At 40.5% G+C, this 487,705-nt stretch overlaps 2 protein-coding genes across 22 annotated transcripts; both read right to left on the bottom strand.

The window, feature by feature from the left end:
• Positions 1–18,435: 18,435 nt before the first annotated feature.
• Positions 18,436–142,985, bottom strand: mapre2 (microtubule-associated protein, RP/EB family, member 2). 3 transcript variants are annotated; one of them, XM_072570484.1, is made up of 7 exons: positions 142,602–142,985; positions 59,381–59,508; positions 41,554–41,699; positions 28,865–29,072; positions 25,263–25,402; positions 19,198–19,350; positions 18,436–19,119 (listed from the first exon to the last, which is right to left on the bottom strand). In XM_072570484.1, the coding sequence occupies exons 2-7, from the start codon at positions 59,499–59,501 to the stop codon at positions 19,048–19,050; spliced, it is 840 nt and encodes a 279-aa protein (XP_072426585.1). In that variant the 5' UTR covers positions 59,502–59,508; positions 142,602–142,985; the 3' UTR covers positions 18,436–19,047. The 3 variants fall into 3 exon arrangements, with proteins under 3 accessions (XP_072426585.1, XP_072426586.1, XP_072426584.1); XM_072570485.1 differs by lacking the exon at positions 142,602–142,985 and adding an exon at positions 142,126–142,371; XM_072570483.1 differs by lacking the exon at positions 142,602–142,985 and adding an exon at positions 88,920–89,141.
• An 11,196-nt stretch (positions 142,986–154,181) lies between these two features.
• Positions 154,182–456,774, bottom strand: dtna (dystrobrevin, alpha). Of its 19 annotated transcripts, none has more exons than XM_072570467.1 (24): positions 456,523–456,774; positions 456,002–456,283; positions 320,543–320,610; positions 300,108–300,188; positions 290,624–290,837; positions 273,332–273,417; positions 253,530–253,684; positions 246,245–246,350; positions 243,893–244,059; positions 239,544–239,668; positions 230,769–230,852; positions 219,695–219,766; positions 214,362–214,460; positions 213,079–213,171; positions 209,262–209,349; positions 206,577–206,665; positions 205,544–205,657; positions 200,743–200,839; positions 200,220–200,240; positions 187,204–187,369; positions 183,220–183,309; positions 171,113–171,284; positions 170,188–170,320; positions 154,182–156,382 (listed from the first exon to the last, which is right to left on the bottom strand). In XM_072570467.1, the coding sequence occupies exons 3-24, from the start codon at positions 320,607–320,609 to the stop codon at positions 156,236–156,238; spliced, it is 2,466 nt and encodes an 821-aa protein (XP_072426568.1). In that variant the 5' UTR covers position 320,610; positions 456,002–456,283; positions 456,523–456,774; the 3' UTR covers positions 154,182–156,235. The 19 variants fall into 19 exon arrangements, with proteins under 19 accessions (XP_072426568.1, XP_072426566.1, XP_072426564.1 ...); XM_072570474.1 differs by lacking the exons at positions 456,002–456,283; positions 456,523–456,774 and adding exons at positions 168,162–168,200; positions 361,768–361,945 and having other exon boundaries at positions 156,256–156,382; positions 171,113–171,281; XM_072570473.1 differs by lacking the exons at positions 456,002–456,283; positions 456,523–456,774 and adding exons at positions 168,162–168,200; positions 361,768–361,944 and having other exon boundaries at positions 156,256–156,382.
• Between the last annotated feature and the right edge of the window lie 30,931 nt (positions 456,775–487,705).

Raw genomic sequence — 487,705 nt, 5'->3', positions numbered from 1 at the left:
GTCCTCGAGTTGGCGTTTGGCTTCAGCGGTGTAGAGGTCAGTGCGCCAGACTACCACTGCGCCCCCTTTATCCGCTGGCTTAATGGTGAGGTTGGGATTCGAGCAGAGGGATTGGAGGGCTGCGCGTTGTGAGGGTGAGAGGTTGGAGTGGGGGAGGGGGGTTGACAGTTTGGGGCGTTTAATGTCCCGGCGGCAGTTGGAAATGAAGAGGTCGAGGGCAGGTAACAGGCCAGCGTGGGGTGTCCAGGTGGATGCAGTGTGTTGGAGGTGGGTGAAGGGGTCCTCAGAATGTGGGCGGGAGTCCTGATTGTGAAAGTAAGCTCGGAGGCGGAGGCGACGGAAGAAGTGTTCGACGTCACAGCATGTATTAAATTCATTGATGCGTGGACGGAGCGGGATGAAGGTAAGTCCTTTGCTGAGGACTGATCGTTCGTCCTCAGTGAGTGGGAGGTCTGGAGGGATGGTGAAAACTCAGCAGGGCCGGGAGCTGGGATCTGGTGTGGTGTGGAGCTGGGAGTGGGGTCGGAGCCAGTACCTGGAGTGGGTGTGATGGTGGGGGAAATAGGAGTGGAGGCATGAGCAGGGGTAATGTTCCCCTCGGGGTTCTGGGGGATGGGGATAGTGACAGTGGGGTCTGTGGGGGGCGTGTCAGCAGAATGCAGGTGAGTGGCACTAGTGGGGGCAAAAGTGGTGTTGATCATGGCAGTAGGGGTGGCGGAAGTCACTGAGCGTGTGGCATCAGCGATGATGTGAGGGCCGGAAGTGGCTGTGGGAGTGGCCATGATGGGGGCGGAAGTGACGTCATCACTCAGCGTGGGGGTGGTAGCTGCATCAGCTGCATGGCTAATGGCGTTTCCGAGGCCAGGTGAATCTTCTGGAATGTTTGAGGAGCGCTGGTTATGGAGGTGGGTGGATAAAAGTTTGTTGTATTTACAGTTTTTGATGTTTGAGATGGAATTGAAATACTGTTTTTTAAGAGTATGAATTCTCCTGAGGATGTAGTACAGAGTGGGTCCTTTGCAATTCTGAGAGAGTGTGGCCCTCAGCTGGGGCAGGGCTGACTGTAGAGAGGTTAGGTGCCGGCGCATTGCTGCAAGCGTGGAGCGGAGGATCTTGAAGGAGAACTGTTGCTGGTGTTTTTGAATCTGTAGTCTGTACTGTTTGTCCTGTTCGGGTCCGAACTCTGCTGGTTTAAAGGTGGTCCGGAGTCCGTGTGGGATGAGTTGGTTACGGAGGCATGCACTGAGGAAGCAAATGTGGCTGTGGTACCAAGTTTGTTTCACGACATGGTTGAAGAGCTTCAGGGCAGAGGAAATGACCTGGGAGTTGCAGTGGGAGAGGGACTCCCTGAGATTCTTGTAGAGAGAGGAGGAAAACTTCTTCAAGGTAGGCATCCTTGCAAGAGGATTCACAGTAGGGTTAAAATAAAATGGTTTTGGCTGATCACACTTCCAAAAGCTGCTGAATCCCCGCATTGTATTAACATTCCAGCTAAAACAAAGGACTTAGGAGACAAGCTGCCCTGCTTCTAGCCAGCTCTGGACAAAGGAAAACATTTATTATTATTTTTCTTTTTTTTCCCCACACTACCGCCTAACCGCGGTAGTGCAAATATTTTCCCCCGGAAAACATTTATTATTAACTGTTATGCTAAAATGCATGCTAATTTTTTTTGTTATTTCATTTCTTCGCAATGGAAGCTAATGAGGGAGTAAAACTATGTTCAGTTTAACAACCTTCCAATTAGCCCACGAAGATGGGGCAATTGACTCCTGAATGTCTGCCCTTATCACATCACTGAAATCAGGATTGATTGAATTGCTTAAATGTACAATTCTTGGATCCTAAATCAGTTAACTACTTGACTGGATAAGCAGGGGTCTAGTCTGACCTAGCCCCTAATGCAGTTTTCCTGCAAGGAGGAAAAACTACTGGGCTAATCTCTCTGAAGGAACTATTACTGAACATACCTCTGTTAAATTGTAACTCAAGCCAAACTGATTTTTATATCTCTGAATTTACCAAAACTTGTAAATTATAATACATCTCCTCCCCTGTCCTTTCTTAATTTGCTGTGTCCTTGTGTGGTTCAATCTTAACTGCTTTCTGGGAAATTAGGAATGAACAATCAATGTTAGGTTTGCCAGCGAAACCCATGACTTGTGAATGAATTTTTTAAAAATTCTACAAATTTATGACTGGTTAACTACTTTAATACTATGTAACAGGCATTGTTGCCTAAGAAATTATAAATAAGTCTATGCAGTAGACTGTAGAACTAATGGTCACAAAGGGAGAATTTATGATTGCTTTACACTTCCTTAAGCTCAAGACAGTGATAGATTGTTCAATGTAGCATTTTCCCTTTTAATCACGTCCCTTATATTAGACTGGCATTGTTCCCCAAACTCTGGTTTTCAGATTCTATTTTTGAAATTAACCTGCAACACAATGTTTTTAAGGTGAAATGAAGGATCCAAATCATGAAATTCCCTCTGTAGCAGCATGTGTGTCTAACCACAATGGATATTGCTGACGTTTTGGTTGCAGTTGTAAACAAGTGTCATTTTGAAGGGAATGCCATTTGTTTCTTTGCTTGCCAACTTATAGTATCTTATTTCTGTTTTATGTGGTTGGTAGTTATTGCTCACGGGAGTTCAATCCTGCTGCTTTGATTTGATTTATTGTAGTCACATGTACCTACATACAGTGAAAAGCTTTTTTTTGCGAGCAGTACAGGCAGATCATAGCAAACAAGGACATACAGATGATAGGATGCTTAGACAGAGTGAAGCATACAGGTTACACTGCACAGTAAGTGTGCAAAGCATGATCAACATTAGAAAGATCAATATTATTTAGACAGTCCATTCACCAGTCTAATAACTGCAGGGAGGGACCTGTTCCAGAACCTATTGATGCAGGTGTTCAAGCTTCTGTATCTTCTGGCCGACAGAAGACATTGTTGAAGAACTGGCTGTGCCTCGCTGCACAGTCAATGGCACCTTGTGTCTGGGACAAGTCAGTTACGTTTCCAGGCATGGATTGGAACTGGTCAAGAAGGCAGCTCATCATCACCTTTGACAGGGCAACTCGGGGTGGACAATAAATACTGGCCCAGCCACAAATACTCACATCCTACAAGTGAATTAAAAATCAAATACATAGTTTAATAGCAAAATATTCACTTGTACAGTTGTAGTAAGATGTCTTTACTTTTTATTCTCCAGTCTTCTTGCAATAAATGTCAATATTCTTAAGCTTTTGTGCTTCATGTACAGGTTACCAGACACTATTTTAATAATATTCTGCAACAAAGAATATGAAACAATAATTTTCTACCCTTTCTGCCAAAGTGGACAATCTCAAATATTCCTCAAAAAAACTCTAGCCAATTTTCACCACCATAGGTATTCAATTGATGGCAAACCCTAATGATAGGGGGTTAGGAAAAACTACCTCCCTGCTATTTTCTTCTCTGATCAACCCCACCAAATCCTGACAGCAACTCCTCTACACAAACCATCAGATGGGTGACACTCCATCACTTAGATTAATTTCCACTTTTCATGTCCTCCTCAGAACTTACTTTCATACCTATGATTATTGTTGCTGCAACATTAACTCTGTACAATTTAATATTGATTGTAAATAGTTGGAACCCCATTACTTGTTTTGTATAGTGCCAGTTTTGCAAGCTAAAAATCACCCACTTATCTTGACTCTCTGTTCCTGGAATCAAAAACCTGTTGAAGGTATAAGGAGAAAAATTTTTAACTGTTAAGATGATATACATTTAGGTATGGGTGGAGAGTTAAAGCCCCAAAATGTAATGTGTCAAGTCATGAATTTGTGAAGGTTCACTTTTGGTTTTAAAATGGGCAGTTTTAAAGGACTTTCAGTCTCAGAATAAAAGGTCAGTTGCTTAGTTCTGAGATGTGGAGAAATTTCTTAAAAGAACTGTAAATCTTTAGAAATTCTTTGCATTACCAAGCTGCAAATGTTCAGATGAGTAAATGCAAGATTGAGATTGATAGATATTTGGCAAGTAAGGAATTTAGGGATACTGCAGGATGTAGAGTTGAGGTAGAAGATTAGACATGCTCATGTTAAATAATGGGGAATGCTAACAGGGTCTAATTAGCTACTCCATCATATTTTTCATTAAGAGATATTGAACAGATGGACCTATTACCATTGCAGTGTAGAACAGTGAAAGGATATCTAATTGAAACATACAAGATCTTGAGGGGATGGGAGAGTGTTGATATCAGGAGTGTGTTTCATCATATGTGGGAGCCTAAAACTAGAAGACAATATGAAGAATAAGTGGTCTTCCTATCAAGATAGAGCTGAGGAGAATAATTCCTTTTCAGCAGATTGTCAGAATTATCTTCCACAGGAAGCTGTAGAGACTGGGTCACTGGATATGTTCAAGACTGAGTTTGCAGACAAAGGCATCAGATGTTACTTCAGAGGGGGAACCAGAAAGGAAAGTGGAGTTCATAACACAATTAGATTAGCCATAATCCTATTGACTGATGGAGCGGGCTGAAAGAGCTAAGTGACCTATTGCTGCTCCTAAATCCTATGCTCTCAAATAACTATGACTGTAACTAGGCATCTTGACTTTAACAGTCAATGCATAAATTTTCTTCAGTATTTATAGAACATAGAAAAGTACAGCACAGAACAGGCCCTTTGGCCCATGATGTTGTGCCGAGATTTGATCCTAATGTAAAATATAGTAACTTAACCTACGCACCCCTCAACTCACTGCTATCCATGTGCATGTCCAGCAGTCACTTAAATGTCCCCAATTTATACTCTTGCAGGATCAAAAAACAAGAGTACAGTAGGAATGCTACTATAATAAAACTACTGATGAGGAAGCCATAGCTACAGACATGTCCAGGTAAGTGGCTGTTCACAACATTTCTTCTCAGAATGGTTTTCTGCCCCTTGATAAGTAATTTCTAACTTCTTGGAAGTCAACTCACCCTTCATAGTTTTATTAAGCTTGATCTCTACTTTTCTGCTGCCAGTCTTCACTGGAGAAATACAACAGCAAACTTCAGCTCTACCTTGCATCTCGAATAATGAACAAGAACACCATCACCAATCCAACAGCAATACCAGCTGTCTTCTCCTCAGGAACATGCTGGAAAGGGCAGAAGTGTTTAACTCAGATATCTACAGGGAAAGAGGCAAAACTTCCCAACATAGGATCAGCAAGTAGAGGATCATCTCCCTTGACACGAGCGCACCCTTCTGAATCAAGACATCCTTCCCATGTGGACTTGACCTGTCAGTGTTCAAAGTATCTGTTACTGGAGGTACCATCTTCCAGTTTCTGCCCCTCAAAAGTATGCATTATCTTCTTCCTGCAAAGCAAAATAGCAGAATTGTATGAGAAAAGAATTGTGTGGAGAGGGATGGATGACATTTTCAGAATGTGACTGAAAGGCATGAATGAGAGATGACGATGTGCAGATAAGAATGTAGGGAAGCGCCTGGAGACTGTAAGTACAAGTTGTGTTGTATTATATAAAGTCATAGAATCCTGCAGTTTGGAGGCAGGCCAGTCAGTCCACACCCTGTGGAGTTCACACTCACCCTCCTAAAGGCAGCTAACCCAGTCCCACCCCTTACACCCTGTTTCTGTAACCCTGCATTTCCCATGACCAATCCATCTAACCTGCACATCCTTGGACTGTGGGAGGAAACCAGAGCAGCTTGAACATGCAGACATGGAGAAAATGTGCAAACTGCACACAGTTGCCCAACAATGGATTCAAACTTGGGTTCCTGGTGCTGAAAGCAGTAGTGCTAACCACTAAGCCACTATGCCCATATGTTGTAGGAAAATGCTGGGAAAGGCACCATGTGAGATTTGGTGCATCCAAACATATGCTGTTCATCTGTCCTACTCTCAAAACAGTGAGCAGGTTTGAATTGGATGCATACTTTCTATCTCCTGGACTATAATCATTCGCACCTGCATCATTGAAGAAGCTTTTCTCTTCCTCTGGTCCTTTACAAACACTTCCACATTTCAGATCCCACAGGAGAACCTCCAGCTAAGAGTCTGAGATGAGGGTGCACAAGTCAGGGACAGCCTTCCCAGATTTCCTTTCAAATTTGTGATTGAAGTCCAGGAATCAGACATAAGGTTCTGCCATTCTGAGCCCTACCTGGATCCTTTCAACAAGAATTCTTTCCATTGGTGGATTATATATGTTACAAGGTCCATTGTTTGATTATTTTGGAAACTCAAAGGTGAGATGTTAATCGCACCACTGAGTCAAAGCAAAGCTCACTTCAGTGACCATTCTTGACTAATTACCGGTCTTTCATTTGTTGTGCATCAGTTTGTTTTAAATCAGCCCAAGGATTTTGCATATACATTTGAAAGAGTGAAGTTAGCAATATAAAGGGAACTGGCTGGAGAATAGAGAGGTCAGAAGCACAACTGCTAAGAGTGGCTTCCAATTATGAACTGGAAAGACTGAGATTTTTTCTTGTTATTCATTCATGAAACGCATCTTTAACAGCTGTTGAGGAGGTGATGGTCAGTCACTTTCTCAATCAGTTGCAGTCAGTATAAGAAAAATAAGACATACAGTACTGTTATGGAAGGCATTCCAGTATTTTGACAATGAAGGAAATGCAATACATTCCCAAGTCAGGCTGATGTATGGTTTGGAGGAAACTCTGGTAGTCAAGGTGGATGTGCTTGCTGCCCTTGTCTTTTTAAGTGGCTCGGGAGATTCCTTTTGGAAAATTTCTGTAGTGCTGCACATAGATGCTACATACTACTGCCACCATACAGTAGTGAAGAGAATCACCATTTAAAGTTATGCACATAGTACAAGAATGCTTTGTGCTGAGCACTACTGTCAGGGTGCAGGGATCACCAGGTTGATCATTTGAGCCTTGTAAATAGTGCAAAGGCCTTGAAAAGTTAGGCAATGAGTCACTTGCCACCGAATATTCAAATTGTAATCTGCTTTTATAACCTCCGATTTTAAGTTTCTGGCCAACGGAAATCCCAAGAATATTAATGGCAGGGACTTTGATGATGACAATTGCATTTGATCAGAGGAGGTCAAATTTAGATAAGGAACTTCATCTGTGGAGGATCACAGAGCAACATATCCATGATCAACTGCCCCGACCTGATGAACCAAACCAGTCAGTACATACATTTGCTGAAAAATGTGTCGCTGGAAAAGCACAGCAGGGCAGGCAGCATCCAAGGAGCAGGAGAATCGACGTTTCAGGCATAAGCCCTTCTTATGCCCGAAACGTCGATTCTCCTGCTCCTTGAATGCTGCCTGACCTGCTGCGCTTTTCCAGCAACACATTTTTCTGCTCTGATCTCCAGCATCTGCAGTCCTCACTTTCTCCTAGTACATATATTTGCAGTGTTTTCAATTCAATGCTGATTTGAATACATTTCATGGATAATTCCCAAATTAGAGAAGTAGTTTCTATAATCAAACACTTGTCTGTTACATTTTTCTTGGTGGACAAGGAAACTAATGAACACATTAATCTCACAAGGATGTTTACTAACTGCAGCGCAATTAAGTGGACTAACATTACCCCCCCACCCCCACCCCGCCAAACTTCCTTACAAAGGTGATAGGGGTACAACATAGGTCCAAAATTACTAGTGTAAGGCAGCATACCAACTTCAAGGTATTGATCCCAGTGTCAGCAATAATCTACAGGATGGGGAGGGCTGGAAAAGGGATTTCATTCTGTCCTCCTAATCAAGGCTAATTAATACTGTTTAAATATTTGTGAAAAGTTTGTCAAGTGAATTTAACCTTAGCAGGTTATCCAGTCGTGGTTGACCTAGAGCACTTATCTATTAAGACAGGGTCAGTGGGGAAGAAGGAGGACTGAATGCTTATAGAAAATCATCAGCAGTTAACGCTAGTTCCAAAGTACGAGACTACTGACAGGTCATAACCAAGGAAAAATGTTAACTTTGTTAAAGAAAGTCAGAGGTGAGAAAATAGTGGATAATGTGCAAAATTAGTTTACATGTGAATGGGTCAGCAGTAGGGGAAAAAATGTTGCTCAAGTTGGGCAATGAGAAATGACAATGAATGAGAGAATATCTGGGCTAAGTTGGACAGAAGTCAAATTAAAACAGGAAAAAGTGACAGTGATGTATATTCTCATAACAAGTATGCAGTACAATGTGAATGGAGGTGTACAAGTCCATTTTATTACACCCAGTTACTCACCTGCCCCATATAGCTCCATACTAAGCACCGGAGGGAAAACCAGTCAGAGTTTGGTAGAGGCCTAGGTGCTTACCCTGTGTCTGCAGTTACAAGCAAAAGTCTTGGGCAAAAAATAAGCTGTCACTTAATATTACACAACTTTGTTTAAACTGAGAAAAACTATTGTTTCATGTCCAGTTTTACTGTCTTCACCCAGCAAGTTGTAGTGTGAAACCACAATTAATTAATGTTTTTTCCAAATCAGTAGTTTAACAACAAAATTAAAAGTAAACATACTTTGTTTGGTGTAGCTGAGACCAGACTGAATATGCTATACACTGTGGTGCTGGAAAAGCACAGCAGGTTAGGCAGCATCCAAGGAGCAAGAGCATTGAACATTTCGGGCATAAGGCTATCCTGATGAAAGGGCTTATGCCCAAAACGTCAATTCTCCTGCTTCTTGGACACTGCCTGATCTACTGTGCTTTGCCAGTACCACACTCTCAAATCTGATCTCCAGCATCTGCAGTCCTTACTTTCTACTGAATATGCCATACCACTCTGAAAGTAGTCAGTTCTAACATCTAAAGTAATAAGAATATACACTGGAGCAGAGAAATAAAGAAGAGTTTTAATTATGCCATTTCCAAAGTCAGTATTTTAGGTGTAAGAAGCATTTTGTTTAATCAAGAGCAACAATGGAAACATGTCTCTATTGAGTGTTATCTACCAGCTGGGCATTGTGCAGATATTTTGAAGGTTGTGGCTTCATTAGTATAATAGCAGTGATATGAAACTGGAGAAAACAAGTTCAGTCAGTTATGATGCCAGCCCAGGACAATCAAAAGAGATGTGTATTTTTTTCCAGGCTTGACATCAGCATCCGGCAGTCACTTTTAAGACCTCTGGTTTGGCTATCATGCGATTGGGAAAACTGATGGTCTGACTGATCAGAACATGATCAGTTGTCCTTTTAATGACAAATTTGTCTGTTTCAAGGACACTTTTACTGATAGAAGATTATATTTCTAGAATTTTAAAAACTCTCAAACACAATTTTCAAATTGCCTAAATGGAAACTGAATTCAATCTCTGGATTATTTATCCATGGCCAGCTGTTGTAGATTATTGATATATTCTTAGTGTATGGCTTAGTAGTACTAACATTTCATGCACAATCTAAAGAATCTGGTATACATTTATGGAATATGATAATTATCAGATACATTCATACAAGACAATTTTAGTAGCAAAGTTTTGATACAAGTATTACTAACATTTTCAATGTACAGCTACTGCATTACTATTTAAACTAATTTAATCAATCAGAGTTAACATAGTAAATAAACCATCATTAACTTTAGAGCATCTAAGAAGAACTATTTGTTATTGAGAGACAATATTCAGATTACTTTTACATAAACATAAAAATAAATAAAGTTTTTCATGGCAATTGAATTAAAATACGGATATGTTCAACTGTGTCTCTGATTTTTATCCTTTATCATATACCAACTCCAAGCATCTTGTTAATCTAGATCCACAAATTTCTGCCAGTGATAAAATACTGTACATCAAAGACTGGGAATGATTTTCATATTCATGAAAATAAAACCTGCTGTGATCCTTCTGACAACACTGCAGAGATCAGGAAAAAAGGTAAGTTGATTTGTCATTAGAAAGAGACAACTGGATCAGGAAAAGTGGTTGAAAATGACCTAGATATCCAAAAGATATCCATAACATCAGTTAAATAATGACCATTTGTGATGATAATTTTAATATGCACTTGCATCAACAATTACATTAAGCAGAATTATATCAATATTGAAGTTAATCCAACTAGGCCTCAAAGTCTGATTAAACCTAAACCCACCAACAAAAAATAACCTATACCAATAACAGGTGCCCAAAAGGTATAAATGAAAAGTTAGGACTGTTAAGTACATTATAACGTAAACTATAGCTCCTTGTGTGGACTTACTGTTTATTTTCAATAAACAAACCAGTAAAATGAAAAATAGATCAGCAGTTGCAAAATGCTATATGTCAGCAGCTAAAGGTTTTGTTTTACATCCAGAAAAATAAGTTGAGTGTTTAAATACGGTTACAGTAATAATTCCTCAATTAATATTGAGAAAAATCCTGCAGGCTTTTAAATTGCAAAAGAAGTGCGAGACAAGAACATTTGTTAAATATGCTGCAAGAAATCAAAAATCTTTTGACACAGAACAGCACAAATTTGTGAAGTTTAGACCATGTCCAACAGTACTAAGTGAAGTGAAATAACTAATATGCTGCACAATAAAATGTCTATTGATGTTATTTATATGGACTACGATAAGCTATTCTATAATATTCTACAACACGGAAGTAACATTGCAATTGGATGCAATTTTCATGGGTATAAAATTGATTAGAATGTCAGAGACAGAGTACAAATATTGCACATGTATTTGGAAGAATACAAGTCTTTGTACTGAGGCCTCAGAATTGCAATGTTTTAAATGACCTAAATGGAAGCAAACACCACAAGTACATAAGTAAACAGTATAGCTAGGAGCAAAATATTTTGAAAGAATATTAATACATTGCACGAGAGTGAAAAATCGTGGCAAATGAAGTTGGATACAAAATATCAGTATTTTCTTCATTGCAGAAAGGCAGGAACTATGGCAGCATGTAAATTTAAGGACTCATGTACAAAAATTGCTAAAATACTAGTGGACGGGCAGAAAAAAAATCAAAATGCTCCATGTGTACTGGTTCTACAGTGAGTTGGAATGTAAAGGAATGGAAATTAAAATGGAATCTGCACAAACATAGAAGGCTGGATAAACTCAACAGGTCTGGCATCATTTGTGGAGAGAGAAAAACAATTAACTTCGAGTCTGGAATGACGACTTCAGAAGAGATGTACTGGATTTTAAACATTAACTGTTTTTCTCTCCACAGATGATCCCAGGCAGGCCAAGTTTCTTCAGTTTCTGAGCTTGTTTTACATTTCCAGCATCTGCAATATTTTGCCTTTATTCCTTTTTAGAATACTGCTTTCAGTTCTGAGTATCATTGGTCTTAGAAAGTGTGAAGTGAAAAATTAACAATAATATGGGATGAAAAGACTAAATCATAATGACCTTTATTGGATTAGATTACTTAGTGTGGAAACAGGCCCTTCGGCCCAACAAGCCTACACTGACCCTCCGAAGAGCAACCCACCCAGACCCATTCCCCTACACTTACCCCTTCTCCTAACACTACGGGCAATTTAGCACGCCCAATTCACCTAACCTGCATATTTTTGGACTGGAGGAGGAAACCCACGCAGACACGGGGAGAATGTGCAAACTCCACACAGACAGCTGCCTGAGACAGGAATTGAACCCGGGTCTCTAACGGTGTGAGGCAGCAGTGCTAACCACTGTGCCACCATGCTTCTAGATATAGGAATCATGGAGCAGAGACCAAAGAAAAAATGATGATAATCATAAGACGTAGGAACTGAAGTAGGCCACTCAATCCATCGAGTCTGCTCCACCATTCAATGAGACCTTCGCTGATCTGATAATCCTCAACTCCACTTTCCTGTTTTTCAACCCTATAAGCCTCGATTCCCTTGTTAAATTAAAAATATGAATGCACTTAACAGCCCAGCCTCAACTGCCCTCTGAAGTGAACAATTCCACAGATTCACTACTTTTACAGAATTACTAATTTGTTTTAAATGGGCATTAACTCATTCTGATAGACTCTAGATGTAGACTCTCCCACAAGGCAGAAAATAAAAACATAGGTTCTGCATCTACTATCAACTCCCGTAAGAATATTGCACATTTCAATAAGGTCACCCCCTGTTCTTCCAAATTACTGAGAGTACAAGCTCAAACTCTCCTCAGAAAGCATCCCCTCCATACCTAGGAACAGCCTAGTGAATATTCTCTGAACCACTTTCAATGACAGCATCACTTTCCACAGAATGGGCCCAAAAACGTTCACAATTTTCCAGTGCCTTTTACAGTTTTACCAAATCCTTCCACTTTTAAACTCCAATCCCTTTGAAGTAAAGGTTAATATTCCATTTTCATTCCTTATTATTACCTGATCTTAAATGCTAGCTGTTTGAGATTCATGCCAAATCATTCTGTTCTGACACTTTTCTCAATTTAAACAATATTCAGTTCCTCTATTTTTCCAGCCAAAGTACACAATCTCAAAGTACAATTTCACATATATTCCATGTTTTTGCCCACCTGCTTAACCTATTTTCCTCTGCAAGCTCTGTCATTCACATTTCTTGCTTCCCACCCATTTGTGCTCTCCACAAATTTCACAATGGCAGACTTTTCTCGTCCAAGTCATTTATGTTGTAAATAAATGTGGCCCCAGCACTGAAAGCGGTGACATTCCACTAGTTAGACAGCCATTTTGAAAATGTCTCCTTATCCAAATTCTGTCTTCCACTACTTAGCTAATCCTCTATCTATGCTAAAATACTACTTCCAACACCATCTTAAATAGCTGAAAGTGTGGTGCTTTATTTAAAGCCTTCTGAAAACCCAAATATATATATATGTGTATCCCAGGCATGATTTCTCTTTCAAAAAGTCATCTTGAATCCGCTTGATTATATTATGTATTTTCAAATGTTTTACTATTACATCCTTTATAACATTAAAAATCACACAATACCAGGTCTTGATTTGGAGATGGCGGTGTTGGACTGGGGTGTATAAAGTTAAAAATCACAACACCAGGTTATAGTCCAACAGGTTTAATTGGAAGCACACTAGCTTTCGGAGCATCGCTCCTTCATCAGGTGATTGTGGAGGGCTCGATCGTAACAGAATTTATAGCAAAAATTTGCCAACGTTGTCTATCTTATACATTGCAGGCAAGGATGCCTGGAGGCGTGGTACATTGGGGAAACTGAGCAAAGGCTACGACAATGGATGAATGGGCACCGCACAACAATCAACAGACAGGAGGGTTCCCTCCCAGTTGGGGAACATTCAGTGGTCCAGGACATTCAGCCTCGGACCTTCGGGTGACCATCCTCCAAGGTGGACCTCGGGACAGGCAGCAGAGGAAAGTGGCCGAGCAGAGGCTGATAGCTAAGTTCGGTACCCATAGGGAGGGTCTCAACCGGGACCTTGGGTTCATGTCACATTACAGGTGATCACCATTGCACTACACACACACACACTTATAGACACACACACTCCCACACGCACCCCCTCACAGACTTAAGACACACACACACACACACACACACACACACACCAGACAGACACACACGTACAGACAGACAAAGACCCACATGCACACATATTTTGTGGTGAATTTGTACTTGCAGAGTTACATTGCATTTTGCTCAAAAACTGCATACATTCATGTAGAACTCTGAGCTCAAAAACTGCATGAATTTAGGTAAAACTCTGATTGTTCTCATTTTTTTAGATTAGAATCTAAACATCAGGTCATAGACAGAACACAGGGGGCTAACACCTTCAACATATTGTCGAGCTATCACCATTGTTAACAGCTAACCAGAGAATGCAACTTTAAAAAAAGGGTTTTGTGATTTACACATGAAAGAAGTGAAACTACCACTGTATTCTAACAGATGAAAGGCTTAACAGACAATCAATTTTTCAATGCATAATTTCAGTTACATCACACTGCAAACTTTTGCTATAAATTCTGTGTTACGATCGAGCCCTCCACAATCACCTGATGAAGGAGCGTCGCTCCGAAAGCTAGTGCGCTTCCAATTAAACCTGTTGGACTATAACCTGGTGTTGTATGATTTTTAACTAAGGTTAAAGTCTAACAGGTTTATTTGGAAACACTAGCTTTCGGAGCACTGCTTCTTCATCAGGTAGTTGTGGAGTATAAGATTTTAAAGCAGAATTTAAAGCAGAAGTTTAGTGTGATGTAACTGAAATTATAATTGAAAAAATCTGGATTTTTTTGTTAAGTTTCTCATCTTTTAGAATGAATATGTTGCTTTCAGTTCTTTCACACGTAAATTGCAGAACCTTTTTAAAGTTACATTCACTTGAGAATATATCAGAGGTCAGATCAGTTTTCCTTCATGTGAATCCAAGGAAAGCAATGGGACCAGAGAGAGTACCAGACCATGCACTCAGAGCACGTACAGATCAGTCGGCAGAAGTCTTCTTGGACATCTTCAACCTCCTCCTGCAGCAGGCCACTGTCCCGGCCTGTTTCAAGAGGGTCAACATCATCCCTGTGCCTAAGGAGGCTCATGTGGCATGTCTCAATGACTACTAGCCAATGGCCCTAATCTTGGTGGTCATGAAGTGCTTTGAAAGGCTGGTCATGGCATTAATCAACTCCAGCCTCTCCAGTACTCTTGACCAACTCCAATTTGCCTATCACACCAACAAATCCATGTCAGATGCCATATCAATTGCCCTTCAATCCTCCCTAGAACATCTTGACACCAAGAACAGCTATGTAGGAATCCTACTCACTGACTACAGTTCAGCCTTCAGCACTATTATCCCCTTGAGACTAATTACTAAACTTAGTGACCTTGGTCTAAGCCCCCTTCTCTGCAACTGGATCCTCTGTTTCCTGACCCACAGGCCACAATCAGTGAAGACTGGGGACAATATTTCATCCTCACTAAGACTCAACACTGGAGACCCCCAGGCGTGCGTACTCAGCCCCCTACTGTACTCACTGTATACCCATGACTGCGTCACCAAATACCAGACTAATGCCATTTACAAATTTGCTGATGACACCACCATAGTCGGTCGAATCTCAGATTGCAGCGAAACAGACTAGAGACAAGAGGTGGAATACCAGGAAAAATGGTCCACTGAGAACAACCTAGCCCTCAATGCTGGCAAAACCAAGGAACTCATTATTGACTTTCGTCAGGATGTTACTCATGCCCCGCTACATATTAACAACACAGAGGTGGAATGAGTGGAGAGTGTCAAGCTCCTGGGAGTGATCATCCACAATAAGCTTTCTTGGATTCATGTGGACACACTGGTTACAAAGGCCCAACAAAATCTCTTCTTCCTCAGGCAGCTGAGGAAATTTGGCACACGGAGTACCCTTGCTAACTTTTATAGGTGCGCCATCTAGAGCATTCGGTCTGGATGTATCACTACCTGGTGATGGCAACTGTACCATTCAAGATTGGAGATGGTTACAGAGAGTGGTGAATTCGGCCTGGACAATCACAAAGGCCAACTTCCCATCTATCGAATTCATCTACCAGGCCCGCTACCTGGACACTCAAACTCGTAACATTCGCCCGTACCTGTGTTTTTGTTTTTTCCACTGCTTACCTATTATTTACTTATCTATGGTACTTAACCCTGTGATATGCCCACATTGCTTGCAAGCCAAAGTTTTCACTGTGCCTCAGTTCATGTGACAATAAATTCAATTAAATTCAAAACCGTTCTGCGATTTACATATGAAAGAACTGAAACAAACATGTTCATTCCAAAAGATGAGACACGTAACAAACAATCCAGGTCTTTTACAATATATAATTTCAGTTACATCACACTGTAAACTTTTGCTATAAACTCGGTGTCTTAAGATCTTATACACCACAACCACCTGATGAAGCAGCAGCATTCCAAAAGCTAGTGCTTCCAAATAAACCTGTCGGACTAAAACCTGGTATTGAGAGATTTTTAACTTCAACACTCCAACACCAGCATCTCCAAATCCTTTTTAACATTTTCCCAATAACAGGAATATAACAGGCCATAAATTTGGAAAATGTTCATGATCATACACATTGAGAAGAAGAGTACAGATTTGCTAGAATTCAGAGTTCTTCTGAGGTACTAATAATTTCCATAGGATGTGCATAAAAAGTGTCAGAGAAGTATAAACAGCGTGAGCAGAATTAGTGTTTCAAAACCAAAGTCGGATTGCAGCAAGAATCAGCAGATCCTGTTCCGGAATGATTTTGAACTGTGGTGGGAATGACCGCATTTCTAGAAAACGAGAAAGTACTTTAAGACAGCATTTTTGAGTACTGACAGTTTGGGTGTAAGTGGGAGGATCAAAGTGAAAAAGTAAAAGCTATGGTAAAGACTTAGAAAAACTAAATTTCAAGTCACTGGGGTCATTGGTGGCAAAAGATAGAAGTACAGAAATCAGGAAACAGATGAGCTCTGGTTGGAGTAAACTGAAATACGTTTTAGTTTTAGCAATAGCTTTTTCTCACAAAGAATGAATACGAGATAGAGACTAGCCTCATTATATAATTCAGAAACTTCAGCGTATCAGGAACAGCAGAACTGGATACTAATGAGTTGCAGATACTAAAAGTGATGAGTGAAGTGATAGAAAGGAAAAGATCAGAAATCAAAACATAAAGGGGTTAGTCATAGAGATTTACAGCATGGAAACAAACTCGTCCATGCCGACCAGATAACCTAATCTAGTCCCATTTATCAGCACTTGGCCCATATCCCTCCAAACCCTTCCTAGTCATACACATCCAGATGCCTTTTAAATGTTGTAATTGTACCAGCCTCTACCACTTCCACTGGCAGCTCAGACCACATATGCACCACTCTATGTGAGAAAATGTTGCCCCTGAGATCCCTTTCATATCTTTCCCCCTTACCCTAAATGTACGTACTCTAGTTCTGAACTCTGCCACCCCAGGGAAAAAACTTTAGCTATTTACTCTGTGTTCCTCATGACTTTTTAGACTTCTATAAGGATGCCCCTCACCCTGACATGACAGAGAAAACAGCCCCAGACTATTCAGCCTTTCCCTATAGCTCAAACCTCTAAAGCCTGGCAACATCCTTGTAAATCTTTTCTGAACCCTTTTCAAGTTTCACAACATCCTTTCTATGGGGGGGAAAACCAGTTCCCCAGTCCTGTAACCCCCTTAATTAGGCCACACTCGTAGCACTACATACAATTCCCTAGTCTCCATATCCCCCTCTGTTAGACTGCACTCGGAGAAGCGTCCACAGTTCCCCAGTCTTTGTACTTGTGTTTGAAAAAGACAAGGGGATGATCTCATCGGCATCCTAAAAACCTTGGAAAGGATCTTGATAAGGGCTGATGTGGAGACAACAATCCCACGAGCGAGCAAGGACCAAAATTGGTGAAGATGACACAAATGTTGAAGCAGTTGAGAATGGTATGATAACATGTTGTGAAGACAGGGAGGATATATGGTGAGACAAGACTACGAGAAAGAAGATGATGATGAAGGCCTATGATCAGATGAATGCATGCAGTAGAAAGGGACAGATACAATGCGTTTGAAATAAGACTGAGTGACTGACACTAGTAGTATAGTGCCACCAATTAAAAGCTGCTTGAAAAGAGTGCGCTACAGGAACAATTCTACAATTGGAATAGGTAAATCGGAACAACTTACATTTATAAATAGGGGATACATTAGAAGGAGCCTTGTTAAGTTTGCTAATCTATTGCAAGTTTTGTTATATAAAAATTCGAGAGAAGAATGTTCCAAGATACCAACGAAACCAAGATACAAATATGAGTATAAACTAATGGTAAGGTATGAATTTCTTCTTATACAGAAACCATGTATTCAGATCAGACAAATGAGTACAAATGTACATATTTAGCAGGTTTTGACTTTGCTGACTAGTTGAAACATTGTTTTCCCTTTCTCTACTCGTACATCCCAAGTATGATTTTCATTTGCATGAATAATATGTTGTTCCTTTTAATATCCATACTATTCCCTTCAGTAAATAAAGATCTACATTTACTGCTAACAAATTGAGCTTATTCGCTAGTTGACATGATAAGTGCAGGAAGGACTCTGATTTTCTGTTTGAATTTCCAGATTAGCCAAGTGGATGCATCAGTGCAATAATTATTACTCTAATTAATCCATGCCCAGTAATATATTTTAAATCAAGGGAAGGTTGATATGCACGATATCCCAGATTGTCATCTGAACTTGTATCTTTGTTGGTGTTGATGCAGTTCCTAGATCATAATATCCAACCTCAGACCTACAGTATTATTGTATTCATTATCCATCTGCTTATATGTGAATACTATAGAACTGTCAAAATATTCTTTGATGATTTTAAACACTGGAACTCCTGATGAATTTGATTTTCTATGTGCATTATATCAGTGCATTAATAGTTTCCTTATAAAGACCTTTATACACAGACCACAAATATAAACACACAACAAATTTATTATTAAATAAGTAGAAAGATAAAAGTAATAGCAATTATTTACGCTTTGGAAACAAATCTACCCCATCATGCGACAAATTGTGGATAATTTTCAAAACAAGTGAATTACAGCTTAATAAGACTTTCTTTACACGTAATTTAGAATCCGTTCCTCAAACTGTTTTCATATACAAATAAGTTCACACTCATTGCCTGTATAATGTGCAGAATGCAATTGATGGGTTACTCCCCACGTAGCAGGTTTAAAGGAAAATAAACATGGCGAGTATAAATTTCTAATACTGCATCTTTGCTCATCAAACATACTTGATAAACCTTTGTTGATGGATATGGAACTTTTGAAATCAACTGTTTTGTCAAACTATACTTCTCATAAGCCATAACGCAAATGGTTAATTTAGTCCCAAAATTACCACGTTTTCAGTAAAGAAACATAATTGTTATAAATGCATGGTGGTAAGATAATGGGTATGGAATACAGTACTTTGCTGTTGCAGAGTATGGAAGATAAAAGGCTAATGTTCAATCTGAAGCAATTCATTTCATGAAGTCCTGTGTACTCTTCATTCTGAAGTGAATGCTCGTGTTGCCAGCTAATACTCTTCTGGCTCCTGAGTCAGTTCTTCACCCTGAACCTGAACTTCATCTGGCACTGCAAATCCTTCCTGCAAATTAAAAATAAATACATTAATATACAGTATTTCTACATAATATCATAAATAAATAATAAAAACCATACATACATCTGTAGCATATAGCACATCCATAAGTCGCTGAACAAGGTCAATATTCTCCTGCCCATGTTCTTGGCAAATCAATTCAATTTCTCTCAGTTTTCCAAAGTAGAAGTCCCTTTCCTTCTCAACTCCTTCCAGTGCGAGTTTTAATGAACTCACCTGCTCAATTGGGAAAATAAAAGTTATTCAAAAATTGTATTGCAAAGAGTCTCAGGAATGTTTAACTGCAAATAGAAACTTTCTTGAAAAGTATTCTAACTAATTTTCAAGACACATTCAGCATTACTAAATTGAAGAAGTTTGTTCTCGCCACATCAAGGGCCAACAAATCTCTCTGAAAGGGAACTAAAATATTTTATCATTATTGAATTTCTAGTATAGAAGAACCCAAAAGATTGAAATGTATTACAACATATATTGTGGATTGTATTGTTGCCTGGAGATGTGGTGCCACAATCCATTCTAGCCTCTACGTGCTAAATGTTACCCAGACTAAGCTCATATGAAGATATTCTGCAGGTCAGGCAGCATCCATAGAGAGAAACAGAGAACTGGCAAAGTTTTTCCACTGAAAGGGCCAGTGAGTGTTCTCATACTATCTTACTAAAACTCCAACTTTAATTACCCACTAAAAACCTACAGCCAGGAGGTCCAATTTTCATCCTATCACAATACATCCAGACTAGCACTGGCACTCCAAAGCTACCCTGCTCACTGACAGACAGAACCAGAAGATGACAGTGAAGGAGCCACTGCATTTCTCTGACTGGGAGTGGAAGACCTGGTGTATGGGTGAAGAGAAGTTCCTCTTCCCAAGAGACTGGGAAGAGGAGGCCATACCAGTACACACAGTCAACCTGGTTTGAAGTCACCTATGTTAGTGAGGTCTCTCGAATGCAGACGAATGGCCAGTAATTCAGAAAAAATGCACATGACCTTTACTGCCCCTTCAGGGTAAGTGTCACACTCTTCTCTCTGCCACTGCACCTTCCATCATGAAATGCCCCCTCACCTTCAGTGTTGCCTGCAACACATTCTCTAACCCACTCTCTTCCCCTCAGTCTTCCACACCAATAATCCCGCATGTTTTCCCTACTGACACCTGACTTCATCAGTACACCTCACTACCTTTTCCACATATGCAAAGTAGTTGTACCATTGTCATCGAGCTTTTCCCCCCCCGCCTCCCCCCCATTATAACAGAAGACGGTCCATAACAGAGCACAGAGGGGTTGTATGGGTGGGGCAGGTTCCCAACATCAGTACCTTCATCCCTACAAGACAGACTCCTGGCCCTTGCAGAAGACCAAGACATCAGTGTTCTTCCAAAACAGTAAGTATCACTCTGCATGCCACTGCCAGTCTTCGGTTATTACTCAATGAGCAACACATCCAACTACTGGCCGTGACATCTGGTTTCTTTTGTCTTACATGTTGAGAGGTTAGCTGAACATCGACAGAGAAGCAGACAATCCTCCTGGACCTCTGAGAACAAGCGGATAGAGGCCTCAGAGGAAGAGCTGGCAAGGCTGTCTCCTTTACTGCTCACCAGTCAAGATACAGACATGTCAGTATAGACAAAGCAAGTGGGTGTTTATAATTTGGGGTGCAAATCACCAGAAGAGTTCCACACCTGGCTGCAGAAGAAAAGTCCCAGAGAGCCAACAATCCGACACTGCTACAGACCAGCCCCAAGCAGATGATCCTGTGGTTATGGCAATCAGGGAATTCATCCAAATACACATTAGAGAGCAGCAGCAGCATATAGGCATATGGGATGTAATATCCTCATTGGCTGCATCTCTGCTAGGAATCTTGTGACAGTCTTTCTCCATGAACAAGCTGGTGGCTGCCATGGAGAGCCAGGTCTAGCTACGTAGGCTGCTGGAAAACTATGAACACTTTCACTCCATCATCCCATGCACTGGTCCCAAGTACTGAAGACATGGCAACACTGGGCAGGGAACCTTGACTGAAGTCCTTGACCCTTCCTCACATGGAAGCAGTGCAGTGACAGGAGGTGGAACCACACAGGCTCCTTGACCTGCACTCAAGACAATGCAGAGGACAGGTTTTCCATTTACACTCTGTCACCATCCAACCATTGGAAGTTCAAACCAAGGAGGGTCAACATTGTCTCACCCATCTCGACAAGTTGCCCTGGAGTAATCTCACCAAACCTCCAAAGCAAAAAACAACAGGTTCCGCCACTCCAACTATGGAACAAGGGAGTGCACGGAGATGTAGTGAGAGGGAGAGAAAGGAGGAAACATACGACACAGACACTTTAGTGAAATGGCTGAAGGTGGCTTTTTTGTAAGCAAAACAACATACAAAAATGTTGGCAATGTTTAAGAGGCATTTAGATTGACATGAACAGGCAGGGAAGAGAGATACAGACCATGGGAGACAGATGGGTTTAGTTTAGAATGGCATCATGGTCAGCACAGACATTGTGAGCCAAAGCTCTGTTCCTATACTGTACTATGTTCTATCAATCAGTGAATCCCCTTCCACAGAGGAAGAAATTATTCTGCCCACTCTGGTGTGGTCACAACCTTTTTCTTCCTATTATGCTGGAATCAAAAGTGCACAATGGAAAAAAACAGTGAGTGATCACCTGCTAGCACTTTCCAGCGTGATCCTGTCAGTTAGTCCCCACATATTCACATCCCTTTCATGTTAGCCAATTCAAAGGATTCAGACTTGCCAATGTCACAACTCAATTCTACCACATCTACCTACCCTTCTCACCCAGACCCTGGCATGAGATGCAGATTTCAAATGCTCATTAACTGTACCTCTTCCCCACAGATGCCAGGTTGCTTCTGGCCGAGAATCACTACCAGCATTACATCTTTCCCAGACAAGCTTTGAAGTAGTCACCTTAAAATTTTTTTGCTGCCTCCTTCACAACTGTATTGCACTTTTGTCCAACATCTGTGGCTCCCAGTTCCAAAAACTGAAAGCTGCCGAGGCCCAGTGTCATAACAATGGCCATACCTACTGACCCACTTTCTTCCCCCTTAGTTTCTGTGGGCCAAGCCAACAGATTGACCATGGCTCCAACATATCTTCCCAACTGCATTAGCCCTACACCCAAACTTGCCACAGTGGACTGACTGTAGCCCACTCTCTGGACTGCACAGACACAAATTCCCTGTCCAAGATCACCTCCCTGACCAGATGCCTGTGACCAATGTCCTTGACTGATTTGGGATGCTTCCCTTAACTTAAAATGCCTGTATCCTTTACCAACAGATGTCACAATGGACTTCAGTGATAACTACATCCCTTAAGAGTTAAATACATAGCTCTCTGCTTCCTACACATTCAGTGCATTTGCTCTGTAAACTAATGACATGGGAAGATGTGAAATTGCTGTAGCGCAATGCCATCGAGCAAGATGTGCACCCACTAGAGTGAAGGCTGCTGGCAATGATGCATGCTGCCCATTTCTGTGACTTCACTGATGGACACAGCAAGGCAGGGATCCGATGAGCAAGTGAGTAGGTACTAACTGACCTAGTGCCAAAAAGAACAAGCAAACAATCCTGAGATGCAGTGTCGTGCAATCTGCAAGCTGAGTGCCTGTCCAAATTGCAGTGTTGGGATTCAAGTGGCTGGGATGCCCTGCACTACATTACTAGTATGCTGTGCAGAAGAGTGTGTGTTCAAGTGGTGCCTGGGAATCATGCCCCAAGATGATGTGTGTGTCCAAGATGGCAGTAGTTTGGAGCAGAAACTGCCAGGTACACAGCCTGATCTCCTTAAGTTTTCCCAACATCTATTAATTTTTACTTGCATTTATCAGTATGCGATTATAATTGGCTTTATCTAGTTTGTTGACAAGTTTAGTAAGGTGCGAGCCAGTTTATTTAATGAGGTGCCTGGGGATGTTAAACCAGTGTTTAACATAGGTTACTCTCTATCCACAGGCAGCTTGCTGCTGCATAGTGAGAACTGCGTTACACCACTTGTGAAACAAGAGTTGATCTCTATGTCAAGCTGGGCATTGCCACATGATTCTGTCACACATTTTGCCATAGCCTGTCACAGCCTATAAGATTCCACCCAGAGTTACTTGACATTTCATGTCTGAGATTGGGCCCATGGTTCTGATAAAAGGTTACAGACCTGAAAAATTAATTCTAGTTTTCTATCCATAAATGCAGCCTCACCTGCTGAGTATTTTCAATACCTGTATTATTTTGCTTTTATCTTACATGAAATCACTGGACACTCTGTTCTTAAGCAGAGCAGTAGCCAGAGTATTATGACAGTGTTACCAACATTCGACAATCACAAAGTTGGTTTACAATTTTATTCAAAGAGATGGCTCCCAACTATCCTCCAAAATATGTTAACAGTATTCAAGAAATCAAGTGATTTACCTTACAATGCTACATAAGAGACATCTTGGTGGTTCTATTCTTTATTTATTCAGCACAAGCAGTAATTTTGGGAGTGAAAATTTAAATAAAAACATTTGTAGCTGTTTTCTACTGACCTGATCATTGATTAGATTAGATTCCCTAATGTGGAAACAGGCCCTTCGGCCCAACAAGTCCACACCGACCCTCCGAAGAGTAATCCACCCAGACCCATTCCCCTACCATGTATTTACCTCTGACAAATGCACCTAACACTATGGGCAATTTAGCATGGCCAATTCACTTAACCTGCACATCTTTGGAGTGTGGGAGGAAACCCACGCATTCACGGGGAGAATGTGCAAATTCCACAGACAATTGAACCCGGGTCCCCGGCACTGTGAGGCAGCAGTGCTAACCAATGAGATTGCATCTTTGTAAACCAGAGTGACACTGATTGACACATTGAATCAAAATATACGTAATGCATGCATACCAAGTACAACTCCATGTCTTGTAAGCCATTGTCTCAAATTAGTACATGTCACTCACCTCACCACCTCAGGTAACCAAAGGATCAAACTTTATATGGCTACCCTAGATCTCCTACAATTCTGTGGTCAAGAAAGCTAAACTCCTGTGACATAACTGTCCAGGCAAATTAGGCGATGTTTCATTACCATCTCATTATTATTTGAGTAATATTAGATTATCCATTACCATTAATGCATTTGGTGGTCAGGTTAAGCAACCAAGTACATTGTACTACAAATTTCTGGCATGCTGGTTAAAAACATTTTGCTGACGTGTGTTCATTTACTATAAGACATTCAAAAACAGATGAGTATACATGCTCTCTTTTCATATAGAATCTTGATTATGTCTCACTTATGGAGTTAAATATTCTGACGAACTCCAAATTGAATGTGGGAATTAGTTCTACACAAGTTATTCTGCTTTAATTAGGCAGATTATAAGTGTTAAAAGAAAAACAATATTGAGACAGAGCAAATGTAATCTATTGCTCAAGTGTCTTTTATTGCAATATTTCATTCATTCAGTACCTTTTTAAATGCCACAGAAGTCTAGATCAAGACCTACTTAATTAATTTGTTAAATATATTAATAAAGACATTAGCAAACATAGCTTTAGAGGAAGAGAATAAATTATTGCCAATTTGGCCCATTTATACTTATTATCCAGCAGCTTCAAAAGATTGAAACTGGTACTACAGCATAAAAATAAAATTGACAAACCAAACTTTTAAAAAATCAAAGAAAATATATTAAAGATTAATAATCTATTAATTTTTACTTGTATTTATCCATGTGATTAAAACTGGCTTTATCTGTAAATTACAGTAGCTCCAACTACAGATTGTACATGTCTCAAAAGATCATGCCATGGACTTGGACAGGGTCCCAGGCAGGAGGGATCATGATCAATACCAAGATTGAGGGGTGGTGGCATATTATGACGGACAGCAATAATCCTGATGATGAACTGCGAGCCTTAATACATCTAAAGTCTGGCAGGGGAAATGTAAAGAGGAAAAAGAATCTAAATATTTTATTCAATTAAAAAAATCCTTAACCATGAATTTATGTTAACCGGGATTAGACTTCAGCTACAATTTGATAGTACTCATCAATTCTGAATAGATAATTACTAGAAAGCTTAGACTTACTACCACATACCTGCTCATTCAATTGTGCAATATGTGATTCTGCATCACCACCACTTTTTGCTCCTGGTGCCTTTCTAGCTTGAGCTGAAGTTGGCCTAGATGGTGTTGACGCTGATTTAGGAGATGGAGTGCTTTTTGAAGCAGCAGCACCTACCATTTGGGCACAAATTGAACCACCTGAACAACTTTTAAGTTACTGTAAATTCCTATAAACAAGTCACACTTTCATGCAGGTTTACATGTTCTGTAATCTGGATGGTAATGGAAGAAATGCAATTTTCATTTAATCTGATGAGGAATTAAAAGCATCCAATTTGTGACTGGTGTTTAAAGATCCAAAATATTAGCACTCAGTTTAAATTTGAAAACTTGGATATTCTTGCAAATTAACATACGTATAACTATTTTCATCGTAGGAAATAGCTGAAAATCAGAAGCAAAAAAACTGCATGGAAGGTGCTTTAAATGTTACCCAGTCATGTCAGGAGGCTTTCAATTATTTTCAATGGTTTTCACCTGTAACATTGGAAATTGCTTTAAAATTTAACTGGCGATAATGTTAGTTATCGCCGCAGATTACAAAACATTTAACTTTCTCGTTTCAAAATTAGCCCTTCTATAAACTATTTAAACAATGTTTGGTCAAGGGACAAAATAAACCAAATGCTGATCTACTTAGTTTTGATATCTTTAACATTATGCAGCTAAGAAATATATATTAATCTGGTTTCCTCAGTTGTCATTAATAGACTCTCCAACTTTCGATCACTCAGGAAAAATATACAGCTTTTTTGTTTAACATTAAATGCTTATTTATAAAAAAAAATGACAACTGCTTGGTAGTAAGTTGAGTTTCTTATTGATATTTGGTGGCAAGTTGCATTTAACTATATACTTCTATTCTTTGCACAATTTTAACATGTTGCATTCAATCAGTAAAATCAGAAGGACACCTTTTCTCTTAACTGCATGCTCTATAAACCCTCTGAGTATATAAAGGATATCAACAAAAATGATTGGATATACAATGTTAACTTGTTAAATATTTAGTATTTGTAAAAAAAAAATGCACATGAATCGATGCAAAGTTAGTAACTAAATGAAAAGCTGGCAGAACCAGAAGCCAATTCCAAGCTAATGGTAAAAGGACAGAGGGGAAGAAATATGGCAACAAGATTCTTAATTCAGTTGATGAATTTTATAAGTATGTAGAAAAGAACTAGTAGTTTACCATTCACATTCCAGGAAGAATTCTATTAGAAGAAACTACAGAAGTAAGGAAGTGCCAACTTAAGATTTGGGGAACATTTAGTGTGATTGTACCAAACTGCAGTTTAATATTTAAAAAGGCACAAGAGCATTAATCCATACATTGTTACAAATTTGTTGAAGTCAAATGCAGGTCAAGAGCCAACTTTACTGACTTAATTGCCATAACACTTCATCTAACTTCATGGCTTTAATAAAGTCAAATTCATTAAGAAAATTTATTGAATAACCATAAAGATAATGGGATAGAATCTCATTTTGGTCTTTTTACTTCAGATACACAACACTTGCGTTTCAAACTGCTGTTCAAGATCAAGTTAGTTGGAGACACTTTAAAGCTGCTGCAGTTCCAGTTATTATGAAATTAGCTGGAGGTTGAGTTGCACTGATTATCTTCCATCTATTAAGAATGGCAGTGGATTGCTCATAAATAAACTTATGCCGCATCCTGAAAACGCCTTCAACTTGCTCCCTTTTATACCCAAAAAATTGATCTAGTAAAACTATCCTAGTGAAAAACCGATCTTGAAACATTGCCCATTAACTATTCCTTAAGCATGTCAAAAACACACAGACAGGTAGGTATTGAGAATACATTTTCTAGAATCCCAAGCCTGAATCTCTCCAATTGGATTCCAAACTCTGATAGTACCAAAATGGCCCTTAAAGTTACAAATGACAGCCTGTGGGACTGGCCTTATCCTTTTTAAACTATCGATAGTCTTTCACACTATTGAATAGAACATTCTTATCAAACAGTCTAAGGTGGGTGGGTCTGCAAACACCTTTCCTTTTATCTAATTGTAGCAGAGAATCACTTGCAGTGGTTTGTCTTTCTGCTCTCACATTGTGAAATTGCTGGTATCTCCTAAGGATCTATCTTTACCACCTCAACTACAAGCCGCTAATCAGTGACAGTGACAATCTTAAAACACTGCATCAATTTTCACATGTACACTGACAACAGTAGGTCTAACATTACCACCTATCTTAACATTATCGGACTGATCGCTTGACATTAGGTACGAGATGAGCAGACATTTCTTCCAATGAGGAAGAACATAGTCATTGCCTTCAGCTCCCATGACTACTCATCAACTCCATCCTTCTTCCTGTAATTGTTTAAGACTCAAATCAGATAGACAGCTCATGACCGTGGTGCCAGATTTGACTGAGATTAGCTTCTGACCACATATACACACCATCACCAAGACCAAGCAGTAAAGCATATACAACACGGCCCAAGTTTGCACCTGCCTCAGCTCATCACTTGCTGCAACTCTCATTCTGCTTTCAAAAGATAAATGGTCCATCATGTGTCTTGATGGTCACCCACATTTTATCCTAAAAAACACAAACTTTCTGCCAGCGTTCTAAATTGCATGATGCTCACCCACCACTCCAGTGTTGATCAATTTATACTGGTTAAGCAATGCCTCAATTTCCAACTTCTCATTCTTGTTTTCAAATTCCACTTTTAAGTGGTTCTTTTAAAAGTCTACTTGGCTGGTCATGTATTTGATTATATGCTCCGATACCACCGCAGGTAGCCTACAAGTAAGTTGTGATGCTTAATGTTCCTATTAAGCACCTGCCTTGGGACATTTTATCACACAAAAAAAAACGTGCATCATAAATATTGTAAATGAATGAACATTCCTATATTGAAGTCAAGTTTAAAGATAAGGTTTTTGTTAGATTTTTTTCCCTAGACTGGAATGGAAAGAGCACAGGAAGGAAGAAGCTACACAAAATAAAGACATATGAGAAATCAATCTACAAGACAAAGGACATAAGTGGTTCAGCAATGTCTACTGGGGAGAGGGAGTTGAAGTCTCAGTGGGCACTGATACAGGGCAGAAGATGGTAATCTCTCTCATGGATCATGTGTGAAATACAAAGTCAAGTTCAAGATTGAAAAGAACAGCAAAATTGCCCACCACAAGGCTCATTGGCAGCAGGCAAAAAAAAACTTAATGCTGAAGGTGTGCATGTGTTTTATTCTTGACAACATCAGTTTTAGTGTTTGCTATAGGAAATCTGACTCATATTTTTCACAATTTTGATGACAGCAGAGGGATAGTGGTCGTAACTGTATTTGTGCATACATCTTTGCAGAAGATGTCATTGAGAGCTATGACAAAGCTGAAGAACAGGAAAAGGCAACCACCCACGGACACCTGGGATAAGGAGTTCAACTGAAAGATTATTACAGAAAGGCTGAAATTAGAAGACGACTGAAAACATTAATTATCAAGATAGCACAAACAAAAGAAAAAGCAGAGGTGACAGTATAAATGTAAATATGACAAACTATAAAATACAAACATGGAATACAATTACCTGCACTTGGAGAACTTACTGCCTTCTTTGGCAAATTAAAAATCTGTTCTCCAGGATTAGGTGGTGGAATAGCATCTTGACCTTGCCGAGCAAGCACAGGGTCATATTCTTTACCATCGTAATTTGCATCAAAAAACTTTTTGAACCACTGAATGAATTCTAAGTTATCCTGAAAGCGACCTTTAACCAAACGCTCTACTGGAATAACCTAAACAAAGATAAATGTACAATTTCATTTGATAGCATAGAAACAGTCTTATCAATGTCAGAAAACATAGGATTTGGTTATTTATACAGAATACTAAATTCATATCTAACATTGCAGAAGATACACAAAATTAAATAGCACAACGATCGCATAGCAAAATTCAAAAAAATTCACAATTGGAATAAACCAAGATATAGCTGCATATTTTTCATCTTTCACAGAAATATATAAACACAACAAACTAGTTTATTTTAGAAGAAAATAAAGTGCTTCTAGACGGACACATCAAAAATCTAAACCATAAAGAGAGAGTGTTAGAAGGAGAATATAAGAGTGCAAGATCAAGTTTGCAGAAAGAGATCACATTTCAATACAAAAATAACATTTACATATAATGACGAGACTTCAAGTGTGTGTCATGCTCTGTTAAGCTCTTTGGGAGATCATAAAGAAGTTTGAAAAATGCATGTTCTTCCTTTGCTTTCATGGAAAGTTGCTTTCCTATGATACGGCAAAGGATTTTTTTTCAGAATATTGCGCAAAAAAAATTACAAAAATAATTTGCTGTTGTATTCTGCATAGTCGTGGATTTTTTTTCCCCCGACCTGGGTAAACTGGGATCATGATATATGAATTAGAAAACCAAATCTGAATAACCTTTTTGAATACTTTAGAAAGGATTATTCGAAGGCCAAATGTTTCAGAAATTTAAATGAATTGACAATAGCAAGAATTTAGAACAAACAACTAAATCAGCCATCACGGACTAAAATAAATCCTCTCAAAAAGTTCATCTGTCTTTTATTAAAAGAAGCCAAGCGTTAGTGTGCATTATAGAATTTTCTAAAATGTTATACTACTAATAGATCAGAATTAGGGAATAATAAAAATTACATTTTGCTTTGATTGGCTTGATACATCTAGCTGAGAGAAAGTGAGGACTGTAGATGCTGGAGAGTCAAGAAGTGTGATGCTGGAAAAGCACTGCAGGTCAGGCAGCATCTAAGGTACAGGAGAGTCAACATTTCTGGCATAAGCCCTTCATCAGGAATTCCTAAAGGGCTGCTGACAAACAAAAAAAATCAGTGCATGTCCTCTCTGCTAAAACCACAATATTACAAGTTGTGGAGGATTCTACTGCACTGGTTTGTAATCAGCAAATTGTTAATAAAATAATGTTATTGCTGTTTTGAAAATGTCTGTTGTAACAAGATAAGATGCGAGTGGTCTCAGTCATCAGTGAATGATGGGCTCACATCCAGCTGATGAGAACTTTCTGAAGTTAACTCAAACAGCTATCTTCTAAAACAAATACTGTGGAAAGTACAATAAATATTAGTGGCTTGTTTTGGAGTACAATTTCTTATTTTTTGAAGCAGCTTTTGAGATTTTTCCTGGTGGTTTAAAGAATATAAATATATTAAAATAATCATTGAAAACCTTTGGGGAATTTCATGGATGAATGCGCTAACTGCTGTACAGTAATTCAAACAGAATGTTTTCCCATTTAATTTCTGGATTTCCAAATGCTAGATTTCATAATTTCATACTGACAGGAAGCACTTAATGAAATAACATCAATATTGATTTCTACCATGGAGGCACCTCCCCACACAACTTGAAGCTTCCCAAAGTATGCTGCATTTCTCCTTTGCCCTAGGTAAAGGTAGTACACATGTACAATCATGTCGGTTCCACAACGATCACCATCCAGTAGCTCTTTATGCATTTTCTACATTGTAAAGTTAAGTATTTCTGGCAAGGTAAGCAACGCAAATAGTACTGAAAGCACATGTAAAATCTCTCAAGGGACAGATTGCTAAGATTCTTGGTTTTTGGTGAAGAGGAGAAAATTCAAAGTTGGATAGCCAAAAGAAAGGTTTAAATACTGGAGCATTGTCTTTATTAACAGAAACACTTTTTATATACTGGACAACTAAAAAGCCTTTGTCAGTCTTTTCTGCCATGTCAATCACAAATATATACAAATAGGCACCAGGTGAACATCCAATTAAAACACATCATCTGGATGCAATTACAACATTTAAAAGACACCTGGATCAGGGACATGAATAGAAAGGGTTTCGAGGGATATGGGCCAAGTACTGGCAAATGGGACTGGATTAGTTTAGGATATCTGGCCGGCATGGACAAGATGGACCGAAGGGTCCGTTTCCGTGCTGTACATTTCTAAAGAATTAAGAAACCATTGAATTTAGTTGGAGTTAGGCTTAGCTGAAGTCATGAGCAGAATTCTGTTAAAAGAATGGAGATTACAGAAAAACATTTCTTCAGGACTTCTGAAGTCGTCAATGGACTTGAAATAGTAACTCATTTTCTCTTCACAGTTGCTGTCAGACCTGCGGAATCTCTCCAGCAATTTGTGTTAGATCTCTAGCAGCTGCAGGTCTTTAGTTTAGTTTAATGTTTTAAAATGCAAATAGTGCTGAACTAGTGAGTTTTTTTGATGAAGTTAAGAGAGAGTTATTGCTCGAAAGCTTCATGTGTTAATCATGGACTTCCAACAGACATTTCATAAAGTGCCAAACAACAGGCTTCTTTGTAGTGTAGTGGAAGTGTCTTTCCCTGGAATAAAGTCCCACCTGCTTCAGAGGGGAGTACCTACATATCTGAACAGAGTGATTAGGTAAAATAGATTCACAGAATAAAGTGGCAGCACAGATACAAAGTTCCAAAGACAACTCATGGCACTCAAAACATTAGCTCTGTTTATCTTTCCATAGATGCTGCCAGACTAATTTTTTCCCAGTACATTCTGCTTCCAAGGCTGGGTTTGATTCCAGCCTTGGGCAACTGTCTGTGTAGGAGTTTGCACATTCTCCCTGTGTCTGCATGGGTTCCTCTAGATGCTCTGGTTTCTGCCCACATTCCAAATATGTGCAGGTTAGGTGAATTAGCCATGCTGAATTGCCCATAGTGATAAAAGGATGTGTAGGTTAGGTGCATCATTCATGGAAAATGTAAAGTCATAGGGCAGGGGGATTTGTCTGGGTGGGATACTCTTTGGAGGGTCAATGTGGACTTGTTGGGCCAAATGGCCTGTTCCACACTGTAAGGATTCTATTTAAATGTTGATCTAGCTAGCGACACACCCATCCCTTGAATGAATTTATAAAAATATATATAAATTCAAGAAGCTGAGGCTGTTCTTCTTTGACAGGTTTAATAAGGGATTTGACAGAAGTGTTGAAACGCATGAGTAGTGAGGACAGAATAGGCAGACACAATAGGCGTGTTGGACAAAATGTCATTTTCAAGGAGATTCATGGTAGGCAGTCAGACATTGTCCATGCCGATTTTTATCATTATATCATCCACTTTTCAGCTCATTAGTTATGCAACTAACTTCTGTGGCACCTCTGTATGAGTCATACAGTCAGAGTGGCTGAGGTGCTTCTTGTTGCCTTTCACACTGCTGGTACGATCTTGAAATTCCAGCTCCACTGCACTTCAGATTCTGCAAGCTAGGAACCTCCCATCACATTGTGCTGCTCGATCATTATCGAGGAATATGTGGCCCAGAAAGTTCACATCTTATTTTTTGGACAGGTAAATAGAGGAACTGGTGGACAGAATAGTGGGCATTTCTATCCTGCAGATCAACAAAGGATATCTACCTCCAGACCTAGTCAGCCTGGACACAGATAACAACCCAAATCTCTCTCATTTCTCCCACAAAACTCTCAGCAGGAAGACCGCCAATGGACAGTCTCTGCTCTGCAAGGCAACATGCAACATTTTTCTGCCTACAGCCTCACCTTTCCTCCAAGTCTGCCACTGTACAAAAGAGTCACCAAGGCTATCAATCTACATCACAATTGCAAGCAATATTTCCACTCAACTCTCATCTACCTCATCCTCCCGCAACAAAAACCCATGCTACCCTCTGTGCTTCCTATTCACTGAACACTGCCACCTCTCCTGTTCTCCATCACCATGAACAGCTCTTTCATCTATTTAAGGTCTCACTTTACTCTTTTTGCCTCATTGTGGGTGAAACTGTCAGACAACAGGTTCAAGAGAGCTGCCACCATTTGATTCCTCATTCTCTATGAATCAATGATCCTGGAAGATGGCTCAAGAGGATAGAGACAATTTATTTGGGAATGCACTAATGGTATGTTTTCTTACACAGGCACCAACGACATCCACACAAACTGTCTGAAAAAGGCAGCACCTGAGCACATCAGCTCCTCCTCAGAGGAGAAAGCCACTGAACCTTCAGGAGGAAAAACTGGCAAGGCATTCTCCACCAGCTCAGACATAAAATCAGAAGTCACACAATGAAGGGCCTATGCTCTAAAAACTTGTATTTTTAAGTAAACCTGTTCAAATATGTCTTCTAACTTTCTCCACCCCAGTCCAACACCAGCGCCTCCACATTATAGCTCAGAGACAGTAAATTCAATGGTTCTCTATATAGGTTACAGCACAATCTAGTGATCACATCACTGATTTTTCTATAGCTGGTCAAGATAGAAACGTCCCAAGTGACACAGGACGACCAACAATCAGGCACCTGTTCAACCCCAAACTCAAATGTAATCTTACTGGCCATTAAGGCAAATATGTATCCTGACTTAAGAACACCAAGTAAAATTGAACAGACACTTGATAAACTGGATTTAAAAAGTGGAAAGGTCCATCAACATTAGCAGAAATGGGATGCTTCCATCTGCATGGTCTGCTACATGTATAACACTGGCACCTACCCAACATTGAGGAAAATTGCTCAAGTATGTCCAGTATGTAAAAAGCAGGACAAATCCAACCAGCCCTATTAACATTACAGTCAACTCAAAATCAGTAAAGTGATGGAAAGGGTCTTCAAATTATGCTATCAAACATCACCTGCTTAGCAATAATCTGTTAACAAAACAGTCTGTTTATATTCTACCAAGCCACACAGACTTCAAATATAATCTTAGTTTAAGCAAGGACAAAAGAGCTGAATTCCAGAAGAGAGGTAAGAATGACTGCCTTCAACAACAAAATAGCACTTGACTGAGAATGGAATCAAGGAGCCTGAATGAAACTGGAGTCAATAGGAAATGGGAGTGGGGATAGCATTCCATTGGTTGGAGGCATAAAACACAAAGCAAAATGATTATAGTTGCTGGAGGTCAGTCATCTCAGCTCCACAACATTTCTTCAGTGTTCCTCAAGGTATTGTCCTAGGCCCCATCAGCTTCAATGACCTTCCCTCCATCAATCAGTAAGGTCAGAAGGAGGGAGGTTTGTTGAAGATTGTATTCTGGTGACAAGAGATATTGAAGCAGTCTGTGCCCAAAAGCAGAAAGATCTGGACAATATCCAGGCTTGGACGCAAAAGTGACAAAATTCACAACATGCCAGTGGCAGGCATTGATCATTTCTAACAACACGAAGTCCAACCAACACTGTTTTACATTCAATGGCTTTACCATTCCTAAATAACAACATCCCAGGGCTACCACGAACCAGGAACTGCATGTGACTACAGATCAGGTCAGAGACGAGGAATCCTGTAACAATTAACTTACCTCCTGTAGATTCCAAAAGCTTATCGTCTACAAGGAACAAGTTAAGAGTGTGAAGGAGTGTTCTCTACTTTTTCGGATAAGAGCAGCTTCAAAGATACAAGTAGTTTACACGATCCAGGTCAAACCTGATGTCCAAAAATATTCCCCCACCTCCACGAGTGATACACAGCATATGTTACTGCTACAATCTACAAGATGTGCTGCAGAAATTCACTAAGGCTCCTTAAACACCTCCTAAACCTACATGAATAAGGAACAACAGGTGGACACTTGGCCCTTCAAGCCTGCTCCACCATTCATTACAATCACAGCTGAGCTGATTTTAACCTCAGCACTACATGCATTCACATTCCTGATTATCTTTTATTCCCTTGGTAGTCATGAATCCACTACTATCTAGAAGGGCATGAGCAGCAGATATATGGGAATACTACCACCTGCTAATTCTTCTCCAAGCCAATCACCATCCTGATTATGAAACCATACCTTCATTGTTGCTGGGTTAAAATCCTTAACAGCATTACATTGCACCTACATTACATTTGTTCAATATGCTCACTCCACGTGTTTCAAGGGCGATTCAGGATAGGCAAAGCTCATGTCTCCCAAATTATATGGATTAACTTGTATGGAGTGTTTCCAGGGAAACAATAAATCAACTCCTGAGCCAAAATTTTAATAATTCAACCCTAATTCCTGAATCAGTTATAAAGGTTCTACAACTTCTCCAATAATTCAAAGTTTTTTTTATAAGTTTAACATGGAGACCATACTGAACACCCTAATTATATGACATTAATGGCTGACATTTGGAACATGTAAATTGTAGCTTTTCAATTAAATGAAACGCAGAGTGTAAAAGTGCATAATTCTAGCTTATGATTTTGAATGGATGTTAAAATAGCAATTTTGAAATGAGCAAAACAGCACAAAGGTACAAAAATTAGTTCTATTCGTCACACTGGCTAAAACTTTCAGATAACATGGAAGCAAATTCCAAAATGAACAAGAAAGCACATTAATTAGCAAATCTCACACTGCAACAAAATGACTAAAGACAAAATATCAAGAATACAGCCATCAATACTAAAGATAAAAAATTAAATAGTTTCAAAATGTTTCTGACAACCATCTGATTGCCTCCACTAAGTTGAACATTTATTCCTTAAAATAACAGACAAAATTGAGTAGAAACTGTTACATTTGGCCATGACGGACATATAGCTGGGATAATCAAGGCTCAGTTTTGGGAAAATTATTCCCAATACAGTCATTGGTAGGAATCCCACCCATTAGCAGCAGGGGTTCCAATTCGGCTCATACATGAACCACTTAAAGCCAATTATCCCAGTCCACCTGAATTTATCAGGCCTCAAATGCATCTCCCAAAGGCTGTCCAATAAACACTGTTGAGTTAGTCTACATTTGTAGATGGAGTTCACAGTGTTCAGTCAATGTCCAATCTTGGACCCAGCAAAGGGGGCAGGGGAGTTACTGGAAGTCTCAGACCTTGCCCTTGCATCACTGATAACCCTCTTGCTTCTCATTGGTTGGGTAGGGGTTTGCAAATCACCTGTAACCAGGGACTCATTTTTGATCGTCTAGGTAGGCCTTGAAGCATTACCAAGGTGAAGTCTCCATTCGCAATGGCACTTCCATTAATGGGAAATGTTGCCTCCTCATTGACCTGTACTTCTCAGGGATGGGATTTCGATCCCATCCGCCAGCTATCTCAATCATGTTGGAATCCCAGAGCTGCTTTGTTTCGTGCCTAAGTGTATAAAACTTGCACTGGGCTGCCTGCATAGATACAATGTTGCACTCCCAACATTTCTCCAATTGTTACAGCAGGAGGAGAGGAGAGAACTTGTGTCACAAGCTCTAACTTCTATCCAAAGTATCCCTGCCCAATGAAGTTTAGAAAAATGAGAGGTGATCTTATTGATATGCAAGGATGCTTTGTGCTGAAAACGTCTTCACTTGCGGGAGAGACTAGAACTAGGGTGTACTGTTTAAAAATGACGATATGCCCAGACTTACTCTTTGAGTGCCCAAGTATTTGCCACTGAAGGGCTACTTTATGTCCTCCTCAGTTTTAAGTACGGCAGGAGGATATCGGGGCAGGCAGAAGTCCAACAGCTCAGCACCTTCAGACAGAAAGGCCATGGTGCCCACCTTGCCCACCTCTTTATTGGGTGGTCATCCTGGGTACTCCTTCACCCCTTGCCACTTCAGTGCCTCCCTGGTGCCAGAGTCACAGATAGTCTCAGAGAAGGTACAGAATGTCCTCAGAGGGGTGAGAGACTAGCAGGAGGTCGCTGTCCACTTGGTACCAATGACAGGAAGAGAAAAAGGGCAAGGTTCTGAAGAGAGAATATAGGAAGCTAGGCAATAGGTTAAAAAGTAGGTCCCCGAGCATTAACACTCCCAGAGGTACATGCTAGAGAGTGTAGGAATAGGAGGATAGAGCAGATGAATGTGTGGCTGAGGACCTGGTGCAGGGGGCAGGGATTTGCATATTTGAATCACTGCAAACTCTTTTAGGGTAGAAGTGATCTATAGAAGGAGGACAGTTTGCAGCAGGTTGGAAGAGGACCAATATTCTGGAGGGGAGATTTGCTAATACTACTTGAGGCTCTAAAATTACTGGGGTAGGTAGGTGGGGGAGACAGGATAGATCGAGTGAATCCTTAGAAGAGTATAAATGCAGTAGGAGTATACTTGAGAGAGAAATCAGGAGGTCAAAAAGGGGACATGTGATGGCTTTGGCAAACAGAGTTAAGGAGAATCCAAAGGGTTTTTACAAATATATTAAGGACAAAAGGGTAACGGGGGAGAGAACAGGGCCCCTCAAAACATCAGCAAGGCTGCCTTTGTGTGGAGCCACAGAAAATGGGGCAGATACTAAATGAGTATTTTGCATCGGTATTTACTGTGGAAAAGGAGAAGAAAGATATAGAATGTAGGGAAATAGATGAAAACATCTTGAATGTCCATACTACTGAGGAGGATGTGCTGAATGTCTTGAAACGCATAAAAGTGGATAAATCCCCAGGACCTGATCAGGCGTCCCCTAGAACTCTGTGGGAAGCTAAGGAAGTGATTGCTGGGCCTCTTGCTGAGATACTTGTATCATCGATAGTTACAGATGAGGTGCTGGAAGACTGGAGGTTGGCCAACATGGTGCCACGGTTTAAGAAAGGAGGTAATGACAAGACAGGGAACTATAGACCAGTGAGTCTGAGGTTGGTGGTGGGCAAGTTGTTGGATGGAATCCTGAGGGACAGGATGTACATGTATTTGGAAAGGCAAGGACTGATTAGGGATAGTCAACATGGCTTTGTGCATGGGAAAGCATGTCTCACAAACTTGATTGAGTTTTTTGAAGTAACAAAGAGGATTGATGAGAGCAGTGCGGTAGTTGTGATCTATATGGACTTCAGTAAGGTGTTCAACAAGGTTCCCCATGGGAGACTGGTTAGTAAGGTTAGATCTCAAGGAATACAGGGAGGACTAGCCATTTGGATACAGAACTGGCTCAAAAAAGGTAGAAGACAGGGGTGGTGGTGGGCAGTTGTTTTTCAGACTGGAGACCTATGTCCAGTGGAGTGCCACAAGGATTAGTGCTGGGTCCACTACTTTTCATCACTTGCATAAATGATTTGGATGTGAGCACAAAAGAGGTATAGTTAGTAAGTTTGCAGATGACACCAAAATTAAAGTTCTATTGTACAGCGAAGAAGGTTACCTCAGATTACAACAGGATCTTGATCAGATGGGCCAATGGGCTGAGAAGTGGCAGATGGAGTTGAGTTCAGATAAATGAGAGGTGTTGCATTTTGGTAAAGCAAATCTTAGCAGGGCTTATACACTTAATGGTAAGGTCCTAGGGAGTGTTGCTGAACAAAGAGACCTTGGAGTGCAGGTTCATAGCTCCTTGAAAGTGGAGTCGCAGGTAGATAGGATAGTGAAGGCGGCATTTGGTATGCTTTCTTTTATTGGTCAGGGTATTGAGTACAGGAGTTGGCAGGTCATTTTGCAGCTGTACAGGACATTGGTGAGGCCACTGTTTGAATATTGCATATAATTCTGGTCTCCTTCCTATCAGAAGGATGTTGTAAAACTTGAAAGGTTCAGAAAAAATTTACAAGGATGTTGCCAGGGTTGGAGGATTTGTGCTATAGGAAAGGGGTTGAGTAGGCTAGGGCTGTTTTCCCTGGAGCGTTGGAGGCTGAGGGGTGACCTTATAGAGGTTTATAAAATCATGACAGGTATGGATAGGATAAATAGACAAAGTCTTTTCCCTGAGGTGGGGGAGTTCAGAACTAGAGGACATAGGTCTCTTTTATATCTTTTCCCTCTCACCCTAAACCTAAGGGGCAACCTTCTCACGCAGAGGGTGGTATGTGTATGGAATAAGCTGCCAGAGGAAGTGGTGGAGGCTGGTACAATTGCAACATTTAAGAGGCATATGTATAGGTATATGAATAGGAAGGGTTTGGAGGGATATGGGCCAGGTGCTGGCAGGTGGGACGAGATTGGGTTGGGATATATGATCGGCATGGACGAGTTGGACCGAAAGGTCTGTTTCTGTGTTGTACATCTCTATGACTCTATAAGTCAAGGCAGAGAACAAGACTGAAACTAAACTGCATTTATTTCAGTGCAAAAGCCTGACAGGTAAGGCAGATGAACTCAGGGCATGGTTGGAAACATGGGATTGGGATATTATAGCTATTACTGAAATGTGGTCAGGGAAGGCCAGGAGTGGACCTTAAATGGTCCAGGGTACAGAGGCTATAGGAAGGAATGGGGGGGGGGGGAAATGATGTTTTTGATTTGAAGCAGAGATGTACAGCACACAAAAAGACCCTTCAGTCCAAGTCATTCATGTCAAACAGATAGCCTAAATAAGTCTTGCCCCATTTGGCCAATATCCCTCTAAACTTTTTCTATTCATATACCCATCCAGATTCCTTTTCAAATGCTGTAATTGCATATCCACTCCACCTATCGGCAGCAAACTTACATTTTCCCCAAGCCCACCCCATCCCCATTTATTTCTCTGCCCCCTTCCCCCTCCTTCAACCTGACCTGAAATGTCAACTTCCCTGCTCCTCTCATGTTGCTTGACCTGCTGGGCTTTTTCCAGCATCTGCAATCCTCTCAATTTCCATTGTACCAGCCTCCCCCACTTCCTCGGACATCTCATTCTATGCAGGCACCACTCTCTGCGTTGAAGAGTTGTCCCTTAAATCCCTATTAAATCTTTCCCCTCTCACCTTAAACCTCTGCCCTATTAGTTTTGGACTCCCCCACCCTGGGGAAAAAAGACATTGTCCATTTACCCTATCCATGCCCCTCATGTTTTCATAAACCTCGAAGGTTACCCCTCAGCCTCTGGCGCTCCAGAGAAAATAGCTCTAGTCTATTCAGTCTCTCCCCATAGCTCAAACCCTCCACTCTTAAAGATAACATTAAACATGTACTGAGATGTACTGGGTGGCACGGTGGCACAGTGGTTAGCACTGCTGCCTCACAGCGCCAGAGACCCGGGTTCAATTCCCGCCTCAGGCGACTGACTGTGTGGAGTTTGCACGTTCTCCCAGTGTCTGCGAGGGTTTCCTCCGGGTACTCCGGTTTCCTCCCGCAGTCCAAAGATGTGCAGGTCAGGTGAATTGGCCATGCTAAATTGCCCGTAGTGTTAGGTAAAGGGTAAATGTAGGGGTATGGGTGGGTTGCGCTTCGGCGGGTCGGTGTGGACTTGTTGGGCTGAAGGCCTGTTTCCACACTGTAATGTAATGTCATCTAATCTAATCTAATCAAATCAATCAGTAATCTAATCTAATGCTAGGAGTACATCCAGTGAAATTCTCAATATAGTCATTGGTAGGAATCCCACCTATTAGGTTGTACTATTGGCCCCACTCCCATCTCAAGTTAGTAGGAAATTGAGAAGCAAATATGAAAAGTAATCTCATATACCATTGTAGTAGGGTTGTAATGGTAGGGGATTTTAACTTTCCGAACACAGTCTCAGTTCATGTTAAGTGCTTGGATGGCAAGGAATTTGTTAGGTGCGTACAAGAGAATTTTCTCATTCAACATGGGAATGTACCTTTTAGAGAAGGAGCAAAACTTGACCTTCTCTTGGGAAATAAGACAGGACAAGTGATTAAAGAGAGTCAGTGGAGGAGCACTTCAAAGCTAGTGATCATAATTCTATTATCTTTAAAATAGTTATGTAAAAGGATAGCCCTGATCTACAAGTTAAAAGTTTTAAATTGGAGTAAGGCCAATTTTGACAGTATTAGGTAAGATCTTTCAAAAACTGATTGGGAGGGGGCTATTCACAGGTAAAAAAGGGGCAGTTGGAAAGTGGGAGGCTTCAACAAGGAGGTAATAGTCCATATTCTCCTTAAACCCAAGAGATTCTACAAATACATCAAGGTTAGAAGAGTAATGAAAAGCTATTTGTGAAGCCACAGGATATGGGGGAGATGGCTAAGCCAGTATTTTGTGACAGTAATTCATGTGAAGGAAGATATGGAATCTCGAGATCTTAGAGAAACACACAGCAACATCTTGAAGTGTTCATCTTACAGAGGAGATGCTTGATGTCTTAAAATGCATCAGAGACCGAACTGCATTGGGATGAAAATGTCTCCAGTCAATTAACACTCCTTGGGGTACTAAATGAATATGGGGCTGTCACTCATTGCTAAACAGGGCAGACCATCCAAGCATCGGAAAAACCATATCTATGATTTCCCAGAAGCTAGTCATTAAGAACAAGTATTGAACATCACAAAATTTATTATTAACTCACCTGTATAAACACCCCATCTCCCAAGCAAAATTTCAACATCAATGTTCCATGGCAATGAAAAATCCAAACCTTGTAACTATAGTCTGGATAACTTCAAAACATTACTTACTTTATCAACATTCATTCTCTTAAATGATGCCTGTAGCAGTTTGAAGTTGTGTATGTATTCATGTTCCAATTTAGCCTGGAATTTTACTTTCTTCAAACTAATACAGCCCGAGAATAACATATCCATAAACTGGCAATATGCTGCACCTGAAAGAAAAACAATAAGCGAATAAGCTTCATTTTGCCATTTAAAATGTTTGCCAAAGAATAGCACTGACGGCCTCAAATATGGACCATTTTAACAATGCGGCCCAGGAGAGTTTCTTTTAAGTGCTTTAGTCATTCCACTGCACCCCGCCCCACCATGAATAATTCTATGCCACTCACCTCACCTTGCTCATTCAACATAGTTATAATTATTTTGTTTTGCACTTGTATTTATTCATAGATTTATGCAAGACGCGAATTAATTTCAAGTTTAAGTCCTGGAGCACATCTTCCAAAAGCACAGTCTCCAGGCATTTAAAACTTCAGATTAAATGCTCATATGTAAGAAACTAAAGGTTTTCCACTGAATTAGGTGCACTTTATTTAGTCCGTTTCTCATTGCTATTATGTTTGTCACCAAAGCAATTCCACAAAAGTAACTGATGAATCAGTGAAGAACAAATTGCACCCAGAGGTACATAATGCTGATTAAACAGTAAACAAAGGCTCATCAAATTATTAAAAGTATTCTTGTCAATTGAGAATTCAAATTACACTGTTGGGCTGAAAATCCAAGAAAATGCACAGCATAAAAGCAACTATCTTCCTAAATGACTGAAAATTAAATTACATCATACATTAACAAAAACACTCAAATTTTAAATAAAGAACTTAGTGTATGAATATTTCAATGCTCCAAGATTTAATAAAAGTAAACACATTCTAAATGAAAAACTGCACATTACACAATTACATAAATTTAACTTCAATCGCAATAATACAGTATATTCATCTTGCCAGAACAAGAGAAATATATTTTGGGAATTAAAGCTAGTACATGTCTACCTCATCAGTTAAAGCTAATTTCATTCATTCCATCTTTAAATTTCTCCTAATGCTATACTAGTTTAGGTAATTATGCTAATCGTTGGTGGGAAAAAAAGGATCAAGAACATGAAGTTAAAATGTTAATGATTTTTCAATTATTTAGATTGAGGATAAACACCGATAACACCTCTAACACCAACTTCCTACCTGTTCAAGCATTTTCCCATGAATATAGTATCTGTAGCAAGATCCACTGAAGCAATTCCACAGTGCATCTCTGTACCTCAAACATGCATGTGACCATTGTTATATCCAAGTGAACCGTAGAGGCCTGAAGATATTATTTGGGATGACAAAGATGGCTTTTGACATTCCATCTTCAACTCCTAGTGAAAAGCCAAGCTAAATGAGTGCACACAGTCTGAAGGTACTGTGCATGCGTTGGGATGAGAATAGAAGGAAGCACACTCTGGTAGCTTTTACTGGAAAAGCTTGACACAATTTGTCAAAGTAGGCACCTTCATGAATTTCACTGCAGTTATCCACTGGTCAAAATGCCTGAGTAACTGAGTGACATGCAAGGGACAACTTCAGAACCACAGAAAACATTTCCAAGCAAGCTAGCAGATAAAGAATCAGGTAAATACATTAGGAATGGCTCACTAAAATGTTACTGCATCTAGGATTTTAATAGCTTGATTAAAAAAAAAACTTCAAAATGCACAATGCAAAAGGTAACTCTGATTTACAATGACACTTTAAAAAAGGAACTGGCTTTGATGTCAGTTATATACATTGGGCTAGACAATACCTTTCCTGTATTCATAACTAAATTATCCCAATTAACACAGGAACTGGGTGCAACATGCAAATTAACCAAAGCACCATATATCCAAGCAGGTATCTCTTACATGATGCCAGACACCTCTGAACCTAGTTAGTGGTCATAGGGAACAATATTGCATATTCATTCTGCCACAGCAGGTGAAAACTATTTTGAGAATTAGAATGGAAATCTAAAGCATGAAGACACCATGGCTTTGAGAGGTGTATTTTGCCCCCTTTTTTTAAAGAAAGGGAGAAAGGCTGCTTAGATGAAGAGCACTCTGCTCAAAGCCAATAGACAGTTTGATAAATCATGGTTTTCTTTTTGAAAAACAGTTGGAGCAATAGAAGAAGTGGCTTTCATAGAACCAGGACATTTTTTTTTAAAAAAAGGATTTCAGTCTTCAGTAGCAGTTGCTGGGGTCTTGAAGTTGGTTATGGAAGCTCTTATTCCACGGTTACAGCTAAAAGGTCTTCCTCCTGCCAGAATTGCACGCAAGACAATCCATTTTACTGAATTTGCCTTCGCTAAGGGTAGATATCCTTGGGGTGTTGTGACGATATTGGAACACAACATATTATCTTGTTAAGATTGATAGTTACTGTTAAGCCATTTTTTCAATTTTTATTTTGTCTGTATTTTTTTGAGTGTTTTGAACTTGAGGCTGGAACTGAAAACTCTAAGTCGACTTAAAAATGGAAAAGGTAGAGGTAAAAGTAAGGAGTAGTGATGAGAACAGTAATGGAGAGGAATCCCACTCTCGCCAAAGGCATGGTGGGGATCTGTTTAAAAATATCCAAGCGTTGCCAAAGTTAAACAAGAATGTAAAAGCCTTTTTCCATTTCATTGGAGAAAGTGGCTAAACAAATGAAATGGCCGGTGACCATGTGGGCATTGCTAATCCAAACAAACAAAGTTGGTAGAACTAGTAAGGTATTTGCATCATTATCAGAGGAGATATCTGGGGAGTATGACAAGGTTCAAAACAGCCATCTTAACTGCATAGTGGCTAGAACCAGAAGTCTACAGATATCTTAGAAATCTGAGGGGGGAGCCTGGTCAAACAAAGCTTTAAAAGGATCACACAAAGTAATTTTGATAGGTAGATAAGGACACTGAAAATATAATCAGACATATGACACTCTTAGATTAGAGTGGTGCTGGAAAAGCACAGTACTTCAGGCAGCATCAGAGGAGCAGGAAAATCGATGTTTCAGGCAAAAGCCCTCCATCAGGAATAGAGGCAGAGTGGCTGCAGGGTGGAGAGATAAATGAGGGGAGGGTGGGGGGTGGGGAGAAAGTAGAATAGGGCACAAGAGGTGAATGGGGATGGGGATGGAGGTGATAGGTCAGGGAGGAGACTGGAGTGAATAGGTGGAAAGGAAGATAGGCAGGTATGCTACCTGAACTGTTGTGCTTTTCCAGCACCACTAATCCACAATCTGGTTTCCAGCATCTGCAGTCCTTGTTTTTACCTAGTTGATTTTAACCCTACTGCAAATCCTCTTGCAAGGATGCCTGCCTTGAAAAAGTTTTCCTAAAGAAAACAATATTATGACTTGTCCTACCTGCCTATCTTCCTTTCCACCTATCCACTCCACCCTCCCCTCTGACCTATTAACTTCATCCCCACCCCCATTCACCAATTGTACTCTATGCTACTTTCTCCCCACCCTCCTCTCATTTAACTCTCCACCCTGCAGGCACTCAGTTCAAAAATTCTCAGTTCAAGAACTACAGTTTTCCTTGGAAACTATATAGCAAAATCACAGGTGGGAGTGAGGTCTAATTGTTGAACAGTCAGTGGAAAAATCAGGCAACTGAGATTTTACATGAAGTATATCCTGGAATTTTTCCTGATTGTGGTAACAAAGTCACAGAACCACAAGTGGAAAAAGGAGGAGAAATCAAAGAATAAAGAAAAGGAAGTTGAAGTTCAATTATTAGAGACCATGTTTGATCAAATAGTTGATAACAAAAACAAGAACAGGGGGAGGACAAAGTGGATATTTTTAATTCAGAGAAATTAATTGAGTTACAGTAAAGACTATCCAGGAGGACTGGGATAAAGGAATTCTATTTGTACTTTTCACAATTAGGTATGCACCTAAATGATTCAACCAATTCAGTCAATTTTAATTAGCTTTGGGCCTAAGGTGAGAGGACAACTGAAATTAATTAAAGAGAAGTTGGTGAGTAAGGGTTCAAAGACCACATATTTGGACTGCATCAAATGTTGGGGAAAGATTAAATCGAGCAGATGAGTTGGCTAGACAGCATTTGAAAGTAGCACAGCATGTGATGAAACAGGAAGCAGTCAAGAAATCAAACATTTGTAATTTAGCTAGTGGAGCTAAAAAGTGTTAATATTATTACCAGTGGCAGGTGAATCTTCAAAGATAAGATTTAGTGGGCCTTATCAAATCAAAAGGAAATTGATTGAAGGGAATTATTTGGCAAGAATGACAGATAGAAAGTTCTCAGAGTGTGGTATGTGATATGCTGGAAAAGGTATTTTGATAGGGGACAAAAGCAAAAAGGAGAACGTGTTACTGGTTACAACACAGTGAAGAACCAAGTACAGAGGATTCTGAATTGGATATTCCTCAAAATAAATTCAAAACTGAGGAAGCTGTCGTAAATTGGGATAATCAATTACTTTTCAGAGGAAAAATTGAAATGACCTGAAGAGGTATTATAAATCACGTGGAGATACGTGGGAATACACAGGGCAGTACTAATTGGAATATGGTGTGTATATGTAAAATATATATAAATATAAAAAATATATATACACACACATATATAGGAGATGCTGTTTCCATTAAGCAACATCCCTATAGACTTATCCCTAAATTGGCATAGATTCAAAAAGAGATTGAACGTATGCTCAAAGATCTGATCATCAAGGTGAGTTATTATCACAAAGTCAATGCAGTTACAAAATCTGATTCATTCCTATCGCACTTTTGGAAAACTATATTGAGAAAAGTGGGACAAGCAACTTGTAGTTAGAAGGTGGAGTTCCTCAAAAGAATACTGGCAAGTACCTTCATCCAGGAGGGTGTAGACAATTTCAGTTTTCATGAAAACGCACTAGCCACATTACAAATACTAACCAATACAGTCATTTCTGGATTACCCAATTGTGGGGTGTACAGTAACGATCTCATGGTTTTTAGTCACGTATGGAAGGAACATTTGGAGCATCTATGAGAACTGTTCGATCAACTTCAGGAGGCAGGCTTGTCACCAATCCTGGCAAAGGGCAGGTTCACAAAAGTTCAAGTTACCTTCCTGAGCCACGTTATCGGACATGAACAGATTGCTTTTAAATCCAGTGAGATTAAGATTATTGGGGAGTTTCCAATACCATCAATGAAAAGTACAATTTCTTGGCCTGAGCGATTTTTAATCAGAATTTTTTACCAAACTTTAGCAGTGTAGTTGCTGCACTGACTTACTTGAAGTACAGAAAATTTAACTGAACAGAGGAGTGGTCAGAAGGCATTTGACAGCCTGAAAGCTGTGTTAACAATTGCCCAGTGTTAACCAAACCATTCAAAGTGATAATCGAGGAGAGTGATGTGAGTGTCAATGCTGTGCTCTTGCAAGAAGACAAGATGACAGAAAGATCTATTGGGTATTTTTCAAGAAAACTGAATAATCAACAGAAATGTTTTACAATTGAGAAGTAGATCTTGAAGTTGGTGTTGATGTTGCAACATTTCAACATTTATACAATTTGCCAGTAATACATCGGAGACAAATGTATACGATCATAACCCCTTAAATGTTTGAAAAAAATTTGAAAATTATATGCATGACAGGACAGGAGAATGTAATTGGTAACGCATTATTATGACTTTGAAGGAGGAAGACAGAGGCGTTCAGTGGCAGAAAAAAAACCTGAAATGGACTCATATTCATATGCTTAGAATCATAGATATTATGTTTATTAATAGAGCAAGGCTAGAGGTTTTCAAAAGTAAAGCCATCTTTATATACTGATGGGTTTTCAAGGGTGTTTTGGGGGAGGTGTGACAATACTATGGCTTTAAGAAGTGTATTTTATACTTTCTTTTAATGAAGAAAGGTTGAGAAATAGGTGTCAGGGGTGTGCTCCAAGCCAATAAACAGCTTCTGAGGCCTTGGGGTATTTTTAAAATTTGAAACAATAGATCAGCCTGAATGCGTGGAGTCATGAGCCAGATTTGTTTTGTTTTAAGACGTTTTCGCCTTCAGTAGCAATTGCAGGAAACTAGATGTGGAAGCTCTTGTTCCTATCTTCGTTACAGCTAAAAGCTAGGGAAAGTATGTTTTGCTTCAAGTCAAGTAGTTCAACCAATCGATTTGCATCTGGAATGCAACACCTTACATTTACCTTTAAAATAAGAACAAGTCAGGGTCTAGGCCTTTTTCTTAATATATTTTGCAGTGGTTTGTTCTGGTCCACACCAAATATCGCTACAAATGCTCAAGAATAAGGAAAAGTAGGATTATGAACACTGACTTTCTAGCTTCAGTCCAGTTTAGCACTTTGGCCATCAATAAACAATACACAATACTCAGGCAGTTGCAATGCACAAGATATAGTTTGATCTCCTTATTCCACAGTTTCCTGGGTTCTGTCTCAGTCACCTGATTTCGATGAGATCAGGTTTGGTGAATATCTAATTATCTTACAAAGAGAGAAATTAATGGAGGATAAACTTGGTCCTGTGAACTCTCATCATTAAGGTGGAAACAACAATGATCACCATTGTCACATTTATCCCTTTCCATATCATCGAGAAAGATCTGGCAAGGATCCTCAGAAAAACTCAATAATATTAGTTCAAAAATATCAGAGCAACAACTGGAGCATAACCCCTCCCAACACCAGTCAGCACTATGAACATTTCTGTCACATTCAGAAACCTCACCAGACCAGAAAGCAGATTGCTTCTTGACACCACTCAAGTCTGATACTGTTGGCATAAGTCAATTTTGTTGAGGAACTGCATCATTACTGAAAACAGCATCTGCAGACACAAGCTTGTTGAGTCAGGACTTTTGAGAGAAACAATATTACTTGTGGCAATATTTACTCCCTACTTCTTTACCTATCAGAGTTGAGACTGACATTTTAATATTTCCCAATTACAGACAGTGAACCTAAAACATAGGACTAATGAATGAAGCACAGTAGCTTAATATGACACAAACAGGAGTGCTTAGATAAACACAACTTTCTCCTGTATTAGAATAATGAGCAGTTACGAGTAATGCTGTCTGAAATGTTCACTTCCAGCATGCAGAAGCTTGGAGTTGCAAAGAATAATGTTTTCTAAAAACTAGCAATTCACAAACATTGATTTTTCAACATCACCATATATCATAGGAACAAGTCATTTCCAGTTGAACTGGAAACCTTATAACTGCACCACTTATGATCAATAGTGGCAGTTTGAGCACTAAAACAAAATTCGGCAAAAGCTGGAAATCTGAAATAAAACAAAAATAATGGAAGTGCAGAGCAGGTCAGGCAGCAGTTCTGATGATAAGTCATCAATCTTAAATCATAAATGTGTTTTTTCTCCACGGGTACTACATGACATATTGATCAAGATTTTCTATTGAACAGTTGTTATTTCAGCATAGATGGGAGTTGCTAATTGGGTCACTGAGGAACCCTTAGTAGACACTGAAGGAAGTGCCTGGGAAACTGAAGATTCCACCGGGAGCTCATCTTTTTCTGAAAACAGCTGGATATCTATTTAAATCAGAGAACTCCAAAAAAAAACTTAAACACTGACTGAATAAGACAGGGGAACCAGAGTGTGTGCGTGTGTTTCTGGGAACTTGCAGTACAATAGGGATTTGATTTTTTTTTGTGGTTTATAGTTTGAATGATAGAGATCTACAGCATAGAAAAAGATCAGTGGTCCATCGTGCCCGGAGTCAGAAACAACCCTATTTTTCAGCATTTGACCCAAATCCTTGTATGCCTTAGCCTCACAAGGGCATATACATTGTTAAATGTTATGAATGTTACTTGCTCTACCATTCTGACAGAAAAGTGAGGTCCAGATTCCCACCATCATCTGGATTAAATTTCCTTATTTCTCCTCTAAACCTTCTGCCCCTTACCTCAAGTCTATTCCCTCTGGTCATTGATCATTCAGAGGGGAAAGGTTCTTGCCAACCTGTGCCCTCAAATCTTACATATCTCAAATCATGTCCCTCTCAATCTCCTCTGCTCAAGGAGAACAACCCAGTCTGCCTAATCTCTTTTTATAACAGAAGCTCTCCCTGGGCATCATTCTGGTAAATCTCCTCTAAACATCTGCCAATTATATGCCCTCCATAATATGGATTCCAGAACTGCGGCTTAAATCAATATTTTTGACAATTTACAGCATAAGCTCCTGCTCTTAAACTCCGTCTCAATTAACTCCATATGCTTTCTGAACTACTTCATCCACCTGCCCTGAAATCTTAAGGGATCAGTGTACATGCACTGATCTTGACACGCCAATCTTGTGCTTCCCAGGGTCCTACCGTTCATCATGGGTAGGACAAACAAGTCAAGAGAATCCAAGTGCATCACACCACATTTAACCAGGATTAAATTGCATTTATGATCAGCCCATCAATATTCCCTTCTTGTTATCCTCCTCACTATTTTCCACCACACCAATATTTGTACTAATCAACCCTCCTATATTCAAGTCCTCATCATTTATATGAACCACAAACAGCAAAAGCCCCAAAACTGAACCCTGTGGGATCCTACTGGACACAGTCTTCCAGTTGGGAAGACATCCTTCAACCATCATATTCCACCTTGTGTCACTAAGCCATTTAAAACAGGGAACAGTACATCACAGAAACAGGCCCTTTGGCCCATTAAGTCTGTGCCGACTATGATGCCATTCTAAGCGCATCCCATCTGCCTCCATATTGTCCATATTTCTCCATTCTCTGTCTGTCCATCTGTCTAAGTGGCTCCTAAATTTTGCCAACTTCCCTGCTTCTTCCACTTGCCCTGCAGAGAGGGTGGTAGGTTCCTGGAATGCCCTGCCAGGGGAAGTTTTTTTTAAAGACGACAACACCTTTAAATATTTTCTCTCTCACTTGAAACATACGTCCACCTAGTGTTTGACATTTCCACTCCGGGAAGACAACTATTCAACACTGACTTCACCAGTTTCCATATCTGCCCAACCCATCTCATCCCAGATCCAATCCAACTTGACATCGCTCTCTTGACCTGACCTACCTGTCCATCTTCCTCCCCACCTATCTGCTCCACCCTCCCCACCAACCTATCATAATCCCCTCCCATCTGTATTCGCCTTTCACCATCCCACCTAGCTTCCTCCCCAGCCCCACCCCAAACTTATCTCTCAGCCCTCTTCCCCCTTCACATTCCTAATGAAGGTCTTATGCCCAAAACATCGACTCTCCTGCTCCTCGGATGCTGCCTGACCTGCTGTTCTTTTTCCAGCACTACACTTTTCAACCGACTCTCCAGCATCTGCAGTCCTCACTTTCTCCTAACTCTCCATTCTATCCATTCCGTAGTTTCATCATAATTTTATACGCTTCTACAGATCACCCTCAGCCTCCCACACTCTCAGGAAAACAATCCAAGTTTAACCAACCCCTCCTTATAGCTAATACACTCCAATCCAGGCAACATCCTGGTAAAACTCTTTGGCAACTTCTCCAAAGCTTCCACATCACTCCTCTAGTATTGTGACTGGATCTGCATACCATAGTCCAAATATGGCATAACTAAGATCTTACAGCTGCAGCACGACTGTCCAATTTCTACACTCAATGCCCAACTGATGAAGCCAAGCCTGCAGCATTGCCTTCTTTACCACCTTATTCACTCATGTTGCCACTTAAAGGGAGTTATGAACTTGCACCTGAAGATCCCTTCATATATTAATGTTCCTTTGTGTATCAAAAGGTCCTGCAATTAATGATATATTTTCCTTTTGCATTTGAGTTCCTAAAGTGCATCACTTTTGTCTGGTTAAACTGCACCCAACTTTTCAAATGATCTATATCGTGCATATCCTTTGATAGTTTACCTCACTATCCACAACTCCATCAATTTTCGTGTCATCTGCAACCTTACTACATAAACAGAGGCCCCAGCACTGCTCATTGTTGTTGAACAATAGTCATGCACCTCCAGTCAGAAAAACACCCCTTCACAATTACCCACTTTCTCTTACAGCCAAGCCAATTTTAAAATCAAACAGCCAGCTCCTATCTAATTTCTGAAATGCCAGTCTAAAACGGTTGTAATTAGCCTTTCCCCACATTAGCATTTTCACCCGAGGACCAATTTTAACCTTATCCATAACGCACCTTAAAGCTTATGATGTATGATCCCTGTTCCCAAAGCGCTCCCCCCACTGAAACTTCAATCACTTAGCTAGTCTTTGATTATCTAACAAAAGGTCTAGCACAGCCCCTTCCCTAGTTGGACCATCTACACATGGTTTTAAGAAACCCTCCCAGATATACATCAAAAAGAGTTCTGTCCAATCTAAGCCCCAGCACTAAGGCTGTCTTAGTCAGCATTAGTGAAATTAAAATCACCCACTACAGCAAGCCTATTTATCGAATCCCAACAGTGTGGAAACAGGCCATTCAGCCCATAGAGTCCACACCAACACTCCGGGAAACATCCTACCCAGACCCATTCCCATACCCCTAACCCTAACCCTAACCCTAACCCTATTAACCCTACATTTCTCATGACTAATTCATGTAGCCTGCACATCTCTGGACATTGTGGGCAATTTAGCATCACCAAGCCATCTAACCTGCACATCTTTGTATTGTGGGAAGAAACTCACGCAGACCAAGGGAGAACGTGCAAACTCCACAGACAATTGCCAGAGTGCAGAATCGAATCCAGGTCCCTGGCGCTGAGGCACAATGCAAATCACATGTTTTTACATCTTTTCTTTATCTGCTTCCATGTTGTTCCTCTACCTCCTGTTGACTTAGGAGGCCTACAATATTACCCCACCATAATGATTGCAACATCACACCCCTAAGCCCATTTCTCCAACCATCACAACTTTCCATAAACAGTGCATTACTGAATCCTCGCCACCTTTTGCAAATCGCTACAACATCCCCTCCATCCACCTGGTATACTTCCCTCCAGCATCCTAACATCACTGTGTTATAGAATTTTCTGTCAAAGCAGCTGTCATGACATTGCAATTTCAGAAAACAGCAGCTGACTGCTGCAAAAAGACTGAAGTACAAAGAAAGAAATGTCAGAATGGAAGTACAACTCTGCAGCACTCCCAAAAATGGAACTCACTACTTTTGGAACTAAGGCAACAGTGAAAATCTGTGCAAGATTGCCATTCTTCAGAAAACCACCGTTTGAGTTTCACAATATAGTTCAAGTTGACACTGCTTGCCTGAAGACAATTTCTAACAGAGAATAATTTGTGTTGGTGTACAGTTTTTTCTTCCTACATCTGAAATGTCAAAATATTTGGAGGGGAAAAACTCAGGGAGGAATGTGTTTAGGGGAAATGAGACGCCGTGTTGGAAGAAAAAACCAGGGTGCTTCATTCTACTTCTTTCTGATCATAGGACATAGAACATTACAGTGCAGTACAGGCCCTTTGGCCTTCAATGTTGGTCCAGCCTGTGAAACCAATCTAAAGTCCATCTAACCTACATTATTCCATTATCATACATATGTTTATCCAATGACCATTTAAATGCCCTTAATGTTGGCGAGTCCACTATTGTTGCAGGCAGGGCATTCCACACCATTACTACTCTGAGTAAACAACCTACATCTGAAATCTGTCCTATATCTATCACTCCTCAATCTAAAGATATGTCCTCTCATACTAGACAGCACCATCCAAGGAAAAAGGCTCTCACTGTCCACTGGATCTAATCCTCTAAATCATCCTCTGTGTCTCTATTAAGTCACCTATTAACCTTTATCTGTCTAATAAAAACAGCCTCAAGTCCCTCAGCCTTTCCTCATAAGACCTTCCCTCCATACCAGGAAGCATCCTAGTAAATCTCCTCTGAACCTTTTCCAACGTTTCCACATCCTTCCTATAATGCAGCGACCAGAACTGTACGCAATCCTCCTGGTGCAGTCGCACCAGAGTTTTGTACAGCTAAAACAGGACCTCGTGGCTCCAAAACTCAATCCCTCTACCAATAAAAGCTAACACACCGTATGCCTTAACAACCCTATCAACCTGGGTGGCAGCTTTCAGGAATCTATGCACGTAGACATAGAGATCTCTCTGCTCATCCACATGATCAAGAATCTTACCATTAGCCCAGTACTCTGTATTCCTGTTACTCCTTCCAAAGTGAATCACCTCACACTTTTCCATATTAAACTCCATTTGCTCCTCTCAGCCCAGCTCTGCAGCTTTTTTATGTCCCTTTGTAACCTGCAACATCCTTCCGCACTGTCCACAATTCCACTGACTTTAGTGTTATCCACAAATTTACTTACCCATTCTTCTACATCCTCATCCAAGTAACTTATAAAAATGACAAACAGTAATGGATCCAAAACAGATCCTTACAGTAGACCACTAGTAAATGAACAGCAGGATGAACATTTCCTGTCAACCACCACCCTCTGTTTTCTTACAGCTAGCCAATTTCTGACTCAAACCGCTAAATCACCCTCAAGCCCATGCCTTCATATTTTCTGCAATAGCCTACCATGGGAAACCTTATCAAATGCTATAGTGAAATCCACATGCACCACATTAACTGCTTACCCTCATCTACCTATTGGGTCACCTTCTCAAAGAACTCAGGAAGGTTTGTGAAGCACAACCTACCCTTTACAAAACCATGTTGACCATCCCTAATCAAATTATTCCTTTCTAGATGATTAGAAATCCTTTCTCTTATAACCCTTTCCAAAACTTTGCCCATAACAGAAGAAAGTCTCACTAGTCTATAATTACCAGGGTTGTCTCTATTTCCCTTCTTGAACAAGGGGACAACATTTGCTCTCCTCCAGTCTTCTGGCACTATTCCTGTAGACAGTGATGACAAAGATCAAAGCCAAAGGCTCTGCAATCTCCCCGCTCGCTTCCAAGAAAATCCTAGGATAAATCCTCATCCGACCCAGGGGACTTACCTATTTTCACACTTTCCAGAATTGCTAACACCTGCTCCTTATGAACCTCAACCCCATCTAGTCTAAGAGCCTGTATCTCAGTATTCTCCTCAACAACATTGTCTTTTTCCTGTGTAAATACGGACGAAAGATTTCACTTAGTGCCCCCTTATCTCTTTAGACTCCATGCACAACTGCCCACTACTGTCCTTGACTGGTCCCAATCTTATCCTAGTCATTGTTTTATTCCTGACATATCTATAGAAAGCTTTAGGGTTTTCCTTGATCCTAACCTGCCAAAGACTTCTCATGCCCCCCACCCCCCAATCCCTGGCTTTTCTTAGCTCTCTCTATAGGTCCTTCCTGGCTAACTTAACTTTCAAGCACCCTAACTGACCTTCACTCTTCATTCTAACATAAGCCTCCTTCTTCCTCTTGACAAGAGATTCAACTTCTTTAGTAAACCACAGTTCCCTCACTCGACCACTTCCTCCCTGCCTAACAGGTACATACTTATCAAGGGCACTCAACGGCTGTTCCTTGAACAAGCTCCACATTTCAATTGTGCCCATCCCCTGCAGTTTCCTTCCACATCCTATATCTTGCCTAATCGCATCATAATTACCTTTCCCTAGCTATAACTCTTGCCCTGCAGTATATACGTAGCCCTTTCGATCTCTAAAGTAAACATAACTGAATTGTGGTCACTATCACCAAAGTGCTCACCTACCTCCAAATCTAACATCTGGCCTGGTTCATTACCCAGTACCAAATCCAAATCCAAATCCAATGTGGCCTTGCCTCTTGTTGACCTATCTATATACTGTGTCAGGAAACCCTCTTGCACACATTGGACAAAAACTGACCCATCTGAAGTACCTGAACCATAGCGTTTCCAGTCAATATTTGGAAAGTTAAAGACCCCATAATTATCCTGTTACTCTTGCACCTATCCAAAATCAAAGAGTCATAGAGACGTACAGTACAACTCATCCACGCCGACCACATATCCCAATCCAATCTAGTCCCACCTGCCAGCACCTGGCCCATATCCCTCCAAACCCTTCCTATTTGTATACCCATCCAGATGCCTTTTAAATGTTGTATTTGTACTAGCCTCCACCACTTCCTCTGGCAGCCCATTCCACACACACACCACCCTCTGCGTGAAAAAGTTGCCCCTTAGGTCTCTTCTATATCTTTCCCCTCTCACCCTAAACCTATGCCCTCTAGTTCTGGACTCCCCCACCCCAGGGAAACGACCTTGTCTATTTACCCTATCCATGTCCCTCATGATTTTATAAACCTCTAAGATAGTTTCTCACTCCAGGGAAAACAGTCCCAGCCAATTCATCCTCTCCCTATAGCTCAAATCCTGCAAGCCTGGCAACATCCTTGTAAATCTTTTCTGAACCCTTTCAAGTTTCACAACATTCTTCTGTTAAGAATTGCACGCAATATTCCAAAAGTGACCTAACCAATGTCCTGTACAGCCGTAACATGATCTTGACTATCCTTTCCTGTACATCCCTGGAACTATTCAGAGACCATTGATAACTCCCAACTGGGTGACCTTGCTTTTCATGTTTCTAATCTCAGTCTGTACTACCTCAGCAGATGGGTCCTCAAATGTCCTTTCTGCCACTGTAATGCTGTCCTTGATAAACAAGGTCACACCTCCCAGTCTTTAACCACCTTCCTTGATCTTACTGAAAGATGCAAATCCCAGAACCTGCCACAACCATTCCTGTCCATTCTCCATCCACGATTCCGAAATGGCCACAACATCAAAGTCCCAGTTGCCAATCCATGCTGCAAGTTCACCCACCTTATTCCTGGTGTTGAAGTGGACACACTTCAAACCACCTTCTTGCCTGCCAGGACACTCCTGTGACTTTGAAACCTTATTCATGACCTTACTACTATCAAGCACCTGTACAGTGGAGTTACAATTTTGGCTCCCATCCCACTGTTGAAGTAGATTAAATCCTCCCGAAGAGCATTTGCAAACTGCAAACCCCACAACCCGGATACCGGACCCCTCTGGTTCAAGTGTAGATCATCCTCTTTGTAGAAGTCCCATCTACCCCAGAATGAGCACCAATTACCCAGGAATCGGAATCCCTCCCTTCTGCACCATTCCTGTAGCCACATGTTCAACTGCTCTCTATCTTTCTCTCTCTCTCTCTCTCTCCATATTCCCTGCCTCGCTAGCACGTGGCACGGTTAACAAACCAGAGATAACAACTGTTTGTTCTAGCTCTGAGCTTCTGCCTTACATTCCCATTCTTTTTCTTATCTGTGATTGGTACCTATGTGGACCACAACTTGGGGCTGCTCCCCTCCCCCTTAAGGATCCCGAAAACATGATCCGAGACATCAGTTGGGTCCCTGAGCCGAGTCATAGAGCTGAACAGCATGGAAACAGACCCTTTGGTCCAACTCGACCATGCCAAACAGATATCTTAAATCAATCTAGTCCCATTTGCCGGCATTTGGCCCATATCCCTCTAAACCATTCCTATTTATATTGCCATCGAGATGCTGTTTAAATGTTATAATCGTACCAGCTTCCACCACTTCCTTGAGAAGCTCATTCCATTCATGCACATGTGCCCTCTCGTGTTCGAATCTCCTAGCCTGGGGAAAAAGGTTATTTATTCTATTCCTGCCCCTTATGATTTTATAAGCTCTTAAGGTCACCCCTCAGCCTCTGACACTAGGGAATACAGGCCCAGCCTATTCAGCCTCACTCAATAGCTCAAACCTTCCAATCCTGGCAACATTCTTGTAAATCTTGTCTGAATTCTTTCAAGTTTCACAACATCCTTCCTACAGGAGAGACACTAGAATTTCACAATATTCCAAAAGCGGCCTAACCAATGTCCTGTACAGTTGCAACATGACCTCCCAACTCCTATACTCAAAAGCACTGACCAATAAAGGCAAGCATACCAAATGTTACCTTCTCTATCCAGTCTATTGCTAAACAAAGAGACCTTGCACTGGCGTTTGTAGCTTGTTCAAAGTGGAGTCGTGGTAGATAGGATAATGAAAGTGGCGTTTGGCATGCCTCCCTTTATTGGTCAGCACTTTTGAGTATAGGAGTTGGGAGGTCATGTTGCGGCTGTACAGTACTTTGGTTAGGCCACTTTTGAATAACTGCGTTCAATTCTGATCTCCCTCCGATAGGAAGGATGTTGTGAAATTTGAAAGGGTTCAGAAAAGATTTACAAGGATGTTGCCAGGGTTGCAGGGTTCGAGCTTCAGGGAGACGCTGAATAGGCTGGGGCTGTTTTCCCTCGAGCATCGAAGGCTGAGAGGTCACCTTGTAGAGGTTTATAAAATAGTGAGGGACATGGATAGGGTGAATAGCCAGGATCTTGTCCCCAGGGTAGCAGAGCCCAGAACAGGAGGGCACAGGTTTCAGGTGTGAAGGGAAAGAATTAAAAGGGACCTAAAGAACAACTTGTCCATACAGAGGGTGGTGCATGAATGGAATGAACTGCCAGAGGTAGTGGTGGAGGCTGGTACAATGACAACATTTAGAAGGTATTTGGATGGGTATATGAATAGGAAGGTTTGAGGGGGATATGGATCAAATGCTGGCAAACAGGACTAGGTTAATTTGGGATATCTGGTCAGCACAGACGAGTTAGACCGTAGAGTCTGTTTCCATGTTGTACAGCTCTAAGTTAGTCAGGGACGATTTCTCACGCACAAAGCCATGTTGACTATCCTTAATCAGTCCTTACCTTTTCAAATACATGTAAATTCTGTTCCTCAGGAACCCCTCCAACAACTTGCTCAACGTAGAGGTCAGGCTACCGGTCAATGGTACCCTGGCTTTTCCTTCCCATCTTTCTTAAATATGTCACCATTAGTCAACTTGCAGTTTTTTGGCACCTCACCTACGCCTATCAATGATACAGACATCTCAGCAAGGGGCTCAGCAATCACTTCCCTAGCTTCTTAGGGTACACCTGATCAAGTCCCAGAGATTTAATTACCTTTTTGCACTTTAAAGCAGCCTAACATCACCTATATAATATGGACATCTTTCAAGATGTCACTAATTGTTTCACCATATTCTCAAGCTTCTATATCCTTCTCCATAATAAGCACTGATGTAAAATACTCATTTAGTATCTCTATCTCATGCGGTTGCACACATCGGCAGTCTTGCTGATCTTTAAGGGGCCCTATTCTCTCCCTAGTTACTGCTTTGTCCTTAAATGTATTTGTAGGATCGCTTTGGATTCTCCTTAACCCCAAAGCTAGCTCATGTCACCTTTCTGCCCTCCTGACTTCCCTCAAGTATATTTCTACTGCCTTTATACTTATACTAGGGGTTCACTTGATCCCTGCTATCTATTCCTGACAGACTTCCTTCTTTTTAAAAAAATCTCAATTTCTCTAGTCATCTAGCATTCCCTTGTCTACACCTAACAACCTTGTCCTTCACCCTAACAGGTACATAAAGGCTTTTGAAGGCTTCCTACTTTCCAGTCATGCTTTTAACCAGGAATATCTGTTCCCAATCAACTTTTGAAAGTTCTTGCTTAATACTGTCAAGCTTTAGATTTAACAATCTCCATTTTGCACCAAGATTTAATATGCAATATAACTAAAGCAAGAGGGAGTAGTAAACTTATAACAAATGTTCATGGGAGTAATATTCTTTCTTAAATATTCCAGATCAACATTAAATAGTTCCTAAACAAAGAATAATGGATCAGCATTTTACCTTATGAATGGGTGTCTCATCCAATATAAAATAATTGGAAGAGACCACACTTAACAACCTCGAAATATTGAGTTTATCACCACCATTTCTTAAAACATATTCAAGCTTGGGATTTTTAAAATAGATTTCATTCTTACCAGAGCAAAGCTGTTCAATTTTTGTGTAATTTAAACATACTGTGTCATTAATCCAGGCCATGATGTCATGTCTACTCATGTTCTCACTAGTTACGGACGTTGAATACACATTAACAGCCATTCCCCAGCTGAAAAAGAATTTCATAAAACAAACTTAGTGGATTAATATGTTCAGTCATAATCTACATTCAATACATATTTAACTTATTTAACTCTTAGCTTCCCAATTTGATGGCATTCACTCAATTGTTCATATTAAACAATTACATAATCAAAATCTTCCTGTATCACAAATGATAGATGGCAATGAGACACTGCATTGAAAGTGGTTAAGAAAAAACTGTATTCATCCAGTTTAAAGTTGGAAATCCATCAAGTGTATTGTATTACATTTTCTAAAAAGGTAATGTTCTAATTTTCATTCCAATGGGAAATCATTAATGTGAAAGGTTAATTTGCCAATTATGTATTCAAATTTCAAAGATTACACTTAAGTATTATTATTCCCATTTCTTCATTTCATGTCAATGAAAATTAAGTGACATTCAAGATATTTATTTTCACATCATAACTGATTTATTTTCACAGACAAGAATTCTTTTGCCCAAAAAGCATATGTAATCGGATTTGTTGAATTATTTGTGATCTAAGTTGATTCCAATATCTTGTAATTTCGTTACCAATTACTTTTTATTCAGTTAGAATTTTTAGTTTTGAAGAAATTAAACACTAAGCAATTCCTTTGCTGGTAGGTGCTTTACATACTGACTGGCGCAGGCGATACAAACCAGATCTTCCCTATGAGTAGGCAAACCAGACCTATATAGGTCAGGTTACATTAAGGAGATAAGAATAACTCCAGAGAGAAATAGGGCTCCTTAAAGATTGGTAAGGCCACCAATGTGTGGAACAGGGGATGGAGATACCAAAAGAGCATTTTATTGAGCCAGATGTGTTTTGCTGACCACTGACAATGATTAGATGGCGATCAGTGGATTTTTAATTCCAGAAATTTTTATTGAGTTCAAGTTCCACCATCTGCCATGGTGAGGTTCAAACCTGGGTCACCAGAGCATTAGCTGAGTTTCTGGATTAATAGTCGAGCAAAATATCGCTTGGCCATTGCCTGTCCTAATGGTAGTAAGAATTCTTGGGTTTGCACTGTTAAGCATAGAACGGGAATAAAAGGGGCGGTATTGTACTACAGTGCTGACATCCACACCTCTGAGACAGGAGGTCTGGGTTCATGACCCACATGCTCCAGAGGTGCGTGTCATAAGCCCTTGAGCAGGTGATTAGAAAACATTTCTAACAGGAGTACAGCATTACTGAAGCTCAGGCAATCTGCGCCGGACCTACAGCAACACGGGTGACTTTCAACTGCCCTTTGAAAATGGTTGAACAAGCCACTCAACTGTTGTAATCACTACAAAGCCTCAAAGAAATGAAATATGCAAAATGACCCTGCAAAGTCCCACTTACTGACAGACGAGATGTACAGCACGGAAACAGACCCTTCGGTCCAACTAGTCCATGCCAAGCAGACATCCCAACCCAATCTAGTCCCACCTGCCAGCAACCGGCCCATATCTCTCCAAACCCTTCCTATTCATACACCCATCCAGATGCCTTTTAAATGTTACAATTGTATCAGCCTCCACCACTTCCTCTGGTAGCTCATTCCATACACATACCATCCTGTGTGTGAAAAAGTTGACCCTTAGGTCCCTTTTATATCTTTCCCCTCTCACCCTAAACCTAGTTTTGGACTCCCCAAACCCAGGGAAGAGAATTTGGGAGAACTGTCTTGCAGACTAGTCAAGCAACAGCTTGACAGTAATACTCTCAGAATCATACCACATGGATGATGTCCCAGAAACCACTCATTATTCCTGGATATGTCCTGTCCCACCAATAGGACAGACCCAGTAGAGGTGGTGGCACAGTGATAGAGAGTCAGGAGAGAGTTGACCTGGGAGTCCTCAGCATTGACTCCGTACCCCATGAAGTATCACAGCTTCAGGTTAAACATGGGCAAGGAAGCCTCCTGCAGATTACCACATATCACATCTGATGCAACCACAAGGGATGAACTCCGATTTCTCCAGTTTCCTCATTTCCCCTCCCCCACCTTGTCTCAGTCCCAACCCTCGAACTCAGCACCTTCCTAACCTGCAATCTTCTTCCTGACCTCTCCGCCCCCACCCCCACTCCAGCCTATCACCCTCACCTTAACCTCCTTCCACCTATTGCATTTTCAATGCCCCTCCCCCAAGTCCCTCCTCCCTACCTTTTATCTTAGCCTCCTTGGCACACTTTCCTCATTCCTGAAGGGCTCATGCCCGAAACAGATTCTCCTGCTCCTTGGATGCTGCCTGACTTGTTGCGCTTTTCCAGCAACACATTTTCAGCTCAGTAGTAGCACTACTGATTGAGATAGTCAGGTCCTAGACCAGGCTGCTAGGTTCAATTTGCAGCAGGTGGTGAGGGACCCCATAAGAGGGGAAACATACTTGACTTCATACTTATCAATCTGCAGATCAATGACAAAGTCCAACCTTCACATTGAGAATACCTTCCATCACGTTGTATGAAACTATCATGCTAAACGGGACAGACTTTGAACAGATTCAGCAATTCAAGACTGGGCAACCATCAGGCCCTGTGGGTTATCAACAGCGGCAGAATTGTAGGCCAACACTATCTGCAATTTCATTGAGAGAGGAGAATTGCCAGACTATCATTACTATCAAACTAGAGTATTATTATGGGGAAAATTAGCAGTCTCAGAATCAGGGTCAGGGTTCAAAGACAAGGAAGTATTGGAGTTCTGAAGAGAGAAAGACACCAACAGCACAGTGGTCAGCTGTGATTCTTCTCTCCATCCCCAGCACATGTCAAGATACTTTTACAATCTTGTGATACAATAGATCAGTGATGAGATTATTGTCTTTGTACCATGATTTATTTATGGGAATCATTGATAGGTTCGATACGGTCATTGTTAGTTCCAGCACGGCCTATTGTTAATTTCAGCACGGTTGTTGTTAGTTTCAATGTCTGTGCAGAAGTCCATTGCTGATCGCTCTTCCTGTGAAAGACAATTATTGCAGCCCTAGCTATTAGCACTTTGTATTGAGTCAGTATCAAGCTGTATGCATTTCTATCAAAGGTGTTGGCTGCACCCAGACACTTCAGCAGGCTATGTACATTACTCATATGTATGTTCTCCCCCACCAGTCTTAAACTAATTAACTAGGTTGTGAGTGCATTGTGCCGGCATTCTGGTGGTCCCAGGGAGTGTCTATTTTTGCTCTGTTGACTCTCTCCATATTGTGGTCCGGAAGCCATCTTGTGTTTCAAGTGGCCAACTGATGGCTCAGCAGCCATCTTACATGTCCGTGTGCATAGTGTCACCCTGCAATGTGCCATCTCCCACTTCAGTATCAACCCTGGTTCAATGGAGTGTAGGACCTCATGCCAGGAGCAGGCAGTTAGTATAGGCAGACAACCCTTTATCTGAAACCCAAAAAGCTCCAAAATGCAAAGGCTTTTTCCATGAAATTTTTCTCATTAACAAGGTTGTTTGATGTGCAAACAGTTAACCCAACTCCACAGCCACTCTGTGTGTATCATTCAGATGCAATGTGGAGGTTGGGTGGGGGCACAGCACTGGCAGGTCTCAATTCTGTCTCAGGGCCTGTTACTCACAGTGAGTCTGCTGCCCAGTAAGATTTTTTTTTAAATTTCATCATTGAATGGTCACTTATTCAAAAATTCAAAAAATTGCAAATTCCAAAATCCAGCTGATCCTGAGCATTTCAGGCAAAGGATTGCATACTTGTACTAAAAAGGAGGTGCCAACCTGAAGTTACCAAACTGGCAACTTGCATGCCAAACAACAGAAGCAGCAAGTGACAGACAGAACTAAGTGATCCCACCAAGGACATGCAGGTCCTTGGACTCCTCCATCGCCAGACCATAGCAACACAACGGTTGGAGGAAGAGCACCTCATCTTCCGCCTAGGAACCCTCCAACCACAAGGGATGAACTCAGATTTCTCCAGATTCCTCATTTCCCTTCCCCCCACCTTGTCTCAGTCAAATCCCTTGAACTCAGCACCGCCTTCCTAACCTGCAATCTTCTTCCTGACCTCTCCACCCCCACCCCACTCCAGCCTATCACCCTCACCTTGACCTCCTTCCAGCTATCGCATTTCCAACGCCCCTCCCCCAAGTCCCTCCTCCCTACCTTTTATCTTAGCCTGCTGGACACACCTTCCTCATTCCTGAAGGGCTTATGCCTGAAACGTCGATTCTCCTGTTCCTTGGATGCTGCCTGACCTGCTGCGCTTTTCCAGCAACACATTTTCAGCTAAGTGATCTCACAACCAACTTATCAGATCTGCAGACGTGCCACATCCAGTCACGAATAAGGGTGGACAGCTTAACAACCCAGAGGAGCAGGCTGCTCCAAAAATATTCCATCCTCAATGATGGGAGAGCCAACACATTAGTGCAAAGATAAGGCTGAAACGTTTGCACTAATCTTCAACCGTAAGTGCCAAATGGATGATCCACCTCAGCTATCTCCAGTGAATATCTCCAGCTATCTCCAAAGAATATAACATTCTTTGACCAAATCAATTTATTAAACACGCTATCAAGAAAAGGTTGGAGGCACTGGATACTGCAAAGGCTATGGGTCCTGACAACATTCCAGCATCAGTATTGAAGATTTGTGCTCCAGAACTAACCAAACTCTTCCAGTAAAATTACAACACAGGCATCTACCTAATATGAAAAGTTGCCAACCAGGGTAATTAGCCCTCAAAGTTCACACTCAATCAGTAAAGTGATGGAAAGTGTTATCAAGCAACCTTGTTCAGCAATAACCTGTTCACTGACACCCAGTCTGAGTTCTGCCAGGGCGACTCAATTTTTGACTTCAATATTGCCTTCAACATGGTCAAAAAAAGCTGAATTTTAGACTGGAGGTGAAAGGACAGCTCTTGACATCAAGTTTGAATGTGGCAAAGAGACCTAGCAAAATTGGAATCAATAGTTATTATGGGGGAAGCTGTCAGCTGGTTGGAGTCACACCTGGCATGTAGGAAGATGGTTGTGGTTGTTGGAGGTTAGTCATCTCACTCTAGGACATCACGGCAGGAATCCAGAGTAGTGTACTAGGCTCAATCATCTTTAGATGCTTCAATAACCTTCCCTCTGGAAGATCAGAAGGGGGAATGTTTGCTGATGACTTCACAGTGTTCAGCACCATTCACAGCTCCTCAGCTAAAAGAAGTAGTGCACACCAACATGGAACAAGAGCTGGACAATATCCAGGCTTGGGTTGACAAGCAGGTAGCATGTGCCACACAGATGCCAGGCAATGACCATTGCCAAAAAGAGACGAACTAACTACTACCCCTTCACATTCAGTGGTGTTACTATCAGTAAAATCCTGGAGGTTACCATTGATCAGAAACTCAACAAGACTCACCACAAACAGTGGCTACAAGAGCAGTCAGAGGTTAGGATCACTGTAGTGAATAACTCACCTCCTGACTCCCCAAGTCCCGTCAATCATCTACAAAGTATAAGTTACGACTGTAATGGAATATTCCCTACTTGCCTGGATGAGTACATTCTGGATAAGACACGACATTTAACACATCCACGACAAAGCAGCTGCCTGATTGGCGCTACATCTACAAGCATCCACCACTGGGACTCAGTAGCAGCAGTACATACTGCAGAAATGCAACATGGCTGCTTAGACAGCACCTTCCAAACCTATGACCATTCCCATCTGGAAGAACAAAGGCAGCAGATACATTGAAACCTGCAAGTTCCCCTCCAAGCCACGTACCATCCTGACCTGCAAATATACTGCCATTCCTTCATAGTCACTGGATGAAAATCCTGGGGATTTCCCTCTGAGTGTATTGTGGGTCAACCTATACCACATGGACTGCAGCCGTTCAAGAAAGCAGCGCGCTACCACTTTCTCAAGGGTAACTACGGATTGGAACATTAATGCTGGTCATCCAGAGCCCACCATGTTCTATGAGTGAATAAAAACAACCTTGGAATTAAGTAATATTAACTCCCAATACTGAATTAAGAAATTAAAATTTGAAGCCCACCATCAATGCTTTACACTTGTGATTTGTGAAAATAGTGCTCAATCTATACTCAGCAGGGAAGAATGATCAGTAAAAACTATTAAAAAGGCTTCACTTTTCTACGTTAACGTGCCTTCCCAATTTGACCTAACCAGATCCAGCCAGGAGATCAGGAAACCTTACTTCTGGTTTTTCATCTGGAACAACTCCTGCCACCCCATAAACACTGGGGTTACTATTCCTGTTTTATGTCCGTGCTGAATATGGAGCTTAAATCACCTCGGAAATCAAAACTCCCTTGTAATTTTTGGTACCTATGTATGGGATTTTTGCCAACCATTTTGTTTTTGGTTGATATCACTGAAAATTTATCTCCAGGAAATTATCACATTGGTAGAAATAAACCACAGGTTTGACAACCTATTTTGATTGCAGCACAGATAGAATCTAAATTCAGGCTTTTTGCTACATCATGAAAAATAATTTCATTTAAATGGTACTTGAAATCATGGAGATGAATATGAAGCAAGCATCAAGGAAGCGTTAAGTTAGAGCAATAGCTACTTGACATGCTTTGTTATAGCTTTCTACATTTCAGCTTGAACTTCAGAGGTGACAAGAAATTTTAGTGCCACAGACTGATAGCTTTGGAATATGGTAAACAGATTTTAATTATCATTTCAATAAAATACAGAGATTTAATTAAGCTCACCAAAGGTGCCATGAGTAGTTAGTGTCTAAAAACTAAAGGTGTTATCAAAACCAAAATAAATTAAGGCAGAGAAGATAGCTTAACACTGCAAAACATTTTGTATACTCCAATAGTTAACAACGGAGCATTTCCTCCTCAAATATCTCAATGAAAATGATCAGTTTTTATTAAGATTAAAATGTTCCTTTTTTGGGTACAGCCTGACAGTCTACAAACATCTTGTAATTCACCAACTAGATAAAACGGATGCTAAAAATGTCAACCCAATTAAGGGGCACAGCGGAAGTTCAAAAATATTGACTATGAAACAAACCTTCTCTATAATTAAAATAATTAAAACTCTTTATCAAGGAAAAAAAAATCTGAATTCTGACAATCTCTTCCTCCACCCATTTCCAATATGTGGAGCATTGGGGTATGTTGATTGCTTGCTGCATCAGTCAAATTAAGTCCAAAAACGATAAATGGGATGTACAAGAGCACCAATTGGGTGTAACTCTTCATAGGAAAAATTCAATTCGCTATCAGTGTTAGATAGAACTAAAAAGAAAAAAAACTCAGTTACAAGAGAGAGACAATTAAAAAATTTGCGCATTGTTAAAAAGTAACAAACTTAAAATTTTATATTCAAGAGGAAATCAGGAGAGCAAAAACGAGACATGAAATATCTTTGGCAGATAGAGTCAAGGAGAATCTAAAGAGATTCCACAAATACATCAAGGACAAAAGACTAACTAGGGAGAGAAAATAGAGCACCTTAAAAGATCAGCAAAGCTGTCAATGTGTAGAACTATAGGAGATGGTAAGTTACTAAATAAGTATTGTGCATCACTGTAGACAAGGATATGGAAGCTAGAGAGCTTGAAGTGTCCATGTTACAGAGGTGGTGGTGCTAGACATCTTAATGCATGCATGTGAATAAATCCACAGGTCCTGAGCAGATGCACCTGAAAATCTTGCGGGAAACTGGGAAAGTGATTGCCAGGCCCCTTAATGAGATATTTGTATCTTCAATAGTCACGGGCAAGGTGACAGAAGACTGAAAGTTGGTTAGAGTGGTGACGCTAAGAAAAAGCCAGGAACCATATACCAGTGAGCCAGACGTAAGTGGTGGATAAGTTGTTGGAGGGGATTACAGAGGAACCTCAATTATCTGAACGAGATGAGCGGGTACTATTTCATTAGAATAACTGATTATGTGATTAATTGACTCAATGCTTCTCCTCTGGGGCTTGGAGTTTTCTAAAGTTTCCTTTCTTCTTGCTTTGCCTGCCTTGCTTGGTCTCTCTCTGTCTCAGAGTTTGTTTCTGAGCAGACACACACTCGTGTAAGGGAGCTGCAGCATTGCTGAAGCCTCCCCACCAATCAGTCCAATTGGATTGACAGAGCAAGTCCGCTCACTGTTCAGGAGACCAGACAGCGCACACAACTCACATGCCCCTGCACCCCCCCCCCCCCCCCCCACCCCCAAAAACCCCAATCAACCCTGCCCCAACCTGTCCAAACCCACCCCCAACCCCATCCAAAGCTGCCCCCCACATGCACACAAGTTTTGACTACAACTTTTTGACAAGTTCCACCTTTGCCCTGTACAGGACAATGTTGGAGAGATTATCTGGGGAAGGTAGGTTTAGAGTACACCTCTGTGTAGAGCTCCAAGGAACGTGTGGAGAGAGAGAGGGTGGCGGTCACTCATTTGGAGACAGTGCCTAGGGTCCCATCAATGGCCAGGACTGTTCTCGGCAGCATTTCAGTAAGCAGACTTCATTTTTAATCACTGTAAATAAATGACGCGATCAGTGTTGCAAACATCTCTTTGATGTAATGTTTCTATCGGGACCCTGAGATCTTCTTTGGATAATCAGAAATTTGGATAATTGATATGCAGATAATCGAGGTTCCTCTGTATAGGGTTTACATTTGGAAAGTTAAGGGCTGATTAGGGATAGTTATCCTACCTTACTAACTTGATTCAGTTTTTTTTTTGAAGTGACAAAGGCAGATTAGAGGACGTGGTCGAACACCTTACTGAAGTCCATATAGCCTAAGTTCCACATGGTAAACAAGTTAGCAAGGTTAGATCAGATGGAATACAGGGAGAATTAGCCATTTAGGTACAAAGTTGGCTTGAAGGTAGGAAACACAATGAGAAAGTGTATAAAGGCATGAGCAAGTAAGGAAAGAGTTAAGCTTTGGGTTGTGTAACAAAGGCTCAGCTTGTATAACTTTGACCAGATAAGAATTTGCAGCAAACAATGAGGTGCTGGGTGCAAGGGTAGTGGGTTAACAAGGTGAAAAACATCCATTATGTAATGCCAGTTAACAAGGTTACGAACATCCATTGTATATTGCCAAACGGCTTAATCTTCATTCTTGATGCTCCCTGATTGTAACATTCACCTAACCAATTTAGATGTTGGCTTATTTGGATGCTGTTCCTTGTAAGAACCTGTTGTTTGAGAGAAGACAGAACTCATAGCTCTGATCGCCCATGTGCACATTCTCTCTCCCTCCAGGGCCCGGAATAAAAACGAAGGAGGTAAAGTCATACTGTGTCTCTGAGTGCTTGCTTCGACTGATACGGAGATAGGGAAACCAGACAACAGGATAGCTTTTTGGACTGGAGGCCTATGATCAGCGGTGTGCCACAAGGATCAGTATTGGATCCACTGCTCGTTGTCATTTATATAAAATTATTTGCACGTGATCATAGAAGGTATAGTTAGTAAGTTTGCAGATGACACCAAAATTGGTGGTGTACTGGGCAGCCAAGAAGGTCAGGCAAAAATGAGGACTGCAGGTGCTGGCGATTAGTGTCCAGAGTGTGGTGCTGGAAAAGCACAGCGGGTCAGGCAGCATCTGAGGAGCAGGAAAATCAACGTTTCGTGCAAAAGCCCTTCATCAGGAATGAGGTTACCGAAGTGTACAACAGGACCTTGATTAGATGCGTAAATAGTCCGAGGAATGGCAGATGGAGTTTAATTTAGATAAATGGGAGGTGCTGCCTTTTGGTAGGGCAAATCAGGGCAGGACTTATACACTTAAGGCTAAGGTCCAGGGAAGTACTGCTGAATAAAGACACCTTGGAGTGCAGGTTCATAGTAGTTCTTGAAAGAGGAGTTTCGGATAGAAAGGGTGGTGAAGGCAGCTTTGGGTACACTTGCCAGAATTAGTCAGTGCATTGAATAGCGGAGCTAAGAGGTCATGTTGCAGCTGTATAGGATATTGGTTAGGTTACTTTTAGAATACAGCGTTTAAATTTTGTTTCCTTTCTGTAGGAAGGATGTGGTGTAACTTGAAAAGGTTTCAAGAAAAATTTACAAGGATGCTGCCAGGTTTGGAGGGTTTGAGCCGTAGGGAGATGCTGAATAGACTGGGGCTATTTTCCCTCGAGTGCTGTCGAGGCTGAAGGATGACGTTCCAGAAGTTTATAAAATCATGAGAGTCATGAATAGGGTGAATAGTTAATGTCTTTTCCTCAGACTAAGAGACTGCAAAACTAGAGGTCATAGGTTTAAAGGTGAGAGGGAAAAAGATTTATAAGGAACCGAAAGGACAAGTTTTTTTTCCACACAGAGGGTGGTATGTGTATGGATGAGCCACCAGTGGAAGTGGAGGAGGCTGGTACAATTACAACAATTAAAAAGACATACGGATGGGAATATGAATAGGAATGGTTTTGAGGGATATGGGCAAAATGCTGGCAAATGAGACTTGATTAATTTATAATATCTGGTTGGGATGGACAACTTGGACCGACAGTCTGTTTCTGTGCTGTAGGTCTCTACAACTCTTTGTAATCTCCGTGTAACTATTCACTTTTCATATTGTAAATTATTGAGACATCTTTCTAACCAAACATCACTGTAATTAATAAAGTTCTCATGAATTGCTAGTTACATCTATTAATAGAACCATGGAAAAGTTACAGCATAGGAGACCATTCAGCAAGTTTTATCTGCACTACCATCTGAAAGAACAAATTACCTAATGTTGATTCCTGGCCTTCCCTCATGAGTTCTGCATGTTCCTCCCTTTCAAATAATACTCCAAATCCATCTTCAAGGCCTCTACTGAACCTGCATTCACCACATTTGAGCAATGCATTACAGATCTCAAGCTCTTGCTGTGCGAAAATATTTTTCCCCAAATTTCCAATGCTTCTTTTACCAGTTACATAAATCCAGTACTCTTTCACATTTGCTCTGATCTACTGTGTCCAGAGCAGTCATGATTTTGAAGTCCTCTTTCAAATTCTTACTCTCAATCTTCTCAATGATACGAAGGAAAATAGTACCAATTTAACTACATAACTGTAGTTCTTCATCCCAGGAACTAATGTCGTGAATCTTTTCGGTACTCTCAAATGCCTTCACATCTTTGTGCAAGTATGATTCCTAGAACCGGGCACAATACTCCAAACAGTGTTCTCTACAGATTTAACACAACTTCTGTTTTTGTCCACCATGTCCTCATTAATAAAGCCAAGGAAGTTGTATGTTTTATTAACCACATTCTCAATTTGTTCTGCCACCTTCAATGATGAAACACTGATCTCTCTGCTCCTGAACTGCAGTTAGAAATACAGCCTCTATTTTACATTTCCTCTGCAGTCTTCTGAAAATGAAATCACCTCACACTGGTCTGCATTAAATTTCATCTGCCACTTGGTTGCCTGTCATTTCACAAATCTTTTAATGTCCTTTTGAAGATCTACATTGCTAGGAGTAATTCCAAGTTTCAGATGATCCATATATTTTGAAATTGTGCCCGAACTCTGGGAAATTCCACTATGAATCTTGCTACACTCTGCATATTATCCATTAACTATTCTGCTGTGCTCCTTGCCCATCAATTTTGCATCCATGTTTCTGCTATCCTATTTAATCCACAAGATTGAACTTTGCTTCCAAGTTTGTTTTTTAGTATTTCATCAAATGCTTTTTGTAAATTCATGTACCACATTATATCTTTATCAGTTCTCTGCTAACTGAAATCAACTCCTGCAAGATGGTTAAACATAATATGTCCTTAGGAAATTAACCCTCATTTTCCTCAACTGTGACTAAATTATCATTTTTTGAAGGTTCATGAACAACAAGGACAGTCTAGTTACGAGACATTATTCTTTTATAAGCAAGGATGCAACTTCTGCAATTCTTCAAATTCTTGGTACCATCTGAGATTTGAAAATATGACTATTGCCTTCATAATTCCACACTCACTTTCCTCACTGTTCTTGAATGAGTTTCATCCTAGTTCTTTTTAAAGGCGAAATAGCTTGTCAATGTCTCTCCTAATCAATTTTAAAAGCTTCAAGAGTTGAATTACCTCCTCTTTCACCACGACTTGCTTAGCAACTTCTTCCTTCGAAAAAGCTGATACAAAGTATTCACTCACTATGAAAGTTATGCCCTCTGCCTCCCGTGTAAGTTTCTTTCTAATTATTAATTGGCCCTGTTTTTAAGTCTTACTATTCAAAAACAAAACTTCTTTAAAAACTCTTTCATAAGATGTGGGAGTCATAAGCTGGATGAACATAAATGCCCATGACAGCGTGGTGGTGAGTTATCATCTTGAACCACTGCAGCTGATGTAGGTATACCCATAGCACTTTAAGGAAAGTTGTTCACAATTTTGACCCAGTTCCACTTCAGGATGGTGGTGCTTGGAAGGGAACTTGCAGGACAGTGGTGCGCCCATTTATCTTCTGCCCTTGCCTTTGTTCAAAGAAAAAAGTCACAGGCTTGTTAGATGCCGTCAAGCAAGCCATAATGAATTGATGGGGTGCATTGTGCAGGGAGTACACACTGTTACCACCATGATTCAAAAGGTGGAAGGAGTAAATAATGAAGGTGGTAGATTGGTGCAAATCAAGCAGGATGCTTTGTCCTTGATGGTATTGAGCTTTGGAGCTGAGTTTATCTAGACAAGTGGAAAGCATTCATCACACTTTGACTTGGGTCTCATGAATGATGATCACTGCTTGGGAATTAATCACCTCAAAATTCAAACCTTCTCTAGACATATAAATTGTATGGCTAGCCCAAATCAATAATAATCTCCAAGATGTTGACAACAGGAAATTCAGCGATGGTTATGCCATTGAATGCTACAGGAAGATGGTTCAATTTTCTCTTGCTGGCATTGGTCATTATATGACACTAGTGTTTCATGAATGTTTTCTGCCACTTATCAGCTGAAACCTAAACTTGTCAGTTTTTGCTGCACACAAACATTGTCTGAATCAGTATCCACGGCATCACAAATGTACTGAACAGCGCAGAAAGTTCTTGACTTCTGATCTTACGATGAAGGAAATCATTTGATGAAGCACCTGAAAATTAATTTGGCCAAAGAATTCTGCTGTGATATCCAGGGAGTGAAATACTTGACCTCTAACAAGCACAACCAACTTCTTTGTACCAGGTACCACTGTAACCAACATAAAGCAGCTACCCCAATGATTCTCATTGGGATCAGTTTTACTAGGGATTCTTGAAACCAGGTTCAGTTGAACGCTGACTTGATGTCAAGAGTTGTCATTGTTAACTCACCTCTTGGAGGTTCTTTTGTCCATATTTGTAATGAGGTTCATTATGCACCTTTTATGTTAGTCGCCAATTTCATTCCTTGCTTTCTTTACTTTTCTTATTTAGTTTTTCACATCTAGTTGCTCACTGTCCCCTCAACTTTCTGCATACAACCTACTTTGCAGTTGTATTATTCACCAGCCTAGTTCACTTCAACACCTCCTCCCACCCCTCCACCTCCCACACTGACCCCAACCTAATCTTGTTGCTTTCAGCACCCAGGAGTTTCTGGATTGGTTTGCCCTACCTTTTTAATTTGTGAATGGTGCGAGAAGTGACCCACAAGGACAGACCACTATCAAGTTATTGCTTTGCCTGTCATTCTTGGATGCCCATTGAAGTTTATTTTCTCTTGGATGATTTTCTAACTTCACATTGTTCCTTGCCCTTTTCCATTGATCAGTGTAACATAACATCTGGCAATGCCTATTAAAAGTTTCCCGACAAAATATATACCTGAGGCATTATAAGGATATTTGCATCTACCTTGAGCAAGGAGGTAGATGCTACCCTGGCAGTGAAAGGGGAGGAAATTTCAATCACTAGAAAAGGGTTTAAAATTGATAGGCTGTCTGCACTTAAACGACAAAAAAAAACTGGTGAGATTCCTCAAGAGATTACAATGCTTTTAGGTAGAGGACAGGGTTGCTGGTGAACAGGCAGATACAGCGTGTAGTCAGTGAGGAAGGACAGACAGTTGATTGTGTAACTTTTCCCTGTCAGTGGGAGAGGCTGAACTATGTGTATTTTAATGGAAGAAGTGTCAAAAATAAGATTTAAGCTAAGAGCATGGATCGGTACGAGGAGCTACAATGTTGTGGCCATTACAGAGACTTGGAATCACTGAAACAGAACTGGTTGTTAGATGTTCTGGGGTTTTAATGTTTCATAAGGAATAGGGAGGGAAGTAAAAGAGGTGGGGGAGTGGCATTGCTCATCAGGCATAGTATCACAGCTGCAGAAAGAGAACTCTTAGAGGAGGGTTTGTCAACTGAGTCATTATGGATGAAGTCAGAAACAGGAAAGGAGAAGTCAACTTATTGGGAGTTTTCTACAGACATCCACCCCAATAGCAACAGAGACATGGAGCAGCAGATTGGGAGGCAGATTTTGGAAAGGTGCAGAAGTAACATGATTGCCATCATGGGTGACTTTAACTTCCAGAATACTGATTGGAACGTCCTTAGCACAAATATTATTTGGATGGAGCAGATTTTGTCAGGTGTCCAGGAAGGATTCCTGATTCAATATGTAGATAGGCCAAATAGAGGGGAGGCCATATTGGATTTGGTGCTTGGCAATGAACCAAGCCAGGTGTCAGATCTCTCGGTGTGAGCGCATTTTGGTAATAGTGATTACAGCTCCCTGACCTTTACTTTACTCAAGGGATAGGAGCAGACTGTTTGGGAAAGTATTTAATTGGGAATGGGGTAATGACAATGCTATTAGTTAGGAACTGTGAAGCACAAATTGAGAACTGGGAAATGTGGAGGTTGTTTAGGAAGCACTTGCTGATAGTGTTGGATAGGTTTGTCCCACTGAGGCAAGGAAGGAATGGCGGGGTAAGAGAAATGTGGAACATTTAGTCAAGAGGAAGGAGGAAGCTTACTTAAGGTTGAGGAAGCAAGGATCAGACTGGGCTTTAGAGGGTTACAAGATAGCCAGGAAGAAACTGAAGAATGGACTTAGGAGAGCGATAAGGGGGCATGGAAAAGCTTGGCGGATAGGATTATGGAAAACCCAAGGTGATCTATACTTAGGTGAGGAACAAGAGGATGGCCTCTAAGGGTAAGGCTGATCAAGGATAGTGGAGAGAACTTGTGCCTGGAGTTGGTGGTGAGAGGAGAGGTCCTTAATGAATATTTTGCTTCAGTATTCATTAGTGAGAGGGACCTTGTTGTTTGTGAGGACAGCATGAAACAGGGTGATATGCTCAAACAGGTTGATGTTAAGGAGGACTGTGTTGGAAATTTGGAAAAACATGAGGATAGATAAGTCCCCTAGGACAGACTGGATATACCCAAGGTTACTACAGAGAGGGAGGGAAGAGATTGCTGCAGCTTTGATGATGATCTTTGCATCCTCACTGTCCACTCAAGTAGTTCCAAATAATTGGAGAATGATACATGTTATTTCCTTATTCAAGAAAGGGAATAGGGATAACCCTGGAAATTACAGACCAGTTAGTCTTATGTTGGTGGTGGGCAAATTATTGGAGAGGATTCTGATGGACAGGATTTATAATTATTTGAAAAAGCATAGTTTGATTACAGATAGTCAGCAATGCTTTGAGAGGGGCAGGTCATGCCTCATAAGCCTTAATGAATTATTTGAGGATGTAACCAAGCACATCGATGAAGGTACAGCAGTCGATGTGGTGTATATGGATTTGCACAAGGCTTTTGATAAAGTTCTCCATGGTAGGCTCATTCAGAAACTAAGGAGATATGGATACAAAGAAATTTGGCTGTCTGGATATAAAATTGGTTGGCCCATAAAAAGGCAGAAGGTGGTAGTTGTCGTAAAGTATTCAGCCTGGAGCTCGATGACCAGTGGTGTTCTGCAGAGATTGTTCTGGGACCTCTGCTCTTTGAGATTTTTATAAATGACTTGAATGAGGAAGTAGAAGGGTGCATAAGTAAGTTTACCTATAACAATGGTTGGTGGAGTTGTGTATAGTATGGAGGGCTGTTGTTGTTTGCAACAGGACATTGACAGGATGCAAAACTGGGCTGCTAAGTGGCAAATGGAGTTTAATATGGAAAAGTATGAAGTCAATCATTCTGGAAGGTCAGATTTGAATGCAGATTACAGGGTTAAAGGTAGGATTATTGGTAGTGTGGAAGAAGAGAGGGATACTGGGGACCACGTCCACTGATCCCGCAAAATTGCCACCCAAGTTGAGAGAGTTATTAAGAAGGCATACGGTGATTTGGCTTTCATTAGCAAGGGGATTGCATTTAAGATCCGCAAGGTTATGTTGCCTTGGTTACACCACACTTGGAATACTGCGTTCAGTTCTGGTCGCCTCAGTACAGGAAGAATGTGGAAGCTTTAGAGGGTGCAGAAGAGATTTACCAGGATGCTGCCTGGACTGGAGGGCATAGCTTATGAAGAAATGTTGAAGAACCTAGGCCTTTTTTCAGTGGAGCGAAGGAGGATGAGAGGTGATTTGATAGACATGTACAAGATGTTGAGAAGCATAGATAGAGTGGATAGCCAAAGACTGCTTCCCACAAAATGGCTATCACAAGATGGCTTAACTTCAAGGTGATTGGAGGAAGGTTTAGGGGTGATGTCAGAGATAGGTTCTTTACACAGTGGTGGGTGAGTGGAATGCACTGCCAGCAGTGGTAGTAGAGTCAGATATATTAGGGACACAAGTGACTCTTGGATAGACACATGGATGATAGTAAAATGAAGGATACATAGATTAGTTTGATCTTAGAGTAGGATAAAAGGTCGGCACAACATCAAGAGCCGAAGGGGCTGTAATGTTCTAGGAATCGTCCAGGAATCTAAAACACTTTCTTTCTGCACCATCAGCCCAGCAATACATTCACCTGCTTTATCCTATTTCCACATTCACTGGGGCTGGGTGTAATTCAGAGATTACTTCTTTTTACATCCAACTTAAATAAAAACTACAATTGAGCTTTGTAGTAATTCTACACTAATAAACAGCCATGAAGTCGTTCATAGCTTTTTCTTTGAACACCTAGCAAAGAAAGATAAATAAAACACTATGGGAGTTAACTAAGCCACTTCACAAATCAGAAGTACTATAGTACAGTAGATAGTCATATGGCCCATCATGTCTGCACCAGCCCATTACTTCGTTACAAACTCTTAACTCTTACTTTTTCCCATACCCTTGGCACATTTTTATCCAAATTAAACATCCATGCCCTTTCAAATGCTTCAACTGAACCGGTCTGTACTATACTTCCAGGCAATGCATTCCATATCCCAATTACTTGTTGAATGAAAATGTTTTTCCTCACTTCATCCATGCTTCTTTCTCAGCTCATTTTATATCTATACCCGCGTGTTCCTTTTACAATTAGGAATAGTTTCTCCCCAAATAGTCCACTCATGATTTCAAAAATGTCTGCCAGATATCCTCTTAGACTTCTCTCCCATGGGAGAAGTCCCAATTCCTTCAATCTATCCTCATAACTGAAGTTCCTCACCTATGGAACCATTGTGGTAAACTGCTTCAGCATACGTAATACATTCACATCCTTCCTATAAAGTGGAACCCAGACGGCATACAATACTCTAAATGAAGTCTAACAGGTATCACATACAAGATCACATGCAATTCTGGTCTCCTTCCTATCGGAAAGACTTTGTGAAACTTGAAAGGGTTCAGAAAAGATTTACAAGGATATTGAACTAGAAGGAGAGACTGAACAGGCTGGGCTGTTTTCCCTGGAGCGTCGCAGGCTGAGGGGTGACCTTATAGAGGTTAACAAAATTATGAGGGGCATGGATAGGATAAAATAGACATAGTATTTTCCCTGGGGTCAGGGATTCCAGAACTAGAGGACATAGGTTTAGGGTGAGAAGGGAGAGATATAAAGAGAGACCTAAGGGGCAACCTTTTCACGCAAAGGGTGGTATGTGTATGGAATGAGCTGCCAGAGGATGTGGTGAAGGCTGGTATAATTGCATTTAAGAGGCATTTGGATGGGTATATGAATAGGAAGGGTTTGGAGGGATATGGGTTGGGTGCTGGTAGGTGAGACTAGAATGGGTTGAGATATCTGGTAGACATAGACAGGTTGGACCAAAGGGATTCTGGATTAGTGGTGCTGGAAGAGCACAGCAGTTCAGGCAGCATCCAAGGAGCTTCGAAATCGACATTTTGGGCAAAAGCTGTGCTCTTCCAGCACCACTAATCCAGAATCTGGTTTCCAGCATCTGCAGTCATTGTTTTTACCTCGTTGGATTGAAAGGTCTGTTTGCATGCTCTACATCTCTATGACTCTATGTCACCTCCTTGCTCTTGCACTCTATTCCCCTATAATTAAGGGCAATGGAACATGCTTTACTTACTGTTTTGTCTATCTGTCCTATCATTTTCAAATGGCCTGCACACATATACACCTAGGTCCCTCTGCTCCTGAATCACTATTCAAATTGTATCTATTATTTTCCTACAAAATACATCATGGAAATTAGTCTTCCACTGATCTACCTACTCCACCAACTGAATCTTGCTAACCAACCTTTATTTCCTCCCGTGTAACTAAATTTCATCACGAATAATTGACTCAAGAAGCTGCTCTACTTCTGAAGTTAAACTAACTAATCTTTACATGCTGTGCGTATCCTTACAATCTTTGCCAAACAAGGTTTAAAATTCTCCATTTTCTAGTCTTGTAGCTCCTCCCCCAAGTGGAAGGAAGACTCTCAGTTTGTGGCCAAGCCCACTGCAATTTTCACTGTCATTTCTTCAAACAAACATTTTTAGATTCATCTTATCTGGCCTCAGTGCCTTATCAACTTTAAGTACCATCTGTCTATCCAACACTTCTGCCCTATAAATTTTAAACCCTTCTTCCTACCAAGTTACCTTTCTCTGTCATCATGGATTGGGTAGCACCTCTCCCTTGAGCATGGACAAATGTCAAGTATTCAATTAACACCTCAGCCATTCCCAATTCTGTGTAAATCCCATTTCCAGTCCCTAATTGGCTCTACTCCTCCTTTTGCCACCTTTTACAGGGCCATAGCAAATTTTCCAACATTTCTCTATGGCAGCTGCCAGTCTCTTAATTCGTACTTACATCTCTTTTTTTATTTTTTCACCTTCCTTAAGTTCAATAAAATTAAGAATCAAAAGGAATATTTTCTACCTGACATCGTAAGCACACTTTTCTCCCGCTTACCTTAATTTAACCTCTTGTCATCCTGTGACTCTCTCTCTTTGTATGGTCTACTTTCTCCATTTGAGGGAATATATCTCAACCATACCTGAACCATTGACTATTTGAAGATAGCCCATTGTTCAGTTATTGTTTTACCGGTCAGCCTCTAGTTCCAAGCATTTCTGCCCAGCTTGGTTCTTGCCCCAATAAAATTCACTCTCCAACTGATTTTTCTCACTGTGGATGATTGTATATCATTCTCCATCATCCTGAACTTTACAATATGATCACCATCTCCTAAATGTTCCTAACTGACACTCACTTGAAGGAAGTGTCTACCAAATGACACTGCTGCTAGTTGGACAATAAATAATACCCGAATCTACTTTATTTTGCTCTTTGACTTTGCCATTGTTTCACTGAAAGTTCTGCCTCTGGCTCTAATAAGGTATTAAGGATACTGATAACCTCCATGTATTTGTCAAGTGCTCAATATGTGCAAGCCAGAGAATCGTCAGAGCTAAAGCACAACAGATCGTGAACTTGATGTCTACATAATATTATTTCTAATTAATCAACTGTTCAGAGATGCTATTACAGACCTCTGGAGCAAGTGGGACTTGAACTCAGACCTCCTGATTCAAATGGTTAGGGATACTACCACTGCACCTCAAGTGGGCCCTCTTAAATGTTGTTATTTCTATCTTTTGCTTCACTATTGTAACTATTTTCTAATCAACTGGGTCAGAGGTCTTATTACACATCTCGGGAGAAGGTGAGACTTGAATCTGGACCTCCTGATCCAAGATTGGAACACTCCCACTATGCCACAAGACAGCCTAATGTTATTTTTGATGATTCTTGATAAATGGCTTATGCCTGTAACGTCGATTCTCCTGCTCCTCTGATGCTGCCTGACCTGCTGTGCTTTTCCAGCACCACACTCTCGACTCTGACCTCCAGTATCTGCAGTCCTCACTCCTCCCTGATGTTATTTTTAACAGATAGCAGGTTAAGGTCAGGTGTGAAACACTGATTTGATTTCACCCTCCTTATTCCTATACTGAGAAAACTGACATTTTAAATGCCAGCACAATTTAACTCAACCCAAAAGGATCACAAGGTCCCATCTCTCAACCAGAAATTCTGGGCTCAAATCCCAGATAGTTGATTATAAAAGTTGACCATGGAAAATGTTCAGAGCTCAAGTAGAAGAGATCCTGTACCAACCTGATAGTAAGATAATATCATTATACAAATTAATTTCAAGAGTAAATCTTGTGAAAGGAGTATACAAGGTGGTAATTTCCAGGGCATGGAATACCCACAGATTGGCAGTGCCCGACAACACAACTAGGGCACTCAAATATGAAAACAGACCTTCAACTCCACAGTAACTGTGCTGGTGGTCACTCCTCCTGACTACCTGGACAGATGCATCTGGTGATAGGTACACTGGCAAGATCACATACGAATTTCCCCCTTATTAGTTAGCTCCCCACTACTGCTGGTACAGTACAGCAGCTAGACTCCTTAGGACGAACCAATGAGGTCAGTAATTTGCTACCGAGCCACTCTTGAGGATTGACATTGAGGGCCCCAGCTTGGAGTATATTCTGTGCTTTTGTCACCTCCAAATGATGTTCAACATGGAGTATTATTTTAGCAACAGGAGCAGGAGATTGGTGGTAACCAGCAGATCTACAGACCCGCCTTTCAGCTCATGCAGTCCATAGTCAATGTTGAAAATGCCCAGGGTAATTTCTTTCCAACTGACATTACTGTGCTGCAAGCCTTGCTAGTGGCACCTAGATCATTATCTCAAAGATTTTTAAGAATGATTACATCAGGCTGTTGTTGTTTGACTAGTCTATGGGACAGTTCTCACAATTTTAGCACAAGATATTAGACTTCATTGAGTTGACAGGGCTGCCTGTACCCGAATCATTTCTCTTAAGGTCAAATGGTCCATCCAGTTTCTTCTTTCATCAGACTTTGTATCAGGTTAGTACTACCAAAGGCATTTCACAGGGCATTTTAGAGTCAGCCACATTGCTGTAGGTCTAGAATCATATGCATGCAGATTCCCATCCCTAAAGGGTATTAGAGAACCACATGGACTTTTATGACAATGCTCACATAACCATTAGATAATGTGGCCAATTACTACTCCGTCTACTCTCCATCATCAGTAAGGTGATGGAAGGTGTCATCAACAATGCTATCAAGCAGCACCTGCTCAGCAATAACCTGCCTAGTGATGCCCAGTTTGGGCTCTGCCAGGGCCACTCAGCTCCTGACCTCATTACAGTCTTGGTCTAAATATGGACAAAAGAGCTAAATTCCAGAGTTGAGACGAGTGTGACAGCCCTCGACATCAAAGCTGCATTTGACAGAGTGTGGCAAAGAGCCTGAGCAAGACTGGAATAAATGGGTATTGGAGGCAAACTCTCCAATGACAGGAGTCATATTTGATACATAGGAAGATGGCTGTGTTTTTTGGAGGGCAGTCCTCTCAGCTCCAGGACATCTGTGCAAGTGTTGATCAGGTTATGTCGTAGGTCCAATTATCTTCAGCTGCTTCAATGACTTTCCCTCCATCATAAGGTGGGGACGTTCACTGATGACTGCACAATGTTCTCACATACTCAGATACTGAAGCAGTCCATGTCCAAATGCAACAAGATCTGGACTATATCTAGGAATGGGTTGACAAGTAGCAATAACATGTGTACCACATAGATGACAGGCTATGGTCATCACCAATAAGAGACACAATCGAACCACCACCCCTTGATAATGGTATTACAATCACAAACCCCACTGCCAACATCCTGGAGGTTATCATTCACCAGAAAGTCATCACATACACAGTGGTTATAAGAACAGGCTAGAAATACTGAGTAACACACCACCTGACTCCCCAAAGCCAGGGTGTGATGGAATACTCCCCACTTGCCTGAACGTGTGCAGCTCCAACAATGCAAGCAGCTTGACATCATCCAGGATAAAAAGTAGCCCGTTGATTGGACCTACATCCACAAGCATCTACTCCCTCCTATCTACAAGATGCAATGTAGAAATTCACCAAAGATCTTTAGGCAGCACTTTCCAAACCCATGATCATTTCCACCTAGAAGGACAAGGGCAGCAGATATATGGAAACACCATTACCTTCAAGTTCCTCTCCAAGCCACTCACCATCCTGACTTGGAAATATATTGCCATTTCTTCACTATCACGGTCAAAATCCTAGAATTCCCTCCCTAATGTCATTGTGGGTCAACCACAGCAGATGGACAGCAGCAGTTCAAGGACGCAGTTAACCACCAACTGCAATGGCAAAATGCTGGTCAGCCAGCAATGCCCACATCCCATTAAATGATTTTTTAAAAACATAGTAAATTCAGCCCTGTTGACCTTCAGTCCTTGAGGGTGGGTAGTTCAGTGGTGTAGATGGCTAGTTTGTAGGTGATGACAACAACATAGGTTCAATTCCTGCACAGGCTGAAACTACTATGAAGGGCAGTCCTTCTCAACCTCTCCTCTCACCTGAGGTATTGGGATCCTCAGGCTAAACTATCACCAGCCATATGTTTTTCTCAAGGAGAAAGCAACCCCATGGTCTGATAGGACTATGGCAATTACAAACTGGGAAGTCTTTTCACAAACAGACCCGTAGACATGCTGGGTTCTGTCCCTTTGGAAAAAAGCTTTGCTTTGCCCGAACAGATTCAAACAGACGAAAAAGCAAAATTCTTTTTTTACCCCAATGGGCAAACCGGAGCAGGCTTTCAGGCTCTTTGGAAAACAGCTTTTTTTTTAGGTCCATTCAGGTTATGTGAAGTACTTCCCCACCCCCACTACCCCAAAGGATCCATACTGATGATAGCTGACTCAAAAACCAATAACTTTTTAAAAAAAATCTGAAAACCAGTTGGTCCTGAGATTGTCAGGAAAAGAATTCCCAACCTGTAACATTGTTTGCATGAATATTAGTACAGCTGTCTCAATGACTAGTTAAGCAAGTCTGATATAGTCACTCATGGAATTACAATTTACAGACAATGTCCCAGACAACTCCATCACTGTCTCTGGGTATGTCCCACCAGCAGGAGCTCCTGCAAAATTGGGGTCAATGGAAATCAAGGAGGGGGAAACAAAAACAGTTGACTGGAGTTACACCTAGCACAAATGAAGATGATTGTAAATGATGGCAGTCAGTCATCTACGTTCCTGTCCTGTGTACAGCTAATTTTTAAAAGAGGAAGATTCAACAAGATCAATTGGACTTAAATGATTACGAATAACTTAGCTCCATGTCATTGATAGGAAAGACTACTGAATCTTTACTCAAAAGATGCATCAGAAAAGCATAAAGAACTGGAAAAAATAGAATAGATGGTGCACCCAGTTTTGAAAACTGGTGGTTGTGGCTGCTTAACAAACCTTCTTGAATTAATTTAAGTGACAAAGAATGGATGTGGATGATGTAAGAGATAAGTACGAACATTTTAAAAGTTCTTAGTAGGGAAACACATTGTGGACTCAGATGAAGATCAGAAGAAATAGCACTACGCAAGAGACAACTGCTGCTGGAAACATGGGTTGTCACAATGTTCTTTGAAAAAAAACCTGAAGCATAATTTCAAAAATTGGAAGAGGATAGCAAACAGAAAAAGGATACTGCTACATTTGTCAAATAGGAAGGAAATTATCAAACAAATTTAACTACAGACAACGTACATTTTGTGATGACGAATTGAGGCAACATTCTGGTTGGATTATCTGGATTTAAATAAAAGAGCTACAACAGGATCTGGGGAACAAATTAAATGCAGGTTAGAAAGAATCACAAGAAAAGAAAAGCAAGCATTCCACCAGAAATACAAATATTTTAAAAAACAGCAAGTTATGCCAGATTGACATAAAACTTTGGTTTGAACAACTAAATTATTTTTCTCGTTATCCAGATGTAAAAACTGCCATGCTACAGGACCAGTACTAGGGCCCTAACTTTTCATAATTTGTCTCAATGGTTTGAAGAGAATTGTCAAATTTACTGATAACACCAAGTTAGTTAGGAACAGGACATAAGACAATTATAAAAGAACCGAGATTAGGTTATACCAGTGGACAAAGGTTGACAAATGGGATGCAATGGAGAAAATAAGAAATTGTCCATTTTGGCAGGAAGAATTAAACAGAAAGCACTTAAAGAACTGAGCACAGTTAAGTTGATCGCACTACTTAAAATGGTACGAAGATACCAGGGAAGGTATGAAAAGTATTTACAAGGATGATTCCCACTCTCAACACTGAATAAACACAAAGAGATGACAAACAGAAATGCAATGACAGAAGGCTTATGTGAAACATAAATGACAGCCCAGACCTGTAAGTTCAACTTAGCTGAATAGGTTGTTAAAATACTCAGCTATACCACCCTTGATATATGTGCTCATTTTTAACCAAAGTGGTAATGCAAGCTCCCATTACAATTACATTCATGGCCAATTGAAGCCAGACTCATGTGGAACCGATAAAAACATAGAAGTTAGGAAGAGGTGACCTTTTAGTCCCTCAGACCTGCTCTTCTACGTAATAAAAATTTTGCCTCATTCAATTGGAACCTCAGAATTTCACATTTTTGCCTATGCCATATTCCTGATGAAGGGCCTATGCCAAAAACATCGATTCTCCTGCACCTCTGATGCAGACTTTCTCCTATACCATATTAGTCAGGCCACAGCTGGAGAACTGTGTGCAAGTTTGATCACCAGACAATAGGAAATCTAGGACAGCATGAGAGGGTGCATGAGAGATTCACCAGCATGTCACCTGGAGTAGAGAGATTAAGCTACAGAGAGACTACATAGTCTGGGGATATTTTCTTTATGGCAGAGGAAAATGAGAGAGATCTGATTGAGGTGTATAAAGTTCCAAGAGACACAGATGGGATTGATGGAGAGAAACACTCCCTAAATAGACGGGTAACTGCTGTGCTTTTCCAGCACCACTCTACTCCAGAATCTGGTTTCCAGCATCTGCAGTCATTGTTTTTACCGGGTCAATAATGGGGACAGAATTTTAAGGTAAAAGAGCAGGAGATCAAGGGAGACTGGAGGATTTATTTTTCCAATCTATTCAGAGGGTTGAGTGTATCTGGAACTCCCTGTTCTAAATAGTAGAAGAAGAAGAAACCTTAAGAACTTAAGAATTCTTTAGATAACGCTTGAAAAGCCATAGCATATAAAGAAGCAGGCCAAATGTTGAAAAAAGGATTAGATTGATGGATGTTTGATTATTGGCACAGACATGATGGGCTGAACAGCCTCTTTCAATGTAAAAAACTCTGATTGTAGTAGATCTGAACAATAGAGCCATATTTGCAGAATATAGTCAAATATAGTCTGCCCAATGTTGATGGCCTCCTTTAGTTTGTAAAGGAATATTATATAATTATCTTCAGAAACTATTAGAAGAGAATCAAAGATTTAAGTTCCCTATTTATATCTAATGATTTTGCTATAAACGTTCTATTGTGGATATCAAAAACAGTGCCTGGGTCAGTTGTGATTTTTTCCTCCTTTGCAAGATGAATGGACACTTACAACCAAACATGCACATGAAGGTAGATCACTCCATTAAAAGGGACTGAACAATTTTCAGTAAACAAAGCACAGCAACATTCATTGCCTTCAGGAGCGATTAATTGTGTCAAGCCAGACTGTTTACACTCCATATACAGCAGCAGTAAGGAAGCTGCATTTCATGTTATTTAATGCGGTCTCTTTCAAATTGGTGGTCACCAAGACACCAATGACTATTATTTAGGAACCATTGTTTTTTCTCAGAAAACATTTGTTAACAATTATTTTCAAATATGATCCACTTGTTTTGAGAAAAGATTTACCTTCCAAGAATGGCCTTTTATTATAGTTATCAAATTATAACTTGGAATATTTTAGGTGAATATTTGTTTTTGGTGGAAGCATAAGTCAAAATACAACACAAGAAGAATACTCAAGATGCACTGTAAAAACTACCTTCTCAAACAGGTAATACTCCTATGCAGCAACATGTATAAAACTACAACTTCCAGTGATTTCCATTATATTCAATGGAATAAGATATGATTTTGGCTGAATGTACAATATAATTAACCAGCAATTTCAACTTTGCAACTTTGGAAAGAACAGCTTTCTATAAAAACATTTGGTATAATTTCATAATCCATCGCTTTTTTATATATATAAAAATTAACATCTAACACAATTCATCTGTAAACATACTGGTTGTGCAATTCGTTGGGAATATTCAGTAAAGGAAATATTTGAATACAGGTTATTTGGTTAAAAAATTTGCATAACAGAACTGTCATTCAAATACCCTCTACCATTTTTATAAATAGATAAGCAAACAATTTCATTGAGGTATTATATTCTGATAATTACAAATAGTTACAATTTTTTAAGCTCTAGTACATTTTCCAAAAGATTAAAGATAACTGGGGGGGGGGGGGGGGGCAGGGAGAAGAGTCCAGAACCAGAGGGCATAGGTTTACAGTGAGGAGGAGGAGAGGGAGAGAGATTTACAAGGGCAATAAGAGGCAACATTTTCATGCAGAGAATGGTGTGTATATGGACTGAGCTGCAAGAGGAAGTGGTGGAGGCAGGTAAAATTGCAACATTTAAAAGGCATCTGGATGAGTATATGAATAGGAAGAGTTTTGAGGGATATGGACCAAGTGCTGACAAATGGGACTAGATTAATTCAGGATATCTGGTCAGCATGAACAGTTTGGACCAAAGGATCTATCTCCTAGCGGTACATCTGACTCTTAGGACTCTAAATGCATCAAATAAAAATTCAGGTCTTTCAAGTCAGCAGTACATGCAAAACATTAGGTCTCAGGCCGAATACACAGCCAGAAAGTTTTCTACTCAGAAGTCAAATGTCTGACAATGTGTGTTTACGATGAAAGGCAGACATAGAACAAAGTAGGCCCTTCGGCCCTTTATGTTGCGTGACGTGTGAACTCATCACCCAACACTATCCCATCATCATCCATATGTTTATCCAAGGACTTAGCGAGTTTTGAGAAAAGGAACAGGAAGTGACTTCACCACAGGAAATAACATCACCAACCCAAAGAAACCCAAACATATAAATAGAAAGCAGGAAGTTTCAGCATTGCTTTGCATAGGGTGCCCTTACCACTGAGTGAAAAACCTGCCTCTAACAAACATCGGTCTTAAATCTATCACTCCTCAATTTGCAGGTTTGCCCCCTCATACAAGCAGATGTTATCATGCTAGGAAAAAGGACTCTCACTGTCCACCCTATCTAATCCTCTGATCATTTTCTATGTCTCAACTAAATCCCCTCTTAACCTTCTTCTCTCCAATGAGAGCAGACCCTAGATTCTCAGCCTTTCCTAAGACCTTCACTTCAGACCAGGCAACATCCTGGTAAATCTCCTCTGCAACTTTTCCAATGCTTCCACATCCTTCCTGTAACTGGAGCCCAGAACTGCACACAATACCCCAAGTGAGGCCACACTAGCATTTTGTACACTTGCCACATGACATCATGGCTCCGGAATGCAATCTCTCTACTAATAAAACCTCACACGCTGTATGCCTTCTTAACAGCATTATCAATCTGTGTGGCAACTTTCAGGGATCTATGTACATGGACACCAAGTTCCCTCTGTGCATCTACACTAAGAATGTTTCCATTGACCCAGTATTCTGCCTTCCTGTTTTTCTTCCCCAAAGTGAATCACCTCACATTTATCAGCACTGAACTCCATTTGCCACTTTCAGCCCAGTTCTGCAGTGTATCCAATTCTCCCTGCAATCTATAACATTCTTCCACACTGTCCATCCACTTATGCCTATGTCCAAATCGTTTGTAAAAATGATAAACAGCAATGGTCCCAAAACAGATCTTGTGGCACAACTAGTAACCGGACTCCAGGCTGAATATTTTCCATCAACCACCATTCATTGCCTTCTTACAGAAAGCCATTTTCCAATCCAAACTGCTAAATCACCTTCAATCCCATGCTTCTGCATTTTCTCCAGGAGCCTACCATGTGGAACCTGATCAAAGGCTTTGCTGAAGTCTGCGTATACCAAGTCAACTGCCCTACCCTCATCCACATGCTTGGTCACCTTCACAAAAAACTCAATGAGGTTTGTGAGGCACGACTCGCCCTTGATGAATCCATGTTGACTATTTCCAATCAAATTTCTGCTTGATCATAAATCATATCTTATAATCTTTTCCTACAACAGATGCAAGGCTCGCTGGTCTATAATCCTTGGACAAATCCCAGACAACCAACAGGTAACGTATTTCAGAATATGCAATACTTGTACACAAACGCCTAGAAATTTTTTTCTAGCAATAGTCAGTTTCCTAAAGCTTAATGGGAAAAATATAAACGACCAGAATTTGGCTTATTAAACCAAGTGATCTCCACCCACAGGAATTTCCCATTTAATAAAGAAATCTTACTAGCTCTGGTTGCCCTATTTCATAGCATTTTCTTTAAATAAAAGATTGGGATTAATATTTCTCCCCAGGCAAAATTCAGATTGTATTTTATATCTACTGCTCATTTCCCCAGATTATCTGAATGGTTGCAAAGGTCCAGTTTCTTTGTACAAACCAGTTACAAGAGGAAATCTCACTGAATGCATGACATGGTGACCTCGACAGTCAGGCATTCCGCCAATCAGATCCTTGAATTTTATAAGCTCCATCAATCTAGTTTGCTTAATAAAACCACTAACTGCTCAATTTAAAGGAAGCTATATTTAAAATTCATTGGGGAATATCCTATTCTTCCGTTTATTAACCAATTTTAATTTCAGAAAATTATGTCTCGCCTTCAGTAACTAGAATGGCGTAGTCCTATCTGACAAGAATAATTATCTTATCCGAAATAACGGCGTAGGAAGGAACTAGCAGAACCCGGGGAGGGAGAAAGGAAGGAGAAAAAGCACAAGAGCATTCATTAAAAAAAGCGGGCCACTCAGCGCTATTGATGTGCAAAAGACTCCATACAATAATATGCCACATTTCATTTCAAAAGACAATAAAACATACAAATAAAAAACTATTAATCATATCCAAGCATATGCAGCTTTATGTAATTTATTGCATTTCCTCATTCTGTTGCAGTGTCCAGCCATATCTAAACCAAAAACTGATTACCTGTAAGAACGTTCTCCTCTCACTGTGTGCTTCCGAAACGGAATAATGGTGCCATTGTCCTGAACGATGTCGTTATTATTCTCACCATTTGGGGAAATTGCTTGTTGTGTGGGACCAGGCATTGGAACCATCCCAGACTACAAATTTCTGACTGCGTATTGTAGAGTAGGCTCTGAGCCCGTTTCTTCACAACAGGGCTCTGCTTGACCTCACGAATGACGTCAAACGTACGAGAGAAAAATCTGGCGACGTTCAGCAGAAACCTCGTCATGTGACAGGGTTTTACCATAGTAACCAGCTAACTCGTCAGATCTTAATAACCCACATAGGAATTTAGCTTAGCCACGTCAATATTTAAGAGGCGAGACAAGCAGCAAAAGCAAGGATACTTCCAACTGTTGTGTAATCCCTAATGCCTAGATTTGCCTTCCTGAGGAGTTCCCTTTTCATTCAAACAATATCATTCCTGATGAAGGGCTTTTGCTCGAAACGTCGATTTTGCTGTTGCTGGGATGCTGCCTGACTTGCTGTGCCTTTCCAGCACCACGCCCTCGTCTCTAACCACCAGCATCTGCAGTCTTCACTTTTGCCTAATATCATTTTCAGTCATGTAAGTGGAATCATTCACGTTTTGTTAAGTTTACAGCATGTTCCCCGTTTTCTAAAATGGATTACTAAGAACGCAAAAAAGACAGTGGAAGGTCATTCAGCCCCTCAAGCCTGCCCTAATGCTAAGATCGTGACTGATCTGCCCCAGATCAGTCTTTTGTGCTAGATCCTCAAACTTTCTGCAAATATTTCAGCAATTTAGCCTCCACAACTCTGATATAGAGAATTCCACAAATGTCCTTGGGGAGCAGAAACTCCTTTGTATCTCAGGTTTAAGTGTCTTATTCTGTAATTATGTCCCCTAGTTCAAGATTTCCCCATTAAATGAAAACATCAACATCTCCTTGTCAAGCTTCAGAATCTTGTACATTTCAAGTAGATCATATCTCATTCTTCTAAACTACTAATTAAAAAGGCATAATCTGTTTTGATAGGTCAACCTCTTCATCCCAGGAATTAGCATTATGAATCTCTTTTGAACTGCCTCCAATGCCAGTGCACCCTTTCTTAAAAGTGACCATAGATAGCAATCCAGATTCACCAACACCCTGTGCAATTGTAGCAAGACTTTCTTATTTTTAAATTCCAATCCCCTTGCAATAAAGGCCAAAATTATATTTGCCTTAATTACTTGCTATATCTGCACACAATTGTTTAATGCACAAGAACAATGAGAGTCTCCTCTGTGCCGCACCTTTTTGGGACCATCCATTTAAACAAAAATCTGCCTTTTGATTCTGACTACTAAAACGTATGACATCACAATTTCCTACATTAAACTCTATCTGTTAATTGTTTGCCAAATCAAACTACTTATATCTCACGAAGAGAAATTAGAGTTAGAGTTAATGTTTCAGGTCTGGTTCTGAGAAAGGGTCACCGGACCAGAAACAAACTGATTTCTCTCCACAAATGCTGCTAGACCTGCTGAGCTTTTCTAGCAATTTCTGTTATTAGATTACATTAGATTCCCTACAGTGTGGAAACAGGTCCTTTGGCCCAACCAGTCCACACTGACCCTCTGAAGAGTAACCCATCCAGTCCCATTTCCCTCTGACTAATGCACTTAACACTATGGGCAATTTAGCATGGCCAATTCACCTGACCCACACATCTTTGGATTGTGGGAGGAAACCGGAGCACCCAGAGGAAACCCACGCAGACTCAGGGAGAACATGCAAACTCCACACAGAATCGAACCTGGGACCCTGGTGCTGTGAGGCAGCAGTGCTAACCACTGAGCCACCATGCCACCCTTGTTTGATTTACAGCATCCAGCGGTTCTTTAGGTTTTTAGATTTCTCATATCCTAAATACAACATGCCTTTCCACTTATTTTTGCATCAGCAACTTTAAATATATTATGCTCTGCCTTCTTCTCCAAGTCATTAATATGGATCATATATAAGTGAAACCCAATGAATGATCCTTCTGGCATTCCACTAGTATGTATATTTCTAACCTGGAACAGATTCTGTCTTTAATACATGCTAATACATTATCCTCAAAATAATGAAATGCTGTCTTGTGTAATAACTTTTTATGCAATACCATTTTGAATGTATTGTAGAAATCCAAATATATTATAACATTGAAGCTCAGTTCTTGACCTTGCTAGGAAGTATGAAGTACTTGCTCCATGGGTCAATGAGGAAAACGTCTGAGGAGGATAGGCAAATTGACCACTGCATCATGGTGCAGGAATCTACTTTAGCAGGAGGAGAAAAATGAAAAGTGGAAGGAGATTCTATTGAGTACAGATAGCATCCCTTATAAGCAGGATCAAGAGTCTCGCATAGCACACTGCCTGCCTGCAAAGATATGGAACATCTCCAAACTACCTTAAAAGGATACTGAGTGTTGCCAACAACATAGGCAAGAGATATTGTTTGGGGAATATCAGAATTAGGGACAAAATTAAAGATGAGCACCTCTTGCGTTATAATCCCTGAGCCACTTGCAAATTGACAAAGAAATAGGAATAATAGGAATATTAGGAAAGTAAACGTGTGACAAAAGGAGTTGAGAAAGAAAGAGGGGTCTCATTTCACGAGGCAATGGCATCACTATTTGGACAGAAAGGCACTGGGATCATCTTCACAAACTAATCTGGGACCAGGAACCGAGTGAAAAGACAAAATAGTAGTCACAAGGATATTAAACTAGTTGGGTTAGGGCTGCTCAGAAAAGGTTATTGAAGTTCTAGAAGAGTATGGAAAAGGTCAAGAATCTCACTTCAGACACGGGGATAACTATGAGAAAGGATGCAGCCGATGCAAAACTGAGGGTGTTGTACTTAAATGCACACAAGATATAAAACAAGATAAATGAGCTTGTACAGTTCAGTCTTCATTACTAGCATATATGCTATTTACTCGTGTGAAATAGTATAAATTCAAAGATGACAAACTGATCAACTCGAAATAAGGGCTTGTCCTAATCTAATGAAATCCATTCCTCAAATCCCAAGGATTATTTTTCGTTATGATCCTATGACAAGTCCATAGGAGATTGACAAATATCTTCCAAAATATGGAGTCTTTCAAAAGATCTTGGAGAGAGACAGTTGGAAAGAGCATTAAAAAAAAATGACAATGGTGTGCCAGATTCAAGGTTTGTGTAAAGATTTGGAGCTCGGGTGCTGATTGTTGTGGTTGTAGGTATGTTTGCTAAGCTGGGAAGTTGATTTGCAGATGTTTCATCCCCTGTCTAGATGACATCTTCAGCGCTTTGAAGCCTCCTGTGAAGCCCTGCTGTACTGTCTCTTCTGGAATTGGATTGATTCAGTTTCTGCTGCTTCCGAATGCCAGTTCCAGTTGTTCATTTTTGTTGAAGGAGTCTGTGACTGAATACCATGCTTCTAGAAATTTTCTGGCTGTCCTACGATCATTGTGCTGTCCAATCGGATTTATGGTCCTGGTCATCTGTATGTATGGCTACTATGGACTGGAGAGCCAAACCACACATTGAAGGAACACCACCTCATCTTCCACATGGGCAGCCTACAGCCCAGAACATTCAACTTTGAATTCTCCAATTTCAAATAACGTCCATTCCCAGCCCCTCCCTCTCCTTTCTATTCCTCTCAGCCACCTATCAGGTTCATCCTTCCCATCAACCAACCAGGTTGTACCCTCTACCTATCACCACCGATGCCCATCCTGCTCTCCCCCACCCACTTCCAGTCCTGAAGGGTTACACCCAAAACGTTGACTTCTCCACCTCCTGATGCTGCCTAGCTTGCTGTGTTCGTCCAGCCTCCTGTTTTTCTACCTTATTTGATGGAACAGCATTACTTACTTCAATGACAAAACTCTAACCAGAGAGATAATAGCCAACCTCCTGGACAAGCAGAACAGACAACATGACCAGGGAGTTATGAACAAGGACTGTATGCTCAAACTAAATCGACCTGTGCTTGATGACACACTTCAAATTCAACAACCAAATATATGAACAGATCAATGGAACACCCATGGGCTCACCCATCTCTGGGCTCATAGCAGAAGCAGTGATGCAAAGATTGGAACAAACAGCCTGAGCACAAATCCAACCCAAACTCTGAATCTGATACATAGACGCCACTTTTGTTATCATTACGAGAACAGAAATAGAGAACAAACCCCAGATTATCAACACCATTCTCACAGAGATCAGATTTACGAAAGAGGAGGAAACCAACCATCAACCGGATGTGATGGTAGAAAGAACACGGAACAGTGAATGCACCACAAAAGGTGTACAGGAAAGCCAAACACACCGGCCTGGTCCTGAATTACAACAGCAACCACCCAAACACACACAAGAGAAGCTCCATTAGGACCCTGTTCAAAAGGGCTACAACACAGTGCAGCACTCCCGACTTATAAAGGGAAGAATACCTCCACAGAGTATTCGCCAAGAACGGATATCCCCGCAACCTCATCTGCAGATGGTTAACAGCCTAACAACATAATGAGGACATGTCCTAACTCACTAACCATGCTACCTGACGTAAAAAGAGGTTTCAGAACAGACAGCCAGACTTCTCCTACCACTAGACTTTGTGACAGCCCAAAAACCGATAGCCACACTCAGACAACTCAGCAGGACAAAAGACCCTATACCCGTTTGCAAGACTAATGTAATTTACAGGATTCCATGCAAAGACTGCATGAAACACTATATAGGACAAACAGGCAGTCAACTAGCAATCTATATCCATGAACACCAACTTGCCACTAAACGCCACGATCAGCTGTCCCTAGTAGCCATACACACAGATAAGGACCACAAATTCGACTGGGACAACACATCATAGGATAAGCTAAATATAGGATAACCAGAGAATTTCTAGAAGCATGGTAACTCAGCCATGGACTCTATCAACCAGCACTAGACCCAATATACCGGCCACAACAACAAACAACCAGAACAGGCAACCGGAAGCAGCAGAAAGGGAACCAAATAAATTCCAGAAGACACAGGACTTCACAGGAGGCTCCAAAGCACTGAAGATATCACCTAGACAGGGGACGGAACATCTGCAAATCAACCTCCCAGCTCAGCAAACATACCCACAATCGCATGAGATATTTCATAACATAAACCATCCATACTGGGGCAAAACCTTTTTTTTTAAAACTGTGTGTTTGGAAATAAATATAGAATCTATTTGGATAGTTTACTTTAGATTTATTTGAAATAACACAAAATTGTTATAATTGGTTGTTTAAATCATGTGTTGATATAACCTTAAGACAAAAATATTAATGTGACGAGAGACAATTTTTAATATAGTGATATTCTAAATTAAGCGCGATCTGGGCAGAGTAGTTACAGAAAAGACTGTTTCTGTTGGTGGAAGAATTCTGAACAAAATGGCACAGTTTTAAGATAAAAGGAACAATGACAACACAAGGACTTTAATAGTGAATGGTTAGGATCTGGAAGGTACTGCTCAAGTCTGTGGTGGAGGTAGGCTCAGTTGAACCATTCAAGAGAGAATTGAATAGGTATTTGTAAATAAATAATGTGCAAAGTAATAGGGAAATAAGAGAGTGGCATTAGGTAAGTTGCTCCTTCAGATTGGTGAGCAAAGACATTGATTCTATGGTTAATTTCAGTTTCAGTATTTCAGCCACAAATAATATGTTTTGCATTTTGTAAGCTCTGCTGGTTAATTGAGTTTCATCTGTACATTTATAATTTGGAAATTCATCCTATAATTTTTGAATAGGATGTGCCTGAAGTCATTTCTTCCATTTAAAAAAAGGTTAACTACTAAAGCCTGTTCTGGCTAACCAGTGGTGTCCCCTAATGACCAACTCTCATTCTTCAGCTAACCAGTGGTGAGAGCTGAAAACAAGTAAACTAGCACAAAAACAGAAAACACTAACTGTCTTCACACACTTACTAGACTCAACAGCTAATACGGAGTATTTCATGACACCATCCAGATAGGATATCCTCATCCAATTTATCTGCTGTTAAAGGAGACTTTATTGCTGCTCAGAATCAATTCCCCACAAAAGGGATCTTTCCACTCTAACACTATGAAATTGTGCTTCAGTGTAGCACTGTTCAGCTATGCTAAATAGTCAAAAAACATTTGTAGAATCAATCTCGATATAATGAAGATATAAATTAATATACCCTAGCAGATATTTGGTGGAAACGTACCTTCAAGATGTGTTTCCAAACATGTTGCTTCTTCACATATATAGTAAAATAATATATGCTTCAGGTTGCTACATCACAATTCCTTTCATGAAAGCTAGTGTACTTCCAATTAAACCTGTTGGACTATAACCTGGTGTTGTTTAATTTTAACTTTCATGGGTTTACTTGCAAAAGTACATCTATTTGCACTTTTGACTCCTCAAGCATATCCACCATTTATAAGGCAAACGTCAGCAATGTGATAGGAGACTTGCCACAAACCTGGATAAGTGCACTTCCAACATCACTTAAGAGCTCAACTCCAACCACGACAACAAAGCCTGTTTGATCAGCACCCTAATTACCACCTCGTGCGCTATTTCCATTCACCATCAGCACACAGTGGCAACAATGTGACGCAAGGTAGCAATTCACCATAGTTCCCTCAATCATGCCTTCCAAACTTACAACCTCCATCCCTGGAAGGGCATGAGCAGAAGATGCATGGAATCATTTCACCTACCAAGTTTGCCTCAAATCCACATATCTTGCTGACTTGGAGTAATGTTGCTATTTGTCAGCACACCCTGGGTTTTATCAGAATTTAAGCTTTGGTTTGTTTAAATTGTCTTTTTTGTAGAGTTTTTTTCAGAAATGATACATAGTTTACTGATACTCTAACAAGCCATTTTGTGCTGTTACACTATATATGACACTAACAACAAGTATTATTAAGTGGCCCCCTAGCCAACAAATTATTATTAATATCCATTAGCTATCTTTTTAAAATTACTGTTACAACAAAAACTGGGAAAGAAAAAGGCACCTCCAGTGTTTGATTAACAATACTGCCCTAGGGTCTTAAAACCATGACAATGATGAATGGAGGAAAGATCAGATTCTAGTAATGATGAGGTAAATATTCCATACTGTCACAAAGCTGGTCCCTTTTTTCTAAAAGCTGGTACTTTTCTCAAGGATACTGTGTCCTTGATTGTTCCTCAGAGAGGTCATAAATAGGCCGAGCTCCGATTAGAATAGTTTGGTACAGAGACAAAAAGGAGTTTGAGGCGCCTTTTGGTTATATGTAAACAGATGAGACTTCAGGCCAAAGTGGTGATGTTTTAAAAGTGACCTGTATAGTGAAAGGAGAGTGGTCAGCTGTCTAGCTGAACAGTTCAGTCCAGAACTAGTTGGGAGCTCAGCAGTGGACTGTGTGAACATGCTCTCTCTCTTTCTTCCCTCCTAACTTCAACCTGTAATCATCTGTTCCTTTTTTTTTTTAAAAACTGTGTTTGGAGGGGGTTTGCTTAGTGGGACTGTGGTATACATTTGAAACAGCATAATTAAGTCTAGTTTGGATAGACGGAGTTCTGTAAGGGTTCTTTATGTTTTATTGTGTAATTTTGTGAATAAAGTTTTGTCTGTTTAAAACCTGGTAGTCAAGCTCGCTAACTTACCATGGGTAATTTTCACTGTACGCTTACCAAAGCAAATTGCAAAATTATGGTCTGGGCTGTCTGCTTAAGAAGGTTTTGAGTCGTCTGACCTAGTCCATAAAATACCACTCTTCTGTCTTCATTTCAAAGGAAATATCTTCAGGTGGACTCATCCAATCAAATTGATTATTAATAAATTACATTTCCTCAACTGCTTCTCATTCATAGAGGCTTAATCTCAGAATTGGGTAAATGAAGACATCTCTATGTGCAACTGACTTGAATACTTTGGGATTTCCATCACAGGCTAGGTTTTGGATACAAGTTAACTTCTTTTTCAGAGTACTTATGTTCTCCAGTTCCTTGTAAGCAAGAGTGTTTTTAATTTCAGGGCAGATATCTCCAGTTGTAAGCCAGGTTCTTGCCCTTATTGTTTTATTTTGTCTGCATTTATGAGCTTTGATATTGTTCATAATCGGTGTTCTATTACTGCTTTGTGATTCTCTCTAATAAACTTAAAACATCTGAACTGAACAGGTTTGAGAAGTCTTCATTTTGATATACCCCCCCCCCCCCCATGGATTACCACAGTCCAAAAACCAGCTTACTACAGTCTTCTCAAGGGCAATTAAAAGTTGGTAACAGATGCTGACCTTGCTAGGGATGCTAACTTACCAAGAAGTTTTTATAATACCGTCATGGACCTTTTTTTTTTAATTCTTATGACTGAGTTTGAAGGCATATGCTGTTTTCTAGTCCCGTCGCTCTACTGGTTAGAAGTTAGAAATTTAACCAGATTGGTGATACGGCCAAGTTACAGCTATCAGACCACGCCCTATCAGACCATATTTACTATTAAGATTTAGTCAGCCAACAAATTAGTTCATTACTCAAAAAACCTTAAAGATGCAAATATTATTGACAAAGCTTGAAATTATTGCTTAAAGGAGACTAAAAATCAAAGATGTTTGTTTTGCACTCAGCAGGACGAGGACACAAGAAACAGACTTTATAGAGCATGAAAAGAGGATGAGTGTTTGTAACATTGTTATTACGACATCTCTATGCCAACAATCAACTATCAAACTTAGTTCTCACATCAAACAAGTAGCCTCAAATTGGTCAACGTGTTGCCATATGACAGCAGCAGAAATTAGCAGTCTTAAGAATCAGTTTTCCTCTCCAATGAAAATGGTGCAATGTATAAATGCCTTTTGCCTACATAATACTAGGTCCTGTGCATTCAGATATGTAACTTCTAGATAGTGCAAGTGCATGATGATTCATGCCTGACAATCAAATTGGTTTCTAGCATAATTCTTAGCTCAGTCTAGGCTATTTCATAAATGTTGTCCAATAGCAGAATGACTTCTAATGTTGAACAGCATCTAGAGGCTTGGGCACAGTGGTGCGCTGCCTGCTCAATAGAAGAAACTGCTTGATCAGAGTCTTCCTCCTCCAAAATCTCTTTTGTTTAAAAACAAAAGATGTTTCTATATGGGCTGACATAAACTTCTAAAACATTGACAGTTGGATCACATCTTCTCATTAATTTCCATCTTTGGGGTAAATTAAGCATTTTATTACAATGTCAAAAATGTAAGGGAAACATTAAAATAAACACTGATACACCCTTTCACTAAGTCTAACTAATACAGTTGTCCGTTTTTCATACTGATACTCAGGTAATTTGAAAGAAAGTTAAATTCTAAATAAAGCATCAGTTATCCCATTTTTCACTGCCATGTGGACAACAATCTTTAAATGATAAAGCTATAATTGCAAACACCATTGAAATAATCTGACATTTTGCCTTTTGAATTTTTTCACAATAAAGTTAGAGTTATGATCTATAGTTATCAAATCTCCCTACATTGTGGTAGAATATTTCAAAGTAACTAAGAGTCAGTAGTACTTCTAAAGTTTTCTTCAATAATGGAATCTTCGTGCCAATTTAACAGTTTAGAAAAGTATCATTCTGTAATGCCTGACCCATCTTTTTGGAACATGACTGCATTGACCACCAGGTCACGAGCATCAATCACTACTTCAAACGTCTTAGAAAAATCAGGGACATGCAGCAACAGTTCAACAATTATGATGGCTTTCAGACTATCAAAAGACGCTTGACACTTTCCTGAGCACTAAAATGTTTGATACAAATTTTCTGTACAAATGCCATTTCCCCAAAAAGCTCACAATTCTCATCTGTGATGAGAGGCACGGAACTGCATCAATGTCGATACCTTTCCTGTTCTTGGCAGTGCCTGCTTTATATACTATTTTTGTGGATCAGATCAGACGCCCTCAAAATATTTTAACGTAGCCTAGATTCCAACTTGGTCTTATTTTAAAGGCAAACATAACATGCTGTGTTCCACATACAACTCAATTGGTCAATCTACTCGATATTAAGCAAAACAAAATTTATTTAAACACTATTTAAAATGCCACAAAAGAACTTAGAATAATTGATATAGTAACAATTACTAATTAGCTATTCCAATATAGTAACACCCCACAAACATACCCTTTGGGAAAAAGGCAAATTCAGAAAAATAGAATTTGTCTCACAGGTAAACCAGCAGAGAGAGAAGCCCTAGCTTCTAACTATAGAAGAGAGGGGGAAAGACAGCTTCTGCTTCTTCAAACCTCCAGCAGCTTCTGCTCTATTCAGACTCCAACACCAACTGCTTAAAGCGAAACCTAAAAAAAAAACTAGAAAGCCTGGTCTGAGAAAGCTGACGACATCCATCCAAGGTGCTTCTATTCTTCTAACTTTTTAAAAAACTGAAAAACCTCACAAGCTGTTTACTTTACTGGCTAAGTAGACAGCTCTCTACTTCAGTCTTAAAACCTCAAAAAGACAAAAGACACCTCAAAGCTGTAGCATTGTCACAGCATACTCTCAGTAGGTTAGCCATGATTTTATAAACTTACTGTCAGCAAGATTGACCACTAAATTAGCTGACTGTAATCTTCTAAAAAGAATTTCCAGCTGTTCAAAGTGATTCCAAGTTTAAAAAGTGTGCTAATGTGTTAAAGTATGCTATACAGTTAGGAATGTTGCACAAGGCATTTTTTAGTCCAAAATGGTTTCACACAACATTAGAAGGACAAAGGTCAATATTTCCTTAGCTTAGGGTGTTAAGGAGCTGATGTATTTTAATTCTAAACATGGTACTTGAAAAATCTGTTAATACAGTTCTCCAGGTGAGGAACAGAGAAATAAATCTCCCTTGGCTACTGCATTAAGTTTCTGTAGTTGAATCTGGTTAAACTATCAGGCTTCGGCACCAGCACAACTGAGGAACTCAGTTCAATCAGGTGGATTTTCAACATATATTAGATTTCTGCTTTCACCTGGGTGAGTTTCTTTAGGCTTAGGTGATAAGGAGATGGTTTTAGGGGAAGGGACTTTGCAATATCCACATTGTCTAAGATTGTGCATCCTAATAGCTTGGTGTAGCTATACAAGACAATAAGAAGATAAATTGGTCTCTGCCTCATCTTCAAAATCCATTTTATCCTCCACTGACCCTTACTTCATAACAGTCCTATTCTGGTTGATCCCTCTCCTGGTGGTAGTATCGTTTCAGAATGATGATATGACACAGCCCATTCTTTTCTTGGGACTGAAATAATTCACCTCACCAATCCTCTTGGCTGTTCCATATGGGACACTGAACAAGGTTTTCAGCAGTTCCTAATGCCTGACTGAAATGTTTGGATTTTTGGCCCCTTGTCTGTCAATTTCTAATGGAAATTCTGAAGTTTTAGAAAGGTGTTTCTGTTCCATATTCCAGGCTCTGGTGAACAACTTCTTATACATGAATACAGAATCTAACAGAGGATTCCTCTCTTTGCTCATCAAACGTTTCCTCAATTGGGTTCAGGAGAGCTCTTACTTCTCATTCATAAACTATCTCAAAGGGACTGAAACTGATCGATTAATTGGGTGAATCACAGGTAGAAAACAAGCAGATTCTCTGCCTGTTGACCTTGTCATGGGCTTTTAATAAGAGTATGCCATGTTCATCACATTGTGGTCTGGTAGTGCCATACTAAATTCCTTTTGTGAGTGTCAGGGTAGGCTGAGGATTTCAGCTGTGTTATACACAGACTGCTCAAATTTCTGGTAGGTTTGATGTAAAATGGGTACTTTAAACTCTGCTCTCCCTTAATCTTTCAATTATTTCCTCTCCTCAGAATATGGACTCCTGTAAGTGCATCTTCTCCAATCTTAATGTGGTTTTGTGAATTTTTAATAGACTTCAGGCATAAAGTAATCACAACTGACACACATACGATAAAAGCAAAATGTCATGGATACTTGAGGTTTGAAAGAAGAGCTCCAAAGATAGATCATGGAACTCAAAATACAACTCTTTTTGCACTCCACACATAATGACAGTCACTATGGCCTAGTGGTATTATCACTGGACTTTTAATCGAGACACCCTGATAATGTTCTGGGGACCACAACAGATAGTGGAATTTGACTTCAATAAAAATCTGGAATTATTCATCGAATGATGACCATGAAACAATTGCCAATTGTAATAATAACACATCTGTTTCACTAATGTCCTTTAGGGAACGGAAACTGCCATCCTTGCCTGGTCTGGCCTACATGTGACTCCAGAGCCATAGCAATGTGTTTGGCTCTTGACTGCCCTCTAGGTGACTAGGGATGGATATTAAATGCTGGCCTAGCCACCACCACCCACATGTTGTGAATGAATAAAATAGTTTCTCTGGCATTTTGTTTTTATTCCACATCCTATACTTACCTGATATGCTCTCATGTGTACTTCCAACAAGGATTGCTGAATTGCACTCAAAAGTGCAAATCTTATTTAAATTTTCTCTTACTAAGTCAACTAAGGCCAATTGCAGTGTTGCTTTACTACCTTGTTAAACCAACAGAGGTCCTCAGAATACAATGATAGTCAAGTTCATTTTTTCATAAAATTTGCAATTGAAATATTTCAGAATCCTTAAGGGGGAGGGTGTGCAGCCAGAAGTCGTGGTGCACATTGGCACCGACAACATAGGTAGCAAGAGTGGTGGGGAGGTCATTCAGGAGCTCAGGAAGTTAGGCTGGAAGCTAAAAGCTAGGATGGACAGAGTCGTCATCTCTGGGTTGTTGCCGGTGCCACGTGACAGTGAGGCAAGGAATAGGGAGAGAGAGTGCAGTTGAACACGTGGCTGCAAGGATGGTGTAGGAGGGAGGGCTTCAGGTATTTGGACAATTGGACTGCATTCTGGGGAAGGTGGGACCTGTACAAGCAGGACGGGTTGCACCTGAACCAGAAGGGCACCAACATCCTGGGGCGTAGGTTTGCTAGCACTCTTCGGAGAGGTTTAAACTAATTTGGCAGAGGGATGGGATCCGGACTTGTAGTCCAGCAAGTAAGTTAGCTGTTTTTCAGGATGCCCAAGAATGTAGGGAGGCTGTGGAGAAGGTAGCACTGACAGGGAATACTTGCGGACACAGATGGGTTCAAGTGTGTATACTTCAATGCAAGGAGTATCAGAAATAAGGTGGGTGAACTTAAGGCGTGGATTGGTACTTGGGACTACGATGTTGTGGCCATCACAGAAACGTGGATAGAAGAGGGACAGGAATGGTTGTTGGAGGTTCCTGGTTACCGATGTTTCAATAAGATTAGGGAGGGTGGTAAAAAAGGAGGTGGTGTGGTGTTGCTAATTAGAAATGGTATAACGGCTGCAGAAAGGCAGTTCGAGGGGGATCTGCCTTTGGAGGTAGTATGGGCTGAAGTCAGAAATAGGAAGGGAGCAGTCACCTTGTTGGGTGTTTACTATAGGCCCCCCAATAGCAGCAGAGATGTGGAGAAACAGATTTTGGAAAGGTGCAGAAGCCACAGGGTAGTAGTCATGGGCGATTTCAACTTCCCAAATATTGATGGGAAGCTCTTTAGATCAAGTAGATTGGACGGGGCGGTGTTTGTGCAGTGTGTCCAGGAAGCTTTTCTAACTCAGTATGTAGATTGTCCGACCAGAGAGGAGGCCATATTGGATTTGGTACTTGGTAACAAACTGGGACAAGTGATAGGCTTGTTAGTGGATGAGCATTTTGGTGATGGTGACCACAATTCTGTGACTTTCACCTTGGTTATGGAGAGAGATAGGTGCGTGCAACAGGGTAGGTTTTACAATTGGGAGAAGGGTAAATACGATGCTGCAAGACAGGATCTGAGGAGCATAAGTTGGGAGCATTGGCTGTCAGGGAAGGATGTTTTCAAGGAACAGATACGACGTGTCCTTGATATGTATGTACCTGTCAGGCAGGAAAGAGATGGTCATGTGAGGGAACCTTGGTTGACGAGGGAGGTTGAATGTCTAGTGAAGAGGAAGGAGGTGGCTTACATAAGGTTGAGGAAACAAGGTTCAGACAGAGCGTTGGAGGGATACAGGATAGCCAAGAGGGAGCTAAAGAAAGGGATTAGGAGAGCTAAGAGAGGGCATGAAAAATCTTTGGCGGGTAGGATCAAGGGTAACCCTAAGGCCTTTTATGCGTATGTGAGAAACAAGAGAATGACGAGAACGAGGGTAGGTCCGATCAAGGACAGTAGTGGGAGACTGTGTATTGAGTTGGAAGAGATAGGGAGAGGTCTTGAATGAGTACTTTTCTTCAGTATTTACAAATAAGAGGGACCGTATTGTTGAAGAGGAGAGTATGAAATGGATTGGTAAGCTAGAGGAGATACTTGTTAGGAAGGAAGATGTGTTGGGCATTTTGATAAACTTGAGGATAGACAAGTCCCCCGCGCCTGACGGGATATATCCTAGGATTATGTGGGAAGCAAGAGAGGAAATTGCAGAGCCGTTGGCAATGATCTTTTAGTCTTCACTGTCAACGGGGATGGTACCAGGGAACTGGAGTGTGGCGAATATTGTGCCCCTATTCAAAAAAGGGAATAGGGATAACCCCAGGAATTACAGGCCAGTTAGTCTTACTTCGGTGGTAGGCAAAGTAATGGAAAAGGGTACTGAGGGATAGGATTTATGAGTATCTGGAAAGACGCTGCTTCATTAGGGACGGCCAGCACAGATTTGTGAGGGGTGGGTCTTGCCCTACAAGTCTTATTGAATTCTTTCAGGAGGTGACCAAGCACGTGGATGAGGATAGAGCAGTGGATGCAGTGTACATGGATTTTAGTAAGGCATTTGATAAGGTTCCCCATGGTAGGCTTATGCGGAAAATCAGGAGGCATGGGATAGTGGGAAATGTGGCCAGTTGGATAGAGAACTGGCTCACCGGTCGAAGTCAGAGAGTGGTGGTAGATGGTAAATATTCAGCCTGGACCCATTACAAGTGGAGTTCCGCAGGGATCAGTTCTGGGTGCTCTGCTGTTTGTAATGTTTATTAATGGCTTGGAAGAGGGAGTCGAAGGGTGGGTCAGTAAATTTGCAGACGATACGAAGATTGGTGGAGTTGTGGATAGTGAGGAGGGCTGTTGTCGGCTGCAAAGGGACTTAGATATGATGCAGAGCTGGGCTGAAGAGTGGCAGATGGAGTTCAACCCTGTCAAGGGAGGTTGTCCATTTTGGAAGGACAAATAAGAATGCGCAATACAGGGTTAACAGTAGGGTTCTTAGTAAGGTGGAGGAACAGAGGGATCTTGGGGTCTATGTTCATAGCTCCTTGAAAGTTGCCACTCAGGTGGCTAGAGCTTGTAAGGAGGCCTATGGTGTATTAGCGTTCATTAGCAGAGGGATTGAATTCAAGAGTCATGAGGTGATGTTGCAGCTATACAGGACCTTGGTAAGGCCACATTTGGAGTACTGTGCGCAGTACTGGTCGCCTCACTTTAGGAAAGATGTGGAAGCTTTGGAGAGGGTGAGGAGATTTACCAGGATGTTGCCTGGAATGGAGAATAGGTTGTACGAGGATAGGTTGAGTGTGCTCGGTCATTTCTCATTGGAACAGCAAAGGATGAGGGGTGACTTGATAGAGGTTTATAAGATGATCAACTAATAGATAGAGTAGACAGTCAGAGACTTTTTCCCTGGGTACAACAGAGTGTTACAAGGGGACATAAATTTAAGGCTGAAGGGTGGAAGGTATAGGGGGGATGTCACGGGTAGGTTCTTTACCCAGAGAGTGGTGGGGGTATGGAATGCACTGCCTGTGGGAGTGGCAGAGTCAGAATCATTGGTGACCTTTAAGCGGCAATTGGATAGGTACATGGATAAGTGCTTAAGCTGGGACAAATGTTCGGCACAATATCGTGGGCCGAAGGGCCTGTTCTGTGCTGTACTGTTCTATGTTTTATGTATTTCCTTGGATATCAGTACTGCTTCAAAAACAAACTTTTATACTAAAGCGAACTAAAACATTCTTTCTGCAGTGGACATTCATTTCCAAAAAAAAAATTTCTTTTCAAATCCCAAACACACTCAATTTAATCTTTATCACTTGTCTGTAGAATTATATCTATACTATTGCTCAATCATTCAACATCTGTCCATAAAACAAAAAGAGAAATAGGCCAAACAGCCCATTGAGACTGCTCTGCTTGTCAATGAGATCATAGTTGATCTGACAATCTTCAACTCCGCTTTCTTGCCTTTTCCTCACAACTCTCGATTCCCTTATTGCTTACAAGGCTCCTGCTCAGCATTGCATAGGTTTAATGACCTAGCTTCACTGATCTCTGACAAAAGATGCTTCCTTGCATCATATTCCCGTCAAATGATGAAACGTTTCAATGTGCTAGGTCCTCCAGCTGTTTACCACTTGAGTCAAACAACTAATAAAAATTAGATACCACAAACCTTCCAAGTACCTGTGTTTAGATAACAGCAGAGGTCGTGCTAGTGCACTTATTTATCTTTAACAAATATCCACTGTTTGCTGCAATATTGAAATCTTTGGACTTTCAGTATTGAAATACTGTATTCTCATTTGGAACTTGCAGGAGCATTTATATTTAACAAGAAATGTTTTCCATCTTAATAAATAAAACTAAAGCAACATTCCAGAGGCTGGACCAGTGAGCATATCTAGTTCGAACTTGTTCTTTCTTTTTCATTCTTCTGGGGGGTTTCTGCATGATTGGCAAAGCTGCATTTTTTGGTGATCCTGGTTGCCCTTGAACTGATTCTCTCTCTGAAATGGACTAGAGCACCAAAAAGAGTCAACCATGTATGTCTGATATCACAGACTGGAACAGAAAGATGGAATATTTCCTTTCCTAAAGGACATTAGTAAACTGGATGGTTTTTTTTAGGACAAACAATAATGATTACAGGGTTGTAATTTGGTCAGCTTGAATTCCATATTTTTATTAAATATGGATTTACAAGCCACTATGGTGAAATTTGAACCCATGCTCCCAGTGATATGACCAGCATGCCATCTTCTACCCCAGAGTGATTTTGTTTGGGAGGAAAATCATAGGAAAATGTGAAGTGATGTTTTTCTCCTCCAACATAAATTCTCAAACATTGCTCAGTGATTTCATTAATGTCAAAGGAATTGAGAACGTTAATTATACTTCAGCTAATAAAAAAGTAAAATCGTATACTTACCTGTCAAAACAGGATTAAAAAAGTAATTCTTCATGTTATAGCCTGGCTATTTGTTCAAGGCTGGACACACTATAAATAGTAAACTAGAAATAAATCTAATCACCGTAGCCTTATTAGAACTGTTGGGACAGAGAATGGTTATTTAAACATAAAAGGCTCAAAGACATTTCTGATTACAACAAGCCTTTTAATGCTTTGACAAAGTTTTACTGTTTAGTACACCAATCATTCAGCATGTGTGCTATTGGTGCAAAAAAAATCACTAAATTGTCATATTCAATGTTTTCAACAAGCTTGCTTTGTGGTGAAAATTGATAGTTTTATAACAATATTTTTAAAAAGTCAAATACTTTAGCATGTCATTGTTCATGCCTCTAACAAGCATGAAGGTGGAATTCTTATTCGAATTATAGTCAGTGAACATTAATTAATTGAATAGCTAGTAATTATAGTCATAGAGATGTACTGCACAGAAACAGACCCTTCGAGCCAACTCATCTATGCCGACTCGATAGCCTAAACTAATCCAGTTCCATTTGCCAGCACTTGCTAATATAGTTCAGTACCTTTTGTCATGATTCCTGCTAATGTTACCGGATAAGTCAGCTCCCAGAATGAAACCTGGCTTGGTTGACCAAACTGATTTATAAAACTGAGATCAGTTACTAAACGTCAGTTACTACCTGATCTGTAACCATTTCTTTAGCAATCCTGGTTAATAAAAATGTTTAAGTATTTAAGCCTGTATTTTTCTAAAACCCAAATGACCTGCCATTGGAATTTCATGAGCCACTTGTCAGTCATCACATGGCGTGTGCTGGAAAAGCATAGCTGGTCAGGCAGCATCCAAGCAGCTTTCCTGATGAAGAGCTTATGCTCGAAACGTCGATTCTCCTGCTCCTCGGATGTTGCCTGACCGGCTGTGTTTTTCCAGCAACATACTTTTTTGACTCTGATCTCCAGTCCTCACTTTTCATTTCTTCAGTAGCACATTGTCTTTTAAATAAGTAGTCTCAGGTATGGCTCTATATCAGTTAGACGAGGCTGTTTGATATAGCTGTCTCAACTCAGGAACCACTTGTCATTAAAGAAGATGCTTAAACATACCAGCCTCGTTATCTTTGAAATGCTCCACTTTACTTCAGTTTTTGAAAGCGGTGCTCAATAACTGAATTCCCACACCTCTCTCCAATCATATAGATTTTCCTCATCCTATCTAATTAAATGGACCCAAGACAGAGTGACAGAACAGTTGAAGAAAAAAAGGTTTCTGCACCATATAGGAAGAACAAGGGTGTCCTGCATTAAGAATTCAGGGATTAAGGCAATAGATTATGATGCAGGACTTCAAAGGGTTGTAGTCTCAGGATTTCTCCCAGTGCCACGGTCTAGCAACTCTAGTGAGGCTATTATTTCTGAACTAATAAGGTTATTCCCCAACATAAAATCAATTATTTTTATATCGGGATATGATGCATTAATCCAACAAAAACATCTTCATTTACTAAGTCATTTTGAATCCAACTCTACATAGCGTGAAAAATGTATACCTTCTGTTTAGACCTTAAATTTCTTTCCCCCCTTCATTAACCTCTCTGGGAGACAGATAGATCATCTGCCAGCATAAGCAATTGACTTGGTCTAGACTGTATCTTTTTTCGTTTGCCTCTGAGTAGAAATGTAAAGGTAACACCTCTCCTCTATAAACAATTCCTTCAGCTGTGTTTCTCCCCACCCCCACCCTCCTCTAGCTTATCTCTCCATGCTTCAGGCTCACTGCCTTTATTCCTGATGAAGGGCTTTTGCCCGAAACGTTGATTTCGCTGCTTGTTGGATGCTGCCTGAACTACTGTGCTCTTCCAGCACCACTAATCCAGTATTTTACACAATAGGTCCTGGTAGTGGCAAGCACTTCCATGACTACTGCCAAATGATGGGTGCTGTAGAACCAAGACGTCTAACTAATAAGGGAGAAGCACAAGATAGCATGAGAAAAGTCACCGTGAACCATGATAGCTCAGACACCATGAAACCCCTCAAAAATTTGTCCAATGTCTAACTTTAATTTATATTTTACACTTGTGAATTAAGGAAAAGCCAGCATGGTTTTAGTTTCATTTTTATGAGTTATTCTTGTGGGCTTGGTTCTGAGAAATCTGAATGTTTATCTGTTTTCATAATCACGGTTTGACTCACATTTGCAAAATTTTTCTCAAACTGGAGTGATTAAAAGCTTATAACTGTTCTTTCTCTTTTTACAAATTGCACAAATGTCTGATAAGGTCTTATCGACTTAAAATAGTAGATAAATTTCAAGAATAAAGTTTGTATGTATTGAATATTGTCATCTTAACAGTTTCATAGGTTATGAACAGTTTCATAGTCTGTAGACTGCTGTTCTGATAAACTGGCCTACACAGTCATTGCTCCACCTATCAGAACACTAAGGTATCGCAGCTGCTTCAACATCATACTTAATTTTATTTGAGAAGATAGCTATCTTCCAACTTCATCCATCATAAATTTAAGAATTGTACAATGTTTGGCTAAATCAAAACCTTCAGTGGAACTATTCTCTGAACAATCATCTCTTCTGTCTGCCTTTAGAAAAGTTATGTTATCTCAATTCCCTGAGTGCAAAGATTTTGCATTTCCATTTTTCTTTTTTCGCTCATCAGTTCAGTTTTTCTCTTTCTATTTCTCCTTTCGCCAATTTAAGTTGTTTTCTTTTTATTTACCATTTCTTTTGTTCTGTTTGTTCCTTTTCTTTCCCAACATTTTTTTCATTTGTTCTTTTTGCTTTTTGTTCTATTTTCATTTTAATTTGCAATTGAATATCTGTTAATTCCAGTTCAGATTTATCTCTAATTCTAAATGCTAGGTAATCATATTAACTATAATTGAAATGGCAAGATCCTCCTTCTATCTCTACCTTCAATTTACCCATAAACTCACTTCAGTATGGCCTTAGACAAAGTAGATTATTAGAAACCTGTTACATCTTTTACTCTGAAAACTTTTAGCCATAGTTAAAGCTATTTTAAAAAGTCCAGTCCATAGAATATACTCAACAACTACTGTTCCTACGGCCAGTGACTCTGTATTTGTTTCAGTAAATATGTTACCTAGCATGCTGGAACTCAAGCCCCACTATTCCAGAATTGTCACAAAAGTTAAAGATTTTATAAAGTACGCAAAAATGTCCCAATTCACCCAACTTTCAGACACAGATTGATAGAAAGAACAGACCAGGTTTCTGTACTGAATGGGAATCTATTTATTACAAGTAATTAGACTTGAGCTACATGTAAACAATAATGAACAGTTAGTATATAATACTAATTAAAATGCTAATCCCCTTAACACCACCCCTTACAGATAGGCCAAGGAAAATAGGTTATGAACAGAGAGCAAAACTGGTCTTTGTTGCCATGTTCCCAGACAAGATCCTGATGACATTTCTACTGGTAAGCGTGTAGCTTTAATTGTCTTTCTCCAGTTTCTTCCACAGGTTGGTGAGACATACAAGGTGGCCAATAAAATCATAAAAACGCTGGGATTTATCAGTTAAAAGTCACAGCTGACAAAACTGTTGCGGGAAAGATAAATACTTTCAGAGAGGTAGTCACACAATAGGTGAAAGAAAGAAGGGAACAGGTAACCACTAGGCAGGCAAGGAGAAACAGGCAGGAGTCACTTGTGGTTCGGCTCACAAATCGGTTTTTGATTCTGGAAGCTGCGGAAGGCACTGTTATCTCAAGAATAAAACCTTAGGAAGAACAAGGTTTCATGCACAATCTGATGGCCTTTTTGGACATGAGGGGAGGAAGAAAGTAAGAGCAGTAGTGATAAGGGACTCATTAGTTAGGGAGAAAGACAGCCATCTCTTTCGCCACACAGATATGATTCAAGGTTGGTGTGTTGACTCCCTTATGCCAAGTTCAGGATGTCACTGAGCAGCCTCAGGGCCTCCTGAATTGGGAGGGTGATAAGACAGAGGTTGCAGAATACATATTTACCAATCATATAGGAAGAACAAGGGTGTCCTGTATTAAGAATTCAGGGATTAAGGCAATAGATTATGATGCAGGACTTCAAAGGGTTGTAGTCTCAGGATTTCTCCCAGTGCCACGGTCTAGCAAGCACAGAAATAATGGAACAGATGGGTGCTTCGCTCAAGAGTTGGTGCAGAAAGGAAGGTGGATTTTTGGTTCCTGAATCACAGACGGTTTCAGTGGAAGTTGAGACCCCTACAAGTGGGACAGTCTGCACCTGAACCAGATGAGGCTACATCCTTGCAGGAGGGTTTGAATCATAGAATACCTACAGTCTGGAAACACGTCATTTGGCCCAACAGGTCCACACTGACTCTCTGATGAATATCCCATCCAGACCCATTCCCCTACCCTATTACTCTATATTTCCCCTGACTAATGACACCTAACCTTCATTTCCCTGAATACCATGAGCAAAGTAGCATTGCCAATTCACCTATCCTGCACATCTTTGGACAGTGGGAGGAAACCAGAGCACCTGGAGGAAACCCACACAGACACAGGGAGAACATGCAAATTCTGACATAGTGCTGGAATCGAACCAGAGTCCCTGGCATTGAGGCAGCAGCACTAACCACTGAGCCACCGTGCCGCCTGTGCTAGTGCTGTTGGTAGGAGTTTGAACTAGTTCAGCAGAGACAGGGTCACAGTACATTTGTTCAATAGCAATACGGCATAACTTTGAAAAGGAAGCAAGGCAGAGTGAGTTCGGCCATGTGGTGTCTCAATGCAGTAAGGCAAGACTGAATGGCTTCAACTTTATTGCCAGGTAATGCCACGAAAGGTAAGGGTAACACAGACGAGTTAAGGACGTGGATTGAAACATGGAACTGTGATGTTGTTCTAGCACAGAGGTATGGTTGAGGGAGTGACAAGGCTGGGAACTTAATATTCTGATGGTATAGGATCTTCAGGCAAGACAGGAGAGGGTGCAAAAGTGGAGATGGTGTTGCATTATTAACTAAAGAGTCAGTTACTGTAGTAAGGAGGGGCGAGATCATGGAAAAGTCATGAAATGATGCTTTGTAGATAGAATTTAAGAATAAAAATGGGGCAGTCATATTGCTAGGGATCAAACATTGAGCAACCAATTGAGGAGCAAATACATAGCCAATATACAAAGATCTGTAAAAATGGGGATTTCAACTACCTCAGTATTAACTAGAATAACTCTAAACCTGTGGCACTAGAAAAGCACAGGTCAGGCAGCATTGGAGGAGCAGGAGAGTTGAGGTTTCGAGCACAAGTCCTTCATCAGGAATGTCTGTCTGACTCCCAAAACAACTGAGTCCCATTTCTAGCCCTGAAGGATTTATGCCTGAAATGTCACTCTCCTGCTTCTCAAATGCTGCCTGACCTGCTGTGCTTTTCCAGCGCTATACTTGTTGACTGACTCTTTAGCATCTGCAGTCCTCAATTTTTCCTGTTAACTAGGATAACCAAAGCACAAAAGATTTAGACAGAGAGCAAATTTCTTGAAATGTATACAGGAGAGCTTTTTGTCAACATGCAAATGGTCCGATTAAGGACTGTGCATTGCTGGACTTAATTCTGGGGAATGTAGACCAACAGGTATTCAAGGTGAAAATGGAGGCCATTTAGTAATAGTGACCATTACACCATATATTTTAAATTTGGTATGGAGAAGGCAAAAGATGGTCTGCAAAAAAGGATTTGAATTGGGGTAAAGCAGAGTTTCATGGAATTTACAGCACAGAAGGAAGTCACTCATTCCATCATGTCCATCCAGCTCCCAAAACAGCAGAGTCCCATTTCTAGCCTATCTCTGTAGTCCTCTAAATTCATACTTTCAAGTACATAAACCCAGCTTTTTGAAACTGCGTATGGAATCTACCACAACTGCTCTCCCAGGCAGCCCATTCCAAATTCTAACAACTGAGGAAAGGAGTTTCTTCTCAACTCATTCCTAGCTCTCATGTCAACAATCTTGAAATTGTGACCCCAAGTTACTAGCATAACAGCTAGTGGAAAAAACATATCCTTTTTAAGCTGGAGATCAAGGCCACTCAAATGGGAATATTGAAAGCTTCATGTCCAGGCAAACCAGGAACCTTCACTGCTCTCCTATGTTGTTCACCCATAATGATCATTAACTCATTATTAAGTTGATTAAACTTCACCTCTATTCCATAACTGATGCCCTCTCTTATGCAGGAAGAAGTGGCAACTACATAATCACCAAACCAATAGGCTAGCACCTGAGTCACCAAATTCACTTTCATCCCTGAGGAAGGAGCCATCGAAGTTTCTTATACTCTCCACCAGCTCAGAAACTTTCACTTCAGTGGGTAATCTTTCTAGATTAGACCTGGAAGCACAATCTGGTGAGCACATTGCTGATGTGCTTCTGCAGCAGGCCAAGGATGAAATGCCTCAGACCTCCAACATTCAGAGGACTGCCCACTCAGGAACCATAGTGTAAGCCATTAATAACTTTGTACAGACTGGCGCAGTTACGGAAACCAGGTTTGTCAGAACCACTTAGTAAACTGGGTTGAAAGTTGGAGGAATTAACCAACATTATAGCAAATGAATCTCATTATGAAACTAAGTAGCGGCAACCATAATATAACTGAATTTCACATTCAGTTTCAGGAAGAGGAGAGTGGATCCAACAGTAATCATTTTAAATTTAAATAATGGCAAATAGGAGGGCACAAAAGCAAAGCTGGTGAAAGTGAATTGGAAAATTAGACTAAAAGGATAAAATCAATAGCAGATTCAATGGCAGATATTTAAGGGGACGTTTCAGAATATGCCAAACAGATACCTGGGGATTTTTTTTGTTGGAGTGTAAGGACCCACCACTTGTCCTGAACTGGAAGTTTTAAAACGATAATATCAAACTTAAAGAAAACACATAATTGAGCAAAATAACTGGCCGGTCAGAAGATTGGATTGACATAAAAAGGCAAACATTGAATAAAAAGTTAATAAAAAAAAGAGCAAAATGGAGTAGAAGATAAAGCTATCTATAAATATAAAAACAGATAGCAAGAATTTCTATAAATATTTAAAGAAGAAAAAGTGAACAAAGTGAGTATTGGTCCTATTTTTTTAAAAAGTGAAACTGTAGAATTTATAGGAAATAAAAGAATTAAACAAATACTTTGCATCTACTTCACTATATATTGTATAAAAAGTAACATCCCAAAAGCAGCAATAAACACAGAATGGGAGGAAGGAACTCAGGAAAAAAAAAACAATCACGAGTCAAGTTAATTGTTTGAGCTATGGACTAACAAGTGCCCGGGACCCAAAAGACTTCATCCTACAGCCTTAAAAGAAGTGGCTAGTGAGATAGTTTACACATTGGCCTGAAGTTTCCAAAATTCACTTGCTTCAGGGAAATCCTATCAGATTGGAAGATATCAAATTCAACGCCTTCATTCAAAAAGGAGACTAGAAGGGAAGCAAGTAGGAAACTGCAGGACAGTTAACTTCATATCGATCAAACGAAGAAGTTAGAAGCTATTATTAAAGAAGTGGTGATGTGGAGGTGTCAGTGTTGGACTGCAGTGGACAGAGTTAAAAATCATACAACACCAGGTTAGAGTCTAACAGTTTTATTTGGAAGTACTAGCTTTCGGAGCACTGCTCCTACATCAGGTAGCTTGGAAGTAGAACTTAAATCTTGAGTCAGACTGGTTCTATTTCCAAGCTACCTGATGAAGGAGCAGCGCTAGTACTTCCAAATAAACCTGTCGGACTATGGCCTGGTGTTGTGTGATTTTTAACTAAAGTGAGCAGGGCTTAAACACTTAATGTTAAGCTCCTAGGGAGTGTTGCTGAACAAAGAGACCTTGGAGTGGAGGTTCATAGCTCCTTGAAAGTAGAGTCGCAGATAGATATTATAGTGAAGGCGCTTGGTATGCTTTATTTTATTGGTCAGAGTATTGAGTACAGGTTGTGGCTGTACAGGACATTGGTTAGGCCAGTGTTGGAATATTGCATGCAATTCTGGTCTCCTTCCTGTCAAAAGATGTTGTGAAACTTGAAAGGGTTCAGAAAAGACTTACAAGGATGTTGCCAGGGTTGGAGGATCTGAGCTACAGGGAGAGGCTGAACAGGCTGGGGCTGCTTTCCCTGGAGCATCAGAGGCTGAGGGGTGACCTTATAGGAGGTTTAAAAAATTATGAGGGGCATGGATAGGATAAATAGACAAAGTCTTTTCCCTGGGGTGGGAGAGTCCAGAACTAGAGGGCATAAGTTTAGGGTGAGAGGGGAAAGATATAAAAGAGACCTAAGAGGCAACTTTTTCATAGAGAGGCTGGAATGAGCTGCCAGAGGATGTGGTGGAGGCTGGTACAATTGCAACATTTAAAAGGCATTTGGATGGGTATATGAATAGGAAAGGTTTGAAGGATATGGGCGAAGTGCTGGCAGGTGGTACTAGATTGGGTTGGGATATCTGGTCGGCATAGATGGGTTGGACCGAAGGGTCTGTTTCCATGCTGTACATCTCTATGACTATGATTCTATGATAACAGTATTTAGATAGGTTCCAGATAATCAGGCAGAGACATGATATTATGAAAGGTAAATCATGTTTGACTGATCAGTCATTGAAGAGGTGTGGATGCAGTGGATAAAAGGGAACTAGTTGATTTGCTGTACTTAGGATTGCCAGAAAGTATTTAATATGAGATACCTTATAAAAAGGTCATTGTGGAAAATAATAGCTCACTGTTTATGTGGTAGCATATTGGTACAGATAGAAGATTGGCTGGCTAACAGGAAACAAAGAGTAAGTGATAACGGGTCTTGCTTAGTGTGTCAACATGCGACAAATAATGAGTCACAAGGATCGGTGTTGGGACCTCAACTAATCACAATTTATATCAATGATAAGGATGAAGGGACTAAAGGTACTGTTGCCAAAGTTGCTGATGACACAAACATGGGTAGGAAAAGAAAGCGGTGATGTGGACACAGGGATATTATAAAAATATCTTGATAGGTTAAATGAATTGGCAATGATATTGCAAATGAAGTATAATGTGGGAAAATGGTGATTGTCCCTTTTGGCAAGAATAAAAATGAAGAACGTGTAGGGGGGAGAAAAAAAGAACTGGGAACCACAGTTCAAAAGCAGCAGTTCAAAATGGTCAGAGGTTGCCTAGTTCCAAGTTGCAGTGGCACCTGTACATGAATTGTAAAAGGTTGTTTATGCAGGTACAGCAAGTAATTAGGAAAGCTAATAGAATGTGAGAATTTACTATGAAGGGAATTGAATACTATAAAGACTTTCTTTGTTGATTGTGTACTGAAATTTAAAACCAAGGATTGTGGAAGGAATTACTGCTCCTTTAAAAACAAGTTACAGAAACTTGATGTAAGCTGGTTTTACTCCTTCGCTTTGCAGTGAGTTAAGGTGTAAGCAAACAGCATGGGGTCATGGCATGTGTAAGCAAAATGAGGTTTGGCTCGCAACAAAAGCTGATTGGTACATTGGTAGCTGAACAGCTTCTGGGTGTAAATGCAAGGGAAAACACTTCACATCTCTGAAAGAGGAATTGGTGTGTCTCTTTCTGCAGAGGAAATACCGGAAATCTGAAGAAAGCCAATTATTTTCTCCCTGTAAGCCATGGCCTTTAAGTGCTAACAGATATCTTCGAAGTGAAAAAAATCTAAAAGGAGGAGTCAGAAGACATGTTCTGGCATGCAAAAAAAAAAATCTCCTCAGTGATTTTTGTGCACTGCTGCTTTTGAACGGTGGTTCCCAGTTCTTTTTCCCCCTCAACACTGTTTTTTTGTTGGCCCATGTATGACTCTACATATATGTAGAGTTAGAGGTTAATCCAGTAGTGTTATATTGGCAGTTTATAGCTGTTTACTTGGTGATGAAATTTATTTATTTGTGATAAATAATCATTCTTGGTCAGTACTAGAACCTGGCCTGTCTTCTGTGAACTTCATTCCATCAGACAGGCAAATCAGGGATAGTGTACTCTTTGGTTAAAACACTAACTCTTTGGACTCCCCGGGAATGGTGGGACTCATGAATCAGACTTTCCTAATGTCCCACAATAATACAAAAGCAGGGAAGTTTTGCTTCACTCATACAAAGCACTGGGTAGACCACCACTGTAGTACTGTGTATAGTATTGCATCACCTTACTTAAGGATGCAATTGTGCTAGAGCTGAATAAATTTTCTAGACTAATGTGGTAACGTGAGCTCAATTAGACGAACCTCAATTATCCAGCATTCAATTATCCAAATTTTGGATTATCCAGCAAGATCCCGACGCTTGGCTAACAGTGTTATCCGGCATTCGATTATCTGAATATTTGATTATCTGACAAAATATTCCCCACCCATGTCATTTGAATAATCGAGGTTCCTCTGTATAAGGAAAGGCTGCGCAATTTAGCTTGTATTCACTGGAGTTTAGAAGACCAAAAGGCAACTTGATTGAAACAAAATCCCAAAGGGTAGATGTGAGGAGGTGGTTTCCTCTTTAAAAGGAAATGTGGAGTTAAGCATTGTTTAAAAATTAAGAGCCGCTCATTTAAAACAGACACAAGACAAACATCTTTGTGGATCATGAATCTTTGGAAGTCTCTCCCTGAAAAAAAAGTGGTGAAAGCTGAGACCTTGAACATTTGTAAGGGCAGAGGCAGACAATGATTTGTTAAGCAAGGGGTTGAAAGGTTTCATGGGTAGGTAGGAATATGGATTGGAGGTTACAATGATCTTATTGAACTGAAGGGGCTGAATAGCCAACACCTGCTGCTAATTTGTAATTTTGTATCAATTTGTGTGGGCACTGGCAAAACAGGAGACTGGCTATTTCCATGGGCAGGTTGTGGAGGCAAAGGTGCAGTAGCTTCTGGAAATGCAAAAGCCCTGCACTCCGTCCTGAGCAGCAACTGTTGCAATCATTAAGGCAAAGCAAAATGGCAGCAGAGGTGATGGAGGCCTCAATCTCACTCCACATGTCTCATCCTTTCCAAGAGACAGTGATTTTTGCAGGCATGCAAATGGAAGAAGAACCATACACAGGCACCCCACTAATTTTATCTCAGGACACTCCAGGATTTTGACCCAGTGGCAGAGAAGAAACGGCAATGTATTTTCAAGATAGGATGGTGAGTGGCTTGAAGAGAAAATTGTAGGTGGTGGTGTTCCCATGCATCTGCTGCAGTTGTTCTTTTAGATGGAAATAGTTGCCTGGAAGGTGCTATTAAAAGGATTTTTTTTTGTTGAATTTCTGTAGTGCATCTTTTAGGTGGTACACACTGCTGCTCCTGCATGTTGGCAGGGGAAAGAGTGGACGTGGTGCAAATGAAGCAAGCTTTGTCCTGGTTGATGTAACTCATCCAGGCAAGCGGGAAAAAAAAGTATTCCATCACATCTGACATGTATTGTAGATGATGGAAAGGTTTTAGGGTCAGGTGATGAGCTACTTGCACTATTCACAGCCTCTTACCTGCTTATAGTCACTATTTATATGGCACTTCCAATTCAGTTTCTGGTTAATGGTAACCCACAGGATGTCAATAATTAGGGATTTAGTGTTGGTTAGACTGGCTTGTCAATGCTCTCTCCCCACCCCCACCTTCCTCTAGCTTATCTCTCCATGCTTCAGGCTCACTGCCTTTATTCCTGATGAAGGGCTTTTGCCCGAAACGTCGATTTCGCTGCTCGTTGGATGCTGCCTGAACTGCTGTGCTCTTCCAGCACCACTAATCCAGTATTTGCTTTCCAGCATCTGCAGTCATTGTTTTTACCACCTTGTCAATGCATGCCTGGATATTTTCCAGGTTTTGTTACATTTGAACATTGATTACTTCAGTATCTGAAGAGTCACAAACAGTGTTGAACATTGCCACTTCTGACTTCATGACAGAGGGAAGGTTATTGATAGAAGCAGCTGAAGATGGTTGAGACTAGGACAGTAATGCATTAACCCACATCAATTGAATAAACTGTGAAGATACATCATGATGGAGAAGACCCTTCTACTACCTGACATGCTGCACCATGGAGAGCCCTGACCAGGTTGCAAAATAGTAAAATTGGTATAAGGGATTCCAGGCTTGAATCTCATGAGCCTTAAACAAGTCAGACAAAATAGCTCAATGTTCATATACACAATGGGAGAGTGTACTGACAGTGATAAGAAAAACAACTGTAAGGATGCAGCAATGTTTGACTAAGTACTCAATGCAGTTGATGAGAACTTGATATTAGACAGAATGCTGTAATTGACCTGGGTTAAGTTAACAGAAGCACCTAGGATCCAGATGACTTATTTGTGAGCAAGTTATAATTCACAGGCATTGCAACAATGCCCTTGAGGGAAGAATACAAAGGATTTGGAGTGATATGGGCCAGGTGCTGGCAGGTGGGACTAGATTGGGTTGGGATATCTGGTCGGCATAGACAGGTTGGACCGAAGGGTCTGTTTCCATGCTGTACATCTCTATAACTAATCAGAGACCAAATTCTTATGGGATTGAATGATGAGGTCCTATTAAAGTTGCTCAGTTCAGACAAGACCTTTAAACTGATGAAATCAGTGTAGGCAGTGTCAGCCATGAAAGCAGAGCAAACACAAAAGGAAACAAAAATATATTATGATTGTCTAGACCCAAATGTTTTCTTATTTTAAAGAGGTAAATGTAAAGCATTGCATTACAGATGAAATTTGATTAGTTGAGCAAAACATTTTTTTTCTGTAGTTAAAATAGACAAATATGTAAAATTTTAAAATTGGCTTCACTATATTACTGAGATGTTTGACAAAATATTAACTACCAATTAGCTGTTCCAATTTATTAACATCCCATCAACACACCATTGGCAAAGGCAAAATCAGTAAAAACAGTGTCTCATACAATTGTAGCAGAAGGAGAACCCTAGCTTTTAGCTTCCACACCCAGCTTAAAGACCTCAGTAGCTGCAGAAAGCTAATACTAAAAATCCTGGTTGTTTGGGAACTTGACCCCACCAATTCATGTTGCTTCTATTATTCCATCTTTTACAAAATATCCTCAAGGCTTCACAAACTGTTTACTCTATTGGATTTGAGCAGACTGCTTTTCACCTGTCTCAACCTTTTTTTACAAAAAAAATGAACAAAATATACCTCTGAAAACCACAGTATCATTATAGTGGAAACAGCCATCTCCACCCATGGGGAGGTGATAGCCCTAATGGTATTAATTGTTGTGCAATTAATCCAGAGACCCAAGTAATATTTTGTGGACTCTGTTCAAATCCTGCCAAGGCAATGGTAGAACTTGAATTCAATAAAAATCTGAAATTAAGAGTCTAATGACGACTATGAATCCATTGCCAATTGTCAGAAAAATGCACCTGTTCCACTAATGTCTTATAAGGAAGGAAACGGTCATCCTTGCCTCGTCTCGTGCACATGTGACTCCAGATGCACAGCAAGGTTGACTCTCAACAGCCCTCTAGGCAATAAATACTGGCCCAGCCAGTGAAAACCTCATTCCATGAATGAATAAAAACCTCAAATTGTGTGCAGTCACTGTGACCACAGATTCTCCAATACTCCAGTATGCCTCTATGGCCCGGGGGGCACCTCCGTGAGGCTCTTAGACTACACAACAACTGGACATTGATAAGAAAATTCAGATCTTTCATGTCACCCTGAATCAACATTTGTCTTCGTTGAAGAAGGGATGATGGTAGTGCCCGGAGTCCAGAGCTGAAATCTAAGAGGACACATTTTCAGAAAAACAGGAAGAACGTGACCAAAGCTTTGGCAGACTGCTAAATGCATACACTATCCGACAACAGCACGTCGCAGCAGAAAGTCTAAAAGGGTGCTGAGATGACATTATACATCTGGTAAAAAACTCCATCAGTATAAAAGCTACAAGAGATGAAGCTGACTGAAATAAAAGATCATGACACGAAAAAGACCAAAAGGGAAAAGGATACCTACAATCCACTTTGAGGGAGGAAATCAAGCTCCAATCCTACACAGAACCAACAGTAGAAATCTAAATTTCCATATTTTTGATAACTCTGCACTCATCTAGAAATGATGGGGTCAGTTTGACAAAATTGCATGACAATGCACATCAAGCAATTTTCAGATAACAACAGAAATTTATATGGTACCAAATGGGCATTACCTTCAATTACCAAATTTAGTGGACTGGTATAAATGACTTTTTTTCCCCACCCCCCAAACACAGCACATTTACAGATTATACTGTTTAGTTGCAGATAATTATAATTCTTATTATCCAAACTTATTTTCTTACAGTCTGTAGAGAAAAGTATGTCTTCACTTAGTCTACAAGAATGTGGCCTGTGTCTGGAAATGAAAGGCCAAACTTCCAAAGCACTATAATGCAAGGTTTGTTTATATAAAAAAAACAGGTTTTTCTTAAACTATCCACTATATATAACAATTTTAATGACCATGTTGTTTCATTTCATTCATGGTTAAAGATTTCAGAATCCAACTATTTCAATCATGTAAACTCTATGTTAAACAACAAGCTTTAAAATATTCTGACTGCAAACGCAAATACCTAACAGTATACAGAAATCACATTGAACATGCTATTCTTACAAGATTTGTAGAAAATCCGGAGTAACACACTATAGACTATTTCTAACATATTTTATTTTCTCATACACTGAAATTTCCATGCCACTTCAGTTTCTGAAGAAAATAAGGTCAAACCATGCATCTCCCTGAAGTTATTTCACATGGAAAATTATTTTTTAAACCCCAGCTATTTTTGTGCTAAAATGAAAGTAGATAATGCATGACTCTATGTGGGGATACAGTCATGTGCTTAGCAAACTGGTACAGGAAGTTAAGAACGACAGTTGGATTTGAATTGCAGCCAACAGTTTTTCTGCCCCAATGCTTGCTTTTGATAAGTCTGACTAATCAGTGTACAATATCTAATCACTTCGTCTACAGCTCTGGTCTCTACTGAACAGCACTAACCTGCTTTTTTGAATCTCATCTTTGAAGACTTTTTTCACACTACGACTGGCAGACATACTGGAAATAGATCCTTCACTAGTTAAAAATAGAAGGTAAAAAAAATGACCAAGACACTCACGCTATTCTGAAACTTCTAGAGGGTCCAATGTTGCTCAAACTCCCTACAATAATCACAAATAGTGAGAACCTATATCTCAAATTGTCAGGAAAAGAAAACCAAAGTGGAAGATTTAGCAGTTTAGCAGATGAACGTGCTACAACATCTTATAAACAATAAGTATATAGGAAACAATTAGACAAAAACAGAGTGCTGGAGAAACACTGCATGTTTAGCAGGAAGAGGAAGCAGAAACAGTTCAGCTTTCGAGCCAGATAGGGCCATTCTTCAGAAATGAAAGAAGCTGGAAATGATAGCGGGTTTTTTTATGCCAGTGACAGATGGAGAAGGAGGAACAAGTGGAAGAGGTGATGAGGGGGCCCATAGCAAAAGACAAAGGCCATGATAATGGCGATAAAGGGGAATACTTGTGATAATGTTAATTGTGGAAGGGAAAATAATGCCTGCACTGCTGAGAGCGAAGCCAACAAGATACAGCCAGGGGAAGGGCGGATGATGTAAGAAAGGTTGAGGCCAGAGTTCATACTTTGAGACAGTAAAGTGCCTAAGTATAAAATGAGGAGTTTTCTTCCAATTTGTGTTGAGTTTCATTGAAAGCACTGCAGCAGGCCAAGGATGGAAGTGTTAGCAGGGAAGCAAGGTGGTTTATTAAAATGACAGGTGGGGGATTCAAAATGGCAGCGATCCAGTAGGTCCGGGTTTGCCGAGCTCTGCCCAGGACCCAGATAAAATGGGGTATCTGCACTCCCTTCACCTCTTAAACTACTAAAAATAGTTTTTCCCAGCTGCTATAGCCATTTTGCACCAAACGTTAGCAGTTTGGTACATTCTAAAATGACCAAAGGTAAAGGAGCACGGAGATCACAACAGGCAGGGACCCCACGCCCCACCCCCTCCCCGCAGCAACGGATACATCCGTGGCTGTGGGGGGACTTACCGGCAGAGACGAGCCTGGTCTCTGAGTTTGTCAAGCTCAGAGAGGATCAATGCTTCGAGGGAGGAGACCCGGTCCAGGTGGGAGTCGATCTCAGTCATGCTGTAGAAGCATGATCAGGAGATAGAGAGCCTTGAGCAGCACGTCGAAAGGGCAGAGCAAAAGGCCACGGCCTCCAAGACCGTGGCAGAATCTTCTGTGGGTCAGGTCTGGGCACTGGAATGCTGAGTCCGGGCCTTGGAGAAGCAGGTCGACGACTTCGAAAATCAAGGCCGTCGGAAGAATATCCAGTTGCTGGGCCTTCCCGAAATGGGAGGAAGGCGGCCAGCTTGTTAACCTTTTGGAGCAATGGCTCCCACAACTGCTGAGACTAGAGCCTGAGGTCGGCCGGGTGTGGATCGAGCGGGCCCATAAAATTACTGTTTATGCAGATGACATCATTCTTAAAATGATCCATTGACATCTGTTCCCCACTTAATTCAAGTGGTTAATTTATTTGGCATGTTTTCAGGGTACAAAATTAAGTTTATGAATCAGAGGCCATGTCAGTAGGAGGTCTTGCCAGAATATCCAACTTTGTGGATGGAACCCACTTCCCCTTTCGGTGGTCACAGAGAAGTTTTCTCTATTTAGGTATTTTTATTACTCTGGTATTTGGTCAGCTAACTATATGCATCTATTAAAGAAAGTGAGGCAGGACCTCCAGTGTTGGGAAGGTCTCCCAATATCCTAGTTAGGAAGAATAGCTCTGGTCAAGATGAATGCCTATTATGCCCTTGCCTATTATACCCTATGAGAATGCTTCCTTTCATGTTGCGGAGACAGGTGCTGAGTAAGCTTTATGGTTGGCTTGGTTCCTTTGTTTGGAATCATAGACGGCCCCTAATTAGATAACTTGAAGCTCCCACAAGAGAGGGGAGGTCTGGATTTCCCGGATTTTAGGAAATACCAACTGAGCTCGCTGTTATCATATGTGGCTGCTTGTGGATTGTGACAGGCCCAATCAAGTTGGTTGGATATCAAGGCTTCCCAAGCAAAATGCCCCCTCAATCTTTTGTTTATGGACAAGATGAGAAGTGTCACGAATCATTGTAAAAGCCTGACTGTCCTAAACACAATCAAAGCTTGGAGGATGATCCGACAGGGTGAGGGTAATCTTAAAAAAAAAAACTCCCCCTTTACTCAGATAGTGGGAATTTGGGATTTCAGCCAGGATTGGTAGAAGATTTAAGATCTTGGATTTAAGATTTAAGATTTGGGAGATCTGTTTGATGGGGAGGTCATAATGACCTTCGAACAGTTGTGTCAGAGGTTCGGATTACCTAGCAAGGCTCTCTTTCAATATTTTAAAGTACAAGACTTCATACAAAAAGAAACCACATTGATGGCTAAGCCTTATGAATCAGATATGGAGAGGAGTGTGCTTCAGCCAATGAGTGCCCCCTCGGTCAGTACTCTCTATCACTCGCTAGGTATTAATGTGTCGAAGGACATGGAATGGCTATATCAAACCTGGACTCAAAAATTAGGGGTGGAAATGTCCTCAGATATGGAAGGACATCTGGGAAAATGCCAGGAAGATCTGTAATAGGACTCAAGCTATTCAACTGAAGATATTTAATAGTGCCTATATAGCACCAGCGTGGCTTGCAAAGTTTAAGGCAGGAGTGTCCCCAGTGTGCCTGAAATGTAAAATAGAAGTTGGTACTCAAACTCATTGTTTGTGGATATGCCATAAGCTCCATAGATAGTTGGACAGTGAAACTAATGCCTTAGCAAAGATTTTGGGAACTGAGATTGGGCCGGACCCGGTGTCTCTCCTTTTGGGCTTTCAAAATCTTCCTTCTCTAGGTACATATGTTTACTATTCTTTCCTTTTGTGCGAGGAAAAGCATTTTAGCAAATTGGGTATCGGAAAATCCCCCAAGACTTTCTATTTAGGGCCTTCGTTTAGCCGTGAGGATGAGGTCCGTTGGTTTGGGAGCCCCTGGGAGGAAGAATCCTATATAAATACAGGTCTTGTTATACAATCAGAGCCATAGAGATGTACAGCATGGAAATAGACCCTTCGGTCCAACTCGTCATGCCGACTAGATATCCCAACCCAATCTAGTCCCACCTGCCAGCACCTGGCCCATAGCCCTCCAAACCCTTCCTATTCATATACCCATCCAAATGCCTTTTAAATGTTGCAATTGTACCACTTCCTCTGGCAGCTCATTCCATACACGCACCACCCTCTGCATGAAGAAGTTGCCCCTTAGGTCTCTTTTATATCTTTTTACTTCTCATCCTAAACCGATGCCCTCTAGTCTGGACTGCCCGACCCCAGGGAAAAGACTTTGTCTATTTATCCTATCTGACTTGATATAAATAATAAATAAACATTCAAAATAAAATTGTTTTTTTCGTTAGTTATGCATTGCATTGCAGTTTTTTTTTAAATATGGAGTTTTTTTTTCCCCTTGTAACTTAATTTGTATTTTGGTAGTTTGTATAGTAGATTAGTAGTTTGTTTTCTTTATTTATATTGATGTTGTCATTATATTGTAAAATAGTTACACTATTGTATTCATTTTGTAATTTTGAATAAAAAACCCAAAAATTCTTCTTTTCAATAAAAAATATTTTAAAAATGAAACATGACTGGGGGATGGTCATTCTAATAAGCAAAGTGGAGGTATTTCACAAAGCAGTTACCCAGTCTCCATCTGATATCACTACTGTAATGAAGAACTCATCGTGAGCCCTGAACACAGTAAACTAGATTAAAAGTACAACTGAAATGCTGTTTCACTTGGGAGGTATGTTTGGAGCGTGGAGGATGAGAACAGAGGTGATGAATAGGCAAGTGTTACACCTTCTGCAATTGCACCAAAAGGTTCCATGGGGAAGTGAAGTGAGGAACTATGGAGATAGATAGAAAAGTTGAAAACGTGTTGCTGGAACAAGCGCAGCAGGTCAGACAGGCATCCAAGGAGCAGGAGAATCGATGTTTCGGGCATGAGCCCTTCTTCAGGAATGAGATAGAAAAGTTGACCAGGGTATCCCAGAAGGAATGGTCCCTATGGTATGCTAACAATGGAGGGGAAGATATGTTTGCTGGTACTAAGTATCCTGCTGGGGATGGTGGAGTTATTCACCACTCCAAACCTCTCTATCTTTTTAAGAAGGTAGCATTGAGCATATTTTTTTCTTGTTTTAAAGGCTAAGAATGTCTGTTGTGTTCCAGATGCAATTCGATTGGTTAAACTACTTGACATTAAACAGAACAGTTGAAATACAAAAGAATGAATTTAGAGTAACTTATTGGAAAACTTAAAAATCAGATGTACAGCATGGAAACAGATCTTTTGGTCCAACTCATCCATGCCGACCATATATCCTAAAATTAATCTGTCCCATTCACCAGCACATGGCCTATATCCTTCTAAACCTTTCCTATTCATGTACCCATCCTGATGCCTTTTAAAATGTTGTAATTGTATTCAGTATGATTTCCTCTGGCAGTTCATTCTATACATGCACTTACAGAATAATTGCATGTAACTACTGTTATTATGGGATGTTATTGCTAATAAGATAATATCCCATAATCAAACCCCTTGGCAAAAAGGCAAATTCAGAAACAGATTTTGTCTCATGCAATCCAGCAGCTTAGAAACAAAACTCCCAGATTTTGGCTGTAATCGATAGGGGGAAAAATAACTTCCACTTCAACCCACAACAGAAGCTGCTGAATCTAAAAGCCAAAAGCTAGAAATCCTGGTCCTTGAGTTATAGAGATGTCTGAGAGAGCCAGCCACATCCATCCAGGCTGTATCCACGGCTCCAACTCCAAGCAAAAACCTCAAGGTCTCCCAAGCTGTCTTCTGCATCACAGGCTACTTATCACCTCTCATTCAATCCCACCCCTACCCCCTGCAAAAGAAACCAGGACAAAACAATCTCCCAAACCTACAGTATCATCACAGTAGAAAGTGATCTTTTGAATACAGAGAACAGAGGACTGGAAAGGAAGGACACAGGGAACCCTGTCGTTGCTCTGGGAGGGAGTAAAGTGAGGGGGTGGGGGGGGGGAAAATGTGAGAAGTGGTCTGGACATGGTTGAGAGCTTTGTCAACCACAATGAGAAAGGCATCCTCAGTTAAAGAAAAGGAGGAAATTTTAGAGACACTCCAATGGAAGGGGGATCAACGGAACAGATGTAACAAGACAGAAACAGGGAAAATGGAATGAAATTGGTTGTGAGGAAATTAGTCAAGGTAACTTAAGAGTAGGTGGGATTAGAGTAAAACCACAGGGATATCTGCAATTCAAATAACCATTCTCCACTACCTCCAGCAGTTGCAACTACTCAGCAATCCATATCCAAAATTGTCCAAGACCTGCACAACATCAAAGTTAGGGCTCATAACTGTCAAGTAACGTTCATATCACGCAACTGCTAGGCAATGACCCTCTCCAACAAGACAGAATGCAACCATTACCCTTTGACATTCAATGGCATTACCAACATTGAAAGACATTATCAACATCTTGGGCCTTACTGTTCAGCAGAAACTCAATCAGACCAGCCATATAAATACACTGTTACAGGAGTAGGTCAGAGGCTAGGCATTGTGTGGCAACTAACTCACTTGTCTCCCCAGTGCCTGTCCACCATTTGCAATGCACAAGGTAGCAGTGTGTTGAATATGCACTCCATTTGTTTGGAAGGGTGCAGCTGCAACATTCAACAAGCTTGACACCATCCAACATAAAGCAGCCTGCTTGATTGACACCCCACCTTCAATTTTCACTCCATTCACCTCCAATACATTGTGGCAGCAATGTAGTCCACATACAAAATGCACTTGAACAACTCAGACATTTCAGCAATACTTTCCAAACCAGAAACCCCGAACACTCTGAAGGTCAAGTGCAGCAAACAAATAAAAACACCACTTGCAGGTTCCCTTCCAAGCTACAAACCATCCTGGAACTCCAATTGTGTGCATTTATCTAAAGACAGCAGCGGAACATCTTCTCCACAGCGAGTAAGTGTTTAAAATAAATACTGGTTGAGTCAGTGATATGTACATCCCATGAACAAATTCTTTAAAAAAAAAGGAGTACTTATCGCATTCATCTTGGCCAATGAATCTACATTTGCTTCTAGGAATAAATTGTTCCAATTTATATTCAGTATGATTTAAATGCCTCCAGGAACTCCCACTCCAACAGTGACCTCCTATACCCTATAGCTCCACTGGAATGTTTTCCTAACATCGGCTTCAATATACCGTATGTTCCTCTCTCCAATGTCAGAAATTCCTTGCCTCAAGACATTGTGGATTTACCTGCAGCACAGGAAATCCAGAAGTTCAAGATAGCTCACCACTACCTTCTCATGGTGAAAGTAAGGACTGCAGATGCTGGAGATTAGAGTGTGTGGTGCTAGAAAAGCACAGCAGGTCAGGCAGCATCAGAGGAGCAGGAAAATTGATGTTTCGGCAATAGCCCTTCATCAGGAATGAGGCAGGGAGCCTTGGGGGTGAAGTGTTAAATGGGAGGGGGTAGGGCGGGGGAAGGTAGCAATAGGTGGACGGAGGTAATAGGTAAAGGTGATAGGTCCGAGGGGAGGGTGGAGTAGACAGGTGGCACAGATCACGAGGGCGGTGCTGACCTGGAAAGTTGGAATTGCGATAAGGTGGAGGGAGGGGAAAATGAGGAAACTGGTGAAATCCACATTGATTCTATGGGGATGGAGGGTCCAGAGGCAGAAGATGAAGCGTTCTTCCTCCAGGTGTTGGGTAGTAAGGGAGTGGCAATGGAGGTGGCCCAGGACCTGCATGTCCTCGGCAGAGTGGGAAGGGGAGTTGAAGTGTTCATCCATGGGGCGGTGAGGTCAGTTGGTGCAGGTGTCCCAGAGATGTTCTCTGAAGCTCTCTGCAAGTAGGTGTCCTGTATCCCAGATGTAGAGGAGACCACATTGGGAGCAACGGATACAGTAACTGACGTGTGGAAGTACAGATGAAACTTTGATGGAAGTGGAAGGCTTATCTGGGGCCTTTGACGGTGGTGTGGGTGCAGGTTTTGCAATTCCTGTGGTGGAGAAAGTGAGGACTGCAGATGCTAGAGATCAGAGCTGAAAATGTGTTGCTGGAAAAGCATAGCGGTCAGGTAGCATCCAAGGAGCAGAAGAATCGACGTTTCGGGCATGAGCCCTTCTTCAGGGATTTTTTTCAGGATTCCTGAAGAAGGGCTCATGCCCAAAATGTCGACTCTCCTGCTCCTTGGATGCTGCCCAACCTGCTACGCTTTTCCAGCAACACATTTTCAGCCCCAATTCCTGTGGTGGCAGGGGAAGGTGCTGGGAGGGAAGGATGGGTTGATGGGGCACGTGGCCTGACGAGGCAGTCACGGAGGGAACAGTCTTTACGGAAAGCGGATAGGGGTGGGGAGGGAAATAGATCTCTGGTGGTGGGGTCCATTAGTAAGTGGCAGAAATCGCACAGGATGATGCAATGTATTTGGAGGTTGGTGGGGTGGAAGGTGAGGACGGGTGGGGGTTCTGTCCTTGTTGCAGTTGGAGGGAAGGAGTTCAAGGATGGAGGTACAGGAAGTGGATGAGATGCATTGATGAGGGCATCAGCAACCACATGGGAGGAGAAATTACAGTCTTTAAAGGAGGCGGCCATCTGGTCTGTACCGTGGTGGAACTGGTCCTCCTGGGAAAAGGTAAAAACAAGGACTGCAGATGCTGGAAACCAGAGTCTGAATTAGAGTGGTGCTGGAAAGGCACAGCAGGTCAGGCAACATCCAAGGAGCAGAAAAATCGATGTTTCGGGCAAAAGCCCTTCATCAGGAATAGAGGCAGGAAGCCTGCAGGGTTGAGAGATAAATAAAAGAGGGGTGGGGTGTGGAAAAAGTAGCATGGAGTACAATAGGTGAATGGGGGTGGGGATGGAGGTGACAGGTCAGAGAGGAGGGTGGAGTGAATAGGTGGAAAGGAAGATAGGCAGGTAGGACAGGTCATGGGGACAGTGCTAACTGGAAGGTTGGAACTGGGGTAAGGTGGGGGGGGGGGGGGGGGAGGGGAAATGAGGAAAGTGGTGGAGTCCACATTGATGCCCTGGGGTTGAAGTGTTCGGAGGCGGAAGATGAGGCATTCTTCCTGCAGGCATGGGTGGTGAGGGAGCGGCGGTGGAGGCAGCCCAGGACCTGCCTGTCCTCGGCAGAGTGGAAAGGGGGAGTTGAAATGTTGGTCCACAGGGCGGTGGGGTTGATTGGTGCGGGTGTCCCAGAGATGTTTCCTATAACACTCTGCGAGAAGGCGTCCAGTCTCCCCAATGTAGAGGAGACCGCATTGGGAGCAATGGATACAATAAATGACATTGGTGGATGTGCAGGTAAAACTTTGATGGATGTGGAAGGCTTTACAGTAAATAACATTGGTGGATGTTTCCTCCTGGGAGCAGAGATGGTGTAGACAGGAATTGAGAATAAGGGATAGCATTTTTGCAGGAGGTAGGATGGGAGGAGGTGTAATCCAGGTAGGTGTGGGAGTCAGTAGGTTTGTAGAAAATGTCTGTCGAATCGTTCACCATTGATGGAGATGGAGGGGTTCAGGAAGGGGAGAGAGGCATCAGAGATAGTCCAGGTAAATTTAAGGTCAGGGTGTTGGTCAAGTTAATGAATGGTTCAACCTCCTCATGGGAGTACGGGGTGGTGCCAATGCAGTCATCAATGTAGCAGAGTAAGAGGTGGGGAGTGGTGCCCTTGTAACTGTGGAAGATAGACTGTTCCACGTAGCCGAAAAAAAAGACAGGCATAGCTAGGGCCCACACAGATGCCCACGGCTACCCCTTCTGTCTGGAGGAAGTGGGAGGATTCGAAGGAGAAATTGTCGAGAGTGAGGACCAGTTCAGCCAAACAATTTACAGCGTCTGTGGAAGGGTACTGGTGGGAACATCGGGAGAGGAAGAAATGGGAGGCTTGGAGACTCTGGTCATGGCAGATGGAGGGGTATAGGGACTAGATAGAGTCATAGAGATATATAGCATGGAAACAGACCCTTCGGTCCAACCTGTCCATGCCGACCAGATATCCCAACCCAATCTACTCCCACCTGCCAGCACCCAGCCCATTTCCCTCCAAACCCTTCCTATTCATATACCCATCCAAATGCCTCTTAACTGTTGCAATTGTACCAGCCTCGACCACTTCCTCTGGCAGCTCATTCCATACACATACCACCCTCTGCATGAAAAAGTTGCCCCTTAGGGCTCTTTTATATCTTTCTCCTCTCACCCTAAACCTATGCCCTCTAGTTCTGGACTCCTCAACCCCAGGGAATGCCCCTCATAATTTTGTAAACCTCCTATAAGGTCAGCCCTCAACCTCTGACACTCCAGGGAAAACAGCTCCAGCCTGTTCAGCCTCTCCCTATAGCTCAAATCCTCCAATCCTGGCAACATCCTTGTAAATCTTTTCTGAACCCTTTCAAGTTTCACAACATCTTTCTGATAGGAAGGAGACCAGAATTGCACTCAATATTCCAACAGTGGCCTAACCAATGTCCTGTACAACCGCAACATGACCTCCCAACCCCTAAACTCAATACTCTGACCAATTGACCAATAAAGGAAAGCATACCAAATGCCTTCATCACTATCCTATCTACCTGTGACTCCACTTTTAAGGAGCTATGAACCTGCACTCCAAGGTCTCTTTGTTCAGCAACACTCCCTAGGACCTTACCATTAAGTGTATAAGTCCTGCTAAGATTTACTTTCCCAAAATGCAGCACCTCGCATTTATCTGAATTAAACTCCATCTGCCAATTCTCAGCCCATTGGCCCATCTGGTCAAGATCCTGTTTGTAATCGGAGGTAACCCTCTTCGCTGTCCACTACATCTCCACTGACAGCCAGACTACTGCAACCACTAGGACTCATAACAGCACACAAACCAACAGCCACGCTCAGACAACAACTCACCAGAACAAAGGACCTGATACCCAACATGAGCAAAACTAATGTAGTGTACAAAATCCCATGCAAGGACTGCAGAAAACACAACATCGGACAAACAGGAAGACAGTTAACGATCCGTATACACGAACACCAACTAGCCATGAAATGACACGACCAGCTATCCTTAGTAGCCACACACACAGATGACAAGCAACATGAATTCGACTGGGACAACACTACTATTATAGGACAAGCCAAACAATGAACAGCCAGGGAATTCCTAGAGGCATGGCACTCATCCACAGACTATCAACCATCACATCGACCTGGACCCAATATACCGGCCACTACAGTGGACAGCTCGAACTGACAACCGGAAGTGGCAGAGACAGGCCACTATAAATGCCGGAGGAAACAGCACAGAAGCGCTTCACAGGAGGCTCCCAAGCACCGACGATGTCACCTAGATAGGGGACGAAACGTTTGCAAGACAAATTCCCAGCTCGGCGAACAAAACCACAACAACGAGCACCCGAGCTACAAATCTTCTACCAAACTTTGAACTACATCTCCAATTTTGGTGTCATTTGCAAATTTACTAACTGTACCTCTTATGCTCGCATCCAAATCATTTATGTAAATGATGAAAAGTAGAGGACCCAGCACCGATCCTTGTGGCACTCCACTGATCACAGGCCTCCAGTTTGAAAAGCCCTCCACCACCACCACCCTCTGTCTTCTACCTTTGAGCCAGTTCTGTATCCAAATGGCTAGTTTTCCCTTTATTCCATGAGACCTAACCTTGCTAATCAGTCTCCCATAGGGAAACCTTGTCAAATGCCTTACTGAAGTCCATATAGATCACATCTACTGCTCTGCCCTCATCAATCTTATTTGTTACTTCTTCAAAAAAAAATCAAGTTTGTCAGACATGATTTCCCACACACAAAGCTATGTTGACTATCCCAATCAGTCCTTGCCTTTCCAAATATATATACATCCTGTCCCTCAGGGTTCCCTCCAACAACTTGCCCACCACTGAGGTCAGGCTCACCGGTCTATATAGTTCCCTGGCTTGTCTTTACCGCCCTTCTTAAACAGTGGCACCACGTTTGCCAACCTCCAGTCTTCCGACACCTCACCTGTGACTATCAATGAAACGGATATCTCAGCAAGAGACCCAGCAATCACTTCTCTAGCTTCCCACAGAGTTCTCGGGTACACCTGATCAGGTCCTGGGGATTTATCCACTTTTAACCATTTCAAGACATCCAGCACTTTTCCTCCTTTGTAATATGGACATTTTGCAAGATGTCACCATCTATTTCCCTACAGTCTCTATCTTCCATATCCTTTTCCACAGTAAATACTGATGCAAAATATTCATTTAGTATCTCCCCCATTTTCTGTGGCTCCACACAAAGGCCGCCTTGCTGATCTTTGAGGGGCCCTATTCTCTCCCTAGTTACCCTTTTATCCTTCATGCATTTATAAAAACCCTTTGGATTCTCCTTAATTCTATTTGCCAAAACTATCTCATGTCCCCTTTTTGCCCACCTGATTTTCCTCTTAAGTATACTCCTACTTCCTTTACACTCTAAGGATTCACTCGATCTATCTGGTCTATACCCGACATATGCTTCCTTCTTTTTCTTAACCAAACCTTCAATTTCTTTAGTCATCCAGCATTCCCTATACCTACCAGCCTTCCCTTTCACCCTGACAGGAATATACTTTCTCTGGATTCTGGTTATCTCATTTCTGAAGGCTTCCCATTTTCCAGCCGTCCCTTTACTTGTGAACACCTGCCCCAGTAAGCTTTCGAAAGTTCTTGCCTCATACCGTCAAAATTGGCCTTTCTCCAATTTAGAACTTCAACTTTTAGATCTCGTCTATCATTTTCCATCAACACTTTAAAACGAACAGAATTATGGTTGCTGGCCCCAAAGTGCTCCCCCACTGACACCTCAGTCACCCGCCCTGCCTTATTTTCCAAGAGTAGGTCAAGTTTTGCACCTTCTCTAGTAGGTACATCCACATACTGAATCAGAAAATTGTCTTGTACACACTTAACAAATTCCACTCCATCTAAACCTTTAACACTATGGCAGTCTGAGTCGATGTTTGGAAAGTTAAAATCCCCCACCATAATCACCCTATTATCCTTACAGATGGCTGAGATCTCCTTATAAGTTTGTTTCTCAATTTGCTGCTGACTATTAGGAGATCTATAATACAATCCCAATAAGGTGATCATCCCTTTCTTATTTCTCAGTTCCACCCAAATAACTTCCCTGGATGTATTTCCAGGAATATCCTCCCTCAGCACAGCTGTAATGCTATCCCTTATCAAAAATGCCACTCCTCCTCCTCCTCCTCCTCCTCCTCCTCTCTTGCCTCCCTTTCTATCCTTCCTGTAGCATTTGTATCCTGGAATATTAAGCTGCCAGTCCTGCCCATCCCTGAGCCATGTTTCTGTAATTGCTATGATATCCCAGTCCCATGTTCCTAACCATGCCCCAAGTTCATCTGCCTTCCCGATTCAGCCCCTTGCATTGAAATAAATGCAGTTCAATCTATTAGTCCTACCTTGTCCCTGCCTGCCCTGACTGTTTGATTCACTTCTGTTCTCAACCGTAGCAGTCTCAGATTGATCTTTTTCCTCACTATCTCACTGGGTTCTCCACCTCCCACTGCCCCCCCCCCCCCCCCCCCACCCCACCCCACTAGTTTAACATCCTCCCAAGCAGTTCTAGTAAGTTTCCCTGCCACTTTATTAGTCCCCTTCCAATTTAGGTGCAATCCGTCCTTCTTGTACAGGTCACTTCTACCCCAAAGGAGATTCCAATGATCCAAAAATGTGAATCCTTCTCCCATACACCAGCTCCTCAGTCATGCATTCATCTGCTCTATCCTCCTATTCCTGCCCTCACTAGCTCGTCTTCCTGGGAGTAATCCAGATATTACTACCCTTGAGGACCCCCTTTTTAAATTTCTGCCTAACTCTCTGTAATCTCCCTTCAGAATCTCAACCTTTTCCCTTCCTGTATTGTTGGTTCCAATGTGGACAATGACCTCTTGCTGGCCCCTCTCCCCGCTGAGAACATTCTGCATCCTCTCCGAGACATCCTTGATCCTGGCACCAGGGAAACAACACACCATTCTGCTTTTTCTCTGCTGGCCACCGAAACGTCTGTCTGTACCTCGGACTACAGAATCCCCTAACACAATTGATCTCTTGGAAGCCGACATACCCCTCATTGCTTTAGATCCAGTCTCAATACCAGAAACTTGGCCGTTCGTGCTACGTTGTCCTGAGAATCCATTACCCCCTACATCTTCCAAAACAGCATACCTGTTTGAAATGGGTATATCCACAAAAGACTCCTGCCCATGGTGCCTACCTCTCTTACCCTTCCTAGAGTTAACCCATCTATGTGGCTGTATCTAAGACCTTCACGCCCCCCCACCCCCACCCACCCCCCTTTCCTATAACTGCCATCCATCACATACTGTTGCTGTTGCAAATTCCTCATCGCTTCGATCGGTCTCTCCAACGATCCACTCGATCTGATAAGATTCACACCCAACAGTATTTATGGCAGATATAATCCGCAATAACCCTTAAACCCTCTTTAAACTCCCACATCTGACAAGAAGTACATATCACTGCAAAGGCCATTTTTGTTCCTTCACAATCTACAGACCCAGAAAATAACACCGTCTTATTCCTCTACAAAACACTGCACCAGGTTAAATTAAGAGCTATGGCTTATATTTTAAGTTTAATCAAGAGACTTATCTCCAAAAACAATGAAGAAAGAACCCACTGTATTCACTACTGCAACATTTCTACTGGACAGACTTAAAACAACAATTAACTTATCTGATTCTGTGCTGTGAACTTCGCCCAAACCGGTTCCTCCAAGATTAGTTGTGAAATTCACTTTTTAAAAAATTTTCCCAGATACACTCCGATGTCCAGCGACACATCAATTCAAAAACAGCAAAGGCAGTAACTGTGCAGGTTCTCTCGCTCTCTCTCTCTCTCGCGCTGTCCTCACCATGCGCTTCCTTGGTCTGCTCTTCTCCCTTTTAAAACTGCTGTTGTTTTGACAATGCAACAGCATATAAAACAGTAATTGCTGCTCCTGGAATTCGAGGAATCACCTCCAGAACCTAAAATACCTCAAAAAAAAAAAGGAGCAGCTCTTACAGCCAGAAATTTTTCCCATCCTCCATAATGTCCATGGTGAAGATGAGGCATTGGCCAAGGAAGATGAGGCCAAGGAAACTGAAATCTTGGCAGAGGTGGAGGGCATGGGTGGTGTCCCAAGCATACGTGGAGAGTTCCTGAATCAGGAACTACTTTCTCAAGGGCAACTAGGGATGGACAATATATGTTGTCCAGCCAGCATCACCCACAAGTGAATAAATATTTAAAAAGAACGAATATTCACTCAATATTGTGCAACAGAAGGTGACTATGAGGGACAGGCATCACTTCGGGGCATATTTACAGGCTGGAAACAGTCACCTGCACTGAAGAGCAGATCATCTTGGGACAGATATCAAGGAATGCTTAAGGCCCAAACACTACATCACTGTATTGTTTCCCTCCTCCCCCCCAACCAAAAATGGTGTGGTAGAAGAACCTTTGACCACAAGTCCATCAGGAAGTGATCAGCACACAGTGTCCTTGAGACTCTTCGGGAAAAGGAGAGGGCGGATCCTATTGAGCAGTTCCATGGGCAGAATATCAAAGTCATTTGACATAATGTTTCATTGCCAGAACTTTCAAACAAGCACCAAGACATTGCTTGGCTGGTGATGAGAAGGGCTTTGCCAGTGAGATCCTTCATGCACGCCTGGACTCTCTGTCCCACCACATGCTGCCCTTGAAGCAGCTGTGGAGGGGACAAGGCTGTCACACACCTCCTTCTGGAATGTGCCTATGCAAAGGAAGTCTGGAGAGGAATGCAGTGATTGGTGTTTGTTGAGCAGCTCCGTGACACGGGACTCTGTGCTCTACAATCTGTTCCCCAGGATGCACACTGAAACGAACATCATCTGTGCCTGGAGGATCAGTGAAAGACGCTCTTTGGTCTGCCCAAAACCTATTGATCTTCCAGCTGAAGGAGTTGACCCCAACTGAGTGTTGCAGACTGGCACATTCTAAGGTCCAGGACTATGTGTTGAGGGACACAGTGAAGCTAGGGGCAGCTGCTGCCAAGGCGCGGTGGGGAAAGACCACCGTGCAAGGTCTGCCTGCCAAAGAAGAACAGGGGGCCCACCCAGTAATTGGGCTCCCTTGATGCCTCAGCTAAAATATCTGGATGGTCAACATACAGATGGGTATACACAGAACAATTAAGTCCAATCTCTGTATGTAAAGAAATACAATGTATACATATGAATGGCATCACCAATTGTACAGATATCAAAACATTTTTATGAATAAAGTACATTTTTGAAATAAAAAGGTGGGGTAGAGAGTTATGCTATTGGAAAATTTGTTGGTAGCAGAATGAATAGTCAGGCTTTAGCTTGAAGGGCTTTGGAGAGCAGGGGCTCAGCAGAAGGTACAGGGAAGCTCGGGTAGTCCTTTTCACTTTCCTCTTTAGTTACACAGAAGTTGAGATTGCAGTTAGGGTGATCACACGTTCCTCCTGCAGGATGTGGAAGTTCAGGAGACTTCCATCGTCCCTGATGACTACACCTGTGGGAAGAGCACCCAGCTACAACTCCTAGGAGACTGTTAGGGAGCTGCAGCTGAATGGACTCAGGATGCTGAGTGCATCCTAGGTAAGATTTTCAGTGAGGTGGTCACACTTAAGGTGCAGGCAGAGAGCAGCGAGGTAACCACCAAGAAAGGCGAAGGTAGTAGGCAAAGTGCAGGATGACTGGCTCTGGGGCACAGCAGGAAAGGATTAAGCTGAAAAGAATCTTTTTGAAAGGAGATTTGATAGCTAGGGGAACAGACAGGAGATTCTGTGGCCACAAACAAGAATCCAGGATGATGTATTGCCTCCCAGTTGCCAGGTTCCAGGATGCAGGATTTCTCAAGGGGGAGTGAGAGCAACCAGAAGTCATTGTGCACTTTCACACAAATGATATTGGTAAAAACAGGGATGTGGTCCTGCAAAGAGCTAGGAAAAAAGGTTAAAAATCAGGACCTGGACAGCAGTAATCTCCGGACTACTTCTGGTGCCACATGCAGTGAGGGTATGAACAGGAGGATATGGCATATGAATGCATGGCTAAAGAATTAGTGAAGGGACAGGGACTCATTTTTATATCATTGAGATCTTTTCTGGGGCAAAGGTGACCTGTTCAAGAGGGACGGCTTACACTTGAACTGGAGGGGGACCAATATCTTGGCGGCCAGGTTTACTAGTGCTGCAAGAGAAGGTTTACATTAGATTGGCGGGAAGATCCTCAACAACAGGGAGGCCAGTGAGACACTGGAAGAAGATACAGTAATCAGAAATACTAAGTTGAAGAGACAGGTCAGGCTGGAACATGACAGTGAGCAAGAAATGCCTGCTGGATTAAATGGTAAGGCTGATAAATTCAGGGCACGGACAGGTATGTGGGACTATGACATTATATCCATTACAGAAACGTGGTGAAGGGACGGACATGGGGTTTGCATGGATGGACACTTTGGTCAACATGGACCAGTTTTGGCCGAAGGGTCTGTCCCTGTGCTGCAGGACTCTATGATGCCAAAACATAGATCTCAACTTCTCCCACTAATAATGACAACATGTTTAGTCACCTCAGTCTTCTTTATAATCATATAAAATGGAAGAGTCAGACCCAGATGTACAGCACGGAAACAGACCCTTCAGTCCGACTTGTCCATACCAACCAGATATGCTAATCTAATCTAGTCCCATTTGTCAGCAATTGGCCCATATCCCTCTAAACCCTGCCTATTCATACACCCATCCAGATGTCTTCTGAATGTTGCAATTGTACTAGCCTCCACCACTTCCTCTAGCAGCTCATTCCATACACGCACCACCTTCTGCGTGAAAAGGCTGCCCCTTAGACCCCTTCCACCCTAAACGTATGTCCTTTAGTTCAGGACTCCCCCACCCTAGAAAAGAAACTTTGTCTATTTATCCTATCCATGCCCCTAATGATTTTATAAACCTCTATAAGGTCACCTCTCACCCTCCAACGCTTCAGAGAAAACAGCCCCAGCCTATTCAGCCTCTCCCTCTAGCTCAAATCCTCCAAACCTGGTAACATCCTTGAAAGGGTTCAGAAAAGTTTTACAAGTTTCACAACATCCTTCTGATAGGAAGGAGTGCAGAATTGCAAGCAATACTCAAAGTGGCCTAATCAATGTCTTATACAGCCATAACATGACCTCCCAACTCCTGAACTCAATGCTCTGACCAACAAAAGGAAAGCATACCAAATGCCTTCTTCACTAGTCTATCTATCTGTGACTCTACTTTCAAGGAACTATGAACCTGCACTCCAAGGTCTCTTTGTTCAACAACACTCTCTAGGACCTTACCATCAAGTGTATACGTTCTGCTAAGATTTGCTTTTCCAAAATACAGCACCTCACATTTACCTGAAGTAAACTCCATCTACCACTTGTCAGCCCATTGGCCCATCTGGTCAAGATCCCATTATAATCTGAGGTAACCTTCTTCGCTGTCCAATATACTTATGATTTTAGTGTCATCTGCAAACTTACTAACTGTACCTCTTATGCTCACATCCAAATCATTTATATAAATGATGAAAAGTAGTGGACCCAGCACCAATCATTTTGGCACTCCATTGGTCACAGGCCTCCAGTCTGAAAAGCAATCCTCCACCACCACCCTCTCTTCTACCTTTGAGCCAGTTCTGTATCCAAATGGCTAGTTCTCCCTGTATTCCATGAGATCTAACCTTGCTAATCAGTCTCCCATGGGGAACCTTATTGAATGCCTTACTGAACTCCATACAGATCATGTCTACTGCTCTGCCCTCATCCATCCTCCGAGTTTCTTGAAGTAGTAAGAAGCAAGTTCATGAGACATGAGCCATGCTGACTATCCCTAATCAGATCTTGCCTTTCCATGTAAATCCTGTCCCTCAGGATTCCCTCCAACAACTTGCCCAGCACCAATGTCAGACTCACTGGTCTATAGTTCTCTGGCTTTTCCTTACCAACTTTCTTAAATTATGGTACCACATTAGCCAAGCTCTAATCATCCGGCACCTCACTTGTGACTATCGATGATACAAATATCTCAGCAAGAGGCACAATCGCTTCTCTAGCTTCCCACAGAGTTCTAGGGTACACCTGATCAGGTCCTGTGAATTTATCCACTTTTATGCATATCAAGACATCCAGCACCACCTCCTCTGTAATATGAACACCATCTATTTCTCCATATTCTATATCTTCCATGTCCTTCTCCACAGTGAACACTGATGCAAAATATTCATTTAGTATCTACCCCATCTCCACACATAGGCTGCTTTGCTGATCTTTGAGGGCCCTATTCTCTCTATAGTTACCCTTTTGTCCTTAATGCTTTTATAAAATTCCCTTTGGATTCACCTTAATTCTATTTGCCAAAGCTATCTCATGTTCCCTTTTTGCCCTCCTGATTTCCCTCTTAAGTATACTCCTACTGCCTTTATACTCTTCCAAGGATTCACTCGATCTATCCTGTCTGTACCTGACATATGCTTCCTTCTTTTTCTTTACCAAAACCTCAATTTCTCTAGGCATCCAGCATTCCTTGCACCTACCAGCCTTTCCTTTCACCCTAACAGGAATACAAAGTCTCTGGACTCTTGTTATCTCATTTCTGAAGGCTTCCCATTTTCCAGCTGTCGCTTTAATCTGTGAACATCTGACCCCCCCAGTCAGCTTCTGAAAGTTCTTGCCTAATATTGTCAAAATTAGCCCTCCTCCAATTTAGAACTTCAACTGTTCGATCCGTTCTATCCTTTTCCATTACTATTTTAAAACTAAAATAAAATTATGGTCACTGGCACCTAACCCGGAGTCTGTACCAACAAAAAAACTACAAGTAGTCCACAGTGGTTTCACTTTCCAGCACTTGGCCCATAGCCTCAAATAATCAAAGTACTTTGTAAAGATCGTGAAGTTTCCCTACTCTCCAAATTTCCCTCTGGATGAAAAGTATCCTCAAACACCCTCTAAAATCCTCCCTTTCACCTTGAACTAAGGGAACAATTGTTTTCTATCAACTTTATAAACTTCAAACAAATCGCCTCTCAGCCTTGTTGCCCAGAAAACAACCTTAGCTTATCTAAACTGCTTCATCCCAGGCAACATCCTGGTGAATCTTCTCTACACCCTCTCCATTGCAATCACATCCTTCATTTTGTGCAGGCACTGCGCACAATATCCCAGCTATGGCCTAACCAATGACCTACATAGTACCAAGATATTGTCCTTATGCCTTGACTGATAAAGACAATTATCCTGTATACCTTTACTACAATGACCTCTTCTATCACCTTTAGGGATGTGTGGACAAAAACCCCAAGATCCTGCTGTTCCTCTGAGTTCCTAGTGTTCTGCTATTCAATGAGTACTCCCTGTTTGTTACTTCTTCCAAAGTGAAAACCCTATATTTAAATTCAGGGTAAAATTCCATCTCCCATAATGACTGTCCCTAATCAAACCTTGCCTCTCCAATTGGAGATTAACACACTCCTTTAGAATTTTCTTCAAGTTTCCCCACCACTGATTTGAAACTCACTGGTATCTAATTCCCTGGATTTTCTGTATTACTGTGCTTGTAAAATGGAACAACATGGCTGTCATCTTTTTGCTATCCCTTCTATCACTTCAGCTCCACCTGAAAACCCAACTTTTTGATTAGACTTTTGGTCACCTCTAGTTTCTCCTTCCTTGGCTTGATGTTCTAATTTTTTTTGTTTCTTAAGTAACTTTGGGATGTTTTTCTACCAATGACAAGTGCAATATAACTAATTTACTATTGTTTCTAGTTTCAACACAAAGTAGACTAGAAAAGGGCAAACCTCACAGAGAAGTAAATTATTCAAAAGGACTGTAAAGGGCATAGCTAATTTGAAAACAAGAGTATTACTAATGTGTTTATGTAACAATTCACAATTAACCACAGCCAACATTATGTAGACTTTAAAACATACTTTGATGTCAATTTATGGAGCCAAAGGAATTCCATTAAAATATTTTGTATCACTGTGCTATTGCTTTGAGCTTATGCAAGAAAGATGCCCTCTCTCATCAGTTCTACACACAAGCAGATTTGAAACACTTCAAATACAACTGAAAATCAATCACAAAAAAAAAATACACTTGGGCAAATCTGAACTGAAATTGGAGCTTGAGCAAAAAAAAATTCAAAAAGCTTGTTTCACACCCAGGAGGCAAGTAAAACCAGGGTAAAATCTTCAAATTACTACCTCAAGTTTCAATGGTATTTTAATGCTTACTCATTGTATAATATCTGTAAAGTTATGAAGTACGATGACGAGAAGCTAACGCATCTGGACAAAAAAATAAATTCGTGTTTGTAGCTAACTAGTTAGACAAAAAGGATTAAATTAGATCAAACACGAGGATCTTCTTTCTTGATACCTTCTACCACCCTTATTTTAGGTGTGTTAAATATTGGCATTAAAAAGGTAAATAATTAGCGCTTTAAACAGATAGACTAAACAGACTCAATTTATAGTTTAAAAAATTGAATCAAAATATTTTGAAGTCACGCACGACTCGCATCCAGGACATCAGAAATTCATTTAAAGTTTCTCAATCGCAATGTATACATATTTAATTTCAAACTTTATATTAAAATGGCATTAAACAGATGTCATAATCAAAATAAAGCAATCGCATTCGGAGAGAAATCGTTTGGGGTTTCTTCACACCTACTTCTAAGGAGTTTTCATTGACGATTCTCCCACGGAGCAAACACGCTGATCACTGGGATTCTGGAGGTATCCCGGGCTCGTTTAAAAAAATACTAATAACATTTTAACGATTTAAAACTCAGGAAATGCACAGTTTGTGGTTTGTTTTTCATGTATTTCGGTGACACTTAATTGGCCTATGCACATTCCCTCTTGATCTCTTCCCTTGTGTACAACTCTCAGCTGTCAGGGAAGGTTCGGCTGCAAGCAAACATCGGGCCTCAATTCTCCCGAGTGTTTGTGCCGCCCACCCTCTTGAATGACAAAGCAGTCTGGCTGGAGAATCAGAAAAAGGCACTGTGACAATCTCCTGATGGCTGGGCACCCACCCACCCACACACAACTGGGCTTCGACCTCTGAACAGTAGAATAGAGTCTTTATTATATATAAAATCCAAAACTCTTACATCACACACTGACCGCCTGCAATTTACTTACTGTTTCTGTTGTAAATCTCGCACCAGCGTTGGCCTAAGGCACAGAAATCCTTCCAAAAAAGAACCGGGGTTGGTTGAGTGGAGGTTTTTTTTTATAAATTAAAATGTAAATTTTGGCTGCGGGGAGAATCGACAATGAAGGGATATTCTCTAGTCAAACTGGTCTCTTCTTGTGTCACTTTCAAATTATATATAAATTCACGGATTTTTGTTTTGAAAACGACAGAAGCGCCACTGATGTTGACATATGCGGGGCTGGTCTTGTGGCAGTCAGTGCTCCCTCTCTGCAAATTCGGGTACTCAGCGCTGCTAACGGGTGCAAATCGCCGCTCGCACCGTTTCCATAGCTACTCCTCCTCGAGCTCAGGAATTACCATGGATTCCCCTCCCATCTCATCCGATCCAGCACGTGAACGTCGGCAGCCACGCGCCATACACCCACTCCCCATTGCACGGCGCCTTCTTCCGCCTTTGTTTGGAGGTAGTGGTGCAGACAGTCTGCACCGAGACCTGTCTCTCCGGAGAAAAGACTGCAACGGCGCGACACCTGCTAACACTTTATTAATAATGTTGTTGTTGTTATTGTACAGAGAACAAAGATTGCACAGTGTGACGTTTTGGAAATTGTGTAAAAGTAAGCTAGAAGGAGAAACAATGGATGTCTTACAACGGATGCATTGATCAGCAATAAATTAAAGCGTGTTTTTATTGACTAGTAAAACGTTAAGTGGTTATTTCAAATATGATCAAACATTTGACTTTTATATATGAAGTCCACATTGATCAGTGAAATATATATGTCAAACGTGCTGTTTTCAATGTTTTATAATAGAACCGTGTCACCACTAAGCAACCACGTGCCCCTCATCCGTGACATGATTTAAATTGTTACAACAGCAACGATTAATGATCTATAAGTTAACGAGGAGATCAGCATCAATCTAGTTTTTAGGCGGGCTGTTAATATTGTCACGATTGATAAATTGAAGATTATCTCCGGGCACTGCATAGTGTTTTATTGTACCAGAACGCTTTATTTATTATACATCTAATCATATGGGGAATAAGAATTGAACAGAGCTATCTAATTGACCACTAGAAAGCAGAACTACCGAGAATAGGAAAGAAATGCACTGAGTGAACATACAGGTTGGGTGACCATGCCTGGAAGCCAGGTGTTTGCAGGTCAAACGAATAAAACTCATTTTCTCCCAATAAGTACAGTAACCTGCTATTTTAAGGGACACGAATTAGTCAGACTTAAAGTGACCTTTACACTTTCAGAGTTCCAAAGAACTTCAAATACCATCATACCTCATACTAACAATGCTCCTTCCATTTGGATGTCAAGGTCATTTTGATGTCAAGTGTTAGTTGAATATTTACACATAGCCCTGGTTTAGTTTTTCAGGTTCTCCCACAGGACATTGTCTGTCGCCCAAACAACCATAGTGACTGATTGTTGGTTCAAGCAGTAATCCTTTAGACTTTTCTTGATTGGGGGATTTTGACACAAACTTTTAATGATGATCATTATTTTGGTCACAAGTGGATATTTGCTTCCCATATCTTGATGTTAAATCCAGCAGATCTTCACAAACACTTTCCGATTGTCTTTCAAATGCTTCCTTTCATGCCTGTGGCAGACTTTCAGGCATAGCCCTGAGGTAAAGTACTTTATTGAGTTGTTCATTCTAGAGTTGATGATAATGTTGTCAGTGTTGTAAGCATCCAGTTTGCACACAGGGAGAACCGCAAGCAGCGATATGATATTGATCAGGTAATGTGTTTCATTAAGGCTCATTGAGCTATAAATATTGACCAGGTGGTGGTTTTTTGAAATACTTCAGTCAGATATCTTACATCCACTTGCAGTATATGCAGGATCTTCATTTAACATTTCACTGAAAGATGTGCAGCTCTTCCTCATTACTGCCTTGGAGTGACAGCAATTTTAGACTCAATAGTTGAATATTACAGGCTACCTGTTGGCAGGAAAACAGATAAGTGAAACTGTAAATTAGGGTACATGCCATTCACTGTGCACGAGTTACTAGAAACTAGAACACCGCCCCTTGCCACACTTTTCCAGGCAATTAGGGAGGCATCAGGCAGTTTGCTCTCGTCTTTCTTGTAGATGGTCTTAAGTGGTCAATTAATTAAGAGGCTTATTTGCTGCTGCTTTATTTTTCAGGCAGCAAGAAAGATGACATGCAACAGATAGCCCAATTGTTTAACTGAGATCAGTGAAATGTGTGTATCTTTCTGGGGACCCATGGATCACTCAAAAGTCCTTCTCACCCTGACCTTTCCCTGTTGAGTTGCATTCACACCCCTATATTTCCTTACTGGCTCTGTTAGCCCAAATCTCAGACTATCAATGCCCTGATCCATCATTGAATGCCAAATTCTGACCACTTGCATCACAAGCAGTGGACACCTTTCTTGCTTGGGGAGCAGCTCTGTAAGATGGGTGTCCTCTTGGAGATGGACATAAATCTCACCTTATGCCATCAACCAAAAGATTAAAGCAGGGCAAATAGTTAAGTGGAGATGGAATAGTCCCTGACATTAATGTTGAAGTGGGGAATCCTGCCCTCAGCATAAAATTCAATAAGTTTTGAACTCTCACCTTGACTCAGAGGCAAGAGTGCCATTAATTAAACATGACAAATATTGAAAACACCAATAATCGGGTAAATGAAACAGTGCTCCAGTGAAGCTCAACACAGACTGGAAGAACAACACCTCATTTTTTGCTTGGGAACCCTTCAACCTTCTGGATTTAATTTCAGAGCCTGAGCACCTTCTCACATCTCCATGCCCCAACTTCCACAACTAGGTCTTGTCATCACACAAACAACCCATTGTCAGCTACTAATGGTCCCCAATAGCAGCTGTTGATTCTCCCAGGCTGACCGTGACCCATTCCTTTGTCTACCTAACTGCTTTTCTGTCTCTCACTCTCTCTGGGCTTAATCTCCACCTATTGTTTAATTTCCGCCCTCCCCTAAGCCCCTTCCTTAGCATGTATACCAACACTTTCCTTGCTACAATCAGTTCTGAAGAAGGGTCACTCTGCTTTCTCTCCACAAATGCTGCCACACCTGCCCAGTTTTCCAGTAATTTCTGATTTCGCTTCTGAAAGATGATTGCCAGGAACTAGTCAGCAACCTGTCAAAAGCAAACAGCAGTTAATGCTGTATCAATTGTTAACTTAAATTTGAAATTGATGTGGAGGCTAACTGTACAGTATTATTAAAGGAGACAAGGTAAATGAGTTAAATTGCAAATCTGTCATTATCTCACTGAATGGTGGAACAGACCTGAGACTAATGAGCTACTCCTGTTTCTACACAAAAATAGAAGAAACAAATCTCTATCCCTGTCGCTGACGGTTTCAATACAAATTTAAGGATCTGTTGTAAAAGCTGGTTCTGACTTTAGGGTCTCTGTATGGCACTGGATATTTCTACAGCAGACTTACCTCGAACTACAAGATATAAGGATACTCTGCAGTGTAATACCAACATCTATTGGGGTGCAAGGGTGACTAGTAAAATGGTCCAATTGCTGTTTGACAATGAGTGTCATACTCAACTTCCATCTCAGATTTTCCTACCCATATAGAACATAGAACAGTACAGCCCGGTACAGGCCCTTCAGCCCTTGCTGTTGTGCCGGCCTTTTATCCTACTCTAAGAACAGACTAACCTACATACCCTTTATTGTACTATCTTCCAAATGCCTATCCAAGAGTAATTTAAATGTCCCTAATGTATTTGACTCTACTACCCACTGTTGGCAGTCCATGCACCCACCACTCTCTGTGTCAAGAATCCACCTCTGACATCTCCCCTAAAGCTTCCTCCAATTACCTTAAAATTATGTCCCCTTGTGATAGACATTTCCGTCATAGGAAAAAGTCTTTGGCTATCCACTCTATGTCTCTCAACATCTTGTACATGTCTATCAATTCACCTCTCATCCTTTTTCGCTCCAATGAGAAAAGCCCTAGCTCCCTCAACCTTTCCTCATAAGACATGCCCTCCAGTCCATGTAGCATCCTGATAAGTCTCCTCTGCACCCTCATGAAAGCTTCCACACCTTTCTTGTAATGAGGCAACCAGGACTGAACACAATATTCCAAGTATGGTCTAACCAGGGCTCTATAGAGGTGCAGCATAACCTCATGGCTCTAAAATGCAATCCTGCAACTAATGTAAGCCAATACACCACATGCCTTCTTAACAAACTTGAGCGATCTATGGACATAGAGTCATAGAGTCATAGAGATGTACAGCATGGAAACAGACCCTTCAGTCCAACCCGTCCATGCTGACCAGATATCCCAACCCAATCTAGTCCCACCTGCCAGCACCCGGCCCACATCCCTCCAAACCCTTCCTATTCATATACCCATCCAAATGCCTCTTAAATGTTGCAATTGTACCAGCCTCCACCACATTCTCTGGCAGCTCATTCCATACACGTGCCACCCTCTGCATGAAAACGTTGCCCCTTAGGTCTCTTTTATATCGTTCCCCTCTCACCCTAAACCTATGCCCTCTAGTTCCGGAATCCTTGATCCTAGAGAAAAGACTTTGTCTATTTATCCTATCCATGCCCCTCATAATTTTGTAAACCTCTACAAGGTCACCCTTCAGCCTGCGATGCTCCAGGGAAAACAGCCCCAGCCTGTTCAGCCTTTCCCTGTAGCTCAGATCATCCAACCCTGGCAACATCCTTGTAAATCATTTCTGAACCCTTTCAAGTTTCACAACATCTTTCCGATAGGAAGGAGACCAGAATTGCACGCAATATTCCAACAGTGGCCTAACCAATGTCCTGTACAACTGCAACATGACCTCCCAATTCCTGTACTCAATAATCTGACCGATAAAGGAAAGTATACCAAACGCCTTCTTCACTATCCTATTTACCTGTGACTCCACTTTCAAGGATCTATGAACCTGCACTCCAAGGTCTCTTTGTTCAGCAACACTCCCTAGGACCTTACCATTAAGTGTATAAGTCCTGCTAAGATTTGCTTTCCCAAAATGCAGCACCTCACATTTATCTGAATTAAACTCCGTCTGCCACTTGTGGACAATCTGGCCCATCTGGTCCAGATCCTGTTGTAATCTGAGGACATGGACCCCAAGATCCCACTGTTCCTCCACACTGCCAGGAATCCTGCCTTTGACCCTGTATTCTGCATTCAAAATCAACTTTCCAAAGTGAATCACTTCACACTTTTCCAGTTTGAACTCCATCTGCCACTTTTCAGCCCAGTTCTGCATCCTGTCAATGTTCAGTTGCAACCTACTACAGCCCTCCACAACTCCACTAACCTGCGTGTCATCGACAAACTTACTAACCCAAGCATATGTTTATGCTTTCACTCACAGCTGTTCTGCCATTAATACTTACTTTGGACCTATGCTTTTATTTCTTACTGTCATCATTATCACTCCCTTTGCATTTTATTGCACAATATCTTTCTCATAATCACTCCTGCCTATTCCTAAATTTCCTTATTTTCCTGACTCTCTCATTCTTCAACAGTATAAAACCCCTTGATTTTCCACTATTCTTCAGTTCAGAAAAAGAGTCATATTGAACTCAATGTCTAATCTGTTTCTGTCTGTACAGATGCTGCTAGACCTGCTGGGTTTTCTGCTTTTATTTTCAATTTCCAGCATCTGTAGCATTTTCCTTTTACTTTCTAGATGCATGACTCCATACACACCTCTTTGTTTCCCTCTGATTCTCACCTGTGTGCATAATTTCTCACCTAAATGAAACCTGCAGACTTCAAAATAACCATTGACAGATACACACTTTAGAGTCACAGAGATATACAGCACGGAAACAGACCCTTCAGTCCAACTCGTTCATGCCACCCAGATATCCCAACCTAATCTAATCCCATTGGCCAGCACTTGGCCTATATCCTTGCAAACCCTTCCGATTCAAATACCCATCCAGAGGTCTCTTAAATGTTGGAATTGTACCAGCCTGCATCATTTCCTCTGACAGCTCATTCCATATATGCATCACCCTCTGCATGAAAACGTTGCCCCTTAGGTCCCTTTTAAATCTTTCCCCTCATACCCTAAACCTATGCCCAATGATTCTTGACTCCCCCACCCCAGGGAAAAGACCTTGCCTATTTACCCTATTCAAGCCTCTCATGATTTTATATACCTCTATAAGGTCACCACTCAGCCTCCAACACTCCAAGGAAAATAGCCCCAGCCTATTCAACCTCTCCCTGTAGCTCAAATCCCCTAACCCTGACAAACATCCTTGTAAACCTTTTCTGAACCCTTTCAAGTTTCACAACATCCTTCTGATAGAAGGGAGACCAGAATTGCACGTAATATTCCAGCAGTGGCCTAACCAATGTCTTGTACAGTTAGAACATAAGCTCCCAACTCCTATACTCAACGCTCTGACCAATGATGGAAAGCACACCAAACAGCTTTTTCACTATCCTATCTACCTGCAACTCTACTTTCAAGGAGCTATGAACCTGAACTCCAAAGTCACTTTGTTCAGTAACACTCCCCAGGACCTTACTATTCAGTGTATAAGTCCTGCCATGACTTGCCTTTCCAAAATGCAGCACCTCACATTTATCTAAACTCCATTTGCCACTCCTCAGCCCACTGACCCATCTGATTGTATTCTGAGGCAACCTTCTTTGTTGTCCACTGCATCTCCAATTTTGGTGTCATCTGCAAACTTGCTAACTATACCATCTTTGTTCACATCCAAATCATTTATATAAAATGACAAAATTTATTCAACGATATCGAAATTTGCCCACAAACTATTTTTAAAATCAAACCTTTGCACCAGCACACATCGTCGTGGCACCTGCAAACTGTGATTTGTTTCTCTAACACTTTCCTCTGAAACATTAATAAAGATGATGAAGGGAAAAAAATCCTAATTAATATCCCTGATCTTTTGAAACTCCATTACCTCTGTCCAGAAGATGTTGTCCAGCAGCTTAATGCACACAGGAAATTGAAAATAGATAGGAATGTCATTAAAATAAGAAAATTAAGTGTAATAAATAAGGAAAACAAGAAACTACAGGCAAATTGGGGCATGAATAATGTTTTGCCTTTGACATTGAATGCATTGTATCTTAATTATGCCTGAATAAATTGTACATTGAAGATTGCTGGATTTGTTGTGTCATGATAGCTCTTTAAATTTTAAGTATAATTTTAATTTGGTGTCTAAGTTGAGAATGTGATCTAAGTATCTTGTTAACTTTTGTTTTTTTCTAATGATTCACTTGTTGGCAAGAGATTTTGTGACGCTAATTTTTGATATCGCTTCAATGAATAATATGAATTGCTGTTTGGAAAATAAATTTCTAGTATATTAGATTTCACAAGAGGAGTATTTTGAACAAGTCACTTCACAATGCGCATAATTGTGTTGGATTGAGTTGCTTTTCAAAAATTAATAACTTTGATTAAGCAAGTGATGAATAAATGATAGTTTAATTGATGATAGTTGTAAAACACTTTTCACAATTAAATCATATGGCTGAGGTCAAAAGTAAGGTTTCTGGTTTTATAGTTGCTTTTATGGACCAATCAAGCTAACGTAAATTGCAAAAATGTTTTGAGATAGTAGCTGTGCCTTTGAGTAAAAGACTATTTTAAAATGTTTAGATTTGTAAATTAAACTATTAACATGCCTGCATGTATTAGCTTTGTATAGCTGTTTTGAGTGTTAATTTGCTCAAAATTGGTTACTGTAGAGCCATGCATGGTTCTAGTAGCTGAAGAATATTGAAAGGTTTTGAGAATACATCAATTTGGATACTTAGGATGATGGTTAATCAGTGTGAGGTGATACTACATAGTCGAAGGAGATGCATAATTTGTTCATTGATCATAAGATATAGGAGCAGAATTAGGTCAATTGGGGCTTTAAGTTTCCTTTGCCATTTGATCATGGCTGGTATATTTCTTAACCCCACTTTCCTGCCTTCTCCCTGTAACCCTTCATCCCCTTACCAATAAAGACCCATCCAACTCTGGTCTTAAATACACTCACCCAATGACAGCCTCCTTCTGCAGCATGTTCCATAGATTCACCACTCTCTGATTGAAGAAATTCCTCCTCATCTCAGTTCTAAAGGGACTTCAACTGAGAGCGTGCCTTCAAGTCCTAGTCTCTCCTACTATTGGAAGCATCTTCTCCATGTCCACTCTATCCAGACCTCTCAGTATTCTGTAAGATTCAATGAGACTCCACTCAACCGTCTAGACTCCATTGAGTACAGACCCAGAGTCCTCAACTGCTTCTCATACGACAAGCTCTTCATTCCTGGTATCATTCTTGTAAACCTCCTCCAAGGTCAACACAACCTCCTTTAGATATGGGGCCCAAAACTGCTCTCAATTTTCCAAATGTAGTCTGACCAGAGCCTTATACAGCCTCAGCAGTACATGTCTGCTCTTGTATTCTAGCCCTCTCAAAATGAATACTAACACTGTATTTGCCTTCTTAACTGCTAGTTGAACCTGTATGTTAACCTTAGTAGTTCAGGACTCTCTTAAGGCTCTTTATGCTTCAGATTTCCAAAGCCGTACCTCACTTAGAAAATAGTCTATGCCTCTTCTTCCTACCGAAGTGTGTGACCTCACACTTTCCCATACTGTATTCCATATACCGCACTCCTAGCCTGTTCAAGTCCTGCAACCTCCCACTTCTTCAGCATTCCTCCCACTAGCTACCTAAGTGCCATCTGGAAACTTAGCAATAATTTACTCCATTCTTTCGTCCAGATAGTTAATATATAATATGAATAGCTGTGGTCCTAAAATGGACTCCTGCAGAACTCCACTAGTCACCGGCTGCCAACCTTTATTCCCAGTCTCTACCTTTCATTATTCAGTCAATCCTCTATTCATGCCTTGACCCTTGACCCTAACAGTATGGCCTCTTGTCTTATTTAGAAGCCTCCTGTGCAGCAATTTGTAAAAGGCCTTCTAGAAATCCAAATAGATCATTTCTAGTGGCTTTCAATTGTCTAATTTGATATTACTTCCTCAAAGAAATCTAACAGATTTAAAAGGCATGGCGAAGCTGTGTTCATTCATCCCTATTTCACCTTCCAAGTACTCTGCAATCTCATCATTAACAATGGATTCTAAAATCTCACTAATGATTGAGGTCAGACTAACTGGCCTATAATTTCACATCTTCTGCCTCCCTCCCTTCTTAAAAATTACATGAGCTATTTTCCAGTCCTCTGAGACCCTCCCTGACACCAGTGATTCATGAGAGATCATCACCAATTCCTCCATAATCTCAACTATCAACTCAGAACCTTGGGGTATGGCCCACCTGCTCCGGGTGATTTATCCAGCGTTAGATCTTTCAGCTTCCGCAGCACCTTTTCCTTTGTGATGGCCACTACACTCACCTTTGCCTCTGATGGTCTGGTATGCTACTGGTGTCTTCCACCACGAACACTGATGCAAAGGCACTGGTGCCACCTTATCCTAGGAAAGGTCTATGGAGTTGGTGAGCTTAGGGAGACAAGCTGTTCCAAAAGAGAGAATCTTAAAATGTGACTGACATGTCAAAGACTGAATTAGGAGACAATAGGGAGTGAATCAAATAAGATGACCATGACTTTTCAAGAAATTAATTAAGAATTCAGCACAAAGTCACAAGCCAATGTTGCTATCCATGTGTTGACAAGAGTGGGGTGCTGGAAAAGCATAGCAGGTCAGGCAGCATTCAAACAGCAGGAGAGTTGACATTTCAGGCAGAAGCCCTTCATCAACTCTCCTGCTCTTCCAATGCTGCCTAACCTGCTGCGCTTTTCCACTCTGAATTTTCGACTCTGACTTTCGAGCATCTGCAGCCTTCACTTTCTTCATGTGTTGACAAGCCAGAGTCATGGCTATTTCTGATCTTACATGGGGAATATTGTCTAGCAAGGGTTAATAATTGGTGCTTCTGAGTTATTCAGTGCACAAGGAAGACTAAAGACAGTGGAACAGAGCAGAACAGGAAACCAGTGCCACGTCAACTAGTGTCCCAAAGTAGATCAGCTGAAAAATAGATTGCTTTTATTAAGTATCATTTATTTTGTACTCATGATAGACTTAATAAATTCCAAAAAAGCTTGTAAAATTATACTTTTATCTAGAATAGGTCATGTAACTAATGAGGACCAGTAAACCTTATTTATAATTGTAATTGACTTAGATCTTAAAATTAAAGTTAAAGTGAATCTCAAAATCTTTCAACTCAGTTGTGCCATTTGCTGTAATACTCCACAGATGTGGCTAGAATCCTCAGCTTTATGCTTTGAGATTCTTCAGGAGAGAAGTAGGATATATTTGTTAAAAGTGTAAACAAAACAATATAGTAGTTTATAAAATCATGAGGGGTATCAATAGGGTGAATAGTCAAAGTATTATACTATACTATAGAGGGTATAGGTTTAAGGTGAGAGCAGAAAGATTTTAAAAGGACCTAAGGGGCAATGTTTTCAAACAGAAGGTGATGTATATATGGAATGAACTGCCAGAGAAAGTAGTGGAGGCTAGTACAATTATAACATTTAAGAGGTATCTGGATGGATATATAAATAGAAAGGGTTTAGAGGGATGTGGGCCAAATGCTGGAAAATGGGACTAGATTAACTTAGGATATCTGGTCAGCATGGACAAATTGGACTGAAGGGTCTGTTTCTGTGTTGTACATCTCTATGACCCTAAGCAAGCCTGTTATTTTGTGAACAAACACTCCATTCACAAACATCAAAATGTTTTGGGATTATTGATTTCAAATTCTTTTTATGTAGTGGATTTAGACATGAGAAATATTCACATGTTACTTTTCTTTAAACTCAGACCAAAGGATAGGGAGATGACTTGCAGGTATCTGGTTTAATTATGAGGTTGTACTGAATGGATCAAAGAGACAGCCCTCTAGTGGCTGAGACACTAATAGAAATTGCTAAATAAAAACCGAAAGAACTGCGGATGCTGTAAATCAGAAACAAAAACGGAAGTTGTTGGAAAAGCTCAGCAGGTCTGGCAGCACCTGTGAAAAGAAATCAAAGTTAATGTTTCGGGTCCAGTGACATTTAAATTACTGACTATCTTTTTAAAAAAATGGTAGCTGCAGAGCTTGTATTTAAGGAAATTGAATGTTTCCCTCCAAAACAGTATTATCTTTGGAATAAGAAACCTGATAGACTTTGCCTGAAGCAAAAGACCACCAAAATCATTGCAGTAAACTAGTTCAAAAGGAGGGAATATAAATATATATGGCAGGCACGGAAGACCATTTAAGTTTACGGAAAGAAAGGGCAGGATTGTTAAAGACATTGGAAAGGAAATGAATAATATATTCTTTAATGATATTATTTTGTAGTTTTAGTTTGGAAAGTTTAAAAATTGGAGATGTAAAATCTCCAAGTTTGTCCATTAGCCACAAATACAATCATATAATTAATGGTATTACCAAATGAGTGAAGACACAAGTTCCACAGGAAGAAATGTAGGATTAACCTTACCTGCCAGCCTTTTAAAAAATTCTCTCTTTAATGAAGAAATATTCCATTCCAAAATACAGACACACAGTTAAATACTTAAACAATCTTAAAACATGGCAAGTCCCCAGCTTGTTCCAACACATTGTACATATGTATACAATACTTAACAATACAAAACATAGATCAGTAGTTTTATTATATCAACAGTGTATTACATTGAACTTTTAGTGCTTCCGAAGTTGCTGACCTTCCTTTGAAGTTTTGGAGACATTAAATATATTAGTTGTAGTTAATTTATACATGATGTAGTCATACATTTTTGGTGAAAATTAAATGTTCATTATTTTGGACAGAGTAAGAAAATGATGGTTATTCACTGCCATTTTGCTGAATTTATCCATTTAAAATTCAGCACAAAAACTTTATATACAGTATGTGTCTACATTAATTAACATATGCAGCTGGGAAAAGTCAGTCAAAATAAATAAAAGGTATAAGAACTATGAAACAAAACTAGACGATTTATCACTTCATGCACTAACAGAGTACAGATTGGTTCACAGTGAAGGCCACAGTCTGTGCAGGTTAACTTTGAAACATGCCAAGCCTCTCTCAACTCTTAACTGTATTCAGAATCTTCCAGAATTCACATCTTTCTTTTATCTCTATCGAACATCCATTCCCTTTCGGTAAAGTACATGTCAATGAGTAATTAACATATTCCCTTCTGCTTTTTAATCTGACAATATCAATTAAATCACACCATTTCTCATGTTATTTTACTGTCAAGATATCTACACTCTTTTAGGGTAGATATTTGTATATGGAGCTTTTTTGCAATTCTTCGATTATCAATAATACAACTGTTGTGTAACTTTACATATTATTGTGTGTTCCTGTCATGTCATTATCAACTTTTGTTTAACAATACTGTAAATAAAAAGTTATGATTGGCTTACATATGACATCATTTACAGAAAATATCTGTGAAAAAATTATTTGTAAATTCAGGAGTAATTACTACAGATAAAATGAATTCAGCTTTATGTAGAATAATTTCTGTGAGAACTCACATATGGAGTTGAATCAGCTGTTTTTGTACTGCTGACTTTAAGTTAAATCATACTTGGAGAATAGTATCTTCAACTATCTATCTGATTCAATTGCGAATTAATCAAGTAAATACCACAAACCCTCCAAAACATTGAATTCTCACCCGTTGCGATCTTTCAACATATGCAATTCTGTTCCATAGGTTATTTGATAAACTATTCTTTCCTCACAAAGTACACACTACACAGATAGGCAACTAAGGTAATACACATTTGAAACATAAAATGTCCAATGCACATCAAGTAATGTGTATACATATTTATATAAGTATGCCCAAGTTGAAGGCCTTAAAATTATATAAGCAAAATAATCCAGATAAAGTTTACTTTTTTAAAGTTAGCAATGTTCATGCATGTTTAAAATATTGCTTAAACCATTGTATTACTCACACAAAAGGAATTAAATAAATCAAGTTCCTTTTTTTAAACTGTATTTGTTTTTGGCACCTATGGTTCAAAGTACAAGAACAGAATTAGCTATGAGCGCCCTTGACACAATTCACAGTCCTCTTATTTTACAGATCTGTGCATTTAAAACAAATGCTGAAAATTACTAGTTTATAGATTGTTACAGTTTTGAATAAATACTCATATCATGCCCTATTATATGATTTTTAAGTGCATTTCACCAAAATAGGTTTATCACAGTTGAAAAATATGTAACTTTTGTCAAAGAACTGCACAGTTCATCTAGAAACCAAACATAATGTGTATCATTATTAGGAGCATATACAGAAAATATTGATTATGTGTGAAGAAGTATTTTTAATATTAATACTGCCATATTTGAAATAACATCAAACATGTTCAGTTTGGTGATAACTGCTGTTGAGTTCTCCTGAATTCTGTTTTGAGGCATATAAAGAAGATGCTGATAAACCCAGCTTTTAGTAAAAGAAATGTCTGTTAACACATTGAACTAGAAACTTTTAAAATAATTGTGCTAGAGTCCTCACACTACTTATAAAATTATTTTTTTGTCATAAGACGCTTCATATGTTCATTCCATTCTTCAGTGAAGCCAGAAGTTAGACCATCTTCATCATCTGTCCGAATGCAGCTTTCATCATCATCAGTTCTCACATAACTGTCATCATCAGTTTGACTGTAATGAGCCTGATAATTGGACAAAATGGCTAAATTATATGTAGGGCAATAATCAGTGTCAAAAAAACAAACAAATTTTAAAATTGTGAAAAGCCTCTAAAATTAACATTTTTAAAATTTGCAAAAATGTTAATTTAGGCAAAAGTACTAAACAGCAACAATAATTATTTGGGGCAAAGAAGTCACATGCTACTTTAAAAAGTTAGTAACCATACAGTAAAATCAAGGCATTTGCAGACTTCAGTGTGAACAATTATTTGTTTAATGATCTTACTAATGATTTAAGTTTTACATACAGGAGAAACTATGGTCACTCCTTCCTGAAGCTAGAAAATGTATTTTATACTTTGAGAACTAGTTGATTTTTGGATGTCACTGAACTAGCAATTTTTAATTTAAGAAAATAGACAATGCCTCCATTCCTCTTTAACTGACCTTATCACATATCTTTCTACTTTTGTTATTAAGCCTACTGACAGGAGTGGTGCTATTGTCATCTGACATACCAACCTCTACATTGTGGAAGTTGAATACTAGCTCTTGGACAACTCGCTCCGTCTCCCCTGGACCTTGACTCCACCATTAAACTATTGTGTCGTCAACAGTCACTAATGTCATTTCATCTGGTGATCTCGCCTCCACTGCCTCCAACTCACAATCCCCCAATCTCGCACAGCCCATCTCTACCTCCTTCTCAAAGTCCACAAGCAGGACTGTTTGGGCAAACACACTGTTTTTGCCTGCTCTTGCCCCATCTTTTCCGACCTTGACTCAACCTTCTTTCCGCCCTTGTCCAGTCTCTTTCCACTTATGTCCTTGATTCTTCTGATACTTTACACCAGCTTCAGAATTTCCAGTTTGTGGCCCTCCTCTTCACCATCGATGTGTAATCTCTTTGCACATCCATCCCCATCAGGATGGTCTTAGAGCTTCACTTCATCCAGGAAAAAAAGGCCTGAAGAGTCCCCATCCTCTACCACCTTACCCTGCCTGGCCAAGCTCATCCACATTTTGAACAACTTCTCCTTTAACTCCTATCACTTCCTTCAGATCAAAGGTGTGGCCATGGGTGCCCACATGGGCCCGAGTTATGCCTGTCTCTTTGTGGGGTTCTACATGGGCCATCAATAAAATCATTTACTTACTACAGAGGGAACTGCTTCTTTCTCTAGTCTGGAATTGGAAAAATTTATCAATTTCATTTCCACTTTTCATCTTGCTCTTATCTTCACTATCTGACTGCTTCTTCCCTTTCCTCGGATAGGCTAGCCACCAATATCCACTGCAAACCCGGTGACTCCAACAGTTACCAGCACTATTCATCCTCATACTCTGCTTCCTCTTAAGAGTTGTGTGTATGGTGCTGGAAAAGCACAACAGGTTAGACAGCATCCGAGGCACAGGAGAAGTGTTGTTTCGGGCCTGACCCCTTCGTCAGGCATGAGGCTTGTGACCCAAAGGTGTAGAGAGATAAATGGGAGGGGGAGTGGAGTTGTGGGGATGATAGCTGAGAAAGCGATAGGTAGATGAAGGTGGGAATGATGATGGTAGGTCAGAGAGGAGGTTGGACCAGATGGGTGGGAAGGAAGATAGACAGGTAGGACAGGTCAAGAGTGCAGTAGCGTGTTGGAAAGTTGGATTTGGGATAAGCTGGGGAGAGGGGAAATGAGGAACTGGTAAAATCCACATGAATCCCGTGTGGTTGGAGGGTCCCAAGGTGGAAGATGAATGTTCGGCCAAGCAACCCTAGCACCCCATGGCTGAACACTTTAACTCCCCCTCCAAATCTGCTGAGGACATGCAAGTCTTGGGCCTCCTACATCATCAAACCCACCACCCAACACCTGGAGGAAGAATGCCTCATCTTCTGCCTTGGGACCCTCCAACCAGATGGGATTAATGTGGATTTCACCAGTTTCCTCATTTCCCCTCCCCCCCACCTTATCCCAGATCCACCCTCTTGAACAGTCCTACCCGTCCATCTTCCTTCCCACCTATCTGCTCTATCTGACCTATCACCATCACCCCTACCATCATTTACCTATTGCACTCTCAGCTACCTTCCACCCCAGTCCTACCCCCTCCCATTTATCTCTCTATCCCCTTGGCTCATAAATCTCATTCCTGATGAATGGCTCATGCCTGAATGTCAACTCTCCTGCTCCTCAGATGCTGCCTGACCTGCTGTGCTTTTCCAGCACTACATTCTCCTCTGAAGACTCCACTCCATTCTCTACCTCAGTCTCATCAGTTTCAATGGTGCTGACTTCTACAAGGGGCCTCCAAAGGATCCACCTTTCACTTCAACTGAGGATTTTCCAGCAATGTGATTGACAGGGCTCTCAGCTGTGTCCAATCCACCTCCTGCACTTTGGCCCTCACCCCTTCTCTTTCCTCCCACAACACCAATATGTCCCCCGTTTCTCACTTACCACCACATCTACATCCAAAGGATCATTAGCTGCCATTTCTGTCACCTCCAGCAGATGGCATTACCAGACACATATTTCCCTACCCTCCCTTGTCAGCCTTCCGCAGGGACCGTTCCATCAGGAATACCATGGTCCATTCCTGGCATCTTCCCATGTAATTACAAAGGGTGCAACACCTGCCCATTTCCTTCCCACTTTGTTACTATCTAAGGCCCCAGACATACCTTCCAGGAGAAGCAATGCACTTTGTTCAATCTAGTCTAATGTATTTGCTGCTCACAATGCAGCCTCCTCTACATTGGAAAGCAAAATGCAGATGGGTGACCACTTGCAGAATACCGACAATCTGTCCACAAAAATGACCAAGCTTTGGGTTGTCCATCACTTCAATGCACCACCATGTTCCTTGGCCAACTTCTCTGTTTCAGGTTTACTGCAGTGCTCCAATGAAGCTCAGCTCATTTCCATGTGGCAACTCTGCAGTCTTTTGGACGCATTATCATGTTCAATTGTTTCAGGGCCTGAGCAACTTCTCCAAGTCCTTAGTCCAACTCCACACACCAGGCCATGTTATCAAATGGGCTGCTACCACACCCAACCTATTGTCAGCTACTAATGATCCCCATTATCACTTATTGATTCCTCTAGGTTGACCATTCTTCATGCCTTTGTCTGCCCAACTGCTGTCCTCTCTCTGTCTGGGCTCCATCTCCAACTATCGTTTACTCCTCCTTCTTCCCCCACTCCATCTTCAGCATTTATACCAACCTTCTCCTGGTTACAATCAATTCAGAAGAAGTGTCACTGGACCTGAGACATTAATTCTGCTTTCTCTCCACAGATGCTGCCAGACCTACTGAGATTATCCAGCAATCTATGTTTTCTATCTTTCTACTCCTTTGTTTACAATGGGGTTGTCTAGTTTTACTTGAAATATATCTATGAGAAAGTGAGGACTGCAGATACTGGAAAGTCAGAGTCAAAAAGCACAGCAGGTCAGGCAGCATCCAAGAAGCATCAAATTCCTGATGAACATGACGTCAACTCTCCTACTCCACAGATGCTGCCTGACCTGCTGTGCTTCTCCAGTGCCACAATTTGCGACTTTAAATATATCTAAGCCAGCCATCTCAATAATTTCTCATGGTAGCATGTTCCATATTCTAATCAGTCTGTGAAAATACATCCATTCTGAATTTCCAATTAAATTTATTAGTGATAATCTTTGTTTTGCATCTAGAACATAGAACAGTACAGCACAGAACAGGCCCTTCAGCCCACGATGTTGTGCCGACCACTGATCCTCATGTATGCACCCTTAAATTTCTGTGACCATATGCATGTCCAGGAGTCTCTTAAATGTCCCCAATGACCCTGCCTCCACAACTGCTGCTGGCAATGCATTCCATGCTCTCACAACTCTCTGTGTAAAGAACCCGCCTCTGACATCCCCTCTATACTTTCCTCCAACCAGCTTAAAACTATGACCCCTCGTGTTAGTCATTTCTGTCCTGGGAAATAGTCTCTAGCTATCGACTCTATCTATGCCTCTCATTATTTTGTATATTAGGTCCCCTCCTCCTCCTCAGTCAACTTCTCCTCATAAGATAAGCCCTCCAGTCCAGGAAGCATCCTGGTAAACCTCCTCTGAACCCTCTCCAAAGCATCCACATCTTTCCTATAATAGGGCGACCAGAACTGGACGCAGTATTCCAAGTGCGGCCTAACCAAAGTTTTATACAGCTGCAACAAGATCTCACGACTCTTAAAATCAATACCCCTGTTAAAGAAAGCCAAAACATCATATGCTTTCTTAACAACCCTGTCCACTTGGGTGGCCATTTTAAGGGATCTATGTACCTGCACTTCAAGATCCCTCTGTTCCTCCACGCTGCCAAGAATCCGATCCTTAATCCTGGACTCAGCTTTCAAATTCGACCTTCCAAATTGCATCACCTCGCATTTATCCAGGTTGAACTCCATCTGCCACCTCTCAGCCCATCTCTGCATCCTATCAATGTCCCGCTGCAGCCTACAACAGCCCTCTATACTGTCAACGACACCTCCAACCTTTGTGTCATCAGCAAACGTGCTGACCCATCCTTCAATCCCCTCATCCAAGTCATTAATAAAAATTACAAACAATAGAGGCCCAAGGACAGAGCCCTGTGGAACACCATTCACCACAGACTTCCAGGCAGAATATTTTCCTTCTACTACCACTCGCTGTCTTCTGTTGGCCAGCCAGTTCTGTATCCAGACAGCTATGTTCCCCTGAATCCCATTCCTCCTGACCTTCTGAATGAGCCTACCATGGGGAACCTTATCAAATGCCTTGCTGAAGTCCATATACACCACATCCACAGCTCAACCCTCATCAGCTTTTCTAGTCACATCCTCAAAGAACTCAATAAGGTTTGTGAGGCATGACCTGCCACTCACAAAGCCGTGTTGACTGCATTTAATCAAGCCATGATCTTCCAGATGTTCATAAATCCTATCCCTCAGAATCCTTTCTAACACTTTGCAGATGACAGACGTGAGACTTATTGGTCTGTAATTGCCGGGGATTTCCCTATTTCCTTTCTTGAAGAGAGGAATTACATTTGCCTCTCTCCAGTCCTCATGTACGACTCCAGTGGAGAGCGAGGATGTAAAGATCTGCGCAAGTGGCGAAGCAATCACATTTCTCGTTTCTCAAAGCAGCCGAGGACAAATCTGGTCCGGGCCTGGTGACTTGTCAATCTTAATGTTTGACAAAACTTTCAGCACATCAGCTTCTTCTATCTCTATCCATTTCAGCATGCACACCTGCTCTTCAAAGGTTTCATTCACTACAAAATTTGTTTCTTTCGTAAAGACAGAAGCAAAAAACTCATTTCGGGCTTCCCCTACCTCCTCAGACTCCACATACAAATTCCCTATGCTGTCCCTGATCAGCCCTACTCTTTCTTTGACCATTCTCTTATTCTAGTTATACTGTGTTCCACAAGTGGAAACAGCTACATCCAGAAACTACATACTGTGGTTGCAACAGCAAATCAGAGTTTAGGAGTTTAGTGGTGAGTGACACAACCAGTTCCTGTCCACCATCTGCAAAGACAAATCAAGAGTGTGATGGAGCATGCACTTAAGGAGCTTGACACCATTTAGAATAAAGCAGCCTGTTTGATTACTACTCTATCCCCCCACCACCTTCACACTGACATACTGTAGCAGCTATATAGACCGTTGACAAAATGTATTGTTACAACTCACCAAGGCTCCATATATGCAGCACCTTCCAAACCAGCATAATATACCACCTAGAAGGGTGAAGGAATACCACCACTTGCCTCCAAGGCACACAACCAAACTTGAAAGTATATTGCTGCCCCTTCATTGTCACTGGGTCAAAATTCTGCAATTACCTTCCTAATAGCAAAGTGAGTACTTCTACAACTTGAAGGCTGAAGAGGTTCAAAAAGGTAGCTCATCACCACCAAGGTAATTAAGGATGGCAACAAACTTTGGCCTAAACTGTGATGTCCACATTCCCTTGAACAAAGTACAACAAAGACCATCCTTCAATGTAATTTTCTATACTGCCTTCAGTTATGGATCATTAGCTGTTTCTTCCTGAAGATGTTTGCATCAGCACTGACCAAAATTAATCAGATCAACATTAAGCATATCTTCTGTCTCTTTTACTAGATGTCATTGTGGTCTCAAGTAGGTAGTTGTCAGTGATTTATAATTTCCATAGTGAATTGCTTACCAATAAATATTTATGGACTCATGATTCCAAGAGCAAAAATTTTACAGTGTGTTAGAATAATAACATTTGCTTGTGATTGACTTTTGGATCCAAATTCAACTGGTTTGCTATCTTGTATGATACATGCTCCTAGCCCTTTCTGAAATGCATTGACTTCCAAGATTTTCATCTTCCTTTGTTATAATACAATAAGGTAGATGGTTTTGCTCATAATGTTTATCTGAACAATTTGAACAAAATTTGATGGTCCTTCTCCATTCATGTGTTTTTTTTTCCCTTGAGAGTTCTCTTGACAATAATATTTTGTTGAAAAAGTCTCATTTGCATGGTGCTGGAAAGAGATCTGAGACATCTCTGTGGATCTTCTTTGTCTTGGGGAGTTGTATTTCTTTGATTTTGGTGGATCAGGAAAGATCCCATAACCTGAATACTGACAGCCAAAAACAAAATGAGTTGGCCGACATTCACCTGGCATTATTCCGTTTGAAGACATTTTTAAAAATTTAATCATAGAATATGGGTTTTGCTGAAAAGATATTTATTGCCAAGCCCTAATTCCCTGGTAAAAGTATTTTTTAAAACTTTATTTGGCGGACACAAATGGATCAACCTGTTGGTTCTTCCCAATGGGCTGCTGCCATTAGTGAGCATAAATTTCAGTTGTGGTTTTGTTTGGTTTTGTCCATCACGGCCATATTATCAACCACCCAGGATTGTCTTCCTGTAATTCTGACCATATGCAGAGAGAAAAGATCGTGACTGACAGACCAAAAGGTAGTTTCTGGCAACGTTAGCTTCCAAATTGTGTTCTGAAAGTAGCTATAGCTCGGGAAAGCTCACATGAATCTGTGTTCATCATCCAGCTTGAAAATGAATTTAGTTTTGCTCTGTTCGGATTTCAATTTTTTGTTGTGGTGGAAATTTGCATGGGCATCTCATTAGAGAAAGAAGGTTGCTTGGTTGGGTTCTTTCTCATACATGTAATAGAAGTGCACCAGTATATGAGATAATGTCTGTAATGGCTAATGCTATTATGCTTAGTATCATTCAGATCAGTCTTAAGCTTCTCTTGTATGCTGCATTTTTCGAGAAGGTCAATTCATGGAATTACATCTAGTTTGAAGTTTAATACAGCATCATCTTTGAAGTTTGCTGTGTTTTGAATCTGTCTTCCCTACAATTGTTCCGAGTCCTAATTTGATTCAATGCAAGCATTCACAGAATCACAGAAATTTACAGTGGCCATTTAGTCCATCACTTTTGCACCAACTCTCTGGAAAAGCATGATATTTGAATGCAATCTTCCTGTTTTTTCCTTGTAACTCTGCACACAATATGATTATTTAAATAGAAATAGTGTCCCCTTGAATGCATAAATGAACCTACTTCTGTCACACTACCAGGGACTGCGTTCCAGACCTGAACCACTCGATACATACAAAAGTTTCTTCTCACTATTCTTGATCTCTTATTTGTAACCGATATCTTGGTAATCGCACGAATGGCCACAATGTTAAGATCTCTATGCACCAATAATCCTGTTATTGCTGGTCCATTTTTCCTGTCCACTGGGTAAAGTGCTTGTGGTTTCTCTGCAGAATTTCTCTGCATCCATAGATGCATTTCATTATCAATACACCAGTGCAAGGGATGATGTTCCATTAGATTAGATTAGATTAGATTACTTACAGTGTGGAAACAGGCCCTTCGGCCCAACAAGTCCACACCGCCCCGCCGAAGCGCAACCCACCCATACCCCTACATCTGCCCCTTACCTAACACTACGGGCAATTTTGCATGGCCAATTCACCTGACCTGCACATCTTTGGACTGTGGGAGGAAACCGGAGCACCCGGAGGAAACCCACGCAGACACGGGGAGAATGTGCAAACTCCACACAGTCAGTCGCCTGAGGCGGGAATTGAACCCGGGTCTCTGGCACTGTGAGGCAGCAGTGCTAACCACTGTGCCACCGTGCCGCCCATAATTATAAGCAGTTAAATTTGCGGTTGTAGAACTTTTGGTGACCTAGATATATATCCTTCAGGATTTTGACTGTATGATGTTTGTGATAGATCCTGTGTTGACTGTTGTTTGACAATTTTCTTTGGCACATGATGGTAATAATGGAAAGGACTTCTGAATGATTTGGTCCATATAACATACCACATTCTCAATGTGGAAAACTTGTTCACCTTATAGTTTAAGGTTCTTTCACCGTGAACCTTCATGCTGTTTAGTGCTGTCGCTAACCCCATTTATGTACTGATGTTTATGCAGGTGCGTGATACATTATCTGTTGTTACCAGAATGCTGCTTTTTGTTTGGTTGCATCCTATTGTAACCTCTGGTTGCGTCTCTATAATCTTTTTTTTATAGATCAGCCCAATGTCCTGTGCACCACATCTCTTGCAAAATCACAACAAAATGTAGGACAGCTTTATGTGGATGCAACAGACCACATTTACCATACAGTTTGCTAGCTTTCTTCACCATGGCCACTGCACCAACATCAGCAACTGTACCTAATGCTCGTTGTCATCTGACTACAATGGCTTCCCATTTTTTGTAATCATTTATAAATCTGAGATTTCCTTGGCTGTTCACAGCAAGAAAGGCATTTACTGTTCCAAACTAGCTCTCATTTGCAAAACTGTCAACAGTGTCCAACATTTAATGTGATTCAGTGGTTGGACATTGCTAACACAAAATCTCTATAAACAAGAATTGAATTCCAAACAGACAGGAACTAAATTCTTCTCCAAGCTGGATGATAAACACAGATTCACACGGGCTTTCTTTCAGAACACAATTTGGAAGGCGATGTTTCCAGAAACTACCAAAGGTCTGTCAGTCAAAATCTTATTGCAAAATAATTCTACATGTGTGAAGAATTACACCAGGTTTGGACTGTCAGTTGGGCTAGCAATGTCATTCACTTGCATGTACTGGAAGCTAGATGCAGAAATACACAGAGCTATGTTCTTTGCAGACAGAACATGTGAGGAAACTGGACCTATTTCAACTCAACAGAACAAGTGACCGATATTTTGATTTATTTCACAAAAAAATGCCTTGGCCAATGCTTAGTTTACTTGTTATAACAAGCTAATGCTTGTTATTTAACTTTCAATCACTGTTGAACAGGTACATTGTCCATGCCAATGAATCTAACAATCAAATTCAATTTGCTAACCGATCACCATTCTCCCTTTCTACAGCATAAATGTCTTCTCCTCTTTGGTATTTCTCATGAACTATCCAGGAGTACAAGATGAAAAACTTTGGAAAGAAAATTTTTTTCAGCAATGCCTAAGTTCTATTCGACCAAAGGACTATTACTTTACAAAGTGGTACCTTGTTGAAAGTCTTTAAAAAAATGAAAATACATTACCCTTGTCTAGACTTTCCATTATTACTTCAAAAAAGTCAATAAAGTTGGGCAACATGACATTCCTTTTTGAAATCTGTGTTGACTATTCTTGACCATATTTTTGATTTGTAGAATTTATTTTCATTTTATCTAATAATTTCATTGTCTTTCCACATTAACTAGTCTAGTAATCCCTGGACTTGTTTTAACTTTTTAAATATAGAAATCACATTAACAGACTACGAGTCATCTGAAATGATATTTTTCCCAATAAATGTTTCTCTTCCTCAACCTCTTTCAATACACCTGATAGCAATCCATCCAATCATCTCCAAGTTTGATTGGTTCACTAGTTATCTCTCATGTTCTAATCTTAAATAGCTTATCTTTTCTGATCACTTCATCCAATGCCACATTTATCTCAGATGACATAATATTAATACCGAATTTCAATAACAAAACAAAAACCTGTTGCGTTACATTTTTGCTCATTTTTGAAGTGGTAGTAATAATTTGATTTAGGTGAGGTGGGAAATTGAGGAAGTTACAATGGAAATATTTTTCATATACCAACTGCATTAAGTGCATTTGGGCATTATCTGGTAAAATATTAAAGCAAAACTTTAAGAAGAAAAATTCCCATACACATTTTCTTGAAGAAAATTTGGGGTAATAGAACCTATTTTCCAATTTTTCCTCAGTTTAATACTCAAAATCTATATTAAAAATGTGTAGTAATTGAAAGCACAATCCACATTTTACATTCTTTTGAAAAGATTTTCAAAAGAACAATTGGCAATAAATTAGTTGGGTGAGAAGCTGCTCTTGCAAGGAGGGTCTGAGAAGCAATAAAGATTAAAATAGATAAATACTTGAGATGAGATAGTCTATTCTGTGCAAGACACTCATATTATAGTTTTATTATAATTTGATGCCACCTTAGAAGTACTGTACAGAGTCATAGTGTCATACATTACGGAAACATCCCAGACTAAACTCTTCCCATCTGCTTGCTCCTGGCCCATATTCCTCCAAACCTTTCCTATCCATGTGGATAGGGTAGAAGGTTGTCAAGGGATGCAGCAGGTCAGTTGCAGATATGGGTGGACAATTGGCAGATGGAGTTTAATCCGGCTGCAAGGTGCTGCACTTTGGGAGATCACATGTTATTGCAAAGTTTTCAGTTGATGGCAGGACTCTGAGCAGCATTGATGTACAGAAGGATCTTGGGGTTCAAGTCCATAGCTCCCTGAAAGTGACCCTGCAAACTGACAGGGTGTTAAAGAAGGCTTATGGCAGAAGGCTAATGAGAGAGTATGAACTATGAGAGGCAAGAAAAGCTCGGGTTGTTGTCTCTGGAGTGGTGGAGGCTGAAGGGAGACTTGAAAAATGTCGACAAAATTATGAGGTGCATAGATAGGGTTGATGGTCAGAATCTTTTTCCCCAGAGTTGAAATATATAATTACAGGGGCCATGCATTTAAGGTGACGGGGTTGGTGGGATGTTCAAATGAATATCGACTAGGGGCAGGCAGATGGGATTAGTTTCATTTGGCATCATGTTCGGCACAACATCATTGGCCAAAGGGCCTGTTCTTGTGCTGTTCTGTTTTATGTTCTACTTATCTCACTGTCTTTTAAATATTGTAACGGTGTCCACATCAACCACTTCATCAAAGTTCATTCCACATGTGAACCACTCTCTGTTTAAAAAAAATTGTCCCTCATGTCTTTTTTTAAATCTTTCTCCTCCTACCTTAAAAATATACCCTCAAGTCTTGAAATCTCTGAGGTAAAAGACACCTACTGTTAACCCTATCTGTATCCCTCAGGATTTTAGAAACCTCTATGAGATCACATCTTAATCTCCTATTCCAGTAAAAAAAAATCCCAACCTTTCTTTATAACTCAAACCTTCCATTCCCGGCATCATCCTGGTAAATCTCTTCAGAAACTTCTCCAGTTTAATAATATCCTTCCATGACAGGGCAACCAGAACTGGACACAGTACTCCAGAAGAGGTCTCACCAATGAGCTGTACATCTGCAACATGACATCCCAACTCCTATACTCAATCTACTGAGCAATGAAGGCAAGCGTGCTAAATGCCTTTTTAACCACTCTGTCTATGTGCGACACAAACTTCAAAGAATCATGTACCTGAAAATCTGCATTTGAAAGTAACAGTGTAAGCCAATGCAACAATGATAGATAAAAATTACTTACACAGGATACAGAAGAGTCTGTTCACCCCTGCAAACTGACCTGTAAATAGCAGATAAAGTAAGAAGAAAGAGAGAGAGCCCAAAGAGTAAGTAATGTGATCATTCAAAATAATAATGGTGTTTTTAAAGATGAGCTGTGTGAATAAAATCTGAAACTTCAAATTAAGAAATGTGGTGAAAAGGAAGAGAATGTGTTGTGCAGTTTCGAACAGTAAACTCAATACATTGCAAATATGGTAAAGCAGGATTCAAGTTAAAAGGAAATGTAAAATATCAAGCATGATTGTTGTTACTATGCCTCTTCTCCTATTATTAGGATATTATTTGAAAGCAAAAGGAAGTTGAATTTCTTTGAGTTTAGCATACTATTAGAACTCAATCTATTTTAACAATAAAGGTAAGGCTTTGATTGAGATAATGCAGGATCTGCATTTGAGAAGTGCTTGCTTCCACTGGTCTTACCCCTTCAGATCTGCAATCAGAGGATGTCAATAGCCATACCTAAAACTCCACACAAATCAATACCCTAATACTGAACACTAGACTCATGAGCATGAATACATTTAATTAGAGCTTTAAGTATCTGTAAACAAGACTGCTTTAACATTCACTTTTTCCTCTATTACAGTAACAGCACGTATCAGAGAATCAATGGGAGTAACTTTCCAGCAATAAAATGTTTGGAGAAGATAGTGGATTTGCTGGCTGGAATAAACTGGAATTGAATTAAAAAATAAAAATTCAAAAGGAGAATATTTGTATGATCAATTCCATCAGCTTATTATCCTGGCAATGAAAGTCAAAATGATCCACAATGACCTGGACATAGATAAAACAAAACAGTGAACCTTTACCAGCAAGAACTCAGTTGAAGCATCTAGTTGGAATGCTGCACAGAAGATGAAAAGGGGTCCTCCCTTTTTATACGAGAATTGGGGTTTTAATGGTAGAAGATGGAATTTCACTTTCACATTGGATAATTGTGCATTATTATTAGGCGCCATATGAATATTATAACAAAGTACTGGTCACTGTCAGCACTATTGCTACCAAAGATTATTTTAGGCACACTGAAACAGTATTATAGAAGAAACACTAGTATCAGCAATTTCTGGTTTCAGGCAGAACCTATATTGTCAGATTGACTCCAAATTTGTAAAGCTCTCCCATACAAATTAAGGTTCAATGCCCCTAACAGAAAGGCATTACACTTACCATGCATTTAACATCCCAGACATCAACATTGTAGAGACTATAATAAATTACAAAATGCCAAGTCTTTCAGGTTTAGGTAAGCATATGCCTTAAAGTTAATCATATTTTCTGCTACTGTGCTACTTCAACAAAAATATATTGCAAATCCCATTGCACTTCCAGCATCATAATGTTTGTCACTGCAAAAGAATGTCTGAGGAAATTCAGGACCATTGTTTTATTACTAAAGGCTATTTTTTTTTTCTCACTGGCAAGATTCCCAAACAAGATTCTTTGCAATTCTTGATATTCTAAATTTATAAATCGGCAACTTCACTCTGAGTGACTGGAATATATACACAATTCAACAGATGCGCATATTTGTTGCACACGGTTTTGACTTCCTTTACTAAAAAATTTTTACTATTTGTGAATATATTTTGATTAATTAGTTCCAAATTGTAATGAACTGCAACAGATTCCTCCAGCTAAGACCAATGAATAATGAAGCAAAGAATCAACGGAACCTTCAACACCCTAAAATCCAAAAGAACTAGAGAAACATTTCATTGAAAATGCATACTTGTGGTCAAAGCTCTGAACTCCCTTAAAGAAGGTGATATCTATAGACCAGGTCACGTGCAACTAATCTACAGATGAGCATGCGCTCTGGATAGAATCTTTCTCACAGAAGTTAAGTTTAATAATCACATCTTAATCATTATTCTGATTAAACAAAGTCATGAATATCAGTTTATTTTCTTGCAAAGTGGTTGCGACAAAATGTTGCATCTAATAGATTTAGTACATCTATACATACTGTCCTGTCTCACCTGATAGTTCTCATCTTGCAATTTCTGCTTCAGATATTCTTCCAGCTTCAACTCCCGTTCAAGTTGATGGACAGATTCATTTTCATAACTTTCATCATCAGTTCTAATGTATGATTCACCATCTTCTGCAACACTTAAAAAGAAATAGAATTTTAAAAGCAGCAGCTTTGCTTCATTTCTTTTCGCTCTATTTATGTTTGTATTCACAAATTTGATCCAGAATTTTGGAAGGAAATCCAGCATTTTTTCAGTCAAATACATGCTCTTACAATCACAGCTTAGCAAATGATAGTTAACCCTTCATAGCTGTAGTGCTCCCATTTTTCTGAGCAAAGAAATCAGAGGGCCAGATTGAGCTATGTAAGATTATGAGGGGCATGGTCAACGTGGATAGGAAGCAGCAATTCCATTTTGTTGAAGGGTCAATAATAAGGACTTTTAAAGTGAAAGGCCTAGAGGGGATTTGTGGAAAAGGCTTTTCATGCAGAGGATGGTGAGAATCAGGAATGCACCATCTGGGAGGGCAGTAGAGGCAAGAAACCTCACAACCTTTAAAAAGTATATGGACGAGCACTTGAAATATCATAACAATCAAAGCTATGTGCTAATTGCTGAAAAGTGGGACTAGTGTAGATTTAGAACTTTTTTTTATCAGTGCAGACTTGATAGGCCAAAGGGCATCTTCTGTACTGTATGATTCTATTATGAAATTGTTGTGCAGTGGTATTATCCCTTGTCAATAGGTGCGTGGTAAGGGGAGAGTGGGTGGAAGTGAAGGGTGCATCTGCAGTGAAGAGAGAACTATAGCTAAAATAATTTTCAGAACAAGGAATAAAGTAGAACTTTGTTACAAATGTCTATGTGCCTAACATTTCAAATCTATATTCAATTCAGAATGATAAAGGTAATAATTACTCATACTTACATATCACTTTGAATTGTTCCTGTTGCAGCAGCACTGTGCACATAGCTGGGGTTTCTTGCATTAATCTGAGCTAGAAAGGCTTTCTCAGAAGTTGGTGAAAGCACTATGTCATCTAAATGAGCACGACCAAAATCTGAGTCCACATTGCTTTCTGTCTCACTCCCAGCCTCTGCTGAAGTTAAAGCAGAACTATCATGAGCAATGACACAGATACTTTTGCTCTTCTGTATATAATGTGAGATGGTCTTCACTTTTATTACACTCAACTACTAAGGCCTAACATTATATTGTAAATGGGATAATGAAGATTGCCAATTTTTGAATAGGGATATCATTTGTTATATTTTCAACATAATGTAAGGTGAAGGACTTGAGACCTAGTAATGACTTTTAGGGAAAGTGAATTGGTGCAATAAAGCATCCTAAAAAATCTGCATCTTTTCTGTGCATGAAGTGATTTACTTCTCAAATACCAATACTTACATATAAAAATTCTATTAACTAGCATCAAAGATTTCTTTAATCTCTCGGAATCACAAAAAGATCTTCAATCAAAAGTATTGCATGAAAACTCCATCCTGATTTTCATGCATTTCTGAAATATTAGTGCAGTTGCTATTGTATTCCACAATTGCCAATTTTGCCATTTTGCTGTGGAATAGCCATTTCATGTCACAGATAGATTGTGACTCACCAAAGTTCCAGAAACACGTTGAGGGTTGCAAAAACATGTGCTTGAAACTGTCCCAAGATAAAACATGATTTCAGTTGAGAGTCTCAGTTGAAATAATTAATCAGCAATCTCATGTGAATCACATTGCTGTGGAGATGGACTTTTAGAGGGAAAGGGTCCAACATATTCCCTGCAATTCACATACAAGGTTATTCTGCCAGCTACAGGCAGCAAGGCCCTGTGGTTTACCAAGTAAAAATACAGATAGGGGCATAGGATCAGGTTGAAAATTTCAAATTCATAAGCAGTTAAGAAAAGGTTGGAAGATGTTCCCATATTGTGGTTGAAGAATATATATATATAAGAGAAAAACACTTCATGTGAAATTCTGTTCTGATCTTAAAAGTTACTAGACTGAGAAAGGGAAAGAATCAAAGTAAGCTCTTTGGTGCTAAGAATCACTTTGAACTGGTTCTATAAGAATTGAGTGCAAAGTTCATTTGTGCCAGAAGGAAAAGTGGATTTTTTTTGTAATTTAAATTACAAGTTGCCTGCAAGGTTAGACTTAAATCACTTAAGCTTTTAGAATTTTGTTAAGTGCAAGTCTATATAGATGAAACAATGACACAAGATTTCATATTTCATAACATTGGGTATGAGAATGAAAGTTGACAGTGGGTTGCACATGGGATGGAACTCTTGCACGGCAACTATGGTGAGGGCCATTTAATTTGGTGGGTAAATGATGAATCGAGACTCTGTTACTGATTAAGTCCGTGGTAAGCAGGCCCATGAACAGTCTTCCTGACTGCTGCAAATTCAGGCCCTTAAGAGGTCAAACACACTGGTATGCTTGTTTGCCATCTCTAAAGGTGTCACTATTTCAAATACGCTCACTGGTTGATCAAGACCTGGCCTTGGAAAGGGGAGTCTGCTGAGAGCCACATGCTGCCCTTATTGCTGACTTTCTTACACCCCTCCGGCATAAACTGTATTTCGCAACTGACCTATGGCCTGCATCCTGAGCCTCAGGTGTTGTTGTTTCAGCCACTGTCTCACCATGGCAATACCATTGAAAAGAGATTTGATCAGCCAGGAACTCTCAGTAGGTAGGCTTTCTGACCCAGGATCCTGACTCCAGGGAAAAGACTTGCTGCTGGCTTGACAACTGCCTGACTGGCATGAACTACTTTGTGAAGGAATCATCACTAGTTATTTTCCCAGTTCCTCTTTGGGGTCATTATTTCAAGACAGTCCACTTACTATCCTAATTCAAATAACACCCAAGTATGCCCACTCAGGGTGTCTAAATTTTAAAGTTAAGTCAGAATGCAATTTCAAACCAGACACAGAACTGTTATATTCTGAGTTATAAACTCATTGGTGTTCCTTAATTTTGGTAAATATAAGAAAATAGGTATTTTTAGAATTTGGATTTCTTTGTCATTCCTTAATTCACTTTTATTTTTCTTCACTCCACAATACTCCCATTGAATTGCAATAACATGGAGCAAATGTGTACCAAACGAAGTCCCTTACATAAATGCTTTTTTGAACAATCATTCAAATACAAGAATCTAGGTGACCGCTGCTTGGATATGACTGATCACTCCTGATTGGTTTCCCAGTACATGAGGTGATTGAGCAGTTGCTCAATGTTTCAGGCCATTGTGACAATCAAGCACTCTATCGCCATTTTGAAGGGTCAATTTTATCTGTTTGTGGAACAATAATTCTTAATGTGGCATAAGTCACAGGCCAGAAACATGTTGACTGCAGGTCCTCAATTGAACACAATAAGTTAACTGCCAGACTATTTCAGAAGAAATGGATAGAAGAGGCCTATGCTTCCTTGCATGACATTGTAAAACTCATGTCACTCTGTAGTTTTTTTTCCAAGTTACCTTATTGAACCTGGCTGCAGCAATAACCTCACCTCAATTGTAGGTCATTCTTCTGCAAGAAAGATGAAACATAAATCTTTGGAAGAATTAATGGATAGTGATCCCAAATGATTTATCCTCCAGAATCTACTACATTGTGGACAATTATAGCTTCCATTTAAGATTTATTGATTCCACAAAAGTTGAGATTGAATCTGGTGCCTTCTTGGTCTGTATGGTCCAGCAGCATATTGGCAATACCATGGACAAGACCCATACGAACACAGGAACATCAAGAGGCCATTTATCCCTTCCAGCTTGTTCTGTCAATCAATTAGATCATGGCTAATCTGTGACCTTAATCATTATCTTTGCTTCATATTGTTTAATACCTTAGTAAAAAGATCATAGAAAAAACAAATGCAACACTAAATGTTCTTTCTAAATACTCTCACTGCATGAAAATCTTACACAAAATGTCCTGAATATATCCTCTGGAGCAGAAAGCAGGTGTTGAGATTTTCTGTTATCTAGAAACACATCCTGGAAAGCTACTTGAAGGGGTTTTCACATGACAGCTACCTTCATTTTCATGCAACAGGTTTTCTATTCAATTAGGTGATGTACTGAAGGCTGGATGACCAATATAAAGGCTTTTCAGCTTGAGAACAGCTGCTGTTTGCATTAGAAGATAAATACACGAGAAGGTATGCAGGCACTCTCACCAACTTTTAAAATGCTGAATACAACCAGGTTTAGCAGCCAGGCCACCATTCATAGAGTGGCCTTTTATTCCACACATTCAAATCATCAAACTTTCCTTTTAGCCCTTAATAAAGCTTTAATAGTCTCAACTGGCTGCCCATCTTGCAGTGATAAGTAACCCTGCTGACCACTAATCTGCCTTGGAGCCAGAAGGCTTGGGAAACAATCATGATGGTGGCACCAGTATTCTTGAGCCTGCACACCTTCCCCCACTTACGGTATTGGCAGTATACTGAAAATGCCTCTAACATCTCTCACAGTATTTCACTAACTCAAAAACTGAATATTAACAGGCAAGGTATGCACAAGTTCAAGGATGAGCTGAATATGTTTATTTATAGCACAGTTTTGAGAACATGGAAAAGTCTTCTCTAGCATTATTTTTAGATCGCTCAAAACAGTGTTTCTGTAAATGATGTTGCTTGATACACATTTGCTCCATGTTAATACAATTCAAATGGAGTACATTAGAGCGAAGTAAAATAAATAAGGAGTGATAAATAGATTCAAATTTTAAAATATATTTTTATGCAGTAAAAAACATTCTGCATAATCACTTCCCTGAAAGAAGAAATTGCTCCATATTTCTATCTTAAATGTGCAACCACTCCTCACTCTGAGATTATGCTGTCTGGTGCTAGACTCTCCCACAAGGAGAAACAACTTCTCCACACTTACCCTGTCAAGTCTCCGAAAAATCTTCTAAGTTTTAGTAAGGTCGTCTTTCATTCTTCTAAACTCCAACAAGTACAGGCCCAACCAACTCAATCTCTCCTTTCTGACAGTCCAACATACTTGGTATCAGTCAAGTGAACATTGTCTGGACTGCTTCCAATGCCAATATATCTTTCCTTTGATAAGGGGCCCAAAACTGTTCACAATCTTACAGCTATGTCTGATAAGTGCCTTGTATAGTTTTAGCAAAATCTCTCTGCTTTTATATCCTTCCCTATTATCCGCTGAACCTGGATGCTAGCTTTTAGTGATTAATTGACGAGGACTCTCAAATCCCTTTGTTCTATAGTTTTTTGCAGTCTTTCTCTATTTATATAATATTTAGCTCCTCTACTCTTCTGGCCAAAGTGCAAAACCTCACATTTTCCTGCATAATATTCCACCTACTAAGCTTTTTACCCACTTCTACATTTTGGGATAGGGAATCTTTAAGATTCTCTATCCAAATTGTTGCAGAGGCTCAATCACTGAGCATGTTCAAAACAGAAATTAAAAGATTTTTGAATCTAATGACATAAAAGGAGATCACAGAAATTAGTACTGAACTGAAGCAGATGATCAGGTAGGATTTAATTGAATGGTAAATCAGACTTGAGGAACTGAACATTTTCATTGAAGCAAGAATTCTCCCTAGCTTCCTGTCCCTAATCTTTATGGATTAAGGATCATGACTACCAGTATGAGATCAGCTTAGTCAGCACAGACCATGAATCAAACTAGGGGGCCTGATTATTTCTGTTCTGACAGAGGGACACTGACCTGAAACATTACTTCTGTTTCTCATAACCTAAGCTTTCAATTTTTATTTCAAATTTACAGCATCAACAGCATTTATACAGTTGTATTGTTTATTATATTGTATGGTTCAGCTACTTATTATTAATTGCTTGGGAGATTAGATTAGGTTAGATTCCCTACAGTGTGGAAACAGGCCCTTCACACTGACCCTCCGAAGAGTAACCCACCCAGACCATTTCCCTCTGATTACTGTACCTAACACTTTGGGCAATTTAGTGTGGCCAATTCACCTGACCTGCACATCTTTGGACTGTGGGAGGAAACCCACACAGACACGGGGAGAATGTGAAAACTCCAGACGGACAGTTGCCTGAGGCTGGAATCGAACCTGGGTGCCTGGTGCTGTGAGGCAGCAGTGCTAACCACTGAGCTGCTGTGCCGCCCAAATAGCTAAAGATCATTAGCTAAAGTCCTTTTTATTTTTCCAGTAAGTTGCTCCCTTTCTTTCGTCCCTTTAAGATATTCTTGGGCTCTGGTTCCAAGGGCTTCGTTTAAGAGATTGCTATTTATGTCTAAGCCTTGTCAGGAAGTGACATCATAGACTGTGTAAAATGGAATCTCAGACTGGGACCACTTCCAAAATTGGTACAACACTTCCAATCAGATAGGCTTCACCTAAATATACCTTGGAGGGATCTGGGAGAGAAAATAGAATATGACGGTTGAAAACGTCATAGAAATTAAATAAAATTATAAAACTAACAGGGAGGGAACCTAGAGGTGAAAAGTTAAGAGAGAAACCACTTAATCATGAAAATTGTCTTTTGTAACAAAATTACCATGACCAATGATGAAAGGAACAAGCGGTATAAATTTAGTACAGGATTGGAGCTAAGTATGTCCAAATAAAGGACATTTTAGAAATGGTAGAGAAAGTCAGAAAAAGGAGAGATTGGGGTGTTATGAAATATTGTATTAATGTAAACCTATTGGCAGAAGGAAGAGATCCAAGTGAATGGAATTATTACGGGGAATCACAATGTGCAAGACAATCTCCACACAGTGATAATTTAACATATATACATGCTAATTCCCAAAAGAAGAACACTGTTACCAAATTATTTTATGTATAGGTACTCCCGCTAGAGGCTGGTGACCGGTGGTGTCCCACAGAATCTGTTCTCAGGCCTCTGCTGTTTGTAGTTTTTATAAATGACAGATGAAGAAGTGGAAGGGTGGGTTAGTCAGTTTGTCGATGGCACAAAGGTCAATGTGTTGTGGATAGTGTCGAGGGCTGTTGCAGGCTACAACAAGACATTGACAGGATGCAGAACTGGGCTGAGAAGTGACAGATGGAATTCAACCTGGATAAATGCGACATGATTCATTTTGGAAGGTCGAATTTGAATGCTGAATACAGGTTTAAAGATAGGGTTCCTGGCAGTGTGGAGAAACAGCAGAATCTTGGGGCCACGTACATAGATCCCTTAAAGTTGCCGCCCAAGTTGGCAGGAGAAAGTGAGGACATCAGATGCTGGACATTAGAGTAGAAGACTGTGGTGCTGGAAAAGCACAGCCAGTCAGTAGCATCTGAACAGCAGAAGAGTCGACGTTTCAAGCATAAAGTCTTCATCAGGAATGAGGGGGTGGCCCAAGGGGACTGTGACATAAATGGGAGAAAGGGGGGCTGCGGGGAAGGTAGCTGGGAGTGCAATAGGTAGATGAAGATGAGGATGAAGGTCGGAGAGGAGGGTGGAGTGGATAGATGGGAAGGAAGATGGAAGTTCAAGAGCGTAGTGCCGAGTTGGAAGGTTGGATCTGGGATTAGGTGGGGGTAGGGGAAATGAGGAAACTGATGAAATCCACATTGATTCCAAGGCAGAAGATGAGGCATTCTTCCTCCAGGCATCGGGTGTCTAGAATTCGGTGGTGGAGGAAGCCCAGGACCTGCATGTCCTTGACGGTGTGGGAGGGGGAGTTAAAGTGTTCACCACAGGGTTGTTTAGTGAGTGTGTCCCAGAGATGTTCTCTGAAATATTCTGCAAGTTGGCATCCTGTCTCCCCAGTGTACAGGAGACCACATCAAGAGCAATGGACACAGTAGATGGTGTGTGTGGAAGAACAGGTAAATCTCTGTCAGATGTGGAAGGATCCTTTGGGGCCTTGGAAGAAAGTGAGGGGGGAGGTGTGGGCTTTCCACTTCTTGCAGTGGCAGGCAAGGTGCCAGGAGTGGAAGATGGGTTGGTGGGGGGGTGCGGTGTGGACCTAACAAGGGAGTCCAGATGGGATTTAAGGATGGTGTGTTGCCTTCCTGGTGCTAGAGTGAAAGACATCGCGGACAGAGTGCAGGACATCCTCAAGGACAAGGGTGAAGAGCCCGAGGTGGTGGTACACGTCGGCACAAATGATGTCGGGAAGAAGAGGAGGAACATACTACAGCGAGACTTCGGAGATCTAGGAAGAAGGCTAAAAAGCAGGACGTCCAAGGTGGTTATCTCCAGTTTGCTTCCAGTTCCTCGGGCTAGTGTGGCCAGAAACCGGGAGATAATGGACTTGAACGTGTGGTTGGGGAACTGGTGCAGGAAGCAAGGTTTCAAGTTCTTGGATCACTGGGGTATATTTTATGGTAACCATAAATTCTACAAGAGAGACGGCTTGCACCTTAATAGATCAGGGATCAGCATTCTGGCAGGCAGGTTTTCTGCTGCAACACCGCTACATTTAAACTAAGTAGCGGGGGGGAGGGGACAAGCTGGATGTTTAAAAAGGAAATTGAAGGGGTAGTTAGAACAAGAGAAGTCAAGAAAGACAACTGTATCAAGGAGGCAGAAAACTGGAAAAGGCATCATGCTGTAAAGTTGAGTGAAATAAGGGTTGAGGGGAAGGGTGAGAGCAGTAACAAATTAAAAATTCTATATATGAATGCACGAAGCATTAGACACAAGGTGGATGAGCTTGAGGTTCTTTTGGAAATTGGCAGATACGATATTGTGGGGATAACTGAGACGTGGCTTCATGGGGACAGGGCCTGGGAAATGAATATTCAAGGCTACACGTGCTATCGTAAGGACAGACTGACGGGCAGAGGGGGTGGGGTGGCCTTGTTGGTAAGGGAGGATATTCAGTCCCTTGCGCGGGGGGACCTAGAGTCAGGGGATGTAGAGTCAGTGTGGATAGAGCTTCGAAACACTAAGGGTAAAAAGACCCTCATGGGAGTCATCTACAAGCCCCCAAACAGTAGTCTGGATGTCGGATGTAAGTTGAATCAGGAGCTGAAATTGGCTTGTCGCAAAGATGTTACTACAGTTGTTATGGGGGATTTTAACATGCAGGTAGACTGGGAGAATCAGGATGGTATCGGGCCTCAAGAAAGAGACTTTGTGGAGTGCCTCAGAGATGGATTTTTAGAGCAGCTGGTGCTGGAGCCGACCAGGGATAAGGCAATTCTGGATCTGGTATTGTGTAACGAACCAGAATTGGTCAGTGACCTCGAAGTGAAGGAGCCATTGGGAAGTAGTGACCATAATACAATAAGCTTCAATCTGCAATTTGAGAGGGAGTGGGTACAATCGGAAGTGACAATATTTCAGTTGAATAAAGGGAAATATGGAGCTATGAGGGAGCAACTGGCCAAAGTTCAATGGTGCAATACCTTAACAGGGAAGACCGTGGAGGAACAATGGCGGATATTTCTGTGTATAATGCAGAAGTTGCAGGATCAGTTCATTCCTAAAAGGAAGAAAGATCCCAGGAGGAGACATGGGCGGCCGTGGCTGACGAGGGAAGTAAAGAAACATATAAAGTTAAAAGAGAAAAAGTATAACTTAGCGAAGATAAGTGGGAAAACTGAGGACTGGGAAGCTTTTAAAGAACAACAGAGGATTAGTAAGAAGGAAATACGCAGAGAAAAAATGAGGTACGAAGGTAAACTGGCCAAGAATATAAAGGAGGATAGTAAAAGCTTTTTTAGGTATGTCCAAGGCAAAAAAATGGTTAGGACAAAAATTGGGCCCTTGAAGACAGAAACAGGGGAATATATTACTGGGAACAAAGAAATGGCAGAGGAATTAAATGGGTACTTCAGATCTGTGTTCACTGGGGAAGACACAAGCAATCTCCCTGAGGTAACAGTGGCTGAAGGACCTGAACTTAAGGGAATTTATATTTGCCAGGATTTGGTGTTGGAGAGACTGTTAGGTCTGAAGGTTGATAAGTCTCCGGGACCTGATGGCCTGCATCCCAGGGTACTGAAGGAGGTGGCTCGGGAAATCGTGGATGCGCTGGTGATTATTTTCCAGAGTTCAATAGAATCGGGGTCAGTTCCTGAGGATTGGAGGGCGGCTAATGTTGTGCCACTTTTTAAGAAGGGTGGGCGGGAGAAAGCAGGAAATTATAGACCAGTTAGTCTGACCTCAGTGGTGGGAAAGATGCTGGAGTCTATTATAAAAGATGAAATTACGGCACATCTGGATAATAGTAACAGGATAGGACAGAGTCAGCATGGATTTATGAAGGGGAAATCATGCTTGACTAATCTTCTTGAATTTTTTGAGGATGTAACTCGGAAGATGGACGAGGGAGATCCAGTGGATGTAGTGTACCTGGACTTTCAGAAAGCTTTTGATAAAGTCCCACACAAGAGGTTAGTGAGTAAAATTAGGGCGCACGGTATTGGGGGCAAAGTACTAGATTGGATAGAGAATTGGTTGGCTAATAGGAAACAAAGGGTAGTGATTAACGGCTCCATTTCGGAATGGCAGGCAGTGACCAGTGGGGTACCGCAGGGATCCGTGCTGGGACCGCAGCTTTTTACAATATATGTAAATGATATAGAAGATGGTATCAGCAATAACATTAGCAAATTTGCTGATGATACAAAGCTGGGTGGTAGGGTGAAATGTGATGAGGATGTTAGGAGATTACAGGGTGACCTGGACAAGTTAGGTGAGTGGGCAGATGCATGGCAGATGCAGTTTAATGTGGATAAATGTCTGGTTATCCACTTTGGTGGCAAGAACAGGAAGGCAGATTACTACCTCAATGGTATCAAATTAGGTAAAGGGGCTGTTCAGAGAGATCTGGGTGTTCTTGTCCACCAGTCAATGAAGGCAAGCATGCAGGTACAGCAGGTCGTGAAGAAGGCTAATAGCATGCTGGCCTTCATAACAAGAGGAATTGAGTATAGAAGTAAAGAGGTGCTTCTGCAGCTGTACAGGGCCCTGGTGAGACCACACCTGGAGTACTGTGTACAGTTCTGGTCTCCAAATTTGAGGAAAGACATTCTGGCTATTGAGGGAGTGCAGCGTAGGTTCACAAGGTCAATTCCTGGAATGGCAGGATTGCCTTACACGGAAAGACTGAAGCGACTGGGCTTGTATACCCTTGAGTTTAGAAGACTGAGAGGGGATCTGATTGAAACGTATAGTTTTATGAAAGGATTGGACACTCTGGCAGGAGGAAACATATTTCCGCTGATGGGGGAGTGCCGAACCAGAGGACACAACTTAAAAATACGGGGTAGACCATTTAGGACAGAGATGAGGAGAAACTACTTCACCCAGAGAGTGGTGGCTGTGTGGAATGCTCTGCCCCAGAGGGCAGTGGAGGCCCAGTCTCTGGATTCATTTAAGAAAGAATTGAATAGAGCTCTTAAAGATAGTGGAGTCAAGGGTTATGGAGATAAGGCTAGAACAGGATACTGATTGGGAATGATCAGCCATGATCATATTGAATGGCGGTGCAGGCTCGAAGGGCTGAATGGCCTACTCCTGCATCTATTGTCTATTGTCTATTGTCTATTGAGTCGCAGAGAGAATGGTCTCTCTGGAATGCAGATAGGGGTAGGGAGGGAAAATATCCTTGGTGGTGGAGTCTGTTTGTGGGTGACAGAAATAGCACAGGATGATGCGATGTATCCAGAGGTTGGTGGGGTGGAAGGTGAGGACTAGGGCAGAAATGACTGTCAAAAAGAGTCATAGTTTTAAGGTGATTGGAGGAATGTATAGGAGAGATGTCAGAGGTAGGTTCTTTACGCAGAGAGTGGGTGCAAGAAATGCACTCCCAGCGGTGGTAATAGAGTCGGAGACATTAAGGACATTTAAGCAACTGCTGGAAAGCACATGGATGGCAGAAAATTGAGAGGTGTGTATGTTAGGTTGATCTTAGAATAAGATAAAAGCTCGGCACAACACTGTGGGCTGAAGGGCCTATACTGTTCTATGTTCTACTAGGTGAAAAGCAGTAACACATACAGGAACCAATTTATTCAATGCATTCCAATTTTCCACAGCAATATTTTGTCAATTTTACAAATAACCTGGCAATACCTGAATTAGTTATAATTAACAAACTGGAGACTAACCACTAAGACAGTACATTCACCATAATGACAATCTTGCTAACAAAGATACAATCAGGCCAGCAAGCAAAGCTGCAAGACTGCTTTTTGGATTTAAATAAGAATAACTTTGAAGAAATAAAGGAATTGTTGGAAATAGATGGGAAAAATTTATTTAGCAAATCTATGGGAGATCAGTCGACCCCATTACAAATAGATAGTGCAAGTGGCCAGTACTCAGGGATCAATGGTAGGCTGCATCTTTAAATTTCCTGAAGAAGGGCTTATGCCTGAAACGTCAATTCTCCTGCTCCTTGAATGCTGTCTGGCCTGCTGTGTTTTTCCAGCATCACATTTTTCAACTCTGCATCTTTAAAGTGACTTGTTGTTACAAATTGATATTGAGCAAGGAGATATAGTTAACTGCAGACAGCAGATAACTAGAAAAGTATAGTTCTAAGGAGCAGTCACATTGGACTCTGTGTTAACTGCTTCTCTGTCCACAGATAGTATCAGACCTTTTGGGTATCTGCAACACTTTATTTTTATTTCAGGTCTCCTGCATTAGCAGTAATTTGATTTTAACTGATAATAGATGTCCGATCATAAAATGAGTTGGTAGAGTGATAGTGGGCCCAGTTGAATATAATCAAGAATTAGGATGTAGTGAATGGCAGATTAGAGTATTATCAATGTGCAAAATTATTGGGAAGAATGCTGGCAGGTGGGACTAGATTGGGTTGGGATATCTGGTCGGCATGGACAACTTGGACCAAAGGGTCTGTTTCCGTCCTGTATATCTCTATGATTCTAGCAGACAAGCAGAGACATTTTAAGGATCCAGGACAGGTATTGAAATCATTTAAAAAATCTGCACTTGGAATTTGGAAAATTGATCATAAAAAAACTTCAAGGCTAATCAAGAAATTAATCTATGAGAATAATATGAAGACAGATACAAATTGCAATTACTTACCTGAATTCAACTCTTTTACCAAAGATGACATTGTGTTTGTAATGGAATCTGCTGCCACCAGCAGGTCATTTCTCAAATTTCTCCTGGAGCCTACAGATACAAATCAACACAAGGATAATGTCATGCAATTCAATTTCTGTATCTTTCATACTGTTATATTTGCCTTTTTAAAATAAACATTTCTGCTAAAACATTAATTCATTGAATTTTTGGTACAAAATGAGGAGCTCCGCAATTCATTCTACTCCCCTGTCCTTTATCCATCACCCTAAAAATGTTTGCCCTTCAGGTATTTATGTAATTCTCTTTTGAATGCTATCACTGAGTCCATTTCATCACCCCTTCAAGCATTGCATTCCATATTCAGAATAATACTGTTCAACAAAACAAAGCATCGTCACCTCACATCTGGTTTTTTTGCCAATCACCTGGAGTGCCTTCAAGTCACCACTCCTTCTGCAATTGGACAAGTGTGGAGGGTAAAACTGGACTGGTACTTAAAAGTTGGTGCAGGGAGCAACAACAATTAATTGTACAACATAGCAGAGAAATGATCCAAGGATCTCAGATGCAAGATTGGAGATCTTGGTGCCAGAGGCAGGCAGGAGCAAATGAGCACTCCAAAGAAAGTTTGAACAGGCAAGGCCAGATCAATGATAGCAGTCTGAATTGTATCTTCACATCTGTTTGATCACCTTTAGATGCTAACAATCTCTATTAAATATGACTTTCACCACACATTTACAACCTAATCTTTGGACTGTGGGAGGAAACTGAAATATCTGGAGGAAACCGATGTAGCAATGGGGAGATGGGCAAACTCCACACAGAGAGTCAGTCAAGGCTGGAATCAAACCTTGGGCTGTGTCGCTGTGAGGCAGAAGTGCTAACTACTGAGCCATCATGCCGTTCTATTTTTATTAATATGTAATAAAAAGAGCAGTGGCATCTCTGTATATCCCTCGAGTTAGAGAAATTATCATTGATCACTACAGTCTATTTTTCATTCTTTAGCAAAATCTGCATCCTAAGTTGCCATTGTTCATTCAATCCTATGGGCTTAATTTTTTCTAACAGATCTATTTATCTGACTTGTAAAACATGTATCTATTCAAAGTCTATTTGCATAACATGAATTAATGCGAGGTAGTGCATTTTGGAAAAGCAAATCATGGCAGGACTTATATAATTAATGGTAAGGTCCTGGGGAGTGTTGCTGAACAAGGAGTAATTGGAGTGCAGGTTCATTGTTCCTTGAATGTAGAGTCACAAGTAGGTAGGATAGTGAAGAATACATTTGGTATGCTTTCCTTTATTGGTCAGAGCATGGAATATAGGAGTTGGGAGGTCATGTTGCGGCTGTACAGTCAGGGTACTTTTTGTTAGGCAACATTTGGAATATTGAGTGCAATTCTGGTCTCCTTCCTATCAAAATGATGTTGTGAAACCTGAAAGCGTTCAGAAAAGATTTACAAGGATGTTGCCAGGGTTGGAGGGTTTGACCTCAGAAGACGCTGAATATGCTGGGGCTGTTTTCCCTGAAGCGTCAGAGGCTGAGAGGTTTAAAAATTGTGAGGGGCATGGATAGGATAAAGAGGCAAAGCCTTTTCCTGGGGTGGGTCCAAACTAGAGGGTATAAGCTTAATGTGAGAGGTGAAAGATATAAAAGGGACCTAAGGGGCAACTTTTTCATGCAGTGGGTGGTGTGTGTATGTAATGAGCTGCCAGAGGAAGTAGTGGAGGCTGGTACAATTACAACATTTAAAAGGCATCTGGATGGGTATATGAATGGGAAGGGTTTTGAGGGACTGGGGCCAAGTGCTGGCCAATGGGACTAGATTAGGTTAGGATATCTGGACGAGTTGGACCGAATGGTCTGTTTCTGTGCTCTACATCTCTAACTCTAACTCTATACTATCAAAAAACTTTTTCAAGTCAAACAAACACATTTTTCCATGAACATATCTGAAGTGATTTTCAAGTGTCAATTAACTTTGTTCTTAATTATGTGTCTGACATGTTCCCTCTATTTACATTAGATTGACCGAATTATAATTCAGTGTTTTCTCCCTCAGACTTCTTAAAAACACAGCTGTAAAAATTATAATCCTCCAATCCTCTGGCACCAACTCCATTATCATGGCATAATTGAAAGATATGAGTAGGGCCTCAGCAATTTCCACCTTTTCATTTTTTTAGTAACATACAATGTATCCCATCCTGACTGAGATACATTTACAGTTTGAGGATTGCCAACCTTCTGTGTCCTTTCTCTCTATTTCTATTCTATCCAATATCACTACTGCCCCCTCCTTTATTTGTAACATTAGCAGGATCCTTTCCTCTACTGAAAATACTCACTTAGTATCTCAGCCATGTCTTTAGTCTCTGCAAGAAGATCTCCTTCTAGACCAGTAATTTGCTCAACCATACCTTTGACTCTCGTTTTTCCATTTACATGTTTATAAAATACCATGACTTTTATTGAAAATGTATCAGATGAAAATCCATTCTCACATTCTGCATTTGCCCTTTTCTTCCTCTTGTGACTTCTATTCTGAACTTTATGTATTTGGCTTGATACTCCACTGTATTATTAACTTTACAATTGTATCTCACCTTTTCTTGCCTTATTTCAACCTTCAGTCATCCATGGATTTCTAGCTTTGGTTGTTTATCCTCAACCATGCTGCTTCTTAAGAATGCGACTGAACCAATGGAACATTCATGTCCTTGGACAAAGTGGGGCTGGTGGTGTTGGGAAGCAACATTTTTAAGAAGTTTGTTGACGAGAAGTGAGTGTCACTGGCAAGGCCAGAATTTGTGGCCTATTCCTAATTGTCCTCAAGGTGAAGATTAACAACCTTCTTGACAGCTGCCATCCATTTGGTGTTGGTACACCACAATGCTATTAGGGAGGGAATTCCTGGACTTTAACCCAGCAACAATGAAGAAATGGCAATGTAACTGTCAGGATGCTGCATATCTTGGAAGGCAACTTGTACGTGGTCATTTTTCCATGTATTTTCTTGTTTCCATAGAATACAGTGTGGAAACAGCTCCTTTGGCCCAAAAAGTCCACACTGACCCTCCGAAGAGTAATCCACCCAGACCCAATGTCCCTACCCTATATTTACCCCTGACTCATGCACCTAACCTACACATCCCTGAACACCATGGACAATTTAGCACAGCCAATTCACATCTTTGGACTGTGGGAAGAAAGCGGAGCACCCAGAAGAAACCCATGCAGACACAGGGAAAATGTGCAAACTCCACACAGACAGTAGCCTAAGGCCGGAATTTAACCAGGGTCTCTGGGGCTGTGAGACAGCAGTGCTAACCACTCTTTTAGTTGGTAGGGGACAAGGGTTTGGAATGTACTACTGAAGGCGCATGGTGAATTACTGCAGCGCATTTGTAGATGAAACAAAATTGCAGCTACTGTGCATTAATATTGAAGGAAGCGAATGTTTAAAGTAGTGGTTGGCATTGTACTTCTTGAGTGTAATTAGAGCTGCCCTTCAGTTGATTAGCTCTAAAGCCAAGAGAAACCCCTGGTGCCACATTAAAGCAGGTCATAAAAGAGAAACTTAACTCCTTCTCTTATCACCTTTTTGGTCCCTGTAAGAACAACTTGTCTCGCTGTTATTAGTGAGAAAGAAGAAATCATTTCTCAAATTTCTCTGGTTAGTTTTTGAGGGATATGGCAAAGTTCTAAGTAGGCTTTAGATCTCCAATTAGCATACAGAGGCCACCTAACATTTGGTTCAGTATGGCTCTGGAGCCACTTGGAAGTTGTTAGATGTTAATTTGACCCTGGTGCACTTCTGATCTGGGAAAAAAGGAACTGTATTGAGGTGCAGAAAAGTGAACCAGGAAATTGATCACCCTATGCATTGCGACTTTCTGAACAGATGCAAAAGAACCAAATTCTCTCTAATATGTACTTTTTTTTTAACATTACTTCTGAGAATGACTCACTTTGTGCAAATGCTTCCTGGACATCTCCTCCAACCCCTGTCAGTGAATCCTGAGGTGTATGGGTTGGAGTTGAGCAGGCAGAGGTTGATCTGATAGGCATTGGTATAGGAACAGACCGGCTAATTGTGTGACTTGGTGAAGAGCGAGGGGATCCTGCCCCCTGAGTCTGAAAACAATAAAAAAACATTATGTTAATACATATATATATCTATTTTACATAAGTCATATTTTGTGTAACACTGCAATACTACTTTCTGAGGAGACAGTCAGGACTGCAGATGCTGGAGATCAGAGTCGAAGAAGTGTGGTGCTAGAAAAGCACAGCCAGTCAGGCAGCATCCGAGGAGCAGGAGAGTCGACGTTTCAAGCATAAGCTCTTCACCAGGAATGAGGGGGTGTCCCAAGGGATCTGAGAGATAAACGGGAGGGGGTGGTGGGACTGGAGAGAAGGTAGCTGGGAATGCGACAGGCAGATTAGGGTGAGGGTGAAGGTGATTGGTGGAGAGGAGGGTGGAGCAGATAGGTGGGAGGGAAAATGGACAGGTAGGACAGTGCAAGATGGTGGTGCTGAGTTGGAAGGTTGGATCTGGGATAAGTTGGGGGAGGGGAAATTAGGAAACAGATGAAATCCACATTGATCGTATGTGGTTGGAGGGTCCCAAGGTGGAAGGTGTGGCATTCTTCCTCCAGGCGTCGGGTGGCTAGAGTTTAGCAATGGAGAAGGTCCAGGACTTGCATGTCCTTGCCGGAGTGGGAGGGGAGTTAAAGTGTTCAGCCACAGGGCAGTGGGGTTGCTTAAAGTGTGAGTCCCAGAGATGTTCTCCGAAACATTTCACAAGTTGGCGTCCTGTATCCTTAGTGCAGAGGAGACTACATCGAGACCTGGAGTATCTCAGACACCTCCCTCCCCTTTCTGGATCTCCCCATCTCCATTTCCAGCGACCGGCTCAACACAGACTTCTACTTCACACCCACTGATTCCCACAGCTTTCTGGACTACAGCTTCTCCCAACCTGCCTCCTGTAAAAATGCTATCCCTTATTCCAAATTATTCCGCCTCTGTCGCATCTGCTCCCAGGAGGACCAATTCCATCAGAGAACATCCCAGATGACCTCCTCCTTCAAAGACTGCAATTTCCCCTCCCACATGGCCGATGATGCCCTCCAGCACATCTCCTCTACTTCTCACACCTCCACCCTTGAACCCCACCCCTCCAATTGCAACAAGGACAGAACCTTCCCCCTGTCCTCACCATCCTCACCCGGTCCAACCTCTGGATACAACGTATCATCCTCCGCCATTTCCTCTACCTACAAACATATCCCACCACCAGGGATATATTTCCTTCCCCACCCCTATCTACGTTCCAGAGAGACCATTCCCTCTGTGACTCCCTTATTAGGTCCATGCCCACCAATAATCCACCCTCCACTCCCTGAACCTTCCCCTGCCACTGCAAGAAGTGTAAAACCTGCACTAACACCTCCCACCCCACCTCAGTCCAAGGCCCCAAAGGATTCTTTCACATCTGACATAGATTTACCTGTCCTTCCACACACGTCATTTACTGTGTCCATTGTTCTTGATGTAGTCTCCTCTATACTGGGGAGACAGGACGTTTCAGAGAACATCTCTGCGACACATGCACTAAGCAACCTCATTGCCCCATGGCCAAACACTTTAACTCCCCATCCGCTCCACCAAGGACATGCAAGTCCTGGGCCTCCTCCACTGCCAAGACTCTAGCCACTTGACTCATGGAGGAAGAATGCCTCATCTTCCGCCTTGGGGCCCTCCAACCACATGGGATCAATGTCAATTGCACAGTTTCATCATTTCCCTTCCCCCCACCTTATCCTAGATCCAACCTTCCAACTCAGCAACGCCTTCTTGAGCTGTCCTACCCTGCCCATCTTCCTTTTCACCTATCCACTCCACCCTCATCTCTGACCTATCACTTTCACCCCATCTTAGCTACCTATCACATTTCCAGCTACCTTCCCCACAGCCCCACACCCTCTCTTCTATTCATCTCTCAGTCCCCTTGGGCCATCCCCACATTCCTGATGAAGAGTTAAATGTTAGAAAAGTCAACTCTCCTGCTCCTCGGATGCTGCCTGACAGGCCGTGCTTTTCCAGCACCACACTCTTCAAAACTACTTTCTGAGCCGGTTTCACGAGAAGCAGGAATATCCCTTTGTTATGAGCATACATTATAAGTTCAGTAAATTGATCTTTCTAATTGTTTTTAAATTGACTTACTTTAAAACTGGAGAATGAAAACAATGTATTTAGTTACTCAGTGATTCATCAGCAGTCCAGTTCAGTCATGCAATACAAGCCAGTGTAAAAAATATTTCACAATACACAGTTTGTATTTTCAACCTTTAAGCACAAAGATACTTCCTTTGACTCTTCCTTCTATTTCTAAATCAGTGTTTATGGTGATCGTGTGTCTACAATAGCATTAGATAGAAAATTCCAGGATTTTGATCCAATCTGAGGACAAATGATGCATGTTGATGGGAAGGTAACAAAAGTGATTTGAAGGCGATGTTACTCCTAGGATGGCTGCTGTTTTCTTCATACTGGTGGAGGTCATGATGATCTAGGATGTGCAGATTGAGTAAACCTGGCAGTGCAATCTGTAGATTGTGCATACTGCCGCATATTGCTAGACAGAATGGCCATTAAATCAAATAGAGTGCCAGTTAAGTAATCTATTTTGTCACACATAGTGTTCAGTTTCTGAGTATTGTTGCAGGTGCATTCAGATTAGTTGCAAGTATTCTCTCACACTCCTGATTTAAGCCATGCAGATATTTAGGAGGATTTGAGGGATCAGAAGCTCGACTTCTGATCCCTCAAATCCGTTAGTCTTGCTTTTGTAATGAACATTTTGATATGGCTGGTGTTAATAAACTCTGGTTAATGGCAACCCCAATACTACCCTCAGGTAATTATGGAGAAATTTGGCAATGGTAGCACATAGGGACACCCTATTTCCAATTTGAGGGATTTGTACCAAGTTTCACCTTGGCACTACAAAAACTGCCACAAAAAGTTCAAACCAGTGAAGGTAAGGTAGTACAAAGGCACTTTCAGCTTTGAATCCTTAGTCATCTTCGGTATCAATGCTAAATCTTTAACATTTGCACAAGTAACCTTTCATAATTCACTCTAGTTAAAGGTCTACTCACTCACTCCCTTGTAATATGTCGAGACAGAGGTCCAAGAACAGCTCCAGAGTTCATCAAAGAAAACCTAGCAATGAACTTTCACAGCTGACTGATTGTGAAAGTACAAGTATCTCTAGCAATTGGAATTAGGTCCAAGAAAAACAACAAAAGTCAAATTTCACAGCTGACCTTGGAGAGACCACAATATTGGAACAGTTCACAGCTGGGAGTGAGTAGTGATTCAATAATCAGCTAAATGTTTGTTTTTATGACTTATAAAATGTATACATCTTGATTTTTTTCTTGTATATCTACCATAGTGAGTAGGGTGAGGGTTTTTTTTATGTTTTAATGAGATCTGTTCCATGTAAATATAAAATATAGGTATTAAGTTGCAGATCGTTCTACTATAATGCAATAGTTATGTTCCTCTACAACCTCCGCTGTAGAAAATCGCACTATGGAAAACCACGATAGAAAATCGCTACACTCGTTCAATAGAACATTTGCGTTATCCAAACAAAGTCCACAATTTGTCAATCATGTTATAGCCAATTTGTGCTGATGAAACATATGTTGTATCAGAATGACCCATAGCCTCGAACAGTGTTCTTAGAGCAGTAAGACTGTGATATTTTCGGGGTCTGCAGATTAAGGTGCAGAGATGGCCTTTGATAGAGTGATGTGCTCTCCCTGTCAACCAGGGAGAATTTCAATGTTCCTGTTAATTGTGTCTGCACGAAGTGTGTTTGGTTGCAAATTCTATCAGATCACATAGATCAGTTGGAATGGCAGTTAAAGACAATGAGGAATTTATAGGAATCACGGAGTGTGTTGGATGACAGTTTCAGGAAAGTAGAAAAACCGCAGATAAAGTTAATGGGTTACCTCGAGAAAAGGTAGGAGAGGGAAGCAAGTAGTGCAGGAGTCTTCAAACAAGTATGCAGTTTTGGAAAATATAGGAGTGATGGACTCTCAGGGGAATGTAGCACTGACAGCCACGTTTCTGGTACTGAGACTGGCTCAAGTAACGAGGTTCCAAGTGATCAATTATAAGAGGGGACTCTCTAGTCAGAGGTACAGACAGACATTTCTGCAGACGCTTCCCTCATGCCAGGGTCACGGATGTCTCAGAGAGGGTGCAGCACATTCTCAAAAGGAGAGAGTGATCAACATGAGATCATTGCACACATTGGTACCAATGACATATGAAGTTGACAAGGTTCTGAAGAGAGAAATAGGAAATCAGGCAAAACTGGTGTTAAAAAGTAGGTCCTTAAGAGTAGTAATGTCTAAATTACTTCCAAAGCCATGTGCTAGTGAGAGTAGAAATAGGAGGACATAGCAGATTAATGCATGGCTGAGGAGCTGGTGCAGAGGGCAGGGATTCACATTTTTGGATCATTGGAATTTCTTCTGGGGTAGAAGTGACCTATTATAAGGGGGATGGTTTGCGCCTGAATTTGAAGAGAACAAGAGTTCTGGCAGGGAGATTTGCTAGTGATACTCAGGAGGCTTTAAACTAATGGGGGTGTTGTGGGCACAGAGAGTGGTAGAGACTGGTACAGTTGAGAAGAGGAGCAAGTGATATAGTCAAGGCAGAAAACTGGTAGCTTAATGTTCCAGGGTATTGATTCTATAGGAAGGGGGACGAGAGAGGAGAGGGAGTGGTGTTTTTGGCTACGGGTAATGTTACAGCTGTAAGTAGGGATGATATTCCTGGAATTACATCCAGTGAAGTTATTTGGATGGAACAAAGAACTAAGAAAGGGATAATCACCTTATTGGGATTATACAATAAGACTCTTAGGAAAGTGAGAAGCAAATTTGAAATATCTCAGACATGGGTAAGAATGATAGGGTTGTAACAGGAGGGGATTTTAATTTTCCAAAAATAGTCTGGAGCTGCCACTGTGTTAAAGGCTTGGGTGGAGAGAAATTTGTTAAGTGTGTACAAGAAAAGTTTCTTATTCAGCATATGGATGAAACTACGAGAGAAGGAGCAAAACTTAACCTTCTCTTGGGAAAGAAGGCTGGTCAAGTGGCTGAGGTGTCAGTGGGGGAGCACTGATTGGGCCAGTGACCATAAATCCATTAGTTTTTAAATAGTAATGGAAAAGGATAGACCTGATCTAAAAGTTAAAAGTTCTAAATTGGAGTAAGGCCAATTTTGATGGTATTAGTCAAGAACTTAAAATCCAAGGCTGGCAGATGGAGGGAATGCTGGGTGACTAGAGAAATTGAGGCTCCGGTCAAAAAGAAAGGAGGCTAATGCCAGGTATAGACAGCTGGGATCAAGTGAATCCCTCAATGAGTATAAGGGCAGTGGAAGGATACTCAAGAGGGAAATCAGGAGGGCAAAAAGGGAACATGAGATAGCTTTGGAAAATAATTTTGAGGAGAATCCAAAGAGATTCTATAAATATAAAGAGTAACTACGGTGAGAATAGGGCCTCTCAAAGATCAACAAGGTCATCTACTTCTGGAGATGGGTGAGATACTAAATGAGTATTTCTTGTCAGTATTTACTGGAGAGAAGAATATGCAGGATTTGGACAAATAAACTACGATATATTGAAAAGTGTCCATAATACATGGATGAAGTGCATAAAGATGGATAAATCCCCAGGACCTGATCAGGTGTATCCCAGAATATTGTGCAAAGCTAGGGAAGTGATTGTTGGGCCCTGCTTTGAGTTATTTGCATCATTAATAGCCACTGGTGAGGAGCTTGAGGATTGGAGGGTGGCTAATGTGGTGTCATTATTTAAGAAAGTAGTAAGGAAAAGCCAGGGAAATGAAGACTGGTGAGCCTGACATCAGTGGCGTGTACATTCTTGGACAGAATTCAGAGGGACAGGATCCACACGTATTTGGAAAGGCAAGGATTGATTAGGTGTCGTCAGCATAGTTTTTGTGCATGGGAAATAGTGTCTCACTGACTTGATTGAGATTTTTGAAGAAGTAATGAAGAAGATTGATGAAGGCAGATCAGTGGATGTTGACTATATGGACTTCAGCAAGATGTTTGACAAGGTTCTGCATGGCAGACCTGGTTAGCAAGGTTAGATCACATGGAATCCAGGGAGAGCTAACCATTTAGATACAAAATTGTCTTGGAAGTAAGAGACAGAGGATGATGGTAGAGGATGGTTTGTCAGATTGGAGCCTGCGACCAGTGGTGTGCCACAAGGCTTGGTGCTGAGTCCACTGCTTTTTGTCATTTACATAAATGATTTGGATGTGAATATAGCAGGTATGGTTAGTAAGTTTGCAGATGGATGAGTTGGACTGAGGGGTCTGTTTCTATGCTATACATTTCTATGATTCTGTGACAACAAAATGGATGGTGCAGTGGACAGTGAAGAAGGTTATCTCAGAGCACCTTGATCAGATAGACAAATCAGCCGAGGAATGGCAGATGGGAGTTTAATTTAGATGAATATGAGGTATTATATTTTGGTAAGGCAAATCATGGCAAGACTTATATACTTAATGGAAGGGTCCTGGGGAATATTATCAAACAAAGAGACCTTGGGGTACAGGTTCATAGTTCCTTGAAGTTGGAGTCACAGGTAGACCAGATGGGGAAGAAAGTATTTGGTACACTGGCCTTTATTATTCAGTGCATTGAGTATTGGAGTTGGGGTGTCATGTTGCCGCTGTAGAGGACTTTGGTTAGGCCACTTTAGGAATACTGTGTTCAGTTCTGGTCTCCCTGTTATAAGAAAGATGTTATTAAACTTGAAAGGGAGCAGAAAACATTTACAAGGATGTTGCTGTGGTTGGAGAGTTTGAGAAATAGGGAGAGGCTGAATAGGATGGGGCTACTTTCCCTAGAGCGTCAGAGGCTGATGTACCTTAGAGGTTTGTAAAAACATGACATCTTTTTTTCCAGGATAGGGGAGTCCAAAACTAGCAGCCACAGGTTTAAGGTGAGAGGGGAAAGATATAAAAGGGATCCAAGGGGCAATGTTTTCATGCAGAGGGTGTTGTGTGTAAAGAATGAGCTGCCAGAGGAAGTGGTGAAGGCTGGTACAATTATAGCATTTAAAAGGCATTTTGTATGGTAGATGAATCGGAAAGGTTTAGAGAGATATGGGCCAAATGCTGGCAAATGGAACTAGGTTAATTTAGGATATCTAGTCATAAGTTCATAAGCTATAGGAGCAGGATTAGGCTCTTCAGCCCAATGAGTCTGCTCCACCATTCGATCATGGCCGAAATGCTCCACATCTCTATTTTTCTGCCTTCTCTCCATGTCCCTCCAATCCATTACCAATTAAAAATCTGTCTAACTCCCCCTTAAATTTACTCATTGTCCAAGCATCCACTGCACTTTGTGGTAGAAAATTCCACAGATTCACAATCCTTTGGGAAAAATAGTTTCTCCTCAACACACTATTTTAAATTCGCTACCCCTTAACCTAAGGCCCCCTTAACCCCTTAACCTCTCATCCTAGAATGCCCCACAAGAGGAAGCATCTGCTTCATGTTTAATTTATCCATACCTTTAATCATCTTGAATATCTCAATTTAATCTGTGTTCATTCTTGTAAATTCCAGAGAGTATAGACCTAAACTGTTCAAGCTTTTCTCATACAACAAACCCCTCAGTTCTGGGATCGATGTAGTGAATCCCCTGTGAACTGCCTCTAACGCCAGTTCATCGTTTCTCAAATAAGGGGACTAAAACTGTGCACAATACTCCAGGTGTGGTCTCACCATTACCTTGCATAGTTGCAACAATACTTCCTTACCATTATATTCTATTCCTATAGCTATAAAAGCCAACATTCCATTTCTGTTTTTATTATTTTATTACCTGCTGTACCTGCATGCTAGTTTTCTGTGTACACCTAGATCCCTCTGCACTGAAAATGTGTTGCTGGAAAAGCGCAGCAGGTCAGGCAGCACTCAAGGAGCAGGAAAATCGACGTTTTGTGCATGAGCCCTCCTTCAGGCTCATGCCTGAAACGTCAATTCTCCTGCTCCTTGGATGCTGCCTGACCTGCTGCGCTTTTCCAGCAACACATTTTTAGCTCTGATCTCCAGCATCTGCAGTCCTCACTTTCTCCTAGATCCCTCAGCACCAGAGCACCCTGAGATCTCTCCCCATTAAGATAAAAAGTCACCTTCTCATTTTTTCAACCCAAATGCATGACCTCGCACTTATCCACATTAAACTCCATCTGCCACATTTTGGCCCACTTGCCTAACCTATCTATATCCATTTGTAAGGTTTTTATTTCCTCATTGCAATTTACCATCCTGCTATTTTTGTGTCATCCACAAATTTGGCTGGAGCCTTCCATCCCTGTAACCAGATCTCTAACGTAGTTTGTAAATAGCTGAGGTCCATGGACCAAACCTTGAGGCAACCCACTAGTTACATCTTGCAGCATGGATGAGTTAGACCGAAGGGTTTGCTTCCCTGCTGTACAACTCTATGACTCTGTAATATAGCTATCAGTTCCTCTCAAAACAATTATTTATATAACACCCACCAAAGACAGATTGTCAGAGGAAAAAAATGTCTATTTTTAAACTTCTCATTTAATTAGAGGTTTAGACAATGGAACATCTTGTTTTACTCAGGGTCACTGGCAGGGTTAGTATTTGTTGTCCTGATTGTCTTGAACTCAATGGCTGAGTTGGCCACTTCAGGGGGCATTTAAAAGTCAACTGTAGGGCTGAGGATCTGGTGTCATATTTAGACCAGACCAAGTAAGAATAGTGATTTCCTTCCACTGATGAACTCAATGGATTTTTACAATAATTGATAAGAGCCAACAAGGTCACCATTACCAATATTAGACTTCAGTTCCATATTTTTTATTGATTGGTGGGATTTGAAGTCATATTCTAGGGAAATAAATCTGGGCCACTTGATTACTAGCCCAATGACAATAACATTATGCCACCTACTCTCAATGAATATTGATACAAAAATTAACAAGTTATCTGCAATTCTCTACACCAGGCCAGTAATTATGTAAACAATGATGGATGGGATATGATCTTCTCACCCATCTCACCCCACGCCAGAAAGATATTTAGGGTACAATGGGGGTGACAAGTCACTTTACCTCAAAGCCCCAGTGCATGCCCCATGATCATTCAATGCTAATCCATGCCCTTATATACTCAGAATGCCTCCTCATATCGCCATGCCAAATTCATAGCTGCTTACCCAAGATCCATCATGGGCACACCATAGGATCCATTTGGAGATGAAAATTCTAACAATCTAATATAGTTATCACTCATTTAGCAATGAATAAGACTCTCATTTGTGAAACCCATTCAGAGCTTTTAAATCTCACACTGTTAATTTCTATAGAAACAAAGAAACCTCAATCTGAACCCCACAAAGTCAATTAATCATTTAATAGTCTCTTTAAGCTGTCAGTCAAATTGTGAACTCAAACCCTTTCTGAGATAAATGTAGCATTTGAAACTCAGTCAAGGGAGTAGCTCCATCATCAGAATAATAAAAGATAACAGTGAAGTTGCCATAAACCCATCAGGCCATAAGGCTGCTCTCTCATTAGACAGAGACAACAGCTCGTGGTTTAACCTGAGGGTCACCATGCCTCAGCCAAGGAAAGAGGTTGAGAAGAAAAGTCCTTCCTGGTAACCCCAGTCAATGTGGGAATTGAACCCATTCTGTTGGCATCACTAAATTACAAACCAGCTGCCTAGCCAACTGAGCTAACCAACCAGAATAGTAATCCAAATTTTAATGCTCTGAAGAAATGGGTTTCAATACCACCACAGCTATTGGCTGAGTTACAGTTCAATTTCAATAAATCTGAAATTGGAAGCTCTAAAACTATCACTGATATTCATTATTAGCCTTAAGGGAAGGAATCGGCTATCATTATCTAATTTCCAGATTTATAGTAGTTTGGTTGATTCAAGTAACTCTCAAATGGCAAATAGTTAAAGGGCACTCAGGTAAAGGGCAATTAGGGATGGTCTACAAAAATGGTCTAACTTTTTCTAACTTGTTGATTTAAGGAGCCCAGCAGCTGTTTTTTCAAATTTCCACTGTAGGGTGTCTTAGTTTGTTGTGTATGCATTTGTAGATTTTCCCTGTGGAATTTCGCCAGGTGTTCAGGTTTCCTCTCATAGTACAAAGATGTTCAAGTTGGATGAATGGAATGCTAGATTGTTCAGTAATGTCCAGAGCTGTACAGGTTAGGTGGATTAGCCATGGTAAATGTGAAGATAGGTTGAGGTTATGTGTGTTGGTGAAGGGGAGATGATGTACTGGGTCTGGGTGGCATCTGCAGTACAGCAATTGAGGAAAAGGAGGAAGAAGTCAACAAGGAGAAAAAAAAATCCTTCACATTTTAGTCGACTGCATGTACTGATGTTGATGTGAAAGAGAAACATAACAATTAGCTCACCAAAAGAAAAATGCAGTCATTTCATCCTGCCCAATTTTCACCTTCTTCAACTACTTTCAAATTACATTTTACAACACTTACTTTCTAGCAGACAGCAGTTCAGAATTTTTCACTGTTCTTTAGATATTGAGTAACAAAAAGAGGCTGAGTGGAATGGGTACAGCTAAAGTCAGCCCCTGCTTGATACCCCAACTGTACTAGGCCTCAGATGTTCTTTTTCAGAGCATTGTACCAGTGGAATGTGGTAGGGTGAAATGAGGATACTTAGAGCAATCTAATTACAATTCCCAAGAATCATCCAATGGAGATAACGATGTAGTGTTCATGTCACTGGACTAGCAATGGAGATGTAAGCTATTGCTCTGGGGAGACATGTTCACATGTCACGATCATAACTGAAAATTTTAAATTCAATGAAATAAGTCTGAATGAAAAGCAAGTATCAGTAAGGGTGGCTAGGAAGTAACCAAACTAGACGTCTAATTGACTAATGTGCTTAAGGAAAGGAAATTTACCACCATTCCCAGGTCTGGTTTACATATGATAATACACAACAGAAAAAGGACTGACTGTTCACCGCATTCTGAAATGTCTTATTCAGGATTCACTTGTATTCAAGACCTTCTCCAGGGCTATTAAGGATTGACAATAAATGAAATAAAGTTAAAATTTCAGATCATGACGTCATGTTCCGATGAAAGGTAATAACGAAAATATCAACTCAGTTTCACTTTCAACAGATGATGTCAGACTGGCTGTGTACTTCCAACATTTCCTCTGTTTATTAAGACGGTACTCAGAAAAATCAGAAAGTGATAATGCAGAATCAACATAGTGTTGTGAAATGCAAATTGTGTTTCAAAAAACAATTAAAGCTTTTTGATTATGCTGTTTGCAGAGTAGAAGAAAGAGAACCTATGGAAGAAGGTTATTTGAATTTCCAAAGCATATTTGATCAGGTGCCACAAAAAAGATTGCACAGATTTAGTAATAATATACTAATATTAAGAGAAGATTCATTAAAGGATGGGAAAGAGAGTGTGAGACTGGACTTTACAGCGCTGGCTGTTTTAAAGGTGGGGAAACTCAGTATGTGGCCCTCCTGCTGCTTATCTGCCCCACCCCAATGTCTGTGAAAATTTACAGGAGCAATTGAAGCATGGGGATTGGGGAGGTGGGAATGTCCCTTCTTGGGTCTTTTGACTTAGAATTATATTGCATTTTGTTCACTGTTGCTGGTTCAAAATCCTGAAACTCCTTTCCTATAAGCACCTCTTAAAGACTGTGGTAGTTTAAGAAGGGATGGGCAATAAATTGCGGCCTAGCTAGTGATACCCACATCTGTTGAATAATGAAAAAGTAGTAATTTCTCTTCACCTTAATTCTCAACAATTGGCACCTCATCCTTAGACTATCTCTGTGTTTCGGCTTTCTCAATCAGTGGAAACAATCCCTCAACATCTACCACATCAATCTCCTTTGAGAAATCTAACCAAGAAAAATAAGAATGAGAAAATTTGATATGGTAGATGCTGAGTGGCTGTTCCCTGAAGAGTCTATAGCCAGCATGTGGCTTCTGAATCAGGGGTTATCTATTTTGGACTGAGATGAAAAACTTCTTCACTTCGAGGTTTTTGAGCCTTTGAAACTTTTAACCCCAAAAGACTGTGGATACTCAAGCATTGAACATTTTCAAAGTCAAGAGTCACAGTTAAGGGGATCAGGTGGGGAAGTGCAGTTTAGGTCAAGGATCATGATTTTAGTAATTGATAAAGCAGACTCAAGGCCATATGGCATACTCCTACTCCTATTTTCTTGATCAGCAACTCAACGGGAATCAGATCATTATCAAAATGCACTATAGTCGGTTCTGCTATAACGTGGTAGTTTTGTTCTTATGCAATCCCATGTTAGAAGAAAATCATGTAATAACAGCACCATTTAAACTATGGGGCTGGAATCGCGTTATAACCAATACATGCTTTAAAAGTTTGTGCTTTAGAAACAGTGTCCTCAAATCGTCAACCACGTTATAGTGAATTCACATTAATGAAATGCCCATTATAGCAGAATGATCTGTACATGGAGTCCTAACATAATAACTGTACATATACTTACTATTATGTACTTACTATTTTGGTTCAAAGCACAGTAAAAATCATAATCACACAATTTTCTCATGCTTTCATAAGTAAAACAAGTGTCTAATTAGAAATCAGTAAGTATAACAATCCAAATCCAAGCTTTATAATTTCACGTAACGTTAGTATTAAATGTCAGAGTAAAACTAGCTTGTTGCAGTAAAACTAAAAATTTTCATTTATATACAACGGAGGCAAAAAGCTAAACAAAACATGAAGGCCAGAATAAGACAACAAATAAAGATGCAATGATTGCTGAAAGATGGATCAGGAAACTTACTTCCTGCCTCATTTCTTCTTCCTATTTGAAAGTTTAAAAATCAAGTATTACTTTGACAATGTACGTCATGTAACTTTTTAAACAATCTACAGATTTTTGTTTTAAACAATGGCTTCCAAGCAAACAGGTACAAGTGTATTTTTTTTAGAAATTAATGCATACAAAATTAAAGTTCCAACAATTTATATTGATAATAAATACAAAGAAAAATTTTTAAATTGCTTTTGGGTGAATTTCTTCAGACATGCAAAAAAATTTAAGTTATTGGTGAAAGGTGTGAACAATTTCCAGGAACTTCCCAGTCCACATCTTCTCAGTCCCAATTTAGTCAGGGCTAAAAGTTATGGAGAAGAAAGTCATCTTCCTGTATATGTCAATTACATTTGTGAATACCTATCTTTTTACATTGTGCTTTTCAGCTGTTATATTCTAACTGTAAAAAAAATCTCATTTGGAAAAAAGACTGGTCATGTCATTGACCTGTTGTGATTGGGCTTTTAATTTACCCAAAGAATAGCCTTACTTTCAGTAACTTCATCAGGCCTTCTAGTTGAACCATCAATTCTCGGCGGCTTTCTTGCAATGCTGACATCCTTTGTTCTAACTCGTCTTTTCGTTGCCTGTGAAGTGTAAGAACTAATGTTTAATTTCACCTAAATGCATGACAATATTTGAAGGGAACTTTAAAAGACAACTATTCAGCAACAAAGTACAGAGAACAAGTTTACGAGGTTTTATTCAAAAAATACTGTTGGCTAAATTGTCTTATAGTGCCAATAGGTTCTGCAACATTTATTTTAAAGAATTAGAATTTTCAGAAAGGTAAGAATGTGAAGATAGAATGAAGTATTATTCCAAACCAACATATTAACATTTGTGTTTTGATCCTGGAGCAGCCAGATTTACCTTGGTCCAGAACAGCAAAATTGAGTATATTTTTCCTCATGTCACCTTAGCAAAATCCTCAAACCTTGTAAAATTACTTTGTGCCTTTTATCAAATTTAATCTTATCACTTCTTTATTATATTTTAAAAATGAAACAGGATTACACAGCATATATGTAACAGAAACAGGCCATTCAGCCCAACCAATCCATGCAGATGTTTATCCATTACTCAAACTTTCTCCCATCTTTTCTCACTTCAGTTTAATACCATAACCATCTCTTCCCTTCTCCCTGAAATGCTAATCCAGCTTCCCTTAAATGCATCCATAATATTCACTTCAACCACTTTCCATGGTGGTGAGGACCACATTCTCACTACTCTTTGAGAGAAGAGGTTTCTCTGGATTTCCTAATTGCTTGGTGACTATCATATATTGATGGCCACTAATTGTACTCCCCAACTAGAGGAAACATTCTCTTTGCATCAGTCCCATCAAGTCCTTGATTCTTTTAAAGAGATACAGCCTATCAACTTGTTTCTATACACATACCCACACACATTCCTGGCATCATCCTTGCAAATCCCTGTTTCCTCTCAACGCTTCTAAAATCAATTTTGAATATAGCAACCTTTTTCTTTAACAGTGCCTCAGGATCTAAGACAACTTTACTTGAGTGGGATGATGGGGAAGGATGGTGGAGGTTCTGCATTGGCTGAATTGCCCAATCCTGGAGCCGCAGAGTTTGCCACAGATGGTACAGGTGATACTTGATAAGGTGGGTGGGTGGGACACTCTGGATTCTGTGCATTCTTTCTGACGCTTGTACTTGGCCTCCATGTGCTCCAGTTGTTGATGTTTGAAATAGTTGGTGCATTTGTAATACCTCTCCAGTCTGTGCACTCTAGGACAAGCGATTCCCACATCTTAGTACCAATGATGCTATTGGTTAGGGAGGCTTTCCGGGTATTGTGCAGTGTTTCCTCTGCTCTCCCAGTGATCGCTTATCACTGCGGAGCTTGGAGTAGAGCACTTGCCTAGGAAATATTGTGTCTGTCATACAGACTATGTGGGCCACCCACTGCAGCTGGTGTTGCATTAAAAACTGCCTTGATACTTGAGATATTGCCTTGAGAGAAGATGCTCACATTGGTACACCTATCCTGACAGCAGATTTGCTGGATTTTGTGAAGACAGCGATGGTCATTACTCCAGGGATTGGAAGTATCTGCTGTACATGCAGCAAACACTGTAAACAGCATTCCAAGTGCAGTAAAATCAAAGTTCAATAGATTTAGAATAACCTCCCATTTTTCAATTCTGTCCCTCCAGAAATAAAATCTGGTGCTTAGTTTGCTTTTTTAAAGTACCTTGTTCGTTAATGTAAATTGTGAACAGCAGTGGTCCTAGCATTGATCCTTCTGCCATACTGCATAATTATGCTTCTATCCCACACCCTGCTGCCTACCTGGAAATCAGTTAGTAATCCAATCTGCCATTTTCTCCTGACACCATGTTCTCTGACATTACTCATTAGCATATTATTGTGCACCTGTTGAATCCCTTTGTAAAATCTAAACAAATTCAACCTAATATAATATGTTGTCAAACCTGTGGTACATCCTCAAAAAATGCAATAAGGTTGGTCAAGTAAGATTTTCGCTTTCAAAATCCATGCTAACCATTCAGTTGAAAATTTATCCAAAGTTACAGTTTCAAGAAACCAGAAGAAAAGTGAATATAAATGCAAACATTTTAAAAGTAATAAAAAAGTTGTTGGGTGCATTCCCACTGAGCCAGGCAACAAAAATTGAAGTTACAGCAGTAGAGTGAAAACAACTATATCCTTATATATAAATTAAATGTACAAAACCTTAAATTTCCACGTATATAACTGTTTACCACTTGTAACCATAAAAAATTAATTAAAAATAAGCACTCAGTTGGAGTCAAGAACAAGAATGCTGTGGAGTCAGAGTCCAGTGACAATTAATCCTAACTGGATGAAGTTGTCTTCATTTCAAGTTATTGGTTTGAATTTCAATTGACTGAGGGTTTCCAGCTATAAATCAGGATAATCAGTACATTTCCCTATGTCAGAATGATGTGCAGAATGTTAATAGCTGGGTCCCACTTAAATTGAAATAGATCAGGTTGAGCAATCTCACTCCATTGATTAGATCGAAGCACTGTATTCCGGTCACATCCTCTGAATAGTATAGGACAATTGTACAAATAATTTGGAATGAGAGCTCCACAAATATTCTCATACTCAGTGCTGGGGGAGATCAGTGTAAAACATAAGGCTGAAGTATTTGCAGCCTTTCTCAGCAACAAGTGCCAAGTGGATTTTCCGTCTTAGCCTCCTGAAAAGGTCACAAACATCACAGATGTCTTTAAGTAATTTGAGGTACTCCACTAATATCAAGAAACAAGTGAAGGTATTGGATACTGCAAAGGCCATGAGCCCTGACAACTTTCCAGAAAGTTCATATATCCCCAAATAAACTGCTCCTGTACAGTAGTAACACTGGATTCTATCTAACAATGTCAAAAATTGCCCAGATATGTCCTGATAAGAAAAAGGAGGACAAATACAATCTGGCCAGTAACTGCCCTATCAATCTACACTCATTCATCAACAAAGTACTGTGGAAGAGGTCATCCACAGTACTATCAAGCAGCACCTGCGAAAGAATAACTTGCTCACTCAAGCTCAACATCGATTCTGCCAGGGTCACTCAGTTCCCGACTGGATTACAACATTGTTCCAAATACAGACAATGATTTGAACTCCAGAGAGCAAAAAAAAAGTGACTCCCGTGGATATCAAGGCAGCATTTGACCAAGTATGGCATCAAGGAACACTAGCAAAACTGAGATCAACAGGAATTGGGAAGAAAACACTGATGATTGGAGTCATGCTTAGTACAAACAAAGATATACTGAGGGATAGAGACACTGAGTCATCTCAACACCAGGACATCACTGCGGGAGTTCCTCCCATTAGTATCCTAGGTTCAAATGACTTTCAGTTGTTTCATCAATTATCTTCCGTCCACCATAAGGTCAGAAGTGGAGATGTTTGCTGATGATTGCATAATCTTCAGTAACACATGTAACACTTCAAATACTGAAGTGGTTCATGTCCATACGTAGCAAAACAGAGACAACATACATACAAGCTTGGGCTGATAAGTGTAAATTAACATTCACAAAACACAAGTGCCAGCCAATTACTATATCCAAAAAGCTATTATCTAACCATCACTCATTGATATACAATGCATTGATATCATTGAATCTCCATGATCAACATAATGGGGGTTGCCATTAATCAGAAACTGAACTTGTCCAGCCATGAGAACACTGACTATAAGAGCAACATCAGGAACTAGGGATTATGCATAAAGTAACAAGGCTCCTGTCTGCCATTGCCTGTCCACCACTGCAAGGCACAAGTCAGGAGTATGATGGTACACTCTTCACTTGCCTGAATGGGTGCTGCTCTAACAGCACACAAGCAGCTTTACACCATACAGGACAAAGCAGCCAAACTGACTGGAACACAATTCACTGCAGTTCAGTATTCACTTCCTAGACCACTGATGCACAGTGTCAGCAGTATGTACCATCTACATGATGCACTTCAGTAATTCATTACTGGTTCAGTAAGGTTAACAAGTCTCCTGACACTTCTGTGAGAAGCAAAGTTTGTGGCTAGAGACATGGATATCCTGGTGGAAGTGGTGAATAAGAGGGACACATTTTTACTGTCTGTCCTGAAGCTAATCATAACAAATAGTGCATAGAGATAGATTGTGGAGGTGGTCAGTTCCTCAGGGTAGTGCTGGCAAATCCGAGTGCTGTGCTGTGCTGCAAATGTTTTGGTGACCTGCTCTGATCTGGCAAGGTGAATGAGATTTCCACCTGCTTGGTGAATCCTTGGATCACAAAATGCAATGCATCTGGTCGCCACAAGGCCCATCCTCTACACAACTTTGAAGGACTGTGTCGTCACGCCATTGCTAAGATTGCCCAAGAGGAGATGCTATTTTAAACCAGATGTATATTATTTTCTCCACAGAATGGCTTCATCACCCTCTCTCTTTTGTCCATGCAGGAGAAGCAAGCACACAATACATGAGAAAGGGTAAAAAAAAGAGGGAGGACCTCAGTGCTGTAATTAATACCAGCTGTAGAGGACAGGGTGACAGAAATCATCAGGTTGTCATTGAGGGATTTTCTGGATCATGGCAAATCTCTGCTTCTGGGGCACAGGACCACAATAGTGTGAGATCGGTTGCCATGGTGATGAATCTTGGGGAATGGTTGTATTTTGGTGGGGGATACCAGAGTTGAAAAGAAGTTGGACTGAAGACGCCTATGGTCAGTGACTGGCTTTCTAACCAATTAAAGTGCACTTTCAATGAGTTACCTGAGCAGTCGAAGTTCTGCCAGCAGGGTAGGATTCTGTTGTGCCTTCTCAGGAGTGGGTTGAGATGCCTGCTCATGTTCTAGCCTCAATCTCTGTATCTCTTGCAGGATTTCTCTGACAAAAGATGAATAGTTTTATGAATTTACAATGTTAGAGACAAATGAATGCAGGACATAGAGTATAACCGAAGATAATAGTGCTGAAAGAATGTTTCAGTGCTTATCATCAAATCACATCACATCTTTTAAGCAACAAGTCTTTTCACTAAAGTCTCAGTTTAGGTCAGTTCCTCCATGTTTCCCTCTAAGCTCGAGTAATGCTCCTCAATTCTTAATTTGTACCTTCCTTTCCTCCAGATCCTTGCAGTAACAGAAGGGAGGATAAAACAAAATAATGAGGAAGAAATCGAGACAGATCGGAGGTAAATTTGGTGGAATGAATAGCAAGTGGCTAATCTAATAATTTCCCATCAAGTTAAATTAAATTATCCTCACCTCTAGTTCTTGACAGCAAGATTTTTCAAATTTATTTTTTAGTTCTAGTTCCTCCTCAACTTCGTCAGTGTTCTGAATCAAATAACCCCTGCCTCAAAATACTCTGCTCCCATGAATATGTCAACATGTTCATCCACATGCAACAGTATATTTCTATACCAGTAGGAACAAAGATTCAAGTGGATTATTCTCTCTTCCCCCACCCCCTGATTGGGTTATTCTTAGCTGTCAGTCCAATGTCTAATATTTTATAATTATTAAACCAAAAGCAATGTTAAAAATATCTTCTTAGGAATTGGCATATTCTTTTGCCATTGGGTTGCTTTTACTCCAGAACAGCATTCAAAGATTGCAACCCTACTTTCCACCAATGAAATTAACAGATTAAGTTTTGGTCATTATTTCTGAGGAGTTCTCTTATCTTGACTCTGTCATTTCTTATAACCTAGAATCATTCACATCTTTTATTATTGGAAATGCAATTTAGTAATCACTAAATAATGAGCATATAAAGAAGAAATGAAGACTGCATTACCAACCTATTCTTGTTTTCAAGTTCAGCAATCAACTGTCGCTGCTGTTTATTTGCATCTATGGTAGAGGAGAGATCAGAGGGAACACGCTGTTGCTACAAAAAAAAATCAGAAAATATTCATTCTTGGTTTCATTAATATTTGCATTTCAAGAATTGCAAAAACTGTGTTTTGTTCATATTAGGCAGAACATTGGCATGGTTTTGCAGATATATTCTGAAAGAAGCTGTTTCTTTGCTTGAGCGCCTTGAAAGTGGCCAGCAGAACAAACTGAAAGTTTTCTCCTTCTTTCAAAGCACATCCAAACTCCAGATCAGTAGTTAGCCTTGGAGATGGGAATCAATCATGAAAATGGGTCTGTAACTCATAGGGATGTTAACATTTTTATCGACACCATTTTTATTTCAATGCATGGTACCTTGAAAGAAAAGCCAAAGAGTTGCAATAGATTCTGTTTGCAACAATAGGGTGAGGGAGATTTGATTTAATTTTCACTTTCCTAAGATAAAGTCAGTTGGCAAAGATGCTGCACTGGGAACAAGATTAGAGATGATTAAAATTATTTATGAACTGAATGAACTACTCCTATTCCGATGTTCCCATGACAGGAGCAATACCTTGAATAACAGAACGTAGCCACCCAAGGAGACAGTCCCCAGCATTAGCTATGTAATTAAAAATGTACAATTCTAAATGTGTATAAATATCACTTCTGGAATTTGGGTTCCAAAATAGAGGCAGATACTGGTTAAGTTAATTCTGTGAAAGCTTTACTTTTTGAAAAAAAAACTCAGACAATCCTTCCAGAACAATAACAGGAGAATTTCGCCACATGGAATGCTCCTCTTGTAATATGTGTGAAATCATGCATACAAGTGTTCTTATATCTTAGCTTCATCAGGTTGACATCTCAAATTTTAGATAGCGAAGTGGAAGTGTCCAAAGATATTGAAAGAAGTATGAGTAGAAATTGCAAGCGCACTAACAATAAACTTTCAATCTTCACTGGAGTCAGAGATGGTGCTAGAGAAGTGGACTTCTAATATTGTACCCTTCCTAAAAAAAATGTTGCCAGGATAAACCCAGCAATTACAGGGAGGAGAATTTTATTTTAATGGTGGGGAAATCTCTGAAATAATTATTTGGGATAGAATGAAAAAAATGTAGGCTAATTAAGTAGAGCTAGCATGGATTTCTTGTGGGAAAATGTATTTAATTAATTTGTTCGAGTTTTTTTTGAAGAAGTAACAAAGACAGTAGTCTGGCTTTCACAGACTTCCAAAAGAGGTTTGATAAAGTGCCACACAACTGACTTTTGAGAAAAGTTAGAGCTCATGGAATAAATGAAACAGTAGCAACACCAACACAAACTGGCTGAGGGATAGAAAGTAAAGCATAATGCTTAATGGATTTTTTCAGGCAGGAGGAAGGTTTGTAGTTGAATTCTTCAGCGGTGGGTTTTGAGGCAGTTACTTTCCCTAAATAAATTTTTGGTGTGCGGAAGGAAAATACCCATTTGCAGATGACATAAAACATGTAAATGTTATAAACTGTGAAGTGAAGAGTATGAAATTACAAAAGGACATTGAAAAGTTGATGGAGTGGGTACACAGATGAAATTCCATGCAGAGGTATGAGATGATGCATCTTGTTAGAAAGAATATGAAGGAACACTAAAATAAACGAGCTATGTTAAATGGTGTAGAGTAACAAAGAGACCTGGTGTATTTGTATAAGTCACTAAGTAAGCAGTTAATAAAACATACAGTATTCCAGGCTTTATTAATAAAACAAATGCAGATGCTGAACTTATAGAAGTTAGACCTCATTGCAGTATTGTGTGCAATGCTGTGTGCCACACTTCAGGAAACTACAAGGATGCATTGGAGAGAATACAGAAGAGGTTTAGGAGAATAATATTAATTAATGGAGAAAATCTTCAGTTATGAAAACCGATTGAAGAAAATGGGAATGTTTTTCTTAGAAGGACACTAAGTGGAAATTTCATGTAATTTCTCAAAATCAAAAGAGGGCTGGATGGGGGAGGGGAGGGGATACAGAGAGAGAGATAGAGAGAGAAACCTTTCTTCACTTGTAAATAGATCAAGAAGGAGAGAACACACATGTAAACTGAACTGCAGAAGTAGTAAATATGAAGTGAGAAAAAAAACATTTTGACACAGCTAGTGGTTAGGCCTGGAAAACACATGTTGGAAGCTTAGTGGAGGCAAATTCAATGAAGGCATTCAAGAGGTTACTGAATAATGAATTAAACAGAGATAATATTCAGAGTTAAATGGAAAACAGAGAAAAGCAGTGTGGATACAAGGGGCGAACAGCATAACCATCTTCTGCAGCATAACCATTTTGTGAAATTCTGGTGGAACAGAGTCAACTGGGAATTTGATAAAAGAAAATGGATAAGCTGCTAAAGAAAAATTATTTCTAGAGGTATAAGGTAAGGATAGGGGTGTGGGACTAAATCAGCTGCTCTTGCAGGGAAACAGTATAGACAAAATGATCTGAATTATCTCTTTCTATGCTCTAACCATTCTATGATGCACAATCTGGACACAATGCACGAAATGGACTTCACACTGTCCACTTATGCTAAGGAATTTGTTAGAATATATATAGTGACATATTAAAAAATGAAACTGATAGAAACCAGACTGCTGGTTCAGTACTCACTGAAGATGCTGCCTCAGCAGCGAGTCGTGCTGCATACCGAGCTATCAATCGATGCTCTTCATCTAGACGGCTTGGACTATCAAGGACACTATTAAGAAAGGATAAAACCTCGACAATAAAACTGAATCCTTTGCTTTACTGTTCACAACTTCACCAACAATTGAATATTGCAACCATGGTGATACTTATTTGATCTCGATTCTCATAATATCCATTAAAAGCATTGAATTCCATTACTGATTCTTCTCATGTATTATAACCACTCTGCATAAAGTAGGTTACAAGATTCATAACAAAATAATTCTGCACCAAATAATTTATCATTATTCACATTGTATACTTTGAACAGAACATTTACTACAAAGATCAAGATTTGTTGCACAGTGCTCAAATTTTACAGCTCAGTACACTTGCTGATAAATGTCCTTGAGACTGCAGTACAGCTTGCAGCATGATTACGTTTGTCATCTCTTGAATTTGATTCATATCCCTTTTTCAATAGTAATGATGATGAGGTCTCAGGAATTAAATAAGAATGGACACATTAGCTGGTAATTTATGAAACCTTACATTACTTTACTTCACATTTATATGGCTGAACATTGTAATCTGGAAGATGTCTAGTTTTGTGTTCTTTGGAGCAGAGAAAGTAAAGACAGATTTAATAGCATTGAAAGGCAAAATAAAAAGAACAGTTGGTAACTAGAGGACACAGATTTAATTTAATACATAAATAAACCTGATGCAAAATGAGGAAATTCACTGGGACTTGGGACTTCACTGCCTAAAGGCAGAAACAGATTCAAGAGTAACTTTCTGAAGGGAACTCAAAAATAATTGAAATAGAACTATTTGAAGGATTAAGGGTAAATAAAAAAGTGGAACAAATCGGAAAGCACTTTGAAAGGTTCAACACAAGTAAAGTAGGCTAACAGCAGAGCGAGTTGGCCGGCACGAGAGCAGGAGCAGGCATCCCAAAGCATCAGCGGGAGCAGGAACAGGCTTTCCATTGTGACAGTGGTAGCAGGAACAGGCTAGTAAGGCAGCAGAGTGAAGGAGGTCAAGTCCTTGTGAAGAGTGCAAGCCCCCACATGGCTAGGCACTTATGGACGGTGATGTTGAACTTTAAACTGTGTTTCTATGTATTTCTACTTTTTAGTAAGAAGAACTGTAACGTTTAATGCTTTGACTTGATTTCTTTCTCTTTCTGTTTTGTACCAATATCCTTTACCTTTGTACCTAAGATGGGTATGTAAGTGGTGACTTGTAAACTTTTCACTGTATTCATGAGTATCTGTCAAATCTGATAATAAACCTAAACTTAAATGGTCTTCTGTTAGATTTATCTTGTGAATCCAATAAGTGGACCAGCATTATTCAAATATAGCACAATGCAGGGGCTTTCCTCACCCAGAATTGGGAGTTTTCAGGTCATGTTTTACTCTAATTACTAAAACCAAGTCCAAGTTCAAGTCCAGAAAAAAAACTTTTACTACATGAATTTATTTCATGGTTGGATTACAATCAACATGCAGAATTAAGAACCACTTTCATTTTTGCAAATCAGTGCTTATCTCCCTTCTATGCTAGTTTGTATGTTCTGACACAACCATGAAATCTACCTTAAGTGGATTCAGTTTGGCAGGTGAAAGATTGTTCAGCTTCAGTTTGGTGAGGACAGTAGATGCTATTAATATGAGGGCAGCCATTTCTACTGGGGTCCCAGTTACTCCACAGCTTGCAGGGACATTGCCAAGGTTCACCAGGTGACTCCCCCCATATAGAATAAGTTCCATTGGTCACTTGTAGTGTAAGTGAGAAAAAGCTCTTAGTTGGCTACTTAAATGGCTCAATTGGTTTTTCGGTGAAATGATTGTCCTGCAGCTACTCCACTGTTGGTAAAATGTTGCAGCAGGAAAGCTAAGGGTATACCATGTCTATACAGCCCTCAGTTTCCTTTGCTATTTTACAGGCACCCTAATTCCAGCCCATCCCTGAAGGTTGGTAAGTTCCAGCCCTGTAAATGCAAACCTTTTTTCTTCTTATACTCATATTCTCACATTCTTAATATATTGCTGAAAAAAGACACATTTTGTCAAAGTTTCTCAATTTACTCATTAGGACACTTCACAAGACATACTAATTCAAGGAAAAAGAAATATTTATAATCCATAAGAGGTGGCATTGGTTGGAAAGTGGACCCAATGGGTTGCAATGAATATAAAATAGATATGGGGAAAAATAAGAGAGGAGAGGTTTGATTACAATGTTTGTATTGGAGCCAGTATAGGGGTTTTAACATTAATCAACAAGAATATCTTATTATATTAAAACAAAGGACTGCAGTTGCTGGAAATCTGAAAACAAGAGAGAAATTGCTGAAGAAGCTCAGGAGGTCTGGCAACATCTGTGAAGAGAAAGCAGTGATATGTTGAATCCAGTAACCTTTCTTCAGAACATCGTATTTATAGATTCCAAATTAATATATTTAATGCTATATATAAATACAATCTTTGGTTTTGTGTTAGCTTATCTTTCTAAAAAGAAAACATAAAAGGTTGATACAAATCAAAGTTAATGTTACTGTGTCACTGAATCATCCAATAAAGGAGCTAGTGAATGAAAAATGAGCCCCTGAAAATCAAAAGGAAGTCCTTGTGCATGTCTGACAAATAGCCTTTAAAACAAAATATTTTGATGTCAGAGATATTGCTTCCAGAGCCTGGTTACAATGCAGGAGGATATACAATACACACAAATTGTTAAGTGAGCTAATCATCAAATAACATATAAAACAGCTGCACCACTGGCTTCTTTCACTATTCAGTTCATTATGCTCACATAATCCACCTACTAATAATCTCTATCAATCAAGACTTAATCCAACCAATCATACAGTTAACCCCAGCCTCTCACATTTAGCATGTTGTAAACCATACACAATTTTCAGCAATTAACACATTTAGTTAACTTGCACCTGATTAGTTCAAATGTTCTACATAAAACAGTAAAAAAAATCACAACTGAAGCGATTAAAAACATACCAATGGTTATATTGCAAGCAATCAACAAACTTGAAAAATTCTGTATACCTCAGAAAACTCTGCAATTTCTGGAAAACCAAAATTCAGCAAGCATCATTCATTTTCAGACTGCTAAATCTCGATACTTAAAAAGGCAAGGGTAATTTGATTTGACGAACATGTTGGACAAAAATTGGACCTTCTACTGGAAACAGATGTTTGACACCCTGCAAATGTTAATGAAGTTCCATGTTTTAGAATTCTTTTGTCAAATTGGCTGTCTTGAGTGTAAAAGTCATTGAGCTGGTGAATGGCGCCAGATCTTCACCTGGAGCTATTTATTCTTACACAAATGTTTTCCACTGTTCTCTCTATAACTGTTTATAGTCTTCATTTTCAAATACAGTACTTTTCCAATTACCTTCTGAAATACTGTAAGCTCTTTCTCAATCATTGGGATATAATGAAGTGGAATAACAAACTGAGAAAACCTATCGTCAGAAATTAAGAAGGTTGTGACATTTAACAGTTAAACTTTCCGAAAACAATAGATATTCTTGTAGCAATACATAAACAGAACACTCTATATATCTTGATTTCATATTTTCTCTGACAAACATTTGAATCTGGGGGCCAAAACCTTCTAATAAAGCAATGTGGGCACAAGGATATGTGGATATATAATAAATGAACCATGTTTTACTTATTCTTACATCAGTGGAACTGACAGATTATTAAGTGATTTCCTCCAAACGCAACTATGTCCATATTGGGTAAAAGAAACCTCAACTAACCGTGAGGAATTATTCAGGAGGAGGTTGATATATAGACCAATCAGAACATGTTCATCACCCAGTCTATCAGCAATATCAAGGCTGTATTGCAACCTAGAATAATGGAAATGTAGAGGAACAAAACAAAGAAAAGAATAAAAAGGAAAAACATTATAAATTGTAAATGAGAAATTAAAACGGAAGCAAAACCAATGATGTATCTGCATACGTATTGTCTCTTCTGTCTCAAGGCATTCAATTCATAATTCAGCACACTTTACTACTAAGATGTTAGCCAATTAATTGATTGGACTATTGGACAGGACCAAAGAGATCGAGGCCAGGATTTCACAGCATGGTGGCGCCCCCACCCACCAGCTTGATAGTTGGGGCCAATCATGCCTCAGTCAGTCATGGAAGCCCGAGTTGCATTTTATGTTCAGCAGGCATTTTAACTGACAGGATAGGGGCTTCCATCCTTTTAAGAGATAAGATCTAGCCCCCAAGATCAGATTATCAGAGGGTAGCCAGTCCATAATTAGCGAATGTGGCAATCCTGCCCTAGGTCCTTAAGTGGCCAATTAAGAATATCATGGGGCCTTTGCTCAATGTTGCTGGAAAAAATGCCTGATTAGGCAAACCATGGCCAATGAAGGACCTTCTAGTGACAAGGGTTGACCCTGATGAAAGGCATCTCACTCTCATGAGTCATCAGACCCTAGTAGATAAATCTCAATCCCAATTCCTCCTCTCTAAGGTGGCTGATCCTTGCATTGTTGCCACTGATGGTAAATACCACAGGTGAAAGGCAGAAGTTGGCATACCCTTCCCCTGACATACTACCCTACGGTAGAGTCTGAGGCGCAATAAAATCCCAGCCTCAATGAAATGTCTAATCTATGAAACTATGAGTACATGCATGACTTCTAATACTACATTTAAAATAGCAGAAATGATTCTACAAACGTCAGGCAATATGTGCTATTGCTTGCAATTCTTAAATACTTGGGGGAAAAATTGTCTGCCTAATGCAAACAATGGTGTTCAAGCAACAGTTCCTCAAGCCAGGAGAGGACTTGGACCAATATCTGCACAGTATTTGTCACTGCTATCACTGGGGAAACCCAAACAGGTATTGGCCCATGACACTGACTGCTTCTGTGGAACGCACATCTTTGCAGTACTACTAGTGGCCTGAGTTAACTGTAAGTATTGATGCATTTTGTTAGCATGTTATGCAACAAAATGACTTTTTTGTGTGTGTTAGTAGCTCATGCCAGTTACTGCACATTCTCAATACTCACCCTTTGCCCTTTAGCAAAGCTGGAGCAGCCCTAGCCAGTTGTTTGTTCTGCTCTACTTCATTGACCTCATCAGGAAAGCTATTTAATGAGATAAGAAGACTAAACAAGAATAAATAATGATACTGTGGGAAACAGGTTAAGCGTAACAGCATTTGCAGTGTAACCACATTCCAAAAACATAAACTGAAAGACCTTATAGGTCAACAAAATTTTGCTGAAATATTAAAGCTTTGGGAGAATAATCAAATTAAGACTGATCAAGATGGTAAACTGGCTTAGGCTGATCCTAAACGGAGATGACTGATTATAGTTTGGATCAGTTATGAAGTGAAATTTTCTCACTTGTCCATTACACCTGCTTTCCTTCATCCCAATCCTCCCCTTCTGTATTTTTGCTTTCAGATGTCCAAGATTAAAAGCTGAATTAACCAAGGCAGTTGCACTTTAGAGTGAGGGCAACGCGTTCCTTTGCTGAAAAGGTACTCAATCTAACAACTGTAGCCACTAGTTCAGATTCACGAACTGTGTGCACTTTTCATTCCAGTAGACAAGTGGGCTGCAGGAGGAACAGGGCTTGTATTAGTTGAGCTGCAGAGATAAAGACATTGATGGTCAGTGTACAGGAGAAACACTGATAGTGTGCCCATCAAGATGATTGGTTTGTTAGCAGGTCAATGTCAAGGAACAATCCAGCTCCAATTTGGCACAAGGTTTTGAGCAGAGGTTAGGAGTCCATCCTTTCCAGTATGGAACTAGTAGTCAATTCCATGACAGCACCTATAGACAAAGCCACGAAGAACTGTCAGATTGCTAATATCCCAACTTCCACTCTAGCACAGGCAGAAACCATTCAGCATCTGAACTCTGTAATAGAGATTCATACTAATGTGACAACCAAGCCCATTTTGGTGTAATGCAGGCTCATATGGTTGCATTTACTAGTGAACAAAGAGCCTCCATGGTTTTTATAGCAGTTCAGCAATTGGTACTCTGGCAGATTACAAAGATTTCTGAGTTGCTCCTTCAGTGGAAATGGTTCTGTGTAAGCTGCTGTCCTCTCTCAGGATAACATCAACTGGTATTCCCACAATTACCGCTCTGCTGATGCCCATGCTGGATAAGGTCACTGTAACTCCCTGATGCATTAAACCATGGCAAATAATGAAATTTTAGAAATGTCACCTGCTTCCTTGGAAGGATCTGGTTGCACAGAGACTGACGAATATCATTATCTTTACACCACTAGCAGTGCTGCCCTACCCCTGCTTGTGGCTGCAGGTATAGTTGGCACAGCTCAGTCATCACATTCTTGGTAAAACATGTCACCTCAGTCAATGTTCGTGTCTAAGTTGGAGGTCTGAAAATTCTTAGTCAGCAGAGTGTTCTGTTGACAGCCCTCCTTCACTTCCTCCCTCTACCTATAGAAACTTCTCTTTGCTACCTATGCTTCATCTAGGAAGATAGAAACTTCTAAGTAGACTACTTAGCCCTTGAGCCTAGTCATCCTTCAACAAGATCATGGCTGATCCCTTAATATCTTCAGTTAGCAAAAACTTCAAATTCCAATTCAAATTTGTGAAAGACAATTCCATTCCTCTACCACCCCGATTATGAAAAGGTATCTCACAATTACACACCTAAAAGATTTGGATTTAATTTCTAGATTATGCTCCCTAGTCCTTAATGCCAAACTAATAGAAACAGTTCCCACCAATCTAACCAACCTAGGAACACAATCTAGCTTATTTAATCTCTTCTCACACTTGGGCAACACAGTGGCACAGTGGTTAACACTTCTACCTCAGCACCGGTGATCTAGATTTGATTTCAGCCTTAGGTGACTGTCTGTGTGGAGTTTGGATGTTTTCTCTGTGTCTGGGTGGGTTTCCTCCAGATGGTCCAGTTTCTTCCACAGTCCATAGATGTGCATGTTAGATGAATTGGCAAAGCTAAAAAATTTGGAGACAGTGAGGACTGCAGATGCTGGAGATCAGAGTTGAGAGCGTGTTGCTGGAAAAGCACAGCAGGTCAGGAAGCATCCGAGGAGCAGGAGAATCAACGTTTCGGGCCCGAGCCCTTCATCAGGCTCTGGCCCGAAACATTGATTTTCCTGCTTCTCGGGTGATGCCTGACCTGCTATGCTTTTCCAGAAACACACTCTCAACTATGCTAAAAAATTGCTCCATAGTGTCCAGGGAACCTGACCAGGCAGGTTATGTGGGTAGCCATGGTAAAAACCCCATGCGGATTTATGGGATGGAGTGGATTGGATGGGATGCTCTTCAGAAGGTTGGTGTAGACTTGATGGGATGAATCACCTCTTTCTGTACTATAGGGAGTCTGTACTTTAACCCTTAGAATCCAGACATCAATCTAGATAATATAAACTGCACTCTGTCAAAGGCCAAAATAACCCTCCTAAATTGTGGTGCTTAAAATTATAACTGCTCATGATGTGGTTTAACTGAGGCTGAAATATGGCATGTGCCATATTCCTCCAGGTACAGAAGCCAGCTTTCTATTTGCCTTTTAGCTTAGTTCTTGTACCCATTCATCTCTAAGTCGTAGCCCAAAAGAAGCTCAACCTAGTGTTCACTTTCATTAAAGTCTGACATCCTGACATGCTAATGTCAGACATTCTCATCAAATGTCTGGTACTAACAATTTATCAAAACTCTTAGCACAGTTATAAGAACATCAGATGAAACCATCTCTTGCCCAGCAATTAGATAGTCGAACGGAATGAAAAGAAAGAGGAAGTTTACTCAATCTAGATTCTGCCCCAAAACATGGCTTCTATCAAACGATCGATCTGGTCCAAATGCTAACAAGGGAATTTTGATTTTTTTTCAGACATTTGAAGTTGTCATTTCTATTCTATCTTCTTTAATGATTATGAAATCATCAATTACCATTGCATGTGTATCAACTTTAAATATGCAGCATTTGCTTTTATACACCACGCAATAACAGGTTTTTTTAAGATCAAAATTACACATTTATGTATATTTAAAAATTATAGGCAAAGTTTGAGATCAAAAGGTCATAAGTGGTCAGGAAACATTCTTCACCATTTGTGTAATCACATCAGGGATTCAAATCTTGCTGCAGCACATGATCTAATTCTACATAATTCTGCAGCTCCTACAGTGAAACTATTACTTTCTTATTAGTTTATAAATGTGGAAAGAATGTTAACCAAACTAGAGTAAGCTCCCTGTTATCTGGAAAATGGGGTGATACCTGTTACCTGAATCTGTCAGTTGCATGAGAAAAAAAGCTTATAAAATCCCAAGACCATACACTTCAAAAACAAATCTTAAATCTAAATGTCAAAAGGGCAGTGCAATTCCCTCAGTCGGTTCTGCAAATGCTTGATAATATTTCAGTCATCAACACAACTAGCATTTGAGCAGTAGCTGATGTAAAGGGAGTGGGGATTTAAGCCCAGTAGCCTTGAACAATTTCTTTATTTGTGCCTGCTTACAAGCTTTCCTTAACTCATGCACAAATTGTGAATGATTGTTCACTAAAGCAGTTTTGCTCCTCAATATGTTTAAGAACATTTTCAAATCTTTTGACAGTATCAGAAGTTGGAATGCCAAGTTCAAATAAACATTTTTGAAGAAACTTTACAAAAATAGTAAGTTTTCTTTGAAACATTTGCAAGTTGCATGAAAATTTCAGCTGCTTGGTTACCAGATAATAGGGAGGTTACTGAAATGAGCAAGCAACAGGGTCTGTGAGCTTAAACAGCTACTATAAATTAATATTAAAAGTCTCCTTTTTGAGGTAACAACACTTCGCAAAAATGGCATAAACTGACTCTTAATCTCTTAAGTGACAAAATTGCAACTCATTAATGAACACATCTGCCACTTAACTTAGTAACAAAGTTGAGGCGAGTATTTAGTTTGATCACTTTTATCCTGCACAAAAGAGTCAGCATTCATTCTTTTAGGCAATAAAAGAAGTCTGCAATGACTTAGAAAAGTTACTTCTTCTAACAATTCTACAATCTTTTGTACAGACTCACTATGCAAAAGGATCAGGCGTTTACAGTATGAAATTAATGTAGTTCTGCGCAAAACTCTGAAATTTCCCATTTTACTGCTAATTATGATGTATTGAAGTAATAATTTTAGCATTTGATAATCTGTTCAAATAAAAATATCCCATACAACCTGATGGTATGCCTTCCACTGCTGATACATTTGCACATCATTACGTTATGTAGTCTTTAGGCTCAATTTAGGTGGATCTGTAAATGAGGGCACCATACCATCTGTGGTGGTCCAATCACCAACCAGCCAATTCCCACTCCCACCAAGATTTAACAGGCAGAAGGACAGGCCATCACCCAATACTGTTTTAATACTGTTAGCAGCTGATTAGTGAAAAGATTATTCTGCACTACATGGAGGCATCCCATGCACACTCCCATTATCGGTTTTGCCATTTCCACCTACTACTCTCACTTGAGTGTGTCAACCTGGCCCCAGTGGAATCCAAAATTGCCTGATTTTGGATCTCTGGTTCCTGTTTCTCCTTGGTCTCCTGCAATATCAGCAGTGGCCATCAATCTTATTGTGGAACATAGTTGGTGACTTCTGATAGCCAGGACCAAAAGAAAGTGGGATTTCCTCCAGTAGATTAATATCATCTCATATTAATTAAATGGTCCTTTCCCAAATAATTAAAGTACAGCAGATGGCCAAACAGAGACAGGTTTTCCCTCAAAATATACACTAGATTGCAGGAATTCTCCAGTGAGCAAGTGGCCTGGAGTTTGCAAGTCTCTCAATGTTCCCTATGGGAAACATCTAGCATGCATTTCCTATCATTCCATGTGTGGACTGACTGCTGTTCACTATGACATTACCTTTAAATAGGATGTATGTATTCTAATCACTCCAATGAAGAAAAAACATGGATCAAATTATCCTTCATTCCTTATTTTTAAGAATAGTCAATTATACTTTCATATTATTTTGAAATATTTCATCTGTAAATAAGACTTTAGGATCTTCAAAGTTTTCGATAAAATGTCTACCAAATTACACACCAGATGATTTGACCCTTTGAACTGTATGGAATTTTTCAACTTTGTTTCTTAAGCAACCTTAATAAAGTATTTATTTTCTATATTTATATTTTCTATATAAAATTATTTCAAACACTTTATTATCTCAAGTCAATAAAAAGGATACTTGCATATTAATTGTTAAACTCATCACAGACCCAGAACTACCGCAATCTATATGGGCTATAAAGCAGGTGGCTTCGTATCAGAGACTATTTAATAAAATCAAAGTTTGGTCTCTATCACTGACCGTGCATCGTTCATAAGCTCATTTATAAACAGCTGAATGACAGTATGTTCATCATTCATCTCATCTAGTAACCTGAGTAAATTAAACCAAGAATAAAGTATAAGTGACTTAGAAAGCAGAAAACACTTTATTTCTGATGGTACAAGGGATGTGGATTTTTTTCAGAAAAATCCATGTATTAAAGCAATTGCTAGTATTTCCGTTATTGTTGTAATATATTGAGGGTTTCAAAAGTTACAGTGAAATGGTTAGTAACATTAAGATCTCAGAAAAGCTCATACAGATTGGCATTAAACATCTGGAAAAAATATATTGTCAGACATTTGGATATTATTATCATTTATTAGCACCAAGACATTACTATTAAGTACTGAATTTACAAAGTTAAAGTTAGCATGTTGTTCATATGCATCAAACACTAATTATTCTCTGGTCTTCTGAGACTTTGACCAATGTGGGACAATGCACCTAATTCAAGATCTGCAGCAATTCATCTGAACCTAGGAAATATGCTGAATTCACATCCATACATCATTAGAACAGAACTAATATTTGAAGCATTCATTACAGCAAACAGAATGCAAAAATGTCATCTAAATTATCTATTTGCATTCCTAAAAGTGAAAATGAAAATCACATCTAAATTATATCAGATGTTATTTTGTAACTAGATACAAATCTTAAAAATAGAATACCATATGAAGTATCAGCAAAGTAGTTCCAATAGAATAGTGTGTTCATATTTTATGTTCAAACAAGTGTTCGTATTCCAAACAGCAAACTGTTTCGGATACTACTTGGGATCATGAATTCTGTAAATTTGATTTGAAGAAAAAAGAATAAGCATAAAAAAATGGACTGAGTAGTCTCCTGTACCATAACAACTCTCTAGGAGGCATTTTCCCATTAGTTAAAATTTTGTTTACTAAAATTCATGGTGCCCGGTCCATCATGGTTTGTAGTGACCTTTCTGATTTGCAGCCCAGAGAGCGCTGTCTCCTCGGTTTGAAGGAATGCCCAGTAGAGCAGGTAGCAGGTCAATGATATTCTTCACTCTGCAAGGAACTACTATCTTCTATTTCCTCATACTCACATGGCTACTACTCACTCTAATTCTGCAAAACCATCTCAACCAAGGCTCATGGTCTACAACACTTACCATTTCATGCATCTGTTTACTGCCTGGCTTGCTGTGTTCTTCCAGCCTCCTGCTTGTCTACTTTGGATTCCAGAATCTGCAGTTTTTTTGTCTTTAACCCTGTTAACTCAATGGCTGTCACCCAGTTCCTCCTCCTAAGCTACTAACTCTTTCTGACCTTTGTGCTTCACGAATACCCATAATGGACACCTCACCTTTGCGCCTGCTGCATCAATACCACTGACCACTTGTCCCTCTATGTCACTGCAGGAAAAATAAGCCCATGAAAAGGCATCAGGGATCTCAATCACTACAAGAAGTTTAGAACTGGCCAGTGAGGAGCAGAATCACTCGTGGGAAGAGCCAACTTGATCATCTTTGTTCTGCGATGCTGCATAGCTCTCCTAATACCACTCACTTATGTTAATAATGTCAGTGACAGAAACTCCTAACTCTACTTTCACTCTTGAGGAGGACCCATTGATTTGACTTGGGAGCAAGATATGCCCCAGCTCTCTGGGACTTGTTGCAGGACAAGCACCTGCTCAGCTCCAGGTAGATGACATTCCTATGGTGTTGGTTATTAATTACTTAATCAAAATGCAAGGAGAAGCTCAGCAGGCAGGTTGTCAGAGGCACTCTGTAAGCTGGGTCAAAAGTTGGAGGATTCTACCAATGATATCAGTGGCATGCTGGCTCTGGTATGTATGCATCTGGCTGTCTGAATAAAAATACACTCAATGTCTCTCAAATATTCATACATATCTGCACTTAGTCTCTTTAGCTATTGGTGCTCAGCCTCAATAGCAAAGCAAGACGGAGCGAGGGTTTGTGATCTCACTCCACATGCACCTTTCCTCTCAGAGAGAAAGAATGGTGCCAGCTGGCCCCCATAGGGAAAAATAAATGTCACATATGGGACCCTCAGAAATATCTTACACAATGCGCAGCTCCTCTATCGCCTTACTGCCTGTGATCTCAAAACCTGCAACAATTCAAATTGAGGAAAGTGGACTGTACCTGAGCATGGCAGTCTCAGCATTTCTAGGCTTTGCGAGCCAAAACACTATCAGGGACAACTAAGTTTTCCAGGCTAACTGAGGACACTAATTGTAAATAATCTTGTACTTTGGAAATATGTGTTCACTTACATTCTTAAATGCCTGCTCCAGTGTTATTTTGCTGTCAGATCTGGCAAAGTGACACCTGTGTGAAAGATGAGCAGTCTCTTCAGACATCCCAAGAATGAAAGAAGTTGTAATGATAAAGCATTGCTCATCTCTCATGAATACTAACCTCTTGACTGTGGATAGGTTCAGGTGCGAGGGATTCCCAAACCGTGACATTGATGAATGGAGCTAACTTGTTTCACTTTAATGTGGACTCAGGCGAAACACAAGGTACAAGACTTGAACTAAGGCCTGGGCAGCACATATTACTCCACACATACACCCATCTTGTGAGTGGGAGTACTGAATTAGTGATTATTTCATATATCTCTGGAGAGAAAGTTTCATTCTATGTATCAGCTTTTCAATGGCATGCATTACCATTCAAGGCTTAGAGATATACATTGAACAATTGTTCAATCTCTATCATAGCACATTGTGCAGCTCTTCTAGGCAGACCTAAGTGCTTCCTTTTGCAGGTCAACACTGATCCACAAGATGCTCAAACACTTCAAGGCAACATAACAGTCCATATGCACTCTGCAACATTGGAGGATGACTAATGATAGAAGGGGCAAAAGGAGATTTCACAGAATTACTCTCAAACGGCACTTCACTACACAACAGTCAGATATGAAAAGTTGGCTGAAACCTTAAGACCAACCTTAATGTAGTGATATGCGCTTAGTTCAGTCTTACCTCCTTCTAATCAGTAGTACATGTAATGTACAGATACTTGAAAGTGGAATCATTAAAAAAAAAATCAAGTGTACAATCACAGGGATAACGAGATGTTTATGCAGCGACAGAAAGATCAATGACAACAGCAGAAAAGTTTTATCCTTTGTCCCCAGTGAGGCTGCTTGTCAGATTACCAACAAAATCCGAATAGTATACAAATCTTGACAGCTCCCAGGATATCTGGCATACACCTCCAAAACATGACACTAATGGTCACATTTGATTTCAAGAACAATGGAGTGGAGGCCTACCTTGGTGATGACCTAGGTAGGTTGGTGCCAGACTGCACTGAAAGCAACGTGGGTGCATTTGATAGAGACCAACATCTGGGGAAACCAGCAATATTGGAGAATCCCATTAGCTGGGGTGTCTGACTCTTCTTACCTTGGGAGAAGATTATGAATGGCTGTGATCTGGAGAAAATGGCATCAGATACATCCCATATGTATTTTAAGGTCAAGGACTGGGAGATGCCGAACAGATCCCCAGATGCTCCTTGAAACAAGCTTATGCTATAAAATTTCAGAGCGGCTGTGACCTTGAAAGCCACCTGGTTAGGATTGCTACCCACTCCTTCTGAGCACACATTTTGCTCCAGCAGATGACACAATTCTATGATGATGACCCGGACATGTTTTACAGAACTGCACTACATCTTTGTAAAGACTTAGCCATGTAAAATATCTGTTTATCAATACCTGTGTTTTCCATATTCCTTTATGTCATGCCATAGGAATGTCATGTGCTACTTCAAACATCTCATTATAACATCTGGGGGAAAACCCTTCCATTCATCATCCACAGATCTAAGAGGATATCTCCATTTCCTCAGCAGGATTCCATTTTTAGTAATAACAACACTCAGGAAATCATTCAAGCTTTAGCATAAGCTGTCTGTTCTAATTTGCTTGACTCTGGATCTGCTTTCTGAGCCTTAGTTAACAAAGACGTGCCAAGCACTTCTTTTTAAATATCCTCATTCTTAAACAGTTAGACATATACTTGTGTTCTTCTAGTGACCTTTTGTTTAGCCATTTCTCTGATCACTACACGTAGACATGATGGAAAATATTTGGAACCTGTTCTTACAATTATTCCATCTCTTTAAACTCAACTGGACTTTCCATGATTATTGGTGAAGCTATGAATTTTGCTCCTGACCAATCACTTCCCAGGAATTCTGTCAATTGTGTCCATAAATTTCTTAATTTCCACAATTACCACTTGTCTAGATAACCTGAGGAGCAGGCTCAGACTGTGGATTGGAGTGGGCCAGTGTGCCTGGACTTTGACTGTAGTGGCACAGCAGGACAAGTTGGACTGTCTTGAAGTATTTTTTCTTTACTGCATTTTAAATTAAGAGAATGGCACCAATACATTGCAATGGTATAACCTTTTCAATATATTTTACATTGAATACACATGAATTCCATTCAATTCAATTCAACAAATCACAACTTTAGACTTTGTACAATGGGATTGGAATATACTCTCCACCTATTCCATTTATCAACACCGGCTTTTATTGAACTGTTTGGAGGGAAACTAAATGCTTCTCAAGCAAGAGAGTTTCAGTATCCGCTGTGTTCTGAAGTATAGTTATGGGCTTGGATGCTTGCTTTGAAGAAAAAAACAGGTAATCTTCCTTTCAGTGAATGAGGAGGCTCTGGTTCTACATACAATTTGTATAAAATAATAATGATATTGAGATGGTCATGTGCCACAGAAACCCAAAGTATGTGATTGTAAAATGTTTTATAAAGATACTAGCATCAAATAGTGGTTGGATGAAATATGTCTTTTTCCAAAAGAGAAGATTGGATTAGATTCAAAAATTCAGATAAAATGTTCTTATGACAACTCCACAATATTAAATATGTTTAGACGTGTTTCTTTTTAGATGCTTTTGGCTTCGAGTATAAATTACAATTTGCTTTTAACTGATTAACTAATTAAATAAGTCAAATAAGGGCAATAGGAAAATTTGGAAGTAAATTTCTGGATACAAACTTGCAAAAAACCATTCCTCCACACCCAGACCAAATGGGACAGGGTTAGGGTGCTCAACACACGTACACAGTTGGTCCATTGTTCCAACAAATGAAGTTCATTCTTCTAACCTGCCTGCCTTTGCTTCCGTCCATGTCCATTCCCACCTCAAGATGTTGCTGACTCTGATTCCAGCATGTCCCTACCACTCCATGTAAAGAATAGCACAGGTCAGCACTGCTGAGCAAAAGGTGAGATTGCAAAGTTGCCCCAACTCTCAATCTTGCCTTAAAGATGAAAATCTGCCCTTTGTTCCATTTGGTCAAATGCAGTATTGCAACAACTTCTATTAAACAAATGAAGATCTGGCAGAAAATGAAACTGGGATCTATAATCAGGAATTATTTTATAGAACATAGAACATTACAGAGGGGTACAGGTCCTTCAGCCCTCGATGTTATGCCGACCTATGGAATCAATCTGTAGCCCATCTAACCCAAACTATTCCATTTCCTCAGTGGTTAGCACTGCTGCCTCACAGCACCAGAGACCCGGGTTTGATTCCAGCCTCAGGAAACTGTCTGTATGGAGTTTGCAAATTCTCCCCACGTCTGCGTGGGTTTCCTCCAGGTACTCCGGTTTCTTCCCACAATCCAAAGATGTGCAGGTTAGGTGAATTGGCCATGCTAAATTGCCCATAGTGTTATGTGCATTAGTCAGGTGTAAATATGGGGAGTGGGTCTGGGTGGGTTGCTCTTCGGCAGGTCAGTGTGGACTTATTGGTCCGAAGGGCCTGTTTCCATACTGTAGGGAATCTAATCTAATCATCTGTATGTTTATCCAATGACCATTTAAATGCCTTTAAAGTTGGCGAGTCTACTACTGTTGCAGGTTTTTAAATTCCACACCCCTACTACTCTCTGATATCTGTCCTATATCTATCACCTCTCAATTTAAAGATATGTCCCCTCATGCTAGCCATCACAATCTGAGGAAAAAGGCTCTCATTGTCCACTCTATCTAACCCTCTGATTATATGTCTCAATTAAGTCACCTCTCAACCTTCATCTCTCTGACAAAAACAGCTCAAGTCCCTCAGCATTTCCTCATACAATTTCTCTCCATACTGGGTAACATACGAGTAAATCTCCTCTGAACCCTTTCCAAAGCGTCCATATCCTTCCTATAATGCAGTGACCAGAACTGTACTTAATACTCCAAGGCAGCCGCACCAGAGTTTTGTCCAACTGCAGCATGACTTCATGGCTCCGAAACTCAATCCCTCTACCAAAAAAAGCTAACACACTGTATGCCTTCTTAACAACCCTATTAACCTGGCTGGCAACTTTCAGGGATCTATGTGCATGGGTACCAAGATCCCTCTGCTTACCTACACTACCAAGAATCTACACTACCATTAGCCCAGTACTCCTTACTCCTGTTGCTCCTTCCAAAGCAAATCAACTCACATTTTTCTGCATGAAACTCTATTTGCCTCCTCTCTGTCCAGCTCTGCAGTTTACTTACGTTTCTCTGTAACTGGCAACATTCTTCAACACTATCCACAACTCCACCGACCTTAGTGTCATCCACAAAGTTACTAACCCATCCTTCTACGCCCTCAGCTCAGGCATTTTTAAAAATGACAAATGGCAGTAGCCCCAGAACAGATCCTTGTGACACACCACTCGTAACTGAATTCCTGGATGAACATTTCCCATCAACCACCAACCTCTGTCTTCTTTCAGCTATCCAATTTCTGATCCAAACCGCTAAATCACCCAAAATCCCATGCCTCCGTATTTTGTGCAGTAGCCTACCATTATCAAATGCCTTACTGAATTCCATATACACCACATCAACTGGTTTACTCTCATCCACCTGTTTGGTCACTATCTCAAAGAAATCAATGAGGTTTGTGAGGCATGACCTATCCTTCACAAAACCATGTTGACTATCCCTAATCAACTTATTCCTCTCTAGATGGTTGTAAATCCTATTTCTTACAATCTTTTCCAACACTTTACCCGCAACAAAGTAAGGTTCACTGGTCTTTAATTACCAGGGTTGTCTCTGCTCCCCTTCTTGAATGAGGACATTCTCTCACAAAATGTGCAATTTTAAAAAACTTCAGCATGTAAGTGTGTGATGATGCTCTGGCTTTCAGAGGTTATTTTGTCCTGTTTTATTTTGAAGTGAAGTTGTAAGGCAGAGGCATGAGCAGTCTTGAGTAATGCAAACAGCTTGGGGCCTTGGGTTTTTTAAAATGCATCTCACAGATCAGGATTTCTGGGTTTTAGTTTTTCCATGGCATTAGAAGTTGTTGGGTCTCAACAGATTTGGAAGCTTCAGTAAATGTCTCCTATGTGCTACTCTCTCTGAATTTTCTCTTGATAGTTTTTTCTCTTGGATTGGAGAACTGTATGTGAGAATCTGTGTCTGAAATTGCCTTTTTACAAAGGGATGTGTTTCTGGGATGTTACTATTTTGCAAGAGTCAATTAGTAATAGTTACTATATCTATTATTCGGTTAAGTTTTCCAATGGAGTTAAGTTATTCTAAGTTCTTTCTTTTGTTTGTATTTTAACTATAGTTTTCAAATAAATTGCCTTTTTGTTTAATGTCAAGTAGTGTGACCAGGTGCATTATATCTAGAACACAGCATGTCACATTTGCTCATAAAATAAGAAATGATTAGGGTCTAGGTTACCTTACTAAAATATTTTGAGGCGGTCTGGTCTGTTCCATGACAAGTGAAAGGGTTTAATATTGCTGTCAAATAAAGAAAGATAAATTGACTGAGACCTCTTCTGGGTGCCAGTTCTGTGTCCAGTTCTGGTCATCCTGTTATAGGAAAGATATTACTTAGCTGGAGAGGGTCCAGAAGAGATTAAATAGGTTGTTGCTGGGAATGGAGGATTTGAGTTATAAGCAGAGGCTGGATAGGCTGGGATTTCTTTCACTGGAGCGTAGGAAGTTGTGGGGGAGTGACCTTATAGAGGTTTATAAAATCATGAGGGGCATAGATAAGGTGAATGGCAGGTATATTTTTACTTAGGGTGGGGGATTTCAAGACTAGAGGACATATCTTTCAGCTAAGAGGAGAAAGATTTAAAAAAGGAAATGAGCAGCAATTTTTTTTTAGACAGGGTGATTCTTATGTGGAATGAACTTCCAAACGAAGTAGCGGATGTGAGTACAATTACAACATTTAAAGACATTCAGATAAGTACATGAATAAGAAGTGTTTGGAGGGATATAGGCTAAACGCAAGCATGTGGGGCTATGTGGACTCCTTGCAGGTCGGCAAGGACTAGTTGGATTGAAGGATCTATTTCCTTGCTGTACGATTCTATGACTGGCTTGGCAATCATGCCTGATTCATTTCATTACATGTGCAACGCAAAAAGTAGTGTATTAATATTTTACCTAGTTATTTTGGATTTTTATTTTATTTTTTCCCTAAGCATTCATTGCTCTAAGAAGAAATTGTAATCTAAGTCAGAGGCAGCCAGAAAATTCTGAATGCAGAATTAATACCATGAACAGGTTCCCCCAAGGCATCATGCACTTTATAATCTGCCCAATTAGTCATTATCACAGTCTCAGTAACAGTGACTATTATCAGTAACAGAATATCTAATATAGACTCATCTTTTTCATATACAGATTATAATTCACACATATAATTCAGACAGTGCATACAAACATTAGTTATATTTTACCACAATGAAGGAAATTACAGTTTCTCACCTCTGTTATACTATCTTCCACCCTCTTCCATTAGGTGCAGGATACAAAAGTTTGAAAACACATACCAACAGTTTCAAGAACAACTTCTTCCCCGCTGTTATTAGGCTTATGAATGGATATCTTATATATTAGTTGATCTTTCTTTGCACCTTCTCTGTAGCCAAAACACTATGTTCTATTATTTTAATATACTTATGTAAGCTATGATTTGTCAGGTTAGCATGCAAACAATAATTTTCACTGTATCTTGGTACATGTGACAATAATACCTCAAATTAAAAAAAAAGTTGTGCAGCAAACAGATGGAAATATCTGAATGATCCACTAACTCATCTGTAACTTTCCATTCAACAGCTTGGATCTTCATTTGTTATCCATTATCAACGTGAACATTTTTTCTCCCATTCTGAGAATATGATGATATGTATAAGGCTCTTTAAAGACAAGGCTGAACCATAATTTCCCAAAATAATGGACTGAAGTTGTGATTTCCTGTTTAATGGAGATGGGACTAAAGTGTGTGACCAACCCATCCATGAGAAGAAGGGTAGTCATTTTAATATGATGTTGCGGATTCTTGCCTTTGTTTTAACAATTATTCCATTTTTAGTCATAGGATGCCTGGTTTCCTAAGCCTCAGGAAACCCAGCAGCTTAAAGAAGATGAGAAGATGTGAACAGAGGACAGCAAACTTCTTTAAGCACAGCTTGCAGGCCAGGAAGATCAATCTGGCCCAACAAGCTACTCTGGATCAGCCACTTACCTCCACAAAACACAATCCAGGGATGTGATGAAATGCACCAAACTTGCCTGAATGAGTGCAACTCCAAAGACAATTGTATTCAGGACAAACCAACAGATTTGATTGACATCCTATTCACGTCCTTAAGTATTCCCCCCAGTACAACAGTCACACAGTGGCTGCAGTGTACAAAGTGCAGGCTAACAATTCTCTAAATTCGAACACCAAAATTTCTATCACTTAGATGGACAATGTTATCAGGAGCATAGTCAATCTCTTAAAGTTACACAATCTCCTGCTCCCGATCAGTGCTGAGTTAATATATTAGATTGCCCTCTTGAACATCACAGTGCAAGTTCTTTCATCCCGGACTGCAGTAACTACCTGTCATGGACAGTGAGTGAGTGGGGGGTGGGGAGTAAATGCTGGCAATCCTCAAATGAATAAATTAAATAAAAGGCAGGCATGTTATTTAAATACAATTAACTGAATAGCACAAATAGATTGCAGTCACACAATATTTGTTCATTGAGAGAAGGGATTGAGAAATACAGCAAAAAGACAGATCTTGTTTCTTACAATAGTGTTGAGAATGCTATAACTATCATCTTGTTATAATATGAAGTGATGCCTGGGTATCGACCACTTGTAGTTGGCACAGGGTGTTGCCACCAACTTCTTTCTTTTACGAGAGTAAGGGTTTTCTCATTGTCAATGTTGAAGGATGAAGCAGAAAAAGCTCTTATCCTTGAGAACAAGATGTGACTTACTACGTCTCAAATGATTATATAACATGTTGCTTTAACTCTTTGACAAATTAACTACTACTAAAAACAGGAAGACGTGTTTCAATGAAGATCTTGGGCCCAACTGCCGCAAGCTGCCAAGTGCTGTTCCAAGCATGCTATGTCAGAGTGGAGTTTCCGCTTAACTTATACATTAACCCTTTCATATCTATGATCTTGGGCTCAGTTTATTTGAGTTAGCTGGATGTCTGGATTGCAATCAGAGTTATGCCAACAGCATTGGTTCAATTCCCACACTGGCTGAGGTTACTATGAATGGCTTTCCTTCTCAACCTTTACCCTCACCTGAGGAGTTATGGCTCTCAGGTTAAATCAGCAACAAGGGTCTCTCTCTCTAATGAGAGAGAGGCTAAATGGTCCAACAGAACACGGCAACTTTACCTTTGCCCATGACCTCATACTGGAGCATTGCTTGTTTGAGAAATCTTAAATGGTGAACTGGAAATAATTTTCCTGTTTTCAAAAATTCAAACTATATTAAGCTGTACCAACTTATGATTTTACACTGTGAATTCCTAACCTTACACACAGGGCTAGATTTTATGGCCATTGGTATTCACCCCCACCCATCCCATTAAAAAAAATACAATTTTAACTGAAAAATGTTTACTACGAAAGAGAATTAGTCAATAGTATTTAATCCAAAGAGATTTAATTAATTGTGTTTTAAATAAAAGTTCTAATGTTTTTCATTTTATCCTTACCTTTTCAAGATGCATAGAACAGACTGACTTACCTCTTATTAGGGCTGGGGCTTCCTGAGGTAATTACTGAATGGGAGAACATTGTATCATTCATGTTAGGAGGAGGTCTTGAAGGCCTATGAAGGCACAGAAACCATGACATTTGTAATGGTTTGTAATGACATTTTAGCAATATCCAGTAGTACATCTACAATGCTTACACCGTTCATTGATACTGTTACAAAGTACAACTTTCTGCAAAGCAGATTAAAAATTTGCCCACAGCGAGGCAGTTTGATGTAACAAACAAGCAACAGTAATTTACAAGTCACAATTTGAAAGGTTGGCAAAATGCTTAAATTGGTCTACTAGTTTGTTCTGAAGGATTGAATATAATTTTGTCATCAATAAAAACAAAACACAGTATGCAAATATGAGGAATTAAGTTTCAAATGGAATTCATTGGTCTGCCATTTAAGTGTTTTAACATCTCATTTAAAAATTGGTCAAAGGAGTGTCCCTGGGCATACGTACATTACTATTTGAAATTCTACTAAAAGGCTACACAGAATCAAAGAACTGTGCACCACAGAAATCAGCCATTTGATCCATTGTGCCTGTGCTGGATGTTTGACAGAACACTTCAATCAATTCCAATGCCATTTCTCTCTAAAGCTTTGCAACTTTCTCTCCTTCAAGTAGTTATTCAATCTGCTTTTGAAAGTTATTGTTTCTGCTTCCACCAATATTTCAGGCAATATTTTCCAGATCATAAAACCCTGTCTCTCTTTTGTTTGCCAATCAACTTAAATCTGTGTTGTATAGTTATGGACTTTTATACCACTTGAGAAAACTTTTTCCTTATTTGATCTAATAAAATTTTTCATGATCTTCAACACTTGTATTAATTCTCAATAACTCAACTTTTTTTGCTCTATGAGATATTACTCCAGTTTCTCTAGGCTTACCCTGTAACTGAAGTCAGAGATTTCCTGTACATCCTTTCCAAGGTCTTAACATCTATCTGAATGTTGGTTCCAACTGCTTTCCATAATTTATTCCTTGAGTATTTCCCACATATTCCAACTTCTGTTTTCATATTTTATTGCTGTTCAGTAAATCTTAATCTGGTGGGAATTTATGGCTGTCTCAATTGCTACAAAATTAGGGTATAATTGCCATTAGATTTATTTGAAAGACTACTAAGAGTGTGTGTACATGACAATGTTAACGTTGTTAATTTTGTATTAAAGACAAAATTACCAAAACTAACTGCATGTTTTGAGAGTAACTGACAGCATCAGAAAGTAGATTCTTGTAATGCTATAATGAGACCTTGCAAGGAGGCATCATGATGGAGTCCTTTGTACTTCGTAAGGATGCATGCCTTTTATTCTCTTTTGGTTGTGACTATTTTATTTGGAGCATAACAGTAAAAAGGAACAACTAATACTGGTATGGAATTTTTATGCCTCTGAAGATAGGCTAAATGCCAACTATCATGAGAGGGTCATTTTGACTTTAGCAGATATATAATCTGCAGCTTGGTCAGACAGTGGTGCTGGCAGATGAAAGTCAAGAGGGAGAAGAGACTGAGGAGTAAATAAGAAACCCATCATTTGATTTGACATTTGCAACCACGAGTGCAGGTAGGGAACTATCATTTATTGAGACTAAAAAAAACTGTTTAACTAATATCCTTTCGGAAAGAAAATCTGTCATCCCTACTTGGTCTAGCCAAGATGTGATTCTAGACCCACAGCATTGTGGTTAACTGTTAAATGACTCCTTAAATGGCCTACAAAGTTTCTTAGTTCATGGAAAATTTGGGATAGGCAAACCAATAGAAAATATATAATGCATAACCTAAAGGGGCAGTTTAGAGGCTGGTTATGCATCCAGTGAGTTACTTGGTACGAGTGGTCTGCAGTCAGAGCAGTGGGAAATAGTAGACTCAGGTGATAGAACTAACTGTAGTAAATGGCTGATGGGTAAGTACATCGAACTGTTCAGGACATTGGAAGATCTACTAAAGAACCTTGTATCACTGTTAAAGAGCAAGGAAAAATCTGGCTCCTACTAAACATGGATAGAAAACAACATTTCTAGCCTAGAGTTGGTGACCAACTCCATGCTGACACCTGTAGACTCAACCATCATGCTACATCTAATGGTCAATTTCACAGCATCCCATGAAGAACAGTCAGAAGCCATCCAACTGCTGAATGTTGCCGGGGGAGCTGAGACCGAAGTCATTAAATCACAGTTTGTTGTGAAGCAAGCCAAGAACTGCTATCATGCAGTCTCAGATTACTGCCACCATAGTTTGGACATTTATTCTCATGGGGGATTATACACTAATATCTATGATAATTTACAACAGAATTTGTAGCTTATGAGACCTGATGAAACTCTGTCATGTATAGAGGCATAGGTATTCCACATTCTTAATACAACCATTTTTCCATCCTTTCCTATTATTATTTCTCTCCCTTTCCTATTTGTGTGATTTTTCCCTTCCTGATCAGATTTAACATATGCAACATCAGCAACTATAATTTAATAATGCTCACATCACTCTATGGGAAGATCATAGAAAATATGAACATCACAAAACTATAACTATTTTTCATAATGAAAGATTCCATCTAGTGGCCAGGCAGAGAATGGACCTAAATTTCATAAACACAAGTAATTCAATAGCCAAGATTACTGATCAGGTATTGGGGTCAAAACTCGGGCAATGTGAGAATAGTTGGACCCATAATAAAACTATGTTTAGAACTAGTGTATGGTTAGCATCACTTAATTGATGTAAGTAATGGAAAGTGATGCAGGATAGGGAGATTACCTGTTAACAGTCAACCAATACACATACAGTTACTGGAATTAAAAGCTTGTAGAAGCAGTCATCACAATTTTGCAGTTGAGAAGTTACAAGATCACCAAGAAAAGTTACTTCAGATCAGCTGAAAACTTGAAGTTTCTCATTTCTACTTTGGCTGCAAGAGAAGTCAACCCAAAATAGAACACGGTCATTTGCAAATGGAGGTCTCCCTAATCTTCTGCAGTAAGGATTTCAAGGAAGTGAGACCATAGTGGAAATTGGAGCACTGCTCTAGTTTAGGATTTATGGCAACTATTAGTTGATCTTTCTTCTCAATTTGTTTGCTCATTCACAGAAAAATATATGTGTTGGATTTACAAAGTTGCTCATTTGATTGAATGTTGTAAGTAAAGGCTGATTGGAAGGATCACTACATTCCACATCTTTTGATTCACTGTAGAAATTCACCAAAGATCCTTCGACAGCAACTTCCAAACCCACAACTATTACCATCTGGAAGGACAAAGGGCAGCAGATACAGGGGAATATTAACACGTGCAAGATCCCCTCCAAGTCACTCATCATTCTGACTTGGAAATATGGTTAAAAAACTAGCTAAGGAATAAAAAGCATTAAGTAATAGTGAATGACCATTTCTCAAACTGGAGTGTGAAGCAGTATCTTCTGTGAATTGGTTTAAGGACTACTGCTGTTTTTGATATTATATCAATGACCTGAACTTAGATGTATTATAAAGTTTCAAAGTATGCTACAAAAGCTTGCAAGTCCAGTTTAGAACGATGAAGATGGGGTACTGGGCTAATGGTCGGATACTTGGTAGTGTGGATGAGGAGAGGGATCTTGGTGTCCATGTACACAGATCTTTGAAAGTTGCCACCCAGGTAAATAGTGCGGTGAAGAAGGCATATGGCGTACTGGCTTTTATTGGTAGAGGAATTGAGTTCCGGAGTCCTGAGGTCATGTAGGAGTTGTATAAGACTCTGGTGCGGCCGCATCTGGAGTATTGTGTGCAGTTTTGGTCGTCATACTACAGGAAGGATGTGGAGGCACTGGAACGGGTGCAGAGGAGGTTTACCAGGATGTTGCCTGGTATGGTAGGAAGATCGTATGAGGAAAGGCTGAGGCACTTGGGGCTGTTTTCATTGGAGAAAAGAAGGTTTAGGGGTGACTTGATAGAGGTGTACAAGATGATTAGGGGTTTAGATAGGGTTGACCGTGAGAACCTTTTTCCACGTATGGAGTCAGCTATTACAAGGGGGCATAGCTTTAAATTAAGCGGTGGTAGGTATAGGACAGATGTTAGGGGTAGGTTCTTTACTCAGCGAGTCGTGAGTTCATGGAATGCCCTGCCAGTAGCAGTGGTGGACTCTACCTCTTTATGGGCATTTAAGCGGGCATTGGATAGGCATACGGAGGATAGTGGGCTAGTGTAGGTTAGGTGGGCTTGGATCGGCGCAGCATCGAGGGCCAAAGGGCCTGTACTGCGCTGTATTCTTCTATGTTCTATGTTCTAAGACAGTAATAAACTTCAGGAGAGCATGAGCAGACTAGTAAAATGAGCAAATATAGAAAATGTAATTTAATAAAAGTGTGAAATGATACATTTTGGATGAAAGAATGAAGGAAGTTAATATGAACAAAGTAAAAATTTAAAAGAGCATGGCGGCCGATAGAAATTATACAAGTCTTTGAAAGTGGCAGAACACGGTGAAAGCAGGCCATAAAAAAACACATGGAATCCAGAGCAAAAGCAAGAAGATTAAATCTGAAAGCTATACTAAGCTTTACAAATCACTGTTTAAATACTGAAACATGTTGTGTTCAATTTTGGACATCTGATTTTAAGAGGAATGTCAGGACCTTCTTTGGAAAGAATGCAGAAGAGATTTACCAGAGGAACTTCAGTTACGTGCCAAGACTGAAGTAGTTGGGGTTGGTCTACTTAAAGCAAAAAACATTGTGGAGAATTGGCAAAGGTGTTCAAAATCATTAATATGTTTATAACATAAACAAGGAAAACGTATTTCCAGTAGCCCAAGGTTTGAAACTAAAGTGGACAGATTTGAAGTGACTGGCAACAATGAGTTCATAAGATGTGGAATGTGATTGCTAAAAGGATGGTGAAAGCAGTATCCATAATAACATTCCAGATCCAGATGCAATTCCAGTTCAGATGACTGTCTGTGTAGAATTTGCACATTCTCCCCATGTCTGCGTGGGCTTCCTCTGGGTGCTCCTGCTTCCTCCCATAGTCCAACGATATGCAGGTTAGATGAACTGGCTATGCTAAATTGCCCAGTGTCCAGGGATGTTTAAGTTAGGTGGATTAGTCATGGGGACAGGGTAGGGGGTGGGTCTAGGTAGGATGCTGTTCAGAGGGTCAGTGTTGACTCGATGAACCAAATGGCCTGCTTCTGCACTGTTGGAATTCCATGATTCTAAAGATACTTTTATAAAATTATAGGACTATGGGGAAACAGCATGGGAGTAAAATTAATTGGATAGCTTTATCAAAGGATGACCAAAGGCACAATGGCTAAAATGGCCTCTATCTGTGCTTCAATATTATACAATTTTATGATTGGGTGGAATTAATACTTAGGAAGCTAACCTCATACCCCCTTAATTTTTGGGAAGGGAGTAAATACTTCAAACTTTTATCAAGATAACATAAAAATTATAAGTTTTAAAACATTAAATCTGTTCCCTTGTTGGCAAATCCAACTGCATGTTTTCCATTATACACTTCAATTCAAATGAGGAAATTCAAACAAATAGGAAATTACAAATTTCCCAAAATTGGAATGCAGAATATTTTACATTCTGAATAATCATGATTACACAATAATTAAAAATGCTGCTATCTTTAAACTATCTGAAGCAAAAATCCAATGAAGTTTGGTTCAATGATTTTCCAGGTTGGGTATCAAAACAAATTACACATTTTGTCTAAGTAAGATACAAAAAATTGTAACTATAGTAAAGAACAATGAAGACAGTAAAATCTAAAATAGATTTGAAATGTACAGTATTTTCTTTTCATATAATAAATTATGGATTAACTAACTGACTGCTAGCATAATAACTGTGAAGGATTTGATAGACAACCAAAAAGTTACACTGGTCAGGATTTTATGGGTCCTTGAGGAATGATCTGTGATGCAGAGGAGACTGAAAAGTTAAGTAGAGGTGAAATGGTTGCAAGGTGCTTGTTGCATTTCTGCCCCCATAATATTTGCCAATGTTGGGGAATGAAGTAGAAGGCACTCAAGTCCAACAGCCAACTGAGGCCCTTGAGATGCCGATTGAAGGCCTCTACCAATAAATGCTGGCATTTTAACAAAGGAAAGGGGATTCACTATCATGTGGGTCGGTTGCCTGTTAAACCCTGGAGGCTTCCATGTATGTTCAGGGGCAGACCCTCCTGCTGGGCACTCTGTGGTCCAAGAAGACAGCAATTCCTTCACTAACTACTTTCAATCCACTTGTTCGAACATCCCTGACAGTCTCCAGTGAGTAGAACAGCACATATTGCACAGCTCTTTTGCTGCAATGGTAATGCTCATACCTCTGAGCCAGGAGGACCAGGTTCAAGTCCCATATACTCCATAACATCACTGAACAGGTTGATTAGGAAAATATTCAGAACTACATTCATCCTGTGAGGTAGTATCCATGTTGTTTCTCTGGATTGTATACAATCCCAGCAGTGGCCACTGCTTCTATCATAATTGCTGGGACTAAAGAGTTGCTGGCCCTCAATTTGCCATCAGATTTTGAAAGAGGCATCTCGGTCCCTAAAGAGCCCCATTGGCAGATCATTAGTTGCTTGACAGTCATGAAATCCAGACATAGTTCCCATAGATGGCCAAAGTAGGATTACCCCTGACTTTTCTATTCATGTACGGGCCACCATTTCCTTGGAAGCTTTCTGGCCACTATTTCATGTCTAGTCTCATTAGTGCTTGCTACATGTTTACTCTACACTACAACTGATTACTATATATCTCAGGTTTATTTATTCTAGAAAATACTTAAATACAAATGTAAAACAATACTTACCCATAATCATTTCTGTGCAGCAACAAAGGCAAAGACATTGTAAGAAAATGCAAATAATTAAATGCAGAACGTTCCATTCATTTATAAATTCAATATGTTCACAAACAAATTCCTTTTCTTTAAGAGGTACTGAAGTGGACCAAGAACAAGTTTCCAATGTTACAGTAATGATTTGAATAGCAGAGTAGCTTTAATAGTTAAGTGAAGCATTGCATTTTCTATTCTCATTTCAACCACATGTCCTGTTCTGGATTTGATTGGTGTGGATTTTGCTGTGAGTGGTAAAGAATGCCTTTTATGCTCATTTCCCACACAGTTACTGCCAGGTTTTTAACAGATCTGTCATGGGGATTTCTATTCTCCTGGTATCTTTTAGAATTTTTGGCTTCTTCAGAGGAACTGTGTAGTTTGTGACCAGGACACGCAGCGATTAAACTATTCTGTCAAAAAGACTAAAGAATCCTCATGGGTGACATAGCAGGAAATACACATTTAAAAAACTAAAACATTATTTTTCTTTTCTGAGGGTATCAGACTCCACACTTGTCAAATTAAATTTTCAGGTTCAGAGTTTTTCATAATAATCAACTTTGCTGAAAAGATATACCTGGTCACCATCATATTGTCAATTGTGAAGGTTTGCTGTGTATAAATTTTCTGCCATGACTCAACACACATCTGCAGCTCTACAAAGCCCTGGTTAGACCATATTTGGAGTATTGTGTTCAGTTCTCATTATAGGAAGGTTGTGGAACCTTTAGGGAGGGTGCAAAGAAGATTTACCAGGATGCTGTCTGGATTGGAGGGCATGTCTTATGAAGGAAAGTCGAGGGAGCTAGGGCTTTTCGCATTGGAGTGAAGAAGAATGAGAGGTGACTTGATAGAGGTGTACAAGATGAAGAGGGGCATAGATGGAGTGGATAGTCAGAGAGTTTTTCCCAGGATAGAAATGGCTATCACGAGGGAGCATAATTTTAAGGTGATTGGAGGAAGGTTATGGGGAGATATCAGAAATAAACTTCTTAGACAGAGTGATAGATACATGGAATATACTGCCAGCAGTGCTAGTAGAGTCAAATACATTAGGGATATTTAAGTAACTCTTGGATAGGCACATGGATTATAGTAAAATGAAAGGTATGTCAGTTAACTTGATCTTAAAGTAGGATAAAAAGTCAGCACAACATCAAGGACTGAAGAGCCTGTACTATTCTATAATCTATTCTCATGGCTCTGCTCAAGTACTGCAGGAGTTCAAGAAGGCTGCTCATCACCATCTTCTCAAGGCCAACTGATGATAAGCAATAAATGATCATCTAATCAAGACTACCTAAATCCCATGAATAAACACAAAAGAACAATGAAGTTAGTACACTGTAATAAATTCAGTTACATTTAATTCAAAAAGATGACAGTTGCCAAGGGTTTACACAGTGAGATTCAAAATGGAAGAATGAACATTTTCATCAATTCAGGTTTCTCATTAATTGCCCTTTTGAGGTGTTCCCATAACAACCCTCTGGAGAAGCATCGAATCACGTGTAGTAAGTTCAGTATTTCCACATTATTCTACACAGGTACAGCCTCTAAATATTCCCAACCCTTTCAGTGAAGTATTATGTAAGAATGCTGATAGCTTCGATTTCATTAATAGTGCAAAACCTGGGCCATTCATTTGCAGCTTCAGAAGATGGGGAGAACTCTTGACCAGATATTTACAGTACAGGTTTCTAATGTTGATAGAAAAAGCTGATAGTACACAAAGATGCAACGTTGTTACCAAATTTGGTAACTAGCTAAGTTTTCCTTGTAAATACATTTAGAAACAGATCCACTCCACAGTGTCTCCTTCATTAAGCTGTTGAGAAACAGCTTAGGAAATTAATTCTTAAAGCTGAAAAGGTCAACATATACTTACACAATATGTGCCAGATTTAGCGGTTTTTCAGGCTGTTCAGGATACACTGGGTGCAAAGGTTCTCGATTGGAAGCACAACTTAAAGACTTGCTAAGTGCATTGGTTAGCTTCTTTGCAGGGGATTTCTGGGAATAATGATGGTAAAGATAACATAGATATACAGAATATCAAGATATCAAAACAGCACCACAATTTCTGAAAACAAAAGCTACTAAACTGTGCAACTGGACATGTATTTATTTTATCCTCCTTCTTTCTTTTCCTTCACAGCACCAAACAGGACCTGTTTGTGATCATCTTCAACTAATAGGAAAGGCCCAGAATTGGTAAAGCTTTATTTGGCATATTATCACCACTACTGTCTATTAAACTGCATTTGCTATCAAACACAATGCATTATAACATTCATTTAGAATGGGTTTTGCTATTGTTACCACAGTCTTTTTGCTGCCTGGACACAGTTGCTGAGGTCCAGGATTCAGTCCTCAAAATTAATCCATTATGCAAAATAATTATCACAAAAAGCCATGACATTTATTTAAATGCCTCTAAATCTTAACTACAAGTATAATTAGAATTAGAATTAGAATCTCGACAGTATGGAAGCAGGCCCTTAAACCCAACAAGTCCACACCGATCCTCCGAAGAGTAACCCACCTAGATCCATTCCCCTACATTGTCACATCTCTAATTTGTTGTAACCTTAGCGTTTCATATTAGCCCCAGGGTTTATTTTACAGAATAATAAACTATTACAGCACATTAACAACCCTTTGGTCCATTAAGTCCTTGTCGGCGATATTCTTTCTCCATATGGATTCTACATACGCTCATTCCACTCTGTTGTTCATTCAGATAATGGTTACTTTAAATGGGACACAAAGAAAAGTGTAATAGTTTTGTACTCAAATTATTAAGATGTAATTAGTGGCCAAGAAAGGATAATGAGACTAGGTGAGAGTCCAGATATCTTTCATTCTGTTAAAATAGTTGCTGTCAAAAGAAAACATTGCTTGAATGGCTGAATGGCAGTTTCCTCTTAGCTCAATTCTGTCAATTGCACAACATACACTTACACAGCCAAGTCAAGTTCCTGTAAGTTTATTCCATTGATAATTAAATGTCTAGATGACGGACACTTGCATAGGGCTGTAGTAAAATTGTTTATCAAAAAATGAATGAAGGATTTTTAATGTTTTTTTCACAGTTGTCATTGCTATCATTGCATTCATTCATTCTATCCTGAAGGTATACTGGGTAGTGCCACAGGTTTGCACAGAGACGATGAGGAGCCACTTAGATTTGGTGGATGGGCATAGGTTGGCATGAGGGGCCACCAAGTGAGTAGAAGGATATAGGTTGTCATTCGATGGGGCATGGGGAGCATATGAGAAGAAGAAGAAGTGCAAGAGATGGGGACAAGAGGACATAATATTAAAGAGAACAATTGGGACAATGTCCCAGAGCACTGAGCCAGTAGATAACCCATCTTGGCAGCTCCTCCAAAATATTTCGACAGGTAGTAGGCCCAAATTCAGTTATACCTGCCATCTCCAAAACAGAAGTCCTGCCTGTTCAGGAACATTCTCCTGATGCAAACTTGTCAAACTGGGTAATCTCAAACTCTCACTACTTTGCTCTAGTTTGAAAATCTATCCCTTTGTGTCCTCCTCACAACTTGCTATCCTATGTATCTTTGTTTTTTTCAGCAAATTTGGTGACAATACATTTGGGTCCTTCATTGAAGTCATAAATGTCATAAGGTTGGTACTGAACCATTTGAACTAGAGAAATACAAGTTTGATCTTAGTCTGTGTATTAGTCAACTGATCTGCAGCAGTGTTGCAGTTCAGGGTGCACTGTTTGCTTTGTGTTTTTGAGTGTTGGGAATACTAGTGTCCATTGTCAACTGTTGTTCAATTACTTTTGCTTAAAAATGTGGTTATCAGACGGGTACAAGCTTAATCTAACCAGCAATAACGTCAACAGTTGAATAGCCATCCATTGACGATTTTTTGATATTTCAGTGTGGATTCAGGGTGGAGCAGACAAGGGAGGAAAATATTAGAATGCACCAAATTAAACGGGCAAGTCAAGAGTGATAGCAGTATAAATTTCAGACTGTGCCTAATCGCTCATTAAGCCTGTGATAGTGCAGTCCATTTACTTCCATTTCTCCTAGCCTCCCTGACATTCTTGAACTTTTATCTAGCCAATAATTTAACAAAAAGTGTATTATCAATTACCATTTTGAAAGCTCCTTGGTACTTGGCTACCATTATTTTGCAGAGAACTGTTCAGTTCCTAAGTTTAAACAAGGGCAATTATGGAGATATGAGGAGGAATGTGGTTGTGCATTGAAAATTCTGATGATACACAGACAATGGCTATTAAAAATTAATACTTGGCTTTTAGATAAACATGCATTCTTTTAAGGAAAAAATAACCAACAAGAAAAGCAAGGCAGCTATGGTTTACAAGGAAAGTTAGAGATAGTATTAGGGATTAGTGGTGCTGGAAAAGCACAGCAGTTCAGGCAGCATCCGAGGAGCAGTAAAATTGACGTTTCGGGCAAAAGCCCTTCATTACGAATACAGGCAGAGTGCGTGAAGGGTGGAGAGATAAATGAGAGGGTGGGGTTGGGAGAAAGTAGCATAGAGTACAATAGGTGAGTGGGGGAGGGGATGAAGGTGATAGGTCAGGGAGGAGGGTGGAGTGGATAGGTGGAAAAGAAGATAGGCAGGTAGGACAAGTCAATGGGACAGTGCTGAGCTGGAAGTTTGGAACTGGGGTGAGGTGGGGGAAAGGAAAATGAGGAAACTGTTGAAGTCCACATCAATGCCCTAGGGCTGAAGTGTTCCGAGGCGGAAGATGAGAGATAGTATTAGATCAAACCAGGACGTTGCTACAAGATGTTAAGAAGCTAAGGCTTGGGAGAACCTTAAACTTCAGCAAAGGAGGTAACAAAACAGAGAATATAAATCTAAACTGGCAAGAAACAAAAATGGATTGTAAAAACTCATAGAAGTAAAAAGTCAAAGATTTACAGGCAAAGAGAGAAAAATTAATAATGGGGAAGTAGGGAACTGGAAAACTAAGTATTCTGTGTCTGCCTTCATATTAGATATCAACATGAAACTATTAAATTCCAAACTAAAAAAAATTAGTCTGAGTAAAAATGCTCTGTTGAAGAAATTAATGGGACTGCAAACTGACAAACCCCAAAACATCACGACATTCACCATAGAGTGCTGGAAGAGATGGCTACAAAGATTAGTGGATGTATTGATAATCATCTATCAAAATTATTTATTGGAAAATTGCCTGCAGATTGGCAAGTTGTAAATGTAACTTCACATTTACAATGTAACTTCACAATGGAGAGAATGTAGGGAACGACAGACCTAGTGGGTTTTAGCACACCGCATATTCCTGGTTGGTAAACTGGCTTCTGTGGTAGCATTTCCATTTTTTTCATTCGGGAAGAATAGTTAATTCAATGAGTAATCATATGTAGAAGATGAAAAAGGGAAAATAAACATGGGATAAAAGAGAAGGTAAAATAGGTTTATTTGAATTTTTGATTTGTTTTAAATCTGATTCTGTAATTGTGGTATAACCATGAAGCTGCCAGCACTCACCATGATTACTCTAAATGGACAGCAACTTCTCATTTCTCTGCTAGTGCAGTAAAACATGGAAATCTAGATGCTATGTTTCTTTTGACTTATTTCTCTACAGATAGATGACCCTCCCCTGCAACAGCTGCACTGTAATACATTAAATTGCTCGACTATTCTATGAGCTGTCTATTAAATAAACCAAAAAAGGTTGTGTTTTAAATCTGAAGGAATTAGATTTGAGACTTAAAAAAGTAAACTTTCAGTGCAAGAGGTGTTACTTGATAGTAATTAGTATTTAACATGCTTTGGGGAAAAATAATCAGTTACACTTGGATAGACCAGACCTAACTATTTTTTAGTATATTTAATGGGACAGCAAGTAGAAAAATAGAGCAATTTAATGTATTACAATGCAGCTGCTGCAGAGGGCCCCATCTGGCTGTGGAGAAGCAAATCAAAAGAAACATAGCTTCTGGACTTCCATTTTTTACTGCACTAGTAGAGATATGAAAAGTTGCTGTCCATTTAGTATAATCATGGCACGTGCTGGCAGCTTCATCACTATATCTACCACAATTACAGACCAATATTGTCCACACTACATGCCTTGCCAATCTAAAGAGAATGTAAACTGAATGATAAGATTACAACTTAGACCTTTCAAGGAAACAACAAGGAAACAACATATTGGTTGTGAATTGGGCGATTGTTTCTTGCTCTTCTTACCCACGATGTGTACTCTTTCATTTGGTGTTGGTTGCTATGAGAACCACTTGCATGGCCTCTCCAGAAGCAGTCCTGACATAGCTGATAATTGTGACACTGCTGGCAACGATATCGAAAACCCATCATGCTCTCACTGTGGCAGTAGGAACATTCAACAGGGTGGAAGACTGTAGATGTAATACACAAAAGCATTTAGGCTATTTTTATTTTGTGCACTTAACATTTCTTCCTGCCATTTTAATTTTGCATACATACTGCATATTTGAATTACTACATGTAGTTTGATCAAATAATATAGTTATTCTCTAAAGCAGTAGATTTCAAATTGTCCAGTATGTGTGAGTCAATAGGCACTCCCAGCTCTAGCTGAACTGTAGGACAGAGAATCAAAACAAAGCAGATGTGGAGAGGTTGTTTCCCCTTGTGGAAATGTCCAGCACCAAAGGAGAAAATAATTGCCTGAGTAAAACATGGGTGAGGAAGAAGATCTTCTATCAGAAAGCAGTGAAACTGCCGAAAGGATTATTAAGTATACTGAGGTCTGAGATGGACAAATTGTTAATCAATAAGGAAATCGAGGATTATGGGGATAAATCAGAATAAAGGAGCTGAAGATGATCAGATCAGCTATGATCTTATGGAATGGCAGAGCAGACTCAATGGGCTGAACAGTTTATTCTTGCTCCTACATCTTACGATTTTGTTTGTACCATTTTTTAACTTTAGAAAGTGTAAATCCAAAAATCCAAGAGATAACCATTTGTTGAGTTTATCGTGATCAAACAGCTACTTTGTCTTGAGAGAGAACACTAATTGAAACAGTGCAGCACTGTTTGTGTCTCTCTACAAGTGTAGAAGGAATTTGTATTGATAGTCCAGAAGTGAAAGTTAGCTGTGCAGCCCCTCGACCTGTTCAGCAAAGACCACTCTTGCCACAATAATATCAGGCCAGCCATTCAATAAATGGACTTTGTCACAAGGAACTTGCCAGTGATTTCCCATTCCTTGGTAAAAAGTGTGTGTTGGTAATCTTGCTCAGGAAATCTGCTCTAAATGGGGCGCCATATGGAATTTGTGAAGCTGGAACAGATCATCAAGGAGTGATAATTGTGGTGTGGCACATATGTTTCAACCATCTTGCACTGTGACTTTGTGCTATCGGTCCTCTAATACCCACTGCTCCCGTTAAAAGTGCTATAAGGCAGATTTTAATTATCAGGCATTACTGACCAATGAAGTGGGTGGTTCAGCTGCAAAATCCTTTCAACAGGTCCAGTTCAAAAGCTAAGCCCATTAACAGACTGTTCCATCCCAAACAGGTATTACCACTATAATTTTGCAATGCCGAGTCTCCACTAAAATTGAGACACTCAGGCACTGAATCAGCCAAGCATTTCACTCAACTCTGTTCTGTCATTTTGTCTGTTGCTGAAACATCATCCCTCCAGGCTTGAAAATTCATCTATATTCCTGTCTAGCTTCTTATGTTCTGATCTTCATAAACTGGAGTTTATCCAAATCTTAACTGTCCATATCTGAACTTGAACAAGCATCACCCTTTCACTTGCTGACCGACATTGCGACACTGCATAAACAGAAAACAAATTTAAAATTCTTTTCCATGTTATCAAATTTCTTTATGGTGTTATCCCTCCCTTCCTTTGCAATCTTGTCCAGTCCAACAATTCCCACACCCTCCTTCCTCACTCTAAGATCTCTGCACTCCTCCAATTCTAACCTCTTGAACCTGCTAAATTTAAAATCACTCCATTGCAAATGCCCTACACTCTAGAATATGCTCCTTAATTGTCTCTGCTTCTCAACCTTGAAATCTTGAAATCTACATCTTTTGCTCAAAAGCCTTAATATCACTTTATATGGCTCAATATCAAAACTTCTTTGATAACATTCATGGAATCATTTGACTACATAAAAGTAACAAAAGAAAATCAATACAAAAATGCAGTTGATTCAAATTGTTGAGAGATGAGATAGGTCAGAAATAATAGGCAAGGTGTGTTCAAATGTGCCAGCAACAGCACACATTATTGTTAAAAGTCCGGAGGATTAATCATTTTCTTGTGGATTTTACTAAGCATATCACTGTATTTTTAAAAGGAGAAGTGACACACTTGAAAATTTTCATTGCGGAACTGAACTTGAACTCAAAAGAATTTTCAGACCTCTTTTCAGTCTGAAAGCAGATATGTTGTATTTTTCAGTAAATTATGGGAGATATTACAAATGAAGGCTAGAAACCCACAATGAGTCATTACTTTCAGAATTTGAAGGAAATGCTTCAAAACAAAACAGTAGGCAAAGTGAAAGTATCTTAAATTCTTCATAACGTACCATTTTCAACATTTGCAAGACGATGCATGAGTGGCAACCAGACAAGACACTGTGGTGGGGGATCAGACATCAAAGTGTCCAGAAATGTATTGAGTGTCACTTTTTTCTGTAAACACAAAATAATAATTTGGAATCATCTCACCAAAAGATAAACAAAAATGTCTTTGAAATACAAACAGCATCAAAAATCTGTGCCACTCAAAGTTTCTCCTTCTTCCTAAGACATATGCATTTTTCATCCAAGTGCTTCTTGCATGTTCTTAGCATTTCCTATTAATATTCTCAAACAAATGTAATTCAAATATTTAGTATAAATGACAGCTAAGAAATGCATAGTGTATAAATTGCTCCACATTATAAATACAATTCTACAAATTCTACTACTTGTTACAGTAATACTCATGGAATTATATAATCAGAGAGATGGAACAGACCCTTCAGTCCAACAGATGTCCCAACCTAACAGAGTCCCATTTGCCAGCACCCAGCCCATTTTCCTCCAAACCTTTCCTATTCATAAACCCATCCAGCTGCCTTTTAAATGTTGCAATTGTACCAGACTCCACCACTTCCCCTGGCAGCTCATTCCATACATGCACCATCTTCTGCGTGAAAAAGTTGCTCCTTAGGTCCCTTTTATACCTTTCCCCTCTCAATCTAAACCTATGCCTTGTAGTTCTGGACTCCCCCACCCCAGAGAAAAGACGTTGACTATTTATCCTATCCATGCCCCTTCTGATTTTATAAACCTCTATGAGGTCACCCCTCAGCTTTCAACGCTCTAGGGAAAACAGCCCCAGCCTATTCAACCTCTCCCTATAGCTCAAATTCTCCAACCCTGGCAACATCCTTGTAAATCTTTTCTGAACCATAGGAAGGATATCCCAAACTCTTCCATTTACATCCTGGGCATGTTTGACCCCATGAACAGGTCAGATGCTCAGGATGTAGTATACATTGATATACAATTGGGAACAAGTTGCCCTGGGAATCTTTAATATCGACTCAGGAACCTGTGAACTTTCCTTGTATCAACTCAAAAATGAGCAAGGAAATTTCCTTGAAGCATATTCCTGCTCTCAATTTGTATGTTAATAAGTCCCGTTGATTAACACTTATGGCACACTGTCAGCTGACATTAAAACTCCTCCATGCTGAAGACAATTTGGAAGATTCAATGCGTGTTGTTAACAGCAGAAAAAGTATTCTGGTGTTTAACTTCAAATCCATCATGAAGAACTACATAGTTCTATTGAATTGGGCTTGCGGCTGTTCTACTTGGCCTTGTTCTTACCAATTCCCCAGTTTCAAATGTATCTGCCAATGATTGTGTTAGTATCATAACAAACACACAGTCTTTGTGGAGATAAAGACCCATTTTCTTACTGAGGATATCCTCCCCCATGCTAAATAAAATATATTCAAAGTAGTTCCACCAGCTGAAAACTGGACACATTTAGACTATTCCCCCTAGTTCACTGAGGAGCATCAGTATACCTAAAGATGGGGTGACAATGTGCAAAGCATCATCACATAACTCTACCACAGGTTGCTTCTGCATGCATGGTCAGAGATAAGTAATCCCACAATCAACAGACAATTTCAGAGCTCAGTAGTTCAGCCAGATCCAGACATGAACTATGGTAGATATTTAAACACCTAATGAGAGAAGAAAACTCCATGAACATCACCATCAACAAAGTTGGCAAAGTTCAGACAAGGCTGGAGCTGACACAATCATGAAGTCCCAAGAAAATGATCCTTTCTCAGTCTTTTCCATAGTCACTGTTTCAGATGCCAGTCTTCAGCCACTTTAATTCACTCCACATGATATTAAGAAATAATTAAGCACACTGAATACCAGTGCTCAAAATATACAGAAGCTGTCGTGAATTTACCTGAAAGTATGTTAATCATCCTCAAAATTCAACTGTGGATCAAGCAATTAGAGAAAGATTGCATCGTCTGTGGCACAGACAGAATCTTTGAGGAGCTGCTCCTCCAATCAGAGACCCAGTGTCCCCACTGCAGTCTTCTTCAGCTCATCCAATCACAGGTCCCCTTTCTCTCACTCTTGCTGCATCTCAAGAAACAGAATCTGTGATTGGTGGAGCAGTGAGAACAAGCTGAAGTAAGCTATAGCAATTACTCTGGCCAGTGCTTGTCCATCACGCAACAGAGATTTGTACAGCTTGAGAAGCAGCTATCCAGGAATGTAACAACTAAATACCCACCAGGTATGGACTGTTGTGACAGGTGGCAAAAACAAGGTAAAAACAATGACTGCAGATGCTGAAAACCAAATACTGGATTAGTGGTGCTGGAAGAGCACAGCAGTTCAGGCAGCATCCAACGAGCAGCGAAATCAACATTTCGGGCAAAAGCCCTTCATCAGGAATAAAAGCTTGTGACTGAGGGCAGGAAAGAGAGGCTGATTACAATTGGTAGCTACAATTGGCAATGAATTGTTCTTCATAAAGGATCGATTTTCCCATTTTCATGAAATTCTACCTCTCTTTCTCTTCTCTTGTTCCAATCTTACCAATTCCTTTTATCTATTCTTTAAAAGAACTTGAGAATTGCTGAAAACAGACATACTCTTTTAATCTTGCCATTAGAACAATTTGCAAAAGATAGCAATGTAGAGAGTAAAAACATTAATACTATGGAAGAGGAAAGAGCACTTTAGTTGACAACTGGACTCTGATTAAAGGAGACATTGCTATGAAGAATGCACACTGCACCTGCTTCAATTCAACAAAATAGCTGACAGCCATTGTCTGGTTCATTTTTCAAGGCAATACCTTGTTTAATTGTGCATTATGGGGAGGTGCCAGTTTTGGACTGGGGTGGACAAAGTCAGAAGTTAGATGACACCAAGTTATAGTTCAACAGGTTTATCTGAAATCACAAGCTTTCAGAGCACTGCTCCTTTAACAGACCACCTGATGAAGGAGCAGTGCTCCGGAAGCTCGTGATTTCAAATAAATCTGTTGAACTATAACTTGGCATTGTGTGACACCTGACCTTGACCAAATAGAGTAAACCTGCACAATTTAAAATTTAAACAAGGCTTGGCATTTGACAGTCAGTCATCATTAAACGGTGCACATTCTGTGTCAATAACTCTACTGATCAGCGTCCACTTGACAATCAGCAGTTTCCTCAGAATATAAAGGTTTTTCCCTTTACTTTGGTATTTCTTGCAAATTGTTCTGATGAGTGCATAACAAAATATTTGACAACATATGTCTTTATTCATTCACTTGTTACTTAATTCTCTTCTATTCTTTCTCTGTTTATCTTTTTTTATGTTAGGGGTTGTAGATGATGGTGAAACAGATGGTAAGGAAGTACAGCATGAACTTCTGAGACTACTGTCCAGGAGAACAGTTTATTTATTAAATAAATAGTCAGGCTAAGAAATGGTAGACTGACATTGAAGATTATCATTGGATCAGAAATCAGAAACTCAGAAATTCTCAACAGTTAAAGCAAATATTCAAAGGCAATTTACACTCACAGTTAAGTAATACAGCACACAATATACAGGGTAATTTCACACATGTGCTTTTTGCAAGTCTATAGCTGGTTCCATTTACTGGGTTATATATGCATATTATTAGAGAGAGTACTAACAGATTAACAATGTGTTGTAAATAATGACTGAAGCAGCAAAACAATATGCATTTCTAAAACAAAAACAGAAAGTTGTGGAAGAACAATTAATCCATCAGCATCTGTAAAGGACATGACACTGATATCATAAAAAGAAATTACTGAAACTACTCAGCAGGTCTGGTAATATCTGTGCAGAGTTAGTGTTTCAAGTATGTAACCTTTCATTAGAACCCATCATCTAAAGATCATAAATGGTAATAATAGGAGGAATCTTATAAAGGTCAGAACAACATGAACTACAGCGAGATTATCGACATCTTGATCAATTCCCTGCAACATCTTAAGTTTTTGTTGAGTGACAAAGTGAGACTCTAACTAGGCAGCTGGAAGTTTCCAAATAAAGGGTGACTATAGCTTATTAAAAATCTTACTAATGTTCCAACTTACCTCATTAATATTGAACCTCCCATCTTACCAAATGCACTCAATAAGATAGACAGCAAAAATCCTCAACGTGGAAATGAGAGCAGATCCCAGCAACTTAAGCTTGCCACTTGCTCCAAAGGATTTCCATGTGAGGCACAGGGCACGCTTCATGAGAACTAGCCACAAGCATCTCACATCCATAGACATTGGCATTCAACATGCATTACCTTCTAAGAAGCTCATGGCACATCTCCAAACCATCCACAGGATACTTCTGCAATTCATTGCTGTACCTCTTTGTGTAGCAACAGTTATCATTTTAATGCTGCTGCAAGGACAGTGAGCTCAGGGACACATACCCAGTTCATGGACTTGACCAGGTTTTTTTTCCCTGAAGAAGGGTTAGGGCTGAAACTTTGACTTCTCCGTCTCCTGATGCTCCTAGCTTGCAGTGTTCTTCCAGCCTCCTGCTTGTCTACCTTGGATTCCAGCATCTGCAGTTTTTTTTGTGTCTAACCAGGTTTCTTCTCTAGCCTGTTTGATCGAGCACTCACTATCTTGGAGCCTACTCTGATGCTCACTAGACACTTAGCTTGCATTGCCTTGGTCTCCCTTTTTGCACCTTGCCCACTCAGCCAGAGGAACTGGGCTCAAAGCACTGCTGTGGTGTCTTTTATTAGTGCAGACAAAAGCCAGGAAGCTCATTATGGTTATCAATAAGCCTGAATCAAGTCAAGAGACATTGTCTTTGTTCAGGGGATTCTGGTATATGAAGTCAAAGGTAGCTTCTGATATCAGTCCAGGGTCTTGGGACATGGTTGGGCAACCACTTGTAGTGGTCAAAGTCAGACCTGTCCCCTTGTAATGGGTGAGAAGCCAAGTGTCAGTACCGCCCATCTTTAGTATTTCTGCCCTTTTGGAATGGGAGAGAGGCATATATTAATGGACATGAAAGTGGGTGGCAAAGCTTGTGCACTTGTGGAAAATCAGAAGCAAGTGGGTAGGCAACTCAAAGGGCATGCAGGATTGATCATGTCAGTATTGGGTGGGTAACAGCAAGTAAGGGAAGATGTCAGGGGGAGTAATGAGAGTGGAAGAGCATGTGTCTATGTGAGAAGTGGTACAGTGGCAGAGAGAGAGATTGAGTTGGGGGGGGGTCTTAAGAAGAATATGGTGGCATTTGCCCCAGCAGAGTGGAGAAGGTAATTGATGTTCTTTATATACCACTATACAATCTTCCAGATGGTTAAGTTCACACTGATCCGGGTGGTAATTTCTGACCAGGCTCGCATGATTTGCTGTCATAGCCTCTTCTGCTGATGCTGGGGGAAGTAGACATCCAGCCTGCATACCATCTTATCCAACAAGACTTCCAGATCCCTCTCCACAAGGTCCAGGGCAAACATCAGGGATCATGCATTCAAATTCCAGACTGACCATGCTTGTCTGGGTCCTTTTAGAGTTGGCACTGACACTAGGAATGCCGGCCAATTCCAGTATTTGGTGCAAGATGGTGGCAGAGTAACACGGCTATATTCGAGCTCCTGCCTGGGGGCCATCTGTTTTTCTTCTTTGTTTTATTTTTGCTTCTGCTGGTTTCTTTATCTTTATTTTCCTCTTCTTTTCTGTGGTGGGTTGGTTGGCAGCACCGGTGCAGTAGCAAGAGTGGGCCACATGCAGAGTGGCAGATGTGGCTTATCCCAGCAATAGAAGGCAGCAGTAGTGGCAGGAAGGTCATTCTCCTGGTGTTTGAGGTCAATGGAAACAGCAGTGAGCGTGTTCACCTGGCGTTCAGGTCCAATAGCAGCGGCAGCGAAGTGCTTCTCCTGGCATTCGGGCCAGCGGCAGCAGGAAAGCTCCTCCAGTGATCAGGACAGTGGCATCAGCGGTTGCAGACTCTTCAAGATGGAAGCATTGGCAAGGCGACATCTGCAGCCGTGGTCCAGCAGCGGCCTGGCCTGGCCTGGCCTGGCCTGGCAATGGAGCCTGGGACTCTTAGTTGTGGTGTGAGTGTGGGTTCAGCAGTATCAGCAGAGTGGACCCAGCATCAAAACGATAGTGCCGAAAGTGAGGTGTCTCTTATGTTGGTGGACCCAGCACAGGCAGCAACGAGGCATGGAGGGCTTCTTTGCAGCTAGGTGCGAGCATGTACAAGGTAAAAAAAAAACTGATATTTTCAACTTTTTAGTTCTTTATATTTAATTTATTCCTGTTTACATGTAATGCTGGTCTATTTATTTCTTTATTTTTCTATTTTCGTTTTGTTTTCTAAGAATTTGATCTTAGGTATCTGCGCCTAGGTACATTTATACTTAAGGTGGCGCTGTAATGTAGTGGCTGTAAACTTTTCACTGTACTCATTTGAATACACATGACAATAAAGCTAATTTTATTTGTTTGGAAGATGGTGAATGGTAAAATAAGGCTGAAATTGGACAACAAGGTCACTATATAGGTGTGGTAAGTAGTTTATAAGATACAATAAGAAATTTCGTTGGCTTTGCAGCATAAAACCCTTCAAAATTCTTGAAATAACTCACCATTAGACTAAAATAGTAAAATTCAGCCCTTTTTTTCTCCTCCCACAGATGCTGTCTAATTTACTGAATATTTCTGGCATTTTCAGTTTATTTTAGATTTCCAGCAACCGCAGTATTTAGCTTTAGCAGCCACAGACAATTAACATTTTGTCCATAGACATTTTATTGGAACTGGAAACTTCATTAATTTAAACTGAGAATTAATTTAAACTGAAGGGACACCATCTCTCCAGATAGATTGGGAGCATATTTTCAGCATTAGAATTTCTAAAAAGTACTTTAAAATATATTTCTTTGAGGTTTATTGCTACTTGAGGAGCGAGGAGTTTCTTATACTTTGAGATGCATAAGCCTGGTTTCAAAAGCTGAACGAATCTTACAAAAATCCCGACAATCATGATAATTCATAACAATCTCTTTTTTGAAAAACTGCCAATTACAGATGCCGTTGACAGTATTAAATAACATTTTGGCAGAGCAGGTAATGAATTTCTATGGCAGTTCTATTACCCATCTGACAACACCTAAAACAGAAAAATCTTGGAAACCCAGGAAATAATTGGTTAAGCACTTTTTTAAAACTCAGGTCTCTGCAGGTTTTCCATTGAAATTACAACAGACAATGAGGAAGATGTTCCTTGAAATATGTAATGGTCTTTCCAGTAATCACAGACTAAAATGTTTTCATAAATGTTCACCTGTTGGGAAAAACATGACCTTGATGCTTGTTCTGTGTAGCCAAAGGAAGGGCCTTCAAATACTGCTGTTGGCAATTTCAGCACTTCCCGTAGAAACTGGTCAAACTTCACATATATCATTATTCCGTTGGAGTCTGATATTTGAGAGAAAATATCTGAAGGATAATAGAGTGAGAAAGCACACCATCACTAGTTTTGAAAATTCAACACACAAGGCTAGCATTTGTTGAACAGATTATGCCTTATAACTACCTGATTGCAAAAGAAACATCAGTTTGAACATTGGCCAGGCACATAATGCCTACTGTAAACATCAATGCAGGCCCTGCTACTTCTGTGGCTGAATGTTATTTACAACGTTTAGAATGTCACTGTATTAATTAAAGCAAAACTGTCAGTGTTCTCCATCACTACCCCACTGAAACTGACAACAGTTTCGGGAGTTCAGACATGTGCAGGATGACGTGGAAATCCAGAAGCTGCACTCGGCAGATAGGATGCACTCAGCAGATATCCATCTCATCAGCAATCATGGATTTATGAACCTCCATTCAAAAGCTGTTAGTTTTGCTGTAAATATCTAAAAATAAGTTGCATCTTGTTGATTGAGGGGTCTGAGTTTTTAAATGGAATCTTTGATTTTTGGGAAAAGCTAATATTATCTTTTTGTATAGTGTCCCTTTAAAGCACAGTGAAACTTGGATAATTCTGGGAAGGAAGGTGATTGTTTTCCTGGGTACAAGGACATTAGATTTCTATGAAGAGTCTACGTAACTGAGATTGCTATGGAGATGAAAGCTTTAAAGTAAAATGTGCAAAGCATCCTATTAATACCACCATAATGGCACAAGGACCATTAACAAAACTGATGTCATTCTCAAGCGATGGAAAGCAGCCTCCTGTCCAAAGATGGCGCTGCAGGATGCAAAATAAAAGATCCTGCATGACAAAATAAAGTTTTATTTTAGTTTGAAGTTGAGTTCTCGTCATTGCAGTATCCCTTTCCTTCTGAATCCTAGGAGGCAGCCCCACCATTCCATCCCCCTACAGCCTCCCCATCTTCCTGTGGCCCCAAGTACAAAGAAGGCTAGTCCTGGTACAGACCTCGAGAATCATTAAGTCCCCGCAGTGTAGAAGTAGGCCATTTGGTCCATTGAGTCCATACCGACTCTCTGAAGAGCATGCTACCCAGACCCACTCCCCTTTCTCTGTAACCCTATATCTCCCATGGCCAAACCACCTCGCCTTCACATCTTTAGACTGTGGGAGGAAACCGGAGAACCTGCAGGAAACCCACACAGACACAGGGAAAACATGCAAACTCCGCAGACAGTAGCCGAGGCTGGAATTCAACCTGGGCCGCTGATGCAGTCAGGCAACCATGTTCTGAGCCACCATACCACCCACTTTCCTGTTCTTCTACTCTTGACACCAGCCTTTTTCCTGCTCCTTGGTTTTCAGCCACCTGCACATGCTATAAAGTGACATCATTATCTGTAGAACCAAATGATATCAAATGGACAGATGAGTCCTGGCATAAGAGTTATCTACTGTTAACACAAGATCTCACTGGAAACATCTGGACATAGGCATATATCCACCTGCACGAGGGCAGATGTTACAGTAAAATTACATGCAATATAAGTGTACAAACTTCATAATTACTTCTAAACACTCACAACCCTGAATAGCTAGTGGTATATTTGTGAAATGTTAAATTGATCTCGTATTACTGAAAATTCCAGGAATTTTAAAAACAAAACTAAACAAATCACATTTTTAAACTTTTTAAAACTTTAGCTTCTACCTTAACAGTAATATTGACTTAACTGTCTAAAATTTTTAGTGAAAATAATTTAAGCACTTTGAACTTCCTGTTTGGCTCAGTGTAAATCCTTTCATGTGATGAGTTGTCTACTCTCTTGCTGACACCACTGCTGCTACACAGTAATACATCCCCTACCACATGCTCAACTTGTGGTTTCTTATTGCTCATAGTCAAATTATTTTTAACACTAGGTAAGTGCATTTTCTTACTCTCAGGGTGATGAAATTAAATTAAATAATTCTAAATCGCCATTCAGTAAAATAGAACTTGAGTACTGCCGAAGGCAAGACACATTTTATTCAAGCTTACATCTTGCATTCAACAGAATATTTCACAGTAACATAAATATAAAGGAAAAAAAAACACCTTATATTGTATGGAAGAACACTACTGATTGGTTGTCAAGTGGAGTCTGTGCAGAGGGACTATCATGGAGAATGCATCCATTAATGCTGATAGACAGTTAACAGCTAGGCTTTGTTAAAACTTTAAACCAAGCAGGTTGAGTCTGATTGGTCAGGGCATTACCCTGCGAAATGAACCTGAGAATGACTGTCACCTATTTTGTTGAACTGAATCAGGCATAGTGCATCCACGTGTTCTTTCTGTCTACAAAGAATAGGGAGCATGCATTAATATATAACATACATAATATAATAACATATAAGAGGACTATAGAAGACTATAGAAACCCTACAGTGCAGAAACAGGCCCTTCAGCCCAACAAGTCCACACCGACCCTCCAAACAAAAATCCACCCAGACCCATTACCCCTACCCTAGCAGCTGGCCTATATCCTTCTAAACTCTTCCTGTTCATATACCCATACAGATGCCTTTTCAAATGTTGTAATTGTACCAGTCTCCACCATTTCTTCTGGAAGCTCATTCTATACATGCACCACCCTCTGCAAGAAAAAGTTGCCCCTTAGGTGGAATGGGTCTGAGTAGACAACTCATCACATGAAAGGATTTGCAATGGGCCAATCAGGAAGTTCAAAGTGCTTAAAATATTTTAACTAAAAATTTTAGACAGTTAAACAAATATTACTGTTAAGGTAGAAGCTCTTCCTATTCATAAACCCATCCAGATGCCTTTTCAATGTTGTAATTGCACCAGCCTCCACCACTTCCTCTGACAGCACACCACCCTCTATACACACCTATTCTATCCACACCAACCTCTGCATGAAAATATTGCCCTTTAGGTCCCTTTACCTCTTTCTCCTCTCACCTTAAACCTATGCCCTCTAGTTTTGGACTCCCCTACACTGGAGAAAAGACTTTGGTTATTCACCTTCCATATGCCGCTCATGATTTTATAACTTCTGTAATGTCACCCCTCAGCTTCTGATGCTCTGGAATTAACAGCCCCAGCCTATTCAGCCTCTCCCACTAGCTCAAACCTTCCAACCCTAGCAACATCCTTGTAAATCTTTTCTTAACACTTTCAAGTTCCAGACATCCTTCTTATAGGAGGGAGACCAGATTTGCACACAATATTCCAAAAGTGTCCTAACCAACATCCTGTACAGTCGCAATATGACTTCCAACTCCTACACTCAATGCACTGACCAATAAAGACAAGTATACCAATTGTCTTCTTTACTATCCCATCTTCCCATCTACATGTGATTCCACTTTCAAGGAACTATGAACCTGCCCTCAAAGATCTCTTTGCTCAGCAACACTCTCGAGGACCTTACCATTATGTGTACAAGTCCTGCCCCTCATATATATCTAAATTAAACTTCATCTGCCACTCCTCAGCACATTGTCCCTTCTAATCAAGATCCTTTGCAATCTGAGGTAACCTTCTTGGTTGTCCACGACACCTCCAGTTATACAGTCTCTGATAAACTTACTAACTATACCTCCTATGTTCACATCCAAATCATTTATATAAATGACAATAAGCAGCAGACCCAGCATTGACCAGTGTAGCACAACTCTGGACAGGGGCCTCCACTCTGAAAAGCAACCCTTTCACCATCACCCTCTGTGTCCTACCATTTCAGTCAGTTCTGTATCCAAGTTAAATCATATTTTATGTATTGCTGATTAATTTTGTAAAGCTTTCAGCACTGTAGGTGATCTAGTTTTGCATTCTGCCATATAATTTAGTCAAAGGACTTAAGTTTAACATCCTTGATTCCAAAAGAGAAGGGCATGGATTTAAGGTAACTGTCATGAAAAGGTCCTTGATAATGATCTGGCCCATTTCCCAGGAGGTGGAGCATGTGTTTGTCGACAGGTTTGCCTTAACAGTTTGGAAATATTTCCCAGCAGATATTTCCAGAACAGCATTGATGTAATTTAAAACCAGAGCCAAAAGCTTGGCAGATAAGAGCTGGAATGTTGGCCTGAGTTTTCATCCATGAGGCAGGTCATGGAAGTTGGGAAAATACCAGGCTTTGTGGATCAGCTTTGTGAAAATGTATTAGGAGATATGGTGTTTTTGAATGGTTGGGAGTGAAGGATGGTGGATTGGGGGGTGGGGAAAGAGGAGCAGGGAGATGGAGGCGATGGTGATCAAGTTTGGGAAAACAAAGCAGACGGTTGCCAAAGTTCATTGTTTTAAAAATGAATATCTCACTAGTATGTATCTTTGTCTCTGTTATAATGAAAAAAGTAAAACTTGGTATCCGCTCTAGGTTTTGGCAACACAGCGTTTTCCACAAGCTCAGCCTGGGAGACTGTGACCAGCAAGTTGTGATCTTCATTTAAGGTGGTAGAGTACTGCAGGAATTGTGCTGGCCATCTCTGTAGTCAGTGTGGAGTCTGTTGGATGCAAAGGCAAGCTGATGCACCAGCACGGTGTTGAAGCTTTTTCAAAAGGAAAACAAAAAAATATTTCTTCAGTCTTCAGCATTCCTCCAATTTTGCTCCATGCCCCAACCCCACAAAAAAAAATGTTCTATATGCCCCATTCATGTCAATAATGTCTCTCCATGCCCGAAGCCCTGGGAGATCCGTTTGATTATTGAAATATCTATGCCACAGAGAAATGTTTTCTTGATTAACAACTCCAATTCTCTGTTCTATTGTCAATTGCCCAAAGTTTATCTGCACAAGACATAATTTTAGTGCTTCCCATTTCACCTCTTGATAAAAGGTGTGACTGATCATTTTTATTGGTCTTTTAGTAAAATGAGTTTTTGCTTCAAAGTTGAAAGGATCAACTGAAGACTGCATCTGGAGGGGTATTTGAATAGCAAGTCTGGATTGCAGTGGTGCTGGGGGGGTCACAGCACATTGGGTGGCGTCTGAGTGGTGGGGGGGGGGTCGATGTTTCAGGCAAAAGCCCTTCATCAGCAATGGTGGGAGGCTTTGCCCAGGGTGCGATTTTCCTGCTCCTCAGGTGCTGCCTGGCCTGCTGTGCTTTTTCAGTGCCACTCTAATCTAGACTCTGATCTTCAGCATCTGCAGTCCTCATTTTCACCTATTTGAATAGGAAGGTTTAGAGGGATATGGGCCAAGTGCTGGCAAATGGGACTAGATTAGGTTGGGATATCTGGTCGGCATGGACGAGTTGATCCGAAGGGTCTGTATCTGTGCTGTAAACCTATATGACTCTATATTTACTCCTGACTAATGCACCTATCCTATACATCCCTGAACACTATGGGCAATTTAGCACAGCCAATTCACTTAACTTGCACACCTTTGGATTGTGGGAGGAAACTGGAACATCCCGAGGAAACCCACAAAAACCAACATAAATGCAAAATCCTAGATACGTGCAAGATAAAAATCTTAAACAATATGTGTCTATTTTCAAAAATGCTCAAATAATTCCAGCAGCAAGCTTCTTTGAGTTTCAAAAAAAATTTATTATCCCATACTTGATCCAAAGTTTCAAAAAAAGCAATCTCACTCACTCGACTAACACATACCATTGCACACACAATATTTAGATACAGATGAAGTAAACACAAAGTACAATTAGAACTTGAGAGTATGCCAGTTTTAAGCAGGCCTGTAGTTTCTTAGATGAGTCAATGCTTTAGCTGTAGTGAATATCTTGAAAAGCAGGTGATTCTCAGCAAACTGTAATTGAATTATCATCAGGTTGGTTCTCAGCTGAACCTGAAGTTAGAACAGGTTCAGGAGAGGTCTTTTTCTACTCTCAAGTTATTGCTATTTATTATCTTGGTTGACTGCATCTGCTGACTTGCTAATCTGCAGAGCTGATTCTTTCTGTTTTTAAAAGTTTTAACAATAATGTACCATCCAAAGTCCTCATCCAAATAGGGTGGTTAGTCAAAAAACATTTTGTTGTCATTCTAAAATAAAATCCAGTCTGGATTTTGAGGGACTATCACAAATCAATTGGAAGTCAAATGGGGATTCACATTTGTCTAAAATACATCTTGATTTGATGCACTGTATTCATGTTTCACCATGGACAAAAGACAAGGCGGCTAAAGTGCTATACAGTCCTTCAGTTGGCATTTCATCCTGAAGCAATGTGTGAATTTCCTGGGTGGCTAATATGGTGTTTGCCCAGATTACAGAGTATCTCATAATATCTGTCACCTTTGCCTGTATGTTACATTGGGTAAATATTATTTGAGGTGTGCCCTGCCACCAATTCTCCATTGTTAATGTTCTGTATAGGACCTATCTAATTGTCAGTGGTAGACCATTAGTGAGCCTATCTTGAAGAGAATCTTAGTTAACAAGATAACCCATTGCAGGATAGCAACAAGTACATTACTAGTCAGGCACAACTACCAGGACTTTTGAAAACTATGCAGAATACATTCGGTGCCTACGATTGCTACAGCAGAACTCACTGCCTCCACCAAAGACTGAGACAGATTGTCAAATTTGATGCAACTAAAGCAACTTCAATATTAAATCTTTGAGAACTATTAACTTATCTAACATTACCACAAAGTCAGCAGCCATTTCAATAGCTTGTTTTTGTTCAAAATTTTAAAGTATTGATTATAAGTTCATCATATACTGGAGCATGACTCCTTCATTTAGTACCAGATTCATTCTCCTAAGGAGAAAGGTGAAACTTCCATATCAGAAATTATCAAGGTAAAGATTGAAAAATCAGGTGGACAAATGCTTTTAAACCCTCAAAAGGAAGGGTTGAAACTTTAGGAATGAAATGAAGTGACACAGCTGAGGATTCCATGAATGAATGCTCAAAACGGTCAACTACCAGCTTCTCTTATCCATAATACATAGAGTAGGAACTGTAATAATCTGGCAAGCATGGTGGAAATTATCCACCATGAATCAAGACATTGAATTTTTCTAAAGCATGTTATTGCTGACAAAATAAAGAAAATAACATGGCCAATGCAAAGACAAGAAGTCTCTGATAATTCTTCAGGACTGCAAATCTCTTTAACATTGGCATCAGACTCCAAGAAGCATCTTTGGTCCTGTCACTTTACTATTAATGTATGGGAAATAAACAAGAATAGGCCAGTCGCCTTTATGAGCCAATTCCACCATTCAATTGAATAATTATTTTAACTGCAACTCTAAATGCCTTTATGCCCTGATAATCTTTCATCCCCTTGGTCATCAAGAATCTATTTCCCTTGGCCATAAGCACATTTAAATATCCTGTATCTACTGCCTTTTCAGGAAGAAATTCCAAAGACTGAAACCTAAGGGGAAAAAAAAATCCTCACCTGTTTTAATAAGCAACCCCTTATTTTTAAACAATATTTCAGATTCTTCCACAAGAAGAAATATGATTTCAACATCCACCCTGATTAAGTTTCTCAGGATCTTACATGTTTCAATTAAGTCACCTCTGACTCTCTGAAATTTCATCATCAGTTCATCATCCTGACTTCCACCATCAGCATCCAAAATGGAAAACCAATGTGACAGCGGGTCTTCAGGAAACTCCAACACCATCTGCTGGACTCCTTGACGCTCAACCATTTCCTGCCCACTTCCAGAACCTTAAGGTTTGGCGTAACTATGTCTCTGAATGAGCTATCCACATAACTCTCAGTTTTGTGGATGTGCCACAGTGTCTGTAACCGCTGCCCAAGCTCTGAAACCTGAAGCTCAATTATCTGCAGTTCAACACACTTCCTGCACATATGTTCATCAAGGTGCCCCTGGAGTCTTGTAGCACAGGCTGCAAGGCCCAAGTTCAAGTCCAACCTACTCCAGTGGTGTGTAATAACACCTCTGAACAGGTTGACTAAAAACAAAACCATTCTGGACCTCAGTAAGTCCATTACTTCCCACATATTAAAAGCCACATATTTCCCTTGACCAATGTGTGCCACTAGGTCTTAAATCTACTTTTTTAAATTTGGCTTACTTATATTACATTATTATATTGGCCTGGACTTTCACTTATTCCTGATATTTCTCAGTTACATGATTTATTTTTAAAATAAACTTTTCTAATTTACAACAATTTACAGATGGTCCCTAAAACTGTTTCTTACTAACTAATGAACTTACTCAATTTCTGTGAAGCCATTCTAGTCTTTTTTTCCACTGTGACTCAAGCCTTACCCATTCTTATACTCTCCCTGATCCCATGCCGACCCCCACATAAGTGAATGCTGACTTGCTATAAACTCTACCCAGTCTGCTCACAGTAACACTGACTTCCAACACACTCCTCCCAATCATGATTGCTACATTCGACTATTATCCGATAAACACTGTGGGAAAATGTGCAAATGTGGCCATCAGGTCATCAGAGTTTGCTCTTTGGATGTGACAGTCCATGATGTTAAAAGTCCATCATCACTCAATATCTAAGATCACGTAAGCCATCTGGCCACTTGACTGAGCCACAAGAGAGCTGTGGACACCTCTGGAAAGACACTTCAGCATCTTCAAAGGAATGGAGTGAAGAGAGAAAAGTAGGAGGAGGGAAATTGAAAAAGATGATATTATGGGTCAGAATATTCAAAATTGCAACAATTAATCTTATTTCTGGTGCATACATTGAATCTTAAAATGCTATCAACAAAAAATGAGTTTGCAGGTTCTTTCCATAAGTTCGATCCATTCTTCATTGCACAGATTATGCTGGCTATTATACATGGTAATTACTTTTGTGTTTCAATTGTACTCCATATTAAACTGTTAAAAGTCTATCCTATCTCTTACTTCTATCCTCTGTCTTTACTAGAGTAGCTTTTTTCTTCAGAACTTCTGAAAGCAGCGTGGAGAGAGTATCAGGTCAGTCACTCATTAGACATTTTATCTGACTTTCCTGTCTAGTTGTTACGGGCAAAGAGGGAAATGGGGGTGAAACTGAATTTGATGGTTTTCTTCTGTCAAACCCAAGACAGCAACGTATTGTTTGATTTTCTCTTTCCCTTTTTTATTCCAATCTCTTATGCAAATCCTAGTTTTCAGATTCAACTTTTTGAAATAAACCCACAGCAAAATCCCTTCCAACTGAAATCAAGCTTAGGGATTATTAGACAGTCAAAGTGTGGGGGAAGTCCTTTGCTACTTCATCTACACAAGCACTTAAGAAATTTTTAAAAAGCAGAGCAGAGAAAATACACACTATAAATTTCAAGTTTCGTAAAAGTAGAGTTATGAAAGATCTGGTCACATGAGGATCAGAGATCAATGTCCAGTAGCAGTTTCTTCAATAAGGTGAATGCAAAATGTTTTCTTTCTTGCAAAAATATAGGCTACTTTCCAGCTAGCAGCTTGGACACTGAGATAGAGGGTCTGAGGTAAGCTTCCAACTGCTTTTCCTCTGGAAGTCAACTGACCTAGGATCCCAGAACTGTATACAGGGTGATCCCCGTATCCGCGGAATTGTTTTCCGCATTTCACTTACCCGCGGTTTACCATGGCCAGAACATATTACAGGGAATGTTCCAGCACCAGGGACCAGGAGGCTGCTGGGAATGTAAGTTTCTCATTGAAATGAATGGGTTTGCTCCTATCTGTGATATCCGGCTTCCATAGTAGGTCCTGGAACATAACCCCCACGGGTATGGGGGGACGACTGTACTTAAGGAATTCAACCATTCCAATTACATAGCCATGTGACAAAGTCGGACATATCAAATGCTGAGGCCCATCTCAACATGCTAATTAGAAGAACGTTAATCTAAAAGAGTCACTGCAACACACCAATTAGTTTCAATTGTGAGGTGATAAGCGAACTAAAAATATTATTGCTTATTTTAGCATAATGCATTTTGATGTTTTCTTTTGTTCTGAAGCATACAGTTCAACCTCTTCATTTCAAGTTTAAATGGAATGTCTATACAATGAAGAGGGCTCAGAAGCTTTTGGAAATACAATGAGATCAGCTTTGGCAATCTTATGAATTGAGCAATTTGTCTATTTTCAAAAGAAATAGTATTTAAACAATGAGATATAGAATGCAGTTTTATTTCAGATTTCTTTTCATCACTCTGGCTGTGATACATTCAAGATGGTTCCTTTATGTTTCTGGGGATAACCCTCAGCACCTAAACTCCTGCTCCCATGAGCTGGCCAAGCAGTGGTTCTAAGTGGATCTGACAGGAGACTGACAGAAAATTCAAATGATGCCAGAGTTTAAATCTCCTGGTCCTTGTCCTGCTACATGATTTTTCCATCTGTCTTTTATCCCTGCTGCATCAACTTTACATTCATTACATTGGTCTATCTTCACTACAATTGCAACTAATCAACTGAAATAAAAGATTATAGATAGGACGATAAAAATACATATAGATAAATCTATTGTAATGATCAAACTGACAGAAAAGACTGTCACGCTTCACTGGGATAGTGTGCTGGAAATCAAGCTGCACTATTCCCAAAGTCATAAAGTCATACAGTCATAGAGCTTCTACAGCATAGAAATAGACCTTTCAGTCCAGCTCGTCCATGCCGACCAGATATCCTAAATTAATTCAGTCCCATTTGCTAGCATTTGGCCCATATCCCTTCCAATTCACACACCCATCCAGATCCCATTTAAATGTTGAAATTGTACCAGCCTTCACCAGTTCCTCTGGCAGCTAATTCCATACGCATACCACCCCTGCATGAAAACATTGTCCCTTTGGGCTCTTTTAAATCTTTCTCCTCTCAACTTAAACCCCTAGTTTTGAACTCCCTCAACCTGGGGAAAAGACCTTAGCTATTCACCCTATCAATGCCCCTCATGATTTTACAAACCTCTAAAAGGTCACCCCTCAGCCTCCGATGCTCCAGGTAAAATAGCCCCAGTCTATTCAGCCTCTCCCTACAGATCAACACTCCAAACCTCCTTGTAGATTTTTTCTGAACAATTTCAAGTTTCACAACATCCTTCCTATTGCAGGGAGACCAGGATTGCACACAGTATTCCAAAAATGACCTAACTAAAGTCCTGTACAGCTGCAACATGATGTCCCAACTCCTATACTCAATGCACTGACCAATAAAGTAAGTCATCATAAAGGGTAAAGAAGTTGAAATATATTCATAAAATTCCCTAATGAGTTCTGATGAAGGGTCACTGTACCCAAAATGTTAACTGTATTTTCTCTCCACAGATGCTGCAAACCTGCTGAGTTTTTCCAGCAATTTCTGTTTCTGTTCCCAATTTTTACCTGATTTTCAGAACCAGACTGATAGAAAGCATGGAACAGATTCATGTACTTAACAAGAATTACTATTTACTCCAAGTAATGGACGGTAGCTATAGTTATAAACAGTTAGCATATAACAGAATAAATTAAATCTAATCCCCCTGTAAACTATAAAGTAGGGAACAAGTAGGGAAAGAGTGGTTATGGGCAAAGGAAAGCTGGCAGCCAGTTCTATTCATAAGTTGTTGAAATGACTCTTATTCAGAACATTGTTCATTTCCTGCCAGAGAAACTTTCCTCCCCTGCTGCCATCAGCCTCTCCTTTCTGCCTTTAGGTGGTATACTCCTGGGACCCAAACACGAGTTAAAATTACTACAGTTTGAAAGTGGTTGGCCCTCACGTACAAAGATTGGTTGAGTTGCAGATAGTGGGGAGGATTGCCAGAGGGTACAGAATGATATAGATAGTTGGAGGCAGGAGCAGGAAAGTGGCAGGTGGAGTTTAATCCAAATAAATGTGAGGTGATCCATTTTGGAAGGTCAAGTACAGGTGGAAATTAAACAATGAATGCAGGTGTATTGATACGGAGGGGGATCCGGGAGTTCAGGTCCACAGATTACTGAAGGTCGCAGTGCAGGTAGATAAGATAGTAAAAAAGGTCTATGGCATGCTTGCCTTTATTGGAAGGAGCATTGTGTATAAGAAAAGGCAAGTTGAGCTGCAGCCTTATAGATTTTTAGTTCGGCCACACTTGGAATATTGTGCACAGTTCTGGTCACCACACTACCAGAATGATGTGGATGCTTTAGAGAGGGTACAGAAAAAGGTTTACCAGGATGTCACCTGGTATAGGAGATTTTAGCTATGACGAAAAGTTGGATAGACTGGATTTGTTTTCACTGGAATGTAGGAGGTTGAGGGGAAACCTGATAGAAGTTTACAAGATTGTGAACAGCACGGATAGAGTGGAAAGTAGGAGGCTTTTTCCCAGGATGGAGGACTCAATTATAGAGGACACAGGTTCAAGGTGTGGGAGGGTAGCTGGTTTAAAAGAGATATGCGAGGCATGTTTTTCACAAAAAGGGTGGCGAGTGCCCGAGGAGGTGGTGGAAGCAGACACAATATAAGCATTCAAGAAACTCCTGGACTATACATGAATAGGAAGGAAATGGAGGAATGCAGATCCTGTAAGTGAAGACAGTTTTAGTATGGAAGGGCAAAATGCGTTGGTGCAGGTTTGGAGGGCCAAAGGGCCTGTTCCTATGCTCTTGTTCTTTGTACGATTTTAACAATGTGAACTTGCAACAATAAAATCTAAATTAGTGCCAATACTGAATATTATTGTATTGATATACATACTTGAAAGACAGAGATTATAGAAATTGTTCCTAAGGTTGGTAACAAATATTATTCATAGCAAATAATCTAAATATTAAGCACTAGTGAAAAACTGATATCAGCGAATTAGACATAATACTCAAATGACCAGATTCCTTTAAAACAAAATAAAAGTACCAATGATGTAACATTTTTCAAAGTGTTGCCTCTTTTAATTTGGAATAGAATATCTATATTTTATAAAACCCAAAAGAACTGTGGTTGCTGTAAATCAGAAACAAAAACAGAAATTACTGGAAAAGCTCAGTAGGTCTGGTACCATCCATGGAGTGAAATCAGAGTTAAAATTTCCAGTTGAATGAGTCTTCCTCAGCACTATATTTTGTACTGAGGACCTGTTGTTAACTATGTGAATGCTTTCCTCAATCGCCTCTACCATCATTCTTACAAACAATCTTCTTACATTTAGCTTAGTTTTATTTTGGAAGTAACAAAGAAACAAACACCTGTTGTTGGTACACAAACCCAGAAATTCATCTCTTGTTTGAACCGTGACAATACTGTGACATACATGGAGAACATATTCCTGAAGTCAAAGGAGGGATTAGGAGTAGGGATATTTTGTTTGGCTGGAAAAGATAAGAAATGTAAGAAATGCTGAGTCCGTTGAGCCCATGGTAGGAGTTGGATAATTAAGATGTGTTTAAACATGAGGTTTGGAACATTGGAATGTCAGCAAGTTGGAGTGATGAATGAGGAATTAAGTGTGAGGGAGAACATATGCATTTGTGTTTTAGATATGTTGGAATACGGATGATACGAGGATCATCATGAAAGCAATGAACTGATTGAGTATGAAGGAGACAGAATAAATGCATGAAGATGTGGTTTATTTCAAAAGCTTCAATTAGAGTCATAGAGATGGAAATAGAGTCATAGCACGGAAACAGACCCTTTGGTCCAACTCATCCATGCTGACCAGATATCATAACTTAAACCTAATCCCCCTTGCTAGCAATTGGCCCATACCCCTCTAAACCCTTCCTATTCATATACCCATCCAGATGCCTTTTAAATGTTGTAATTGTACCACTTCCTCTGGCAGCTTATTCCATACACGTACCACCCTCTGCATGAAAATATTGCCCCTTAGGTCCCTTTTAAATTTTTCCCCTCTCACCCTAAATCTGTACCCTCTAGTTCTGGACTCCTCTACCCCAGGGAAAATACTTTGTCTATTTACCCTATCTATCCCCGTCATGATTTTATAAAACTCTGTAAAGTCACCTCTCAGCCTTAGACGCTCCAGGGAAAACAGCCCCAGCCGATTCAGCCTCTCCCTAAAACTCAAATTCTCCAACCCTGGCAACATCCTTGTAAATCTTTTCTGAATCCTTTCAGGTTTCACAACATCCTTCTGATAGGAGGGAGACCAGAATTCCACACAATATTCCAAAAATGGCCTAACCAATGCCCTGCACGGCACTGGTTCATTTAATAATAAGAGATAGGCTATTAGTTACTTCCAGTTAGAAACAAAAGCTCAGACATTACTTGTTTATAAACAAAGTATTACACTGAAATGGAAAACTTGGGTAACTTCCTGAACAGCCACCTGTAGCTTTGCTATTAAAGTGCAATCTCTCTGAGATTCAGAAGGTAAGGAACAACCATTAACTCTGGGTATGCAATAATGTCAACTAGTCATTACACTTAGTGATAGGTCTCCATACATTGAAGTCTAATAATATGCACTTGGCATCTCCAAAGTCTTCTGATGGCAAAGTAAGTAAAGTTTGCTTTTCAAAATTCAGTTGGATTGCCTAATAACTACGCCATTTGTAATGATCGCTGAAAAGGAAGACAAATGGCACATTTTAAGACAGGGCAGTTTAGGTCTCCATTTAAGAAGTCCACCAACATGTGTCAATCGAAGTCCATCACTTAAATAGGATCAAGTGCAATTTTAACAGCCTGTTAGCTTGAACAGTGACGATCATAATTCTGATTACTTAAATCTGACAGACAGCTTCAAAAGGGAAGTTAAAGACTTTTCTCTGCATCAAACATGAGCGTCTGCTCTTCTCTGAATCCCACATACAAAGTCCAGGCCTTGATAAACTTAGCTCCCTCCGACCAGCAATTCCCAAAGCTTACCTACATCTAAAATATGAGCAGTCTTGAGACCACAAGATTTGACAGCATTTAGCTATTGGCCAATTTGTGTCTGGTTGATTGGCAGTTTACCAACAAGATGTTAATATAACTTCAATATAAAATTGCCTAGGCCACCAAGTTTTTTATTTGGTGGTTAAAAGCTATGCTCAAATCTTGAAAACAACTTGGAAGTGGTAAATTTCAATGGAGTTTGTAAGCATGGGCCCACGGAAAAGTTTAGAAATTATGCATAAAATAACGCATTCTGTTTAATTTTAAGTACTTTCAAACTTCATAATTGATAGACAAAAAAACTGGCATTTGTATTTTCAACAGATCAACACTTTCCTCAAGGTTATCTCAATAATCACTGTTCCACATCTAATCAATCTGCCCCAGTTTCTAAAGCACTGTTTCCACCAGACACAGCTCACAGCAATGTTGCATTCCATGAAACGATTAGAAAGGCAGGCATAAATACAAAAATGAATAATTATGTAAACAATTTTCTCAGAAAACTTTAAGGACATGTGGCCAGACGGGCTGTTCAGAATGATGGATTTATGAAAAACAGTCAATAAAATGAGGCATGCTGGGAAATTGAGACAAGCCTTGACCAAAGGGACTGCGCTAATCAACCTGCGGCAGAATCCAGACAGGCTGCAGCTACAGATGAACAATATGCAACTGACCCAGCAGTTGCAGATAATACAATATGCACTCAAACTTGGAACTGAATACAATCAAATGCAATGCCATCCCCAAGACAATCTGAACCTCGAGTTGTTTACCAGACACAGGGATGCCTCACATTCTTATTTGGAAAGGGCTACCTGACCTATTTGTCCAAAGACCACCCTGCCATTGACACGTCAATGCCTGGTTGGGTCCAATCAATTGGGATGATCAAGCCCTTATCGATCTATTGGAGGATCCTAAAGATCCTCCCAAAGGGTTGGAACAACTACTAAGTATGAGAATTACCACAACACCATCCTCAGGAACAGTAACTCGAGGCCAACCACTGTGAAGAGAAGACCCCCTGGGATCTATGGAGATGACAACCAGATCATCATCACCATATGGATCAAGGATAAGATCTACTGCTGTGGTATATGATCGTCCAGAGTTAAGTTACAGCACAAGATAATTGATTAGATTTATAGTGTAAAGTATTAGTTAATAATGTATTTTGGTTATAATATTAATTGTGTTAAATAAACAAATATTGTTGTTTGTTATTATTAAGAGTCGACTCACAGTTTCTTTGCTAGATAGAAAAGTTAAACACACTGCATGGCAAGTGTAAAACATTGGCACTTCAGATGGGACATTGATAAGGAGTGATGTTGTCCCTTCGAGATTGAAGCCCGTGGAACCGAATATTCCTTGTGATTTTGCCTGAGCCAGTTGTAAGAGTACAAATGTTCCATGTGAAGGCCAGGAATTCAAGTAAATCGAAGGGAATAGAAAGGTCTAAAGGGAACTGTTCTTTAAAAGATAAAGCTAATGGGTGTTTACTCCTGATCAAGCAAAAGACTTTCCTTTATCTGTGTGTGTGGGATAGGTAAAGTAAAATACGCAAGTCAATACACACTTGTTGGGATTAGGACCAGAACATAGTGAAAGCTGTATCCTCAATTTGATCCACCCTCTATACCCCTTAGTTCAATTGAGAATGGCAGAGAAAGGCACCAGAGTGGATGCTTGTCCCATATGGGAAAGGAAGCTAAGGCAACACATTAGGAAGAAAAAGTGGTCGATATGGGCAGAATTTTGTTTTAATGATGAAATGGGACCAGGATGCCAAGGATAAAAATATTGGGATGATTTTAGGAAACTTCAAGAGAAGCGGGCTTCCAAATTTGAAAAGGTCACAGCAATGACGTGCTATCTGGAACCATTGTTAGGGACGGAGCCACAAATGAAAACAGTCCATAAAGAATTAAAGGACTCAAAAAGGGAAATCTTGGGCTTTAAACTGAAAAATGCAGGCCAGGACCAAAGAAACCAGGCAAACCTACAACATGTGAGGCAATTCCAAACCAGTGTGAGACAGCACACCCAAGATATCCAGCACACAGTGTCAGCTAAAGAGGTCGCCGAGAAGGAAGTGAGTCAATTGAGAAATAAATGTGCAGATTACAAGTAGCAGTAAAAGTAATGCACCAGGCAGATAGAGAGAAGGAACAAGCAGCTGCAGACCACACTAAGTGCCACCATGAGATTGAGAAACTAAACTCTCAATCCACAATGGAATAATGTGCACAAATAGGGAAGTTAAAGAGGGAGGAGAAGCATAGGAGATAAACTGCGATTAGCTCAGGGAAGACCAACAGCAGTACGTCATGTGCACAGTGGATTAGGGTCTTCCCCCACCCTTCCCGGGGGAGTCAAGTCCTTCAGCACCCCAGAGATAACTCCTGTTGCAATGAACCCGATTACCATCGACAGATGACTAAGGACGTCGATGCCCCAGGAATAACACACACCACCCCACTTACGGTGGCAAAACTAGCAGAAATTGCTAAAAAATTCCAGATTTTGAGCCATCGGCTGATCTATTTACATTCTTTGAAAGGGTCAAACATCAAAAGGTTTTCCATGGGTTAGATGAGAGAAACTTATCATATGTCTGAGCAAGTCAGTGCAGTCTGCAATCCCAGCCCCACTATATGCAGTGCCTGGAACTCTTGCCAATATGAAAAAGGTGATCATAACAGCAATTGGGCAGAATAAAGGAGACCCCACAGACATGTTAAACAAGTGTAGGCAAGAGAAGGGGGAACACCCAATTGCTTTTGCCAGTCATTTATGAGTGCACTTTGCAGGAGTCTGCAGAGACATAAACAGGGGTCAGTAGTCCAAGGCTGACTCAGCAAAGTGGGCTAGGACTTTAGTTTCCTATACCACTGAAGACAGCAGGAAGGCTTGCGTCAATTTTGATCCCACTGAGCCAATCCACAATGAGGCATGGGCTCTGAGAAGAATATCTCAGGTGTGGGAGAAAGAAGCCCATGAACTAAACAAAAATTTAACAGAGAAAGGAGGAAAAATGCTTCATTTCTGAACCTCCAACCAGGGTCTGATGTGGAGAAATGAAGGAAGAGAGGGGAGTTCTTACCATAGGAACCAGTTCCACCCTGCACACCCATGGGGAGACATAAAGGGGCACAGGAGGGGAACACTGACAGCCAGCACAGCTTAACACTGTGGATGCACAGCACACTATGCATGAGAATGTTGAGCCCACTTGCAGCCACACTTACAGCCACAGGGACCACTGACCACAGCGAGACCAAGGGGTGATGAAGGGAATAATTAATTCCTGTTAGAAGACCCAACCTGGCAAGCTCCAGTCCATGCTGTGGACACTAGCCAACCCATGTACCCCCAACTCTCAACCTACAAGGCATCCACATGATGGTGTCAGGCTTCTGCCCCCCTAGTATAGGTCTGCAACACAAAGTGGGAGAGTTGTAGGTAGACCACTAGTCAGTTGCGAGGTAGGAGGCCGCCCATAGAATTTGTTTGGATTACTCGAGATTCCTGCAATACTCTATGAGGGATTAAGGTGTAGAGAAGCAAAAAAAATTGGATTAACATAGTTAGAAGGTTAAAGTGTTTAAGGATTAAGGACAGGAATTAAGGACAGCTTCAGAAGTGCTATCAAACATGAAGATATTAGTAAAATTGGACCTATACAGCATTGAGTATCATACATAGATTGATGCTTTGAAGAGCACATACATTAAGTAATATGCTCAAATCAACACAAAAATACCGTGGATGCTGGAAATCCGAAGAAAACACAGAGAATGCTGGCATAACTCAGCAGGTCTGGCAGCATCAGAGAGGAATAAAGTTAACATTGGGTAGTCATCATACTGCTGGTTTCTCCAACATTCTCAGTGTTTGTTAACTTGCAAACTGTCAGATTTCACAAAACAGAAATATAGGACATGATAAAGTGATGAGGAAATGAGCTAGAATAGATAGGAGAAACTACTTCTAGCAGTCCAAGGATCAAGAGCGAGGAACTGGTAATACTGTATAAGATTAAATCTAAAAGATTCAGAATGAAAGGTCAGAAAAATTACTGATCCATGCCATGCAAATATTAAACAAGTCGGAACCTGCCACAGGATGGTGTGAGGCCCAGCCTGTTACAAATACACAGTTGACTTAATCTCTTAATCTCTCTCAACTGTCAGGAAATCAGGCTTCCACTTAATTTTATGACCCTCTACACAACATTTTTCACTCTTGCAGGCTCCATAATACTCCCTCATTTTTGTAAAAGGTACTGCATGGGTGAAAGTCAGGTATAGATCAAAGACCCCATGATTTTTATCACCCTCTAATGAAGGGAATTAAAAAAACAGAAATTCCAGGATGGGCAGGTCTCCCCTCCACCAGATTATTGCTCATTTGATGAAAACAAATATTTTCCCCATTCTTTTCTGCAATGAGCTCTTAATCCCTGGCAAATTTAGTTTCTTCTATACCATAAAACAGATTATATAAACTTATGTAAACTTTCTCCACTAAAAAGCCTTTCAGGTACTGTTAAACAAAGGTAACAACAGGAGTAAGCAATATTTACATAAAACACAAATTAGCCTTTGTCTTGGATATTAAGCTTGGCATTCACTGTACACAGCTGTACAAAACATTGCCCACACAGGATCATCAGAGGCTTTTTCTGAAGCTGTCTGTAATACCCCTGTATGATGCTTCCCTACATTCCAACAAGGATTAATCTCCAAAAGTATTTTGGATTGTCCAGATACCATGAAATGTATGATTAGAAATGTAAATTTACTTTTTCTTTACATATTTCAAGCTGGAGGTCAAGGCTTGTTGAATTACATAAACATTAAGTGTGGAACAATCACTAGAACATTACAATTGTTAATATGTACAAAGAAACTTACATCTCAGTTTATCCAGTATCTTTCCTCCACATATTGTCGCTAATGCCACTTTCACAGTAAAAACAGATATTTTGCCTTGGCCTTCTCTGAAAAATCAATAATGAAATTTTAAATGATTAAGTCTGCCATCACTAAAAATATTAGAAGCAAATGAATTAATTCATTTCAGCAAACAAAACTTAGATCTAAATCTTATTTGGTTAATTTTGAACAGCTAAGCAAAATAAAAGGCTTTTATTGTCAAATTAGAAAATTACTTTTCATACAGTCATTAAGTCATACAGCGCGGAAACAGACCCTTTGGTCCAACTCATCCATGTCAACCAAGTTTCCCAAACTCGTCCTATTTGCCCACGCTTGGCCCTTACCGCGCTAAATCTTTCCTATTTATGTACATGTCCAAATGTTTTCTTAAGTGTTGTAACTGTACCACTTCTTCTGGCAGTTCATTCCACATGTAAGCCACCCTCTATGTGAGAGGGGTGCCCCTCAGGACCTTTTAAATCTTTCTCCTTTCACCTTAAAAATATGGCCTCTAGTTCTGAAATTCGAAACCCTAGGGAAAAGACCTTTGCTATTCATCTTAACTATGCACCTCATTGATTTCATAAATCTCTATAAGGTCACCCCAGAATCTCAGAATTAATATAACATAGAAGGAGACCTTCATACAATTTAATATGCTTCTCTGGTGCATTTCTTTCTTCTGACAGATATTTACAAACTGGAATTTACTGACTTTCAAAAACAAAAATTGAGAAAAAACACAACTTTCGGTCTGCATCCTGATCTGTTTGTAAACGAGTTTATAGAGCGGCATGTAATTGTTAAAAAAATGTTATTCCAAGATAGTTTAGGAAGCAATCATAGTGGGTAAAATTAACTATTCTATTATGACTTCAGGTTGTGAGCCTGAGCTGAATCAGACTACATGAGTCTTAAAGAAAATGATACACTCAAGTTACAAATATAAAAATGATCCTGTTTGCCCTGGTGTCTTACTAAATAAAGTAATGCAATATTAATTCCACTGTTCCGCAACTTCCCCCATAATCCTTAAATTTATAACTTTGAAATAAATGTTTAAATATTATATTTTATCTTTAATGAAAAAGAGGATGTTACTCTGCTTCAACTATTTTGTGCAAATGTTTCCTAACTTTTCTTCAAATTCCAAGCAAATATCTTCTAACCTTAACAGAAACAACTAGAATGAGCACTTACAATAAACAATCAAACATTCAGGCCTCAAAGAATTTAAAATTAAATACTGGATGCATGATGTTTTTGGTTCCTTTCGTTCAACAACTTGGAACACAATTAACTGCTCACATTAAACAGAAGATTAGGACTTAGGTGTTAACTGAAAAGATGGTAATTTCATTGCACTAATGCACCATTCTATTCAATAATGTGAGAAAAAACTGAGATTAAAATAATGAGAGAAAATTGCAACTTCCTCACATTATTCCTGTTTCTAAATACTGTAGTTGTAATGTTGTTTTTAATATTTAAGCCATCTGTTTGTAGAATGTGCATTTATCTTTTTGTATACACCTGGTATTCCTCATGGAAAAAGGGACCAAGGCCTGTTACCTCCCAGTTTCTTGCCAATACCATTGGGCCTCAACCAACACTTTTCTGAGTCTGAAATTTCCTGAGTAATTTCTAAAGACAACATTCACTGCAACATTGAAAGATTTCTGCCTTTGAATGAATGTAAAATCTCTCTCCTAGCCAGAAGATTTTGGGGTCAAGGCAGGCATGAACTAGTTTGCTCTAAATAGGTAAATGCTCTTGCCAAGATAAAAAAAGAGATGAATACCCATGAAGTGCTCGTCCACTATTATTGCACTAATTATTCAATAGATTTACATCACATGTGTAATCTCCACTTGAAAGAAAGATTCAAGTGTTTGATAATTTCCAAAGAAAAAGAAACTACTGTAACATTTGGAAATCCAACTGTTTTAGCTTTGCCAATGGTCTTACTGCATGGGAAATCATGTCTCACTGACTTATTGAATTCTTTGAAGAAGTAACAAAGAGGATTGATGAGGGCATAGCAGCGGATGTGATCTAGATGGACTTCACTATGGCATTCGACAAGGTTCCTCATGCTGAATCAGTTAGCAAGGTTAGATTACATGGAGAACTAGCCATTTGGATACAGAACTGGCTTGAAGGTAGAACACAGATGGTGGTGGGGGAGGGTTGCTTTTCAGACTGGAGGCCTGTGACCATGATCGGTGCTGGGTCAACTGCTTTTCGTCACTTATATAAATGATTTGGATGTGAATATAGGAGGTATAGTTAGTAAGCTTGCCAACGACACCACAATTGGAGGTATAGTAGACCTCAGAGTACAATGGGATCTTGATCAGATGGGCCAACGAGCCGAGGAGTGGCAGATGGAGTTTAATTTAGATAAATGTGAGGTGCTGCATTTTGGAAAGGCAAATCAGGGCAGGACTCATACACTTAATAGTAAGGTCCTGGGAAGTGTTGCTGAACAAAATGACTTTGGAGTGTCTGTTCATCGTTCCTTGAAAGTGGAGTCACATGTAGATAGGATAGTGAAGAAGGTGTTTGGTACGCTTTCCTTTATTGGTCAGAGCATTGAGTACAGGAGTTTGGAGGTTATGTTGCGGCTGTATGGGACATTGGTTATGTCACTTTTTGAATAGTGTGCACAATTCTGGTCTCCCTCTGATAGGAAGGATGTTGTGAAACGTGAAATGATTCAGAAAAGATTTCCAAGGATGTTGCCAGGGTTGCAGGGTTTAAGCTACAGGGAGAGGCTAAATAAGCTGGGGCTGATTTCCCTGGAGCATCGGAGGCTGACGGGTGACCTTATAGAGGCTTATAAAATCACAAGGGGCATGGATAGGATAAATAGACAAGGTCTTTGGAGAGGAGGAGTTCAGAACTAGAGGGCATAGATTTAGGGTGAGAGGGGCAAGATTTAAAAGGGGCCAAAGGGGCAACATTTTCATGCAAAGGGTGGTGTGTGCATGGAATGAGCGAAGAGAAAGCGAGGACTGCAGATGCTGGAGATCAGAGGCGAGAGTGTGGTGCTGGAAAAGCACAGCAGGTCAGGCAGCATTGTCTGAGCAGGAGATGAAGGGCATGTGCCCAAAACGCTGATGATTCCTGATGAAGGGCTTATGCCTGAAATGTCGATTCTGCTGCTTCTTGGATGCTGCCTGACCTGCTGTACTTTTCCAGCACCACACTCTCAACTATGGAATGAGCTGCCAGAGGAAGTGGTGGAAGCTGGTATAATTACAACATTTAAAAGGCATCTGGGTGGCTAAATGAATAGGCAGGGTTTGGAAGGATATGGGCCAAGTGCTGACAAATGGGACTAGATTAATTCAGCATATCTGGTTGGCATGGATGAGTTGGACTGAAGAGTCTATTTCCATGCTGTACACCTCAATGGCCAACGGAGGGTTAGAATTTTTTGGCAACTTGTTTGTAAAAGTAATTGAAAGAATAAAATGTTGCAGGTAATTTAATAAATAATTTTCTAACAATTAACTCCAAATTGTTATTTAACTTTTTAGTGATTACATGATAGTCATCAAGATGTTATTAAATATCGATTAAATAGACCATCCCAATTATCAGTATTCACCAGCCCCAGAACCTAACATACAATGAATCACTTTAAGAACGAAGATATTTCTTAAATAAATGCCTTATGTAGTTGTTTTTTATTAATTATTTTAAATAGGACAAATCTTCATTAAATGGAAATATTTGGTGCCATATGGATTTCTTCTGAAATTTTCTTTATTTGTGCAAAAGGTTGCCTGCTCATAATCTAAATAGATGACTGAACTCAAGTCAGTTTCCATAAATTTATTCCATGTAAAATTCTATCTGAAGTGTGTTTGTGCTATTTCATGTTTATGTTTGGCTAATCAAGAGCAGAGCTCATGTTTGTTCTCTGGAAGTTGGCGGCTGCGTGGGATTGATCTTTCTAAAAGATTGTTGAAATAAGCTGCAAGACTAATGGATTCATTTTCAAATAACTATTCAGATTTGTATGTAACAAATTTAAATACTGTATTACACAATATCAAGCTTTTAGCAATAAAGTAATACAGTAGGAAAAGGTATTAAATTTAGACAGCAATTTTAGCAGCACAAAGAATACATGGGGTGACCCAGAAATCCCAAAATCTCCCCTCAAACTTCAATCAAACAGGGGATAATCAGAGCAAGCTCATCCCTGTTAATGGGAGACACAGAATCCATTACAGCTGCTTTTTAAATCAAAGTCAGGATACTTCAGCTGCATTAACTACAAGATCCTACTCTTCAAGTCTTGCCAGACTAGCAAGGATGAGGGGAAACACCAACTTCTAATTGAAAGGGTTGGACATGGGCACACCCTGCACACATAGAGGGACACAGAGTTAAGAGTTAGACAGAGAGATAGTTAGAGAGAGAGTGAATATGTGCAAAGGCAGGGATATCACTGTGCCACAAGAGCCCAACCATAAGAACTTATTTTAAATTACTTAGCCTATTTTTCTAATGAACCTGTTCAGAGATGTAATTTTTCATCTCTGAAGCAGGTGGGGCATCAACCTGGGCCTCCCAGTCCAGAGGTAGGAACGCTATCATTGTGCCACAAGGGTCAGCTGCTTCATCATTAAAGAGGGGTCCACCCAATTAAAATCCTTCCCCAGGACCTTAAACATCTAGGTTTTGTTGAAGTTGTGAAGTTAAGATTACTTGTTGCGAGAGTGCATAGAAAGTCTTTTATTAGTATTTCATGCATAATACTTTAGTATTAAAAATAACCTATTATCTTATACCAAAGAGTTTATCAGATAGAAGATTCACATTTCACACCCACAATTCTGTTTCGAAAGTTGCTGGTAGTGTTGTTTTTATTCACTTGAGGGATGTGGACATCGCTGGCTTGCCCTTTCATAGTTGTCCAGGAGGAGGTGGTCATGAGCTGCCTTTTTCAACTGCTGCAGCCTATATGCTGTAGGTTGACCCACAATTCTGTTAAGGAGGAAATTCCAGGATTTTGAAGAACAGTGAAGGAACGGGAATATATTTCCAAGTCAGGATGGCCAGTGACTTGGAGAGGAACTTAAAGGTGGTGGTGTTCCCATATCTGCTGCCCCCATCCTTCTGGATGAAAGTGGTCATGGATTTTGAAGGCACTGTCTAAGCATCTTTGGTGAATTTCTGCAGTGCATCTTGTGAGTAGTACACACTGCTGCTACTGAGCATCGTTAGTGGAGGAAGTAGATGTTTGTGGATGTGGTACCAATCAAGCAGGTTGCTTTGTTCTGGATTGTGTCAAGCTTCTTGAGTATTGAAGGAGCTGCACCCCTCCAGACAAGTGGGGAGTATTCAATCACAGACCTGACTTGTACCTTGTGGATGGTGGACATGCTTTGGGAAGTCAGGGGTGAGTTACTTTCTTAGTATTTCCAGTTTTTTACTGGTTACTGTTGCCATTATGTTTATGTAGTGAGCCCTGTTGAGTTTCTGGTCAATGGTAACTCCAAGGATGTTGGTAGTGGAGGATTCAGTGACAGGAACTGCACTGAATGTTAAGGGGTGGTGATTGGATTGTCTCTTATTGAAGATGATCATTGCCTTTCAATTGTGTGGTGCAAATGTTACTTGCCACTTGTCAACTCAAGATATCATCCAGATCTTGTTGCATTTGAACATAGACTGCTTCAGTGTCGGAGCAGTAGTGAATGGTGCTGAACGTTATTTTTCGATGGTTGCACATCCCCATTTCTGACATTATAATGGAGGGAAGGTCATTGATGAAGTAGCTGAAGATGGTTGGGCCTAGGACATTACCCTGGGGAACTCTTGCAGAGATATCCTGGACCTTAGATGACTGACCTCAAACAATCACAACCATTTTCCTATGTGCTGGATATGACTCTAACCAGCAGAGTTTTCTTCTGATACCCATTGATACCAGTTTTGCCACGGCTCCTTGATGTCACACTCATTCGAACACAGCCTTGATGTTAAGGGCTGTCACTCTCACCTCACCTTTGGAATTCAGCTATTTTGTCTCTGTTTGAACCAAGGCTGTGAAGAGGTCAGCAGCTGAGTGGCCCTTTGCATCACTGAGCAGGTTATTGCTGAGCAAGTGATGCTTGATAAACCTTTCATCACTTTACTAATGATCAATACTAGACTGATGGGATGGTATTTAGCCAGGTTGGATTTGTCCAGCTTTTTGTGTACAGGACACACTTGTGCAATTTTATACATTGTCGGGTAGATGCCAGTGTTGTAACAGTACTGGAACCGCTTTGCTAGAGGAACACAAATTCAGTACTATTGCCAGTGTGTTAATATTTAAACCCTATGTGTAAATTAAGATCTTACCAATAATATGGAGTTAGCTACAAAAAAGTAAGAAACAGGTTTTTAACTGTGGGTTACAATCTTTTTAACTATTCAAACCAATGAGACCAACCCCTGCAAAATCTTCAAGACATCGCAGCAAACCGGGAGATATGCAGTTGAATTTCTTTCAATTATTGCCTGATGATAAGTAGTGAGTGCTTATTATTAAATTTTGGACAATATCACCAATGAAACTGTAACATTTGTTCACAAATTATATATTTTTAAAAATACATTGTTTTCAAGGATTTGACAGTAATTCAGGTCCTGATTTCCACAATTGTCCCTATTGCTCTGGGAAAATTGTTAATGAGTGACCCACATATTGAAAGCCAAGCATTAAACCTGTGCACTTAATGTCTATTCTTGATTAGCTTAAAACTCACATCAAGCTGGTATGATAAATGTATTGGTTAGGTATTCAGTCACCACAATCAGTTTATCTGACAATACATCCTACTGTTATAAAACAGAACATTCTCTCTGACTCAGAGTTGCTAACAGCATGGGGGATCTGCTTGTTATATATTAACATTCCAATTCTAGGCAGGAAGTTGGTGGACAAATATGCAGTTTAGGAGCTGTCTGCCAACAGCAAGAAAACAGTGAAATCTGTCACCCAGGGCCAGGCCATGGTGATCTCAATGGTGGTGTGTATTTGTCAAGAAGATCCAATTTCCCTTCTAACGCAAGAGGAACATCAAGAGAAGCAAACTACCTAAACATCTGTTTGCCATGCAGGGCACCAAATTATAATTACATTTGGCCTCTCACGATGACATATGGTAAAAATGGTTCTAACAGCTCAGGACAGATGCCCTTGCAACCTGTTCAGTTTATCAAGTAAAAAAGTGTAAGCAATATGCTCCTAGTGGTTCCAAGACCAATAGTAACCTGGGTAAATTCAAATTGATTGCTCCAAACTCCTTCTTTTTTCTGCTTGGTGGAGCATGTAAAATAATTCTATATTTAGGGTTGAATAGCTCTCTTATTCTTTTTAACATCCCTCTCCCCTCTCTCATTCACACTCATCTCTGACAAAAATGCAAGCTGTACATTGATGCCTTTTTCATCAAGTTTGAATCATTCTCACCTTGCCTTTGGAATTCAGCTATTTTGTCTATGTTTGAACCAAGACTGTGAAGAGGTCAAGTGCCTTTGATCATTGTGTCCCTTCATTTCACTATCCAATTGGGCTAAGTTGCCTCTAAAACTCGACTCTGCCCTAACCTTGTGTTTGCAATTTTCTCTAACAAAAATTTCTTATCTCCTATATGGCTTGCTAATCTTGTCTTGTTCAAAAGTCCTTTCTCCTATTCATTCAAACCAAATGGTTGAACAGACCATGCAACATTCTTTCCTGGTCCCCAACTTAGCTGATATTATAGTTTGCTCTCTTCAGATGCTGTTCTTCTCTCCCTTTAACTTGCTGACATAATTATTCTCCTCAAATAATCAATCTTCAACCCCACATTGCATGAAAACTGTTTATTCTCTAACCTATTTTTCTTCTCTAAAGCAACTGAATATACAATTGTCTCCCAGATTAACGAATATCTTTCCTGAGATTCAATATTAAATCTCCCAAATCAGGTTTCTGTCACTGCTATTCTACCAAAGAAAAGATCAGAGACTGCACTCTTCTGTCTCCACTCTTATCCATTTAGTAATAATCAGAGACTTAATCACAATGACTTCTCACTCCCACACCATAACTTCTGGTATGTCCAAAAATCTACCCTTCACCCTTACCAATTCTCACCTCCATGATCTCTCTCTGTGACATAATCTGGAAATAACCAACATTAATTTTCACATATTCCTTGATGACAATCAGTGTTACCTCACTATCACCTTTCTCAACTCTTCCATTATTGCTAAATTATTAGACAGCTTGTCTAACATCCAGTTCTGATGAACAAAAGCTACCTCCTACTAAGCTTTGGGAAAGCCGTAGAAATTGAGCTTCATACAGCAAGGAATCACGGCATGAGTTATTTCCTGCCGTTGCATTTCAAACTTCTAAAAGCTGAGTAATTCCCATAAGGTTTTAGTCTCTAAAAGTCGGCAATATTTAAGTATAAATTCTTATTTACAGCCAACATTCCTTGTACAAATGTCGCAAAATTATCTTATTCCATAATACTGCAACATTCTAAAATACTCAAAATATAATCCCATAGACAACCTATTACAGGTGACCTTCTACTTTCTTCAAACCACACTTTTAATAACTAAAATTAGATTTCACAATGTAAATGATGTTCAATTGGTCCCTTTTCACAACTGGTGATGAGGGGATTCGAGGGACAAGGAGAAGTAAGGAAGAGGGTATAAAGTCACAATCACCTCACCCATTTGCACATCTAATATATATAGTACATAGGAAAATGGTCACACTCTGTTTTAGGACTTGTACATTTACTTAGAAAGGAGTTACATTTTAGCCTTTAAAACAAATCACATTCCATCTCATTCCAAATATTCCCTTTAGGGATCCTTCTGATTCTACTTTGTTTTTAAAAATACAGTTTCAAATGTTAGACAAAGCTAGCTTCCACATCTCAGTCTGTGATATAATGAAAGTGTTATAGTCTGGTTCTCTATTATATTACAAATGTGTCCTGTGAAAAATATCTCTTCCCACAAAACACTCAAATTCAGTAGAAAACTGGAACACATTTTGGAGTGAATTTATTTCACTTACTGACAAAAACTATTCAATGATCATACAAAAGAGATTGTCCAGTGCTTTTGGCACAGTTATTCCAAGCCACTTGACACTAAGTTACCCAAACTCTGGGAGTACAGCCAGTTGCCAAGTTATTCTTCTCTGAGAATAATGCAGAGAATTATAAATACGTGCAACAAAATCTTACACAAATGCAAAATTCTTCGGATCTCAAATAGAGTTGGTATTAAAATGGACAATTCTGGAAATACTCAAAGTCAACCAGAGTTTAAAGGAGAGAGTTTAACTGACTGCCATTTTTTTTCCAGGAATATCATCTTGAAGATGTTCTGATGTTTTAGTAGTTCCAAATCGGACTTCTGTTTGTCTCTTTCTTGTTCACCTTCATTGGTTTCTATTTCCTGCTTCATATTTATTTTGCTTTTTTACAATATGTGGAGAGCACTGACAAGACCAGTATTTGCTGCCCAAACCATCAAATTCAGTATCTTACTAGGACCATTTTAGACAGAAATTAAGAATTAACTACATTTTTGTGGACCTGATCTATCATGAAGGTCAGACCAAAAAGAAGGCAGATTTCTTTTCCATGATTGAACCAAGTGGGTATCTACAATTGATGATAGTTTCAAGGACAATTACTGAGAATTGCTTTCAATTCAAGATTTCATTATTTGAATTAAAATCCTACCAGCTGCACATGTACGATTCCAACTCATGTTCACAGAGCATTAGCCTGACCCTCTAGGTTACTAAGACCAGCAAGATTACCATGGCACCACCATCTTTCTTCACAAAAACTTGCTTTCATATTTTGGAGGTGCCGGTGTTGGATTGGGGTGTACAAAGTTAAAAATCACACAACACCAGGTTATAGTCCAACAGGTTTATTTGGAAGCACTAGCTTTTGGAGCGCCGCTCCTTCATCAGGTGGTTGTGGAGTATAAGGCCTTATAATCCACAACCACCTGATGAAGGAGCAGCGCTCTGAAAGCTAGTGCTTCCAAATAAACCCATTGGACATTAAACAGGTGTTGTGTGATTTTTAACTCTGCTTTCATCTCCACTTCTTTCCACAGCTACCTTACATACACTCAATTCCCTATTTTAACTTCACCTCTTCTGTTGAAGCAATCTTCTCTACCACTGGTTCTGACATTTTCTTTTATGTACTCACAGAAGGTAGGTATTGCTGGCTGGACAAACATTCGTTATCCATCCCTACAGCTCTTGAGAAAATGATGATGGGTTGTCTTCAAAGAGGACTCTAAACTTCTAGCCACGTGTCATTTTAATTCTCCACCTTGCTAACATTCCATTTTCTCTGCCCTCAATCACCTGCAAAGAACTAATGAAGCTTAACTTAAGCTTAAGTAACTGTACCTGTTAATTGAATTAAGTAGTTTACAGCCTTCCAGACTCCAAATAGAGTTCAATAATTTAACATCACAATTTTTGTTCCAACTATGGGCAGAGTATAAGTATGATGTAGTGCCACTTTCAATCAGGACAAGGACATGGTTTCACATACAATTACACCGTTTTCAGCTCATTACTCATGTATGTGAGGCATTTAGCAACTTGACCAAAGATCTGAGTACCACACCTATAAAGGCTATCCAGATGAGTCTTCATTCACTGCAAGCATGGTTACCCTCAGCGCAGGTAGAGGATGAATGATCTCTTGCAGTCTGTAAGGATAAGTGGCACCATCTACTCACTGTAAAGTGACATTCATACAGGCACCTATCAATCTAACATACAAATGATGATGGATGGACATCAGACAGGATAATCTCTTGTGATCTTTTGAAATATATGAATGTATGCACTAACTAGCTGACAGTCATCCCATTATACCTTCATGCTACAGTTAATCACTTACTGGCTCAGGACCCAGCAAGGTTATGTACGCTCGTGAAGTGGTCATGCATCCATTCTGATCAAAATCATCATCATGAAGGAGCAGGCCCAGGCTGCTGGAGGGTGACGGACTTTTGAATCCTCACCTTTTCCAAGGTGTGGGCTACAGCGCTGGTAGAAAAAAGACCTGCCTGCACAGATGGAGGATCAGAAAGGTAAAAACAATGACTGCAGATGCTGGAAACCAGAGTCTACATTAGAGTTGTGCTGGAAAAGCACAGCAGTTCAGGCAGCATCCGAGTAGCAGTAAAATCGATGTTTCGGGCAAAAGCCCTTCATCAGGAATACAGGCAGAGAGGAGCCTGTATTCCTGAAGGGCTTTTGCCCAAAACGTCGATTTTACTGCTCCTTGGATACTGCCTGAACTGCTGTGCTTTTCCAGTCCACTCTAATCTAGACCCCGGAGGATCAGAAAGGTCAGAGGAAGACTGCTGCTGTTCTCAGATATGTAAGCAATGTCAGACTTTAGTTACACGAGGGACTATTCATGTTCAGCAACTAATTCCTTCTCTTCTACACTACCGGTACAAGCGAACACCAGAAGACAATGAAACACAAGATATCACAATCTCTCCTGGCATTAACAGCACCATTTCTGAGAAAGATGTCTGTAAAACCTCAAAGAAGGCATTGGTATGGTCTTCACCCACACCAGGGCAATAAGCTCTGTAGGCTCAAAGTCACATCTGGTGAGCGCATCACTGACACAGATCCACAGCTGGAAGAGGGATCACTGCCCGAGTTATGACACTTGTAGGACCAGGTATCTGTGAAGTGCCCTCCACATTAGGTACACATCCAAGTGATACATTGCATATGTAGCAACAGTCAGGGGAACAGCTGGCAATGATGCCAGACTACATCAGTAGGCAATACCAAAGGCTGGAGAAGGCTGTCCAAGTCAGTTAATTCTTGTCACACTTGTCACACTTGGCTGCCTCCTTGCAAAAGTGGGGACCACTTTAAAGGTCCAGGTCCAGCAGAAAACATTGTGGCTACTGGATATGCACTTGAAATCACTATCATTAGTCATGAGTGCACATCACCAATTGCCAACCAATCCTCACTCAAGGTGTCACTTCATCACCAGGGGGTGGGGAGGGTGGTGCCAAGAGCATCCTACAGGTGAGATGGAAAGATAACATGCAATCTGTAAGCTTTATCTCGGGACACTCCAGAGGACTCCCAACTCTCAGTCTCCCCTCTCCCAGGGACCCTACTACCCACATCAGGTCATACTAAGAAGGATGCAATCGCACAGGAGACTCTAAGTAGGCTAAGGTCCTTTAGCCCAAAGCGACAAGATGACAACATTCACTAAAGCCATCTGTCACCAGGGTGAAACAGTCTCTTGCTGCCTCTACCTCAGCTGTGAATGTTGGCATAGAACCCAGACATAATGGTAGGCTAAGAAAGAAGATGTCATTTTTAGGGAACATAGATGGTGCAGGTACCCTCATTAAATGTATTTAAACAATACTTCTAAGAACATACATTAATTTATACTGTTGTAATGCCTGCTGCAGTCTCATCACCCAACTGGTACTTCCTTTAAGGTAAAGTAGGACCCAGAATTCGTCCGCTCCGTCCGTTTTTTTTTCCTTTGTCCCTCTTTCCCTTCCATCTCTTGGCCTCAGACACCCGGCCCCAACCTCCAAAGTTGAGACACTAGTGACCAGCAGTCCAGTGCAAAGCGTTGCAGCAGCCAGCAGTCAGACCACATGGAGGCGCCCTTTGCCGTTGTGCTGCGAAGAGCCCTTGGAGAGCGACTGTGATGTTTGTCTTTTAAACTTCTCATTTTTGGGACCTATGGTTATACGGTTTATAGCTGTAATGTTGCTTTTTTCTTCATTTCCCTATTCTGTAACTAAGGATTGTACCGAGGTACCTTTGTACCCAAGATGGAGCTGTAAGTGGCAACTTATCAACTTTTCACTGTAACCATTTGAGTACATGTGACAATAAAGCTAATTTAATTTAATTCAAACATCCCACTAAGTGTTGATACTGTTATCTGAGGCGCAAATGCAAAGTCAGCACAAATGGCTCAGAGAGTAGGAACTCTGGGTCAGAGAGGCAAGACTGCTGGGACAGAGGAGATTGAGAGTTCTAAAGCTCCCTGTGAACCTTTAAGTGCAGCATGGTGGCTCAGTGGATGCCACTGCTGCCTCACAGCACCAGGCATCTGGGTTCGATTCCAGCCTTGGGCAGCTGTGGGTGTGGAATTTGCACATTTTACCCATGTCTGCTTGGGTTCCTCCCACAATCCAAAGATGTGCAAACTAGGTGAATTGGACATAACGTTCAAGGATGTGTGGGTAAGGTGCATTATTCAGGGGTAAATGTACAGTAATAGAGTAATGGGAATGGGTCTGGGTGGTTTACTCTTTGGAGGTCAGTGTGAACTTGTTGGGCCAAAATGGCCTGTTTCCACACTGTAGGGATTCTATTAATTCTATGAATCTATGAGTTCAGCACCTGCTACCAGAAGAATGTGGCACTGGTCTCCCATTGGCACATATTTCACTGTCTCACATCATTAACCAAGTATGTACCAAATATTGTTCTTACAATCCAAGAAAGCACAGACCTCACATTCAGTGACTGCAGTTAAAGATCAGGGGGCTTATATCAGGGATAGTAACCTTGTGAAAAAGAGGTCAGAGTGAGAAGGTTGGGCATGGAATCATAACAGAATAGTTATTGCAGAGAAAATCTGAGTCATGGAGAAATATGGGATGGCTGTATGGAATGCAGGAAATAAACTAATTTCACCTGCTTGGACTCCATAGGCATGTATGGCATGGTCAGAATAAGAGGTAGGCAATGCACCACTGAGATATAAAGGACTTCATTATCTCTGAGGAGATAATGCAATTGCAATGGAAGCACCATCGCTGAGGATGCTTACAATACAGTCAAGAATCTTAGGAATTGTAAAGGAATAAGGTAACTCTCATGCCAGCCAAGATTTGAAAACTGGGAAGCATGTTCCAAAGTTGACTCCTCTTTGCTGGAGGCAAAGCCCATAATCATGTTTCCCTTCAAATGTCTGTGGTTAGAGAAGAATACCGTTTTGTGCAGGTATAGTTGCAATTAGTACAAAAGGTTAGATTTAACCACGCAGTTTGATCGTTCTAAGTGATCTCAGTATCAACACATTGAAATTATTTGGGCAGCACGGTAGCACAGTGGTTAGCACTGCTGCCTCACAGTGCCAGAGACCCGGGTTCAGTTCCCGCCTCAGGCTGTGTGGAGTTTGCATGTTCTCCCCGTGTCTGCGTGGGTTTCCTCCGGGTGCTCCGGTTTCCTCCCACAGTCCAAAGATGTGCAGGGCAGGTGAATTAGCCATGCTAAATTGCCCGTAGTGTTAGGTAAGGGGTAAATGTAGGGATATGGGTGGGTTGCGCTTCGGCGGGTTGGTGTGGACTTGCTGGGCCGAAGGGCCTGTTTCCACACTGTAATCTAATCTAATCTAAAGCAAATCATTATTTGAAACAATGCAAAATGAAATGATCTGTGTTCTTAAGAGGAAGGGGCAGCCTCCAGCCAGTTGCTTTCAAATAAAGCCAAACACTGAATCAAAGATGCATCAGTAGCTCAATCAGCCTGGAATCAGTTTGCATGAAGGCTTTCATAGCTCTCATCAAGCCATTGTCTAAGCTTTATCCCATCATTGAGTAAGCTCCTGGCCCATGTCACAACCATCATCTTCCTCAGTGGGGAGTTCTGCAGCTCTTTCTCTCCCAAGATACCCTCTTTGTCAAGATTGTGGAGAATATAGCACATGACAATGTTGCAGGATGTATTTTCTGGTACAAATTTCAGTGAGTAGACTCAGTATCACAATCTGATATTGAGCAGACAAGGAGTCCAATCATCTGCTCAGCTATGGCCCTTTTGGTGAAATGTTTGCTACTGTAGCTCTCCTCTGCATGTTTTGAGAATTCCTAGTCGGTTTTCTCAGAGAGGTCCATAAGATAGCCCTTGTCTCCCAGCAGCCACCCCTGTATTGGTGAGGGTGATTTAAACAATTCTTTAATCTGTGAATGCTCTCGGCAAAAACAGCTGAGGATGTTCCATGGATATTGTGATTGTTGGCTGTTTTGGTCTCTCTGTATCTGGACATTAAGAGAATAGAACTCTTTCCAATGAACAAACAGAGCTCCCTGTTGCTAAGGCATTCCAAGAGCAACATGGGTGCATTTAATAGAAGCTTGCTCCTATCGAAAATCTCCTAATAGTAGCAAACCTGATTGTGTTGGCTGTCTGACTCCCTGCATCAAAGAGAAACCTCTCAAATTCATGCACTACTGTGAATGCAGCATCATTCACTTCTCTTATACATGAGTCAGAAGCTGAATGAGAAATTTCAGATGACCCCAATGGCTCCTGGAAACAATATATTTGAAAAATATTGTGTAAAATGCTATCTGCATTGTCTCTATATGACTGGAGATAATTGTACTGACACCTTTAGATCGGATTCTGGGTAATATTCATTGTTGATATTGCATGCTGGATGTGACATCTTTGTAAGCTGTGAAAAATTGGGACACCAATTTCAAGAATGGAGCCATTCATATTTGGCGTTGAAACAAATATGCCTGATCCTCTTATTGCCACTCCCCATTTTTTACCTCCAAAATTGCATTACAATCCAATTGTGTCAATCTGGAGCCTTCACCAGTTTCTGTCAATCGCATTTATATTTATGTCAACTTCTGGTTTTAAGCCAAGACCCTAATCATCCAGGTTTTGGCAGCTCTCTTCACCTCTTTTGATTTTTCTATTTTTAAGGCCACCTGAACCATCATTTTCTATGACCCACCATGAGACCATTCCCCATCTGTTATATTTTAATTTCTATGCTCCCATATCCAAATTTCAGTCATGACTGTCAACATACCCAATGTAAACCTCTACCACAAATCATAGCTCCAGCTACAAGCTGCCTGTAGTAAGAACTACGCCCTAATCACCCAACTCCCTGTGACTCTCCTTTTCCAGCCATCACCCCAAAAGCCCCAGGATGTGACAGAAGTTTCTCAAAGTTAACTCCTCCACTACTGGACAGAGAGTGCCCAATCCCTGGGTGGACAGTGCCACACCCTTTCCTGACTGTCCTACACTTAACCACTTACGCTTTACTCTGCATAGACTGGCACGCTGCTTCCCCTGATAAACGTGGACTGAACATGGTGACCTTATTCCACAACTCAATGCAGCCACCATTTAAACACATTCTGAGGAAGGGTTACTGGACCCGAGAAGTTAACGTTGATTTCTCTCCACAGATGCCCTGAAACCTGCTGAGTTTTTTCCAGCAATTTCTGTTTTTGTTTCTGATTTCCAGCATCCATGGTTCTTTTAGTTTTTTTAATAATTTACAGGCATATCATATAACGACAAAGCAGCCAGTGCATATCCCAAAGTTCAGGCAAAAGTGAAGATCACCAGGTATATGCCCAAATATAGTCAGGTATCTAAAAGGGGTAGAAGTTAATTGGGAGTAAATAATTAATTCTAGTAAGTTGACTTTTTAAAGAAATGGAAATGAATGCAGATAGGATTCCTGGCCTCTGCAACCTGAAGGTGAACCCACTTTTTAAGGTCAGAGAAGTTAATTGGAAGAATTTGAGAATTTGATGTTTTTGCCTCTCACCCAATTTAGTTCATCTGGATAACATTACCCTCACCTCTTCTGGGATTAGAAGATCCTGCCCTCGGTTTTATTTTCTTTGTAATGCTGCTTTTCTCCCCATTTCGTTCTTGTTCTTGGACAACAACTATTCATTTTTCTGCTATTCACACCAATTCTACATATGTCATTGTTTTTGGAAAACGTATCCATTCCCACTCACTCTGGCTCAACACAACCAACTCTTTTGTCATTTACTCTTTCCAGTTTTGCCTTTTTCACTCCCTTTTTATCATCCTTCTTCTTTCCACTTGCTTAAACCCAATTACATTATAAATTTTCAAAGTTTTGATGAAAGGTCATCTGCCAGTTAACTGATTCTCTCTTCACAGATGCAACCTGACCTGTTGAGTATTCCCATTATTTTCTGTTTTTATTTTGTCGTATTCAATCTTATTCACTTTGAATGGCACATATAAACAGCAGCAGACTAGAACAAGTTGAAGAAACAAGTTAGGTTCAGTTCCTTGCTTTCCTGTGACAATTCAAATCAAGTTTAGAAGCTCCAATAAAAGTTCGAAAATTAAATGAATATGCAGAGAGAAACTGCTATATAACTTACCCATCATAGGCAGCAAGCAGAAAGTTCAGCAATAAACTAATAGACTGTTCAACATTTATTTGATGGGTAGTTGGCAAGCGTTTGTTCAGCTGGTAAAGTATTGTGGAGATGATAGCTTCCAAGCGAGCAACACTGAGATCAGCATTTGGATCCATTGTATTTAGCCCATTTTCTCTGAATGCCTCTATAATATTCCAAACATCTACCAAGTGCACTAAACAAATAAAAAAAGAAATAAATGAGTAAGTTTCATAAAAGCATCTGAACCTGGGTGCTATTTTATACTTATTCATTTATGGGATGAGGGCATCACTGGCTAGGCCAGTATTTATTGTTCATCACGGAGGGCAGTTAAGTGTCAACCACATTGCTTTTGGGTCTGGAGTCACATGTGGTCCAGACCAGGTAAGGATGGCCTTTTCTTTCCCTAAAGAACATTTGTGAACCAGACGTCCTGCATTCTTGACTGTCCACAGAGCCCTTCTTGCCTGTCTTCTGAACTCACATCACTGTAGCTTCCTTTAATGGCCAGTTTTCACTTTGTCTAAAGCACAACTAACCCAATTAAAGTTGTCAATTGCTTTATTTGTGGCAATGATTACATGGATTATCCCGTTGTTGCACTCCTTAACATTTGTGGCATCCAAAACATTTTACTCCCGTACCACTTCAGTTTCACTGCAATCTGTATCAAAATAGTCTGCAATAACTCATCTTACCTCCTTGTTTATGGTCACAGTGGGAATATCTTACAGTTCCATTGTGCTTTGTTGAACTCATCTTCACAAGTCATATCTCCTGAAACCTGGACATTCCTCCAACACAGTGAAAAAGCTTCACTGCTTGCTTCTACATGTTATTGGTACCTTGAAAATTTTGATTCTTCGCCTTCTTCTATTATTTACATACATTCAGCTTTTGACATCTTGGGATTTGGGTCTTCTTGTATAAGTCCTGAAGACAGGACAGTTTAAACTAGATCAGTAGTGGTGGTGGGGTGGGGGTGAGGGTGGGGGTGGGTTTGAGGGGGTAGTGGGGTATGGGGTGGGTGGGGGGGGTGGGTGGAATGGTGCGGTCCTCAACAGCAGGGAAGCAAATGCGAAGTTGGAAGGAGATACAGTAATCAGAAATAGTAGGTTGAACAGACAGATTAGACTGGAACATGACGGAGTGAGGAATGCCTGTTGGATTAAATTGCATTTATTTCAATGCATGAGGGCTGACAAATAAGGCCGATGAACTGAGAGTGTGGATAGGTACATGGGACTGGGATATTATAACCATTACAGAATCGTGACTAAGGGAGGGAAGGACTGGCAGCTTAATCTGCCAGAGTACAAGTGCTTTAGGCTGGACAGAGGTTGTGGAAAAATGGGAGGGGGAGTTGCATTTGTGACTAAGGTGAGTATCCCAGCAGTAATCAGAGATGAAATAACTGAAGGATCATCCTGTGAGGCTTTGTGGATGGAGTTAAGAAATAAGGAGGGGATGATGACGTTATACTATAGGCTCCCAAATAGTCAATGGTAATTAGAGGAACAAATATACAGGGAAGCTGGGGAGGCTTGCAGGAGCAATAGGGTTGTCATAGTAGGGGATTTTAATTTTCCTAACACAGACTGGGACTGCCAGAGCATTAAGAGTTTAAATGGGGAGGAATTTGTTAAGTGTATTCAGGAAAGTTTCCTCAAGCAAAAAGGGCCCTACTTGGGATGGGGCAAAACTCGACCTACTCTTGGGAAATAGGGCAGGACAGCTGACTGAGGTGACAGTTGGGGAGCACTTTGGGACCACTGACCAAAATTCCATTAGTTTTAAAATAGTTATGGAGAGGGACAAAACTAGTCCACAGGTATAAGTTCTAAATTGGGGCACAGCAAATTTTGATGGAATTGACAGGAGCTTGCAGGAGTTGATTGGAGTAGTTAGTTTGTAGGCAAAGGGACCTCCGGCAAGTGGGAGCCTTTAAAAGTGAGATAGCTAGACTTCAAGATCTATATGTTCCTGCAAGGGTGAAGGGTAAGGTTGACAGGAATAGGGAACTCCGGATGACAAGAGATATTGAAGCTTTGACCAGAAAAAAGGAAGGGTGGCTAAGATACTGGCAGCTGAGATCAAGGGAATCCCTGGAAGTATACAAGAGATACAGGCATTTACTGACGAAGGAAATCAGGACGGCGAAAAGGAGGCCCAGGATAATCTTGGCTAAGATGATTAGGGTGAATCCAAAGAGGTTCCTTAAGTAAATTAAAGGAAAAAGAATAACTAGAGAGAGAATAGGACCACTCAAGGACATGTATGCATCAAACTGCAGGAGATGGGCAAGGTCCTCAATGAATATTTCTCCTCTGTGTCTACCGTGGAGAAAGACAAGAAGAATTGAGAACTTGGGGAAGCTAGTGGTGATATCTTGTAGACAGTCCATATCACAGTAGAGGAGGTGTTGGACATATTAGAATGTATGAAGGTGGATAAATCTTCTGGTCCTAACCAGATACATCCAAGAGGCTTGGGTAGAAATTTGCAACACCATTAGCCACAGGTGAAGCTCTGGGAGACTGGAGGGTAGAGAATGTTGTGCCTTTATTCAAGAAGAGCTGCAAAGAAAAGCCTTGGACCTATAGGCCAATAAGCTTAACATCTGTGGTAGGTAAGTTACTTGAGAAGATGATGAGAGATAAGATACACATGCATTTGGAAAGACAGGGTTTGATTAGGAATAGTCAGCATAGCTTTGCGCATGGGAGATCATGTCTCACAAATTTGTTAGAGTTCATTGATGGAGTGACCAGGAAGGTTGAAGAGGGCTGGATGGTAGATGTAGTCAATATGGATTTCAGTAAGGCCATTGGTAAGGTTCCACATGGTAGGCTGTTCTGTAATGTTAGATCGCATGGAATCCAGGGACAGTTGGCAAATTGGATACACAATTGGCTTGATGATAGGAAGCAGAGGGTAATAGTGGAAAACTGCTAGTCGGACTGGAGACCTGTAACTACTGGAGTGCCTCAGGAGTCAATGCTGGGCCCATTACTGTTTGTTATCTATATTTATGACTTGGATGAGATGTACAAGGCATGATTAGTAAGTTTGCAGATGACACCAAAGTAGGCAGTATCATGGACAGTGAGGAATATTATCAGAAATTGCAGCAGGACCTGATCAGCTGGGGAAGTGGGCCGAGAAATAGTAAATGGAGTTTAATATAGAGAAGTGTGAGGTCTTGAATTTTGGGAAGTCAAATTAAGATAGGAGTTTCATGGTGAATGGTAGGGCCTCAAGAAGTGTAGTCGAACATTGGGACCTTGGAGTTCAAGTGCATGGTTCTCTGAAAGTGGATTCGCAGGCAGAAAAGGCAGTGAAGAAGTCTTCTGGCACACTGACCCTCATCAGTCAGGGCACTGAGTAGAGAAGTTGGGAAGTAATGTTGTGATTGTACAGGATGTTGGTGAGGCCACACTTGGGAGTATCGTGTTCAGTTTTGGTCGCCTTGCTATAGGAAGGATGTTCTTCAACTGGAAGTGCAGAAGAAATTTACAAGAATGTTGCTAGGACTGAATGGTCTGAGTTATAAGGATAGGTTGGACAAGCTAGGACTTTTTTCTTCAGAGTGTAAGAGACGGAGGGGGATTCTTCTAGAAGTATATAAGATCATGAGAGGCGTGGATAGGGTGAATGCACTCGGTCCTTTTCCCAGGGTTGGGGAATCGAGGTCGAGAAGTCATCAGTTTAAGGTTAGAGGGGAAAGAATAAAGGGGACCCTGAGGGGCAACACTTTTACACAGACGTTGGTATGTATATGGAATGAGCTGCCAGCAGAAGTGGTTAAGGCAGGTACATTAACAACATTTAAAAGGCATTTGGACAAATACATGGATAGGAAAGATTTAGAAGTGTAAGACTGAGTACAAGGAAATGGAGTTAGCGTGGATGGACGTTTTTGGTCGGCATGGACCAGTTTGGGCCAAAAGGTCTGCCTCCTTGCTAGGACTCTGACTCGACCTGTTGTTTTACTGTTAGACTTGCCTCCAAGACCAGTACTGTACTGCCTAGCTGACATGAAATATTATTTGTATTATTCAATATTAAATGACATGTGCACCAGAGATTTTACCAGTTTGATACTGGTAACAATTTATTTTGCTTAGTTTCTGCCAAAACTCCATTGGGCACAGCGTTGGGATTCACTTCAGCCTCAAAATTCAAATAATAAATGACATCCATCCATAAATCCTTAAATCTTCAGCACTGCAATATCATTAATTTCCTTCAAATTACATGATCTGATACACATTCCAAATTAGCCAAAATTCATCTGCTTGCATTCCCTCACTAAATCCCATTCACCTGCCACTGCTAACCTCTAATAGCACCTTATCTATTGATACAAGATTACAAAATAATTATTGGTTTAGGAAGGTAATTTCACCAATCACAATTCATTCATTGGGAGAGATGTTTCTTTCCATAGCTCAGTATCCAATTATTTTTTAAAATATTCACCTCGAACAATTTTGGAAGCCTGTACTATATGTTAATCTGCGTTGTGAGTGAAGAATATCTCAGCATTAGTCATAATCTGTCTTTAATTAACTTCAAGGTACTTTCCCTTGTATTCTCACAAGTCTGCATTTGTGATGAATTTTATTTAATGCCTCTCAGTAAGATCAAAATCTTTTTAAATTTCCCCACAGATTTAGCTCACCCAACTTCTGCAATCACCCCTAGTTTACACCTTCTACTCTTCTAAGTCAGTTCTCCCCACTGCCTTTGCTAACCTAGTCTAGATTTTGATGTAGTAATGCCAGTGAAACTGACAGTATTCCCCCTCAGTGCTCCTTGAAATGGATAACTTGGCAGTTCAGACATCCAGGAAATCCAGCTGTTGCTGTTAATGAGTCGATGCCCCTCCACAGGATATGCAGCAAAGATTTCCAAAGTCTACAGTTTCTCCGCATGGCTGAACTGGTGCTCACCCTTAACAACTTCTTCCAAACCTCCCACTTCTTCTAAACCAAAGGGGTAGCCATGGGCACCTGCATGGGCCCAACTGTGTCTGCCTGTTTGTTGGGTATGTGGAACAGTCCATCTTCCACAGCTACACCAGCATCACTTCCCACCTTTCCCTCCGCTATATTGATAACTGTATCGGCGCCACCTCGTGCTCCAACGAGGAGGTTGAACAGTTTATCAACTTCACTAACATCTTTCACCCTGTCTTCAAATTCCCCATGGACCATCTCAGACACTTCCCTCCCATTCCTGGACCTCTCCATCTCCATCTCCGGTGACCGAATAACCATGGACATCTACTACAAACCCACCAACTCCTACAGCTACCTGGACTACACCTCCTTCCATCCTGCCTCCTGTAAAAATGCCAACCCTTATTCCCAATTCCTCCACCGCATCTGTTCCCAAGATGACCAATTCCATCATAGAAAGTTCCAGATGGCCACCATCTTCAAAGACCGCAATTTCCCCTGCCAAATGGTTGATGATGCCCTCCAGCGCATCTCCTCCATTTGCTGTGCCTCCACCGTTGGTTCCCATCACTCCCAAAGCAACAAGGACAGAACCCCCTGGTCCTCACCTTCCACCCCACCAACCTCCAAATACATCACATCATCCTCTGCCACCTACAAACAGACCCCATCACTCGGGATATATTTCCCTGCCCATCCTCATCAGCATTTCGGAGAGACAATTCTCTCCATGACTCCCTTGTCAGATCCATGCCCCCCCTACCAGTTCACACCCCACACCCGGCATCTTCCCCTGCCACCGCAAGAAGTGCAAAACATGCGCCCGCACCTCCTCCCTCACCTCTGTCCAAGGCCCCAAAGGATCCTTCCATATCCAACAAAAAATCATCTTTATTTCCACAAATGTCATCAACTGTATACGTTGCACCCGATGTGGTCTCCTCGACATCAGGGAGACGGGACGCCAACTAGTGGATCGTTTCAGAGAACATCTCTGGGACACCCGTACCAACCAACCCCACCGCCCCATGGCTGAACACTTCAATTCCCCCTCCCACTCCACAAGGAAATGCTGGTCCTGGGCCTTCTCCACCGCCAAACCCTAACCACCTGACGCCTGGAGGGAGAATACTTCATCTTCTGCCTTTGGACCCTGCAATCACACAGGCTTAATATGGATTTCACCAGTCTCCTCATTTCTCCTCCCCCCACCTTATTCCAGTCCCAAGCCTCCAACTCAGCACCACCCTCTTGACCGTCTGTCCATTGTCTTTTCCAACGATCCATTCCACCCTCCTCTCCGACCTATTACCTTCTCCCCAACTTTCATCTACCTATTGCATCCTCAGCTACCTTCCCCCCTGCCCCACTCCTCTTCCATTTATCCCTCAGCCCCCCGGTTCACAAGCCTCATTCCTGATGAAAGGCTTCAGCCTGAACCATTAATTCTCCTGCTCCTCAAATGCTGCCTGACCTGCTGTGCTTTTCCAGCACAACACTCTTGACTCTGATCTCCAGCATTTGCCATCCTCACTTTCTCCTAGAGAATAGTGCCCCTCAAAAATCAGCAAGGCAGCCTATGTGTGGAACCGCAAGAGATGAGGGAAAGATTAAAAGAGCATTTTTTTTAGATTAGATTCCCTACAGTGTGGAAACAGGCCCTTCGGCCCAACAAGTCCACACCAACCCTCCGAAGAGTAACCCATCCCCCTCTGACTAATGCACCTAACAACTATGGACAATTTAGCATAGACAATTCACATGACCTGCACATCTTTGGAATCAGTGTACACTGTGGAGAAGGACATGGAAGATATAATATGTGTAGAAATTGATGGTGACATTTTGAAAAATGTCCATATTACAGAGGTGGAGGTGCTGGATGTTTGAAAACGTATGAAGGTGAAAAAACCCCCATGACCTGATCAGGTCACCCTAGAACTCTATGGGATCTAAGGAATGTTGTGCCCCTTGTGGAGATATTTAGATCATTAATAATCACAGGTGAGGTGCCAGAAGACTGGAGGTTGGCTAACATGGTACCAGTATTTAAGAAAGGTGGCAAGGAAAAGCTAGGGAATGGAAAAAAAAACCTGTGAGCCTGACATTGGTGGTGGGCAAGTTGTTGGAGGGAATCCTGAGGAACAGGATTTACACGTATTTGGAAAGGCAAGGACTGATTAGAGATAGTCAACATGGCTTTGTGCATAGAGAATTGTGTCTCACAAACTTGATTGAGTGTTTTGACAAAGTGACAAAGAGGATTGATTGAAGCAGAACAGTGGACATAATCTATATGGACTTTAGTAAGACATTCTACAAGGTTCCTCATGGTAGACTGGTTGACAAGATTAAATCATTGGAGTAAAGGGAGGACTAACCATTTGGGTATAGAACTGGCTCGAAGGTAGAAGGTAGAGGTAGAGATTGGTGGTGGAGGATTGCTTTTCAGACTTGAGGTCTGTGACCAGTGGTGTGCCACAAGGATCGTTGCTGGGTCCTCTATTTTTCGTCACTTATATAAATGACTTTGATGTAAACACAGGAGGTATAATTAATAAATTTTCCGATGACAAAATTTGAGATGTAACGGATAGCCAAGAAGATTACCTCAGAGTACAACAAGTTCCTAATCAGATGGACCAATTGGCCAAGGAGTTTAACTTAGATAAATGTGAGATACTGCATTTTGAAAAGGCAAATCAGGGCAGGACTTACATACTTAATGGTAAGGTCCTGGGGAGTGTTGCTAACAAAGAGACCTTTGGAGTGCAGGTTCATAGTTCCTTGCAAGTAGAGTCGCAGATTGATTGCACAAGTGAAGAAGGCACTTGGTATGCTTTCTTTTACTGGTCAGTGCATTAAGTAGAAGTGTCGTGAGGTCATGTTGCAGCTGTACAGGACATTAATTAGGCCACTTTTGGAATATTGCATTCAATTCTGATCTCCCTCCTATAGGAAGGATGTTGTGAAACTTGAAAAGGTTCAGAAAAGATTTACAAAGATGTTGCCAGAGTTGAAGGATTTGAGCTATCAGGAGAGGCTGAATAGATTAGATTACTTACAGTATGGAAACAGGCCCTTCGGCCCAACAAGTCCACACCGACCCGCCGAAGCATATACCACCCAGACCCATACTCCTACATTTACCCCTTCACCCAACACTACTGACAATTTAGCATGGCCAATAGGTTGGAGCTGTTTTCCCTGAAGCGTCAGAGGCTGAGGGGTGACTTTATGCAAGTTTGTAAATCATGAGTGGCATGGATAGGGCAAATACACAAGGTCTTTTCCCTGGGGTGGGGGCGTCTGGAACTAGAGGGCATAGGTTTAGGGTGAGAGGGGAAAGATATAAAAGAGATCTAAGGGGCAACCTTTTTCACACTTAAGGGTGATATGTGTATGGATTGAGCTGCCAGAGGAAGTGGAGGAGGCTGGGACAATTACAACATTTAAAACACATCTGGATGGGTATATGAATAAGAAGTGTTTAGAGGGATATGGACCAAGTACTGGCAAATAGGACTAGATTTATTTAGGGTATCTGATCGACATTGAAGAGTTGGACCGAAGGGTATATTTCCAGGCTGTACATCTCTTTGACTCTAACTTGTTGATTCACAGTATGTGAGTATTTTAAACTGATTGGGTGCCTCTTTACTTGCTGAAACAACAACTGTTGTATGCTGACACCCCCATGAATTTGGTAGCACATTTTTTTAAACAGCACTGAGGAAAGGAGAAATTTCTACAGTGACTGCAAGTTCCTCATGGGATGTTTTCTTCACAGTCAATGGTAAGATACTTGCTTCACTACTGACTACAAAGTCCAGGCCAATGTCTTCAGATACATTGTGGGAGTCTCCACTTAAACCTATCGGCCTCACCAGTTGCCTCACTTTCTAGTGTTTCATTAAAATCTCTCACTTTGACTGTCTCATCATTTTCTTTGACTTTTCCTAATTCCTTGGTACCAATTTCTCTTCAGTGGACATCCCAAGATGTTTCACAATATTAAGGGTCCGTACAAATCTTAGACATTGGAGGGATGTTACTCTGAGGTAGCAAATTACTGAGCTGCAAAAATGGATGTATGGGTTTGCTCCCTAATCACTGCACGCAAAGGTTTTGATCTTGTCAGGACCAGGAGCAGATATCGAACAGAAGTAAAAACAATTTAAAATAACTATCTTAATGCAAATGAACCAGAGTTGTTTATCTACACAGAGAAAGTGAGGACTGCAGATGCTGGACATCAGAGTCGAGAGAGTGGTGCTGGAAAAGCACAGGAGGTCAGGTAGCATCCAAGGAGCAGGAGAATCGGCGTTTCGGGCATGAGCCCTTCATCAGGATTCGGATGCTGCCTGACCCGCTCTGTTTTTCCAGCACCACATTTTCGACCCTTGTTTATCTGCATCTCCGTTAATAAACGAGAGTGGTTTCACAGTAACCCAAAAAAACAATATTACACACTTTCCTGTAGAACAAAGCATACTTACAGTTACACTTTTTTTGTACAAAACGGAGCTTGCACGCTGTCCTATAAGTGGATAAACGAATACGATCCAAGTCTTGGGCTCCTGATTTAAAGACAGAATATGTTAAAAAAAAAATCATAGTACTAACAGTAAAACAAAACTACGGAGTAATTCAATGCAGGAACAGACCATTTATACTGTCATGCGTGTAAGAACTAGGTAGTCAGATTCTCCGCTCCCACAGCCCAGCAATTTCTCTCTTATCATGCATAGGTACAGTTGTCTTTTAAAAGTTATTATTGAATCTGTTTCTACCACCATTTGAAGCAGTGTATTAAATGCATTAACACCTTGCTGTGACAAATCGTTCTCATTTCCTCCCCACTCCTTTTCCTAATTAAGTTAACTGTAATTGACTGCACTGCTCAAAACATATGAAAAAAATAAAACATCTGCCAGACATGCACTGAAATACTTCCAGTTAAATACAAAACCAACAATGCACTGTAAACCAAGCAATCAAAACAGTCACAAGAAGAGACTATTGGGTGGAGTATAAAATGGACTGATGATTTGCTATATTATTGACCAATTTACTCAGCAAAAGTGAATTTCACATCACAGTATGTTGGACCAAGATTTCAGGACACTTGCTGCACAATTTCATCTCTAACATGGTTGTCAATCATAGAAATACATAAATATGGTACGTGTTGTAATTTCTATGTTCATCTCAAGAAAGACTGCCTTACCAAACTCATTTGCATTTCATCCCATAATCAAAAGTAATTTTCAAAGTTGATTTTTTTTTACCTGTACTGTTGCAATCATGGCTCAGTTGGTTGTCCCCTCAATTCTGAATCACATAGTCCTGGCTTCAAATCCCACTCAGGGGCATAACCACATTTAAACTGGGCACACATTTGCAACACTGTGTGAGCATTACATGATGAGACATGCAGTCATTTGGATGAGATATTAAACAGAGGACTCTTCTGCATGACAGTCAACTGCAAAAGATTTCATGGTATTTTGTTGAAGACGAACAGGTGAGTTATCCCAGTGTTCTGCGCAAAATCTATCCCTCAATTAACATCTCAAAAAAAAAATTATCTGGTAATTATCACATTGTTTTTATAGTGGGGGTGGAGGAAGTGTGATTGGCGTTGCTGCTTTTCCTATAGTGCATTACTACAGTACTTATACTTCCAACCGTACATCATTCACTGTAAAACATGTTGAGGCATTTCTTGGTCATAAAAAGCACTACATGAATTCAAATCTTTCTTTTCACAACCAATAAAGCTGCAGGTATATGTGACAACTACGCTCTAGATGTAAAAGGTTTCCCCTGCTCACTAAGTTAAATTTCTTGTTCCTCTGGCCTCATGTTCTTGAACCCTCAAGAACACAAGAAATAGCTGTTGCTATTTACCCTCTCCCATTTTGTCATAAAAAAGTTTATCCTGTTTCTGAAAATTCTTATTTATTTTATCACCTCCTCAAAAAAAATCTCGAAGGTTTGCCAAGCCCAATTACTCCTTTGAAACTTATGCTAGTTATTTTAATTTTTTTCTTCATCAAGATACGTGCTACTTTCATCTTAAATGGAAGACTCTTAAAACATTTCCTTATACGGCACAGTAGCTCTGTGGTTAACACTGCTGTCTCACAGCGCCAATGACCCGGTGTTCAATTCCAGCCTCGGGCGTCTGTCTGTGTGAATACTGCACATTCTCCCTGTATCTGCATGAGTTTCCTCCCACAATTCAAAGATGTGCAGGTTAGGTGAATTGGCCTTACAAAATTGTCCATAGTGTTCAGAAATGTGCGGGTTGGGTGCATTACTCAAGGGAAAATGTAGCGTAATAGGTTGGAAGAATGAGTGTGTGTAGGATATTCTTCAGAGGGTCAGTGTGGATTTGTTGGGCCTAATGGCCTGTTTCCACACTGTAGCGATTCTATGATATAGCTGTTATACTGCTGCAATTACTTGCTTCAGCTCTGTGCCTGTTTTGAAGAACACTGCTCTTTCTTGTCCTCTGGTGCACATCACAATCAAGACAGTCTTGAAAGACTCTAGTGAAACTTAACATTGGTAGGGGGGCAGCAACATCAGTGGAATAGAAAATGGTACATAAGGTATAATGGATGGCCAATCTGCTACTTTCAGTTTTGCTTCCTCACCAAAGCAAAATATCTTGGGGTCTTCATAGTTTCATTTTTTTATCTCTTTCAGGATTGAAGAATTTATCTTAACAGCCCCCAGCATTTCCCCTCTCTTTGTTGACAAATTATATTTCTGGACAGCAGGAGGCAAGTTGAGACAGGCAGTCATTATCATCGAGAGAAGCAGTTGAAGATCGTGAGGCAAGCATCCACCATCAGTAAAAGGAGCGGGTTAGGTGAAGGTCCAGGGGCAGGTAGTTAGTAGGTACTCCGTTGTACGTGGCGCAGGCCTGGCGAAGTCACCTGTTGAAGGAGCAATGTTCCAAAAGCTTGTGATTTCAAATAAACCTGTTGGACAATATCCTCATGTCGTCTGACATCTGACCTTATACGTACGTACTCACTAAAGCAGTTCAGTTGTGTACGGTAATATATAGACAAACAACATTGGGGTTTGACTCTATCCAACAAAACAAACCAAAGAAATTTGTTACTTATACAAGACAATATGTACTGAATGGATCCCCGTTTAAGAAAGACTTCATACAGTTGTCTTTTCCGACCAAGCCTTAGCAGCAGCTGTCATGGTTTAGGACATCTCTCAGCATGTTGTCCTGGATCTTAGAATATTCCAGTCTGCAATTTTGGGTCGAGGTCAACTCCATCTTCTGGAAGAACTTCAAGTTTCAGGCAGACCAAAGAGTATCTTTCACTGAGTTGATGGTCCTCCAGGCATAGTCAATATTTGTCTTGCTGTGCGTCCTGGGGAACAGACCACAGGAGTTCTGCATCACAAACAAAATCTAAAAGGCAGACACACCAGGACAGAGTCTTCTGATTTGGCCAGTGGTTAGGAACAGGAGTATGTGACTGATTTTAGAAGATAAGGGAGCCCAGAAGGCAGCAGTGCAGCAGCCTTCAGCTCCCGACCAAAAAAAGCTTTGAGATACTTTGAACTTCTTTGGAAATGAGTAAGGGTGTGCAAACTAACCTAAACAAACTGTGGTACAGAAAGCCATTCAAAATGCATTCAAAAGCCAACATAAAGGCACATGGTAGTTGCAGATGATAGTACAGCAAAGTGGATTGACACCATTCTGTACAGCAAAGGGTAAGAGTCCAGTTATGTTGCCTGCCCAGTGCCTGGATTTGAGAAATCTGCTCAGATTTGGAAGGCAAATTGCAATAAGGAAGGGGGGGGGGTTCCAGTGGTTGTGGTCTATATAGGTACCAATGACAGAGGTAGAACTAGGAAAGAGATTCTGCATAGAATGAGGAGCTAGACACTAAATTAAAATACAGAACCTCAAATCTTATAATCTCTGCACATTGACTCAAAGTACAGAAGATTATAAAGAAAAATACATAGCTTGAAAACTCATGTGGGAGAAATGGGAATTGCTTCATGGGCCACTACTACTGGGGAAATGAAGGACTGTACTGTTCAGATGGTCTACAACTGAACTGTGTGAGGGTAGGTCATCTTGCGAAGTACAGATTGTCTCAAACTAGGCAGTGGAGGCAAGGAATCAAATATAGAAAGATATGGTACATCAAAGAATAGAGATTAGTGAGAGAGGAAAATGGTAACATGGGAAGTGAGGGTCAGAAGTGGGTAGAAAAAGAAAGCGAGGAACACACCAACCATCAAGACCAAATGTTATGATGATGACATGAAGACAAAACTGAAAATTGATGACACACATTGAGGTAAATAAATATGCTCTGATAGCCATTACAGAGACTGGCTGTAAGATGACAAGGAGTGGATCCCGAATCTTAAGGCATAGATGAAATTCAAGGAAAATAGCGAACTACATAAAAGATAGGCGAAGAGCACTGCCAATTAAGGATGGCATTTGTGCAATAGTTAGCTATGATTTTGATTCAGGAGATCAAGATGTAAAATTGGTTTGGATGGAGTTGAAAAATAGTATGAGAAAGTATCACTCCTTGGAGTGGTCTCTGTCACCTAATGTGGAACAGAATATACAAGAATTGTTGAGAACTTAAGGTAAAGGGATCACAATAATCATAAGTGGCTTTAATCTTCACATAAACTATTAAAATCAAATTGACAGTAGTGTGAAAGGAGGTCACTACACATGGTCAAGATAACTTCCCAGAGCAGCACATTTTGGAACCAAACATAGAGCAGGTTATATTAGACTTAATGTTATATAATGTGGCAGGATTAACTCGTTATCTTAGACTTGGGGAAGCCCCAGGTAGCAGTGACTGCAATATGATTAAACATTACATCGAGTTTGAAAAGGAGAACAGTGGATCTAAGGTTAACATTAAAATTAAATAAGAGCAACTGGCTAGGTATGAAAGCTGATCTAGCTGAAGCTAACTGGTATACAAGACTGGGTATAAATAAATAGAGACACAATGGAAGACATTTGTGGAGATATTTCAGAATATTCAAAATAAGTATATTTCTCTGGGAAGAAAAATGCGACAGGGAGAACCTACCATCTGAGCTCAATCAAATTAATTAAAGCATCAAACTTAGGGAAAAAGCATATAACTGAGCAAAGGTGAGTAGGTGGTCAGATAACAGTCAGAATACAAAGAACTGCAGGGAATAACTAAAAGTATAACCTGCAGCAAAAAATGAGAGTGTGTGAGGATGTGAAAAACAGACAGCAAGAGTATTTAGAAATGAAAGAAATTAAGTTAGCATTGGTCCTCCAGAGGGAGAGAATGGGAGTTATTAGAAGGTACTAAGGAAGTTAAAATAATTATTTTGTTTTCACTAAAGATACAAAAAACATTCTAGCAATTGCTGTATATCAAGAAACAGAAGGGAGCGAAGAATTTGGTATGAAATTATAATCATTAAGAATGTAATACTGAACAAACTGATGGAGCTGTGGGCTGACAAGTCTGCGGGTCAAAATGGACTTCATTTAAGGGTCTTAAAAGAGGTTGCTAATGAGATACTAAATGTGTTGATGTTAATTTTCCAAAATTCCCTAGATTCTGGAGAAGTTCTATTGGACTGGAAAGTAGCAAATAAATGCCTCTATTCAAGAAGGAAGGGAGGCAGAAAACAGGAGACTACAGTTAGCTTTATGTCTGTCACAGGGAAGATGGTAGAGTTCATCATTAGAGATTATAGCTGTGCATTTAGGAAACCTTGAAGGAAGAGTCAGCATGGTTTCATCAAAAGGAAAGGATGTTTAACCAATTTATTGGGAGTTCTTTGATGTATGTACTGTGGATAAAAAGGAATCTGCAAATATACTATACTTGGATTTCCAGAAGGCATTTGATAAGGTGCCACATCAAAGGTTGTTGCGGAAAATAACTTGTGTTGTAGGGGTAATATATTAGCCTGGACAGAATATTGGCTGGCTGTCAGAAAATAGAGATATGCATAAATGGGCCTTTGTCTACTTGGTAGGATGTGACAGGTGGAGTCCCAGAGGGGGCTGTGCTGAGATCTCAAATTTTAAACAATTTATGTACTTGAGCTTAATTAATTGAGTGAGGCTGTAGTAGCTACATTCGCAAACAAAAAGTAGAAATGTATATTATGAAGAAGACAGAAGGAAACTGCAGACAGGTATCGATAGATTGAGTAATTTAAAAGATTTTATTTTTAAGTTTCATTTTATTTTGAAGATAAGGCATCTTAACGGAAGATTTTTGTTTTCTGTTGCAAGTTTGTAGAATACAATCATGGAAAAAACAGCTCTTGTTAATGAAGATTACCGATAGGATAAAGACAATGTTTTGAAAAGAACCTTAAAAATACAAGGTTTAGTAAACTAAATTGCCATCTAGCCAGATGACAGTGCTACTCATGAACATCTAATTGATCCTTTTGCAGAAGTCTAATTCCTCATGGAAGATCATACATTCCTACTTTCTGAGTGAGTTCCAGAGATATTGTACCTTGAAAAGCAGCTGTCAATCCCCTTTCCCCATGCACTCACCTTCCTAGATGACAGAAAAAATAGAGGCATATGTAATCAATAAGTCTTCCAAGAGAGGAGAATGCAGTTGGAGATTAATGCCTCAATGCAAAGAACCATGTGATAAAGGAGGAAGAAGTGGGAATAAAGAGTTAAACATACATGGTTAAATAGAATACAATAAAATATCTTTGGGAGAGATGTAGAATAAAATATTTATATCTTTCCCCAAAGGATAGCCATTGAGTATGTGTGAAAGAAGTGATGATGTCTTGATGTTAGCTCATATGGAACTGGAGCCTGAGTCTGCAAGGTTTAAGTAGCATGTGCTTTCAACCAAGTTTTGTAGATAAGGATGTTTAATACATGTTGCTATTTCCACATGTTGCTATATCCACAAAAGTGGATAGATCTCACACTGCTTCAGGTATTTAACCAGCAATGGGGAACATGGTGATTTTTTTTCTCCCCCCTTTTTTCTTCACACATGGGGCATGGGGATCAATGGTGGGCCAGATTTTATTGCCTGTCACTAGTTGCACTTGGGAAGTGATGGCAAGGGTGCCATCCCTTGTCTCAATCAAGGCCCTTATGCGGTCAATTAATTTTCCTAAGTATTAAAATCCATTTTTCTTCAATTTTAATTAGTGCATAACCTCGATTAATTACCCCAACATTAGCAGCTTTCTTCTTTTTAATTAAGTGTGCATAATCTATAGTCGTGAAACGTGTTTTGTAAAATCATCTCCCCGTTGATACATAGCTGTTTGTATTTGTCATACAATGGAAACTTTTGACTTGCGTCTGAGTATGATGATGGGGTTCAAAAGTCTAGAGGATGCTTTGCTTTTTAGGAGTTGAAAGTAGTCAATGCCAGCATCACCTGGCTCACAGTGAATAGGTGAGTTTTTACCATGAGAAGTTTTTTATTTTTTAATTGACTTGGAAAATATTGCCAAGAATTATAATTTTAAACCAAATGAAAGAAGCAGTGAGACTGAGGCGAATATCACCCAGTGAACTTGAAATGGAACAAGGATTGGTAGCAATGAAAAATAGGTTATATGCCTGTTTCAACCTGCTGGAATTGTTCAATTATACCTCTATGATCTTTTATCATAAAGGAGCAACCAGGTGAATGATATACTAGGTAACAAATTGGTTTGAAAGGAAATAATTGGATACTAGTTAGCGAAACAGTCTCCTTGGAAGCAATACAATCTGATGAGAGCCGAACAGTATACAAAACCTTACAAGCAGGCACAATCAATCACAGGAGTTGAAATTCAATGCAGAACATGTTACACTTTGAAGAAAAAAGCAAACTTACATAATGTCTGCTTTTGAGCAGAGTAAGGGAAAGAGATCTTGGTATGGTAGGAAACCAAAGCCTATTAAATCCAGTGATTATGTAGCAGCAATCAACAAAGCAAACAGTGATCAGCTGGACTGCCAAATCAGTCCAAGGCAGTTATGCTGAATCAGAAGTGTTCATTCAGTTCTGGGCTAAAGGAAATGGTCAAGTATACAAGTTTGAAAAAAAAGCCTTACAAATAATTGCAATAATCAGATGACTTGGCTTTAGGGAAATGTTGGAAAACCCCCAATCTTTAGTTTTGAAATAAATGAATGAGAAGTGGCCTTAGCAAGAGCTAATACACAGTGCTGAATTGAAAGGATTAATCTTCTAGGTACAGAAGATTAAGGTCCAAAGTAAAAGGCCGGTCTAAATGTTAAAAATCATGTTTTTTACAGAAATGGTGATAAGCTGAAATGGTCTCAAGGTAGTATTCAGATGTCAAAAATCCTTTATTTATGCAGCAATTGAATTATCTGATGGTGGGATCTTGGATATATAAACAATAATGAGCTACTTGAGCTGAACAGTTTTGCTCACTTGGACAAAAAATGGTCACTTAGTTCAATGAAGCACAGATCTTTAGCGAATGACCTTTAAAAAAACAAAACCCACATCAAGAATGTCAAGCTGTATTTTGGGTTTTTCAATGCTCTTTGCCTCTATTGCCAACTTAATTAGTTGTTCCAACTATTAATCACTGAGTCAAGTGGTTTCCCATATATCTGTTGATGTTTTTGCAGTAAATTTCAAATACAATCTCTGGATTAGTCTGAAGTCTTAATTATTTACCTCATTAATTAGTAGGAATCTTAATTCCTTACTTTATCAATCCTCATCATTTAAATATATTCTACATATTTTGATAAAATACCCATTAATCACCATGGCTTTGAGAATCCACAGATATCTGTAGTTTTCCAGCATTAGGCCCAGTGATACCCTCTGGTGGGGTTTGCATGAGCCACCTAAAATAACCTATTGACCTTCCCTACAGCCCTTCCACAAGAATGTTGTTTCAGTTTGTCCCTGGACTATACTGAATGACATTCTCAGCCTGGCAATTCTATTACTAGCCTGTACATATTACTTGTGAACCTTCCAGCAGGGAGCTGGGACAGTAGTCACAGGCTCCAACTATGACCTAGCCTGGCTTCCACCACACACTTCTGACATAATCCTTTAGAAGTTGTAGCCCATCACCAAGTCACTCTTTATTTACATGTGGAGAGCCACTGACACTGATCCAGCTCCCTCAGAGCCAGCTTTCAGAATGGCCAGGATATCTGATACCCCTGTGCTTATCTGTCAGGAAGAGCTCCTTGATTGGACCAGATTAACAGCGCCAATCAGGGAACTCATATTCTATGAGTCCACCTGGCTGACGTAGTTACAACTACTCCAATTCTTCCCCTCTGAGTCTTGAGTTCATAGGTTGGTTCTTTTTTTTTGTAGCTTCTCCTGATGCATTTTAACACCGGGTCTGGTTCCTCCAACTCTGCCTCTGATATTGCCAGTGTGTAATGCACATTAGTTCACCACTTGTGCCTGGAGCATCTCAGAAGAAATTCATTCTCTTCTTCAGACAGCAAAGGCTTCGAAGTAGCCTCCACAGGTTCTGGAACAGCCAGAAAGGCTATTGAGGAGTTGGGAACATTTTACTCCTGCACCGTTTGCGAGTTTGTTGCTTTCATATGGCCCATGTGCTTGCTCAGGACCATTGCACCTACCCAAACTTTATGTGTCGCTGGATCTGACCTGGCATGCCTCTTACCCACATATGACCATTCCTGTGATTCATATACCAAACTTTGTCCCCTGAAGTAAACTGTCTCTCTTACTTAGCGGAGTCTTGTGTCTGGCCTTGGCATTCCTGATGCCATTTTACCCATCTGCTCCCAGGCCCAAGATCTGGTGTGGAGTCTTCTTTCTATTAGCAACTCTATTGGTGCCAAACCTGTAGCTGCATGACAGGCAGTCCTACAATCAAATAGGAACCAGGACAGTTTGGTATTAGTGAAGCTAGAGTTATAAGCCTGCCATCAAAGTTTGGTCTGCTGTTTCTGCCAGACCACTGAATAATAGATGGTAAGCAGCTGTTCTTATATATTGAATATTATTAGATTTTAGGAAACACTCAAATTCCCTGCTGGTAAACCATGGCCTGTAATCTGGGCATCAAATTGTGGATGAGCCTATGCAAGGAACTGCATTGTCAAAGTGTAATTGAGTCCAGGGTTTGTCTGGCCATTCCCACGATTGTTGGGGAGGGACTTGCTGTAATTTTTGTCCTTGTTGGCATTCTGGGCACTGCCCCATCAATGCAGCTATGTTGTCATCCAATCCTGTCCACCAGAAATAACTTTTCACCCGCATCTTCATTTTGAAAACCTCTGGATGACACTGGAGTTAAGCCAGTACTTGGTGACTATCTTTGCTCAGGATAAATCACTCTTCCTCCCCTTAATAGGCCATATTCTACAGATCCAGAAAGATTTCAAATCTGGTAGTGACAGCCTTTTGGTTTCCCCATCATTACCAACTGTTTAAAACCATTATGGGCTCTTCCAATGGTGGTACAATCTGGTGGTGTATCTGCCAGCAGGAGGTGGCTCAATGCATCTGCATTTGCTACTTGGCCTTCTGGATGGTGTTCCAACTTTTAATTATACTCACTAAATATTAAAGCCCACTGTTGAATTCAGTCTGAAACTATGGGCAGCACTTCCTTTTCTTTTTTAAGTAGATCTAGCAAGGGTTTGTAGTCCATCATTATTACAAATTTATGCCCATAATGGTATTGAGGGAACCTTTTGACTCCAAATATGACTACATAACCTTCCTTCTTTATTTGGGTGTATTCACACTCTGCATTAGCCAATACTGAAACACTATTGGACATTCTTCTCCATTGGGCCATCTTCGAGCTAATACTGCACTGATGCTATACAGGGAGGCATCACATATCCATACCAGATCTCACTTGGGATCACAGTGTGCTGACACCTTACAGGGTAACGGCTGTTTCTTCACTTCCCTGAAAGCTATGGCTTGGCTGTGTGACCATTTCCAAGGCTGACCCTTTTCTAAATATTGATGCAAAGTTGGATGGAGGCTCGGTTATGTATGAACTTTGCATAATAATTCACCAGTCCAAGGAAAAACCTAAGCTCCAGTACAGACATGAGAGTCAGAGCACAGTTACTTGCCCTCACTTTATCTTCCAATCGGTTTATTTCAAATCCCCTTTATTTCAAAGGTGAACCGAAACAATGGGCTTCACTTTATCTTCCAATCGGTGTAATCTGGTCTTGTCAACTCTGTAACTTAAGTAGGTCACTTGGGGAGCCTGGAACACACATGTTTCCTTTCTGAGGCATAGACCCACCTTGGAGAAACATTGTCGAAGGACTATGTCCAATTTCTCTACGTGCTCCTCATTGGTCCTCCCTGATAGTAGCACATCATCTAGGAAGGAGGTTGTGAAATTTGAAAGGGTTCAGAAAATATCTACAAACATGTTGCCAGGGTTGGAGGGTTTGAGCTACAAGGAGGTTGAATAGGCTGGGGCTAATTTCCTTAGAGCTTTGAAGGCTGAGGGGTGACCTTGTGGAGGTTTATAAAATCATGAGGGGCATGGATAGGGTGAATAGAGAAGGTCTCTTCCCTGGGGTGGGAGCATGCAGAACTACAGGGCATAGGTTTAGGGTGAGAGGGTAAAGATTTAAAAGGGACCTTAGGGGAAACTTTTCCATGCAGATGGAGGTGTGTGTATAGAATGAGCTGCCAGATGAATTGGTGGAAACTGGTACAATTACAAAATTTAAAAGGCATCTGGATGTGTATATGAATAGGAAGGGTTTAGGAAGTGTTGACAAATAGGACTAGATTATTTTAGGATATCTGGTCGACATGGATGAGTCTTTTCACAGCTGTATGTTTCTAAGACTCTATGATTCTAAATAGCAATCTGGAGTAGACTCTGTAAAATGTTCTCCATCATTCACTGAAAAATTGCACAGGCTGACATTACCACAAATGGTAGTCTTATATATAGGGACAAGCCTTTATGGGTATTAATTGTGGCATGCATCTGGGAATCTTCATCTAATCACAATTGTAAGTATGCAAGTACAGCTTTGTGAAGGACAGACCCCGTCAGCTTTGCATATGAATCCTCTATGTGAGGTATTTATCCAACTGTGAAAAGCAGTTTACTGTTTATTTCAAGTCCCCTTTACTTCAAAGGTGAACCGATACAATGGGCTTCAAAATCAGTATGACTGGTGCTGCCCATTCTGCTAACTGGACTGGTGTGAAGATTTGCTTTCCAGCCTTCTGATTTCTGTCTCTGCTTTTGCCCCTAAGGCAAATGGCACTGGGGAGGCCTTGCAGAATCATGGAATTGCTTCCTGGTCAACATGCCAGATGGTATTGGCTCCTTTGATAGACCCTAGACCTTCTTGAAAAACTTCCACATATTAATTAGGACTTCACTCAGGCAGCCATTTTCTTAATCGAATAATGTTGCATCAAATGGATGTGAATCTTTTCCAACCAATTTCACCCCTTCGAGCTTGGGCCTGAGCCTTTTAATACAAGTAAAGGTAACTGAACCAGCTGCTTCTCATAAGAGACCGGAACTGAAGTTGTAACTTTAATCTGCAGAAGTTCCCTGGTATAGGTTCTAAGGTAAAAACAATGACTGCAGATGCTGAAAACCAAATACTGGATTAGTGGTGCTGGAAGAGCACAGCAGTTCAGGCAGCATCCAACGAGCAGCGAAATCAACGTTTCGGGCAAAAGCCCTTCATCATTCCTGATGAAGGGCTTTTGCCCGAAACGTTGATTTCGCTGCTCGTTGGATGCTGCCTGAACTGCTGTGCTCTTCCAGCACCACTAATCCAGTATTTGGTATAGGTTCTAAGTCTAGCCAACGTCTTGCACAAACTTAAGGATTGGAGTCCTGAGCAAATTTTGTTAAAGATTGTTTCTGCTATCACTGAAATGGCCACTCTAGTAATCAACCTGCATTAGAACCAGCTGACCACATAACCAGATGGTTAGTCTGATTGATTTTGATCTGGATGTTGGTAAGCAATTTAACTGTTCCAAACCAGATGTAGGTGTACTAGCACACTTTCCTGCATATCAGCCTATGAGTTCTCTTACTCAATTTCGGTCAGTTGGATTTCTTTTGCTATCTCGAGTCCACATACTGGCAGCAACTACAATGGCTTGCCAGCCGGCATCCTGAAGAATGTTTCAACCATTTGGCAGAGGCTTGGGTTTGTTTTGGGCTTTTGCGGTGGACAACCTTAAGTCCTTCTGTTCAGAATAAGTCTTGAGTGAAGCTACGCAATTGCCTTCACTCAAGTGGTGTTCCCAAGCTCAGTCTGACGGGCGAGGGTGTCCACATCTTTCGGAATACCTGCAACTTATGTACCCTACTTGCTGCATTTTCCAATGATAAGGCCAGGTGTAGTGCCTGTTTGAAGATCAGTTGGGCTTCAGCTATTAGGTGCTTTTTCATGGTCATATCATACATCCCATACACCAAACCAAGTCTCAGCATCTCATTAAGGATTAATCCAAAGTCACATGTCTCTGCCAATAGTCTTAATCTCGTCACAAATTCTGATCCCGATTCCTCAACTGGCCAAGCAAAACAATTGTATTTCAAAATTAGAGGAGGCATGGGGACGCAATATTCCTTAGCTAAATCTGTTAATTCTTGAAAGGTTTTGGTATTTGGGGGTACCTCAAGGAAAGTTAGGCAAACTACTGAAAAAGCTGTCAGGAGAATACCCATTACTTTTTATCTGCCCCAAAGTCATTTGCTGGAAAAAATTAATGCATTCTTTCCACATACTAGGTCCAGTCTTCAATGGCAGGATTAAACAAGTCAAGCTTCCCAAATAATGGCATGATGCCAGAAATGCTTACCCCAACTCAAAGACTGCTGCGATCAAATTTCTTCAGGAGTGTGCTTTTCTCTCATCACCACTGAAATAACTCCACAGAGGTCGGTATCCTGTTACCAAGTCACCCTTCATTGAAGAGGCCTTGACACTGATCCAGCTCCCTCAGAGCCAGCTGTCAGAGTGAACAGGATGTTTGACACTCCAATTTTTTTTAATCCCCTCACTAATTCACCATTTATTTATATGTATACTGTACTGAGATACTAAAACCAAAGTTGTATCCTTAATCTGTAAAGGTTCCTCAGTATAGGTTCTTAGTCTAGCAAACTTAAGGGTTAGAGTCCAGAGCAAATCTAGTTCTGAAATCACTGAAATGGCCACACCTCCATCAGCCTGTAAGTACTTGTCGTACCTGAATACTAACTTTTATAACTTATGCACTCGAAATCTGAGGCCCGTCAAGCCTGCACTTGCATTCGTTTAGATCATGGCTGATCTTATTGTGGTCTCAGTCCCACTTTTCTGTCTGTTCCACACAACCTTTTACTCCCTTGTTCAAACATTTTCGTGTTTTGTATTAATGGAGCCAATCATTAGATAAATAATGCATCAGTCTTTATCAACAGTTTGCAAGTTTAAATCTTGCATCTAAGTGTACATTACAGTTTAAACTATATAGAAGCAGTGCTGACATCCATAAATGTTGCACTTAAGAGGAGTGGCACAACTGAGACCAGTTATGTAGATATTACATTGAACATCCCAAAGCACTGCACCACTGGTGTCATAACTATTGGTCACTTCCCACTCCTGCAGGAAAAGAAATCCAACAATCATATGTCACCAACAGAAACACACTATGGTTATTTATCCAAGCACCGTTTGTTGGATTTTATGACAGGTATGTGTAAATTGGCCACTGCATTTGACAAGTTATTTCCATTCAGAGTAATTAATTGTACATGAAATGCTTTGGGACATTTCTGAAATGTGATTACACATTATATAAATGCAAGACTATCCTTCATTCACTCATCTCTGGAGCTTTTCATTCTATTACATGATGCTTCTACACCACCAAAACAAATTAATCTGTCAGTTGTCTCACTGACTACCTATTGTTTCTCCCTGCAAAAACAAGAGTGGTTACATTTCAGAAATAATTAATTGACTATGAATCACTTTGGGACATTGTGAGGATGTAAGTAGTATCATATAAATGCAAATTGTTTCTTTGCTATTAATGCTATTCTGGTCACTTGTAAGAACCATGTCCAAATAGAGTAATAATCCTTGGAGTCTTTGACTCTTTGGGTCAAAAATCAGGCTTGTACTATATCGACTAGTTTTAGTTTTATTCTTTTTAAAAAAATACTTACAGTTTTCTCCTCAATTAAAAAAAGTTACCTATTGTTACAGTGTTCTGTTCATATCTCATTATGCAAAAACTGGGGGAGCGATGACATAGTGATATTGTCGCTGGACTGGTAATCCAGAAACCCAAATAACGTTCTTAGGACCCAAGTTGTGGAATTTGTATTTAAAAATAAAAATCTGGAATTAAAACTCTATTGGTCTCGATTGTCATTAAAAGCCATCTGGTTCACTAATGTCCTTGAGGAAAGGAAATCTGATGTCCTTTCCTAGTCTGGCCTACATGTGACTCCAGACCCACAGCAATGTGGTTGACTCTCAACTGCCCTCTGGACAATTAGGGATGGGCAATGAATGCTGGTGCAGCCAACGATGCCACAGCCTGTGAATGAATAAAAAAATTCATTTTGGCAAGGAAAACTGCTCTCCTTACCTGTTCTGGCCTACTTGGGACTCCAGACCTACAGCAAGGTGGCAGCGTCTTTACTGTCCTCTAAAATGGCCTGGCAAAGCTTTCAGTTCAAGATCAATTAGGGATGGACAAGAAATTTTGGCCCAGTGACAGACACATAACCATGAGTGAATTTAAAATAATAAACATTTCATTGTTAATTTTGTTTAATCCCATATTTGTATTAAATGGGCCTCCACTAACAATCCGTTAAACAAAATTGCCTGGGCTTTCATGGATTCAGGGAGATTCCTTGGACGGGTGCAAGTCACAGCCAGGACCAAAGGCCCTGGCTTTCCAATTTTCATGATCACCTTTTTAAGGATGCAGGTCCCTCATGGCCCACCTGGGAAGCTACCTCACTTGCTCACTGTGGCTCCTCATGCCAAGCCATGGCACTTTCATGCGCATTAATTCCCTATGGACTGCATAAAACTAATGACCTGACAGTCACAATAGGAGGTGCAAAAAAGGCAGTCACACAGAGTCATAAGAGATGTATAGCACAGACACAGACCCTTCGATCCAACTCGTCTAGGCTGACCATATATTCCAACCTAATCTAGTCCCATTTGCCAGCACTTGGCCCATATCCCTCTGAACCTTCCTATTCAGATACCCATCCAGATGCAGTCTTCAGTTGATCCTTTCAACTTTGAAGCAATAACTCATTTTACTAAAAGACCAATAAAAATGATGATCATTCACACCTTTTATTAAGAGGTGAAACTGTAAGCACTAAAATTATATCTTGTGCAGATAAACTTTGGGCAATTGACAATAGAACAGAGAATTGGAACTGTTAATCAAGAAATATTTCTCTGTGGCATAGATGTTTCAATAATCAAACGGATCTCCCAGTGCTTAGGGCATGGAGAGACATTATTGACACGAATGGGGCATATAGAACATGTTTTTTTTGTGGGGGGGGGGGGGGGGGTGGGCAGGGAGAGAAATTAGAGGAATGCTGAAGACTGAAGGAATATTTTTTGTTTTCCTTTTGAAAAAATTTCAACACAGTGCTGGTGCAACAGACTCCACACTGACTACAGAGATGGCCAGCACAATTCCTACGGTACTCTACCACCTTAAACAAAGATCACAACTTGCTGGTCACAGTCTCCCAGGCTGAGCTTGTGGAAAATGCTGTGCTGCCAAAACCTAGAGTGAATACCAAGTTTTATTTTTTTCATTATAACAGAGACAGCGATACATACCAGTGAGATATTCATTTTAAAAACAATGAACTTTGGCAACCATCTGCGTTTTTTCCCATATTTGACCACTTGACACTTACACAATTGACCACCATCTCCTCCATCTCCCTGCTCCTCCTCCCCCAACCCCCAATCCACCATCCTTCACCCCCCCTCCACCCATAAAACAGCATATCTTCTGATACTTTTTCACAAGGTTGATCCACAAAGCCTGGTATTTTCCCAACTCCCACAACCTGCCTCATGGATGAAAACTCAGGCCAACATTCCAGCTCTTATCTGTCAAGCTTCTGGCTCCGGTTCTAAATTGCGTCAATGCTGTTCTGGAAATATCTGCTGAGAAATATTTCCAAAGTGTTAAGGCAAACCTGTCTACAAACACTTGTTCCACCTCCTGGGAAATGGGCCAGATCATTATCAAGGACCTTTTCATGACAATTATCTTAAATCCATGTCCTTCTCTTTTGGAAACAAGGATATTAAACTTAAGTCCTTTGACTAAATTATATGGCAGAATTCAAAACTAGATCACCTACAGTGCTGCAAGGTCTACAAAATTAATCAGCAATACATAAAATATGCTTTAACTTGGATATAGAACTGACTAAAATGGTAGGACACAGAGGGTGATGGTGTAGGGTTGCTCTTCAGAGTGGAGGCCCCTGTCCAGTGGTGTGCTAAAGGAGCAATGCTGGGTCTGCTACTTATTGTCATTTATATAAATGATTTGGATGTGAAGATAGGAGGCATAGTTAGTAAGTTTGTCAGAGACAGCATAATTGGAGGTGTAGCAGACAGCCAAGAAGGTTACCTCAGATTGCAAAGGATCTTGATTAGAAGGGACAATGTGCTGAGGAGTGGTAGATGGAGCTTAATTTCGATACCTGTGAGGTGCTGCATTTTGGAAAGACAAATCAGGGCAGGACTTGTACACATCGGTACTGGAGAATGTTGCTGAACAAAGAGATCTTTGACGGCTGGTTCATAGTTCCTTGAAAGTGGAGTCACAGGTAGATAAGATAGTGAAGAAGGTGTTTGCTATACTTGTCTTTATTGGTCAGTGCGTGGAGTATATTCAAGATGTTGGTGAGGCCACTTTTGGAATATTGTGTGCAAATCTGGTGTCCCTCCTATAAGAAGGATGTTGTGAAACCTGAAAGGGTTAAGAAAAGATTTACAAGGACATTGCCAGGGTTGGAAGGTTTGAGCTAGTGGGAGAGGCTGAATAGGCTGGGGCTGTTAATTCCAGAGCATCAGAAGCTGAGGGGTGACATTACAGAAGTTATAAAATCATGAGCGGCATATAGAGGGTGTATAGCCAAAGTCTTTTTCCCAGTGTAGGGGAGTCCAAAACTAGAGGGCATAGGTTTAAGGTGAGAGGGGAAAGAGGTAAAGGGACCTAAGGGGCAACCTTTTCATGCAGAGGGTGGTGCATGTATAGAATGAGCTGTCAGAGGAACTGGTGGAGGCTGGTACAATTACAACATTGAAAATGTTGGATGGGTGTATGAATAGGAAGGATTTAGAAAGATTTAGAAGGGTTTATGGGCCAAATGCTGGCAAATGACACAAGATTAATTTTAGATATCTGGTCGGCATGGACACGTTGGACCAAAAGGTCTGCTTCTATGCTGTACAGCTCTATGCCTAGGACTCTATATGAATAAGCATTTATTTTGAATAAAGTCTTAAGTAAACAAGAGAAATATGCAAATTAAATCTAATACAGGGTGAAATGTTCCTCTTTAAATTTAGAAAAGGCTAATTTTTATGCCTCAGAAATTACAAAATGCAATCAAAATTATTTATTCAGCACATTAACTGGTGATAATATTAGAAATGTAACAGACATTTCTGGAATACATCAAAGTATACATACAAATGTATCCTTTTCCTATATTCCCTGGCAATTGTGTTTGCGTAGGAGAAAGTGAGGACTGCAGATGCTGGAGATCAGAGCTGAAAATGTGTTGCTAGAAAAGCGCAGTCGGTCAGGCAGCAGGATTCCTGAAGAAGGGCTCATGCCCGAAACGTCGATTCTCCTGCTCCTTGGATGCTGCCTGACCTACTGCGTTTTTACAGCAACACATTTTCAATTGTGTTTGTGTAGGAAGGGTTGGAGGTGGAAACCTAATATTTTCATTGTACTTGCTTCACTTTCAAGTCAAGTTTTTAATATTTCTCGGTGTCCTTTTCTAATGGTTCAAATATAGCATAATTGAACAGTAAAGCATGCAAAAAAAAATTGCAAGTGTACAGTTACGGCAAATTCAGATTCCCAAATTTCTCCTCTGGCTGATGAGATTCCTCAAATATCTTATTGAAAGCCTGATTAGGATAGCAATACCAAAGAAACATTATTAACCTGCAAATCCAAAAAAAAACCAGACTCCCTGAGAAGTACCTATGATGGCTGCCATTTACTTTTGCTATCAGCAGCAATGATATCATTGGAGCTCAGTCATTTACATAATGAATTTCCTCTAATGGCAAGCATTTTCCACTTGAGGCAATTCCATAAATTAAGGAAGAGATTAAAATATGAAGCTTTGGTCTTAGTTTAATGGGTTTGCACATTTCACTTCAAACATATTATGCATTAATGATCCAGATCTTGCAGCATTTATAATAAACAGTTCTGAGCTTCTTTTCCAAACTGTTAATATTTATAAGCAGAACAGTGCACTTCCTTTGCAGTGGAAAACTTCCTGTGATCTATGCCAACTTTGGCTGGTTAAGTACCTTGTAGAAGAGATGGTTGATAGGAAACTTAATAGATGTGTGCAAAATCATCATCCATCTGGACCAAATTGATAGGGATAAACTTTTGCCATTGGTCAAAGTTGACATCCAAGGGAGATGGATTTAAGATGATTGGTTAAAAAAAAGGAGGAAAAACTTTTTAATGCAGAAAGTGATTAGAATCTGAAGTGCACTGTTCGTGAGTGTGGAGGTGGCAAATTCAATTGTGCTTTCTAAAAACAATTTGGATTATCTGAAGAGAAAAAAAATAAAAGGTTACAGAGAAATGGTTCTAACTGGTAGCTCTTACTTACAGCCATGAAACACATCACAGGCTTAACGGCCTCCTTCTACACTGTATCCATTCCATGATAAAAATTGGTATGATGGTTGCGAAATTTCATTTCAATTAAGAGCAGTACTGTGGAATATCAGTTCTGTCACCTGCAGCTGAGTTCCAGAAGCAACTTAAATGAAAGGGTCTCTTGGGATGAGATTGTACAATTGATTTTGGGTTCAATCCCCAAACCAGTTAGGTTTGTAGCCACGATTTGGAAATTGCAGATTCACATTTGAAATGTGTGCATCTGTCTTTGCTTTAGGGGGTGTCACAGTAGCTCAGAGGTTAGCACTGCTGCCTCACAGTGCCAGGGACCTGGGTCAATTCTAGCCTTAGGTGACTATCTGTGTGGAATTTGAACATTCTCCTCATGTCCGCATGGGTTTCCTCCGGGTGCTCCGGTTTCCTTCCACAGTCCAAAGATGTGTAGGTTAGGTGAATTGGTCATGCTAAATTGTCAGTAATGCTCAGGGTGAGATTGAGTGCAATGGTTACATGAAAATGTAGAGTATTAGGCTTGGGGAACAGGTCTACATGGGATACTCTTCGAAGGGTCAGTGTGGACTTGTTGGGCCAAATGGCCGGTTCTCACACTGTAGGGATTCTATGATGGTGATCTTGCAAATGAAATTCTATCTTTGGTTGCTCACTATATTGAATTAAAAACTATCAACTGTGATCAGTTTCCAGCTGACTAAAAGCAAAAATCCAAATTGTTGTTAATTATTTGAAAAGGGAATCTTGAATTAAATTAATAAAATTACAATAGATGACTTACCAAGAGTGAAAATATTAAATCACTGAAGAAATTGAAATGAAATAATGCAAAATGGTGAAAAGCCACATTAAACAGGACAAACTGCTAATTCCCCTCCTTTTAAAAAACCCATCATTCTTATTGATTGCTAACAAATATGCAGTCTCTCCACACGCCATCCATTATGCAAAGTACTCACGCATTTCTGCAAATAACTGTCTTCTTTCTGCCATGGTATTTTCTTTTCTACCACGCTCTTCAATCATTCTAAAAGGACACAAAGGAAGAAGTAGTCATCACTTTCTATTTCCAGATACATTTTTACAGAAGATAGGATATTTTTCTAGCATATTTGAGACCATATTTAAGCTGTAACAAAGAAACATTGCACTAAAATATTTATTGATTTTTGAAATTCAAACACCTTCAGTAAAATATCCTTACAATACACTTGGCAATATAGGCAAAGCAGTGACACAGCCAGTTAATGCTTCAACGTGCTGTTTCATTGAATGGTAGAATGTAGACTTGCAACAATGATTCCCTGCAAGTCAATTTAATGAAAATCAGCAACTCGAGCAAGATGCTTCTTTAGGGAAAAAAAAGGATGAACAAAAAAGTAATTAAAAAATTACAAGACATTCTACCCAACTTCTGTGCACCTCCGATTACCAACAACAAACACAGACAGAGCCCATTTGACATAAAATATTCATTCCATGAATGAGCAAAGATACAATAGATTAAAATCACATGATAATTACAGAAATTTAAGCTCATTTGAACAATCTTGTTTCATTCATCTAGACAGATTCTGATGACCCCCACCACAGCAGCTAATGGTTTATTTTTTGGCAAATCCTTTGGTGTGCTACGCTGGAGATTCCGCATGGTCCTGTAAATCCCACTTATGAGGAATAATGACTGCTTGGCCAATTGGAAAATCTAGTCCATCATTTCCAGGATCATATTTGAGGCATTCCAACTCTAATAAAACTCTAACTGGAAATATGTTTCCAATTCTTTAACAAGTTTTGAATCAATTTCCAGGGTTTACCTTGAGCAATCTATCATCCCTTCATCAATACCTTTGAACTTAATTAATAACTGGTTTGGAATATTATCAAAAGCCTTTTGATGCTGAGATAAATCTTATCTGGAGTTTACAATGGTCTATTTGGATTTTCACTTCCTCAAATAAAGATTTCCCTTTTAAGCCCACGTATACTGAATTATTTACTTATTTTAATTCTCTTCCCTTTTCTCATAGCGATTGCTGCTGTTAGTTAGATTATCTGAAAAGGTAAATGATTCTTCGTTTAACTTGCTTAGTTCTGTTAACAGTGATGAAATCCGACATGCACGGGCAGTGCTGAAAGGCCTGTTTCTGTACCATATATCTAAATGTGACTATCCAATTTTAAAAATGGAATGAAAGAGTTGCCATTGCTTATGTCTGTTGTGTCACTGTTTTAACACTGAAACAGACTAAATTGTGCACAATCTTCTGATACTTTCCACAGTCTATTGGCCCCCTGCAATGAAGGTCACTGCCTCACAAAACTAACTCACAAAACAGTCTTTTCTTTGACTAGCAAATCTACAGGGGTAGCGTGTCAAGATAGAAAGGTCATTTAGAACTGAGATGTTGAGAAATGTCTTCCCAAAGAAGGTGTTGAAGCTTGGAATTCTCTGCCCCAGAGAGTTATGCTAAAACATCACTTAATATATTTAAATGCTGTGGTCGACAGAATTTTGATCTCTCAAAAGGATATATGAGAAGGTGGAGTTGAAGTGTAATTGAAGCAGAAGATGGTTGTACGGAATAGCAGAGCAGGCTCAAATAGGAATTTGGGGGCTGTTGCTCCTACTTATTTTGAATTTCACTTAGCAATTTTGAACAGTCTGCTCCATTCGATGTTGGGTCATCTTCCCCTCCTTTTGTTTGTTCACAGGAACCCAACTCTCCCACATTTTGCAAAACAAATTGGTGCTGATTTGTTCTGACATTCATATCATTATACAAACCGTCAACCCTCTCCACCCTCATCAGTTCCATTAGTAATAAGAAAGCAAGTTGCAGCAGAGGAATACGAAAACAAAAATTTAAACAGAAATATTTATGTATATCTTCAGTTCTTTGGTGAATTTTCCTCAATTTTTTTATGGTTCCACATGGAATACTCAAAATCTTTAAGCGCTTGGATGGGGAGAGATGAACTGGCTCAACTTCTTTATTCATCCAACTTCCCAATTGATTGCAACAATTTAAAAATGGATCCCTCCCCTTGCGAATACCTTTCTCACAGACCCATAAGAACATATGTGTTAAAAGGAACTGATTTAACGAGGTTTTGTGATAACGAAGAATAAGTTCATTCATTACTAAATGCAGAAAAGTTGAATAACATAATACACATACACACAGAATAAGAGGCAAGCCCAAAAATATAAAAGTTTAGAAAAAAAGATTTTTTTGAATTATTCACAAAGAGTAGATAGTTGAATGTGGCAGTATTTGCAGTGGAGATTACTGGTAGAATTCATGTTGGAATTCGTCAGTTGATTTCAATATTCTTAGTTTTGGTGATTGGTTGAGATCCTGTTTCCTGCTCTGATTCCTTTCAACTGTAACTGATTTCCAGCATTCAGGCTGAGACAGAGACCTTTGGTTATCCTGTTCCATTTTGTCTGGTTTGCCAGGTAGCTGATTTCTACCAGTCAGGGTGAGAGACTCCCTTTACCTAAAATATATGATGACTAGGTGATAGTTTTTTGACTGTGACCTTTGCAAAACACAAACAAACGCTCAAATCCAGGCTGTTGTACATCAATATCTTAAGCTCTTCAGTCATAATTCTATTCCAGTAGAACTGAAATTGGGTTTTTAACACCTGTACTTGGGCATGTTTTAATTAGAAAAAACAGAAAATATGTTAGCAATTTGTGACAAAATCCATAGGGCATAGCGTGCTAATGAGCAGAAGGTCATCAGCCTCTCGTTATCTTTGTAGGCACAAGCAATCACAATCCAGTCCGTTTTGATTTGCATCTTCCCCCTTTGAAAGATTTTTATTTGAATTTCATCCACATGGGTCACTGTTCCTTGTTCCATACTGAACTTAAAAATTGACCTCAAGTAAAAATCAATCCCCTACGTTTTGCCAAAAAGTCTGGAATCTTCCATATATCCTGTGGAAAAGTCAACCCTAGCTCTTCACAGAAAACAGATCTACATTTATGAGTCAAGGTATTATCCTGTACATAAATGTTACGATGAGGAAATTTTTTTTGTGCTATTATATTTTGATGTACAATTTATTCCAACCTTAAGCTACAGATTTCTTAAATTCATTATCGAACAAGCTCTATAATTAGTATTATGTTTCTATTTCACTTTTTGTATGTATAAATAAAACCTTACTAATTCATTTTTGTTTCTATTGTCTTTGTTCAGTAATTACTGTAATTCGTTGTGTTTTATTTTCTTTATTTATTAAGAGATCAATTCTGTTTTTGCTAACGATATGGTATTTTAGAGTATAGCAAGAATTTCAGCCCCTCAAAAGTAATATCCTTGTAATAGTCGACCCCATAAAAGTTACCTAAAAAAAGTCCAAAAGTACAACTTCTCCAGAATATATACTGTCATTTACATTCAAAGTCCTTTTTAGCTGTATCAGCCACCTTTTAAAAAACACTTTTGGAATTCCAAGTTAAAAAACAATGCCCATAGTATTTGAAATAACTCCACAGAGGTCAGTATCCTGTCACCAAGTTCACCCTCTATTTATAGGTGCACAGTACATGCACTCTGACCAGCCAGTTCAGAGCCAGTCCTTAGTGAGTGGAATCTCTGAGATTCTTATTTACCTGTATATCTATCTGCCAGAATTCTCTGACTGGCCCAGGCTAATAACCCCAATCAATAAGGGGACTCATACTTTTTGAGATTCATTTGGCCAATTGCGTTCCAATCACCACAGTACTTCAGGGTTCTAACCCATGATTGTGACTACTTGACAAGAGTATTTTGGAGCATAATTGAAAGAAGTCTGCAATGAGAACATGGAACAGCAGCAAAAAGGGCATAAATGCCTGCTTCAATGGATGAGCTTACAAAAGACAACTGCATGCCACTGTTCAGTGCACCTGATTATTTATTCGTGAGCAATGCACAACAATGTTGAATAGTAGGGGTAGGTTATGGACCAGTCCTGACCCCCTCAAAATATTTAAGGTGGTAGTTAAGATTCAACTTTTCCTTATTTTAATGGCAAATTTAAATGGCAAATTGTGTTCCAGATATAATACAACTTAGTCAAACTACTTGACAACCAAAGAAAGAGGAATTTAGAATAACTGAAATATTGGAAATGTTAACCAAATGATAAAGTAACTATTACTAATTAACTGTTCCAATATATTAACATCTCATAAATACACCTCTTGGCAAAAAGGCAAATTCAGACACAGATTTTCACTTGCAGTTCTCCAATCCAGGAGGAAAAAACGTCAAAAGAAAATTCTGAGAGAGTAGCAGCCAGGAGACATTTATTGTAGCTTCCAACTCTGTTGAGATCAAAACAAAACATAGAAATTCTGAGATGGCCACACCCAGTCAAGCTGTTTAAAAAAAACCAAGGCTTTCCAAGTTGTTTACTTAAGTGGTTTTTACTTGCCAGCTCCTTACCTCTCTTTCAAACGCTCTCTTCAAAGGAATTGGGACAAAATAACCTGGATGTAGATTTGTTCGCAGAGTGGGAGGTTTGTTTTCAGATGTTTCATCAACACACTAGGTAACATCATCAGTGAGCCTCTGGATAAAGCACTGGTGGAATGGCCCACTTTTTATTTATGTGCTTAGGTTTCCTTGGGTTGGTGATGTCATTTCCTGTGGTGACATTTTCTCAGTGGGTGGTAAATGGGATCTAAGTCAACATGTTTGTTGATAAAGTTCCAGTTGGAATGCCATGCTTCTAGAAATTCTCATGCATATCTCTGTTTGGCTTGTCCTAGGATGGATGTGTTGACCCAGTCATAGAGATGTATAGCATGGAAACCGACCCTTCGGTCCAACTTGTCCTTGCCGACCAGATATCCCAACCCAATTTAGTCCCACCTACCAGCACCTGGCCCATATCCCTCCAAATCCTTCATATTCTATACCCACCCAGAGGCCTTTTAAATGTTGCACTTGTACTAGCCTCCACTGCTTCCTCTGGCAGCTCATTCCATACATGTACCACCCTCTGCGTGAAAAGGTTGCCCTTTAGATCTCTTTTATATCTTTCCCCTCTCTCACTTAACCTGTGCCCTATAGGTCTCCACTCCCCCACCCCAGGGTAAAAAAAATGTATATTTATCCTATCCATGCCCCTCATGATATTATAAACCTGTACAAGGTCACCCCTCAGCCTCTGATGCTCCAGGGAAAACAGCCCTAGCCTATTTAACCTCTCCCTATAGCTCAAATCCTCCAACCCTGGTAACATCCTGTAAATCTTTTCTGAACCCTTTCAAGTTTCACAACATCTTTCTGATAGGAAGAAGACCAGAATTGCATGCAATATTCCAACAGTGACCTAACCTAGGTCCTGTACAGCTGCAATATGACCTCCCAACTCTTATACTCAATATTCTGACCAATAAAGGAAAGCATACCAAACACCTTCTTCACTATCCTATCTACCTGCAACTCCACTTTCAAGGAGCTATGAACCTGCACTCCAAAGTCTCTTCGTTGAGCGACACTCTCGAAGACCTTACCATTAAGTGTATAAGTCTTGCTAAGATTTGCTTTCCCAAAATGCAGCATCTCACACTTATCTAAATTAAACTTCAGCTGCAACTCCTCAGCCTATTGGCCCAACTGATCAAGATCCCATTGTAATCTGAGGTAACCTTCTTCGCTGTCCACTGTACCTCCAATTTTGGTGTCATCTGCAAACTTACTAACTATACCTCTTATGTTCACATACAAATCATTCATATAAATGATGAAAAGTAATGGACCCAGCACCGGTCCTTGTCGAAGTGGTGTCCTTCTTCATCTGTATGTAAGGATACTAATGAGAGTGGGTCATGTCTTTTTGTGGCTAGTTGATGTTCATGTATTCTGGTGGCTAGTTTTCTACCTGTTTGTCCAATGTAGTGTCTGTTACAGTTCTTGCAAGGCATTTTGTAAATGACATTAGTTTTGATTGTTGCCTGTATAGGGTCTTTCAAGTTCATTAGCGCTGTTTTAGTGTGTTGGTGTGTTTGTGGGCTACCATGATGCCAAGAGATTTGAGGAGTCTGGCAGTCATTTCCAAGATGTCTTTGATGTAGGGGAGAGTGGCTAGGGTTTCTGGATATGTTTTGTCTGCTTGTTGGGGTTTGTTGCTGAGGAATTGGCGGACTGTGTTCATTGGGTACTCATTCTTTTCAAATACACTATATAGTTGATTTTCCTCTGCTCTGCATAGTTCCTTTGTGCTCCAGTGTGTGGTGGGACTGGGACAACACATCCATCCTAGGACAAGTCAAACAGAGACATGCACGAGAATTACTAGATGGATGGCATCCCAACTGGAACTCTGTCAGCAAACACATTGACTTGGATTCAATTTACCACCCCCAGAGAAGAACAGGAACTGACATCGCCAACCCAAGGAAACTGAGACACAGAGATAGAAAGAGGGCCATGCCGCCAGCACTTCATCCGGAGGCTCATGATGATGTTACCTAGTATGGTGACAAAGTGTCTGAAAACGAACCTTCCAGCTCAGCAAGCAAACCTACATCCAGAACCTCAACCAGAGCTACAAATCTTCTCAAAACTCGCTAACAAAATAACCTCTTAAAAAGCACAGCATCGTCACAGGTTCACAACCAATTTACATGGAACTATTGCAAAGGTCTTGTACACAATGCAGTCATGAAGTATGTTGACTCCACTATGTTCAATATATGGGGCCTTATTTTGAAAGGTTTTGGTAAAAGACTTGATAGCTTTAATGGAAGCCGAAACTCCTACTATCGGTGCTGGGTTCCAATATTAGGCCAGTAGTTTCAATATTTGTAAGAAGAAAAAAAGAAAAGCTTGGGGAGGGATTTCCAAAGTGCCACATTCAGCCTGGAATCAGCAAACAGAATACTGGGCCAATGCGTAATTTCCTGTTATGCGCAACCTGTCTTGGACATTCAGATGTCCAATGTTAACCAGTTAAGCTCTTGCCATCAAGAGCCCTCACATTTTTCTACTCTGAAAATTCAGAAGTCTCTGCTGGGATAATAAAAGCCGGTTGAGAGATTAACCCAAAATCCAAAACTGACAGACTGACACTAACATTTAACTTCCGAAATCCAGGACGAGATAATTGCCTAAAGCAGCAAAAATACTGGTTTGTTCACCCTATAGCGTTACTCTGCATTAAAAGTGAAACTACTATATGAAGGCAAATAGTGGCCAATTTTAAAACACAATGTTGTAGCAGAATAGAGAAAGCTTTGCTTTTCTTCAGAAAATATATTTTTTTTATCGGATTTACAAAGAAAAGGCAGAATAAATACTCATTCCCAATCACTGACATTCTCCCACTATAATTTAAGAAATGCACTCATCCCTCCCAAATATTAACAGAAAACCACAGTTCCCATTTAGTAATGAATTTGCTTCACAAATTTGATTGTACACCTAAAGGTATTCCACATTTAAAGATGTCCTCTGTAGCTTTTTACAATTGAACTCAGTTTTAATTTTTAGGTCTTTTTTTTCCCCTTTAAAATCAAAGTCTCTAGTTTGCAAGACCTTTTAAGTGTTTCCAAATTTGCACAAGGTCTCGCTTTTGCATACATGCTAGGCCCTGTGGCTAGTGTTTACACAGAAGTGACTGATGATTTTCCTGCCCAACTGAAAAGAGAATCATTGAAGATGATGGCTATTCGTGAAGGTTTCAGTGTTGATGAAATGGAGCTCCTCTGGAAATATATTCCTGAGAGAATACATATTTCACTAGAGGTCAAGATGGTACAAGAATTTAAAGGAACTGAAGATTGCCTAACTATTTTGCTTGGTGGGGATGCCACAGGAGATTTTAAGTTTAAGCCTTAGTGTACCAGTCAAATATACCATAATCATTGAGGGATTCTCCAAAGAAAGTTTGGATGTCAGAGGCACTCTTTCAGGAATGGTTCTCTCTGTATGTTACCCCTATCTACAGCATTATCATGCCTGAGAAAAGTATTGCCTTCAAAATATTGTTCCTGTTGGAAAATTGCCTAAGTCTTCTCATCAGCCTTGAAGACATCTCTGAAAATATTAAAAGATCTTTCTCCCGCTAGCCAATACAATTTCATTGATACAGTCATTGGATGAGGAAGTAACACCAAAATGCACTGCATTGAAGCTCTAAAATCACCCAAAGCCACCTCGACTGAAACGCTTTAGGAGTGTCAAAATATTACCGAAGATGTAGCAACCCATGATGACAGCTCACATAGTAAAAGGATTCAGCAACCAATGTAGAGAGAACACCCGTTCATATGTGAGAGTTTGCAGACTGCATATTAGACTTATCAGTCATCTCAGAACCCATAAGTTGAAGTAGAAGCAAGTCATCCTTAAGAGACACCATTGAGTACTGTCTCACTTGAGTTAGGATTATTTCAGTTAGGATTGTACAGTGTTGCACATTTATGGCACAGTATTTCAACTCCTAGATTTTTTTGACTGGATAAACCAATATCCTCAGGAATTTAGTTCTGGCATTGATTCTTACAGAAAACCAGGAACACATACCTGACTTTAAGCGGGAATATTTTGTACTAACTAGGAATTAGCTGTGGTAGAATGCAGCTAATAATAATTAATACTGCGTATCAACAAGGTTACATCGCATATTCTTGAGAATAAAAATGATCTTTCATATTAGTCTGAAAAAGGCCCAAAGTAAATCAGCAACTGTGCTAAATATTCTTTTCCACTCAAGGCCTCAACTGGATTACAGTATCAAACTTTGGAACCTGCTGCTCAGGAGTGATGTTAAGATTCTGGAGATATAATGTAGAGGATATTTACGAGAATGGAAAGGGATGGTGAACTTCTGTAATGGGTATTGACTACAGAAGCTGTGATTATACACCTTTAAAGAAAGTTAAGAGATTTGATATAGATGTTTAAAACTACAAATTCTTCGGATAGTGTAAGTGCTGTACAGGAGGATTAGTACCAAATGAAATATAGGATAGATGGCAACATGAAACAGAGGGGAGTTGACAATTTTAGTGCACAGTGAGTTGGAATGATCTAGAATACATTGCCTGAAAACGCTGTTGGAAAGATATTAAATAGTAACTTGCAAAAATAAATCTGATATATTAAAGAAGACATTTGCTGAGTTATGGGAAATATCCAAGGACTGGGATTGGAAAGCTCTTTCAAACAGCTAGCATTGGCATGATGAGCAGAATAACCTGGAAAAAAAACAAAATCAGGCATACTGTTTAACAGACTGCCAACTGACAATGAGCCTCCTATTCATGAAGACTTATTTTAAAACTTAATGTTTTACTTTATCTTAACTCATTTGCTGCCAGGTTTGTACATATTAATAATTAAGTCTGTGATTATATTTGTGTTGTATCTGTATCATGCAAGTATCTATATTGTATTGTAAACAGACTGTACCAGAATATGCAAGTTTATTATCCAAGTTCTAAAAATATACTAATGTTCTTTAAAATATAATGGTGTTGATGGACTTTCGGTTCTAATGTTCTGATCCTGTAATCCTCTGAAAAAAATCCCTTTATTAGTTTTGGCTTATCCTAGTTAATCCTATCTGCTGACACTTTGTTTTCTTAAACCAATTTCCGGATTCCTTTAGGCCTTCAATATTGACACTCTCTGATGATACGAACAGATAAGCAAAGTCTTCCACCTTACACGATGGTTTTCTGGATATTGTGGCTGATCATGATTCTCTGACGAGTCACGTTCATTTGTGATACTCATATAGTTTGCTGCTATTTCACAAACAGTGTTTAGAATCCGATCAAACTATACGTTCTCAAATATTCTGAGGGCTGGATACAGCAGAAGCAATGGGCCTTGACAACTTTCTGGCAATAGCACTAAAGATGAGTTTCAGAACTAGCTTCATCTCTAGCCACACATCTACCCAGAAATATGGAAAAGTGCAGAGGTAGGTCCAGTCCACAAAATAAGAAGGGCGAATCCAACCTGGTCAATTACCGCTTCACCAGTCTGCTCTTGATCATCAGCTAAGTAATGGACGGCTCATCAACAATGTTATTACGAAGCACTTGCTCAGTGGTTAGCACTGCTGCCTCACAGCACCAGGGTCCCAGGTTTGATCCCAGCCTTGGGCGACTGTGTGTGTGGAGTTTGCACATTCTCCCCGTGTCTGCATGGGTTTCCTCCGGGTGCTCCGGTTTCCTCCCACAGTCCAAAGATGTGCAAGTCAGGTTAATTGACCATGCTAAGTTGCCCATAGTGTTAGGTGCATTAGTTAGAGGGGAAATAGGTCTGGGTGGGTTACTCTTCGGAGGGTTGGTGTGGACTGGTTGGGCCGAAGGGCCTATTTCCACACTGTAGGGAATCTAATCTAAATCACCTCACCCCTAGGATATCACTTAAGGTCCAACTTATCCATGCCGAACGGATATCCTAAATTAATCTAGTCCCATTTGCCAGCACTTGGGCCATATCCTGCTAAGCACTTCCTATTCATGTACCCATCCAAATGCATGTTAAATGTTCACACTTCCACCAGCCTCCATCACTTCCTCTGGAAGCTCATTCTATTCACACGCCACCTTCTGCATGAAAAAAAAATCACCTTTTTAAATCTTTCCCCTCTCACCTTAACCCAATGTCCACTAGTTTTGGACTCACCTCACCCCAGGGAAAAGACCTAGTTAATTTACTCTATCCATCCTCCTCATGATTTTATAAACGTCTACAAGATCACCCCTTAACCTTTGAAGCTCTAGGGAAAATAGCCCTAGCCTATTCAGACTCTCCTTATAGCTCAAAACCTCCAACCTTGGCAACATTCTTGTAAATCTTTTCTGAACGTGTTCAAGTTTCACATATCCTTCCCATAGCAGAGAAACCGGACCTGAACGCATGTCCAAAAGTGGCCTAACCAATGTTGCTGCTGTTCAGGACATAACTCGCCAGCTCTTATACTAAATGCTCTGGCCAATAAAGGCAACCGTGCCAATGCCTTCTTCACTACACACTCTACTTCTGACTCTTCCTTCAAGGAAATATGAACCTGCATATTTCCCTAGTTCTCTTTGTTTGACAACACTCCCACAGACTATACTACAAAGTGTATAAGTCCTGCCGTCAATTGCCTTACCAAAATGCAATACCTCACTCTTATGTAAATTCAACTCCACCTGCCATCCTTCAGCCCACTGGCCCATCTGATCAAGGTCCCATTGTACACTGGCATAACCTTCTTCACTGTCCACTAAACCACCAATTTTGGTATCATCTCCAAATGTACTAACCGTAGCTCCTATGTTCACATCAAAATAATTTATATAAATGACAAAAAGCAGAGGGCTCAGCACCGATCTTTGCGGCACACCACTGGCCACAGGCCTCAAGACTGAGAAACAACTCTCCACCATAACCCTCTGTCTCCTAACTTCAAGACAATGTATCAAAACTCAATGAAAATCTGAGCTGAGAGGCTCACTGACAGGGTATAAACATTTTAAGAAGAATTGGTTGGCCCATGGATTATGGAAGGTATCTACAATTTCCTATTCCACATTGATTTCCAGCTCCCTTACCAGAACTCTGATCACTGCCTCCAACTTTTCCAGCTTTAACGTACATAAAACTGTCAGTGACAGATTCCACAGTAAGGGAGCAGGTGGGGGAGATGGTGGTAAGGGTGGGGTTCACGAGTGATGTGGGTAAGGAGAGTCAGTGATAAAGACACTACTATGGCTCTCAGCAGAGCTCTTCCTCTAGTTTCTGGTTCATTGATCAGGTAATAAATGCGTTTGAATAAGGAAGCCTACCACACACTGGGAGCTCACAAGCTGTACTATACCCATTTGTTTGTCCTTTTACCCAGATAGCCACGACTAGGTTAATACCAGGAAGACCTGGAGAAGAGCTAAAATGACAATTGGTGGTGGGGCAAGACTGGGGTGGAATTGAGATGGTGTGAGATCTTCACATACCGACATTCTGCTGGAGCAACATCCTCCCGACCACTAAACTATTCACAGGGATTCTGTCTAATCATTCTAATTTTGTCTTGAATTAATTCTCTAATGGTATGCCCAGTCATTTAAATGATGGGCTGAACAGCCTCTTTCTGTGCTATAGCTTTTCAATGGTTCCATGCCAAGTAATTCTTTTCAAAAACTGCACAAATCTTTCCTTGCAATCAAGTTTTCACTTCCTGCCTGGGTTGTTTGGTGGAGATTAACAAAGTTTGTTCTGAGGAATAGATATTCTGAATGCCGTATCTACAAAATGAAGTGTATTTGTGTCTGTTGCATTGTGCACAACATAAAAAATCTCTCAAAACATATCTGAGCAGAATTCTGTCCACAAGCTGCACTCTCATAGTTTAACAAACATGGTACATTAGTAAAACTTCTACCACTTGCCAACATAATGGAATGTTGGCACAGAAGTCACACAAAGAAGAACTCCCTGTGAATTCTTTATATGGTATTCATATCACTTCTCAAAACAAACTCTACTGAATACGATAAGTTCAGATGTGGAATGTACTTTTGAATGTTCAAATGTTCTCGTTGTTAAAGTAACTTCATGTCGATGTATATTGAAAAGAGAAAATGAATAGCCAGATGAACTTTTGGATAAATGGATGTAGGATTCAGTATGGCTACCTTTATAATGAGGGCCCTATTACAAAAAGACAGAATATAAAAGGTACACTTAAACTGATTTCAAAAAGCACAGCTATTGTACTGTGAGCTAAGTAGACAAGACATTTGCCCCCCTTTTTAATAAACAAATCAAACTTTATTTGACATTAGCAAAGTTTGCCAGGTGCAAGGTCTTAATGGACTGAATCACGTCTTTATTTGTTGCACATCAAGGACGTGGAGTTTCTGAAGATAGAAAGGGCTTCTGCTCTGCAGTATTCAGCTGCTACATGATCGAAGTATATATGGTTTCCTAGTAGGTGTCATTGTATTGTGCTACTGACCCTCTACTCCACTCGACTATTAGGTAACAGGCGCCTGGTATGAGTCAAAGAATGAGTGATTCTGCAACTTAGATTAAGTTGATGGAGATAGACCATAAAGCAGATTGGAGGGAATCTCCAGATTTGCTATGGTTTCCTGCAAATGCTGCATTACTATGTCCTGCAAAGGGTAAACCCCAGAGTCAAGTACTAAGACAGAAGTCATGATTTGGAGTTGCCGGTGTTGGACTGGGGTGTACAAAGTTAAAAATCACACAACACTAGGTTATAGTCCAACAGGTTTAATTGGAAGCACACTAGCTTTTGGAGCGCTGCTCCTTCATCAGGTGATTGTGGAGTGGTACAGAGGCAGATGAAAAGTCAAGAAACCAAAGAAGATCATATTCCAGTAATCCAGCCAAATGACAGAGCTTCACAACAAGGCAGGTTGAATACTTCTGTACAGCTGTCGCTCAATCTGGAACCTTAACTTTCTCCTACTATTGTACACAGTAATTTTACCTTGCAGAAGAATCACAACCACAAGTCGGGAGGGAGCTTCCCTGGAAGTCCTCAACATTGACTCTGGACCCCATGAAGTCTCATGGTTTCCCATGAAACAAAGGCAAGGAAACCCCCTGCTAATGACCACATACCGTCTTCCCTCGGCTGATGAATCAGTCCTGCTCCATGTTGAAGAACACTTAGAGGAAGCACTGAGGGTGGTAAGGACACAAAATGTACTCTGGGTGGGGGATCTCAATGTCCACCAAGAGTGGCTGGACAGCAGTACTATTGACTGAACTGGCCAGGTCTTAAAAGACACAGCTGCTAGACTGGGTCTGCGACAGGTGGTGAGGGAATTAACAAGAAGGAAAAACATACCTGACCTCATCCTTACCAATCTGGCAGCTGCAGATGCATCAGTAAGAGTGACCACCTCACAGTCCTTGAGGAGACAAAATCCCACCTTCATATTGAGAATAACCTCCATCATGTTGTAAGGCACTATCACCGTGCTAAATGGGACAGACTTTGAACAGATCTAGCAACTCAAGACTGGATATCCATGTGGTACTGTGGGCCATCAACAGCAGCAGAATTTGTGCTGGAGTACAATATGTAACCTCATGGCCCTACAGATCACCCATTCAACCATTACCATCAAGCTATGGGGTCAACCCTGTTTCAATGGAGAGTGCAGAAGGGCATGCCAGAAGCACCAGGCATAACTGAAGATGAGGCGGCAACCTGGTGAAACCACCAGACAGGACTACTTGCATGCCAAATAATATAAGCAACGAGTGATAGACAGAGCTAAGTGATCCCACAACCAAAGGATCAGATTTAAACGCTGGAGCTCTGCCACATCCAGTCATGAATGGACAACTGGCTGGAGACAGCTGCTCCACAAATATCCCCATCCTCAATGATGTAAGAGCCCAGAAGGTCAATGCAAAGGGTAAGACTGAAACATTCACAGCAATTTTCAGCCAGAAGTGCTGGGTGGATCCATCTCAGCCTCCTCCAGTAGTCCCCAGCATTACAGATACCAGCCTTCAGCCAATCTGACTCACTCCCCGTGATTTCAAGAAATGGTTGGGGACACTGGATACTGCAAGGCTATGGTCCCTGACAATATTCCAGCAATAATACTGAGCCATATGCTCCAGAACTTGCTGCTTCCCTAGCCAAGCTATTCCAGTACAGTTACAACACTGGCATCTACCTGACAGTGTGGAACATTGCCGAAGGGCAACTCCAACCAGGCTAATTACCGCCCCATTAATCTACTCTCAATCACCAGTCAAGTGATGGAAGGTGTCATCAATAGTGCTATCAAGCAGCACCTGCTCAGCAATAACCTGCTCAGTGATATCCAGGCTTGAGCTGACAAATGGCAAGTAACATTTATGCCACACAAATGCCAGGCTATAATAATCTCCAATAAGAGACAATTTAACCACTGTCCCTTGACATTGAATGGTGTTATTATCACTAAATTCCCCCACTGTCAACATCTTGGGGGTTATCATTGACCAGAAACACAACTGACTCACCACATAAACACAGTGGCTAAAATACCAAATCAGAGGTGAGAAATACTGCAGAGAGTAATACACCTCCTGACTTCCAAAACCTGTCCACCATCTACAAGGACAAGTCAGAAGTGTAACAGAATATTCCCCACTTGTCTGGTTGAGTGCAGCCTCAACAACATTCAACAAGCTTGACACCATCCAGGACAAAACAGCCTGCTTAATTGGCAAAACATCCACAAGCATCCACTCCCTCCACCACCTCCATTGTAGTACACACTGCTACTATCTACAAGATGCGTGGCAGAAATTTATGAAAGATCCTCAGGCAGCACCTTCCAAACCCACAACCACTTCCATCTGGAAGGACAAGGACAGCAAATAAATGGGAACACCACTCTACTTTCAAGGTTCCCTCCAAGCTACTCACCATCCTGACATGGAAATATATTGCATTCCTTTGCTGTCACTGGGTCAAAATCCTGGGATTCCCTCTCTAATGAAATGGTGGGTCGATCCACAGCAGGTGAACTACAATGGTTCAAGAAGGCAGCTCACCATCATCTTCTCAAAGGCAAATAGGCACGGGCAATAAATGCTGGCCAGCCAGCTATGCCCACATCCCACAAATGAATAAGATAAAAATAAAGACCGGATTTTTAAATGGATGCAGAATCTGGATCGCAGCCATGCAATGTTGTTCTGCTGGTCTGCAAGTTAGTTAACCACCACAATCTCAAGCCAAGTTATTTCCAATGATAGGAATACGGGGTTGGATTGGTTATCCATTGGGACAATTGATCAATTGTCAATTCAAGACAGTTTGTGATAATTACAGGGCCTTAACCTAAATGAAATTTTCAGCCAGCAATATGACCAACCCATACATCAGCCTAGACAAAGTCCAAGCCAATATAATCTGCTCAATGCAGAAACATGGGGGTAATGGTGCATGCAACCACTCCGCTTTACTCCACTGACAGCTTGTCCCTCCATGATCACAACCAGGCAACTGTGGCCATTTAATTTTTAAAAAAATCTGATTTCTTACTGAGGGAGCATATTTAGTTGGGCTGTTAATGTACTAGTACTCACTGTTCTTAACTGGATTGCAAACCCATTCCCTGCTATTAATTGGTCTTGCCCTTTAAAAATCAATATGGAATAGTCTGAACATGTCATGTGGCTTGTGAGCTGGAACTAAACCAGCAGCTGTATCCCTAACCCAGAATTACAAATGACTGTGACAGTCATTAGAGCTGCAGAAGAAGGCCAAGCTAGCTGGCTCTGTGAAACAACTCCATTCCTACCTCTACCTTTGTAAGCATCCATATTTATTTCTCCATATCCATACGTTATGAAATCGTGTATCATTTTTGCTTTCAGATCCTCATGGACAATGTGCTCCAGGTCATTACCACTTCATGCATTAAAAAAAATTTGAACTCTCATCCTCCCCTGCATCCATTGTCCAACAAGCATGTGACTGCTACTGCATCAGCTAATGGCACAGATGTTCTTCGCCTAGTTTATCTAAACCCCTCGTGATCTTGTGTGTTGTGTATTTGTGTATGTATGTTGTACTGTCACGCTAAGAGTCCAGTCATATGACATAACAATGACATTTGGAGGGAAACAGTCTAACCTTGCTGCTGTTGAATGAACACCTCCCTTGTTAAAAGGTCCTGCTGTTCTTCAAAAAACGTCGGCCTCCTTGTCCTTCTTGAAATTAACATTGTGGACCTCTATTAGATCTGTCCTCAACCTCCTTTGCTCTGAGGACAACACCTCAGCTCCTCAAACATAATCTTGCAGCTAAATTCTCTCATCCCTGGAACCATTCTGGTAAATTTCTTCTGCACCTACCCCGCCTAGACTCTTCTCTTTCCAAAAGTATGATAGCCAGAATCATATACATTATTCTAATTAAGACTTCACTGGAGCTTTAACATTTAAGCTAACGTCCTTGCTTTTGTATTCAACTTCTGATAATGAAGTCCAAGATTCATATAATTTGAAAGCTTTTATCTCAATATGTCAAATATTAAAATATTCTTTCAAGGTCTGTGGGCTCTGCTTGTTGGACCAGCATTTACTGATCCATCCCTAATTGCCTGTGAGAAGGTGATAGTGAGTTGACCTTTCCAACCATGAGGTAAAAGTGAGGTCTGCACAAGGTGGAGATTAGAGTCGAGAGAGTGGTGCTGGAAAAGCACCGCAGGTCAGGCAGCATCCGAGGACCAGGAATATCGACGTTTCGGGTAAAAGCCCTTCATCAGGAATGAAGCCAGGAGCCTACGGGGTGCAGTGCTGGGGAGAAGGTAGTGGAGAGTGCAGTAGGTGGATGGAGGTGGGGCTAAAGGTGATAGGTCAGAGGGAAGGGCGGAGCGGCTATGTGGAAAGGAAGATGGACAGGTGGGACAGTTCATGAGAGCTGGAAGATTGGAACTGGGATATGGTGGGGGGAGGGGGGGAATGAGGAAACTGGTGAAATCCACATTGATGCCACGAGGTTGGGGGGTCCAAAGGCGGAAGATAAGGCGTTCTTCCTCCAGGTGTCGGGTGCAGACTCAGCTTTAAAGATCTAGACAAGGACCTGGTGTGGCTCAATAGCTCTGTCTCTGATCTGGTTGGCCCCATTTTCAGCTTCTATTTCATAGGAGGCAAGGGTAGAAATGACAGGAGCTCTGACCTAAATTTTTAATTCTTTCCTGGCCACAAAGAAGATTCCAGAGGATTTGAGGTTAGCTAATGTGGTTCCTCTTTTCAAAAAGGGTAGAGGTAAACCAAGGAACTAAAAAACAGTGAGTCTCACATCAATGGCAGGGAAACTGTTGGAGAAAATTCTAAGGGATAGAATTAATCTCTAATTGGAGAGACAATGTTTGATTATGGATAGTCAGCATGGCTTTGCCACAGGAAGGTCACCACCAACAAATCTGATTAAATTTTTTGAGATTGTGATCAGGTCTGTAGTTAAGGGAGTGCAGTTTATACAGATTTTAGGAAAGCCTTGGACATGGCATATTGATAAAGAATCCAGGATCCAACATTAGCATGGTGGAAGGAGTCGGAGGGTTGTGATAGAGATTGTGTGATTGGGGACTGGTGCCCAGTGGCATACCATCGGAATCAGTGCTGGGTCCCTAATTGCTTGTGATATATATAATTGATATATTATAGATGAGAATGTGGGGGAGGTGTGAATGATGATAAGTAAGTTTTGGATGACTCAAAGATTGGACAGGTAGTTAATAGTGCAGAAGAAGATCTTAAGTTACAACAAGGTATAGAGGGATTGGTTCAGATAGGCAGATCAGTAGCAGATGGAATTTAACCCTGATGAAGTGTGAGAATGCACTTGAAAGAACGAGAAAAGGTAATATTCAACGAATGACAGGACACTGGGAAACTCACAGGAACAGAGAGATCTGGAGGTACTTGTGCACAGATCTCTGAAGGCAGCTGAATAGATTAATAGGCTAGTTAAAGTGATATACAGTACACTTGCCTTTATCAGTCATGACATAGATTATAACAGCTGGGACGTCTTTGGTTAAACTTCAGTTGGAGTGCTGTGTGTAGCTCTAGTCACTGCATTCTTGGAATGATGTGATTGCACTAGAGTGTGCGCAGAGAAGATTCACCAGGATGTTGCCTGGGTTGGACCTTTTTAGCTATGAAAACAGGATGGATAAACTCGGGTTGTTTCTTTGGAGCAGAGAAAACTGAGAGATGATCTAATAGAAGTGTATAAATTGAGGGCATGGATAGCATGGATAGAAAGCAGCTGTTCCCTTTACTCGAAAGGTTAAGAACAAGGTGCCATAATTTTAAGGTTAAGGGCAGGAGATTTAGAGGAGATAGGAACAGTAATATGCTATAGCTGTTCAATTCATCCATCATATCTATTCTATGCTTTCTGGAATAGCCCCTTAAATGTTTACCACTGCATCTTATCTATCTATCTCTTGACCTAAACTGCCCATTCACTTTTGCTAGCTCTGCTTTCATGTCCTCATAATTGCCCATGTTTAAATTCAACTTGGTAGACTTCGACACAGACTTCTCCATCAAACTACATGGACCATTCAATCATACTGCTGCTGCTACACTAGGGACATTTAGACTATGAGGTCAGTAATTAACCCTGTCACATTGGTCAAAACCAGATCTAATATTGTCTGCTTTCTGGTTGATGCAATAACAAGCTGATCTAAGAAGCTGTCCTACAAACGTTAAATTAAGTACTATTTTTTCCCAACGGACTTTCTGTCTATATGTGGTTTAAAAATTGTCCCATGATAATTGCTGTAACCTTTGACAAGCTCCCCTTATTTCTTCCATGATACCCTGTCCTACCATGTTAGAGGGCTTGTACACTTGGAGCATGCTGGCCTTGGAACTTTGGTCAGGTGACCCCAGAGGTTTTTATAGCTAGAGGGCTAAACACGCTGAATAGGCAGGTGCACCCTCCGCGGCTTGAACTCCCAATAGGCTGAAGGTAGCAGGCAAGATGGAGTTGGAAAGCTCAACCTCTGGAATTTCCTGATAGGAGCTTGTGATTCTTCCTCCTAAAGGCACTGCCCTGTTTCCTTGTCAGGAGGAGTACCTGGAGCAAGGTCAATGTCTCTTGTCTCCTTGTTGCCTCACCATTGGTGGTGGACAACAATGGACAGAGCATTGGAGGGTCTATGTCTGTACATCCAGAACATTCAGAGCACTGGACCTAGCTTTCCATGGTTGTTACCAACCTGTCCATGAATTCAGCCAAACATTGACATGCCAAAGGCAGCAGCGTGCAAACAGCATTGGTGGAATCTTGCGACCATTAAGTCAGTTTGCTCAAGTACCTCTGAAAAAGCCTGTCTGTTGCTCCTGTGTCTGCTCATACATTTATGCGATATTAATTGCTGATGCAACAGGGTTACCTCCTACGTCTATAGACTGAGAAGATGCCCAGTGCATGGCAGTCCTCCAAGTGCCAACAATTTGGAGCATTTCTTCTTTGACTAGCTGCTGACACAGGACATTGATTCACTTATGGGATTGTAGAGCACTCTTCCAGACCATGGACACTGCAATGACACTGATAACAACATTGGACTAATCTAGCAGTTTTGAAAGGTGAGTGTAGCTCTCTTCTATACCATCCCATCCACCAGGACCTTTAGGTTCTATTCGGCAGAGAGAAGTATCGGTTTTCCTCTGCCCTCCATGTCCAGGGCAGTTCTTGAGACAAAAGAAGCAGGCAGGGCAGTTCTGGACAGACAACACTTGACTTGGTGCACAATGAGTTTTAGAAAAGGCCCTAGCAGCAAGCAGCCCAGGAGGTCCTCGTAGTGACAAGTACTTCCACCTCTGGCTGGAGGGAAGAAATGACAGGTAGGTCACCTACAAGTGTGGTAGATAGGCAATGAGGTGAGTTTCAGCAAGGCAATGAGATCCCTACCCACCTTCCTCCTGCCTGATTAAACACACTCCCACTTTGAGGATGGTAAAATTCCATCCTAAATCTGCAGATTGATGACACAAACTGTGGGGCGAGTCAACACGAAAGAGAACTGCAACTTATAACTTGAGGGGAACAAAATATGAAAGTCACAAAGGGATCTATTAACATATTCAGAAGAATATATTTTTTCCCTAAAGAATGACAAGACTATGTCATTCACTATCACAGGAAGTGGGTGAAACAAATATTTTGATAGATTTACGGTGCAGCAAGATTAGCACTTGAGGAAGAAGGGACTAAATAGTTATGATTGATGAGAACTAGAAAGATACATGAGGGGTTCATAAAAAGCAGCATAAACTGTTTGAGCTGAATGGCCTGTTTCTGTGCCTTACATTCACTCCACTTTTCTTATTCCATGCTCCCACCACATTTTCTTCTCCTTTCCTTTCTCTTTGATTGACAGGATTCTGAAACATCGCTTTTGTACAGACCTTCTTCTGGTCTCACCTCTCTGCAAGGAGGCTAGGAAAATTCTGTCACTAATATTTTCAGGTGCCTTTACTACAGACAACCTCAGATCAAATGCAGCAATTCAGTGAACCTAAGCCTATTAGTAAGGTAGGTAAAATGATCGGACAAAAATTCAAAGCTTAGGATTACACCAATCTATCATTGAGAGTTTTGGAATGCAACCTGTCAGAGGTCCAGAGTGAAGAGGTATTGCATCTTTTTCTCTTAGAACATCAGAATGATTAGACACCTCATGGGAGGATGGATATACAAAGGGGTCTCCCATGCAAATTAGGAGGATTTTTGTTTCACCTTTAGTTTTGCCATGCAATGATCTGGTGCAGCTTTTTACATACCTTGCCGAGAAAATAACACCAAGCAAGATAAACTTACTTGAATTGGATAAAAATGTAAGTTAAGCCACTGGAAAGTACAAACCTGCATTTTCTTGTGTTTGTCTAATGTTACAACTGTCAGAATTGTATTTATGAACAATATTTTTAGTTACTTTAATATTTTAAAGCACTTTAAAGCTTATGCAGCAATCTGAAACAAGTTTTCAGAGGGCTATTATTCTGTTGAATTCTCTTCTGAAGAGAACAAAGGAGACTGGAACAAAAAATACTTTTAAACCTGGGTTAGTTAGATTTCTGATTAGTGAGAAAAAGGACATGAAACAAACAGAAAAGTGGTGTTTCAACCACAGCAGAATCATACATTATCTAATCAAATAGAGCAGGTTTAAGGGCCACATAGCCTACTTCTGCTCCTAATTTGTATGTTCTTACGCCATCATATCACTGCCTCCACTCATCCACATAGTCCCTTATTGTTCTTGTGCCAATATAATGCCTACTTACATTAACTATGTCACATGCCCCACAAGCACTGTCCTTACACTCTCCATACCAACTTACCCAGCATTCTTTTTCAACTCAGAGGCAAAAGCAGTCTTTATTTTTCAAAGTTTCAGATTGGGTTGGGATATCTGGTCGGCATGGACAAGTTGGACCAAAGGGTCTGTTTCCATGTTGTACATCTCTTTGACTCTATATGGTGTTCTCACAACTTCATTGAGGTTATCTAACTTTACAGACATTTATATCTACTCCACAAAATCTTGACACAATGTTGATTAAAGAACTGGTGAAAATAGATTCTGTTTGAACTCAGCACTGCGTTCCTGTATAGCAAAAGTACAATGTCAAAAATTGGGTTGGAATTTCCAGATCCAAAGGCTAGGGCATTTGGATAAGGCTTGACACCTTTATCAATCTGGAAAAAAATCTAGACCCCATTTTCCACTTACAATGTCCCAACTTTTCATCAATTCAAATGGTCCTGTTAAATCACCCTTGGACCTCTTTAACGCTATTGAAAATTATTAAACTCTACTTTTTCCAAGTTGTTCCTCATATCTTTATTTCCTCCTGCCAGAGAATATCCAAATGAATGCGGATTAATAAGTTCTCTATGATGTCACCAAACTTCCTTAAAGGAGGGGCCCAAAACTTCTGAGTAATCCAAAGATCTCTCAACAACAGAACAATAAGCAGAATGAGTGAATACAAATAAAATACACTGAAGGAGCTGCTCGTTTACGAACATATTTTGCCATCTATATATGCAATTTTCACTGGTAAAGAAAGGAAATAACATGATTTTAAGAATAATTTCCAGTGTTCTTTTGAACAAAAACAAAACCTAGATGTGAGAAGGTTGACATACTGATATTTGGTTGAGTGCTATTGGGGAGATGTTAAGAGATTGAAATCAGGAATGTGATGGAGGCTGAGTGTGAGATGTGGGCAGTAGGAGGGAAGGACAGAAATAGGTGGAGGACTTTCATTTGCACATTCAAATTGATCCAATTCTGACTTAAGGTATCTGACAACTATGCCTAAAACCAGGGTCGTCATCAAATGGTACGTAACATATCCAGCACAGTTTGGCTACACCCAGGAATGTGAATAGGTTTTACAAACAAAAAAAAATGGGAGTAGCATTTAAAATTTGGTTCCCCCTGCATGTTGAAGTCCAAACTATGGACCAGCATGTTGGATAAGTCCCGCCATGCAAACTAAGTTTGATACCTCTGCTATAGAACTTTCAATTTTAAAAATCCCTTTTCATTTTCCACTCCCTTAAGCATAAATAAAAAAAGATAAAAATGACTTATGTACAGAATTCAATAATGCCTAGAGTGACGTTCGGCAGAAATGCACTTCATCTGTTCCACACAAGAACAGGCTTGTGATTAAAATCCCAAGTTCCCCTAAGGTTTGGCAAGTTTATTTCAACTATGTTTTCCAACAACAAATTATTTTTACACCTCAACCTTTACCAGTCGATGATCTAGTGTAGCTTATTACATATCTTGATGAGAAAATAACACCATGCAAGATTAATTTACTGGAATTACACAGGAACATAAGTCAAACCCCTGGAAAATACAAACCTGTATTTTCTCGTGTTGGTCTAATGTTAGAACTGTCACAGCTATATTTATGAACAGACTCTTTTGCCAATTTAATGCTTAAAGCACTTTAAAACTTTTACAGCAATGAGATCTGGTTATGCAGAACTAAGTAAAACTAAGTAATATTAAGCATTTGGAGGCTTAATTAACGACCGTCTTTATTTGCATGCTTTGTTATGTCTTAAGAAAATAATACATCAATGATGAGATTTAACGACTTGTCCATCAAAGCTCAGCTCTTTAACATCCAAATTTCAGAGCATGGTATTCACCAGCTCTTTTTTAACATACACATATTCTTAGCTTTACCACTCTGTATATTAAGTAAATACAATTCTTCGGAGGTTCTTTTGCAAAATGCTTTCTCCAGTTATGTCTCTGGTCCTATTTCTCTGCTCACTATGCAATCATAACTTGAATTGACTTTGTATCATTTAAATTGTATACACAGAGCTCTAATATTCCTACATGTAGCAACTATCATGGCAATTCATTAGAACTATAAAAGCCCAATAAAAGGCTTGAACATAAATTGGCAGAACTGCATCCAAAACCGAAGATAATTTTACTTATAAAACACTGCTCTATAAATTGACAAAACACAGTGGTTTACAATCAAGAACTGCACGTATGTTCTATGCTCTATATATACCTGGCAAACGTCCCCAGTGTATCTGTAATGTAACTGATGTTAAAAGCTAACATATTATATACTCACAGATATGCAACTTCAAAGGCTACATGAACTAATAAGGCATTATTGAGAGGGCCTGAATCTCTAGTTTCTTAAAATGTAACCCACTTGTTCTTACCTGATGTACAGTATCACACCTAAGCAATAATATGTCCAAATAATACAGCTTCAGCTAAATAGGAGCAACCTATGCAAGTAAATTCAATGTTAACTACGTTTAACTGTACGTGTAATCTAAAATAAACACAATGCTTCATCTTGGGAGCCAGACTTCTATGAACACACTCCTCCTGTTCTTTCGTGCACTTGCTGCCAAGCAATCTAATACACCTCATCATGTGACCTGTTGCCATGGTTGCTGTGAATCCAGCTGTTCATGTTAGAGAAAACTAAACAAACTTTTTTTAAACTTAATCCTGTAAAACAAAGCTATAGCTCTTTTTCTGTGGAAGTCAATTGCCTTTAGAAACTACTTTATACAGCAAATTATAATTTAAACCAAATGAAAACCGGAATCTATTGGTAACAATACAAGAGGAAAGAAGTGTCAAAATGAATAATTATCACTTTGTGTAAAGATACTCAAACAATTTGTCTTTTGAACTCCTGCTTTCAACTTTTAAGAGTGACAATACTCTAGGTTTTACATGTCTCCTGGCTAAACGATCCAAATCTATGGGTAGTATATGCAGGAGATCATTCTTCTAAATCCTGTAGCCATTCTCCTTCATGTTTAAATTTTGCCCTCCTGATAAATTACCTTGTGGAAGCATTCAGTGTCCTTTTGGCGTGAACAGTCTGGACTAGAAGCTATCAAGTGAAACAGCCTGTTTTCCAAATGTCTGGCAGATGCGCTAAGGTAACATTCAAAATTCTATGCCCTCTCCTCTGGCAAATTATGATGCGAGTGCATTTAATAAGACACAGATTTCACAACCTCTCGACCTGATTAAATCTACAGCAGGAAAGTCATTGGATAGCTTTACTGCCACACTCACAATTCAGGCCCTTAAATGGTAATTAAAGGACTTCATCACACTGCCAATGCAATTAATCCAGCAGCAGACAGGAATTTGCCATGCAGGAAGTACAATACTTAAACCCTAGTCTGTTTGCTTGCAGTCTCCTGGGAGGGAGTTCAAAGGCTTGCAGTGCCTGGTTATGGGACCCTGTATTTGGAAGGGTTCTGCTGTAAGGCATTTCCCTGTTCTTGCTGTCAACCATCCCTTCCCCCACAACTTCTTTCCAACATGATTATCTTTGTACAATCCAATCTCACATGGGTGTCAATGTGATCAGTAGTCAATGCCTACCAGTGATATTGCTGAGCGCAGAAGAGCTGTCAATCCCTGATTGACCAGAATCCCTAACTTCTAAGTCTTTGATCCTTGATGAAGGCCTTTTGCTGTCTAATGTGCCTGAGTGGCCTACAATAAAGTGCACATCTAAATACTTCTTAAATGTATGAGGCTTTCTGCCTCTATCACCCTTACAGGTAGTCAGTTCCAAATTCCCAAGATCCTCAGGTTAAAAATATTTCCTCACATTCTCTCGTAAGCCTCCCATTCCCTAACCTTCAATCTATACCTGTCATCATTGATCCCTCCTTCAAAAGTAAAATTACTTCCATCTATCCCATCTTTGCCACTCATAATTTATATGTCTCAATCATGTAACCCCCAATCTCCCTGTTCCAAGGAAAACAACCCCAGTCACTCCAATCTCTCTTTATAACTAAACCCGAAGCCAGGTAACATTCTGGTAAATCTCCTCTGGACCCTTAGTGCAATCACATTTGTCCTCTATTGTGATTTTCAACACTGCACACAATACTCTAGCTGTGACCTAATGAATGTTTTAGCATAACTTCCCTGCTCTTAAGCTCTATGCATCAGCTAATAACGTAACCCATAAGTCTTCTTGAGATTTCCTAAAATGAGGTGGTGGGTGGTCTCATCAGCTGTCTATCTATGGCAGCCAAGACTCCACTGGCCTCAAAGTTATTCCATGATTCCATCCATGATCCAGCTATGTATTCTGTGCCAAGTGGCATATTTACAATCGCTACATCCTGGCTGATGCTTGGCAGTCCCTTCTTATTTTTACAAGTGGCATGGTGGCTCAGTGGTTAGCACTGCCACCTCACTGCACCAGGATCCCAGGTATGATTCCACTCTCAGGGGATTGTCTGTGTGGAGTTTGCACATTCTCCCAGTGTATGCATGTCTTTCCTCTGGGAACTCCAGTTTCCTCCCACAGTCCACATATGCGCAGATTAGGTGGATTGGCCATGGGAAATGCAGGGTTTCAGGGATAGGGTAGTGTGGGATGCTCTTCAGAACATTGGTGTGAACTCGATAGGTCAAATGACCTTCTTCCGCACTGTAGGAATTCTATGATTCTACAGAAGCAATGGCCCGTGGCTAAGATGTGGAGGTGATGTTAGTGAGGTATCAGGAAAAAGACTCTACTGGGTAGAAATTAGTCTGGGGCCTGATTTCAAACCTATGGATTATTCCAGTGTATTAGGATACAGCTGTAACAAGAAGCCTGAGAACCAATTTCTATTGATTGGCATACTCAGAACAAAGAGGCAGCACTCCTAAGTGCAACTTCCAATGTAGTGAAAATATTTTAGGATTGCATACTTCACCAACAATAATCTTGAGATGAGAACTCGGGGGGAGCGAAGTGAACTTTTATGAAGAAGGGAAAATCCCAAAGCCTGTGAATTTGTGCAAATCCTTGTACTACGGGCTCAGAAATAAAGATTTTGAAGATAAATAAAATCAAACCCCTCACTGCCAGTCATAGGAAACTCTGACAAAATCCGAGGCTAGCTGCTCCTGCATCTGCACTGCTCCCCGTTTTCTTTGCGACTAATTTTGTAAAGGGGGATTCAAGAGGCCTTAAAACTGTCATTAACATATTAAGGGGCCTGTAGTGATTGGAGGAGAAAGTGAGGACTGCAGATGCTGGAGATCAGAGCAGCATTCCTGAAGAAGGGCTCATGCCCGAAACGTTGATTCTCCTGCTCCTTGGATGCTGCCTGACCTGCTGCGCTTTTCCAGCAATACATTTTCATCTCTGTAGTGATTGGAACAAGGTCAACCAGTTGTACCTCAGACTATGAGTTCCCTGATTGGGGGTCTTAACCTGGTCCATTTAGAGACTCCTGGCTGACAGATATAAATAAGAGTGTCGGAGGTTCTGTTTACTCGAGGAGTCAGTTCTAAGAGAGCTGGATTAGTGTCATGTACTTTGCACATGTAAATAAAGGATGTCTTGGAAATGGAGTGCCAGCCTTTATGGAGTTATTTCAGGGCCAAGCATCTGTTTTTTGGCATGAGCCCATGAAGCCCAAAATATAAACTGTTGGGTTTAGCAGTTAGGCTAATTTGTACATAGTTTGACTCACTACTGAATATGTATGCTGTCCATCAATTTGCTTTCCCAGAGAATAATTAATTCTTCTTCCAATGTCTGGGCACACTTCATCAAGACTAACCTTTCTTCTAAAAGGCTGTCACAAAGACAGAATCTCTGAGCCAAAATGATATAATGATTTTTAATTTAGTATGTAATTAAATAAGAAGAATAAAGTACGTGGATACTTTCAGTGTAAGAATGCAACAACAGTCCAAGTATTGAAGAATAATCAAATTCTTCATTTTATTTTATTTCTAGCCTTTAAACATCATTCATACTGACCATTTTGTTGCACAGACAGTTCTACTCTAAATCCCCTTTCAGTTACAAAATGCCTATTCTAACAACACACTAATTTCAACAAAAATTGGAGCACACAGTAGGCCAATGGAAATTAGATATCCAATCATTTTGAACTCTTCTTCTTTGAGCAATCTGTTATACTTTGAAATGTTGGGTGTGGCTAAGCTTTATTTTCTGGTGATGACAACTTCCTGGACCAAAACTGCTCACCTTGATGGATTTTTGTTTTTTTCTGTTTTAACAAAGTTTTTACTTCTGAATAATATATTACATCTCAAGCTACAACTGTGATGATAACCAGGAGAGGAAAAAAAATCTTTTTAACAGCAAGATAGAGCCCTCACAAAAAACCACAAACAATATATAAATTGTTCAGCATTAACAAACTGACAAACACAAGTTCTTCCTTGTTCCAATGTTTGGGAATAAAATAGGAAGTTATATATGAGAGTCTACTTTTGATAATCAAAATTTCTGTGCTCAAAATTCTTGAATTATCCAGCAGCTTCCAACAAGGAGTGCAATGTTAAGGTAAGAGCACTTAAAGTAAGAGGACAGTGCAGCTGAAAGTTTAACAAGTATGGAATCCAACTACTTGTACGGAGGAGTGGAAATACCCATGTCTGTCACAGTGTATTAAACACTGGGCCAGATTTTTGTAGATTTGGGATGACTTTGCAAACCTTGAAAAACAGTAAAAGTGAAGTTGTCTTTGATGTGGTGACTGAATAGAAATTTATTTATTTTTACGAATGAACCAACATACGAATTAGGAGCAGGAATATTCCAATCAGCCTCTCCACCATTCCATAAGATCATGGCTACTCTCTTGCAACCTCATATCCACATTCCTGCTGACACCTTATAACCTTTCAATCCCTTCCTTAACAAGAATCTGCCTCAAAAATATTCAAGGACTCTGCTGTCACCATTTAAAGAAGAGCATTCAAAACATTCATGAAACTCAAGAGAAACGAAAAAAAAATGCCTAGTCCCTGATTGAAACTTCATTTTTTTTTGCCTTTTCCCCAAAACCTTCAATTACCTTCCAAATTAAGTTAAAAATTACACAACACCAAATTATAGTCCAACAGGTTTATTTGGAAGCACTAGCTTTTGGAGCGCTGCTCCTTCATCAGGTAGTTGTGGAGCAGGACCATCAAACACAGAATTTATCGCAAAAGATTACACTGTCTTTTAGAATGGGTTACAGGTTTCGGGTTAATAATATGTAAATCCCAGAACTTATTTTCAGTCACATTCTCGAGATAACTTAAGGTTTCATAAAAAAAAGTGACATCTCAGTTCAAACAATGCATTAAAAGTATGAGGTTAGAGTCTACCTGTATCCCAATCTTGATCAGACTGTTCCTATTTCCAAAGTATGAATTTATAAAATATTACATGGATTGACTGCCTGCAGATTATGCACATTTTGAGCAAAATAGAATATATCTGCAAATGCAAATTAACCCCATAGTTTTATATACGTGTGTGCGTGCACGAGAGAGAGAGAGTGAGTGAGTGAGTGAGCGTGTATATACTTTGGAAATAGAATTATCTGACTCAAGATTGGGCTACAGACAGACTCTAACCTCACACCTTTAAGGTATTGTCTGAGCTGAGATGTCATCCTTTTTTTATAAAACCTTAAGTTATCTTGAGAACGTGGCTTAAAAGAAGTTCTAGGATTTACATATTAATGAAACAAAACCTGCAACCCATCTAAAAGACAGTGTAATCTTTTGCTATAAATTCTGTGTTTGATGGTCCTGCTCCACAATTACTTGATGAAGGAGCAGCGCTCCGAACGCTAGTGCTTCCAAATAAACCTGTTGGGACCATAATTTGGTGTTGTGTAATTTTTAACTTAATTCGGAAGGGAACTGAAGGTTTTGGGGAAAAGGCAAAAAAAAAAATGGAGTTTCAATCAGGGACTAGGCGTTTTTTTGTTTCTCTTGAGTTTCATGAATGTTTTGAATTCTCTTCTTTAAATGGTGACAGCAGCAATCTAAGTTTGTTCAATATATCATTTCTGTTGCATGACACTAATTTTTTGCTATAAATTCTGTGCCTTATGGTCTTGCTCCAAGGCACCTGATGAAGGAGCAGTGCTCTGAAAGCTAGTGCTTCCAAATAAACCTGTTGGACTATAGCCCAGTGTTGTGCGATTTTTAACTCTGTCCACCCCAGTCCAGCATCAGTTCCTCACACCATGGCTTCCTAATTAAGAATCAGCCATGAGGATACTGAATAATCATGTCTCAAAAGACCTCTGAGAGAGCAGAGGTGCAGGTAGTGAAGAGGTTAATGCTAATCAAGTGACCAAAAGGGGTAGGAAATATGACTAGAAGAGTGAAATTGAAGTTAGAACTAGATGAAGTAACCCTGGTAAAAGTTCAAAGCTGAAGGCTTTTTATAGAATGCATGCAGCAGTTGTAACAAGATACATGAGTTGACAGCACAAATAGAAATATGTAAATATGACTAGATAGCTATTATGGAGACATGGTTGTAAGGACAGCAGATAGGAAACTCAATAATCAAAAGTATTTAATGGTCCAAAATTCAAAAAGGAAAAGGTAGGATAGCATTGTAAATAATGGAAAGTATCAGTGTGGTGGTGAGTAATGATATTGGTGCAAAAGATCGTAATGTGGAATCAGTTTGAGTGGAAATAAGGAATAGCAAGAGAAAGAAGTCACAAATTTGAATGGTCTATAGGCCCCTGAAGAGCTGACTCACTGTGGAGAAAGTATACATTGAGAAATAATGGAGGCAGGTAAGAAGAACCTACATTATCATAGGCAATTTTGATCTGCATATTAATTGGACAAATCAGATGGGCAAGTGTAACATGAAAGATGAATTTGTCAGCTGCATCAGGGAATGTTTCTTCACAATATATTGCAGAACTTCCCTAGGAACAAGTTATGATTTACTTAGAAGTGTGTATTGAGGTAGGTTTAAAAAAAGATCTGAGTGTTATGGATCTTCTAAAGGGTCATGATCACAATGTTGTAGAATTCCAAACTCAATTTGAGACAGTGCAACTCAAATCTCAAACCAGTGTCCACAACTTAAATAAGGGCAATTACAGAGGTATGAAGAAAGGCTTGTCCAAAGAAGGCCTGGAAAATAGAATAAGTTAAGAATCAGTGGATGAACAAGTGGCAGACATTTAAGCACACATTAGATCACTCAAAACCAAAATTTATTCCGGTCAAAAGGTAGGACGAGATAAAAAGATGATCCACCCATGGTTAACAAAAATGATCAAGAACAGCATCTAATCAAAAACTAAGGCATACAAAGCAGTGCAAACTAGTGGTAGGCCAAGAGCTTGGGAATGTTTTAGGAACCAGCAGCAGATGACCAAAAACCTAATAAGCATGAAGAAAATTGATTTATGAAAGTAAATTGACAAGAAATATAAAGACAAACAGCAAGGGCTTCTACAGGTATATAAAGAGAGAGTAGCAAAAGTAATTTTGGGGCCCTTGAGGGATGTAACTGGAGAACTGATAAAGGGGAACAGGGAAATGACAGGCAGTATAAGTCAATAATTTGCATATTTAAAGAATTTACTCAAGTTCTTCGAGGATATATCAAGCAGAGCTGGTAAAAGGAAATTGGTAGATGTAGTGTATTTGAATTTCTAGCAGACATTCAATAAGATGCCAAACCACAGGTTACTGCTTAAGATGGGAGCTTATGGTATTGGTTGAAATATACTAGCATGGATTGAGGACTGATTAACACACAGAAAACAGAGAGCCAGGATTAATAGCTCTTTTTCAGGCTGCAAAGACCAGGTTTGGTCAATGTATTTAAGAAAGGAGAGACTGGATAGGAGACAGTTAAAAAGAGGTTCATTAATTCCTGGGATGAAGCAGTTGACTTATCAAAACGATTTGAACGGTCATCCATTAGAATTTATAAGAATGAGGGGTGATTGTATTGAAACATACAAGATTTTGAGGGGCTTGATAGGGTAGATGTTGAGAAGATGCTTTACCCAGGTCGTGAAATCTTGAACTAGGTACATATTTATAGAATACTAATATTAATGAGATGCTGAGAATTTTTTTCTTTCACAGGTTGGTAGATATCTGGAATGATCTACCTCAGAACGTTGTATAAGGCTAGAGTCTATTGAAATTACTTAAGAACCTGTTAGATATAGTTTTGAAATATTGAGGAGTTGAGGACGACGAGGAGCTGGCATGAAGAAGGAGTTGAAGCCCAGAACAGATCAGCTGTGAACTTATAGAATGGCAGAGCAGATTTGATGAGACATATATCCTGCTTCTTTCTTATTTTCTAACTCTAGGCTTTTCTTTGCATAGTGCCATAAGATTGTAGCCTTGAACAATACAGTATATGGTTATGATAGATGATGCCAACTAATAAAAATCAGCAATCATAGACCGAGATATGTTCAAATATTAGATATACTCATTTGAGTCACTGTAAAAGCCTTTTCCAATTTCTTTGTTCAATGAGATTTTAAAGGAACTCAGACAAACATAAAATTACACTTTCAGGTAATGTGTTATTTATAATTATATAAGTCATAACTTATAGTTAGCAGTTTTTTCCACATTCCACAATGAACTATCTTTCTTGACGATCCCAATGTTTTTCTATCCAGAAACACAAAAAGCTTCCTTAAAATATGTCATTGCCTCAGTTCCCAAGGCAATCCAAACAATGATAATTGCATTGAGCAGATTCAGAAGACTAGGTTGCAGCATAGCATGCTAATGATGCATGCAACAAGAAAGCAAACAGAAGTATTTCATTTCCCAACCAAAAGTAAGTGGATGTGTTTAAACTCAAGTATTTTTGTACCCATGCAATACTTTTTTTGACAGAAAGTTTAGGTGGTGAGTTACTGTGGACCTTGTAGAATGCGTCTAGTCCATTCATGTTAGCGATTGGATTAAATATGGTGTAGGCCAATACAGAAATTGGAATTGTATAATTGATCTCAATATTTTTGTGTTGAAAATAATGAGGAATGTATAACAAACAATCAATCCAATATCGCTTGCTTTTTGCTATAATTGAAATTTAAAACTAGTTTGCTTTGACTACTTCACATCACAAACCCAAGGCTCAGAAGATGCCGATGTTGTATCTCTTGGCTACAGTAAGACCCCAAACAGTAATTATAAAATTTTCACATTTTAGGTAAAGCTACTTGAGAGGGTTGTTCACACACATTAGACCTTATCCAAGTACAAGCCACATTTTCAGAAGAGAAAGGAAAGAAAACTTCCAGGATTAAGATCTAAAATTAAGAACTGGAACGATCAGCTCTGGTTATATTTCCCCTTGGGGATAATGAAGAGTTAAATTATCAAGTTGAAATAAATCCTTTGTGCTCTGACTTCAGTTTTCCAAATTTTAATTTGAAATTTTACTTTTCTGCAATACTGGAAATCTGAAATAAAAACAGAGTATACTAGAAATATTCAGCAGGTCTGGCAGCATCTGGAGAGAGAGTGGAGAGATATCGTGTTCAGGTTGTAGGTCGATGGCTTTCACTGTTCTGATTAAATATCATCAACCTGAAATCTCAACTCAGTTTCCCTCTCCACAGAGTGTGTCATGCCAGGCTAATATTTTGAGTTTTATTTGCTTTCTTGACAAACTTACTTTGTACTCTTTAAATTGGCTTCTTTTACATTTACTGTTAATAAAACTCACCATAAATGTTATATAAATAGACAGAAAATCAGTGTACAGTTTAAATAGAGGGAGACTGCTAAAGTCAGTGCTAGAGACAAATCTGGATATCCTGGTACACAAGTCAGATATTATAAAATGATTAGGAAAACAAATGGAGTTTGGTGCTTATTGCAAAGGCAATAGAACATAAAAGTAGCAAAGCTTTATTGCAGTTATACAGGGCCTTGGTGAGATCACATCAGCAGTACTACAGCGTACAGCATTAGCCTACTTATTTGAGTAAGGATATAAATATGTCAGTGAGGGCTGTTGCAGCACTGTGGTATTGAACCTACCTCTGGGCCCGAGGCTCTGGGTTCAAGTACCACCTGGCCGAGGCATGTGTCAGAACATGTCTGAACAGGTTGATTAAACATATCTGAGATTGTTGGAGATTTGAAATAAGAGCTTCCCTAACACTTGCTAAGTAGGTAGCAGTCTCAAAAATGGGAAAAGAAGTAAACCATTTGGCCCTTCAAACCTGCTTTGCCATTCATTATGATCAATGCTGATCATCCAACTTAGTAGTACATTCTCACTTTCACCCCATACCCTTTGATCCCTCCAATCCTGAGAACTATACCTATCTCCTTCTTGAAAACATGCAGTGGTTTGGCTTCAACTGTTTTGTATGGCAGATAATTCCACAGGTTCACCACTCTCTGAGTGAAGAAATATCTCCTCATCTCAGGTCTAAATGTACCTGCACTCTTAGAGTGCTGTCCCTGGTTCTGGATAGACCAGTCATTGGGAATATCATTCCTGAATTTACTTTAGTGACTTTTGTTAGAATTTTTAGGTTTGTGTGAGATTCACCTTCATTATTCTAAACTCCAGGGAATATAGTCCTAACCAGTGCAGTATATCTCCATACATCAATCCTGCTATTCCAAGAATCAGTCCAGTAAGCCTTTGTTGCACGTGCTCCATGGCCAGAACATCCTTCTTCAGACAGGGAGAGCAAAACTGCACACAATAATCTGTGCGTGGTCTCACCAAAGCCCTATACAATTGCAGCAAGATATCTTTGCACCTGTAGTCAAATCCCCTCACTATGAAAGCCAATAGATCACTTATCTTCTTCACCAAATGCTGCACCTGCAGCTTTATTCTCAGTGATTGCTATACAAGGACACCCAGGTTTTGTTGCACCTCCCCCATTTCTTCTCTTTCACCAATCAGATAATAATCCACTTTCCAACTTACCTCACATTTATCCATATATATTTAATATGATAACGATAGTGTCACTGGACTAGTAATTCAGGACCCCAGGCTAATCTTCTGGGGACTCTTGTGGTGCAGTGGCAGTGTCCCGACCTGAGCCCAGTTCATGTCCCAATTGTAATAATATCTCTGAACAAGATGTTGAGAAAATACCTATACAGGTCGTTCTGTTATAACTCGCATTTTATTAATGTGAATTTGCTGTAACACGATTGATAAATTGGGGACACTGTTTCAACAGCACGAACTTTTAAAACGTGTGTTCACTGTAACTCGATTACATCCCTAACACTTTAAGCGCAACTTCTAAAGCACTATTTTTCTATAAGGCGGTGCTGCACAAGAACACAACCATCGTGTTATTGAAGAACTGACTTAAATGTGTTAGAAGCAGTTCAGAGCAGTTTCACTCAGTTCATTCATAGGCTGAAGGAAACATCTTGAACAAAGGTTGAAATGTTGGGTGAATGGAGTTTTGAGAAATGAAAGTTGATTTTACTGAAACATTCAAGTCCTGCAGAAATTTGATAATATGGGTATCATGACAATGCCCTCTTGTGGGAGACATTAGAACTAGTTTAACAAGACAACTCCCTTTCAAGATGGAGTTGAGGAGATTTTTTCTTTGTCAGAGGGTTACTTGGCTTGGCAATACTCTTACCAAAAATAAGTTGTGGCTTGGTTATAGAATTTATTCAAACTTAGTTGGATAGATTTTTGACAAAGACCTCAAGGGTTATCAGAAGCACTCAGGGATAAAGAGCTTAGACCACAATGAAATCAGTCATGAACTTATTAAATGGCAGAGCAAGCTCGATGGGCTGAATGGCCTAATTCTGTTCTTAATTCCTTTGTTCCCATTGCTGCTGAATGATATAGGTAGAAAGCACAAATGCAACAGTCCACAGTTGAAGGAATCAGAAAGCATCAAGAACATTTGAAATATGTTGACAGTATTTGAAGAGTAGAATTTCAGACAGTTGTCTGCTTCTTGGTTTGATTTTCAAACTATATATATTATAATTATATTTATTCATTATTTGCGAATGACTTCGTAGCAACTATTTGTTTTAATCTGAGAATCTTTCATTTTACTGTAATAATTATTTTTCTGTTGTTGATACTCATAACATATTACTAAACTTGGATTTGTTTATTAGTAGATTGGTAGCAAAAAGTGTTTGAAAAATTCAAATATTAGTTTCACATTCCAGCTTTCCAATAATTAGAAGAAAGAGAGAACCTTGGTATTTGTAAATGGAAGTATTAAACCATGAGAAAACTTCTTTGAGATAAGTAAGTATTTTACTATTTCCCATGAGATATTTTCATAATTGACTTTCTCTCAGTTGAAATGCAGCATGTCTGTTGAGGTCTGTTGCAGTTTCAGCAAGACAAGGAGAAAACACCCTAAAACCCAAAAGTTTGAGTTTGTATTTGATTATTTCTTCCCTTTAGGCCCCAAACAAGCTTAGCCAAGTGCTCCAGCTCTGCTCCTAGACGTGCATTAAATACAGTGGAACCCCCCTATCTGCGGATTTGATTTCCGTGGTCTACCATGGCCCAAAAATATTACATGGAACTTGCCAGAAATCATTTCAGGGGCCTGACAGGGAGGTAAGTTTCCCATTTAAATGATAGGGTTCGCTACTATCCACGGTTTCGGACATCCGTGGTATGTCTTGGAACAAAGGGACACCTGTATTCTGTCTGTTTTCTAAACCTGGGTCATCCTCCTCCACATTCAGGCAACATTCCCATTAACAAATTCACGTACACTTTGCTGCTCACCACTTAAGGCCCTACTCCTTAGACCAGGAGCACATGACAAGATATTGGATTAGTGGTGCTGGGAGAGCACAGCAGTTCTGGCAGCATCCAACGAGCAGCGAAATCAACTTTTCGGGCAAAAGCCCTTCATCAGGAATAAAGGCAGTGAGCCTGAAGCATGGAGAGATAAGCTAGAGGAGGGTGGGGATGGGGAGAGAGTAGCATAGAGTACAATGGGTGAGTGGGGGAGGAGATGAAGGTGATAGGTCAAGGAGAAGAGGGTGGAGTAGATAGGTGGAAAAGAAGATAGGCAGGTCGGACAAGTCAAGGAGACAGTAACTGAGCTGGAAGTTTGAAACTAGGATGAGGTGGGGGAAGGGGAAATGAGGAAGCTGTTGAAGTCCACATTGATGCCTTGGGGTTGAAGTGTTCCGAGGCGGAAGATGAGGCGTTCTTCCTCCAGGCGTCTGGTGGTAAGGGAGCGGTGGTGAAGGAGGCCCAGGACCTCCATGTCCTCGGCAGAGTGGGAGGGGGAGTTGAAATGTTGGGCCACGGGGCGGTTTGGTTGATTGGTGCGGGTGTCTCGGAGATGTTCCCTAAAGCACTCTGCTAGGAGGCGCCCAGTCTCCCCAATGTAGAGGAGACCACATTGGGAGTAACTGATACAATAAATGATATTGGTGGATGTGCAGGTGAAACTTTGATGGATGTGGAAGGCTCCTTTGGGGCGTTGGATAGAGGTGAGGGAGGAGGTGTGGGCACAGGTTTTACAGTTCCTGCGGTGGCAGGGGAAAGTGCCAGAATGGGAGGGTGGGTTGTAGGGGGGTGTGGACCTGACCAGGTAGTCACGGAGGGAACGGTCTTTGCGGAAGGCTGAAAGAGGTGGGGAGGGAAATATATCCCTGGTGGTGGGGTCTTTTTGGAGGTGGCGGAAATGTCGGTGGATGATTTGGTTGATGCGAAGGTTTGTAGGGTGGAAGGTGAGCACCAGGGGCGTTCTGTCCTTGTTACAGTTGGAGGGGTGGGGTCTGAGGGCGGAGGTGCGGGATGTGGACGAGATGCATTGGAGGGCATCTTTAACCACATGGGAAGGGAAATTGCGGTCTCTAAAGAAGGAGGCCATCTGGTGTGCCCTATGGTGGAACTGGTCCTCCTGGGAGCAGATACGGCGGAGGCGGAGAAATTGGGAATACGGGATGGCATTTTTGGGAAGAGGTGGGAAGAGGTGTAATCCAGGTAGCTATGGGAGTCAGTGGGTTTGTAAAAAATGTCAGTGTCAAGTCGGTCGTCACTAATGGAGATGGAGAGGTCCAGGAAGGGGAGCGAGGTGTCAGAGATAGTCCAGGTAAATTTAAGGTCAGGGTGGAATGTGTTGGTGAAGTTGATGAATTGCTCAACCTCCTCGCGGGAGCACGAGGTGGCGCCAATGCAGTCATCAATGTAGCGGAGGAAGAGGTGGGGAGTGGTGCTGGTGTAATTACGGAAGATCAACTGTTCTACATAGCCAACAAAGAGACAGGCATATCTGGGGCCCATACGTGTGCCCATGGCTACGCCTTTGGTCTGGAGGAAGTGGGAGGATTCACCCTCTCCTCCTTGACCTATCACCTTCATCTCCTCCCCCACTCACCCATTGTACTCTATGCTACTCTCTCCCCATCCCCACCCTCCTCTAGCTTATCTCTCCATGCTTCAGGCTCACTGCCTTTATTCCTGATGAAGGGCTTTTGCCCAAAACGTTGATTTCGCTGCTCGTTGGATGCTGCCTGAACTGCTGTGCTCTCCCAGCACCACTAATCCAATAGTTGGTTTTCAGCATCTGCAGTCATTGTTTTTACGCACATGACAGGATGCCAAGTGGAGCAAATTAAACACCCTGTGTCCTGTGGGGGCACATGTGGGAATAAAACAGGAATAAGCTTAGAAAGTGATGAAATGAAAGACTGGTTACAATTATTAGAAAACAAAATCTGGAAGGTAACTCTCAAGAATATGATTCTTAAGGACCAGAACAACCATAAGTAGGGGTCTCGTACTTCAGTTATACAGAGTCTTGGTGAGACTGTACCTGAAGTGTTGCACACAATTTTGGTCTCCTCACTTAAAAGAGGATACGTGTGCTCTAGAGGGAGTGCAACTGAGGTTAACTAGGCTGACACTGGGGATGACAGACCTATGCTATGAGGAGAGATTGGGCCTGTATTCACTAGAGGTGAGAAGGATGAGAAAGGATTTTATAGAAATGTATAAAATTCTATCAGGGTTGAACATACTAGATACAGTGAGGATATTTTCACTGGATTGGGGAGTCTAGAACCAGGTGACATAGTTTCAGGGTATTGGGTTGATGATGTGATGAGGAAATATTCACTCAAAAAGATAGCAAATCTGTGGAATTCTCTACTATAGAAGACTGTGGAGGCCAATTCTTTAAATATATTCAAAAAAGAGATATATAAATTTCTAATTTTAATGGTATCAAGGCACCTGGGGAGAACAAGATAACAGATCAGCCATAATCATGTTGAATGGCAGTGCAGACTGGAAGGGCCAAATGGTCTACTACTGCTGCTAGTTTCCAAAATAAAGTGTGGGGCTTCCCACTGACCATACTCATCAAAAGAAGGCAATATCATTTTAAAGAGCTAAACAGAAGCCTGAAAGATCAAGTAAAAGAAGTGTGGCATAAAATGGAGTTGTAAGTTAATTCAGACCAAATTACATCAAATCAGTTAAAATAAATTTTAAATTAATTGAGTTTAAACTTCATCAGCTGTTTTGTGGAAACTGTCAAGAGTATTGTCTTAGTCAATAGATTAATAGACCGTTAATATTGCCACAATAGCACCATCTCCCTAAGGGATGGAAGATTGAAGCTATAGATTGAATGAAAACAAAGATGAGAATTTTAAAATTGAGGCATTGCTTAACTGGAACCAAGGTAGGTCAGTTTATATATGGGTGACAGTTGAACAGGACTGTTCAACTGTTGGGATACAGGCAGCTGATTGTTGGACGCACACAAGTTTATGAATGATTCAGTAAGAATTGTTGAATTTGCTTAATAAAACATTCAACTTGCAAGTAGTCATTACACATCCAAAATAAGCGCCATGAACTCCAATCACAAATGCCAGCATTTACTGTCCATCCCTAATTGTCCCTAACAAGATAATGGTGACTCCCTCATGAACCACTGAAATGGCAGTATATTTCCAAGTCAGGGACATATATGACTTGGAGCTAGTGGCAGTTCCATCCATCTGCCAGACCTGTCCTTCAAGATGGTAGAGGTTGCCAGTCTCTTGAGGTGCTGGTTAAAGAAACTTTGTGTTGTTGTAGTGCAACTTGTTTTATTCTGAATGCTGTTGAGGTTCTCAAGTATTGATACGACATCCATTCAGGAAAGTGGAGATTATTCTATCACAGTCCTAATTTTTACGTTATAAGTAGTGGGAAGGCTTTGGGGAGTCAAGAGTTACTCAACACAATATTAAGAATCTCACATACTGTTGTAACTACAGTTCTTTTGCAACTGTTCCAGCTAGGTTTCTAGATTATGGTGACCTGCAGCATGTTGCTGGTGGAGGATTCATCAATGGAAATAATTGACACCAAGGGACTAATTCGTCTCGCCATTCTTGGAGATGACATTGCCTGGCATTTGTATGGCATAAATCTTAGTTTCCATGATCATATCAAGCCAATTGTAGCAGATGATGTCTTTAAGGAACCAAGGAGAGCATTCCTACTCCTTTTGGCTCACAAACATTGTTATGAAAACACTTACATGATTGGTCCAACTGGTTTCAATTCTATTTTGTTGCCAGCATTTCTGCATCTGCCTGGTCATTGTCAAATTTAAACCAGGTTCCAACTGTATTGCATGAATTTGATGTTACAGAGTTGCTCCACTTTTTAGGAGTGGCCCACAGGCACACCAGGCAACCCACTACTGTTTAAATGGTGACAAACAAGTCTGTAGTATATGGGACTTGCATTACATCATTCTTTATTTTTAACAGCTCCCAACCCTCTACCGTCAATCACAAGGAGCTTAAAACTCCCCCTGTAGTTTTTGTAGCACATGCTTGTCCATAAACGTAGTTTGCATGGACTTCTAAAAAGGCACATAAAATCAAATAAAAGAAAACTTGTTTTACTAAATATCAATCAGTTGGCAAGGCATGTTTATTTACCTTGACCATAATAATTAGATGCTTAAAAATACAGTTCAAATGTGGCATAGAATATAATTTTGGGTTCTCATTCTGTTAACAGTAATCTATTGGCAAAGCTAAGTTTAAAAATACCATTTATAGTCATTATGCCATACTTCTAAAAGAGTAAAGCAGAGGGAATTTCCATTTAAGAACATATGCAGCACAGGGGAAAGCATGTTTCTTCAAAAGCTTGTACACAGAACAATTCCATTTAAGATTCACAAAAGGAGGTGCAAAACAGCATTCATAATACTTTTAATTAACTCTTTGAACATAGAAAATTTAAATGCCAGATAAAACAAAGCAACAAAAGTATAAACAAACCCATCAAAAACAAGTAAGCTTTAAACACAAACTTACTCTGTTGTGTACACCATTCTGTCTTCACATGCAGTCTCGTTGAATATAAAGTCTTAAAAATATTTTAACAAGAAGTTTTGGTTTTAATGCTGAGAGAAGGCACTTTTGATAACAGCCTGTTAGAAAACTGAACAGACTGCTGAATTTAGAACCTGGCTCAAGAGACTATGTGCACACAGTCTCTATCTTTAACTCTAAACCATCCAACTCTGCATTCCTATGGAGTTTCGCTGGCTGATGCCTTCATGCAGTTCACCAATCAAATGCTTTTGATCTCTAGACTTGCTCATTTTCTGGCTTCATGCCAAAATCTAGCCTAAAAGTAGTATAAATCAGTTTGGTTTAAATAATTAGTAGATGATGGGCCAATATGTTTTCCTTATCCAATTCTTACGGTCTTTGAATGTTTCACTAAACAATGTTCATTTCTAAATATGGCTGAATAGTAAAGTATTGATGAATGATATCTCTGGAGGCTTAGCAGAATTGTCAAGCTCTGGACTGTAAATAAAACTTATCTGAAAGTAATCTTATCAGCTCTCCATGTGCTATAGAACAGCAGGGTCTCAAAACACAATCACTGTGCCTTTAAAGACAGATTTTTAAGTAATTCATATGAACACATGGATTCATAGTCTTCACCAAGTGTGTTTACTCCAACAACTCTTTAAACAAATGACAAATGAAGAAATTCCTTCTTAAGGGATGAATGTCATTTCCAGTTTCAAGTGAACCACATTCAGGATAGAAGGCAAAATTTTCACCAAGGAAATTAAAGGCTCTACTTCTGATTTCAATGAGAAATTTCAGAGTTTTTAACAAAAATAGTAATGTTCTTTGACAACAAAATTAAACAACAGTTCCAAACTAATAACAAATGAAGCTTAATCTGAGGAAGTCTAGACAGGTGCAGTATACTGTATCATTTCAGCTGAATACTCTGTTGGATTACATTGTTCACTTTCTATCTCACAACTACTGCCTCAAGGCCAACGCACAATATCAAGCAGCATAAACACAAACTGACAGTATCCCAAACTGTCAGTATGAGTTGCAAATCCTTTTTAGATAAGGGAGAAAGAGGAGTGAAATGTTCAGGAGAAACATTTCTAGCTCAAGGTAAAGAATGAATCATCCTCAAAACTAAAAAAGATATGACTGAAATGAATTTGTTTGTTTCATGTATCACTAATTCTGCAGCAACATTCCACAGGCATGTCTATACAAGCTTTAAAGGTTCTCAAAACGTTAACACTTTACTTTGATGAAAACAACTCTCAAACAGTGGCTGTGCTTTGCATAGGAAGCTTGAAAGGGACAATCAACCAAATTAACTTCTTTTCCTATTTGTCTCCAAACAATTTAATCTCCTCAGTCCTTCATTCATGAAGCCTGAAAGCTGCAGTGTGGCACAACTCCAAAATTAACAATGACTACTTTGTGAAAACCTTAAAAGGAGAAACAACGAATTGATAGTGGTGGTAATAACAGCTATAGGTAAGTTCTATCTTCAGAGAATATGAAAGAATACCAAGGTGCACAACATACTTGGAGAGACAAATAGCACTACAATAGAGAATAGTAAGTCAATATGTGAAGTTGGAACAAGGGAAGCTTACTGTGCATGCATGCATGTGAATTCATGGAGTCTAGTTAATAAAATTGGTGAATTACAGTCACAAATTGCCACGTGGAATACGATGTTGTGGCAATAGCAGAGATATCGTACAAGTAAGGACATGACTGGTTGTTAAATATAATTGGACACATGGATTCCATAAATATAGAAAAAGAAAGAAAGGAGGATGGTGGGAGTATTGATTATGGTGAGCACTGCAGTCCTGGAGAAATAGCATGCCGAGAGGATTCAAGAATACAAGCAATTTAGCTCAAGGTAAGGAAAAAAAAAGGATGATGTTACATTTCTCCAAATGGTCTATAGGCCATTAACTAGTGGGAAGGATGTAGAGGAAAATCTGCACGGAATTTTCAAAGACAACATGATATGGTAATTATAATTTACTTACCTAAATATCGATTGAGATACTGGTAGCGTAAAGGGCAGAGAGGGTCAAACGTTCTTAGATAGTGCTGAGGATTTCCTACCGTAATATATATCTAGTCCAACAAGAAAGGATGCACCTGGTTTTTGAAAATGAGGTGGATAAAGTTTGAGTGGGAAAACAAGGAATAGACAGTGATCATTGTATTGTATTGTTAAGGATGATGGTAGAGAATGACAATAGTCAATCCAGAGTAAGATATATCAATTGGCAGAAAGTTGACTTTAATGGGTTAAGAATGGAACTTGACATATCTACTGAAATTAAAGTTTGGTGAGGAAAACTATAACTAAGCAACAGGAATTGGTTTGGGTACAGTCAACATGTGTACCTGGATAACAAAAGAGATAGAAATTAAGATGAAAAGGGAAAACTATGCTTATAACAGATGTCAGGTAGAAAAAGTAATTGAAAACCAAGAGGAATACATAATTTTCATAAGGGACACGCAAAAGCACATCACAAAGGTAAAGAAGAATTATGAACGAAGACTGAAAGCCAACATAAAAGGGATCCTAAGGTCTTGTGTAGCCATATAAATAGAAAGAGTGATAAAAGTAGGAGAAGGATTGATTAGGGACCAAAAGGGAATTCATACATGGAAATATGAGGGTATGGTGTTAAATAGGTGTTACACATAAGGTGTTAAATGCATACTTTATATCTGTCATTACCAAGGAAATAGATGCCACATAAGACATGGTCACTGAGGAGGAAACTTTGTTGGAAGACTTCAATATTGTTTAGGAGGAAGTATTGGATTGATTGTTGGTATTTAAAGTTGATAAGGTACATGGCCTGATGAGATGCATCCAAGGATATTGAAGCCAAGGAGAGTGGAAATTGTAGGAATATTGACCATAATCTTTCAATCTTCCTTCGACTCATTCAGTTTGAGTGATGCATCACACTCTTGTTCACTAAAGGTTCTAAGGATAAACCCAACAATTACAGGTCAGTCAGTTTAACTTCAGTGATGGGGAAGCATTGAGAAAAAGTTATTCAGGATAGAATTAGTCGTCACATGGAAGCAAAATTGAATAGATTAGGAAGAGGCAACATGCATTTCTTAAGGACAAATCATGTTTATGTAATGTACTGGGGTTTTGTTGAAGAGGTAATGGAAAGCATTGATGAGGATGATGCTGTCAATGAGGTGTATATGAACTTCTAGAAGGTGTTCAATGTGGTGTTACACAACAAACTTGTCAGAAAGTTACAGCTCATGGAATAAAAGGGTTAGGAGCAACATGGATAAGAGTAATAATCAACAGATATTTTTCAGACTGGAGGAAGGTTTATAGTTGAAGGTTTATAGGGGTCAGAATTAAGAACCCTTGATTTTCATGATATAAATTAATGTTAATATTAATTAATTTATGTGTAGGGATCTGTTTCAAATTTTGCAGAGGACATGAAACCTAGATGCATTGTAAATTGTAAGGAGGCCAGTGTGGAATTTCAAAACAATTTAGACAACCTGGTGGTATAGGCAGATAGGTGGCAGATGACATTCAATGCACAGAAATGTAAAGTGATGTATTTTAGTGGGAAGAACATAGACAGACAATACAAAATAAGGGGTACAATTCTGAAGAGGATGCAGGGGCACAGGGACCTGGATATAGAACATAGAACATTACAGCGCAATACAGGCCCTTCGGCTCTCGATGTTGCACCCATCTGTGGAACCAATCTGAAGTCCATCTATCCTACATATTCTATTTTCATCCATATGTTTATCCAATGACCAATGACCTTATTTAAATGCCCTTAAAGTTGGTGAGTCTACTACTGTTGTTTATATCTGCACAGGTCATTGAAGGCATGAGAGATGAAGAGATCAGTTAATAAAGTATATAGTATCCTGGACTTTATTAATAAGGGCAGAGAATATAACTGTAAGAAGCTTATGGTGAACTTGCATAAGACACTTGTTGGGCCTCAGCTAGAGTGCTGTGTACAGCTCTGGGTGCCACAATATGGAAATATGAATGCACTGGAAATAGTGCATAAGAGATTTACAAAAATGTTTCCAGAGTTGAGAAACTTGAGTAATGCCGATATTTAGAGAAATTGGAACTGTTCTCCTCAGCCAGAAGATGGCTGAGGAAGGATGTGATGGAAGTTTTCAAGATCATGAGAGATCTGGACAGAGTTCAGACACAGAGAGAAACAGTTCCCACTCGTAAGAAAAAACAATCTTGTTCAAGGGTATCCTTAAGGGTAGAAAGTCTGCCATGCTCACCTGGTCTGGCCTACATGTGACTCGAGACCTACAGCCAGGTGGTTGACTGTCGCTGCCCTCTGAAATGGCCTAGCAAGCCACTCAGTACAAAGGCACCTAGGAGTGGGCAATAAATGCTGGCCTGCATGCCAATGTTCCATGAGTGAATTAAAACAAGAAAACCAAGAACTGACTGGGCAAAGATTTAAGGTGATTTTAGAAAGAACTTTTGCTGATTCAGCCTTCCCACACCCACCTCCCCATAATCTAAAAATCAAAATTATACTCTGCCACTCTGAAAAGTTTGGCTAATTCAATACTGACTCAATGTCAAACAATGCAAATTCTTCTTTTGTATGACTCAGTGCCTCTCTTTTTATCCAAGAACATTTCTATAGCAGCATCAATAATCAATGACTCTTTTCTACAAAAAGTAGCAATTAATTCTTGCAAGGTCACATTTGGCTTCACAACACCAACAAAATAACTTAATAGCTTGACTCATGGCACTGATCTAACATAATTTCCATGCACCCTATATGAAATGGACATTTTTATTGTGAAAAAATGAAATTCTGAAGAAAAGGCGACCTTCAGGGAAGTCTGACTAATTCATAGTTAAAAATCACACAACACCATGTTATAGTCCAACAGGTTTAATTGGAAGCACACTAGCTTTCAGAGCGACGCTCCTTCATCAGGTGATTGTGGAAGGCTCAATCGTAACACAGAATTTATAGCAAAAATTTGCAGTGTGATGAAACTGAAATTATACATTGAAAAATTGATTGTCTGTTAAACCTTTCATATGTTAGAATACAGTGATAGTTTCACTTCTTTCATGTGTAAATCACAAAACCATTTTTTTTTAAGTTGCATTGAACCCGAGAATGCAACTTAAAAAAAAAGGGTTTTGTGATTTACACATGAAAGAAGTGAAACTATCACTGTATTCTAACATATGAAAGGTTTAACAGACAATCAATTTTTCAATGTATAATTTCAGTTTCATCACACTGCAAATTTTTGCTATAAATTCTGTGTTACGATTGAGCCTTCCACAATCACCTGATGAAGGAGCGTCGCTCTGAAAGCTAGTGTGCTTCCAATTAAACCTGTTGGACTATAACATGGTGTTGTGTGATTTTTAACTTTGTATACCCCAGTCCAACACCGGCATCTCCAAATCATGACTAATTCATAACAGGGACCATCATGCAAACAAAGTTTATAATGTGTTATGTTATACTGGGGCTTCTTGTTTGCTGCACCATCTAAAATCTTAGCAGTGCAACCAAATTTCTCTCGGATTTATTCTTCATTGATTTTGAACTTCTTTTTGGGGAATTACCTGAACCAGGATCAGGACCATGACCCAGAGGATATGGTTACATTGCTGGAGAGAATATTGTCCTAACTTCTTGTTTATTTATTCATTTGTGGGAGGTTGGTGTAACTGGCATTTATTGCCCGTCCCTATTTGCCTTTGAGAAGGTTGTGGTGTGATGCTTTCTCGGACCACTGCAGTCCACTTGCTGTGAGTTGACCCACAATACCATTAGGGAGGGAATTCTGGGATTTTGACCCAGTGACAGTGAAGGAATGGCAATATATTTCCAAGTCAGGATGGTGTGTGGCTTGGAGGGAAACTTTAAAGTGGTGGTGTTCACATATGTCTGCTACCCTTGTCCTTCTAGATGGAAGTGGTCGTGGATTTGGTAGGTGCTGTCTGAGAATCTTTGGTGAATTTCTGCAGTGCATCTGATAAATAGTACATACTGCTAAAACTTCCAAAAGATAGTGTCAACCACCCAAAGCAAACAGAGTTATAACTGGAGGAAACTTATAACATATACATGAATCAGACATTTAGAAATTATGTGATGAATTAACAGACATTTGATGGATTCCTTAACTCTGGAATCCCTTACCACCATCGATGTTTGGCAGGCAAGTTTTCTTACTTCTAAAACCATGCGGACATTTATTGATTTCATTGTGAAAATCTTCATTTTGAACCCATGTTACAAACTTTTAGTTTGATTATTTCTGAACTTGCTCGTATTTTAAACTTTTGCTCAACTCAACAATTTGTTAAGATTCATTTCCTTTTAACAAATTATTGCCATTCCTTAGCTATTATATTTATACTTTTACTGATGTACTCAACCAAGTTTTCAGATTTTTCACCAAAAGGCTATTCGTTTCAAACTACCAGAAATTTCCCATGGTGTTACACAGGGGGAATCAAGAAGAGATGATACAAGATGAGTTGGGCATGTGAATCAGGTGATGCAGGATTTATTCACTTCCCATTTTAAAATTCTATAATTTTCATTATAGCAAAAACTCCAGCAAATTGAGGGCTGGTTCCAGAAGAATTTCACTGCATAAAAGCACAAGAACTAGGAAATCTAGCATCGAGATAGGAAATTAATTCCATGGGAAAATAATTAAATGTATGAATGATATAGCATTCACTCCTCTGTTACAGTAATGGGAAAATGAAAATGCAACTTTATGAGATGCTTATGAGAAGATTTGTCTCAGATCCTGTCCAAGGACACCAAGGATTCATTTGTGGCAGCAAGTGATAAAACATCACACAAAGAAATATGGTGGAACAACAAGGGGCAGAATTTTCCCAGCCTCTGAAAAACGTGGGGAATGATGGGTCAGTTGAGTAAAATAATGAATTTGGAAGAATGAGATTTTCAATATCAAGAAAATAAAGTGACAAGCCACCAATCTGCATTCTTTATTATCTACTCTACCCTCATCTATATGCTTCTTGCTACTCTCCAACATGTTGCTGATAAACTGGATGACAACAAAGTGGGCACCTGATAGCTCCAGCTTATTGTTTACTCCTCCAGCGTTCCACTTTGGCCAGCAGTGCCCAACATTTCCACATTCCATTATTCCCACCATCCATGGGAATTGGCAACAACATGCACCAGTCTCACCATACCATCATGGCATTTCTCAAACTCACTTGGAATACTGTTCTTCATTTCAATACTGAGCTTTGGAGTATACTGCCACCTTTCATTATAATGTTGTTGCCAGTCAGTTTTGCACACAGAGGTAGGCATCCATCTCATGCATCAGAGCATGATGTACTTCAGGGCTCTTTGCTTGCTTTCTTTGCTCTTCCTCACTTTGCCTACTTTGATACTCACAGCCTCTCTGCTTTGAGGCTTTGCAGTTTGCTACAGCCTCACAGTACTTCTGTCTTTCCTTGACTTTCAGCACAGACAAAAATCTACAAAGCTTCTCATGGCTATCAGCAGTGATCAGTCAAGGCAGTGAAAGTGTTGCTTAACGGTATCATGGCTACATGAATGCATTAAATAGGCACTTACATGATACAGGTTTAAGATATCTGCAGCCATAAATCCTGCATGTGGAATGCTTGCAATGACCAACAATGTGTGATACAAATCCTAGACACAATCTTGGGCTATGTCATCGGTCATTACATATTGATCATAGTTATCTGTGTGAAGCAGAATTAATCCCAGGTGAACTTAGAACACTGGCTGTTTAAGGAGTTGGCAGACTTTCTTTAAGTCAGAGTGAGTGGTGCTGAAATTTTAGAAGAAGTGATGTGATTTTGAAACATCTCTTTCTCCCAATTATACTATCTATAGTTGCAGTTTCTCCTGTGTTACAACATAGCAATAGAGTAGAAGCAGAACAGAGGAAGAATTATTCATACAGGGAGAAGCCAGACGGTTTAGAGCAGAAAACCCGACCCACCTGGAGTTTTCAAAAAAATACTTCTCTTATCTGAAACTCAGTTAATAGCAGTGTTTGCCAAGCAGTACTCCATCGAGAATGTGGTCACGGAATTGTGACAGATCTGATGAAGAATCACCGGACTTGAAAAATTAACTTTGCTTTCTTTCCACAAATGTTGCCAGACCAGGTGAGTTCATTCAGCAATTTCTATCTTTGTATGAGATCTCCAGCATTTGTACTTCTTTGTTTTATTGCAAAATTGTGACAACCTTGAAAATCAATGGAGTTGTCTAAGAGCAATTCTACACCAAGGTCACAGTGGCCCTGAATTTCTATGCCTACGGATACTTTCAAACTAAAGCTGGCAACATTCCCAACAAATCTAAATTTGATATCCATTGCTTCATTTGGGAGTGTCTATGCCCTGTATGCTAAAAGAGATATTTCAATGTCTTCTCACGATGCAAAGAGAGGAGGGGAGGTGGTGGGAGTGAGCAAAAAACTGTACAAGGAGAGATGGCTTTGTTATGTAAAGGAAATATATCTTTACTTTAAATAGTACAATTGAATATGTGTAAAGAAGGTTCCATAAGGACGTCAGAACACATGGTCACAAAGGTTTTCACTTCTGTTCCCTTTCTCCTTCTATAAATAAAATATAAAAATATAAAATATAAAATAAAATATGATGTATTTGCACTTGTCCAATTGGTTGTCTATATGTAATGTTCCTGTAGTGGACAATGATAAGATGCTGGTCTACAGTGGGCATTGGGACAGGGAAGCACTGACTTATAGAATGTTCAGATAAGATGTAGCAATGGACATGTAAAGTATGTGGCCTGGTGGTTAAACATTGACTAAGGTGAGAGAATGGGGGAGTATGTGTGAGGGAGTGTCAGCCATATTGGCCACATGCCATGAGCGGTGTCGTTTTGTTCCTACTTTGCCATTATGTTGCCAGGGGGAGGCACCATCAGAATGCTAATGCTTGTCCAGTTGTACTAGGTGGCATGGGTGTATGGGATGCTGATTTCTGGATGGACATCTTCTGAGTGGCAAATTGTTGTGGGAATGGTGCCTCGTAAGATAGGTGCAGCTCAGGTGTGAGACATTAGATTAGATTAGATTACTTACAGTGTGGAAACAGGCCCTTCGGCCCAACAAGTCCACAGTGAAGTGCAACCCACCCATACCCCTACATTTACTCCTCCACCTTACACTACGGGCAATTTAGCATGGCCAATTCACCTGACCTGCACATCTTTGGACTGTGGGAGGAAACCAGAGCACCCAGAGGAAACCCACGCAGACACGGGGAGAATGTGCAAACTCCACACAGTCAGTTGCCTGAGGCGGGAATTGAACCCAGATCTCTGGTGCTGTGAGGCAGCAGTGCTAACCACTGTGCCACCGTGCCACCCACTACAGTAAAGTTTTATTGAAAAACATTAAAAGTTTTTAACTTTTTACATTGGCATGCCTTATCATTGGTCATATGTAATTAAAGCTACAAGTTTAAAAGTCAGGATGAGAAATTTTGCTAGGACTTGTGGTAAGAAACCATCTAAGACAACTCAACTCAGCTCAGACTGAGGCGAATAAATTTAAAATTCAGAACTATCTCTTTCCTGTAAGTTAATCATTGTATGGTGCAATACATATTTTGAAGTTAAGGTTATGCAGTTACAACAAGCTATATTTAACGAGACATGAAAACATTCTGTTTCACTCCATTAAGCTTTAAGTATTTGAAATGTACACAAAATTATGAAAACATTCATTATAATTAGAATTCTTTAAAACATCTCAATTTTCCATCCAGAACCATAATCTGACCAAGAAGCAGAAGATAAGTTGCATATCTCTCTCTCTCTCTCTGTGAAGGATATCTGTTCTCTTGGATTTATTCCCACACTGCAGTCAAGTTCTATTGAAAAACATTAAAAGTTTTTAACTTTTTACATTGGCAACTCAAAATATATCCAATTATTCTTTGGTAAAGTGAATATTTAATACTTATTTACTCTTTAACTAATTTTTAGCTCCTATATGGACCTGTCCATCTATTTTACCGCAGTACCCTGCAACTCAGGCTATACCTGTTTCTTCAGTCCGTGTCATTATTTCTGCTTTTGATATACACATTCCCTGTTTCCACCACCAATTCCCACACCCAAAATATACATACATTAACTGCATTATTAAAAGTTGTTTTGGGTAATAACAAATATAACGCTTCTCCATGCAAAATAACAGAGAGACAAGTTGATCAAGTTAGTAGTAGAAATAAAATAATCCACATTGACCCAAACTATTATTGTTAAAGATACTCAATTCTCAAAAGCATTTTATTCCTGCATAGATCCTGTTGTACATCTGTTGTTTGAGCACTCAAAAACCCTAAATCACTTTATTTCACCCTATAATTTCAGAACACAATTGTCCACCAACATTTTCCACTCAGCAAACTCCTGATTTTCACCACCAGAATTCAATGAGGTTGACTAAGTCACAACTGTGTTTTGGATTTTCAGTTGCACAGCCATATTAGCTTTTCCTTGTACTTCTAATCAGGTTATTGGACTTGCTGATTTCATTTATGTTCATGATTTTAGGGACACAGCACTTATCCTAATGGCAGCCTGAATCTTTGGCAGCTAGCCACTTTGATATTAACACTAAACTGAAGAGTTTCTGCCTCCTTAGACTACATTTTCAAATGTGAACAAAGACGTGTTTTCTTGTCTGTGTTTGAGATGTAGCCATCATGAAATTTACCCTTTCCATAGCCATCTATCATCTCCATGGTCAGCTGAATGATTATTAAGCCATATAAAACTCTGAAGCTGGCATTTTAGATGGAAGTGAAATAGTTTCAATTTTTGATGCTAATGTTAATTCCCTCTTGTGAAATAGTTCTTTGGGTAATTTTTCATGCAGAAGAAATTAGCAGTAATGTATCATTAAAATAGGAAAACTAACACACTGAAAACACTGATTTTTTTCTCCTTTCAGATATGGACTTTCCCTCGATAGCAATATTTACACTTTTTAAAAACAGTTCTGAAAAAAGATCACTGGAATTGAAATGTTAACTGTTTTCTCTCTACAGATGATGCCAGACCTGCTAAGTTTCTTCAGCAATTGCTATTTTTGTTTGTATTTTTCTCATCAGCAGTAGCACCACAATTGCACAATGGGGACTTAAGTGTACCTACAGGCATACTGTAAATTTAAATTACACAATGTATGAAGGAACACCACAGAGGACGGTATCCTGTCACCAAGTCATCCTTTGATTACATGTGGAGAGGCTTTGACACTGATCAAGCTCCCTCAGAGCCAGCTCTGAGTGAACAGGATGTCTAAGACTCCGTTTTTTTACAGAACCCCTCAACACTCCTGTTGATTTTTTTTTCCTTTTTTTTATTTAACCCCTACAGTACCGCCTAACTGAAGACTCCAGTTATTAATTTATTCTTTTTTTTGTGAACAGATCATCTGACACTCCTGGTTTTTTTTTGTTTTTTTTATAACCCCCACACTACCGCCCAACTGTGGTAGTGCTTATTTTTTTCCCCAGCACCCATGGTGTGTGTGTGCAGGTGTGAGACACAGTGAGAGACACAAGGTGTACGAATCTTTATTCAATTTCCACCACCAGGAAGATAGGAAAACATCCAAGTGGCCAGTGACAAGCACTGCCCTTCACAAAAAAGGGCAATGCTGTGTGATCAAACAGTGAAGGGGAGGGCAGGGACTTAATCAAAATAGAGTTGGGGGGGAAAATAATGCACTCCACTTCCTGTGGCGCCCACTTCTCCCTGAACAATTCCAGGGTGTTGGTGGACACCGCGTGCTCCTTCTCCAAGGACACTCGGGCTCTAACGTAACCGCGGAAGAGGGGCAGGCAGTCAGCCCTAACGACCCCCAAGACTCCAGTTTATATCTGTCAGCCAGGGGTCTCAGGGTGGACCAGATTAACAACCTAAATAAGGGACTCATATTCTGTCATCACCTGGCCAACCTCGCTAGAATCACTACATCCCTCTCCATCTGAGTTATGTTTTTTTGTATCTCTTCCTGGGGTGTCTTAGATGCACCAGTTCTGCCTTTGATACTGGCAGTGTGTAACACACAGTAGCTTGCCTCTTGCTCCTGCAGCAGCTTGTATAAAATTGATTCTCCTCTTTAGATGGCAGAGGCGTCAAGATTGCAACATACACCATAACCATCTCAGATTCCGAGGTATCTTCAACACTTGATGGAGAGGGAGAACCCACGGGTTCCAGATCAGTTGTAAAGGCAGTTGAAGAGCTGGGCACATTTTGCTCCCGCACTGTTTGAGTGTACAACTTTCATTTGGCACACGTGTTTGCTCAGGACCGTCGCACCTACCTAAGCTTTATGCATACTGGACCTGACCTTGTGTTGACCATGCCTTTCACCCATGCAGGGTCATTCCCACGTCCTACATCCAACTTTGTTACCTAAAGTAAACTGTCTTTCTTGTTGAGCAGAGTCTTGTGTCCAGCCATGGCATTCCTGATACTGTTTCATCCTTCCTCCACAGATCCAAGAAGATAAGAGTTAACCTGATGTGAAGTCTTCTGCCCATGCTGGAGCTTGAGGGGTAGCTCAATAATCAAATAGAAACTGGGACAGTTTGGTATCTAGTGAAGCTGTAGGCTGTTTCTTTAACCCTGCCTTCAAAGTTTAGACTGCTCAGATGAGAGTGAAAAGATTTAAAATGGACGTAAGGAGCAACTTTTTCATGCAGAGGGTATTGTGTATATGGAATGAGCTGCCAGAAGAAATGGTGGAGACTTTATATTTAAAAAGGTATCCGGATGGGTATATGAATAGGAAGGGTTTAGAGGGATATGGGTCAAATGCTGGCATATGAGACTAGATTCACTGAGGATATCTGGTCGGCATGAATAATTTGGACTAAAGGGTCTGTTTCCATGTTAGACAACTCTATGACTCTATGATACTTTCTGCTAGACCACTGGATGATGGATGGTATGGAACTGTCTTTATGTGGTGAATACCATTTTACTTCAGGAAACACTCAAATTCCCTGATGTTAAACAATGGTTTGTTAACTATGACCAACACTTCTGAGAGTCTGTGTATTGCAAAAGATGTGCACGGTTTTTCTGTCATCGTCCCAATGTTTGATGAATTAACTTATGGCTAGACACTTTGAGTAGGTATTCACAATGACTAAGAACATTGCACCCATGAAAGGACCTGCATGTTTTACGTGTAACTGAGTCCTGAGTCCATGCGGCTATTCCCACGAATATCGGGGGGGGGGGGGGGGGGGGGGGGCTGCTGGCGGTAATTTTTGTCCTTGATGGCATTCTGGGCATTGCTCCACCAGTACAGCTGTGTCTGCATTGAATCTTGGCCACCAGACATAACTTCTTGCAACATCTCCATTCTGGAAACCACTGAATGACTCTAGTGGAGTTTAGCCGGAATATGATGCTGGCCTTTGCTCGGGCCAATCACTCTTGTCCCCCCCAATAATAATATGCCATCCTCTGCTGTGATCTGGTCTATCCAAGTTCAGAAAGATTTCAGATCTGTGACAGCCCTTTGGTTTTCCCCACCAGCAGCAGATGTTTTGCTGATATTGTCAGCTGTGACTGGAAGTGTGTCCAGATTTAAAATCATACAGAATCTTCCAGTGGTGGTACCGCTGGTGGTGTATCTCAGCATGAAGTGGCTCAATGCATCCGCATTTGTGACATGGCCTCCTAGATAGTGTTCCAATTTGTTCTTATACTTAGTATGAGAGCCAACTACTGAATTCGGCCTGAAGCGATGGGTGACATAGCCTTGTCCTCTTTAAGTAGATCTAGCAGGGGTTTGTGGTGCATATTATTACAAATTTACATCCATAATGATGTTGGTGGAACATTCTGACTCCAAACATGATCAGCAACCCTTCCTTTCCATCTGGTCATATTTACGGTCTGTATTAGCCAAAGCCCTGGATGTATATGCTATTGGGCGTTCCTGTCCATTGGGTCACCTATGAGCTAATACTGTACAGGGAGGCATCACATGTCAATACCAGACCTTGCGTGCAATCATACTGTGCCAACACCTTACAGGATGATAGCTACAGGCTTGGCTACATGCTCACTTCCAAGGCTAGTCCTTTTTGAAGAATTGGTGAAAACTGCCAGAATGGAGGCCAGGTTACGTATGGACTTTCTGCAATAGTTCACCAGCCCAAGGAAAGACCTAAGCTATGGTACAGACATGGGAGCCAGGGCACCTTTGATTGCCCTCATATTTCTTCCAAAGGGTGTAACCCATTCTTGTGGACTCCAAATACTTGGGGTGCCTGGAACACTGAATTTTCCCTTCTAAGGCATATGCCCACTTGGGAGAAACATCTAAGGACTATGTCCAAGTTCTCTAAGTGCTCCTTATTGGTCTTCCCTGTTATTAGCATGTCATCTGGATAAATGGAGACCTGGAGTCGACCATGTAAAATGTTCTCCATTGTCCACTGAAAAATTGCATAGGCCAACGATACTCCCAATGGCAGCCTCGTATATTGGTAAAACCCTTATGGGTAGAGTAACTTACTTCTTGGGATCCTCATTGAACCACAATTACAAGTATGCATGACTCATGTCCAGCCTTGTGAAGGATTGACCCTCACCCCCCCCAGCCAGCTTTGCATAAAAATCCTCTAAGTATTGGATTGCATAGTTATCCAGCTGCGAAAGCAGTTTAGCATTTATTTTAAAGATGAACTGACCCATCCAGCTTCACAACCAGTATGACTGATGTTGTCCATTCCACAAACTGGACTGGTTTGATGATTCCTTTGTTTTCCAGCCTTCTGATTTCTGCCTCTACTTTTGCATAAAAGGCAAATAGCACTGCATGGCGGGACTTGCAAATTTGTGGAATTTCTCCCTGGTCAAAATTCAAGGTGGCCTTAGCTCTTTTGACAGTCCTAGACTTTCCTGAAAATTTACTTGGGTATTTACTTGGGACTTCATTCGGGTAGCCTTTTTCCAATCAAAAACATGTTTCTCATCCAATTTCATCCATCAGACTTGGGCCTGAGTCTTTTACGACCATCAGTGGGAACTAAACCAGCTGCTTCTCAGAAGAGACTTGAAACAAAGTTGTACCCTTAATCTGAAATGGTTCACCGGTATAGATTCTCAGTCTCAGTCTTACGCAAACTTAAGTGTTGGAGTCCACAGCGGATTTTGTTAAAGGCTGGTTCTGTGATCACTGAAATAGCCACACTAGTATTGACCTCCATTAGAACCAGGTGACCATTTAACCGGACATTTATTTTGATTGGATCTGATTTGGATGTTGCTAAGCAATTTAACTGTTATAAACCAGATGTAGCTGGACTTTCCAGGGTGTGTACTCTCCTTGATACTGGCCGCTTACTCAATTTGGGTCTCTTTTACATTCTAGTAGTGGCTACAATACTTGCCGGCCTAGACCCTGAAGAAAATGTCAACCATTTGGCCGAGGCTTGGCTTTGTTTTAGGGTTTTGCTGTGGGCTGAACTAGAGTCCCTCTGTTCAGTATATGTCCTAAGTGAGGCAATGCAATTGCTTTCACTAAGCTCAGTCGGGCTGGTGAGGGTATCCATTTCCATCGCAATACCTGCAACTTGTATGCTCCACTTGCACATTTTCCAATGATAAAGCCAGTTCTATTGCCTGTTTGAAATCGAGCTGTGGGCCTTATGCATGGTTACATCATTAATCCCACATACTGAACACCCTCTCATTAAGGGTTAAACCAAAGTCATATGCCTCTGCTAATCATCTTAACATGGTCAAAAATCCTGATACTGATTCCCCTGGTAGTTGAATTGCCGAGTAAAACTGATAGTTTTTCAGAATTAGAGGAGGTTTGGGATCATAATATTCCTTTACTAAATCTGTCAACTCTTGAAAGATTTTAACATCTGGTGATTCAGGGTAAGTTAGGCTCCTAATAACTGAAAAAGCTGGGGTTCCACAAGCTGTCAGGAGAATTACTCTTTGCTTTCCATCTGCCCAACTGTCAATAGCCCAGAAAAAAAAATGCCTTCTTTCCACAAACTAGATCCAGTCTTTGATGGCAGAATCAAATGAGTCAAGCCCCTCAAATAATCTCATGATGCCAGAAATGCTTATCCCAACTCAAAGATGACTGTTGCAAGCAAATTTCTTCAGGAGCATGCTTTTCTTTTGTCATCACTGAAATCACTGCAATAACTCCATAGAGGTCAATATTCTGTCACTAAATCGCCGCTTATTTACATTGGAGTCCTTGACACTGACCCAGCTCTCTCAGTGCCAGCTCTCAGAGTGAACAGAACCCTCTGACACTCCTGTTTCTATCTGTCCGCGAGGGCTCCCTGATTGAACCAGATTAACAGCCCCAATCAGGGAACCCATACGCTATGAGGTCCACCTATGAAGCTGACCTCACTACAATCACCACAAGGTAGACTACAGACAAAGTTATTTAATCAAATTAGTCTAAGCTAGTGCCTACGTTCCATGCAAACTTCCTCTTTTATTTCATTCTACTAGTATAGCTCTCTATTCCTCTAGCTTCCGATGAAATATATCAATACAATACAATCAATATTGCATCAATACAATCTGTGATAGTGAATATGCATTTATACCAATTTCAGGATTTGAAAGTTTCTTCTGAATTCTCATAAGACCATCAGGCCAGGGGACTTATCAGTCTTTAGTTTTCCAAACAATCTTTCTCTCGTGATAGTTATTGTATTTATCTAAGGCTGAAATAGATAGATCCCTGATAAATCAGGGAAATCAAGGGTTCTGGGGAAAATGCAGGAAAGTAGACTGAGGAATGTCAGATCAGCTATGATCCTACTAAATGGTGAAGTAGCTTGAAGGGCAGAAAGGCCTACTCCTATTCCTAAAGGTCTTCTTTCCTCTCCCCATTTTGGCCCTTCAGTATTTGGTAAATTTGGAGTTCTATTAGTGAATTTTCCTGTAAAGACTGCTGCAAAGTTTTTATTCAAATCATGTTCTATTTCCTGGTTCTCCATTCTTCCTCAACCTCATTTTCTAAGGGGCCAATGTTCACTTTGTATTTTCTCTTTTTTTAATGTATTTAAAGCTGCCTGTCTTACTATTACTTGCAAGGTTTCCCTCAAAGTTTATTTCGCATTTGAATTTCTTGAGGACTATCTCACATTAATAACCTCTAGTTTGCTCTTTCCAATTAGTAGAAACAATCATTCTATGCCCACTCCATCAAAACCTTTCAAAATTCTGAATATACTTGGTACTTATTGTACTATATTTCCATCAACACTCACTTTGAGAAATCAGATGGTCATGAAAAATGCTATGTTAACCACAACTTTTAAATTGTTTTTAACCATGAAATCAAAAGCGGAATGGAACTTGCCACTTTACGTAGTGTTTGAAACAAATTGTCTAGATGCATTTCACGTAAGATGGGAAGAGACTCAAATGAAGCACAAATGCTAGCATGAATTGGTTAGGCTAACTGGCCTGCATCTGTAACAAAAACAGAAATTGCTGGAGCAACTCCACTGATCTGGCAGCATCTGTGCGAAGAAAGTACAGTTAACATTATAAATCTCGTGACTCTTCATCAGAAATGGCCTGCATCAATACTGTACACCCTACATAATTATCTAACTCATCTATTTCCAAAGGAAAAGAGAATGAGCCTGGTATTGTTTCCTGATAGGTCTTCATCAATTCGTATCATCCTTGCAGAGATATTGAAGCGTTTTCTCAACATCCAACAAGTCCCATTAACTTTTAACTTGCCATTTTAGTCAGGATCCTTGATGTCACATTTGATCAAATGCCACTTTGATGTCAAAGACAGTCACCTACTACCTTGTATCTGGAATTCAGCTTTTGCTCATGTTTGGATCAAAGTTGTAATGTGATCTGGAGCTGCATTACTATGGAAGAACCCAAACTAAACAAGTAATATTTGAACACCTTATTTTTCTTATTCAGCCAAATATAGTACTCACAGTACTGCTCTCTTGTTGTTTAGTGCATACACAAAGCCAGGAAGCTTGGCATAGTTGCCAATGTTTCTCAACCAAGTCAAGGGAGATAGCCTTCAGTCAGTGGGTCGAACAGTTAGTCAAGGGCAACCTCCCATACCAGTCCAGAGAAACAGTCGGTCAGTCCATCAAGGCAGTCAGAGTCAGGATCCTTTCCTCATAAGTGATGTGGAGCTGAATATCTAGCAACCCAGCTATCTTGTCTCTTTCTGCCCTATTGTGGAATGCTTTCCTCCTAGAGTGAGACAAAGAGTGAGAGAGAGGGACACGTAGTAGAAGAGATAAAAGTGAGTGGCACAGCTGTTACTTTTAATGCAGATGAGGACGTGTCCTGCGTGAAGGAATTGGCAATGTAGTGGGTGTACGGTGTAAGTCGTGTTGGGGATTGGAGTGGATGACATCAAGTGAGGAAGATATTGTAGGGAAAACTGAGTGTGGCAGAGCATGCGTCTTGGTGGTAAGGAGGTACAGTAGCAGAGATAGAGTGAGTATGAGTTATTAGAGACGGGATGGTAGCACTTACAATGGCAGAAGATCAGTAACCTTTTTCCAGAAGTGCCAGGCATTCCTCCACGTGATGGAAACTTCACTGACCCGAATGGAAACCTTGGGCCTGGCAGGGTCTGGCATTATGGCATCCCCTGCCTGTCCTCAGGTAGTGTACACCTGCCTCTTTGTGAGTTTTGAGAAGATTTGTAGCTCAGGTTGAGGTTCTGGATGTAGGTATGCTCGCTGAGCTGGAAGGTTCATTTGCATCACCCTTTGCCTTTGCATCACCCTGTCCAGCAGATCCTCTAGGTCCCTCCCCAAAAAGCAAGGTGCTAATTGCTGCGGGCAAATTTCACAAGCCATGCAGGCAACTGTGTGCATAACTGTCTTTTAAAGATGTCTTCAGCACAAGGAATGTTGGTCCATTCTGGAATATTCTGCTGTGCTTCGATGTTCCAGGTGTGGCAAGTGGTAGAATGGGACTAAATTGGATGAAAGTGGAACCAAAGGGCTGGTAGATAGTTAATGAAGTGTGTTTGGCAAGATGCAGTGGGAGAATCACTGATTAGTGTTACACTTCCATCACAGATGTTGAAGTGATGTTGTGAGGCTCACACAGGATCCTTGGAAGTTGCCTGAATAATGTTCCCCTTTGCTCAGCACTGACCTTTTTAAAATGCATTGCTCCTAACTTCATAACCATTGTGAACTCAGGTTCAGTTGCAATCGCTGTTGACCAATATCTTTCCTTCGTTCTATCTGCAGACCAAATAGGCAATGAAACAATTGCTAATTAAATGCAACTGGATGTTGCAAACACCTCTTTCATGGATCTGTTGCTTCAATGTTGTCCCTCGCTTTTGCCCATCATCAAACTAACAGGATACAACCACTTGGGCTGAACATTGTCCTGGCCATTCACTAGCAGCACTTCACAACTAAAGAATCAAAAGTGATGGCAGCAGCAGGCCCCACATGGTAACCTTCAGAGCCTCCATGTCCCTTTTTATATCTCAATGCCTCAATAGCCTATTTGCACCCATTTCTCCCATGTGGACACTTACCACATTGAACATCACCTGTTACAGTTCTCTGTGCCCTTGAACCCCAAAATTATAAATGAAGCCCATTTTGTTCTGCTATTCTCCACCCTCCCAGTGATGGTCATTGCCACTGATCTACCACATCACAGCGTATTACACACTCTGATGCTGTACAGCCTAGCTTCCATACACCTCGAGATTCCCCCATCTTCATCCTTAACCACACCTCTGCAAATGTCTATGATTTCTCTCATCCCCAGCTTCAACTCCACCAATCTTTCTGGCAATAATCCCCCACTGCCCCAACAGAAGCATCCTTTTTGAAAGATTGATGGACGGGCCATCAGGACTGTAGTCACCCCAGACCTCTGATTAACTTTGATGGCAACTCCTAGACGTGACCGACTAGACCCCTGAGTATTGTGCTTGCAGTTCTCCAACTGATGGCATGCAACATCCTGACTGCTTGTGATGGTTCTACAGAAACGACAGCTGCTCACTCCCCAGACCTGGACTAGGACAGATCCTGAGTGTGAACATGTCAAGTAGGCTGACTGACCAATGTCAAGATCCTGGACTGTGTGCGGACTGTGCCCATCACAAACGTACCAGTAGCTCCTGACTCACAGCAGCCTTCCCCTTGACTGGAGTGAGGACTGACCCGCACCAATTGGTTTACAGTATGTTTGCCTTGCAAGCATCTGACACAAGCTATACAAGTTACAATGACATCTCAGAGTGCTGATCTTCAAGATGACCTCCACCTTGGACAGATCTCAACTGCCAAACATGAAAAACAGCCTATGTGCCTGTGCAAAAGATCACCTCAACACAGGAGCACTGAGAGCCTTTGGCTCTGGCAGAAGCATCAACTCAGTAATTGGCTTGACATGGAAATGCAAGGCATGGATGCTGCAAGCATGCAGAGTAGAGCTAAGTAAATGAGCACTATGAGTGTAAGCAAGCTTCCCTGAGATGCAGCCTGGTCCAATCCTTGAGCTGGGTGTCTGTCCTTGCACACAAAGTGCCCCTACTACAGCCTTTCAATGATAGTTGAAATGCAAGTTGTTGCTTCTTAAGCATCCTGCCAGCAAATAGGATAGGTGCCATCCTGGATGCAAATATCTGTGGACAACGATGCATGTGTGGCTGATGCACATGGATCATGCCCTGATTTGCAGTTTGGCACCGCAAGTCATGGGGGACATTTGAAGCAAGTGGCAAGGTGAATCTGCAAGGTACCCACTCTGGTTTCCATGTTGAGATTTTTTGATTTTCTCATCTGGCCGCGAGCTTGTTAAAATATAAAGTTAATTAATGATATGGGTCGTGCCATCAACAAGGCATATAACAAGCAATAATCCCTCCTAATCGGCAGCTCCCCACATTGCTGAGACATTGTGAAAGCATAAAAGATGGACTGAGGGGCTCCTGTGCGCAGTGCAAGTGGCCCTACCTCTGCACCCTAAGACCCGGGTTCACGTCCCACTTGCTCCAGAGGAGTGTCGTAATGTCTGAACTGGTTGATTACAAATACTGTGTCTAAAAAATGAAGCAAGTTGCTTTTAACATTGAGCTGGGCCTCACTTCTCATCTTCTTTGGCCACAAATCCCAGCATAACCCTTTTCACTCAAATCCCAGTTAGAATCCACCCAATCTTTTAATCTATGAGTTGAAATTAATGAAAATACTCCTTTTTGGCGGAGCAGGATCCACTTCACAATTTTACTCGCTGGACATTTTGGCTGCTTTAAGTTCAAAAGCGACAGAAAATTAACACTGGTGATCATGATTCTAAACAATAAAAAATTCAGAGCTTAAAAGTGACTGTGAATAAGTTACATCTCCAAAATTGTGCTATGCAAAGCAGTACAGCCTGAAAAGTGCCTGTAAGCAAGGAGAAAAAATATTTTTTTTACAACAGGGAGCTGTTGATCACTGTTCTTTAAACTGAATGGGAGCTTTGAGTTGTTAGTTAAGCACGCATTGAACTTGATACATCAGAACTGTGCACAATTTTAGCAGCAGTCAGGAAGTACAGTATCCCCTTTCAGGCACTGCATCTCCTTTACTTTCAGGAAGTAGAACATGAACTTCAAATGTTATGTGAGGGGATAGTAGCAAGATTTATTAAAACCAACATCATTCCTCTCAAAGAGGTCAAATTGAAAATAAAAGAATGGCAGTCAATTATTTCAGTGATTGCCCTCCATGCCATGATTGTACTAATGACAATAGGGTTCTGGCAGTTGTCCATAACTGTCCTCATCTTATCTATGAACAATAGGTTAATAAGAGGGCATTTTGCTTGGGAGGCCTCTATATCCAGCCATATTGAGTTTGGATCATTACATACCCAATCGCAGACAAAGGACAGCAGGAAACTCAATTGAAACCTTCTGATGCCTGGGAAATCAACTCCTCCCCCTCCTTGAGGCAACTGCAATATAGTAAGTTTGATGAGGGGCCACCCATGATGCCAGACAAAGGAACCAAACCACCCCATAAGCTTCTGTAGCGTTGACCTGGGAAACATTATAGGGAGCATACGCATGGGAAAAAGCAAACTAGGAAGAAAATTCATCTTAATGAGAGATATTCGGCCCAGCCACGAAACTGGAAGAGCCTCCCATCTCTGGAGATCTCGCCTAATATTGTCGAGCAAGTGAGCAAAGTTAGTCCGAAATAACAGATCAAACTTGGGGGTAATAAAATGCCTAGGTATCGGAACCTTGCCTGTGACCACTTAAAAGGGAACTTAGGGCCACTTTCAACTTCTGGCACATCCAAAGGCATAGCCTCCGATTTTGCAAAGTTAATCTTATATGCTGAAATAGCCCCAAATGAATTGATACATTGTATCAAATGGGATATGGAGGTCATCAGGTTCGATAAAAACATAAGGACATCATCCGCATACAGTGTTATTTTGTATGCCCTCGATCCCACTTCCGGAGCGGTTATGTGGACATTCTGACGAACAGCCTCTGCCAGCGGCTCTATCACCAACATAAACAACAACGGTGAGGGGGGCAGCCTTGCCAACTATTCCTACCAATCGTAAAATTCCCAGGCTTCACCCTGTTGGTGATGACCGTGGCCAGAGGGTGGCGATATAAAACGTCCACCCAACCAGCAAAGACTCCACCCAACTCAAACTGTTCTAAGACATAAAAAGATACAGCCACTCCACTCGGTCAAATGATTTCTCTGCATCTAAGGAAATCACCAACCCCTGAATTGATCGTTGCTGACAAACTTGGACCACATTCAGCAACCTTCCAATATTATTAGAGGACCTACGGCCCTTTATAAAGCCTGTGTGGCCCTTTATAAAGCCTGTACGGGGCAACACCCTTTCCAACCTCAGCGCCAGGATCTTGAACAGAATCTTGAAATCTGAATTTAATAGAGAGATGGGTCTGTATGAGGCACAATCCTCAGGAACCTTCCCCTTCTTAAGAATTAAGGAAAAATTAGCTTCTCTCAAAGATGGTGGTAGGCATTCATGCAGAAAGGAGTGATTGTACATCTCCAACATCAGCCCTGACAGAATCTCTATAAACTCCTTATAAAACTCACCTGGAAGACCATCAGGGCCAGGCACTTTCCCACTCTGAAGTTGCCTAGCTGCCTCCTGTATTTCCTGAACTGTCAAGGGGGCATTAAGGAGAGAGGCCTGTTCCATGGTTACTCCTGGGAGGTCCAAGTTCTTAAAAAAAGGTCTCCATTTTAGCCCTCCTGTCTTCGCAACCTTCAGACCAATACAATTCATTGTAAAAGCTCTGAAAAGCCTCAGTAATCTTTTTAGCATCATATATAAGGACCCTGGTACTGTCTCTGATTGCAGTAATGGATTGGGGAGCACGCTTTTCCTAGTCTGGTACGCTAAATACGTCCCTGGCCTATCCCCATATTCGAACAGGCTTTGTCTAACAAAAGCAAGTTCTTTCTTTGTGTTTTGTGTCAATATTGAATTGAAGGCAGCCCAACGGGCCGTGATCCGCTGTAGCTTAGTCATCGAAGGTCGCGCAAAATGTGCCGCCTCCGCGGCTTTCAACTGCGTCTCAAGTAGACGGTGCTGTTCCTCCTTCTGACGTTTCCGGCTAGCCGAATAGGAAACAGCTAATCCTCTAGCAAAGGCCTTAGCAGTCTCCCATAGCATGGATGGACGACTAGCCATGCCTGAGTTGATAGTCAAGAATTCCTACAACTCCTTCAAAACGTATTCCACAAATTTGGAATCCTTAAGGAGAAAAGGGTCTATACGCCAATGCCGCAAACCTAGCCCTTCACTCTTGGCTTTAACCTTGAAATATACTGTTGTGGATCAGAGATAGCTATATTCCCAATTTTACAACCTATAATCAAATCCAGAAGGGCCGAGGGAGCCAGAAAGAGGTCAATCCTCATGTGACATTTAGGTGGGTTTGAAAAAAAAGGTGAAGTCCCTGCTGGGAGGGTGAAGACATCTCCAAATATCCACCAGCCCCAACTCCTTGCATATGTCAACCACCTGCTTGGCCTGCGAAGAAAAAGTTGGGGGCCCACAAGGCATACTGTCCACTATCGGATCCAAAAGACAATTAAAATCCCCCCCCCCCTATAATAATGTGCCGTGTTCCAAAAGTACTCAACTGAAAGAAAGCACTAATCAAAAATTTGAGGGGATGCACCGGAGGACAGTAGACATTTAAAATGCCATATTCCTCCCCATGTATCAGGGCTTTAAGTAACACAAACCGTCCCTGCTCATCTTTCAACTGCTCTAATAATGTGAACAGAAGATTTTTCTGGATAAGTACCACCAGTCCCCTTCTTTTAGTAGTAAAGGATGAAAAGAATAACCCCCCTGTTGCAATTTCAGGTGTTACCCATCAAAGATGGGTTTCTTGCAACAAAGCAATATCAACCCTTTCCCTCTTAAGGCTAGAAAGCACTTTTTTTCTTTTAACAGGAGAATGACTTACCTTAATATTCCAGGTGCACTATTTAATAAGATACTTAACGATATCCCCTTTCAGAGACCTTTGAACCCCTCAGAGAGAGAATCCTGCTTACAAAAAAAAGGAACAACTTATTCCAAAGTCTTTTCCCCCCTTTCCAAAAAGGAAATTATTAGGGAGAAAGAAAGGAATAAAAAAAAGTAAGGGAAAACATGGGGATAGATAGGAAAGAGAACAAATATTAAAAGTATTCTTCAGGCCAATCCGTCTATTTTAAAGTATCCACAAGGTCTTTTAGCTTTATCCGCTGAGTCAAATGTAAAAACTGAGTCCTCATGGCGAAAACAGAGCACTGCAGGGTTTCTCATGGAGTACTGGATGCCCAGGTTCCTCAGCCTCTTTTTAACTTCATCAAAGGATTTCCTCTTTCGAATTACAGCTGCAGAGAAATCCTGAAAATACATGTTTTTGACCCCTTGTATAGCAGTGCCTACAGATCTTTTCCAGGGATCTGGAAGTTTCTCTGACTTTTTGCTTGTCCTTATATGAATGGAAGTGCACTAGGACCGAGTGGGGGCACTGCACCAGCCCTAACCTGTGCACTGTAACCCGATAAGCCCTTTCAATCTAAAGCCGCTGGACTCGATGTGAAGGCCCAAAAACTTTGGCAGCCAGTTTTCAAAGAAGCTGACTGGCTACTCACCTTCCTTACCTTCAGGGAGCCCGACAATTCGGAGGTTTATCCCCCAACCTCGATTTTCGAGGTTTTTTCGATATGGTTTTGCAAGGCCCGCACCTCTCACTCCAGCACCTGGATCTGACTGGATGAGGACTCCATCGCAGCTTCCGAGGCCTTAGTTCGACCCTCCACCTCCTCCAGCCACTCCCCGAGGCCCTGAATCTCCTGCTCATGCTTCTGCAGATAGATGCGATAGGTTGGACCTGGGCACGAATCTCCCCACGGATCTCCTCAATCGCAGCTCCAACTTTCAAGGGAAGTCTCTCCATCGCCGCAGCTAATTCCTGTGAGTCTGTCATGTCCCCAGAGGGTTCAGGAGAGGCTGCTGCTGCTGATGTCTCTGGTGCTGCAGGGGAGAGTCCTCCCTGTTGCTGTCTGCTCGCTCCTTTTCCCTTTGGCATCCTTCCCACTCCCAAATATTGACAAATATGTGTTCTGTAAGATCTGAACCTAATAATTCCACCATGTACGTTGGCCAGGGATGGCAAAAAACACCAGTATTCCTTGGCTGTTCGGCAGAGCTGTCCATAGCAGTTCTACAGGATCGCCGCCATCTTGCTGAGTCCGAAGATTGGGATCTTAATGCATGCAGTTACAATGCAAATCATAACTTTATCCAGCAGCCACATGTAGCACAAGAAAATACATGGAAGAGAGCAGTGAGTGACTCAGTGTGCTTGGGATGGGCTACATTAAAAAAAAACCTGTCTGAAACCAGGCTCTAAAGCATAAATAAAAAGTAACTCAGAGCAAGTGACTGAACTGATGAGAATGTTAGGATTAGGGTCACGCCAAGCTCTGAGATGATGATGTGTCTCTGTTCACAGCTACAAGAAATCTGCAAGAGATACAGCGGAGGATGGGAAAATCAGCCTAATTGCCAAGGTCTATGTGGCGCCTTGAATTGATGGTGGAGGCCTCCTCAAGTCTTAGTCCACCAGATGACGCCAATCAAGGGCACCAGACATCGCTTTCAGCAGCTGCTTCCAATAACTGTAGATGGAAATTTAAGTTACAGTGGGAATAAAATGAAACTTAAATATGCTTTATGAGCAGAATGTGGCATATGTTTAGACACTGCAAACTTATTCACATGGGACAATTTGTATTTTATTTGTTTCACTTGTGTGCCCCATAATTATTTTTTGTGATGTGGTCAATCAGCTGATATAGTGATTTCACATGCTTTGTGGTTGGCTATTATTGTTAGTTGAAGAGCACTAGGGAGCATCACACTTTGGGGACAAAAATATCAAAATGGGTTCACGGTCAGTGTTCATTGGAAAGTCATGCATACAGCAATATTTGTATGACCAGCCATTTCAGAACGCATTTCTCAAATCAAAAACTATAGAAATAATTACAACAACAGATGTTGCTGGAAAAGTTCCAACAGATCTGCCATCATCTGTGAAGCGAAATCAGAGTTAACGTTTTGGGTCCGGTGACCCTTCATAAGAACATACGACACTTCTGAGAAAGTGTCACCGGACCCAAAACATTAACTCTGATATCTTTTCACACATGCTGCCAGACCTGCTGAGCTTTTCCAGCAACTTCGGTTTTTGTTTCTGATTTACAGCACCTGCAGTTCTTTCAGTTTTTTTGTATAGAAATAATCCCAGACTGTGCAATATGAAAGAACATCAGCTTCATATATGCACTCATATGCACTGATAAGGAGATTGACTTACATTTACTACTACCACAAGTGATATGTTATTTATGCACTCATAGTCATGTCACTATGGGCATGGATAAGAAAACCCACTCAGAATAACTTCAATGATTTATGTCCAAGAGCGAAGTTTATATCCTCAGGGTAAGTCTTAAGTTTTGATTTTGTGTGACAAAAGTCTGCTTCCACTGATGCCTAAGGAGTTGAGGACTTAGTTATTAAAGTCGCTCCAGGTGAAGGAAGGAACGTGTCAGAGAAGGCAATGGTTGGCAAGCAATCAAATGATAGTCAGATGGGTGCCTCATTCCTGCACAAACTAATTTAAAAAGATAGTCCTGGTAAGCTTCTCCATGGCCTTGGCATCTTAATAATGTGCCATACTATTTCTATTTCTTCCTCTGATTTGTTGCTGTAATCCTCTTTTGAGGAAGAAAACAGGTACCTAATGAATTTCCAAGCCAATTTCACTCCTCATTGCATTGGCACACTGTAATAAACAGCAGACCATGACAACCCTGGATATCCTCCAAGGTATATATTGCAATGCTCCTGATTGGTCAAGGCAGCAGAAATGCAATTTCAGCAAATCCATAGTCTGCTCTATAACTGCCCTGGTCAATCCACATGCAGTATCATAACAGTACTCTGCAGGGTTGTTACAATATGGCGATTTGGACACTTATCTCATGAGCCGCAACTTTCCACCCAGGATCTAACCTTGCACTTGGGAGGGGTCACAACTAGCTCTGCTGTAGGGATTTGTGTAAAATGTAGTTAAGAGAACTTTCTGAGAAATGACTCCATATAGGTAAAGGAGTAAAACTACTTACAATTCACAAATGCAGTTGACTGTTCCTGCAAGTATTAATATATACTCATGTGCAATCATTGACAGCTGTGTGCTTGTGGGAACTGTGTAATACCCATCAGCAATGGTTGTGAACTGAATGGAGTTGTTGAAACTTCTGGACATAAATGCATCAGGTGAGTGATCAATAATGTTTTGCAGCCATTGATATAGAACACAGTCATTGACACTGAAATTCAAATTGCATTCGCCTTGAGGTGAACTGTTTTCATGTCTCCTCCAAATTTGCAGTCTTGTTGGAGCAATGCACTCAATACACTGCCCATCTCCTGGGAAATCGTCAGGTATCTCTGGCATTGCCCCTCAGCCATTTGAAAGATGCAAGTGAAATTAAAAGAATGGGGGCAGCATCAACAGGGAGACAAGCACACTCACAATTTCAGACCTGTAACCTTGAGTTCTGATGATGGATCACAGATCTGCAAGGCTATCTCTGTTTTTCTCTCCACAAATGCTTTGGACTTACTGACAATTTCAAACATTTTCTGTCAACTGTTTCACAAATTGCTACATACAGCTTTTCAGAAATGTATGAAAATAATTTCAGTTGATTTATTAGTAGATTTCCCAGGTATTACCTTGGCAGATTTGGAGGATAGACTATTTTATCAAAGCCAGTGATGGGCCAAGTCAAATGACATTCCGATTGTTCTGAATCCCAAATGTGGCCTGATGATGTGGGAGGGTGTGATTTGCTCCGTGATTGAAGTGTGCAGACATTTGCTGCCCATAGAATGTGGCACAACATTTTAGGGAAATCTGGCCAAGATGGATACTCAGTGAAGACACCAGCAAGTTGCAGCTGCAAAGTATCCACTCACACTTTCATGTCAGAAATTATCCCCATCTAATTTTTCTCCATTGTCTGGGAGAATAGCATATAAATGAGGCAAGATTAAGGAACAATAAGATACTCATACATGCACATAGGTCTCTCACCACTCATTTTTCTGCTCTTGTCTATTTTACCACTGATTCCCTATTGTCCACAACATTCAGAGACTTGGAAGATTCTACATTTTGTTTTAGGTTCATTTTGAATTCTATAAACGGTGATGGTCGTTTTGTTTACATGCATTTCAATTAGTATTTTAAGAATACCTGAGGTGAATAGTTCAGTGCTTAGAAACAAGACAGAAGAAAAAGGAAACGGGCTGCTGCATAGCAACAAGATGTTCAATAGTACAGGGAGACAGAGACAGAAATGGGTTCTTTTAGAGAGCCGAGACATTCCAGATGCCAGTGAGTGTGCAGGTTTCTTTCACAGAGAGAAGCAGGTCATTCTGAGAGAAAAGCCACAGCACAATGGTTCCAAAGCAGTCAGAGCAGAAGAGAAGTCCTGAATGGTTAGAAGTTAGGAAGAGAAAACCTCCAGAAATTAGGAGGTTTTAAGGTGTCAGAATAGAAGTCCTACAAAGATGTTGAATTGAGTAAGCGAGCTTTGTTAAGGGTTTCTCAAAGAGCTAATAACTGCAGAACAAGGAACTACCTAGTGGAAACAGAGACCTTCACTGAATTTTATTTGTGTGCGAGGTTGTTTTTGAGGATGAAAGGTATTGAGGGCAGAATCTAAGGGGGAATTGAGTAATTTGTACTGTGGCAATATTTGTGTTAGAATTGTGCAAGAAGTCAGATGAGGCCTGTCTCAATATCTGGAACAACTAACATTTTATGTGAGCATATTTTATGTATTTTCTGAGCAGCAAGGTGACTTTCTTACTAGAAGTGGAGAGCTGCTAATTATGCAGATTACAGCTGGTTAAACACCTTATTAAAGGCACATTTCACCTAATTAATATTCAGCTTCCTATCTTACCATACAGACTGAAAAAAGCCAGATATTGAGAATTCTTGGCGTGGGAGGTAGAGTGGGTAACTGGCAACTTCCTCTTGCTACAGGCCGTGCGGAGCGTCATGTTGTTCGCACCAAACAGCATCCCACAACCCATGGGCACCAGCTGCTTGCACCCCTCATCCACAAGATTTGACAACATTTCACGATCATTGTGATACCTCTCAATTCACATTCACAGGATACCTAAGCATAGATTGGCTTTGCAGAGCACACTGGCACCTAACACTGAATTTGTGTCCAGGGACAGGGTCCAAGCTCACGGATTAGACCGAGCTGAATCTCAGAGCTATTTGCTTGGTCTTTTCACTCACTTAGTACTTGCCTGCATGCTCATATCATTCATATCTTATATGCTACACCATATCTGTTCATAGAAAGTGAGGATTGCAGATGCTGGAAATCAGAGTCAAATAGTGTGATGCTGGAAAAGCACAGCAGATCAGGCAGCATCCGAGGAGCAGAAGAGTTGACATTTCAGGCATAAGCCCTTCATCACCAAAACATTGACTCTCCTGCTCTTTGGATGCTGTCTAACCTCCTGTGCTTTTCTAATACCACACTTTTTGACTTTCATATCTGCTAGCCTTTGAGTCTGGCTAAAATGCAACACACCATTAGTTCTGTCATATTGATGTGCTCATTTGAGCAAATACAGTCTTATGGTTCTGTGCAATGTGAGTCTGTAGGTGTGGTGGGAGGAATCACTGACAGAAGAGGTGGGGGAGTCAAGGCTGAGGGTCTGGGGGCAGATGCGGCAGCTAGTGTAGAAGTGAGGACAAGGAGAGTTACAAGAGAAATTTCAAGGTCTGTGGGGTGGTAGGTGGAACAGTATGCTACAGGAGGGGAGATTACTCGCAATGATCTTCACAGGGGGACCAAGGCAGACATCATTATGGTGTAGTGTTGGGGTTCAAGGGGCAGACAGTTGTAGGTGAGGTTCAATGTGGTAGGCCTCCAGGTGGTACAGGGCTGTGTGGAAATGGGCTGTTAGGTTATTATGAGATCAAAGGAACATATCTAGCAAGCAGGTGAAGCCTAGTGCTGATAATGCTCACCATGTGTTTGTTTCCTGCCATCACTTGCGGGTTTCTAGGTATGAAATGCAATTGGAAAATGGCTGGGACAATGTTCAAGATGGGTTGGTAATGTCAGTTTGAAGGTAAAAGTACAGGATCCACATCTGCTGGACACTAGGACATTAAGGGAGAGTGAATATATGAAGAATGCACAGATCATTCTTCAACAATGCGATCGTTGTGTTCTTGTGTCACCCTGCATTATAGAAAAAAAATCATGCTTTAGAAACAGCACTTGGCGGTGTAATCATGCTGCAGCCTACACACAATTTAAAAGTTTGCGCTTTAGAAACAGTGTTTGCAATTTGTCAATTGGGTTACATGAATTTGCATTAACGAAACGTGTTATAGCAGTATGACCTGCATTTGCAAACTGAAGCCACCTTTCACCTGCAATCATTTAATCATCTGTTTACAACGCATGCAGAGTGAACATGCTTTGAGGATCTGATACTGGTCAAAGCAATTTGCCATTAATCCTTGCAAACTCAACACCAACATCTCACTGATGGTGAAGTTAGTGGCAAAGATATAAATAAAGGTAAATGCTGGTCAAAGCCAACCAATTACTTGTCATCTTCCAAGGGTTATGTGGAAGGTAGACTTCATCATTTCACCATCTGTCCTGTAAGTGCAACAAAGGCCTGTATACTGAGTGCAATGAAAAGATGAATGATTGATGTGGGTCTGGGATGGGGTAGGTTTGAAGTATAGAGGCACTCCCTGTTAATGTAATGTGTTGGTCATTCAGCCAGTGCAGTACCTTCACCAAGTTGATGCACATGCTGAGGCTGAACCTCAATTAGTAGTGGAGACATGGCTCTTGTTTTGGAGTGCTGCATGTCCCACTGAATGAAGGAGACCTAAGAACCTCTTTCATTCCTTATATTCTCAACATAGGTCATTTCCAGCAAGGGGTATACATTCAGCTGCTAATGGGATGTTGGTCCCTACGATTGCCTTCATAAATAGACAAAGGCAAACACAGGAAAACCAGGGCTGGTGGCAAGTCCCAAGAGCAAATGCAAACTACTGTCGAGAGATGCCTCAGCAGCCCATGCAGTGGGTAAGATAATTAGAGGGAATGATGACGATGACAACGGCTCATGTAACTCTCTGACTGATGCAGAGCACAGATATAATGCTGTCCATGCTTCGACCAAGGGGATGGTGGATCAGTGATAGAGCTACTGAAGATATGGTCCTGCTGCTTAGACCAGTTTTGGAGGGCACCCTCATTAAAGTCCAGCAAAGTGTGAGCATTATCCTCAATGCTGTGCTCTGCAAATTTGAAGCAGGCAATGAGGCAATATGATAGATGCTGAGAAGCTGGAGGAATGGGAGCAATCTTCCAAGGAGAAAGACAAGGACATAGAGGAAGAAGAAAGTCTCATCATCCATGACAGAGCTCAGCTACACTGGGTGTTATAAGGATTGATACCTGGTTCCAATACTTGTGACCTTGATGCAGCATACAATGATGGGATGACCAAATGCCACTGATCATCCTGGTAGCATTTGTTTTGCATTCTGCATTGACCTGGAGCCTCTAGTTGTTTGGTGTGTGCTTGCTTTGCTGTCTGTAAATGAAAGCTCTTGTTTCATGGAATTTTAGAATCCTTACAATGTGGAAACAGGCCATTGGGCCCAATAAGTCTACACTGACCCTCCAAAGAGTAACACACCCAGACCCATTGCCCTACCCTATTACTTTACATTTACCCTAACTAATGCACCTAACCTACTCATCACTGAACACTATGATCAATTTAGCATGGCCAGTTCACCTAACCTGCACATCTTTGGAGGATGGGAGGAAACCAGAGCACCCGGAGGAAACACACACAGACACAGGGAGAATGTGAAAATTCCACACAGTCACCCGCAGCTGGAATTGAACCCGAGTCCTTGTAATCACTGAGCCACCTTGCCACTGTGTCGAATTGTCCGATTCCTTGCTTCTATGTGACAATGCCCTGTTGGATAATTTCAGGCTATGGGTGACCAATAGACATTGGGGGCAAAGTAGCAATAACTTAGAGAGGGTATCTAGACAGGAAATAGGTAAGAAGAGGTAAATTGTGTAACTTGCTGGTTAACCAGTGACTAGGGTGAGAGTGGGGTGCTTGGGCAAGGGATTGCCAGACATGCATGCTATGTGCTGTGAACATTGTGGCTTTATGACTGCTGTATCATTACACTGCCAGATTGTGAATGCTTGTCAGGATGCAGTAGGCTTTCAAAGATGGCTATAGTGTTTCAGCAGATATTTGGCGAGTGGTGAGTTGTTCAGAGTTACATCACATAGTAAAATGGACAATAGTGATGATGCAGGAGCGAGCCTGGTAATGAAGTGAGCTTGGTAAGAGATTATGAGAAATTTTGTGAGGCCTCACAGTAAAAGAAAAACCCTCCAAAAAAACTAAACACAACTTGCAGTTACACAAAAAAAGTGTATTTAGCCCCGAATCTTTATTTCTGAAATAAAACTGTACCAACTAATTCTTATACAGAGTAAAATAGTTCTTGTTTTTTCCTTTCTGAGATTTAAACTGTGATATTCTTTTGCTAAAAGTACATTGGCAGCCTCTTGGTGAGTATATTCACATAACACAATGATAAACAAATAGCAAAAATACAGCTTATGATCTAATGAACCACATTTCAGTCTACAATCTAACTTGTCCAGTATTACCTATTCAGCTGGGTTCATAACAGGAGGTCCAGATCTGAAATCAGCAGCAGTCTTGGATGTTTATACAAAGCCAGAAGGAGCACTTCTGTTTCTCTTAGCTAGGTAAACATATTGTTAAACCTTATCTTTATGGTTGCAGAGTCCAGTAGTCCCTTTAAGGATCACTGGTAAGGTTGCATGTACACAAAGCCTTCCTGCAGGCAACCAGTCTAGGTCCTGTATTCATCTACTGATGCTTTAATCCCTTCTGAATGGGTAGACATAAAATAAAAATTTAAAACATATTTGTGACTATCTCATCAAGCAGTTCTCAGATAACAAAAATACTCTATTGCTCTGCTTTTCATAAAGTAAAACTTTTAACATGTATTACAATCTGTTGGAAGATATTTTCATATTGTTAAATCTGCTGCATTTACACTATCCTATTTCCTGCAATAGTTCTGTTGTGCTTTGATCTTGTTTTAATCCTTCATACTTGCCATTTTTGAATGAAATACAGGATTTTCCATAAAAAACATTAAATGGAAGATAATTTGGCCTTTCAACCTTTTCTAGCTACAGCTATAATATTCTTAGGAGTTGTCAGAGCTAGTTCCAAAAAGGCTCTGATTTATGAAACATAACAATTTTACAGTTTGCAGAATACATTGATTCTGTGTTAATGTACAGAAGGCACATTTGTTAAACTTTGCTAACCCTATTAAGCTTAATACCACAGATATCTCAAATTAGATTCAGTGGCATGATTTTCAGATGAGCACATTTTTAAAACAAGAATCATCAGCAAAGATATTAAGTTACATATCCACATCTGTTCATAAAAGAACAGGTGCACAAATAAGAAATTTACAACATGCCATATCCAGTCCCTACTAAGTTGTCACAGCCTAAGGGCACCATGCAAACTATTTGTGTGGTTTCAGATTCCTTACAAGCTATCTAGAGATGCCAACATTCAAAGGACAAAAATAGGACAAATAGGAAGTTGGACAATTTATACGGGGACTAATGGCTCAATAATCTGATTTTGGTTTCAGATAAGATGCAGAGATAACACAGAAATAATGATACAAATTTCTTGCCGTTTTAATCTAACTTGCACGTTTTAGACCATAGGTTCTTAACCATGCAAGAACTAAAATAGGGGAAAGTGCCGGGAGGGGACCTGATCTTGTGTCACTACGGCATATTGCCACTTCATGGCCCAATTGGGATCCCTTTGCACCCAGTTGATGTTTTGTTCACATTAGGAGGGCCCACCATTGTGCCGAGAGAGTGCCATGTAAACCTAGCCAGCCTCCCAGAGGATTCCCACAGGAACAAATGGAGCTCCATAGCTAATGTTTACCTTGCACCCAGGGTGACCCTAATTGTAGCGAATGTCCCAGCTCCATGGAAGGACTGTCAACCTTGCTTCCCAAAGAAACCTATGTTTCTTTGAGAACATCTTTTTTAGATTAGATTAGATTAGATTACTTACAGTGTGGAAACAGGCCCTTCGGCCCAACAAGTCCACACCGCCCCGCCGAAGCACAACCCACCCATGCCCCTACATCTACCCCTTACCTAACACTATGGGCAATTTAGCATGGCCAATTCACCTGACCCGCACATCTTTGGACTGTGGGAGGAAACCGGAGCACCCAGAGGAAACCCACACAGACACGGGGAGAATGTGCAAACTCCACACAGTCAGTTGCCTGAGGCGGGAATTGAACCCCGGTCTCTGGCGCTGTGAGGCAGCAGTGCTAACCTTTCTCTTGAGATACTGATCCGGCAATGACAACCTCTGGGAATAGCAATAACAAGCATGCTGAGGTCAGGCTATCTGGCTGTGCAGCAACTCCTGTGGGTCATTCTCATTTTGACAACAATCTAGGCAATGGTCTATTAATTTGCTTCCAGAAATCTATCAGTTTCTTCTGTTATGAAGGTGTAGGCGTGTACACCTTTGAGAAAGAGAGGAAGCTGGCAAGGACTGACTGAAAGCATAGAGTGTGCTGAACAATTTAAAATGTAACATTTGGTTGAAACAAATAGGTGGAGTTGCATTGCCATGAAACAAAAACAAATTCAAATTCAGCCAGTTTAAATTATGCCCCAGAAACTAAAATCCAATCAAATTTGAATTTTAATGTTTGGGATGATATTAAACCAATGAAATAATCCAATACTTTGGGATATAAAATCAGACATTTTGAAGAGTTGGGGTAAGAACAGCAAAGGGCACCAACAAGTAAAGACTGCTAGCTGAATCGCTCTTTGTAAAGGTACCTGTCCATAAGAAATGTTGCGCAGCAGTAGACCGAAGAAAGACGATCCAGGAAAATACAAAGGAAAATCTGCAAAGGAGAATCAACAAAGCTAGCTGGTTTTGAAACACAATTTTTTTTTTGTAAATCTTAATCAGGGTTTTTATTTTATCGGACCAGTATTTGTAGAGTGGGAGGTACAATACAGGTTTTAGAGAAAGGAGTTGTAAATAGCTGTTGTTTTAATGTTCTTGTTTAGACTTAAAAATAAAATTGTTAAATTTTACTTTAAATAGTAAAATCTGGGATAGTTCTTCGCCTCTCAAAATTTAACAGATTACGCTGTGAGGTGAGCTTCTCTGAGTGTCCGGTTTAAATTAGCAGAGGGGTTTACCTCATGTTGTAACAGTTTGGAAGCTTGTCCAGGATCTGAACCCCGGACCTCTCACAATATTAACCACCACACTAGTTTTAGTTACACCAAACATTTCAATACCCTTCCAAGTTGCCATCATTGCTAGTAACATAGGAGTTGGAGCTGTGCTGCTACAGGAAGATGATGATGGGATTGAACTGCCACTTCGTTACTTTTCAAAGAAACTCAACATCAACCAGAGGAAATGCTTCCTTAAATATATTAAGTGACTTGGTCTTCAAATAAAAACTGATAGAACTATGGATACCAGATATCAGAAACAAAAACAGAAATTGCTGGAAAACTCAGCAGATTTGACAGCATCTGTTGAGAGAAATTGAAGTTAACGTTTTGCGTTCAGAACTGATGACAGCTAGGAAAATGTGTTTGTACGCAAAAGATAGGGTGAGAGTAGGAAGGGTAAAGCATAAATGATAAGTAGAGATAGAGCCCAAAGAAACAGAAAAAATGGTTGGATTGCGAAAGGAGTGGATAATGGTCAGCCGAGGGGAATGAATAGCTACTAATGGGGACTATTAGTGGCTAATTAGTGGGTGATGTGTAATAGCAGACTGTGTGATTAAAAAGGCCTGGTGAGAGGGTGGGGAAAAGGAGGGGAAGATGATCAAAGCCTTGGTCTCCAAAGTCTTCTGTTGTAGAGAATATCACAGAAATTCTCTTGCTTTGAATGACCAATATTACATCCTGAGACTGTCACCCAGTTCAAGATCCCAATCAGCCAAGGGAAACATTTTCTTTGCAGCCAGTGTGTCCATTCAATTCAGAATTGCAAACATTTCAAGGAGATCCCCTCTTCTAAATTCAAGTGAATGCAGGCTCTGTCAACCTGATCTCTCCTAACATGACAACTCTGCCATCCTTGGAACATTTGCTGAATTCTCTCTGCTAAATATCTCATTTCTGATGTAAGGAGACCAAAAGTGTATATAATACTCCAGGTGTGATCTCACCAAGGCCACATACAGCCAAGACCTATCACAATTTACTTATGAAACCCTGAGCCAGAATCAGGTCTTCGACAAATGATTTAGCACCAGGTTCCCCATGAACATGATGTGCATTTAAAGGAGAGAGGCAGCGCCCATACTGCCATGCTCCTGACCTGAATCAAACAGCACTATGACCAGAGCCAGTTGTCCCAGGCCAACCAGTGATCTGCAGCACTAGGTTATAGTTATGTTTGGTATTTGGGTATTTTTCCCACCAAAGTAGATAAGCTTATAGTTATCCACATTATACTGAGTCTGATATGCATTTGCCCACTCATTCAACTTTTGAAATTGCCAGGAAGCCTCTATTTAACCTTATCAATCGTAACAATCCCACATGGTTTTCAGTTGTCAGAAAACTGAAGAATTTTGAATTTGATTTCCGCATTCAAATCATTAACATATACTATCATTAGCTGTAGCTCAAGCTCTGATCTTGTGGCACTCCACTTGTCACCACCTTTATCTAAAAAAAAACAATTTATTCCTAATTTCTTTGCTTTCTGGTATTGAAGTCTCAATCCATGCCAGTGTATTATTTCTAATCCCATGTGCCTTAATTTTGCACACTTGTCTTTAAGGTGGGGTTTTTATCAAAAACATTCTGAAAATCAAATGCACCACATGCACTAGATTTCCCTCATCTATTCTATTAATTGTATCATCAAGCAAACTCTAGTAAGTTTGTCAAACACAATTTTTAGATTGACTTTGTCTAATCTTATTGATCGTCAAAGAATGTGGTGCTGGAAAACCACAGTCAGTCAGACAGCATCCGAGGAGCAGGAGAACTCACGTTTCGAGCATAAACCCTTATCAGGGAAGTTTTCTGACAAAGAACTTATGCTTGAATTGTCAATTCACCTGCTCCTTGGATGCTGTGCTTTTCCAGCACTACACTCTTCGATTTTGATCTCCAGCATCTGCACTTTTCTCCTAATCTGATTGATACGTCTAATTGCCCTGTCATCATACTCTTTGATGTGGAGGTGCTGGTATTGGACTTGGATAGACAAGGTTAAAAATCACACAACACCATGTTGTAGTCCAACAGGTTTATGTGGAAACACTAGCTTTCGGAGCACTGCTCTTTCATCAGGTGGATGTGACAACCACTTAATGGAGGAGCAGCACTCCGAAAGCTAGTGCTTCCAAGTAAACCTCTTGGACTATAATCTGGTGTTGTGTGATTTTTAACATCACATTCTTAAGACCGATACTAGCATATTTCTTATTCCCGATTCCCCCCCACCTCTTTTTTTAAAAATATGTTTCAGAAGGGCAGTAAAGACAAGCAAGGGAACTATAGACCGGTGAGCCTGACCTCGGTGGTGGGCAAGTTGTTGGAGGGAATCCTGAGGGACAGGAGGTACATGTGTTTGGAAAGGCAAGGACTGATTCGCGATAGTCAACATGGCTTTGTGCATGGGACATCATGTCTCACAAACTTGATTGAGTTTTCTGAAGAAGTAACAAAGAAGATTGATGAGGGCAGAGCAGTAGATGTGGTCTATAGGGACTTCAGTAAGGCGTTCGACAAGGTTCCCCATGGGCGACTGATTAGCAAGTTAGATCTCATGGAATACAGGGAGAACTAGCCATTTGGATACAGAACTGGCTCAAAGGTAGAAGACAGAGGGTGGAGGGTTGTTTTTCAGACTGGAGGACTGTCACCAGTAGAGTGCCACAAGGATCGGTGCTGGGCCCTCTACTTTTTGTCATTTACATAAATGATTTGGATGCGAGCAAAAGAGGTACAGTTAGTAAGTTTGCAGATGACACCAAAGTTGGAGGTGTAGTGGACAGCGAAGAAGGTTACTTCAGATTACAACAGGATCTGGAACAGGTGGGCCAATGTGCTGAGAAGTGGCAAGTGGAGTTTAATTCAGATAAATGTGAGCTGCTGCATTTTGGCCAAGCAAATTTTAGCAGGACTTATACACTGAATGGTAAGATCCTAGGGAGTGTTGCTGAACAAAGAGACCTTGGAGTGCAGGTTGATAGCTCCTTGAAAGTGGAGTCGCAGGTAGATAGGATAGTGAAGAAGGTGTTTGGTATGCTTTCCTTTATTGGTCAGAGTATTGAGTACAGGAGTTGGGAGGTCATGTTGCGGCTGTACAGGGCATTGGTTAGGCCACTGTTGGAATATTGCATGCAATTCTGGTCTCCTTCCTATCGGAAAGACGTTATGAAACGTGAAAGGGTTCAGAAACGATTGACAAGGATGTTGCCAGGGTTGGAGGATCTGAGCTACAGGAAGAGGCTGAACAGGCTGGGGCTGTTTTCCCTGGAGCGTCGCAGGCTGAGGGGTGACCTTATTGAGGTTTACAAAATTATGAGGGCATGGATAGGGTAAATAGACAAAGTCTTTTTTCTAGGATCAGGGAGTCCAGCACTAGAGGGCATAGGTTTAGGGTGAGAGGGGAAAGATATAAAAGAGACCTAAGGGGCAACTTTTTCATGCAGAGGGTGGTACGTGTATGGAATGAGCTGCCAGAGGATGTGGTGGAGGCTGGTACAACTGCAACATTTAAGAGGCATTTGGATGGGTATATGAATAGGAAGGGTTTGGAGGGACATGGGCCGGGTGCTGGCAGGTGGGACTAGATTGGGTTGGGATATCTGGTCAGCATGGACGGATTGTTTCCATGTTGTACATCTCTATGACTCTATGTCATATCTCCCCCCTCCAATCTACTGGAACTTCTACTGTTCCAAGATTTCTTCAATTTTGGAAAATTACAGGAACACATCTATTATTTCTATGGCCAATGCTTTAGAACCTCGGGATATAGATCATCAGACCTGAGGGATTTATTACCTTTTAGTCCCACTAATTTTTCCAACACATTTCTTTTTCATTAATCATATCTCCTTCAACTCCTCCTTCCCAATATACTCTTGATTGCCTTGAATTTCTGGGAAATTATTTGGCTTCTTTTGTGAAGACACAACTGAAGTAGTTGTTTAATTGCTCTGCCATATCCTTGTTCTCCCATTTCAGACTGGAAGGGACTATGTTTGTCTTATTTTCTATAAATTTGCAGAATGTCTTTTATGTTCCTTGAAAAGTGATTTACATATTCTATATTTCCCCTCTTAATCTACTAGTGATCCCTTTTTGCAGAATTCTAAACTGTCCCCAGTCATCAGGCTTATCACATTTTCCAGCAACTTTATATAACTCCTCTTTGAATCTAATTACATCTTTAACTTATTTTGTTAGCTGTGGTTGGACTACTATTCCTGTTGTGTTCTTGTACCAGAAAAGAATGCACAACTCTTGCAATGCATGCATTTTTTCCTTAAATATTAACCTTGCTTATCCACCAGCATACCTTTTAATGACATTACCCAATCTGTCATAGAAAACTCACATCTTTTTTGTTTCCTTTGATTAGATTCAAGACCTTATTTTCAGGTTAGATTATTTCACTTTCCACCCAATGAAGGATTCTATTGTATTATGCTCACTGTTCTCTAATTATGCAGCAGAACAAAATTATTAATTAACTTCTCCGCATTGCATTAAACCAAATCTAGAATAGTCTGTTCCCTCATTTGTTCTGCAATCTATTGATCTAAATAGGTTTTGAACATATCCGAGGAATTCAGCCACCATGGTATTATTGATAATTTGGGTCGCCGGATCGAAATGTAGATTAAAGACTCTTGTGATTACTGTAGCACCCTGATTACATGTTTCCTAATTTCCTGTTTAATGCCATCCTTGACATACCACTACTATTTGGAAGCCTATAGAAAATGCCAATTAAAAATAGATGTATGGTCATCATTACATTTTTAATTGAATTCAAATGTCACCATCTGCTGTGATGGGATTCGAACCCAGATCATTACCTGGGTCTCTGGAATTAAAGTCCAGCGATAATGACACGAGGCCATCATCTCCTCAATATCTGCCAAGGGTCCCCTATACCAAATGCCTGGTGTTTTTACCATAAGAGGTGATTACCCATTCCCTTTCTATGTACTTATTACCTGTGGTGTGGCCACCTCCATATCAGTGCTATCAAGCATCATGAATGCTCATCGGCAACTTCAGCTGCTGCTCCAGATCTGAAATGCAGGAGCAACAGCTGGAGATACTTCCTGCACACATAATCACCACATAAGTGTCCCTGACGTCCCACATTTCACAGGAGGAACATTCCATGTGGCCAAGCTATCCTACCTTGACTTACAATATAAACATAATTTCCTCTTCCTCCTTATAATTTAAGTACTATTTACTCTGAAGTAAAGACCAATTACAACTACCTAGCAACCAATCAAACCACGACTTCTTTGTGATGTTATTCTTGGATTTTGTCTTCAAACTCAGCCCAGTTGCCAAACGGAATCTAGTTCTGCCCAACTAGTTAACTCCTACACTTTCCCCAATTAATTGAAGTCACTGAGCCTCAGTGTAGAGTTGTAGCCATTCTCTGTCAAGCTTACTGGCTTTGTATTTGTGCTAAATGGCATGACAATATCTCTGTACTGTGACCCTAATATCTCTGACATGGAACATTGGACTTGTGTTGGATCAGTTTCCTGATAGAATATGCCAGCATCCCCCACTCTCACCATTTAAGAAGGGAGAACTTAATTGCAAGAGCTATTCTTGATGGCAAGAATCTGATTTTTTTAACTCTCACCTGTTTAATTCACTATAGTCAACATTATTCAAACAATGGGGAGAAAATCACACCCAAAGTACATTTAAGCTTCAAACAATTGGTAAATTTAAGCGAATAAATTTCCATTCTCCAGATCATAGTTTATTTAAGAAACTGATAGGACGCATTTGTTTTGCCATGTTGATTCCACTTAGTTTAAAATAAGCCTGAGATTAGGAAAATGTTTGGGACCTGTTCAGTCACTTGCTTCACAATTTTTCAGTCAAATATTGCATGATTAAGATTGTGTGAGAAGAAGATCGCAGCCAAACATTAATAAGCCAAAGTGGGTTACATAGACTATTTAAATGAAAATTAATCTTTCACCTTGAGGCTGCGGGATTCTATAAAAGGCAGGTAAGTTTGACATTCACCACAACTCAAAGTTGTGTAGGTTCAGTTGCTGATTGGATAGACCATGGCTCAATCTTGCTCATTTGTGGCTATGTATCAATTGTTAATACGACTTGAAGTGAGCAATAGCTTTCTATTTAATGGCTATATAGCAAACTGAACAGATATGGAAGGCTCATATTTATTCCAAATTTCAAATTATGCTTGTTTAGTGTGAACAGTAAGGAAACCATTGCACTAATTATTGAAGACACCAGCCATATTGCAAGATGCATTTAAAGACAACAGTATTTTTTTTAAAGTGCTTGACATAGTTCAAGCTCATAATGTTTGATCAGGAGTCAGAATCAAATTATACAGTATATTAATTCACAGATAACCAGCCAGAAATAACTGGGCCTCCAGACAGCCAAGAATTTATCTACTCTGAACAATATCACAACCTCAAAGTTCAAATATTTGTGAGAACAATCCAGGAATATTTGGCTTCTCAACGAGGAGCAGCTCATCAGAATGAAACAAAGATAGCACAAGTATTTGCAAAATAATAAAACTTGTTTTTTTTTTGTTTTCCGGCCATCTCCCTATCATGTTTTAGAAGGTGGTGGCTCACCTAGTGCAGTCAAAAACTTGCAACCTTGTCCAAATTGAGTTATCTTATGTAAAGCTGTATGCTCAGTGTTACAAGCTGCTCAGCTATCAAGATGCAGGCATTGCTACATATATAATGTAGGCCGCTACTCAGAATGGCATAAAGGGAGTGACGAATTTTCAGAATCACAAATCTGTCTGAACAAATGGCATCCTTATTTATAAATGGGCTCTTGATTACTTATTTTCACATTTTCTATTCTTTTGAACTGAAAATATTTTTCTTCCAATCAAACAGCAATGTCAATTCTCCAATTACCTACCCAACAATTCTCAATGTCTCACTGTAATAATCTTTATTTCATTAAATTTTTTATTACTGCTCCAAATTATAGAAACAAAATGGGCCAGGCTTGCTTCATTTTCAGACAGCACCACCCAATGGGAAGTTGCAGCACATCAAATTTGAACTTAAACTGGGAAACTGTGTGGAATATAGCACGTTTGTAAAATATTCCTTTCCTGGAAAGGCCTCAAATGTATTCACTCTCTATGCTTGTACAGGCATAAGAAAATGGTGGCTTGTACAGTCTCAACATTTTTGAGATGAGGATTTCTCACTTTCTTGATCAAGAGTCAGAAGTTCTAAACATTTTATATTGGTTGGTGATATTATCCTCTCTCTTAGCATTAATTAATGACTTATTTCTCTGATTTAAACATTCATTTTAATATGCAATAATGTTACCAAATTCTCACAACAGCAGATCTATGTGGTCAATTTTATTAAGTCTATTAGTCGAATCAATGCATTCCTTTCGGAAATGCAACAATTCCTTTCTTTGGGAAACAGTAGAGACAGATGACACTGCCAGTCCGCAAGGCGGCCAGGTCTGTCAATCAAAAGTTGGTGCAGAGGCAGAGCGGAAGATTTGGACATCTCAAAAAGCATGTGTAATAGGGGACTCCATTGTGAGAGGAACTGACCAGGGTTTTTGTGGCAGCAGATGGGACTTAAGGATGGTGTGTTGCCTTCCTGGTGCCAGGGTTAAAGACATCACAGACAGAGTGCAGGAAATCCTCAAGAACGAAGGTGAAGAGCCAGAGGTGGTGGGAAATGTCGGCACAAATGATGTCGGGAAGAAGAGGAGGAACATACTACAGTGGGACTTCAGAGAACGAGGAAGAAGGCTAAAAAGCAGGACATCCAAGGTGGTTATCTTCGATTTGCTTCCAGTTCCTCGGGCTGGTGAAGCCAGAAAAAGGGAGATAATGGACTTGAATGTGCGGCTGGGGAACTGGTGCAGGAAGCAAGATTTTAAATCCTTGGATCACTGGGGTATGTTTTGTGGTAAGCATAAATTCTACAAGAGAGACGGTTTGCACCTTAATAGGTTAGGGACCAGCATTCTGGCAGGCAGGTTTGCTACTGCAACACAGCTACGTTTAAACTAAGTCGCGGGGGGGAGGGGACAAACTGGATGTTTAAGAAGGAAATTGGAGGGAAAGTTAGAACAAGGGAAGTCAAGAAAGACAACTGTATCAATGAGGCAGAAAACTCAGAAAGGGATCATGCTGTAAGGTTGAGTGAGAAAGGAATTGATGGGAAGGGTGAGGGCAGTAACAAATTAAAAATACGATACATGAATGCACGAAGCATTAGAAATAAGATGGATGAGCTTGAGGCTCTTTTGGAAATTGGCAGATACGATATTGTGGGGATAACTGAGACGTGGCTTCCAGTGGACAGGGCCTGAGAAATGAATATTCAAGGTTACACGTGCTATCGTAAGGACAAACTGACAGGCAGAGGGGGTGGGGTGGCCATGTTGGTAAGGAATGATATTCAGTCCCTTGCGCGGCGGGACCTAGAATCAGGGGATGTAGAGTCAGTGTGGATAGAGCTGAGAAATACTAAAGGTAAAAAGACCCTCTTGGGAGTTATCTACAGGCCCCCAAACAGTAGTCTCGATGGTATTGGACCTCAAGAAAGAGACTTTGTGGAGCGCCTCAGAGATGGATTCTTAGAACAGCTGGTGCTGGAGCCGACCAGGGAGAAGGCAATTCTGGATCTGGTATTGTGCAACGAACCAGAATTGGTCAGGGACCTCGAAGTGAAGAAGCCATTGGGAAGCAGTGACCATAATACAATAAGCTTCAATCTGCAATTTGTCACAATCGGAAGTGACAATATTTCTGTTGAATAAAGGGAACTATGGAGCTATGAGGGAGGAACTGGCCAAAGTTCAATGGTGCAATACCTTAGCAGGGATGACAGTGGAGGAACAATGGTGGATATTTCTGTGTATAATGCAGAAGTTGCAGGATCAGTTCATTCCAAAAAGGAAGAAAGATCCTAGGAGGAGGCATGGGTGGCCGTGGCTGATGAGGGAAGTTAAGAAACATATAAAGTTAAAAGAGAAAAAGTGTAACATAGCAAAGATAAGTAGGAAAACGAAGGACTGGGAAGCTTTTAAAGAACAACAGAGAATTACTAAGAAGGAAATACGCAGAGAAAAAAATAAAGTACCAAGGTAAACTGGCCAATAATATAAAGGAGGATAGTAAAAGTTTTTTTAGGTATATGAAAGGCAAAAAAATGGTTAAGACTAAAATTGGGCTCTTGAAGACAGAAACAGGGGAATATATTACAGGGAACAAAGAAATGGCAGAAGAATTGAATTGGTACTTCAGATCTGTGTTCACTGTGGAAGACACAAGCAATATCCCTGAGGTAACAGTGGCTGAAGGACCTGAACTTAAGGGAATTTATATTTGCCAGGAATTGGTGTTGGAGAGACTGTAAGGTCTGAAGTCCCCGGGGTCTGATGATCTACAGCCCAGGGTACTGAAGGAGGTGGGTCGAGAAATCGTGGATGCGTTGGTGATTATTTTCCAGAGTTCGATAGATTCGGGATCAGTTCCTGCGGATTGGAGGGTGGCTAATATTGTACCACTTTTTAAGAAAGGTGGGAGAGAGAAAACAGGAAATTATAGACCAGTTAGTCTGACCTCAGTGGTGGGAAAGATGCTGGAGTCTAGTATAAAGGATGAAATTACAACACATCTGGACAGTAATAACAGGATAGGTCAGAGGCAGCATGGATTTATTAAGGGGAAATCATGCTTGGCTAATCTTCTGGAATTTTTTGAGGATGCAACTCTGAAGATGGACGAGGGAGATCCAGTAGATGTAGTGTACCTGGACTTTCAGAAAGCTTTTGATAAAGTCCCACACAAGAGGTTAGTGAGCAAAATTAGGGCGCATGGTATTGGGGGCAAAGTACTAACTTGGAAGAAAGTTGGTTGGCTGATAGGAAACAAAGAGGAGTGATAAACGGCTCCATTTCAGAATGGCAGGCAGTGACCAGTGGGGTACCGCAGGGACCAGTACTGGGACTGCAGCTTTTTACAATATATGTTAATGATATAGAAGATGGTATTAGCAATAACATTAGCAAATTTGCTGATGATACTAAGCTGGGTGGCAGGGTGAAATGTGATGAGGATGTTAGGAGATTACAGAGTGACCTGGACAAGTTAGGTGAGTGGTCAGATGCATGGCAGTTGCAGTTTAATGTGGATAAATGTATGGTTATCCACTTTGGTGACAAGAACAGGAAGGCAGATTACTACCTAAATGGAATCAATTTAGGTAAAGGGGCATTACAGAGAGATCTGGGTGTTCTTGTACACCAGTCAATGAAGGTAAGCATGCAGGTACAGCAGGTATTGAAGAAGGTTAATAGCATGCTGGCCTTCATAACAAGAGGGATTGAGTATAGAAGCCAAGAGGTGCTTCTGCAGCTGTCAGAGCCCTGGTGAGACCACACCTGGACTACTGTGTGCAGTTCTGGTCTCCAAATTTGAGCCCTGGTGAGACCACACCTGGACTACTGTGTGCAGTTCTGGTCTCCAAATTTGAGGAAAGACATTCTGGCTATTGAGGGAGTGCAGCGTACGTTCACGAGGTCAATTCCTGGAATGGCAGGATTACCTTACACTGAAAGACTGGAGCGACTGGGCTTGTATACCCTTGAGTTTATTCTGGATTAGTGGTGCTGGAAGAGCACAGCAGTTCAGGCAGCATCCAACGAGCAGCGCTTTGGATGCTGCCTGAACTGCTGTGCTCTTCCAGCACCACTAATCTAGAATTTGGTTTCCAGCATCTGCAGTTATTGTTTTTATCCTTGAGTTTAGAAGACTGAGAGGGGATCTGATTGAGACATATAAAATTATTAAAGGATTGGACACTCTGGAAGCAGGAAACATGTTTCCGCTGATGGGTGAGTGCCGAACTAGAGGACACAGCTTAAAATTACGGGGTAGACCATTTAGGACAGAGATGAGGAGAAACGTCTTCACCCAGAGAGTGGTGGCTGTGTGGAATGCTCTGCCCCAGAGGGCAGTGGAAGCCCAGTCTCTGGATTCATTTAAGAAAGAGTTGGATAGAGCTCTCAAGGATAGTGGAATCAAGGGTTATGGAGATAAGGCAGGAACAGGATACTGATTAAGGATGATCAGCCATGATCATATTGAATGGTGGTGCAGGCTCGAAGGGCAGAATGGACTACTCCTGCACCTATTGTCTATTGTCTATTGTTTGACAGGGCCTTGTCAAGTGAGGAGTAATTGAAAAATCATGGTTTCTAAGGAGTACATTTAGAAGATTATGAACAGACTATTAATGAAAATGCCTCTATGTCTGATGTTCCCAACAGCTTGCTTATTTTCAATGTTGCTGTTCAATGTTTTTTTGTTAAATGGTTGTACTTATAAACTGTCCATACTGGAAAAAATTCAAGGAGTTTCTTGAATTCAGGTTGATTCTGTTTCAAAAGGCATTAGAAAATTGAGAACTGAGAAGAAGAACTGTTCTAGCTTTACATTAAGATATAGCTTGGAATATTCAAAACCAAGACAACATCAATGCTTGCCTTTTGAAGTCCCATCAGCATTTGCTAATTGAATTGAATTAGCTTAATTGTCATGTGCACTCGAATGGGTTTGTAAGGTCGCTTCTTACAGTGCCATCTTAGGTACAAGATACTTAAGTATTTGGTACAAAATTAAAAGAATAATAAATAAAAGTTCAGCATAAGGATAAAAAGAAATAAAAAAAACACTCGAATTACAGTCCTTTTCACCCAAGTTCATGCCAGCACCTAGCCTCCAGACTGCACTGGGCCAAATCTCCAGACTCGGCAGGTTTCAAAGCTCAAGGCCTTGCCTTCAGTCCACCACACCTTATTTCCCCATGGTGGCATCCAGTCTGGGATTCAACTCGCTGCAACAGCCTTTGGTCAGGGACCTGCTTCCCTGTCACTGCCTCAGGTCCAGGATCTGTCTCCCCATGACAGCCTCCGATCTACAACTCGCCTCCATGCTTTGGCCTCTGATTCGGAACTTGCCTCCGCACAATGGTCTCCAGTCCGGGACTCGCCACCTGCAGCAGCCTATGGCTTCTGGTCTGAGACCCGTGTCCTCACAACAGCCTCCAGTCTGGGATGCACCTCCAAGACTCACCTCCCCACACCAGCCCCCAAACCAGGACTCACCTCTGGCACTTGTCCCCTCATACCAGCCTCAGGCCTGGGACTCGCCTTCCCGCACCAGCCTCAGGTCTGGGACTCGCCTTCCCGCACCAGCCTCAGGTCTGGGACTTGCCTTCCCGTACCGGCCTCAGGCCTGGGACTCGCCTCCCCGCACCGGCCTCAGGCCTGAGACTTGCCTTCCCGCACTGGCCTCAGGCCTGGGACTTGCCTCCCCGCACCGGCCTCAGGCCTGGGACTCGCCTTCCCGCACCGGCCTCAGGCCTGGGACTCGCCTTCCCGCACCGGCCTCAGGCCTGGGACTTGCCTCCCCGCACCAGCCTCAGGTCTGGGACTTGCCTCCCCGCACCAGCCTCAGGTCTGGGACTTGCCTCCCTGCACCGGCCTCAGGTCTGGGACTTGCCTCCCTGCACCGGCCTCAGGTCTGGGACTTGCCTCCCCGCACCGGCCTCAGGTCTGGGAATCGCCTCCCTGCACCGGCCTCAGGTCTGGGACTTGCCTCCCCGCACCGGCCTCAGGTCTGGGACTTGCCTCCCTGCACCGGCCTCAGGTCTGGGAATCGCCTCCCTGCACCGGCCTCAGGCCTGGGACTTGCCTCCCCGCACCGGCCTCAGGTCTGGGACTTGCCTCCCTGCACCGGCCTCAGGTCTGGGACTCGCCTCTCCGCACCAGCCTCTGGTTTGGGACTCTCCTCTCATGCCAGCCTGTTCTGGGTCTTGCCTGTGGTCGCCTCTGATCCAGGAGTTGCCTCCTCCATTCACCTCTGAGTTAGTTTAAAAAGTTAAAAGTTCAAAAAACAGAAACCCCTGGAAAAGAGAAAAAGAGAAAGAAAAAGAATGGGTGGAGCACAGGAGATCTGGCTTTAGCATCATATTCTACCGCCATCTTTAGGTCTGACTGTTGATCAGGTAGGGAAAGACACCTCAAACAGTGTCCAGAGATAAAAGAAGTCCAACAGATTTGGTGCTCATAAAGATAATTCACATGATGTCTAAGCCCTCTCAGAACTTAATAACATGGAACTGAACCACTGCACTATACACTAGGGAGAACCTGTGATAGGTCTGGCCACATCTCTTGTTTACTTTTTTTAAAATCAGCTATTCTCAAAGTCTTTGTTGCATTTTCAGTCAAGAAGGGAAAGTTGGCCTCATGGAATTCAGAGCTCCAATCAAAAATTCAACCCATGTTGAAAAACTGACAGCAATCAGACTAAGAATTATTAATACATCAAATCATTTCATCAGCGTGAAAATTCAATAGATTCTTGAAAATCTGATTTTTAGCAAACTGAAATATGCAAGTGTATTCTTCAACCAAGAGTAAGAATTTTGACCAGAACATTAAACCTACTGATTTTTTCCCCTGGTTATGGTTAATTTTCTCTCTAGTAAAGGGGAAAAAGTGATTTTTTTGGAACTTAAAAATACCAGGAGCCTTGACAACATTCCAGAACTGTACATCAGTATGGATTGTACGGCTGAAGTTATGAAACATAAATGATCTCCATGCTAGATGGATAAGTCTGAGACAATATTACACCCAATATTACAATTTATACCTCACTTAAATGAGACAAATAAACTTTAGAAAGAATGAGTCGTTTTAAAGCTTGTATTTTTTTAAACAGAACCTAATTGAACAGGAAACCATGAAAGGAAGCTGATCTTCACAGTTTCTAAAATAAAACTGAGACTGAAACTGAGTTTGGAAATTTTTAGGCAGACTGAAGTGGGTTGAAACCAGACAACAGAATCATCAGAATTCAAATGATGATCCCAGAGATGCAGTGCATGCAGGATTCTAAAGAAGTGACGAAGATCGAGAACTTACAAATGTATGAAGTTGGAGCAAGAGTAGGTCATTTGACCCCTTGTGTCTACACTGTCATTCAGTAAGATCATAGGTAATGTGAGAATAGGCAAATATACTGAATCTTCTGCTTTTTTGGGGCTGTGTCAGTTTCAATAACTTTCATGAAGAGTCTCTCTCTGTGAGGCCAGCATGCTTTCACCCCAAGTCTTACTAAACTCTACTATTAACAACATGCCTGTTGTTATGGTGCCCCAGTCATCTGGTTCTAGCCCTATTCTACCATTCAACGTACCGAAAACAACATCACTACAGAGATATCCCAGAATGGAACAGAGGCATGTTTGAAAGGCTGTTTTGCTTCCAGTAAAGCACTTTAGTCCAAAGCTGCTCTGCACAGTTCCTGACATTTCCCTCAGACACAGCAGAGAAAGAAAAATTGGTGCCTGCATCGTAGCAGGGACCTGGACACCCTGCTGGATAAGGTGGTGCAGAAGCAAGATCTCCTCTTCCCTCAGAACGAGTGTAGGAGGCCACAACACCAGACTTTGCCAGCCTGGTCCCATGGTTGCCACCCAGGCCAATGCTTTCTCAGCTTCTGGAAGAAAGCTCTGTAACATAGGAAAAATATTGTGACCTTCTCCACTTGGTCAGCATTGTGCCACCATCTTCTCTTTGATATCTCGCATTCATTCCTCCTCATTTATTATACCATCTCCCACCAAGGCTCATCGTCTCCCAGTCTCATTGTTGCCTGCAACATCTTGCCTCATTTGCTCTCACCCATTCAAAGTTCACATGAAAGTGCTCTCTGCTATTTTTGCTGAAAATTTATCCCATATTTTAGAAATAGATTTCCATAAATTAGAGCATTCTTGTACTCTGATACACCTGGTAGGTCCTTTGAAGTCAAATCAAGTTCTGTGGTAGGAATTGACTCTAGGTTGGACAGCAAATATGATAATGGCAACAGGGCAGTAGAAGGGCTGCATAGAAAGGAAAGGAAAACATCAGTCAACAGAACAATTTTCAGAGCTTTGAAATGTGTGGTTCTATGAAGGATAGTAACATGTATCTTGGACATGCAGGTGAGAAAACTCAAAAGAATAAACAAAACTGCACCTCCCTTGGGAGGATTCAAACTATGGTCAATTAAGCAAACAGGTCAGTCTAACTTTCCAACCATAAAACCAAAAGATAAAGGAGCAGAATTAGGCTATTAAGCCCATCAAATCTGCTCCACCATTTATTCACAGCTGATATGCTTCTCAACCCCATTCTCCTGCCATCTCCCTGTAACTTTTGATCCCCTCACTAATCAAGAGCATATCTATCTCTTTCTTAAAAACACTCAATGACTTGGCCTCCATAGACTTCTATGGCAATGAGGTCCAGAGGTACACCACCCTCTGGGTGAAGAAAATTTTCCTCTGAGACATCTCTTTGGCTCTGGGGTGACAAACACATGTTGAATGATGATGTAGGCTTATAGTGAGTAAAGTACTTTTTAAGTAGTCCTTAAATATGATGTATGGGCTTCAGCCCTTGAAATTTCTGGTGGAGCAGAGAACATTGTAACTGCCAATTCATAAGATTTACTGTTCAACTTGTGAAACAACTCACACATAAGTGTAATGAGCTGAAAACCTAACAAACTTGGGAGAAATCTCATCCCAATGTGAGGAGACATGAAGACAATTAACTTGCCCAACACTATATCTTCACTCCAGAATAGAAGGTTTCACACTATGTCCTGAATGATACTTCCAGGGTATGATATTTTTCAGTGGGGCCCATTTTGCTAAACTAAAAGGAGCCCTGGAGTTCCTGGAATATCATATTGGAACTATGAAGAAAAACATTCAGGTATCTTCCTGATGCATGATGATGATACCTTATATGTGCAATAAGTTATTAGTAAGGTAAGAATGTAGTTTAGAATTAGGCTTCTTGGGATTTTAACCATATTGGTTTAGATAATAAGCAGAATAAATCTGGAACAATGTTTAATCAACAAATGTTACTTTCACCCCGTTTAAAAATGGTACTAGATCAGCATGTTATGTCCATAGAAGACACAGTGCAAATGCAAAGCTTGATCATTCAGTTGAACTGGCAAAGCACTCAAACAAGTCTAGGTGCTAGATTTGACATGTTGGAGTTAAATACTATAATGGAACATCCTAAAATTAAGAATGGACCAAAGAGAAATAAAACATTAAAGAAATTAAATCTAGAGTAATGTGTTCCCATATAAGTTCCTATAATTAGTTCCCATTATTACGTAACCCGAAGAATATTGAGATAATGGAATATGCTGCTGTTTCTGTTAGGAAGGAAAATGATAATAAATTCTGGCTGGCATATTTGGAAGATATGTATGGATGAAATGTGAATAAAGGATATTAGGCATGAATCCGGAGTGCTAACTTATGCTGCTGTACATGTGAAAGGGTGCAGGGAATTGAGCAGTGTGAAATTTGGATTGTGTTATTGGTCTGAAATTTGGAGTGCAGACACATTCACTCACCTTGACCGCTCTAATGACCTAATTCAAATTAAACACTTTTCTGCACTGCTGCTATATCTTTGGAGTGATAGTCTAGGCATTAAACATTTGGTCTTATTTCCTTCTGAAAGCTTACTTTTAAGTCTTCCTGCCCTTTGTGGAAACAAACAACTCTCCCTGCCTCCACTTGTGTCACCAGTACGTCCAGAGCAGCAACACTGAACTAGGGAGCCCTCTGCCTGTCATGGTGTGTCATCTCCTTTTAGCATGAGTCTTCCACTGTAACGCCTTTATGCCATCTGTGAAGCTTCCCTATTATAGGGTCCATGTCATTAAAAGTGGAAGGCTGGTTGGGGTACATGGTTTGCTTGCAATTTTTGTCAGTCTGCTTGGATACACAGAGGCCATTGACAGTATTACCGATGGTAATACAGTTCAGAAACTGTTCAAGGCCTTATCACAATAATGGAAGTGACGTGAACAACAGTATGGTGAGAGGATTTCAAAATCATACGTCTGATGCTAGAAATATTAGTCATGGAGTTGGGCAGAAGGATGGATGTCATAATCCTGTCAGGAGTCAGGAGAACCTCAAGGATTCCTCAAGAACATGGAGTGAGTAGGAAGGTAATTCCAGGATTCCGGATCTAAAACATGGACTGTACTGCCACAGGATTTATATTGATCTCACATGGCTATTACATCTTCACTTGATATCTCCTATCCACCGCACTCAACAAGCTGTTCATGCTGCTCCATGCATCACAGCTCCCTTTGTCAGCCAGCAGCACTTTCCAGCACTCAGGTCTTACACCTAACATTTACGTATTCCACCTTGCAAACCTACATTGTTGCCACCCTCACAGCCATCTATCACTACCTCCACATACTTCCAAATATTAAGCTACCACAGGCACATAACCAAAATACCACTCTGCACAACCTATCCTCTCTTGCGAGACAAGTTGGTACACAATTGAAGGAACAAATCAAAGCCAGTGAGGCAAGGACTCCTAAGCTGACAGAGGTTATGGTTCACAGTGTCATGGGGCTGTGATGGGCTGCCTCACGTCTAGAGATAATTCAAACAAATTCCTTACAGACTTTGCTTCGCTCCATTCCATTAAAATATTTGTACAAATTACCTTAGCTCCAATTTGGTGCCTGGCCATTAAACCTGAGTGCAACTCTTCTTACAATGTGATGTTAAATCTTCGATAAGTAATGAACAATTATATCCACAGGAACTCTGTCAGAGTCTGAGCATCATATTAGCAAGTTGAACTGTGCGATGTCATGATAATGCCAATTTAAAGGTTTCTGGTTCACACAAGACGTAACTGGTTGTTCCTATCTCCTATTGCAATGTTTCATGGTGCATGTAGAAGACAGCTGGGATTCAAGTGGCTCCAAAAGTGACAGCAGACCCATGGCACTACCCGATTTAATTTCTAGCCTTCTATTTCTCAGCTTCACATAATTTTCAAAGTAAAAATTGCTTCTATTTGCAACCTAAATACACAAATTTGTCATTCATTTTGTGTTCTAATCATTTTCACAAGCACAAACATTAATCATCACAATATATGAGGATATCTGTTTCCAGGATTTTTATTTCAGTTACTGTCTACCTTGATACAGTGACAAAGGACACTTATTAGTCCCAAGGTTTTTTTCAGTCCAACCACTCCTTCCTTTAAAAGACGCCCAATTCCGTCAAGAGGCCAGCATTGCTCACAATAGTAAAAACCACTATCGCTTTGAATATCTATGTAATTAGATTCTTCCGGACAACATTCATAACTTCTGCTGCGCTAACCAGGCTGCTGCAGAAAGTTAAGTGACCTTCTTTTCAGCTGCACTACACAGTTTTTTGTCATGGTGGAACCCAGTTTAAAAAGTGTGTTACCTAATCCTGCAGATTAGCAAATATTTTAGTTTCTTACATTTTTAGAGGATTATGGCACTGTTGGCAAGGTCAGTATTTATTATCCATCTATAATTTCTCTTGTAAAGGTGACCCCTTCATGGACCTCTGCAGTCAATACAACCTTGGTTCACATGTAGTGCTGCTGGAGAGGCAGTGAAGGAACAGTGATATTGTTCCAATTCAAAATGGGATGTAGTTTGGTGGGGAACTTGCAGCTTGTGGTAATCCAATGTTTCTGCTGCCCAGTCTTTTTACATGATCGAGGTCACAGGTTTAGAAGATGCTGCTGGAGGAGCCTAGGTCAATTACTGCAACTTAACTTTTAGATGATATACATTGCTGTCAGTGTCCCAGGGGTGCAGTGAGTAAATGCTTGTGGTGGTGGATGGGTACCAAGCAAGAAGTCTGCATGGTCCTGCTGGGTACTGAGTTTTTTTTGAGTGTTGTAGGAATATCGTTCATTAAAGTTGGGAGTATTCTACTTTGTAGATGGTGGGGTGCTTTAGGGAGTTGTGTTACTTTCCACAGAAGTCACATTCACTGATACAGCTTTTGACAGAATGATGAAGTTTCTAGTTAACATGAATGCCAAGAATGTAGTAGAGGCAGATTCAAAGGGAAATCGGTTGGATTCTTTCTTGGAGGTGGTCATTGTATGACATTTTTGTGGCATGCAAGCTATTTGACACTTATCAGTCCTTGTCTGAATGTAGTACAGGACTTGCTATACATTGTCGCAGAATGCTTCATCGTCCAAAGAATTACTCAATGATATAGTATTCTATTTCCAAGTTTGCTGATGACACAAAACTGGGTGGGATTGAGAGTTGTGAAGAGGATGCAAAGAGACTTCAAGATGACTTGGACAAATTGAGTGAGAAGGTAAACAGATGCAGTACAACATGGCTAAGTGTGACGTTATGCATTTCAGTGTGGAAAAGAATTGGCAGCATATTATGTAAAGTGTGATATTTTGGGAAGTGTGAATGTATGAAGGGATCTGGGTGCCCTTGTACACCAGTCAATGAAAGTAGATGGCAAGTGCAGGAGGCAATTAGAGTGGTATATTGTCCTTCATTGCAAGAGAATTCAAGTTCAAAAATAGGAATGGTTTACAGCAGTTATACAGGATCTTGGTAAGTCCGTATGTGAAGTAGTGCATGCAGTTTTGGTCTAAGAAAGGACATACTTATTATAGAGGTATTGCAGCAGTGATTCACTAGGCTGATACTAAGGAATGGCAAGACTGTTTATGAATAGAGATTGGTTTAACTGGGCCAGTATTTACTTAATTATAGAAGGATGAGAGAGAATCTGATTGAAACAGTTAAATTTTAACAGAACTGGACAGATTAGATGCAGGGAGGTCGTTTCCTCTAACAGAGGGAGTCTAGAACCAGAGATCACAGTCTTAGAATACAGTTTAGGCCATTTGGGATGATGAAATTATGAAAAACCTCTTCACTCAAAGGATAGCGAACTTGTGGAATTTTCTACCATAAAAAATGATGTCATCTTGTGTGTCATGGTGGTTCAGTGGTTAGCACTGCAGCCTCACAGAACCAGAGTCCCAGGTTTGATTCCAGCCTCCAGTGACTGTCTGTGTCGAGTTTGCACATTTTCCCCGTGTCTGCGTGGGTTTCCTCTGGGTGCTCCGGTTTCCTCCCACAGTCCAAAGATGTGCAGGTCAGGTGAATTGGCCATGCTAAATTGTCCATAGTGTTAAGTGCATTAGTCAGAGGGAAATGGGTTTGGGTGGGTTACTCTTCGGAGGTTCGGTGAGGACTGGTTGGGCCTAAGGGCCTGTTTCCACACTGTAGGTAATCTAACCTTCTATTTCTTTGCTGACAATCCAGAGTAGACTATTGCTGCTCTCATGGTTGGATTGGATTTGTCCTGTTTTTTGAGAAGAAGGAAAATAGAAGAGGAGTTGAATAAATGCTTACCATCAGTGTTCACATTAGAAGATACTATTAGCATTCCAAAATTGTTAAACATTCTAGGGGCAAAAGGTGGCAAGGAATAAATACAATACAGGATTCTTCAAGGTCTGTTTCCGTGCTGTATATCTCTATGACTATGGCTTGACAGGGTAGATGGGAAAGGTTGTTTTCCCTTGTGGCTGAACCTAGAACCAGAGGACATAATGTCAGAATAAGGGGTCACGCATTTAAGACTGAAATAAGAAGGAATTTCTTTCCTCAAAGCATTGTGAATCTACATACAGTAGTACAGGCCTTTTGGTCATCACCGCTGTGCTAACCTTTTATCCTATTCTAAGATCAAACTAACCTACATACCCTTCATTTTACTATCATCTACGTGCCTATCCAAAATGTCCCTCGTGTATCTGACTATTCTACCACGGTTGGCAGTGCATTCCGTGCACCCACCACTCTCTGTGTAAAGAACCTATCTCTGACATCTCCCCCAAAATTTCCTCCAATCACCTTGAAATTATGCCCCCGCATGATAGACATTTCTGCCTTGAGAGAAAGCCTCTGGCTATTCACTCTATCAATGCCTCTCATCACCTTGTACACCTCTATCAAGTCACCTCTCATCCTTCTTCACTTCAATGAGAAAAGCTCTAGCTCCCTCAACCTTTCTTCATTAGACATGCCCTCCAGTCCAGGCAGTATCCTGGTAAATTTCCTCTGCACCCTTGTGAAAGTTTCCAACATCCTTCCTATAATGAGGCAACCAGAACTGAACACAATATTCCAGGGCTTTATAGAGCTGCAGCATAATCTTGTGCTCTTAAAATCAATCCCCTGGCTAATGAAAGCCAACACACAAAATGCCTTCTTAACAACCCTATCAACTTGGATAGCAATCTGTGAAAATCTTTACCGCAAAGGACTGTTCAGGCTGGATTGTTCAGTATATTCAATGCTGGGATAGACAGATTTTTAACCAATAAGGCAATCAAGGATTATCGAGAAAAGGCAAAAAAGTGGAGTTGAGGATTATCAGACAGGCATGATCTCATTGAATAGCGGAGCAGACCTGCTGATGAATAGTCTACGCCTGTTCCTATGCCTGTTATGGATAAATCTTTTTAATTTTCTATGTTGTTAAGTAGGTACAGCAGTATAGTAGCTATTCCAAATAGCCTGGCAAATAAAGTGATTGATTTTGCAGCACAGGTCTTCAGCATTATAGTCAAGATGTTATCAGGACTAGTGCTTTCAGCAATTTGCTGATATCATGCGGAGCGAATTAAATTAGTTGAAAACTTGTGTCTGAGATTCTGATTCTGAGACTTGCAAAGATGCAAAATCCGCTTGCGATTTCTGCCTGATGGTGGCAGTAAACGCTTAAGTTTTGTATCTTATACATTGAGGTTGATAGAGCCACCTCGTCTGGTAAGTTGTTTAATTGTCTAACATCATTCACCTGAAGAAGAAGCGGTGCTTCGAAAGCTAGTACCTCCAAATAAACCTGTTGGACTATAACTTGGTGTTGTGTAATTTTTAACTTTGTCCACCCCAGTCCAACACCAGCACCTCCAAATCATGGACATCATTCAGAACTGGATGTGGCAGGATTAAACTTTCTGATAGCAACCTGATCTTCTGGCTTGGGATTGGTTATCTCTGTCTGTTAACACTAGTGATGAACATGTTTGTAGACTTCCTTTACAGTTTCATTAGCTTGATAGTCACCAAGACATAGGTGACCTTATTTCTGATGTTGTGCAAAACAAGATGTTGGATCCTGCCCACTGCAGGGCACGAGTTCTCAGTCAACAGTGGTTGATGGTCCAGGGAAAGGCTGGGAAGGGAACTCAATTGGTGCTGTGGGCCGCCCCCTTGAACTGTGAAATGATGCTATTGGCATATTGGATAGAAGCAAATGCCTCGGGTGAAAAGTGAAATCCTACCAGGAAGAGGTGAAAAGAACAGCAGCATGAATTAGTCGCAGAAGTCCAGACCAACAGAGTTGCAACTGTGAGGAGCCAGAATCATGAATAGGGCAGCTCAAAGTTTCTGAATTGTTAAGTGAACTGGGAAGGGATCGGGGAGATGTCAGCGATCATGGTTGCTGGGGACAAGCTTCCAACTCACAGACTAGCAATTGGGCTGGCTGATTCTATCACTGACCTACAGCAATAAGTCAATCAAGGAGGATGTACAACAAGCCTGTGATTGCGTGAGAGGATGTATTTGATAAAGCCAGTGATTGGAATGCATCACACTCCATGGTTGTGAAAGTTTAAACATCAAGATCAAAATATCTCATGATCTATGACCAGTGGAGTACCACAATGATTGGTGCTGGGTCCACTATCTTTCATCATTTATATAAATGATTTGGATGTGAGCATAAGAGGTATAGTTAGTAAGTTTGCAGATGACACAAAAATTGGAGATGTGGTGGACAATGAAGAAGGTGACCTCAGATTACAACGGAATCTTGATCAGTTGGGCCAATGGGCTGAGAAGTGGCAGATGGATTTTAATTTAGATAAATGTGAGGTGCTGCATTTTCTGAAAGCAAACCTTTGCAAGATTTATACACTTGTGGTCATGTTGCAGCTGTACATGACATTGGATAGGCCACTGTTGCAATATTGCATGCAATTCTGGTCTCCTTCCTATCGGAAGGATGTTGTGAAACTTGAAATGGTTCAGAAAAGATTGACAGGGATGCTGCCAGGGTTGGAGGATTTGAGGTATAGGGAGAGGTTGAATCGGCTAGGACTGTTTTCCCTGGGGTGGGGGAGTCCAGAACTAGAAGGCATCGGTTTAGGGTGAGAGGGGAAAGATATAAAAGAGACCCAAGGGCCAACTTGTTCATGCAGAGGGTGGTACATGTAAGGAATGAGCTGCCAGAGGAAGTGGTGGAGGCTAGTACGATTGCAACATTTAAAAGGGATTTGGATGGGTATATGAACAGGGATATGGGCTGGGTGCTGGGAGGTGGGACTAGATTGGGTTGGGATATCTGGTCGGCATGGACAAGTTGGACTGAAGGGTCTATTGCTGTGCTGTACATCTCTATGACATGATGAAATGTTGAAAGCTCTAAGGGTATATGATGAGAAACATAAACAGGGAGATACTGCAGGTGACAGAGGAACAGCAAATACTATGAACAAATTGCATTAACAACAATGCCATATTTGACTGAGTGTAGCATTACAGAGTCCTAGTAAAACTGGAATCAATGGGAATCAGAGGAAATCTCTCTGCTGGTTGGAATCATACCAGGTCTCAAGGTTGTTGTTATTGGAGGTCAGTCATCTCAGCTCTTGGACAGCTCTTATAGCAGTCATATCAAAATGCAGCAAGACCTGGGTAACTTTCAGGCTTGGGCTGACAAATGCATGTAACATTCACACCACGCAAATGCCACGCAATGAGATACTCCAACAAGAGACAATCCAACCTCCTCCCCTTGACATTCAATGGTGTTATCGTTATTCTCCATTAAGAACATCCTGGAGAGGGGGGGGGGGGAACCATTGACCAAAATCTCAACTGAACTCACCATATAATTACCGCAGCTTTAAGAGGAGGTCTGAAGTTAGGAACACTGCAGTGACTAACTCACCTTCTGACTGCCCAAGCCCTGTCCAACATCTACACGGCACAAGTCTTAAGTGTGATGGAATACTCTCCATTTGCTTGGATGAGCGCAGCTCCAACAACACTCAAAAAGTGTGACACCATTGTGGACAAACCAGCCCACTTGATTGGCACCACATCCACAACATTCAATTACTCCACCACCAATGCTCATTTGCAGGAGTGCAATATATCTGCAAGATTTGCTGTAGAAATTCACCAAAAATCCTTAGACAGCATCTTCCAGACCCACAATCACTCCCATCCAGAAGGACCAAGGCAGCGGAAATGGGAACACCACCACCTGCAAGTTCCCCTTGTGCCACACACTACCTTGACATGGAATTATAATAACTATTCCTTCACTGTCAGTGGCTGGGTCAAAATCCTGGAATTTTCTTCCTAATGGCGTTATGTATCTACCTACAGCACATGGAGTGCAGCAGTTCAAGAAGGCAGCTCACAAGAAGAGGTTGCAAGAGATTATAACTGGGGTGGGAGGGGTCTTTGATGATGTTGGCTGCCTTTCTGAGGTAACAATAAGTGTAGATGGAATCAATAGCCCATTTCCCATGGGTGAATTAAAAAAAACAGGCAACACAGGAGAGCACACACCTAGATTCAGCTGAGAGCTGACATGAGTTCTGTTGTCATTCTATTAATACCCCAGATTGCACGTGAGAAAAATAATTGATCCCAGAGGGAGCCATTTAATTTAAAAAAGATATTGGTTTCCTCTCTCAAAAACAAGAATAACTTTGTTTACTTTATTTCCTCTCTAGATCTCTGTAATCTACCAAAACAGTTGGTAATTAAGTTATGCCAACATCGCTGATCCCCTCACTGCTGTGTGGAATATGGATAATATGAACATTGAACAGATCAGATCCCATCTAAGTCTTCACTTTTCTATCGAATACAGATTCAAATTCTGAAGACAATGTAATAGTCTCTCAGTTATGCTCGCTTCTCTTCTCCACAATTGCAATGTCACTACTGAGCTGGAGAACAACAAAACTGACAAAGCTTAACTTGAGAATTAACCCTGTAATGTGCTGAATGTTTTTTTTTAGATGAATGGAGCCCAGAATGCTATGTGTCTCATCCACAGTCAGACATTGGGCCAAAACACCTCGGTTCAGGTGCAACTTGCTCCAGTGGGGTATTATAACATCTCTGAACCACGTGACTAAAAATATCTACAAGTTGAGGCAAGAGAGTTAAGGATGGGCAATGAATATTGGCCCACTCATTAACATCCAACTTCCATGAGTGAATTAAAAAGAAATCCTAAATCAACCAACAGTGATGATTTATGGCAGTGAGTAACAATAATGGACTAATAACTACATTATTTTATTTATATTTAATTCTTTTGAATCAAAATAGGAATTATATTCTAACAACCTTACTAATGTGTAATTTAACTATCTCTGCATTCTACCTGAAACAAGAGAGAATTTAAATTGTATCCACTCACTTGCTAACAAATAAATCAAATGAATGTAGTATCAAGGATGATACTGGAGAAACATGAATAAGTTAAATGAATCCCAGTTTATTTTGACTTGTTAAAAGATTTAATACCCTGAAAAGGTATGGAGAGAAAGCTGGAACAGGGTATTGAGTTTAAATGATAAGCCATGATCATACTGAATGGCAAAGTAAGCTCAAAGGGCCAATTGGCTTACTACTGCTCCTATTTTTCATGCTTTTGTTCAACACAAATGATGTTGATTGGTTAAGGATGTTATTTCACAAGGCTGTACCAAAATCTTCTCGTTTATCTTAATATGTTTATAAAACTATTGGAAATCCCATGCCAATGCTTACTGGTAGTGTAAGATCTGAAGTACATGGATTTTGTTTTGGTGTTTATTAAAGCGCTGCTGCAGGCTTAACAGATTTGTAGCTCACCGATATGGTAATGTAGCAAATTTACGAATGTAAGGGTCACATGATTTCATTCTTTCCTTCTCAAAACTTCTGAGCAATGTTACAGTAGAACTGAGTCAAGTTCGACACTGCACAAGACACATGGCATCCTGAGTTTAAAACAGTACTGACATCCAAAGAATGTCATCAGACCCTGACTTTTTCACTTTCGTAAATGCTTTAAGTCTGCCTGGAGTGAGAGTTACAACACTACTGAAAATGGAACTTTATAGTGACACAAAGTAGGGCAAGAAACAACAATTAGTTGCTGTTGGGAATTTCACTGAAGATTAGAAATCAGCTAACTATGGAAGATCATAGAATCCCTACAGCTCACCAACCCACTCCAAAGAGACCCATTCCATCTACCCTATATTTATCCATAACTTCCCATTACTAATGTACCTAAGCAACACATCTCTGAACACTATGGGCAATTTAGCATGGCCAATTCACCTAACCTACACATCTATGGACGTGGGAGGAAACCCACACAGACACGGGGAGAATGTGCAAACTCCACACAGACAGCCACCCAAGGCTGGAACTGAACCTGGGTACCTGGCGCTGTGAGGTAACAGAACTAATCATTGAGCCATCGTGCCGGTGGTCAAGTTGATAACAATTTGGTTCAGGCCAGCAAGCGAGATCTTTTTGCTGATTTGCTGTTTTCAGACTTTATGACTGAGTGAAAGACCTCTCATTATTACTCATGATTCATAATCAGAAGTCATATTCCAAAAATCAATATAATTTGTGTCTCAAAGTTCCTGAATGCCTACAGAATCATGTAATGGGTATTCTGATATTTCCACAGGGTTAATTTATCCATCTGATTCATCAAATGTTGCCAAGTGGGTACACCTACATTGGTCTTAATACACCAGTCAATTTAGGAGGAGCTATCACTGGGTGAATCATAAAATTCCTATATGTAAGAGAAGGTGGGAGAATAATGAGGAAGGGATTGTCTCTTACTAAAGCTGACAGAAACAACAGACCAAGATCTCAATCTCTGATACTGAAGTGGCACCTGATGGAAATTACAATTGTGGACTGTGTGTGAAAAGAAGGGAAGGCAGAAAGAGTAGCCAACATAACAATGAATAGTTGTAGTGAGTGATATGAAATGTTTTATGCACTGATGAACTGTTGAGGCTAATATCACTAATGTGAACAGAGGCTATCTTAGTGCATAAATGTTCAGAGTTTCTTTTACCTTAACTGGCCAGAGGGAATGTTGTGGCCTGATAGACAGAGGCCGCAAGTCAAGTTCTAGCATTTCTTTGATATTTCTCTGTTGTGATGTTGAGGGAAAACACGACCTAAATCCCCATAATGATAAGCCCAGATAGCTCCTCCTATGCCCCATAAATCCTGTGTAGGATAATTATGGATCAGGTATTGCATTATTTTACAATATTATATTCTCCTAGCTTATGTGCTTCCCCCACACAAAATCTTCAACATTGTTTTCGTCAAAATAGAATCTCACAGGAATATTGATTAATTCACTGAGTATTTCAGCAAATTTCATAAAGTTATCTGTAAGTAGGAAAACAAAGAAAGTCTTCTATTTTCATAATGGTTCTTGTGATCACAGGATGTTTCAAAGTGCTTCATAAACAATTAAGTACTTTTTGAAGTGTTCTTTATTTACATAGCAAATGATCAGCTTTTGCAGTTTCCAAAGAAAAATATGTCATTGGTTGTAAAGTCCTTTGGGACATCCCAAAATCATGAAAGGTACAACAGAAATATTTTTTTGAAACATTAGATGCTTCTGGGGCAAGTCAGTGTTGCAGAATTGCAAACTTGTGTAACCTTTTGTTTTCTTAATGACTTCCTATCTGTACACCACTGTATGGCTTCAACACCATCACTGGAAGGAAAACCCAAAAGAACTTGCCTGTAATGCATACTGTTCTGACTCATCTTGCATACTCAAAATGGAATTCCAGTAAAACCAGTGTGTTAATTACCAAGTATTACTGCTCCTTTTCCCCCAGCTGTGGTAATTTGAAAGGGCAAACATTTAAAGAAACTTCTGGTAGAATAGCTCTCCCGTCTATATCAAATTATATCAGCAAAGAAAAATACAGACTGTATATGCAAATATCATAAACTTTTAATCTTGCAACCATTGGACTTTTCACCCAAGGCTTATGAAATTAACTAGAAATAACCGCCTTAAAAGATTCTCAAGATATGCTTGTACAAAGGTTATGCACCTAAGTCATTCAAACTGGGATCAATTTAAATTATATTTATGGCCAGTGGGCAATAACTTAATAAAAACACACTAAAATAAATGGCTGCATAGTCATAAGTAAATCAAGAAATCAATAACTAACATTTTCCAATTCAAATCTGAAAACAATTTACAAGGGTTTTATAGCATTATGAAAATTGGTCAGGTTTTCTTTCATTATCAATTCCATTTTGTACAAAATGAATGCAACCAAATATTTGAAGCTGAAAATGTTATATAAATAGAAGAAAACTGTACAGCTGTTAACTCTCCCTCGGATATCTTAAATTATGCCAATGAATGTTTAGGAATGTTTTGCAAAAAATTTCATAGTGACCACTATATAAATATGTTGAAATGTTTTTGAAAATAAGCAATGGGTGGCATTCAAACAAGAGGTAGCTTGAGTACAGACTAGGCACATTCCTATAAAGAGGAAAGGAAGGGGAACAACAGCCACATCTCTCTGTATGACTGTAGAGATTAAAATGAAACAGAATTTTTAAAAAGCCAATTATAAATGTTGGGTTCACAGTTCAACTGACATATAGTATAAGAAACAAATAGAAAAGGAAATTAAATGAGCAAAGCAAGCACAAGAAAATAGTTTAATATGCATCAATAAAGAGAACACAGAAGTTTTGTTTTGGAAAGAAGTCTTAAGCTGCTTCAGCAGTCTTTAATTAGTTGAAGTCAGAGAAAAGTCTTAAAATTAGATTGGCTTTTGTGTCTTGGTTCTGGATTAGTGGTGCTGGAAAAGCACAGCTGTTCAGGCAGCATCCGAGGAGCAGTAAAATCGACGTTTCGGGCAAAAGCCCTTCATCAGGAATACAGGCAGAGTGCCTGAAGGGTGGAGAGATAAATGAGAGGATGGTGGGGGTGGGGAGAAAGTAGCACAGAGTACAATAGGTGAGTGGGGGAGGGGATAAAGGTGATAGGTCAGGGAGGAGGGTGGAGTGGATTGGTAGAAAAGAAAATATGCAGGTAGGACAAGTTATGGGGACAGTGTTGAGCTGGAAGATTGGAACTGGGATGAGATGGGGGAAGGGGAAATGAGGAAACTGTTGAAGTCCACATTGATGCCCTGGGGTTGAAGTGTTCCAAAGCGGAAGATGAGGCGTTCTTCCTCCAGGCATCGGGTGATGAGGGAGCGGTGGTGAAGGAGGCCCAGGACCTCCATGTCCTCGGCAGAGTGGGAGGGGGAGTTAAAATGTTGGGCCACAGGGCGATGTGGTTGATTGGTGCGGGTGTCCCGGAGATGTTACCTAAAGCGCTCTGCAAGGAGGCGTCTCCTCTGCAAGGAGGAGTCTGTAGAGGAGACTACATCAGGATCAACGGATACAACAAATGATGTTGGTGGATGTGCAGGTAAAACTTTGATGGATGTGGAAGGCTTCTTGGATGGAGGTGAGGGAGGAGGTGTGGGCACAGGTTTTGCAATTCCTGCAGTGGCAGGGGAAGGTGCCAGGACAGGAGGGTGGGTTGTTGGAAGGCGTGGACCTGACCAGGTAGTCACGGAGGGAACGGTCTGGCGGAAGGTGGAAAGGGGTGGGGAGGGAAATATATCCCTGGTGGTGGGGTCTGTTTGGAGATGGCGGAAATGTTGGTGGACGATTTGGTTTATGCAAAGGTTGGTAGGGTGGAAGGTGGGCGTTCTGTCCTTATTACGGTTGGAGGGGTGGTGTCTGAGGACGGAGGTGCGGGATGTGGACGAGATGCATTGGAGGGCATCTTTAACCACGTGGGAAGGGAAATTGCGGTCTCTAAAGAAGGAGGCCATCTGGTGTGTTCTGTGGTGGAACTGGTCCTCCTGGGAGCAGATACAGCGGAGGCGGAGGAATTGGGAACATGGGGTGGCATTTTTGCAGGAGGTAGGGTGGGAAGAGATGTAATCCAGGTAGCTGTGGGAGTCAGTGGGTTTGTAAAAAATGTCGGTGTCACGTCGGTTGTTATTAATGAAGATGGAGAGGTCCAGGAAGGGGAGGGAAGTATCAGAGATGGTCCAGGCAAATTTAAGGTCAGGAATGTGTTGGTGAAGTTGATGAATTGCTCAACCTCCTCGCAGGAGCACGAGGTGGCGTCAATGCAGTCATCAATGTAGCGGAGGAAGAGGTGGGGACTGGTGCCGGTGTAATTACGGAAGATGGATGCTTCTACGTAGCCAACAAAGAGACAGGCATAGCTGGGGCCCATGCGGGTGCCCATGGCTTCCCCTTTGGTCTGGAGGAAGTGGGAGGATTCGAATGAGAAATTGTTTACGGTGAGAACCAGTTCAGCCAAACGAATGAGAGTGTTGTGGAAGGGTACTGTTGGGGACGTCGGGAGAGGAAGAAATGGAGGGCTTGGAGGCCCTGGTCATGGCGGATGGAGGTGTAGAGGGACTGGATATCCATGGTGAAAATGAGGCGTTGGGGGCCGGGGAAACAGAAGTCTTGGAGGAGTGGAGGGCGTGGGTGGTGTCTCGAATGTATGTGGGGAGTTCCTGGACTAGGGGGGATAGGACAGTGTTGAGGTAGGTAGAAATGAGTTCAGTGGGGCAGGAGCATGCTGAGACAATGGGTCGGCCAGGGTGGTCAGGCTTGTGGATCTTGGGAAGGAGGTAGAACCGGGTGGTGCGGGGTTCCCAGACTATGAGGTTGGAAGCTGTGGGTGGGAGATCTCCTGATGTGATGAGGTTCTGTATGGTCTGGGAGATGATGGTTTGGTGATGGGGGATGGGGGTCATGGTCGAAGGGGCAGTAGGAAGAGGTAACCTCAAGTTGGCATTTGGCTTCAGCGGTGTAGAGGTCAGTGTGCCAGACTACCACTGCGTCCCCTTTATCTGCTGGCTTGATGGTGAGGTCGGGATTGGAGCAGAGGGATTGGAGCGCTGCGCGTTGTGAGGGTGAGAGATCGGAGTGGGTGAGGGGGGTAGACAGGTTGAAGCAGTTCATGTCTCGGCGGCAGTTGGAAAGGAAGAGGTCGAAGGCAGGTAATAGGCCAGCACCGGGTGTTCAGGTGGATGGAGTATGTTGGAGGCGGGTGAAGGGGTCCTCGGAAGGTGGGCAGGAGTCCTGATTGTGAAAGTAAGCTCGGAGGCGGAGGTGGCGGAAGAGGTGTTTGACGTCACGGCGTGTATTAAATTCATTGATGCGTGGACGGAGGGGGATGAAGGTGAGGCCTTTTCTGAGGACTGATCATTCGTCCTCAGTGGGGGAGATCTAGAGGGATGGTGAAAACTCAGCAGGGCTGGGAGCTGGGATCTGGTGTGGTTATGGAGCTGGGAGTGGGGGCGGAGCCAGTAACTGGAGTGCGTGCGGAGGTGGGAGGAATGGGGGTGGAGTCGTGAGCAGGGGTGGTGTTCCCCTCAGGGTTCTGGGGGGCGGGGATGGTGACAGTGGGATCTGTGGGGGGCGTGTCAGCAGAATGCAGGTGAGTGGCTTTGGTGGGACAGCAACGGAATGAATCACATCAGGTGAATATTTGTTATTTGCCTATTTTTCCTAATCAACTTGTTCAGAGATGTTATAACACACTTCAATGTCGCCTTCCCTGGTCCATGGACAAGGACACTACTATTGTGCCAAAAGAGAGCCCTCACATCTGTACAGAAAGTGTAAAAGGAAACACCTGTGACCTCAACAGATCAGTTTAAAAAGTAGTGAGGACAGGCATGATGCCTGATTAGGTTGAGTGTTTATAAAGAATAGTGCTAGGAAAATTAATTGAAACTTTCATTTTGCTGTTTATGACAAATTGTTTCAAATTGTCTTCCTGCTTTGATGTTATATTTTGTGTAATAAACTTATGTTCTTTTGGTAAAAACACATTTACAGCCTTGTGAATATGTTCAGTGAGCTGCCACCATGGCAAAAGTACTTCAAAACAAACATTTCTAATTCTACCATCAGCTGTAATCATTAACATCGGAGTGGTGCCAGAACGTCAGGTGATTGCAAATATTTTATTCCTCTTCAAAAAAAAGAGAGCAATAATCACAGCTGTCACAAGCCCTTCAGCCTAAAGACAATGATGGGAAAACAATTACTGACATTACTTCAAAACAAAAGTAATTGACATTTGAAAAATATGGGATAAAAGATGAAGCCGGCTAAGATTTGTTAAAGACAGCTAGCATGATTACTTCGTTGGTAAAATGTAAGAGAGATTGAATATAAGAAATAGGAGCAGAAGTGGGCCTTTGTCATTTAATAAAATCATACTTGATCTCCCATCTTAAATCCACCTACCCCACTGTTCCCACATCATCTGACCTCCATAATGACAAACTTTGTGAACTGTGAATTTGAAAAGTTGTTATCAAAAAATAAGCATGCAGAGATCCTCCAATAGAGGATTCCAAAGAATCACAATCTTCCGAATAACTGTGAGTGGATTCTGTAGTTAAATGATCCTAAAACCACTTTGACAACTACTGCAAGAAGGTAAGCCTGTCAGGTGAATTGGGGACGCAGGATGACAGATGTGAAAGTGAAAGGGTGCAAGGTGGGCAAGGGGTATAGGTGCCAAATTAGTGATGGGGTAGGGTGTATTGAGGGCTGGGTGATGGGGTACGATAGGTGAGGGCATGTGATAGGTATTAGGGTACAGGATTGGCAAGGGCAGGATAAAGTAAGTCAGATATGGGGTCAGTCTGTGAGGGGTTGAGGTCATTGTGCTTCCACAGGTTAAGGAGGGTGTGGGGTTAGGGAAAGTGGTCAGGTTTGTGATTGGGGTTATGGGGAGGGGGTCAGTTATACAGGATAAGCAAGTCTATGGAGGGGGGGAGGGGGGTGTTAAGGCCAGTGCAGACAGATGCCTATGATGTCCATCAAGGGTCAGGAGAAGGTCAGGTGTCGTAGTTCAGTTTAATAGTTAGCCGGGAACTAGTTTTACTTACTTAGCAAGATTTAATTCCTCTAATATTCCCTGGCTAACCAAAAAGTTAAGTAAGTTACAACCCTCCAAAATCTCTGATACTAAGTTGCAACAAAGACTTTACAGAAGGGCTCAAGTCACCTGGTAATTGCCCAATGGAAGTTTCAACTTCATTGGCAATTCTCACTGAGTTAGCTGCATTAGGACATCTATATGGTCCAATGCACATTTCTAGTATATGTAACAACTGTCTTCCTTTTGATAGATTTGGGCCATGCTTTATATGGAGATAACTTAGAAATTGGAAATTTTCTTCTTAAATCAGAAAAGTCAAAGAGGAGAGAGTTATTAAAATGTTAAAAATCTTGATGGGCTTTGCTGAAGGAACAACTTGGGAGTAGGAGAAAGACAAGAACAAAGGAATAGGCTCTCCGCAACTTGCAAAAGCCCAGAGATGTCATGAGGTAAAAAAAATTATGTAACCAAGTTACAATGATCTGGAATTCACTGCCTGAAAAGGTGGTGCAAGGATATTTTTCAATAGAGGACTAAGGAAATATTTGAAAAGGAAAAATAAATGTTGGTCCAAAGAGAAATAGCAGGGAATTGGACAAATCAAACAGATTTTTAAAGCAGATTTTGGATTTGTGGTGCTGGAAGAGCACAGCAGTTCAGGCAGCATCAGAGCAGCAGCAAAATCCACATTTCGGGCAAAAGCCCTTCATCATTCCTGAATGTTGATTTTGCTGCTCCTCTGATGTTGCCTGAACTGCTGTGCTCTTCCAGTACCACTAATCCAAAATCTGGTTTCCAGCATCTGCAGTCATTGTTTTTACCTAGTTTTTTGAAGCAGCCAGCACAAGAATGATGGACTTCCTCCTGTGGTGTGTCATTCTTGACATCATGATTTTAAAAGGAACCTCTCCCCTCCAGAAGTATTGTCAACAATTCAAACAGCATACTGAGACTACACAAGTTAACCTGTAAAAAGTGGTGCAAGGTTGTGGAGTTTTGCACATAAAACACCACACTGCTCACACACCCTTTTACATCTGCCAATGGTTCGTATCAAAGCAATATTATCAAATGTGTTTAATAAATTTTCTTCTGTGAAGAGAAAAGAGACAAGAAATATAAAAAATGAAATGCTATAATGGAAAACAATAAATAGAAATATTAAAGATGGTATGCACTAAAATGCAAATCAAGTAGACAGAACATTGCATGTCTTCTTTTATACACTTGCCAGTGTTAATTTCCCAGCCTCTAGTGCTGACAAGACCTGAACTCTGATCACCGTTCAGGTTTGGTTTAATCTTTTATTCAAAGAAAGCTCCCAGCATGTTTGGGCCTGCTGTTTAAGAGCTTGTTCATTGCGGTCTGAAGGAACTGGGAATAAATATGTTTGTGAAAAGTCTGGAGTTGCCATTAAAATTTAAAACCCCAGAAAAAAACTGGTGATGGAATGGACCAGATGACACCATTGCCTGTGATGGAATCTTGATCCTTAAGGAAATGCGCAAAAGAATTGAAGAATTGAAGGCTCCCCATCACTCAGGACAATTTTTGCACTGCATGGCTACAAATGAAAGCTTGATGTTTAACTATGAAGGAAATGGAGGTGAATGGGGAAGAAAAAAAACGGAAGTATTGTGGATGCTGGAAATTAAAAACAAAACAGAAACTGCTGGAAAAACTCAGCAGGTCTAACAGCATCAGTGGAGGGAAATCAGAGTTAATGTTTCAGGTATAGTAATCCTTCCTCAGATGAAGATGTCGCCAGCAAAGTGAGGACTATTTTGTTAGAATTTCTTGGAAATTTTAGGATAGGCTGTCCAGTGCCTTGATGGCATGGGTTTGCTCTCAACAGAGCCAGTTTATTTTCTACTATTCATACCTACTGTTAACAATGATATTGTATCTAGATACCTCCTTTATTATCATCATAATTCAACACTTTTGCTCTCGACACACTCTTGAACTGCTCCACTTGCTCCTGCTACTCCTTTGCCAACAGCATACAATCCCGTATTTTCTGGATTCAAAATGTTAACTCTTTCTCTTCCTGCTGAGTTTCACAGCACTTTCTGTTCTTATTTCTGGTCTCCAACATCCAAAGTATTTTGCTTTCATTTTCTTAGAATTCCATATTTACACAGAAACCAAAAGCAAAGCACTTATCAAACCTCACAACCCCTTCATTGATTTTCATGTATGCTCATGTAGCTACACACTGGCCCAGTGCTCTTTCTCATTGAAGGACAGAGCAGCTCATAAAATTGAAAAGACTTGAATGCAAGTTCTGAAAATGGAAGCTGGCAAGAGGATACATTTTATATCAATTTATTAGGAATTATGCATTGTACATTTCTATTTTTGAAACTATGCTTTTCGTTGTTACAAACTGTATGAAACATTATGCAGCTCAGATGCACCATCACTGCACCTCTAGACAAAAGAAAAGCTAAGCCAACAGTTGTGGGTAATTCTCCTCTGACATGTGAAGGCAATAAACAAGGTTTATATGTTTAGAGTAATTCGAGAATATCACAGTAACTCACAGATGCTACCAATATTCGGTTATACTTCTGCTCACTGTAAACTTGTCGTCTTTCTTCAAGAACTTGTTCAGCTTTAATCTCATGGACAGCAGAGAACCCACATATACAACATTTCTACAAATGACTCCCCTGGGGGACAAAAATCTCCCTGGCAACTAACTTTTGTTCTGTAGCTTACACACATGTCCACAATTCCCTCACCACTCTCTTCTGGTTTACATAAATTATTTATGAAGACAGAAGCTATTCACTATACAATGTTAAAAACATAACTCATATTTCCTCTAAGTATCATATTTTTAATGAAAAATCTATTGATCCTTCAGCCTGATCTGATGAACTCCAAGTCTGGGCAATCATTTTGATTCGATATTCCTTGACATGTATCAGAGACCAAAGTTGGACAAAGCAGTCACTAGGTTCAAGTTATTTTTCAATAATTAATCAATTTTATTTAATTTAAGCAAGTAAGGAATTAGATTATATTTTGTGTAATTGGCCTCAGTTGTAAATAGTTTCTATAAGGAAGAAAGCCATATGCCCAGGTCAAAAGTAAGTTTATGGTTTTATTGATGCTTGATGGGGCCAAGTAAATTTAAGATAATAAATGTGAGAAATTTTCGAGGTAAAAGGCTTTTACTTAAAGACACATCTATGTTTTCATTTGTGTTTTCTTTTTATAATTTAAAGTATCACAGGTTCATAGATATACACACACTTGTGTGTGTGCACATTTACTTTTAAATTATGTTGGAATGAGCTTAGGAGAATGTGAGGACTGCAGATGCTGGAAATCAGAGTCAAAACTGTGATGCTGGAAAAGCATCCAAGAAGCAGGAGAGTCGATGTTTCAAGCATAAGCCCTTCATCAGGAATGTCTTTGCAGATTTGTCATTTTCATCTCTTTAAATGTATAAATTGGTTCATATAGAACAATGGTTAATCACGAGGGAGTGATACTACATACTCAAAACAGACACATTCATGTCCTTGAATATCTACAGAGTTAGTCATCTAAAAAGATCAAGGCATTACAGAAGGGATGATCCTTTAAAATGATTGGCATGTCAAAGAACAGATCAGGAGATAGTAGGAGATAATGTCACGAAGATAGTTATTAAATTTAAAGAAACTGATTTAAATCTTAATATTAAATTAAACACCAAAATCTCACATAAGCAAAAATTTATGCAAACTAAGGATAGTGTTCCTGTTTTATACAGAAATACCATAGCCATGCAGCTGCTTGTTTTCTCCATAGGTTCACTATAACACTTGGAGGACCTCAACGTTTCACCCACTATGGCTTCCAAGTCCTCCTCCTGTACTGGAATCTATCGTCACTATCGCTCCATGGGGTATGTACCCAGACTGACCAAATCCAAAAGGTATTTATCAACATTGAAGGTCATCTGCCATGTGAAGGTCTTTTCCACACTTAATCAGACTACACTGTTCACTTGAAATGTATCCCCACATCTTCATGCGCATTTTGTTTATCTGTTAGTTGCTGCTTATATATGTGCAACCACTGTGGAATTGGATATCTCGACTTATTTCTTTCAGAGCATTTGGAAAAATATAAATTGTATGACCCTATTGAAAAAGGATTAACAAAGTTGATTCAGTGATTGATTGCTGCTTAGCAAATATACTCGGAAGTTATCACTTGCCACTGGAAGAATCCAATTGCTGAGAAATTCAAGGAACTGGTGACTTTGACAGATAAACACAAAGATGTTTCCCTGATGGAAATATGTCACAGATCTTCTGCCAGCAATTGACATATCTTTCTCGTAGCCTCAGAAGAGGGAGAACATCCTTCATGAGACATGAATTGCAGAAAAATCTCAGGCAACAGCATGCCCTTATTTTGGAAATCTATCATCCTGGCATGTAGATATATGCGCAGAAGAGATATCTGTATCTCACTCTAAGAGTATTCAAATTGACCTCTTGCAACTACTTTCCTCAACTCATAGGAATAGAGAGACTTGCAGTAGGAATTCCTACCTTTCCTCATGTCCCTTTTCCCTACCCTACTCCATGCAAAAATCAACATTCTATGCAGCTGACTAAGGAAATAACACAAGTCTGTTCAAATTCTGCAGAGACCAAATAACCAAAATGGACATACAATCAAAGAAAAGTACCAAACTTCAACCCTGGCAAACAAAATAATCTCTTCAAATTGCTATTGACCTCATATCACTCTTCAGATCATACCACATATGGCAGGAAAGCAGTGTGGAAGATGACAAGTAATGCTCAATATTTTACAATATCCTAGACTGACCCAAGTAGCCAAACTTGCTATTAATTTGTGTGTTGCAGAAACTACACTTCAAAAGTATTTCTTGGCTACAAAACACTTGGAACATCCTGAGGTCACAAAACATGCGAATATAATTGCAAGTCGTTCTTTTTTGGCTCATAAATGCAGTCAGGCAGATGCTTTTGACTTTCTCTACATTGGAAAAGAATGGCAAAAGAGTATCAACAGATATTCTGAGAAATATCCTCAGGTCAACATACTGTAATCTTCCAGTTCTGCTTCTCTATGGTCATTTTTGTTCTTCTCTTATAGGACATGGCTGTCTGGCCAGTATTTATTACCAGTCCCTGGTTGCCCTTGAGAGAATGGTGGTAAGCTACCTTCTTGAACCGCTGCAGTACATATGCTCTAGCTAGACCTATAATGCCGTTAGGGAGGAAATTCCAGGATTTTGACCCAGTGACAGTAAAGGAATGGTGATATATTTCCAAGTCAATGTAGTGAGTGACTTGGAGGGGATCTTGCAGTCGGTGGTGTTCCCATTTTTCATAAATATAACAATCTTGTTAAACAGAAATTAGCGTTTGCCTAAATCATCAGCTAATTACTCATTAAGTTTTTGAAAAATATCAACTAATTAACCCAAAATTATCATGAAAACTGGCACAAAAACCAAGTGATTCATTAACAACCTTAAGGATCTGGCCTACATGTTGCTCTAGGCCCACAATATAGCAAACATTTCAAATGACCTTTCAATTGGGTTAGTAAACCACTCCATTACAAAACAGCCTTTATAGAAAAAAGGAAATATTAATTAAGACTCAGCCAACTGCAGCATAGTCAAACCTACTAAGATAGTACAAACATGAACATCAAAATAGGATCTCTAGTGAGTGAGCTGAGAGTGACTGCCCTTGACATCAAAGCAACATCTGACTGTGAGAAAATGATGCTGGAGATCAGAGTCGAGAGTGTACTGCTAGAAAAGCACAGCAGGTTAGGCAGGATCCAAGGAGCAGGAGAATTGAAGTTTCGGGCATAAGTTACCTATTCCTGATGAAGGGCTTATGCCCGAAACGTCAAAATTGTCCTGCGCCTCGGATGCTGCCTGACCTGATGTGCTTTTCCAGCACCACACTCTCGACATCTGACTGTGGCATCAAGAAGCTCCAGCAAAACTGGAGCAAATAGGAAATGAGGACAAAGCTCTCCACTAGTTGGAGTCAGACAGATAAATTGGGGGATGAATTAGAGTGGTACTGGAAAAGCACAGCAGGGATTTTGTGTGCTTTGATTCGATCATTAACTTTTGCACTGACCTGGAAGTAGGGATGAGAGTGGTGCTGGAAAAGCACAGCAGTTCAGGCAGCATCCGAGGAGCAGTAAAATCGACGTTTCGGGCAAAAGCTCTTCATCAGGAATACAGGCAGAGTGCCCGAAGGGTGGAAAGGTAAATGAGAAGTGGGTCTCATTTACCTCTCATTTATCTTTCCACCCTTTAGGCACTTTGCCTGTATTCCTGATGAAGGGCTTTTGCCCAAAACGTCGATTTTACTGCTCCTTGGATGCTGCCTGAACTGCTGTGCTTTTCCAGCACCACTTTAATCTAAACTCTAGTTTCCAGCATCTGCAGTCATTGTTTTTACTTGACCTGGAAGTAGTAAGGTTTGAGATTCAGTGCACTTTCCCACATGGTGAAGCAGCACTTGTTGAGTATAATTTCCAAGGAGTTTGAGCAGAAACAAAGTTGATCGATACCAGATTTAAAATGAACAATTTCTCTAACATTAATTGCCATTTACAGAAGAAAGACACCCATTTTGTATGTAAAACTGCTCCTAATTGGAATCCCAAACAAACAGCCTGTTCTAATTTTTAAGTGTTTACCAGAGGAATAGTTTATATCAACTCTATAAGTTCTTTAATATTTTGAAAACTAAATTTCAAATCCTCCCCAAGTCTTCTAAATTCAAGGCAATATAACACCTGCTTATTTCATTGCTCATTGCAACTTAACCTTTGAAGTCTAGGAATCATTGTGGCAAATTTGAACTCCATCTTCTACAAAGCCAAAAATGATTTTTTTCTGTTCTCATTGTTACAAATCACATTGAATTCTAAATCTAAGCATCTATTGACACACTTAATTCAATGCAAATTTTGCAAGATAGCTGGGTTGGTCACTTTGACACAGTTTTACACTGTCTGCCTGACTGCACTAGGTAGAGCCAGATTTCTTTATTTCACTTGGTCATCAGATAACTTACAAAAGGTTTCTTTTAAGAATAAAAGACTGCTGGAAGTAGGAACAGGAGTGTATTGTAATGGCCTCTCAATTCTGCCTCACCAATAAATGAGCATAGTTGATCTTCTATCTCAACACTTCCACGCCCATTCCCAAATTTTGTTGATTCTCTGAGAAAACAAATATCTGTTTCAGCCTTCGATGCACTAAAAGATGGAGCATCCACAATATCTGGGGTACAGATATGAAAGATTCACAATCCTCCAAATGAAGAAATCGCTCCTCTTTGCAGATCCTAAATGATCAATCTAATATCCTGAGACTGTGCCCATATTCTAATTTATCTTCTCAGTATTTACTTGTCAATCCTCTTCAGAATATTGTCCACTTCAAATATATTAATTCTTACTTATCTAAATTGCAGAAAGCATAGGGATAATTGACTTTGCCTCTTACTGTAGAACTTCCTTTCATTCCAGGAACCAATCTAAATGAACTTTTTGTGTATTGCCTCCAAGATAGATATTATCCTTCTCGAGAAGTGGAGATTCCTTCCATAAAAGTATGGACATCAACATGTCTTGGAGCTTATGGGCATTAATACGCTTCTTGAAAACATTTGTGTTAGGACAGTCTTATGGCATAACAAAAGAGTGAGTATAATATTGCTTAGACCCAAAATGCTCAAAGGTTTGCTTGATAATATCCAATCCTCATTATGCATTCTGCTGAGTCTGAATTGGAATGGGTATGACCAAAAACCTTCACAAATTAGTAATCTGAGCATGATATCCAACTATATAGCCACCAAAAAGTGATCGTATGAGCAGCACAATTGAATTCTTGAGTCAATACATTAGTGAGGGGGAAAAAAACTTTGATGATAGCTCCAGATTTGGATGTATCAGTAATTGCTGTTTCATGCTCTGGACCTTTCTAAAAGGCATCTATCATAAGTACTGACCAAAATCCTGCAAAATTATTCTTAAATACAGGAGTTGTGCCAAAGGACTGGAGAGTTGCCAACAATACAATGGTGTTCAAAAAAAGGCATAACAATAAACCAAGCATGTACAAGTCAGTCAGTTTATCATCGATGGTGAGAGTAAAAGCTTTAAAAAACAATAATCTTGAATAAAATTAATAGCAACTTTAATAAATATGGATTATTAAAGAAATCTATAATTAATTGTTAACAGCAAATCACATTTCATAACTTGATGAGTGTTTTTAGAATGGATGGCCTTGAGGTACGTAGGGAAGAGGTCTCGGGAACACTGGAAAGGATGAAAATAGATAAGTCCCCTGGGCCTGATGGCATTTATCCTAGGATCCTCTGGGAAGCTAGGGAGGAGATAGCGGAGCCATTGGCCTTGATTTTTAGGTCGTCGTTGTCTTCGGGAACAGTGCCAGAAGACTGGAGGATAGCGAATGTGGTCCCCTTGTTCAAGAAGGGGCGTAGGGATAGCCCGAGGAACTGTAGGACAGACAGTCTTACTTCTGTTGTGGGCAAAGTCTTAGAGAGAATTGTAAGGGATAGGATTTATGAACATCTGGATAGGAATAATGTGATCAAGGATAGTCAGCATGGTTTTGTGAAGGGCAGGTCGTGCCTCACAAACCTTATTGAATTCTTTGAGAAGGTGACCAAGGAAGTGGACGATGGTAAAGCAGTAGATGTGGTGTATATGGATTTTAGCAAGGCGTTCGATAAGGTACCCCATGGCAGGCTAATGCAAAAACTACGGAGGTATGGCATTGAGGGTGCATTAGAGGTTTGGATTAGGAATTAGCTGGCTGGAAGGAGACAGAGGGTAGTAGTTGATGGTATAGGTTCATCTTGGAGCGCAGTTAATAGCGGTGTTCCACAAGGATCTGTTTTGGGACCATTGCTGTTTGTCATTTTAATAAATGACCTGGAGGAGGGGCTTGAAGGCTGGGTGAGCAAGTTTGCAGATGACACGAAAGTCAGTGGAGTTGTGGACAGCGAAGAAGGATGTGGCAGGTTACAGCGTGATATAGATAAGTTGCAGAGCTGGGCAGTAAAGTGGCAAATGGAATTCAATGTAGCTAAATGAGAAGTCATTCACTTTGGTAGGAGTAACAAGAAGATGGATTACTGGGCTAATGGTAGACTACTTGGTAGTGTGAATGAGCAGAGGGATCTTGGTGTCCATGTACACAGATCTTTGAAAGTTGCCACCCAGGTAAATAGTGCTGTGAAGAAGGCATATGGTGTACTGGGCTTGATTGGTAGAGGAATTGAGTTCTGGAGTCCTGAGGTCATGTTGCAGTTGTATAAGACTCTGGTGCAGCCTCATCTGGAGTATTGTGTGCAGTTTTGGTTGCCATTTTATGGGAAGGATGTGGAGGCATTGGAACGAGTGCAGAGGACGTTTACCAGGATGTTGCCTGGCATGGTAGGAAGATCGTATGAGGAAAGGCTGAGGCACTTGGAAATTTTCTCATTGGAGAAAAGAAGGCTTAGGGGAGATTTGATAGAGGTGTACAAGATGATTAGGGGTTTAGATAGGGTTGACAGTGAGAACCTTTTTCCGCGTATGGAGTCAGCTGTTACGAGGGGACACAGCTTTAAATTAAGGGGTGGTAGGTATAGGACAGATGTTAGGGGTAGATTTTTTTACTCAGCGGGTTGTGAGTTCATGGAATGCCCTGCCAGTAGCAGTGGTGGACTCTCCCTCTTTATGGTCATTTAAGCGGGCATTGGACAAGCATATGGAGGTTATTGGGCTAGTGTAGGTTAGGTAGGCTTCGGTCGGCGCAACATCGAGGGCTGAAGGGCCTGTACTGCGCTGTATTTTTCTATGTTCTATGTTCTATGTTCTAGTGAAGCAGGTTAATGAGAATATTTGGCTTATGTGGTGACATGGACTTTCAAAAATCATTGATGAAGTATCACCTAAAATGGAGGACTGGGAAGCTTTTAAAGAACAACAGAGGATTAGTAAGAAGGAAATACGCAGAGAAAAAATGAGGTACGAAGGTAAACTGGCCAAGAATATAAAGGAGGATAGTAAAAGCTTTTTTAGGTATGTCCAAGGCAAAAAAATGGTTAGGACAAAAATTGGGCCCTTGAAGACAGAAGCAGGGGAATATATTACTGGGAACGAAGAAATGGCAGAGGAATTAAATGGGTACTTCAGATCTGTGTTCACTGGGGAAGACACAAGCAATCTCCCTGAGGTAACAGTGGCTGAAGGACCTGAACTTAAGGGAATTTCTATTTGCCAGGATTTGGTGTTGGAGAGACTGTTAGGTCTGAAGGTTGATAAGTCTCCCGGACCTGATGGCCTGCATCCCAGGGTACTGAAGGAGGTGGCTCGGGAAATCGTGGATGCGCTGGTGATTATTTTCCAGAGTTCAATAGAATCGGGGTCGGTTCCTGAGGATTGGAGGGCGGCTAATGTTGTGCCACTTTTTAAGAAGGGTGGGCGGGAGAAAGCAGGAAATTATAGACCAGTTAGTCTGACCTCAGTGGTGGGAAAGATGCTGGAGTCTATTATAAAGGATGAAATTACGGCACATCTGGATAATAGTAACAGGATAGGACAGAGTCAGCATGGATTTATGAAGGGAAAATCATGCTTGACTAATCTTCTTGAATTTTTTGAGGATGTAACTCGGAAGATGGACGAGGGAGATCCAGTGGATGTAGTGTACCTGGACTTTCAGAAAGCTTTTGATAAAGTCCCACACAAGAGGTTAGTGAGTAAAATTAGGGCGCACGGGATTGGGGGCAAAGTACTAGATTGGATAGAGAATTGGTTGGCTAATAGGAAACAAAGGGTAGTGATTAACGGCTCCATTTCGGAATGGCAGGCAGTGACCAGTGGGGTACCGCAGGGATCCGTGCTGGGACCGCAGCTTTTTACAATATATGTAAATGATATAGAAGATGGTATCAGCAATAACATTAGCAAATTTGCTGATGACACAAAGCTAGGTGGTAGGGTGAAATGTGATGAGGATGTTAGGGGATTACAGGGTGACCTGGACAAGTTAGGTGAGTGGGCAGATGCATGGCAGATGCAGTTTAATGTGGATAAATGTCTGGTTATCCACTTTGGTGGCAAGAACAGGAAGGCAGATTACTACCTCAATGGTATCAAATTAGGTAAAGGGACTGTTCAGAGAGATCTGGGTGTTCTTGTCCACCAGTCAATGAAGGCAAGCATGCAGGTACAGCAGGTCGTGAAGAAGGCCAATAGCATGCTGGCCTTCATAACAAGAGGGATTGAGTATAGAAGCAAAGAGGTGCTTCTGCAGCTGTACAGGGCCCTGGTGAGACCACACCTGGAGTACTGTGTACAGTTCTGGTCTCCAAATTTGAGGAAAGACATTCTGGCTATTGAGGGAGTGCAGCGTAGGTTCACGAGGTCAATTCCTGGAATGGCAGGATTGCCTTACACGGAAAGACTGAAGCGACTGGGCTTGTATACCCTTGAGTTTAGAAGACTGAGAGGGGATCTGATTGAAACGTATAGGATTATGAAAGGACTGGACACTCTGGCAGGAGGGAACATATTTCCGTTGATGGGGGAATGCCGAACCAGAAGACACAACTTAAAAATACGGGGTAGACCATTTGGGACAGAGATGAGGAGAAACTACTTCACCCAGAGAGTGGTGGCTGTGTGGAATGCTCTGCCCCAGAGGGCAGTGGAGGCCCAGTCTCTGGATTCATTTAAGAAAGAATTGGATAGAGCTCTTAAAGATAGTGGAGTCAAGGGGTATGGAGATAAGGCTGGAACAGGATACTGATTAGGAATGATCAGCCATGATCATATTGAATGGCGGTGCAGGCTCGAAGGGCAGAATGGCCTACTCCTGCATCTATTGTCTATTGTCTATTGTCTATTGTCTAACAGGCTTGTCAACAATTTTGAAGCTCACTGAATTAAAGGCACAATGTAAAAGCAGGGGTACAAAATTCATTGAGTGAGAGGAACTAGAGAGCAATAATGAACAATCTTTTTCAAACTACAGGATGGTGAATAGTGGTGTTCTTCAACAGTTTGTATCAGAACTGCTGGTTTTCTTGATTTATATAGTGACTTTGCTTTATTGATTTATAATGACCTTGAATTGGGTGCACAGGTCACAATTCCAATAAATGCAAATGACACAAAACCTGGAAGCTCTGTGAACTGAAATAAGGGAAGTGGTCGACATCAGGAGAGCATTTATATAGATTGTTGGAATGAATGGCACATAGCACATGAGATTAAATGTAAAGAGGTGTGAAGTGGTACAATTTAGTGCAAAGAGAAAGGAAAAACAATTTCACATAAAAGATGCAATTCTGAAGGAAATCATAGACCTCACAAATATGGGCCAAAGTTACAGTGAATCTTTTAAAAAAACTCTATTTTGGCTTCAATTTGTTTAATTCCAGGTGCCATACTTTAGGTAGGGTGTCTAAGTGTTATAAAGTCATAAAGTCAAAGAGATGTACACATAGAAACAGATCCTTTGGACCAACTTATCTATGCCAACTAGACATCCTAAATTAATCTAGTCCCATTTGCCAGCATTTGGCTCATATCCCTCTAAATTGTTTCTTTTCATGTACTCATTGATATGTCCTTTAAATGTTGTAATTGTACCAACTTCCATCACTTCCTCTGGCAGTTCAGGCCAAACACGCACCACCTTCCATTTGAAAAAGCTGCCCCTTAGGTCCCTTTTAAATCTTTCCCCTCTCATCTTTTACCTTGGAGAGGGTGCAGAAAAATAAATTCATCGGAAAAGTTCTGGGGTGAGTGAAAATAGTCACATGGAAGATTCTCAAAGCTGGAGCTATCTTCCTTGGAGAAGATTGAGAGGAGATTTGATATGGGTTTTCAAACTTTGTGAGTGGTCAAAGCAGAATAGGTGAAAAGAAATTGTTGTAATAATTAAGAACTAAAAGACATCAATTTAAGGCGATTTTCAAAAGAACAGGAAGCAACACAGGAAAAGAAACATTTCACTCAGTGAGCAGTTAAGATTTGGAATACATAGCCTGTCAGTGTGGTAGTTTTGATCGTGCCTTTAAAAGATAATTGGCTAATTATTTGAAGAGAATAAATTGCAAGGGTAAAGACAGAGCATGGGACGAGATAGGCATATCTTACAGACAGTTGGCACAGATAGGACAGGCAGAAAGTGTTTCTGTGCTGCCACCATTCTAAGATTCTATGTAGGAATTGCTATATTTTGGAATTGAGAACTGATTTTTCAATAGGAATCCCTCTCTTCCTGTATTAATAACAAGAGGATAAAGAAAATTGTAGAGTTGGATTGGAAGAAATTAAAATGAACTGTCACAGAAGTTATTTATTTACAATACGTATACCCATTTCATAAGGTTTACAGACATACAAGATGCTACTGAAAAAATCGCTCTTCATCACTGCACAAAATATTCATACTTTAATTTTCCTCACCAAACATAGAGTCTGTTGCAGAATTGTGCCACCTGCTGGACGAAGATCTGCAACCTTCCTCTGTGAAAAAGACGGCAGTAACAGTCATGATAGCTTTTTTTAAAAATGAATTAAAAGCCAAATATTGTGGATTTTGGAAATCTGAAATAAAATCATAAAGTTTTATAGATACTCCAGCTGTGACACCATCATTTAAAGAGACTGAATTAAGATTTCAAGTCTACTCTTTGGAGGTGAAAAGGATGTGGAGAAACAATACATTTTATATATTAGAAAAAGTTAGGAAGGAGAAAGTGGAAAAGGAACTGAACATTAAGAGTGGAAAGTTATTAGATTTTCTTGGTTTTGTTTTCAGCAGAGCTGATCTATATTCTGCAAATAACACTTCTTCTGGACCTATCTCACTTCTCCGTAACCACTACCATTTCCCTTGTCTGTCATTCTGTGACACCTGTGATCGCTATTCTCTCTCATCCTCTAAATGCCCCTGCCCTTCCCTTCTGTTCCACTTGCTGCTTCCTACAATAAGAATACTACCACTTTTTGACTTCTCTCTTCAATTCCAAAGAATCATAGTGCACTTGAAATGTTAACTCTATTTTTCTCTCCACAGATGCTGCCAACTTATTGAGTTTCTCCAGCAATTTCTGACTTTCCATAAAGCCTTCAGTGAACATTATGTAAATATTCAGACAGCAGTTCGGATGTTTATAAAATAAATCATGTATGCTCTATTCAGATTGGTTTAGCAACTCATTACCTATAAAATTAAATCTGCGAAACAGATTTTGAGCTGATCAAGTTTATGTTTTGACAGAATTCCTGTGAATACAAGGTGGAATTGGAAGAACATATTTAACCCCTGAAAGTGTCAAACCTCATCCACAATTTCATGAATATGAACCATTTTTGATGTTTAGCAATAAGTATCTATTGTGATGTCAATCGTTTTATGCTAGATATTAATGCCTGCAAACCAGGAGGTTTCATCATGTTTTTCTCATTTGACAATCAGCTTCAGCTAATGACTGAAATTATGTTTCAGGATAGTAAACTGGCATTCAGAGTAGCCTTCTTAATCCTAGTTCATGCATTTAATACAGAATTGACATGTAAATGGAAGTTAAAAAAATGTAAGGAAACCCAAGTGATTACAAGGACAGTGACAGTGACCAAGTACTAGCTGTCTGTAGACATTTTTTTAAAAGACCCTAAACAAATCTAGTGGACTCATGCAGTGAAGCCTGGAAAGAATGTACTGATTTATAGCAAATTGCAGTATTCTGTGTTTTAGGATTGACTCCTCCACTATCATCTGATGAAGGAGCGACGTTCCGTAAGCTAGTGTGCTTCCAATTAAACCTGCTGGACTATAACCTTTTGCTGTGTGATTTTTAACTCTGCAGTATTATGTTGTTATACAGAAAGGCTGATGTTTAAGGTTGAACAGGAATAACAGTGATCACAGACATATCCTGACAGTAAAAGGAAGTTGCACAGGAAGGGAGATGGAACAAAGGAGCAAGTTATACAGAAATAAAAATTATTTCTTCACGGCCCACACCAAAAGCGTTACATTTTCAAAAGCAGTTGTATCTTGATTCTGTTACCGAAATTGCAAATGCTTAAATTTTATCTGCTCAGTTCATTCTGTTCCTTGCATCCAGAGAAGTGATCTGGTTATGGCGAGTTGTCTTTTTAAAACTGCCAGGTTCCATTTGCAATAGGTACACCCTCAATGCCTTTAGAATTTTGAGTCTGGATGGTGTGTGGCTTAAATGAGAACTTGCAGTTGATGCTGTTCCATTTATCTGCTGTCTTTGGTTTTGTAGATGTTATAGTTGTGGGTTTAGAAGATGCTGGCAGAGGAGTCCTAATGAATTCATGTGGTGCATCTTGTAGAGGGTCAGCAATGTAGTGACATTGCTGTTGGATTAATAATCCTGACATTCCAGGTAATTCCATCCATGGCAGATGGCAGGATTTACATTCAATAAAAACTGGGATTAAATATAATGTCGTCCATGAAATCATTATCAATTGACAGAAAACCCTTCTGGTTTATGAATGTCCTTTATCGCCATTATGATGAATGTTTAAGTGAGTTCTAAGACTCTTTAATGTATTTCACAGGAGGTTCAATATTCGCTTTACATCTTTCTTTGAAAGATTTATTTTGATACTTGTGTGTTTATTTGGACAAGATTGAGACATTTGCAATGGATAAACCTTCTGCTGCTGATACGATAAAAGGTTCTGTTTGATTAACACTTTTAAAGGGCTTCAAGAGCAGCAGCATTTTTCCAAAGGAGATTTCAGAATGGGTGTTTTGAAGCATTTCAAGATTTTCCATTGTTATTAAATGACTCACTGGTTCAACAGTACACACTTATCGAACTGCGCATGCAAGGTTCAGAAATCTGTGGAAGGAGTAAGCAGGGGAAAATGGAGGTGTCACTGGGGCACATGGGGAGTGGGTCAGGGGTAGTAAAAGGTGAGGCTGAGATGTGTTAAGCCTGAAATCAAGGCAAGCCTTCTTAGCAGCATGTCTCAGCACCAATTTCACCCCATCCCCCCTCCACCCCCACCCAAAGGGCTCTTTTAACTGAAGACAAGGTCTACAAAGTCAGAACTCTTTCTGACCCTAAACTTTCTGTCTTGAAGCAAAAGTCAAACTCATGGATGGGAAAACAAGAACTTCCAGTAAATTTGTATAAAACAAGTATTACACAGGTGAAACAACTCCACAGAGGCCAGTATGCCATCATCAACTCATCCTTTATTTACATGTGGAGAGTCCTTAGCACTGATCCAGTTCCTTCAGAGCGAGCTGAAAAGGATGTATGACACTCCTGTTTACATTTCTCAGCCAAGGCTCCCTGAGTGGACCAGATTAACGAGATCCCCAATCAGGAAACTCATATTCTATGAGATCCACCTGGCTGACCTCATTATAATCACTACATCTCTCCCCCGAATCAGAGGACATAGCCGATTATGTATTTTGTAGCTCCTCCTGGAGTGCTTTAGCACTGGGTGAGGTTCCTCCAACCCTGCCTCTTACACAGGCGGTGTGTAACGTACAGTAACTTGCCTCTTGTGCCCAAAGTGTCTCAGAAGAAATTCATTTTTCTCCTCAAGTGACAAGGGCATTGAGGCAGTGACATCCATCTCAGATTCCACGGTATCTTCAATGCTTGATCGCCAACATCTTCATTTTGGAAACCCCGGGATGACCCTGGTGAAATTCAATCAGTATCTGGTGGCGACCTTAGCTTGGGACAATCACTCTTGTTCCCCATAATAATATGCTGTCCTCTACTGTGATCTAGTCTCTGTGGGTCCAAAAAGGTTTCAATTCTGGATGTGCCATCACTTTGGTTTCCCCCATCACCACCAGGTATTTCAGTTTTGCCACGATGGGATCTTTCTGCGTCCAAAGTCTGATATTATTGGCTGTGACTTGAAGTATATCCAGAACATTTAAAACAATTACAGGCTCTTCCAGCTGTGGTACCACCGATGGTGTATCTGCCAGCGGAAGGTGGCTCAATGCATTTGCAGTAGCCACTTGGCCTCCCAAATGGTGTTCCAACTTCGTATTACAGCCCACTGCTGAATTTGGCCTGAAGCTATGAGTGACAAGCATTATCCTCTAAGTACAGGAGGGTGTTTATGGTCATTATTATTACAAACTTACATCTGTAAAGATATTAGTGGAACTTCCTAATTCCAATAAGACTGCCAAACCTTCCTTCCCCATCTGGCATATTTACACTCTGCATTAGCCAAAGTCCTGGATGCATATTCTATTGGGCGTTCCTCTCCATTGGGCCACTGTGAACTAATACCACCCCGATTCCATAAGGGCAGGAGTTGCATGTCAATATCAGACCTTGCTTGGGATCATTGTGTACCAACACCTGAGGATGACAGCTGTTTCTTCACTTCCCTCAAAAGGTTATGGCTTGACTACGCAACCAATTCCAAGGCTGACCATTTTCTAAGAGTTGATGCAAAGGCGCCAGGATGGAGGCCAGGTTATCTATGAGCTTCCCATAATAATTCACCAGCCTAAAGAAAGACCTAAGCTCCAGTGCAGACATGGGAACTGGGGCACCTTTGATCTCCCTCACTTTATCTTCCAATGGGTGTAACCTGATCTTGTCGACTCTGTAGCCCACATAGGTCACTTGGGGTGCCTGGAACACACATGCTTCCCTTCTAAGGCTCACTTACCTAGGAGAAACATCTAAGGACTATGTCTAAGTTCTCTAAGTGATCCTTAATGGTCTTCCCTGTTATGAGCATGTCATCTGGATAAATAACAACCTGGGGTAGACCTTGTGAAATGTTCTCTGGCTGATGTAACCCCAAATGGCAGTCTTGATATTGGTACAAACCCTATGGGTATTATTTGTAGCATACTTCTGGAATCCTTGTCTAACTGCAGTTGTAAGTACATATGGCTCATGAAGCTTTGTGAAGGATAGCCTCCTGCCAGCTTTGCATATAAATCCTCTACGCAAGGTATCATGCATTTATCCAACTACACAATGCAGTTCAACGTTTGTTTAAAATCCCCTACAAAGGTGAAACGACCCTTGGACTTCACAATTGTGACTGGTGCTGTCCATTCTGCAAACTGGACTGGTTTGAGGATTCCTTTTTAATCCCACCTTCTGATTTCTGTCTCTACTTTTGCCCATAAAGCAAATGGCACTGGGCAAACCTTGCGGAATTGTGGAATTGCTTCCTGGTCAACATTCAAGATTAGCATCTCTTCATATAAAATGTGGCAGCAATGAATGCACTCACATATATATATTAATGTCAATATCAATCAGGTTACATTGGAATAATGTGGGGGCAAGCAGAATTTTTCCTTCAGAGAATCATACAATACAGAAGAGGTGCTTTGGTCAATCAAGTCTGTACTGCCAGAACAACACTAAATCTATACCCATCCCACTTTTCAGCACTAAACCCATAGCCTTGGTGCTTGTCCAAGTATTTTCTGAAGATTGTGAGGTTACCTGACTCAACTACCCTCCTATGCAGTTTATTCCAGATTGGGCAAAAATGTTTTCCTCAATTCCCGTCCAAACCTCTTTGACCTTAAAACTGTGTCCTGTTATTACTGACCCTTCAGCTAAGGGGAACAGTTTCTTTCTATCCACCTTGCCCATGTCAGTCATAATCTTACTCACCTCTATCAGGTACCTTCTCAACCTTCTCTGCTCCAAAGAGAACAACCAGGGCTAACGCAGCTTCTTTTTATAGCTGAAGTACTCTATCTCAGGCACCATTCTCCAAAGAAATCACTTCCTTCCTCTCGTGTGGTGACCAGAACTGCACACAGTACTCGAGCTGTGGTCTCACCAAAGCTCTGTACAGCTCCACTGCAACCTCTTGCACTTATAATCCATGATTTGACTGATAAAGACAAGTATCCAATATGCATTCTTAACTAGCCTATTCACTTGCCCTGCCATCTTCAGGAATTGTGGACAAGTACCCCAAGATGGCTCTGAGCTTCCTTGTCACAAGTACACTACAAAGCCATTGGGAAGGGAATTCCAGGATTGTGATCCAACAACACTGAGGAAACAGCAAGATATTTCCAAGTTAGGATGGGGAATGGCTTGGACGGTATTTTACAGGTGGTGATACTTGACCTTTGAAATGGTAGTGGTCATGGATTTGGAAAGTGCTGTCTAAAGAGCCTTGGTGAATATCTGCAGTGCATATTGTGGAGGGTAGTCATTGCCCTAATAACATTATCTGAATGTCAATGAACTAATAATCCAGACAATGTGCTTGGAACCCTGGCTCAAATCCTATTTTGATATATGATGGAAATTGAATTCAACAAAAATCTGGAAGGTCTAATGATGACCACAAAATTATTGTTGATGAATTGTAAAGCCCATCTGGTTTAAGAATGTCCTTCAGGAAACCGTCATCCTTACAAGTTCTGGCTGACATGTAACTCCAGATCTAGTCCAATGTGGTTAGTTTTTAAATATCCTCTGAAATGAACTAGCGAGTCAAAGGAAAAAAAAAAAGAATGAAACCAGGCGGACTGCTTGGCAACCAATTAGACACCAGAAATGATACTTGTTGACCCTGAAAAGTTCTCCTGGGTAAAGTTTGGTGAACTGTCTCACAGACTAATCAAGCAGCACCCTGACATAGTCACACTTGCAGAATCATACCTTACACGCAATGTTCCAGACAATACCATCACCATCCATGGGGATATGTCCTGTCCCACTAGCAGGACATAACTAGCAGGAGTAACAGCACACTGATATGAAGTTGGGAGGGAGCTTCCCTAGGAGTCTTCAATATTGACTTCGGACCCCAAAAAGTCTCATGGTATCAGGTCAAACATGGCAAGGAAACCTCCTGTTGATTAACACTTATTAACCATCCTCCACTGATGAATCGATGCTCCTCCATATTAAACAAAACTTGGAGGAAGCTCTGATGATGGCAAGGGTGCAGAATATACTCCGATTGGGAATGTCAATGTTCAGAATGTTGTCAGGACCTGTAGCCTTTGCAATATCCTCCAACCATTTCATGATTTTACTTAAGAGTGAACTGAATTGGCTGAAAACTGGGATCTGTGATGCGAGGTACCTCTGGAGGAGGCAAACGGAGATCACCCACTCCTCAATTACACTCCACCATTAAACTGCCACTCAATGTAATTTTCAGTCACTAGCTCTTATACCATTGGAGACTCAATTAAACCAACCCTAAAAATTATACTGAAAGCTTTATGACAACAAGTTTACATAAAACCAAAAGGTTTTTGAAAAAAGTTCATACTGAAATACTAACCTTAAAACAGCATTGGGTTGGTGACTATTTTATATGTCACTGACAAAAATTTTAGATAGTTTTAATCAATCTGTTTAGAAATGTTATCCTCAGATCTGGTGGGACTTAAACCCAGGCCTCCTAGCTCACAGGTGGGGATACCACCACTGCTCCACAAAAGCCCTATTGACAATAATTTTATCAAGTTCAAGATAATTAAATGCATTTGAAATTTTAATCTTTCTTCTAACTTTATAGCAGAATTTTTAACAACTACCCACATTATTTAAATACTAGCAAAATTGTTATCTATCCTGTTCAGCACTGCTGCTGTTTCACTGATTACATTTTTTACGGTCTAAGACTTCATTTAAATTCAATTATAATTTGCAGGAATATCTCTCTGCCTATGACAATACTGAAATATTTTTGTGATCGATGGAACATAATTGATATTACACCTGTATATTAGCTTGAAAGTCAAATCATACTATGTAATTGAAACAGCAGTTTCTGAGGATGAGCATACTTGCACTGCTAAGTGACATGGTGTAGGAATGATGCACTGCAAGTGGCATACGTAGGCATAAAATTGAACTGCCAGGAATCACTAGTGAGTCATCCCATAATTCTTCAGTGATGTAATCACCACCACATTTCTATAGAACATGCTGTATTCAATATTCTACTGCAGATTGCTGTAGCTACAGGAGATGCATATGCATCACTTGTATAGACAGCTGTCTGCAGTGAAGTATTAAATGTGTTTTTTGGAAATACCGACAATGAGGTGACAAAGACAAGGGCAATATAAATGGATGAAGTACAGGGTATACACAAGTGAAGTCATTTCAGATATGCAGTAAGTGAAGCAGTCTGATCCAAAATCTGTTTTATGATTTAACAAAATTAAAAATCCACTTCACTGAACTTATTAATGATGAAAAGATGATAAATATTTTTGTAATCTTAGCATTAAAAATTAAAATGGAAAATACATTTTAAATTTATATTTCTTTTATATTGGAAAATACTTATCTGGAAAGCTTATTAATACTAGATGATCTCAATATTGTCAACAAAAATATTTTTTTTTAAATAAAGAAACAAAACTAAAATTCTATAGAATTTTTAAGAAAAAGCGTTTTGATTTTCCAGTCAAACTTTTCTTAAAATAAAAATCACGGGAAAAGATTTTCTCTGCATAGATTACAGTACTGTAAAATTTTATGGTTCTATTGGTCTATCAAGTCTGTATTAATGTTTGTCTTCACAAGCTAACTAGTCTAACCCACTCAACTGCTCATTTGCTCTCCTCTTCAATAGTCTTCTGTATCCATTCCCTTTCAAAAGGATTTATAGGCTCCTCTTCAGGAACACTGTGTGTGTGTGTGTGTGTGTGTGTGTGTGTGTGTGTGTGGTGGGCGGGGTGGGGGGGGGGGTAATTTCTGTTTTTAGCCTCTTCTTTAATTCCTCAGATGTTATGGCACCTTGTTACCACTTCTTGTTATCTCAGCAAAATAATGTTAATCATTCTCAGTACATCAAGAGTAAATCTTCAAGTTTAAGTAGCTGCACTTTCAAGTTTAATAATTGAGAGTAAAGTTAGTGAACGACTCACCAGGTAGTTTCACTACATTTCTCCAGTCACTACTAATAAATTCATAAATTCAAGAAATAAGTGCCAAGAAAATGGAGGCTCTATTTACCAAAGTGCATTGCTGTGAATTTTTATAGTGTGAAGCACTTACTTCACAGAGTTCAGTGGTGTGATGACCCACATTTAGAATATAAAACTGTGTAAATATAAAACATCCCTATCTCATGAAAACAATCTTGAAATTTTAGATAATGTTCAACTATTGCTTTTGCAATAAAGTCCCTTTTGGACTTGTGGAGAAATACAAACAATGTCACATTATCAAGAGGTAACCTGCTTCAGACTTCAAAAAGGTAAAGTAGCCATTGTCTTCCTGGATCCACTCTCTCATTAGGCAGATAGAGAGAGAATTGGTAGTGGTTTAACCTGAGGGTCACCACACCTCAAGCAAGGTGAGAGGTTGAGAAGGAGAGTCCTTCATGGTAATCTCAGCTAGTGTTGGAACTGAACCCGTCATCACTCTACATCATAAATCAGGCCTACTGTACTCACCATATACCATGACTGTGTCGCCAAATATCAGTCTAGTGCCATTTACAAGTTCGCTGATGACACCACCACAGTCAGTCGAATCTCAAATGGCGACGAAACAGACTACTTACGGGAGGTGGAAGACCTAGAAGAATGGTGCACTGAGAACAACCTAGCTCTGAATGCCGGCAATACCAAGGAACTCATTATTGACTTTCCATGGGATGTTACTCTTGCATCTCTACACATTAACAGCACAGAGGTGGAATGATTGTCAAGCTCCTGGGAGTGGTCATCCACAACAAGCTTTCTTGGACTCTTCATGTGGATGCACTGGTTACAAATCTCAACAAAATCTCTTCTTCCTCAGGCAGCTGAGGAAATTTGGCATAACGGCGAATACTCTTGCCAACTTTCATAGGTGCGCCATCGACAGCATTCTGTTTGGGTATATCACGACGTGGAATGGCAACTGTACTATTCAAGATCGAAGACGGTTAGAGAGTGGTGAACTTGGCCCGAACAATCATGAAGGCCAACCTTCCATCTATAGAATCCGTTTACCAGGCCCACTGTCAAGGAAAGGCTGCCAGCATTCTCAAAGGTCCATCCCACCCTGGCAATTTTTTCTACAACCTCTCCCATCCAGGAGAAGGTACAGAAACCTAAGCACACACCAGCTGGCTCCGAAACAGTTTCTACCCTACTGTTGTTAGGATACTGAATGGAGTCACAAAACTCACATTCGCCTGTACCTGTGTTATTGTTTTTGCTGCTGTTTACCTATTATTTACTTATCTATGCTACTTAGCTCTGTGATCAGCCTGTGTTGCTTACAAGACAAAGCTTTTCACTGTGCCTCGATACACGTGACATTAAATTAAATTCAATTCAACTGAACTAACTAATTAATTAATGGACTAATAGACTTAAATTCAGCAAAATAAAGAAGATGTTGATTGGCTTTGGGGATATGCACTTCATAAATAAACAATAAATGAATTTTGCCAACTACAGTCTAAGATTTGGCAAAATGTGACAGATTGCAACTATTGTATATTTTTCCTTCACCTCAAGATTCACAAAACACATTGATACTATAAGCTCAATTTGAGTGGTAGAGAACATTCAACAATATCATAACTCCAAAAACTGAACAGAAAAGAAATAGAATACAAAAGCTCTTTGTAAGTCTACAGAGAAGTTACTTTGTTAAATATATCTTCTACTGTGCAGTTTATATGCAGATCAGATTTTAGTAAACCACAAACAACGATTCCATTGAGGTACTTTAGCAAGCACAGTTCAAGGTCTAGCACATTTAGAACAGATTTTACCCAAGGATAGAAATCCGAAACTGATACCATACTAATATTGAAGATTACAACATTTGTGAATCACATTTTGCAGCAGAGAGAACTGTTCATAAAAAGTCTTTAAATTGATTGTACAGTGGGCTAATATCAAGCTAAAATAATTTTCAATTAAATAGTAATTGATAATTAGTGAGACATACATGAAACATTACATTTACTTTTAAATATCAATTTATTTACCTTGCACATCAGGCAAAATTTGAAAAAAAATTAACTGCTTATTCAAAGTGAAGAAAGAGCATTTGTAAATATCTTCTAATCAACCTGCTCAAAGGTCCTCTGGATGAGATAGGACCTGGGACTTGAAGTAAGGCTTCCTGCCTCAAAGGAAGGGAGGGTATCAGTGCACGGCAAGTGTCCCTGTTTTATATTGTGTATACCATATTTTAAAAGGATCCTACGTATTTCAGACATCATTGAAGCTTCTGGTTAAATCCAGTCAATCACAGAATCCTATGGTGTCATCAGAAAAATGAACAAAAAGTGCAAACATGAACTTTTAATATAGAATGGGAAACTGCAATATATACACTGTCACATGAATTTCACATTTACACTCAGCACAACTGCAGAACATAGGCAGAGTTCTGCATGGGGATCGCATATGGACCCCGAGGTCTGATTATACTTATCTGAACTAATACACCTGCTGTATTTTAATAAATCGAAGGTATTTGAATTGTTTTTGTCGGGTGGGATGGAGGAAGTGCCGGTTGACAACTCCATCTTTCAGAAGCTAGTACAGGGAATTCTAATAACGTGTCAAAATTTGTTGGGGTTCTCAACACAAAAATATTTTCAAACTGTTGTATACATTTATTCAGACAAGACAGTGAAATTGACGTCCCGCACGTATCGATGGTCAACACCTGAAGGTTTGTCTGCACATGCAAATCATGTATGAAATAATACATTCCTGCATTATTTTAATGCAACAACTTGGCCTACGATAAAGCCTTAAGCAAACTTTGCATCAGGAAGCGATGGACATTGTAATTTTCCATTGTACAACGGCAATGCAAAAGCATAAACATTAACACACAAATACGAAAAAAAAACACATGAAACTGTCGGCACTTCCAAAACTACCAATCGGAATTGAGATTAACACGTACGAGCTGACCTTCTAACCAGGCATATCTAAGCACTGGGTCAATCTCCAAAACGCACGGTTCAAAATCTAGACTAGTTTGGGGCTGGATGTCAGCAGGCTTCCAGTAGACCTCGGCAAGTTCCAGTTTCCCTGTGTGACACTGAGCAAGCAGAGCTGGCCTAGGCGCATTCCCGCTAGCATTACATCACCGACCGCGTTTGATTAAAATCTGCACCGCAACAGGCTGAAGAGGAACCCGGATTGACATAAATTCCCGCTGCAGTGGACTGCAAAGCCCACCCGGTGCTTTTGCTGCAATAAAACATAAGAATGCTTGGCTCAATAGAGAACAAAAAATAAACTGAAGTCCTTCAGTCAGGTTAGTCACATACACTCGTATATAAATGGCCAGCCAGTCGCCACAGGCTGAAACTTATAAGACGTTGCGTTTTTATCGAATAATATGAATATATCACCTGAGAGCGAGAGTTTATGAAGGTCATTAACACGTTTTAAGCATATTATTTAAAAATATAACCAGACACACTCACCAAATATATAATCGGTAAAGCTCTGCCGCAACGGGGTTTTTCACACATCGTTCACTTCAGTTTTCCTTTCACGATCCGATTAAGAATGTTTGTTTGTATGTAGATGTTTTTCTGCCTCTTTTAAATGTTTATTACTTTCCTCTTCATGTCGACACAGAGTAGGGGAAAGGAATGGATAAGAAATGCCGAGTCGCTGCGTCGTGCAGCTGAGTGCAAGTTAATCAGCGCATCCTCCAGCTGTGAGCTCCCGGATTCCTGCAGACGGCACGCGCTTCCCGGGTACACAGCAGAGTGCACACACCACTGTATGTGTGTGTGAATGGGCAGCAGTGGGTATACCACTGTGTACAGTTTGTGTGTATGGATGGCTCAGCAGTGGATACACCTGTGTGTGAGAGAGAGAATGGGCAGCAAGGGTACACCTGTGTGTGTGTGAGTGAGAGAGAAAGAATGGGCAACAATGAATACACCAAACTGTATGTGTGTGTGAATGAGAGTAGTGGATTCATCACAGTGTGTGTGAATAGCAGCAGTGGGTACACCACTGTGTGTGAGAGAGAGAGAATGGGCAGCAGTGGATACACAGTGTGTGTGTGAGAGAGAATGGGCAGCAGTGGATACACCACTCTGTGTGTGAGAGAGAATGGGCAGCAATGGGTACACCTGTGTGTGTGTGAGAGAGAGAGAATGGGCAGCAATGGGTACACCACTCTGTGTGTGTGAGAGAGAATGGGCAGCAGTGAATACACCATTGTGTGTGTGTGAGAGAGAGAGGGAATGGGCAGCAGTGGATACACCATTGTGTGTGAAAGAGAGAATGGGCAGCAATGGATAACCACTGTGTGTGAAAGAAAGATTGGGCAGCAATGGATACACCACTGTGTGTTAATGGCAGCAGACGATATACGAGTGTATGTGTATGTGGGTGAATGGCAGCAATGAATACACATGTGTGTATTGTAGCAGAAGATGAGGTCCTGTGGAGTGAGGATGGGGAGTTAGGAAAGAGGCTGAAGAGGAGGACTTCAAGGGTAGTATTCTCTGGCATACTACCAAGGCTACTAAGGCAAGGAGTAGAAAGATAGGACAGAAGAATGTGTGGCTGTGGAGTTGGTGCAGGGGGCAGGGTTTCAGGTTCATGGATCATTGGGACATCTTCTGGGGCAGGAGTGACCTCTACAAGAGGAACGACTAGTACCTAAAGTGGAGGTGAACGAATATCCTTGCAGGGAGGTTTACCAGTGCCACTCGAGAGGGTTTAAATGAGAGTGGCAGGAGCCCGGGAACTGGTCAACAAGTGGAGGGACTGACGTGAAGGAACATGTTAGGACCAGTAAATCAGAAAGAAGGACAGCCAGAGACAGATAATTGATGGTATTAATGAGCTGAAGTGTACTTATTTAAAGACAGGGAGTATTATAGATAAGGCAGATAAGCTTAGAGCCTGGATAAGTCCATGGCACTATGATATTGCAGAAACTGTGTTCTGATAAAATTAATAATAACTGATGATACATTTAATGCATTCAATAAGGCCCTGTGTGTGAGCATCCACGTGAAAGTTTGTGACTGTCACACACAAATGCACACCGTGTCGTGCATCCATTGCTGCCATTCACCCAGATACACATACACTAGCATATTCTCTGCTGCCATTAACACACCGGGAATGTCTCAAAAGCTCTTATAAACATGTCCTACACGTAATATAAAATTATTGCTCTTTCTTTGGCATTGTTTATTATATTAAAAACCTTCATAAAAATTGCAAATCAATTACACCCTATGGATTGGTTTTTGCCAATCAGTGCCAATTGAAGTAAGTTTCTTCCTCTGTTTTAAACTCAAGATAAAAGAAATGCATTTTTAAGCAAGCAAAAATTAAAACAAAATAATTGTAACAAGGTACCTATAGATGCTAAAATTTCAGATGGAAATTTCACTGCTAGTGTAATGAATATGATATGCAGCTCAAAGCAGTTTAAAATGTATTGCTCAACCAACACAGCTTGTCCTAAATGGTTTCCATGAACTCCTTGTACCTCAGACCTCTGATTTTTATTTTTTGCAAACAATCTATCTCCTGCTGTTTCAAGCCCACTTATTTAAAGCTTGGCAGTGACAGACACAAAATATGAAATAAATTGATGCACCATGGTTACAAAATGTAAGAAAACATTAAGGGGATAAAATGAGTTTAGAAATATGTTTGTGTTTATGAGGTTCAGCATTTGAGCCTTAACATTTAAGTTTAAATGCTGTGAAGCCAAAAATGAATTTTAATAATGAAGATGCAGGTGAATATAAGTCTCCTTAAGCCAGTGGAAAATATTGATGCATAAAGATTGGAGTTTCAGGATTCCAAAATATTTTCTAGCTTGTGAGCATAAATCTGATCCAATGTCCACTATTTTGGGAATCGAGCAAACAAATACATTCCTGACATTTGTTCCATGTTGTACATTCAGATCAGAATGCTAAACAGCATGCATTGTTGATTAAACTTCAGTGCAACCATTTTGGCTGTCCATGCTCCAGCTTATGCTGTTCTTGAGGAACTGACAGCTAAACATGATATTTAGCATCATGAAAGATCCCCATCCTGTGCTATTTAAAAAATCACCAACTACTTACAGACTGGTTGATTTTTTTCTGTCTGTTATTGCAATCTATGAGGTTTGAATACTTCTATAGTTAGCTGACATTTCAATCAAGTACAGAAGTGTTGAAGTATGTTTCACCAATATTTGGGATGTTATACAAGCCTGTTGTTTCCATATTTGAATAGACTAAATATGTTTTCTTGTAAGTGAGAAGGTGTAATCAAGAGTGAACATAGATCACAGCAAGCAGCTAAAAGAAGAGTAAGAGAGGCAAAAAAGGTCTCAACAAGAGGTCATATTCATGAAAGGTGTTTAGGAGGCAATTATTCTCATTGAGTGTCAGCCTAGACTGACGATTTGCAACAAAAGATGTTTCTGAAATCTCTAACTGAGTGCAGCCTCATCTCCAAACACAGAGCAGGGCAAGAATGATATTGATGTGTAGATAGGTGGATTAGCCATGCTAAGTTGCCCCATAGTGTCCAGTGATGTACAGGTGCAGCCTTTTAAATATTTACGTACAAAGCGCATTATGGCAATGCAAATCATCAAAAGGTGGTAGGGAATGTGCTAAATCAAATTGGAGTTGAAATGTGTCTATCTTATCTATTTTTACCCTAATTTCTAATCAAATTATTAGTGATATTATTACACACCTCTGGAACAGGTGGAACTTGAACCCAGGCCTCCTGGCTCAAGGTAGTGTGAGCTCTTTGAGTCTGTGTTTTTTAATTTTGTTTTCTTTTTACTTGCTTTTTTCCTTTGCTTTATACTTTGAAGTGTTATTATGCACAACTGAGTGACTTTTGGGTCTGCTTTTGTAAAAATTTAACCTATTTTTTCTAAACAACCAAGGGCAATGATGTCATTTAAAAAGTGAGGGGAACGGATCGGGAGAGAAGGAGGGAACTAAATCAAAATGGAATTAGAGGGGAAAATAAAGCACTTTATCCCCCGTAGAGCTCACCTCTCCCTAAAGGCATCAAGAGCATTATTAGGCACTGTTTGTTCCCTCTCCAATGTCACGAAGTGTTGAAGTGTAATCATGGAAGAAGGACAGGTATTCATCAGAAATGACACCCTCCATATTGCCAGTCTGGCCAGGCTCAGGAGCAGACTCATGAGGAGTTCCTCCAATCGACCCACACACCTCCACAATGGATGGCCAAAGATAAGGAGCGTAGGTCTGAAGTGCAACCAAAAATAGAAAGTTTTCCAAAAAATAAAAAAAAGGGCATGCAAATGCCCACAACCAATAAGTACATGGTCCACAAACTCCACAGCACCACAAAATAAACAGTTGGGCTGGGAGTCCGTGACTGCCTCATGAAAGGCTCAGGTGATGAGTTCAAGCCATTGACTAATACCAAAGGAACTCGTAATCAACAAGCTCCACAAGAAGCTTAATCATTAAGTCCCCATGGGTCTTGCAGCGGTTATCACAGATGGCTAGCACCTTCACCTCCATGGGCATTAGTACATACAGGTGTGCTCCTACTCCTTTAGGTACATCTTGCTGTCTCCAGTTTCTTGTCATGTCTCTGCTGGATGAGAGAGCAAAATATATCAGTAAGCATTATACAACTTCTTTTAGTAGTGTGGTTGTCATTGTTGAACAACTATGAGTGTATGCAAAATGTGAAATTTGAGTTTGAGCTTGCAACAGTGCTAAGTGAGTTAGGTCAACTTGAATCATATGAATGTTAATGTAGAGTATGAAGTGGTAGATATTGTTGGTCATTGAGTAATGAATGGTGAATGGAGCACTGACTGAGATTTGTGGTGCAGTTTGTTGAATATAGCCTAAAAGATACATTTGCTGATCTTTGCCTCTTGTGAGAGATCATTAAATCTTCTATTGCATTGCATCTTCATTCTTGGTGTTGTATTCATGATCTTGATCTCTTCTGCTATCTCTTGCCTTATGAAGATATAAAAAAGGACTTGAAGCCAGCAGTGGAAAGGACATCTCACCTTCCATTGACTCTTCACGATCTCCTTACCATCATGGTCAGCCATTTTCCAACTTTTCCCAATCTAGAATACTTGAAGGATGACGCCCAGGAACTTCTGCAATCACAGTTTACTGCCCTTATAAGAGTGCAGGTTTGCTTTCAGTAGTGCAGTCTAGTTTTAGCCAATATTGGCCCCCTTTTAATGGTCCCCTGTTGATGTGAGCAGCCAATGAACAGTGCAGGATTTGCCTGCTTCTCTCAGAAATCATTATGAACAGACAGCACAAAGTTGGCAAGCTACCAGCACTCCATTTAACAAATGTGAGTTAATCACACATTGTGATCTTTATGTACCTTCTTCTCATTATAATGTTATGGAGTACAGATTTACCTTACCCTAAGAAGTTATCTATTGTGTAATGGTGCATCTGTCAAACTGATCAGAGAAATTTCTCCATTGCTAGGAAATTGTGAGGAAGTATGTGTCTTCTAAGTCAAAAAAACAAACAGAAAGTCCTGGAGAAATGCAACAGTTCTGGCCATATTCATGGAGAGAGAAACAGAATTGACATTTGAGACCAGTGTGGTCTTCAGAATCTTGCTGGACTCAAAAACATTAATTCCATTTCTTTCTCCCAGATGCTGCCAGACCTGTTGAGTTTCTCTAGCATTTTCTGTGATTCTTTCAGATTTTCAGCCTCTGCAATATTTAGCTTCTAATTGCATATTTTCTAAGTAACTTATGATCAATGACACAAATGGCATTTTAAAAGTTCTTTCATGAGGTGTAAGTTTTGCTGGCTAGCTCTGCATATATTTCCACTCTAATTGCCCTGGAGAAGGTGCTAATGGCATGGCCTTTTGAACTGCTATGGTTTTTGGGATGTTGGAATGGCCACAGTGCTGTTAAGGAAGTGAGTTCCAGAATTTTTACACAAAGAAGGAACATTCATATAGTTTCAAGTCAGGATAGTTTGTGACTTGGAGAGGAACTTGCACGTAGTGTTCCCATGCAGGTGCTGCCTTTGCCCTTATAGATGGTAGAGGTCATGGATTTAGAAGGCCGCCGAATGAACGTTGGAGGGTTATAGCAGTTACAATAGAAACCACTGACATTGTCATTCAAAAGAGTGTATTTGATGGGTGGGGTGCCAATCAAACAGGCTGCTTTGTCCTTAATGGTGTCAAACTTCTTGACTGTGGTTGAAGTTGCACTCATTTAGGCAAATGCAGAGTATTCCATCACACTCCTGATTGTGGTGAAGAGGCTTTGGGTGAATTGCTCACTGTAGTCTTCCGAGCTTCTGATGTGGTCTTTCAGTCTCAAAATTTATATCACCGATCCAACTCAGTTTCTGGCTAATGGTAAGCTCCAGAATGTTGATATTGGAGAATTCATTGAATATCTAGAGAATTCCAGAGAATATCACGAGGTGATGATTAGATTTTATTTGGTTTGAGATGGTGATTGCTCAGCAATGGTGGAGTGGTATTATTGCTGAATTGTTAATCCACAGACCCAGGTAATATTCTGAGGACTCAGGTTTGAATCCCACCACAACAGATGGTGAAATTTGAATTCAATTAAAAAAGACTGGAATTAAGAGTCAAATGATGACCGTGAATCCATTGCTGATCATTGTGAAAAACCCATCTGATTCACTAACATTCTTTAAGGAAGGAAACTGCCATCCTTACTTGGTCTGTTTACATGGGACTCCAGACCCACAGCAATGTGGTTGACTCTTACCTGCCCTGTGGGAAATTAGGGATAGGCAATAAATGCTGCCTAGCCAATGACATCCACATCTTGTGCATGACTGAAAAACAAAAACTTGAAACTTTTCAGCCGAATCCTAGGTATTATCATGTGTATATAGATAGCGACTGCTTTAGTTTCAAGAGTTTTAGAAGATGAATCCACATGGAATCAGTAATTAAAAGCCAAAAGACAAAAAATGGCACTGAACCAATCCATAATTAAGTATGCACCAATTTTAGTAATTAAGGACTGATTAAGGGAGCTAAGAGAGTGGGAAGGCATATTGCTCATCACACTGCCTTCCACTCCCTGAAGACAAGTTTATTTCAAACCAGCTGACTATTATAAGCCCTCCTGCATCAAAATATGTAGCTTCTGCAATTCAGTGAACAGGAAGTCCCATTCTTGAGACCAGCCAACCAATTAGATTGAACTGATTAGTCAGCACTGTGGGAGACAGTAAGCAGGCACACAGAGATCATTGTGGCATCTGGCCGCAAGTCCTGGGCTTTTCATGCAGGAACCACACTGGGGTGGTTCAGAGAGGGATTTGAGAGGCTAGGTTAGAAGAAACAAAGTGGGTATGATTTTTGGGGACAGTGTCCTCAATATGACCAGGATGATATGCCCAAAAAATAGTTTTGACTCTTGCCTGTCTGCCAGCGCTCAGAGTTACATTCCATGGAGGTGGATTGAGGGGCTTGAGTGGGAAATACTTCCCTGCTTAAGAATCTCAATTGGCCAAAAGCTGGGAGAATACCTTACCAACTTCTCATTATGGGGAATGAGTCAGTTTGGGCAGGAAGATGGTGGCTTGCTACCAAATATATTTCAAGGAATTTCCCCCATTGAAAACATGCCCTGATTGGGAGAGTGGAGAATGCTGTGAGGGTATAAAATCCAAGTGTAAATCTCCTCTTCCATGCATTAATATTGGTGTATCTCCTTGCCCGAATGCTTTGTGTTGTACTTTTGATTTGTATAATTCCAGGAAATCAAATAATTCCCCTTGTATTTCTCAAGTTAAAATAGATGCAGGGACTGCCTTTCCCCTTAATATGATGCACTTGTGCATGGACGTTAAAAAAAACACACGAATGATATCAGCTTTGAGGATAATTATATAATTCTGCTCCATTGCCTTAGAGTAAAACATTATATAATTGCCAGTTGAAACCAATTTTTCAGTTTGTAAGCATAACAACAAGGAGGAAAAATATTTCATTTTAATATTAATCAGTTTAATACAGAATTAGTAATGAGTTACAAGGAAGTACACAGTAATCTTGTTTCAGGCGGAAAACAGAAAAAAAACCGAGTATATAAACTAAGTAACCAAAGATGTTTAGTTTTCATTCATGGAAACATCCAGACATTTTTGCAGTTTACCAGAAAACTATTGATAAAAGCTATTATTATTATTTGGTAGTACAGAACTTGTGTACTATTAAATTTAAACCAGATAGATGGATTTAACTGGTTAAGTCCCTGAGGAATGATTCAAGGGATGACTTCAACCTATTTTGTGCAGGTGAAACAGGCACAATGTGTGTACATGTCCTTTCTTCTTACAAAGAACCTGTGTATTAATATACTTAGCTTCCAGTAAATGCAAATGTGTCACACAGCAGACCTGACTACAAATCTTAAATTAGTTGTCAGCCTAATTCTTAGCACACTCAAGATTAATTAATAAATGCTGTTCAGGGGAGAATAACATTAACACAGTGTTGTGAATTTGCAAACACAGGTTGTTTGGGCATGGTCAGTACTGTTGTATCTAGAAGGCATGAAGGGCGATGATACTTTGGTCGAAATTACATTTTCTTGGCTAATTTGGGAAAAAAAGACACTTTATTGGATTGATAACATGGCTGCCACTGATTACAATTTCTGGAAAGTTTTGATCAGCAGTGACTCAGAATCAAAAACTTATGTCATCCGTTGGGAATGACACACATATATTCCAATAAAAAGAACAACAGACGAGACGTCCATACCAGTCAGGTCTGAACAATGGTACAGCTATTGTAACTCCTTATAAATGAGATTGCGTTAACAATTCCACAGCTCTCCAAAACTCAATCGATTTTGACCAGTGCATCAAAGTCATCTCATTAATTGAAGTGATTAATCCCAGAATGCTAGTTACGTGACGGAAACTCATGGCTTTTTTCAAAGCTTTAATGGTGTCTCTTTCACCTTCTTTGTCCATTTTTACAACAGTTCAATCAACAACAACAGCTTCAACTTTAGCTACAGCTGAACACTGGTCTTGACCACTCTCAAAATCTGATCTCTGGAAAAAATCCTATATTTCAGCTGAAAAGTGAACTAATTTCCCAGCCTACAAGAACTATGTCAATGCTCCTTTGACTGCAATTCACCTACATAATAGTTTCTATGAAAAGGAATTCTGCCAGGCTGGCCAATTGCAAAACATCACCAGACATTGGTCTACCAGCTTCAAATTCACAGAAAATAATGTGAATTTCTTTGTTTTTTTAAGTATTCTGTGAGTGTAACCACTTTCACAGAGTCAAAGAGTCAAACAGCATGGATACAGACCCTTCTGTCCAACCAGTCCATGCCGACCATACTCCCAAGTAAAACTAATCCCACCTGCCTGCACCTGGCCTATACCCTTCCAAATACTTCGTATTCATGTAGTTATCCAAATCTCTTTTCAATGTTGTAAGTGTACCCACATTCACCAATTCCTCTGGACATTCATTCTACACTCTGTGTAAAAAAAGTTGCCCTCATATCTTTTTAAAATCTTTCTCCTCTCACCTTAAAAATATGCCTCCTTGCCTTGAAATCCCCACCCGAGGGAAAGGCTATCTGCTATTCACTTTATCTATACTCCTCATGAATTTATAAACCCTTTTTAAGGTCACCCCTCAACCTCCTGCACTGCAGTGAAATAAGCCCCAAACTATCTAGCCTCTCCTTATATTACAAACTCTTAATTCCTGGCAACATCCTGGTAAGTCTTTTCTGAACTGTCTCCAGCTTAATAATATCCTTCCCTTAACAGGGCGACAAGAACTGGACATACTACTTCAGAAGAGGCTTCATGAAAGTCCTATACAATCTCAACATGACGTTTCAACTCCTGTACTCAAAGGACTGGGCAATGATTTGATTTGAATCAATTTATTGATTTATTTATTATCGTGTGTATTTTGTTACAAATACATTGAAAAATTTTGTGTAGTGAAGCCACTCTTCGGCACCATCTTAAAACACAGAAAAATAAACCAAAACATAGAATATAAAGGCAGAAGAACAAAGAAATAAAGAAAAGACGTTGACGTTTATAGTCCTTCTTGTTAAGTGGTCTGCCATGGGCCATGGGCCTGATGGCCAGGCATGAGTCCTTTTCGCCGTCCTGTTGCCACTGGAACAAAAGTTGCCACCATTCTATGCTATTTTGCCTGCACCAACACCCTCACCACTGAGTCCTTGCTGGACTTCACCAATGCAGATCCCACCAACAGCAGGTATAGCACCAGCCCAAATGCGACCGCTGCTACCATGAATAAGCTTCAGCCACCTCGACACTGCAGTCACTGCTGATGCCCGGGTCTCATAATGGGCCCAAACCTGCCTCCACCAACACCCCATGAATCTGTGCTGGACCTACACTGCCAGGAACCCACGGCAGGAGCCATAATTTGGCGCTAGGACTGCATCATTGAAAGCAAACATTCTTAACCACCCTGTCTACATGTGATGTAAACTTCAAAGAAATATGTACCTGAATCTCTAGGTCTCTCTGTTCCACTACACTACCCAAGGTCTACTTTTAATTGTATAAGTCCTTCCCTGTTGGTTTTACGAAAATGCATTTATTCAAATTAAACTCCATTTGCCACTTCTGAGCCCATTGACCCAATTAATCAAGATTTCTTTGTAATCTTAAATAATCTTCTTCACTACACCACCAATTTTGATATCATCCGCGAATTTACTAACCATACCTTTTATATTCTCATCTAAATCACTTATAAAAAAAACAAACAAAAGTGGACCCAGCACCAGTTAATATAGAACACAACTTTCCACCACCTTTCCTTTCTTAACCTTTCTTTGGTCCTTAATCCTTATGTGTTCCAATCTGTCTCCAGGTTTTAAATCCATCAACATTGGGTCTCCGAGCACCGTCCTCCAACTCATCCACTTTATCCTTAACTGCAACATTTTCACCTTTGACAATCAATTCATCCAGACATGTGGAACAGCCATGGGGACCAAATTTGCACCCCCATATGCCATCATTTTCATGCACAGGTTCGAACAAGACTTCTTCTCAATGCAGGACGTCCAACCAACACTATACACTAGGTACATTGATGAAATTTCTTTCCTCTGGACCCATGGCAAGGAGTCACTGAAAAAAACTACACAATGATATCAATAAGTTTAATCCCATCATCAAACTCACCATGGACGACTCTCATTCTTGGACATATGCATCTCCATCAAAGGTGGGCACCTCAGCACCTCACTCTACATCAAACCCATGGATAACCTCACAATGCAACACTTCTCCAGCTTCCAAGCAAAGCATATTAAAACAGCCATTCCCCATGGACAAACCCCATGCTTAGACAGAATCTGTTCAGATGAGGAGGAATGTGACGTGCACCTGGAAGTACTCAAGGATGGCCTCACAAGAATGGGGTATGATGCTCAACTCATCGACCGCCAGTTCCGATGTGACATAGCGAGAAACTGGAATGACCTCCTCAGGAGACAGACATGTGCTGCAACCAACAGGGTACCCTTCGTTTCCATTAGCCAAAAAACTACACCATGTTCTTCGTGGCCTGCAATACATTATCAATGAGGATGAGCAACTCTCCAAGACCTTCCCCATGCCTCCACTTCTCACCTTTAAACAACCACCAAACCTCAAACAGATCATTGTTCATAGCAAACTGCCCAACTTTCAGGACAACACCATACAACTGTGTCATGGCAGATGCTGCAAGATGTGTCAGAGTGTCAACACAGATACCACCATTACCGGTGGGAACACCTCCCACCATGTATGTGGCAGGTACTCATGCAACTCAACAATGCTGTCTATCTCACACACTGCAGGCAATGATGCCCTGAGGCGTGGTACATTGGCGAGACCGACCTGAGGCTATGGCAACGAATGAATGGACACCGCACAACAATCAACAAACAGGAGTGTTCCCTCCCAGTTGGAGAACACTTTGGGATATTTGACTTCGGATCTTCGGGTAACTGTCCTTCAAGGCGGACTTCGGGACAGGCAACAATGCAAAGTGGCCAAGCAGAGTCTGGTACCCAAGTCCGGTACCCATGGGGATGGCCTCAACTGGGACCTGGGGCTCATGTCACACTACAGGTGGCCCCACTGCAATACACACGCACACACACACACACAGACTCCTACAGACAGGCATACACTCCTACAGACCCATACACTTACACAGACCCTCTCTCACACACAAACTCTCTCTCATATGCTCACACATACACTCCCAAACTCACATGCACACATGCACCCTCTCACAGACTTATACCTCTTTACACTCACACACACACACACACTGTCTCTCACACACTCATAACCACGCTTCCCCTCCCCCACCCCCCCAACCCAAGGTCCCAGCTTTTCACATCAGAGAGCAGCGGGAGCTGGGCAGAAGTGAAGGCAGAGCACAAAGCCGGTCGGGAAGGTAAGTGATTGTTATTTGAGTGGGTGTGTTCTAGACCCCAGGTCCTACAAAGTAGGGCCTCCCTCTCTCCCTCCCTCCTCCTCTAACCTAAATTAAAAGTCCACAGACTTGCCCCAAAAAGAGGGTCCAAGGAAGTTCCTGTGGATTGGAGAGTGAGGCTTTAGCTCAGGAGTCTTTGACAAGGAGGTTGAGTGAAGTGATTATGCCACAGTTGAAGAGGGTGAAGACATGACTGCCAAGCTGGTTCAGTGTGCTACGTGCTTGATATGGGAGGTCAACGACTCTGATGTGTCTGGCTCGTAGAAGTGTGGAAAGTGTGTGCATGTTCAGCTACTGACAGAGCATATTGCAGCACTGATGAAAGAACTCGAGGACCTTAGGCTCATCCAAGAGAATGAGATCTTTCAGGACAAGACCTTCAGCGAGGTTATTCCACCAATCGTACCAGAAGAGAGCAGAAGAGAGCAGACGATGAGGAACGCAGGGAGGAGACAGGTGCAAGAGACCCCAGGAGAAGTACCTGTCAGGAACAAGTTGAATCTTTTGGAAACAGTAGAGACAGACGACACTGCCAGTCTGCGAGGCGGCCAGGTCTGTCAATCAAAAGTTGGTGTGAAGACAGAGTGGAAGAGTTGGACATCGCACAGAGCCGTGGTAATAGGGAACTCCATAGTGAGAGGAACTGACCGGGGTTTTTGTGGCAGCAGACGGGACTTAAGGATGGTGTGTTGCCTTCCTGGTGCCAGGGTTAAAGACATCACAGACAGAGTGCAGAAAATCCTCAAGGATGAAGGTGAAGAGCCAGAGGTGGTGGTACATGTCGGCACAAATGATGTCGAGAAGAAGAGGAGGAACATATTACAATGGGACTTCAGAGAACGAGGAAGAAGCTGAAAAGCAGGGTGTCCAAGGTGGTTATCTTTGGTTTGCTTCCAGTTCCTCGGGCTGGTGTGGCCAGAAACAGGGAGATAATGGACTTGAACGTGTGGCTGGGGAACTGGTGCAGGAAGCAAGGATTTAAATTTTTGGATCACTGGGGTATGTTTTGTGGTCGGCATAAATTCTACAAGACAGACGATCTGCACCTTAATAGGTTAGGAACCAGCATTCTGGCAGGCAGGTTTGCTACTGCAACACAGCTACGTTTAAACTAAGTAGCGGGGGGGGGAGGGGACAAACTGGATGTTTAAGAAGGAAATTGGAGGGAAAGTTAGAACGAGGGAAGTCAAGAAAGATAACTGTATCAATGAGGCAGAAAACTCAGAAAGGGATCATGCTGTAAGGTTGAGTGAAAAAGGAATTGATGGGAAGGGTGAGAGCAGTAACAAATTAAAAATACGATACATGAATGCACGAAGCATTAGAAATAAGATGGATGAGCTTGAGGCTCTTTTGGAAATTGGCAGATACGATATTGTGGGGATAACTGTGACGTGGCTTCAAGTGGACAGGGCCTGGGAAATGAATATTCAAGGCTACACGTGCTATCGTAAGGACGGACGGACGGGCAGAGGGGGTGGGGTGGCCATGTTGGTAAGGGATGATATTCAGTCCCTTGCGCAGGGGGACCAAGAATCAGGGGATGTAGAGTCAGTGTGGATAGAGCTGAGAAATACTAAAGGTAAAAAGACCCTCTTGGGAGTTATCTACAGGCCCCCAAACAGTAGTCTGGATGTCGGATGTAAGTTGAATCAGGAGCCAAAACTGGCCTGTTGCAAAGATGTTACTACAGTTGTTATGGGGGATTTCAACATGCAGTTAGACTGGGGAGAATCAGGATGGTATTGGACCTCAAGAAAGCGACTTTGTGGAGAGCTTCAGAGATGGATTCTTAGAACAGCTGGTGCTGGAGCCGACCAGGGAGAAGGCAATTCTGGATCTGGTATTGTGCAATGAACCAGAATTGGTCAGGGACCTCGAAGTGAAGAAGCCATTGGGAAGTAATGACCATAATACAATAAGCTTCAATCTGCAATTTGAGAGGGAGAGGGTACAATCGGAAGTGACAATATTTCTGTTGAATAAAGGGAACTATGGAGCTATGCGGGAGGAGCTGGCCAAAGTTCAATGGTGCAATACTTTAGCAGGGATGACAGTGGAGGAACAATGGTGGATATTTCTGTGTATAATGCAGACGTTGCAGGATCAGTTCATTCCAAAAAGGAAGAAAGATCCTAGGAGGAGGCATGGGTGGCCGTGACTGATGAGAGAAGTTAAGAAACATATAAAGTTAAAAGAGAAGTATAACATAGCAAAGATAAGTGGGAAAACGGAGGGCTGGTAAGCTTTTAAAGAACAACAGAGGATTACTAAGAAGGAAATACGCAGAGAAAAAATGAGGTACGAAGGTAAACTGGCCAATAATATAAAGGAGGATAGTAAAAGTTTTTTTAGGTATGTGAAAGGCAAAAAAATGGTTAAGACTAAAATTGGGCCCTTGAAGACAGAAACAGGGGAATATATTACGGGGAACAAAGAAATGGCAGAAGAATTGAATTGGTACTTCAGATCTGTGTTCACTGGGGAAGACACAAGCAATCTCCCTGAGGTAACAGTGGCTGAAGGACCTGAACTTAAGGGAATTTATATTTGCCAGGAATTGGTGTTGGAGAGACTGTTAGGTCTGAAGGTTGATAAGTCTCTGGGGCCTGATGGTCTACATCCCAGGATACTGAAGGAGGTGGCTCAAGAAATCGTGGATGCGTTGGTGATTATTTTCCAGAGTTCGATAGATTCGGGATCAGTTCCTGCGGACTGGAGAGTGGCTAATGTTGTACCACTTTTTAAGAAAGGTGGGAGAGAGAAAACAGGAAATTATAGACCAGTTAGTCTGATCTCAGTGGTGGGAAAGATGCTGGAGTCTATTATAAAGGATGAAATTACGACACATCTGGATAGTAGTAACAGGATAGGTCAGAGTCAGCATGGATTTATGAGGGGGAAATCATGCTTGACTAATCTTCTGGAATTTTTTGAGGATGTAACTCTGAAGATGGACGAGGGAGATCCAGTAGATGTAGTGTACCTGGACTTTCAGAAAGCTTTTGATAAAGTCCCACATAGGAGGTTAGTGAGCAAAATTAGGGCGCATGGTATTGGGGGCAAAGTACTAACTTGGATTGAAAGTTGGTTGGCTGATAGGAAACAAAAGGTAGTGATAAACGGCTCCATTTCGGAATGGCAGGCAGTGACCAGTGGGGTACCGCAGGGATCAGTACTGGGACCGCAGCTTTTTACAATATATGTTAATGATATAGAAGATGGTATTAGCAATAACATTAGCAAATTTGCTGATGATACTAAGCTGGGTGGCAGGGTGAAATGTGATGAGGATGTTAGGAGATTACAGGGTGACCTGGAAAGTTTGGTGAGTGGTCAGATGCATGGCAGATGCAGTTTAATGTGGATAAATGTATGGTTATCCACTTTGGTGACAAGAACAGGAAGGCAGATTACTACCTAAATGGAATCAATTTAGGTAAATGGACGGTACAGAGAGATCTGGGTGTCCATGTTCTTGTACACCAGTCAACGAAGGTAAGCATGCAGGTACAGCAGGTAGTGAAGAAGTAATAGCATGCTGGCCTTCATAACAAGAGGGATTGAGTATAGAAGCAAAGAGGTTCTTCTGCAGCTGTACAGGGCCCTGGTGAGACCACACCTGGAGTACTGTGTGCAGTTCTGGTCTCCAAATTTGAGGAGAGACATTCTGGCTATTGAGGGAGTGCAGCGTAGGTTCACGAGGTCAATTCCTGGAATGGTGGGATTACCTTACACTGAAAGACTGAAGCAACTGGGCTTGTATACGATTGAGTTTAGAAGACTGAGAGGGGATCTGATTGAGACATATAAGATTTTTAAAGGATTGAACACTCTGGCAGGAGGAAACATGTTTCCGCTGACGGGTGAGTGCCGAACCAGAGGACACAGCTTAAAAATACGGGGTAGACCATTTAGGACAGAGATGAGGAGAAACCTCTTCACCCAGAGAGTGGTGGCTGTGTGGAATGCTCTGCCCCAGAGGGCAGTGGAGGCCCAGTCTCTGGATTCATTTAAGAAAGAGTTGGATAGAGCACTCAAGGATTGTGGAATCAAGTGTTATGGAGATAAGGCCGGAACAGGATACTGATTAAGGATGATCAGCCATGATCAGATTGAATGGTGGTGCAGGCTCGAAGGGCAGAATGGCCTACTCCTGCACCTATTGTCTATTGTCACCCCCCCCCCCCCCCCACACACACACACACACACACATACACGCTCATGCGCACACACATATATAAGTTTGTGGAGTGAATTTGGACTTATAGAATTACATTTTATTTTGCTCAAAAACTGCACGAATCCGTGTAATATTCTGTAAATCCATTTTTTAGGTCAGAATCAGTCTGAACATTGTGACACAGACAGTCTCACACAGGGCACCACACACCTTAAATGCATTATCTGGGCCGACATGAAACCAATTGTCAAAGTTCACTTGAAAATATAACTTTATAAAAGTTCTGCAATTTACACATGGAAGAACTAAAACCAGCATGTTCATTCTAAAATATGAAAGACTTAACAAACAATCCAGGTGTTTTTCAAAATATAATTTCAGTTACATCACACTGTAAACTTTTGCTATCTATTCTGTGTCTTATGATTTTATCCTCCACAACCACCTGATGAAGAAGCAGGGCTCTGAATGCTAGTGCTTCCTAATAACCCTGTTGGATTATAACCTGATGTTGTGTGATTTTTAACTTTGTGCACCCCAGTCCAACACTTGCATCACCAAATCATCAATAAACCTCACCTTGTTTTAATCTTAAATATTTTCTTTTAGGTCATTTTAAAATTGGACTTTATGAAGAGTTTAGTGAAATACACCACCATATACTTTTAATAGGTGAAGAGAGCTTGGGACCAAATTAAGAATCACCTCTTCTACATCAGAGGAGGATTGCAGTAAAATTTAGTAAAATCACTTCTCCTTCTTGTTCATAGTAGTACCTTGTCTGTGGCAATCAACCAAAGAGAAAAATTGTTTGTTTTGGTCTGCAAACCTTTCGGATATTTGGCCTGCATACCTGGCATCTCACTGGCAATGAAATATATGAACTGCATTACTCACTTATGTGAAACACAGAACTTTTTTGTTTGCCCTGATCGTCACATTTATGTTGCTACTGTACAGTTGCAGCGTGTAACCACTAGCTTTATCTGTTGCTTACATTTTTTTGGGGTACATTACTCTTCTAGGGTACTCTGAGGTAGACCAGACATTTTTCAGCACTGAGAGTGGTGAGCTTAGGCCTGGTCATAAATTTTGAGACATACAGCAAGAAATTATTTGACCAGGGTAGCCATTATCTTTTTGAATGCCTTTGATACATTTATTTTAACATCAGTCTTATGTGTTGAGCAGATGACTCGTGCCCTATTTACAAGGTTGCCAATAAGGACATTCTTATAATTGAGCATACTAGAAGCTAACTATGTTATGCACAGGGTTCTGCTTTTTGCAAACAAGAATATATACTAAACAACATAGGTGCCACCCATTCCCTGGTTAATCCCTCAGGATATTGTTTTGAGTAATCATCGTCAACCTGCCTGTTTTAAATTTAAACAAAGTTTAACAGTAAACTGTCATTCATCATTAACTTGTACAATCTCATTGGCAACATCCTCTATCAATCAGCTGAAGCTTGCCCAACAACTAGCCCACTCTGCTCATACAGATATTATTATTCCCTTTTAAACTGGATATCTTGGAAATTGTCCTGGTAAGTGCAAAATTAAAAGCTTTGAGAAAATATTGGCTTTCAGCAATTTTACATTACTTTGTTTTATTGTAATGCATAAATATTTATATACCATGTCACCATGGAAAATTGTAAAACAAAGTGATGAATTGTATAATATTCTAATAAGGGTCATTCAATTAAAAGGTTAAGTCTGCTTTTCTGTGCAAAGATGCTGACTGACCTGCTGAGTATTCCCAGTAATTTCTGTTTATAAATAAAATGAATTATCATTTGGTATATGTTAGTTAAGAGCAAAACATTGCTGAGAACACTGGGATAGTTACCTGAATGGCTTCAAATTATAGATGTAATTCAATGACACCTTTTGGAATGATTGGAATAGAAAAATTAGACTTTGGACATCTCTTCCAAATCAAAACATTTAAAAAATATTGGAGTAGGATTTAAATTTTGAATTTTCTGCCTAAACTGAGGCTGCTCAAACTGATAATTTTATTGGCATTTTAATTGGTCTACTGTTATTTGAGAATCACAAGGTTTTCTCAGGTTTTCTTGTTACTCACAGTTGTAATCACCCAGTAGCTAAGGATTGACTTTATCAGAGATACAGAAAAACATTCTTTACAGCCAAAATATTTAGGATGTTACAGCAGAAAGACTTCAAAATTTCTTTTTAATTTAGAATTTAGCAAAGTAAAAAATGCAATATTGGCGAAGACGTATTTTGGAAAAGCATCTTTAGTTGTGAAATCTGCAATTTGCTCATATTTAATGGCACGCATATTTCAATGTCCAGACAGTCATTTAAGCAGCACAGACATTTGTTGCGAGTTAAAGAATGCAGAATCTTCCCACATCAGACTCCATGGAAATTGCCAAGGTAATGGAAACTTCTGGTGAGCAATCTGCAAACTTCAAAAAATGCCCCTTAAAATTAGAAACTAGGAGCGTTCTGACTCCCTGAAGTTTAATCATTACCCAGAAAACATGAGAGAACAAAAACTTGAGCTAACTCCTGGGTAACTATTAAACTGAACTCTTAACACAATATTGAATCCCCTAAAGTGACTAAAGTTGGCAGAGAAGCAGTACATTTGAAGTGATCCAGTGGTAGCAGTGTGTAAGCAGGCACTTGAGACAGCAATAGTGTTCTAATGTGCTACCCACAAAAAATCTCTAGAATGGGATAATAGATGTGAGAGAATGGAATTCCTAAATGTGGGAAGCTACAAATGGGTAAAAGAAAAGGAGCAGTTTAAGAAAAGAAATAATGTACTAATAAATTGGGCTGCAACAAAGATGGAAAAGAGAGGCAATAAGTCGGGAGGCATGAGAGTGCCACCTAATGTTGGGGAACGCCAAGCAATTATTAACACAGGAGAAATTTTAACTCCTGTTGCTGGATGCAGAAGGTTTGTAGCAGACCAGTTTTAATGACTTCAATGAAAACACAAATTGAGTGGGATATTTAACAGCTCGCTTATTGTCAGATTTCCTTTTTTCACAGTAGAGAAAGTTATAAGCTGCTCCAAGGTTTTGCCATTACAAAATTTAACAATAAGGCATGACTCAGGAAATAGACAATCGAAAATATGATGAATGTGAATAAGATTTGATTCGCCATAGATGAAATTTATAATATGCAGTGGAAAGGAATCTGTTTTAATGACCACACTTTTAAGCTATCCTAGAATCAAATCATTCTCAATTTATTCTGAATTTACTGGTGACGTTGCTTTCATAATTATACATTTTTAGAATAAATCTTTTCTAATCTTTTTCCCAATCATGGACCCAAATTAGAATTAGTTTGACATGTCTTCATTTTCAAGTCTTTTGTGATTTTGTTTCCCAAGAAGGTTCATGCTTGTCTTTCAAGGTCACCTAACTTTAAAATAAGCAAAATTATGTTTTGTTTTGTGACTGAGTATTCTTTATTAAAATTTCCTAATTGAAAACTGTTATATAAGACAGATAGCATCTGAAAGGATTAACTGCCACCATAAACTGTGATGTACCAACAGAATATAAAGGACCATTAGGGTTCTTTTGGTATAATGGTCAGGTATCCCTACCTCAAGTCGAGGAAACCCAGGTTTATGTGCCACCTGCTCCAGAGATGTGCAATGCTACCTCTGAACAGGTTGACGAGCAAATATCTATAAAGCACTGTTTTGGCAGAAGTTAACCAGTTGTTTTTGATTTGAGTTTCTCTCTTTAGCCTGATGTCTCTTGAGCAACTACCATGTAACTAGTCTTCAGCATGATGAAATAAACCTTTTCTTTATAATAAGGCAACCTTCTCTTCTGCTGAAGACTTCATAGGTACAGCCTTCCCCACATAATATCAATTACTTAAAATAACATCAATTAGAAGGATTAGTGGCAGTAAATCTATCTAAGGATGCTCAGATGTTCTAACAGACATGACCACAACAATTACCAGAAAGCAACATTTATACTTTGAACAAGGGGAACCAAATATGTGTATAATAATTTTACTGTTAAAACATGCAATAAGTTATTGAAATAAATGTTGCACTTAAAATAAAATTCTCTGATGATGTTGCATGTTCTGCTGCCATCCTTAAAGTAGTAAGCTATTTAGGAAGAATCTTTCTTTGTTATGCACTGCTGCGTTCCTTACAAGTTCATTACTCTGTTGCAGATCGAGAACTACTACATTTGCTGTTTCAAAAATCAATTCCCAGAATCGTCAATGTTCATCAGGTTAGAAGGAGGGTAAGAAAGTGACCCTGTCTGTCTTATGCTATGGTATGAACCACTGGCAATGTGTAGTTGTGATAGAGTCTTCCTAACAATTCTCCTTTCTATCTATTTTTGAATCAACCCACTCTTGGATGTTCTTTTCTGGAGCAGGTGGGACTTAACCCCCAACCTATTAGATCAGAGATAGGGTTATTACCACTGCTCTACAAGACCCCAATCTTCCTTCCTATTATATAGCTAAGGACCTGTGCATAGCAGCTATAGAGAGTAAAACATTAGTGACTCTTAACAATAAGAGACACATGTCTTAACAACAACTTATTACAACATTGTAATAGGTACAAGTTACATTGACGAATTAGACATTATCATTAAGGTTAATAGGAGTCAGAGATGACACATTTGAACATGTCAGGATCTAAAACTAGATTCTTCCATTCTCTGCCAATATGTTGTGACATCATCAGTTTGGATGCAGTCTAATACAATCTTAAAGATTAACACTTCAGAAGGTTTAGAATATCTCCTACAAGATTTTCTGCCACTTTTAACAGTTATCCTTCAGGTATATATTTTTACACTTATCACAACCCTATCTTCCACTATGTCTGTGACCCACAAATGCAAGTAGTTTTGAGTGTCGTAATTCATTAAGAATTCCCTTCTGTGTTAACTTCTGTGGACTATTTTTCTGCTGGCCATTGTTTTGTCTCTTAGAAGTTCTTCATGAAGGACCTCATCCCTGTTGAACCCAGCAGCTGGTCTATCACTTTATCTCAAAGATACTTAGTCCCCGAATTCACTTGGGGGAAGAACTCTTTCCTATGAACTCAGGTAATTACCTACAATATCATCTGGAAGGCATTTAATCACATGAATATTGATCAAGAGAAATAGTTGCTGTGTTGTAACATGTACTTTGTTTCTTGCAGTATCCTGTATCTTCAGATAAGCCAACTACTTCTTTTTGACCATGTTTTAAAGTTATGGATATTGGTTTCGCTTCCATGAAGTCATGCAATAGAGCTTCATTTTGTTCAAGCAATTCTTTACTCTTATTCTGCTGATAGCTCTGTGTTGAAGTATGTCAGCTCTTTACTTCAGTGTGTTGAGTAGATTGCACATCTTTATTTATCTACAGTCAATATCTTTCAAGTCAACTAGACATTTACGCAGCCCTCCAATCCCTCTGCTCCAATCCCAACCTCACCATCAAGCCAGCGGATAAAGGGGGCGCAGTGGTAGTCTGGCGCACTGACCTCTACACCGCTGAAGCCAAACGTCAACTCGAGGACACCTCTTCCTACTGCCCCCTCGACCATGAGGGTAACCCCCATCACCAAACCATCATCTCCCAGATCATACAGAACCTCATCACCTCAGGAGATCTCCCATCCACAGCTTCCAAACTCATAGTGCAGGAACCCCGCACTGCCCGGTTCTACCTCCTTCCCAAGATCCACAAGCCTGACCACCCTGGCCGACCCATTGTCTCAGCATGTTCCTGCCCCACTGAGCTCATCTCTACCTACCTCGACACTGTCCTATCCCCCCTAGTCCAGGAACTCCCCACATACGTTCGAGACACCACCCACGCCCTCCACCTCCTTCAAGACTTCCGTTTCCCTGGCCCCCAACGCCTCATCTTCACCATGGTTATCCAATCCCTCTACACCTCCATCCGCCACGACCAGGGCCTCCAAGCCCTCCGTTTTTTCCTCTCCAGACGTCCCCAACAGTACCCTTCCACTGACACTCTCATTTGTTTGGCTGAACTGGTCCTCACCCTTAACAATTTCTCCTTTGAATCCTCCCATTTCCTCCAAACCAAAGGGGTAGCCATGGGCACACGTATGGGCCCCAGCTATGACTGTCTCTTTGTTGGCTACATAGAGCAGTTGATCTTCCGTAATTACACCGGCACCACTCCCCACCTCTTCCTCCGCTACATTGATGACTGCATTGGCGCCACCTCGTGCTCCCGCGAGGAGGTTGAGCAATTCATCAACTTCACCAACACATTCCACCCTGACCTTAAATTTACCTGGACCATCTCTGACACCTCTCTCCCCTTCCTGCACCTCTCCATCTCCATTAATGACGACCGACTTGACACTGACATTTTTTACAAACCCACCGACTCCCACAGCTACCTGGATTACACCTCTTCCCACCATACCTCCTGCAAAAATGCCATCCCGTATTCCCAATTCCTCCGCCTCCGCTGTATCTGCTCCCAGGAGGACCAGTTCCACCACAGAACACACCAGATGGCCTCCTTCTTTAGAGATTGCAAATTTCCTTCCCACGTGGTTAAAGATGCCCTCCAACGCATCTCGTCCACATCCCGTACCTCCGCCCTCAGACCCCACCCCTCCAACCGTAACAAGGACAGAACGCCCCTGGTGCTCACCTTCCACCCTACCAACCTTCGCATAAACCAAATCATCCGCCGACATTTCCGCCACCTCTAAACAGACCCCACTACCAGGGATATATTTCCCTCCCCACCCCTTTCCGCCTTCCGCAAAGACCGTTCCCTCCGTGACTACCTGGTCAGGTCCACGCCCCCAAACAACCCACCCTCCAATCCTGGCACTTTCCCATGCCACCGCAGGAACTGTAAAACCTGCGCCCACACCTCCTCCCTCACCTCTATCCAAGGCCCTAAAGGAGCCTTCCACATCCATCAAAGTTTTACTTGCACATCCACTAATATCATTTATTGCATCCGTTGCTCCCGATGCGGTCTCCTCTACATTGGGGAGACTGGGCGCCTCCTAGCAGAGTGCTTTAGGGAACATCTCCGGGACACCCGCACCAATCAACCAAACCGCCCCGTGGCCCAACATTTCAACTCCCCCTCCCATTCTGCCGAAGACATGGAGGTCGTGGGCCTCCTTCACCGCCGCTCCCTCACCACCAGACGCCTGGAGGAAGAATGCCTCATCTTCCGCCTCGGAACACTTCAACCCCAGGGCATCAATGTAGACTTCAACAGTTTCCTCATTTCCCCTTCCCCCACCTCACCCTAGTTCTAACCTTCCAGCTCAGTAACTGTCCCCTTGACTTGCCCGGACTTGTCCTACCTGCCTATCTTCTTTTCCACCTATCCACTCCACCCTCTCCTCCTTGACCTATCACCTTCATCCCCTCCCCACTCACCCATTGTACTCTATGCTGCTTTCTCCCCACCCCCACCCTCCTCTCGCTTATCTCTCCACGCTTCAGGCTCACTGCCTTTATTCCTGATGAAGGGCTTTTGCCCGAAACGTCGATTTCGAAGCTATTTGGATGCTGCCTGAACTGCTGTGCTCTTCCAGCACCACTAATCCAGAATCTGGTTTCCAGCATCTGCAGTCATTGTTTTTACCTCATTTTCCTGCCACTGTCATGCTACAAGAGGATTACTGTTTATTTAGCATTATTTGTCACTCGTACCAAAATTTCTTCATTGACAGACAAAGGATTGAAATGCTACAGGATGACAAGGATATGAGGCTTCGAAAAAAGATAGGAAGCTAGTAAAAGGTGGCTTTGTTGATGAAAGATGATGTTCGCACAATAATACAAGTTCTTATGAAATTTGGAATGAATTATTATATATTCATTTACAGCTAAAATCATTCTAAAATCAAACATCTCTTAAAAGGACCTTCATAAATCTTTTGTACAAATGTGCAGTAAATTTAAGTCAAAATTGTTTGGGAGTACGGAACTTTAATATTTCTGAAAAAGAGTTAATGTTGACAAAGAATGTTGGCAGAGTGACCTAAGTTAAGAAAGCCAAAATTTATTAACAATTTGGATGGGGAAGAGAAATGACAAAGGAACGAAGACACTTTGTGGGAGTAGTGTATAGGCAATCTAACAGTAACCTCAACGTAGTACATATTATCAAGGAAGAAATAATGGCAATTTGTCAGTGTGTATGATACTTATCATGTGGGAATTTGACCAACAAAGACTGGAAAAATCAGATGAACAAAGATAGCCTACAAGATGAATTCATTGAATGTTTCCAGGACAGTTTCTTAGAATGGCTTGTTCTGTCACCAACCATAAACCAGATTATACCAGGCCTGGTATTGACTAATGAGATAAGAATCATTCATTACCTCATAGCAAAGGCATTCTACGTCACAATTATCACAATACAAATGACTTTTACACACAGTTTGAGAGAGAGAAGAGTTGGTTTAAAGTATTTTAAATTTAAGTAAAGGCAAATATGAGCTGCATCCTTAGACTATAATCCCTGGCTCTGGACTTCTTGGTCGTTGAGACCATTCTTTCTGCACTGACCTTATCAAGATCTGTTAGAATTTAAAGGTTTCTATAGGATCCATCTGCATTCTTCTATCCCTCCTCATTCTTCAAAGCTCTATTGCATATAGTCCTAATCAGTCCAATCTCTCTTCATACATCATTAAACATAGATGGTGAAAGTGAACTGACAATTTAAGTACAGGTCAATTGAGACAGAGGTATGGATATTTAACGGGAGAGTTCAGAACGCACAGAATAAATACATTCCAACATGAAAGAAAAATTCCAAAGAGAAAACCTACTATACATAATTAAATAAAAAAAAGTTAAAAGTTGTATTGAACTTAAAGAAAAATCTTATAATTGTGCAAAGGTGGCTAGCAGGTCAGAAGATTGGACAGAAATAAATAATAGAAAAGAATGATTAAAGATTAAAAAGGAAGGAAAAATACAGTATGAACAATAGCTATCTAAAAGTACATGGATGGATAAGAAGAGTTGCTGCAATTATTTAAAAATGAAAAAAATGAACAAAGTGAGCATTAGCCCTATAGAAAATGAGTGGGAATTTATTAATGGAAAATGAGGAAATTTCAGAAAGATTCTGCATGTATTTTACATCTGTCTTCAACATAGAGGATACATCTAACATCCCATAAATAGTTATTAATCAATAATTGGAAGGAAGGGAGGAATGCAAGAAAATTACTGTCTTCACAGGAGTTATACTTAGCAATTTATTGGAACCATGTTGCTTCAGTTTTTCTGGGCCTGACAGTTTTCATCTTAAAGTCTTAAAAGAAGTGGCTAGTGAGTTCGTTGATGCATTGGTTTTAATTTTTCAAAGTTGAGTAGATTCAGAAAAATTCCCTGAGATTTGAAAGGAACTAATGTAAATAATTTGTTCAAAAAGTGAGGGAGATGCAGAGCAGGAAACTACAGATTGTTAGGTTAATGTTTGTATATGGAAGAGGTTAGAAACTACATTAAACAGTGACAACTGCAGATGCCGGAAAGTCAGGATTGAAAAGTGTGGCGCTGGAAAAGCACAGCAGGTCATGCAGTATCTGTGGAGCAGGAGAGTCAAGCATAAGCCCTTCATGAGGAATATTTAAACAGGTCTCAAAAAAATCAAGGTAATCAGAAAGAATCATCATGGTTTTATGGAATTCTTCAACTTATTGGAGTTATTTAAAATGTTACACTACTGTAGAAAAAGGAGAGCTCAGTGGACGCACTATACTTAGATTTTCATAACGCATTTGATAAGGTGCAACATCAAAGGTTATTGCAAAAATTAAAAATTTACGGGGTGACATATAGGCATGAATAGGAGATTGCCTAGCTATCTGAAAGAGGAGAGTCAGCCTAAATGGGTGCTTGTCCATCTGCTGAGACCTCAACTCTGTAAAATATGCATAAATTATTTTGATGAGTGGATCAAAGGCATGATTGATAAATTTACTGGTGGTCAAGATAGGGAGGAAAGTAAGTTGTGAAGGGGACATAAGGCGACTATATAAGGATTATCAAGAATGGTGAGTGGGTGGTATACTGGCAAATAGAGTATAATGTGGGAAAATGTGAAATTGTCTGTTTTAGTAAGCAGAATGATAAAGTAAATTTTCTGAAGCTAGAAAGCCCCATATTGTTTCTCCAATTTGAGAGTCTGTCTTTAATTGGCTTGGAGACTTGTCATCTTGCCAGTTATGGGTTTAGTACGTAAAAGTCTGAACTTTAGTCAGTTACCCCCTCAAGATGTACGTTTCTGATCTGTAAACTTACCTGGTTCCTATTTACTACTTTGGTGGGAAACCTCTGCCCCCTGTCTTCTAAATCAATGCATTACTCTGAAGTTTTCCAAATGTGTCCAGGTTGATTCAAAGAAAGTCCCAGCATCTTTTCCTCCACTCTATCCTTCTATCCATCCAAATAATTGTCCAAATAAACACAAATTTCTAAACTAACAGGGCTAAACATTTTGGTTCTGGTAAATCAAAGGGTTTTGAGTGAGCTAAAAATTCTCCACCTGAGTTTCAAATCAATATTTACTAAATAGGTGAACAAATAACTAATTTTGACCATTCACACCTAATTTAAAAAATGAAAACAAAATGTAAAATTACTGTTCAAATACTTCTGAGTGATTTCTGTACTAGAACATTAATAAGATGATATTGTTATTATGATAGTTGCTCTATCACATTTTCGAAGACAGTCGAGTATTTTAAGGAAATAGGTGACTTCTAAATTTTAAGGTTAGTTTACCTGATATCTAGAACAATATATCACCTTCAACCAACATCACTAAAACATATTGTTGATTGTCAGAAAAAGACATCTGGTTCACTAAGGTCCCTTAAGGATGGAAATTTGCTGTCCTTAGCTGGTCTGGCCGACATGTGAGGTGTAGTGGACAGTGAAGAGGGTTACCTCAGGTGACAACAGGATCTTGACCAGATGGGCCAATGGGCTGAGAAGTGGCAGATGGAGTTTAATTCAGATAAATCCAAGGTGCCGCATTTTGGGAAAGCAAATCTTAGCAGGACTTATACACTTAATGGTAAGGTTGCTGAACAAAGAGACGTTGGAGTGCAGGTTCATAGCTCCTTGAAAGTGCAGTCACAGGTAGATAGGGTAGTGAAGAAAGCGTTTGGTATGCTTTCCTTTATTGGTCAGAGTATTGAGTACATGAGTTGGGAGGTCATGTTGTGGCTGTACAGGACATTGGTTAGGCTGCTGTTGGAATATTGCATGCAATTCTGGTCTCCTTCCTATTGGAAAAATGTTGTGAAACTTGAAAGGATTCAGAAAAGATTTACAAGGATGTTGCCAGGGTTGGAGGATTTGAGCAATCAGGAGAGGCTGAACAGGCTGGGGCTGTTTTCCCTGGAGCATCAGAGGCTGAGGGGTGACCTTATAGAGGTTTAGAAAATTATGCGGGGCAAAGTCTTTTCCTTGGGTCGGGGAGTCCAGAACTAGAGGTTTAGGGTGAGAGGGGAAGATATAAAAGAGACCTAAGGGGCAACGTTTTCTCACAGAGGGTGGTACAGGTATGGAATGAGGTGCCAGAGGAAGTGGTGGAGGCTGGTACAATTGCAACATTTAAGAGGCATTTGGATGGGTATATGAATAGGAAGGGTTTGAAGGGATATGGGCCAGGTGCTGGCAGGTGGGACTAGATTGGGTTGGGATATCTGGTTGGCATGGACGGGTTGGACCGAAGGGTCTGTTTCCATGCTGTACATCTTTATGACTCTAAGACTCTATGTCACTCCGGCCGCACAGAAATGTGGTTGACTCTTAATTGCTCTCTGGGCATTTAGGGATAGGCAATAAATGCTGGGCCCAGTCAGCAACACCTACACCCCATGAATGAATTCATAAAAATGAACTGGTGTTTAAGCTCTTTACTGTTTTTATTTGTCCACAATAGTTCCCTGAAATAGCACAGGTTCCCCACTACAAAAAATAAAGCGATTGTCAGTTGAGTGCTTTGGAGCATTCTGGGATTGTAAATAACGCTGTATAAATGTAAGTTTTTCATTGAATCTGTAATTAAAACCCAAAGTCTTGAGAATTGACATATCTTAATTCACCCAACACATTCAGTGTTTAAGAAAAATAACAAACTTTTCATGTTAAAAATCACACAACACCAGGTTATAGTACAACAGGTTTAAATTGGAAGCACACTAGCTTTCAGAGCGACGCTCCTTCATCAGGTGATTGTGAATCACCTGATGATAAAGGAGTGTCGCTCTGAAAGCTAGTGTGCTTCCAATTAAACCTGTTGGACTATAACCTGGTGTTGTGTGATTTTTAACTTTGTACTCCGCTGTCCAACACCGGCATCTCCAAATCAAAACTTTTAATGTATCACTTTTTTTAATGTGATGCTGCATGAAGAAATCACAGATCTTTATATCAAATTCATGACTTAAAACTGAGGTCTTCATGATAAAGATCATATACCCTACCACATACCATTAAAATATATGAAAAAAGATGTGATTCAACTGTTATTCATGTCCACATGATGGCAGTATTTCCAGCTCCCATATAATGAATAGGCTGAATTTTTTGCACATTACAAGACCTCCCAAAATTAGCTTTTCACATAATCTCTGTGAATAATATTGATTCTCATCATCTTTATTGTGGTATGTATCATTATAAACATTTATCGACATTAGAACTTTAATCAGTATGTGGATTTGACACCAGACCAGTTCACATTAGAACTCAAAAACTGCAATATAGATGGTGGCTCCTCCCTGAGAAAACACTGAGCAGGATTCAATTTGAATGAGAATGTACCATCAAAATAGTAATGAAACCAATGGTGCCTGATTGTTATTTATGTGTAGGTGGTACAGTATCTTGGATGAGAGGTAGGTGTATAGTTAAACTCAGCTAATTAAAAGTCACTTTTTGTGATGCAGCTCTGCCTAGAGCTTCAAGAATATAGGAAATGTCTCACTGCCTCATCATTGATTGGTGTGAATCAATGTTACTTGTGGATTAGGTGGGAATTAAACTTGGCATAGAAAGTAATGGTAAGCATTGTCTATTTCAGTCTAAGTACCCTTTTAACAATGTGATAGGTGTGAATTACTGTTGGTCTCACTGGCACTGAAAATTAGCTATTTTGTGGCACATTGTTTCTTTAGTTGTAATTGTTGCTGGAAACTTCAAAAATGTAAAATTTTATATTTTATATAAATTTTCCCTTTTCTCTCCCTGAGTCCAATCTTGCTTTCCTCTCTTTATTTCAATTTCTATATCTGATTTCACATTAAACTCACCAACTTGAATCTACATTTCCTTCTCAGTCCTTGTACTGACAATTTCAGAATCCTTCAATATGATTTGGTAAAAAGATATACAGTTGCTTGACTTATTCCCTGAGGTGCCAAATACTCAGGTTTCCACTTCAGTATCATCATCAGCTCGCACTTTCAGCAAATTGTACACACAATCATAAAAAACAAATTATACAAGGACAGGTCTAATTAGTGCCAATTAATAAACTAAGAACAAAAAGGTCTCTGATAAAAGGCAAGATAATGGTGGTTATATTTTCATATGGATAGATGATTACATAGCAAACAGGAAACAGATTTGGGATGACATTTTCAGGTTTTCAAACTATAACTAATGGGGTACCCCAGGCCTTGTGCTGAAGGCCCAAATATTCACGATCTATATTTATGACATAAATGAAGGTTCTGACTGTATTGTTCCTAGATATGCTGATGGTACAAAGATAGGTAAGAAAGAAGGTGGTGAGAAGAACACAATGTACTTGCAAAGGTACATAGATAGAATTAGTGAGTGGGAATAGTGCTGACGTAATTGGACTGATAGCAGAAGATAGTCTGATATCATGGAAGAAATTAGTTTGGGAGGACTGATCCTCTGCATCCTGGAGTCATAAAAATAAACTGCAGATGTGTAGATGCAAGGATTTTAACTTACAAATTTCCCTTGGAAAGATTTGATGGATTATATATAATGAGATAAAAGGTGAGGTTACCCAGTTAGGAAAAAAACAACAGAAAAGCAAAAAACATAAATTTAAATAGCAAGAAACAACAGATTAGTGTGATACAGAGAAACGTGAATGTCCTTACCACAAATTAATAATAAAGTGTTAGCATGCAGGTAAATCAAACAATGATTTTTTATTCATACATGGGATGTGGATATTGCTCGCTGGGCCAGCATTTATTGCTCAACCTAGTTGCCCTTGAGAAGATGGTGGGAAGCAGTCTTTTTGAACATTTGCAGTTTGTGCACTGTTGGTAAACTCACAATGCAGTTAGGTAAGGAATTACAGAATTTTGACCCTCGACACTGAAGGAATGGTGATATATTTCCAAATCAGATGATGAATAGTTTTGACAGGAACATATAGGTGCTGGTGTTCCCATGAATCAACAGTACTTGTCCTAGATTGTAGTGATCATGTAAGGTGACATATAAGGATTTTTTGTGAATTTCTGCAGTGCATCATATTGCAGATGATATACATTGCTAGTACTGAGCATTGGTGGTAAATGGAGTAGATGGTTTTGGATGGAGTACAAATGAAGCAGGCTGCTTTGTACTGGATGGTACCAAGCTTCTTGAGTGTTGTTGGAGCTACACTCATCCAGGCAAGTGGAGAACATTTCATCACACTCCTGACTTGCACGTGGTAGTGGTGGACAGGTCTTGGGAAATCACAGTATTTTTTCTAATATATTTATGTAGCTAGTCTAGTTCAGTTTCTGCTCAATGGTAATGCCCAGAATGTTGATAGTGGGAAATGCAAATGAAATGTCAGTGCTTAGTGCCACTGGGTTGGAATATAAAAGTAGGGATGTCTAGCTACAAGCATACA

The sequence above is a fragment of the Chiloscyllium punctatum genome, chromosome 5 (assembly GCF_047496795.1).
Source record: "Chiloscyllium punctatum isolate Juve2018m chromosome 5, sChiPun1.3, whole genome shotgun sequence".
NCBI classification, from domain to species: Eukaryota; Metazoa; Chordata; class Chondrichthyes; order Orectolobiformes; family Hemiscylliidae; genus Chiloscyllium; species Chiloscyllium punctatum.
Note: the sequence above shows the minus strand (reverse complement) of the source record. Positions and strands in the feature narration are given on the sequence as shown.

What these genes read in the sequence shown, in the direction of transcription:
- mapre2 (XM_072570483.1), bottom strand. Translation starts at nt 89,050, where the DNA reads ATGGTTCCAATGCCTGGTCCCACACAACAAGCAATTTCCCCAAATGGT. An exon ending in AGAGGAGAACGTTCTTACAG is followed by an intron (nt 59,509 to 88,919) that starts GTAATCAGTTTT and finishes ATTCTTTTTCAG; the next exon opens with CTGGGGAATGGCTGTTAATG. An exon ending in AATTGAACAGCTTTGCTCTG is followed by an intron (nt 41,700 to 59,380) that starts GTAAGAATGAAA and finishes TTTTTCTTTCAG; the next exon opens with GTGCAGCATATTGCCAGTTT.
- dtna (XM_072570462.1), bottom strand. An exon ending in ACAGTTATTTGCAGAAATGC is followed by an intron (nt 300,189 to 320,542) that starts GTGAGTACTTTG and finishes TCTTTAAATCAG; the next exon opens with GAGCCCAAGACTTGGATCGT. An exon ending in GAGCTTATGAACGATGCACG is followed by an intron (nt 214,461 to 219,694) that starts GTCAGTGATAGA and finishes ATTCTTGTTTAG; the next exon opens with TCTTCTTATCTCATTAAATA.